The 576,716-nt window shown below is 42.1% G+C and overlaps 1 protein-coding gene and 1 non-coding gene across 2 annotated transcripts; one reads left to right on the top strand and one right to left on the bottom strand.

Moving 5' to 3' along the window:
- Positions 1–16,540: 16,540 nt before the first annotated feature.
- Positions 16,541–16,613, bottom strand: Trnaa-cgc. Its single transcript has one exon. It is a non-coding gene; the product is annotated as a tRNA-Ala (tRNA).
- Positions 16,614–319,424: 302,811 nt separating this feature from the next.
- On the top strand, positions 319,425–554,864 carry LOC124723127 (palmitoleoyl-protein carboxylesterase NOTUM). The gene is given in 12 exon segments (XM_047248314.1): positions 319,425–319,508; positions 323,176–323,310; positions 385,724–385,818; positions 433,012–433,064; positions 443,932–444,027; positions 444,138–444,198; positions 449,047–449,211; positions 474,304–474,584; positions 489,149–489,287; positions 504,925–505,080; positions 554,563–554,631; positions 554,633–554,864. Coding segments are annotated over 12 exon segments (1,521 nt in total). The 5' UTR covers positions 319,425–319,469.
- Positions 554,865–576,716: the final 21,852 nt, after the last annotated feature.

Here is a 576,716-nt window from a genome sequence, read left to right as displayed (position 1 = left end):
AATTTCCGAGAGAAGGAATTTCTCATACACACGTAAATCCCCCTCGCTAACTACATCTCTCTCTCTTCCATTGCCGTTAGGTTAGGTTAGTGGTGTTTAACGTCCCGTCGACAACGAGGTCGTTAGAGACGGAGCGCAAGCTCGGGTTAGGGAAGGATGGGGAAGGAAATCGGCCGTGCCCTTTCAAAGGAACCATCCCGGCATTTGCCTGAAACGATTTAGGGAAATCACGGAAAACCTAAATCAGCATGGCCGGAGACGGGATTGAACCGTCGTCCTCCCGAATGCCCATTTGCCGTAATTGATATTCGGGAGGAGCGAGTTTCAAATCCCGGACTAGCCATCGAGACATGGTTATCCGCAGATATCATAAGTCGGTTAAAGCTAATGCCAAGGTGATGTCTTTGAGCAGGAGTAAGCTGACTCCCTTCTCCACCCTTGTTCATTCGAGCTGGATCTCCATTTACAGTAACTTCGTCGCATAAGAGACAATAAAATATAATTTTCTTTATATAAAACTGTCACATGTTGTCGCAACTAGTCAGACTGAGAATAAACTAGTAAAATTTGAATATTTTAAACTCACACATTTTTGTGTCAGGGTGCCAAACATACCTGCCATTTTTCTTTCTGCGTGAGGAGGTGAACTGATTTTGTTTATTTCATTGCTGGATTATATATAATATAACTGGTGACGCGCGGAGACGATGCGAAGTGTTATAAGGATAGGATTCCACCCACCGATCTGCGCGTCATCAGCTGGGCGACCAATAACGTTAAGATACACAAAACAGCGTGTCTAAAATCTTCATATAATATATGTGTAAGATTACAGTGTTACAAATAATTAAAAATTTAAAATATATTTCACATAATTTAAAACGAGATTAAATATTAAAGAAGCCAATAAAGGGAGGCTAAAACTCGATGGACTGTCCTGCGCGTGCAATAGATATAACTATTTAATCGCGCACATCTTGCCAAAGATTACCGCTTAAGCATTGCAGACATCGATGCAAAGATGTGTGGGACATTACGCTGCCGGTTACCAAGTGAACGGACGCTCTCTAGGTAGTCGTCCAGCGACAAAATGCGCCTGCTGACAGCCAGTACACGAAGTGTGTTCCGCTGCATGCTCGTCGTTATGTTGTAAAACATTTATAGGCGCTTAACGACAGTGACATGTACATAAACAGAGATAGTATTTCGAAACATTTCAAGAAAGTAATCATATCTTAACAATACATTTAAAAAAGAATCGGAACTAGCGTCTGTTAAGACGTTCTTTACTTAATGGGTTATTAGTAGTTCACAATGATAGTTCAAAATTAGGCGAAGAGAAATGAAAGAGTATAGCCTTGATATTTGCTTTAGACTATATAGGAACGTCATATTTGCAAAAAGATTAAAACTATATGAGAAGATATGCGAAATATAAAAATAGTATACTAAATGCGTACGCAGATTTCAGCTATGTTACTAAAAGTTGTAAAAACACGAGGACCAATAGGAAACTAAAACCAATGGTTCAAATGGCTCTGAGCACTATGGGACTAACATCTGAGGTCATCAGTCCCCTCGAACTTAGAACTACTTAAACCTAACTAACCTAAGTACATCACACACATCCATGCCCGAGGCAGGATTCGAACGTGCGACCGTAGCAGTCGCTCGGTTCCGAACTGAATTGCCTAGAACCGCTCGGCCACAACGGCCGGCAAACTAAAACGAATAGTAGTGCCTTGTTCTTTCATTTCTCAACGCCTTATCTGAGGGAGAATGTGACGAGGAATTGCAGAACAGAGATCATGCCGTTGGTGGTGGTCGAATCTTAGTAGCACAATACGCTGAGCCGTGGGATACCTCCTAATGTCGTGGCGGATCTCCTTTTGGCCGGCGTAGTGTAGCAACACGACGTGACATGGGCTCAAAAAGTCGTTAGAAGTTCCCTGCGGAAGTATTGAGCCATGCTGCCTCTATAGCCGTCCAGAATTGCGGAAGTGCTGCCGGTGCAGGATTGTGTGCCCGAACTGACCTCTCGATAATATCCCATGAATGTTCGATGGGATTTATGTACGGTGACCCGGATGGCCAAATCATCCGCTGGAACTGTCTACAACGTTCTTCAAACCAATCGCGAGCAATTGTGGCCCGGTGACATGGCGCATTGTCATCCATAAAAAGTCTGTCGTTGTTTCGAAGCATGACGTCCACGAATGGCTGAAAATGTTCTCCAAGTAACCACACATAATCATTTCCAGTCAGTGATCGGCTCAGTTGGACTAGAGCACCCAGTCCACACCATTATGGAGCCACCACCAGCTTGAACAGTGCCTTGTTGACAACTTTCGTCCATTGCTTCGTGGGGTTTGTGCTCCACTCAGATTCTAACATCACTCTTACCATAATGAGATTTTCACTCTGCAGCGGAGTGTGCGCTGATATGAAACTTCCTGGCTGATTAAAACTGTGTGCCGGACCGAGACTCGAAGTCGGGACCTTTGCCTTTCGCGGGCAAGTGCTCTACCATCTGACCTACCCAAGCACGACTCACGCCGCGTCCTCGCAGCTTTACTTCCGCCAGTACCTCGTCTCCTACTTTCCAAACTTCACAGAAACTCTCCTGCGAACCTTGCAGAACTAGCACTCCTGGAAGAAAGGATATTGCGGAGACATGGCTTAGCCACTGCGTGGGGCATGTTTCCAGAATGAGAGGAGAGCTTCTGTGAAGTTTGGAAAGTAGGAGACGAGGTACTGGCGGAAGTAAAGCTGTGAGGACGGGCCATGAGTCGTGCTTGGGTAGCTCAGATGGTAGAGCACTTGCCCGCGAAAGGCAAAGGTCCCAACTTAGAGTCTCGGTCCAGCACGCAGTTTTAATCTGACAAGAAGTTTTCATATCACTCTTACCAATTGAAATCGGGACTCATCTGACAAGGCCACGGTTTCCGGTCGTCTAGGGTTCAACCGATATGGTCACGAGCCCTGGAGAAGCGCTGCAGACGATATCGTGCTGTTAGCAAAGGCACTCGCGTCGGTCATCTGCTGCCATTGCCCATTAACGCCGAAATTCGCCGCACCGTTCTAACTGGTATGTCCGTCATTCGTCCCACATTGATTGCTGCTGTTATTTCACGCAGCGTTGCTTGCCTGTTAGAACTGACAACCCTACGCAAACGCCGCTGCTTTCGGACGTTAAGTAAAGGCCGCCGACTTTGCGTTGTCCGTGGTGAGAGGTAATGCCTGAAATTTGTTATTCTCAGCACACACTCGACATTGTGGATCTTAGAATACTGAATTCCCAAACGATTTCCGAAACAGACTGCCCCATGCGTCTAGCTCCAACTATCATTCTGCGTTCCAAGTCTGTTAATCAGGTAACCTTTTCACACGAATCACCTGAGTACAAATTACAGCTTCGCCAATGCACTGCCCTTTTATAGCTTATGTACGTGATCCTACCGCCATCTATATATGTGCATATCGTTATCCCACGACTTGTCACCTGAATGTCAGTTATACTACTCATTTATTCGATGTTATCAAGTAAAAATTGTAGATTGGCGTAGGACGTGACTTTGATTGGTGAACAAAAGTTTTACTTTGAATGGTGACAATAATTATAGACTTAGACGTGGTTCGATCAGACGAATAAAGATTATGTTGCTCCATTACGTCATTGCTCTCCACTGTTGTGGTAAGTAGAACTTGCTACGAATATTCTCAGCATTCTTGTTGTACATAATCGTTGATGGCCTTATGGCCGCGAGTGAGTGAGTAAACGTGATAGGACGGGAGAATCTTTTGGTGAACGCTACTAGGCAGCACTTCAGTATCATGGTGTTTAGTGCAGAAAGACGCGCGTGGCAGGATATTGGGTGCAGGCGTCGTTGACAATGTGTGAGTAATGCTCGCCATGGTCTCCCACTGGTGTCGCGAGTTCGCAGAGAGTACGTTGGGGAGACGGTTACTCTGAATTACTGACTCCCATAAAGGCTTCCTGAAATCTAATGTGACACGCATATCACTTTACGTCTACATACATACTCCGCAAGCCACCATACTGAGCGTGGCGAACGGTACCCTGTACCACACTACTAGGCATTTCCCCTCCTGTTTCACTCGCAAACAGAGCGAGGGAAAATGTGCGTGAATTCCTAAGGGTCCCTAGACTTACACAATACTTAAAGTAACTTATGCTAAGAACAACACACACACACACACACACACACACACACACACACACACACACACATGCCCGAGGAAGGACTCGAACCTCCGGCGGGAGGGGCCGCGCAATCCGTGACATGGCGCCTCTTACCACGCTGCCACACAGCGCGGATGCGAGGGAAAAATGACTAGCTATACGTCTCCGTATGAACCCTAATTTCTCGTAGCTTAACTTCGTTGTCCTTATGCAAAACATGTTGGCGGCAACAGTAGAGTTTTGCAGCCAGCTTCAACTGCCGGTTCTCTAAATTTTCTGAATAGTGTTCCTCTAAAAGAACCTCACCTTCCCTCTAGGGATTCCGATGTGAGTTCCCGAAGTATCTGAGTAATACATGCGTGTTGTTCGAACTACCAGTAACAATTATAGCAGCCCGTCTCTCAATTGATTCGATGTCAGTGCCGCAGTGTGTGGGGAGCATGGAGGGGGGGAGGGGGCGGCATGACCGCAGGTGCGGCAGGGAGAGGCCATGCTGGATAATCCTATCTGCATGGTCATTACATCAGTTAATGCTTTGTCATCGGGACTAGATAGCTATTTATGCAGAATTTCGAGGCGATTGGACAAATGGAAGACTTAGACCCTTAGTGTTATTTTCAGTTAAAAAGGAAAAAAATTCCGTCTCTTGTCAGAGGCAACAGTTACTAGTGAGAGCATTAGAACTATGATTTTGCGATATGCAGCAACAGTGTCTTTTGTACGGACAGATTTGTTACTTCATATTGTAAGTAGGCTGTTTAGGTTTTTTTATTGGTAACGCCACCTCTGTATGAAAATCACTGGCTGTGCTGTGTGCAGTCTGTGGCTGCTTTGCATTGTTGTAATAGTCGCCATTGTAGTGTTGGGCAGCGGCAGCTGGATGTGAACAGCGCGTAGCGTTGCGCAGTTGGAGGTGAGCCGCCAGCAGTGGTGGATGTGGGGAGAGAGATGGCGGAGGTTTGAAATTTGTCATGAACTGCTATATTTATGTATGATGATATCAAGGTAAATACATTGTTTGTTCTCTATTAATATCTTTCATTTGCTAACTATCCCTATCAGTAGTTAGTGCCTTCAGTAGTTTGAATCTTTTATTTAGCTGGCAGTAGTGGCGCTCGCTGTATTGCAGTAGCTTGAGCAGCGAAGATTTTTGTGAGGTAAGTGATTTGTGAAACGTATAGTTTAATGTTAGTCAGGGCCATTCTTTTGTAGAGAATTTTGAAAGTCAGATTGCGTTGCGCTAACAAAATATTGTGTGTCAGTTTAAGCACAGTCATGTAAAATTGTTCAAAGGGGACGTTTCATATGTCGACCCTTAGCCGAGGATACCTCACTGGAATCTTCTGATTTTTTGTTGTAGTTTGTGTAATTAGTGTAGATTTTGTTTATTGCTAGCGCGTAATTGTAGAGAAAATCTCCTTTGTAGTTGCAGACTTTCATTGTTGTACAGTGAAACAGTTGTGGCATGCATGTAGATTTGCACCAAGTATTTCGCAGCTGCAATTAACTAGATATTATTTTCAGTGCTATGTTAATGTGTTCTCTTATTTTTGATCTTCAAATTGTGTTTTTCTGTGTTGTCGTGTGAAATACTGTGACAATAATGGCGTGTGAAAAACGTAATACTAGGCTCCAAAGTAAACTGAGAAATGACAGTGAAAATGAAAGCAGTGTGTTAGCGCCACCGAGTAATGAATTAACTGATGTTCAAAGTAGTAATTTGGTAATTGTGCATAGGGAAATGGAGTGGGCGGCAAACAATGGCGTGGACAGTGAAACAATTAGTGAAGAGGGAAGCATTATCGATCGATCGGTCGGCAACAGCTTGCCTCAGGAATCCGAAATGACAGGACACAATTTTGCAAATACTGTAGATTCAGGTTTTGCGTCCTCACCGTTTTCTCAAATGAGTCAAGACACATTTTCCGCTTGTCAAAATGTGAATGTTGCCGGTGCAAATTCACTGCCGAAAAGCACTGACGAACATGTTTCAGACACCAGTGCATTGTTATTATAATTAATGCAAGAAATGGGACAAAAGCTTCAAAAGTTAGACACAATGGAACAAAATCTTCAAAAGTTAGACACAATGGAACAATACCAGAGACAAACACAGCAACAGTTAGACGCAATGGAACAAAATCTTCAAAAGTTAGACACCACGCTTGAACAAACACGTGAAGATTTAACTACTGAGTTACATAAAATCGAATCGAAATGTCAAAAAGTCTGTAATGACGTAAAAACACAAATTTGTGAGCATTTCCAACCTATTGTTTCGCGTCATGAAAATGCATTACAGAATCACGAAGCAGCCATAAAAGAACTGCAAACTATTGTTCATGAAAATCACGACACCCTGCAAGCTAAAATTGACTCAGTTGCATCTACCGATTCGGTTACGCAACTTGCAAAAACTCAGGAAAACTTAAAGGACACAGTAGATACTCTGAAACTTGGTTCAGAAAAACATACAGAGGAATTAATTTCACTATCGGATAAAGTAGCCGAACTTTCAGATCAGTTCACTAACTTATCTACAAAGGTAGATGATGATCTGAATAACACAACACCTGTAGCCTTCACTGACACTGAAGAGTATGTAGAAATTAGAAAATTCAAACAAAATCAAAATCAAATCAATACACAGTACAAAAGAGAAATCCGGGAAGTGCAAGATCAGTTGGCACAAGTAGTACAAGAATTACGTATTTCAGAGGATACTCGCGCCCCAATACGGGAAGAGGGACACAGAAATACGGAACAGCCACAAAATAGTAACACAGGGCATTTCGGAAGTTATGAAAGAAATTGGCAATGTGCACCGAATTTTGAGATGGAACGGCCGACACGACCTAACAATGACCGATATGCGACTCGCCGACATGATGATTTTGACTCTAAGCTGTTCACTACTACACGTAAATTCAAAACATTTAAGAATTCCGGCAACGACATTCATCCACAAGCGTGGCTCCATCAATTCTCTCATTGTTTTCCTCCCAACTGGTCATTAGAGCACAGGTTAGAATTTATGTGTGGCTACTTAGAGAATGAACCAGCTGTAAGAATGCGGTCGGTCATTCACGATTGCCACAGTGAAGGAGAGTTTTACCATGCCTTCCTCTCAGCATATTGGTCTCAGGCCACACAAGACCGAGTAAAACAAAGCATCATAATGATGAAACGTTTCGAACAATCTGAATTTTCCAGTCTTATGAAATATTTTGAAGACATGTTGCACAAGAATCAGTACCTGTCAAACCCATACAGCCCCTCAGAACTCATCCGCATTTGCTTAATTAAACTGCCTGAACATTTGCGACATATTATTTTGGCAGGACGTTGCAAAGACGACATTGAAGCTTTTCAGGGACTGTTACAAGAACTGGAAAGTGACACTGACAATCGCGGAACGCAGGAGCACAACAATTACAGATCACATCAGTCGCAATTCCGCGATGAAAGAAATAATAACTGGACACGACAAAGCTATTCTCACAACACAAATCGTGACCAAAACAGACACCACCCGTATGACTACCACTGGCAGAGTAATAATAGTTACAGAGAAAGATCGCATTTCCGTAGTAATGACTATCATAGAGACAATCAGAGAAACAGACAATTTCGGTACCAAAACAATTATTATCAAGGGAGGCAGAATAACTTCAGACGCAACAGTTCGGCGCACAGTTACGATTCAGGGAGAAACTCTCCACCACGTGACGGACAAGGAAGAAACTACGGAATCTACCGACATGACGACAGACGATATACTCGTAACGACAGACCTGAATTGCATCAGAACTGGCGGGATTCAAACAGAGCAGGGCACTTTCGACAACGTGAATTTGTAGAAGTTAGGTCTCCTAATCCCAATAACGACGCGCGCCAACAAAGGGACAGACAATGACTCGCACAGCAGGCAGCCGCGTGCGCCCGCTGGCTCCGAGAAAAATAACATAAGAAGCTAACCTTGAGAAAAGTACCACAGAAGGCAACCTCGAGAAAAATTTCAGTATTCTTTACATTCAGAAAGTCGCCTTTGAAAACTTCATCACCACATCTTTAAAGGACATTGCTCATGAACAAGATAAAGATCCGATTTGGAAAGACATCAAGAGCAAATGGCATGAAAAGACACACACACAGATTCGGCATTATTATCTGGTTAGAAACAACATACTGTTCAAACGCTGCACTGTTGATGACAAGCTATGGGCACTTTGCATTCCTGACGATTTTGTTAATAAGCTCATTTGGTACATTCATTTCAGCTACGCACATTTTGGTCCACGAAAATGTTATCATATTCTTCGAACGACTTGTTATTTTAACAATATGGAAAAAAGAATTCGAAGAGTCTTGTCTATTTGTAAACTTTGTCAAAAGGCGAAACCATCTACTGTCTCACATCGTGCTCCGTTGTTTCCTATTATTCCTTCTAAATTAAAAGAATTTGCTGCTGTTGATCTCTTGGGACCGCTTGTCAGAACATCCAATGGATTTTCGTATGTTCTAGTCGCTGTTGAACTTACTTCAAAATTTGTTTCTTTCACTCCATTACGTAAAGCCACTGGACGATCTGTATCCAACGCCTTTGTTAAAAATTTCTTATGTGAAGTTGGGCACGTTGCTAAAGTCATTTCAGATAACGGACCGCAATTTAGATCTGCTGTTTGGTCACGCACGCTTCGGAATCATAAAATCAAACCTGTTTTTATTTCATTGTACTCACCACATTGCAACCCGTCTGAACGGATTATGAAAGAAATCAATAAGCTTTGCAGACTTTATTGTCACAGAAAGCATCAGCATTGGGACAGATATCTACAATTATTTCAAAATGTGCTGAATGAAATGCCTCATGACTCCACTGCTTTACCACCTACTCTTGTACTGAAGAATGAAGAACCACCGAACAGAATCAGAGAGCTTGTACCTTTCCCGAATACACGTAAACTTCGACACAAAGACATAATTGATTTGGCTCTTAAAAATATAAAATCTGCAGCAGACAAAAGGAGAGAACTACACGGTAAAGCAAATGCAAAGAAATTATATATTGGTCAGAAAGTTCTCATTAAAGCTCATTCATTGTCACATAAGAAGAAACACTTAAGTCACAAATTCTTTCTAGTTTACAATGGACCTTACAGAATCCGACGTATACCACATGATAATTGCGTTGAAGGTGAAACTCTGCGTACTAGGAAGAGTAAAGGTTTACACCACATTTCACATGTAAAACCGTTTATTGAAAGATAATCTGCTTTTTAACTTTGTCATTGCCATAAAACTTTTCACTTTACATTACTAGTATGCTTGTCCGACTTAGAATCTGTTAACATGCAACAATGTTTGAAGGGAAATATCCAGTCAAGAACCAAGAGAACTTATTTAAACAGAAATTACGAATGCATTGTTATAATGAACAGACGACACAGTGTTGTTAATTGTACATTCTTGCTTGTTAGTTGCACGATTACGTAACGACTATCAGGCTTACATACTTAGGACACATACTGGTACTGCTAATGAGATTTTAATGCAACTTTTGGTTTACTTGAAAATACATTCTGGGTTTAAAGTACTTTCTGTGAGATACCAGAGGACACAGTGGTTAGTTTATGTGACAGCTACACGATGTTATCACGACACTACTAATGAGTGACAATTCACAATGTTGCTTTTGCAGTGTATTTGTTTTATATCTGCACAGTTTTCTGAATTCTTCTAGGAAGAAAAACATGTTTTAGTAGTAACTTTTGTGGTATAGCAACAATGAGACAGCCTTTTTCGTGGCACAACAATACATTACTGTACAGTACTTTCTTCATCACGCCAATAAGCATAATAACTACGATATCTATACGCAAAGCATTTCACTTTTGTTTATCATGAGGTAAGTACATTGACTTCTGCAGAATTTAGCTTTCGGAGGACGATAACTACGACACTTCCACAGAGATTATGTTACAAGACGCACAGTTTAGCGCTACAGTACACGCATTTGAGTGATTAATCTTATACTTAAAACACTTATTTTTAAAGATTTTTTTTTAATTACAAAGAAAGTTTTCCCTGATATATTTCATTCCATTGGTGTAATCTGTAACACCTGAGGGTATAATTACATTAGTCCTCAGTGGGGTACACGCTTACTTTGTGTACCATGTGTTTGGCAAGCACAAGGAGCCCTAGCTAATATGGTATTTGCTTATACAACTTTACACATCGGTATCATATTTCTCTAACACACAAATTACACAGCTATCTGATCATGTAACTGAGAGATAAACTTTTTTTATTACATCAGTGACATATGTTTACGCAATTACAGAGTTGGATTACTTCACACTTACGAAATTGTATTTTGTCTGTACTGTGTGATCTGTTCATATTTTTTCGGAACCATTGTGATACTATGAGAGCTTTGAATGATATATTTGGTAAGGGAGCATGATTTTAAAGTATGTTTGAGGTAGATGACACTATTGAAATGAGCAGAGAATTTTTTTTAGGTTTTGAAATTATTGCGGAAAGCTACGACGTTTTTGAGATTTGACTGAGGTGTTATGATGTTATTATTACGACGACGATGTGTACTATGCTGTTGAGATATGTTTATGATCAATAAGATGATGCTACCGTATATGAGGAATAAGAAGTATGTTGGAAACCAAGAATCGTACTTTAAGAGTTATGAAATGTGCGTAAATGCGTGACTGTATCACAATGCTGACGAATATTTTATTTGGACACTTATATTTATAGGATTTTCTTTCTACAGATTTGCAACGCTAATTCTTGACCTGTGAAATATTTTTATGTGAGACTGTCACTGTAGCGGAAACTGATGTCGTAAATATTTCCATAAGAAAGTTAAGTGACCACCTGCATGTAATGCGTCGCGGGCACCCACCTGGGCGACGGCCGCCCGAAAAAAAAAGCCATTAGCCTTTCAGAGGCGCAGGTGGAGAAAAAAAAAAAGGAGAGACCATTAACCTCGTTATTGACATTCCTTTGTGGAAAGCATCGCAAATAAGACACGTTCATTACTTGGAAACATATGATTATGTTGTGGAGCGCCTACTTTCTGCTACTTACTGAAATGCTTATAAACTGATGGGAAATATTCTTACATCTGCAAACCTGATAATGACAAGTGTCTTTCTACGAGAGTTGAGAGATACTGACTTATGAAATGTCACATGACTATTGATTGATATTTTTATGCTTTGCTTTTCGTAGTTGCTTATTTCACTTGATATCTGGTTTCCAGCTGTGTTGCAGCATTGCTTTTATAAAATAAAATGCATTTGCTAATGTGAACACTTTCTGTCAACAGATCTATTAAATAATTATTTTATGATCCACATTCTTTAAAAAGGAGCACTTGGAAAGGAAAGAACAATAAGAAGGAACTAGTAACAGTAAGACATAATTTTCTTTTGAAGTACATGGTAATATTTTTTTTACAATAAGTTGCTGTGGTGCACCACTTTAATTACTTAGACATTAAGATGTGATTATACATTTCCCTTATCTGCATTGTTATCTTTACTGTAATATTTTTTCTGCTTGAGCTATGTCATGTTTAGATATAAGCTGCTGTTTGCCAGCCATAGTGTTACTGAATTTGACTTTGTGTTACTCTGCTAAGCCAGTTTTACTACTCATTTATTTTTGTTGTTGCTGCACATTGGCTCATATTAGTTGTAATTTTGCATTTTTTCTGTTAATTTAGATTTACTGTAGCTTGCTTTGCGATTTTCCATTTTTTTCATTGCTGTTTATATTAATTGTTTTATGTGCTGCTGCATTGCCTCGTCCCTTAGTTTAGCAGCTGAGCTCAGTAGATTTAAGTTAGCTTAAGAGGGGGTAGACTATATAAGAAACTGACTATGGAGAATAGGTAAAGAATGCATTGAGAAGTTATACAAAAAAAAAGTACAGAAAACAGGTTTAGGTAGGATTTTCTTGGAAATAAATGTTGAGGTGAGAAATGTGTGAACATATAAATACAGAAAGCATGCTTAGATAGAATTTTTTTGGTGGAAACAAAGGATGAAATAAGAGGAAAGATATATGAAGTTTTGGGTTGGACTGCAGTACCACATGTTACACTGAAAACGAACCCTGTCCTTTCCTATTGGTGTTATCCCACTATATGTTTGTGTACCCTTGTATATTTGTTTTCTTCCTGTCTCTGTGTACTGTTTCATAGAACTTTTTTCTCTTCTAATACTAAGTTACATTCACTATGATGAGGAATACTGTTATCCTCAAATACAATTGGCATTAATAATGTGTTATTTACTTTGTAAAGATGTTTAGACATTATTTATTCTGTTTTGTTTTAATGCTCATGTGTGAAGTTGATGTTTCAAAAAGTAATTCTGATCTTTTATGAATGTACTCATGTCATAATTCCTGTAACACTAATGTATATGTTATTTCGATTCTTTTGTAATGCTTGTACTACAAATGTTATCTGTATTGTTATGTTCTTTAATGATGTATTTTGTACCTTTGTAATTGTATTCTTATGTTATAAAATTGTAATTGTCACCAGTTCATGATATTATTAACTTGTAAGTTACATTTCACTGTACATGTTTCTGTTGGTCATAGTATATGGACAATATGTGAGAAGTAGGGACTGTTAGTGTTTGCACGTGTGTTAATAATTCAGCAAGGGACTGGATAACAGCATTGCTGGTTCTAAGGACACTTCCAAAAAACTTTGTGAGTGCACAAGTGGTGGTTATGGACTTGCTATATTATCCGCAAGACTCTTCAATGGTGATTGTGCACCCGCACAGTCACAACAGATGGCTGCTGGCCATCTCTACAAGGACTACAGTGGGTCTGCACCTCTGGTGGCCCACCAATACCATACTCTCTACCAGGACTACAGTGGGCCTGTCCACAATTTCTACAAGGACTGCAGTGGGTCTGCACCTCTGGTGGCCCACCAATACTCTCTACCAGGACTGCAGTGGGTCTGCTCTGTGATGACCTACCTACCTATATTCATCATCTTCGAATGACTCAGCTGTGGGTTTGCCCTGTTGTGGCCCATTACCTGTCAGCATGTCAAGAGTCAGCACTGTCTTTCCGTTGGAAGGACACCACTACTTCTTCATGACTGCATGGAAATCCACTACTTCTGTGTGCATTCTCTTTTACTAATGAGACTTTGTAAAAAAAACTGTAATTACTATTATGATGAATGATCAGGACTGTCTTTATGGACTGTGAGAAAATTTGAGCTTTTGACCAACATTGTATCAATAAGTGTGTGCATTTGATTTCTTTGTTATTGTAATTATGAAAAATTTTTTTTCAAATCTGTATTGGCCACTGCCCAATCCAATTTGTAAAAAATTTTTGTGGGGAGCATGGGGGCTATGTAAGTAGGCTGTTTAGGTTTTTTTATTGGTAACGCCACCTCTGTATGAAAATCACTGGCTGTGCTGTGTGCAGTCTGTGGCTGCTTTGCATTGTTGTAATAGTCGCCATTGTAGTGTTGGGCAGCGGCAGCTGGATGTGAACAGCGCGTAGCGTTGCACAGTTGGAGGTGAGCCGCCAGCAGTGGTGGATGTGGGGAGAGAGATGGCGGTGGTTTGAAATTTGTCATGAACTGCTATATTTATGTATGATGATATCAAGGTAAATACATTGTTTGTTCTCTATTAATATCTTTCATTTGCTAACTATCCCTATCAGTAGTTAGTGCCTTCAGTAGTTTGAATCTTTTATTTAGCTGGCAGTAGTGGCGCTCGCTGTATTGCAGTAGCTTGAGCAGCGAAGATTTTTGTGAGGTAAGTGATTTGTGAAACGTATAGTTTAATGTTAGTCAGGGCCATTCTTTTGTAGGGAATTTTGAAAGTCAGATTGCGTTGCGCTAACAAAATATTGTGTGTCAGTTTAAGCACAGTCATGTAAAATTGTTCAAAGGGGACGTTTCAATATATCAGAGGCTTTGTTCTGGCTCGTTTGTTACAATGTAAAATTATTGTTTCGTTTACTCCTCAACTTTTGTCTCCACACGTATCAAAGGATACAGATTTTTGATATGTTATTTTTCTTTTTTCAAATTCAACACCTTTTACGACTTTATCCGCTCTCATTTTAAAATTTTTATAAAGTAAACCATAAAAGAACGTTGATTCACAAACTTGTCAACGTAACATGCAAAAGTGAGCTACGTTAGCCCATTGTTTTGTCACATGATTTGGTTTCAAGGATCCTGAATAACATTTATAACCATCAAATGCGATATTACTGTAGGCTCAAGTTGTCCGAAAATACATTCATTTTCAAAATCTGACGCTCTTTGTAAAACGTAGTTTATTCAAGGGTTTTCGAGTAATTACCAAACAGAAGACGAAGCTTTCAACAAGGTCAGAAAAAATTTTATCGACCCCTGTGGTAGGTTTAAGAATAAATTTTTCCAACGATTTAAAAAATTTTGCAGAATGTTTGTTGAATCTACTCTTGACTGGGGCAACCAAACGACTGAAAACTTCAAAATATGATTTCCTGAAAAATTCTTGAAGCGTTTTGAATTTGATATGTTATTTATTCTCGTGAAATACAGACTGAAAACGTGTACATAGCACATTTGGTGTCAATGAATAATGTAATGCAATTTATAAGATAGCCGGCCGCAGAGGCCATGCGGTTCTTGGTGCTTCAGTCTGGAACCGCGCGACCGCTACGGTCGCAGGTTCGAACCATGCCTCGGGCATGGGTGTGTGTGATGTCCTTAGGCTAGTTAGGTTTAAGTAGTTCTACGTTCTAAGGGTGTGATGACCTCAGAAGTTGTCCCATAGTGCTCGGAGCCATTTTTTTTTAATAAGATAGCCTACAGTTGCCTGTAAAAGCATTCAAAAATAAATTTAATAAATCTCAGTCCTTTTATTATTATATTATACAAGTACTAGTCAACATACAGAGATCAGTGCCACTGCTCCTAAACACAGCAGTTCATTTTCCACGGCAGTACTTACAGGGTGTTTCAAAAATGACCGGTATATTTGAAACGGCAATAAAAACTAAACAAGCAGCGATAGAAATACACCGTTTGTTGCAATATGCTTGGGACAACAGTACATTTTCAGGTGGACAAACTTTCGAAATTACAGTAGTTACAATTTTCAACAACAGATGGCGCTGCAAGTGATGTGAAAGATATAGAAGACAACGCAGTCTGTGGGTGCGCCATTCTGTATGTCATCTTTCTGCTGTAAGCGTGTGCTGTTCACAACATGCAAGTGTGCTGTGGACAACATGGTTTATTCCTTAGAACAGAGGATTTTTCTGGTGTTGGAATTCCACCGCCTAGAACACAGTGTTGTTGCAACAAGATGAAGTTTTCAATGGAGGTTTAATGTAACCAAAGGACCGAAAAGCGATACAATAAAGGATCTGTTTGAAAAATTTCAACGGACTGGGAACGTGACGGATGAACGTGCTGGAAAGGTAGGGCGACCGCGTACGGCAACCACAGAGGGCAACGCGCAGCTAGTGCAGCAGGTGATCCAACAGCGGCCTCGGGTTTCCATTCGCCGTGTTGCAGCTGCGGTCCAAATGACGCCAACGTCCACATATCGTCTCATGCACCAGAGTTTACACCTCTATCCGTACAAAATTCAAACCCCTCAGCGCCGCTACCATTGCTGCACGAGAGACATTCGCTAACGATATAGTGCACAGGATTGATGACGGCGATATGCATGTGGGCAGCATTTGGTTTACTGACGAAGCTTATTTTTACCTGGACGGCTTCGTCTATAAACAGAACTGGCTCATATGGGGAACCGAAAAGCCCCATGTTGCAGTCCCATCGTCCCTGCATCCTCAAAAAGTACTGGTCTGGGCCGCCATTTCTTCCAAAGGAATCATTGGCCCATTTTTCAGATCCGAAACGATTACTGCATCACGCTATCTGGACATTCTTCGTGAATTTGTGGCGGTACAAACTGCCTTAGACGACACTGCGAACACCTCGTGGTTTATGCAAGATGGTGCCCGGCCACATCGCACGGCCGACGTCTTTAATTTCCTGAATGAATATTTCGATGATCGTGTGATTGCTTTGGGCTATCCGAAACATACAGGAGGCGGTGTGGTGGTGGTGGTGGTGGTGGTGGTGGTGGTGGTTAGTGTTTAACGTCCCGTCGACAACGAGGTCATTAGAGACGGAGCGCAAGCTCGGGTTAGGGAAGGATTGGGAAGGAAATCGGCCGTGCCCTTTCAAAGGAACCATCCCGGCATTTGCCTGAAACGATTTAGGGAAATCACGGAAAACCTAAATCAGGATGGCTGGGGACGGGATTGAACCGTCGTCCTCTCGAATGCGAGTCCAGTGTGCTAACCACTGCGCCACCTCGCTCGGTAGGCGGCGTGGATTGGCCTCCCTATTCGCCAGACATGAACCCCTGTGACTTCTTTCTGTGGGGACACTTGAAAGACCAGGTGTACCGCCAGAATCCAGAAGCAATTGAACAGCTGAAGCAGTACATCTCATCTGCATGTGAAGCCATTCCGCCAGACACGTTGTCAAAGGTTTCGGGTAATTTCATTCAGAGACTACGCCATATTATTGCTACGCATGGTGGATATGTGGAAAATATCGTACTATAGAGTTTCCCAGACCGCAGCGCCATCTGTTGTTGAAAATTGTAACTACTGTAATTTCGAAAGTTTGTCTGCCTGAAAATGTACTGTTGTCCCAAGCATAATGCAACAAACGGTGTATTTCTATCGCTGCTCGTTTAGTTTTTATTGCCGTTTCAAATATACCGGTCATTTTTGAAACACCCTGTAAAAACACAGTGACGTTGTAAATAATGATTGAATTAGCTTGTTATATCGCTAGCATGTTACAGAGACAAGTGAAGCGACCGATTACAGAAAATATCGCTGGAGTGTGTATGTAACCACAACAGAATGTTTCTATAAAGCAGAAGAATGTTACAAATAATAAAACAACTGCATTAGGTACCTATACATACAATGTTCATAATGTTGATGTCAGTAGTACAACTTTATTTGATTTCATTGTTCTGTTTGACAAGGTACCTGGGACATTAGAGGGTAACGAATCCAAAACGTAGCAAAGTTGTGACGTTTCTTTTCCTATTTCTGCAACATTCGTGAGAACGTCCTCTGCCGTTGTTCTTGTGCTCCAGGCGGGGTCGCACTATTTCCTAAGCAAAATAAACTTAACTGCGTCACGCTCGCTAAAACAAACCTTAATTGCATTTTTATCGACGGTTGGAGAAATTCTTACAGATTAGCTTTCAATAGCTGGTCAAAAATATTGCGTCACAACTACAATGCCACCGATTTTAGCCCTAGGTACAGACAAGCCAATTTTATCAGTCAAAAGCCTTCTTCAACTATTACCTCTACAACCTAACATATGATTGCTACCGAAATGTAACGACATGCTTAAGCTAATACGTAATTACTCACCCTCCAGAACGAGAGATGCTAAATTAAAGGATGTACAATCTGTTTCCCATACCCCACAGGATGTCTGCCTGTGCTCTAGATTCCGCAAGGGTTTCTTATTTGTTCCTCTGAATCTCTAGTCGGGAAGCCTAAATATTTCAGCCAAAAAGTGCTGTGGTAATAGACTGACTGGCTTGCGCCGCACTATAGGCATTCCCATTCTTCTCTGCTATTAATACTTTTCTCCCTGTTACTATCAATTTCCTCCTTGGTTTCTCTTTCTGGCATGACTATTCGTATCTGCTATTTTCATTCTAACATTACGAAAAGTTTATACGTCAAGGTAAGCTCTTGTGAGTGGGATAATTGTCCTGAACCCAACATAGCCTGGTTTAACCCCAGATTACCAAAGCCTCGTAAAATTTACGATTGCAGTTGGTATCTCTTCGCGGTTCCCGCCAGCAGCACGCATGAGCGACACGTGGTTTTGAGTACTTTCATGGCAAACAGCGTAGTTAACAATGGCTGAATTGTTTATTGCCTGCCTCCTGAGGTTTGCTGATGCTGGTTTAGTAGCAATGCAACATTTTCTCCCATTTAGTTCTCTAGTGTTACTTGAATTCATCCCGTCAGCTAGTGGTAAACTGACGAACTGGAGCATGCCTGCCCGTACGCAGACTTGATCCACCTCATCTAATGGGCAGTGGAAATGCCTGCTAAGGTCCTATTGACAAGGAATTACTGTAGACTCAATCTAGTACTCCCCAAACTTAAATCAGAACAGCGTCGTTTATTTCTATGAAAGTCTATTCCCTGTAGATTCAGAGGTAGTAAATTATTTACTTCTCATTGCATATATATACTCTTTGTTGAAACTGTCTTGAATATATGTCGTTTTTTCTTGCTGTTACATACAAATGACACAAATAAGCAATGTAAATAATCTTCGAAAAAGATTCGTTCACTGTAACACTCGAGCAGTACTCAAGAACAGGTCGCACTATCATCCGGTGTGCGGTCTCCTTTACAGATGAGCCACACTTTTTCCTGAAGTTCTCCCAATAACCTGAAGTCGACTACTCGCCTTCCTTACCACACTTACCACAATCCTCATATGCTCGTTCCATTTCATATTGCTTTGCAACGTTACGCCCAGATATTTAAGGACGTAACTGCGCCAAGCAGCATACCACTAATGTTGTATCCGAGCACTACGGGATTGTTTTTCCTACTCACCCGCATTCACTTACATATTTCTACACTTAGAGCTAGCTGTTATTCATCAAACCAACTAGAATTTTTGTGTAAGTTGTCTTGTTTCTACCTCCAGTCACTGAGCTTTGACATCTTCGCGTACACCACAGCATTATCAGCAAACAGTTGTAGTTTTCTGTCCACCATATCCCTCAAACCATTTATATGTTATATAGAAAATAATAGAGGTCCTATCTCACTTGCCTGGGGCAATCCTGTCGATACTCTTTTCTCTGACGAACACTAACCGTCGGAAACAGCATATTGGGTTCTATAATTTATAAAGTCTTGTGAATATGATACTTACGTGTATCAACTTAACTGCAGGTCACAGGGCCTCAACAATATAGTCCGTTTTTACACGATGAGTATGGTATTCATTTGCAGGCCAACTATTCACTTCCGTGGCCTCTCATTTCATTCAAAGTGTAGGAAAGTGTCACCAGAAAGAGTGCAAGGTTCAAATGGTTCAAATGGCTCTGAGCACTATGGGACTCAACTGCTGAGGTCATTAGTCGCCTAGAACTTAGAACTAGTTAAACCTAACTAACCTGAGTACATCACACACATCCATGCACGAGGCAGGATTCGAACCTGCGACCGTAGCGGCCTCGCGGTTCCAGACTGCAGCGCCTATAACCGCACGGCCACTTCGGCCGGCAGAGTGCAAGGCGAGAGCTTATGCAGGGAAAGTGTGGCAGATGAGTTTACAAGATGCAGCGTCGCTGCAAGCGCGGACTTGTCGCACCGGAAACATGGGTACGAGTCGGTGCGCGACCGTGGGTGCCTGTGGTTCGGCAATGCGTCACTGCTGAGAGTTATTTATGAGAGACGTTGTATTTTGTACGCTTCACCTAACTGGCAGAAAATATTACAAAATTAGGAAGCAGGAGAATCAAGTTCCGCGTTGTTCTGCTCCTTTTGTTGCGGGCTAACATTCTGCACCGTACAGTGCAAGGGACGCGTTGCAGAGCAGTATATTTTCCTCTTGAAAGCTCATGGACCTTCTCATCACATAACACACCAGTCATGGCTGTCAATTAAGCTATGCACTGCTAAGGCTGCCGGCCGCGGTGGTTTAGCGGTTCTAGGCGCGCAGTCCGGAGCCGCGCGACTGCTACGGTCGCAGGTTCGAATCCTGCCTCGGGCATGGATGTGTGTGATGTCCTTAGGTTAGTTAGGGTTAAGTAGTTCTAAGTTCTAGGGGACTGATGACCACAGATGTTAAGTCCCATAGTGCTCAGAACCATTTGAACCATTTTTTGCTAAGGCTGTTTGTGATTTCGGGAACGAGTGAGACGTCAGCAGCGATTTTTGAGCCAAGGTTCTTGATGATATTTGTCTTTGGCATATCTGCACTGTCGATCTTGAAGGGTCCGTATTATACACTGAAGAGCCAAAGAAATTGGTAGACCAGCCTAGTATCGTGAAGGGCCCCCGCGAGCACGTAGAAGTGTCGCAACACGACTTGGCAAGGAATTCTGTAGTTGTGGGGTGTCGCATTGTGTTGCTGGAATCGTCACAAGTCCACAGGAATGCACAATGCAGGCAATCAGACAGGATGCTTACGCACGTGTCACCTGACAGAGTCGTATCTAGACGTATCAGGGTCCCATATCACTCCAACTGCACAGGCTCCACGCCGTTACAGAGCCTCCACCAGCTTCAACAGGCCACTGTTGACATACAGGGTCCATGAATTCATGAGGTTTCCACACCCGTATACTTCCATCCGCTCGATTTAATTCGAAACGACACTCGTCCCACGAGGCAACATGTTTACAGCCATCAACAGTCAACTGTCGGTGTTGACGGGCCCTTGCGAGGCGTAAGGTTGGTGTAGTGCAGTCATCATGGGTGCATGAGTGCGTCTTCGGCTCCGAAAGCCCATATCGACGATGTTTCGTTGAATGGTTCGCACGCTGACACTTGTTGATGGCCCAGCACTGAAATCTGCAACAGTTTGCGGAAGGGTTACACGTCTGACACATTGAACAATTCTCTTCAGTCGTCGTTGGTCCCGTTCTTGCAGGATCTTTTTCCGGCTGCAGCGATGTTGCGCCAGACACGTGTTGTCTTAAGCCCGTGTCCTACGTAAGCGACAGACGCTATCGACAGCGCGCGACAGCTTCAGACGACGAAACACCACCGCAGATATGGTTACGGAAGTGTCCTGTGTGGGCGACGTCGATGCCGCTTCCTGTCCTCTGCTACAACTAGCGACGTTTGAATTTTAACGTATTTGAATGTTGTCGCTGCAGCACGCACGACAGTTAGATCGACAGCTGAGTCTTCTCGGCAAAGCAGTGGAGCGCACGCGCCGGAAGCTATGAAATATTTATCATCCGATTTTAAGAAAACTATTAGGTGAAAATATATGGTTTTTCCCCATCTTACAGCTTGATATCTTTGCTGGAGAAAAGTCTGAATTTATTTTCGTTATTCGTCATAGTTACTGTGCTGCACGAAACTGAGTACATTGCTGCATGAACTTTTTAAGAGTTTGCAGAGGTAAAATCACATTGCGTAGACTTTTCATACAGCTCATTTTAGGCCATACGTTATTTCGTATGAAATGTAACCAATATATCTAAATTGTATTTAAATTTGAGAGCGGAATGATATCTCTTTTCATTCCTGGGATGTTGGTTGGTCCGCAGCTCGTGGTCGTGCGGTAGCGTTCTCGCTTCCCGCGCTCGGGTTCACGGGTTCGATTCCCGGCGGGGTCAGGGATTTTCTCTGCCTCGTGATGACTGGGTGTTGTGTGATGTCCTTAGGGTAGTTAGGTTTAAGTATTTCTAAGTTCTAGGGGACTGATGACCATAGATGTTAAGTCCCATAGTGCTCAGAGCCATTTGAACCATTTTTGATATTGGTTGTTATATCTGCGGACAGGTCCCTCGCGGCATGTCCGATTCCTTTCCTGTGCTTCGGGAATCAAGTGGTCGTAAAAATTATTGTAGCTCATAAACGGTTCAAGATATCGACACATTTTATGGAAATGACAGCACGCAGAAAGGACTATTTTATCGTATGATTAACACTCGATACGTTTTTGTCAAACGTGTGAACAGAGCGAAAACAGCAATCCCTATAAATTAAACCCTGAGGTTTTGTCCGAATTTTCATAGCCAAATGCAAGAGAGAGAAACAGGCAAACGGGGTATTAAAGTGACCAGCGTTAGGTCTAGTTTTTCATGAAAATACTTAATTGCTTGAAAGTAATTAGGGTAATTACGGAAAACTTAATTACTGAGTTGAGGAAAAATTGAAATATTTCAAGAAAAGCTTGTGCCAAGCTATGTAAATGAAGTGTCGAGAAGTTCATCTGTTCAAGGCCTAGCTATTTTGCACATAAAAAGATACATTGGTGCGATATTTAAATGCCAAAAAGGCTTCCTTCGAATCAAGTACAAAAAAGTTAATATTTGCGAGAACAGAAGACGTTAGGAAGGCAAATGGGGTGTCAGTAAGATCATGCTTTCTGAATAAAACTTGAAGATAAGAAATGAAAGAAATCGCTCAAATATTTTGTGAAATGATTTGTGTAAAAGAAATAAATAGATCAGAGAAACATTCTACGTGCCTTTGAATGATGCTCGAAATCATGAACAAAAAACGAGGTACATCAAATATTTCACTAATATTTTTTACTTCATCCTTTTAGAAAAATCATTTCACAAAAGTTCGACTTCTTTACAAAAATTTTGTACACGTTACTTATACAGACTATTTAGATTAACTGAAACGCATGGCCCTAACAACGACTGCTGATGAATTAAATTCGCAACAAATATCAGCAAAATTTCATGGCTGTTCACTGTATTTTACTAGGAATTTAATGTATGTGATACACTGGGATAGGTGTGTATACACTTAAAGATCAAGTTAGTTCTTACTGTATGCTAAATAATCAAATACTTCCAAATGTTTGAGTAGTTGTATTAACAGTGAGTTCTAATGAGCGTGTTTCGATTCTAGTGCGGCCCTCTAGGCTATCAAGGTCACCGCGATAAAATCCGGTACATATTTTTTTCGTTAGGTATATTTGCCGCACACATCAAATAACAGTTTTAAATAAGTTAAAAATTTTTGGTTTTGTTTGGAGTTTCGTCCAAATGATTTAACATGCATTTTCAGGGTGTTCACACAGTTTCATGAAGATGCATGTTATTCAGTATGCTCGAATATATATATATATATATATATAAAATTTATTCGGCAGACACTGACAAAATAAATCTATCCAATTTGTGAGTAAAATTACTTTTTAAAGTAATGATTAAGTAAGCTAAGTATGTAAACCAGTGAACTACTTACGTTAGATACATAGTTCAGATGTCATTAAAAAGTTGTTAACTCGTCATCATTTTTCCTTCACGCCTTCCCTGTTTTTTTTTAGCATGCGGCATATCATACACAGCATAAGGGATAGACGCCGCAATGTAAAGCTGTTTTCATGGTCAAATATTATGTTTAAATGTAAAATTGAAAAATTAAATAAAATTGTGTAACATAGATAACGGCTGTGTTTAGTTGTAAAAGTACACCATGGAACTTCAAATATGCGATTTTGAAACTTTACGCCATCTCTCCCGGATGTACCCTACAATGCAGCTAGAAGAGGAACAAATTTTTTCGCATACTCTATGTAGAATCTTATTGACATCCTGTCATGCCAAGTGGCCTTTCCTCTGTTGACCGATTTCAGTTAATTTTCTGCCTCATGTCACTTATTTCGACTCTGCCTCGTGGCACTTATTTCGAATCTGTCATTTTGACATTCGTATGACAATTTAAAGAAGGAAATGCAGTGCCATCTTCCTCAGTGAAACAGTTCTGCAAAAATACCTTTGGTATTTTGGCCTTCTCTTTGTTATCCTCAGTTTCTATCTCATTATGGTCATAAAAGTATCCGAACACATGGCTCCGATTCATTTGCTGTTTTACCGTAAGACCGAAAGTTCGTAAGACTTTCTGCCAGATCAGCAGATAGAACATAACATTTGAATTAGTTGAACGCTTGCGCTAATTTTGGATTCGTTCAGTTTTTCTTTGCCTGTGGGGCTTTGACTGTGTTTTAAATTTGCAGTGAAGCTCTCTGCTTTCATAGCAGCTTTCCAACATGGCTGTCGGCCCGCAATGTGTCTTTCAAATCTCTCACGATTTGACTCGGCACATACCTATCGAAAGCATACTGCACAACACCCTTCAACGTTGTCCATTGATGCTCAACATTGTAATTGCTGGAGATAAAATTGTCATGTTAGCCGCTCACGTAATCTGAAAACTGCTTCTTGGATTTCTTGCTAAGCAGAAATATCTTTCCACTTTTCGTTATATTTCTACTTAAAACCCTCCCTATTCGGTAAAGCTGTAATGATATTTTTATTTACTATGTGGGAAGGCCGCACGGGCTCTGAAATCAGCTCTTCTCGAGCTAAGATTCTGTCATAACCACGGTGCCAGTCAACTCATTGTTACACTTCGTGTCCATTGGTTTGCAGTCCTAAATGTTCCACCTGCACCCTTACAAATTTTCTCAGTGCGCCGCGACTGGCGGCCAGGGGAGGATGCGTGCTGAGCGCACACTTTTCCCGGGTAACAATGCGGAGGGCCCGCCAGGTGTTCTGCCCTGAATGCTGCTGGAAATGCGTGCGCCGCGGTTTGCTTTAGAAACCTGGGGCAGGTACAAAACCACGGAAATCAGGCGCGCCCATCGATCCTTTATAACGCTCGCCTGCTCGTTCGCTTCTCGTCCCCGCATTTAATGCGTAGTTCTTCCCACACTCCCCATTAGAGTTTTTTTTTTTCCCTGTTACTTTAGTAATGCCGCTGACCTACCTCAGTGACTGAATTTGATAAATCGTTGTGACGCTGTCATACCGTTTCCAGAGACAGCTGTTTCGAATGTCGCTGGCGTATGAAATTTCCGTCGCTGGAATTAAGCTGGTTAGATGTACTTAGTTCGTGTACCAAACTGAGCCCCCACATCTTGCATAATAGAGCGAGCTTCGAGAAGATTCTTCCGATTTTATATTGTAGGGGACAGTGTTATTCCTTTGTACCTGGAGGGTAGCGTATGGTATATGTTGAATAGTCGGTGTTTCAGACTAGTGACTGATTTTAGAATCACACGAGGAAATGCGCACTAGAAATCGCCATCAGCAGTTTCCGACATTTTCTACTAATTCTGTTGTTGTGAGGCATAAGATTGTGTTTCGTGCAGCGTTTGTAAATATTGCGAGTTCTATATATGTAACTGCTGTATAATATATTAAAGCTATTTCGAGGATATTGTTAATTCTTCAGCTACAGTTTTTTTACGGTGAGTAAAATTCAATATACTTTAAAACTATTTGTATAAAGTATGGACGGTTAAGCCTACTTCGTCGGTCGTGCACCATCTTGTACCATTAAACGCAAGAAGGTCTTCTACCACTGACTAGGTGCTATCTGCATACTAACTGAGATCCTTTAATGTCTTAACAATTTTCCCTGTATAGAAAGTTGTTGGTTGGCAATAGATTCTATTTCAAAATGTTATTGACTTGTAACTGGTTTTTCGATAATGGAAAAAATGGAAACTAGCGTTTGGCATCATTAGCTGGGAGGCCCCTTATGGGGCAGGTCCGGCCGCCTTGGTGCAGGCGTTATTACATTCAACGCCACATTGGGCGACCTGCGCGCCGGATGGGGAGGAAATAATGATAAAGACAACGCAACACCCAGTCCCTGAGCGGAGAAAATCCTCGATCCAACCGGAATCGAACCCGGGCTCCTTAGGACAGCAGTCCGTCACGCTCACCATTCAACTATCGGGACGGACTTTGCGGTAATACCTCTTCTTAATTTGATTTCACGTACTGATTATTGGTGTGTAGTAGATTAATACAGTACTTACAAGATTTTCGCAACGGCAGCACTTTTAAATTCGAACAGGATATTTTTTCCTAGCTACGTGACCATGTTGCGCCTTGTAACATGTAACACTATTATCGATATTACCAGTTATGGTCTTATCCAACTTCTTTGCCTGTTTTTTCACTTAATATGATTTCTGTACAACCATGCTGTTTGATATAACATCCGTGTAAATATTTTATTAATTATTTATAATAATTTATGTAATTTTAATTAATCTATGGATGTAATGTCAAAAGTAATATGCTATAAAAGATTGAAAATGTTATATTTTACTGGTTCATGCATAGGGAAAGCAGGTTTGCAATCATGTAAAACTTGGAAGCAAGTCCCTCCACAGCGGAACTGGCTAGGTGGGAATAGACAAGGTGAATCTGGCGGTTGAAACACAAGGCTCCTGTGTGACATGAGTCAGTCGGTGGCTAGCAGGCAAAGCGTGCGCATCTTGTGCACTGAATGAGCCGAGGAGAACTGCAAGATTATATAATACAGCCTCGGATGCGGAAGTAATGCGGTTACTACTCATAGCATACTTTGGTTAGCTCTGTACTACGAAAATCCGACGCTAAACGTAGAATTTTCAGAGCTAGTTCGACAGGAAGAGCGTTGGTTACTTTTGCCGCCTTTTTTGAATAGCACGGGAAATCGACACTGCCACCACCTTCAGCTCAAATTATTAGCTGAGTACTGTTTAACTGTATGGACCAGTTATATGATTTCGTTTCCAACAGTAATTTTGTGTTCTGTAAACTTTTTGTTGAGCCACCGTGTTTTATCCTTAGTCGTTTATCTAGACGGGGTCCTATCTCAAGTGGCCGATAAATCCGAGTATCCTAATTTACGGAACTGGAAAGCAATTATTTTCCGTAACGAAAATTAACAAACTTTGTGGTGTTGTAAATAGTGTTTACAATTTCATGTGTTCTGTAGTTAACAGTGTTTCTCATGGCCGCCCCCGGTAGCTGAGTGGTAGTTCGGCGCTAGCGGCCGTGCGAAGCGGAGGTCCGATACTTCCGCCTGTGCCGCGTGTGCGAGTGTTTGTTTACTTGTGGACGTAGTCTGCACGCGGGCTAGTAACACCGATCATGGCGAACAAGTACAGGAAAACTACATTACGATTCAATTTCTGCAAAGACTACGAACGACCAAAGGCTTTAGCAGTGGAACGATTCATTCGCGAGGACGTCAAGATACCGCCAAACGATATTATCGGAATTCACCTATCCATCGTTAGTCCCACGGTGTATGTTAAGATGGTAAATGACGCGGCGTGTGAGAGAATTCTACAGGCGACAAAAGCAGGTCTCCGATTTTGCCATAGTGACGGGAATGTCGGCACGGTTACTGTAGAACATGCTGGTCTGGGTATACGGACAATACGTGTTTTTGAGCTGCCATTTGAGCTCCCGGCTGACGAAGTTATCGAGGCTTTTAAGCCATACGGCACAGTACATGGTCACACAGCAGAACGCTGGACACAATTCGCCACATACCCCGTTCTTAACGGAGTGCGGCAGATCACTATTGATCTTCAGAAGCATGTACCGTCCTATCTGACAATTGGTGGTTGTCGGGCGGTGGTGATTTACGATGGTCAACCACGTACATGTTCTGGATGTGGCCAGGAGGGACACCTCAGGTCGAACTGTATGCAACGGCGGATTACGCAACTGCGGGAGCCGTCGCCGGCGATGACAGTGCTACCGATCACCTATGCCAAAGCCCTTACTGCGTCCGCTGATGACCGAAAGGACACAGCCTCGGTGGAAGATCAAGATGGCACTCTCCGAAACCTTGTCGCAGACGTCGGGATGAGAGAGCATGCTGCTCCGTCGAGCATACAATCTACGGCGACAACATCAGATGAGACCGAACTCCCACCCAGCACACCGATAGTACAAGAAGCAGTTCCAGCCACTACGGATGCTGTTCCGTCTGAAACGCACTCTGAGACGACATCATTAGTTTCGACCGAACTCCCGCCAAGTTCAACGATGGGACTCGAAACACTTCCAGTTCCTACGGATGCTTTTCTGTCGGGCAGCCGTGATTCCCTGCAATCTGAGGACACGGACGGAAGATCACGCAAACAGCGTTCCCCGAAAAGGAGGAAACGGCGGCGTCGCACGACATCTCCTCGGGATGACTCCCCTTGCCCCGACGACGATGTGCCTGTGGACCAAGACGACACAACAGCCTCTACGAAACAGGATGAGGCACTGGGAACTGTTCGATCCGACCCACAGCGGTCTGTCACATTGACGGTACCGGGACGTGGTGATGCTGAAGAGAAATCACAGCCAGTTGGCTCTCCAGACGCAGATGCTGTGGCTATGGACACGAATATATCACAGCCTGAAAAGATGTGGTATGAGGATATTGAGGAGGCGCCGGACGTCATACAGAGGCAGCCGGCACTCACGAAGACGGACTAATAATTACTGAAGGTGAAGGGAGAGGGGCGAGAGAACGTCTTCTAACTCAGCCCCCGGCGCCGGTGCAGGGAGATGTTGTTGAGCCTCGACAGAGTGGGATTCAACGCCATGCGAACCGTATTGCGACATTAAATATCAATGACGTGCGTTCACCTGCCAAAATACACCTATTGAAGGAAACGGTTTGGGCATCTGATGTGGATATTGCTTTGCTGCAGGAAGTCCACATAGCTGCATTCCCATACATCGCAGGCTACCAATCCTATTCGTCACATGGAGATCACAATGGGAGTGGGGTGGCAGTTTACGTGCGAGATGGCTTCCCAGTGGAAAACGTGTGTTATCTTCCGTCGGCCAGGGGAATGGCTTTCACGACGTTTGGGACACGCATCATCAATCTTTATGCACCGTCGGGAAACAATCGGCGGCGGGAAAGGGCGCGATTTTATGCAGAAGACATTGCTCCACTATTCCATGGACGTTCTGAATGTGTAATAATTGGTGGAGATTTCAACTGTGTTCTCAGCCAGAAAGACCAATGGCAGCAAGCAAACATCAGCCAGGAGTTGCGAATCGTTGTCAACGACCTTCTACTTAGTGACACGTGGGAATTACGACATGGAGCTGCACCGGGATACACCTATGTGACAAGTCATTCGGCGAGCAGATTAGATCGCATTTATATCTCACGGGCTCATGCAAATGATGTCCAGCACGCGGAACGCTGGCCATTGGCATTTTCCGATCACAGCGCTTACATCTGTACGGTGCTTCTTCCCCGTAGAGAGGTGTGGAACAGTAAGGCCCCGTGGAAACTAAACATTCAACATCTACATGATCCTGAATGCCGTCAACGGATCCTTGAGACATGGACGATGTGCGAGCGAAGGGTTGGAAGGTATGCGACGAAGCTTGATTGGTGGCTGACTTGTGCTAAACCGGCGCTTCGCCGTACGTTCATCTCATATAGCAGGGAAATGGCAGAATGGCGCCGCCGTACCACCGACTTTTATTTTGCAGCACTGTGCGACCTGGATGATGGCCCGCCGGGACAGGACATCTGGATCGAACGCAAAAGGATAAAAGCTAAACTAGTGGCTTTAGCTCGGAAACATTTTCAGGGAACCATGGTGCGCGCCAGATGTCACGATACGATAAGGCACGAGATTCCTTCCATGCACCACGTCGTGAATGAACGAAAGCACCGACGACGCGTTTTGGTACGGGAGTTAATCACCCGCGAAGACCGAAGAGTGACACGTCAAGCGGACATTGTCTCTGCATTCGTCGCCCATTACCAACACATCTATCGGGAAGAAGCAGCCTCTTTCGATGACCTCGACCGTATAGCCACGTCCGTCTCCCGTACACTGATGGTGGAAGCCGCGGGAACCTTACTGGAAGCCATTAGCTGTGAGGAAGTACATGATGCGATCGCACAAGGTGCGTTGAATCGGTCCCCAGGCACTGATGGGCTTCCGGCTGAATTCTATCGCGAATTTCGCAACGAAATGGCACCGCGATGGACGGAAATGTACAACGAGATGTTCAATTCCGATGCGCCTATTCCACCGGCTTTTACGGAAGGCCTCCTGGTGCCAGTACATAAACCGAAGCCAGGAATTACGGTCACACATTATCGCCCCATCACCCTGCTTAATGCCGACTATAAGATCTTTGCACGGTTGCTAGCGTCCCGATGTCGTATGTTAATTCGTAGCGTTCTCTCTCCGGAACAGACGACACCGGGTGGATCGGTGAATGTGCAAACAGCTACTGGCGAATGCCGTGATGTGATAGCGCTGGCGGAAGAGTGCCGGCTTAAAGCGGCGATGGTGGCGGTTGATTTTGACAGTGCTTTTGATAAGGTGCGCCACAACTATCTGTATGCTGTACTGGAACAAATGGGTTTTCCAGACCGTTTTACTGGCCTCATTAGAAGGATTTACGGGGGCGCACAATCCTTGGTACAGGTTAATGGGCGTATAGCAGGGCCCATTCAAATTCGACGATCCATTCGCCAGGGCTGCCCTCTTTCGATGCTGCTGTTCGCGATAGCGTTGGAACCATTAATTGGGAGGCTCACCAATTCTCTTTCTGGGATGGAACTACGGGGCTACACCTTCAAATGTCGTGCCTATGCGGACGACCTCCTGCTGCTCGTTCGTTCTGAGGAAGAGGTGAAGACGGTCCTTGAACTGTTGTTGGACCACAGTGTGATCGCGGGTAGTGCAGTGAACATGAACAAATCGGCGGCAATGCCGGTGGGAAGGGGCCTTATGCCGGAAGAAATCAGTCCGTTTCCTTATGTGCAACGATTCCGCTATCTCGGCATAGACTTTACCTCATCTGTAAAACATACTGCAGCAGTTAACTACCGACGTATTTTACAGACAACACGTACCATGGTCCGACAACATCTCCTACGGCGCCTTGATCCTTTGCAGCGAGTCGAGTACCTGAACACTTATGTGGTTTCTCGAATGGTGCATATTTCGCAGATCCTGCCCCTACCACTCACGCTCGGACGTCGACTTCAATCAGCACTAGGCTATTTCGTGATGATTGGATCGCCCCTCAAGGTGCGATACGAAACGCTCACTCTCCCTACGGACAAGGGGGGACTCGGACTTACGAATGTTCACTGCCGTGCGACGGCGCTCCTTCTAGCCACAATGTATAAGCAATGGCGTAGCGGGCGTGATTCCCTTACATCCCGCCTACTGGGTCTCCTGGTTCCAGCGTCCCTCACACCTCCGGTGGCGGGGGGCAACATTACCCCACATTTTGCGCATGTCTCAACATTTATCGTGGAACTTAGTTATATCAGAGACGAGCTTCCGCGCACGAGACCGCCATGCGCGAAGGATTTTTATGTTTGGCTGCTACGACGGATAAGTTGTAATGTAATTGAACTGAAACACCCCAGGTTGCATTGGCCGAAGATTTGGAGACATGTGCACCAAGAATTCTTTCCTACCTTCGTTCGGGCACTGTGGTTCTCTGTCGCCTGTGGCAAGTTCAACACCCACCAACGGCTCCATGCAATTGGACTAGTGGACACTCCACTATGCCCGAAATGTCACCAAGTGGATGACGACCATCACCGTTTAACTTGTATCGCGGTGGAGGACGTCTGGCTCCTAGGAAGACAGGTGGTGGCTTGCTACCTCCGTGTGACCCCGCAACATATTACACCTGCTTCCTTCTTACATCCGGAGAGTGACTACTTTCCGGCGACTAAATCACAGTCGATCATCTGGATTAAAGGTTGGACGATCGCACACCTCTATGGGGATACTGCCACGTCGCGACTTGACTTTTGGTATTTCTTGCAGCAAGCCCACAGTGAGGTTCATAGATGGTCACACTATCGGAAAACCTTTGCCAATTATCTTCAGGCAGTCTTCCTTGACCCCCCACGCAGTTGGAATGTGCCGGGTGCAGTCGGTGTACACATTTGACAGCTGATGATGAACGTCACGCTTCTCTCACCACTCACTATGTAATGCACATACTATACGATGAAATGGTCTATATGTTCCTTTTAACAGAGTGATCCTTATTGAAAATAAATAAATAAATAAATAAAAACAACATCCCTGTTCCTTTCAATTTGTGATTTGTTTTAAAATCTTTTGTTTTCTTTCTTTTTGGCAGAGGATGCATTTCATTTAGTGTTTGTAAAAAAAAAAAAAAAAGTGAAAAAAAAGTGGTTAGCGAGACAGAATGTCAATCCTAAGGGCCTGGGTTCGATTCCCGGCTGGGTCGGAGATTTTCTCTGCTCAGGGACTGGGTGTTGTGTTGTCTTAATCATCATCATTTCATCCCCATCAACGCTTAAGTCGCCGAAGTGGCGCTGAAGCTATTTCAGCGAATTTGATACACATTATTGTTAACGATCTGAAAAGAAATATAGGATAAGACCCACCCCCATCGGCAAACACGTGAACAGGCAGCTTACAACTGCCGCCAAAGTAAACTGTTAGTTTTGATAAATAAATTAAAAAATTTTCCGAACTACAGAGGAAATATACACTCCATCCTCTGGCCCTGGAAGGCCCATCGGTATTGACCGATCGCGGCTTCCTTCCCGGCCTCCTGTTATTGGATTCTGTATATGATGGTATGGGGTCAGCACAGCGCTCTCCTGGCTGTCGTCAGTTTCCGTGTCGTGGAGCCGCTGCTGGTCGGTTAAGTAGCTCCTCAGTTGGCCTCGCGCGGCTATGTGCACGCTCTTCCAGTCCTCCGACCAAGGAAAAGTCCTCAGCAGAACCGGGAATCGAAGTCGGCTCTTCCACGTGTCACCTAACCGCGCTGAGCACTCAGCTACGGAGGCGGACAACTGCAGGTAATGTTTAGTGGCCGGCCGCGGTGATCTAGCGGATCAGGCGCTCAGTCCGGAACCGCGCGACTGCTACGGTCGCAGGTTCGAATCCTGCCTCGGGCGTGGATGTGTGTGATGTCCTTAGGTTAGTTAGGTTTAAGTAGTTCTAAGTTCTAGGGGACTGATGACGACCACAGATGTTACGTCCCATAGTGCTCAGAGCTATTAATGTTTCGTGGGCGCACAACATCAAGGTCTGTAGCGGACAACTATAGATGATATTCCCTTGTGAAATGAGATGAATCTTTTTGAAACAGCCTGCTATACAAAACGTATAACTATAGATGATATTCCCTTGTGAAATGAGATGAATCTCTTTGAAGCTGCCTGTATTCAAAACGTATCTGCAATTTCCGACAATGTACCAGCGAATTTACTCTAATTGAGTCGTCGCATAGAACGGAAACATTAAATCACACGGTCCCTTATTATTCTTCTAGAATACAGAATTATAGAGGCTATTCCGCTTGATTTGAGCTTCTGCTTCGTTGTATCCTCGTAACCATTTATAACAACACAAAACCGAGCAAAATGGTAAGACTCTATACTCGTAGACGGGTAGGACGGCTGTTTAAATCCCCGTTCAGACACCCAGATTTGGGTTTTGTATAGTTTCCCCAAACTGCTGAAGGCAAATGCTGGAATAATTTCTCAAAAAAAAAAAAAAAAAAAAAAAAAAAAAAAAAAAAAAAAAAAAAAAACTCGACTGGTTTCCTTCCCAATCTTTCTCCAACCCGAGCTTATACACCGACTCTCATGAACCTGTCTTAGTTAAACTGCAATCTTACATTCTTATAACTTCACAGAAATACCAACGCACGCAATACTTGTTGACTAATGTGATGTACAGGAAAGATTGATAAAGCTGACAAATTACGCACAGTCCATGCCATCAGTCAGTCACTTAGTAACAGCTGTTTCAAATATGTTTCGTGGATAGACTGACAAATTATCGAAGTGGCAATGTGTGTTTACAGATATAAATGGTGAGACGTTTCGATCAGCGCCGTTTAGCATTGATCATACTATGCTGAAGCAGTTTTGTTAACAATGTATATAAATGATATAGCAGAAAACGTGGGATGCTCTTTAAGACTGTTTGCAAATGACGCGGTTCTCTATAACGAATCAGTAACTCCAGAAGATAGTATCGATTTACAGAATGACCCACAACAGAAGACTGATGAATGCTGTAGGCTCTGGCCGTTGACTCAGCACATAAATAAATGTAATATATTACGTATAGATAGGAAAAGAAATCCCCTACTGTACAGCTACGAGTTCTCGGACTCACCACGAGAGGTCAGTGCTAGAGCAACGAGTTGTTCACGTGATATTCATTGGACTGTTGCATGTAAACATGTGCCACGTCAGTGTTCTTGGAAGAGAACTGTGATGGTGATGTGCTCTGTTGTTGTGTTCGCGTAGTGATTTTCGAAGCTGGAAAAAATCGAGATTCAAGCAGTTGTTAAGTACTTTGTGAAGAAAGGTACGAAAGCAAAGGGCATTCATGCCTATTTCCACAATACAGTGGGGACTCTGCTCCTTCATGTTCAACTGTTGCCAAGTGGACAAATGAATTTCAATTTGGTCGGGGGAGCTTAGATGATGATCCGCGCAGTGGTCGACCAAAATGTGTCACTACTCCAGAAATCATTGCAAAAATGCACAAAATGGTCATGGAGGATCGCCGATTGAAAGTTCGTGCAATTGCTCACTCTTGCCAGATGTCATCTGAAAGGATATATCACATTTTAACTGAAGAATTAGAAGTGAAAAAATTATCTGCAAGATGGGTGCCGCGACTCTTGACGCGAACCCGAACCCATGTGCCGTCGCCATGGCAAAATCACACGAACTAAGGTATGAATTGTTGTCACACCCGCCTTATTCACCTAATATGCCTCCGTCAGACCCCATCTCTTCCCAAAACTGAAAATTTTTCTTCGTGGACGAAGATTCACTTCAAACGAAGAACTGACAGCCGGAGTTGACAACTATTTTGTTGATGTGGAGGAAACTCATTTTCGGAATGGTATCAAGGCAGGGGAGCATCATTGGATCAAGTTCATTAATCTACAAGAAGAGTATATTGAAAAATAAAAAAAGTTTCAGTGATGTAAGTACATCTTTTCTATTCCGTTCTGAGAACTTTTCAAACCACTCTCGTACATTATTGACGACAAATCTCTGAAAACAGTAACCACCTTGAAACATCTCGAAGTAACTACCCAGAGCGAATTTAAATGGAATGACCAAGTAAAATAAATAGTAGGAAAGACAGATACCAGACTGAGATTTATAGGAAGAACCTTAAGTAAATGTAACTGATCCACGAATGGAGTGGCTTATAAGGCTTTTATTCGATCGATTCTTAAGTATTGTTCATCAATAAAGGATACTTACCGGCTAGGACTAAGAGAAGTGATAGATAATATCCAACGAAGAGCAGCGTGTTTCGTCAAGGGATCGTTTAGTCGGTGGGAGGGCGTTACAGAAATGTTCAACAAACTCCAGTAGCAGTAGCGTTGTGTATCACGGAGATGATTGCTATTGAAATTTCGAGAGAGAACTATTCGGGAAGAGTTGGACAACATATTACTTCTTTCCACATACATCTGGCGAAATGACAACAACGAAAAAATTCTATAAATTTGAGGTAATACAGAGACTTGCCGATAGTCATTCCTCACACGCTTCATTCGCAAGTGGAACGTGGAAGGGGGCATGTGATCTAGATGTAGATCCAGATGACGCGGTCAATGAATCATGGTGAGCATCGTGGTGCAACTGACCTACGTGTCACGTTGAGTTGCAAATTATACATGTCCGGGAAACATGTGTGGCTCAGAGGCCTAAGTGGATAAATGTCAGACAAAAACATCGAAAAATCCGAGGTTCCATTTCCAGTCGGCCTTTGGCAGTGATTTTCATATGCGAAAGATACCGGCATCTTGGTTTGTAGACTTCGTTTATCTGTAGGTACCCCACAATTGGCTGGGTAAGTCAATTCAGATTCCGGAGGAAAACATGGGCACATCGCCTCCAATAGGACCATGTTTCATGGAACACAGCGATGTTCAACGATCCTTTTAGCAGAGAACAGATTTACCCTATCTACGAAAAATAATTTTTTGTATGACAAGAATAGAACACACGTTTTCTGGAAAACACTTCGTTCTGAATCACGATATAACATCAGCATTTCTTTACCGGCCTCAGTTTTTGTGTGATAATGGTTTCGCCAAATGCTTTTGTCACTCTATACTTTATACGAATATCGAAAATTTATACGCTGTTGCAACAAGAGTCCTAGACGGAAACAGCAAGGAAATCGCTGTCAGTTAATAAAATAGCCAAAGTATCAGCAAAAAAAAAAAAAAAAAGAAAAAAGAAACAGCGTGAAGAAAAACACCTAAAGGTAATTTCTTACCGATTATCTGCGGTACTTTGCCTTAGCAACTTCTCTTAGCATGCAGTAGTAGTGGGACATGAGCGCAACATATCATTGGCCGCTACTACCACTTATCATGTTAGTCACTAAAGGTGTCAAGGTGCTTCGGGAGGCAGTCTAGATAATCGACCGAGAAACAGAGTTCAAGTATCATTTCATACCCCATACTGAGGTATGACCTCAGTAGCTCATGTACAACATCGCTTAGATCGCATTCGCATTGAAAGCAGAAATGGTTTGTGTACTTGAGCTACATGAATCGCAATTATTTTGAGATCTCCAGATATACGACATTTGTATTTCTCATTATTTAGTACATATGAGTAGCTGTTTAAAGCTCTCACATGTTTCCGTCTGGTCAGTTGTACAACTAATCGAACGAAATCGAAATTCGTTTTCATTATGGAGAAATACTGTTTTCACACTAACTGCGTTAGAATTAATGAACAGCGGGCACTCATTTACGCTAAACTCATGGCAACAGCATATTCGTGATCATTAAAAAACCATGCGTCTTCCTTGAAGAAATATTCAATGAAAACATCTTGGCGGTCACAAAAAGCTCTGACTTTCTCATCGCGACATAGAAACATCCTCTATAATCTCGAAAGTAAATGCTCATTGTGTTGCTTCGACAAATTTAACTCGCAAACACGATCATTGAGATCCTCTGACACAAAATATGTAATCCATTCGATTTACAGGGCCTTGAAACACTGAGTTGTCTTGAATATCTCTTTTTTTTTCGCTTCTGCATGTTCGTCGCAGTATTTGTTGACTTTCATTGTCACTTACTAAGTGGACACTGTTACCGGCATTATTTACTGTAAACATACGACCCTTGCAGCATATGATAAATGATACTTTGCATAATTTTTGTTTTTGATTTGATTCTACTTTTTTGTTAGCAGAAATAATTGTCTATTGTTTGACCATTAGTATCCTCCAAATTAGGAGAACAGCAGATGATATGCGAAGCAGTCACCTGAAGCAGCGTATCGGAAGTGTAATATGTAACAGTATGTGGGCAGCCAATTTTTTACCCTTATGGCCATCTTCATTCCGCAAATAAATAAAGAATGGGTGTGAGGTTGACTGAAGTGATTAAGTATGGGAATGGCAACATGAGTGATTTAAGTGCAGTAGTACCAGCTGCACTGGGTGAGAATGGGCGTTCTGCTGAGGCCAGTGAGCCTTGGTCAGGTGCAGAGGAATGTGAGGTAGCCAGATAGATGCAGTATTTCTTGATTTCCAAAAACTGTTTGTGTCACTACCACATCTATGCTTATTGTCAAAAGTATGATCGTATGGTGTATCAAGAAAAAATTGTAACTGGATTGAGAATTTTTTGCTATGGAGGATGGAGAGTCATGTTCAAATGTAGAAATATCTTTGGGTGTGCTCCAGGGATGTGTGATGGGACCATTGCTGTTATGTTGTACATTAATGGACTTATGGATAATGTTAATAGTAAATCCAGACTTTTTGCAGATAATGTGACTGTCTAAAACAAAGTACTGTCCAAAAGAATTTGTATTGTCTGAAAGAAGCTGCATAAATAATGGGGGGGGGGGGGGGGGGGGTGCCCCAGGGATCAGTTCTGGGGCCACTGCTCTTCCTTATTTATATAAATCGTACGCCTGCTAGTATTACAGGTGATTCCAAAATATTTCTGTTTGCTTATGACACTAGCTTGGAGGTAAGGGGTGTTGTGTGCAACGTTGGTCTAAGGCTAAATCACAGTAAGACTCAGTTTCTACAGTTTCTAACACAGTTCAATAAAACCTGCACTTTTAGAAGAGGACTCAGTTATCGTTTTCGTGATTTCAGAGTTAATTTTTCAGATATACACGGTCCAGCCACATTAATGTGATCACCGCCTATGTTGCACGTCAACACGCAACAACCACTCACAGGCGACAGGAGGCAACACTAGCAGTGGATGGTAAATAAAGCGTGTTAGTGGGACGCGGTAAACAGTGCAGGCGTTGTCGTAATGCGGGGAAAGGAATGATTAGTTGATGTCCAAAAGGGCATGATCATTGGCTTTCGAGCCAAGGGTGGAAATATTTCCGAAACGAGAAAGCTTGTAAGCTGTTCGCGTGCCACCGTAGTTAAAGTATACTATGCATGACAAACTTTCCAAAACCGGCCGCGAGGCAGCTGCGGTGCGCCAAGGCCTGAAGACGAGGGGAGTGAACTATGGTTGCGGAGATGCGTGCGGCTGAATAGATGTGCAACTGCTGAGCCGCTGACCGCCCAGCTAACAGTAGTGTCTCCTCAGCGACCGTTGAGCGAACGATGCTGCATCTGGGTATCTGCAGCAGGCGCCTGGTTCATACATCCCAGCTGACAGATGTTCATCTGCAACGAAAGCTGAAATTTGCATGCCAGTACCTCAATTGGACGCCCATTAAGTGCCTACAGGTGACCTTTTCATGAATCACGTTTTATACTCCATCGGACTGAAATCAAATACCCTGCAACAATCGTCGTAAGGGTACAGACCAGAGGAAGGAGCGCTTTGGCCTGGGGAATGATTCAATGGCATTCCATGGATGACTTCGTCATTCTGGAAGATACAACGGATCAACACATGTATGCATCTATCCTTGGCGACCATATCCACCCCCCACATGTAATTATTTTTGCTCGGCACCACGGTATCTACCAGCAGGACAATGCGACGTGTCACACGGCTGGCAGTGTACGTGCGTCGTCCGAAGAGCAACAGGATGAGTTTACCGTACTCCCCTGGCCACCAAACTGTCCGAATTTAAACCCAATCAAGAATCTGTGCCCCCCAGGGGGTCCACAACTCTTTTGTGGATACGTGCGTGGCGAGCACGGGGCCCCGAGCCATTGCAGCCTTCTTTCTCTCCCGGGCTGCATTTCCTTTCCCTTCCCCTCCTTTTCCCTCCATACCCCTTTCCCCTCGCCCTCTCCTCTCCCTCTATTGGTGTCCTTGCTTATGTTGGCCCCCGCTATCCTCCTGGTTCTGTTGGTTTTACACTCCGGCTTTGTTGCGTAATCATCTCCTCCTTTTGGCATTCCTTGGTCCCCCTCTGGGGTTTGACCTCCATTCCAAAATTTCTCTTCCGTAGTGTGAGCCATTTGGGGAAGAGCACCTTACCTAGTGTCTCTGACGTGCGCCCTCCTAGTACATTCCACCTTTTCTTTTACGTCGTTGTCTGATGCTAGGGTGCATAGCCAGCACGGTAGCCAGCCCGTGTGGTGGGGTCGCTATGTACCCTTTTGGTTGAGCCCCCTGAACACACAGGGATCACACTTCTGATACCTGAGCTGTGACCTCCTCATGCATGCCTTGGAGTGGTTGCTCGTCATCCTGGAGCATCGGAACTCCCGGCAATGGCCGCCGTGCCAGACGGCCCTTGCTGTGGCTGGGTGGCGCCCGTGAGGAGAGCCCCTGATCGGAGTGGGTGGTATCAGGGCGGACGCTATGCAGATGAAACGCATACGGGTCCTAAACTCTGGTCGCTCTTCTGCGGCCGTCTCTCTGCGTGGTACTGATTCCTCAAGTGCTGCTTCTCTTGCCCCTTCGGCCTTCCCTTCCGTGGCTACCCCCTGGGAGGAGGGTCAGGCCTGTCGTCTAGGGGCAAAACCTTTCCCCTGTTATCTAGTTTGCACCAGGACTGATGGAGATACTTTCACCAGTGTCAAACCTTTATTCTTTGTGGAACACATTGAAGACAAGTTCGGCGAAGTGGACTCCCTGAGCAAGATGCGGTCGGGTTCGTTGCTGATAAAAACTGCTTCGGCTGCCCAATCTGCGGCCCTTCGTGCCTGTACCCATCTTGGCACAATTCCCGTGTCCATTACCCCTCACCAGTCTCTAAATATGGTACAAGGTGTGATTTTTCACAGAGACCTCATCCTTCAAACTGATGAGGAACTTCAGGACAATCTCGGACGGCGGGGTGTTCACTTTGTTCGGCGTGTTCAGAAGGGTCCTAAAGATAATCGTATTGATACTGGTGCCTTTATCCTGGCCTTTGAAGGGGATACCCTTCCTGAGAAAGTTAAGATTATGGTCTATCGCTGTGATGTGAAGCCGTACATCCCACCTCCTATGCGGTGTTTTAAGTGCTTGCGTTTTGGCCACATGTCTTCTTGCTGTTCCCAGGACCCTCTCTGTGGTGACTGTGGACGCCCACTCCATGAGGGGAGTCCCTGTGTTCCCCCTCCTGTATGTGTAAATTGTCATGGTAGTCATTCTCCACGTTCAGCAGATTGCCCAATCTATAAGAAAGAAAAAAAGATACAGGAGTATAAGTCCCTTGATCGTTTAAGCTACACAGAGGCCCGTAAGAAATATGCACGATTGCACCCTGTGTCCATGACATCTAGTTACGCCTTGGTTACATCTTCATCCCTTCCTCCCCCTTCCTTACCCCCATCCCGGACCCCTCTCCTTCCCCCCTCCCCTGCGGCTCCCACACCTTCTCCTCTGGGCGCTGCTCCCCCTCCCCAGCCGGAGAAGTGTCCCACTCCTTCGGCGTCTGCCGGTCAAGGGCGCCTCTCCCGGGATGCCCCTTCCCGGCACCTTCCAGGTCAAAGGTCTGCTGCAGCGCGGCGACCGCGAGAGCCGCGGTCTATCGGCCCCCAGGTCGCCCGGTCTCTTTCTGTTCCTGATCTTGCTGCAGCTGGCTCCATTATGCCACACAGCCCTCCTCGATCTCAGCCTGAAAAGAAGAAGAAACATAAGTCCCGGGACAAAGAGCCTCTGGTGTCACCGGAGGTCCCTTCCCCGACTTCACAACCGGATTCTGACCTGTCGTTTATGGATGTCGCCCCCTCCTTGTCGGTGACGGGTGGGGACCCGGCGGTATGACTGGATTTAGCGTGTTCAGCCCTCATTTAAACCATCGTTCTGTGGTTCTCCAATGGAATTGTAATGGCTATTATCGTCACCTTCCGGAATTGAAATCCCTTCTTTCGTCCTACTCAGCAGCTTGTGTGGTTCTCCAGGAATCTCATTTTACTGATGCTCACTCACCGACCCTCCGTGGGTTCCGTGTTTTCTGTCGAAATCGGGTCGGACCCTTGCGGGCTTCTGGTGGCGTTTGTACGTTGGTCCGTACAGACATTGCTAGCACGTGGATTCCTCTCCAAACTACATTGGAAGCGGTTGCTGTTAGGGTCCACTTAGACTCTGCAGTCACAGTATGCAATCTTTATCTCCCTCCTGACAGGACTCTTACACCTGCTGCCTTAACCACCCTTCTTCAGCAACTTCCTCCTCCCTTCCTCCTCCTTGGGGATTTTAATGCTCATCATCCTTTGTGGGGCAGTGCCTTTCCATCTAGACGAGGTCTTCTTATAGACCAATTTATTGCAGACCACGACCTGTGCCTTCTTAATGATGGCTCCCCTACTCATTTCAGTGCTGGTCATGGTACCTTTTCTGCCATTGATCTTTCTCTTTCTTCTCCCTCTCTCCTCCCTTCATTACACTGGTCGCCACAGGACGACCTTTGTGATAGTGACCATTTCCCGTTGATTATCACGCTCCCTTCCCGCTCCCCGATGGACAGGTTACCTCGTTGGTCTTTCCACCGTGCCGATTGGCCTCTATACACTGCACAGGTCGAGTTTTCTCCCTCTTTGTCGGGTTGTATTGATGACGTCCTACGTGACGTGTCTGACGCGATTGTTCGCGCTGCTACCCTTGCTGTCCCGCGCTCATCTGGACAATTTCGTCGTCGGCAAGTCCCGTGGTGGAGTACGGCCATTGCCATTGCCATCCGTGATCGCCGTCGAGCTTTGCAACACTTCAAGAGGCACCCATCTGTAGCCAGCCTTTCTACCTTTAAGCGCCTTCGCGCTAAAGCCCGTTATTTAATCAAACAGAGCAAGCGGATATGTTGGGAACGATTCGTTTCTTCCCTTGGTTCCACTGTCCCTCTGTCACGGGTATGGGCTACACTTCGCTCTCTCCAAGGTTGCCATCGGCAGTCCACCCTCCCAGGCCTTCACCTCCCAGATGGCATTTGTACGGACCCATTAGTTCTCGCAGAACATCTTGCGACCCATTTTGCAGTGGCATCAGCGTCGGCCTCCTATCCAGCTGCTTTCCTTCATCAAAAACAGCAGGCTGAAGCTGTCACCTTATGTTTCACCACTTGTGAGTCAGAATCTTACAACGAACCTTTCACTGAATGGGAATTTCTTTCTGATCTATCTTCTTCTCATGATACAGCCCCTGGCCCAGATTCCATTCATAACCAGCTGCTTCAACATCTCAGTGCTCCACAGTGGCATTCTCACCCAGTGCAGCTGGTACTACTGCACTTAAATCACCCATGTTGCCATTCCCATACTTAATCACTTCAGTCAACCTCACACCCATTCTTTATTTATTTGCGGAATGAAGATGGCCATAAGGGTAAAAAATTGGCTGCCCACATACTGTTACATATTACACTTCCGATACGCTGCTTCAGGTGACTGCTTCGCATATCATCTGCTGTTCTCCTAATTTGGAGGATACTAATGGTCAAACAATAGACAATTATTTCTGCTAACAAAAAAGTAGAATCAAATCAAAAACAAAAATTATGCAAAGTATCATTTATCATATGCTGCAAGGGTCGTATGTTTACAGTAAATAATGCCGGTAACAGTGTCCACTTAGTAAGTGACAATGAAAGTCAACAAATACTGCGACGAACATGCAGAAGCGAAAAAAAAAGAGATATTCAAGACAACTCAGTGTTTCAAGGCCCTGTAAATCGAATGGATTACATATTTTGTGTCAGAGGATCTCAATGATTGTGTTTGCGAGTTAAATTTGTCGAAGCAACACAATGAGCATTTTCTTTCGAGATTATAGAGGATGTTTCTATGTCGCGATGAGAAAGTCAGAGCTTTTTGTGACCGCCAAGATGTTTTCATTGAATATTTCTTCAAGGAAGACGCATGGTTTTTTAATGATCACGAATATGCTGTTGCCATGAGTTTAGCGTAAATGAGTGCCCGCTGTTCATTAATTCTAACGCAGTTAGTGGCTCCAGGGTGACTTCCCTTCTCAGTGGAGGGATAGCATTGTGGTTCCTGTCCTTAAGCCTGGTCAGAACCCCCTGTCTGTTGACAGCTATCGGCCAATTAGTTTGACCAATGTTGGTTGTAAGTTACTTGAACAGCTGGTAGCCCGTCAGCTCACTTGGGTCCTCGAATCTCGGGATCTATTGTCCCCTTACCAGTGTGGCTTTCGAGAGGGACGATCTCCAATCGATCATTTACTTCGCTTGGAATCCGCAGTTCGGCTGGCTTTTTCCCAGCGCCGCCATTTGGTTGCAGTGTTTTTTGACCTTCGCAAGGCCTATGACACGGCCTGGCGCCATCACATCTTACTAACCCTTCATCAGTGGGGTCTTCGGGGCCCACTCCCGATTTTTATCCGCCAGTTTCTGATCCATCGGTCATTCAGAGTTAGAGTTGGTACTGCTTTTAGTTCTCCACGGACCCAGGAGACGGGCATCCCACAGGGTTCTGTCTTGAGTGTCCTTCTTTTCCTCATTGCTATCGATGGACTTGTGGCCTCTGTCGGTCCCTTGGTCGCCCCTGCCCTGTATGTGGATGATTTCTGCATTTGGGTTAGTTCCTCCTCGATGCCATCTGCAGAATGGCAGCTCCAGGTGGCTATACGGCGTGCCTCTGCATGGACCCTCTCACACGGGTTTCAATTCTCTCCTTTAAAATCGCGGGTGGTCCACTTCTGTCGCCGTACTACGGTCCACCCTGATCCAGAGCTCTATCTCGCTGCACAAAGATTGCCTGTGGTTCCACAGTTTCGTTTCCTAGGTCTTCTTTTCGACAACAAGCTCACTTGGCTGCCCCATATCAGACTCCTGAAGGTAGGATGTTTCCGTAAACTCAATGTCCTTCGCTTCCTTGCCCACTCCTCTTGGGGTGCGGACCGTTCCCTCCTCCTCCGTCTTTATCGCGCTCTAGTTCTGTCACGTTTGGACTATGGTTGTCAAGTTTATGGTTCAGCTGCTCCTTCCACGCTGCACGTGCTGGATCCAGTCCACCATCGTGGTATCCGTTTGGCCACCGGTGCCTTCCCTACTAGCCCTGTTGATAGTCTCCTGGTTGAAGCTGGGATCCCCCCCCCTTTCTGTTCGGCGGTCCCAGCTTCTGGTGTCTTATGCCCTTACTATCCGTTCTTCTCCTGCTCATCCTTCCTATTCTATCCTATTCCCAGACCATGGACGTCGCCCGCCTGACTCCCGCCCTCGGGCGGGTTTACCGGTTGGGCTGCGCCTTGCGTCTCTTAACCGTGATTTTCGGCTTCCTTCTTTGTCCTGTCTTCCTCGCTCCCTCCCCTCCACCCCTCCTTGGTTAGTTCCTCGGCCTTGAATTCGGATGGATCTCCGCCGCGGTCCGAAAGATTCCATTCCTTTTTCCGCCAAATTTTATGGGAGTTTCGGGATGCTGTTGTTTTTTACACTGATGGCTCTAAATCTGCTGATCATGTTGGGTATGCCTTCACGTCCTTTGTTGGAACGGAAAATCATCTGCTGCCACCCTCATGTGGGGTGTTTACTGCGGAATTGATGGCAATTTCCCAGGCCCTTATCTTTATTAAACAATCCCAACACAACCGCGTTTTGTTATGTACGGACTCGTTGAGTGGCCTTCTTGCTATTGACTGGTGTTTTTCGCGGCATCCCTTGGTCTCTGCCATCCATGACCATCTCGCTGATATTCACCATGCTGCTTGTTCCATTGACTTCTTATGGGTCCCGGGCCATGTGGGTATCCCGGGTAATGAGCTCGCTGATCGTTTGGCTGGGGGAGCAGTTACTTACCCCCCGTTTTCTGTAACCCCTCCTGCAGCGGATTTACGGCTTCACATCAAATCCCACTTTGCACAGTCATGGGCCAGTTCTTGGGAGGCTACTCCACTGTCTAATAAACTTCGTGCCATTAAGGTGAATCCAGGCCCATGGCGTTCTTCCTTTCGCCTCTCCCGCAAGGACTCGACCACACTGTGTCGTCTCCGCATTGGCCATACCAGGCTGACCCATGGTTTCCTTTTGCGTGATGAGCCACTCCCGCTATGTGGTTGTGGAGCCTTCCAGTCAGTGGCCCACATTTTGGTTGAATGCCCCCTTCTTTTGGCTCTGCGTGCTAAGTACAGACTCCCCCACACTTTACCTTTGATGTTGGCTGACGATTCCCGGATGGTCTCTCTGGTTCTAGGTTTCCTCCGGGAGAGTGGTTTTTATTCTCAGTTTTAAAGTTTTTAATCTCCCTCTGGTGGTGGGGCAGGGCGGTGAGTGTTTGGGTGTCTCCCACTGTAGGCAGTGTTCAGAGATTCCCGATTCACCTCCCTGACTGGAATTCTCTTTTCTTTCCCTTTTACTCTGTTTTACCCCTTCTTTTTAAGGCTTGGTTAGTTTTTCTATTCCCATACGTACTTTCTGCATTATAGCAGTTGTACCTTTTAAGTCACAGGTGGTCTTGCCTATGCTGCTTCAGCATAGTGTTGGGTTCGTTCTCTTGCCAACTTCCCTCGTTTGTTTTTACTAATGACAACGTGACTGCCCTTTTACGTTTCCCCTTTTTCCGTTTTATTGTTCTGACTTTTCTGAGATGTCCCGTTAGCAGAATGGAGTCTATTTGAAACAAGGGACTGATGTCCTTGCTGTTTGGTCCCTTTAACCTCAAACAACCAACCAAACAACCAAGAATCTGTGGGACCACCTCGATCGGGCTGTTCGCGCCGTGGATCCTCGATCCGCAAAACCTAGCGAAGCTGGCCACCGCGCTAGAGTCGGCATGGCGTGATACCCTGTCGGTACCTTCCTGACTCTCACTGTCTCACTTCCTGCCCGCCTCGCCCTGAAAAGGGTGGTTGTTCAAGCTTTTGACAGGTAGTTCAAAATGTTCAAATGGTTCTGAGCACTATGCGACTTAACTTCTGAGGTCATCAGTCGCCTACAACTTAGAACTAATTAAACCTAACTAACCTAAGGACATCACACACATCCATGCCCGAGGCAGGATTCGACCTGCGACCGTAGCGGTCGCTCGGCTCCAGACTGTAGCGCCTAGAACCACACGGCCACTCCGGCCGGCTTTGACAGGTAGTCTCATTAATGGACAATGTATAACACAAGCTAGTTATGCCATTTAAACATGTAAGATGACTTTCTTATGAACTGAAACAACACAACAACAACAAAAACAGACCTAGAAAGAGAAGCAATCACCTCCAGGTTTTGTTATCACAACTCTAAAAGATTAGACGCAAGTGGTGAATAACGCAACACAACGCGATTCCACGTGTTCCATCGTCATTCGTAGGCATTCTTGGTAAGCCTCCTACATTTCCTGAAGGTGAATTTCCGAACTGATAGTGATGTATGGGAATTTCGTACACGTATTTATTAACCTGCCAGGAAGTTTCATATTAGCGCACACTCCGCTGCGGAGTGAAAATCTCATTCCAGTTACGTATTTATACTGTTTTTGAAAAATTATATCGACAAAATAATTAAGTTGAGCCACAACAGAATAACAAATGTGCAGTGTTTCCAAAGGTTTCGGTAAATAGAGGGTAGAGTGTTACAAGAAATCTGGACTCCATAGGCAAAAAATAATTTCATATTCGTATGCAGCACTCGCGACTTAGAATACCGGTCACACCGCTTGTGTCGAAGAAGCTGTTAACCACTGTTATGAAACGCCCATCCGCATGCCGTGATCGGTGTGAGTATGCTTTTGCTCTCAATAATCCACCTTCGTTTCCCTACCTATCGTCTTCAATCTTCTCTTTGTGAAATGTAACCTTTCACGGGAGGATATGGCTTGGTTCAAATGGCTCTGAGCACTATGGGACTTAACTTCTGACGTCATCAGTCCCCTAGAACTTAGAACTACTTAAACCTAACTAACCTAAGGACATCACACACATCCATGCCCGAGGCAGGATTCGAACCTGCGACCGTAGCGCTCGCACGGGAGGATATGTCAGACTTTTTATAATACACCTAGCTATTAAGCCGGAGGGGAATGAATTTCTTCAAGAAACCTAGTTTTTTGTCCCCATCTGTGGACTCGCTTGAAAATGTTCGCGGATGGGGACTAAACGTTGGGTTACTCCATGAAATTCATTCAATCACAGCATAAGGGCTCGGAATATTTCAGTCAGTGAGATTTTTCTTTGTTTCATCGCTACAAGGGCATCTTGAAAGACAATCATTTTGCAGACGTACCCCGCATCCAAAGATGTGGGACATCAATGCTTAGATCGTTTCCAAAAAAGGGCTTCGTTAATAGTTGTCAGCAGCTTTGTAAACTATTACAAAAATGTATTGCGGCCAATGGAGATTACAGTTAAGGATAACACAGGAATTTTGATTGTATTTTCTGACTTATTTGTTTTATGATACTGTTCAGAGTGATTTTTAGGCGCCTCTGTTCATGAGTTAACGTGGGGAATGAAGGAGCGTTAGAGAGCACCTTCCTATGGTGTACAAGACGCATAGAGAGGACGCACATACTCGTTTCAGTCACAGCACGGTTGGCAGACCGGTCGAGAACTTTGTAAAAACACAGTTTAGTAATTGAGGAAACAGTAGACTATCTAAATCTGCCTTTTGCTAGATGGACATCCCAACCACGATCAGGCCAAATACGACTCTGTGTCTTAATCTCTACTCCACTGTCCACTGATCATAAAGTTTAGTTGTTACGTTATTGGAAGGAGGAAAATTTCTTTTTCTGTTATGACAGTATTTGTAGATGGAATTGTAGCTCAGTTTCAAGCGTGGATTCCACATAAATATGACGAAATTCGAGTCAGTCGTAACATCTGTTTTGTCACTAAAAATTGAGACTAGGTCACGTTTCGTTGTTAGGTAATGGCAGTTCATTCTTATTGTCCGCATGGTTCCCTTAAAAATTCCCCTCTACATCGATTCATTATGAAACTGTATGTAGAAACAGAGACTGTTGTTTGCCGTATTGTCTAGGCCTCAATGACAACAATTCCGCTCTAAAATGTTAAACCATTTCTAAGAAAAGGAAAAGGAGTATAGAATTTAACGTCGGCAGGATGGCTGAACGAGAATAGAAGTAACGCTCTCCCTGATAACATATTCGTTTTCTAAGCCATTACGCCACCTAACCCCGCTTCATTGACACATATGGCGAGGAATCATTAAATCACCTGCACAGAACGAGCTTACCTCCCAACCTGGGAATCTCAGCAATGAGTATCGAAACAACGCTCAGTATCTCTTCTAATGTTGATCTCTACGACACTAAAATCGTTACTGTTCGTGAAAGACCTATGTTCTCTCAAGGCCCTTGCATTTTCTTACTAGAACGAAATACGTTAGTATAGGATGACAAACTGCCTGTTGGCTTCTGTCTCGGGTTCTTCAGCCGACGTTCATCTAATGATTTTACTGAAGTTTCGCCAGCACGAGTGGCTGGCATTGTCAAAGCATCACCCTCCATTGCCAGTGGTGAACTGGAGCCGAGCTCGCGGCCGCAGACTATATGTACCTGGCGCGCCAACGTCCGAGGGCTTCTCCGCGGTCATTTCCGGTGCGGTTCTCCTCTTGCTACCTGCGACGGTCGTCCGCGGTAGTACGGGAAGCCAGGATCCGTTTACCTTAAGGCTTTCCTCTTTCTTGTTGGAACTGTTCGCGTGTTTTTGTATTTCTACACCTTCTCCGAACAAGCGCGTGTGATAGTGCTTCTCTACAGCCAGAACTTCCGTGTCGGCGAATTTTATTACATGGTCGGTCTCACTCAGTGCGTGCTCTGCCACGACCGATTTCTCCACCTGCCCCAACCTGCAATGTCGCTTATGCTCTTTGATCCTGGTGTTAACTGACCGTCCAGTCATTCCGACATAAACTTTTCCTAATGTGCATGTTGTACGGTATATTCCCGACATTGCAAGTGGGTCCCTTTTCTCCTTTGACGATCTAAGACACTCTTTGATCTTCCTTGTCGCTTTGAAAATCGTCTTTACGCCATGTTTGCACAATATACGGCCGATTCTCTCCGTCACTCTGGAAATGTATAGCAGAAAGGCCGTACCCGACATTTTTTTCTGATTCCTTACTTCGCCAAGCGTTTGGCTCTTTTACACTTCTAATATAATTTGTGGAGTACCCATTGCTCCTCAGAACACTTTCCAGGTGTTGCATTTCTCGTCTGAGGTGCTGCGGCTCACATATTCGTCCTGCTCTCGTTACGAGCGTGTGTCTGTTTTCGATACACGCTGTGTCCCAGGTTTTCGCCGTCCCTTGTGACCAGCACATCTAGAAATGGCAGTTTCCTGTCCTTTTCTACTTCCATAGTAAATGTTATGTTGTCATGGAGGCTCTTCAAGTGTCTTAGGAAGTCACCGAGCCGTTCTTCACCATGGCTCCACACCACGAAAGTATAATCGACGTACCTGTACCACACCTTAGGTTTGCAAGTCGCCGAGTCCACTGCCTGTGCTTCGAATTATTCCATGAAGAAGTTGGCCACCACTGGACTAAGAGGACTACCCATGGCGACGCCTTCCAGCTGATCGTAGAAATCACCATTCCACGTGAAATAGCTCGTGACGAGACATCCATGGAAGAGCTTTTTGATATCTTGTGGGAAAATGGAAAAGATGTGCTCCAGAGCGTCACTGAGTGGCACTTTCGTAAACAACGAAACAACATCAAAGCTGATCAGCATGTCGTTTGGTGCAAGTTTCAGTTTCTTCAGCTTCTCAATGAAATGTCCTGAGTCCTTTATGTATGTGTCGGTCTTCCTCACGTGTGGCTGGAGCAGAGAGGCCAAGTGTTTTGCCAGTTTATACATCGGTGAGCCAGGAGCCCTAACGATCGGTCTCAGTGGAACGTTGTTCTTATGGATCTTGGGTAATCCATACAGCCGAGGTGGTAGGGCTTCTGTGTTGCGCAGGTTTCTCTGTATGTCCGCCTGCAGAGAAGACGCCTTGATTAATCAAAAATGGTTCAAATGGCTCTGAGCACTATGGGACTTAACAGCTGTGGTCATCAGTCCCCTAGAACTTAGAACTACTTAAACCTAACTAACCTAAGGACATCACACACATCCATGCCCGAGGCAGGATTCGAACCTGCGACCGTAGCGGTCGCGTGGTTCCAGACTGCAGCGCCTAGAACCCCTCGGCCACCCCGGCCGGCGCAGTGCTCTCACCCAACCATACAATCATTACCTACAACGACAGTATCGTCTTAGTTCATCAGATCCGACTGCGACCTAATAGATCTATCAGTCAGATTCATATATCAAAGTTTATTATCAGCTGTACATTTAGATGAGACTATCATCCTGTACTGTATCAACTGATAGTAGTTATGGTACTCAGTGGCAGTAACAAACATATGGCATTCCTGAGGACATGGATTATTTCCACGTACCGTATACTACCATGTTCAGGTTTTAATGAAGTGATACAATATTTTGTGTGTGTGGAGTATAGTGCGCGCAAAATGCCGTGGCCGCTAGATGCGCAGTCGGCTGGGGACGCGTGGGGAAAGCGGCACTGATAGAGGGAGGGCCGCTCAGAGCGCGGTAGGGGAAATTCCGAGTCCTGGAGGGTAAGTGCCGTTATAACTGAAGCCTACACTCACATTTTTGGTAAATATTAAGCGGGGCCCTCCACGCCCACACTTGCATGGTGAGCATTCAAAAAGGTCTGTCATCTCTTCTTTGGTTAATATCTAAAAATAATTCCGTAGAAATTGCAGCGATTTACTGTATGTAAAGTACACAAGCGGAAAGACGCAGTCAATACCTTCGCTGCGCAGTGCCGATGGTACTGTTACCGACGACTGTGCCGCTAAAGCGGAGTTATTGTACGAAGTTTTCCGAAATTCCATCACCAGGGAAGGCGAATGAAATATTCCACAATTTGATACACGAACAGCTGCTAGCATGAGTTTCTTAGAAGTTGATACCTTAGGGGTTGCGAAGCAACTCAAATTCGCTTGATACGGGCAAGTCTTCAGGTCCAAACTGTATACCGATTAGGCTCCTTTCAGATTACGCTGATACAATAGCTCCCTACTTAGCAATCATATACAACCGCTTGCTCACCGATAGATCTGCACCTACAGATTGGAAAATTGCGCAGGTCGCACCAGTGTTTAAGAAGGGTAGTAGGAGTAATCCATCGAACTACAGACATATATCATTGACGTCGGTTTGCAGTAGGGTTTTGGAGCATTAACTGTATTTAAACATTATGAATCGCTTCGAAGGGAACGATCTATTGATACGTAATCAGTATGGTTTCAGAAAACATCGTTCTTGTGCAACGCAGCTAGCTCTTTATTCGCACGAAGTAAAGGCCGTTATCGACAGGGGATCTCAAGTTGATTCCGTGTTTCTAGATTTCCGGAAAGCTTTTGACACCGTTCCTCACAAGCGACTTCTAATCAAGCTGCGGGCCTATGGGGTATCGTCTCAGTTGTGCAAGTGGATTCGTGATTTCCTGTCAGGGAGGTCGCAGTTCGTAGTAATAGACGGCAAATCATCGAGTAAAACTGAAGTGATATCAGGTGTTCCCCAGGAAAGCGTCCTGGGACCTCTGCTGTTCCTTATCTATATAAATGACCTGGGTGTCAATCTGAGCAGTTCTCTTAGGTTGTTCGCAGATGATGCTGTAATTTACCGTCTAGTAAGGTCATCCGAAGACCAGTATCAGTTGCAAAGAGATTTAGAAAAGATTGCTGTATGGTGTGGCAGGTGGCAGTTGACGCTAAATAACGAAAAGTGTGAGGTGATCCACATGAGTTCCAAAAGAAATCCGTTGGAATTCGATTACTCGATAAATAGTACAATTCTCAAGGCTGTCAATTCAACTAAGTACCTGGGTGTTAAAATTACGAACAACTTCAGTTGGAAAGACCACATAGATAATATTGTGTGGAAGGCGAGCCAAAGGTTGCGTTTCATAGGCAGGACACTTAGAAGATGCAACAAGTCTACTAAAGAGACAGCTTACACTACAGTCGTTCGTCCTCTGTTAGAATATTGCTGCGCGGTGTGGGATCCTTACCAGGTGGGATTGACGGAGGACATCGAAAGAGTGCAAAGAAGGGCAGCTCGTTTTGTATTATCACGTAATAGGGGAGAGAGTGTGGCAGATATGATACGCGAGTTGGGATGGAAGTCATTAAAGCAAAGACGTTTTTCGTCGCGGCGAGATCTATTTACGAAATTTCAGTCACCAACTTTCTCTTCCGAATGCGAAAATATTTTGTTGAGCCCATCCTACATAGGTAGGAATGATCATCAAAATAAAATAAGAGAAATCAGAGCTCGAACAGAAAAATTTAGGTGTTCGATTTCCCGCGCGCTGTTCGGGAGTGGGATGGTAGAGAGATAGTATGATTGTGGTTCGATGAACCCTCTGCCAAGCACTTAAATGTGAATTGCAGAGTAATCATGTAGATGTAGATGTAGATTTTCGCCTTGTTTGTTAACCATTTGTAACTTTCAGGGGAGGTGAATTTTGAGTAAAACTTACATAGTTCTCTTGTTGCCATGTTAAAATTTGTTCCTTTTGCCAAAACTCAGCGGAGTTTAAAAAAACAGTCTCACTTCACTAACATGTGCAGACGCAACTGCGAGAGAATTCTGAAACAGTGGTTTATTAAGTTTATTAAGTGAAAAACTGATGAAAAGTAAGGTAAGCATCTTATGAAAAAGCATATCGATACAAAATAAGTGTGTAATGACTTCACTTACGTTGTTCCAAAACCCACAGCCTCACTCGTTTCACCAGCTATCGATGGCCCTTAAAAATTACATTCTTTCATCGGAAAAGTCTGTAGTTAGTAGATAGATAGATAATGTAGTAGATAGGTAGATAATGTAGTTTTGCATAATAACCATACAGCAAAATACTCTCCTCATTGTGTGCTATCATTTGCCAGAAACTCATTTTAAAGCAAAAATGAAATCATTTACGGAATAGTTTCCATAAAATCGTTTGACAAAGATTGCAGGGCGTGCACGTCGATTCTTTCATCGCCGATCGGCCGAAAAGTGGCAAACGCTTGGCGGCCTCCCCTGCTGAACAAACGAATGAACTCGCTCAACTTTTTGGACGAAAACTGGTCACTACGCATCGGCCTCCTCCATAAGTAAACATCGGGTTGCTACGACACAATACAATGTGCGTGGTGTCCCTAGGTAAGTTAGGTTTAAGTATTTCTGAGTCTAGGGCACTGATTATAGTCAGTTGTGCATTGACACGAAACTATAACTTTATATTGCTCAAATGGCTCTAAGCACTATGGGACTGAAAAACTGAGGTCATCAGTGCCCTAGACTCAGAACTACTTAAACGTAACTAACCTAGGGACACCACACACATCTGTGCCCGAGAGAATTTGCGACCTTAGCAGCAGCGCGGTTCCGGACTGAAGCGCCTAGAACCGCTCGGTCACCGCGGCCGGCAATTTTGTATTGCGTCAACTGATAAGTTATAGTCTTCAGCGACAGTATATGGAGGGCGCCACGAACTTGTAAGTCATTTTCAGCCAGGTGTCCGGATACTTTTGTTCACATAGTGTATGTCATTCCTGAGAACATGAATTGTTTCCATGTTATGTGTTCTACCTTGTTCAAGTTTTAATAAAGTAATCTAATATTTGTGTATTGTATCCACTCACTTTCCCCGAGGAGTAATCTAGGCTTGTTACAAAATACTACAGTTAGTTTTTATGGCTGACACTGGAGTTAAACGTCTATTTTCCTAATTTTTGTGGCACTATTCTTGACATCCAACATTTACAGTTCAATCAGATAATTAAAACAGTAGATACGTCCATAACATTATGTTTATTTAAGCCTCTCAGAAATGGTCAAATGTGTGTGAAATCTTATGGGACTTAGCTGCTAAGGTCATCAGTCCCTAAGCTCACACACTACTTAACCTAAATTAACCTAAGGACAAATAGACACACCCCATGCCCGAGGGGGGACTTGAAGCCGCGCGGGATTAGCAGAGCGGTCTCGGGCGCTGCAGTCGTGAACTGTGCGGTTGGTCCCGGCTGGGGTTCGAGTCCTCCCTCGGGCATGGGTGTGTGTGTTTGTCTTTAGGATAATTTAGGTTAAGTAGTGTGTAAGCTTAGGGACTGATGACCTTGGCAGTTAAGTCCCATAAGATTTCACACACATTTGAACATTTCTGAGTACAGAATGTATTTTTCTTAATGTTTGATCTTCGCATTGCTCTGCCCGTTTTCTAGGTTAATGTCCAATTAAATGTTGCGCACTTTTAAAAGAGTATTTCTCTAACTTAAAAAATAAAATTGGATTACTCTTCTAGCTTATTCAAGTTTAGTCCGAAACATTTTTCTGTAACGTTGCTTCGAGCTTAAATGTTGCTATTATTCTTTTACGTGGTGTATAAACGAGCGTTCTATCGGCAAAATGAATTGTATTTATTATGTAAGAGAGCTTTACAATTAATTACGAGTTCTGAGTCTAACTTGTATGATGAATGTTTTTTTTTTTTTATTTATAGCTTAATAATCGTTTCTCCTCCTGATTTTCAGCCGGCCGCGGTGGCCGTGCGGTTCTAGGCACTTCAGTCCGGAACCGCGTGACTGCTACGGTCGCAGGTTCAGTGCGACAGGCAGCACGAGAACTTCGTATGAAACGTTCAACAGCGCACAAAATGTTTCATCAGCGATTACGTTTGTACGCATATAAAGTGTAAGTTGTGCAAGAAATCGAGCCTGATGATCGACCAAAGCGAGACGAATTTGTATGTGTCATGTTAGATCGCATTGACGCGGACGAGACATTTTTATCACGCGTGATGTTTACTGACGAGGCAACCTTTCACGTGTCAGGGGGTGTCAATCGTCACAATGTGCGCATCCGGGGGTCCGAAAATCCACATGCACCTAGGTAACACATGCGTGACAGTCCGTGTGGTGTGTTTTGATGATAAATCGCATTGTTGGGCCGACTGTGGATGGAGTCATCTACCTGGACATGTTGGAACAATTTGCCGTGCCACAGATAACAGACCTACAGCGAAATGTGGTGTTTCAACAGGACGGTGCACCACCCCATTGGAGCCTTGATGTACGAAAATTTTTAAATGACACATTCCCGCACCGATGGATTAGCTGTGGAGGTCCAATTCCTTGGCCGCCACGTTCGCCCGACATAACCGCCCTCGATTTTTTCTTGTGGGATTATGTGAAAGACCGGGAATACGCTACACCAGTAAAAGACCTGCAAGACTTGAAACAGCGCATAAGAATTGTCATCAACTCTGTCACAGAACAAATGCTCCGCAACACATGGCACGAAATCGGTTATAGACTTTATATTCTTCGCGCTACTCGAGGCGCCCATGTTCAAGTGTACTGAACCGTCCACCTGTGTATGAAAACTTGATGAGCTGCTGTATGATTTCTCTGTATTTGTACGTCAATAAATTGTGTTTCCTCTCAGATTTTATGAGTTCAAATGTTGGAGTCTCATTGTGGACACCCTGTATTTGACAACTGCGTCACGCCGAAAGGTACTGGGAATTTAGTGGAGTTGCTGAGAGGCTAATACGGAAGTGCGTATTGTGTGACCGAATGAGACTCACATCAAATTAATCTTAATCTAACAAATTTCGCCGTTTTCGTCTTATTTGAAGGCCTTTCACTCGGTAACATGTTATTTATGAGAATATCTACTTCCATTTACATCCATCAGTACTACTGTTGCGTGTAACGCATATTGGAACAACTGAACTACAAGAAAACACGCTTTGTAAATATTCACTGGGGGAACGCTGCATATAAATAAAGTCTGTAAACAAGTTATTAGCGTCCTACATGCGTCGCGCTCGTGGCTGAGAACTTCTGCAGGCGCTTTCCTACTTGTTTGACGAGCTGTGTTGACAAGCAAACATTACGTGTAAACACGGGACGGCAAACACGATGGAAGTGCGTCTGCAGAACCACTCAGCTACCGGCAGCGTGCGCTCAGGCCAGCAGCTTAGTTACATTTACGTCTTTTCCCTTCTTTTTTATTTACTTTCCCTTTCATACGAGATTTATGGAGACGTTTCTTGTTTCAAGCACTTCATTTGATGATGAAACAACTCTGATGTATGAAGAATATGTCTTATTGTATCCAGGCGACCTGGGTTCTTCCAACAGGTATATTTCCATTGATTAATATCTGAGATGACAATAACGTTAGTTATGGTTATTGATGGGGTTTCCACATTGTTCTCAAATGTAACTAGTGATCCACATTATGCAACATTTCCCAACGTTTGCGGACGTGAGGGAATGGCGTTAGTTACGATTATTGGTGGTGTTCCCACAGTGTTCTAGAATGGAACTAGTGATCCAAGTTTTGCAATACTCTCCCAACTTCAGGCGACGAGATGGTGAACTGTCTGAGACAATACACTCTTATCCTGGAGTAGCGCAATTCCAATACTATTCCACACACCCTGATGTCTTACTTTCACTAACACACTTCACACGAATGCTGGAATAGTTCCTTGCATAAAACCACTGCAGATTTCCATCACTTACTCTTTACCCATATGAGATACTGCACTATTAAAACCACCTAGTAATGTCATAACCTTTCCCTCCTCTTTATTCGCATATTGCAAACCATTTTATAAGCTCCCATTTCTATTTTTAAACTTATTTGTAAATTTTCCACTTTAATCATTTCCGGCCGGCCGCGGCGGCCAAGCGGTTCCAGGCGCTTCAGTCCGGAACCGCGCATCTGCTACGGTCGCAGGTTCGAATCCTGCCTCGGGCATGGATGTGTGTGATGTCCTTAGGTTAGTTAGGTTTAAGTAGTTCTAATTGTAAGTTCTAGGGGACTGATGACCTCAGATGTTGAGTCCCATAGTGCTCAGAGCCATTTGAACCATTTTAATCATTTCCTGATTTGATTTCTTGTTCGAGTCGTCTATGATCTTGAATCGGCTGTATTTCTTCAAATAGGTACGGGTGGATGTCTTGGCTAATAACCGATAATTATTAGTGCCGGACGTCCAACTGGCAGTACAAAAACTGGCCGGGGCCAAAATTTGAGCTTCCAGCCAAGTTACACGGGAGTAAATTATGTAAGAGAGTGCAAAATACAATTTATGAAAGTATAGAGCACTTGTAACTGTGTTACTGACAGAGTTACCTCTTATTGACACCTATCATAACGATGCACGGTCTAAAATGCACGAGGAAACCGGTGCCGTTTAATTCTTTTTAATATAGACCTATAGAGTCAGTTACTCGGATGATGTGGAATCAAAGCCGGAACAAGGTGAAGGAAGTCCTCGGTATTTGCAGAATCACCATTATGTTTAAGTGAGTTCCAGCTGTGATGCGAAAAACAAGAATAAGCAGAACAGAAACCTACTAGGTAGCATAACAAGTAATGCTACAAACGCAATACAACCAAGAGTACAATTTTTCCAAGTTCTTATGTCTTTATGTCAGCGATTAATCTCAAGAACTACAATAGTGATTTGGATACTGTTTTCACTGGCAAACAGACTGATTCACGAGGAAGGTTTATGTATATAATTTACTACCGCATCGCCAGACATGGCGTCCGGCAGTAGATACTTAATGCTACCTGGCCCGTGCGTAGCCGGTGCGAATCGCTAGTACATACAAGAAGATACAAACAAACCCAAAGGATTGTTTGATGAGAGGATACGGAATGGTAAAAGGTCTAATAAACTTATATCCGGAAGTTCATGGTCTCCACGCCAGACACCATTTATTCAATCATCCTTTGTTACAGAGACTGCGGTCTATTATGCGCTGCACCATGCAGCCACAGTTACTGTATGCATGGTTTCCTCATAGAGGGTAGTACTGTTCCTCAGATCACTTTAAGATTTTGCTATCGAAATGATGTGGAACGAGTCAGTTTACAGGATGTGTATAAATGTTTGCTGTTCATTTTTTTAGTGTTACTATGGCATTACGTACAAAAATTGGCTTTTTAAGGGGCTATCAATATTTCAGTAGAAATAAGTTCATGGAATAGAAGGAGTTGACCGGGAGAAATGATTTTCGGTTAGATTTAAAAATTACTTTTCTACCTGTCAGCCACACGAGAGTAATTGGGCAAATGATCAACAACTTTAGTAGCTGCATTTTGAACTCCTTTCTGAGCCACTGGCAGCTTTAATAATGGGTAGTAAAGGTCACTTCCTTCTCCAGTATAGCAGGTGTTGTTCTCAAATTGTGATTCATTATTTATGACGAATTACATTAGCGAATACGCACTGCGCAACACAGCTAATTGGCCAATTTTTCAAAACCCTGTAATTGTCTCCCATTGTGTCGCAGAAGTTTGAAATTTGGCTCAAATGTGTCTACAATCTTCTGCTGTAATGATAAAAAATCTTGGCACCCTGTAACGTCCCCAATAGTTTTGGCGACGCTTCAAAACAAAGGGTATCGACTCATGCGATAAAGGGGCCAGAGCTCTGAAGTTCGTGGGCTGATGATGCCACACTGGCAGCAGATTTCACCACAATTCTGCCCTACCCATCGTTGACGTGTCACACGATTTGAAGGTCATCACACCCCCTTCCACCCACAGTTCACCTCTTCTCTTGACACCTTTGCGATACAGTTGAAATCAAGAAGTTTGCTTACTGGTGGTTGAGGAAAACATATCAGACACATCGCCGCTCAGAACCTACATGAAAACTCCTCAGGGAACAGCACAAAGGGCATAATTTAAATCCATCCCTTTCCTTTTGGTGTTGACTCCCACACATGTCGCGGGAGAATGACAGTTCGCAGTGCGCTGGGCAACAGGACGACGTACTTGACAACCTTTCACACTGTTGACACCCGGAAATCGTGGACCTGAACTCCACTGAACGCAATCTCTTCCCTTTAGAGCGTATCGCGACACGGGGTGAAACGACAAGACACCGTTCAAAACCATTCTACGAAATTCGAAGCAATAAAGGATGTTTATGCCTTCTCAGCATTCCTCTATCGTGCCCTGCTGTAGCGTGACCATGCGAAGTGCGACGTTGAAATGTACTTGAATAAATAGACCCTCTAAGATCCCCTAGTTCGACAACACACTCACTGCCACCCGCGCACCTTTGTTGGGCAATTTGAAAACGTGTCTGTATACAGACAGCCAGTTAGTGATTAATAGGCACCGGTGTGGCAGGCGACCTTTTACACATCCCTGAGTTGAGTGGCCCTATGTCGCTGAACCAGCATCTGCTGGCCGCATGCGAAATCTAAGCAGTTTCAATAGAGATGCCTGTCACTCCTACGCCTAGTAATGAGTGACTGGCTGTATCTGTACAGCTACAAGGGCACGCGGTAGCACTGAGAGTGTTGCCCAACAGGTGATCTTAGAGCGCCCCTTCACCTTTTATTCACGAGGTTCAAAATGGTTCTATGCACTATGGGACTTAACATCTGAGGTCATCAGTCCCCTAAACCTAGAACTACTGAAACCTAACTAACCTGAGGACATCACACACATCCATGCCCTAGGCAGGATTCGAACCTGCGACTGTAGTAGCAGCGCTGTTCCGGACTGAAGCGCCTAGAACCGCTCGGCCACAGCGGCCGGCTTATTCACGAGGGTATCAATGTCGCAACCCCCCTCACACCTCCCCCTCCTCCACCGTGATCACGTGTCACAGGAGGCTGGGAAACAGGACGGCTCAAAAGCCTTTGCTGTGTGGGATCACGTTCAGATTCCATCGAATGGTCCTTCCCGCGTCAACCACGAGCATCAGAGCAAAAACTGCAGACCCGTTACACTCCAAAGTTGTCAGATCACGTACAGTCGGGATGATAGCCCACCATGTCTCCAGAGAAGGGTTTTATTGTCCTAGGGATGTCAACGCTGTCAAATGTTGTCAAGAACGTGGTCCTGTTCCTCACTGCAGAGCAAACTGTCGGTTTCGACAGCGAAAAGTGAGCGTATCAACGCCCAAAGGATAGAAATGGTTTCATTGGCGCCCTTTATGCCATCCCTTGCGGCCTTTTCATGTTGATTCTGAACGGCGTTGTGTCTGAAATATTCTCCTTGGCGGCACATAAGCAAACCGCTTGATTTTGGCCTCCATCACAGATGTGTCAAGAGAAGGGATGAAGAGTGGGTGGGAGAGGGTATGATAACTTTCCCATCACGTAACACGTCCACGATGGCGTTGGGCAGAGTTGTAGTGAAATTTGTTGCCATTGTGGCATCATAAGCCAACCTTACACCTCACATGAGCTTCTGTGATCTGCCCTTTTCTGCATGCGTCGATATCCTGCTGTTTCAAGGAAGGAAGGAAGATTGGGTTTAACGTCCCGTGGACATGGAGGTCGTTAGAGACGGAGCTTGGATTGTGTCAAGGTTGTATAAAGAAGTCGGCCATGCCCTTTCAAAGAAACTATCCCTGAATTTGCCTGGGGCAATTTAGTGAAAGCACGGAAAACCTAAATCTGGATGGCCGGGCCCGAATGCGAGTCCAGTATGCTAACCACTACGCCCCTCCTGTTGGAAGCGACGCCGAGCCCATGGGGGATGTTACAGGGCGCCACGCTTTTGTACCATTACAGGAGAAGGTTGTGTGGTAGGCACATTTGAGCCAAATTTCAAACTTCTGCGACGCAATGAGAGACAATTACGAGATTTCCAAAAAATTGCCCTTTAATTGTGTTACGCATTCAATGTGTTGTGAAGGTACAGTGCTTGAAGAGGTACCTAAATGATGTCTGTGTGTGAGCACCATATATTATTTTTACTGGTCACTTCTGAGCAATCAGTACTTTCTCTCTAACTGATGAATCAACCCAGAAACTGAATCCATAAGACATTATTGAGTGAATATGCAAAATGTTCTGAAGGTTGATTCGTTTGTTTCCAAGACTAGCAGTTACACAGAGAGAAAAAGTAACTGAACTTAACTGTTAGAGAAAATCACTAATATGGTCCATCTAGTTCAAGTTCTCATCAAAACACGCGCACCCAAAAATCTGGATCATTCTACGCTATTTATTGACTCCAGCTCATGTGCTACATTAGTTATTGGTGTGACACTACTTATTGTTCAGAAATGAATGTATGCGTTTTTTCAACATTTTGGGAGAGTCCATTTCAAAAACATCATCAACAATCTCCTGTGTTGCATTTTGTCTAATAGTATTTATTATAACTCTAGTATCATCTGCAAAAAGTACCAATTTTGCTTGTTGAATGTTAAGAGGAACGTCATTCACACATTTAAGAAATAGGAGTGGACAAAAAATTGAAACCTGTGGGGCTCCCATTGTGATTTCTCCATAGTCAGTAACATTTTCCTCCTTTCCAACATTGTTTGAATTATTCAGCACAACATTTTACATTCGATTTTTTAAGTATGATTCAAACTAGTTACCTGCAAACCCATCAGTTCCTTAAAACTTGAGTTTTTCTAACAATGTAGCTTGATCTACACAATCAAACGCCTTAGAAAAATCACAAAAAATACCAACTTGCAATATTTTATCTTTTTAGGATTGTAATACTTCAAGGGTGGATGTATGAATAGCTCTCCCAGTTGAGCAACCCTTCTGGAATCCAACTTGTGATATGCTGAATAAATCGTTCCTACTTGGGTGTGAGACTACTTTTGAGTACATTACTTCTTCGAATATTTTGGAAAAAGATGTCATTAAGGAAACTGGGCAATAATTGTTTACGTTTTTCTTGCAACCTTTGAGAGATTGCAGGGCCCTCTCACTTCTGATTCGGTGTAGGGAATACGATCTATGGCCACACATCACGATGCTTTTCCGTAAACCAAAAAGCACTAACACACACTTACCTGTAATAATGTAAGAATTAGCGAAAAGTTATCTTTCGAAGTGCTCTGCAACAAAGTTCTCGGCAGCAGATGAAAGAATTTTAGGATGTTGGGCTCCATAAGGTTCCTTTTCTGTGCAGCGACCGTGGAATATGAAACTATAAAGACTGTAGCAACCAGTCGCGGAAACAAAATTTATTTATCTTGTTGCAAATCGATTTCGAATTATATCAGTCATCATCGACAGAAATTTGCCAAGGACAGTACTTCTACTTATGGCATTTATCGGTTAGAAAAATGCACCGATGATGACTGATATCAGGCGAAATCGATTTGCAACAAGATAAATAAATTATGTTTCCGCGACTGGTTGCTACATTCTTTATAGTTTTAGAAGAAAGAAAATACGAGAATGCTAACATTAAAACCCCTTTATATTACAAATGTTTATATATCAATGTTCAATGGACATAAAGAGATACAAATGAATTTACTAACTAATACGATTGATCATTTGCCCAAATCTGCATCTTCTTATGGCTATGCGATCTAATGTAAATAACGCATCAACTGCGTACCAAACACTAGAAGATACTACTTTCAAAGATTATCTACAGTGGTGTGCAACGTCAGTGGAAATAAAATTTACGTCATCACAGCTGTTTAGCTATATAGCCCTAATGAGCTGAAGCAATTAGCAATATCACCGTATGTACTGCATGTGGTGTGTCGAAGTGATGGTTCTCGTACACGTCTGCGACGATGGAAGGACCCAGCCACAAACTAAAACTCTTTCAAACTCTATGACGGCAGAGGGCAGTCCTCTGAATATCATGATCTAATACTGTCTTCTCCTTTCTGTGTTCGACAGACAAGAGACGCGAAGTCCCAGCCACAAGGGCGGAAGTCAGATAACGTCTCTACGGAGACTTCCACATAAACAAAACACGTAAATGCATTGTAGCTGAGATGAAGTACCACTAAGCATGAGAATTTACCGTATTATTCCCAGATACTCCACCAAATATTTAATTCTTCCACACTTCCTCATATCTCACTGCTTATAGCCCACTCGATGTCTGACACTACTGTACCGTTAGAATCTGCGTAAAATATTAGGTGCCATATACCTCTGGAAACCTGGAAGACTCCAGCGTTGCACTGCTTCGCTAACGTGCTCTGTCTGCTGACAACCCTTTGCTGCCACGTGGAGCGCAGCATAAATCATAACAGCAGTAATTCTACACACGGAGCAGGATTTTTCCATACAAATGGATGTAATGTCGTTGACTGGGAATGTAACTCTTTGAGGTAATCATTACTGCGATGGCAATTCACAATGGTATCGAGAAGGAACGACAAATGGAGTTACATTAAGTATGCCCTGTCGAGTTACTCCGTCCATGTCAGGAAGAAAACGTCCGGTGTCTTATCCAGTGCTTGTATGCGCGCCTCCAGCAGACCAATGCAGTACTGTTTGACTCATTTTAATTTAAAATATGGACCTAAGGACGTTAGGATGGCATTACATCTGCATGACTACCCTGCAATTTACACGTAAGTGCTTGACAGAGGGTTCATCGAACCACTTGAACTCCATTTCTCTACCATTCCACTCTTGAACAGCGCACGGGAAAAACGAATGCTTAAATATTTCTGTGTGAGCTCTGATTTCTCTTATTTTATTACAATGATCATTTCTCCCTATGTAGCTGGGTGCCAACAAAATATTTTTGCACTCGGAGGAGAAAGTTGGAGACTGAAATTTCGTGAAAAGATGTCGCCAGAACGAGAAACGCCTTTGTTTTAAATGGTAGGTAGCAACCCCAAAATGTGTATTAGAAAAGTGACATTCTCTCCCCTATTTCGCGATAATACAAAACGAGTTACCCTGGATTGACTTTTTTCTATGTTCTCCGCCAGTTCTGTCTTGTAGGACCACATACCGCACAGCTGAACCAAAGCAGATGACGGATAACCGCAGTGTAGGCGGCGCCTTTAGTGCATTTTCAGCTGCTTCGAAGTGTTCTATCAATAATATGGAGTCTGTCATTCGCCTTCCACATCACTTTGTTTATCTGATCGTTCCAATTTAACTTGTTTGTAACTATTATATCTAGGTATTTAATTAAATCAACAGTCCTTAGGTTTGTGTTATTTATCGTATAACCGAAATTTAACTGATTCCTTTTAGTACTCATGTTGATGACCTCATACTTTCACTTTTTGTTGCACCGTACAGATATCTTGTCTAAATCATTTTGCAATCGATACAGTCATTTTTGAAAGGAAGTCTTAAGTTTTCAGGAACGAAGGAAAACATTATGTGGCTGAGTATATGGAATGTGACAGACTCGGCATTCCGATGTTTAACAATCTGAATGAAATGAACATTTTGCTATTACTGCAGTTGCTAAATTTTGCAATCTGTCTGAAAGAAAAATAGTCCAAAATCTTTGAGTAAGGTCCTTTTCTTGAGGAAGTAATTCATAAACATAGTCACGTTATGTTTTTAATAGTGTTTACTTTTTACTCATACATTTTTACAGTACATATGAAATTGTTTCCTTGATCATCATCAGCAGCAGCAACAGCAGCAACGGCGGCAGCAGTGTTGTGTAAAGGCCGTATCATCAAATCATCATAGAAATACTTATATTCACGCTGAACATAATCAAGTAAAATCTATATAGCTTACTTACATCATTCAGTGTTTATTAACACAAGGACTCAAGGAAATACCTAACGCAATATGCACCAATAAAAGTAACAATATATCCTGAGAGCTATGAAAGCGTGCTTCAGACCTGTATTGTTCGCCTATTTTCCTTAATGCAACGTGTTTTCCTTTCTGAGTAGTACACTCAAGACTTTCCACTCTTGCTGTTTTTATAACAGTGTTCGGAACTTCGAACATTACGTTCTCCTTTCTTTCTTTTCTTGGTACTTCCACAACGTTCCAACTCAGTATTTGACGCAATTTTACAACTCAGAACACATGTTCAGAAATAACAAGAGTTGGACTACGAAAAGTGAAGTATTCGATTGATAGCATACAAAGATGACAACCATTGAAAGGACATTATTCCGGCTGTAAAGCCCTTTCAAAAATGTCAAAATCGCAAAACACATTTACAGTGTATGGAATAAAGTCCTTCTGATGCAGAAACATTAACCTATCTGTATACAATGTGGTACCCTTCCTAACTCATTTTGTCAAAATCTGGAATAAAGCTCTTTCAAAAATAACTGTATTAGTAGGTTTTGATCATCTGATGACTTTGCAGGACTACACTTTAGCACGCCGTCTTCAGGCCACGAGTGGTCTACCAGGACCAATCGACCGCTGAGCCATCCTCGGTGGAGGATGCGGATAGGAGGGGCGTGGGGTCAGCACACCGCTATCCCGGTCGTAAGATGGTATTCTTGATCGAAGCCGCTACTATTCAGTCGAGTAGTTCCTCAATTGACATCACGAGGCTGAGTGCACCCCGAAAAATGCCAACAACGCCTGGCGGCCTGGATGGTCACCCATCCAACTGCCGACCACGCCCGACAGCGCTTAACTTCGGTGATCTCACGGGAACCGGTGCATCCACTGCTGCAAGGCCGTTGCCACAGGACTACACTACTGGCCATTAAAATTGCTACACCAGGAAGAAATGCAGATGATAAAAGGGTATTCATTGGACAAATATACACTCCTGGAAATGGAAAAAAGAACACATTGACACCGGTGTGTCAGACCCACCATACTTGCTCCGGACACTGCGAGAGGGCTGTACAAGCAATGATCACACGCACGGCACAGCGGACGCACCAGGAACCGCGGTGTTGGCCGTCGAATGGCGCCAGCTGCGCAGCATTTGTGCACCGCCGCCGTCAGTGTCAGCCAGTTTGCCGTGGCATATGGAGCTCCATCGCAGTCTTTAACACTGGTAGCATGCCGCGACAGCGTGGACGTGAACCGTATGTGCAGTTGACGGACTTTGAGCGAGGGCGTATAGTGGGCATGCGGGAGGCCGGGTGGACGTACCGCCGAATTGCTCAACACGTGGGGCGTGAGGTCTCCACAGTACATCGATGTTGTCGCCAGTGGTTGGCGGAAGGTGCACGTGCCCGTCGACCTGGGACCGGACCGCAGTGACGCACGGATGCACGCCAAGACCGTAGGATCCTACGCATAGCCGTAGGGGACCGCACCGCCACTTCCCAGCAAATTAGGGACACTGTTGCTCCTGGGGTATCGGCGAGGACCATTCGCAACCATCTCCATGAAGCTGGGCTACGGTCCCGCACACCGTTAGGCCGTCTTCCGCTCACGCCCCAACATCGTGCAGCCCGCCTCCAGTGGTGTAGCGACAGGCGTGAATGGAGGGACGAATGGAGACGCGTCGTCTTCAGCGATGAGAGTCGCTTCTGCCTTGGTGCCAATGATGGTCGTATGCGTGTTTGGCGCCGTGCAGGTGAGCGTCACAATCAGGACTGCATACGACCGAGGCACACAGGGCCAACACCCGGCATCATGGTGTGGGGAGCGATCTCCTACACTGGCCGTACACCACTGGTGATCGTCGAGGGGACACTGAATAGTGCACGGTACATCCAAACCGTCATCGAACCCATCGTTCTACCATTCCTAGACCGGCAAGAGAACTTGCTGTTCCAACAGGACAATGCACGTCCGCATGTATCCCGTGCCACCCAACGTGCTCTAGAAGGTGTAAGTCAACTACCCTGGCCAGCAAGATCTCCGGATCTGTCCCCCATTGAGCATGTTTGGGACTGGATGAAGCGTCGTCTCACGCGGTCTGCACGTCCAGCACGAACGCTGGTCCAACTGAGGCGCCAGGTGGAAATGGCATGGCAAGCCGTTCCACAGGACTACATCCAGCATCTCTACGATCGTCTCCATGGGAGAATAGCAGCCTGCATTGCTGCGAAAGGTGGATATAAACTGTACTAGTGCCGACATTGTGCATGCTCTGTTGCCTGTGTCTATGTGCCTGTGGTTCTGTCAGTGTGATCATGTGATGTATCTGACCCCAGGAATGTGTCAATACAGTTTCCCCGTCCTGGGACAATGAATTCACGGTGTTCTTATTTCAATTTCCAGGAGTGTATTATAATTACTTTTGAACACAGTATGGGAGTGGCAGTGATCAATGTCTTACAAATATTTACTACTGAAAACAGCTATTGTCAATTAAGAACCGTTAAAAATATTTAAATATGTGGGATAAATGAACTTCGGTTTGGCAGTACATTGATTGCCTCTTTTAAAAATTGTCACATGTAATTTACATATCTCATATATATGGACAACTACTTCTTATCGTATTTGTGCAGCATGTAGTATACATGTCAACTAAAGATTATTGCAGCCTACTCATTGAAAATCGTTTCAATAAAGACATGTTGCTGCTCAATAAGACATCGTCTGACGTGACAGTCTTCGCCATTCCGCTTTCGCAACAACTTCGTTAGAAAGAAGCCTGCTGCCACATCCTTGCACTGGCGTTTGTCCTCACCATGGTAACCACTAGTTCGCCTATCGACTTTACAACAACTTCAGTGGAAAGAAGCCTGCTGCCTCATCTTTGGAACGGCGTCCAACTTCACCGTGGCAACCAGTGGTTCCAAATGGTTCACTAACAGGCCTTGAGAGGGCAACCCATGTACTGCCAAACCGAAGTTCATTTATCCTACGTATTTAAATATTTTTAACGCTTCTTAATTGACAATAGCTGTTTAATAAGTAATTAGTGTGTATTTATTTTTAATTCTTGAAAATGTTCTTTTAACTAAGAAATTTGAAATTGTTATTCGACTTATAACTCATTGGTTAGTAATGACATCATGCCGTCAGAAGTGGGCGGAACCTCCATTATATATAGAAGACGTGCACTGGTTTCTCCAGTAGTGATTCTCCAACAGAAATAGGTTCTTACTCAATGGTAATTCATCGTTCTATAGCTTATGTATTTTCTTTAATGTATGTAGGCCTCTAATTAAAGCTTTGTATACAACTTGTAGGTCTGAAGATGACTACAGTAGTGGTCGAAACCGGTCACCTTGATAAGTAAATCGTGATCAAGACTGTTTTTAATAGTAAAAATATATTATACTAGAACTGACATGTGATTACATTTTCACGCAATTTGGGTGCATAGATCCTGAGAAAACAGTACCCGGAACAACCACCTCTGGCCGTAATAACGGCCTTGATACGCCTGGGCATTGAGTCAAACAGAGCTTGGATGGCGTGTACAGGTACAGCTGCCCATGCAGCTTCAACACGATACCACAGTTCATCAAGAGTAGTGACTGGCGTATTGTGACGAGCCAGTTGCTTGGCCACCATTGACCAGTCGTTTTCCATTGGTGAGAGATCTGGAGAATGTGCTGGCCAGGGCAGCAGTCCAACATTTTCTGTATCCAGAAAGGCCCGTACAGGACCTGCAACATGCGGTCGTACATTATCCTGCTGAGATTTAGGGTTTCGCAGAGATCGAATGAAGGGTAGAGCCACGGGTCGTAAAAAATCTGAAATGTAGCGTCCACTGTTCAAAGTGCCGTCAATGCGAAGCAGAGGTGACCGAGACGTGTAACCAATGGCACCCCATACCATCACGCCGGGTGATACGCCAGTATGGCGATGACGAATACACGCTTCCAATGTGCGTTCACCGCGATGTCGCCAAACACGGATGCGACCATCATGATTCTGTAAACAGAACCTGGATTAATGACGTTTTGCCATTCTTGCACCCAGGTTCGTCGTTGAGTACACCATCGCAGGCGCTCCTGTCTGTGATGCAGCGTCAAGGGTAACCGCAGCCATGGTCCCCGAGTTGATAGTCTATGCTGCTGCAAACGTCGTCGAACTGTTAGTGCAGATGGTTGTTGTCTCGCAAACGTCCCCATCTGTTGACTCAAGGATCGAGACATGGCTGCACGATCCGTTAAGCCATACGGATAATATGTCTGTTATCTCGACTGTTAGTGACACGAGGCCGTTGCGATCCAGCACGGCGTTCCGTATTACCCTCCTGAAACGACCGATTCCACATTCTGCTAACAGTCATTGGATCTCGACCAACGCGAGCAGCAATGTCGCGATACGTTAAACCACAATCGCGATAGGCTACAATCCGACCTTTATCAAAGTCGGAAACGTGATGGTACGAATTTCTCCTCTTTACACGAGGCATCACAACAACGTTTCACTAGGCAACGCCGGTCAACTGCTGTTTGTGTATGAGAAATCGGTTGGAAACTTTCCTCATATCAGTACGTTGTAGGTGTCGCCACTGGCGCCAACGTTGTGTGAATGCTCTGAAAAGCTAATCATTTGCATATGACAGCATCTTTTTTCCTGTCGGTTAAATTCCGCGTCTGTAGCACGTCATCTTCGTGGTGTAGCAATTTTAATGGCCACTAGTGTATAAATGACAGCATCATCTGCAAACAGCCTAATAGGGCTATTCAGATTGTCTATTAAATCGTTCATATAGATAGGAACAGCAGAGGGCCTATAACGCTTTCTTGGTGAACGCCAGTTATTATTTCTATATTATTCAATGCCTTTCCGTCATTTACTGCGAATTATGACCTTTCTGACAGGAAATCACGAATCCAGTCCACAAATGAGTCGATAATCCGTGGACAAGCAATTTGATTAGAAGTAGCTTTTGAGGAACGATGTCAGAAGTCTTCTGGAAATCTAAAAATTTGGAATTCGTTTTGAGGTCACCTGTCGATAGCACTCATTACTTCTTGAGAATAAAGAGCTGGTTATGTCTGACTAGAACAATATTTGCTGAATCCGCGTCGACTATTGTCAGCAGAATGTTTTCTTCGAGGTAATTCATAACGTTCGAACACATTACATGTTCCAAAAGCCTGCTGTATATCATCGTCACATCTATTTTGTGAGTTCTAACACATGTTCAGTGCTGTTATCAAACGATATCTTAGGTTGCATGCTGTTTAACTCAGAACCGATGTGCGTTGATCTTCTTGCGCTGGTGACAGTGTTCGTGTGGCGGAAGTGGGTGTTAACTGTCCTGAAGGCACCTTTGCGCTTAACTGGGATACCCTTAACGCGATAAAATAATGGATGTTATTGCCACCTCTGTCACCACTACACCTACAAATTTTCTCCTGTTCTGCTCTCTGTGTTGCTGTGCAAGAAACACGATTCACTGATGACCGTTCTCCAACTTTTATGTTGTGTATTCTGTGTGAACGATGATAAATCGCAATTGCCGAATCGGAATTAAGTAGGAATTTCCTAAATATTGAGTGCTGCACGCCTCCAGAAACTTCCCAAGGACTTGGGTCACGCAGAACCTTCTCTGTACTGGGTATAAAAGGTATACAAACACGCTGTTACGGAGATCTACACTTGTGCTGTCCATTTAAAACTGCAGACAAATGTCTACTGCACCAAAAACCTATATACAACAAAAATCAATGTTAAGTAAAGAATAATGCTGTTATATATAAAAAAATGATTGTTGCATTTATTATGCAATTACTGTACTGAAGTTTCGTTCCCTTAAAATTTGTGACCATTGTGTGTGGAGGTCTATACTGAAGAACTTCGCAAGGAACAGCATAGGTGAAAATAGATCAGGAAGCTGGAATGTTAATAATGTCACACTGCTGGAAATATTCAGATCACCAAGAGGCCAGAAACTGTCCAGTTGTGACATCAGAGTAGGGTTAAGTGCAGAACAGAGTTGCCTCAGAAACGTGTCTGAAGGCAATGCCTTGGAGGACACTGGGTGATGTGGTATACTCCACCTCTGGCAGATAATAAGTGAAGAGCTTCTTTCCAAATTCCAAACTGCATGATTTGGCATCAGCCAGTCAAGGCATGTCGTCCTGCAGGTTGCAATTTTGTGGGTCTTGTGTACATAGTTCCGCGTAGTCAGCGCGTACACAACTTTTCCAATAGAGAGCGCCCTGCTAAGCACAACAGCGCAGGCGCAGCGCTCGTCCGTCTCCGCACTACGAGATGGCGCTACCTAAGAGACGGATCAAATTCTGCTTCCGCCGATCCGCGTATTAATATGTAACGCAGCCACTGAGATTGCTGCTAACGTAGAACCTTTTCTCCTCGCGGATCACACTTGCGCAGTGATACCTGAATGCGCGAGGTAGTATAACGAGTGTACAGACCTCCGATTAGTTTCCACCTCCACACCCTCCATCTCCTTCATCAGGGCAATTTCCAACGCCTCCCCCTCCCGGATGACGAACTTCGCCGTGACATCTACCCTTCCTTCCAACTATAACCTGGCCTTGTTCCCTCCCCCCCCCCCCCCTCCCCAGGCCCCCTTTTCCTCTTTCCTCCTTCTCCCAGAGCGGATTTTCCTCCGTCCCCCCTCCCCTGAGACCCTGCACCCCATACTTGCCTCTCTCCTTCCCACATCCCTCCCTACCTGGCCCTCTTCCGCGCGCCCCCCGCTCCCCTCCCCAATCTCTTCCCCTCCCTCCCTTCTTCAGGTCCCCCTCATCTCCTAGCGCCTGGCAGATCCTCTGTATTGATGATCATCAGTGTGTCACATCAGTGTTGTGTTTAGTGCTGTTTCTCGTGTGCGTCAAGAGGTGTGATTTTAATTGTGTACTGCCTTGAGGTTCGCCGTCAGTGTTACGTTATGTGCTATGCCATCCGTCAACACCTTTATGCTCCAGTCATACTGTGCCTTGTGTTCTTTTAATCGTCGCAGTGTGTGGCTTTTTGTGTGTGCTACTTTTAAACAGTTTTTTTATCTCCATTTTACAGTCACCCCGTTTTTTGTCTATTGCCTTCCATGATGTTCCCCCTTTTTTATATCTATGTTCACCTTATTCTCTCCTTTGCTGTTTTTAAATGTCTTCTATTGTTTTGTCCTATGTCTTTCGGCTGAAGAGCAGCGCATATGCTGCTGCCAGCCCGCCCCGATGGGGAATTGAAATACAATAAAGAAATTAAAAAAAAAACTCCGATTAGTCAAACTGCATTAGTTTGCATTAGTCTGTAGTCAGGTTTCAGTCTGCACCTAATAAGATTATCATATTCCTGTACATAGCCATGAAGATAAATTAATAGACACTTTGTCAAGTATCAGATATATGTGAGAATAAGATTAACGTACCAAGACCAAAGGAATTTCAGATTGTCAATTGTAAATAGCATCCAGAACCAAGTTAAGTAATTTTTATGCTGGTTATTATTTTAATAAATGTGTGTGAAAATTAATCAAGTTCTGTTTAAAGTGGGTCACCGTCAACCTGCTACTCTAAGCATGCAAGTGGCATTTCTATCATCTGACCTAACGGCAGAAGATAAATACACCACGATAAGACCATGAGACATACTGCTGACACTCACCTACTTCGCTAGAGTGACAAGTCAAATAATCTGATGGTGTGTGTACCGAAGGTCTTACAGTACGCACACCACAGGTCTGGGAGTGGACGCGAAGCACTAGTTGACATCATCCAGCTGGGTGGCTATGGAGCACCTAGCACAACCCACACCTCATGGCAGGTTGTCGAGTAAAACAGCACAGACATGGCGCCTGTAGCAAGCAGTCGACCACTGGCTGGCAGCGAGGGGCAATGCTCTGGATGTGTTTTGCCTACATCACTGTGTCTGTTAATACGCAGCCCGTCCCAACACAGCACAGAGTGGCACTGGCCACTCAAGGGAGGCATCGATTTGCAGGTGGTGGGAGTGGGCCTGCTTGCAGCATCTCGTATTTGTTTAAATAAAACTGCAATTGTTATCCTAATACACACACACAGACTGCAAATGTTTAAACTATACAGGCAAGCTGCATGGTTTTAAGCTTAGGGTAATGGGGTGGAGGAAATGGTTTAAACATGCAAGCTGTGTCAGTGAACTGCGATGTAAGAAAGGTGAGACAAATTGTTCAGATATCACATTACAATTAGAACAAGTGGACAATTTGAATTTGTGACTATTTTAAACTGAGATTTTGAATTTTATGTAAGTGTCCTAGTTCTACTTTGACATCAGGGGAGAACCCAGTGGCTACCTTGGACTTTTACAATTGGCCATCTTGGCTTTTATATTTAGCATAAGTGCCCTGGCTACCATACAGGATGTGCCAGTGAGCTTTGATGTCACAATTTTAAACTTAAGGAAGTGGCCATCTTGGATATGGCATGTTGTCATTTTCGATTCTAAACTTGGCACAAGTGAACTGGCAGCCATATAGGCTATGCTAGTACCCTCTGGTCTGTGACCTTGAATCGCCATCTTGATTTTTAACGTCAAGGGGCTATGCTAAGGCCCATCATAGAGGTGGTGATGTCAGGGCACTGTGTGAAATTCCACCATATTGGATTGCCATCTTGGATTGTGGCATCAGGAGGCTGCACTAAGAACGGCCGTCTTTGATTTGATACTTACAAGTGGCCTATGCCTGTTATTATGGAATTTCCTAATTTTCTGCCAATTTTTGAATTTACAGCCATTTTATACACAGGGCAAGTGATATGTCAGTCATGATGTCAGAGGGGAAGGTGGTCATAAGAAATATGGTGACAATGTAACATATTCCAGCTACACTACTCAGGTGTCCTTCCTTCAACAAAGTTACTAGCAGTTTATACTCTCATCATTGCAAGCGAGCACTACGTCACTAATGATCTAGATGTAGACGGTACATTAAGCTCCACTCTTAATTCTTGTAAGCAAAAAGTAACCTAGTGTTCGAAATAGCATTGAATATTTAAGTGATTTTTTTAAGGGCCTCCTCACATATATTATAATGAAAGTCCATGATGCTTGAACGTATATCATGTGTGACAGGGAAATAGTGTAGTTCACTTCGCCGTTTGGTAGTTTCTAGTCTCAATCGAGAATGCGACTTGATTTTTAAATATTTGTTGAAATCATCGAATTTTTTGTCGAAATCAGTCGATTTTGGGTCGAAATCAGCAACTTGTACGTTGAAATCAGTGAATTTTATGTTGAAATCAGCGAATTCTGCATCAATATTGGTTCGTATAAAATATTATTTTAGGAAGCTATTACAGCTTCTGACAATTATCTATTTTCTACAAGTCTTTCCATCTATACATAAATGATGCACCCTACATCTACTGGCATGTTGTTGACGTAGTGACATCAGGATGGAAGTAAGACATAACCTGTAGGTGTGACTACAGCTACCCAAAACGAAATGATGTTTCACAGTATAGTGCACAACTACAGAGAATTTTAGTACATATTTATGAAATTTTACTGTTTATCTTCTGTAAGTGCAATGATACTTTACATCTTTGCGTGGGATACTCTCAAAAAAGGCTATTATTATCTACACAGTCCGTACAGCAGGCATGGTGACAGAAGTGAAATAAAAATACAAGTTGTTTACTTAATTTTTTATTTCAAACAGTCTCCTTGTGAGACAATTTACAACTGGAATCGTTGGAAAAAATGTTTGAAACAGTTCTGATACTCAACCTTTGAAATCGCCTACACTACCATGGTCGTAGCCTTTCGGATATCCGAAATCGTGTCGAAAGGCTTTCCTTTCATTGGCATTCTCAGTTTTGGAAATAGAAGTCTAACGGACACAAACCAGATGAATAAGCAGGGTGTTCAGGCATCAAAATACATTTTTGGCCAAGAAATCGATCTTACCTCTGTGCGTCGGTGCATCGTCGTGCAAAAAACATCATGTTCCTTGATTACAGTATTCATGTCTTACCAGAATAATCCTCAACGTAAACGATTTAAAACACCCAAGTAATAATTTGCATCCATCATTTGACCTTCTGGATTGAATTCATTATGGATAATCCTTTCTGAATCAAAGAAAACTGTGAGCAGTGTCTTGACATGGCGCACTTTTATCGGTCCAGGAAGTTCTGGACGTTTCAATACTGAGAATTGGCACTTCGTAATTTGCTCGTAGTGAAAACACCTTGTTTCATCAGCTTTTGCGGTGGAAGACATGAAGTCTGGTCCCTAACTGTCGATCTTATTATGTCTCTGCAGTGTTCCACTCCGCAATCTTTTTGATCGTCTGTGAGTGAGTGAGCGCAGCACAAAGCGATAACAGATTTCCTTTTGCCCCAACTTTTCCGTCAGAATGCGATGAAAATTTGTTTTAGGAATTCCAGTGAGCTCGTCAATTGATCTGGTAGATGTGTAATGACAATTTAGAAAATTTACAGACAATTTTTGTACGTTTCCTTTGACTCGAACTGTCAATGTTGCTCCTGGGCGTAGGACAACTTAAATGCTCTCTCTACCGTCACGAAACATTGCATATCACTTAAAAACGTTTTCACGCCTGATTGTTTTACTTCCATAAAAATACCGTTGCTTTTCAAACATGTCTATGGTACTTTTACCCAATTATTAGCAAAACTTAATGTTCGCACGTAGCTCCATTGCTCCTTTTTTGTTAAGTCCCATAGTGCTCAAAACCATTTGAACCATTTGCTCCTTTTTATGACTGAAGTTTAAAACGTACTGTAAAGTTTAGGTTACGATCAGTTTTTCATGCCAGTGCTGTTAACTTCAAAACGGAATGCAGTCGAAACACCAAGATAATTAATTCATGGTCTGTTGACAGACAGTTAGGCGAATATAAAATCAGTCGCTTTTTATGGGACGCCCTGACCGTATACATCGTCATGAAATGAAAGGACTAAGAGAAAGCTTCTTGCAGTTTCATACAACAATTAACCGTAGTCAACCTCTTCTCTGGATCGTCATTTCCGGTTACCTGTTACGCGCAGTTATGGTCCTGCAGCTGACAATGCGTCTGCTACAGTTATGGTGATATCATTAAGCCAAAATATCAGACCTAACAGATGCTGAACGAGAGGAAATATGGGGCCATCATCGCAAATCGACTAGAAACGTATAGTGATACTGTATAAAGTATTACGGCCGATTACTTGGCCCATGGGGAAACTTCACTTGCAAAATGTAAAATGAGAGGAATTAACCATAGTTCGCAGATATTTTTACCATTTTAGCGAAAGAATGGTCGTAAAGATGTAGTCATTTCGTCGGTTTTAAACACTGGAAAGGGCGGTTCTGTAAATTGCGTAATGGTTGTGGGAGGTACTTCCTTGCCCCTGTCTTAGCCCAATGTCATATTTTTATGACCCTAGTGGATGCATAACATAAAACTTTACTCAACAGTTCGAGAGTTCATAATCGCCACCTATGGGCCGAAACGCACAACGTACTTGTTAGCTGTCTAACTCTTAGCCACTCCACCTAACTATTTCTGTTTTCAGTAATGTGCCAACACGGAAATGCTCTCTTTCAGGATTGCGATGATCTCTTTGTAAGAGTTGTGTGAGCAGTTTCACATTTCATAGCTGGCACAGCTTATGTGGTTGCTACTGGGTTTTCCCTGTCATGCAATGTAGCGATCGTTGAAGCTATTTACAGCGAACCTACTTCCCCTATGCAACATTACAATAGAGTAGTTCCAATTTCAGTTTTGCTACAGTTGACTGCATCCCCGGTCCTCCAGAGTGTCCAGGCTTACTAGACGTCTTGTGGATTCAATAGATGTGCTCCATAAAACATGGTGAAAGGTTGATCGTCATGAAATGTCAGAGATCCACGAGGTCAGATGTCAGATTCAAAAAACTGTTTTCTCAATGTAGGAACTAACCAACTCTCTCTCCTCCCTCTTTCAATGTCTATTATCATTGTTATTATTCAATATCTGTATGTGTTTCCAATTTCCTCTTTCCTCATAACTCAGCCCCCCCCCCCCCCCCCCGAGCGCAACTGCTCCTTGATGCAGCACCTGATACGTTGGAACAGAGGTAAAGTCAGCAAGTGAGCCTTGAGCAGCCGCTGGTGAAGTTATCAGTGCAGCAGTAGTGCAGCAGCAGTGCAGTAGCGAGTTGCATATTTAGCTTTCATATTTGTTTTGTATTTTGATTCTTAATTTCATTCCGAGTGTTTGTGCGCTTGCATGTTTAATTACATAAAATCCTTGCGTATTCTCGTATTTGAGAGGAGTAATATTGCTTATTGTTAGCCGTAGAGTATAAATTAGCGGAGTCGTTAGATATTAGCAGTAGGATGGATAGGGTGTGTGCGTGCTGTGTGCGGGCGCAGGAGGAACTGGCCGCGGTTCGCGAGCACCTGAGCGTGCTGTTGGCCACGGTCAGCCGCCTTCAGGCTGCTGCCTCGAGGTGCAGCGACGGCGGAGGGTCTGGCGCGTCGCTTAAGACACCCCAGGTGTCGCTTGCTACGTTCGCTGACTGAGCCGCCGAGGCACTTTCTAGTGTATCCGGCGCATTGGGGCCACCCTCACCTCAGGGTGAGTGGCGGACTGCAACGCGTTCGCGTCGCTCGAGGCGGAGGGCCAATGTGGAGGCTGGCCGGCTGGCCTCGCCCGTTCATCCTGTCAGTGGGCAGGTGGCCGCTCCTTCAGCAGGGCCTGAGCAGGCACACGGGGGCAAAGGCTTGCTGGTTATTGGGAGCTCCAACGTTAGGCGGCTGATGGAGCCCCTTAGGGAAATAGCGTACAAGGCTGGAAAGAAATCCAACGTGCACTCGGTTTGTCTGCCGGGGGACCTCATCCAAGATGTGGAGGCGGCCTTGCCTGCGGCTATCGAGCGTACGGGGTGCAGTCGTCAGCAAGTAGTTGCTCACGTCGGCACCAATTATGCCTGTCGCTTGGGTTCTGAGGCGATCCTCAGTTCGTACAGGCGGCTGGCGGATTTGGTGAAGACCGCTGGCCTCGCACGCGAGGTGCAAGCAGAGCTCACTGTTTTCAGCATCGTTCACAGAGTGGATCGGGGTCCTTTGGTTTGGAGCCGAGTGGAGGGTCTCAACCAGAGGCTTCGTCGACTCTTTGACGGTCTTGGCTGCAGATTTCTAGACCTGCGCTATTGGGTGGGGAATTGTAGGACGCCCCTAGGTAGGTCAGGGGTGCACTACACAAAGGAAGCGGCTACTCCGGTAGCAGGGTACTTGTGGCGTGCACATGGGGCTTTTTAGGCTAGGCAGTAGTGCGAGGTGTCCTGATCAACACTCACCAGTCGAGGTGCAGGCAGGGAAATCAGGACGCGCTCAGTGTAAAGACACTTCAGTTATCAAGATATTAGCAGTAATATTCAGAGTGTTCGGAATAAAGTTCCTGAATTTACTGCACTCGAGGAAGCGTGTGGCGCGCAAATTATTCTCGGGACTGAGACCTGGCTGAACCCTGAGATAGGAAGTTCTGAAACATTTAGTGAGAGTTGGAACGTGTATCGGAAAGACAGATTAGACACTGTAGGAGGTGGTGTCTTCATGGCAGTTGACAAAATATTGTGTCTACTGAGGTCAAAGTAGAGTGTGATAGTGAAGTTATCTGGTCACGTTTCACAGGGCTAGGGGAAATAAAGTTAATTGTGGGGTGTTATTACCGGCCACCAGGCTCCATCATGACAGCTCTAGAATCATTCGAAGGGAGTCTACATTCTGTATCGCAGAAGTACCTGGATCATGCTATATTAGTCGGAGGCGACTTCAACCTACCTAGTATAGACTGGGATGTCTATAGATTCATTACAGGTGGTACAGACAAGCCGTCGTGTGAATTACTTTTGAACACATTATCCGAAAACTGTCTTGAGCAGCTAAATCGACAGCCAACGCGTAATGGAAATATTTTAGATCTGGTAGCCACGAACAGACCAGACCTCATCGACGGTGTCAGTGTTGAGACAGGGATTAGTGATCATGATGTTGTCATTACGACTATGGTTACGAAAGTTAAAAAGTCGGTGAAGAAGGCTAGGAGAGTATTCTTACTAGAAAGAGCAGATAAGCAGTTGTTGGCATCCCACTTAGTAAATGAATCGACTTCATTTACTTCCGGTTCGATGGACGTGGAATAATTATGGGCAAATTTTAAACACATTGTAAATCACGCATTGGACAAGTATGTGCCGAAAAAGTGGATTACGGACGGAAAAGACCCACCGTGGTTTAACAGCGCAATTCGGAGAATGCTCAGGAAGCAAAAGCAGTTGCACTCGCGGTACAAGAAAGATCGGGAGAATGAGGACAGGCAAAAGTTAGTAGAGATTCGTGCTGCTGTAAAAAGAGCGATGTGCGAAGCATTCAACCACTACCACCGTCATACCTTAACAAAAGATCTTGCTGAAAACCCAAGGAAATTCTGGTCTTACGTAAAATCGGTAAGCGGGTCGAAGCTTCCATCCAGTCACTCACTGATCAGTCTGGCCTGGCGACGGAAGACAGCAAAACGAAAGCTGAAATTTTAAATTTAGCCTTTGAGAAATCTTTCACGCAGGAGGATCGTACAAACATACCGCCGTCTGAGTCTCGTACAGATTCCCGTTGGAGGACATAGTGATAGACATCCCTGGGGTTGTGAAACAGCTGAATGGGTTGAAAATAAATAAATCGCCAGGTCCTGATTGGGTTCCAGTTAGGTTTTACATGGAGTACTGTACTGCATTGGCTCCTTACTTAGCTTGCATTTATGGCGAATCTCTTGCCCAACGTAAAGTCCCGAGCGACTGGAAAAAAGCGCAGGTGACGCCTGTATATAAGAAGGGTAGAAGGACGGATCCTCAAAATTACAGACCAATACCCTTAACATCGGTTTGTTGCAGGATTCTCGAACATATGCTCAGTTCGAATATAATGAATTTCCTTGAGACATAGAAGTTGCTGTCCATGCATCAGCACGGCTTTAGAAAGCATCGCTCCTGCGAAACGCAACTCGCCCTTTTTTCACATGATATTTTGCGAACCATGGATGAAGGGTATCAGACGGAAAGCGTTTGACTCGGTGCCCCACTGCAGACTCCTAACTAAGGTACGAGCATATGGGATTGGTTCCCAAGTATGTGAGTGGCTCGAAGACTTCTTAAGTAATAGAACCCAGTACGTTGTCCTCAATGGTGAGTGTTCATCGGAGGTGAGGGTATCACCTGGAGTGCCCCAGGGAAGTGTGGTAGGTGCACTGTTGTTTTCTGTGTACATAAAAGATCTTTTGGATAGGGTGGATAGCAATGTGTGGCTGTTTGCTGAGATGCTGTGGTGCACGGGAATGTGTCGTCATTGAGTGACTGTAGGAGGATACAAGATGACTCTGACAGTATTTGTGATTGGTGTACAGAATGGCAGCTAACTCTAAATATAGATAAATGTAAATTAATGCAGATGAATAGGAAAAAGAATCCTGTAATGTTTGAATACCCCATTAGTAGTGTAGCGCTTGACACAGTCACCTTGATTAAATATTTAGGCGTAACATTGCAGAGCGATATGAAGTGGGACAAGCATGTAATGGCAGTTGTGGGGAAGGTGGATAGTCGTCTTCGGTTCATTGGTAGAATTTTGGGAAAATGTGGTTCATCTGTAAAGGAGACAGCTTATAAAACACTAATACGACCTATTCCTGAGTACTGATCGAGCGTTTGGGATCCCTATCAGGTCGGATTGAGAGAGGACATAGAAGCAATTCAGAGGCGGGCTGCTAGATTTGTTACTGGTAGGTTTGATCATCACGCGAGTGTTACGGAAATGCTTCAGGAACTCGGGTGGGAGTCTCTAGAGGAAAGGAGGCGTTCTTTTCGTGAATCGCTACTGAGGAAATTTAGAGAACCAGCATTTGAGGCTGACTGCAGTACAATTTTACTGCCGCCAACTTACATTTCACGGAAAGACCACAAAGATAAGATAAGAGAGATTAGGGCTCGTACAGAGGCATATAGGCAGTCATTTTTCCCTCGTTCTGTTTGGGAGTGGAACAGGGAGAGAAGATGCTAGTTGTGGTACGAGGTACCCTCCGCCACGCACCGTATGGTGGATTGCGGAGTATGTTGGTAGATGTATATGTAGATGTACAAGTTTTTCCAGACAGTTTCTGCTATCTTCGTCGAGTCCTTAGCTTTGTATAGTGGGCCAACGAATATGCTGTTGTTCATTACAACATACAAGCTGAATGCGAGTGACATTGTAGTTGGCAAGTCCTTGGATAGGAGGTTAACGTAGTAGTAATTTTTTAAACTTCACGATTTACAAACATTAAAATAGTGTTGTAAGATTATGAATTGTATCAATTATGCGAGAATTCGGCACAAATAACTGCAATGTTCATCACTCAAGCATCGGCGATGTTACGGGAATTGAATGAGCACACAAATGTGTGGGTCATTCCGATTACCCGAGAACAATGAAGATACACAACACTGACTTTCACGAATCTACATTTAGAATCTTCATGTATGCTGGCAACCACATCCAATGAGTGGTGGACAAGTTTATTGACTGTCGCATTTACGTCCAAGGATTGTATGGAAATCCTTACATTCCTTGCCCGTCAGAATACCTCACAGCAACTCAGTGTTGCGATTTCCGACGCATGTTATACGTCAGTACACAGTATTGGTTCAAATGGCTCTGAACACTATGGGACTTAACATCTTAGGTCATCAGTCCCCTAGAACGTAGAACTACTTAAACCTAACTAACCTAAGAACATCACACACATCCATGCCCGAGGCAGGATTCGAACCTGCGACCGTAGCAGTCCCGCGGTTCCGGACTGCAGCGCCTAGAACCACACGGCCACCGCAGCCGGCAGTACACAGTATTATGAGGTATGATACATCAGCATCTGTGCCGACGTTAGTGCAGAATTGTGCATACACCAACTTGTTTGGTTACCCAACCATATTAATCCACGTTAAAAAGAATAATAAACGATTTTCTGTGTCTGAACTGTGTTCCCTTGCACCCGATCTCCAACACGTTGAATAAAATATGATTACTAAAATGCCTAGAATGACCTACATGTTCAGTAATCTAGATAAGGAAGAAGTCGGAGTAGTTGGTAATATTTTACCTATGGGCTGGAGCACGTAGAAGGAATGTGGTTCAAGCTTAAACGAATAGTTGACCATGCACAGTATAGCTATGTACGTAGTAGAACAGTTCTTGATGCGAGGGACCCTGCATGGTAAGCAGTGATTATAAAGAAGCTTCAAGAGAAACAGCGACTACTGTGTAATACGTACAGAAGTATAAGATTGTTCCTGGAAGGCCGGCCGGAGTGGCCGTGCGGTTCTAGGCGCTACAGACTGGAGCCGCATTTTGTATTAACTTGTTGGTACAGTCTTCATGCAAAATGTTAGCAACCAATATTTATGAAGGATTGAATTTTGCGTCGAAAGCTGTCAACTTCAAGTCCCCTAAATGGCTTCAGGAAAATTCCCAGATGGTTCCTTTGAAAGGCACGGCCAACTTCATTCCCCGTCCTTCCCTTATCCGAAACGACAGATAACCCCCTTCCCCAAATCCGTCAAGCAATCAGTCAACTTATACGCCAAGTGTAGGTTTGAAAGTGAAAATACCGGTACCTTGTGTTCACACGTAAACCATGGGTGTTACGTGGTGTTATTGACTCTTCAATTCACTGGCAATCGCTAGAGTCTAACCGAGTTTAGGAATAATAGTTAAAGTCATCTAAGCTTGTGGCGTCGCAACTAGTGCGCGATCGCCCATTTGTCTATTAAAAGCTTTACTTCAGAATGTTTGTGGGCTGCAATGTAAGCCGGTAGAGTATTATACGGTCAGTAACGGACGAGTTGTGTCCTGCAGACTGACGTCACGACCATCTGTTGCAGCTGCGCGTGTGAAAGCAGTGGAGTAACACTGGCAGGCCACTTAGATTATACGAAACTAAAAATATTAATAACTAATAAAGAAATGACCTGAGGAACATCATATTTGATGTACATCCTTTTGTTGTGAAAACAAACAATATGTCAAAGTCTGAGATCAAAAATAGTTGTATTTTGGAAGTTAGTAAAATTCCAGAAAAAAAAGTAATTTTCCGACAGTCAAGAATTTAAATAAATACAGTGATGAAATAGTTCACCTTCAGTGACTTTGTACGATGATCTGATAACACTTTCAGTGTTCATATTTAAATTTGGAAGGTTTTTTAGTTTAGGAAACCTCTGTAACTTTTCTATAATGATAATTTCAAGAACTCTAAGTAAATATGTGTATTGTGTGTTAGAGTGCGTGTGAATGAGAATGCGTGCATGAGAGTATGTGGGACGTTCGGCATTATTAAAAATCATTCATGTAATTCTCTACAGGAACTGGCAAGTGTTCCAACTCTGTAATGTGGGAACGAATCCACTAGTGGTTCCCCTACTAGTGAACGTCGGACGTCCAAGTATGTATGTTTATGTATAAGACAGCCAGAACATTCGCGACTACATAATAAATTTCCAGATATAGAGAAAGCTTATAGTTCATTTTGTTTTGTTTATTTAATTAGAGAGTTTTGTGTTAATTTGATGACGTCAATGAGGCTAGAGAAGTGGTTGGTCCTTGCTAGATTTTGGCGCGAGCCACGCCCTAGAAGTGAGTTCTCATTGGTCGTAAGTGCTGACAGGCAATGAGAAGCGAGACGGTTGGATGCCTAGTCAGGGCCGGCCTTAGCCATCCAGGTGCCCCGGGCGAGTCGTCCAGTTGGCGCCCTTTATTGTATAAATAGCGAACCTGGCAGTGCTTTGCAACACGGTATTTGACTGTTTTCTACAAATCGTCTTAAGTGGTTAATGGCGTCATCTTATGATCATAACATGGTTTTTTCCATCGTAAATTTGAGTATTTTATTTTTTTAAATGGAAATGAAATCCAAATAATCTGAAAGCCCGCTAAGAAGCTCCATGTGAGTCTTGTGTAGCCTGTGACGTCAGTCCAGCATGCTGCTGTCGCTGCCGTAACAGTCAGTATAGCAGTGATATATTGTTTGGGCATTCACGTTTGGGAAATTGTCTAAAAATATTGCGTAGTACTGCACTGTAAATCTACAACAACTCCAGAAAATTGTTTTTGCGTGTTCCAAACAAAGAAAAGATGCGTTAAATGTGGTTGAAACAGGCTCGTATATCCCAAATATTTCTTTTCTTTTCTGAAGCACCCCTGTACTAAAGCGAACAAAACAAAAATTATTCAAATTGGTCAAGCCATTTCTTTGTTTTGGTGAGACTAACACACAACAATTGATTTTTATATATAGGAGGTAATATGTATAACGAAAATACACTAATTTTGAATTGGGTACCATATTTTTATTGAATTTAATATAACTGTAAGCCATAAACCTATATTTTCTGTCAGTCATCTGAACACAAAACATATTACGCCTAATGAAAAACAATTATAAACGACTAAAATTTTACTTTTCTCGCTTTTCTGTCGGCAAAGTCTCTGATCCGATTAGCAAAGTCCAGGTTTTCTGCAACTTCATTTTCAATGGACAGTGAGGCCAAACTGGTTAGTCTTGTTTGAGACATTGTAGACCGCAAGTACGTTTTTATCAACTTCAGTTTGGAAAAACTGCGTTCGCCGGTTGCGACAGTCACTGGTATTGTTAGCAAAATACGTAACGTTATCCAGATGTTGGGATATAACTCTTGAAGATTATGCTTTTTTATGAAGTTTAAGGCTTCAATAGGCGTTGCCTGGCTGTCTTCGAGATAGTGTTGCAGGCCTAAAATTTCGTCGCACAGCAAATTTCCATCAATATCTGACTTCATGTTGACAGTTAACTTTTCTTGTAATTTAGAACAACATTGTATTAGTTCTTCTTTATTTTGATTTTTTTAACGTCAAACAAGAAACTCTACGTCGCAGAAAATTCTTGCATCTGTTCAAATCTTTCTTTCGTGGATATGTGCACGGTGTCCAACAGTGCATTGAAAAACTCAACTTTAAACTTCTTTTTTGGGTCAGTTATTTGATCATCAACAGCCTCTTCACCCGGCCTGCGTTTAATATGTCTTAATCGCATTTGTGGTTTAAATAATGGCTGCGTATCAAGATCCGAAGCCAGTTCAGTTGCTGTTACAATAGCTTGTTCGAAACCTGTTTGTCTATATGTTTCCAAATAAGAGCAACATTTGTCAAGGATTCCCATAAACTCGACAAAGTTGGTTGTGGGTGACTGACTTGCTTTACTCACAACGTTAATTTGAAACAGAACATCATACCATGTCACGAGAGAAACAATGAAGCTGAAGTCTTTTAATTGTCCTCCTAATGTTGTCGCTTCGTGTGACACCGCAGCATCGCTTTGTTCAGTAGCATCGGCCAAGGAAACCAAAGCGTCATGCATTTCGCATAATTGATAACGAACCGCTTTGACGCTATCAATTCGAGCTTCCCAGCGTGTGTCACATTTTTCAGGGTGTATATCTTCAAATGGTCGGTCAAAATTTTCCATCTATTTACCGATCCAGCAAATAGATTAAACATTTTTTGTAACATTCCGAACAGTGTCACGGATTTTACTGATGATTTTGCCGCATCACACAATACCAAATTATAACTATGGCATCCACATGGCACAAAAAAAGCTAGTGGATTGAACTTCTTAATTCTGTTCTGGACGCCTTTATTTTTCCCCTTCATGTTCGCGCCGTTATCGTAGCCCTGTCCTCTGCAGTCATTAATGTTAAGATCAAGATCACTCAATGTTTTTAAAATGCTTTCTGTGAGGCCTTCACCGGTTGTATCATCTATTTGCAGAAATGAGATGAAATGTTCTTTTACACTTACGCCATCCTCTGTTATGTCGGCGCATCTTAAAGTTATCGAAAGTTGTTCTTTGTGGCTTATATCTGGAGTACAGTCAGCTATGATTGCATAATACTTTGAACCCTTTATGCGGGATACGATTGTAGACATAACGTGTGATGCCATGAGTTCTATTAATTCATTTTGTAGATTTTTGCCGCAATAATGGTCAGCCAAATCACCATTCAATGCCAGTCTGACGTGCTCTTCCATGATTGGATCAAACTTGGCCAATAACTGTACAAGACCTAAGAATTTTCCATTATTTGGGGTAAATAATTTATCTGATAACCCTCTGAATGCCATATTATTTTCAGCCAAATACAAAGTAATGTGCATCAATCTTTGAAGCACATTGCTCCATCGTAAACTTTCTTTAGAAATTAGCTTTTGGTCTTCCTTGTCAATAGTTAATCCAGCTTTAAACCTGATTTCAGCTTCATTCCATTGAGTAAATGCTTTTTTGTGGTTAGGACTATTTTCATGCAGTTTCAGAGGTTCACTTAAATGTTTCCAATTTCTGAAACCCACAGTGGTAGTCAAATTAGTAGTTGACTTTAAATCAAACAGTCGACAACAAAAGCAAAAGACACTGTCGTTTGATACAGAATAAACAAGCCACCGTCGTCTGATAGTTTCTTCGTTTGATAGTTTTCTTGTGTAATGAGTTGAAGAGAAATGACGCCCATTTTCATCTTTTGGAAAGTTATTTAGACATACTTGTGAGGGTCCACATATTATAATGCGATCTATATCTCTAGCATTTAGTACTTTTGGCCACGTACCTACATCAGAAACATTGTATTCTTTTATTGCAAGAACGTTGATACTTTCATCGACCATAGATGTCATGTGTTGATTTTGACTTGGAGAAATATCAGAGGATTCATGCAAAGATGTACTGCGCTGGTCAATTTGATCACCTTCAATAGGTGATTGTATATTTTTTGTGTATAATTGTTCACAGTATGAAGAAATATTTGCTGATACATGGACTTTTGATTCAATATCTGAAGTATTTGCCTTAGAATTTCCTTTAAGGTACTTATAAATATTCATGTGCTTTTTAGTTTCTTCAAGAACTTTTTCTTTTTCAGCTTTTCTTTTCCGATTTTCTGAACCAGAAAGCTTTTTTTTAATCATTTCCTTCTCTTCTGGCATGATTTAATAATTTGACAAATTATTGCTTGGACACTGCTCTATTTCGCGACCACAATATTCGATCTATAACAAATAAAGGAATTCACCTATCAGTAGACGTAACTAGAAAAAAACCTGAACTGAAAGATAAAAATGTTTTTCGCACCTACCAGAAAATTAAAATGTTGACACAGTCACGGCACTCGTTTCACTCACAATTATTCAGCCACGAAAACATGACCGCTGCCTCCGACTCTTACTGACAATTACTGACATGCGCGTGCAAATCGTAACGCTGCCAACATATGCAGTCTAACAAACATTGTGTGGCGCTGTATAATTTCAGTAAGTTAGGGGAGAATTCTCTATGAATGCAGTGCACGCATTGCATGATCTATTAATTAATGTACATGAGTCATTAAGTCACAAATATTCGATATAAATACATTCGTATTAATTAAATCATAATGTAATGTATATTTCACAGTCTGTATTTTCTTTTATTTGGAGCGACCGGTAGTTTCTGTTGTAAACGAGAGATGGTGCGGCTGCATGGGCTGTTCCTTGTTGCAGTTCTTGAAACAAATAAGAGAGGCGCTTTGGTAGAGCCCGTGCTAGCCCGCGTCAAACATGGATGGTTGCAGACAATACGAAGATTGCATTCAGCATGATTTCTCTTCTGCTACCCCGAATTCATCGTGCATTCGTGAGATTAGCGACGTATGTTGAATGAGACTGAATAATATTTTAGTCTCGCGAAATGGGTGATTGTAAATTGTAATTTTATTTTTTACATGCGTTTAGTACGTGGCGCCCCTTGGGCCCCGGCGCCCTGGGCGACCGCCCGAGTCGCCCCACCCTGAAGCCGGCGCTGCGCCTAGCGAGGAGATATACAGGAGTTTTGAGTGTGGGAGAGTGAGGGAGAGTCACGAGCTAGCTTTGGTTATGCTGGATGTGACTTTTCGCATTATGTGTAAGATGAAGTCTTGGGATGACTTCCGCGTTATGGTCCAGTGTTAATGGCATCTGGTAGTGACCAGAAACTGTTTATGAAAACTATAGAGTGTTGTGATAATTCGTTCCGACGAAAATCACGAGAGAACTTCGAATTATATAGCGTGGCGGTACTGAGTATATTCTTACTGAGTATTTTATGGCGAGCATAAACTTTTACTAAAGACAACCACTGAATATCGTGTGCAGAAGTAATTGGCCGATCATTGACTGTGTTGCAAGTAATTGGTTTTCGGAATTTGGGAAGGTAAAAGTTCTGGCTGTTTTAGATATGGTGATAACTGTGAGCAGAAGCTTTAGTAATTTTCGTAAATGTAGGCTGATGATCTTGCTTAACGGCAATGAAGATCTACTGAAGGTTTAAATTTGAACTTCATGTTTAAAGTACGAGTGACATCCCCTTTCCGAATCGTTTCCTTTAAGTACATAGACAATTTTCAGCAAATTTTACTTATAGCGGCCTCCGGCGTGTAGCTATGAGGTTAGTTTCCTCAACACTGCTTTTCTGTGATCTCGTAAGCAGCTGCAGTCAGGAGTTTTACGTGCGAAGATCTACCGCTGTAAGAGGTAGGTGAACAAAAATTATAAAAGAAATTGCATTGCAGCAGCAACGTATAATCCGTCGCAGTTGGTGCATCGCACGCACGCACGTAAAAAATCCGTCGCAAGCTGAACTAATCACAGAACGATTGACTTTTTATACGTACTGGACCCTATGAAAGTGGTTGGATGCGATTGCGCATCCCACATAAAATTATTTTAGTTTTTCTGGGTGTATGTATGTCAAATAAAATGGCGACAAGTGTCATTCTTGTAATTTGGTGAATAATAACGACATCATGTACGTACCCAGTTAAACATTGACATAGTTCACACTCGTAATGTCTATGTGTTTCTTCCGTTGTGATTCTGTATGTTAACAACATGCCAATAGATGTAAGGTGTATCACTCTAGCATACACTAACGGAAAAGAAAATCACAACACCCAGAAGGAATTGTGGGACATAAACGAAAGTTGGTAGGCGTATTTCTACATCTGAATCATGATTTCCATTCAAATTTTGCACCAGCAGCGCCGCTATGAGGATGCAAATCAGGTTACTTCATGGACATCTCTGAGCCAGACGCCCTTAAGCGTTCATTCCACTAGCCCCAACCCTCCGCCATTTGCGACTTTAGTGGCGTCAAGCGAGAGCTGATTGGAGGGCAGCGTGAAGGTCAGTTGTGTTTTCTGATGAAAGCTAGTTCTGCCTCTGTGCCAGTGATCGCCGTGTGTTGGTTAGGAGGAGGTCAGTTAAGGGCCTGCAACCAACCTGTCTACGTGCTAGACAGACGCACTGGACCTACACCTGGAGTTACGGTGATTCGACTCGTTGTGTTGCCATTCATGAACAGCAATGAGTAGCATCCCAGGGGGCGTTTTCAACTGGATAACGCACGTCCACATACCGCTGTTGTAACCCAACATGCTCTACATAGTGTCGACATGTTGCCTTTGCCTGCTCCATCTCCAGATCTGTCTCAGATCGAGCACATATGGGACACCATCGGACGGTAACTCCAGTGTCATCCATTAACAGTCCGTGTATTGACCGACCAAGTATAACAAACATGGAATTTCATCCCAGAAACTGACATCCAACATCTGTATAACACAATGCATGCATGTCTGCATGCTTGCATTCAACATTCTGGCGGTTACACCGATTGTCACTGTACCAGCATTTCACGTATGCAATAGCTTTTATCGCGGTTACATTAATCTGTGATCTTGAAACGTCAATCGCTTAAACATGTTACCTAGAGAGATATGTTCCCAACAGTTCATCACTCTACATTAATTATTTTTTTGTGTTACAATTTTTTGTCCGCCAGAATAGATGGAAAAACTTGTGGAGTTAGACTACTGTGAAAATCTGTATGAATTTCCTGCAAGAATCTTTTACACGAACCGATTTTGATACTTAATTCGCTGATTGTGGCACAATATTCGCTAATTTCCACATATAGTTTGCTGATTTCGACACAAAATCGACTTTGACACAGAATTCAGTCGTTTTGACACAAAAATGAAAAATTAAGTTGCACTCAATGTTGACGTTGGAGACTAGCAAACGACAAAATGAACACCATTTCTCTGTCACTTGTGGTATGCTTGCATCGTCAACTGAAGCCGAGTCGTTCATTGTAAGTTATGTTAGGAATGACTTAGAAACCACTCAAAAATCCAGTGGTGTTCCGAACATTAGTTAGCATGTTGCTTGCAAGAAGAAAGAATGGAGTTTTAACATGTTATCTACATCAAGATGTCCGCCACGATAGCTAAATGGTCAGCGTGACAGACTGCCCTCCTAAAGCGCCTGGGTTCAATTCCCGGCTGGGTCGGGGACCTTCCCCTCTCAGGGACCGGGTGTTGTCTTCATCATAATTTCATCCCCATCCGGCCCGCAGGTCGCCCAATGTGGCGTCGAATGTATTCAGACCTCCACGAAGGCGGCCGGACCCGCCCCGTAAGGGGCCTCCCGGCCAATGACGCCAAACGCTCATTTCCATTTACATCAGGATCACTAGAAAGGCCGGCCGTGGTGGCCAAGCGGTTAAAGGCGCTACAGTCTGGAACCGCGCGGCCGCTACGGTCGCAGGTTCGAATCCTGCCTCGGGCAAGGATGTGTGTGATGTCCTTAGGTTAGTTAGGTTTAAGTAGTTCTAAGTTCTAGGGGACTGATGACCTTAGCAGTTAAGTCCCATAGTGCTCAGAGCCAGCCATCACTAGAAATGTAGCGCTAGCTCGTGCTGATGAGGATATAAATTGGTGGTAACCTCACTGAAGGAAGCGCACCTGCATTCGTCACATCTTCTTCTTCTGCTTTCGTCCCATATGACTTAGAACTCCTGTGGTAATGTCCTGCGTCCGCATTTGACATTTAACCACCAGCACGTCTTCTGTAACATTAGCAAATGGGTGTGCAGCACCGTCAATTGTCTTCGATCACAAAATTGCAACACATGTCGCTTTTCATCAACATGGTCCAGTCATATTAATGTGACCACCGCCTATGCTCGACGTCAACGTGCAATAACAACTCACAGACAGCAGGAGGCAGCACTAGCAGTCGGGGGTACATAAAGCGTGTCCGGGGGACGCCTAAACCAGTGCAGACGTTGTCGTATTGTGGAGATTGAGCGATTTTTCTGACGTCCAAAATTCCTTGATTATTGCCTTTCGGGCAAAAGATGGAAGAATTTCCGAAACGGCTCACAATTAGTCTGTAATCTGTTGGCGTGCTGCCATCGTTAATGTGTACTGGCCATGGCAAAATGGCGTTATCCAAAATTTGCGCCGAGACAACTGTGGGGCAGCCCAGGCTATAGATGACAGGGGTGAACGACAGCTGCACAGATGGGTACGGGTGAATAGCCGTACAACTGTTGAGCAACTGACCGTCAAGGTGAACCAAGAAGACACCAACTGTGTCTCCTCAACGACCATTCAGCGAACGTTGCTGCTTATGTGTATCCGCAGCAGGCACCTGGTTCATGCGCGCAAGCCGATCGCTGTCGAAGGCTGGAATTTGCGTGCCAGTTCGCTAAGTGGCGACAGGTGGCCTTTTCATGAATCACGTTTTATGCTCCACCGAAATGAAACTAAACACCCTGCGACAATCGTCGGAAAGGTGCAGGCCAGGGGAGGGAGCGCTGCGGTCTGTGGAATGTTTCAATGGAATTCCCTGTGTTATTTCCCCATTCTGGAAGGCACAATGGATCAACATCCTACATGCAGTTTCATTTTCCTCAGCACGATAGCATCTACCAATAGGACAATGCAACGTGTCACACAGCTCACAGTAACGTGCGTGTCTCTAAGAGCAGGAGGATGAGTTTACCAAAGTGCCCTGGCTACTAGTAATGTGAATGGACAGTATAGTATGCAACCAGCAAGACTTTCATCAATAAGTAATTTTTAAAAAAAATCAGCAAGGTATGATCAAAAGTTACAAAACTTTAGGTCAATTTTTTTCAACACTATTTAAGTTAAAATAGATATTATCTTTATTTGGAAAGCAAAACTAGACTGTAGCAAATAATTTTATCATTTTAGACGATAGCAGTGTGAAAACTCATTCATTAGAACCTAATCGGACGGTTGGTTTAGTTGCTATGGTTAAACCACGAAAATTCCAAAATGGTGGCGGTCTTTTCAAGATGGTAAATTTTCCCAAAGTGTATTTCTTGGGACTTTTGGGATTTTGATCTCCACAATGTCCTGAATGTCCCTTCCAAGTTTCAGCTTCTTTTTTTCAACTTTTTTAAAGCATTAATAAACACTCGATGAACTACCCACCGCGAGTCGCACATAGTGCCTGCCATCATGTAGTTCTCTCGTTTGCCACTAGATGGTAAAATCTGCCTGGACTACATACAAATTTTATTTGAACTACGATGTGAAAGAATAACTGGAATTTGTCATCACCACTGTAACTGCATCATACAATTGGTTTTAATAACGCACTTTTATACGTGATGCAAACAATTTTACACACCACTTGCAGTTACGATACGAAAAGGTTAGCGTTTGTATTGCTGTGTGTGTATATACGTTTTATCGATTAAATGTCATGTCAAACTGCTATATCCCAGGGTTTGCCGGTATAACTGATAACATTTTGTTTTTAAAAAAATTCATTTTACGTGTGTACAACTTTGTGAAAACATAGTACGCATACATCTCGTTTGCTGGCTTACGTGTGTGATCAACTACGCTAATATTGCGAAATCACTCATTGGTTCCGTATGCAAACAAACACCAGCTTATCCAACCTCTAGAACTGTTGCAACTGGCCATTGATCATACTCACTTACTAGTGGTAACGTCGAATGCAAGTAGTTTTCTTAAGATACGGACAGTTTGTACAAACCCCATGATAACGTTTTGCCAGTAAAACAGTGTAAGAGTTTTAAACTTTTTTACTCCAAGAATTTCACCTTGTGAGCTACGCTGCAAAAGGAAAAGTTTAAGAATATTCATAATAATGAAAATATGTTTGGTAAAATCTTATCCTTACGTTAACTTGCATGTATTCTAAGGATACTTCCGCGTTGTACGGCCGTGGTCCATGGAATTCTTCTATCCCTGACGTTCCGTCCAAAACTACGTTGGACATCTTCGGAGGTGCTCCTGGTTGTGCTGAGTCTTGCCGACTGATGAGTCGGACGTCGAAGAACGGCCTAAATACCTTGGAAAGTGGGCGTGGTCTGGATTTCACGTGATATCAGACATAAACCTTGTCAAGGATGAAATATAACTATCGATCATAGTACGTCAAAGATAAAAATTCCTCATCGATTCTGTAGCGCCACTGTCCATATATCGCTGAATTTCATGGCTTCTTCTTTTCTGTTAAAATTATCCCCATGCTTATATATTTCGATGGCTTCTCTATATAGCCGTGGATAATAGTTAATTCATAGTACATAAAACTTCAGTTTCCGAAAATTTCACAACATGATCACCCGATTGAAGAGCATGTTCCTCCACGGCTGACTTGTCTGTTTTCCCTAGTCGGTAAAGACTTTTATGTTCCTTCAACCGTGTAATCACACTTCTGTTTGTAGTTCCAATGTAGACCCCACCACATGTACACAGAATCTTGTAAACACCACTTGCAGACAGGGGGGGACGTTTATCCTTAACGAAACAAAGTGCTTGGCCAATTTTCTTAGTTGGTCTGAAAATCGGTCGAAAGTTATGTTTCCTCAAAATCTTGCCGATTTGATCCGTTACTTTTTGATGAAGGGTAGAGAAATCGTGTTCTTCCATCGCTGTGTCCCATCGTTGTACTTAGGCCTCCTGTTATGCGGTCGCAAAACTCTATTTATTTCATTACTAGAGTACCCATTCTTCTGAAAAGCCTGCTTTAGATGTTTTAACTCGGCGACCAGGTATTCCGGCCGAGTGTATTGAGTGCTTCTAGGTCTGTGTTACTCCATTTCACTACTCCAAATGAGTAGGTCAATATTGGTATAGCATAAATATTTATAGCTTTTGTCTTGTTTCCTGCTGTCAATTATGTTTTCAGTATTTTTGTTAGTCTTTGTCTACATTTTTCTTTTAGTTCTTCTTTAATATTTGTGTTATCTATTCCTATTTTTGGCTGTATCCTAGGTATTTATAGGCATCTGTTTTTTTTCCATAGCTTCTATGCAGTCGCTGTGGTTATCCAATATGTAATCTTCTTGTTTAGTGTGTTTTCCCTTGACTATGCTATTTTTCTTACATTTGTCTGTTCCAAAAGCCGTATTTATATCATTGCTGAATACTTCTGTTATCTTTAGTAACTGGTTGAGTTGTTGGTTTGTTGCTGCCAGTAGTTTTAGATCATCCATGTATAGCAAATGTGTGATTTTGTGTGGGTATGTTCCATTAATATTGTATCCATAATTTGTATTATTTAGCATGTTGGATGGTGGGTTCAGAGCAAGGCAGAACCAGAAAGGACTTAATGAATCTCCTTGGTATATTCCACGCTTAATCTGTATTGGCTGTGATGTGATATTATTTGAATTTGTTTGGATATTAAGTGTGGTTTTCCAATTTTTCATTACTATGTTTAGGAAATGTATCAATTTAGGATCTACTTTGTATATTTCCAATATTTGTAGTAACCATGAGTGGGGTACAGTATCAAAAGCTTTTTGGTAATCAATGTATGCGTAGTGTAGCGACCTTGGTTTAGTTTTAGCCTGATATGTCACCTCTGCATCTATTATCAGTTGCTCTTTATATCCTCGTGCTCCTTTGCACCAGCCTTTTTGTTCTTCATTTATAATTTTGTTCTGTGTTTGTATGTGTCATTAATTTCTGTGTAATGGCTGAAGTTAATATTTTGTAGATTGTTGGTAGGCATGTTATGGGGCGATGCTGTGTGCGTTTGCTGTGTCTGCTTGATCTTTAGGTTTCAGATAAGTTATTCCATGTGTAAGTGTATCAGGGAATGTATATGGGTCTGCAATGTAACTGTTAAATAATTTAGTTAGATGTGAATGTGTCGAGGTGAACTTCTTTAGCCAGAAATTTGCTATTTTATCTTTTCCAGGGTCTTTCCAATTGTGAGTAGAATTAATTGCTTGGGTGACTTCATGTTGCAAAATTATCACTTCAGGCATTTGTGGTATTATCTTGTATGAGTCTGTTTCTGCTTGTATCCACCATGCATGCCTGGTATGTTGTACCGGGTTTGACCATATGTTGCTCCAGAAGTGTTCCATGTATGTTATGTTTGGTGAGTTGTCTATTTTAATGTCTAATTTAATTGTCTGATACAATTTCTTTGGGTTTGTGTTGAATGTTTGGTTTTGTTTCCTTCTATTTTCACTTTTTTGTATCTTCTAAGTCGTTTGGCCAATGCTTGTAATTTCTGCTTCTTTTCATCTAATTGCTCTATCGCTTCTTGTTGTGAGATTTTACCTAACCTTTTTCGTTTTTTTTTTTCTGACATTTCATTTCTTATAAATTGTGTTAGCTGTCCGATGTCTTTTCTCACTTTTTCTATTCTGATCTGTAGCCTGTGTTGACATGCTGGTTTTGTGGGTTTCTTCTGTGTGTTGGTTGGTTCTGACCTCTGCCTAGTGTGTATATTTAGTGTAGTGAGTGCTCCTATATAAACCAGTAGTTGTAACTCTTCCATAGTTGTATTTTCATTTATTTTGTTGTGTATGATTGTGTTGATAGTTGTTATTGTTGTTTCGACTTGTGGGTTATTTGGTGGTCTATGCAAGAATGGTCTAATGTCTGTATTTGTGTCTTTGTATTCTATATATGCCAGCTGAAATGTTTCTTCTATATCTAACATGTGTGTCACTTCGTGTTCTATTTGTGCTTGTTCTGGTGGCTGTCTTAAGATTTTCCTGTTTAATTGATGCATGTTGTTCTTTGTTTGTTTGCTCTGGGATGTTTGAGTTGCCGGCACGGTAGCTCAGCGTGTTCGGTCATACGGTTTAGCTACACTCTGTAACAAAATAACTGAGTGAACGAATCAACGATCAACCTGAACAGGCGTCATCGGACGTCCGCCACGAGCAAATTCAACGAACAATCTAGAACAAAATGAGATAAAAAAAGTCCATTACTGTATTTTCTTCTTCTTCTGATTGCACATTATTTTCTTCTAGTATTTATTGAACTTGTTGTTTGATGTTTTCTAATTCTGACTGGGGTATCCTGTTATTTTTTATTATTACACGGATCTGATCAGCTAGTCGTCGTTCTGTTAAAAATTTTAATTCTGGGTATCTGGTAATAAATGTTGTGTATACTTCTGATCTGTATCCAGTTGTGTTGGTTCCTAAGTTTGTTGCTTGGTAATAACAGAACATGTGGTGTCGGTTAACTTCATCTGACCATCTCATCCTCTGTCTTTGTTTTCCTTCTAGAGTGGTTGGAGGAAGCATATCCTGCAAAACACCTATATCTGGATTTAAATCATTTTCCGTGTGGCTAGCAGTGTCGTTACCATTGTGGACGGGCATAGGGTTCAAGCGTCGTCCCCGACCATGACAGCGCTTGTCCGAGGCTTCATTAGTTCTGTCCTGAACCAACTAATCACACTGAAAGGGGGTTAGCCCTATTAGTGGTTTGTTCTTTTCGTCGCCTTTTACGACTGGCAGAACATACCGGAGGCCTATTCTTTTCCCGGGCATCCACGGGTTTTATTATTATTATTATTATTATTGTTATTAAATTAATCATTGTCATTATTGAATTATGGCTTGAAAACAATATACTAGAATAAAACAATAATACAATAAATTTTCTTGAGACTGAGAATCTTATGTCCACGAATCAGCATGGTTTTGGGAAGGATCGCTCGTGAGAAACTCAACTTGCTCTTTTACCACATGATATGCTGCGAACTATGGATGAAGGGCAACAGGCAGCGTCCATATTTCTAGATTTCCGGAGAGCGTTCGACAAGGTACCCTACTGCAGGCTGTTAAAGAAGGTACGAGCCTATGGAATAGGTTCACAGTTATGTGAGTGGCTCGAAGACTTCTTGAGTTACAGAAACCAGTATTTGTTGTCCTCGTCGGCGAGAATTCATCGGAGACAAGGGTATCGTCAGGAGTGCTCCAGGGAAGAGTGATAGAACCGCTATTATTCTCTGTATACATAAATTATTTGGCAGTGAGGGTGGGCAGCAACCTGCTGATGATGCTGTGGTGTACGGTAAGGCGTCGAAGGTGAATGACTGTAGGAGGAAACAAGATGTCTCAGACAAAATTTCTAATTGGTGTGATGAATGGCAGCTAGCTCCAAATGTATAAACATGTAAGTTAATGCAGATGAGTAGGAAAAATAAACGAGTAAGGTGCATTAGAAGTGTTCTGCTACACACAGTCACGTCGTGTAAATATCTGGGCGTAACGTTGCAAAGCGAAATGAGGTGGAACGAGCATGTAAGAACAGTGGTAGGGAAGGTGAATGATGGACTTAAGTTTATTGGGAGAATTCTAGGAAACTGTGGTTCATCTGTAAAGGAGACTTCATATAGCACGCTAGTGCGACCTATTCTTGAGTACTGCTCCGGTGTTGTGGTCCGTACCAGGTCGGATTAAAGGAAGACATTGAAGCAGTTAAGAAGCGGGCTGCTAGATTTGTTACTGGTAGGCTCGAACAAGGCGCAAGTGTTACGGAAATGCTTCGGGAACTTAAATGGGAAACTGACTGCCAAATGATTCTACTGCCTCCTCATAGGGAGGGGTATAGACAGTCGTTTTTCCCTTGCTCTATTTGTGAGTGGAACTGGAGAGGATATGACTTGTAGTGTTACGGGGTACCATGCGCCACGCGCCGTACGGTGGACTGCATGAGTATCTATGTAGATGAAGATGTAGATTTAGAGTTCTCCTACTATCCGTAACTCACCTTCATAGTTTCCATAAATCAGGAACACACCGTAAAACCTGTCCCGTATCTTTGGGCTGATGAGCTGACAGTCCACATTGCCAACAGTTTTATCATCTTGGTCATAGGAAGTGTTCTTCTTTGACTTACATACAACACACTGTTGTATCAACCTTCAGAATCAACAATAAAAGCCTGGCCACGTGGCGGTTGTCGCAGTGTCTTAACTTAACCGCACACTAACTCGACAATAAATTCTCAAGTTCAGCAGTCTGCTCCACATCGTCAACTCAGTAGACGGCGGCAGTCTGCAGAGAAAGTTTTCTACCTTCTCTGTTACACCTAACACCACGTATTCCTCGAAACTTCGTTTCGTTATTACTGACTTCATTCTATCGCTCTATTCTATCATTCAGTCTTTTATTACTAAGTTCATTCTGTTATTAGACATGCACAGTGTTGGAACCTAGCACATCAAACTGGAAAAGTGTACATGATGCAGTCAGACAAGAGTTTTCATACATGGCGTATGAAGGATTGGAAAAAACAGTTATAAATCTTTCCGTTTACAAATATGATAGTTAATGTGATTTGTGCGCACTGCGTGTTTTGTACGCTGTCGAGAAAGTGTCAAATAAGAAAAGTTATCGCGCTGTTTACGGACGTCACTCCACTCTGCCTTGTCTGGGGGTCATCTCACACTGCTTCAAATGCTAGTTTTCGTTGGTGGTCCTGTAACACAAAAGACGCCGCCAGATATCACGATCTAAGTAGCGCATAATGAGTCTCGTTAGTGAAGAGTGTCTTTGTCAGACACGCTGTGTTCTCATCACACGATTCTTTTCACATGCCGCCGCTAGTTAATCATCTTGGTAATGATTACATCGACAGCTGGCTCGATAGCGGGAACAGAAGACCCCTTCTGGGTAACGTCTGATAACATTAAGCATTAAATCAAAGGGGCTTTCCACTGCAGCGTTAGGGAATGTGGCATTCAGCTAATCCTGGATATAAGAACATCTGAAAAGCCCTTCGTACTTTCATTACTGGAATATGTTCAGTGTAAATTATATATATATATATATATATATATATATATATATATATATATATATATATATATATTCTGCCCATTTACAGGTGTTCTTCTCTAAAAATTACTAATTGTTCCTATTCTAGAATTCCCGTGCGGAATAGATGGAGTAGTTAATATAAATTTGGAAACATTTCTTCCATCTGTCAGATATTATGTTTCCATGGGCAGATTATCAAAGAGCTTTACAACTGCATATTTCTCCGCTTTCTGGGTCAAAGTTAGATTCATTATAGGATACTGCAGATATATTTTGCTTCTAATGTTGTACTTCTGAATAGCTCTGTTACTCTCAAACTCAGATGTTTGTTGACAAACAGTTTCATAAGTGAATAAATATACTGTGAGGCTTTGGTTAATATTCCCAGCTGCTTAAAGAGATACTTACAAGATGTACGTGTGTGAACCCCACACATAATTTTGATTACTTTTTTTTTTTACAGGGAATAATTTTTTACTAAGTGAGAAGTTACTCCTGAATATTATTCCATAATATATCAGTGAACGAAAATATACAAAATATGTTAACTTAATAACTTCTGCATCCCCAAAGTTGTCAATTACTCTTGTGGCAAAAGTAGCCGAAATCTAAACATTTTAGCCAATCTACTAATGGTATTTCCAGTTTTAGATTTCATCGAATTGCACATCGAAGAATTTACAGATTTCTGCTCTCTTCATAATTCCTTGGTGGTATGCCAGGTTAACACGGAATGGGACACTTTTGACGGTACAAAATTTAAAGTTGGACAATTTGTGTAAAGCTAGTCGATAACTTTCACAAACAAAATCATTTAATATTCTCTCCGTTGATGCATCTTTGCTCTGCGTCAGAACAACTCTTACATCATCTGCAAACTGGATTAATTGTGCCCCTTGATTCGTATAAAATAGCAGGTAATTAACATAAAGCAAGAAGCGTAGTGGGGCAATAACCGAACCCTGCGAGACTCCCATTTTAATTTTTCCCCAGGCACATGAGTGGTGTCCTTCTCTGTATTACTTCAACAGCTTAGGGAAGATTTCTACATTGCGTTTCTTAAATATTAACTAATCCAGCCAAGAGGTGACCCATGTATTCTATAAGAACTTAACTTCGCTAATAGATCATTGTGATTGACACAATCGAATGCCTTCCATAACTCACAGAAAATTCCAACAGGTGATACCTTATTATCTGAAGATTTTGTTATGCCCTCAGTAAATGAATAAAGAGATGTAAAGAGATGACTGAGGAGAGTGGCCCTTTTGAAATACAAACTGTGACTGCCTAAGTATCCCATTACTGTATAGGTTGGTGATCACACTGGTGTCCAAAATTTTTACAAAATAGCAGTGGGAAACAATTATTGGCGTCGATAGAGTCACCACTCTTATAGAAAGGCCCAACCATGTTACATTCAAATACAAAGTGATTCTGGTCGTAAGTAAATTATGCTAGCGGCAAGACATAGTCACTACCTTCTCTGAGCGACAGCAATGGAAATACTATCGACGAAAGAAAGTAGAGTTACTAAACACAGCCTTTCGAAATTCGTTCACCAAAGAAGACGAACTAAATATCCCAGAATTCGAATCAAGAACAGCTGCCAACATGAGTAACTTAGAAGTAGATATCCTCGAGGTAGTGAATCAACGCAAATCACTTAATAAAAGCAAGTCTTCTGGTCCAGACTGTATACCAATTAGGCTCCTTTCAGAGGATGCTGATGCGATAGCTAGATACTTAACAAGCATGCACAAGCGCTCGCTCGATGAAGGATCCGTATCCAAAGACTGGAAGGGTACACAGAGCTCACAAATATTCTAGAAATACAGAAGGAGTAATCCACTAAATTACAGATCCATATAATTAACGTTGATATGCAGCAGTATTTTGGAACATGTACTGTAATCGAACATTATGAATTACCTCGAAAAGAACGGTCTATTGACAAACAGTCAACACGGATTTAGAAAATATCGTTCTTGTGAAACACAACTAGCTCTTTACACACACAAAGTGTAGAGTACTATTGACAAGGGATTTCAAATTGATTCCGTATTTCTAGATTTCCAAAAGGCTTTTGACACTGTACCACACAAGTGGCCTGTAGTGAAATTGCGTGCTTATGGAATATTGTCTGTTATGTGACTGGATTCGTGATTTCCTGTCAAAGAGGTCATAATTCGTAGTTATTGACGGAAAGTCATCGAGTGAAACAGAAGTGGTTTCTGGCGTTCCCCAACGTAGTGTTAAAGGCCCTCTGCTGTTCCTTACCTATCTAAACGATTAAGGAGACAATATGAGCAGTCGTCTTAGGTTGTCCGCAGATGACGCTGTCGTTTATCGTCTAATAAACTCATCTGAAGATCAAAACAAATTGCAAAACGTTTTACAAGAAATAAATGAATGGTGCGAAAATTGGCAATTGACCCTAAATAATGAAAAGTTTGAGGTCATCCACATGAGTGATTAAAGGAATCCGTTAAATTTCGGTTACACGATAAATCAGTCAAATCTAAAGGCAGTAAATTGAACTAAATACCTAGGAATTACAATTACGAACAATTTAAATTGGAAAAAACAGATAGAAAATGTTGTGGGGAAGGCAGACCAAAGACTGGGTTTCATTGGCAGAACACTTAGCAAATGTAACAGATCTACTAAACAGACTGCCTACACTACGCTTGTCCGTCTTTTCGAGTACAGCTACGCGGTCTTGGACCCTTACGACATAGAATTACCGGATTACATCGAGAAAGTTCAAAGACGAGCAGCACGCTTTGTATTATCAAGAAATAGGGGAGAGAGTGTCACTGACATGATAGGGGATTTGGGGTGGACACCATTGAATCAAAGACGTTTTTCTTCGTGGTGGAATCTTCTCACTAAATTTAAATCATCATCTTTGTCCTCTGAATACGAAAATATTTCGTTTACATCGACTTACATACAAAGAAACGATCATCATCATAAAATAAGAGAAATCAGAGCTCGCATGGAAAGATATAGGTCTCGCTATTTGAGACTGGAATAATAGAAAATTATCGTGAAGGTAGTTCGATGAACCCTCTGCCAGGCACTTAAGTGTGATTTGCAGAGTATCCATGTAGATGTGTATGTAATAAAACCTTGAATTACTGATGCATTACATAAGTGACTAAGAGCATTACATTTTATAGGGCCACAACTTAATAGTGCCTTGTTGGAGATACTTGTATCATCTACCACATATGAAGTTTTACTTTCTAGACACATGATGATCTTCCTTATTCAGATGGGCTTGTGAGATTAATTTTTATTACACTGAATGTCTTTTATAATGCTTCTTCGGCGTACTGTTTTGTTTTCTCTTCTGAACTACTGACACAGATTTTTTCACCTATTTTTAAAACTAATGATGAAAAATATCTGCTGCAAATGAACTGTCTTTAACGTAAATAATGTCATCTTCTATGTCTTCTTCTCCTGTCTCTCTTTTCACAATTTTCCATACTGACTTGATACTATCTTTTTATCTATCAGTTTCTGACAGATGTGCATACTCCTGGATTTTTTAAAACTTTTCTTACTATTTTGCTATACTATTTATAATATGACCGAATTTCTGGATCATTACTTGTTCTGGCTATCTTGTAAATGTCTCTTTTCCGTTGCGAAAAACGGCATAACTTCGTTACGCTTGCTTACACTGCATTCAGTTAGCCGATACATGTGGTGCACATTGGCCAAGTCATTGTTTGTAAACATAGTCATGCTACTGATTCTATCCGACAGCATTCCTGGCAAATTTTGACTTTATGGTGCGCTACAGTTTCTGCAAAGTGTCTTCATAGCGCTGCGCATCGATTGTGGTTAAACGCTCCAGGAACTCGACGAGCAGACGGCTTCTGCAGTCGAAGAAGAAGATCACCATGACCTTACCGATACATGTGTGAACGGTTTTGGATTTATTTGGCGGGAGAGATGTGGGATGTTTCCACTGTTGGCTTTACCGTTTGTCGTCGGGCTGCCGGAATGCTGTAGGACGGAATCATGCTATTACACGATAACGCACGCTCCAACAATGCCAATCGTACAATGGTTACCCGTCAACGATTTGTTTGGGGAACACTGCAACATCCGCCGTACAGCCAGGATCTTTCACCGAGTGATTTTCAGATCTTTGGTGACCTGAAGAAAGACATGCGCGGACATCGCTTTCGGTCGGACGAGAAAGTGCAAGAGTGGGTGCGGTTGTGAATTCGTCAGCGGCCGACCGCGTTTTACGAGACAGGAATTGATCATTTCGTTTTCCAGTAAGGTAAATGTCTTAACGTATACGGTGATTACTTTTGAATGGATCCATCCCATGGTCCCGTTGTGGTGGGTGTTCGGTTTTCATTTGACTGTCTCTCATATTTATACAACAAGGAAGCGATTTTTCCTCGAACTTGAGTTCATATGCAAATAATTCTCTACCAGGGGTCCTCTGCAGTTACGAGGAACTTGTACGCGGAAATTTGGGAGAGTAACTGTACTCAAAGGTGCCTAAAAATCAACGACAGAAATAACTCACTTATGTTTGATTCATGTTACTCCTGTGGGAACAGGTGTATCAAAATACGATTAATTTGGCTTGAGAGACAGGTATGAGGATAACATATAATCAACAGCGCCTGCCGAATGGTACAGTTTTGACTTTTAACAAGCACCGTGCAGGGCATGACGATAAGTACTGCTTTCAATCTTCTGCAACATGAACTAGGAATGATTAACTTTGAAAGTTCTCTTCCTGCTAATAATAATTACCTCTTCTCTCTTGTAGTACGACAACGCCGATAAAAGACAAATATTTGTGGCTGTGAAATTTTTGTGGGCTTAAATATTTCGAAATATAGCGCTTACTTCAGTGCGAGATGCTTTCAGTAGTTTCCGCAACGAAACTCTGTCTCGAAATCTGGCAGAAAACCCAAAGAGATTCTGGTCATACGTAAAGCACACCAGTGGCAAGACGCAATCAATACCTTCACTGCGCGATGACAACGGTGAAGTCACTGATGACAGTGCCACTAAAGCAGAGTTATTAACCACGGCTTTCCGAAGCTCCTTCACCAAAGAAGACGAAGTAAATATTCCCAAATTCCCATCAAGAACAACTGCCAAGATGAGAAACATAGAAATAGACATGCTTGGTTTCGCAAAGCAGGTTAAATCTTTAATAAAAGCAAGGCTTCCGGTCCAGATTGTATACCAGTCAGGCTCCTCTCAGAGTATTCTGATAAAATAGCTCCATATTCAGCAATTATATATAGCCGCTCGCTTATAGAAAGATCCGTACCTAAAGACTGGAAAATTGCTCAAGTCACACCAATACCCAAAAAAGGAAGTAGGAGTAATCCGTTGAATTACAGGCCCATATCACTAACGTCGATTTGCAATAGTGTTTTGGAACATATACTGTATTCGAACATTATGAAGTACCTCGAAGAAAACGATTTATTGACACGTAGTCATCACGGATTCAGAAAATATCGTTCTTGCGAAACACAACTAGCTCTTTATACTCATGAAGTAATGAGTGCTATTGACAGGGGATGTCATATTGATTCCATATTTTTAAATTTCCAGAAGGCTTTCGACACCGTTCCTCACAAGTTCCAACCCAATTGGGTGCCTATGGAATATCGCCTCAGTTGTGCGACTGGATTCGTGATTTCCTGTGTGAAGTTATTCACATGAGTACTAAAAGAAATCGATACGCGGTAAGTAACACGAATCTGAAAGCTTTAAATTCATCTAAATACTTAGGGATTACAATTACAAATACCCTAAACTGGAACGATTACATAAATAATGTTGTGGGCAGAGCCAACCGAAGACTGCGATTAATTGGCAGAACACTTAGAAGGTGCAACGGGTCCACTAAAGAGACTGCTTACACCACGCTTGTCCGCCCTATTCTGGATATTACTGTGCGGTGTGGGATCCACATCAGATGGGACTGACGGATGACATCGAAAAAGTACAAAGAAGGGCAGCTCTTTCTGTATTATCGCGAAGTAGGGGAGATAATGCCACAGACATGATACGTGAATTGAAGTGGCAATCATTAAAACAAAGGCGTTTTCCGTTGCGACGGGACCTTCTCATGAAATTTCAATCTCCAGTTTTCTCCTCCGATTGCTAAAACATTCTGTTTGCACCCACCTACATAGGGAAAAATGGTGCTCGTTTTTTCCCGCACGCCGTTCGAGAGTGGAACGATAGAGAGACAGCTTGAAGGTGGTTCACTGAAACCTCTGCCAGGCACTTTATTGGGAATAGCAGAGTAATCACGTAGTTGTAAATGTAGATGTAGAAAATAGTGGAACTACAGAGGATCTCAGTTGGTTCAGAATTGCTATAGAGTGGCTCCAGGAACACTCTTCTGAGTTCAGACACGTCCGCTGCCCACCATACTCCCCAGACATAAACATTATTTAGCATATCTGGGATGCCTTGCAACGTGCTGTCCAGAAGAGATCTCCACCCCTTCGTACTCTTACGGATTTATGGGCAGCCCTGCAGATTTGATGGTGTCAATTCCCACCACCACTACTTCAGTCATTAGTCGAGTCCATACCACGTCTTGTTGCGGCACTTCTGGGTGCTCGCGAGGGTCCTACACGATTTTAGGCAGGTGTACCAGTTTCTTTGGCTCTTCAGTGTAAATTGGATAGGAATGACCATGGTCATGGTGAGAAGTTTTGAAGGATGACACGAGGTTGACAATTTGGAAGGTTTAGGAAGGGGAATGGCAGGAGCAGGGGGGGGGGGGGGGGAATTGGGCACTAAGGGTATTTGTCCCGGAGCCTCCATGATAGTAGCTACTCCTTTGTGAGACGCTGAATTTTATCGAACATCCAAATGTTGAAAATACACTCCTGGAAATTGAAATAAGAACACCGTGAATTCATTGTCCCAGGAAGGGGAAACTTTATTGACACATTCCTGGGGTCAGATACATCACATGATCACACTGAGAGAACCACAGGCACATAGACACAGGCAACAGAGCATGCACAATGTCGGCACTAGTACAGTGTATATCCACCTTTCGCAGCAATGCAGGCAGCTATTCTCCCATGGAGACGATCGTAGAGATGCTGGATGTAGTCCTGTGGAACGGCTTGCCATGCCATTTCCACCTGGCGCCTCAGTTGGACCAGCGTTCGTGCTGGACGTGCAGACCGCGTGAGACGACGCTTCATCCAGTCCCAAACATGCTCAAAGGGGGACAGATCCGGAGATCTTGCTGGCCAGGGTAGTTGACTTACACCTTCTAGAGCACGTTGGGTGGCACGGGATACATGCGGACGTGCATTGTCCTGTTGGAACAGCAAGTTCCCTTGCCGGTCTAGGAATGGTAGAACGATGGGTTCGATGACGGTTTGGATGTACCGTGCACTATTCAGTGTCCCCTCGACGATCACCAGTGGTGTACGGCCAGTGTAGAAGATTGCTCCCCACACCATGATGCCGGGTGTTGGCCCTGTGTGCCTCGGTCGTATGCAGTCCTGATTGTGGCGCTCACCTGCACGGCGCCAAACACGCATACGACCATCATTGGCACCAAGGCAGAAGCGACTCTCATCGCTGAAGACGACACGTCTCCATTCGTCCCTCCATTCACGCCTGTCGCGACACCACTGGAGGCGGGCTGCACGATGTTGGGGCGTGAGTGGAAGACGGCCTAACGGTGTGCGGGACCGTAGCCCAGCTTCATGGAGACGGTTGCGAATGGTCCTCGCCGATACCCCAGGAGCAACAGTGTCCCTAATTTGCTGGGAAGTGGCGGTGCGGTCCCCTACGGCACTGCGTAGGATCCTACGGTCTTGGCGTGCATCCGTGCGTCGCCGCGGTCCGGTCCCAGGTCGACGGGCACGTGCACCTTCCGCCGACCACTGGCGACAACATCGATGTACTGTGGAGACCTCACGCCCCACGTGTTGAGCAATTCGGCGGTACGTCCACCCGGCCTCCCGCATGCCCACTATACGCCCTCGCTCAAAGTCCGTCAACTGCACATACGGTTCACGTCCACGCTGTCGCGGCATGCTACCAGTGTTAAAGACTACGATGGAGCTCCGTATGCCACGGCAAACTGGCTGACACTGACGGCGGCGGTGCACAAATGCTGCGCAGCTAGCGCCATTCGACGGCCAACACCGCGGTTCCTGGTGTGTCCGCTGTGCCGTGCGTGTGATCATTGCTTGTACAGCCCTCTCGCAGTGTCCGGAGCAAGTATGGTGGGTCTGACACACCGGTGTCAATGTGTTCTTTTTTCCATTTCCAGGAGTGTATATCTTAAGTAGGCATTCATGGCTTGTTCGATATAGCTAAGGTTTTATTTAATTGTGTGCATTGTTGAACTACTTTAATAGAAACGTCTCCATGATCCTCAGTGAATTGTTTTAGGGTCCGTATTACCAATTTACTAGAATTTCTTAAATCTCTCAATTCAACATGTGAAACGTTTGCTGACATATATAACCAAAAGGTATCTTTCAAACGAAAAATTAACCTGTTGAAAAATCGACACCATACCATAGAGCATTTAGCATTACTTGCTGTAGCGGATCAGACATGATTGATATTGTTTCGCCAGCCAGTGTGGCCACGCGGTTAAAGGCGCTTCAGTCTGGAACCGCGCGACCGCTACGGTCGCAGGTTCGAATCCTGCCTCGGGCATGGATGTGTGTGATGTCCTTAGGTTAGTTAGGTTTAAGTAGTTCTAAGTTCTAGGGGACTGATGACCTCAGATGTTAAGTCCCATAGTGCTCAGAGCCATTTGAACCATTTTTGATATTGTTTCAAAATACAAAACACGGCAGGCCGAGTTTAAAGAGTCTCCCAGGCTTATCCTGGCACATGACTAATTTTGAGTTATTTTTCAGACTGGTATCGCTTTTGGCTGCCGATGCGCCACATTTCTTCAAGCTTGAGCTCATAGACCTGTAATGTAACACTCAGGTCAAGGAAATATTTATTCAGTAATGAAATTCACAAGACTTTTATCAGATTTTACCTCAAGTATACTGTCTTAGAACGCACACAAAAATGTCGTTTTTTTTCAGTGTTTGATATAACAAATATATACAAATAGCCCACCAAAATCACTGTTTAACGTTTTCTACATGAGTAACTCCATCACAAATCGCTATTCCAGTTATGTAATGTATTGAGAAATTTGAATGTTTATAAACTTATAATTTCTCATTGTGAGACGCCTGTATGTAAAGCGTTTTATGTTACATGTAAAATAAACAAGCTCCGAGGACAAAATATTAGTCTCACACACCCACACACACACACACACACACACACACACACACACACACACACACACACACAAGTCGCTTTGGAGCGATATGGTGGGTGTAAAACTGATACGAAGCTGTCATATGACTCTCCTTCGACTAAATAAATCATGGCAGTGTAATGTATATGCCCAATCAGTTGTATGGAATCGGTGCAGTAAGAGGAATCGAGTTGTAGACGTGAGAGAATGGCAGAAAGAAGCCATCGAGTTTGACAGTACCATGAATGAAGCTGCCCAGTTTAGTTGGTGTATCAACGCGGACTGTCCAAAGTTTCTGCAAGGAACGGTGTATCACACGCAAACATGTAACACGGTGTAACGACGGTGGCGGTAAAATGATCGTAACCGACAAGTACTGGAATGCGTATCACATTTTTTCTGTGACAATTGGTATCAAATCCGACAGTATTTGCTGAGTCAGTGAATGTAGGCTCTTCTGTTCCAGTTTCTGAGCGAACATTGCGGTGGTCTCGCGGTTAAGGCGCTCAGTCCGGAACCGCGCGACTGCTACGGTCGCAGGTTCGAATCCTGCCTCGGGCATGGATGTGTGTGATGTCCTTAGGTTAGTTAGGTTTAAGTAGTTCTAAGTTCTAGGGGACTGATGACCACAGAAGTTAAGTCCCATAGTGCTCAGAGCCATTTGAAACATTTTTTTTTTTTTTTAACATTGCGAAGGAAACTATATGCGTCAACATTTCGAGACGGGTACCTCGAAAAAGGAAACTGCTCGCAGCGGCTCATAAGAGTGTTAGGGGTATAAGTGCAGATATTTTTATTGGTGACAGAGGACGGCGTACTGAACAACGTTACATCAGTATTTGCTTCATTTGCAGGCCAATAATTATAGCTATTAGGAATAGTGTGTTTTTACCTTAGTTGGTACTTCCAAGTACATGAGGCAAGGGCAAGCCATTAATGCTTATTAGTCCGCCCGGTTAGCCGAGGGGTCAAACGCACGGCTCTCTGGAGCGGGAAGGAGCGCCTGGTCCCCGGCAGTAATCCGCCCGGCGGACATGTGTCGAGGTCCGGTGAGCTGGCCAGTCTGTGGATGGTTTTTAGGTGGTTTTCCATCTGCCTCGGCGAATGCGGGCTGGTTCCCCTTATTCCGTCTCACCTACACTATGTCGGCGATTGCTGCGTTAACAAGTTCTCCACGTACGCGTACACCACCATTACTCTACCACGCAAACATAGGGGTTACACTCGTCTGGTGTGAGACCTTCCCTGGATGGTCCACCGGGGGCCGAACCGCACAATAACACTGGGTTCGGTGTGGGGCGTCGGAGGGGTGAAGTGGACTGCGGTAGTCGTCGTGGGGTTGTATAGTCTGTCGGTAAACTGAAGAGAGTCCCCACTCTGCCTACCCTGCTACGTCACAGGGCGCTTCTACAGGCTGTTTCACAACGCAGTACCGGCCCTGCCGCGGCGCGCGCTTTAAATCTGTGGCGACGCCGTGTACAGATACGTCCCGGCTGTGTTTGTTGTTAGACAAACGCGTTAAGAGCATAAGGAGAACAAAAAGACGATAGCTTCTTCGAAACAAAACATTATAGAGTAAATAATATTAACATAAGGACAGAAGTCAGGATTCTGCAACAAACATAGAACCGAATGCCTATTCATGTGAATGTATGTTCCTCTATTCGTAAGACGAACCAGATATAGTGCAATCAATCTGCAGAATTTAAGGCTTGTTCTTACTTTGTGTTTCTACTAAAAGGTAGAAATTTTCTTTAAAGGGTTGCATTGAAACTTAACAATTCTTGCAACACGAAGAGTGTTTAAAAAGTAAGCAGGAAATTATAATTCCGTGTTTTGTATTAGTTCGATTTGCACTGCTTTTTTTTGTCACTGTCTTCGTAAACTTGTCTGAAAAGTATCTGTGCAATGTTTTGCATAATGGGTATTTACCCTGTTGTCAGTTGGCAAAAAAGTTGTATGTGTTTTGGTAGCATCAACTATTATTGGTTTTGTATAAAAATAGATTAGAGAATCTATACTAAATTTTGTTATAAGAATGGAATAAAGTTTATCAAGTTTTTAGGAATGTTGAATATTGCTTTTGGTGACACTCTTATGAGTAAACCAAGAGCATACAAGTGGTGTAAACATTTCAAAGCAGGCCTTAAAGGACAGCAGTTTTACAAAAATGGATGAGATTAAAAATGCATTCAAAAGGCGCATGAACTGTCCCGAGGAAACAATTCCTAAAGTGTTTTGGGAATTGTAAAAAGCACTGGCATAAGCGCATAGCATGTACTGGGGAATATTTTGAATAGGATAACATTGTTGTGCATTAACAAGCTAAGTTCTTACCAAAAAATAAAAATTAATATGTGAACGAACCTTGTCTGTCAACCTTTTTACATAGAAGTCCAGAATCGGTACACATGTTTCGAAAGAAATTTCAGCAGTGTTTAGAATAGCTATTGCACACATGTATTAAGCAATATTCCTTAGAATCATGTGAATAGTAACCGAGATAGAGTTTTAGTGACAGAATACATTCAAATGCTGCTGTTCTCTAAGTATCAAATGTTTTATGTGATTGAATCACGTTCTACTAGCGAAAAGTTAATTGATTTTACTATGAAGTTCTCAAGTTATTCCTGGTTTTGTACAACAAGTGATAATGGTATTTATTGCTTTGGACCACATTTGACTGTATTCATCTTGAAAAATCTTTTACTACCATTTAGTACACTTCTACCAAAAGAAACTTCATAGTGTATGAGCAGAGTCAGGCTTGAAAGGACACACAACACAGTTTTCAAAAGAATATTCATTGCCTGTTTACATACATTGTATTTTAGAGGGCACCATCAACATTCTCACTGTCATTACCGTCGTCGTCGTTGTCGTCGTCGTCGTCCTCGTCGTCATCACTTTCTAAATTAATAACTATAGCGTCTATTATGTCTTCTATAACCCCATCCTTAACCCAGTACTTTCTTTCAGTTTCTCCACGTGGAGGCAGTATGCACTCCAGTCGTCTTGAGTTATCGTTACAAAACCTGTAACAATTGGGACAAGTGTTTGTATACGCTCTCTTTCGGTTACGGCACAATTTAGTTCGGAATAAAAAATGGAAGCTCAGAATATGGCTACATACCTTCTTTCACCAACTGCAGCAACTTCGTCATGCAAATATCTCCAAGAATATTTCTTCCTCTGACGAAATTCTTGAGCTTTGCCCGAACCATTTCAATTCGATTTAAGTCACAGTTGTATGGTGGAAGTCGCAGCACAGCGTGTCCATGAGCTTCAAATATTTTATTAATTTCAAATACCTTGTCTTCCGGCTTATGTTGTTTAATTAAATCAAATAATTTTGTTTTTCTCATTGTCAAATCAGCTTCCACCTTATTTTTTAATAACCATTCAATCACTTCGCTTTTATTCGAGGACCTAGTTATAGCTTTGTTGTGCTCCTTGTTGTGATATGAAGCGTTGTCCATAACAATAACACAGTTCGGTGGCAGATTCGGAATTACTTTATTCGATATCCAATTAGAAAATTTTTGGAGTTCGTTTGCCCATGGTAGTCTCCTGTTGCACATCCCACTTTATAAGTCAACTGTGCGTTGGGAAGAACCCATCTTTTGATCCATTATGGACCACTATAATCCTATTGCTTCCGCTAACATTGTCCATAATGCCATCAACGCCAGGGCCCTGCCCACATTTTCTGTAAGTAATATTGTTGTCCACCCAAGTTTCATCAATATAAAAGAATTTTCTGCCTAGCTCCCTTACTTTCCTCACTTGGATCACGTACCTACATTGGCAGTCAATTATATCCGTTCTTTCTGCGAGAATCTTTCGTTTACTTACAGATCTTTTCCAGGTAAATCCCATTTCACGCAACGTCTTGTGTAAAACATCTTTCTGGCAAGGAAAATATATTTTTTGTTTCACAGCAGTTAGTCATTTCCGTAATGTCGGCACTGTTTTTTGGTTTATGTGTAAGTCCTCCATCGTTTGTCGAATGACTGATTTTGTGAAACTGTCTATAACGATGAGTTTCATCCCTAAATTATTAGTTTTCCTTCGCGGCGATTCCAGTAAACCATGCGGCTTGTTTTCACGTTCCTTCCCTTTGCGCCCTATTGTGGCGAGGCTGACGTTTGCATATACTGCAGCCCTTTGATTGGGACTGTTAATATTAGCCAACAGTTCTTTTTGTGTCGCCTCCTTAACACATGCTGTAATAACGTTAGAGACGATCGAACGCTCGTTACTCCGCAAATACCTCCTCTTCTTCGTATTCTGCACATTTTCTTGCAATGCAGGGCGATTATCCATCACTTCGGGATACTGAAGTATATCAGGGAGTACACAAAGTTAACTGACTGACATTGCCAACAAAGATCCCACAAACAGAAACGACGTATGTCAGTATATCACTGCACACCGAACTACACCGCTAGACCGGTAACGGGGCAACTGATTTTGGGTGGCCCTGTAGGCCAGTGGCAGGGTTCTTCCGGGAAAGGGCACTTCCCCCACCAAAGGCGCTGCTCGCTCTTGAGTTGATAGAAGGTTCGTATTAGCAGTTGCCAGCGGGCTCGTGCGCATGCGCAGAGCTGAATTCGCGTATGAGCGGTGCCTTCCTCCCGTTTCCGGCTACTTGGAGCGTGGCTGTTTGGTGTATGAGCAGTAGCAGCAAGTAGCCAGAAGCTACCCGGAAAAATTTTCCTGACGCGCCCAAGCTGCCAGATTCGCGCATGCGCAGAGCAAGCTGAGTTATAGTGGGGGGGTCCTTCCCCACGTGACCCGTGACCGTGTATATGTTTCGTGTCTTCGTTTACAGCTCCCACGTCAAATGAAAACAAAACAGATTTCTGTGGCCAGGAGCCATCAAGTGAATTAATATACATTCTCATAACCATGAAAGACCTAAATAAGTTAGTACTTTCAATTTTCTGATTTTATATTATTTCCACGTTATTAGCAATCAACCATTAATGTCTTAATGAAGCTATTTCTGTCCGTTTTATAGAGAAATAGGATTCTTTTTTTTTTTCGCTGAGGCAGTTAGTTTATTTGAAACGAAGTGTTTCATTCCGCGCTATTGGCTACTTTCAACCTCGTTCAATTTAAAGTGCAAATTTTCATTTTCTGGGACGAATGACGTTATACCATAATAAAGAACCAAGCATGAGAATAGAGTACTGAACCTCCAAGAAAACTGGTATCACGAGAACCACATGAAAAGCTGAATATCGGGTACTTCAGAGTCCATCTGGACATATAAATGTGGAATTAGAGCGGAATGAAGCATTTTAGTATGGTTTATGAAATTCCGATGCTGGCTGGAGTAGTCTCTCATGGCCTGTTCCTTTTATGACACTGTAAGATCTCTTAATGCTATATACGTACGAACATAAGTAAACATTGACTTGAAGCTAAGTAGGCAAATTTGGTCAGTAGTTTTGAAGTAAATATTTTGTTTCAAATATAATGACAGCTGTAGCAGAATTTTATAGATCTGCCTTCTGTGAAAGTGTTTTTCGATCACAAGGCACTTGTCTAGTACTTCCTCTGGGCCTGAAGTTATTTCTTAATTTGAGTTTACGTCTTAAATTTATAGAATGCCATTCTATGCTAAATTTTAGACTGGCAGCATGCCATGTTTTGTCGTTTTAACTCCCCACATGGCTTCATATTTATTCCTAGAGTAGAATATAAACTGTCAGTTGTACAGTTTCTTTGCCTCACAGACAACCATGTTAATTTTTTCAAATTTTGAAATAGTCATGAAATTTATTGTTCTTTATTCCGGTGTAAGCTACACAAGAAACTGTCTCTTTTTTGGTTGCAAGTAATTTGTATTCCATCCTAGTAGCATTTTGCAGTGCTGTGTAGATGTAAACCTGTTGGAAATGCTACATAACAATATTGCAGAGTGCGTATTAAAGAAAAAAATCTGTCAAAGTCACCCCTTATGGTACTTCGAGCTGTGTAGTCTAATTTTGAAATGGTATTTTGCCAAGAACTGCTGCCTTATCCGCATCCTTTATCTGTGTGGGATATGATAAAACAATTGCTCTAACAACTCAGTATGTCCTCTCAACAACATGCCGCACGGGCGGCATGGCTACACATGGTCACGTGATGCCCCACCAGAAATACGACGAAAAGCGTATGAGCAAAGCAAGCACCAAGCACGGGCTGCCTACGTCATCGTAGCTGCGCATGCGCAGTACATCCTGTTGTCTGGCGCTTTCTGGTAACTGCTCAAACGAACCTAGACTGACCACTGCGACTGCGGCGGGGATGGAGCCTCTCCGTCGTTTCTAGGTCCCCAGTTAACATGCAACATACGATGCCTATTATTTCCCTCTATGCAGCTCGTCATGTGTTGAAATGTCGACAAGTGAGTACAGAATGGTTAGTCTATACTGAGAAGCATAGCACACTTAGTAGTGCAGTTACGATCTTACAGAAAACATCAGGTAGTAAATTATGTGTAGTGTTTGCAGGAAGACTATTAGATGAAGAGGAAAAAAAATAATTACTGAAATGGATACATATCAAGGTACCAGTGATAACAATATCTGTATTTATATCCCTAACACCCGTATATGTTGCACCTCTTCACTTACCCAACGAACACGTAAACTGGACACTAGATGAGAAGATGCGTAGACTGTGGTCCAACGAGTCGCCATTTTATCTCTTTTGAAGTTATGCAAGGTGTCGAGTGCACAGTTATGCTATTACACGCAGTATGTGATGGGTGAAGTTCACGCCGAACGTGGTTCTGTGATGTTTTGGGTGTTTTCGTATCAAGACTCGGGGCCATTCATTCAGGTTCCCGTGAACTTGAAGCAGGATGCTTATTTTAACATTCTCGGTGATCAAGTGTTGCCCTCACTTCAACAGCCACTATCCAGTCACATGAATGTGACCACATTTCAAAAGCCTGAATAATAAACTTTTGCAGCACGGACTGCTGTGAGATGGGCAGGAAGAGAGTGAGGTTCTAGTAGGTACTGACAGGGACGTGGAGCCTTGCCGACACCAATGCGGTGGCCAGGTTGAGGATCCATGGGGCGAACAGTCGATCGAGGTGGTTCCACGGATTCAAGACTGGGAAGTCTGGTGACCAAGGGAGTACAGTGCTCTTCGAACTACACACGTACGCTGCGAGCAGTTGTAAGTAGCCTGTTTAATCGTTTGTATGTTGGCAGCGCTATAGACTGTAATGAATATCGCTGACAGAGCTCTGTGCCCCCGGTAAGAGACTCTGTGGTTGGACGGACTAGCAATTAGCAGTTAGCGAGCAGACAGCTTGGACATGTGTCCTTCGTGGTGACTCAGTGTTGGTAGGACATGCATTGTAAAATGATGATGGATGTATCTGCTAATGTTTGGGTAGTGAAAGTATTGATGATTAAATAATTTTTGGAACTGGATGTCACATGATTAGGGTAAAATCTGCTAAATACATTGTTTTGCTCTTCAATAAAATCTTTCTTTTGCTAACCATATGCTTCCTAGTAGTTAGAGTCTATAGTAGTTATAATCTTTTTATTTAGCTGGCTGTAGTTGCTGCTTGATGTAATTGCTTTAGTTCGTGTTATGAAGATGTTCTGTGAGGGAAGTGACTTATGAAAAAGTGTGGGTTATTGTTAGGATTTCTTCCAATTCAGGGCTATTCTTTTGCGTTAATTATTTGAAGTGATGTCATTTTAGAACAGTCAGATTGCGTTACGCTTGTATATTGAGAGTAATAAAGGAATAGGTTAAGTTTGAGTTGTCTTCGTCAGGGAAAATTCTGTAGATCAGTGTTTCATGATAAAAATAAGTAACGAGACAGTAGGTTCAGTTGCACTAAGCAGTTTAAGTAAACTCTAAGAAGTTTCACCTACTCAGTTATTTCAGTGGACGCACACAAAGAAGTTTCACAATGTGACACTTTGCACGGCCTGCTGACAGATGCCATCATGCTCAGGAAAAAGAAACTGCATGTAGAGGTGAACATGGAACCTAAGGATAGATGCATACTTTTGTTGATTCATTGTACCTTCCAGAATGATGAGATCACCCAGTAAGTGCCACAAAAACATTCCGCAGACCATAACTCGCCTCTCCTAGATCAAATAAAAGATCGCAGTAAAATGATATTGAATATAGAAATTTTTGTGTTGTTGTGGCCATTGAAGGGTCCTCCACCCAAAAGTTCATGCTACTCTCCAAGGAAACTTGCCCCGCTTTGTTAAAGCACAAGCCATGCTAGCATGTTTCACTTTGCAAAAGGTTCATACCAAAGAACTGTTATATCGCTGGAAAAATCATTCACCTTGCATTGAGATAAGATAATCTTTTTTTCTTGTTTTATACCTCCGACAATATTCGACAAATGATCGGATCATCCCATGCTTGCAGAGCAATATTTGTTAGAGACAAAAGTGTTAGAATTTGCAGTATACTTTTATCATTTTAAATAAAAATCTAAGTACTTCTTTTGGTTTTTGATATATGTTGTCAACTGGAAAACGCTAAAAAAGTGCATTAAAATGATAAAAATGAGTTGCTCATCCAGGCAGTGAAGGTTCAAGGGATGGTGAAAGGCCACTGTGTCATCCTCAGCCTAACTGCGCTATGTGGATGCAGTATGGAGGGGCATGGTCAGCCGCTGATTTTACAGACCGTGGAGTCGCTACTACGCAGTTTAGTAATTTCTCATTTGGCATCAGGAGGCTGATTGCAACCCACACCAGTCCTCTCACCAAGGAAAAATCCTTGGCAGTACTGGAAATCGAACATGGGTCTGCCATATGGCAGCCATCTATACTGGGCACTCATCTACGGAGGCCTAAGTAGTAGGAATACGAACTACCACCCCCATTTTCGTGCTACTCTGCTTCCCCGACCCCTCCCCCCCCCCCCAGCTTCACAAGTGACGCCATCATCTTTATCAGTGATGTTATGCATGACGTCATCGTAACATTGAACTAATGACGTCATTAGTGACGCCATTATCCTTATCAGTGGGAAGCCATGCCTCTTATCATCTCCGGCCATAGTCGATTCTTTGTACAGACAACCAGTGCAAAGCACATGTTTATGTTAAATAACTTCTTCTCTGCTGGGCTCAAAGCTTGCATAAGGTCATATTACGTCATCTTCATATTTTTGACTAAATTAGCTGCAGATTCTTTATTTCTTGTTGATTATATAAGTTCACGACAAGCTTGTTTCGTCGTATGTGCCATTATCGAGTGTTCCTGTTGATAAATTTACATATCATTATTTTCTATGTCTATGTAACAGTACTATGAGATTTTATCTTATATTATACTTAAGACCACATGGAGTGACATTCATAAATCATCTTAGAATATAAGTTCTTTTAAACTCATGATGTCGTGTGGTATAGCAATCCATGCTACATTCGCCTGGTTCCAAGGTTCATTTGCGGTGGTCAGCATCAGGTCACAGCACTGCACCCATCGTTTCATCATCTTCCAAAAATTTTCAATTGGCGACAAGTATGGTGATCTGGCGGGGGGCTAAAGGCTCACATCCTGTGACACCAAGAAGGCACATGTTCGTGTAGCAACATATGCTCATGCATTGGTTTGCTGAAAAATTGCATCTGGGGTGTTGTGCAGAAAGGGTATGGCTATGGGTCACAGGATGTCATTCACTACGTCACACTAGTCACAGTACCCTGGACACGCACCAAATGATTTGTAGTCGTATCCAATAGCACCCGACATCATAAGGCCTCGAGTCAGCGCTGCATGTCTTGCGCGAATGCAGTCACTATGAAAGGTCTCTGTTGGATTCCTTTCATGTTTAATTTCTTAAATCTGTTGTCATTTATGGAGTAAATTCCTCTCCTAAATTTACTGTGGCGTTTCTGGCTATCTGGGAGGAGACTGAGTAGTGGAACGTGTTACTTTTACACATAAACAAGAACGATCTGTCACACTACTACACTTTAAAACACAGTTTATATGTAATTCATGTCACACAGTCTCATACGGAACCTACATCCGCTTTCTTTTATATACTGTATATGATAAGATACTGTCATCCCCCTTCCCTTCTGTGTGAGAGTATGAATGAGCAAATGTATTTGTAGTTGCATGCTTGAGGGTAGCAGACAAGCCTGTCTGCTAGAGAACAGTAGGACCAACGTCGGAACAGGTAGCTACGCTTCCTAAAAGCAAAGAGGTTTCTATCCTTAGTATGGTTCTGTCCGTCTGTTGTCATGTTGGTATAGGAAGCTGCCCCTCTGGCCACTTCCGTTTGTCTTTGTGAGCCACCCTCAGGAAGCACGCTCGGCAGTAGGCAGTTGCTGTGGGACCGTGGCGAGCGTCTGAAGTGGTAAGATCTCCGGCTAAGCGCGTGTCTGCTAAGTCCGTAGGACAATGGATTTCTTAAGTTCAACCTAACTGAAAACTTAATACCTTGATTTCAGATTTAGCTCTAAAATATCTAATGCTATCTTAAATTGCAGCGGAGTGTAATTCTCGTGTGAAGTTCAGATTATTTTGCGGTAGTTGCTTTGTCATTACTTTGTGAGTAAAGTGGAACCACGTGTTGATCAGTAACTCTAACTAAGTTCATCAATCTTAAATGTGAATGCTTGTGTGATTATAACGTCTCGTCTTGACAATATTTTACAATATAGCAACTTTTCTTTATGCTTTTCTTTATGTTCAACCCACGTGGAGTGTACTTTGCGAGACCAGTACCACGTGCTTATATAACTGTTTGACCCATCAGGTTAATAGTAAGACGTTAGTAACCAGTTCAAGGTTTTTCTTTTGTCAATTGCTTTTCGATCGAATTTATTTTAATTATCAAAATTACTGTGGAGTTATACGCTTTCTGTAAACCAAGTTGACCACGTGGAGCATGTGGTGTAATCATCAAAGTAGCCTTCAGCTATTCTTTTTGGGAAGATTTCACAAAGAGTTAATATGAATTTAGTATACCAGTGTGTGGTAATTACATGACGGACAGGATTGTGTTACGAACGTAATTTCTTTGGGTGAAAACTGAATCTGTTGGTTGTGGTTAATTTCTTCTTGCTTATGTTTCAACGTTCTTTGGGTGTTGTTTTGTGAATGCAGTGTTGTAGGCAGTCTCCCAATCTTGGCTCCGTATTTGATGTGTTCCGTAAGATTAAAATCTCACATTTTTACAATCCTTAAACAAGGCACCAGCTCAGTTATAACTCACGTATAATATGCTGATATTTCAATGAACAATCTTAAAATAAATTTCCAAATATAAACTGATTTCTTTCTTTTTATTTAAATTCTCCTTTTTATATATAGATATATTACCGGTTGTTTTATGACTGTAAAAGATTATAATCAATGTTAGCCTGATTGGTAATGTGGTAAACCTAGACTAGTTACCTGGTGAAACAGTTGCGCAGTACCGCACGGTTAACTTCTCCCCAGACAGCTCACAGCTTTTAACCCACTTTTATTAGTACCCGATTTCAGCATAGCAAATTAATATAGCAATATTACAACTATGATGCTGAACCCCTGTCTGCGGCGAACCAAAATGCGGACATTATGTCCACTGTGACATCGTTCCATACACCATTGCCATCTAGCATGTTTCCGCACATTCGTCAAACGTAGACCGACGTAGGACGATGCGCACGTAACTCGCGCCGTAATAAACTGCTGTTAGCTGACATCCCTGATAGTATACTGTGTGTTACACTATTCCACTGTTGCGCCAGAGCCGAGGAGGAAGCAGATCTGTCCTACAATGTCATTCAGATGAGGTGTCTATGTTCTCGGGGGTTGGACTGGGTGGTGCGACCTGACCCATCCCATTGTGTTCTGTGGCCTTCTGTGAACCTTTCTGCACACACCCGTTGCACTACCAAAATACTTGGTTCTGCACAAGCAGCAGTTTCTCAGGTGGATGCATCACATTCTCTCATGCCAATAACGCACCCTCTTTATAACTCACTGATTTGATGTTACGGTTCGCTCTTACGTCTGCGAGGCATCCTGCACGTCTACTCAAGTCCCACTGATCCATTGCCTTAAGTTTATAGCGACAATGAGAACTGCATTCACGTTTTATCGGTGGGTGCTATTGCACCGCGATATCGATGTTGACCTTGAACCCACGGCCTGACATGTTTCAAATGCTAATCAATTTCTGCAGAACATATTAATGAACATGTCTTGTAAATATGAACGTCCTATCTCTAATCATTCAAGCTGTTCTGTTTTTCCTGGACATGAGTGTATATACGTATTATGTATATTGTCAACATATATATTAACTTTATATAGAAGAATAATAGTGAAATTTCGTGTTATTTCTGACAGTTGTAAAATGACAGAGTGTTCCAATGATGCTTTATGTTTATAAGTATACTATGTCTTAGGTATTCTGAGATGTTTTTAAGAGAGATATTGTACTTTATGTAGATGTGCGACCTTAATTTTGTCTATTGCTTTTTGTTTATCGTGCTGTGTTTATCCATTTTATGTTTCTGTTATTGACAAAACTGCCGTTTTCCATATAATTTCCATAATAATGCGGGTGCCTGTGGCGCCATCTCGGTAAACGACGTTGCTCTCTTCTCAGCTGTTAGTCATCCCTCAACTTGCTAGTCAGAACTAATGTCACTTCCGTTCCTGCAAGAAACTTGTGCCGTGTGTGTGAGTGTATCAGTGTGGATTCAAATGAATAACATGCGCCTCAACGAACGTAAAGTACTCATTTGTTCTGTTTATGAATTATGTTATAAGAGGGTTATGATTTTATAAATGTGCCATTTGTTAAAACGTCATATATTAGTCATGCCACGTCTCTTTGTGTTAGAATAAGATTTCATACTTATACCTTGTTACAAATACACAACAGTGGTTCTCAATACGTAATGATTCTTGTCATTTTGATTGTGTTTTATAGATATGTATATGTAAAAAAAGGTACATGTGTGTACACAATCCAGACACTGGACTGGGCCAGATCTTGTTGAATTGTGTAAAGATGACACTTACACCATGCACAATACAAACGTCCAGAGACAGTGAGACAAACAAAAAGCCTTTATTTATAAAATGTCAAACGGGCGTTCACATATAACTGAATGAGAGCAACCACTATCAACTTCACACAATGTTACACGAATATTGTTCATGTATGTTTTTAGTAATTTAAGTCGAGAAGGGATGGATAACTGAGAGTGAATGGACCTTAAGTTATAATTGCGGGTCTTGCAATTCAAATGACAAGCACAGATGTGCGTAAACATGTGTATTTGCCCTTTGCGACGTGTGTCCTTGTAATATAATTGTAGTTTCCTTTTGAGTACTCTGACCAATAATTGTCTCAGGAATCGGCAGAGATTAAAGTAAAAGTAGACTAAATAATGACCACGTCTTTAACAGTAAATCCAGTCATTGAAGGCACGTACCCTAGGAATGAGTGGGAGTTTGCAACAGAGAGGAGGCAGTGGTAATCAATCGCCCATAACTACTCACGTGAACGGATTAAAAATACCAGTTATGGAGATATTAATTTTGTACCACAGATGGTGACACCATAGGAGTCATCACCTGTACTACAAAACTGATTTGAAGAGAGGGGCTATGTAAGATGGCAAGAACTATGTCCCTTACATGAAGTCATTAAAGATGACCTAACTCACGTTGAGCGAACAGTAGGGCTGAACAAAAATGACTGACAAGGCACAATGCATCTTGTAGAGGGTATAGTATGGATGTATTGAAATAATTAATGTCAGGTAATGGTTTTAAAGTAATTCATACGACATGAAAACTTTGTGAAAACGCTTCGATTTACTGGAGGCTAGTTTATCCCAAGGAAGTACTCAGAACTGACCATGGCCGCCAGGGGAGTGGCTAAGGGAAGGGACAATAGAAAGCTTAGGGCGGCTCAAGGTCTGAGAAAGCGGTAAAGGGGCGCGGCCTCCAGCCGCCTTAAGATGCGTGACAGTGAGTGGGTGGTTGACCCTGACCCCATGCTGGTGTACCGGGAAGCAGATGGAGAACTTGTATGCGTGTTGATAAATGTCCATCATCCCGTTTTCAGTGAAACATGTGAGAAAGCTGCGCAAAGCTACGGTGGAGCGGTCAACAGAGGTCAAAATATGAGTGTCTGTGACTATAGCAACTTCACGCTGAATTCACGGTCTGCAGAGTCTGAAGTAAATCAGGTGAAGAGCGACAGAATGAAATACGCCGGCCTCCGATGGCAACGTAGGACCAAGGAATTTGAAGTACTCTCCTGGGAGTCAGAATTCCAGAAAAATTGGTGTTTGTGCAGACGCTAACCTTGATGGGTGGCCTGGGAGGAGCTAAATAGCGGAAGTTAAGACGAAGGGAAATTTTGTGGGAATTTGTTCACTTCCCAGAGCAGGCATTGGTCGGCACTGGGAAGCAACACATAATTAACATGACTTGCGCTGCAATTGGCGTAAGTGATTTTGCTGGAGGGGAAACCGATGCAAAGAGCGGACTGGGAGAAGTCTCCATAGAGGTCTTCCATTCCCAGCTTGCCTAGAGTGCAGACGTGGCGTTCTTGACTCAGCTTGCTTGAGAAAGAGTGAGCATCTCTGCAAGTTAGGACTCAGCAAATGGAACGATTGAGCTAGGAGATAGGAAGTTTTGGTTCAGCTATGTACTGAGCAAGATAGCTAGGAGTGAATAGACGAGCGCAGCCTTGCAGCACCACGAGGTGCGCCGACGTCCGCACAACGCCACCGCTCCGCCACACTGAATTCGGTGATATTGCGCCTGTTCCAGCCACTGATTCATTTGTTGGATCATGTCGGCAAAGTTTCCACGAGGGTTTCATGGGCCGTGTATTGTAGAATTCTTCTCACACTTCGCATTACGCCTGGCTCAGTCGATAGGAATTACTTTTGATTTATCGCGCTTTACTCCACACAAACGCAATTTATTACCACTGCCTGTTAGGAGAGTCATGTAATGTGATGATTGAAGGTCGTGAGTTAAAATAAATCTGTGCTAATCGTCTGCATCTGTTTTCAATCAAGTAGTTGAAATCCCAAGTCACTTTCTTAATTAATTTTATGGTCAACATTTGCATCTGGTGTTCAATAGCTCAATAAAACATCAATGTGCACCCCTTTTTCATTAAAAGGGATCAATTCTGAATCAATTAATGTCAACACTGCCACCGCAGTTCAATCAGGAGTCACAGGGCCTTATTACTTTCTTTGCGTTATCCGACATTGCGGCAGTTTTGCACTCTCTGTTGATCTGTTAGTCAGTAACCTGGGGTGATCACACACCAAAACCAGATAAGTGACGGGTGGGGAGTTACAAAATATATTATACTAGAACTGGTTTGGGTGCATAGATCCTGAGAAATCAGTACCCAGAACGACCACCCCCGGCCGTAATAATGGCCTTGATACGCCTGGGCATTGAGTCAAACAGAGCTTGGATAGCGTGTACAGGTACAGCTGCCCATTCAGCTTCAACACGATACCACAGTTCATCAAGAGTAGTGACTGGCGTATTTTGACGAGCCAGTTGCTCGGCCACCACTGAACAGACGTTTTCAATTGGTGAGAGATCTGAAGAATGTGCTGGCCAGGGCAGCAGGCGAACAATTTCTGTATCCAGGAAGGGCCGTACAGGACCTGCAACATGCGGTCGTGCATTATCCTGCTGAAATGTAGGGTTTTGCAGGGATCGAATCAAGGGTAGAGCCACGGGTCGTAACACATCCGAAATGTAACGTCCACTGTTCAAAGTGCCGTCAATGCGAACAAGAGGTGACCGAGACGTGTAACCAATGGCACCCCATACCATCACGCCGGGTGATACGCCAGGATGGCGATGGCGAATACATGCTTCCAACGTGCGTTCACCGTGATGTCGCCAAACACGGATGCGACCATCATAATGCTGTAAACAGAACATGGATTCATCCAGAAAAATGACATTTTGCCATTCGTGCACCCAGGTTCGTCGTTGAGTACACCATCGCAGGCGCTCCTGTCTGTGATGCTGCGTCAAGGGTAACCGCAGCCATGGTCTCCGAGCTGATAGTCCATGCTGCTGCAAACGTCGTCGAACTGTTCGTGCAGATGGTTGTCTTGCAAACGTCCCCATCTGTTGACCCAGGGATCAAGACGTGGCTGTACGATCCGTTACAGCCAAGCGGATAAGATGGCTGTCATCTCGACTGCTAGTGATACGAGGCCGTTGGGATCCCACCGATTCCATATTCTGCTAACAGCTATTGGATCTCGACCAACGCGAGCAGCAATGTCGCGATACGATAAACCGCAATCGCGATCGGCTACAATCCGACATTTATCAAAGTCAGAAACGTGATGGTACGCATTTTTCCTCCTTACACGAGGCATGACAACAACGTTTCACCATTCAACGCCGGTCAACTGCTGTTTGTGTATGAGAAATCGGTTGGAAACTTTCCTCATGCCAGCACGTTGTAGGGGTTCGCCACCAGCGCCAACCTTGTGTGAATGCTATGAAAAGCTAATAATTTGCATATCACAGCGTCTTCTTCCTGTCGGTTAAATTTCGAGTCTGTAGCACGTCATCTTCGTGGTGTACCAATTTTATTGGCGAGTAGGGTAGATTTTCGAGTGACATCCCCAGTCTCCAGTTGCCTACGAGGTCAGAATGGGAGCTGGCATGTGCTCACCTGCGTCCACCAGAAATGTATGTTACGTGGCTTCTACATAGTCTCACAAGAATCATTCCGTCTGTGCGTCTACTTGTGCAATGTTACTTACTATTGGGAATGCCTTCCGACGGTTGAAGCACTCCCTTTTGCGTTTAACGGCTGCTTCTGCTGACGTTGTTTTCTCTACCTGTGCTTCCCACAACACTGTGCTCGATGTCCATACTTGGCCACATTTATAGCATTGACGTGCTGACACTGTCTCTGTAGGAGAGCTCTGCGTCCACTATAATATTTTATGTTCACAGAAAAAAACTGTGGTCCGTAGATGTTCTAGCAGCAATGTCGATCTCCTCTAAATGCATCGTGACCCAAAGAGGCGCAGTTAAATCCCCAGGATTTTCCATCTTTACCGTACGTGACATCCCTGCGGGAGTACCACGTAGAAAAAACGCCTAAAGCCCTACACTCGGCTTCCCGCAGCAAGGCTACCTGCTTATGCATTTTGCGTCAGCTGGTATGTTTGCGCATTGATTCTCTGGATTCTATCCGAAAAGATCTCTGCCGATTCCTTATTTTTCTGTGTTAAGGTATTCAATTTTTTCCCGAAAAAATGTTTTGTGTTGTTTTGCTTCTGATAACGTTGCCGTAACCCATCTGTTAACTGCTGTCGTTTTTCTGCTTCACTTTGAACTTTATGGTACGACACGTACGTCTTTCTTCGCCTGTCAATTGTCAATTAGCCACACGGAGGATAATCTCGTCTAACCAACCACTCATTGCGGTGGTTAAAATCCTCACTGAACGCCGTTATGCGCTCTGCCGACTTGCCAGGAAATGTTGTTCTTAACTTAGGTGCCGAAGGACTGAAAGAAGAATGGGAGGTTACAAACAGTAACGCCTTGGCTTCTTCGGTCCCTGATTGTAACTGCTGAACCATAGCGTGTAAGACTTCTACCTGCTTATTTAGCTATTAGTTTGCCTGCTGTTGCTACGAATTTAACCTTAACAATAGTTGTACCTGCTCCGTCAAAATGGCAACAGTCTCACTCTTAGTAAGAAAACGTGTATCTGGCAATTTGTGTAATTTACTACTGCCGTTTGCAACGACAAAAACTAAAAACTGAAAACTGTACCTCCAACATAGGCACAACAATTACACACTAATGTTTTCCCACGTATAATCTCCCAATGAGACTCAGAACAATCCTGTGCCATATGCCGAAGTCATCTACAAGTATTATAGGTGCTGTTTATGTCATTGTGATTTGACATGATCCAAAACAGATACACATATACACTCAAAAGACCATAAACTAAGAAAACGTTCACTCAAATGGTTCAAATGGCTCTGAGCACTATGGGACTTAACATCTGAGGTCATCAGTCCCCTAGAACTTAGAACTACTTAAACCTAACTAACCGAAGGACATCACACACAGCCATGCCCAAGGCAGGATTCGAACCTGCGGTCGCGCGGTTCCAGACTGTGGCGCCTAGAACCGCTCGGCCACACTGGCCGGCCCGTTCACTCAACACACCACATTGTGATAGTACTGCTAGAGGACAGTCGGTGTTTCAGATGTAGCATCACTGCCACAGATATCTTCAAGTGACAGCCAATTCTGAGACCAATGGTGCGACCAGCCTGCTGGAGTCACGTTGTTAACAGGAGTTCTCCAATTGGCGCCAAGAGGCGTCAATGACACATCGGTACCTGTAATAACATCTATTTATCGCAATGGCCCCTATTGCAGGAGGCTGGGCACACACTGGTCGTCTCATGTGCGATGACACAGTACGCGAGTTCTAGGCGCTGCAGTCCGGAACCGTGGGACTGCTACGGTCGCAGGTTCGAATCCTGCCTCGGGCATGGATGTGTGTGATGTCCTTAGGTTAGTTAGGTTTAAGTAGCTCTAAGTTCTAGGGGACTGATGACCTAAGATGTTAAGTCCCATAGTGCTCAGAGCCATTTGAACCATTTTTATCAACTCAGTACGCAGCGATAGCAGACCACGACTGTGGTAAGCGTCAGATAGGCAGCAACTCGGCGTCGAAGTCAGAAAGCAGGAAGCAGGCTGTTTATCATCGATCAGCGCGTGGTGGTGTCACTGAAACTCAATAGATGGTCATTCTCTCTCGATCTAGTGACACAAACAGAATGACAGCACGACAGAATATGTTCTTGAGCTCCGAAAGGCACACTATTTAAAGGCCAACCCTGCGCCTATGATGCGGTGGTTCTCAATCTGTGAGCCCATTTGCCCTCATTTATCAGATCCGTCAGCACTCCTTGCCTCGCTATCGTAATTCAATAATTATTGTGGATCACTGAACTCAGTCCTTTTTCTCTAAGTTTGGTTTTGTTGTGGTGCTGGGACAGTGGTTCAAATGGCTCTAAGCACTATGGGACTTAACATCTGAGGTCACCAGTTCCCTAGACGTAGAACTACTTAAACCTAACTAACCTAAGGATATCGCACACATCCATGCCCGAGGCAAGATTCGAACCTACGACCGTAGTAGCTGCGCGGTTCCGGACAGAAGCGCCTAGAACCGCTTGTCCACAGCGGCCGGTGCTCGGGCAGTGAAACTAACTCACGAGGCCTTGTTAAGTAACACAGAACTGCTTGCATTTCTGTTTGCCTTGGTCTGAGATCTGCTGCATTGGCGCTACACCTTGTTGTCACATCGACTGGAACATCAAAATGGTTCAAATGTCTCTGAGCGCTATGGGACTTAACTTCTGAGGTCATCAGTCCCCTAGAACTTATAACTACTTAAACCTAACTAACCTAAGGACAGCACAGACATCCATGCCCGAGACAGGATTCGAACCTGCGACCGTAGCGGTCCAGATTGTAGCGCCTAGAACTGCTCGGCCACTCAGCCCGGCGACTGGAACATCAGTCCAGCGCTAACCTACTCTGTTCTGAACTTCACTGGTAGAACTCGTGAAAAAATTTAAACCTATAAAGTAAGATTATTTCTCTGTGTAACATTATAAATTGTTAAAGAACCCTGTGAAAATTTTATATAATAAAATTATTATTTTTATACGTTTCTCCGTTTATTCCTCAGTATAATATTAAAATAATAAGGTAATCTTAATACAGCTGTGTGTGTGTGTGTGTGTGTGTGTGTGTGTGTGTGTGTGTGTGTGTGCGCGTGGGTGTGGGTGCAGCAGTTTTAGTGTAAGAAATACTGAGATATGTGTGTACATAAATGACGAATAACCTTTTGACCTTGGAATCATTTTGTCATATTATGCCAGAGGCATGTTTATGTACAAAGACGTCTTTCACTTTCACAGAAATAATATAACTTGATAACATCATAAATTTTCGTAGAGATCTGTAATTATAGCTGCAGTGATCAATGATGGTCAGTGATTAACGGTGGTCAGTCATCAATGATGGTCAGCAATCAATGTTGGTCAGTAGTCAATAGGCATTATGCATGAAGTGTTAGACATTTACCACTTAGTGATTAGAGCTTTCCTTTTAGCATTTACCATTTAGCATTTACCTTTACCTACAAGATTAGGCGTTTAACATTAAGCATTTAGCGTTTACCTTTCATCATTCACCATTTACTGTTTACCAATTAGTATTTGTCGTTACCTGTTTATCGTTTATTGTTAAGAGCTTACTATTCAGCGTTTACCATTAAACGTTTAGCGTTTACTGTTTAGCATTTACCATTAAGCATTACCATTTACCTGCTTTCAACTTAGCATTTACCATTTCGCGTTTACTATTTAGCATCTACCATTTATCACTTAGCATTTAGCATTTACTGTTCAGCATTTACAATTTAGCATTTACCCTTAGTTTTTTAGCGTTCAGCATTTACCATTAAGAGTTTAGCATTTACTGCTTATCATTTAGCCGTTATCGTTTATCGTTTATCATTTAGTATTATACTATTCCAGGAACAAACCTTTTAAATTAATTACTGTATCCAACTTCCAATCTTTCTACAACAAGGCCGTTGCGGTCATTAAGTCAGCTAGCAATACTGATCACGTTGAAACTGACGAAGTCTGCCACGATGTAATGCAGACAAAAATAGCAATCGTGCTAATCGACGCCGTCTGCCGCTATATAATGTAGCTACTAACACAGTAGTAATCTTACATCCTTACGGCCATATGAAGCTAAAGTCTGTATCAACAAAGTAAAATTTGTTAATATTAATTGTAGCCACTTTCCTCAGTTGATAACTTCAATTATGTTTTATCATAAAGTTAAAGAAATATAGAGGGCTATACAAGGGCGATATACTTGAGGACAATATTATGGAAATGGAATTGTACACAGATGAAGATGAAATGGAGCATATGAAACTGCGCGAAAAATCTGACAGAGCACTGAAATACCTAAGTCAAAAAAAATGTTACTCAGTCAGTATGCTGAGCAAACAGTAAAGGAAACAAAAGATATATTTGGAGTAGGAATTAAAATCCATGGGGAAGAAATAAAAACTTTGAGGTTTCCCGATGGCATTGTAATTTTGTCAGAGACAGCAAAGGGCCTGGAAGAGCAGTTGAAAGGAATGGACAGTGTCTTGAAAGGAGGATATAGGATGAACATCAACAAAAGCAAAACGATTGTAATGGAATGTAGTCGAATTAAATCAGGTGATGCTGACACTTAAAGTAGTAGGTGAGGTTTGCTATCTGTGGAGCAAAATAACTGATGATGGTGGAAGTAGAGAGGATATGTAATGTGGACTGGAAATGTCAAGGAAAGTGTTTCTGAAGAAGAGAAATTTATTAACATCGATTATAAATTTAAGGGTCCTAAGTATTTTCTGAAAGTATTTGTATGTAGTGTAGTCGTGTATGGAAGTGAAACACGGACGAGAAACAGTTTAAACAAGAAGAGAATAGAAGTGTCCGCAATAATGTGCTACAGAAGAATGCTGAAGATTAAATGGCTAGATCACGTAACTACTGAGGAGGTACTGAATAGAACTGGGGAAAGAGGAATTTGTGGCACAACTTGACTAGAGGAAGGAATCGGTTGGTAGGACACATTCTGAGGTATCAAGGGACCATCAATTTAGTATTGGAAGGTAGAGTGGAGGGTAAAGAGCGAAGAGGGAGAGCAAGAGATGAATACACTAAGCAGATTCAGAAGGCTCTAGGTTGCAATAGTTACTTGGAGATGAAAAAACTTCCACAGGAGAGAGTAGCATGGAGAGCTGCATCAAACCAGTCTCTACACTGAAGCCCACAACAACAACAACAACGTAGCTCAGTTAGAGAGCAGCAGTCACTGCAATTCAGTTGAAAGACTTTTGTAGTAGGATCAAAGTTAAAGTGTTTGCACTTGTCTTGTTGTAATATAACTCATTAATACGAGTTGTTTGTTTGATTGTTTATCTAGTAAACTGAGTATGTAAGATTCCTAGACACAACAGAAGACCAATACTCAAAATAATTCACAGCCTACGACAAAATAATTGAAAAGAGAAAAATTAAACAAATAAAAAAAAAATAAAATTGAAATAACAATAAACAGAAAAATTACACACACACACAAACAGCGCCCCAGCACCTACTCTTCTACCAGCCTCAGCTTAACAAGTCACTCCTCTCTCCATGGTCCCTCAGACAGCTCCCATGACCCCTCAGTGAGCCCTAAAGCATGTGACCAAAAGCAGTGCAAGCATGTGCAGTTTACTACGGTATAGGCCATGTGCAAAGAAATGTGTACTGGCTGGAAGAAATCATTGCTATGTGCATTTAACATATATAGAACAACAAATCGTTCCATGAACAGGATACAAATATGAATGTACATAAAAAACAAAACCCCACAGTTGTGAACAGAAATAGCTAGATTTAAGCAAACTGCTAAGAATCACTACAAAGCTCACATCGAAATATGTATGATTAAATAATTTTGTATGTATTATACACGAATGAAGTTGCCTAAAAGAATAAATTTCAGTTACAAAAGACAGAAGTTTTCTAATCTTTATTATAAAACATAATTAAAGTGAAATTTCTTGGATCTAAGTCTTATAATGAGAATCAGACCAGTTAACTGAAGGATATCTGAAATCATCTCTATTAAGATACCAGCGAAGATAAGAGAACTGCGACAGTTCTTGCGGCTCAAATCTCCCTATCGTTGTTATGCAAGAACACCGGCCAAAAAATTAGTTACATCCAGGTGACATCGCGCCACTATAGCGTAACACCAACTATAATAATAATGGCCTCAGTTCGGCGAGAAGAGACTCCACAAATTTCTTCAGGTATGCCATATCGAGCTGAAGCTACTTATTGATGATTAGACCCTGTAGATCTATCAAATTGCGGGTATATTGAATGCTACGTCCGAGGCAGTTTCCATGGGATTAAGTTCCGGTGATTAAAAGTGCCATTAGAAAAGATTGAAGGGAGGAAAATTAGAGGAGGAGGAGGTGATTAGTGTTTAACGTCCCGTCGACAACGAGGTCATTAGAGACGGAGCGCAAGCTCGGGTGAGGGATGGATGGGGAAGGAAATCGGCCGTGCCCTTTCAAAGGAACCATCCCGGCATTTGCCTGAAGCGATTTAGGGAAATCACGGAAAACCTAAATCAGGATGGCCGGAGACGGGATTGAACCGTCGTCCTCCCGAATGCGAGTCCAGTGTGCTAACCACTGCGCCACCTCGCTCGGTAGGAAAATTAGAGTTTAACTTCCCGTCGACAGCGCTATCGTTTTAATGGCAGTAATGCACAAAGGTAACATGTCAATCAATACTTGTGAAAAAATATTTAGAGCACAAAAATGCCTACAGGTGTCAAAATAGGAGGAAAGCACGTCATCTAGAACATTTTAAAGATAAAGATCTGCGGAAGCAGTAGTGCCACAGATTACGACACACTATCGGTGTGCTTGATCGGCACACCCTATAGAGGAAAGCCTGCACGCCCGCTCAGTGACGTCACGCGCAGGGTCTGGTGCCGGTGCTCGCAGTCCGCTTGGCCACAGCAATAGACTGTATGGGGATCCGGACGACGAAAATTCGTAAAGAAATCTGATATACCTCTCTCATGAATTACAAGATTTCCTTTCGTAAATGACCCTGTTCTGTTGTCTGTAACTTATTTCTGCGTACCTTTTAGCCCCGACGTGAAAAGTGGCTGTAATAACATGCACTATCTGAGGCATCAAAACTCCCAAATGAATGGACCCATTTCATTGTAGTTTATTTTATTTTAACGTTGCTTTAATGGGGATTGTCACGACTTGTTTGATGACAGTCTGGTTAGCCGTTCAAAGATCATCAGCTATACAAAGTGAAAGTGTTTGCCGCTAGTGTGCTCTTTTCCAATACCATTCCTAAACTGTAAGTGCTGTAGTATAAATCGTAAATCTCAAAAAGGCCTACCTAAACGTCTGCAACAGTATATATTTATCTTTTATGGCTGACCACCATTCACCATTCTTCCGTTTTATAGTTGCTGTGTAAGACGACTTTTAATAACAAAAATTTTGACTGAAAGCCACCCGCGAAAGATTCTCGTATGCTCTCGCGGACTTTCTATTAAGTTTTTTTTTAGTTAAATATTCCATCATTTTGACGCAGGTCTAACAGTGTGGACGGCATTTTGCAAAGTAGCACACTGGCGGCTAACATTTTACGGACATTGTTCACTGTTATTGCCGCTGCTTATTACTTATGTAGCAAAATCTATTTTAAAACCTGTTCGGATGATATAGCTGTGAATTAAAAGAGGAAACACGAAAATTGGGCAAATAGTGGTCGAATTATAACAACACCCCCCATAGAGGGGCACTGGTAATAAGCAGTTGTATGAGTCGTTTCAAAAACCAACACAGCCATGAAAAAAATGTTCTACATTTGAATTAGTCCACCATTCAGTAACCCTGTATTCATGCTTTTTTAAATTTAAAGAAATTTCTCCTGTTAACAGTTTTTAAATGAAATGCAGTTCTAATGAATGATATGATACCTCTTCTCAGTTCGTGCACCTTTCCCTAAGAAACCTTCTTTCCATTAAGAAAATCTCACTGGCTCAAGATGAGTATGTAATGATATTGCCAGAAAGCTTTGGTAGGCCAATACAAATTTCAATGAAACAACTTAACTAAATTTCAATCTATGTATTCAAATTATATGAGGTCTCAAAATACAGATTACCAGGTTAGAATTTCCGTGCTCTAAACTGAATACATTTGAAGAAAGAATGTTTCTGTACTAAGAAATATATACTTTTGAAACAAACTGTTTGCATGAACTACACATAAATAAATTTCAACTATGAAGTAAGCTTACATTTCATCTGTTGAGAAGTTTTATGTGACCTGTGATGAAATAATTGTGAAAAATGAACACTTACCTACCTTTGGCATCACATTTGGACTGCACTGACCAGTGGCTTAGATACTTTATCCTTCCATATGTTGGGGGAAAGGGGTGGGGGTGATGGTTCAGCTCTGTTTAGTTGAAATACATTAACAGATCATCAGTCCAAAATATATATACAGGTAAACTATTAGAAACAGTTTAATTGTTTAGAAGAGGAACACAAGTTGCATCTACTGACCATGCTGATATGAATGAATGCAAATGAAAGTAGAAAAATGCTCTGTATGAATGAATTTATTTATTTCTTGTATTCATTTTCCATGTACTCTTCTTGTCAATAGTCACTAACACAAGGAATGAGAAAATTTTAGATTATAGTGGTTCACAACTGAAAATTATAGATTTACAGCATGAATACTATGTAGGTACAAAATAATTAAGACTTATGCACACCAAGTCAAAACATTAACGATAAGCGCATTCTTGTGACAGAAGTTTCATAATTTTAGGAGTAATAATGATAAATTTTGAACAACATTAATTAATAAATTGCTATTTTATAATCTCCAGGAAAGTAATGGAAGGTCTTTAAGTAACTAGGACACTAAAAGAATGCAAATAAAACACTGCACCATTAAGTTTTGTGTAGGAGGAATGCATATGAAAGCACTGTAGTAGAAAAATGGCAATGCATATAGACATTATATTAGGTCACCCTGTAAATTGCAAGTAATTACCATCTGTAATAGGAGTAATAATGATAAATTTTGAACAACATTAGTTAATAAATTGCTATTTTATAATCTCCAGGGTACTAATGGAAGGTCTTTAAGTAACTGGGACACAAAAATAATGCAAATAAAACACTGCACCACAAAGTTTTGTGTAGGAGGAATGCATATGAAAGTACTGTAGTAGAAAAAAGGCAATGCATATAGACATTATATTAGGTTACCCTGTAAATTGCAAGTAATTATCATCTTTAAGTGTATGTTATGTGGCAAAAATATGTCAAGTGGTGTTGGAATGTGATCAGTAATGCATAAGTTGGATCAGGACACATTAATTAGATTAGGTGAGTGAAAAGCAATTGTGATAGGCTTAACCTTTTTAAATATTCTTTTATAAACAAAGATATTCAAAAAGCCAACAGAAGGGCATATCTGACAGTCCACCTCAAAAATTTTCCTTTTCAGCGAAGATGAGCCAGCAAGAAGGCACATTATGGCACAGAGCAAGCATCTATTTAAAGAGCTCAGTCATTAGCCAGCCTGAGGATTAGTGGCACTCAATAGTGCTTGTAATAGGAATGAGAGCTCTTCCACAATTACATTACTATTAGATGAGGAGACTAGCCAATCATCATACACAAAGAAGGTTATGAAAGTACTGCAAAGCCCTCCCCTACCAGCTTCTCCATTTGTAATGGTAGTAAAATATATACAAACATGATCTACAGACGAAAATGTTGATAGAACAACAGTTATAACAGCTGCAGAAAAAGCAGTAAACTCAGAAGGAAAAAGAAGCAATTGTCACAGCATGCACATCTGCACTCATAACAATGACATTAGTAGAAGACAGAGGAAAACCACAAACACTACATGAAATCAAAGTTTGTCTATTTAAATAATGCATAAATAATATAGTAGCTTCTTCAACAGTAACAATTAATGAATCATTACGAATTGGCAGATTTCTCACATATATCACAAGCTAAAGTAATAACTTCAGTATACAAAGAAAAGTGTTTTAGAGAATGTAGAAAACTATAGACTAATTTGACTTTTGTCTTCCATTTCTAAAAGAATGGGAACTATATTTAATCACCAAAACAAATTAACCTTGTTTGCAAAAGAAGTGGAGTCTGCTATAGCACAGTTTGTGTAAGTTCTTCTCAAAATAATAAAAGAAGGTGATCAAAATGGCATTGTCTTGGCTTTGTCAAACGCATGTGGCATGTTGGGCCACATGACTTTGTTATACAAATTAGAAATAATATGAATAAGGCTTGCAGCAAAGATGCGGTTTTAGTCATTCTTGGGAAATCAAATTAAATGATTTTCACGTTTCACATACTATAAAAAGATTACTATTGGTCCTCTCTGCCTGCACACACCCTCCCCTCCCCCCTGTATATATCATTCACCACCCAAACTTCAACTGAGAAAGAATAAGTGTAAGATTCTTTATATTAAAGATTAATAATTTCGATAAAAATTTCAAGTTAGGCTATCACTGTTGATAGCTGTTAGCAACTGTATATTAAAATATTTATATTAACTCTTAGCCATAAGTTGCAATTTGGTAAGTTTTATTGCTTGACTGGTTTACAAGAACCTAAGTAGTTCAGCTTAAGAGGCATTTGTTGATGTGGCAATATTACTGATGACAGGTTTTGGATTAATGATTTAAAAAGAATGTAAGATAAAGATTTCAAAATTATGTCGTAAGAGTTTGTAGTTTTCGCTGAGTGTTTTTTGAATTTTTTTTCCTTTAACCTTTTTACAGTAGTTATTTAAAAAAATGTTGACACCAAACCAAACAACACTTTTCATTATTGCGTGGGATGAATGTCCACTGCAGCATAGCCCATCAAATAATAAAAAGTCATTTTCTTGAAGAGTAGCAAGTGCCACTACACAGGCAAGAAAATCTCTTTCATGTTCTTTGAGAAGTTTGCTGACGACAATATAAGTGTAGACAATCATATTTCAAATAGTGTCTGATGGGTATTTTAGTCCCCCATGGTCAAGTCTTTGTATCAAACTAAAATGTTCGTTTATTGGCAACTCCTTTTCAATCACAATTTCAATAAGGCAACTCTCACACTTCAGTTTCTTAATCATTGCATGAGCACAGTAGCCTGCAATGAAAGTTAAAGACGTTGCTATGTCTTTCACTGAAAGAACATCGTCTACATTTACACTGACTTCTATGTCTAATGTGTCTGTTTCCTCAACTTCAGAAAACATAAAATTTTTTATGGCCCCTACTGTGATATTGCCATAGGAAGGAGAACATAAAACTAAAGGCATTACACTTTGAATTCGAAGCTTCTTTTCTGCTTCATAGAGTGGTTTTCACTGAAACATTGTATTGGGAAACTGCAAGCTGTCTATACTTTCCAAAACGCCGCTCAAGCACATCTGTTTGAAGCTTGGCTGTCAGTAAACAGCTCATACCTAGCTCTTCAGTACAATATCGAGCAATTTATACAATGGCATACGTTGTATGCTGTACAGCAAAAAATGTTTCTTTTGTGAGAAACCCACTTGACAGACCCTTTGCTTTCCACACGTCTAGAAAATCTAGCAAAAACTGCCTAGAAACACTATCAGTTGTTAACGGATCCGTATAAGGAGTCTGTTTGTGTTTCCCTTTAAACACTGATTTCACATTCATGACATTAAACCATTTTGTTATTATTCGAATGTATTCCGCTGTTGATGCACGTCCCAAATCAAATTTATCGCTAGCTACCTCAAGGCCCTCCGATACATGGCGACTGAATATCTGCAACACTAGTTTCATGCTGTTTTTCTAATGATGTAGGGCAAAGCGATTTGAGAGACAATGTGTGACAATATTTTACTAAAGAACTGGAATCTATGTCATAAATCTGTTTCAGCGTTTTAAAAGAAGCTCCATAAAACTTATTTTCTTCCACTTCTTTTCTAACTGGAAACTGAGCATAAAGCATATCTTTACCATCATTTTTTTGGTTTAACCAACATTTCTTATGCATTTAACAATGTGTATGGCATCAATTAAAAAGAAAAGTGGGCGATTATGATGAGATGGATGTTTAAAAACTATATTAACAGCTTTATTCACAAAAAACGTGGACATGGTTTTGCTATTGATTTTGTTGTTGTCAGTTACCACACAAAAAACCCTATAGCCTATTAGTTCAAGGCCATTTATTATGGCCAGTAGCACATCATATACACATTAGATTAAATGGTTTTCACCGGTAAAATGTGAACAACATCGCCGTACACAGACTGCAACATAAATACAAACGCTGAATTTGCAGCATGTTACGAGTTATATGGCATGCCGAAAACGCTACCTCCTTTATATTCCAAATAAGAATTTAGATGAATTTCATCTACACTCAAAACAACATCGACATCATCGCTGTTCAAGTGTTGAAATTTCTGTCTTTTATAGGACAGGAAATTTCTTCCCCCAAGCCTTTCATGAGATGGATTCACATTAAATTTGCAGCAGATTCTACGCAGAGTGCTCGGATGTGGCATTTTCATTAATGAACAGCTGCATAAAAATTTATAAGCATGAGACGAAATTTAAAATATCAAACAACACAGTATCATAAATGTAGAACTAAACCTATGATTAAATTTCTTGATATTTATGAGACTAACTTGTTCATATATAAAGTCTACCATCTCCTTTTCACTCTCCTGTACACTGTCTTTCAGGACTCCTAGACTGTCTTTCACTATCTCTACAATACTGTCTATAGAAGTTTCTGAGTGCCTACAATCTGTCTCTGGAAACTCCTGCAGTGCACTGACAATTTCATGGATATTGGTTACAATTACAGGAAAATACCTTTTTCCTAATGTCTTAATTTGTACATCTTTCTTAAAAAACGAAACATTTAAATTACTATCTATAACGAGAGAATGTGTAATGAATGGTTCGGGTTTTCTTGTTATCTTCAAAAAACACACAAAATCACTGGTTTTTTTTCGACCACACTCCAATTTAAACAGTTACTTTTGGTCCATCGTCGTAATTTCCTCTACCTCTATCACAGAGCAATGAAGCTGCATTTTGCTGGCAACGAAATTTTCATAGGCGAGAAAAACAGATCACCAGTTTAGTGCACAGAAACTAAACAACCAAATCAGGTACACTAACGCAGGAACACCCTTCACTATAACAGTAAACTGACGCGAAACTCGCCGCACGACTGTTCACAAGCACTGTTCCGTGAAACTGTTGAAGAAGAGACTAGATGTGTAGCCATCTTGTGACGTCACGCACTACATGGACAGGCTTTCTTTTACAGGGGGTGATGGCTTGATACTGTGCCGAAGTGCCGCTGGTGTAGATAACGGCTGGCGGAAGCGCAAGCTCTATTGACGCTGCACTGTTTCCTTATTGGCAACTGGAGTGATTCAATAGTCGATCTCAATGTTTTCCACTGACAGAGATACTAAAGTTTCTCTTTGGAATGTGGTAGTTCATTGCACGAGTGGCTACAGGCCAACTAATTTACACTTCGCCAGAAACCGCAGTAATAACTTCATGGAGCAAACAGAAAAGCTCTTGAATACGCACTTCAAAAAGTCGGCACGAGGGAGAAATAGTAAGGGACGAGCATATGAACACTGTGGAAGCAGTAGATTACGTTCTTTTCAAGAACCAGGAACTCTTCGTCACTTGCACATTGGACCTTATTCAAATACAACTGTATAACTGCAGCGTCGACTGTCTTCGTACCGCACGAGACAAGATGGAAATAGCGATGCAACTGTTATAAGGGAATGCTTCTCAGTCTGAGGGGGCGTTCCGTGAAGGAAGAAGGACAACTACTCAGTACCAGGCTCAAATAAAGATAATTTTGTTCTTATGACTAAGTGAGCTTGTATTTTTAGCGTTCTTTTTAGATCTATAGGATGACTATGTTATGATCATCATCATCATCATCTCAGCCTTTTCCCGTGTCATGTGGGGTCGGCGTTGCTTTGCTGGATCCTTCTCTTCCATAAACGCCTATCCAGTGCTTCTTCTCTGAGCCATACTTCTTCCCGTAGGTCCCCTGCTACCTTGTCTTTCCATCCCAGTTTCGGTCTTCCTCTTCTCCTTGCTCCTTCGATTTCTATGTCTTCGACTCTTCTCCCCACGTAGTACTCCCCTCCTCTCTGCACATGTCCATACCATCTTAGCCGACTTTCTTGGATCTTCTTCCCTATGGGCCCCACTTCCACTGTTCCCCTGATGTACTCATTCTTTGGTCTATCCTTTCGTGTCACCCCACTCATCCACTTTAACATTCTCATTTCTGCCGCTTCCATCTTTTTCTCTTGGGCTTTTGTAATTGGCCAAGTTTCTGCGCTATACAGCATCGCAGGCCCCACCACAGACGTGTAAAGCTTTCCTTTCATTCTGCAGCTAACCTTCTTATCACACAGTACTCCGCTCAGTTTCCTCCAGTTCATCCATCCAGTATTTATCCTGTGCTGTATTTCGGCCTCCAGTCCTCCATCACTTTGCATGTAAGAACCTAGCTATTTAAATTTCTTGAACAACTGACGCTGGTCGACAAATCCCGTCGCGTGGTCGAGGCTACACTGACCTTCAACCAGTTTCTTTAGATGCTCACGACAGTAGCACCCGAACATACGACCTGTCTGTAGTTTCCGAGATGCTCGTTCCCAGCCACTGGGCCATATATATCTCATATTTCCAAAGACGGATATGTTAGTGGATTTCTCCTTTGCTGGCCGTATCGTCGCTAGAATGATTCCCCATTTGTTTCTTCTCCTCTTATATAATACCTGGAAGTATGAAATATGTCGTCACCACTGTCATCATCTTTCTCTTCTTCGGTTCCAGGGTTCCGAGGAAGGTAGAATGAGACATCACGTGTCCCACATCCAGTCAGTCTTTTGAAACAGGAGCATATTAGCCTTCTTTGTGCTATGATAGGAGCATTTATCCACTGGTTCGCTTCTTTTCCCTACTACAGCAGGGCATGTTACTCACATGAAAATGACTTTATGGGTCTGTAAAATTAAGAAGGTTTACTTATGTGAAACATAACACAAAACTAATTTTACACCGCAAACCGAATTTTACGTGAACAAAAATTTTACATGTGTTTCAGTATTACAACATGGGTTACGAAAACAATTTAAAGCACAGGTCCCCGTGCTACGTGGCTTTATAAACTACGTTTTCGCCTCACACCGGATATTACGTGTTTTTTTTACATGTACAAGAAAAGTAATTTTGAACCTTTGTATCCTGAAAAAGGAGAAAGGCATCATGAAAATTTTCAAGGTTGTTCGAGAGCGGAACCTTAGGAATATGTCTTAAACATTTTAGCCATTTGCTGTGCACAGCCATCTTGAAATCCATGTCTCGGTTTTGGAACTCAAACAGCAAGGTTTTCAGGATTCCTCAGTAACAGCTCATGACTTAAATGGTGCCTCCGGAATCCACTGAAGGTGCACCATTGACGACACATAATGCAAAAGGAATCAGCCTATCTTCTCCATTTGCCTAATCTGAAGGAAGTGTTTAATATTCATACTTTTACTCTGCACTGTAGGATACTTCCAGTAACACGGATATGTAAATGGTCCCTAGTGCAAGGTTGTTCAAAACACTTGACCCTATCTTTCTATCACCAATAGAATCCGAGGTATGAGCCCCGGAAAATTCCGTTTTTATACACGCCGTTTTTGAACATATTAGGCAGCGCATGGTTTCACGTAGGTTCTGATTTAAAAAGATTTAAGTGCTTTACCATAAAAAAATTCGGGGAAAATACTTCTCAGTGCGCCCTCGTAATACAAATACGTAGTTTGGAACTTAAATAGTGGGAACTATTTATTCACAACCGATACAAAAGTGTTACATGTTTGTACCTGTTACTGTCCTTCAAAGTAATCACCAGCGTTGTGTAGAACCCGTTGTTGCGATGTGGAAAGCGTAGTATACCGTTAGCAGAGCGTGTTCTGATCGTTTTTGGAGCATCACCTGCGACCAACTTTGCGAAAGAAGCGACGACACTTTCTGCGCAACCCACCCATCATTTTGCACGACAACGCGCGGGCGCATACAGCGCAAGCTGTGGCTGCTCTGTTCTGTCAATGGGACTGGGAAGTAGTGTACCATCCACCGTACTCTCCGGACTTGTGACTTTAATTTGATTCCGAAGATGAAGGAACCACTTCGTGTCATTCGCTTCAGAACTGTTCCAGAGATTCGACAGGCAGCAGACCGCTCCATTCGCACCATCAACTGAACAGGCTGTGCTAACGGTATACTACGCCTTCCACGTCGATGGCAACGGGTTCTACACAACGCTGGTGACTACTTTGAAGGACAGTAACAGGTTCAAACATGTAATTTTTTTGTATCGATTGTGGCCTCAAAGTTGTGTACCATACTTAGTGCAGTGTCCGTGGTATGGTGTTTGCAAAAGCTGGACGGCTATTTGTCATGTAGGTGAACTAATGTAACTACGTATTTAGTCCGTTGATTGTGCGAAGTATATTCGAGGGTTCTGGATACAGTGAGCAAAATAATGATGCGCCGGTAATAACTAGGAGATTTTAAGGTTTCTTTCTTAGTATAAGTCGGACTATGTTTGGTTTCCATTGAGAGCATACCATTCTCGACCGTAGACTTAAATGAACCACTAAAAACTGTTTTGTATCACTCTCATGAATTTCATAGTATTTTGTTGACTGGAAACCTCTTTATTAATATTCTTTTCACCACAATAACTGGTTACGTCTAGTCATCTGTGTAATGGAGTTTAAAGTTATCCTTCATTCTAAGTGCAGTTCAGTAGAGTGAGTTGTGTCTCAATCGTGAACGGGACACTTCAGATTGTATACCGTGTTCAATCTGTCAACGTGTATCAAAGTGTCAGTTCAGACGCAGACCATGCGCGCAATGCCACGTTACTGCAAAATCGATTGACAGCACGCGAGGCTACCAGCACAATTAGGTTACACGGCAGCGAATACATTCGAACATTCAGTCGTTATCGTGACACACAAAGACCTGAAGATCTGCCTATTAGTAGACGATTGCCGGCAACACCACCAATCCATAACCGCTTTCCACAAGTTAAGGTTCGTAGATAATCCAAGAAAAATGCAACACAATTGCACAGTGCCGTTTTGGGGGCGACTCTAAGGGCTGTGTCGACCTGGGCAGTAGCAAACGTCTCCATGTGATTAATTTGGCCTCTAGGAGACCCTGCTAACAACAGTACAAACGACTCACCTCCTTGGCCCGTAAGTTTCCCGTCGACGACAGACGGAGGGCAAGCTTGGATTGGGGAAGGATGGAGCGTGCCTTGCTTCAGAGGATTCATCGTAGCATCACTTTAAGCGATTTACGAAAACCACAGCCAACTTACATCTGGTTGGCTAGACAGGGATTTGAACCACCTTCCTCCCGAACATGAGTGCAGTCTCATACCACTGCGCCACCTCGCTGGGTCGGTGTCTGAAGAATGAACCCAGATCAGTGGCATCGTACCTATTTACCGACGAGGGCAGGTTTCGTCTGACCCCTGACGACAGTCCTAAAAGCGTAAGTAGGCTGCCAGGTACCATGTAATCACATGGGTTCAGCAAGGGGGGATAAGTTACCTTTTGGGCTGGTTCCATGTACAGATGTCATTTTTATCAAGGGTAATTTGAGAACTGAGCATTGTCGCCCAAGACCGCATGAGCATCTTCCCCCTGGCAGGAATGGAATGGTCTCCGATATCTGGTGACATGAAATCGATTTAGTATGTTTGGGATCAGTTATAACTTGTTGCGGAAACCCATTCCACACACAGTATGACCTCAAGCGGGCCCCATCGAAGACTGGGACATGCTGAGAAGCAAGTACTCTACTAACTGTCGACAGGGTGGATCCAGGAGAGGTATAAAGCATGAGGTGACACATCAATTTATTGATGCAAACTTTGATTTCAAATATGTGCAATTTCTACTAAACTCCCTATATTTTGATTATTGTTTGGTTTTTATTTCACAGTATATTAATTTTTTTTAGTTTTATAAGGATAATTCTTCCGTTTCCAGTTTCCCTTCTATCCAAGCTCACTTGTTTTCACGTATACATAAGTAGTGGGACAAACTTCATAAGAGCATATTTTGTTAATGCAGACTGTCTACATCAGGGACAGGTGTGCACTCAGGGACAAACATACAGTTCTCGTTTGGTTGACAGGTACTTAACCTATTGTTCTCCTTTAATTGAGAGGTACTTAACCTATTGTTCATCTTTGATTGACAGGTCCTTAACCTACTGTTCTGCTAATAGGATCGCTCTATTTGATTGATAGGCACTTAACCTATCGTTCCCCCATCCCCTCCCACTCCCCTCCCCCCTCAGGAAATCTCACCCCTCGCTGCTACAGGTACGCTTCCAGGTCTGAGTTATTTGATAACCACTCTCATTCTTATCAATTGGATTGACTACTATTGATCAATTGATTAAACTTTCCCCCCTGGTAAACCCCCTCCCCTTCTCGCTTCCCCCAGAAAATGGCGGGAAGTTCAAATTCCAATAGGACAATGCAACACACCACAGTTAACTCCACTAACCTAAGAAAATGGTGCGAAAATAGGTCACTTGGGCTACCTTCACTAACCTAAGTCATCCAACCGCCACCTCTTCCTAAGAATTGCTGGGAAAAGGACTCAGCTTGTGCTGGATAGGATGGATATAAGTCATTATTTTCAGTCTTTATTTAAACAATTAGAGCCAGTATCGCCATCCAGTGTGTTCATCATGAGGTCCTTAGTTCAACGGACCTAGTACACAGTACTGCCACCAGATGGCGCCATTGCCCCTCCCATTATGTAATCCAAGATGGTGGTCTGGAGGGGGGAAAATAGTGGGAACAGGACTCAACCTGTTCTGGGCTGCTGGAGAGAGGAAGGAGTTAACTTTTTTTATTTCAGAACAATTTATGTATCACAGCACTTAAAAAGCCAAAAATAATGCAGTGCACAAACACTCACTGCATCTAAAAAACACTTTCAAACTATCATCAACCGCAACCAACATGCGCACGTGTCAACACCGCCACAAGCAACCATTGCTGCTGACGACAGCAAACAGGTCAAAGTTGTGTCTACAGTTGAGTGTTATACTGACATCACAGAACTCCAATGCAAGCACGCACCGCCCGCCATCCTCTGTCCACTGGACCACCCAGGATGCTATCGCACACACTTCTAGGAGTCGGGATGCACCGGCAGCCCCAAAAAGTGGCGACATGATTGTCAGCTGCCAAACCATGTGCACATGGCTCAGGTCCCACAAGGATGAGTCAGCGGCATCCCTTTCATACATGACACCTGAGAAATTCCTGTTGAAATACGTGTTCCCTTAGGCACCGTTGCTGGCGCGATGACGCACAGTTTCAGAGTAGGTCCAGCACCGAGAGAGATCTTTGCATATCAACTAGAAGTTTCTCAATGTTATACTGATATCACATGTCTATGTAAATATCAGGCAAGTTCCCCCTATGGATGCACTACAGAAATCTGTTCCAGAATAACATCAACTGCTTTCTCCCTAGCAATCCTAACACTACAGTCCGCTCATGACTGAATTAGCCCATCATACTGCAACTCGAAATGGGAGCTCCGTCGACCATTGTTTTCTGCACCTGAGACTTCCAGTGGCAAAAAACTATTTTGTACAGATCGCCATATTGCACTGACAGGTAAACCCTGCAAAAATGCCCTACATGTCGTCAAATGCGGAAAGACTCTTACTCAATTGTACAGCTTTGTCACTGAGTATTAGCTTGAATATTAGAGCATGAAACCGATCTACAACCCGGCAATATATCACGATGTACCGTGCCGATGTAGTAAACATACAATTCATATCCTGCGCCATACAAAATCGCCCTTTTTGCATCATTCATACAGCTATCGACTGCCAGACGCTCATACATATACTGCAAAGACAGACAGTACCATATATACTCCTCGCAGCGCTAGATATTTTCTTGTAGCCGATTGTCACAAGTCGCCTGCTTCTGACGCATGACCAGAGCACCCTCAGCGGATCAAAGTCATCCTCCGAACTGTTGTACAACGACGGGCTCGTTTGTACAACAGTCTCCAGACTCTGGGGATTACAAGAACACATGTATTTTCACTCATGATTTGCCAGAATATTGTACCATTTACATCACACTTCTCGATATCAAGCACATGGCAATATTGTTTGCATAGCACTATCGCTCGCGCAACATAATCCCGAAGATAAAGATTGGAAATTATTACTCTAGATACCCAAAACTTTAACTAATTGTAGATTGCTGTAAACCATTGAGTAACGAGAAACTTATCCCATCTGCGAAGACGTTTACGTGAAGACTCGAAAGACATTGGGGAACTGATATCTCCACTCACGATGTCAGTGATGTAACAGATTCCAAATCTTCCCTATAATTTACAAAGTCAACCAAGGTGTTTCTCATGTCTAGAGGACCAGCAAACGTGTCTTCCATCTGTCTTTCACCTGTTAGATGCGCACACCACAGTCGATGTTCTCTCAACTAAATGAAGATGGGAAAAATGTGAAGAAGCAATCAATCAGACAATTTACATGGGAGGGAATAATGACCCATCAGAAACACATGTCCATATTGAATCTTCTCAAATTTTCATGAGATCACGAAAGCTGTCAACAAATACTAAGTATTAGTTTGCTATTCAGCCATCTCAGTTGAACGACATTCGACAATGAGCTATGTACTGGAAATACACCCTTCTGACAGGTGTGGCTCTGGAAATAGAAATATCTGTACCATTATTATGACTTGACATACTCTTCCCTTTGCTATCTCAGTATTACACATCAGATCCATACGTTCCTTAAGACTGGACATAGTCATTTCCTTTGCACACGTCGGAACACAAACACATACTTTATCAGCCTGATGCTCAAGGCGAAACTATCACGCATCCCCTACTACTAAGTATAATACTTCGCCAATAACTGATTGCTGGCGATACAAAATGGGTGGACATGTCTCATAAGTTTTTCTTATAAGTGGTACCACTGCATCTTAGATAGAGAGATGTAATCGTCTTACAAACCTCCAGATGTTAAAAAACACAACCACATTACTATCACAAGCAGTCATGGTTCTACAGGTGCATACAAGTATCCATGTTAAAAGCTATACTGGCTGTGTATGTGCATGTGTCGCGGATGGCTCTCAGGACCCACAGTAGACCTGAGTTAGCATTAGAGTGTGAATCCACCGTGTGTTACATCTGGAGCAATGTTGGCATTCGGATCCACAATGTGCCATGTATGGGATATGGTTAGAAGATGGATCCACCACACACAATGTACGGAGCGATGTTGGGATGCAGATCTGCAATATACCACTTCCAAGTTAGTGTTCAAGTGTGGATCTGCCGTACACTATATATCCAGACCAAGGTTCAGAGGCAGATCTACAACATGTCGTATCTGGGATAGGTCTCGCAGGTGGACCAACCACACGTTACATTCGAAGATGTGTTCTACATTCAAAGTTTGGTCCACAAGCGGGAGGACCTGGTCCTGGGATCCATCCGCGACACATGCACATACACTCCTGGAAATTGAAATAAGAACTCCGTGAATTCATTGTCCCAGAAAGGGGAAACTTTATTGACACATTCCTGGGGTCAGATACATCACATGATCACACTGACAGAACCACAGGCACATAGACACAGGCAACAGAGCATGCACAATGTCGGCACTAGTACAGTGTATATCCACCTTTCGCAGCAATGCAGGCTGCTATCCTCCCATGGAGACGATCGTAGAGATGGTGGATGTAGTCCTGTGGAACGGCTTGCCATGCTATTTCCACCTGGCGCCTCAGTTGGACCAGCGTTCGTGCTGAACGTGCAGACCGCGTGAGACGACGCTTCATCCAGTCCCAAACATGCTCAATGGGGGACAGATCCGGAGATCTTGCTGGCCAGGGTAGTTGACTTACACCTTCTAGAGCACGTTGGGTGGCACGGGATACATGCGGACATGCATTGTCCTGTTGGAACAGCAAGTTCCCTTGCCGGTCTAGGAATGGTAGAACGATGGGTTCGATGACGGTTTGGATGTACCGTGCACTATTCAGTGTCCCCTCGACGATCACCAGTGGTGTACGGCCAGTGTAGGAGATCGCTCCCCACACCATGATGCTGGGTGTTGGCCCTGTGTGCCTCGGTCGTATGCAGTCCTGATTGTGGCGCTCACCTGCACGGCGCCAAACACGCATACGACCATCATTGGCACCAAGGCAGAAGCGACTCTCATCGCTGAAGACGACACGTCTCCATTCGTCCCTCCATTCACGCCTGTCGCGACACCACTGGAGGCGGGCTGCACGATGTTGGGGCGTGAGCGGAAGACGGCCTAAAGGTGTGCGGGACCGTAGCCCAGCTTCATGGAGACGGTTGCGAATGGTCCTCGCCGATACCCCAGGAGCAACAATTTGCTGGGAAGTGGCGGTGCGGTCCCCTACAGCACTGCGTAGGATCCTACGGTCTTGGCGTGCATCCGTGCGTCGCTGCGGTCCGGTCCCAGGTCGACAGGCACGTGCACCTTCCGCCGACCACTGGCGACAACATCGATGTACTGTGGAGACCTCACGCCCCACGTGTTGAGCAATTCGGCGGTACGTCCACCCGGCCTCCCGCATGCCCACTATACGCCCTCGCTCAAAGTCCGTCAACTGCACATACGGTTCACGTCCACGCTGTCGCGGCATGCTACCAGTGTTAAAGACTGCGATGGAGCTCCGTATGCCACGGCAAACTGGCTGACACTGACGGCGGCGGTGCACAAATGCTGCGCAGCTAGCGCCATTCGACGGCCAACACCGCAGTTCCTGGTGTGTCCGCTGTGCCGTGCGTGTGATCATTGCTTGTACAGCCCTCTCGCAGTGTCCGGAGCAAGTATGGTGGGTCTGACACACCGGTGTCAATGTGTTCTTTTTTCCATTTCCAGGAGTGTACACAAACATACAGAAAACAGAGCAGATGCTCTGCAAATCTGGAATATGTGGTGTGGAGGCGACTGGATACAATAAAATACAGTGCTATACTAAGCCTCCCGAGAAGTGCGTTTGCGCTGGGTGTTGGCAGCTGTACTACATCTACGAGCAACTTTAGAACACAGAACGGGAGGTTATGTCATGATCGCATGGGTAGAACTGACATAAAATCGATAGAACTGCGAAAAATACGTTTAAATTGAGGGAATATACACCAAAATGTGGGGAAATTGAGGAAGTACTTGCGTGTCTTCTGGTTGGTGCAGAACAATTTGTACATGGGAACAAGTATGCTACAGCAAGAGGAATCCGAGAAAATGTCGACATGGAGGCGAAGGAAACCAGGGAAACAGTCACTTTTTTCCGTCGAGGCAGCATTCTACTGTATGTCTATTGAGGTATCAGTGACACACGCGAGTTGACTACTGTATTTGACGCTTTTAAGGAAGACAGAGAACCATTTACATCTAAACTTACATGCATCTCAGTTAAAGGATGACATAGAGTGGATGGAGTGGTCGGTTGAGATGAAATTGTAACGACATATGATTTAATGGTAGACTGATGATGCATTCTAGAGAGAGAGAGGGGGAGAAGTTATTGCAGGTCATTTGACCATTTTTTCCTGATGTTCTGTCAGGATGCATCAGTTGGGTGACATAGCCTGCATTCGACTCGTATACAATCTCGTGTTGTCTTAGAGCAGTATCTGCTTCCGATCATTAACAGTAAACCTCTCGGTCATGAGAGGACCTCCATCTCATGTGTGATGAAATGTGACACATTCCTCTGAACGAACGAAGATTTATGTGATGTACTCCATTCCCCTGTCGCATCTTGGGTGTAAAATCGAAACTTCAATTTCATAACTCAGTTAGCGATATCCCCGTGTATACATCTGCTTGCCAAATGTGCAGTTTACGATTTAGTGGTGGCATGACTTGTGATTTCACGTGTCGGACGCTGCTGCTATGCGTTTATCTGTTTCCTTGTAAGAGGAATTCTCCGTTACTGACGAACATTTTATATAGGACTGATGTGGGTATAGTATAATTTGTGAACCGTGATCGGATGTGAACAGTGGACGCTATACGTCTCTGGAAAGCTATATTCTGCATGAGTCACACAGAGCAACTGTTTTAAGGAAGTAGTTTTTTCGTTTTACAGAATGTTACCATAGTTTATCGTAGAGAAACCTGCAAGAAGGATGCATGTCATGCACTGGAAATACATTTCTTACATTGGAATATTAACAGCGCTGCTTTCCACACGACTGATATGTCAGAAACTCAAGGGATCTAATGTTATAGCCTGTTTTAAGTGCAGAACCATGTAGCCTTAGGAGTGCACGTGTTTATGTTCTCTCTTACCAGTACCCTCCTGGTACTGATCCCAGACAATAGAACAGTGCTTTAAAACTCATAGTGTAGTTGATCTACATAAAATGCTTCGAACTCCATTCATCTGGAACTCCATCGTGCATAAAAATCACCCTTTTCTTGATCATCTTAACCGTCTGCTATTACATTACAACACTTCCAAATCTGTTACTATACATCGATAAGGAGTGCAAACCTCTTTGACATGGGCGCATCTGGAAAAATCTTGCGCTCTTGGATGGATGAGGACTCAGCAAGCTCCATTCATTCACGAGACATGGAATTTAGCAACCTACTTCTAGTCTGCTGCAGATTAAATCGGTAATGGTGCTGCAGGGCGGGCTGGTGAAAGACAGTGCAAGGGAGTCTTTCAGTCTCTAATTTTATCCTAAGACTGCGAGAATGCTCTGACTCCCATCTGCATAGAGATAGATCGTAAATTATGAACTATGCTCGAGGTGTTACAAATATGTAGAGTGCTGTCTGCTATACTTTGATGATGTATGTGTTCGAGGATTAACAATGAATGGACGTACTGCACAGTCATCTATCTACATTCGCAATGATACTCGCAAAGCAGAGAAGAGGTGGTTTAGCTATGATAGTGAAACTGGGGAAACACGCTCTCACACCATTGGTCGGTGTTGAAATTACCGTAAAATTGCTAAAATTGTTCGCGCTATCAACTGTGATGCTTATTATTACAGTACATCGACGGTGTCTTTTCCATCCCATCCGTCCACTGGTTCACTGTTGGTTCCCACATTAATATTGATTGACATCGCTTGTTTGAGTTGGAGAAAGAGTTTTGGTGGAGGGGCAACACTTTCTGGGGATGGCTAGCACCGAAACAGTGATCGCGTACTTGACTGCAATATTAGGAATCAGTCAAAACGGAATGCAGAGCCATCATCTATTCTGTCAGTGTGACAGATGAGTTTAAATACACAGGTCTTCAGTCACCTTCGGAGTGTAGTTTGGAAACTCTCCACAACACCGTTAAACTCTTCCAGTTTCCCTAAGTTGTAACTGTCTTTTATTTAAAATCATACAATGTGTGTGGTGTGTTATGGTAGCAGCAGTAACAACACGACTTATAATGTGTGACATCTAGTTTTCTGTGAGAAGCAATGGATAAGAACGTGTTAATGTCAGTTTAGAACTTGACAGAGACCTCAAAGTTGAGGTGGAAAAAACAAAATGTATGGCAGTGTACAAAGCATGTTACATCAGAGAAAGAAACAATGTTTCAAACAACGATACAGTGTCATAGGGAGGGTCTCTTCGACTTATAGTATTGTTTGTGGGATACAGTCATCCTCCTGCAGTACATTTGCTGAAACTTTAAACTGGTCTATGCAGTGGATCAATACCTGTATAGTTAATAGGATTGTTACATGTGATCGATGCCAGCACGTAGACAGTATTTGTTGATCATGTATGGGAGGAGAGAGAAGTGGTAAAAATCTTATCGAGTTCTCTATCGGATGAAGTTAGTGGAGCTTCTGCAGTTCACAATTTTTCTCTGTTGGATGGTTCAGAATAATGAAGATAGCATGTTGGGCTGATAGACGTGAATGGGCCCAGAGGGACGCAGATCTGTTGCAAACTGTAGTATCTGCATGTAGTTTGGGGATGCACCACAATGCAGTAGCAAAATCCTCATCCTTCTCCCAGTTTCTGTACTGTCTTTTATACTATCTAGTGCTGCAGGAGCAGGATTCATCTGGCGCTGACTTTACACCTCGTACACTGTTGGCAGAGCTATGACAACTTGTTCCCATTTCCACCAAATGGTCAAACCACAGACTTGTCGAACTAACTCAGGCCACTATTTCTACACAGATTGCAGAAGGTGGTGGATATGGCTCTCTCTGACTTCTACTCAGTTCCGATTTAAATTGGAATGATCACGCGCACAAAGCTGCAGAAATGGCAGCAGTTGCTAGATGCATAGGGACTACCTAAAACCACATTCGAATTTTACTGTAGCAGACAGGTTCGAGAAAGGTGACTCGTTTCGAGATACGAGAGTGCCAGAAATATGATTCACTAGTGGCTGTAATCATTAAAGGGCTTCTCCATAGGATCCAACACAGATATGTGGTTGAATGGAAAGAACTGATTCCAAATCATAGACATCATTTACAGCAGATAGCATAACACTAGAAATCTGAGAAGCCTGTGTACATTTCTTACGACCTCAATCAGCACACCATCCCAATCAACCACCACCTATAATCCAGTAGATATACTGTGAAATCTCTGACTTGGTATCGAGACAGAATACGTTACAAATACGGGAGAAATATCTAGCGGCGGCATGAGGGATTTGCAAATAACGGTTTCATACCACGTTCCAAAGCCAAATCACTTTCAAAATTCACCGATTTTTTCACGATGTTGCATCATGAGCTACGTGTAACCACAATGCTTGTGTGATAATATACACTCCTACGAACATTGTCTATATTCAGTGTCATGGTATTTGTCTGGAAAAACCAATTCATTCGGAGATAATGCCATACCTCGATTTATAAAGCCAGTATAGCTTTTAACATGGATACTTGTATGCACCTGTAGAACCATGACCGCTTGTGATTGTAATGTGGTTGTGTTTCTTAACATCTGGCGGTTTGTAAGACGAATATGTCTCTCTTCCTGAGATGCAGTGGTACCACTCACTAGAAAAACTCATGAGACATGTCCACCCATCGCAGATTTTCGGTCAGTATTATTTTGTATCGCCAGTAATCAGTTATTGGCGAAGTATTATACTTTGTAGTAGGGGATGTCTGATAGATTCGCCTTGAGCATCAGGCTTATAAAGTATCTGTTTGTGTTCCGACATGTGCAAAGGAAATGACTACGTCCAGTCGTAAGGAAGGTATGGATTTCATGTGGAATACTGTGATAGCAAAGGGAAGAGTATGTCAAGTCATAATAATGGTACAGATATTTCTATTTGCAGAGCCAAACCCATCAGCAGGGTGTATTTCCAGTACTTCACTCATTGTCAGATGTCGTTCAACTGAGACCGTGATCATAATATTTAATTGTAAGTACATTTATAAAATATATATGTGATCGATTTCCTAGAATGATTCTCTGACTGGGGGTGCATGCCGCACAGGGCCGGTGGCCTGTGATGGGAATGATTCACATTTCTAGCTAACAGTAGGAACTGTCAAAATGGAGAGACCTGTTGGGATGCAGGAATGTAGCTGACTTAACCGTGTCATCCACTAGACGGTCAAATAGCTAACTAATACGTATTATTTGTTGGACAGCTTTCATGACCGCGTGGAAGTTTGAGAAGATTCAATATGGAGGTGTGGTTCTACATTTCGCGCATTTATTTAGCTGAGAGAACATCAACCATAGTTTGCGCATCTGTCAGATGAAAGACAGATGGAAGACATGTTTGCTTGTTCTCTACAGATGAGGTACACCTTAGCTGACATTGTAAATTATAGGGATGATTTGGAATATGTTACATCACCGACAATGGTATTCACGAGTGGAAATATTAATTTCCTATATTTTTTTCGAGTTTTCATGTAGAGGTCTTTGCAGACAGGCTAAGTTTCTAGTGGCTCAATGATTTCTAGAGAAATAGTTTCCAGTCTACATCTTCAGAATTATGTTGTGCGAGCAATACTGCTATGCAAACGATATTGCTATGTACTTGATATCGAGAAGTATTGGATAAATGGTATAATATTCTGGCAAATCATGTGTGACAATAGATGTGTTCTTGTAATCCCCAGAGTCTGGAGATTGGTCTAGAAATGAGCCCATCTTTCTATAACAGTTCAGAGAGTGACTTTGGTCTGCCGAGGGTGATCTGGTCACGTGTCAGAAGCAGGTGTTTTGTGACTGACGGCTGCGGGAAAATATCTAGTGCTGCGAGGAGCTGTCTGTCTTCGTGGTATATGTACGAGTTTCTGATGGTCGATAGCTACATGAATGATGCAAAAGGGGCGATTTAGTATGGTGCAGGATACGGATTGTATGTGATATATTGCCGATTTGGAGATCGGTTTCACTCTCCGATTTTCAAGCTCCTGTCCTCAGTGCCAAATCAGTGTAAATAAATAAGAGTCTTTCCATATTTGACGACAGGTAGGCACTTTTGCAGGGTTTAACTGTCTGTGCAATATGGCGATCTGTGCAAAATAGTTTTTTCCTGCTGGAAGTCTCGTCTGCAGAAAACAATGCCGAACATTGATCCCACACCAGCAGCAGTTTGACGGGCAAATTCAGTGATGAATGGGCTGTTTCATTAGGATTGCTGGGGAGAATGCAATCGATGTTATTCTGCAACCGATTTCTATAGTGTGTCAAAAGGGGGAAACTGCCAGATATTTACACAGACATGTGACATCAGTATAACAGTGAGAAACTTTTAGCTGCTACACAAATGTCTCTCTCGGCACTGGACCTGCTCTGCAATTATGCGTCATTCCACCAGAAACGGTGCCTAGGTGAACACATATTTCGACAGGAATTTCTCAGGTGTCATGTATCAAAGGGATGCTGCTGTTTTATCTTTGTGGGACCCGAACCGACACCTGCACGTGGTTTGGCAGCTGACTGCGGCATCGTCACTTTGCGGGGGCTGCTGGTGCATCCCGACTCCTGGGAGCATGTGCGATAGCGTCCTGTGCGGTCCAGTGGACAGGGGACGGTGTGCGGTGTGCATTTTTGGAGTTCTGTGATGTCAGTATAACACTCAAAGAAATCTAATTGTAGACGTGACTTTCACCTGCTGGCTGCAGTTGGCAGAGACAGTGGCTTATGGTGACGTTGACGTGCGTGGGCATTGGAGCCTCTGATACATCGTGGTTGATGATACTTTGAAAGCATTGTTTACATGCAATTTGTGTTTATGCACTGCATTAGTTTTGGTTATTTAAGCATTGTGGGCGTGTTTACTTAGCGTTACACATCCATTACTTTTTGACAATTTACGAGTTGCTTACATGTCTGTATGCTGTGTACTGCATTATTTCGGTGATTTACGAGCTGTTTGCGTCTCTGCACATCAGTGTACTGCATTATTTATGGGTAGTTTGCAGGTCTGTAGACTATTTACTGTGACCTCAAGCATGTCAGGGTGACTGTTTTGTATCAGTGTAATAAATATACTATGTCAAATCCGTCGATACATAAATTGTTCTGAAATAAATAAAGTACACTCCTTCCTCTCTCCAGCAGCCCAGAACAGGTTGAGTCCTGTTCCCACTATTTCCCCCTCTCCAAACCTCCATCTTGAATTACATCATTGGAGGGGCAATGGCGCCATCTGGTGGCAGTACTGTGTACTAGGTCCGTTGCACTCAGGACCTCATGTTGATTTCGATACTGCCTCTAATTGTTTAAATAAAGACTGAAAATAAAGACATATCCATCCTATCCAGCACAAGCTGAGTCCTTTTCCCAGCAATTCCTAGGAAGAGGTGGCGGTTGGATGACTTAGGTTGGTGAAGGTAGCCCAAGTGACCTGCTTTCCCACCATTTTCTTAGGTTAGTGGAGGTAGCTGTGGTGTGTTGCATTATCCTGCTGGAATTTGAACTTCCCGCTATTTTCTGGGGGAGGGGAGGAGGGGAGGGGTTTTACCAGAGGGGGAGTGGTCAATTAATTGACCAATTTAATTAAGTAGTTAGTCAAATTGATAAGAGTGAGAGGGGCTATCAAATAACTCAGACCTGGAAGTGTACCTGTAGCAGTGAGGGATCAGGTTTCCTGAGGGGGGAGGGGAGTGGGAGGGGGTGCGGGAACGATAGGTTAAGCGCTTTTCAATCAAAAGGAGCGATCCTATTTGCAGAACAATAGGTTAAGGACCTGTCAATCAATGGAGAACAATAGATTATGTACCTGTTAATCAAAGGAGAACAGTATGTTAAGTACCTGTCAATCAAAAGAGAACAATAGGTTTCCCCTGAGTACATACCTGCCCCTGATGTAGTCAATATGCACTAACAAAATATGCTCTTACAAAGTTTTTCCCACTACCTACGTAGGGAATGCTAATTTGTTTTGAACAGAATATTATCTGGGAAGACTAGTGCTAAGGTCTCCATAACAATATTCACCATTGTGTCCGATGCCGGTAGCTGAGTGGTCAGATCGACAGAATGTCAATTCTAAGGGCCCGGGTTCGATTCCTGGCTGGGTCGATGATTTTCTCTGCTCAGGGACTGTGTGTTGTGTTGTCCTAATCATCATCATTTCATCCCCATCGACGTGCAAGTCGCCGAAGTGGCGTCAAATCGAAAGACTTGCACCCGGCGAACAGTCTACATGACAGGAGGCCCTAGTGACGCGACATTATATATTATTCACCGTTGTTATATTGATAACGCGATTGTCTATCTCTACAGAAGATCTCAGCATTACTTTTTTGATGTATTGTTTGCAGCTTAAATTACGAGTGACCGTAGCTGCATAATGAGTGTAAATGGCTGCTATGTGGAGAACCAACTTTCGATTTCCGTTACTTCCTTGATAGGGATCTAGTAGGGGGTGCACTCATACTCTCGTGATGCCAAATGAATAGTTACTTGACCGAATAGTAGTGGCTTCACGGTCTGGAATGTTGGCAAAGCGGCCGGGAGAGCGGTGTGCTGACCACATGCCCTTTCGTACGGCATCCGCTTGGCGCCTCAAGGCAGAGGATGACACGGCGCCCGGTTGACATACCTTGGGATTTCAATACCTGGGCGAAAAGTTCGCTTTAGGAGAAAGTATCCGTAGTAGATACGTGGACTAAAGGGACTGGCGTATGATGGCTCATTGCATCATGTGGGCTGACTGGAGAAAAACAGTTTCTGAGTTTGTATTTCTATCACCCATGCTACTCTGTTTCTTCCAAAAATAAGCAGGGCACGCATCGTTGCACACAAAGGCACGAGAGAGTCCAGTTTTGACGCTGCGAACGTATTTACCTATGCATTTTCGACGCATTTCGCATTATTCGTAATGTTCAGGCATCGGATTTGACTTAAGACGTCTATGAAATGCATCCGTACTGCCCTTTATTTCACGAAATTCATGTGTCACGCAGCGATCAGGAATTTTATTTATTCCGATTGTACTTGTAAAAGAATGTTTGTCGTGAAGCACCGTGTGCTTACCAGTTAGTTCATGAATTTTAATATCTGTTGTGTTTTGAAGCATGTTATCATAATCTACAAACCATTCCAGTGTGTTCTTGATCACGTTATTTATAATTTTGCCGAGACAAGAGATACTGGGCGGAATGATCTCGCGGAAGCTACGTTCCTTCGTGATTTGGGAACGCTACTAACCAGCCTCCACTATTCGGATATAAACGTATTTTGGAACAAAACATTAAGCAGCTCTCAAAATATGGTTTTCTTTTCGCAAGGAAGAATGAAGATCAAGTAGCACCTAGTGCCATTCATTCCCGCTTCCGTATTTTTTATGCGAAACTAAGAAGTTTGTTTGGTTGTGAAATCGAAGTGAGAACATGTTACTGTAGGAAATTGGACAGTTCATTGACACCGTATAGGACGTAAGCTGCCACTAACAAATCCATGAGTGGCGTTGTGTATTTTTACTTGCTTTAACTCCGTTACTATCCCGTTTAGGCTCAGTGAACCTTTAACATTTTTAAAGAATGTCTACGAGAAAATATCTGGCCCCATATCTGAGAAATGTACGGGAATTGTGTGTCCCGTGCAGAGACCTATGTTGTCACATATCTCCGAAAACGTATTAGGCAGGCTGTCACATTTTTATGGCTCATCATTGTAAATAAGGGAAAGTGCAAGAACTGAGCAGACGTTACAGCAAACAGAGAGTATGATAGTCTTTACACTCATCTCACTTATCTCCCAGTAGCAATGATCACTGTTCAGAGGCATGAGCGATATGACCGATAAAAAACGTCACAAATGTACGATAAATTTTGTACTGAAAGTCCCTAAAATTCTTAACTATGCGTTACCGATGCTGCACATGAACGCAGTAAGATTATACTAAAGGTCAATTCACTTCATTTATTTCTTCGACTCAGCCCGCTGATCCCTTCGCTTTCTCTCCCTTCACAGAAATAAATACGTAGAAGTGACGCCGGCAGATGGCGACCATGGTACAGGCCCACCCCTCCATTCCAGCAATTGCGTCAAACATTGTCTAAATTTTCTCTGGCGTCAACGACAACGTGTGGTGGGACCCCCTCATGTCAGAATCATAATCGTTGCCTGACTGCTAGCAGAATATACTCCAACATTTCTGGTAGTGCTTCACGGAGAAAGATACGTTAATTTCCTCCACCGAGTGTGTTAGGCAGGAGATACGGCCCAATCGAAAGGTCATTAACAATACGGGCCCACACATTTATCGTAAATCTCTGTTGCTGCTGGAACACACGAGTTGACGTAGGATTTTACTGCTCCAAGACATCGCTATTGTGGCTGTTGAATACTCCTTCCCTTAAGAAGGCTGCCTCGTCAGTAAACAAAACACACGTTTAGAAGTAATCGATATTAACATTTTGGTGTAGAAACAATTGGCATATTTCACGTATTGAGGAAAGTCATCAGCTAATAGGTCTTGTACCTTATGATTCTTGAAGTGATGTATACTCGTCTTGTACAGAGCATTTCATACATTGGCGGTTTAGGTCTTTAGTTCCTTGGCTATAGATCGTGTGCTGGTGCTGGTGTTGTCCTTAAGTCGTTGTTACCCTAGCTTCCTTAACCTGTACAGTTCACACACTGCGAGGTCTCCCAGTTTACCATCCGCCTGATTTAAAGGCACTTGTATCACCAAGACGGCCAGTATGTCTTTTAAATATGCCATGATTTGGTAGCCGTCCCCCTAGAAATCGTTCTGCACACAAATGCCTTGCTACCTAACTGCTGCATCGTGCCTCCCCATAAATGAAATGCATGTCAGTTAACTCAGAGTGTAATCAGCAATCAAGTACCCATAAACTCCAACAGAATGTTTTATGTAAACATGACAGAACATAAACAAAAACAATGTAATTTCTGATCCAGTGACTTGTACGCAGCCGGCCGGAGTGGACGAGCAGTTCTAGGGGCTTCAGTCTGGAACGGTGCGACCGCTACGGTCGCAGGTTCGAATCCTGCCTCGGGGATGGATGTGTGTGATGTCCTTAGGTTAGTTAGGTTTGAGTAGTTCTAGGTTCTAGGGGACTGATGAACTCAGATGTTGAGTCCCATAGTGCTCAGAGCCATTTGAACTATTATTTTGACATGTACACAACATTAATGAGAACTTACCCTTCCTAACAGGAAGACGTAATTGTACTACAAATCATAATCCAGTATCAAAGATCTGGATAGGAAGCAGTCAAAGTAACTGTGAAAGTTGGCTGAAGGGAAGTCCAGTGTATCTCTCGGGGACGCCAAGCAGGGAAACGATGCACCTGTGACATTGGTGTCAAACAGCAAAACTATTTCTTTTTATCTCCCCTAATAACTGTTCAGATTTGTGTAGATAGTTTTTTTTAAACCTTGTGTGTGTGTGTGTGTGTGTGTGTGTGTGTGTGTGTGTAATACGGCTGACTGGACTAGGTGTCGGAAGCCCAAGTAAAAGAAAAAGATAATAACGTTACAGAGATTTCAAAGTCCTGCTTGCAGTGGCTAATATGCTCCGATCTTGACGAGTAGCGAAATTTTGCTTGTATTTTCCATATTTTTGAGTGCAGACGCCAGCGTACGTAACAGTAACATAGTGAGTCATCTTTCATTGAGATAGGAAAATATAACCACGCCGCTAAAACGTTCATAAATTGAAAAATTAGTAAAATGAAAGAAACTGAGAAAATTTGAGTCTGAAAGCGCGTGCATCAACACATGAAAGCTTAAACATTACTATTCGTGTGACCCATAAATGAGATACGAAAACGATGATCGTGAGGTGACACAAGCAACGAACAACTGACGTATCTAGTAGATTGTTACACTGACACCAGACGAAGTTGGAGAAACACCCTGTGTTGAGGCTGCGAGAGGCAATGTGCGCACTACACAGTATTGCCTGTAATTTGGGGTTATTTGGACAGTCGTACATCACACAGAGGTAGGCTAGGGCGTAATGGACACGTGAAGGTACGCATGCACGGCAGACAAGCGAGGGAGAACAGAGAGGAAGAGCAGTTTGTCATGTAGGAGATACAAAAGTAGTCAGCAGTTTCTTTACCAACCGTTACGTAGAGCTCGGAATTCGTATGCTTCCTTTATAACTATCAAGAAATGTCAAGCACAAACAGTTTCGTAAAATTTACCAAATGCATGGCTGCAGTGGTGCAGAAAGTAACGAGGAACAGTAGTGCATCATAAACTTCCAAAACCACAAATAAGTGTATAGTTATGAGACCAACAAACTTAATTAATAGTAGAAGAACGTTATATGCAAACCCAACGTCTGTGTTGATTGTATTATTGTATGGGTATTAGAACCCGTTGTAAAGTGTATGATTTGCGATGTCATTGGTGGTATTTAGTGGAATGCTGGCAGTGATTATTTGCGTCTTTAATAATAACAGCAGATTATGAAGGCTCCGGAAAAATGTATGACGAAATTAAAGGAATTTTTCAGTTCGTTAGGGAGAAGAAAGTTCAATAAGTGGTAGGGTGCTACAATTAGATACTGGGAAAGAGAAAAGAAGGAAATCAGTGGGAAAGCATACGCTGGGGGTGGGGGGAAGGAAGAAATAAAGTTGAAGCCATCTGATATAATTTTGCACAGAGAAAAATTCAGATATTCCAAACATTTAGTTTAAGCATTAGTAAGAAAGGTTGTATACATGTAAAAATCGTAGAGACACCGGAAGGTTCCAGGTAAATTATGGAGCCTGGGTAAGTTGCATCAAGCAGAGATTATTTAGTGTGTCAAGGGAGAATCAGACAACGAGTAACTGCAACAGGGGTAAAGAATACAATAGAAGATGAATGACTGACTTTCAGAATAGAAACAATGAAGGCAGCAGAGGAAAATTAGCCAAAAAGACGAAGTCCAGCAGAGATCCTTATATAACATGTGAGATACTATACCCAACTGACGAAAGGAGAAAACATAAAAATGAGGCAAATGAAGCAGCTAAACTGAATACAGACGTCTACAGAATGAAAGAGACGGCAGGTGGAAGATGGCTAAGAACAGATGACTGGAGGATAAACGAATGGCTGTAGTTCACAGAGAAAAAAATAGAAACCATCAGGTTTGCCAGTGGCATTACAACTCTGTCCGAGACGGCAAATGACTTGGAAGATAAGGTCAACGGAATGTGTAGTGTCTTGAAAACAAGTAATAAGGTGAGCATGAAAAAGGTAACTACGTGCAGGTGAATCGTATTATATGATGCTAGGCGAATAATATGACGAAATGAGAAATCAAAATTGGTGGGACAGATTTGTTATTTGGGTAACCAATCAAGTGAAGACGGCAGAAGTAAGGATGGTATAAAATGCAGAATAACAACGGCAGAAAATGCGTTTCTTAAAAAATGTTAACATGGAGGGAAAAATTGGCTTTAAAAAGTACAGACCAGAATAGAATATAACCGTATGAAATGTGATGTTATAGTAGAAAGTTAAGTTTAGACAGGTAGATCGGATAAATATTGAAGTACTGAAGAGAAAATATCTTTACTACAAGACTTGACTAACAAAAGGTTAGATTGATGAGAGGCATCCAGAGGCATCAAGAAATAGTTCAGTAGGTAATACAGGGACCTGTGAGGTTTATCAGTTAATTTTGAATCCACTAAGCAGGTGCAAAAGGATGCAGGTTGCCGTAGTACTGCAGACACGTAAAGGTTACACGTGATAGAACAACGTGAAGATCTGCTTGAAGGCATTCTTCGGAAGAACGGCTAAAACCGTAATAACAGTTACAAGACGTTTATTAAATTTGTACAAACTTATTATACGTGGAGGAATGACTGAATTAGATACAAATGGCTGTTCTTGTATAGTGGCTTAAGAGTAACGTGAAGGCGAAACATATGGAGAGGGGAGAGTTTTGTACCTTGGAACACTTTTCGGACTTCCGCCTCTAGTCGGTTCTGTAATAGAAATTTAACAGATTTTCATATGCCATTTTAAATTATGCTATTCACTTTTGATGTATTGCAGTCATTTTCTGAAATTACAGGTCATGTGGTCGAAGTTAAAACCTGCTCATGTACCTAGGAAGAAATATTCTATTGAAATTTGAAAGCCTTACCTTCGAGAAAATCATGTCGATACTGTATTCACTCGTATTACGGCTAACACCGTAATAACAGCTAAAAGACGTTTATTAGATTTGTGATACTGTATTGTACAGTATTACCAAAAAACAGTTACAAGTTATCTGATTTGATCTATTACAAATGGTTCTGAAAGCCTGCAACTGTGAAAACAATAGGTGTAACAGAATCTTCCGTCGGTTCTTGGTAGAACAACATTATAATAAATGAAAAGCACCAATTTGCTTTTGTTCTACAATATTACTTTTATTGTTAACCGGTTTTCGGCTTACAAGGCCATCTTCAGACATTTACTGAGTATTATCACCAAAGAAGTTAAATGTTAGCAGACGAGATTGGAAGAGAAATAATACATCTAGACTGAAGTAGAAACATACAGTAAGTAAGCTCTTTGCAAAAGAAAAAGTTAAAAACTGAACAGTACATAAATAACAATGGAGTAGACAGGAAAACCTTTAGCACAAAATGGGAATAGCATGCCTACATAACAGAATCTATTAATAAACAAAACTAATAAAATAAAATAAAATTAGTACTAGACAAGGCAGCATCAGGAGGTGTGAAACATGGAGAGTGATACGAAGAGACTGTTATCAATGTAAATACAGAATACATAAGGAACTTAAGCAATATCAATAAGATAAACAGAAATAAATAAATGCAGGAAAATGGAGGTGTTTGAGGGAACCTACAGTTTGAGAGTGTGGTGGTACTGCATTTTAACATTAACATTAACATTATAATCAAAGCAGTGGCTGTGTACCAGTTTTCATTACATAAATGAGCAAAGTAAAATATGAACAGTATTTGATGAGACAACTACAAGGGCTGTTAAACATGGACAGTAATACAAGTACCAGTTAAAAGAAAGCCTTAACTATTGAAACTACAGTCTATGTGGAATACAAAGACAACTTCAACAAAACAAAACAACTTAATGGATACAGGAAAATGGGAATATGTAAGAAGCGAGACTGTGGGAAGTAATGAACAACAAAGATGATTATATAAAGTTTAGGAGAGGGGAAGTGTTGAGCTGTGTCTGGTTATTTAGGATGAGATCTGGACTGTGAGCAAGATGTTTGTTAATTTCCAGGGCTTCCAGCAGGTTGAGTTTATGGCCTTTGTTTGAAGTACATGGGACACTGGCTGGTAGTTGTGACCCTCACTCAGTACATACTCAGCAAATGCAGAGTCTGAATTCTGCAACCTGCAGCTGCGTTCATGTTCAGCTAGCCTAGTTGATATATCTCTGCCTGACTGACCAATGTAAAATTTGTCACAATCTGAACAGGTGATTCTGTATACCCCACTGTTGGCTAATAACTGGATCTTGTCTTTACTATTAAAAACACACTGGGCTGTGGTGTTCCTGACATAGTAGGAAAGCCTATACTTGCAAGATTTCAGTGTTTTGGCTACAATCTGTGATACCTGACCTAGAAATGGTAGTGTACACCATTTCTTGCATACAGTGGATGGGGAAGCAGGTGGGGCATAGAGGAGGAGTATAATTTTCCGTTTTTGTTTCCTGTGCAAGATGTGGTCAATAAGAACTGGATTGTAGCCATTGGCTGTGGCAATAAATTTTATTGTATCTAACTCTACTTTAAAATCATCTCTGGACATGGGGATAGATATGAGATGGTGTACCATTGAGTGGAAAGCTGCATGTTTGTGAGCTAGGGGATGTTGTGAGCAAGAAGGTATTTCTGTGTCTGTAGTTGTTGTTTTTCTGTAAATTTTGAAACCATGTGTGTGTGTGTACTGATGTCAATGGTGAGATCTAAGAAGTTTATGGATTTGTTGCGAATCTCCATAGTGAACTGGATATTTTTATGTTGACTGTTTAGGTTTTTCAAGAATGTGTTGAGTTGTCTTGTAGTACCAGTCCACATACACAGGACATCATCTACATATCTAAACCAGTATTTGATGTTTGCACTCAAAGTTTCTGTTTTTAGAAAATTTTGTTCAAAATGGTCCATAAATATTTCAACCAACAGTGGACTAAGAGGGGAACCCATAGCTAAGCCATCTAATTGTTTATAAAGAGTCCCTTGGAACTGGAAATAGTTCTGTGCGAGGCATGTCTGTGTGGCCAGTCTCAAGTCATTCAATTCCACAGGATTGACATTAGACTTGTGCATCAGCTCTGTCAGAATATCAATGCATTCTACTACTGGTATGTTAGAAAACAATCTGCTGACATCAAAGGATAATAATTTATCACTGTGTGAGACAGATATACCTCTTAACTTGTTTACTAGGTCCACAGAGCTTGAAATACCATGCTTTGGTTTGAATTTAGTCTTGCTCTTAATTAGGACGACCAGTTTACTGGCTAGTTTTTAAGATGGAGCAGTGAATGATGATTCAACTGGACGAATAGGAACACCTTGTTTATGCAGTTTAGGAAGCCCATACATTCTAGGAGGCACTGGGTTCATATTAGTTAAGTTTTGCTTCAAATTCAGAGAATATGCTTTTGCATGAAGTGATTGCATATTTAACATCCTCTTTGAATAATTTAGTAGGGAGGAGATGGAAGCCTGTGGTATTCAGGAAATCATTAACTTTATCCACATAATCACATTTGTTCAAAAGCACAATACTGTTGCCTTTATCAGATTTTGTGGCAATGATACCTTGGCGTTATAATATCTGTTTTAAGGATTTGAGGGTGTGAAACTCAATAGACTGTGGGATGTTACACACGAATTTGTTTTCGTTCTTTAGATCATTGGCAACTATATATTTTGCAGTGGTGTCGCAGGAAAAAAACCTGAAAATTGTACCCCTCCTCTACGCCCCACCTGCTTCCCCATCCACTGTATGCAAGAAATGGTGTACACTACCATTTCTAGGTCAGGTATGACAGATTGTAGCCAAAACACTGAAATCCTGCAAGTATAGGCTTTCCTACTATGTCAGGAACACCACAGCCCAGTGTGTTTTTAATAGTAAAGACAAGATCCAGTTATTAGCCAACAGTGGGGTATACAGAATCACCTGTTCAGATTGTGACAAATTTTACATTGGTCAGTCAGGCAGAGATATATCAACTAGGCTAGCTGAACATGAACGCAGCTGCAGGTTGCAGAATTCAGACTCTGCATTTGCTGAGTATGTACTGAGTGAGGGTCACAACTACCAGCCAGTGTCCCATGTACTTCAAACAAAGGCCATAAACTCAACCTGCTGGAAGCCCTGGAAATTAACAAACATCTTGCTCACAGTCCAGATCTCATCCTAAATAACCAGACACAGCTCAACACTTCCCCTCTCCTAAACTTTATATAATCATCTTTGTTGTTCATTACTTCCCACAGTCTCGCTTCTTACATATTCCCATTTTCCTGTATCCATTAAGTTGTTTTGTTTTGTTGAAGTTGTCTTTGTATTCCACATAGACTGTAGTTTCAATAGTTAAGGCTTTCTTTTAACTGGTACTTGTATTACTGTCCATGTTTAACAGCCCTTGTAGTTGTCTCATCAAATACTGTTCATATTTTACTTTGCTCATTTATGTAATGAAAACTGGTACACAGCCACTGCTTTGATTATAATGTTAATATTAATGTTAAAATGCAGTACCACCACACTCTCAAACTGTAGGTTCCCTCAAACACCTCCATTTTCCTGCATTTATTTATTTCTGTTTATCTTATTGATATTGCTTAAGTTCCTTATGTATTCTGTATTTACATTGATAACAGTCTCTTCGTATAATTGGTTGTGTATCACTCTCCATGTTTCACACCTCCTGATGCCGCCTTATCTAGTACTAATTTTATTAGTTTTGTTTATTAGTAGATACTGTTATGTAGGCACGCTATTCCTATTTTGTGCTAAAGGTTTTCCTGTCTACTCCATTGTTGTTTATGTACTGTTCAGTTTTTAACTTTTTCATTGCAAAAATGTCACTTACTATATGTTTCTACTTCAGTCTAGATGTGTTACTTCTCTTCGAATGTTGTCTGCTAACATTTAACTTCTTTGGTGATAATACTCAGTAAATTTCTGAAGATGGCCTTCTAAGCCGAAAACCGGTTAACAATAAAAGTAATATTGTAGAACAAAAGCAAATTGATGCTTTTCATTTATTACAATAGGTTTGTTTATAAATAATTCATCTGCTACCAGTCATGATTTTCTTTATTTTTCGTACAACCTTTACTCAGATATACTCATACAAGAAGCTGTACAGTAATACAAAAGATCCTTATGAAACACAAGAAAATTTCATACACAGAAATTGTGGAATTAATGGAATTCCTTCAGCTAACCCTAAGTTACTTAACTTTTAATGGCAACATATATAAATACCAGATGGCCTAGGAATGGGATCATGTATATCTGGTACCATATCTGACATTTACATAAATCACTTATAACAAAAATTATTTAACAGCCAAGAACCTTGCCTAAAGAAAATTGAATTTTGTAGGAGATATGTATATGACACACTACTGTTAGTGAAAGGGGATACCAAAGACATCACAGACATTCTAAATTATTTCAATAATCTACATGAAAAAATCAAATTTACAGTGGAAAATGAGCAAAATAAAAGCATCAACTTTCTGGACCTAAATATTGCAAGACACAACAACACATGCACATTCAAAATTCGTAGGAATAAAACAGTGACTGACACCACAATCGCTGCAACCTCATGTCACCCAAATACCCGTAAACAGGCAGCATACAGGTCAGTGTACATAGGCCAACTAAAATACCATTGAACCAAGAAAACATGCAACAAGAAATAAACACAGTGAGAAAGATTGTAGGTGCCAATCGGTCCAATGCTTCCATGGTTGACACAACCCTAGACAAAGTGAAGAAAGACCCAGGTACAAACTGCACCACAGAAGAAAAAGAGGAAAACAAATGTATATCTGGTATCTAGTATCCCATACATTGGCAATGTGTCACAAAAGATTGGAAATACTTTCAAAAATCACAAAGTAAAAATAGGGTTTTCTGCATCTGATAAACTACAACAAAAACTAATACACAATATAAAGTGTAAGCATGATCCATACTCTGACTCCGGAATATGCAAGATCACATGCCAGAGATGTTCCATGTTCTACCTAGGACAAACAGGCCGAAATTTCAACACCAGGTACACAGAGCACATAAAAGCCTACACACACAACAGACACACTGCATCAGCAATAGCAACACATGTACATAATACAGGACCCCCATTTGGAAAAATAGAGAAAAAAGTCAAAGTACTTCACCGACTAAATAAAGGACATAAAATGGATTTGCTAGAAGAGCTGGAGATGTATTCACATTACAGAAAATATAAAGATAAAATATTAAACGAAAAACTTGAAAGTGAATCAGTGAATTTCTTCAGATGTTTCGATAGTATACTTAAATAAAAATAGTAACACATAGAAATAAGCACAATTGTAAAATAGACATAAATAAATTATAATCCAAATTGTTAAGGTAAATAACCTCTGTACAAAAGCATATCGCACTCTGTGGAAGACCTATATTGTCATCTCTGTTGACCACTTGTAGGAACATCTGTGTAACTGTTGTGTTTATGTAAAACGTCTTCGATGTTTAAAAGTGTATAACAAGTTGTGTATGTGACTCTGCACAAACGGACTATAAGGAAAATGTAAGTACAAATTCTTCTAAATTTCGAAACTAACTTCACAAAAAGATCGACAACCAACTAAAAATCGCGTGTTTTCTTATATATTGCAGTAAAGTAAACGAAATGAAGCAGAATCTCACACATCGACATCACGTAGGAATGACGTAACAAACACAAAAAACGCATTTGAAAATAGGAATCATTTCCCGAAACGCGTCGCGCGAAAAAAAAAAAAAAAAACGAAGAAAATCGTGACTGGTAGCAGATGAGTTATTTATAAATAAACCTATAGTTACAAGTTAAATACATTTTGAAATTGAAGCTATTGGAAACCGACACAAATTTTCATTTTCAAGGCAGATGAAATTGTTAAGACAGTAATGAAACTCAGTTAATTTGCTAATATCCTATATTCCATGGTAAAAGACCTTCTGTTTCAAGGTACGACATGGTGCACCATCTACGAAGTGTAGCTTTCCGTCCAATCGTTACGTAACTAGTTTTAAATTTTGCAAATGATTTATTACCGGTACCAATATACACAGTGTATCAGAAGTGATGGTCAATATTCAGGGATATGACAGGAATGATCATTCGAGACAAAAATGTGAAGTAAACATGGACTCTAAAACGCATACATTAAGAGCTATGAGCAATTCTTGATCTTCAATACTGTGAAACAAATCTCTTCTACTGTAAGCTCTTTGCTTTCCATATTTCGAAAAGTGGTATTATGGACCGAAACAAGGAAAAAAAATGTCGAGTAAGCATGTGGTATAAAGTGTATACTTTAAGAGCTATGAGAACTTGTTCATCTTCGCTACTTTGAAACACAACTCTTCTAATTAACGAGTGCTCATAACTTTTAAGGTGTGAATTTTAGAGCACATGTTTGCTGGACATTTTCTTCTTGTTTTGGTCCATACTACCGCATCCGAAAATATGGAAAGCAAACTGCTTGCAGTAGAAGAGATTCATTACACACCATCGAAGATCAAGTATTGCTCATAGCTCTTAAAGTATGTGTTTTAGAACCCATGTTTACTTGACTTTTTTGTTTACAGTGATCATTCCTGTCATATCCCTGAATATTGACCATCAGTTCTGAAACACCCTGTATTTCAAATAGTTTAAGAAATTATACAGCACTTAAATGATGATATGAAACAAAAAAGTTAAGTAAACATGGGCTCTAAAACGTAAATCTTAAGAGCTATGAGCAATTCTTGATCTTCGATACAGTAGACAAATCTCTTCTACTGCAAGCTCTTTGCTTTCCATATTTTGAAAAGTGGTAGTATTGATTGAAACAAGAAAAAAATGTCCAGTAAACACGTGGTCTAAATTGCATACTTTAAGAGCTATGAGAACTTGTTCATCTCCGCTACTTTGAAACACAACTATTCTAATGAAGAAGTGGTCATAACTTTTAAGGTGTGCATTTTAGAGCACATGTTGTATGCATTCCTACACTTTATTCTAAAATCAGTCAGTAGGCTGAAGTACCTACCAAAATACTTCATGTGGTCCTAAGTACGCTGTCCTCTAGGTTCAACACTCTCCCTTACTGTTCGGTAGCAAATATCATCGCCTGAACATTTTCTTAAACTTAATACATCTGTGTGAGTTAAATGATTAAGTATGTAAAAGGAAGATATGCATCTATTTATAAAACATGAAATGGGTAGTGTTGACAGCAGGATTGTCAACTACTAGCCAAGAGGAGAAACGTTGGAAGTCACTATCATGGACTGAAGTACTGCATTCAGTTTGCCTGTGATGTAGCAGGTGATGATATGTGGACGAAAATAGCGCCACCAAAGTCAAGTGCGCCGTTTCATTTTATTTTATTTTGTACTTTGCATGTAGTGAGCGCAACGAAATTTCTCTTTCGGGAAATAACTTGCAAATTTCACCTTGAACGGTGATATGTGAAGTGATATTGAAAACTTTAAGCACAGTGAACGAATCGACGATATTCGAGGACAAGATGAAGACAAGACTTTTATATGGGAAGTCATGTGAAGAATTCAAAGAAATGACTGATGAAGTACAGAGAGAAAGAGCAGAAAGGAGATAATTCGATAAAATGCTTTGTGTGTAATTAGGTCTTCGAAGGATTGTTCTGCTGTGTTTGTCCATAATATTTCCCTTGAGATAAATGATTTTTACCTTTTAGCTCGCGTACTGAGAGAAATAGGACAGTGTTAAGGACAGCGGTTTTAATACCCATATGGCCATTTAGCTTTAAGTTTCCCGTAATTTCCCTCCATCTCTTAAAGCAAATTCTAGGATCGTTCCTTTCTTTCTTTATTCCACACAACTGGAGTCTTTCTCTTCCGTATAAAATAGTACAAAATGGTTTCTTTGAATGATGGGGAAAATTTTAATTTTTTAAATGCGTACATTTGCGCGGCCATGTTTCTGAAACCGTCCACTACTTCATTTCATCTAATGTTAGCATGTCCTTTGGTCCACATAACTGGTCAATTTGAAGAGATTTTTGTTTTTTGTAAAGGCTCTCATAATGTCCATTTCTAGTGAACTGGATTTCTTGGGATAGGTCTGGCGCCTTTACAGTATTTATTATGATCAAAACTTTTTTGCTATTTAATTACGTATGGACTGTAACTATGTAAGAGGGTTCTGCAGGAGAAAACAAATGTCCCACAGAAAAGTGAATTAAACTGTTTATAAACCCGACCCGTTACGTAGGAAAATGCATCTCACTTTTCCATTGCCAGTTGTTGTGGAACCATAGATGTAGATCTCGAAACACTCTGGGGAATCACACTGGAAATGAAGTTCCCACTGTGCGACTGGTCCCGGCGGAGGTGTGGGGGTGTGTGTTTGTCCTTAGGATAATTTAGTTTAAGTAGTGTGTAAACTTAGGGACTGATGACCTTAGTAGTTAAATCCCATAAGATTTCACACACATTTAAACATTTTTTGAAGTTCCCACCTGTCGTCGACCTAGAGAATCCCTCATGATATGTCAGTTACAGAGAGGACTTCTGTCCAACTGCTATGAAGTTATAAGAAATTGAGATAAGTGACATGCAATTTCTCTTGACAGGAGGCTAGATAGAGTTGCAAAACAGAGGATTACGATTCCTTTATTTTACTTGAAGTTCCGATTAGTAATAGCATGGGAATTCATGTCGGAAACCCAGCTTGGCTATGCGGCGGTGGACAGTTACGTTCCCTGGGCCACGAACAAAGGTATATAACTGTGTGATGTTATCTGTGCCTGGGCTCAAATTAGGAGCGGGAGGTCGGCCGGGACAAATGGCTCAAACGGTCCAAATGGCTCTGAGCACTATGCGACTTAATTCTGAGGTCATCAGTCGCCTAGAACTTAGAACTAATTAAACCCAACTAACCTAAGGACATCACACACATCCATGCCCGAGGCAGGATTCGAACCTGCGACCATAGCGGACGCTCGGTTCCAGACTGTAGCGCCCAGAACCGCACGGCCACTCTGGCCGGCTCGGCCGGGACATCCCAGCGCCTTCGGACACAATACGCGCCCGGAAAGATTAGCGGAATTATTCTTCTGCAAAGTAAAGCTCGATTCCCCAGTTTAGTGTCAGGAAATGCCCACGTCAGCAGCCTGCAGACGTATGCACGTGACACATCTTGATAGAGCTGGTTGCCTGCAGAACATAGGATTTTTTCACTTTTAGCCACGTGTGAAGGAAAGTAGAATCCTGGAATTTTTCCCACTTGAAATATAAGCTTCCCATTCGTTAACAACAAACTCTCGAGTAGAGAGCGATGGACATGAACCTTCGTTCGATTAAAGCTATCACAACCGAATGAAACCTCTTTCAAACTGCCTCTACTGCGCATGCGCAGATTCGTGATGGTTTTTACTGTCGGGACCCTTTGGGTTTACTCAAACGCATATTTCGCGTGTTTCCTGTTTCGTTGTCTGACCAGCTGTAGCGCTAGTTGACACCTGTTGCTGTCTTGACATTGCTCAAATGATTTTGATTTGAATAATGAAACAGTGAACCCCGTACGTATTTTTTTCATGCTTAGCACAACGCGTTTAGAGAATTTATTCTCTTTGTCAAATGCAAATATTTACGTAAGTATTTCGTGTGCTGTCTATATGTGTGTTGTGCACCTCTTGCACTGTACTGTATTGTCTTTTTGAGGTTAAGGTACCGTACTGTGCCTCCTGTATTATGCAGAAAAACAAAACATACACACTGAAATCTCGCAAACACTATGAGTGATGGTTTGCGTGCGTGTGGTTTTCTGCATAATGGAGGAGGCACAGTATCTTCTAACGTCAAATAGCCGACTACAGTGCAAGACAGACAGCACAACACAAAAATAGTAATGTAAATGTTTGATCGTGGCAATGAGAAATTCTCGAAATGCGTCGTGCTAAGCGTCAAAAAATTCGTAAGTTTCATTACTTAAAGAATGAATGACAGTTGCAGGCTTTCCAAATACATCGATTATGATTAATGAAATTGAGACAAACGTTTCTGCTTCCCACTTGTGGTCGGCACATGTTGACGAAGCAGTGGCATAAAATGTTAACTGAAGACGTGTTGAATTATTTCTGACACCACTTTCCTCATCAACATCTTGTTTTTTATCATATGTATATGATGAAAAAATTTAATAAGCTCTCCTTATTGAGTTTACTAACACAAATTTTGGTGCTGATTGACAATACATTGCTGATAATTAGTACCAACTTTAATAAACTACACTGTCGTAAATGCCCAATCATTGCAAATGCCAGATATCATCTAGTTTAAAGAAAAATTATCTTGCTTTAGTAGGTAGGGAATGGCTGCAATGTGTCCACTGGTTACGAACTGGCATGCAACTTTAAGTTCACTAATATATGTGTTACAACATGCATATTTCTACCTATGCAACCTCCCCTCTAAAGTGAGCCAACTTAATCTGTGCGTGTCATTTGTGGCAACGAGCATAGTATGTGATTCCCAGTTATCGGCTCTTGTGATCGGATCCTTGAACGGAAGAGAGAAAATTTATTCCTTATGAAAGTGACTTTAACAGAAGATGGTGAGAGTCTTTTGCTTTCTCCACCTGCGACATTGCAGGTTGGGGCAGGTGGAGAAATCGGCCGTGACAGAGCACGCACTGAGTGAGACCGACCACGTAATAAAATTCGCCGACACGGAAGTTCTGGCTGTAGAGAAGCACTGTCACACGCGCTTGTTCAGAGAAGCTGTAGAAATACAAAAGCACGCGAACAGCTTCAACAAGAAAGTGGAAAGCTTTAAGGTAAACGGATCCTGGCTTCCTGTACTGCAGCGAACGACCATCCCAGGTAGCAAGAGGAGAACCGTACCGGAAATGACCGCGGAGAAGCCCTCGGATGTTGGCGCGTAAGGTACATATAGTCTACGGCCGCGAGCTCGGCTTCAGTTCACCACCGGCAGTGGAGAGTGAAGCTTTGACAATGCCAGTCACTCGTGCTGGCGAAACGTCAGTAAAATCATTCGATGAACGCCGGCCGAAGAACCCGAGACAGAAGCCAATAGGCAGTTTGTCATCATTCAGTGTGTGTGGCCTCGCAGCGTAAACTGTGTACGTGAGAGTACCCCACAGAAAGAAGTCTAGAGGACCTAAATCTGGAGATCGAGTGGGATGCTCCACACTCCCTCTTCGTCCTCTCCATCTGGCAGGGAATGTACGATTGAGACATACCTCACATCCAGGTGAAAGTGAGGTGGCACTCCATTTTGTTGAAAGTAATAATGTTCATTTCCAAACACAACGCTAAGACCAGGAGTTACCATTACCAACATTTCCAAGGACGAATCGCCGGTGACAGTGTTGTCAAAGAAGTAAGGCCCCTATTAACCCTCTAGAAGACAGACCACAACAGACTGTTACTCCTGGTAGATTAACAAGCCTTTGCTCGGTTACGTATGGATTCTGCCTGGCCCAGTACACGCAGTTATGGCAGTTAAATGTTCCATCATGTTTGAACGGCGCTTCATCTGACCAAAGAATTCGATCTTGGAAACGTTGCTCTTCTTCAGATCTGTTAATGAACCACTCACAAAATTCGCTTCGCCTATCAGGATCATCCTCCTTACGAGCATGGAGAAGTCTTCGAATGTAAGGCTTAAAGTTCTGAGACCGCTAAATTCTATGAACACTGCTTCTGCAGATCCCAGTCTCACGAGAGCATTGCCTCACAGATTTCTTCGGGGATCGTGTGTACGCCTGGATTACTGTATCAACACTCCCATTGTCTGTTGAACTTCTCTTTCGTCCGCTATGTCCCTTCGTCATGCCGTGCACTGTTCCGTCGACTTCAAACATATCTCTGATTCTTGTAATTGTTACTCTTGTCGCTGGCGGTGTTCCAGATTCATTTCTCCAACGTCGGCGTACCGAACTCACATTCTCTGTTTCCCAGTAACAATTTAGCACCCATTTCCGTTGTTCAAATGATAACTCCATGTTTACCGACAATCATGAAACAAAAGAAAGCATTGTTGTATTTCACCGCCTTCTAAATTATTACCCATAAAAATTGTATTTCTGTCTCCTTCAATTAATTCTGTTTCAAAGAGTGTATACGTCATTTTGGGATACCTCTATACTATACATCAATTTAAAACCATCCTCCCCATGCATTTACCAACAAAACTCCCTACATTTTGACGACTTCTACCCAGGAATCGTTTCCCATGAGTGTCTGATATGTGATCATGGTTAGGTGTTTCCCAAACTAGAGATGAGAATACAATGAACACAAATTCAATAATAAGGCTTAAATTTAAAACAAATTTAAATTAAAACACTTCTGCACCTACATCGGTGTGTAATATTAAAGCAACAAGCCAAAATTTTGCAAGGATGTGTTTATTTTGCCACGGAACAGTATAAACAGGTGATCATAAAGTAGAAACAATGCAAAGAATACAGGACGTATACATTAGCAACATGCATAACGGTAGGCAAAGATGTTCTTCGTTTTTTTTGCAACTTAACGGATTTACACATATATTTCGACAACAGATTTACGTGCTCAGCATGGGTGTGACCACGTCTGACAGCAATACAGGCCTGACAAACGACAGGACATGGTGTGAATGATGTCATCAATCTCATGTTAAGGCAATAACGCCCATTCTTCCCGTAGCGTTGCTCGCAAGTCTTGGAAAGTGGTTGGTGGATGCTGAGGTGATGCAGCCTGTCTTCCTAGCGCATCCCAGACGTGTTCTATGGGATTCAAATCGGGAGAGCGAGCAGGCAACGTCAAGCGTGCAATATCTTCCGTTTCCAAGAAGACATCAGCCACGCGTGCCCAATGAGGTCACTATTATCGTCCAACAATACGAAGCCTGGGCCCACAGCATCTCGCAGCAACCGCACATTAGGTCTCAAGATTTTGTCACGATACCTCACAGCAGTTAAACCTTGCTGATTTAACAGTAGAATTTAATTAAGGGATATTCGAGTGGTCAACACAATCCCTGCCCACACCATTAGGGATCCTCCATCCAAAACCGTCGAGAATCACTGTCGTCACCAAACTGGCACTCATCTGTGAAAAGAACATTGGCCCACTGTTCGACCGTCAAGGTGGCATGTTGACGGCTCCACTCTAGACAATAAAGGCTACTCTGCCGGAATCTTCTGTACATCGTTTGCTTGTTACAACACGTCCAGTGGATGCTGCGAGGTCAGATGCCAGTTGGCGTGCAGTACTAAGGCGGTACTGCCGTGCCCTTACATCCAAATGACGGTTCTCTCTTTCTGATGTTACACGTGGTCGGCCCCGCCCTAGCCTTCGGGACATACACTCCTGGAAATTGAAATAAGAACTCCGTGAATTCATTGTCCCAGGAAGGGGAAACTTTATTGACACATTCCTGGGGTCAGATACATCACATGATCACACTGACAGAACCACAGGCACATAGACACAGGCAACAGAGCATGCACAATGTCGGCACTAGTACAGTGTATATCCACCTTTCGCAGCAATGCAGGCTGCTATTCTCCCATGGAGACGATCGTAGAGATGATGGATGTAGTCCTGTGGAACGGCTTGCCATGCCATTTCCACCTGGCGCCTCAGTTGGACCAGCGTTCGTGCTGGACGTGCAGACCGCGTGAGACGACGCTTCATCCAGTCCCAAACATGCTCAATGGGGGACAGATCCGGAGATCTTGCTGGCCAGGGTAGTTGACTTACACCTTCTAGAGCACGTTGGGGGGCACGGGATACATGCGGACGTGCATTGTCCTGTTGGAACAGCAAGTTCCCTTGCCGGTCTAGGAATGGTAGAACGATGGGTTCGATGACGGTTTGGATGTACCGTGCACTATTCAGTGTCCCCTCGACGATCACCAGTGGTGTACGGCCAGTGTAGGAGATCGCTCCCCACACCATGATGCCGGGTGTTGGCCCTGTGTGCCTCGGTCGTATGCAGTCCTGATTGTGGCGCTCACCTGCACGGCGCCAAACACGCATACGACCATCATTGGCACCAAGACAGAAGCGACTCTCATCGCTGAAGACGACACGTCTCCATTCGTCCCTCCATTCACGCCTGTCGCGACACCACTGGAGGCGGGCTGCACGATGTTGGGGCGTGAGCGGAAGACGGCCTAACGGTGTGCGGGACCGTAGCCTGGCTTCATGGAGACGGTTGCGAATGGTCCTCGCCGATACCCCAGGAGCAACAGTGTCCCTAATTTGCTGGGAAGTGGCGGTGCGGTCCCCTACGGCACTGCGTAGGATCCTACGGTCTTGGCGTGCATCCGTGCGTCGCTGCGGTCCGGTCCCAGGTCGACGGGCACGTGCACCTTCCGCCGACCACTGGCGACAACATCGATGTACTGTGGAGACCTCACGCCCCACGTGTTGAGCAATTCGGCGGTACGTCCACCCGGCCTCCCGCATGCCCACTATACGCCCTCGCTCAAAGTCCGTCAACTGCACATACGGTTCACGTCCACGCTGTCGCGGCATGCTACCAGTGTTAAAGACTGCGATGGAGCTCCGTATGCCACGGCAAACTGGCTGACACTGACGGCGGCGGTGCACAGATTCTGCCCAGCTAGCGCCATTCGACGGCCAACACCGCGGTTCCTGGTGTGTCCGCTGTGCCGTGCGTGTGGTCATTGCTTGTACAGCCCTCTCGCAGTGTCCGGAGCAAGTATGGTGGGTCTGACACACCGGTGTCAATGTGTTCTTTTTTCCATTTCCAGGAGTGTAGTATCGATCTCTATAACCTGTCGCCACATCCGAAGCACAACAGAACGATTCACATTAAGCCATCGGACCACATCAGATTCCGACTGTCCTGCTTGCATTCTTCCCATGGTCCTCCACCTCAGAGAGCCTGGTAGGCGTCTTCTCTGTGCCATACTGTACCGTCTGTGACTGTGTACACAGCGAACGCGGATGTGGCCCTATCCGGCACACCCTACCCCGTTTGATAGCTACCCTGACGTCATCTTTGGTGTGGTTGTCCGTTAACCAGAATGCCACCTTCCGTGCAGGACACGATCGTACTGACACCTGTTGACAGTTTATATGATTATATAGTGAATTAGACACAGGACGGGGAAATAGTGGTTTGTTGCTTTGATTTTGGACACCAGTGTAGTTATAGTGCTTTTCAGGAAAGGAGAGGCCCGTGAGTATTTTGTCCAGCGTTGTCGTATTCATCGTTGTTTATTGTGTCATCTGGGTGAAAATTTAGAAGTTTATTCAGGAATTCGTGTATGTTCATGCGCAGATTTGGAGGAGATTTTTCGTCAATTTTAGATTGCAATTTTAACAAGGGTAGGTAAATTTCGGGTGCTTTATTTGCTTGTGTGTTACGAATTCTGCGCCGCCACACAATTACAGTCAAAGTGTTAAAAAAATTTGTGGTAAATCGAGAAGAGAGTTCCGCAATTTTATGTGCTTTTATTAAATATTAAACGTGATGGAAGAAAATAACAGACAAGTAATAAGGAGTACTGCTAGACTGAACCACGAAAGTTCAGAGTTATTAAGGAAGTCAAATACATCTGACCGCGAAATGATGTTGAACGAACAGATAAATGGGAATTTATCCACGAAAGCGAACGTGGGAAGGTAGAATAAAGTAGAAATTCAGATGACATGTCGCTGCTCTGTCTAAGTACCAATCAGGCTGGTGAAAACTGAGAACAGACGGATGCAAAGACTGCATCGCGGGGAACAAGTCAGAAGTAATTCATGGGTAGGTTAAGAAATCAGACGAAGAAATGAAAAAATTGAGTGAAAAGTGCGTATTGTAGTGGGGCAGGTCGATACGAGTATTAAGGAAGCAATTGCAAGCGCGGACGTGGCTACTAAAGAGCATACGACGGAAATTGAAGTGAAATAGGATGCATCAAAAACCAACAGAGTGATATCGAGAATAATAATAAAACAATTGAGGACATACAGGACCGCTATTGTGGATATTCAGACATGTTTAACAGGCCGTGGAGTGTAGAATTGAAACGAATAAAGAAGAGGCTAAGAAGGATGAAGTCACGATACACGCTCTTCCGAAGAATGTCGGAAATCATTAAGGATTATCATTAAGAATAGCAATAAGAAAATACACAAAGCTATTGAACAAGCTGTAACGTTAACTGGGAAAATAGAGAAAATCGAGAGGAGAAATGAGATTATTTCAGAGAGAATCGTGCAGATAGATTTGACAGATAACGAACAAATCCACGAGTTATTGAGATATAAAGAAGTGCAAACCAACATTAATGTAGGTTATAAACCGAAAAATGGCGCGTTATTCAGAGAGAAGAGAAAAGAACTGAACGTGATAGAGTAGGCGCACGAAATCATTCTGAAAGAAGAGACAGGAGAAACAGTAATTAGGTTTGTCAAGATATTGAGATGAGGTACTAGTCACTAAGAGATATGGAAAACAATTCCTGAGCGTACGACGTAAGGCGTTTAGTGCACAATTCAAGGTAGGACGAACAAGACGAGAAGAGAAGGAAACATTTTCTATGAGCATATAAATTTACAAGCTGCCTCGACGACAAACAGAATACATCCGCGACTTTGGGCCAACCGTTTGCGAGACATGATCCCCAGAATGAGGAGGGAGTGGAATTAAATCCAACACATATGCTCTTATCTTCAGGAGAGGCGCGAGCGAAGATGAGTAGTGGAGCAGACAGATGTAGGAACGGAGAGAAGTTTAAACAGGAGTTTTTGAGAGAGGATTCGCCGGCGAAGAAACAACAACGAACTAAAGCCGACTGATGAGGCAGGATGATTAACACCATTCTAGTTTGCAAAGACACAGTCCAGTATTGTAAATACAGGTGTGAGAGAAATGAGAACCTGGTCGTGCCATATAGAAAGAGAAGCTGTTTCAGATACACGCTGGCAATCTTCCGAGAGCTCTCAGACGAGATGTGGTAATCCCAGGACGTGGGAGGCACAGTGCTCACACTTTTATTGAGATATTAAAGGAGTTAGGCTTCGAGCGTTGGAACGGAAGGTGAGAACCGGCACACTTCGTGCAGGACCCGAACTGGGAACCTCAAAACTCGCTGCGAGGGCCCAATAATAATTGGGAACGATAATCACATTGGACCACCTCATCATCAGGATGGGAACAACTACAAAAAGAATTACGATAGACGAAGAAGGGCAATATAAAAGATGACAGGTAAAACAATAATCATGAAGAAGGAAACCGACGAACGAGCCCCCGTCATGACGGCAGGAATGGTGGAAGACACCACGCCGCACGGCGATGACTCGGTCCACTGGTATGGAAGGAAGACATTCTATATTTATAGATATACACAAACATAAAAAAAAAGTTTTGCATCACTCCGGTTCCCAGAGCTCCTGAAGATAGAAAATGACTGTGGATATTGTATCACAGACACAGTCCCGTTGACTGGTCAAGGATGTCATTAAACCCGCCCAAAGATGTAAACAAACATGCATGAGCAATGCCTATTAGACAGAGGGGGTCCAACAGCCGACCAGTTCCAGTCACTCCACCAGAAAGGAGGTACACGGCTCGTATTGTTTGTAGTTCAACCACGCCTAGACGGTCAACACCGCGATTCGATCGCTTCCGCATTGTTACTTTGTGCCAGGAAGGGCTCTAAACAAGGGAAGTGTCCAGACGTTTCCGGGTGGACCAAAGCGATGTTCTTTGTACATGCAGGAGATACAGAGAGACAGGAACTGTCGATGACACGCCTCGCTCAGGTGCCCAAGGGCTACTACTGCAGTGGAAGATTGTTACCTACGATTATGGTTGGGAGGAACCGTGACAGCAACGCCACCATGTTGAATAATGCTTCTCGTGCAGCAACAGGAAGTCGTGTTACGACTCAAACTGTGCGCAATAGGCTGCATGATGCACAACTTTACTCCTGGCGTCCATAGTGGGGTCCATTTTTGCAACCACGATACCATGCACACATGGGCTCAACAAAATGCCGAACGGACCGCTCAGGATTGGCATCACGTTCTCTTCACCGATGAGTGTCGCACATGCCTTCAACCAGACAATCGTCGGTGACGTGTTTGGAGGCAACCCGGTCAGACTGAACGCCTTAGACACACTGTCCAGCGAGTGCAGCAAGGTGGAGGTTCCCTGCTGTTATGGGGTGGCATTATGTGGGCAACCATATCGGCAGCATATTGGCGAGGCATTCGTCTTCATGGACGACAATTCGCTGCCCCATCGTGCACATCTTGTGAATGACTTCATTCAGGATAACGACATCGCTCGACTAAGGTGGCCAGCATGTTCTCCAGACATGAACCCTATCGAACATGCCTGGGATAGCTTGAAAAGATCTGTTTATGGACGACGGGATCCACCAACCACTCTGAGGGATCTATGCCGAATCGCCGTTGAGGAGTGGGACAATCTGGACCAAAAGTGCCTTGCTGAACTTGTGGTTAGTATGCCACGACGAATACAGGCATGCATCAGTGTAGGAGGACGTTCTACTTAGTGTTAGAGGTACCCATGTGTACAGCAATCTGGACCACCACCTCTGAAGGTCTCGCTGTATGATGGTACAACATACAATGTGCGGCTTTCATGAGCACTAAAAAGGTCAGAAATGATGTTTACGTTGATCTCTATTCCAATTTTCTGTACCGAATCGCCGTTGAGGAGTGGGACAATCTGGACCAAAAGTGCCTTGCTGAACTTGTGGATAGTATGCCACGACGAATACAGGCATGCATCAGTGTAGGAGGACGTGCTACTTAGTGTTAGAGGTACCCATGTGTACAGCAATCTGGACCACCACCTCTGAAGGTCTCGCTGTATGATGGTACAACATACAATGTGCGGCTTTCATGAGCACTAAAAAGGTCAGAAATGATGTTTACGTTGATCTCTATTCCAATTTTCTGTACCGAATCGCCGTTGAGGAGTGGGACAATCTGGACCAAAAGTGCCTTGCTGAACTTGTGGATAGTATGCCACGACGAATACAGGCATGCATCAGTGTAGGAGGACGTGCTACTTAGTGTTAGAGGTACCCATGTGTACAGCAATCTGGACCACCACCTCTGAAGGTCTCGCTGTATGATGGTACAACATACAATGTGCGGCTTTCATGAGCACTAAAAAGGTCAGAAATGATGTTTACGTTGATCTCTATTCCAATTTTCTGTACCGAATCGCCGTTGAGGAGTGGGACAATCTGGACCAAAAGTGCCTTGCTGAACTTGTGGTTAGTATGCCACGACGAATACAGGCATGCATCAGTGTAGGAGGACGTGCTACTTAGTGTTAGAGGTACCCATGTGTACAGCAATCTGGACCACCACCTCTGAAGGTCTCGCTGTATGATGGTACAACGTACAATGTGTGGCTTTCATGAGCGCTAAAAAGATCGGAAATGATGTTTACGTTGATCTCTATTCCAATTTTCTGTACAGGTTCCCGACCGCTACAGTCGCAGGTTCGAATCCTGCCTCGGGCATGGATGTGTGTGATGTCTTTAGGTTAGTTAGGTTTAAGTCAGGGCTTAACAACTGGCCGGTTTTGAGCGCGAGTACTCGCGTCTGCTCAGGCACGTGCCCGCGAGCAGGTGCAAGGTCGCGGAGGGAGGGAGGGGAGGGAGGGGAAATGCGCGCGCACGTTTGAATGTGATCTCGCGTTCTTAGCAGATTTAACTAGCCATCTGAATGCTTTGAACATTTTACTACAAGGTAAAGATCTGCTAATTACTCATTTCATAGATCGAATACGAGCTTTTAAAATGAAATTGACACTTTGGGTGAGTCAGCTGGAAACAGGAAACCTAGCTCATTTTCCTAAATTATCATCCATGCAAGATGTTCACAAAGACTGTGAACGTTATTCACATAGTTTAGTTGATCTGCGCTTTCAAGATCTGACAGCACTAGACAGTGATTTTCATCTGTTCTCTCCATATTCAGCGAATATTTAAGAGATTCGTCCTGAGCTGCAGCAAGAAATTATTGACCTGCAGTGTGACAGGGAATACAGAGACAAATTTCAGTACAAGAAAAACATTTTGGAATTCTACAGACACTTCCCTCAGGATAGATTTCCTCGTTGGCACAAACTGGCGGCTACAATAATATCAATGTTCGGTTCCACGTATGTTTGTGAACGACTGTTCTCTGCAATGAAATGTAACAAGACGCGCCTGAGAAACGCATTGTCTAATCGAAATTTAAACTGCACGCTGCGCCTAAAATGCACAAGAACAATTACTCCAAACATAGACGCAATTGTAAAGGGCAAAAAGTACAAGATAACCGAGAATCCCACACTTCAGTGACACCTTTTATTGTGTAACAGTTCACAAATTAATGCGAATGTAGAGGCATACACTAAGCTAATAAAATTATGTCGTATGTGTACATTCTCCTTTATTTGTTTCATTTGTCGCAGTAATAATTCGTGAGTGATATCCCTGCAGGTGGCCGCGGATTTACATTGACTGGCTGCAGCTGTTGTGTGCCCCACGTGACTCTCCCCACTCTCCGCTCTGGTCCGGTAGTGGGGGTAGCGTGCTCGCGCTGCTCCGTGCTCGCGCCTTGCTGCTCACAGCTTGCTCCGCGAGCACGTATGTTGTGAAGCCCTGGTTTAAGTAGTTCTAAGGACTAGGGAACTGATGTCCTCAGAAGTTAAGTCCCATAGTGCTCAGAGCCATTTGAACCATTTGTACAGGTTTCGGAACCGAGGTAATGCATTTTACTCGGTCGACTTTACCGCTACTCTGACGCAAATTGCAACCCTCTGCGGTTGGAGAGCCTCGAATTGTAGCGTGTAACATGGCGGTGTATAACGTATCGATGTCGTTGCACTGCGAGATCCTTGTAAAACTGAACCTCGAATTCGAGGAGTTCATCCACACATGCAGAATCGTCTTCTTTAGCAATACAATGTGAAACCACATACGTGCTCTGCGACTTCTGAAATAGTCCGACGCCTTGGGTTCGCTGTCATCGGTCATCCTCCATACAGTCCCGACTTGATCCCATCCGATTTTCATCTGTTTCCAAGACTTAAAGAACGCTTTCAGGGACTTCACTTTAATAGTGATATAGCGGTGGAAGCTGAGCTGAGATAGTGGCTCTGTCAACAAAGATAAATATTCTACAGTGATGGTATCAATAAAGAGGCCTCTCCATGAGAGAAATGTGTTCAAATGTGTTCGTCGTGGCCAGTGTGACTCTGTTGGGAAGTAAATATGTAGACATGAAGAAGAAAGATGTACATTGTCAATAAAGGGTTTTTTTTTTTTTTTTTTTTTTTTTTTTTTTTTTACCAACGGATCGAAGCACAAAAAACGTTAATATGTTACTGTTTTAAAAGACTCTTACTGAAAGAGGGGTACCGGCTGCCTCATTCTACCTTCCTCAGAGACTTTGAAAATTTGCTATCACCTCAGTCTTTTAAATTGAACTTTACTATAAATAAAAGAATAGAAATATTCTCTGGCGGATGATCAGCTCTTGAGAAACAATATGATTTATCTGTCCAGAAACTATTACTGATTATGTAGTGTCTCCTGGTCCCTACGTTCAAAATGTCTTTTACTTGATTATTTCACAGTCATTCGTCCAGAGTCACACTTTGTTTTTACATTTGATGAAACATTCACGCAACTTAACTACGGCTACGTGCCTCTAAAATGTTTCAAATAACACTGAGTTACAGTAAAACGAAAACAGTACATAATGATTAAGAAAATTAGATTACACCGTTTGTGACATTGAAGTTGTTATATCCTAGCCAGTAATGCCACCCGAGCCCGCTGCCAAAGGTTGGCAGCATCAAAGTCCGGACGCCGTCCGCATAAGCAGCGCCAGCGAGACAGGAAATGGCCGCAAGTCTGCGCGCGCCACCGCTGGCTTCTGGGTTCTTAAGCGCTGGAGTCGCGAGCGCTAGGACAGTTCTGTATTCGCCGCTCAGTTGTATACTCGCCACCGAATTGTGTACTTGCTAGTCAGTTGTGTGTTCATCGCAGCAGAGTAGTTGTTTGTCGTCAGCCGACGCTGACCTAGCCGCTCCTACTCGAGCTAGACAGATCTCTGTAGACACGGAGTTCACTACTGTGTTTCTGTATCTTCGTTAATAAAGATAAGTACCGACTTTTATTTAATCAGAGTGTTTGGGTTTTCATCTTTCTGTTCACTGTTCCAGCGGACCGGTCGGCCCGCTATTAAAAGTGTGGCGGTGACTTTGTAAGCCGTTTCTACAGCGAATTGTTTGTCGCTACGAACGCCGCCACAAAAGAAGTCTCCATGACTCTTTGCATTTTAAAAGAACATATCGTGTGTAGAGAAACTTTGTTGAATTGCAAATCTCATAACTATTGATAACAGTTTATCAAAAGAAATTTCAGACATTATGGTTCTTAGTCAAAACAAGTTCCCTTTCCTAAAAGTTCAGTACGCATTTTACGTATCATCATTATTGTAACAAAACTGAAGTTCTTTGTACTAGACGGGTGTTATGAACGTTTTCCCTCACATTTTAAAGTATTGTTGCGACAAGTATTATAAATCTTTAAAAGAAGCATATTGAAAATCTCCTTCTTCATAATCCCAAACACTAGCGTTGGGTGTAATCATCTTTGCGCGTACACCTTGCAAATATGCATGAATGTGTTTTCATTTATGAATCTTTAGTCGAAATTGGCAAATTCTTCCTTTGCTCGTGACACTTCTTTAAAATTTTGTTAATAATATACCAGTTATCATAAAACATATTCTGTTATAATTACACAGAATATACTATTGAAATTAAAGGAAAAATTGACTGCTTAAATCTATACAAAAGTATACAGAAACGAAAGCACATAGGAAAATCGTTTGCTTTACAAAATTCGAGTTTTCTTCATCGTCGACCTAAAGTCTATTGCAATATTTCGGAGCACTTGACACACACAAAAGGCACATTATTCGTTTGTCACACGTCTGGGAGGTAAACGGATAGTTCATGATTCTGAGTGTGGAGCTCCTTGGATACAAATGCAAACTTTTACAGCTACAAAACAACAAGTTCGCCGGTTGGGTGATTGCGTTTTTCTAGACACACTGGTTAGCTAAGTTCACGAGCCTTTGGGTTGAGCTTGGCCTAGGGTTACTATTCAAATTTTTTCTTGCTGTTGGGCGGCCTACATTAACGGTGTCAATACTACATTTGCTATTACGTTGTAGCAGTGTCTATTTCACGCGCAAATACAACATTCGTTATCCCGATGACCACACTTACACATGAGCTATATACCTTGACTCTCATGAATTGTTCATGCGGATAGCGTAGTTACGTTTACATAGCACATATATTTGCGTGGTCTCCGAGATTAGTTGTGTTGCAGAGAGGACTCGGTAACTGTTGATGTTCTGAGGAGCTTGACAGAGCAGTGTTTTGACAGTTGTAACTCCCTCCAAAAGTTCCTGACTTTTAGCGTACCATCGTCGTAATGACTCAAAGCTTTCCCTGATGTTATCTTGTCGTCTGGCACATGCCGCGAGGGGGATTAGCGGTCTGATTGTATCAGTGACAAGTTCTTCTTGTAGATAAGCTATTAGCGGATTAGGCACAAAGGATTCTGTTTGTAAGCGGCTCAGTCTGCCGAGCGGGACTCGTTTGCAGGTTAGTTGGCGTGAGGCCTAGGGTGTCCACCTGTGGGCTTCTCTACCTGCGGCAGCGGTCAGCGGTCCGTCCGGGAGATGGCGGCGCATCCGGTCCACGCTCCGTAAACAACAGCCCGCTCTCTCAAGCACCCAACAGTTTCAGGTAGTCATCATTTCTCGCACTCCACGTCCTGGTTCACGAAATATAAACATGGCGTCATGCCCAGTGCGTAGCTCCGCATGACACTGAACCTTATGTATTAACAGGAAGAAGACAATCATTAGAATCTTAAAACTGCTAAAGGACTTAAAATAAATGAACCTATACTAGTTGGAGTTTTGTTTTACAATATTGATTCTAAAGTTCTACATTTTTCTTACAAAACAAAGAAAAATCTGGTACTAGTTTATTCTGATCTGATTTCAAATTACCTTCAATCTTGATTCAATTATAACAAACTTGTGACAGTCATTGTTTCCGAACACAATCAAGATTTGACTATATTCTTATTTTGAACGTTTCTCAAACAAGCATTCTTTAAACTTTAAAACTGGCTGTTCGCCTTTATTTCATCAGTCAAGGGCGCTCGGGACGGAAAAGAGGGTGGCATTAGCGCTAGAAGTTGCGGTTAGTATGCTCGTGTGCGAGTTTTCTTACTACACGAGAGTGTGTCAGTGATACTGTCTCGACACTCCACTTTAGCACCACTAATAACTAAATCTTACAAAATAAATAAATGGCCATTTATAAGTAAAGCGCGCTGTTAACATCCTATATTGTGGTCTCAGTTTCCTTCCACGTTATTTCATTTATAGTAACTTTACGTTATTTTGTACTCCTTAGTCGTCAAATCATTTTTTCCATGAGCTAGTTTGTGACCTTTTATACCTCTTGATTTTAGACACTTTCTGTGGACAACCTGGAACACATTCTTAAAAAGAAGAACACATATAAACGGGTTAGGCACTCTTACACTAAGGCTACCTTTTTGATCACTCATATTTCGTTTAAGTTAAAGATCTCTAATAACGTTACTTTTACTTTTTCGATGGCGGATTTACTGACGTGACTTCTTTATTTGCAATACCTCCTCAATTTTCCTTTCGAAACTTTAACTGAAATTAGAAAAGCTGTAAATTTCGCCGTCTCCATTTCCATTTCTCTGTCTGTTCGTAGGTTTCATTCTGTAACCTCAGACTGGCTGTGTTCACTGTGCTACCATAAATTACAGCTGCTTGCGACGGACTCTATCTGTAAAAATACACACATAGAAAAGCGCTACTTCAGTTGAACTTCGTCGGCTAGGCACGCAGTCCGGAACCGCGCGACCGCTACGGTCGCAGGCTCGAATCCTGCCTCGGGCATGGATGTGTGTGATATCCTTAGGTTAGTTAGGTTTAAGTAGTTCTAAGTTCTAGGGGACTGATGACCACAGATGTTAAGTCCCATAGTGCTCAGAGCCATTTGAACCATTTTTGAACTTCGTCGGTGACTCTAACTCCCTCACAAAACATGAATATAAATAATGCTTCAGGATATTTAATTCTGCAAAAACAGACATAATGTCTTATGGGATAACAGCAATCAGTGATTTTATAATGTTACTTTAAATCCGTCTTGATTGCAAAATTTTTTTTTATTATTCATATGACCGGTTTCGGTTCATTCAGAACCATCTTCAGATCTGATATTTAAGTTACAGGAGTAACCCGTCCAATTCAGCAACTTTCACATGCTACGTCACATGTGACGCAGCATGTGAAAGTTGCTGAATTGGACGGGTTACTCCTGTAACTTAAATATCAGATCTGAAGATGGTTCTGAATGAACCGAAACCGGTCATATGAATAATAAAAAAAAATTTTGCAATCAAGACGGATTTAAAGTAACATCATATTTAATTCTCTCATATATAAAGATAATCGTCTTCTTCGCCTACATATATCGTAGAAATCCTCCTAAATAATCATCTTCATCGTCAGTGCTCACATAAACTTTATGAATCTCATCTTAAAGTCGTACTCTTCTTCTCTTCAATGCATGCCGCTTTCACTTCAATCGCTGTGGCCTCTTGGATTTATACTTCAGGTTTATTCGTCAATACATCGTATCTTCGCTTCATCAGATTCAATCTATTAATTCTTTGAATTACATGGGACGACCTTCTTTTCTGGAACTATTTAATATCAGATATTCGCTGTGATAACCTGTTTATTTTCATCGGTGCTCCCTTATCTGCTTCTCTTCAACTCATCTGAACGTGGTGTGTTTGAATTTGTTATTTTACGGACTCCTCCCTCCTCACCCACGGTCTGAATCCTTTTAAAAACCTACCTTTGAGTGCCCGAACCCATCTAGGCGCTACAGTCTGGAACCGCGACCGCTACAGTCACAGGTTCGAATCCTGCTGTGGGCATGTATGTGTGTGATGTCCTTAGGTTAGTTAGGTTTGAGTAGTTCTAAGGTCTAGGGGACTGATGACCTCAGAAGTTAAGTCCCATAGTGCTCAGAGCCAATCGATCCTACCTTTGAACTCTGTTGGTGGCTCAATATTTTTCATTATATGATTTCTCTCAGTGCTTCTGCGTAATTTCGTAGCTCTGGAATACCTATAATTATCCACTCTTTCCCTAGTTTCAGTGTCCCTTGATTCACTTCACATTTCTGCATTTAACTACTTTCGTTTCATTAAATTCTTCTACATCTACATCTTCTCCTAACAGAATCTCTCTTAGTTCAAGTTCCGAGAGTTCCGGAACCTGTACAGAAAATTGGAATAGAGATCAACGTAAACATCATTTCCGATCTTTTTATTGCTCATGAAAACCACACATTGCATGTTGTACCACCATACAGCAAGACCTTCAAAGGTGGTGGTCCAGATTGCTGTACACGTCGGTACCTCTAATACCCCGTAGTTCGTCCCCTTGCATTGACTGAGCGAGGTGGCGCAGTGGTTAGCACACTAGACTCGCATTCGGGAGGACGACGGTTCAAACCCGCGTCCAGCCATCCTGATTTAGGTTTTCCGTGATTTCCCTAAATCTCTCCAGGCAAATGCCGGGATGGTTCCTTCGAAAGGGCACGGCCGACCTACTTCCCCATCCTTTCCTAATCCGATGAGACCGATGACCTCGCTGTTTGGTCTCTTCCCCCAAAATAAACAACCAACGTTGCATTGATACATGCCTGAATTCGTCGTGGCATACTATCCATAAGTTCATCAAGGCACTGTAAGTCCAGATTCTCCCACTCCTCAACGGCGATTGGGCGTAGATCCCTCAGAGTGGTTGGTGGGTCACGTCGTCCATAAACAGCCGTTTTCAATCTATCCCAGGCATGTTCGGTAGGGTTCATGTGTGGAGAACATGCTGGCCACTCTAGTTGAGCGATGTCGTTATCCTGAAGGAAGTCATTCACAAGATGAACACGATGAGGGAGCAAATTGTCGTCCATGAAGACGAATGCCTCGCCAATATGCTGCCGATATGGTTGCACTATCGGTCGGACGATGGCATTCGCGTATCGCACAGCCGTTACGGCGCCTTCCGTGACCACCAACGACGTACGTCGGCCCCACGTAATGCCATCCCAAAACATCAGAGAACCTCCACGTTGCTGCACTCGCTGGAAAATGTGTCTAAAGCGTTCAGCCTGACCGGATGGCCTCGAAACACGTCTCTGACGATTGTCTGGTTGAAGGCATATGTGACACTCATCGGTGAAGAGAACGTGATGCCAATCCTGAGCCTTCCATTCGGCATGTTATGAGGCCCATCTGTTCAAAAATGTTCTAATGTGTGCGAAATCTTATGGGACTTAACTGCTAAGGTCATCAGTCCCTAAGCTTACACACTACTTAACCTAAATTTTCCTAAGGACAAGCACACACACCCATGCCCGAGGGAGGATGCGAACCTCCGTCTGGACCAGCCACACAGTCCATGACTGCAGCGCCTGAGACCGCTCGGCTAATCTCGCGCGGCCGGCCCATCTGTACCACGCTGCATGGTGTCGTGGTTGCAAAGATGGACCTCGACATGGACGTCGGGGGAGAGAAGTTACGCATCGTGCAGCCTATTGCGCACAGTCTGAGTCTTAACACAACGTCCTGTAGCTCCACGAAGAGCATTATTCAACATGGTGTCGTCCGAGCCATAATCCGTAGCTAGAGGTCATCCACTGCAGTAGTAAGTCCTTGGGCAGCCTGAGCGAGGCAGGTCATCGACAGTTCCTGTCTCTCTGTATCTCTTCCATGTCTGAACAATATCGCTTTAGTTCACTCCGAGACGCCTTGTTGAGAGCCCTTGCTGGCGTATACCTCCTTCCTTGTGGAATTACCGTAACTGATCGGCTGTCGGACCCCCTCTGTCTAATAGGCGCTGCTCATGCATGGTTGTTTACATCTTTGGGCGTGTTTAGTGACATCTCTGAGCAGCCAAAGGGACTGTGTCTGTGATACAATATCCACAGCCAAGGTCTATCTTCAGGTGTTCTGGGAGCGAGGGTGGTCGAAAACTTTTTTGATGTGTGTATAAAGGCAGTCGGCCCTGTGCGGTATTGGTGTGCGTTCGGGCCTTTCCTGCAGATAGAAAACAGACAAAATTAGTGACAGTGCACCTTGTGTACATTAATCACGATTATGCCAGTACCACGCAGAGAACAACAATCATGTGAAGAAGAAAGCAAAATTTGATACGTGGAAGGAAATGGGACTGTCTGATTGTCAAATTACCGACAAGTGGAATCGTTCAAGTACAGTGATTGATAATTTCGTTAGATTGAGCGCACGATATGGACAGAACGGAAACTATGGGTACAATAGAAAATTATCTGACGCATACAAAGCGTTACTTTTGTGCAAAGTAAGGGACAAAAACCGTTATTCACTTCAACTTATTGTTGATTTACAGCTGCCAGGAACTACTAGACGTGTACGACATATTTTGTCACATGACAGGCATCTTGCATTCAAGAAACGACTACAGAAACCCGCTCTAACAAAATGGTTCAAATGGCTCTAAGCACTATCGGACTTAACATCTGAGGTAATCGGTCCCCTAGACTTAGAACTACTTAAACCTAACTAACCTAAGGACTTCACACACATCCATGCCCGAGGCAGGATTCGAACCTGCGACCTTAGCAGAAGCACGTTTCCGGACTGAAGCGCCAAGAACCGCACGCCCACAGCGGCCGGTACGCTCTAACACCTAAACATAACAGGCTAGATTGACGTTTGCTGAAAAAAATTTGTCGTCGACTTTATAGTGGGGTAAAGTGATATTCAGTGATTCTAAGAAGTTTAATTTAGATAGGCTGGATGGATTTCAATATTATTGGCATGATCTGAGGACAGAGAAGAAGGTAAGAATGAGCAAGATTTTGATGGTGGAAGTGTTGTGATCTTGGCAATCTTCTGCACTGAAGGTAAATCACGCGTTGCTTGGCTGAAAACTGCACTGGGATGCTAGAGATAGAATTGATTAGAATGTATGAGAACGTGGTTGACGAAAGTATTGTTTCAACAAGATAATGCATTTGTGTGTATTTCTGCTACAACCAAAAAGTGGTTTGAATATAAAGATATCAATGTCTTGCCTTGGCCTGCCCACAGGCCGGATTTAAACCCCCTGGAAAACCTCTGGGAATACTTTCAGCGCTTGTTAACGACAATGGAAGGCAATTTGGGCTGTATGTGAGATAAAAAGAGGAACACGAGAAGAATGGGCGACAATTTTACTACAGGAACTTATAAAGCTAGCAAAATTAAAGACGAAGAGAATTTTTTAGGTAATTATGGAGAACGGAGGTTGGACAAAGTACCAACAATATAACAACACAATAGGACAGTGAGTGCCTTTATACTAATTTCCATCTAGAAAACACAAACACCTTATTTTGTTACTCGTGTAATGAAAGAAACTATATAATTCCGTCATAATTGGTTATGTCTTTTATGTCTCTGCTACTTTCATAGTAAATTCGGTACATGTATGCTTTAGACATTGTACTATAACTTTTCTAGAACCCTGACTTTATACTGATTTCCACTACTGTCTATGATTTTACCGCTAAAGGAATGGAATTAGAACCAATTAGGTTCCTTTCCGAGTATGCTCATGCATTAGCTCCATACTTAACAATCATATACAACCGTTCGCTCGACGAAAGATCCATACCCAAAGACTGGAAAGTTGCTCAGGTCACACCAATATTCAAGAAAAGTAGTAGGAGTAATCCACTAAATTACAGGCCCATATCGTTAACGTCGATATGCAGCAGGATTTTAGAACATATATTGTGTTCGAACTTTATGAATTACCTCGAAGGAAACGGTCTATTGACACACAATGAATATGGGTTTAGATAACATCGCTCCTGTGAAACACCACTAGCTCTTTATTCACGTGAAGTACTGAGTGCTATTGACAAGGGATTTCAGATCGAGTCCGTATTCCTGGATTTCCGGAAGGCTTTTGACACTGTACCACACAAGCAGCTCGTAGTGAAATTGCGTGCTTATGGAATATCGTGTCAGTTAGGTGACTGGATTTGTGATTTCCTGTCTGAGAGGTCACAGTTCGTAGTAACTGACGGAAAGTCATCGAGTAAAATGGAAGTGATTTCAAGCGTTCCCTAAGGTAGTGTTACAGGCCCTTTGCTGTTCCTTATCTATATTAACGATTTGGGAGACAATTTGAGCAGCCGTCGTCGATTGTTTGCAGATGACGCTGTCGTTTATCGACTAATAAAGTCATCATAAGATCAAAACAAACTGCAAAACGATTCAGAAGAAATATCGGAATGGTGCGAAAAGTGGCAGTTGACCTTAAATAACGAAAAGTGTGAGGTCATCCACATGAATGCTAAAAGGAACGCATTAAACTTCGGTTACACGATAAATCAGTCTAATCTAAAAGCCGTTAATTCAGCTAAATACCTAGATATAACAATTACGAACCACTTAAATTGGAAAGAACACATAGAAAATGTTGTGGGGAAGGCTAACCAAAGGCTGCGTTTTATTGGCAGGACACTTAGAAAATGTAACAGACCTACTATGGTGACTGCCTACACTACGTTTGTCCGTCCTCTTTTAGAATACTGCCGCGCGGTGTGGGATCCTTACCAGATAGGACTTACGAAGTACATGAAACAGTTCAAAGAAAGACAGCACGTTTTGTATTATCGCGAAATATGGGAGAGAGTGTCACAGAAATGATGGAGGATTTGGGCTGGAAATCATTAAAAGAAAGGCGTTTTTCGTTGCGACGGAAACTTCTCACGAAATTCCAATCACCAGCTTTCTCCTCCGAATGCGAAAATATTTTGTTGACACTGACCTACATAGGGAGGAACGATCACCACGATAAAATAAGGGAAATCAGATCTCGTACGGAAAGGTATAGGTGTTCATTCCTTCCGCGCGCTATATGAGATTGGAATAGTAGAGAATCGTGAAGGTGGTTCGATGAACCCTCTGCCAGGCACTTAAATGTGATTTGCAGGTTATCCATGTAGATGTAGATGTAGAAGTATCTGAGTTGTAAGCAACTACTATGTGATTCAACCTGTGCATAGAGCGAGCAGTAAAGGAAACTGAGGATAAATCTGGAAAAAAATTAAAGTTCAGGGAGAAGCAATAAAAACTTTAAGGTTTGCCAGTCACATTTCGTATGTGTTGTAAGTTGGAGTGTCAGAATATAGACACTCGTAGAAGTTAGCTCAACGGAATCATTGAAGAGATCTCAGAATGTTTATAATTGTATAGCTTAAATGAGGCACCTGTAGCAAATGTCAGATATAAAACGAATTATTAACAAATTTGATAACGCTTGACTAAGATTAAACACTGTTTTAGGTAAATGCTTTTACATGAGAGATTTTCTTAGTGATAGTCAGACAAAATGATTAATAAAATAACTTTCCACGTGCAAGTCTTAAACAACAAAACAAAAAAGTCTAAACTGCAACATAACGAAACACATGTCAATGGATAAGGAAGTATGTGACAAAGGGTTGCTACTTAGTAAAAACAGCATTAACTATTTAACTACGTCTAGCATTTCACAGGCATAAAATTCTGACTGGAAAATTTAGTATGAATTGAAGACCAACGTTGAACACATTACAAAAATATGTTCACCAGGTTGTCGAATTTACAGAATAAGTGGAAAGTAATCATTTACTGAAGCATGCTTCCTGCTGAACAACCTCGATTCTTCTATTCCCAAACGTTGCAATAAGGCCGACCAGAGCGGAAAGCAATGTCAACCCTTTCACGTTTCCTCCCAGAATGCCGACCATAGGTGTCTCCAAGAGCATCTTTTAATCCTTCTGACGCAGCTCCCAGGTGGATCTTCAATAAAGCAGTACTGACAAGAAGACGATAGAAGCTTTGGTAATGTGGTGTTACAGAAAACTGCTGTGCACTATATGGGCAGATCGTGTAACTAATGAAGAGGAACTGAAGCGAGTTGGAGAGAAAATAATTCTACAGCAAAAGTTAACTAAAGGGGGAACAGCTGTAAATAACATTTCATGAGACGTCAAAGAGTAGTAAATTTGGTGACGGAGGGAAGTCTGAAGGTAAAATTGACAGGATGTTCGGAAAGTTGCTGTACAATTACAAGTGATTTCCCTAAGTCACTCCAGGAAAATGCAGTGATGGTTTCTTTCTACATCTACATCTACATAGATACTCCGCAAACCACCGCACGGTGCGTGGCGGAGGGTACCATGTATCACTACTAGTCATTTCCTTTCCTGTTCCACTCGAACATAGAGCTAGGGATAAATGACTATCTATACGCCTCCGTATGAGCCCTAATTTCTTGCATCTTATCTTCGTGGCGCAGTATATGTTGACGGAACTAGATTTATTGGTTCTCTGAATTTTCTCAATAGTGTTTCTCGAAAAGAACGTCGCCTTCCCACCACGGATTCCCATTTCAGTTCCCGAAGCATCTCCGTAATACCTACGTGTTGTTCAAATCTACCGGTAACAAATCTAGTAGCCCGCCTCTTAATTAGTTCGATATCTACCTGCAATCTGACCTGGTACAGATCCCAATTGCTCGAGCAGTACCCAAGAATAGGTTGCACCAGTGTCCTATATGTGGTCTTCTTTACATGTGGCCGGCCGCTGTGGCCGAGCGGTTCTAGGCGCTTCAGTCTGGAACAGTGAGACCGCTACGGTCGCAGGTTCGAATCCTGTCTCGGGCATGGATGTGTGTGATGTCCTTAGGTTAGTTAGGTTTAAGTAGTTCTAAGTTCTAGGGGACTGATGACCTCAGATGTTAAGTCCCATAGTGCTCAGAGCCATTTGAACCATTTTGAACCTTTACATGTGAACCACTCTTTCCTAAAATTTTCCCAATAAACCTACGTCTACCATTCACCTTTCCTACCACATTTCTCACGTGCTCGTTCCATTTCATGTCGCTTTCCAACGTTACGCCCAGATATATAAACCACTTGACTGTGTCAAACAGGACACTAGTAATACTGTATCCTAACATTACAGGTTTGTTTTTCCTACTCATCCTCATTAACTTACATTTTCACGCATTTAAAGCTATCTGCCATTCATCATACCAACTAGAAATTTTGTCTAAGTCGTCTTGTATCTTGCTACAGTCACTCAACTTCGACACCTTACCGTATACCACAGTATCACCAGCAAACAACTGCCGGCTGTTGCCCATCCTGTTCGCCAAATCATTTATTTAAACACACATGAAAAAAGTTTTGCATCAACCCCGTTCCCTGAACTCCTGAAGATAGACGTTGACTGTGGATATTGTATCACAGACACAGTCCCTTTGACTGCTCAGATATGCAACTAAACCCGAGCAAAGACATAAACAACCATGCATGAGCAGCGCCTATTAGACGTAGGGCGTCGACAGCCGATCAGTTCCAGTCATTCTACCAGGAAGGAGGTACACGGCTCGTGTTGTCTGTAGTTCAACCATGCCTAGACGGTCAATACCGCGGTTTGATCGCGTCCGCATTATTACTTTGTGCCAGGAAGGGCTCTCAACAAGGGAAGTCTCCAAGCGTCTCGAAGTGGAGGAGACACAGAGAGGCAGGAACTATCGATGACATGCCTCGCTCAGGCATGACCTCTACCTACGGAATATGGCTCGGACGAACCCTGACAGCAACGCCACCATATTGAATAATGCTTTTCATGCAGCCATAGGACGTCGTGTTACGACTCAAAGTGTGCGCAATAGGCTGCATGATGCGCAACTTCACTCCCGACGTCCATGGCGGGGTCTATCTTTGCAACCACGATATCATTTAGCGCGGTACACATGGGCCCAACAACATACCAAATGGACTGCTATGGGCCCAACAACATGCCAAATGGACTGCTCAGGATTGGCATCACGTTCTTTTCACCGATGAGTGTCGCACATGCCTTCAACCAGACAATCGTTGGAGACGTGTTTGGAGGCAACCCGGTCAGGCTGAACGCCTTAGGTACACTGTCCAACGAGTGCAGCAAGGTGGAGGTTCCCTGCTGTTATGGGATGGCATTATGTGGGCAACCATATCGGCAGCATATTGGCGAGGCATTCGTCTTCATGGACGACAATTCGCTGCCCCATCGTGCACATCTTGTGAATGACTTCATTCAGGATAACGACATCGCTCGACTAAGGTGGCCAGCATGTTCTCCAGACATGAACCCTATCGAACATGCCTGGGATAGCTTGAAAAGGTCTGTTTATGGACGACGTGATCCACCAACCACTCTGAGGGATCTATGTCGAATCGCCGTTGAGGAGTGGGACAATCTGGACCAAAAGTGCCTTGCTGAACTTGTGGATAGTATGCCACGACGAACACAGGCATGCATCAATACAAGAGGACGTGCTACTGTGTATTAGAGGTACCGGTGTGTACAGCAATCTGGACCACCACCTCTGAAGATCTCGCTGTATGGTGGTACAACATGCAAGGTGTGGTTTTCATGAGCAATAAAAAGGGCGGAAATGATGTTTATGTTGGTCTCTACTCCAATTTTCTCTACAGGTTCCGGAACTCTCGGAACCGAGGTGATGGAAAGCTTTTTTTATGTGCGTATATAGAACAACAGCGGTCCTTTCACACTTTCCTGGGGCGGTGCTGACGATACCCTTGTCTCTGATGAACACTCGCTGTCGAGGGCAACATAATTTATTCTGTTACTTAAGAAGTCTTCGAGCCACTCACATATCTGTGAACTTATTCTATCCACTCGTGCCTCCCTTAACAGCCTACAATGGGGCACCGTGTCAAACGCCTTCCGGAAATCTAGAAATATGGCATCTGCCTGTTGCCCTTCATCCATAGTTCGCAGTATATCATGTGAGAAAAGGGCAAGCTGAGTTTCGCACGTGAGATGCTATCTGAAACCATGCTGATTCGTGGACATAAGCTTCTCAGTCTCAAGAAAGTTTATTATTTTCTAACTGAGAATGGATTCAAGGGTTCTGCAGCAAACCGAATTTAGGGATATTGGTCTGTAATTTGGCGGATCCGTTCTTCTAGCCTTCTTATATACTGGAGCCACCTGTGCTTTTTTCGAGTCGCTTAGCGTTTTTCGCTGAGAGAGAGATTCACGATAAATGCAGGCTAGCTAAGGGGCCGTAGAGTTCTCCTTGTAAAACCGAATTGGCCGGAGTTGGTAATTTATTTGCTTTCAAATCTTTCAACTGTTTCTCTGCGCCAGAGATGCTTATTACTATGTCGTCCGATGGTCAAATGACGGTATGTTTGTACGATTCTCCTGTGCGAACGATTTCTTGAACGTGAAATTTAAAACTTCGGCTTTCGTTTTACTATCTTCAACTGCCACGCCAAACTGGGCGACAAGGAACTGAATGGAAGCCTTTGACTCGCTTAACGATTTTACATGCCGGCCGGTGTGGCCGAGAGGTTCTAGGCGCTTCAGTCTGGAACCGCGCGAGGCCGCTACGATCGCAGGTTCGAATCCTGCATCGTACATGGACGTATGTGAAGTGCTTAGGTTATTTAGGTTTAAATAGTTCTAAGTTCTAGGGGACTGATGACCTCGGATGTTAAGTCCCATAGTGCTCAGAGTCATTAGAACCATTTGAACGATTTTACACAGGACTATAATTTTCTCGAGTTCTCTACCAGATCTTTTGCTAAGGTGTGACGGTGGTAGCTGTTGTACGCTTCAAGCATAGATCTTTCCACAGATGCACGAATCTCTACTACCCTTTTCTTTTCGTCATTTATGCGTTTTCTTTTGAACCGAGAGCGCGGCATCATCACCATCTTCTGAATTTCGCTACTAAACCGTGATGGGTCTTTCTTATTTTCCGTTTACAGTCTGCGTAAACTTTTCCCATAATTTCTCTATGCCCATCTTACGGGAACTAAGCGAAAGAAAATGGTTCAAATGGCTCTGAGCACTATGGGACTTAACATCTGAGGTCATCAGTCCCCTAGAACTTAGAACTACTTCAACCTAACTAACCTAAGGACATCACACACATCCATGCCCGAGGCAGCATTCGAACCTGCGACCGTAGCGGTCACGCGGTTCCAGACTGAAGCGCCTATAACCGCACGGCCACACCGGCCGGCGAACTAAGCGATATTAATTCACTGTATAAGCGAGATGCTAACAATTGCTTACCTGCTCTATCTAGCAGAAACACTCTCCTATCCTTGTTGACTGATTTATTTACTTTTGTAACCATAGTTGCTATAGTAGCATCATGATCGCGAATCCCCGTTTCTATACTGACATTCTCGATAAGGTCCGGCCTATTTGTAGCTAAAAGGCGTAAGATATTTCTATTGTGTGTGGGCTGCCGAGCTAGCTGCTCCAGACAGTTGTCAGGAAACGTGTTCAAAAGTATTTAACGTGACAGTCTATCTGTACCCGCCGCAATGAATCCACTGACATTCCAGTCTGTACGCGGTAGGTTGAAGTCACCTCCAACTAGTATTACATGACCTGGGTGTTGGCGCGTTACTGACCGTAGACTTCCTTTGAATGACTGTAGAAATGTCACAGCGGAATCGGGTGACCAGTGAAAACACCCAACAATTAACTTTGTTTCACCAGCGCCTGTTATACGTGTCGAGGTAACTTCACTGTCACCCTCTACTTCGACCTCAATAGCGACAACAATTTTTTGAACTGCAATGAACACTCCGCCTCGTATGGCCTGTAACCTGCCTTTCTGATATACGTTCCACGACTCGCTAAATATCCCGGTCCTGATAACCAACGGCATGCTGGACATGTAATACGATCTACCCATGGCTCTGTTGTAGGCCTCATAAATCTGAAATGTCCGTTAGGCAATAATTTTCCGACAGTTAAACGATTCCAGCCCTGGTATTTTGTATGCTTTAGGACCGCGTATTATTGCAACGGTAATCCAGCCAGCTCTCGATCCCAAGAATAATTTGACTACCATAACTTTCGTGGAGGGCAATGAATTCGGGAACTTTATTATTACGAATACTTCGACACTTAACTGATGAAATTTTGACAGTCAAAGTGTGTTTACTCTGCTATGTATTGACTGGCGAGTGTTGGAGCACGGCCGATTTCCTTCCCCATCTTTGGTACAATCCGAGCTTGTGCTCTATCTCTAATGATCTCGATCTCGACGGGACGTAAAACCCAGTCTTCCTTTTTTCCTTACTTCTTTCCTTAAAATTACAAAGCATGTTGGAAATGACGTCCACGAGCGGCTATAAAAATCTGAACTCGTTTAATTTCATTGAAAAACAGTTTCTGCAGATCTGATTGTGATATGTTTCTCACGTACACAGCTATTTCAGTTTTTGAGTCACAAAGCGTGCTTGAACAATTGCAATACACGACAGATTTTGCTGTTCCCGAAGGAAAACGTCTGGTGGTGTAAGGTCCGGCGAACGAGGCGGCTATAGGTTGTTTGAGATGACACGTTTCCGAGAAGATGCATAGTGCTGTTTGTTGTGTGCGGAGTAGCGCCATCTTGTTGAAATCATGAGTAGTTCATGACGACTTCCATTAGTTGGCCAATGAAGTCTTGGATCTTTAAACAGTAACGTTCATTGCTCTCGGTTTCTTAAAAAAAGAAACGTCCAATAATATGCCGTCTGGATATTGCTACGAACACTCCAATTTCCTGACTGTACAACGGTGCTTCAAGCACAGCACCAGGATTCTCTGTTGACAATAATCGTATGTTTTGGGTATTAACATGATCAACCTAGTGGGACCTGGCCTCGTCTGTATAGAACGTGACATCAAGAATATCAGTGTTATTCCTCTCAATAAAAGATGTAAATCATTTGAAATAACGGATTCGCTTTTCATGATCCGCAGCTTCCAATTCTTGCACTGCTGTCGCATTCTACGGGAACAATTCCAACATTTGCGTGACCGCTTTATTCATGGTTACAAACCAGAAATCTTTTTCTTGTGCGCAGCGCGGGGTAGCCGTGGGGTAAAACCAATCACTGTATGTGCTGCTACCACGTAAAAATTTTATATGTAGATCCTATTGTTGCGTTTTGCTAGTATTGTTTGTAAATCACAATAGTTTCGAACCCTAATGTAATAATTAGTGTATAGCATGTAGATAAGATTCGCTAATTAGTAAGACTTTAATTAACTGAGGGGCTTCAAGAGGAGCAATCTGACATTTAAATGTAAGTACAACACTGTTTCAATTTTATCTTGCAACCGAGTGTTTACGGTTTCCTTAGAGTTTCCTACACTATCTGATGAAAATCATCCGGACACCCGTATGTAATGCTGAATTCACCATTAGATGCCATTACAGGCGGACTGATCAGTATAAAAGGAGGCGTGGAATATTGTTTTATCAGTAGAGAACCAGTGACATCAGAATGGGTGGCTTAGGAGGACTCAGTGACTTCGAACATGGAGTAGTAATCGGGCGTCACCTGAGTAATAAATCCATCAGAGACGCTTCAACCCTTCTAAAGATGCACATGTCGACTGTTAGTGACGTGACTATGAAGTGTAAACGCGAATGACCGACCACAATTAAACCAAGAGCAGGCAGATCTTTTGTACTGACGAGCAGGGGTCGTCGAGCACTGCGGAGGATGTTCGTAAAAAAATTGCATGAAATCTGTGGAAGAAATCGCTCAGCAGTTCCAAGGTGCTACTAGCGGTCCAGCTAGCACAATAGGGACTTAAGCAGAAGGGGGTACAAAGATCGAGCAGCTCCCCATAAGCCTCACCTTTCCATAATCAGTGCCAAGCGACGCTCGAGGCGGTCTAAACAGCGACGTCACGGGATAGTCGATTACTGAAAACTAGTGATTTGGAGTAATAAATCGCGTTCTGACTATACCCCGTGGCAATCCGATGGAAGGAACTGGGCTTGGAGAATGTCTGGAGAACGTTACACACGATCATAGTTCAAAAAGACTTTGAGCACTATAGGACTTAACATCGGAGGTCATCAGTCCCGTAGACTTAGAACGACTTAAGCCTACCTATTTTAAGGACATCACACACATCCATGCCCGAGGCAGGATTCGAACCTGCGACCGTAGCAGCAGCGCCGTTCCGGATGAAGCGCCTAGAACCGCTCGGTCACAGCGGCCGGCACCCACCATTATGTGTAGCGCCACCAGTGAAGTACGGATAACGTAGTATTACGGTTTTGAGGTGTTTTTAGAAGTTAGGATGCGGTCCCCTTAGTCTCCTTAAGAAAACCCTGAATGTGGAAGGATGTGGACACTTTTTACATCATTGCGTGCTTCGTGCAGTAGAGGAACAATTCGACGACGATGATTGTCTGTATCAACATGTAAATGCACCCTGCCATTACAGCTGTATCTGTGAGGAAATAGTCTTGTGATTTTTTAAACTGAAGGAATCGCACAACAGTTGTTGACTCAATGCTATTTTTGTTGTTTACACTACCGGTCTCGCAATTCCAAAATTCCATCATCTGGCGTAAACTGTAACGCTTAAAAGAATATGTTACAAGGCTAGGGCAGGCAACCCTCAAAAAAAAAATTAACGGTTTAGCAGTTTTACACACTTAAGAAGGAAATCGATAAAAAAGGAGACGGGACGTTTCTCACATAAAATGCATTTAACCGACTGAGGACATCTTGCATCCCATTGTTGTCAGGGAACAAAAGTTCCGTGTCGGAAGCATAGAAGAGGGAGTCTAGGCATTTACCAGAACGAAATTACATCGAGAAAAGAAGAGTCAACTGAATCACGGAGGGCCGAAGGTGCGATAAAAAATTAAAATGAACATCTTATTGATTAATAACCAGGATCATCTGCAGCAGGTTTGCGATAATTTAGTCGTCTTGCATACTCCGGAGAAAGGTCGTATACCGTACTCAACGCGCTGGAAGAAACTGAAATTTTGAGAAGTCTCCATTCCCATCCTCCTGATACTACTTATGAACACACAAATGTGTATCATAACAAAATTTTAGTTAATTACGACATAATTTCCGCCACTTAAATATTTTCTGTATTTGATTATACACTGATAGGAGAAAATAGCAATACCAAGAAGGAGTTGTGCGACATGAACGGAAGTTGGTAGGCGTGTATTTACATCTGAAGACGATGTCATTTCAAATTTCGTGCCAGTCGCGTAACTGTGGCGCTAGTAGCGCCGCTACGAGGATGCCAGCCAGGTCATGAGCGTTAGTTACTTTTGAGATTGGACAGTGTGAGTTGATGTTAGTCAAGAATGCCTTCAAGGTAACAAAGACGCCATTATCAACACCTCACTGAGTTTGAACCAGGTCATGTAATAGTACTACGAGAAGCTGGATGTTCCTTGTGCGATACTGCAGAAAGACTTGGCAGGAACGTAGCCTCTGTAACTGCTGTTTCTGCTGGCAGCAGTGGTCACGAGAATGTACGTTCGCAAGAAGACCGGGCTCCTGGCAGCCACGTGGCACTGCTGAGAGGGAAGACCATTGTGTTCGGCATATGGCTCTGGCGCATCGTGCTGCATCTGCAGCAGCAGTCTGAGCAGTAGTTGGCACCACAGTGACACAATGAACTGTTACAAATCGGTTACTTCTAGGACAGCTCCGAGACAGACGTCCTGTAGCGTCGATTCCACTGAGCCCACACCTCCACCCTTTGCGTCTCCAGTGGTGTCAAGCGAGAGCTCAATGGAGGGCAGAGTGGAGTTCTGTCGTGTTTTCTGATGGCTCAAATGGTTCAAATGGCTCTCAGCACTATGGGACTTAACTTCTGAGATCATCAGTCCCCTAGAACTTAGAACTACTTAAACCTAACTAACCTAAGGACACCACACGCATCCATGCCCGAGGCAGGATTCGAACCTGCGACCGTAGCAGTCGCGCGGTTCTGGACTGAGCGCCTGAACCGCTAGACCACCGCGGCCGGCCAGCACGATGGGACTTTACATCTGAGGTCATGAGTCCCCTGGAACTTAGAACTACTTAAACCTAACTAACCTAAGGACAGACTGTAGCGCCTAGAACCGCTCGGCCATTCTGGCCGGCGTTTTCTGATGAAAGCTGGTTCTGCCTCAGTGCCAGTGATGACCGCATGTTGGTTAGAAGGAGGCCAAGTGAGCGCCTGCAACCAACCTATCTGCGTGCCAGACACACTGGACCTGCACCTGGAGTTATATAATACGTTCACCATAAAAATGTCCGCCCCGATAGCTGAGTGGTCAGCGTGAAGGATTGCCTTTCTACGGGATTCCCGGCTGGGTCGGGGATTTTCTCCGCTCAGGGACTGGGTGTGGTGTTGTCTTCATCATCATCCGGCGCACAGGTCGCCCAATGTGGCTCAAATGTTTCAAATGGCTCTGAGCACGATGGGATGGTTGGTTCTGAGCACTATGGGACTTAACATCTGTGGTCATCAGTCCCCTAGAACTTAGAACTACTTAAACCTAACAAACCTAAGGACATCACACACATCCATGCCCGAGGCAGGATTCGAACCTGCGACCGTAGCAGTCGCGCGGTTCTGGACTGAGCGCCTGAACCGCTAGACCACCGCGGCCGGCCAGCACGATGGGACTTTACATCTGAGGTCATGAGTCCCCTGGAACTTAGAACTACTTAAACCTAACTAACCTAAGGACATCACACACAGCCATGCCCGAGACAGGATTCTAACCTGCGACTGCAGCAGTCGAGCGGTTCCAGAGTGAAGCGCCTAGAACCGCTCGGCCACACAAGCGGGGCCCTATGTGGCGTCGAATGTAATAAGACCTGCACCAAGGCGGCCGGACCTGCCCCGTAAGGGGACTCCCGGCCAATGACACCAAACGCTCATTTCCATACCATGAGAATAAACCTGATGTAAACATTGCACTATGTACTCTTCCGCGTTTGCTGGAACCTCATTGGATTTCCGTTTCACGTGGGACTGTAGACGTCTCGAGTACTGTCAAGTACGATGATAAGGGTACGTTTTGTGCTGTGCGTTACGCGCACATCGACTTAGCGATAATGCAGGACAACAGCGTTATCGGCGCATTTGATTTGGACAGCACTGACCGGTCAGCTGGTACAGCTAGCCTGCAGTGACGTGGCCACTCTACTTCATACGTAAAAAGAGACGAACAGAAGAGCAACACAGCTTCAAATCTCACTCAATTTTTAAGCAGAATGAAATAATACACTTCAAATCTGCAATAATACACTACTTAGACGACTAGACGAAAACTACAACACGTTATCGTTTTTAGCTAGCATACTATTGTAATTAAAAACAAGAATGATGAAAATTTCTGACTTAACCACAGGATAATTTTTCTGCTTAAGGTGTGTGTAACGCTAAAGAGTACTGAAGGATTTCACCGTATAGTTAAATATTGAAGCCACTGAAGGTATTACTTACAGTCAGGCACCAGGTAATCTCTTAGCTCCTTCCTTATCCGAATCCGAGAAATACATTTCAGTTCTGGAAGTGTCACCTGCTACGTTGATAACGAACCTATCAACAACAGAATCCACGAAGCCAACCAGGCGCAGCTTTTCTCTTCTTCTTTTGTGACGAGCCGTTCTATATTCCACCAGCGTTCGGCAGTGACGTGCGAAAAAGCTGCGTGCGTTAGTTCTAGTATGTCTGGTAGCTTACAGCCTTGTTACTTCTAGGACCAAATATCACAGCTTGGCCCCAGACCAGTTCTGTTGGGTTCATATTGTAAAGGTACAGTAGCAAATGTAAAACTGTAGCATTTGTATGATGTTCTCGATGCTGTGAAAATGATCGTTTTTCATGTTTCTACGATACTTATCTACCTCTGTGGTATAAAACGATGGACGTAGTCCAAATAAAGAGAATTTGTTTTTTCATTTTTGCCTCAAAAAATTTAATTGTTATGTTTTCTTAATTTAAACAACTTTTATGAACAATCTTTCATAAAACATCGATAATTAAGAATTTGAATTTGAAATGGAAACAGGAATTTCGCGTCCAATATGTAATTAGAAACAAGAAGACGTGCATTATTCATAAAAATGATTATGAATTTTATAATTACGAGATGTAGGTATTTCAGATTGAACGAGAAAAAAAAACATACTGGAGCGATCTGAACCAACGCACGAGTAAACATAATTCGTATATATCCCATTACGCTACCGACTGCCCTACAAACTATGTTGTATTGTTACTCTACTGCATCGCTTACAAGATTGAAAAAACTTCAAAGCCGATTATCTCCGTAAATTTATGAAAAACATTGAGAACAGCCTATTTCTCGGCACTTTTTAACCTGTTCCACGCTCGTGTTTCACTACGAAACAGAAAGCAGGCTCAGCCATTTTCATACTGGGCATTAACAGCGCGACAATCAGAGCACAACGCTGCAGGGGCTGTGACTGTACACGATTTTTGAACTGAAAACTCCGTAGCTAAAGCGTGAGTAAGAAAAACGTCGATGGCCGTTAATAAATTTGAAATCTCAGTTTCATTTAACGTAACTTAGTAATAAGATATCTAATACAGAAGTAGGACCTACTTCCAAGAGCGTAACAACACCAGTGTACAAGTGCTACGTCTTCTGACCAATCATCGCGTTTGTGTTTGTTCACATCAGGTTTATTCTTATGATGAACGGATTACAGTCTGGGGTACGATTTAGTATGACAACAGGCGCACTATCATGGTTATCCTTAGCGCTCTGATTGCAAATTTGTACGATTCGAGCTGTTGTGCTGCGATTCATGAAGAGCATTCCATGAAGTGTTTTCCAACAGGATACGCTCGCTCGGATCGCGCTGTTGTAACCCAACCCGCTCTACAGCGGGTCGACATGTTACCTTGGCCTACTCAATCACCAGATCTCTCTCCAATCGAGCACGTATGGGACATCATCAGGCGACAACTCCAACGTCATCCACAAACAGCATTAACCGTCCCTGTATTGACCGATCAAGTGCAACAGGCATTGAACTCTATTCCACAAAGTGACATCCGACAGTGAGAGTCGCTTCTGCCTTGGTGCCAATGATGGTCGTATGCGTGTTTGGCGCCGTGCAGGTGAGCGCCACAATCAGGACTGCATACGACCGAGGCACACAGGGCCAACACCCGGCATCATGGTGTGGGGAGCGATCTCCTACACTGGCCGTACACCACTGGTGATCGTCGAGGGGACACTGAATAGTGCACGGTACATCCAAACCGTCATCGAACCCATCGTTCTACCATTCCTAGACCGGCAAGGGAACTTGCTGTTCCAACAGGACAATGCACGTCCGCATGTATCCCGTGCCACCCAACGTGCTCTAGAAGGTGTAAGTCAACTACCCTGGCCAGCAAGATCTCCGGATCTGTCCCCCATTGAGCATGTTTGGGACTGGATGAAGCGTCGTCTCACGCGGTCTGCACGTCCAGCACGAACGCTGGTCCAACTGAGGCGCCAGGTGGAAATGGCATGGCAAGCCGTTCCACAGGACTACATCCAGCATCTCTACGATCGTCTCCATGGGAGAATAGCAGCCTGCATTGCTGCGAAAGGTGGATATACACTGTACTAGTGCCGACATTGTGCATGCTCTGTTGCCTGTGTCTATGTGCCTGTGGTTCTGTCAGTGTGATCATGTGATGTATCTGACCCCAGGAATGTGTCAATAAAGTTTCCCCTTCCTGGGACAATGAATTCACGGTGTTCTTATTCCAATTTCCAGGAGTGTACAATGCATGCACATTTGCATGCTTGCATTCAATATTCTGTCGGTTACACCGATTATTAATGGTTCAGCATTTCACATTTGCAATGGTTTATACCGCTCTTGTATTAACTTGTTGTCTTATAGTGTTAATCATTTAAATATGTCACCTAGACAAATGTATTCCCAAACTTTCATTTCTCTAGTTTTAATAGTTTTTGGTGTTGTGATTTTACTGCGTCATTGTACACTCCTGGAAATGGAAAAAAGAACACATTGACACCGGTGTGTCAGACCCACCATACTTGCTCCGGACACTGCGAGAGGGCTGTACAAGCAATGATCACACGCACGGCACAGCGGACACACCAGGAACCGCGGTGTTGGCCGTCGAATGGCGCTAGCTGCGCAGCATTTGCGCACCGCCGCCGTCAGTGTCAGCCAGTTTGCCGTGGCATACGAGCTCCATCGCAGTCTTTAACACTGGTAGCATGCCGCGACAGCGTGGACGTGAACCGTATTTGCAGTTGACGGACTTTGAGCGAGGGCGTATAGTGGGCATGCGGGAGGCCGGGTGGACGTACCGCCGAATTGCTCAACACGTGGGGCGTGAGGTCTCCACAGTACATCGATGTTGTCGCCAGTGATCGGCGGAAGGTGCACGTGCCCGTCGACCTGGGACCGGACCGCAGCGACGCACGGATGCACGCCAAGACCGTAGGATCCTACACAGTGCCGTAGGGGACCGCACCGCCACTTCCCAGCAAATTAGGGACACTGTTGCTCCTGAGGTATCGGCGAGGACCATTCGCAACTGTCTCCATGAAGCTGGGCTACGGTCCCGCACACCGTTAGGCCGTCTTCCGCTCACGCCCCAACATCGTGCAGCCCGCCTCCAGTGGTGTCGCGACAGGCGTGAATGGAGGGACGAATGGAGACGTGTCGTCTTCAGCGATGAGAGTCGCTTCTGCCTTGGTGCCAATGATGGTCGTATGCGTGTTTGGCGCCGTGCAGGTGAGCGCCACAATCAGGACTGCATACGACCGAGGCACACAGGGCCAACACCCGGCATCATGGTGTGGGGAGCGATCTCCTACACTGGCCGTACACCACTGGTGATCGTCGAGGGGACACTGAATAGTGCACGGTACATCCAAACCGTCATCGAACCCATCGTTCTACCATTCCTAGACCGGCAAGGGAACTTACTGTTCCAACAGGACAATGCAAGTCCGCATCTATCCCGTGCCACCCAACGTGCTCTAGAAGGTGTAAGTCAACTACCCTGGCCAGCAAGATCACCGGATCTGTCCCCCATTGAGCATGTTTGGGACTGGATGAAGCGTCGTCTCACGCGGTCTGCACGTCCAGCACGAACGCTGGTCCAACTGAGGCGCCAGGTGGAAATGGCATGGCAAGCCGTTCCACAGGACTACATCCAGCATCTCTACGATCGTCTCCATGGGAGAATAGCAGCCTGCATTGCTGCGAAAGGTGGTTATACACTGTACTAGTGCCGACATTGTGCATGCTCTGTTGCCTGTGTCTATGTGCCTGTGGTTCTGTCAGTGTGATCATGTGATGTATCTGACCCCAGGAATGTGTCAATAAAGTTTCCCCTTCCTGGGACAATGAATTCACGGTGTTCTTATTTCAATTTCCAGGAGTGTATTTGAGAACAGTTTCTCTTTCTAAAACCCACACCTCCAAAGAGTTTCACATTATGTTAATCCTTGCAACAGCAAATTGCGTCTGACGCAGTTGGCGCCAATCAATCGCGTCGTCCCCTTTATCACTGCGGTTTTCCCGCTGTTGGCGGTTTAAACCGATTCACCTAATATATCTCTAGTTTTTACTGCGTCTGCGTCATGACCGGCGCGCGGTCTCAGGACTCACGGCTAGTACCTATTTACTATTCATTTTTACCTGTATGTGGGGCCCGACGGGCAGCACGCGCAAAGTTCACGGAATCCATGTAAGTGCTTCTACAGAATCTGTTCCTTTTCTTTTTTTATCTCATCTTAGATTCTCCGTGATTCAGATGGCTCTTGTTTCTCGTTGTAATGTCGTCTTGGTAAATTCCTAGGTTCCCTCCTTTATACTTTAGACACGCAACTGTTGTTCCGTGAGTAACGTCCCGCCTCCTTTTTTATTGATTCAGTTCTCAAGTGTCTATAACTGCTTATGCGCTACATTTTTAATTTTTTGAGGATTCAGTCACTATAGTTCACACCAGATAGTGGAATTTTAGTATAAGCAATAAAAATACTGTTCGTTCAGCAATTGTTGTGCGGTTTCTTCAATTTAAAATATGGATTTGTGCAGTTGCGGCTGTCCCACAAGATAAATTCTTCGTGAGTCGTCTGTGTACAATAAAATTCCTGAAACGGATCGGCTTTCGAAATGGACCGACCTGAACCCAATGAAACGCCTTTGGGATGAATTTCAAAGTCAGCTTTGCTCCAGATCCCAATCTTTTCTAGTTTCGAATCTTGAGGAAGAATGGGCTGCCATTCTTCTTCAACCATTCAAACACCTCATTGAAAGTGTCTCCAGCAGAGTTCAAGGCGTCATAACGCGGAGGGAGGACGCAGCCTGTATTAGTGTCTACTAATAGGTTCAAATGGTTCAAATGGCTCTGAGCACTATGGGACTTAACATCTATGGTCATCAGTCCCCTAGAACTTAGAACTACTTAAACCTAACTAACCTAAGGACAGCACGCAACACCCAGTCATCACGAGGCAGAGAAAATCCCTGACCCCGCCGGGAATCGAACCCGGGAACCCGGGCGTGGGAAGCGAGAACGCTACCGCACGACCACGAGCTGCGGACTACTAATAGGTGTCCGGATATAGTTTATGTATCCGTTCTCGGAGATACTAGAGCATATTTAATACTCCATGACGCGTCGCAATACAGTTTGTAAGAACCATGTCAGTCATCATTATTAACAGTTATTTCAAATAAATAACCTGTACAGGAACAGAACTGACAGTAAACTGTACCGTGACACAAGTGTACCCGGTTTGCGGGGGCGTTGTTACGTTAGTCTTGTAATTTGTTAACCAAATTTCCTTCTGCACGCGATACTACAGCCCGCCGGACGTATGAGTTGTTAACTGGCATATTTTAACGTCAAAATATGCCTCTTACTGTGCAATAGGCAACTGCACAAGCCATTGGATACTGTTTGTTCATGATATCTAACCACTCAGCAGAAAACGATGACAAATCTATGTCTGACTGTTGTTGTTGTGGTCTTCAGTCCGACGACTGGTTTGCTCGAGCTCTCCATACTACTCTAGTCTCTGCAAGCCTCTTCATCGAAAAATTACTGCAACCTACATCCTTTTGAATCTGTTACTGTATTATCTCTTTGTCTCCCTCTACGATTCTTAGCCCCCCCCCCCCTCCTCACGCTTCACTCCAGTAGTAATCTGGTGATCCATCCCGTGATGCCTCAGAATGTGTCCTACCAACCGATCCCTTCCTCTAGTCGGGTTGTGCCACAAATTTCTTTTCTCCCAAATTCTGTTCAGCACCTCCCCGTTAGTTTCGTGATATACCATTCTAATCTTCAGCATCCTTCAGTAGCACGAAATTTCAAAAGCTTCTGTTCTCTTCTGATCAAAACTCCTTATCGTCAATGTTTCACTTCCACGCATGGCTACGCTTCATACAAATACTTTCAAAACAGACTTCCTAGCATTTAAATCTATACTCGATGTTAACAAATTTCTCCTCTTCAGTAACGCCTTTCTTGCCATTGTCAGTCTACATTTTATACCCTCTCTACTTTGACCATCATCAGTTATTTTGCTGCCCAGATAGCAAAACTCATCTAATACTTTAAGTGTCTAATTTCCTAATCTAACTCCCTCAGCATCACCCGATTTAATTCGACTACATTCCATTATTCTCGTTTTCCTTTTGTTGATGCTTATCTTAACTCCTCCTTTCAAGATTCTATCCATTCCGTTCAACTGCTCTTCCAAGCCCTTTGCTGTCTCTGACATAATTACAGTGTCTTCAGCAAACCTCAAAATTTTTACTTTTTCTCCCTGGACTTTAATTTCTACTCCAAATTTTTCTTTTGTTTCCTTTGAAATGGTTCAAATGGCTCTGAGCACTATGGGACTTAACAGCTGTGGTCATCAGTCCCCTAGAACTTAGAACTACTTAAACCTAACTAACCTAAGGACATCACACACATCCATGCCCGAGGCAGGATTCGAACCTGCGACCGTAGCCGTCGCACGGTTCCGGACTGCGCGCCTAGAACCGCGAGACCACGGCGGCCGGCATTTGTTTCCTTTACTGCTTGCTCGATATACAGATTGAATAACATCGGTGATAAGCTACAACCCTGCTTCATTCCCTTCTCAAACACAGCTTTCCTTTAGTGCCCCTCGACTTTTATAACAGCCATCTGGTTTCTGTACAAATTGTAAATAGCCTTTTGCTCCCTGCATTTTATCCCTGCCACCTTTAGAATTTGAAAGGGGGTATTCCAGTCAATATTATCAAAAGCTTTCTCCAAGTCTACAAACTCTATAAACGTAGGTCTGCCTTTCCATTAACCTATCTTCCATGAGAAGTCGTAGGTTAGTATTGCCTCAGGTGTTCCTACATTTCTCTGGAATCCAAACTGATCTTCCCTGTGGTCGGCTTCTAATAATTTTTCCATTCTTCTTTAAAGAATTCGTGTTCTGGTATACTGACGACATGAAGCTTCTTAACACACAGTGAAGTAAGTGGCATAGTAGTCAACCTAATGTACATGTATTTACTGGAGTGAGTTTCAAATTCCCTGTGGCTATTCTGATTTATGTTTTGCGTTCTTCCGTAAATCATTTAAGATGAATTCGTCGATGGTCCCTTAAACCATATACATTTCGTTCGCCATCCTTATTAAACTGAACCAGTGCTCCGTTTCTAAGTAGGACTAAGAGAGGATATTGAAAGTATATAAAGAAGAGCAGCGCTGATGGTCACTTGTTTGTTAGGTCAATGGGAGAGATTGACTGAAATGCTGAAAAGCCTGAATAGGCAGACTCTTAAATTTAGACGCCAAGTACCCACGAAAGCACACTTACAAACTTTTATGAAACAGTATCTGCGTATCGCTTACACAGAAATCACGAAGACAAAGTTAAGATAATTACAACGCTCACAGTACCATTTAAGGTATCATTCATCCCGTGTTCCATAAGTGAATGGAATGGAAAGAACCCACAACACACAACGGTTTGTGGAAATTTGCAACACCCAAAATTAATGATGTGAATCACTCAAAAACTGAAGTATATATAGAACAGTGGAATTATAATAAGTGATTAACATTGCAGAGAGATGGCGTGCACGTAGATCCAGCAGAGCTCTTTTTTCTGTGTCTAGACAGGTCAGTGTTAACGCCACACCCAGTAGTTGCCTAGCTGTCAAAGAGGAAACGTGCAAGCAAGTGCCGGTATGCCGTCAACACACGGAGCGTGCGTTAGAACGTTGATCAACGAACATGCCGAGTTTCTGACGTCATAGCTTGTAAAAAGGACGTTGGGAAGTCTTTCCGAATACGCAGAGCAATATCTAGCATGTTAGATGTTCTGTATGTCTTTGAACGTTGACCAATGATATGGAAGAACGCCACCTACGTCATAGATACACCAGCACTTTTCAGAACTGAATCGCGAGACGCCATATTGGTTTTCAGTTGATGCCCATGTATTGGTTATATGCCGTTTCTAAAATTTCTCGAAAACCCGTAGTTAATTGTATGATTCTTTCTAATAAAATGACGAGAAACATCATACGGCTGGTTAAAGAATTATCGTAACCTGCGTATTGTGGAAGTATGCCGTTTCAAGGCAATGGCACATCGACGATCCATCAAAAACGCATTGTTCTTGGTGCAATTTGTTACAATTAAATGTCGGTTAATAACATAGCAATCTGAGCAGGGTCGCAGAATTGTAATATAACAGTTGCTATGCTGAAAGTTTGCGTATAACTATATCCACACATTTTCTTTACTAACCTACAGGTTTTCTAATGCTTTCTGATATTTTCTTATTGGTTTAATAAAAGTATATTCTGTAATAAGATAACAGATGCTTTGTCACAAGTCTGCGTATCGCTGTATCCATATATTTTCTTCATTAACCTTCGGGTACTGCAAAATTAAAGATGTATATTGTGTATACCAACTGCACAACAGAAGCAGACATTATGCAATGTTAACCTGCAAACAACTAAAAAAAACCTGATGCAAATCACTAAAAAGCACCTGAAGATGAGCCTCCAAGGCTCGAAATGCATAGTGCAGTAAATAAACGCAACTAGTGACTGAAGGCGGTTTGTACTTCATTTTACGAAAGTAAAACAGTCGCGGGTGAAACACTGAAAAACAATGGATAAAATTAAAATGATAAAATAGTTTTTATCTTATGTGGTTAACTATTGTAAGTTTGTATCGCACTATGTTGTGATGAAACATTTACACCGAAGAGCCAAAGAAACTGGTACACCAGCCTAATATCGTGTAGGGCCCCCGTGAGCATGCAGAAGTGCGACAGCACGACGTGGCATGGATTCAACTAATGTCTGAAGTAGTGCTGCAGGGAACTGACGCCATGAATCCTGCAGGGCGGCCCATAAACCCGTAAGAGTGCGAGGGGGTGGAGATTTCTTCTGAACAGCACGTTGCAGAGCATCCCAGATATGCTCAATAACGTTCATTTCTGGGGAGTTTGGAGGCCAGCGGAAGTGTTTAAGATCAGAAAAATGTTCCTGGAGCAACTCTGTAGCTATTCTGGACGTGTGAGATGTCGCATTGTCCTACTGGAATTGCTGAAGTCCGTCGGAATGCACAATAGACATGAATGGATGCAGGTAATCAGACAGGATGCTTATGTACTTGTCACCTGTAAGAGTCGTATCTAGAAGTATCAGGGGTCCCATCACTCCAACCGCATACCCCCACACCAATACAGAGCCTCCACCAGCTTGAACAGTCCCCTGCTGACATGCAGGGTCCATGGAGTCATGAGGTTGTCTCCATACCCGTATACGTCCATCCGCTCGATACAATTTCAAACGAGACTTGTCCTACCAGACAACATGAGTCTGTCTAGTCATCAAGAGTCCAATGCCGGTGTTGACGGGCCCAGGCGATGCGTAAAGCTTTGTGTCGTGCAGTCATCAAGGGTACACGAGTAGCTCTTCGGCTACGAAAGCCCATATCGATGATGTTTCGTTGAATGGTTCGCACGCTGACACTTGATGATGGCCCAGCATTGAAATCTGCAGCAATCTGCGGAAGGGTTGCACTTCAGTCACGTTGAACGATTCTCTTCAGTCGTCGTTGGTCCCATTCTTGAAGGATTTTTTTTCCGGCCGAAGCAGATGTCGGAGATTTGATGTTTTAGCGGATTCCTGGTATTCACGGTATACTAGTGAAATGGTAGTACGGGAAAATCCCTACCAGACAACATGTGTCTGGTCATCAAGAGTCCAATGCTGGTGTTGACGGGCCCAGGCGATGCGTCAAGCTTTGTGTCGTGCAGTCATCAAGGGTACACGAGTGGGTCTTCGGCTACGAAAGCCCATATCGATGATGTTTCGTTGAATGGTTCGCACGCTGACACTTGTTGATGGCACAGCATTGAAATCTCCAGCAATCTGCGGAAGGTTTGCACTTCAGTCACGTTGAACGATTCTCTTCAGTCGTCGTTGGTCCCGTTCTTTTCTTTTTCCGGCCACAGTGATGTCGGGGATTTGATGTTTTACCGGATACCTGATATTCACGGTATACTCGTGAAATGGTAGTACGGGAAAATCCCCACTTCATCGCTACCTCAGAGATGCTGTATCCCATCGTTCGTGCGCGGACTGTAACACCACGTTGAAACTCAGTTAAATCTTTCTAGAATGAAATTTTCACTCTACAGCGGAGTGTGCGCTGATATGAAACTTCCTGGCAGATTAAAACTGTGTGCCAGACCGAGACTCGAACTCGGGACCTTTGCCTTTCGCGGGCAAGTGCTCTACCAACTGAGCTACCAGAGCACGAATCACGCCCCGTCCTCACAGCTTTACTTCTGCCAGTACCTCGTCTCCTACCTTCCAAACTTTACAGAAGCTCTCCTGCAGCACTTGGCAGCTTCACACCATACTGAATTCTGATAGTCAAACTGCATGCACAGTTCTGTAATTCTAATCATTTGAGTATTTTCATGTCCCTACGCTGTGGAATAAATATCATTTTAATCTCGTGTCTCACTCCTGGTGTTGCAGTGGTGTACGTGGCACAATTGCAAGTACAGGGGTTGGACAAAAATATCGAAAGACAGAGAGAAATGCATGCTTGAATATAAGTGCAGATGCTAGCCAAGCCAGCAGGTTACGCTGTTGTATTTGACCACGAACAGCACCTGTCCATTAATCTTAATACGTTGCAAGTTTCGGTCGTTGTCACAAGAGGGTTCTGTGTAATTGTGAGTGAATTATGTCGGAGTTACGTGATTTCGAACGTTGGTGCTCGTATGGCAAGTGCTTTCGCCACCAAGATAGTCGAAGTGCATAGTTTTTCAAGAGGCACCGCACTGAAGATTTATACCGCACGTAGGGAAAACTGAAAGCCATCATCCTTCAAGTCATAACGATGACGACCGCAAAAGTCATTACAAAACTGATTGTCGCATTAGCGAACTCAGTCAGCACCAAAACAACACGAAGGGAGCTTCATCTTCAGGGAACTGCAGGGCGAGATGGAATTCCAAAACTACTCATCATCATGCAAATACTGGAGTTTCTAAGTCACTCATCATCATGTAAATGCATGTAACAGGAATACATAGAGCCGAAACCATAAACCTGGATCATGGAGCAAGGTAGGAATGTCATTTTGTAAGTAGGCTGTTTAGGTTTTTATGTTGGTAACGCCACGTAACGCTCTGTATGAAAGTCACTGACTGTGCTGTGTGCAGTCTGTGGCTGGTTTGCATTGTTGGAATATTTGCTATTGTAGTGTTGGGCAGTAGGATGTGAACAGCGCGTAGCATTGCGCAGTTGGAGGTGACGATCTGGAGGTGTGTCCATCAGAAAGAGCAAATTTCTAATACTATATATATATATATATATATATATATATATATATATGATGACTTTTGAATATTATTAAGGTAAATACATTGTTTGTTCTCTATCAAAATCTTTCATTTGCTGACTATGCCTATCAGTAGTTAGTGCCTTCAGTAGTTAGAATCTTTTATTTAGCTGGCAGTATTGGCGCTCGCTGTATTGCAGTAGTTCGAGTAACTAAAATTTTTGTGAGGTAAATGATTCATGAAAGGTATAGGTTATTGTTAGTCAGGGCCATTCTTTTGGAGGGATTTTTGAAAGTCAGATTGCGTTTCGCTAAAAATATTGTGTGTCAGTTTAGTGTTGATCAGAATAAGTAAAGAGAGAAATGTCTGAGTTCGTTCAGTTCTGCTCAGCTGTTTGAAAATCAAGTAACGAAGAGGTTTATCAGCACAGTAATTCATTAATTTTTCTAAGGGGATGTTTCAATTTGGTCGGACAAGTCTCGTTTCACAATGTTTCTACTACTGGTCGAGTTTAAGTCCCAAGAGTGAAACATGGCGGGGGTTCGATGATCACGTGGGCAGCCATATTATATTATTCCATGGGCCCCATTGTTGCTCTGCAATAACGGATACGGATTATGTGACTGTTTTGGCTGATTAGGTCAATCCCATGGCATAATGTCTGTTCCTCAATGGTGATGCTGTGTTCCAAGGCGACAGCGACCCTGGTCACACAGCTTGCAAAAGAACAGGACTGGTTTGTGAGCAAGAATTGTCCCATCTACCACACACTGGCCACCACAGTCATCAGATCTCAATATTATTGAGCTTTCGTGGTCTAACTGGGAGGGAAGGGTGCAACGTTGCTATCATCGTTACCTGACCTTGTCACTATTTTGCAGGAAGAACGGTATAAGATTTCCTTGAAAACCATACATGACCCGTATTTATCCATTCCGAAATGATTAGGAGCTGTTTCTAAAGCCAATTATTTTCCTACGCCATATAGACATGGTAATATGTCGTGTTTTTGGCGTTTCTGTAATTTTGTCCACTCCCGTTATTCACAGTGGTTTGCCGAATATAGATGAAATGATACTTTACTATAAAAATACAGCTACCAGCCACTTTTTTTAATGCGTTTTTATTTATGCCAATATGCATTTCGGAGTTGCACCCATCTTCAGCTGGCAAATTGCATGTATCTTCAGTCTCTACAGTGGTACAATATCGACAACAGTTTGGATGCCGCAGCTGCCCTGTGCAAATGCAACGATTCCAATCATTTACTTCAATTTCGCGAGTGTAAAGTTACGCACTATCAGTTGTTCATTTTACTTACATTCTCCTCTCCTTGTTTTCTCTTGGCTTTTCTTCTTTTTTGTAACGCACAAACACTTTTTGTCACGTATTTTGCAGAGGCGCGCTGCGTTATCCGCCATGTTGTGGACTGACAGTTTTTGTTCACATACAAGCAGTTTATCTATGGACAGAGTTATATTTTATGAAAGTTTTGAGGTTCTAGCTAATCTACTGTGTACTAAACATTGACTTGGGTGATAGAAGTATTGTAAGTACGATGTATACAATTTTTTTTGTTACTTAGGCAGTATTGAAGATAATAAAAACTAACATAACACATTTATACAAAGCAGTAATTCATACATTTACAACATAACAAAGATATAATTAGGATTTTTATGTTGTATATTATTTCATGCATTTGTTGGGTTTGTATTAGATTATGCTATTTCTTGATTGTGTTTAGTAAGTGGTTTGATAAGTAGAGTGTGGAAGTTTTTCAGAAATATTCGGTTTGGTAACTCTGTTTGGTCGTTAAGTATGTCAGAAGGGGATGCATGTTTATGTGAATAAATTTCGATTTCTTCTAGGAGGTTCATTCTTTTTCCTTTGTTGGCTAGGTGGAGAACTTGTAGGTTATGGGATATGTCTGTTACTTGATGTTCTTCTTCTGCTACATGTTGGGCAAATGTGGATTTATTTAAGTTTTTTAAACGAAGAGCATCCATGTGTTCTCGAAAACGTATGTTGAAGTTTCTCCCTGTTTGGCCTATGTAGCACCCAAGTCAATGTTTAGTAAACAGTAGCTTAGCTAGAACCTCAAAGCTTTCGTAAAATATAACTCTGTCCATAGATAATCTGCTTGTATGTGAACAAAAACTATCAGTCGACAATATGGCGGATAGCGCAGTACGCCTGTGTAAAATACGCAAAGACCTTGTAAAAAGTAATTAGAGTCACTGATGGCGCTGCAGTCGCGGGACAATTTGAACCTTCGGCTTGATGCCATTATAGTGGTTGTAGTCTGATGTGATGTGTAGTACTGTTGTTTATGAAGAGCCTGATTCAACGTTGTATATTTGTTGGGGCGTACATACAGTATTTGTTACTCGTAATTCTACTATCTGTACGTTCCAATCAAAAGAAGTACAATGGTGAAGAGTTGTGCAGCGATTAATTGTACAAATAAATTCGAGAAAGGAACAAATATTACATTTCACAGGTATGTGAATATTTTAAGTTGTTTTGTATGTCAGTGCACTTGTTTAATAAATGTTTTTGTAACACGGTATTAGCATAATGTCTGTGCATCTATTTGCAGGTTTCCTTTCTCAAAACCACAGCTGTTACAAAAATGGTTACACGCTATCAGGAGGAAAGATTTCCGACCGACAGAATACCATTTTATATGTTCTGATCATTTTGAAGAAAGTTGGCTGATCGGTAGTGATTTCATGGTCTAGGTTAGGTTGAAACTTGATAATTTGGACGTGAGTTGCCAAAGCACTATGCCATATATAACGCACTTCTCGTCATAAAATCTAAAGCAAAGTAGAGTCAGAAAATATCTATTAACATAGTGGGCAAATCTTCGAGTATTTTGATGCATTTTGCGTACATCTATCGTAAATAAACTACGAAAAATGCTAAGGGTCCAGTACATAACTTTTAGCTACGGCAGATTCCATGTAGTACGTAAGATAAATTCATAAACAGTGACTAGTTGCTGTTTATTCATAAATTAAAAAGTATATTGTAGTAACGTATTTAAATGAGGCGTTATGTTGGCGACCTAACTCAAGGGAAGGCATTTTATAACCAAAAGCGCTGTATAAATATTCGAACTCCGCGCGTCAGTTTACCACTCTAATGGCCGCCACCCAGCTATTCAATTTGTCCGCTCTTCACAGCCGACCACTCGTGCGGTTGTGGGGGCCTGAAAATACGTAACAAAAAGTTTTTGTGCTGTTACAAAAAAGAAGAAAAGCCAAGAAAAAACAAGGAGAGGAGAATGTAAGTAAAATGAACAACTGATAGTGCGTAACTTAAAACTCACTAAATTGAAGTAAATGATTGGAATCGTTGCTTTTGCACAGGCGAGCTGCGGCATCCAAACTGCTGTCGATGTTGTACCACTCTGGAAACTGAAGATACATGTAATTTGCCAGCTGAAGATGGGTGCAAACCCGAAATGCATATTGGTAGGGTGACCAGACGTCCGGATTAATCCGGACATGTCCTCCTTTTTAGCTCTTTGTCCGGGGTCCGGGCGGATTTTTACAGTGTCCGGCTTTTTCGGAAAGTTGAGCGTAATACAGTTCTATTGCTGTTTTCTTAAATACTTTAACTATTGGCACGATGTTAGTAGGTGGCACCAGGATCGTCGATGTTATCGTTGATCGACCTATAAGCGAATGCAAGTATCGATTATTTAAAATTTTCGTTTCGTATCTTCCCTTGGCTTCCTGTAGAGCACGTGTGATTCGTGAGTGTAATTTTTAACCGAGTGAGTTACGTAAAATATTTGGCTATACCTAAACTAAAGTGTACATTTTCTGATGTCCTTTCCTGCAAATATCCGGCTTTCAAGAAAGGGAGAAACGAATTTGAAGCGGCATGTAAGATACGTATAGCTGGAACGAACGTCTCAGTGGCCAATAAAGGTAAGCAAGAACTCGACAGATTAACTAAATGGTTCAAATGGCTCTGAGCACTATGGGACTTAACATCTGTGGTCATCAGTCCCCTAGAACTTAGAACTACTTAAACCTAACTAACCTAAGGACATCACACACATCCATGCCCGAGGCAGGATTCGAACCTGCGACCGTAGCAGTCGCGCGGTTCCGGACTGAGCGCCTAGAACCGCTAGACCACCGCGGCCGGCCGACAGATTAACTGTCATGGTTTTATTTCATTGTTTCATAATCATTCAATTTATTTGTATTCGGAAGGTTAAAGTGCAGTTTACATGTGGTCAGCTGCTGCTCGAATTGTAGATGTTGGTAGCGGTGCGTCGAATGAAGGGAGGTGAATGGTCTTACGTTTTTCGGTTTGTAAACAATTCCGTTGTTGTTGACATAACAAAACAATTGGCGCCACACTGTCACCACAATCAATGTTTTTATTTTTTTTTTATATTGCTCAGTTACCCACCACCTGACCATCAGTAACAATTAACTACTAGTTTTACCGGTAATTACCGGCAGTCACGTGACTTGTCCAAAGCTGACGAGTGGTGTCCTCATTTGCAGTTGACCCGTTTGATGTGTCCTCTTCTTTTTTCCTTTGTCCTACTTTTTGAAGCTCTTTATCCTCCTTGTTAAACAATTGCATCTGGTCACCCTACATATTGGCATAAATAAAAACGCATTAAAAAAAGTGGCTGGTCGCTGTATTTTTATAGTAAAGTATCATTATCCACGGCCACGGAGCTCAACTGTCCAAATAAAATGGACAAATTGTTATAGATGAAATGTACACAATGACGTCGACGCGATGGCTTCTCATCACACTTCCATCAATACAAACTCTGTCACTTTCGTTGCACGGATACCGACGCAAAGCTGGATACGTTAGCTCTTAGGGCCTGACGGCCGGAGAAGCCGTTCTGGCAGGGAGGCGCCGAGGCTTCTGGGGGCGCGCCTAGATCCTGCGCGGAGAGCCTGGATGCTGCCCCGCGGCGCCAGGTCTGGCGTAGCGGGCTGTGCGGCCTCAGTGCGGCGCCGGGACTCGCCGGGAGCGCCATGCTGACCACCGGCTGCCAACAGGTGAGCACGCCGGCCTGCCGCGAGCGCGCGCGCGCGCACGCTACGCTTCCCCCTCGCGACATTTTTCCTCGGCGTTGTCTGTAGCCGTTCTTCCACATCCTATTCTCTTAGTATTGAGTGTCGACGAATACGCGTCAAAACACAACCAATTAGATTTCATCGTATGCCACTAAAGTGAGCGTCGCTTGTCGAATAATACGTGTTGTCTAAGAAAATGTCGTCTTCGTGCGTCTCCATGTAGAACACCTGTTTACAGTAGATTAAAGAGACACATTTCATGTATAATGTATACATGTATTATGACGCTGTTGTTGATACTACGCTCAGTAATTCTTGACGGCCACATGGATTGCGTATTCCGGCAGCAGTGAGGAGAAAACGTTCCTCTAATCTACAAACGCAAATGCCCAAGGGATCTAAACGTTGCTCAGATGCTCATTCGGCACTCCAAATTCGTATTTTCCGTGGCTTCGCCAAATCAATTCTAACAATTATCGAGATGGTCTCTTTGACAGTGTTGATTTGCCCCATCTTGGTCGGCCGGCCGTTGTGGCCGAGCGGTTCTAGGTGCAGGTTCGAATTCTGCCTCGGGCATGGATGTGTGTGATGTCCTTAAGTAAGTTAGGTTTAAGTAGTTCTAAGTTCTAGGGGACTGATGACCTCAGATGTTAAGTCCCATAGTGCTCAGAGCCATTTGAGCCAACCCCACCCATCTTGGTCGTCTCTGAGGTTGTCCTTCGTATATAATAAACTCGACGTATGTGGGACACTAAACGCTATCCTTCCTCCCCTTTCATTTCAGATCTTCCTGAATATCAGTCAACTGTTTCAAATGTGTGTGAAAACGTATGGGACTTAACTGCTAAGGTCATCAGTCCCTAAGCTTACACACTACTTAAGCTAAATTATCCTAAGGACAAACACACACACACCCATGCCCGAGGGAGGACTCGAACCTCCGCCGGGATCAGCCGCACAGTTCAAGACTGCAGCGCCCTAGACCGCTCAGCTAATCCCGCGCGGCTCAACTGTCTCATACTAAGTCAATACGCCGTGTCATAATCGACAGATATACATTGATCGACTCTGCAGTGAAGGAGGAAACGATGGGAGATATTTTTAGTTCGAGCAGAAGCCGTAGGCTGTCCTTCCCAGTTCTGATTCAACTCGAAGGCCGTCCGACATTTTTCTTAGTTTTTGTCGCCGATTCAGGTGAGTGAGATACGGCGGCAGTGGCACACAAACAGTACGGTCAATGGAGCAGCAAATTGCAGCACAAAATGAGCTGAAAGACAAACGTAGAGAGCCGTTTTGGGTCTTTACCGGTGCTGCGTAACGCTGAATAATAAACACAGCGCCTACATCAGTGAAGACCGGCGTGCTGTGGAGGCGTTGGACAGGTACGCCGACACTAGCGTGTTTACGCTGAACGCTGACGGCGCGGCGGCAGCGAGCGCCAACGTAAAGATACAGTAATTTATGCGTGCGCTAGCAGCTAGCAGCGGCGGCTCTGTGACGTAACAGAGCCCACAACGGAGATGCTCCTGGCTGGGGCATTATTTTCTTCTCGTTCGTAGCCTCCCGAGGCTCGTGACGTCCTAGAGTAGCAGGCAAGAATCTGAAATGTCAGACAGTGCGCACGCGCTGTGCAAAAATGTTTCTACTTGTGACAGGTACCTTTTATTGTTATATAGGAGGGCAATTCAAAATTCGGCACGAAATGACCTGGTTTTGTTCTCTCGGCGATTAGCTTTTCCGGAGAACATCCATTCTCGTAGCGCAAGGCACACCTGCTCCTGCATTCCATCTGTTCGCCCCGCTTTAACCCCTCTAGCCTCAGAGTCAGCACTTACTCACAGCCTCTATTTGACTCATAGCAGACGCCCTTAACACTCCCTATAGCTAATTCAATATGTTCTCTGTTTAGTACGCAGAGATTTTTTCCACTACTCCATCTCCTTCGCAGTGAGAACCTTAGAATTTTTAAATGAAGCGCAGCAACTGGACAGACACGTGTTTCCATTCCTTATACCTGTACAAGCCTCATAAGTTAAAAATGAAGGTACCACTGCATCAGCAGTGTTGAACATTTAAGTGATTACGGCGACGTCTGTAATTGGCTACAGTCGCCAACTCAGTTCGCAATCGTTGTCATAAATCGAGGAACCATAACCATATTCTAGTCCGAATTGTTGTTACTGGAAAACTGAGTGAAATTTGAATTCTAAAGGTACTGCTGTTGATTAAGAACACACCATTGCCGGAGAGTTATGTGTACTACGCCTTTAAAAGTCTATATTGACGTGTCACATGTAGTTACGCCGTTGAACTGTTTGTAAACATTCGGTTGTGAACATATATTTCTTATTTACATTTCGACTGGATGAAGCATTCGTAACTGTTGTGATCTGAGGACGTCTGCTTCATAACTTGTCCGCAGAGAAATTCCTTTACACTCTTTTCTTTTTATGAAATGTGGTGTATAAAAGAAGCTGATACATGAAGACAGTTGCCGTATCTGTTGTTTGAAAAAGTCATGTTACCGCCTTTAGTTGCTGATAATGTTCTTTATTTACACAATCAGGTCCGGTCGACTAACAATCAAAAGGTCATAAAAGTATTCACAGGATCATGTCAGACGAAATATAAAATCACTATTGTCAGATGATAAAACCATGAATTAGACACTGTTTTCATAACGTAATAAAGATTCCAGTGTATAAAAAGTGTGCCAGCTAGTGCACTTATTCGTGTTATAACTTCAATCGGCCTTAACTTTTATGAACCTGATTATGTCAGTCAGCAGAAACTGCTTATGTAAATAAAGAATTTTATCAGCGGCTATAGGCGGGAACATGACATTTTTCAAATATTTAAGAGCTGTGGAACACCACCTCCTGGAAATATGTCTGTTGTCTTTCTCCCACAACAATACTTTTCTCATGATATTCAGTCTGCATGATAATTTTTTTGTCCAACTCAGTAACACTATCATTACACAAAGCAAAATACTATATTTACAGGAAACCAATAGGAAATTTCAGATATGTCTGGTGATAACTACATGACTTGTTAGACACTGTTATCACCCACTTTGTTAATTTAGTCATCTAGCTCTTAGTTTAGAGTTCAGAAATTATTTAAATTACTTTACGTTTTCAAAAATCGTTGACGAATCATTAATCGAAGTGTTTAGTAAAGCTAGTGATCGACAGTTGTTGCACAGTAATTTTTGCTATTCATTTTTGATTGAGGAAGGAAACAAAGGTGTAAACTTTATACACAGAGTAGTAAAAACATCAAGGAATAATTGTTAGTTTGAATTTCTTTGGATTAAAGTGGGTATTCTAATTTTTTGAGAGCATGTTTTCATCATACTTTCTCTAACTGCAAGCTGATAACATTAAGAAATCTATCAGTATTTAAAAGTTTTATGACACTCTATTCCCTCTGAAAAATGTGGGCCGGCCGGAGTAACCTAGCTGTTCTAGACGCTACAGTCTGGAACCGCGTGACCGCTACGGTCGGGGGACTGATGACCTTAGCTGTTTAGTCCCCCTTGAACATCCCAACAACCACCACCGCTACTGTCGCAGGTTCGAATCCTGCCTTGGGCATGGATGTGTGTGATGTCCTTAGGTTAGTTAGGTTTAAGTAGTTCTAAGTTCTAGGGGACTGATGACCTCAGATGTTAAGTCCCATAGTGCTCAGAGCCATTAGAACCATTTTTTGAAAAATGTGAAAATATGTCGCTAATAATGTCAGTGCCAAGTTTGTATAGAATTTGTGAAGGAGACTAAGAGGACAGACTTGAAGATGCAGCCGGTGCTCGAAATATATATAGATTCAATAAGACAACACTAAGAGCTGACTGCTTTTATTAATTGAACTATCTCACCTTTAACTGCGTTCCTTTACTATCAGAAGCATCTACGGACTGAAAGAAGCTCGTGTCTAACCCTCTGCGTCGTGTTTGTGTATACAAATGAAGAGTAATCATTCACGATACGGTATAATATCATAAGATACAACATAACTGTCATACTGGATAAGAAACATGTATGAGCGCTTTGATGGATACCTTCGGAATGTCCCTTATTTTCTTTGATAAAAAAAGACATCCATTACTCCAATATCAATGAAATAATAGTTCGTTGTTTTATTTAAATACTCGTAATGGAATGTTCTTGAAGTGTCTGAGTGGACTGTGGATGTACTGTATCAGACCAGATAGGAATTTGATCCCATTTCCTTACAAAAGTACAGCGCTTTGCTAACTCACTGAAATACTGCTCGGAACTTCCGGATAACGTTTCTTTTCTTTTATTAAAATAAATGTATCGATAATTCCATTTTTCTAGATTTTGCTAGCACATATACATCTGTGTGTATGTGTGTGTGTGTCTGTGTGTGTGTGTGTGTGTGTGTGTGTGTGTGTGTATTATTTCGATCAGTATACGGATTAGGGTGGGATCTGTGTCCCATTAGTCATTATTTTATGTTGACGAGCCTCGACACTCATTTGTGTTCCATAAAGACAATGAAGATAATGAACAATGCAAATCACCAACACTGTAGGTGATCTCTTAGATGCAAGCCGCAGCGACTTCATTATCTATAGGGAAGGATGCAGTAGACGGCATCTGCAAACAGTCTGTCGTGTGTGATTTATTGTCTAATTGCTTTATTCGTATTGCTTTATCGTTGAGCTGGGGAACTAGTCCGTCTTTCGAATACACTGGAGTGAGGAAGCATCTGAGAAGTACATCCGCACTGGCCAATGTATGAAATCAAACAGCCTCTGAAAGAGCGCACGAATTCGACCTGGCTCGTCCATCAGTTTCACGAGCTAGCGCTTTATGAGTTGCACCATACGATTGTCTATGAGTTTCATATCTGATATTTCTGCGCCCTAGAGGTTTCTATAGTTACATACGGTTGGTTTGTGTTTTCAAGGACGGAGATACTACCCTGACAAAAGTGAAACTAGGCTAGCCGTATATTTATGGTGACGTATTAGTGCGCGACTACTTTTCGATGTTGACTGTGCATTTACCCCTTGACATGTCGTACTCGTATTAAAATCAATCAGCTCAGTGGCCGTGGACGAGCAGTTTACTACTGATGCGTTCATCCCTCAAATACGAGGTCTGAAATAAAGAAATAAATAGCGTATTTAGTAAATGTATGCAGTTAGTGGTGGCAGCATTCTAAGCAGGATCCGCACAGGTCTACATTCGATCCTTTCACCGCTCGAAGTGTTTTGGGGTGCCATATTTCGTGATGCTGATCAAAACGTGCACTATTTTTTACTATTTAGCGGAGGGCAAGAACACGTCTGTAACAAACAGCTTGTACCCTGCTCCTGAGTAGGCTGATTTTGTTTAAACTTGTCACAGTGTAAGGACAAAGTTAAATGTCGAAGAAGACAGTGGTCCACTAAGACCCTTTGGCAGATGCACTACCTGGGAAAGAAAGTGAAACATCTAGAAGACATTGTCGGATGACAATGTAACTTCAGACTCGTATACATCATTGGTATGTAACCGATTAACGTTGAAATTCTCTGTGAAAGGTAGAACGACCACTACACTGCTTAAGTGTTGATCATGTTTAGTGTTGTTACCAGGACTGGGAAGGTATATAAGGAGATGTCGAGTGGTTACTGTGAAGGACACGGAGATGTCACGTACTCGTGTGATACAACGTTATCAGCTCCTGACATAATTTGAAGAGACACCAATTGTGGCTCTCCTTTTGGCTGGCTGGTCGACTCATGCAGTAGCCAGAGCTGTGGGTCATTCGGTTGTAACAGTGGCCCGATGTTGCACTGCATGTCACGTCGTCAAGGTTCCGGTCGAACACCTGATCCCCGAATTGTGTACCGAGCGCATAGTAACCCCTTCACATTTACGCCTGTCATTCGAGAAGTAATGGACTCCCAGCAACATTTTGTGCCCTCTTGTACCATTGGTCGGACACTAACAGCAACCGGACAAAGGAATCACGGTTCCATGCTTAGGCTGCCGCTAACACTACAACGCAGACGACTGCGCATGGAGTGGTGCTGTTGCATGGCGTCCCATTGTGCGCAGCGATGAATCACGGTTCTGCACTGCCCCAGATGACCATCGTTGACGAGTATGGCGGCGATCTGGAGAGAGTTCCTATTCTTCTAATGTTTTGGAGAGGCACAGTGGTGTCATTCCTGGCGCCATGGTCTGGCGTAGCGTCGAGTATGACTTCAGGTCACGGCTGGTAGTGACTGACGCAACTCTAACGGCGCAGTTGTACTTTACATACGAGGGTGAGTCAAATGAAAACCTTAAATATTTTTTAATTATTATTTATTGTGCAGAAGCGGTACAAAGCTGTATCACTTCCCAACATAATCTCCCTCACGCTCAATGCAAGTCCTCCAGCACTAACAAAGTGTAGAAATTCCTTTAGAAAAAAATTCTTTTGGTAGTCCGCGCAACCACTCATGCACCGCATGTCATACCTCTTCATGAGAAAACTTCTTTCCTCCCATTGCGTCTCTGAGTGGTCGAAACATATGGAAATCACTTGGGGCAAGGTATGGTGAGTATGGTGGATGAGGAAGACACTCAAAATGCAGGTCTGTGATTGTTGCAACTGTTGTGCGGGCAGTGTGGGGTCTTGCATTCTCATGTTGCAAAATGACACCTGCTGACAGCAATCCACGTCGCTTTGATTTGATTGCCGGCCGCAGATGTTTTTTAGGAGATCTGTGTATGATGCACTGGTGACAGTGGTCCCTCTAAGCGTGTAATGATGCTTTTTTCGTCCCAAAAGAGAGTCAGCATAACCTTCCCTGCTGATGGTTCTGTTCGAAACTTCTTTGGTTTTGATGATGGGGAATGGCGCCATTCCTTGCTCGCTCTCTTCGTTTCTGGTTGGTGGAAGTGAACGCAGGGTTTCGTCCCAAGTAAGGATTCTTGCAAAGAAGCCATCACCTTCTCGTTCAAAGCGCCGAAGAAGTTCTTCACAAGCATCAACACGTCGTTCTCTGATTTCAGGAGTCAGCTGCCGTGGCACCCATCCTGCAGGCACTTTGTGAAACTGGAGCACATCATGCACAATGTGGTGTGATACCCATGACTAATCTGTAAACATGCTGCAATGTCATTCAGTGCCACTCGGCGATTTTCCTTCACTATGGCTTCAACTGCTGCAATGGTCTGTGGAGTCACAACTCGTTGTGCCTGACCTGGACGAGGAGCATCTTCCACTGAAGTCACACCATTTGCGAACTTCCTACTCCGTTCGTAGACTTGCTGCTGAACCTTCATTCGTCGATGAATTTCAATAGGTTTCACACCTTCACTGCGCAAAAACCGAATAACAGAACGCTGTTCTTCTCTGGTGCAAGTCGCAAGTGGGGCGGCCAACTTTATGCTGATACTGCGACGGGATGTGTGCATCCGCACTATGCTGCCACCTACAGGCCATTCTGCACGCTGTTTGTAGCACGCTTACCAACTTACAGGATAACGGCGCGAAATTTCGGTTTGTTATTACAAATTTGAGGTTTTCATTTGACTCACCCTCGTACATTCTGCATCCTCATGTGTTACCTCTCATGTGACTCATCGTGGTGCCACTTCCAGCAGGACAATGCTCGTCCACGCATTTCACGCGTCTCTATGAGCTATCTGCGTGGTGTTGGGGTACTTCTGTCGCCAGCGGGACCCCCGGATCTGTCGCCGACAGAACATGTGTGGGACCAGCTCGTGCCTCAACTCTGGTCCAGTTCAAATGTTCAAATGTGTGTGAAATCTTTTGGGACTTAACTGCTAAAGTCATCAGTCCCTAAGCTTACACACTACTTAACCTAAATTATCCTAAGGACAAACACACACACCCATGCCCGAGGGAGGACTCGAACCTCCGCCAGGACCAGCAGCACAGACTCTGGTCCAGTGCCATTATCGGATGAATCGAGGACCAGTTACACGAGTTGTGAGATGGCTTGCCTCAGGAGAGGATATAACGGATTTACGACACCCATCCCGACCAGAGACGTTGCAACGTCATTGTGATACGTGAGCTTATAGTGCTGAGCTCTTTGTAAATTTTACTCGATTTTCGTACTCATTGAACTAACGTCACATACCCTCTCAACCCGCTAAGTTTAAACCCCATTTACACTTCCCTTTCTGGGTGCTTCCTGTTCGTGTGTGTGTGTGTGTGTGTGTGTGTGTGTGTGTGTGTTTTTTTCTATGCCTTGCTAGCGCGGAAAATAGTCCGGCAAACGAGCGAGCTAGAGATTGTCGTGCCGCACAAACTGGTGCCTCGCGTGGTCACAACTCGGTCAGCTCGATCGATCGCCGCCCTCATTTCTGTACAAAGGGTGAGACAGAATAAAATAATTCCTAAGTAATGATAGGAGTCTCGTATTTTTGTGTCAGGCTTCTATTGATCTGTCCTTTTAAAATCCGTTATGGTTAATAATCAGACTTCGTAAACACAAAAGAATGTTAGCTGGGACGAGTTAATACTCTTCCATTGTTTGTTGTAAGAGAATCTGCATATGTTGTAATGGACATGGCAAGGTAATCACTCGTAGCTGTGATTCGTTTATTAGGAGTACAAAAATATTATCATCTTTAGTGCAGTTCATACCTTCTACACCAGCCCTGCGAAGATAGTGAACTCTTAGAAAAACATTTTGAGTATGAATGCGGGCATAAAATACCGGATACGGTGCTATGTATCTCAGTAAGGGAACTCTGCTATCGGCTCTTTCACATTTTTAAACACTCGTTGCTTGAAGCCACCAGGTAGTATCGAGGAGGACGTAATAATGTCTGTTAGGGATAGAGAACAGCAACAACGTGAATAAATAAACATCAGCATCGGATATCAGGCAACTGTTAATAGTCTGAAGTCATGCATATTCGTATTCGGGACAGTACCTCCAGGAGAGAATACTTCGATCTTGGACACCAAGCGAAATGTTTGCAATACGAGCGAAGCAGCTCCGGAAACTTTGTTACGTGACATTAAATGAAGTACATTTCGCAAGGGGGTAATTATATTCTGCGTGAGTTCATGACAACACTATCACAGATTTTATCTTGTGTGTGGTTTTTTTTCGGACGATGTCCGTTATTTATTGAAAATAAAATATTTTCATCTCGTCGATCTTTGTAGCTTTTTCATATGCACTAATTTCGACTGATCTATATAAATGACCTGGGTGACAATCTGAGCAGTTCTCTTAGGTTGTTCGCAGATGATGCTGTAATTTACCGTCTAGTAAGGTCGTCCGAAGACCAGTATCAGTTGCAAAGCGATTTAGAAAAGATTGCTGTATGGTGTGGCAGGTGGCAGTTGACGCTAAATAACGAAAAGTGTGAGGTAATCCACATGAGTTCCAAAAGAAATCCCTTGGAATTCGATTACTCGATAAATAGTACAATTGCCAAGGCTGTCAATTCAACTAAGTACCTGGCTGTTAAAATTACGAACAACTTCAGTTGGAAAGACCACATAGATAATGTTGTGGGGAAGGCGAGCCAAAGGTTGCGTTTCATTGGCAGGACACATAGAAGATGCAACAAGTCCACTAAAGAGACAGCTTACACTATACTCGTTCGTCCTCTGTTAGAATATTGCTGCGCGGTGTTGGATCCTTACCAGGTGGGATTGACGGAGGACATCGAAAGGGTGCAAAAAAGGGCAGCTCGTTTTGTATTATCACGTAATAGGGACGAGAGTGTGGCAAATATTATACGCCAGTTGGGATGGAAGTCATTAAAGCAAAGACGTTTTTCGTCGCGGCGAGATCTATTTACGAAATTTCAGTCACCAACTTTCTCTTCCGAATGTGAAAATATTTTGTTGAGCCCAACCTACATAGGTAGGAATGATCATCAAAATAAAATAAGAGAAATCAGAGCTCGAACAGAAAGGTTTAGGTGTTCGTTTTTCCCGCGAGCTGTTCGTGAGTAGAATGGTAGAGAGATAGTATGATTGTGGTTCGATGAACCCTCTGCCAAGCACTTAAATGTGAATTGCAGAGTAATCATGTAGATGTAGATGCAGGTTCGTAATACATAATTTTCATAGAATCTCTTATGCTTGCGTGATGTCACATGTCAGATACTTTCTTCGTAAGTTAATGACTCTTTTCGTCATTCAATCTGATGGTATTACTTTTTTTTACCTTCTTTGGACGACGAAATTATAGAAACAAACCCTACGCACTTTAGCTTTGTAGCATTGATTTATCGCTTTGGATGATGCAGCAGAAAAACCTTAATAAATGTGAAGGAAACGCATGATCGATGTCGTACGAGAACTTTGAGGCTCTGCTGGACGTGTATAGTAGTGGCACGCGGTGCTTCCTTTGTGGTTTACCGCGTCGGCTGGGATATCGATATCGGGGTCGCGCGCCGTGCCCCTTATGGTCTTGGCCGGTCTGCCAAGGCGACAGTCGTTTCGTTTCTTTTTGTCACGCAGCCATCTGCGTATCATGACCACTGTTTTAGGCCAAAATGCATGCTTTTTCAATAAAGAAAACCATAGCAGTTTTTACAATCTTCTAAAGAGGAAACATAGCTGCGAATGAATAAACTTGGCATGGAAAACAGTGTGAATACAAATATCATCATAAAACATGCAGGTCTACATTCGGTTTAATAAATTAAACTTGAAACCCAAAACAAGCTAAAAAAGACTGCGACTGTACAGAAAAAGTTCATGTAAATTCCAGACACACGAGTGTGAAGAATCCTCGGCAACCAGGAAAGACCGTGTAAAGATATAGGCAGCAGTTCATGAGATCAGGTTAAAGTTACACAAGACAGAATCAAATTGAAAATTGGGATATAAAACATGGTGACAAAAGGCACGAGATAGCGATATGCACACATACAAATAGCGGTAGAATCGCGTACACAAGGCATAAAAGGACAGTACACTGGCGGAGCTTTCATTTGTACTCAGGTGATTCTTGTGAAAAGGTTTCCATCGTGGTCATGGCCGCACGACGCGAATTAACAGACTTTGTAGCCGGAATGGTAGTTGGAGTTAGACGCATGGGACATTCAGTTTCTGAAGTCCTTAGGGAATTCGATGTTCCGAGATCCGCAGTGCCAAGAGTGTGCCGAGAATACCAAATTTGAGGCGTTACCTCTCACCACGGACAAGCCGGTGGCTCTCAGTTAACGACCGCGAAGCAGCGGCGTTTGCGTAGAGTTGTCAGTGCTAACAGACAAGCAATACTGTGTGAAATAACCACTGAAATCAGCGTTGGATGTACGAAGAATGTATCTGATAGGACAGTGCGGCGAAATTTGGCGTTAATGGGCTATGGCAGCAGACGACCGACGCCAGTGCCTTTACTACCAGCACGACATCGCCTGCAGCGGCGCTCGTGGACTCGTGACTGGAAAACCGCGACCTGGTCCGAAGAGTCCCGATTTCAGTTGGTAAGAGCTGATGGTGGGGTTCGAATGTGGCGCAGACCCCATGAAGCTATGGATCCAGGTTTCCACAAGGCACTGTGCAAGCTGGTGGTAACTCCGTAATGGTGTGGGCTGTGTTTACATGAAATGGACTGGGTCCTCTGCTCCATCCGAACCGATCACTGACTGGAAATGGTTCTGTTCTGCTACTTGGAGACCATTTGCAGCCATTCATGGACTTGATATTCTCATACAACGATGTCATGTCACCAGACCACAGTTGTTCACAATTATTTTGAAGCATTTACGAGGGGCGTGTGAAAAGTCCGTGCAAAAATAAAAACTACGTACGTGTTTGGGGTAAACCTTTTTTATTATTCGACATAGTCTCCTTTTAGACTTACACACTTCGTCCAACGCTGTTCTAATTTGTTGATCCCTTCCGAATAATAAGAATTGTCCAATTCTGCAAAATAGCTATTAGTTGCTGCAATCACCTCCTCGTTTGAATAAAATCTTTGAGCCGCCAGCCATTTCTTCAAATTGGGGAACAAATAGTACTCCGAGGGAGCCAAGTCTGGAGAATAGGGGGATGTGAAACGAGTTGGAATCCTATTTCCATTAATGTTGCGACCACTACTGCTGAGGTGTGTGCTGGTGCATTGTCGTGATGGAAGAGGACTATTTTGCGGTCCAGTTGCCGGCGTTTTTCTTGCAGCTCGGTTTTCAAACAGTCCAGTAACGATGAAAAATATTCACTTGTAGTAGTTTTACCCTTTCCAGATAGCCGATGAGGATTATCCCTTGCGAATCCCAAAAGACAGTCGCCATAACCTTTCCGGCCGAAGGAATGGTCTTCGCCTATTTTGGTGCAGATTCGTCCATTTTGTGACAATCACTCGACTTCCTTGATTCACGCGAATGCCAAACACAAAGAAATAGACCAATATGGCTGAAACTTGTTGTGAGTTCTTTCCAAAGATGCTACTAACTAAACATGACCTCGATACGCACTGGACGGACTTTGCACGGACTTTTCAGGACTGGTTTTTTGACGACGAGGATGAATTGTCGCCTCTCTCCTGACCATCACAATGGCAAAATCTCAATACTGTTGAGCCTCTGTGGTCTACTTTGGAGAGAAAAGTGCGTGGTTACTATTATCCTTCATCATCGTTTTCCTAAGCATGCCACTATTTTGCAGGAGGGATAGTACAAGATTCCCTTGAAAATTATACATGACCGTTATTCATTCAGTCAGAGACGATTGGAAGCAGTTTTGAATGCCAACGCTTTTCCTACACTGTATTAGGCATATTAATATGTCGTGGTCCGCCCCCGGTAGCTGAGAGGTCAGCGCGACAGACCCGGGTTCGATTCCCGGCTCGGTCAGAGATATTCTCCGCTCAGGGACTGGGTGTTGTGCTGTCCTAATCATCATCATTTCATTCCCATCGACGCGCAAGTCGCCGAAGTGGCGTCAAATCGAAAGACCTGCACCCGGCGAACGGACTACCCGACGGGAGGTCCTCGTCACACGATTAAAATATATATATATATATATGTCGTGGTTTTGATGTTTCTATATTTTTGTCCACCGCGTGTATAACTTATGACCGAAAAAGCAAGTAATTCAATTGTTATTACGAGTTTTTATAATTTAGCCTATATTTTAAATAATATTTGTGTATTTATAATCCTCTGTTGCCAACGTTATGTGATAAGACATCCCAGGAGACGGCTTAGACAATGGACTTAGTTCTAATGGCTGTCGAAATAATGGGAAGGTTTACTAGTTTGTTTTGTGTCACACTGTAGTATTTTTGCGAACTTTTAAATTTGATCATAAATGATCCACCAAAACTGTGTGTTACTGCAGTAAAAGAAGTTAGTTTGCATTTGCCTAGGCAGTGTACTCACATTACGAGCTAGCGCGTGCAACCAGCCACACCTAGGCGGGCCAAAGAGGGAAAGGACGAAGGAGTTAATGCCGCGATCTCAGCGAGGTTGTTAGAGAGTGGGAAGTATGTCAGTGGGAGAAAGATAGGAGAAGGAATAGACAGTAGCCCCATCTGACAGCATAGTTCTTCAGGGCAGTCTTTCTGAGTGGTTGATGATGTCGACCGATCGTCGGGTATTTTATTCGGTCTTAACATTCCTCAGTTGTGGCTTACCACGAGTCATATACGCCGTAATTACCCTTGACGCTGTTGCTGTCGACAGAACTGCCACACTGCCAGTATCGTCGATACTCCAGCTAAAGGCGTTGCATCAGTCTGAGGCCTCCCATTTTGCCAGTGTCTTTGGAGGTGTCCGAGGACCCCGGAAAAATGGGAGACTTCAGACTGATGCATCAACTGTAGTTAGAGTATTGACGATACTGGCAGTGTGACAATTGTGTCGAGAGCAACAGTGTCAGGGGTGATTATGGCGTATATGACTCGTGGTAAATCACAACTGAGGAATGTTAAAGACTGAAAAAAATACTCGCGGATCGATCGAAAACACCGATCATTCAGAAGGATTGCCGTGAAGAACCGTGCTGTCAAAACTCTGTAATTGTATAATACAACATGTTACTGCAATCAGTCCAGTTTAAAATGCAGAAGTAGAATATCTCGCTTAGGATAGTTCAATAAATCATCCAGTTGGTTTTCACAACAGTTCGACACTAAACCTCCAAAGCAGCACATATGGCTTGCTACTCCCCACCGCTTAACGAGAATGTGTTGTTGCCTGTCAAGACCTGTTTGTACGAGGGCAGTTCAATAAGTAATGCAACACATTTTTTTTTTCTCGGCCAATTTTGGTTGAAAAAACCGGAAACTTCTTGTGGAATATTTTCAAACATTCCCGCTTCGTCTCGTATAGTTTCATTGACTTCCGACAGGTGGCAGCGCTGTACGGAGCTGTTAAAATGGCGCCTGTAACGGATGTGCGTTGCAAACAACGGGCAGTGATCGAGTTTCTTTTGGCGGAAAACCAGGGCATCTCAGATATTCATAGGCGCTTGCAGAATGTCTACGGTGATCTGGCAGTGGACAAAAGCACGGTGAGTCGTTGGGCAAAGCGTGTGTCATCATCGCCGCAAGGTCAAGCAAGACTGTCTGATCTCCCGCGTGCGGGCCGGCCGTGCACAGCTGTGACTCCTGCAATGGCGGAGCGTGCGAACACACTCGTTCGAGATGATCGACGGATCACCATCAAACAACTCAGTGCTCAACTTGACATCTCTGTTGGTAGTGCTGTCACAATTGTTCACCAGTTGGGATATTCAAAGGTCTGTTCCCGCTGGGTCCCTCGTTGTCTAACCGAACACCATAAAGAGCAAAGGAGAACCATCTGTGCGGAATTGCTTGCTCGTCATGTGGCTGAGGGTGACAATTTCTTGTCAAAGATTGTTACAGGCGATGAAACATGGGTTCATCACTTCGAACCTGAAACAAAACGGCAATCAATGGAGTGGCGCCACACCCACTCCCCTACCAAGAAAAAGTTTAAAGCCATACCCTCAGCCGGTAAAGTCATGGTTACAGTCTTCTGGGACGCTGAAGGGGTTATTCTGTTCGATGTCCTTCCCCATGGTCAAACGATCAACTCTGAAGTGTATTGTGCTACTCTTCAGAAATTGAAGAAACGACTTCAGCGTGTTCGTAGGTCCAAAAATCTGAACGAACTTCTCCTTCTTCATGACAACGCAAGAGCTCACAAAACTTCAGTGGACTGTTCTTCCTCATGCACCCTACAGCCCCGATCTCGCACCGTCGGATTTCCATATGTTTGGCCCAATGAAGTACGCAATTCGTGGGAGGCACTACGCGGATGATGAAGAAGTTATTGATGCAGTACGTCGTTGGCTCCGACATCGACCAGTGGAATGGTACCGTGCAGGCATACAGGCCCTCATTTCAAGGTGGCGTAAGGCCGTAGCATTGAATGGAGATTACGTTGAAAAATAGTGTTGTGTAGCTAAAAGATTGGGGAATAACCTGGTGTATTTCAATGCTGAATAAAACAACCCCTGTTTCAGAAAAAAAATGTGTTGCATTACTTATTGAACTGCCCTCGTATAGTTAAGCGTGCAGCGTACTGGCTTGCGAGACGAGGAGGAGTACTACACCTGAATCGAATCTGCACGCTCGACTAACGACTGCTTGTCAGCCTGAATGTGGTTGCTGGGTGAGATTCCCACCCTTGGCTCGACAAATTCCGGGATGAATCCTCATCCCCGCCTCAGAAACAAAACACATAAACTTTTAAAATATAAATGCAGGGTTTAGAATGACCTGCAGAGGCTTAATAAACGGTGCAGGCTCTGAAAATTCTCCCTGAACGTAAATAAATGTAACATACTGCGCATACATAGGAAAAGAAACCCACTACTGGGCAACTACACTATTGATGACAAATTGCTGCAAACAGCATCAGCCGCAAAATATCTAGGAGTAATATCAAGAGCGACCTTAAGTGGAATGACCACGTGAAACAGTAGAAAACGCAGATAACTGAGATTCATAGGAAGAATCTTAAGGAAATGTAACTCATCTACGAACGGAATGGCTTATAAGGCGCTTGTTCGACCGATTCTTGAGTATTGTTCGTAAATGTGGGATGCTTACCAGGTAGGACTGATGCAAGAGATAGAAAAGATCCAACGAAGAGCGGCGCGCATCGTCACGCTTTCGTTTTTCGGTGCGAGTGCGTTACCGAGTGCTACAAGACAGGCGTTGTGCATCATGGCGAGGTTTACTACTCATACATATTTCGAGAGAGCCCTTTCCTGGAAGAGTCGGACAACATATTACTTCCTCCCACACAGATCGCGCGCAGTGACCACCTGAGAAAATACGAGACATTAGAGCCAGTTCAGAGGCTTACCGACAATCATTCTTCCCACGCTCCTTTCGCGAGTAGACTAGGGTAGGGGGGATCAACTAGTGATACAAGAAGTACCCTCCGTCACACACCATTAGGTGGTTTGCGGGGTATAATGTAGATGTAGAAATAAGCTAACTTATGGTATCTGGCGTTTGTGGCAACAGAAAGGCCATACGACTACTGAATTAAAATGAACATGGTTGTCGTATCATGAAAGAACGACTTTCCATCATTAGAATACCGTGGCACAACCCGGACAAACGATGCAGGAAAAACAGGCTTGTTGCCGAACGACATCGCCGTCTTCCGAGAAGAAACTGTTCGGATGATGCTGCTGAATTTCTTCGGACTGCGTTGCACGGACTTGTGCGTGACTTGGAATAAGTCCCGCGAACTCTCAACCACTCGAACATTATCGTGCAACAGTGGTGTGTTTCAGAGGAGATAATATGAGGCACTTGTCCTCCTTGAGGCTCTAACCTCTTCATCCATCTGTCAAAGATATTTCAAAAATTAAAATTTGTCCTGCAGTCTTCAATGGCGAGCATTATTCAGAGCAGCATATAACGAAACAGAAATATGTGATGAATTAATGCACGTGATTGAAAAGCACTATTTGAAAGGAAATAAGTTACTGAGGTTATTTTCTTCCTGTTGTCGTCTCAAAGTTTCTATAAATTGGCTCAAATTCAGGGTCTATTCGAACTTTACAAGGAGGAATCCAGATTTTTTTTTGGTCATTTATGTATAAATTTTATAAATAAAATATTGCAGAATCTTTTTAGTTTTTATCAGTTATGTAATTTATTATTTTCGTAATAATTTCCGACTACGATTAGTAAATCACTTGAACTTTGCACATAACAGAATAAAAAAACCAACATTACAGTATCAAGCACAGCAGTATAGATCAGAAGGCGCCAGAAACATGTTAGCAAGTCATACTGCAAAACAGAATAGTGGTGAATTGCGACGAAAATTTAGATTAAAGGTTGATTTGGGGGAGGGGGCCAAACAGCAAGGTCATCGGTCCCATCGGATTACGGAAGGATGGGGAAGGAAGTCGGTCGTGCCCTTTATAAGGAACCATCCCGGCATTTACCTGAATCGATTTAGGGAAATCACTGAAAGCCTAAATCATGATGGCCGGACGCGGGTTTGAACCGTCGTCCACCCAAATGCGAGTCCAGTGTGCTAATCACTGCGCCACCTCGCTCGGTTTTAGATTAAAGTGACCAACAATGCTCAACTCGCAACGCAAAAATATTTATACATCGATCTTTACATTAAAAGGTAAACGCCATATCTCATTAATATTTTATAAAATTTACAATACAATTGCTCAAAAATTATAATAAGAATAATAGTTTTGGTAATTTCAGAAGTTTTTCTCAAAATTAAAAAAATGTTTAATGCGACTTTTAGTGGTTTGATTGTAATTTTGAAAAAAAAATTTATTACACATTTTTGTATTTGTACATAAGTAAAATAATATTCTACAGTTTATTAAATCATACCCAAGAAACAAAATTTTTATGATTTCTAAAGGATATCCGTTATCGTTCTAGGTAAAAAAAAAATAATAATAATAAAAAAGACGACGCATCACGAAGGTGCTATCCAAATGGGATACATCACATCGATAGATGTGGAGTATGTGTACGGACAAACAAATGATTACTATATCAGAAAAATTAGAGGGTTTATTCAAGAGAAAGAGCTACACAAATTGAGCAAGTCAACAATTCGTTGGTCCACCTCTGACCCTTTTGCAAGCAGTAATTGGGCTTAGCATTGATTGATGGAGTTGTTGGTTGTCCTCCTGAGAGATATCGTGCCAAAGTCTGTCCAATTAGATTGTTAAAATCTCGAGCTGGTCAGAGGGTCCTGTCCATAATGCTCCAAACGTTCTCAATCGGGAGAAACCCGGCGACCTTGCTGGTCAAGGTAAGGTTTGGCAAGCACGAAGACAAGCAGTAGAAACTTTCGACGTGTGTGGGCTGGCATTATCTTGCTGGAATGTAAGCCCAGGATTGCTTGCCACGAAGGGCAACAAAATAGGGCCTATAATGTCGTCGGCATACTGATGTGCTCTAACGGTCCGACGGTGACAACCAAAGAAAAGAAGTAGCACTCCAGATTGATGGGCCGTATGGCGGGCGACAGTCAGGTCCCACTGCTGTCTGGGGCGCTTCCAGGTACACCTTCGGCCTGGAGTCTCATTAACTGGAGTAGAACTGCCTTCCACTTCGAACTGAGCCCTGATGGCCAGCGAAGACGTGTCTGGAAACACCCCATCCAACAGCAGTGGGATACCAACCTGGCTGTCGTCCGCCGTACGGCCCAACAATCAAGCGTGGTGGTCTTGGGTGCCAATTCTTTACGTAGCAGGACCCCTTTGGTTGTCATCTGTGGTACCCTTACAGCACAGCGGTATGTCGAACATATTCTACGCCCTATTTTGTTGTCCTTCATGCCAAGTCATCCTAGGCTTACATTTCAGCAAGATAATGCCCGCCCCCGACGGTGAGAGTTAATACTGCCTGTCTTCTTGCTTGTCGAACCCTACCTTGGCCAGCAAGGTCGCCAGATCTCTCGCCAGTTGAGAATGTTTGGGGCATTAGGGCAGGGCCCTACAACCAGCTCCGGATTTTGACGAGCTAATGCGACAATTGAACAGAATTTGACAACATATCCTTCAGTAGGGTATCCGCTGATTTTATCAATCAGTGCTAATGGCTAGGTGGACCAACGCGTTATAGACTTGCTCTATTCGTTAAGTTGTTTCTCTTGAATAAATTATCCATTTTTTCTGAGACTGTGACCATTAGTTTGTCTGTACGTGTACATAACATCTACTGATTTCCGTCCAGTTCGATAAATACCTACGCGATGCGTCGGATGTTAATATTATGTAAAATTTGCGGAACAGTAGCTTTTCAAATTGCAGTCTAAAAGTTATATAAATAATAATAATTTTGAGAAATTCGGAAATCTTCCTCAAAATTAAAACAAAATATATGTAATGCAACTTTTAGTGGTTTGATTCTTATTTTGAAATAATATCTTATTCCACATTTGTGTATTTGTACCTAAGTAAAATAATACTCTACAGCTAATTTAATCATAACAAGGTACCAAAATTTTTATGACCTGCGAAGCACGTCCCTTAATCGAGTAATACAAATATTTTAGTGTACCGAGAAGTACAATATGTCGCGAAAGTGAGCTAGTGATCATTTCCATTTTAAGGCGCAGTCATAAAGTTTTAATTATCACCTCAAACAAAACAAAACAAAAAAGAATCATCTACTAAGGTTGCACGCAGCTACAACATTTCTGTTGCTGCCGAAAAACAATTACCGCACGATTCAATGGACTGTGCCACTTTATTTCGTGTGTAGCGCTTTGCTACGATACTGTGGGGTGGGGATGTCACTGTATACCGGGACTACAAAACGTACCTGCAAACTAAAAACAAAAAGTAACTAGTAACTTTTCTAGAGAGATAAATAAAACTTTATTAGTAACCCTCGTCCACCGTTGATAGCGTAATTAAGTGTTACACTCTATGAAGAAGAGAGTAAAATCTCTAAAGCGCTGCAGTCATGGACTGTCCGGCTGGTCCCGGCGGAGGTTCGAGTCCTCCCTCGGACATGGGTGTGTGTGTTTGTCCTTAGGATAATTTAGGTTAAGTAGTGTGTAAGCTTAGGGACTGATGACCTTAGCAGTTAAGTCCCATAAGATTTCACACACGTTTGAACATTTTTGAGCGTAAAATCACTCTCGAAGCAATTTATTTGATGTATTCATCCACTTATATACAAACTGATGTCATGTTCCTAACATCGCGACAGCCATGGCATATTGTGGATAAAGACGTGTTTAGCGCGTTGTATCTAAAAACTGCAAATACAGTTTTCACTGCTGGGATGGGGATGAAGTCGAATTTAGTCTTCTTGAAATTAACGCCAGGAGCTCAAAACGCTGTATGTAATTATTTTTTCCTATTTACCTAAAACATATTAAATATGCGTTAAGAAGAATACTACAAAGTAAGCGCTATACTACAGGTATGCGCTAGCAAACATGAAACTTAAATTTTAGATATGTTTTACAGTGTAACAATCATTTCTGAAATGTTTCATCTACTACAATGTATACCGCCCATGCAAAAATTTCCGAGACTGATTTTATCCCTGCCCAAGCGACGTTAAGTCAGTAACTACGGCGCAGCTCGAACTAATAACAGTAAAGATGTGCATTCGGCCAGTCAGTTGGGTTATTGTTACACAAATGGAAATGGAAATGAGCGTTTGGCGTCATTGGCTGGGAGGCCCCTTACGGGTCGGGTCCGGCCCCTTGGTGCAGGTCTTATTGCATTCGACGCCACATTGGGCGACCTGCGCGCCGGATGGGGATAAAATGATGATGAAGACAACACAACACCCAGTCCCTGAGCGGAGAAAATCTTCGACCCAGCTGGGAATCAAACCCGGGCCCGTAGGACGGCAATCCGTCTCGCTGACCACTTTTTTTTGCGTTTTGTTCGGTATTGTTCGTTGCGTTCGGTCTGGGCGGACGTCACAAGACATCCGTTCAAGTTTATCATTGATTCATTTACTCAAGTTTTTTACCGAACACGCTGAGCTACCGTGCCGGCTACCACTCAGCTATCGGGGCGGACTGTTACACGAATGAAAATGGTTAAGTGTTGAAGTCATTCTCCAGAATGTTTTGAAGAAGAGAGAAGTGTGAAAAGTTTGTTCCCAACGAAAACAACGATGAGTGGACGCCCTCCGCGACTTAATTGAAATGCAAAGCGCAGACATTTTCTGGAAAAAGTCATCATAGATTTAGTGTTATCAATATGAACCTACCACAATACGACAAAGTGCAGGAAGTCAGATGAAAGGTCTGCCGACATATCCGACATTCAAGCTAATGTGAAGCACGAGCTGAACAACATCCCAAAGGAAGACTTTCGTGACACTTTCACATGGTTACATGAATGTTATGTGCGTTGTACTCGATGGGGAGGAGAGGCTATGTAGAACACCTGAAGCATCCAACCCACCATCTTAACTTTTCTCGATTTTTATTAACTCACTGTCGAAACTTTTTGGACTAACTATGGTCACAGGTATAGAGCCACCCTTCTAAGAGAGAAACGGGTAGATGAACAGAATTTTAAAGTCACGTAGTATGAGATGGGAGCGGGTGAAAACCTGTAAAGCTATGTTATCAACATGGTGGCCCTTTTGAAAGCCGCCAACTCGGATACAACTCGTAATTTTCAAATGAAAAGGAGGCCGTATGACATACCAGACAGACAGAAAATTGTACGAAAAAAACGGTGCTGTCTTCCATTTCATTTTGGGTTCAACTCCTCTTTTAGTTCATCAAGCATTCTACCTTTTCTAGTGAACCAATTGAATTTATTTACTAATATTAGTTAAAGTAACCTTTTCTTCCTTTTGGCGCTATTCTTGTTCTATTTTTACACATAGCGGTGATTATTTAACACTATATCGGAACCGCCATTTCTGTGGCCAGTTTCCCCCTCTGTCACCTTAATCTAGGGTAACAATGAGCCACTTAAGCGAAAACTGGTGTAAGACTATTTTGTTTTGAAATAAGATATAACGGCATAAAACCTTTAGTTAAACATTTGTTTTGGTGTAAACGATGAAAAAAGGTTTCTAACGAAAACGACTCAGCCCAGGAAAGGTTTTCTAAGACTCACAATTCAAGATGTTAAGAAAGGTGTCGGATAGTATGGGACACACGACAAAATATCACCATCATCATCATTTATTGCATTAACGGGCCTTTAAGTGCTACGGCAGATAAACAACTACAGAAGGAGGAAAAATAGCACTCCACAAAAAATTATAAGAGAACACACTACAAATAGCACGGCGAAAAAGGAGATCAGTCGGTGACAACAGAGGAGATATCTATAGCAGATGGCAGTCCATCGTTGCCGGTCTCTAGCTTCACCTTCCACCACCTCTGTTGGCTCTTCTTCTTTAAGAATTGTTGACACTCGATCCTTCCATTGCATCCTCAGACATTTCCATGGGCATTTTCCAGCAGGTTGAGAATGAAGGGCCGGCCGGGGTGGCCAAGCGGTTCTAGACGCTACAGTTTGGAACCGCGCGACCGCAACGGTCGCAGGTTCGAATCCTGCCTCGGGCATGGATGTGTGTGATGTCCTTAGGTTAGTTAGGTTTAAGTAGTTCTAAGTTCTAGGGGGCTGATGACCTCAGAAGTTAAGTCCCATAGTGCTCAGAGCCATTTGAACCATTTGAGAATGAAGGACTCGGTATGGGACGGATCTATCAGCTCGAAGGATGTGGCCAAATCACTGTATCTTCTTGTGTCCTAACATTTGACCAATGTGTGACTTTCTAAATCGTTGGTACTGGTTTTTTTGGTTCTTAGCTTTCATTTACCTTCCATTGTATCGCAAATAGGTCCATAGATCTTTCCAAGTACCTTCCTCTCGAAGGCACAGATTGCTTGTGCAGTTTTTGCTGATGTCCGCAGGTTTGAGAACCATCTAAAAGTACAGGGTGTGATAATGTCACGTTCAGCAGGATCCTGTTCTTCTGTGATATCAGCCAAGAACTGAATAAACTGTTCAGACTAAAGAACATGTGAAAGGTGTTTATTATTCGTTGATGCACTTTTTTCGCCTCTTCACTGTTATCTATCAGTATGGAAGCCAAGTACTTGAATTCGTTGAAAGGTATGCCCATCAACAATTATAGAAGGAGGGAGAGCTTGACAGGGTGACAAAACAAGATACTTGGTTTTATCCTCGTTCACCACCAGCCCAATTTGCTTCGCATTGCGGAGATATCGGGAAGTATCAACGCATACTTGCTCCAGCGTATCGCCAAGAATTACAACATCGTCAGCAAATGCCACGATCGTGTCCGCTCCCACCATCTCTATTTCTCCGATTGGATCAAGATATAGATTTTTAATTAAAAAAAGGCGTTATGTAATTCACAAACAAATTTATCTTCTTGTATATCAAAAGTACAAAACAATAAAAAATACAGTTTTTTAAAGAGCCTTTCATCTTGGATCGACTGAACATGAAACAACGCGTTAAAGCTGTGGATTGAGGTTATCTGAAAGTCGGTTCTGGCTGTTTCCTCATAAAGTTTTCATAGAAACCTTAACCTGCCGATTTCTTTGTCCTGTTAAATATGTGAGGCAGTTTCAACTATTCTGCCAAATCGTAAGGCAACTTTTGAAACTCAGTCTTAGCTAGCGGCATTAACCTGGAATCTAAAGGTCTCGTGTAATTTTTCCTCAAATGTTGGTTTCAAAAACCCAATCTAAGGTGTTATAAATGTCTGCTGAATCCTTCAATGATTTTATTATCCTTTGCAGTGCAGTTCTAGGAAAATTAAAATGGTCAGCAGCAATCCTTTCGCTCATTTTGCCTTCTAAAACACTTGAAACCTCTTGCTTCACTGCAGTCTCGGGCCACTCCATCGACGGCATGCTTCTTCTTCAAGCTTGGCGTCGTGTCCTAAACTGAAAAAATAAATTTCTTATATGGCCCATCCACCCGAGTTTGGTTTAGCCATACTACCCGTCTAACACAGCACATTGAAACATCGAGGAAACAGAAACCGGCGTGATTGAGCGGAATTTCATTATTACGATTCAGTCTACATTGGACTACTTAAATATTCACTCAAGTTGTACAAAATAAATGTGTGTGAAATCTTATGGGTTTTAACTGCTAAGATCATCAGTCCCTAAGCTTACACTAAGCTTACACACTACTTAACCTAAATTATCCTAAGGACAAACATACACACCTATGCGCGAGGGAGGACTCGAACCTCCGCCGGGATCGGCCGCACAGTCCATGACTGCAGCGCCCAAGACCGCTCGGTTAATCCCGCGCGGCAAAGTTGTAGTAAATGGTGGAGTGATAGCTGCGCATTATTCCAAGCTCTGCATGAGTCCGCCGTTTTGGTGGAGTGATATCTGCGCTATATTCCAAGCACTGAATGAGTCCGCCGTTTTGAAGTAAACCCAAGAAACACTATGTGGCTCATACTAACCACCGGCCCATACTAACCGCTCTTCCCCTAAGTAGGGCACAGTTGTTTATGCCATTTATCTGTCATTCATATACACTCTAAGGGAAAAAACGACGCATCACGAGGGAATTATCCGAATGGGACGGAAATCGGTAGAAGTGATATACCTGTACAGACAAACAAATGATTACAGTTTCAAAAAAACTGAATGATTTAGTCAAGAGAAAGAGCTTCAAAAACTGAGCAAGTTAGCAACGTGTTCGTCATTTGCGTACGCAAGCAGTTATTCTGCTTGGCTTTGACTGATAGAATTGTTAGAGGCCTTCCTGAGGGATATCGTGCAAAATTATGTCCAATTGGCGCGTTAGATCGTCAAAATCCCAGCTGGTTGCAGGGCCCTGCCCTAAAGCTCCGAAGTTCGCAACTGGGGAGAGATCTGGCGACCTTGCTGGCCAAGGTAGGGTTTGGTAAGCGCGAAGACAAGCTGTATAAACTCTCGCCGTTGGAGGCGGGCACTATCTTGCTGAATGCCAGGAAGTGAAGCAAAACAGGGCGTTGAATAGCGTTTAAATACCGCTGCGCTGTCAGGGTGCCGCGGATGACAACCGAAGAGGTCCTGCTATGAAAATAAATGGCAAACGCGACCATCAGTCCAGGTTGTCGAGCCGTACGGCGATCAGCAGTCAGCGGTACGTCGACGATATACTACACTATGTGATCAACAGTATTTGGACATCGCCAAAAACATACGTTTTTCATATTAGGTGAATTGTGCTGCCACCTCCTGCCAGGTACTCCATATCAGCAACCTCGGTAGTCATTAGACATCGTGAGAGATTCGAATGGGGCGCTCCGCGGAACTCACGGACTTCGAACGTGGTCAAGTGATTGGGTGTCATTTGTGTCATACGTCTGTAACGAGATTTCCACACTCTTAAACATCCCTAAGTTCACTGTTTCCGATGTAATAGTAAAGTGGAAACGTGAAGGGACACGTACAGCATAAAAGCGTACAGACCGACGTCATTTGTTGACCGACAGAGACCGCCGACAGTTGAAGAGGATCGTAATGTGTAGTAGGCAGACACCTATCCAGACCATCATATAGGAATTCCAAACTGCATCAGGATCCACTGCGAGTACTATGACAGTTAGGCGGAAATGAGAAAACTTGGATTTCATGGTCGAGCGGCTGCTCATAAGCCACACCTCACGCCTGTAAATGCCAAACGATGCCTCGCTTGGTGTAAGGAGCGTAAACATTGGACGATTGAACGGTGGAAAAACATTGTGTGGAGTGTCGAATCACGGTACACAATGTGGTGAACCGATGGCAGGGTGCTGGTGTGGCGAATGCCCGGTGAACGTCATCTGCGAGCGTGTGTAGTGCCAGCAGTGAAATTCGGAGGCGATGGTGTTATGGTGTGGTCGTAATTTTCATGGAGGGGGCTTGCACCCCTTGTTGTTTTGCGTGGCACTATCACAGCACAGGCCTACATTGATGTTTTAAGCACCTTCTTCCCAATGTTGAAGAGCATTTCGGGGATGGCGATTGCATCTTTCAACAGGATCGAGCACCTGTTCATAACGTACGGCCTGTAGCGGAGTGGTTGCACGACAATAACATCCCTGTAATGGACTGGCCTGCACAGAGTCCTGACCTGAAACCTATATAACATCTTTGGGGTGTTTCGGAACGCCGACTTCGCTTCAGGCCTCAGCGACTGACATCGATACCTCTCCTCAGTGCAGCACTCTGTGAAGAATGGGCTGCCATTCTCCAAGAGGACTTCCAGCACCTTACTGGACGTATGCCTGCGAGAATGGAAGCTGTCATCAAGGCAAGGATGGGCCAACACCATATTGAATTCCAGCATTACCGATGGAGGGCGCCACGAACTTGTACGTCATTTTCAGCCAGTTGTCCGGATACTTTTGATCACATAGTGTATGTACCCATTTTATTGCCCTTCATCGCAACCCGTCCTGGGCTTACCTTTCAGCATGATAATACCCGCCCACACACGGTGAGGGACTCTACTATTTGGCTTAATGCTTGCCAAACCCTACCTTGTCCAGCAAGGTCGCTGGATCTCTCCTCAGTTGAGAACGTTTGGAGCATTATGGGCAGGGCCCACCAACAGTCTCAGGATTTTCACGATCTGACTCGCCAACTGGACATAATTTGACGCGATATCGCTCAGGAAGACATCCAACGACTCTGCCATCAATGCCTAACCAAATAACTACTTGTATAAGGGACAGAGGTGGACCAACACGTTATTGACTTTCTCAATTGGTGAATCTCTTTCTCTTGAATAAATCACCTAATTTTTCTGAAACTGTTATTATTTGGTTGCCTGTACATGTACATCGCCTCTACCGATTTCCGTCCCAATTGGATAATTCTTTCGTGGTGTGTCATTGTTTTTCTTAGTGTGTATTTATTCTATGTATTTCAAGTTTTTATGCAGCAGTTATACGAGGTGGAAATTAGAGAATCAGGTTGATAGTTGCCTTGCAGAAATGGAAGATGCGATGATGGTTTAATGTTCCATCAACGATGAAGTCGTCAGAGATGGGGCACTAGCTCGGAGTGGTGTGGCCGGCCATTGTGGCCGAGCGGTTGTAGACGCTTCAGTCTGGAACCGCGCGACCGCTACGGTCGCAGGTTCGGATCCTGCCTCGGGCATGGATGTGTGTGATGTCCTTAGGTTAGTTCGGTTTAAGTAGTTCTAAGTTCTAGGGGACTGATGACCTCAGATGTTAAGTCCCATAGTGCTCAGAACCATTTGAACCATTCGGAGTAGTGTAAAGTAAGGAAGGTAATTGGTCCTAACAATTACAAAAGAATCTTCCATGCCCTTTCCTTGAGCGATGTAGGGAAACATAGAACCTAAATCAGGATGCTTGGTGGAGGTTTGATCTCCTGAAAGGCTCTACACATTCGTTCATTCAGACACAGTGTTTTTCAAGTGAAAAACCATTATACATCCTTCTTCGTGGGGTGATATCGCTAGATGTAAAAATAACTTCTGTTGTGGCTCAAGAGAACCTTGTAGTGCCATTACAGGTCATGACATACAAAATACAAGTGACCTGTAGCATAAAAGCGGAAGCTTTATGAGGAAGTCGGAAGATTATACTTTTGTATATGGGAAGATCACAACGCCTGAAAATAATGGCAAAATGCAGTAAGATCTGCAAAGGATCGACGCAAAGTATAATGTGACACGCATTTTACTCTCAACAGAAACAGATATTACAGTGAGTAGGAAAAAATATGGAAACATCAAAAGCGCAATACATTAATATGCTTTATACGGTTTATGAAAACCAAACCGCTTCTGTTGGTCTCGGAATGGATAAATAGAGGTCCTGCATGATTTTCAAGGGAATCCTATACCATACTTCACGCAAAATAGTGGCAAGGTAACAGTGATGGAGGTGGATGGTGATCATGCACCCTTGTCTCCAAAGTAGACCACAACAGCTCAATAATATTGAGATGAGGTAACTGTGGTGGCCGGGTAAGATGTGACAATTCGTCATCGTGCTCACCACCTCAGTCCTGGACGATGCGAGCACTGTGAACAAGGGCATTGTTGTCTTGGAACACAACACTGTACAATGGCATAGACTTGTTCAGCCAAAATGGTCACGTAATCCTTGGCAATATTGGGAACTTGCAGAGCGTCCATGGTGCCCACGGAATACCACGATATGGCTGCCCAGATCATTACCAAACCGCCGCCATTTTTCACTCATGGAACATAAAGACGACCACGTTTCACTCTTGGGACATAAACTCGGCCAGACATTGGAAACAATGTGAAACAAGACTCATACGACAAGACAACTTTCTTCCATTGCTCCACAGTCCAGGTTTTATGGATTCGGCACCACATTTGCTTGTTATTGGCGTTTGTATATTAATGCGTGGTTTTGGGATCCAACTCGTCCTGCAGTTCCCTGCTTCTAAAGCTTCCTTCGAGTTATTTTTGTGCCGACAGGCTTCGTGAGTACGACATTCAGTTCTGCAGTGACTTTTGCAGCCGTCGTCCTCTTTATTTTTGTCACAGTCACCTTCAATGAACATCTGTTAAGACCACTCTACACACAGTTTAATTTGCGTGGTGACGTAGCGGATGATACTTTTCCCCTTTCCCTGAATGAGGTATCAATCTTAGATCCGATGCCTCTTGAAACACAAGACACTTCAGCTGCCTTCGTTACGGAAGTACCGACCAACCATCACCAACAATTCCCTCACCACCACACGAAACAAGTTTTACTAAGAGCAGTTGCTGGAATGAGATTCACTGGGAAAATCTCAAGGAAATGATGGTTGATTGGTTAATTTGCTGGAGGGGCCGAAACAGCGAGGTCTTTGTCCCATCGCATTAGAGAGGGATGGGGAAGGAAATCAGCTGTGCCCTTCCAAAGGAACCACCCCGGCATTTACGTGAAGCGATTTAGGGCAATCAGGGGAAACCTAAATCAGGATGGCCGGACGTGGGTTTGAACTGTCGTCCTCCCGAATGTGAGTCCAGTGTGAGGAAATGTAATTCACTCATTGAAGAGGTATCTTACGACACCTGCGATTCGTAAATGCTGCTCATCAATGTGGGACCAGATAGGGCTACTAGATAAGAGAGCGCGTTCGTTTAGTAGGCCATACAGTATCAAACAGGATCATCTCACGCTGTTGGCACATGTTGCAAGATAGATGTCGTGCAACACTTACAGGTTTACTGTCAAAATTGTGTGTGTCTTTGTTCCATGGAATGTTACAATTCCCGACAAAAAAAGTGCAGCACCCAGGGGTCATGGTCGGATAGCAATGCAGCTTTGTACACGTACACTCCATCGGTATGTATATGATTAGAGTTGCAATTCCCGTGTGGCAGGTAGAACGCCACCAGAGTGTATTAGCGTTGTTCGTGTTTAGTGTGGTTACTAGGCCTCGTAGGGGATACAGTGGGTGTAAACAGCGTCAGATGTTGAGTGATCACTGTGAAGGTGACGGAGATGTAGCCTACTCGTGTGAGACAGCATTATCGCTACCTGGCAGAGGCTGAAAGGGGCCTCATTGTGGATCTCCATTTGGCCGGATGGCGGAATCGTGCAGTATCCAGATTTGTGGGGCATTCGGATCTGACAACGGCCCGATGTAGGACTGTATCGCAACGTGAGGGCAGGCATGCTCGCCGTCAAGGTTCCGGTCGACGACGTTTCACTACGGCTAGGGAGGATAGCCACATTTATCACTAGTGCAAGCACTTTAATGTACAAATTACGGTCAGAAAAGATGAGAAAAAGGTTCTGAAAACACACATAACAACATTCAAGAGAGGTGATTTTTGAAATTACGTTATGTGAGTGTAAACCAGCTACAGTAACTTTCTTTGTATCATTTACATGGTTCTGTTATACTAGATTACACACATCATCTCAGTGTTCATGACATTAAGTCGCTGGTGTTTTAGCTCAATAGTTCCTTATATACGGAGGAACTCCGCTCTACATCTACACAAACCAATGGAACATATCTTGTCAGCATCCGTAAAGGAAGTTCAGTGGAAGTTGCAAAGGTTTTGACATCTTCACTGTTCTTGATATTTAATTCCAATTTATCTTTAGCAAATCCATCAAGGACGTTCCGAACACTCATCAACTTCTTCCAATGTTCCTCCTTCGCCATACCTTCTTCTTCCAAACTCTGTATCACATCAAACAAATACTTGGAGCCATACAATGCAAACAGTTCTAACTCTACTTCTTTGTTTTTGACTAATTGTTGGACCTGCTTGATGCCTCCTGCGTCCATTGAGTCTAGCGCACGTGTGAAGTGTTTGATTTTATCATAGTTTTCGCTCACGGAAACTGTGCATCTTACCGAAGTGTCACAATTTGTGATGACAGGAAACTGGGGAAGGTGGAGCTCTGTCATTTCTTGATACAATACCTGACGACTGGAAGTCGTTACCTGAATCTTCTTCAGAGCAGCAACGAAGTCATTTATCCTGTAGTCATTCTCCCAGATGCTTTTGCAAGCACGGTGCAGACCATGTGCAACAAATGTCACATGTTTGAGGTTGGAGTATATGCTCTTCAATTGCTGGGAAGCCGAAAGCAAGTAGCGTGTTTGATCAATCACCACAAACCTGAGTTTTTCGTATTGTATGCCCCCTGGCCACAGGTTCATACATGAGTCGTTGAATGCTTAAATCATCGTGCAAGCGTATGTCTTCTCGATTTGGTACATTTTAGAAAGCGTATGTTTTGTCTATTCTCCAGTTAATGGAAAAACCAACACATTCAAAATATAACCTCGCAGCTCACCAGTAGTTTCATCTAAAACGAATCCAACTTCATGTTTAAGGACCGCCTCTTTTATTTTCTCTAAAAAGTTCTCATAAATTGGCTGTATGTAACTTTTCTCAACGTACTCTCATCCGGTATTAACATTCGTGTGTCCTTCTTAAGAAATGGTCTGAATACAGCATATTTTACCTAGTGGATTGGAATTCCTGAATGGATTAACGCCATAGCAAGATCCGCACTAAACTCATTCACTGGCTGCTGCTGCTTCTTCAGATCCTTAAGTGAATAGGTGTATCAGAATAGTTCACTTAGGTTTCGACTTGCAAACTTCTCTGTTCTTTAAATGTTGTTGCTTTGGATGTGCTGGTTAATTCTGTTCCTTTGATGCTTGTCATCCACTGCAGTATTTACTCCGCAGAATCGTGCGATTAGTTTCGAATTCTTCGCGAAGTTAACTCAACTTGTCCTCCGTAACCTTGGCCATGATTTTGTCTTGAAAAATCCGTTCTGGTAAAACGTTAACACAGCCAAAAAGAGACCGGCCGCCGTGGGCGAGCGGTTCTAGGCGCGTCAGTCTGGAACCGCGCGACCGATAAGGTCGCAGGTTCGAATCCTGCCTCGAGCATGGATGTGTGTGATGTCCTTAGGTTAGTTAGGTTTAAGTAGTTCTAAGTTCTAGGGGACTGATGACCTCAGATGTTAAGTCCCATAGTGCCCAGAGCCATTTGAATTGGAACAGCCAACAAGACAGCACACAGTCGATGGATAGGAACCGTTAAATTCATGTCAACATTATCTAACTTACGTTTCAACGGTTGCAGCATCATTATTTAAATTTTATTTGATTTCACAGCTGCAGGTTCACGATTGTCACTGACGTTGACTATTGTTCCTGAGGTTGACTATTGTTGCTGGGGGTATGAATAATTAATGGCGCTTTCCATAAATTGCAATTTAATATTTATTGACCATTGTTGACTTCTGATTAAATAAAATTTTAAAATCCTGATCAAGAAGAGAAAAAAATTCTGTCTAATCTATTAAAAGTGCAGATAAAAATGGGGAGACGGTGCTTAAGCATGGAGATGGGAGAAGGTGTAAAATGTTGTAATCTCGCAAAAAGGTGCAAGAAGATGTAACAAACTGCTCTTCTTCTGCTTCGTTTAATGTTCCGAAATGCATATATTGCCATGTCGGCATGAAAATAGCTATATTTTTGGAAACGTGCTGCAACTTAAGATCCTTTCTTCATTGAACACCGAGTACGTCGTAAATTCTTCATACCAACGCTTGCCATAGAATGGACTCCTTCAACATTCTGTATCATCCCACACTGGTGGTCGCTGACTAGCCGGAATCACGATTTACTGTCCCATGTATATGCTGCGGTTAATACCACAACACAGGCGGCTGCGCTTGGAGTGGAAAGCGTGCACTGCTGAGGAATGGCGTCGTATTATGTTCAACGATGACTTGCAGTGCTGCACTACCCGGGATGACCATTGCCGGTGAGTATGGTGGCAACCTGGGGAGAGATCCCAGTCTTCCAAAATATTGGAGAAGCAGCAATGTAATGTTACTCTTAGCGTCATGGTGTGGGGAGCCATCTATGAGTTCAGGCGTTGGATGGTAGTGATTGAGGGAGCTTTGACGGCGGAATGGTGCGGTACGGACATCCTGCGTCCTCATGTATTACCTCTCAAGCGACAATACTGTGGTGACGATTTACAACATGACATGCTCGTCTACACATGGCTAGCTACTGGTTCTGTGAACTACCTGCGTGACGTTGATATACTCATGTGGCCAGCAACGTCCCCAGATCTGGCCCCTATAGAACGAGGGTGGGACCAACTCGGACGTCATATCGATCACGGTGCCGACATCCAGTATATCAAGGATGATTTACAACAGTTGTGCGTCAGTTTGCCTTAGTAGAGGGCTGGCCGCTGTGGCCGAGCGGTTCTAGGTGAGGTGCTTCAGTCCGGAACAGAGCTGCTGCTACGATCGCAGGTTCGAAGCCTGCCTCGGGCATGAATGTGTGTGATTTCCTTAGGTTAGTTAGGTTTAAGAAGTTCTAAGTCTAGGGGACTGATGACCTCAGATGTTAAGTCCCATAGTGGTTAGAGCCGTTTGAACCTTAGTAGAGGATACTACATCTGTATGGGATACGTCATCCTGATAAGTGGGCTCATACTGACAAGTTCTTTGTATTTTTGACTCTTTATTGTAATAACGGAAATAACATTACATACCCGCTCAACCCGTGAAGTCTTATTTCGTTTTCTCCCCTCCTTCTGGGTGATACACTTTTTTTGTCAGCAGTGTATTTCCTCCTACATACAGTACATCTCGCGAACTACTGAGCGAGGTGGCACAGTGGTTAACACACTACACTCACGTTAGGTTCAAATGGCTCTGAGCACTATGAGACTCAACTTCTGAGGTCATTAGTCCCCTAGAACTTAGAACTAGTTAACCCTAACTAACCTAAGGACATCACACACATCCATGCCCGAGGCAGGATTCGAACCTGCGACCGTAGCGGTCTCGCGGTTCCAGACTGCAGCGCCAGAACCGCACGGCCACTTCGGCCGGCTCTCACGTTAGGGATCCGCGTCCGGCTATCGAGATATATGTTTTCCGTGATTTTCCTAAATCGCTCCAGCCAAATGCCGGGATGATTCCTTTGAACAAAATAGGCACGGCCGATTTCCTTGAAATAATTCGAGCTTGAGATCTGTCTCTAATGACCTCCATGTTGACGGGACGTCAAGCCCTAATCTTCCTTCCTTCCTTTCCTCGCGTAACGCCTATTATGGGAACATCAGCAAATCGGTGGTCCGACGGTGGCATGCAAAGTGTCGTTGTTGTACAGCACCTTTCGTGAATAGAACGGGAAAGGCAGAAGAAGAAAATTTCAGGCGAAGTATCCTTTGCCACACATCACAGGGTGATATGTGGAGTACAGATGTAGATATGTGTGAAGAAACATCTGCGTTACCTAAGAGTATTGATCATCTTAACTATACTGTGTCAAAGAAGAGTCACCTGACTACTGTCAGACTGCGGCGGCGCGGTTCCTTCCGTCCCTTTACGACGGACCTGCACCTACCTACCTGTGAACATTGTCTCAGCATATCATCAGTAGGGAAGCCGAGCGAAACCTCCTGTACTTCGACGTGAACCAGGCTGCAATTAAAGTCACTAATCTACGTTTCGGGAGAAAATTTTCACACGTAATGAAAGGTTGGAAATTTTGTCCTCAATTAATATATTCTGAAACTTAGGTGAAAAGTATCACTGTCAAGCCCGTGCTAGTCTTAACACAGTCACTCACAATTCCTTTCACTCACGTTAGCAAGTTTATGGTGTTGCATTTCCCGTAAACGTAATACCTACAAAAATACTGTTTGTTTTTGATTGATAATGCTCGCCAAATATTAGGTCTGTCGGTACCAAATGCAGTCACAGTTTTTAGCCACCGACCTGCTCAATACGCCACGCGAAATATATGTCTTTTCTCGTCACAAAATTCACTTAAAAATTCCGAAATTTCTACACGCCCATCGGAATAATTATGCCGTCACTTTCCAACACTTTTGGTGTATGAAACACTGCTAGATCGGGCAACTTATCGTTTCCATCGGAACTACTACTACACACGTCCGAACTGTTTCATGGCTAGGCTCCGACTCTTCCCTAGAATACTCTAAGTCTCCTCTACCAGCAGAGAAAGGCGCGCGAAGAATATTGCTTTACCATTGGTCAGTTTACTCAACAGCCAATAGCAAAACAACATTCTCCCGCGTCTGTCCGCGCTTTTCATCAATAACCAATCGCGAAATAGTAAACCTAACGACTGCACTTTTTACCGACGTAATTATCTAATATGCTGAAGTTTTGTTTATGCATAAAGTTATTTACTATTGTTATTTATACCTGAATTAACTTTCCCTTTACCGTAAACTTACTTTACAGATCTATTCTACAAAAATCCCCTTTGTCCACAGCCATACTTCTTCGAAATGTTCCCACACTAAATTCCACTACACAACTCGTTAAACAATTATCTTCATATTAACCTTAAACCACACTCGCGCATCATTCATACTGCTAAAACACATTTATAACATTTTATCTACACAAAAAGACATAATAACACTTTATGAAAATACTAGAACAGTTTATGAAAAACATTCTATTACTTTAGTGCACTCTAGTGGGCACAATCGACACTAAATCAGTCCCCTATCCAATATTGTCATCTATCGGTTGATAGATAAACTACGTGCGCGTCCAGTCTCGCGTCACCATCTGTCACTATCCAGCTCTGAGACACATCTCCCAACTAACCGCCTCCAAGGCAGGATCGGGATACGGCGCTACGCCACAAGCCTCATGTAGCAAAATCAGTTTTCCACCTGAGCGCTAACTCTAATATTTAGAATGGTTATTCTGCACCAACACCTCATGTTTCAAATCATTGTATGGAAAGTATTACTTTGTCAGTAGATAATACCTTAGCTATTACCAGTCAATAAATATGACACATGGGGGTGTGCTGAAGAGTAATGCCTCCGAATCTGTGGAAACTCTTAAAACTTTCTAAACAAAGCAAACGCTATTAACATTCTGCATCTCCATTCTTTATGTCTACATATTTATTTCTCAACATAGTCTCTCCCAAAGAGAGACCAGTTTGATGACACCGTCACTGTAGAATGTTTCACTTTGTTGACGTAGCCACAACCTCACCTCTGCTTGCACCGTTTCATCGCTATCAGAGTGAAGTCCTCGAAGGTGTTCTTTAAGTTTTGTAAACGGTTTAAAAACGGATGGGAACAAGTCTGGACTGTATGGAGGATGATCGATTAGAGTGAGCCCAAGGCGTCGGGTTGTTGCGGATGTGGCAGCGCTCGCGTGTGGTCTGGCATTGACATGCTGAAGGAGAGAGCGCTCCATGTGTGGACGAACTGTTCGAAGCCGGCACGCTGTTCCTCACGCACCGTCACAGTCACGTTAAACACCGCCATGTTACACGCCACTACTCGGACGGAGGGCTGCAAGTATGTAGACATGAAGATTAAAGATGTAGAATGTTCACAACGTTTCTTTTATTTAAAAACTTTAAGAATTTTCACATAAAAAAAACCATTACTTTTCAGCACGCCCTCGTAGTTTCGTAGCCTCCGGTCAAGGTGTTAATGGTGTAGTACTCTCATTTCCGTCAGTGCATCACTCATATGCTTAAATTTTATATTTGGATCAAGTAAATATTCATATCTCGCAAATAATCAGCTCAATTTTCAAGCTGGTTTTTCCGGAAGACCTGACGGTTATTACTGATTTTGCGTTGACAAATTATTTTCCTATTTCATCCTCAAAAGTCCTGAACGTATTGGTAAATATGTGTGAATGTTTTTCCGTATTTTAGGTACCCCACTGAGAGCTATTTCATTCTCCGCTACAAATAGGATAATTAAAGTGCCTTGTTGGACAAACTGTTCCTCCTGGGTCCCGCCTACCATACACATGTCATCAGTGGCAGCGTCGTGTCTTCTAAGCTTTTAACGGAAACAACTTAACTCTACGATCTTTTTGTAGTTCAAGACTTTCAGTGCTATGCATCATTAGTTTCTATGAGTAGCGTCTTCGTATGGATTCAACTTGCTATTGTGATTTGGTTTCCTATTATTGAGGGTAGGGGTGTATCATCATTGCCCACTTTGCCGCTTTGTATTCGACAAGCGGAAGTGCAGAAATTGTAGCCTTATCGATTACATTTATGGAAACAACTTTGTACAAATTAATACAGACTTTCGGTGTTCCTTTTACTCGTAGACGTGGTATCGTTTAAACAAACTGTCTTCTGTGCGCGGTTATTCATTTAAATCTAGATTTCCTTGAATCATTATACCGGTATAAATGTTTCCACGACATACATGTGTTGTTGTTGTTGTTGTTGTGGTCTTCAGTCCTGAGACTGGTTTGATGCAGCTCTCCATGCTACTCTATCCTGTGCAAGCTTCTTCATCTCCCAGTACCTACTGCAACCTACATCCTTCCGAATCTGCTTAGTGTATTCATCTCTTGGTCTCCCCCTACGATTTTTACCCTCCACGCTGCCCTCCAATACTAAATTGGTGATCCCTTGATGCCTCAGAACATGTCCTACCAACCGATCCCTTCTTCTGGTCAAGTTGTGCCACAAACTCCTCTTCTCCCCAATCCTATTCAGTACCTCCTCATTAGTTATGTGATCTACCCATCTAATCTTCAGCATTCTTCTGTAGCACCACATTTCGAAAGCTTCTATTCTCTTCTTGTCCAAACTATTTACCGTCCATGTTTCACTTCCATACCTGGCTACACTCCATACAAATACTTTCAAAAAAGACTTCCTGACACTTAAATCAATACTCGATGTTACATACATAAATCGTCTAAAGTTACGTGGACGACATTCATCACCACCACCATCGTCACAATCTTGACTTTATACTTGTGTCGGTGATAATTCGCCAATTATCATTAAATAAAAACTGATTTTCTTCATAAACTGAAAACTGGCAGTTCTTGCCACTTATTCTTGAGTTTTATGCAAATTAGCGGCATGTTCACTTTGGCACTTTGATATACGTCCACTTCAAGCGGCTTACTGTAACAAAGCCTTTATCTCCCGGCACAATGTCTACCCCTGCATTACAAAATTCGCTAGTCCTTGATGCCTCTGGGTGTATTCTATCAACTGATTTCCTCATAACATTCTTCTGTAGCAACATATTTCATAGGCTTCTATTCTCTTATTGTCTGTCCTGTTTATCTTCCACGTTTCAACTCTAAAAGGCTATACTCAAGCCAAACGCTTCCAGAAATGATTTTCTGACGCTTTATATTATACTTTAAAGTATTTCTCTTTTCCAGGAGCGCTTCTCGTACTATCGTGAGTCTGCATTTTATATCACCTCTACTTCGGGCGTCGTCAGTTATTTTGCTGCCCAAATAGCAAAACCTATATACTACTTTTAGTGACTAATTTTATAATTTAACTGTCACAACACTGTGTGATTTAATTTGACTAACTCCTTTACCGTCCTTTTCTGTTGTTGATACTCGTCTTATAATCTGTTTCCAAGACGCTATCCATTCCATTCATCTGCATTTCCAAATTTTTTGCCGTCTCTCACTGAACTGAAACGTTGCCGGCAAACCTTAAACTTTCTGTTTGTTCTTCATAAACTTTAATTCCCGTTACAAATTTATCTTTGGTTCCTTTAGAGCTTGCTCAATGTACAGTTTTAAGAGCACGCTAGATAGACCACAACCGTGTCTTACTCCCTTCTTTACTAATGCCCTCTTTCATATCCTTCGACTCTTATAGCTACAATCTTGTTTCTGTATAAATTGTAGATAGTCTTTCGCGTCTCATATTTCTTCCCTGCTACCTTCAGTATTTGAAAGATGTATTTCACAGTTACTAAAGCTAGTGCAAGAACTGTGTGTACCTACTTGCTCCAACGAGAACGGATGATCATATGGATGCTTTTCACAGGGATTGTTGTTACTCCGTGAGGGTAAAAACATTAAATCTTCTATTTACGTTGTTCTTATGTCTTTACATCTTATATACATGGTAAATGAGCTCCAAACTAAACTATTTCTCTTCATTTTATGACAATAATTTGAATTATATTTTCTTCCTCACTGGCGTTTTTAAGTCGCGTTACGAATGAGTCATTTGCATTTTGTGACTACTAAAGGCTGAAGAGTGTCTGTGAATCAACGAAAGCGCTCGTAAACGATTCATATCCTCAGAGCTGATAAGCGAGAGACGCAAAGAAACGCTGTGCAGCGGCTGTGGCAACTTCACCTCTTGGAAACAGACACAGTTGCAAGCGGAAGGATTTAGCTTACAACGACACTCTGCTCTCGCTCAGTTACTGGAACTGAAGCGAGAAAACTCATAAACGTTAAGTGATGGACGCAAATATTCATTAGCTGGACTACTAAGGGAGTCTTAACCAAATTCCCCGCATTTTGCTGGACACTAACAGACGCCATTATCATAGGGAATTCGACAAATATTGTCTCATTTTCCTATATTAATTTTATTTGCGCTGTAACTAGATTACCACGACGATCTCATGTACTCAAAAAAATATTCAGAATAATATAACCCTACTGGGCAACTGCCTTGCCACAGTGCTAACACCGGTTCCCGTCAGATCACGGAAGTTAAGCGCTGTCGGGCTTGGTTAGCACTTGGATGGGTAACCATCAGGTCCGCCGAGCGCTGTTGGCAAGCGGGGTGCACTCAGCCCTTGTTAGTCAAATTTGCGAGCTACTTGATTGAGAAACAGCGGCTCCGGTGACGAAAACTGACAACGACCGAGAGAGCAGTGTGCTGACTTCACGCCCCTCCATATCCGCCTCCAGTGACGCCTATAGGGTGAGGGTGACACGGCGGTCGGTCAGTAACGTTAGGGTCTTCAGAGACATGTCAGGACGGAGGATAACCTTAATGAGTCTCTCATATACAGCAATAACTGCTCCCCCATCACTGCGGTTACTAAATTGCGAGGATATGATGTACTTGTCTCGGAAGGTAATCGATTTAGCTCATTGTGAACCAAGATATTTTCAATCTCCAGATGTAGTAGAAAGGGGAGGACAAGCAGCTTACGGTTTATCGGAAACAGATTGTACGTAAATCTCCTGAATTGAATCCCAGGCAGCTACGTGAGGCCTAATAGAGTGAAGAAATACGGTAAAATCAATCCAAATAATTTCTGAAGCTGAACATGTGTTCGATGTCCGATTAGCTACCGGAAAATAATAAATAAAAATACACGAAATATAGTACAGTCTTCTGTGTTTGATGTTTTGTTATGCTTGAAACAAAGTAGCAAAAAAATGGTTCAAACAGCTCTGAGCACTATGGGACTTAACATCGGAGGTTATCAGTCCCCTAGAGCTTAGAACTACTTAAACCTAACTAGCCTAAGGACATAACACACATCCATGCCCGAGGCAGGATTCGAACATGCGACCGTAGCAGCATCGCGGTTCCGGACTGAAGTGCCTAGAACCGCTCGGTCACTGCGGCCGGCCACAAAGTAACAGGTTGGAGAAAAGTACTAGGGTTTCCTGAAAAGTAATGCCTCCGATCATTTTATGCGAAAACTCTTAAGCTGCAGTACGTCTCTCCAACCCATCCCACACCTGCTCGATGTGGTTTAAGTCGCAGGAACGGCTAGGCCAGTCCAACACCGAGTATTCTCTCGTTCCAAGAGCTCCTCCGCCAGCACTATACCATGCGGCCGAGTATTGTATCCACAAAAATGAAGAAAGGAAGGAACGTTCCGGTTCAAAAAATGGTTCAAATGGCTCTGAGCACTATGGGACTTAACTACTGAGGTCATCAGTCCCCTAGAACTTAGAACTACTTAAACATAACTAACCTAAGGACATCACACACGTCCATGCCCGAGGCAGGATTCGAACCTGCGACCGTAGCGGTCGCGCGGATCCAGACGGTAGCGCCTAGAACCGCTCGGCCACCCTGGCTTGCGGTTAGGGTTCAACGTCCCGTCGACATCAAGGTCATTAAAGACGGATTATAAGCTCGGATTGTTTCAAGAACAGGGAAGGAAAGCGGCCGTGCCCTTTCAGCGGAACCATCCCGGCATTTGCCTGGAACGAATTCGGGGATTTCACGGATGGCTGGACACGGATTTGAATCATCATCCTCCTGAATGCGAATCCAGTGTGCTAACAACTCCACCACCTCGCTAGGTCATAAAAATGGATCCACACCCAAATGCACCCCTGAGAAGACGCACATGGGAAAGGAGCACAGTGTCACAATAGCGGTGATCGTTGAAAAAAAAAAAAAAAAAAAAAACGTTCAAACGTGTGTGAAATCTTATGGGACTTAACTGCTTAGGTCATCAGCCCCTAAGCTTACACACTACTTAACCTAAATTATCCTAAGGACAAACACACACACCCCCATGCCCGGGGGAGGACTCCAACTCCGCCGGGACCAGCCGCACAGTCTATGACTGCAGCGCCGTAGAGCGCTCAGCTAATCCCGCGCAGCTTGATCGTTGATGATGATGTTTGGTTTGTGGGGCGCTCAACTGCGTGGTTATCAGCGCCCGTACAAATTCCCAACCTTTGCTCAGTTCAATCTCTCCACTTTCATGAATGATGATGAAATGATGAGGACAACACGAACACCCAGTCATCTCGAGGCAGGTGAAAATCATTGACCCCGCCGGGAATCGAACCCGGGACCCCGTGCTCGGGAAGCGAGAACGCGGCCGCGAGACCACGAGCTGCGGACTTGATCGTTGAGTTTGCCGTGTCAAAATACTTGGAAGTTATTACACCCACGCAAAATTATGCCTCTCCACACCGTATAGCATCTGGACCGCCAAAACGATCATGTTCGACAATGTTTCTAGGTACATTACGTGTTCCAATCTCTCGCCATATGAGAATCCTCATGCTAAATCTGCTCTCATCCGAGCACAGGGGCCCCCCACTCCTCGTTGGTCAAGTCCCTATGCTCTTGGCACCTTCGCAGCCGGTGCAGTCCATTTAGGTGTTGTTGCAATTGCACGAGCTGATTAACGTGGGCCCCTTCTTGCCTGTTGCACTTCGGTCATCTGCTGCTGTAGTTGACCTGGCACGGCGACTGCATAGGGGTGGTCTCTTTGCCTGGCGACCAGTACCTTGTGTTCCGCGACCTCCATCTTCCTGTGCAGGACTGAGAAACCTCTGACAACATGCTAACTGACTTTTATTTGTTTCAAGCGAGTGATTAATATGTTATGGTACTTTCTGTTTCTCGGCCTTAAGTTTTGCAGAGCAATGTTGTAAACTGAAATTAAATTTTAAAACTTGAAGGTATGAGTCGGCTCCAATGGAAGTCCCAGATTTGGTGTCTGTCTCTGTATTGGGTACGATAAGTGGGGTCAACCGATCTGGGACGAACTCCAGCCACCTTAAGATTTCATCAACAGCGAAATCCACGTCGGTACCTGACAAAGGCCCTTCAAACTGTGCCTGAGTTTCCAGGGCTCTCTTTGATTACCTACAGGGTGTAAATTTTAAGTTGACAAACCAGAATAACCCTAAAAATAAGCTTCACACGAAAAAATGTGTAGAATCAAAAGTTGATTATTTTCGAGGGGGACATCTGCTGGTGCTAAAATTTGCCTGCCACCCCAGCCCCCTCGGGTGGGGCGGAAGGCAACTTTAAAATTTCAAATGGGAACCCCCATTTCTTATTGCAGAATCAGATTCTACATAAAAAAACTACGTACACTTGGTCTTAAACATTTGTTTTGTTCCTGGTAGTAGGCGCTATTGATATTGATATTGAAAAATCTTACAACATTTATCTGAATCACTTTCTTACATTCTGCGTCCTTACTGTACAAAATTCGCAGAACTATGTTTTTCATTGAAAAAAATAGTACCAGTGACTCAGCTGCAGCTAGTTTTAATTTTTTTCATTCAGCAATAGTTCCATCTACAACATGCGATCCGTCCGGTCGTAGAACTGTAGAGAACATGAACCTTTCCCTGTGAGTTTTTTTCTGTTCTAATCTTCCGTTCATTTTCATTTATTGTTATCACATAAACTATCATTATCAATTTTATAATACTCGATGATATTCTAATTGCTTGTAGCTTTTGATTCCATCTTTTACATTTAAAATCGATTGCCTCTAGAGAGTTTGCGTACTCTTGAATATACACTACTGGCCATTAAAATTGCTACACCACGAAGATGACGTGCTACAGACGCGAAATTCAACAGACAGGAAGAAGATGCTGTGATATGCAAATGATTAGCTTTTCAGAGCATTCACACAAAGTTGGCGCCGGTGGCGACACCTACAACTTGCTGACATGAGGAAAGTTTCCAACCGATTTCTCATACACAAACAGCAGTTGACCGGTGAAACGTTGTTGTGATGCCTCGTGTAAGGAGGAGAAATGCGTACCATCACGTTTCCGACTTTGATAAAGGTCGGATTGTAGCCTATCGCGATTGCGGTTTATCGTGTCGCGACATTGCTGCTCGCGTTGGTCGAGATCCAATGGCTGTTAGCAGAATATGGAATCAGTGGATTCAGGAGGGTAATACGGAACGCCGTGCTGGATTAGAAAGGGCCTCGTATCACTAGCAGTCGAGATGAGAGGCATCTTATCCGCATGGCTGTAATGGATCGTGCAGCCACGTCTCGATCCCTGAGACAACAGATGCGGACGTTTGCAAGACAACAAGCATCTGCACGAACAGTTCGACGACGTTTGCAGCAGCATGGACTATAAACTCGGAGACCATGGCTGCGGTTACCCTTGACGCTGCATCACAGACAGGAGCGCCTGCGATGGTGTACTCAACGACGAACCTGGGTGCACGAATGGGAAAACGTCATTTTTTCGAATGAATCCAGGTTCTGTTTACAGCATCATGATGGTCGCATCCGTGTTTGGCGACATCGCAGTGAACGCACATTGGAAGTGTGTATTCGTCATCGCCATACTGGCGTATCACCCGGCGTGATGGTATGGGGTGCCATTGGGTACACATCTCGGTCACCTCTTGTTCGCATTGACGGCACTTTGAACAGTGAACGTTACATTTCAGATGTGTTACGACCCGTGGCTGTACCCTTCATTCGATCCCTGCGAAACCCTACATTCCAGCAGGATAATGCACGACCGCATGTTGCAGGTCGTGTATGGGCCTTTCTGGATACAGAAAATGTTCGACTGCTGCCCTGGCCAGCACATTCTCCAGATCTCTCACCAATTGAAAACGTATGGTCAATGGTGGCCGAGTAACTGGCTCGTCACAATACGCCAGTCACTCCTCTTGATGAACTGTGGTATCGTGTTGAAGCTGCATGGGCAGCTGTACCTGTACACGCCATCCAAGCTCTGTTTGACTCAATGTCCAGGCGTATCAAGGCCGTTATTACGGCCAGAGGTGATAGTTCCGGGTACTGATTGCTCAGGATCTATGCACCCATATTGCATGAAAATGTAATCACATGTCAGTTCTAGTATAATATATTTGTCCAATGAATACCCGTTTATCATCTGCATTTCTTCTTGGTGTAGCAATGTAGCATTGAAATCATTGTTTCCTGCATGACACGTCAAGCTCGATTGAGGGTTCCCTTCCAACTAAATTACAATAGCAGGTATAAGGGACAGGGGCCGCTGAGGTCTGGAATTCGACCTTCAACTCGTACCCAACGTAACCCACGACTACAGATGCCTGGGCTTTATTTTTCGATTTTTGGTTAACTTGTTGGTATTTGGCCCCACTGCGCAGCAGGCCATAGCAAGAGTTGTACCACCTGTCCTCCCGGATGGATTCGAACCGCCGAAACGAGAGCCACCGCCCAGGAGTGCGCTAGCGACTTCGGCTACAGACGGCTGTCACTATAATGATTCCCCGTTAGGCTAAGTTCAGATGTAACGCTGGGCTGCCGCACGTTAACGCGCGATAGCATGTCAAGAGTGTTCAAATGACGAGCGGTGGAGGACATTAGTCGCTGCAGTTACTCTCTCGCAGTCTGTTTCGGTTTCACGTACCCTGCAAGCGGTTGTTCAGCGGTGGAGCTAAATTGGAATATCGATTACATCTAGGATAAATCGTCAATTATGCAGAGTTATCTGGATACAATTACAAGAACTTGCGATGCTAAACCGGATGAAGAAAAAATGGATTGAAATATCTCAGGGATATGAACAGTATCCAATGTTTCCTCACTGCACCGGAGCATTCGATGGTAAACATGTCACGATTCGAAAACCAGAAAATTCAAGTTCCTTATACTTCACTTACGACAGAAACATTCAGAGATTCCGTTCTATATGCAAAACTCACTGTAAAATAGTTGGGTATACTAAAACAAAGACCTTTAACGGAAAACCAAGACATGGCCTGACAGCAGGTGATGAAGCAATTTTGCTGATGGAAAATTTAATGAGATCTTATGTCGGAAAGCAACTAACTTACGAAAAAAAAAATTAACCATCGGCTAACTTTGGCACATACGTATATTGAGTGTACTTCTGGTATAGCGTGCAATAAGTGGAGAATACTACATTGCCCCTTATATGTCAATGTGGACTGTGCCGAACACATTGTAAAAGCGATTACAGTACTTCACAACTACAGGGGGTGAACGAAAATACGGAAACACTAAAATCACAACACATTACCATCCCTAATACGGCGCAGGAAAATCCTTGGCATTCAAAACGGCTTCCAGTTGTGTCGGGATGAATAAATACAAATCCTCAATAGTTTTCAGGCAAAGTTATGTCATTCTTCCTGAAAATAGTGGCAGGTCCAGGTGGATAACGATCAGGTACCCTTCTTTTTCAAAGTATATCAGAAGAACTGTGTACACTACTGGCCATTAAAATTGCTACACCAAGAAGAAATGCAGATGATAAACGGGTATTCATTGGACAAATATATTATACTAGAACTGACGTGTGATTACATTTTCACGCAATTTGGGTGCATAGATCCTGAGAAATCAGTACCCAGAACAACCACCTCTGGCCGTAATAACGGGATCGATACGCCTGGGCATTGAGTCAAACAGAGCTTGGATGGCTTGTACAGGCATAGCTGCCCATGCAGCTTCAACACGATACCACAGTTCATCAAGAGTAGTGACTGGCGTATTGTCACGAGCCAGTTACTCGGCCACCATTGACCAGACGTTTTCAATTGGTGAGAGATCTGGGTGATACGCCAGTATGGCGATGACTAATACACGCTTCCAATGTGCGTTCACCGCGATGTCGCCAAACACGGATGCGACCGTCATGATGCTGTAAACAGAACCTGGATTCATTCGAAAAAATTAAGTTTTCCCATTCGTGCACCCAGGTTCGTCGTTGAGTACACCATCGCAGGCACTCCTGTCTGTGATGCAGCATCAAGGGTAACCACAGCCATGGTCTCCGAGCTGATAGTCCATGCTGCTGCAAACGTCGTCGAACTATTCGTGCAGATGGTTGTTGTCTTGCAAACGTCCCCATCTGTTGACTCAGGGATCGAGACGTGGCTGTACGATCCGTTACAGCCATGCGGATAAGATGACTGTCATCTCGACTGCTAGTGATACTAGGCCGTTGGGATTCAGCGCAGCGTTCCGTATTACCCTCCTGAACCCACCGATTCCATATTCTGCCGACAGTCATTGGATCTCGACCAACGCGAGCAACAATGTCGCGATACGATAAACCGCAATCGCGATAGGCTACAATCCGACCTTTATCAAAGTCGGAAACGTGATGGTACCCATTTCTCCTCCTTACACGAGGCATCAAAACAACGTTTCACCAGGCAACGCCGGTCAACTGCTGTTTGTGTATGAGAAATCGGTTGGAAATTTTCCTCATGTCAGCACGTTGTAGGTGTCACCACCGGCGCCAACCTTGTGTGAATGCTATGAAAAGCTAATCATTTACATATCACAGCGTCTTCTTCCTGTCGGTTAAATTTCGCGTCTGTAGCACTTGATCTTCGTGGTGTAGCAATTTTTAAGGCCAGTAGTGTAATATTGAGATTTAGTGACTGTGGTGACCAAGGAAGATACGAGAGTTATCTCCGTGCTCACAAAACCAGTCCTGGATGATGCCAGCTGTGTGAGCAGCTGCGCAGTCGTCTTAGAACACAGCATCACCATTGGGAAACAATCGTTGTACCTTGAGACGGACCTGATCAGCTAAAATGGTCACATAATTCTTGGTAGTAATGCAGCCTTGCTTAGTACCACGTAGCCCATGAAATACCACGATATGGCTGCCCACAAATCACCGAACCCCCACCATGTTTCGCTCTAGTGACTAAACTCGGCAAGAAGTTAGAAACAGTAGGAAACAAGACTCATCCGACCAAGTGTCTTCCTTCCATTGCTCTTTATCCAGGTTGTATGGCTTCGGTATGCCCTACCTGTTACGCATAACTGATGTTTGGTTTTCTAATTCGAGCTCGCCCTGCAATTCCCTGTGATGACTGGGTGTTGTGTGATGTCCTTCGGTTAGTTAGGTTTAAGTAGTTCTAAGTTCTAGGGGACTGATGACCATAGCTGTTAAGTCCCATAGTGCTCAGAGCCATTTGAACCATTTTTTGCAATTCCCTGCTTCTGAAGGTCACTTCGTGCTGTTTTGGTGCTAACAGAATTTGCGAGTGGGACATTCAATTCTGCGGTGACATCTGTAGCTGTCGTCGTCATATTTTCCGCCACAATACTTTCGTCCGCGTTATGACTTAGCGGATGATATCTTTCCGCTACCCCTGCCTGTCGTATAAATCTTCGGTACGCTGCGTCTTGAAACATTTCTACATGTCGGAAGGAGAGATGCATTTAAGCACGAAGAGAACTTAGCTGGAAATCTCACATGTAGAAATCTTCTTCTTCTTCTTCTTCTTCACATGTAGAAATGCTAATCCCAATTGATGACCCACTTTATCTCCAGATAAAGTTCGGACTAAGTTTGCCAACAATTTTGTCAATGAAGGTAGACTTGAACATGCAAACAGTAAGTAATGAACGGAACTTTAGTTGTTAGTGATAAAATTTTTCTTACCCATTTTTTTTTCTTGAGGTATTTCCCTTACAGTATATCAAAACCAATTCTTCCCAAGCTTGACGTCTCAAAATTTTATTTTTATGCAGTTCCGACGCTACCTTCCAAAATGCTGGCTGTTTTCCTGGTAGCTCGATTTCAATATTCTCGCCTTCAGTTTCATTCATGTTTCGCAACGTCCAACAAAGAAAAGTAACGGAAATATAAGGAAAATTCGTCTGGTCGCGACGGATCCGCGTGATCAAATGAACAGCACACGGACGCCATCTGCTGTAAGTTGAATGTTAGATGTCTAAACGGGCAAATTGGGAAGTTTCCCGTCATGTGATCTCAGCCTCAATCACAGCTTCGCTTGCACCAGGTGATTAGAAACAGTCTGAAAATCTTGTAAGGATATTGCAGGGTAGATTGTGCTGAAAAACAACTGTTCGATACGTTGCGCCGTATCCGAGTGAATTGGCATTGAAGTTGGGTAATAGGGCCGTTCTGCGCGCAAATTCGAGCGGCCCGCCAGAGATAATGTAGCCACACGTGATCTTCGTTTGGTTCCCGAAGACCGAACAAGAAAGCGATATAAAAACTGGACATTGGATGGTAGCAAGGATCGAACTCGAGTGAAAGGCTGAGTAGTTTAGTGCGCTATCATCTACGCTACGAGAACACTATTTGTATCTGGCGGGTCCCATGAATTTACACCCGCAACGGGATGATTGACTAACTTCAATCCTAATTAACTCGGAAATGGCACAACGTATAAAAGTATTTTCCGAACAATTATTTCTCAGCACAACCTACCCTGCAAACCCTTACAAGCTTTCCTGACTGTTTCTGACCAGCCCGTATACTTATCTTACCGCGTCTCGTGCTCGTAACGTCACTAGGCGGCATTCAGTCTTGCGGTGGGAAACAGTGATAATGATTTGGCCGTCAGTGTATATCGCAACGTTTCAAGAACTGGTAATTTCAATTTTTTTTAATTCATAGCCTCGTATCTTCCTAGATTTTTTGAGAGACATAGTTGCACGTCTAAAAAAAAAAAATATGCACTTAATCCATATTCAAAACAAAGTTAGATTGACCAGCATCGGATAACAATTACTCTTTGAGATATATCCCCTTTTCCGCACATATGGTGAAACCGTTAGGCTGAAAATCTGAAGTTTAATCGGCAAGTGCGCTCTTCGCGGTACCTGCCGCCACGAATATCGTGATACTGGAAGCAGCTTTCATCATCCTCTTTAAAGCGAGTCCAAGACGATGGCGCTCCATCTGTTTCCACCTGTCTTGTTGTAATTAGTTTACTTCGACTGGAGATGTTACTCATTTGGGTTCAATTGGTTGCCACTCACCATTGATTTTAAAAGAAAGAGAAACTCACACATACGTTACTTATGACGACAACCTTCAGAGACCACTCATGACAGGTCTATCTATATCCGAATCCCGCTCCAGCTACTGCCGGGTCTGGGTGCTGACGAGTCCTCTCCATTTGGCTCGGTCCTCCCACCACTTTTCTTCCTCCACTTGCTGCCAGGTCACACCTCTCCTTTCAACAGATATTCTCACTCCCATTTTCCATTGTGTTCTTGGGCGCCCTCTAGGTCTTTTCCCATCCATCTTTAGTTCTTCCATAATTTTGGGGAGTCTCTGGCCATGCATCCTCTTAACATGCCCATACCATCTTAATCTCTTTCTTTCAATTTCTTCTCTCATACTTTTTTGTTTGAGGTCCTTTCTAATCTCTACATTCCTTACTCTGTCCATTCTTGTTTTTCCCTTAACTGCTCTGAGAAATTTCATTTCCCCTGCTTGCAGTCTGCTCCAGTCCCTTTCTGTCATTGTCCATGTTTCTCCACCATAGGTGACAATAGGGATGTAATAATTCTTATACATAAGGAGTTTTGCTCTTTCTGAAACTTCATTATTCCAAATCAGATGTTTTATTGTTTGGTAGAAATTGCCTCTCTTCTGTAACCTCCTATTAATTTCGTTAGTTATTCTTCCATCCCTAGATGTTTCACTCCCTAAATAAGTGAAACTTTCTACCACTTTGAGGGGTTCTCCATTCAAGGTAATATTTCCTTTGATTCCTTTCTCCCTTCCAAATACCATTACTTCACTCTTATCTTTATTTGTTTTTAATCCATACCTTTTCATTATTTCCTTCCACGCATCAAGCTGTAACTGTACATCTACCTCTTTATCACCCCATATTACCATATCATCTGCAAAAATCATCTTTTTGTCTTTTTCTTTTACTATATCTTTAATTGCCCTATTCATTCCCTCCATCACAACATTAAAAAGCGCAGGAGATAGAATACTTCCTTGCTTAAGAAGTATTCAGAGTTCCCCAATCGTGTTCTAATTCTACAATTGTGGCCTCTGTACATTGTCTTTGTAACATTAATGTATCCATCTTCTATATCTATCTTCTTCAGTTCGTCCCAGAGTCTTTCCCTGTTAACTGAGTCATATGCCTTTTCTATGTCTATAAAAACCATTATCATCCTCTTGTTATACTCCCAACTTTTTTCCATCAGTTGACGGATAGAAAATATCAGGTCGATCGTGCTCCTTCCTTTCCTAAACCCATGCTGTTCTTCACTCAGCTTCTTTTCTATCTTTCCACTTATTCGATTTAGTAAAATTCTTTCAAAAATCTTGGCTGTATGGCTCATGAGGGTTATTCCTCTGTAGTTTTTACAAATTCTTTTATTGCCTTTCTTGAAGATGGGAACAATGTCTCCTGTTCTCCAGTCGTCAGGTATTTTACTATTTCTCTGCACGCTTGATAGTACTCTATTCAGCCACTGCATTCCCACTGGACCTGCTGCTCTTATCATGTCCACTGATACTTCATCAGGTCCTGGGGCTTTCCCCCCATTCACTCATGACAGGTACCAAGTGGAAATCATGTGACATTGACGTGGGAGAAAAGATGGGATGCGATAACGTTCAGAAAATACGACGATTTCTTGCGTAGAAGTAACATGGAACGGTGTGTTGTGGCGGTGTTTTGTGTTGCAACAGGTAGATTGTGCCTTTCGTTGATGTGTATGGCCATAACCGTATGTACATATGTCTCAGTAAAACTTACCATGTCTGGAAATTAAATAAAGGCACTGATGAACATTCAACGTCTCTGAAACATTCCTTACTTAAATTTAAAAAAGGAAACAATGAAACTGTTTCAAATCTTTGAGTCAGGTTGGTTACTAGATGTCAATTAAAACATGCTACACAATCCATACGACACTGAAAAAGAGATGGTAGGTTTTTCCTACGGAAATATGGGAAGTCACGCAATGAAACATTAACGTTGGTAAGTACATGTAGCCGGCCGCGGTGGCCCAGCGGGTCTAGGGGCTTCAGTCCGGAACCGCGCGCCTGCTACGTTCACAGGGTCGAATCCTGTCTTGGGTATGGATGTGTGTGATGTCCTTAGGTTAGGTTAGGTTTAAGTAGTTCTAAGTTCTAGGGGACTGAGGACCTCAGATGTTTAGTCCCATGGTGCTCAGAGCCATTTGAACCATTTTTTTAAGTACATGTGTTAAACCAAAGCTAATAAGCACAAGGAGCATAACGAAAACTAGAGGAAGATTCTCCCAGGCCGTTTGCCTGGTTAACACTAGAGATAAGCTCACTGGACAAAAACTTGGTTACCCAACTGTGCAGTCACATGCGAATGGTTCAGCCTGTACAGATGGCGCAGCGATCGAGTCACGTGCTCAATCGCGCACACACTGCCTCTAGGTGAGCATAAGGCAGTTTTTATGTGAGATATTTATATTTAAAGCGGACATTGTGCGTAAACATTGTCAATGCAAGGAAATGATAGAGAAACAAAAAGTGGCAATCGTGTTTGACGTACCAATGCCCATACGGTGTGTGAAGTTGCTGGATTTGTTGGTGTTTTGCGGCGGACTATCTACAAGCAACGGGCACGAGACACGAAGTTAGAATTGTGGTCGGAAAAACATCCTGACTGAGAGGTACAGGAGACGCGTTTCACGACTTGTGAATGTAGCACTGCGACGGGAACTGCATGTAATGAACATTCGGATTCGCTTATCCCGCAAGAGGCCACTGACATCCCTACTTTTTAAGACGACAACAGCAATGTTTATCGGGCTAGAAGAATATGTAACTAATTTTCTAAACATTCCCTCTCACAATTACATCTCGATTGGCTTGCAAAATCACCTCACCTGAATGTCATACGAAATCTTTGGGACATGTTAGACCAACAGGTAAAACGCCGACATCAGCATCTCCGCAATCTGGTGGAATTGCGTGTTCAGATCCTCAGCGAGGATAGATAGATACGGCGTACCTGGACGACCTTGTGGACTCAGTTCCTGACCTAATTCAGGCGGTTATTAAGTGCAGGGACGGAATTACACAGTATTAAATGATACGTGTAATGGTTCCTCTAGGGGTGACTAATTTTTTGTCCAGTGAGCTTACGTGTCATATAGGATTACAATTTCTTGTCTGCAGGGAGATGAGGCTTAGGAAAAGGCCGAGGATTACTGCCAGCGTCCAAACTGGTCTGGCAGAGGCAGGTAGCAGGGAGTTCACCAACGGACGGAATTCCCACGGCGCCGTTACCAGCAGCTACCGTCTCAAAACAGGAATGGCTAGTAAAGCGGCCCTCACACGTTTAATAATATCATCAAATCGTCAATATATTGACCGTCTGGCGGCGTTTATTGACGTATTGCCAATAGTATAAATACTGACAAGCATTATTGATGGCCCTCAAAATAGCCTCATTATTGTCAATACTTACTGAAGTGTGATGTCGAGTATTGACGGTTTGACAATATTCTCCATTCAGATGTTGAGAGAGAGTCATGAACCAGCCACACGGCGTTAGTGTTTACCTTTTATGGATTCAGTTCGCCTTTATGTATATCATACTTCAGTTTCAATGTTTCAAGCAGACTTTTAACACAGAGCAATTTTAATATTCCTATGCAAAGGTAATAATTGTGTGGTGTGCGTACTGTACGTCCTTCGGAACACACACCATCGGATTATTTGACTTGTCGCTCTAACGAAGTAGGAGAGTGTCAGCAACATGTCTCGTGGTCTTATCGTGGCGTGTTTATCTTCTGCCGTTAGGTCTGACGATAGAAATGCCACTTGCACACTTAGAGTAGCAGATTGATGGTGACCAACTTTAAACAGAACTTGATTAATTTTTCACACACATTTATTAAAATAATAAAAAGCATAGAAATTACTTAACTTGATTCTGGATGCTGTTTACAATTGACAATCTGAAGTTCCTTTGGTCTTGGTACGGTAATCTTATTCTCACAAATCTCTGATATTTGACAAAGTGTCTATACATTTCTCTTCGTGGCTATGTACAGGAATATGATAATCTTATTAGGCGCAGACTGAAACTTGACTACAGACTGATGCAGACTAATGCAGAATGACTAATCAGAGGTCTGTACACTCGTTATAATACCTCGCGCGTTCAGGTATCACTGCGCGAGTGTGATCCGCGATAAGAAAAGGTTCTGCGTTAGCAGCAATCTCGTTGGCTGCGTTACATATTAATACGCGGATCGGCGGAAGCAGAATTCGGCCCGTCTCGAAGACAGCGCCATCTCGTAGCGCGGAGACGGACGAGCGCTGCCCCTGCGCTGTTGTGCTTAGCGGGGCGCGCTCTAGTGGGAAAGTTGTGTACGCGCTGACTACGCGGAACTATGTACACAACAAATTGTGTATACCTTTTTAGTATAGTCAATCCAACATTCTCTATGATACTGTTTTTTCCGCATGGAGAAAAGTCTGGTGAATACGGTGGATGAGGAAGAACCGCTATGTTGATCTTTGCCAAAAACTGCTGCACGATGTAAGCTGTATATGGCCTTGCATCGCCATGGTGAATTCATTCATCCCTGCACCACTTCTCTGGACGTTTCCTTCTCACATCGTCCATTAGCAACCGTAGGACGTCGCCAGATGTTGGATGGTTTGCCTACCATCTTTAACAATCTCATTCCGAACAGCACTGACACTTTCTGATGTAATGTCGGTAGATGGTCGTCCCGAACATTCTTCATCAGCAAACAGATTTTCGGCCATTTTTAAAACGTTAAAATCAGTCATAGGTTTGTGTCTGGCGCAAAGCGTCATTAGCGAGTGCTTGCATTAACATTTTGTGCGTTTCTGCGGCTGTTTTGCCAAGTTTGAAACATAACTTGATCCAGCAACGCTGTCCTCTGAGGCCGATCATTGGGAAAACCGCAAACACAAGCAAACTTCACAATGGAAAACGACCCACCGACAATAAATACAACCACTTAGAACGAAGCCGCTAGGCGTACTCATGCACGAAGCAAGCTCTTTAACGAAACATGTATTACGCAGCTTCTAACGGCGTCCGGTTGTACTATCGTTTGTAAGTGCGGATCATGCAAATTTTGGAAAATTGTGAGTAGCAACTCGTATATCTGCAACAACTAATGAGAGATGTGCGAAATGCATGTCAGTTTCACCAAATTACCACAAAACGTAAAAAAGTTTTGCATTAATTGCTTGAAAATATCATTATCATTTAGATATAATTACGTCGCACGTTCCCATACAATTTTTGTAATCGTGTTTGTTGATGTTACACAGTTAAACTTGAAGTATTCGAATCACCTACCTGTCGTCAGAAATCTCGAAGTTACTCCCAATCTTTGGCCGACAGCGACTGACCCCTCTTACTTTGTTCTCTATTTTGTTATGTATCGAAGTTAACAATTTTTCGCACCACGTAGGACCAAACCGAAAATAGTTCATGAAATCTTTCGGGAACGTGATTCTGATTTCAGTCTGTAAACCGGCATGAGACAAGTTGCTCCTCTTTTTCAGCCATTTTCTGACCAATTTCCACTTTTTCGTTGTGTTCTGTTGTTGCAGCTAACATAACTGCGGTAAACCCATTTTTTAGGGTGTTCGAAGTCTTAATCCTGTAGAACCGCTTTACCAGCTGAAAATATTGACGGTAATATAGATTTTGTGTAGGTGCCTGCAATATATTGAAGGTTTGACTAACTGGTGTTTTCAATAAATATTGTACGTGTGCAGCCGGCTTAATTCCTCCAAAGATACAACGAAACAGACCTCTCTGTCTACGGCTTATTTCTCAAGATTTCAACCGAACAGAACAGTGTGTCGCAGTGTCTCAAAAGTATTCACACGGTTTGCTCTCATTGGCCGATTTATGGGACATTCTACAGCCAAAGGGGTGTGGCGTTACAAACTCGTGACTTATATTAGGTTTTCTTGGTACCACTTTGTTCACTCTCCAAATAAATCCATCTGAAACACATTGCAATCATATTTTCCATATTTGGCTGCTAAGTGCTTCTGTCCACTGAAAAATTCCATCTATGATTGTAGCAGTCCGCACTATTTTCCCACGAACTCACGTTCTGGGCTGAACTGTACTCAGTAGCTAAACAAGTGGTTGGAATCATATCGTACACAAATAAAATCAGTCGTATATTCTATCACTTCACTCAGACTCCTTCTGCCGTGTGCACACACTTATGTCGCAGTGACACGCAGTGGCTACAGCGGAACAAGCCATTAATAACGCTCTTATAATTTATAGTTCTTTTGAGTGAATAGAAATAAAACAGCAACAAGTTGAAGATCTGAGTTGATTCTAGGGACATGACTGGATGGCTTTATTGTAGAATAACTCCTCACGAGAAGCTCATACACTGATGAGCCAAAGAATTATGACCACCTGTTTAATAGCTTTGGAACGAAATGCATCACTGATTCTGCACATCAGGTGCCCGACAATTTGTTGGTAGGTTTATGGAGGTATGTGGCATTGGATGTCTAAGCACAGGTCATGTGATTCGCGTAAAATAAAGGGTCTCTGACTTGCTTTGGCGGTTGTGGCACTCGATAGCGACCCAGATAGTTCATGCTCCTCTAACCACTGTAGCACGGTTCTGCCTCCGAGAAACGGTCCATTATACTGCAGAAAGATGACATCGCCGTCGGGGACGATATCAAGCAAGAAGGAATGCAGGTGCTTCGCTGCTGTCAGCGTGATTGGCAGCAGAAGCATAGGAGAATGCCTCCAATAACACAATACTACTCCTACCAGCCTGAGTCCGTTTCGAATCGCCATTCACATCGATAACGGCGTTCGTTGAGACGACCATCGACCTAGTGTAGCAAAAATGCGATTAACCTGAAGAGCCGGCACGGTTCCATTGATCGATGGTCGAATCCCGATGGTCCCGTGCTCAATGCAATCGTAGTAACTTGACGATGTAGATGCCACAGATCACCATCTATCCTACTTTACAGACCAGACAGGCCTCCGAACTTCACGTTCTGCGAAGAATCGTGGACGTCCAACCTCTAGTGGCAGTTTCACTGTATTTCTGCCTTTTTCGGTAGATGCTCATGACAGTGACACATGAACATTCGATCAGCTTCGCCGTTTTCGAGATACTGATTCACAGACTCTGCGTAATAATAATCTGCCCTTTGTCAGAGTCCTTTATCTAAATGGGTTTCCCCATTTACAGCCCATACCTTTGCTAGGGTGATGCCCCGTGCGTATCTGCTCCGCTTACATACTTTTGTTATCGCGTCACGTGCCCGTAACGCCATCGGGCGGCATTCAACGTCGCCGGGGCAGTGGTCATAACGTTTTGGCTTATCACTGCATATGCGAATCCCAGTAGGGCACACATTTACAACTTGTCGGATTCTTTTGTTATCTTTATTCAGTTTCTATACCCTCAAAATGGTATGTTTCATCAATTCACTTGCCGTATATTATAAAGAAACATTAAACAGCAGTAGCTAAATGGAGAGAAACTTTTATTGATCAAAATACACAAAGAAATCTGGACAGTCAGTGGGGATTTGACATACATTCCCCATGAGCATAACTCCAGTGTTTTAATTGCTGTTTTACTCTGTTCATTATAGATCTACAAGAAAATCAATATCACATGCATTAAGTATAGAAAGCCAGTATCAACATATTCATGTTTATGCTCTTAACGGGTATGCTGCCGGATATGACCGTCTTCACTACGCGATATTTCGGCGACCCATCTGGCCGCCATCTTCAGGTGCGATCGCTGAGTACACAATCACGCTGGAACTAAATGAATATCAGAAACGGCGGCGGGTCCAGGCCACTGCGCTTGCGCGTGAAGCCGAAGAGCTGTCTCCTGTGAAGCCAAGATTTGCAGCGCCGCCGGCGGTACAAACTGGTGAAAGTGATAAATCGCAAATTAAGATGTAGCGGATCGAAAACCAGACCGTTGTTGTTTTATAGCAGATAAAATTGGGTTCCATATCTTCCTTAAATGATAGCCTTTATCTCTATTAATAATGTCATCAGATGTCAAAATGTTGCAAATGGCTCTGAGCACTATGGGTCTTAACATCTGAGGTCATCAGTCCCCTAGAACTTAGAACTACTTAAACCTAACTAACCTAAGGACATCACACACATCCATGCCCGAGTCAGGATTCGAACCTGCGACCGTAGCGGTCGAGCGGTTCCAGACTGAAGCTCCTAGAACCGCTCGGCCACACGGGCCGGCAGATAGCTGTCATGAACAGTGCGAATAGTCCTTCCAGTATAGGCCTTTCCACAATGACAGGGGATTTTATAAACTCCAGGCTTTCTGGTTCCCAAATCATCTTTAACAGATCCCAACAGGGCTTTAGTCTCGGCCAAAGGCAAAAGAACACTTTTGATATAACAGTTCCTTAGAATTCTAGAAATTTGTGAAGAAATACTTCCAGCAAAGGGTAGAAAAGCAAGTGATTTACTAGTATCCGGCGCTGGTTGTCTTGATGGTCCAAATTGAAAAGCACGATTAATTTGATAATCGGTATATCCTTTGAGCTTGATTACAGCCTTAAGATGACCCAGTTCCTGCGTCAACTCTTCGGAATCAGAAATGACATAAGCTCTCTACACCAATGTACGTACAACTCTCATGCGCTGATGTGGTGGATGACAGCTCGTAGAATGAAGATAGCGGTCCGTATGTGTGGGTTTATACTATACGCCAAGTCCAAAGGTACCATATTCTTTTTAGCGTACTAGAACATCCAAAAAAGGTAATTTGCCATCTTTTTCAATCTCCATCGAAAATTTGATGCGTGGATGAAGACAGTTAAAATAATCTAAAAACAGATTAAGAGCTTCCATTCCGCCATGTGGTCAAACAATGAAAATGTCATCCATGTATCTTCAGAAAGATGTAGGTTGAAGAGAAGAAGTCCTGAGTGCGATATCATCAAAAATCCTGAGTGCGATATCTTTTTGAAGATATTAGCGTCACGTTTGTTCCAGCCTGAAAAATCTGCCGCCGGCGAACATGTCGTTTAAAGAGCGCAAATCATGGCTCCAGCTTCTCGTTACTGGGATTTTGTGTTCAAGGAATCTATCGAAATACGATTATCTGATGGCATTATTAATAGGGATAAAGGTTATCCTTTAAGCACGATATGGAACCCAATTTTTTCTGATATAAAACAACAACAGTCTGGTTTTCGACTCGCTACACCTTAATTTGCGATTTACCGCTTTCGCCAGTTTCCACCGCCGGTAAGCTGCAATTCTTCGCTTCGCAGGGGCAGCTCTTCCGCTTCCTGCGTAGGCGCAGTGGCCTGGACCCGGGGTATTAAGGAGCCGCCGTTTCTGATGTTCATTCAGTTCAGGCAGCATTGTGTTCTCAGCGATCGCACCAGAAGATGGCGGCCAGATGGATCGCCGTAATATCGTGTAGTGAAGACGATCATATCCGGCAGCATACCCGTCAAGAGCATAAACATATAAGACGCCGGAACATCTACGGAATCACATCAACATATTCAATTAGGAAGATACTAATAGCAAAGTGAAAGCAAAACTCTGCATACTGGCTCTGACGGGCCATCAGTTCTGACGGCTCCTGTGTTATCCTGTCATCCTCTGCCAATGGCATTATTCCTATGCGGTTTGGAAGGGTATGGGGTCGGCACACCTCTCAACCGGCCATTGCCAGTTTCCCAGACGTTGGAGTCGCTACTATTCACTCGAGTAACTCTTCATTTGACATTACGAGGTTGCGTGCATACCGTTCCAGTCCTCCCACCAAGGAAAAATCCCTGGCAGTACTCGGGATTGAACCTGCAAGTACCTGCAACTGTCAGACAGATTGGATACTTACATGGCTACCGCGCATACTCGTCATTATCGATTTCACCCCAATTTATGGTGTACGCGGGGGGTGGTCAGAAATTAAAGTGGCAGAAGTGGAAGCTCCAGATGGCCAAGCGCGCCGAAAAAAAGTAGCATTTTCGTCGCTGGTCAGATGAGGCTCGGTAGTTTCATAGCGGCAGCTGCCGCAGCGGAAAGACTACAGTATGGTGATCCGACCGTCGCTGGATCTAATCTCTCTGAGGAAATTTGATTTTATTTTCAGTTTTTACATTACTTACACTGCAAAGAAACCGAAATAGTGCTCTATATATTGTATTTATTAACGTATTCATAAAGGCATGAAAAGGAAAAGCAAAGGAAAATTTAGATTGTATATAGATTTCGAGGAAGAGGTTGTAAAGAGTACATGGAAGCTTTGTACGTAAATTAGATACTTTTATTACTTTACAGTTGATGATTTACACGTGCTGGAGTAGTATTCACTGTAAAACCTGGGTGAGAAGCAATTTTCTCGGCGTCCAGCACAAGTTATAAACGACGTATTTTTTTAATTACTTTACTTTTTATACAGAAACAAACTTGGTTTACGTTCATAAAGGATTATCTTTCTTCACATAATTTGGGGGGCGGGGGGGTCGGGTTATTCGGGGGAAGAGACCAAACTGCGAGGTCATCGGTCTCATCGGATTAGGGAAGGATCGGAGGGATGGGAAGGAAGTGGCCTTGCCCTTTCGAAGGAACTATTCCGGCATTTGCCTGGAGCGATATAGGGAAATTACGGAAAACCTACATCAAGATGGCTGGACGCGGGATTGAGCTGTCGTCCTCCCGAATACGAGTCCAGTGTGCTAACCACTGCGCCGCCACGCTCGGTCACAATTTGGGAGCAGACCACTTGTAATGTGTCATTTCGCCAAATATTGGTGAGAACATCTAGTGATCTACAACGGGATGTATTTTGATGGAGTCTTTCAGGGATGCGATTCCTTTTTCTCTCTCGACGAGGGAAGAGCAATTTTTGGTCAAATTCTTTAGATGACGATAGAAACAGACGTCGCAGGGTTGCACTACACTAGCGGTGTGCATTTGGGCGACGATGGATGGGAGGGTGGGGGGAGACCACTTTGATAATGCATGATGGCAGTCCTTTTTCATCTCGAAAATCTCGTCGTACAGTTGTGGAATCCCCATGAGTCAGTTAACAAAAGAAATTTGTTCTCCTGATCACAGGATTTCATCAACTCAGATATAGTGTATTGAGCATTATCTCGATTAATTTACAGAATAAGTAACGTAAAAATTGGAAATAAAGTCTCCTCGCCGCAACTCGGTCCCACGGTCCTCGAATTACCGTTCTGTACTCTTTCCTCTTTCCGCTGCGTGGCTCGCTGTGTGGAAAGCACGTTCACATTAAGTGTGTTGTAACCGGCAGTACCAATTTGCAAATATTATTCTAACTATTTTTGTATGTTTTATTAAGAACAGTAACAAATAAAATCCAACTGCATTACATAGTTCCTCCTCTCACAGTTAAAACACAAAATATGTAACTTTGTATTTTCAAAATTCGCTAATATATACCGCCCTTATGATCCGTTACAGAGTTTGGCGGCCTGAGTACTGAAATTATCCGCTTCTCTGTATATCTGAGCACCGTCGCCCTAAAAAATTTCTAGTACTGTCGTAAACTGATTTTTCTTCTGGGGTAGATTCATCGTACTCATACACACAGAGTAGCCGAGGTCCAGTCGAAAGGTACCCAAAAATTTCACCATATGTAGTATTCTCGGCAATACTCATCCACCGCCGACTGGATTATCTTCTGCGTCATAGGCCTTGGAAGGTTCACATAGTTTTACAAGCAATCAATAATGCAGTGAAAATCACACACGGAAGCAAGGACATATTCTTTCCTCCGATGAACGCTATAACGGCTGAAGTAAATAATATTACGGGATCTGTATTTATGGATATGGAGACTATGAACACATCAGTAATAATTTGTGAACACAATATATTCTGGATGCAAGGTGACATCAGATATCAGTGCTTACGCACGCTTAAGGCAAGGAGTTCGCTCAGATAAGCCAAAAAGTAAGAATTTCTGCTATGAGATGCGCTAGTATTCTGCCTTTTCTGGGTCGCACCTGCAACCTAGACAGTCCTAAGACATTTTTGCGTTCCTCTTTCGTCTATAAAGTTACAGGAGTCATGTGTTGAGTGTATTCTCAGTGGAATGGAATGTCTCATTCTCTGTCAATATCAATTTGCACCGTCACTAGGACTGACAGAGGTAACAGCAGTGTGGATGGTGCACCAAACCTAACCACATTATTCGAAACATGTAAGCTCCAAATGCCTTGTTTTATCGCTGCTTATATTGCTACTAAATGATGCTCTGCCCATTACTTACTTTACGACTCGTAAAAAACGCTTATTCTGTACCAGTAGACAATGTGATTTCTAGTTTACAACACTGTTAATTCCCTTGCGGGAGAAGAAGCGCCGGTAGAGCGTAACCGTTGCTGTGTCCGGAAATGCGTTATGGACGAAAGTCGATCTTTGCTGTCTGAAGTATCCTAATTTTGTGGTGCAGCAGTAGTCAACCTGGACCTTTATCATTATCGAACAGCTCTTTATCAAGAGTCCCCTAAGATTTTCAGGGCAGCTTCCGTGGAATTCTGAAAAGGAGGAAACAAATTTAGACGGATTGCGGAAAGGTAGATTGTGTTCCCCAGACACTTAAAAAACATAAAACGGGGAAAAATATAGAATTGATTGACTCACTAATTAAATTTTGCGGCCTCAAAGACATTTTCAAAGATGTGTTGAACATCTGGGAGACTTTGAAAGCAGCTGCATAGTAGGCGTGAAGATGGTTCAAATGGCTCTGAGTACTAAGGGACTTAACTTCTAAGGTCATCAGTCCCCTAGAACTTAGAACTACTTAAACCTAAGTAACCTAAGGACATGACACACATCCATGCCCGAGGCAGGATTGGAACCTGCGACCGTTGCGGTCGCGCGGCTCCAGACTGTAGCGCCTAGAACCGCTCGGCCACCTTGGCCGGCTAGGCGTGAAGAGATGGTCAGGTTATTCCGAGAAATTGTTGATAATTCGGCCCTTGGAAAATTTGATTTCCACCTGGTTATCAAAATATGATCATCTTGACAATATTTTGAGGCCGGGCTTGCTCACGTTATTTGGGAGACGACCAGGCAATAGGATCGCCTTACTGTTTGTCAATTAAATATCTGTCACATATCATTACTGTGCGCCACAGAGAGACAGTGCGATATGCCGTAAATGTTCTTGTGAAGTCACTGGCGTCGGCTTCTACGGAATGAAGTCATATTTTCTTCTGCGACAGGTCGAGATGTTGTCCGGATATGTATAACCTTTTATCAGAAGTATGCCTCATAAGTAGGGTGAATGCGTAAGTATTCAGTGAAAAAATTACACGTAATGTTGGGATGGTATGCACTGCAGTAAACTGTCTGAGTGCCTCTAGCTACGATACAAAGAATAGAGACATCCCAACGATATGTTGAAGAATGTCAGGAAACATGTTGTTTCCACCGTTGAGAAGCTCAAGAAATGTAGGAGAATACCGCCCGCTCGTACGAAACAGTTGTCCCTCCTGACCGCTATGTTGTTGCGAACAAACATCTCACATTGATGTTGCCAGTTGTGTTGCAAATTAAATACTTTTGCACCACGTGGAAAGACATATTCGAAACATCAAATACTGTTTTGTTAGGGGTGCTCGTTGTTACTGCTATTGGATGAGATCCACCAGGCGTACACCGGATGTTCCTGTAACTCCATTTCTGCTCACACTGCAGCATAACAAAGTGTAAGAGGGTTTGTAATATCGCAGAATGAAATCGTTAAGTTTATAACAATTAATGATTTCCAAATTCACACCATTCAGGCAATTGCTCCAGTGAACAAATTCATTTTTTTCTCTTTAGGCATGTAAGTTTATCTGAGTGAGAACCTTAATGTTTATTGGTTTTGGCACATAGTTATTGTATTAATGACGCTGTTGTTTGAAAACAAGAGTAGAAGAAGCTTAACGTGTTGTCTGTCTATCTGAGTGAAAAACAGCTTGCTACATCCAGAAGTGACTGATGTGTTTATATCTGGTCCCGTTAGAGTAGTGGGTTGGAACAGCTGCCGAGAAAATTGTGCTTTACTACGCAAAATACAGAAGAAACGTTCACCACTCATCAATTATCCTTACACTTTTGAATCCCTGGATCTGGATATTCTTTTTTGTGGCCTTTATCACGTGTTTTCGCGGAGTGGTTACGTTAATTTCCAGATATGGCGATGATAGTGGGATGCCCTTCCTGTCATCGTCGCCGCTTTTCCCCTCGGGATGGAATTAGTGTACCTCTGTTGTCTGCACATAGTGTTACCCCAAGTGAAAGGATACGAACGTTTCCCAGATGTCTGCGTATAGGTGTAACTGGGGTCAGACATGGCTACCAGCCCGGTATTCACCTAGCCGGATGTGGGAAAGCGCCAAAAATCGCATCCTGGCTGGCATGCACACCAGCTGTCGTCGTTAACCCATCGGGCGTATTCCATGTGGAACCGACGCGTCTTCCCGAATCCCAGAAGCGCCGTGCAAACGCATGCGGCTATCCGAGCGTGTCCGGTTTCCCAGTTTCGGATATTCCACAGCAGATCATTATTGTACACAGAAAATGAAAAACATCACATCTGATTAAGTGTATCTTCATATTTCTACGCTGTAGCCAATATTTTAAAGGGTAATATTTCAATTTTAGATTTTTTTTGCATCAACACTGTGAGATATGCGTTTTTGTTTGTTAACATATAAAGCTATATATAACTTCTGCTGTCATTCCGAACTCAATCAAGATGAACTTACTACAAATCAATTCCAGAGTGTTCATGCAATTTGACGATGCCCCAGACTGTGAAACAGGACAATACATATGTACAGTGTAAGTCAAATTTCCCACAATGGAATCATTTAATGGTAAGTTCGTCTTACAGGACTGGCTACACAAGGTAATGCTGGCAAACATTTGTTGCTTCATACAGTAAAAACTCGAAATAACGCAGATCTGCTAAACGATTTCTACAATGTCGAATCAAATAATTATATGACTTTACTGGTAATATTTAAATTACAGTGGCATATAATAATGTATTTCCAATACAGTAATATTTATTTTCCCTTATTCGTGCGATGATACAATTACTTATGTTACTACATCATAAATAGTTTAGTTTCTAAACAGAATTTTGAGAGGACGCCAGTTTTTGAAACTGGTAGATCTCGGAGAAATCCCGAGTATCACAAAGAGTATATTTCCTAAGGGCTCGGAAGAAGACGAACGGTGAAGAGATGCCACAGGGAACCTTGAAGGCTGTCGATAGTCTCGGAGTAGCGAGGCTGAAGAAACCGTGCGACTCGTAAAAGCCTGCCGTCATCGCACTACTGAAACCCGGAGCACAGCTTGCATTGCGGAACACGTTGCGGTACTTGACAGCTCTTGAGTTTTAGGTGCCCTTCCACTAACAGCGATTATAGATAAGTTTCCATAAGAGTTATTGAAACTCACTGCCTCTCCTTTACAACGTTACTCATGTCAGTTAGCTATAATATCCATAGCGGTATTATAGAAGCCAGTCCTAGAAAAAAGGAGAACTTGGGTAAATTTGTAGATAATTTTAAAGAGGGTGTCCCAAAAAGATTCAACCGTTTTCTCAGACTGTCTGCATGAATCAAGATACAAACAAGGAGTGAATTTCAACTTACGAATCGAAATTCAAAGTTTACTTTGGCGCCAATTGTGGTTTCCGATAGGCGTCTTCTGGGGCAAATACATCGCTCTCCCCATCGAGTCGAAATGGCTATAACATAGCAAAATAGGAACAAAAGGTGTTTTGCCCTGTCCTTTTCAACATGTTAAAATAATCACATATGTGCAGCGTGATTTTCGTCGAGAGTACGGCACTGCATCCCCCTTAGCGTAAGGGGGATCTGGATCGTCTGTTGCATCATTGGCCTCCAAGGTCGACTGACGTCACACTATATTATTATTGTGGCAGGGTTTGTGAAAGACTAGGCCTATGTGACCTCCTTCCAACAACTTTGGATTAATTGCTACGCAACATAGTAAAATCAGTGAATGTAGTAACTTCAGCCACACTTCCAAAAGAATGGGACTAATTTGAGTATGAAATTACAATAAAATCCAGACCTTTAGCTGCTCACAGGCGTTGATAAATATCAACAGGGACAGTTGAAAATGTGTACCTCGACCGGGACTCGAACCTGGGATCTCCTACCTACATGGCATCCTCCTGACATGTCCGAAAGAATAGATACCATCTTCATACAGATAAGGTTTACCGGCCAATGATCTTCTTCAGTACGGATGCACTCACTTTGCTCGAACTCTTACGGGAATCGGTAGATATACTGCCGCGAGTAATGAGTATAGTGGGCAGTTGCACTACAAATGTAGTGTGTGGACAGCAAGTTGGAAATGTGGGTCTCACGGGGAGTGTGCCAGGGATAAGTCCCTGCAGTCGCACTATCCTCTATGACCTCGATGGTTCAGACGGATAGATCGTCTACCATATAAGTATCCGGACACCTGTAAGTGGACAGTAATTTGGGGTGTTTCCACCCTTCTCCTTCAAGACGACTTGTAATCTGTTGGGGACACTTCCAACGACGTGTCTGAACATCTGTGGAGGAATATAAATCCATTTTTCCACTGGAGGTAGCGCTGTTGGACACTGGGGTCTGGAGCGAAGTCGAAGTTGTAACTGATCTCCAAGGTGTTCCAATGGGCTCAGGTCGGGACTCTGTGCAAGCCAGTTCATTTCAGGAATGTCACTGTGCACAAACCAGTGCCTCACAGATGCTGCTTTATTACAGGGTGCATTGTCGTGCTGATGCAATCTCCATCACCGCATCCTCCACTGTATGCAGTACTCAGTATTGTAAAATGTGTTCATATCCTTCCTTCCGCATTTAACGTCTTCCTAAACACACTAGGGGGACCACAATCTAACCGCGAAAAGCATCGCAATACCGTAACACCACCTTCTCAAGGCATTCTCCAAACTCAAACCCTTCCATCGGACTGCACAGCGCGTAGCGTGATTCATCACAATAAATCGCTGGTATCCAGTCATTCACTGTCCAGCGGCGGCACTCTTTACACCACCCCAGGCGTCGCTTACAACTGACTACGGGAATTGTGGCTTGTGAGGAGCTGCTCGACCACTTCGCCCTGTTCCTTTTACCTCCCTACGAATATTATCTTAGATGGGCAGCTGGTGGCACTTTCCAACTCATGAGTGATTTTTTCTGTCGATTTCATGCGATGTTTTGCAACCACGCTCCACACTGCTCGACGGTCCCTATCCGCAGTACAAGATTTCCGCCTGGTATTGGTCTGATTGTGGTTATTCTTTCGCATTTCAACTTTACAGTCACACCACCAGCAGTCTGCCTCGGCGGTTCTGGAAGGGTTGAAATATATCGATTTTTTGCTCAGTTGTCATCCAATGACTACCTCACTTCCAAAGTCACCGAGTTCGCCTGACCCACCCATTCTGCTATTACTGCTTCTCGACTGACAACACAATACTTCACGCCTCCGTTTATACTGGCATGTTCGCCTCACGTGACATCTGGTAGTCAATCCTGTATTATACAGGGTTAGGCAGCTAAGTCATAACACCCCTTGTATCTCCCCAACCGTAATAGATACAAAGATGCCGTTTGGACAGTGAATTGCAGGGACAGAGGCTACTTGAATACATCACATTTCATGTTTGTGCTATTTTTTTATCAGAGAGATATGAAGCCATATTTGTTCGTTTTTTTAATGGAACCCTATGTTAAATTTTAGCGTAACATGATGATTTCAAATATGTTTATATCGTAATATTTAGGCGAATAGTTTTTGAGACACAGATATGTTCTCGTATCGTGTTCGTCCTTCGAAGCGGCGTTGTCCAATGCGATCTTTCCTGTTGTGTAGAGTACATGGTAAACGTCGCGAGTCCGTCCTTACACAAACACGCCCATTTATCCGACAATAGTAATACATATGCGATATTTTACGCAAAAATTAACTGATTATGTCGCGCAAATAGTATTTAGTCATTTGACAACTATGATACCAAAATAGTAGACAACAAAAAGTATTAAAATCCTACAAGATGTTAATACATTTTAAGTAACAGAAATACAAAAGCAATTTAGAAGGCCCTTATTGGTCACAATTATTTCTTATTTGAAAATATTTACTATTGATCACAATACGAAGCAAATACACACAAAGATGCAAAATACATACTGTACCTGATACAAAACTTTACTGAAGCATGTGCTCAAAGTGCTTCCCCTCTGCTACAATGCACATTTTTAGTCGGCGTTCGAATGATTTGTGAACGGCTGCGAGGATGTCACGTGAGATATCAGCGCTCGCTTCGATGATACGTTGCTTCATATTGTCTGGCGTAGTTGGTATTTGAGCATACACTTTATGTTTGATTGCGTCCCACAGAAAAAAATCAAGAGGGGTCATATCAGGAGACCGGGCTGGCCATTTCACTCCAGCACATCGTCCTATCCAACAATTCGGGAACTTTTCATCTAACGGCTCTGTAGCCACACTGGAAGAGTGAGCAGGACATCCGTCATGTTAGAAATACATGCACTGACGCGTAGTTTGTTGTACCTCTTCGCCGGCCGGGGTGGACGAGCGGTTCTAGGCGCTACAGTCTGGAATCGCGCGACCGCTACGGTCGCAGGTTCGAATCCTGCCTCGGGCATGGATGTGTGTGATGTCCTTAGGTTAGTTAGGTTTAAGTAGTTCTAAGTTCTAGGGGACTGATGACCTCAGATGTTAAGTCTCATAGTGCTCAGAGTAATTTGCACCATTTTTTTGTACCTCTTCCAGCAATATGGGCAGAATGTTTCGCAGCAACTGTGCATAGTTATTGCCATTTTTTATACCCGAAATGACGTACGGCCCCACAATGACGATGCCGCACCACACGTTAACACTCCACGGGTGCTGATGCTGTACCTGTCAAAGCCTAGAGGGTTCTCTATTGACCAGTAATACTATACAAATTCACATTACCGTGGTTGGTGAAAGTCGCTTCATCAGTAAAAAGCACCCGTTGAAAAAACGTTGGATCATCTTGTAGGCGCTGCAAAGCAAACCGGCAAAATTCCTGGCGCCGTTCGAAATCTACACCAGAGAGTGCTTGATGTAAGGAGAGGTGAAACGAGTGAAATCTATGCCGGTGCAATATGCGTAGAACACTTCTCTGACTTATACCACATTCCGAGGCGATACGTCACGACGATACAGTTGGGTCGTTATGCGCCAACCCTAGAGCACCCTCTTCATGTACGTCACCAGTCGCAGTTTTCTGCCTTGTCCTCTGTATGGCGTTCCATGATCCAGATTCAAGTAGTTTCTTGTAAATACGTGCAAGAAACTGGCGCGTAGGACGCTCACGATCAGGATACAGCTCTCCATATCGCTTTATTGCTCTAACAGCATTTCTTCTACTTTCACCATACACTAGAAGCATATCTAACTTTTCTGCGTTGGTGTACATATCTGCTCCAAGAAACTGTGACGGAAATGCGATGTCTCATTACCCCAGCAGCACATTTATACCCTTCTCTCCAGCTACCTCGAGAATCAGGAAAACAACACCTTCCCTGTTAAGTTCCTCAGTGGCAAACAGGAAAGGTCGCATTGGACAACGCCGCTTCGAAGGACAAATACGTCGGCCGGAGTGGCCGAGCGGTTAAAGGCGCTACAGTCTGGAACCGCACGACCGCTGCGGTCGCAGGTTCGAATCCTGCCTCGGGCATGGATGTGTCGCAGCAGTTGAGTCCCATAGTGCTCAGAGCCATTTGAACCATTTTTTTGAAGGACAAATACAATACGAGAACATATCTGTGTCTCAAAAACTATTCGCCTAAATATTATGATATACACATGTTTGAAACCGTCTTTTTAAGGCCATCATGTGAAACCTCTCCTTAGAAAAATTAGTGAATGACTGTGCTGGTAAACCTCTTACGTTATTTGATTTTCAAACAGCTGTGCAGAACTGAACGTACTCAGACATTTCTCTCTTTACTTACTCTGATCAACACTAAACTGACACACAATATTTCTAGCGCAACGCAATCTGACTTTCAATAATCCCTACAAAAGAATGGCCCTGGCTAACAGTAACCTATACCTTTCATGCATCACTTACCTCACAAAAATCTCGAACTACTGCAATACAGCGAGTGCCAATACTGCCATATAAATAAAAGATCTTAACTACTGAATGCACAAACTACTGATAGGCATAGTTAGCAAATGAAAGATTTTGATAGAGAACAAACAATGTATTTACCTTAATAATATTCAAAAGTCATCATATATATATATATATATATATATATATATATCAGTTCATGATATACAGTATTACAAATTTACTCTTTCTGATGGACACACGTCTAGATCGTCCGTTTTCAACATTCTGCCATCTCTCTCCCCACATCCACCACTGCTGGCGGCTCACCTCCAACTGCACAACGCTACGCGCTGTTCGCATCCAACTGCCCAACACTACAGTAGCAAACATTCCAACAATGCAAACCAGCCACGGACTTCACACAGCACAGTCAGTGATTTTCATATAGAGCGCTACGTGGCGTTACAAACATAAAAACCTAATCAGCCTACTTACATATGTTACGCTAAAATTTAACATACAGTTCCATTTAAAAAAAACCAAAGATGGCTTCATATCTATGTAATAATAAATAGCACAAATATGAAATGTGATGTATTCAGGTAGCCTCTGTCCCTGCAATTTTTTTTTTAATCTTATGGGACTTAACTGGTAAGGTCATCAGTCCCTAAGCTTACACAGTACTTTACTTAAATTATCCTAAGGACAAACATACACAGCCATGCCCGAGGGAGGACTCGAACCTCCGCCGGGGCCACCCGCACAGTCGATTACTGCAGCGCCTGAGACCGCTCGGCTAATCCCGCGCGGCTCCCTGCAATTAACTGACCAAACGGCATCTTTGTATCTATTACGGTTGGGGAGATTCAAGTGGTGTTATGACTTAGCTGCCTCACCCTGTGTAAGGGTGTCCGGATACTTTTTATCAGATAGTGTACATATCCTTGTAAAATCGGATGATTCTTCTTTGCGTAAGTTAAAATTTACCCCAAGTATCTCCATGTGGAAGATACAATGTTGTGAAATCGGATGAATCTCTCTGGAACGCCTTGTGCTTTGTAACCAGCCGTGCAAGCTCCTCGCTGACGGCGGGACAGGGTCAGAAGTTTACCTGGAAGAGTAGTCAGTGGAGCCGTCAGGTGTGTGCCCGGTCACGCTCCAGCTCTCCAAACCCAGGTAAATCGCGCGCCGCACGCCTCACATTTGCGAGAGACATCGGGACTTCAAAGCGCGGCGAGCGCCGCTCACTGTGAGGACCCCCGCAGCAGCCGTCAGCGTTTCTTGTGCGATAATCCCGGGGAAACCTCCCGCCGCGCGCCGCGGACACATGCCTGCCAGACAATGCCGAGGACTTAAAGGCTTTTCAAGATCGGGCGGCAAGCGTTTAAAACGCTTCTTATGGTAATCCGAGTAGCGTTCCACAAAAGCTTTGAAAGGTACCTGCCGCCGGTAATTTACAACCCCCCTGCCCTCCGCCCCCGCGTCCGCCCACGCCGTCCGCGGCTCGCGCATTCCTGCGTGCCGTCTCGCCGCCTTCCTTGTCTGTTTCCGTCCCCGTAAGTTACCGGCACAACTTCTGAGGAAACGCACTCACCTTCGTCACTGTCCTTTGCATCCACCGCCGGTGCATGCGTGCCTCTGCCGTCGCGAAACGAGCCGCGGCGTGGAAATAAACGGAAAGGCTTTTCTATGACGAGTTACGACGCTTTTGGAGAACGAAAAAGTCTCCTCTATAAGAATCGTAATGGATTCCGCAAACGGAGGTCTTGCGAAAGCCAGCTCGACCTGGTCGTCCGTGAGAGCCAGAATGCCGTAGACCAGACGCCCTCGTTGTTACCCTCTTCCTAGACAACTGAAATCAGTCAACTCATACAAAAGCCTGAGCGTCACAATTTCTATATTTATGAAAAACTGGTAGAAGCTGACCTCGGGGAAGATCAGTTTGGATTCCGTAGAAATATGTGGGAACATGTGAGGCAATACTGACCCTACGACTTATCTTAGAAGCTAGATTAAGGAAAGGCAAACCTACATTTCTAGCATTTAAAGAAAGCTTTTGACAATGTTGACTGGAATTCAAATTCTGAAGGTGGCAGGGGTGAAGTACAGGGAGCGAAAGGCTATTTACAATTTTTACACAAACCAGATGGCAGTTATAACAGTCGAGGGGCATGAAAGGGAAGCAGTGGTTGGGAAGGGAGTGAGACAGGGTTGTAGCCTCTCCCCGATGTTATTCAATCTGTATATTGAGCAAGCAGTAAAGGAAAGAAAAGAAAAATTCAGAGTAGGATTTAAAATACATGGAGAAGAAATAATAACTTTAAGGTTCGCCGATGACATTGTAATTCTGTCAGAGACAGCAAAGGACTTAGAAGAGCAGTTGAACGGAATGGACAGTGTCTTGAAGGAAGGATATAAGATGAACATCAATAAAAGCAAAACGAGGATAATGGAATATCGGGTGATGCTGAGGGAATTAGATTAGGAAATGAGACACTTAAAGTAGTAAAGGAGTTTTGCTATTTGGGGAGCATAATAACTGACGATGGTCGAAGTAGAGAGGATATAAAATGTAGACTGGCAATGGCAAGGAAAGCGTTTCTGAAGAAGAGAAATTTGTTAACATCGAGTATAGATTTAAGTGTCAGGAAGTCGTTTCTGAAAGTATTTATATGGAGTGTAGCCATGTATGGAAGTGAAACATGATCGATTAACAGTTTGGACAAGAGGAGAATAGAAGCTTTCGAAACGTGGTGCTACAGAAGAATGCTGAAGATTAGATGGGTAGATCACCTAACTAATGAGGAGGTATTGAATAGGATTGGGGAGAAGAGGAGTTTGTGGCACAGCTTGACTAGAAGAAGGCGTCGGTTGGTAGGACACGTTCTGAGGCATCAAGGGATCACCAATTTAGCATTGGAAGGCAGCGTGGAGGGTAAAAATCGTAGAGGGAGACCAAGAGATGAATACACTAAACAGATTCAGAAGGATGTAGGCTGCAGTACGTACTGGGAGATGAAGCAGCTTGCACATGGTAGAGCAGCATGGAGAGCTGCATCAAACCAGTCTCAGGACTGAAGACCACAACAACAACATGAAACGGTATCGTCACATATGCTCAGTCGTAGGCAAAGTACGTGGTAGACTTCGATTCATTGTCAGGATACTGGGAAAATGCAGTCAGTCTGCAACAGAACTTCTTACAACACACTTGCGAGCCCCAGATTAAAATAATGCTCAAGTGCGTGGGATCCATACCAAAAATGATTAATGGAGGATATTGAACGTACTCAAAGAACAGCACAAACGGTCACAAGTTTGTTTAAGGGGTATAGGACGTCAAACGGGCCGACTTGTGGCAGGAGAGGCACCACAGGACATTTCAATTTCCACTGTCTATACTTTTACAAATAAATTCATAAAACCAGGAAGGGTTCAGAATTTACACTTATAGCAGTGGAAGTTCTAAAACATAACAAAGTATTTTTTTTACGTGTGAAATTTCATCATTTTTTTCGCTTACTAATGGCAGCATTTGTTGCTATAGGTACACATTTCTTCATAAGTAAGAGAAATTCTTCGATGAATTTTGCACAGCATACAAACCATACTTAAAAGTGTATGAAACTCTAGAATTTTCCAAACCTATTAAAAAGTGTGGTAAAAATTGAAGTAATTAACTATAAAATTTGTTTTTTTTCTAAACATGAAGTTTAAAATATAACAGTTCATTCGTTTTTTCATAAATTAAATAAATTCTAGAGTTTCATACACCTGTGAGTATGGTATGTATGCTGTCTAAAATTCATCGAAGAATCTCTCTAACTTATGAAGAAAAGTGTACCTATAGCAACAAATGCAGCCATCAGTAAGTGAAAATGATGAAATTTCGCACGTATAAAAAAATTTATTTTGTTGTGTTTTCGAACTTCCACTGCAATGAGTGTGAATCCTGAATCCTTCCTGGTGATGCTGACAAAGTTTTATGAATTTATTTGTGAAAGTATTGACACTGGAAATTAAAATGTCCTGAGATGCCTCTCCTGCCGGCCGAAGTGGCCGCGCGGTTCTGGCGCTGCAGTCTGGAACCGCGAGCCGCTACGGTCGCAGGTTCGAATCCTGCCTCGGGCATGGATGTGTGTGATGTCCTTAGGTTAGTTAGGTTTAAGTAGTTCTAAGTCCTAGGGGACTGATGACCTTAGAAGTTAAGTCCCATAGTGCTCAGAGCCATTTGAACCATTTTGTTCGCGTACAGCCGAGGTTAAAGTATACCTTTTATGGAAAAGTGGCGCTATCCAAAACTGGTGCCGAGGCAACTATGGGGCACCACGGGCCATAGATAACGTGGGTGAACGATGGCTGCGGAGAATTGTACAGGCGAATAGACGTGCAACTGTTGAACAACTGACCTTCCAGACGAACCAAGAGACTGCCGTACCAACAGTCTCTCCTTAACGACCGTTCAACGAACGTTGCTGCGACTGGACCTCCGTCTGGTTCATGCACCCAGGCTGACCGCTGTTCATCGGTGGCGAAGGCTGCAATTTGCACTCCAATACCGCAACTGGGAGTCCACTGAGTGGCGACAGGTGGCCTTTTCCGATGAATCATGTTTTATGCGCCATCGGACAGATTGTCTTTTGCGTGTACGCCGTGAAACGTCTGAAAGCAAAGGATCCATACCGGAGCAGGGAGCGTTATGGTCTGGGGAATGTTTTCGTGGCATTCCCTGGGTGATCTCATGGTTATGGAATGCACAATGGATCAACAGAAGTATGCATCTATATTTTAGGACCACGTCTACCATTTCATACGGTTTGTTTTTCCTCAGCACGATGGTATCTACCAGCAGGACAATGCAACGTGTCACACAGCTCGCAGTGTAAGTGCGTGGTTCGAAGAGCACCATGGTGAGTTTACCGTACTCCCTTGGCCACCAGACTCCCCGGATTTAAACCCAGTCGAGAAGCTGTAGGGCTGGTCGCGGCATGGAGCCTCAAACGAGAAACCTAGGATAGCTGGCCCGGCACGGGAGTCGGTGGGGCTCTGCATCCCTGTTGGTACCTTCCAGAACATCATTGTCTCTCTTCCTGAATGTCTCGCAGGGGTTCACGATGCAAAAGGTGATTATAAAGATTTCTGACTCATGGTCACACTAATGTGACTGGACAGTGTGAAACTTAATAGCTTTTACTTCAACTGCTGAGTGAAACTTCTTAATAAAGATTTTACTTGTTGTTGTTGTTGTTGTGGTCTTCAGTCCTGAGACTGGTTTGATGCAGCTCTCCATGCTACTCTATCCTGCGCAAGCTTCTTCATCTCCCAGTACCTACTGCAACCTACATCCTTCCGAATCTGCTTAGTGTATTCATCTCTTGGTCTCCCTCTACGATTTTTACTCTCCACGCTGCCCTCCAGTACTAAACTGGTGATCCCTTGATGCCTCAGAACATGTCCTACCAACCGGTCCCTTCTTCTAGTCAAGTTGTGCCACAAACTCCTCTTCTCCCCAATTCTGTTCAAAACCTTCTCATTAGTTATGTGATCTACCCATCTAATCTTCAGCATTCTTCTGTAGCACCACATTTCGAAAGCTTCTATTCTCTTCTTGTCTAAACTATTTATCGTCCATGTTTCACTTCCATACATGGCTACACTCCGTACAAATACTTTCAGAAATGACTTCCTGACACCTAAGTCAGTACTCGATGTTAACAAATTTCTCTTCTTCAGAAACGCTTTCCTTGCCATTGCCAGTCTACATTTTATATCCTCTCTACTACGACCATCATCAGTTATTTTGCTCCCCAAATAGCAAACCCCCTTTACTACTTTAAGTGTCTAATTTCCTAATCCAATTCCCTCAGCATCACTCGACTTAATTCGACTACATTCCATTATCCTCGTTTTGCTTTTGTTGATGTTCATCTTATACCCTCCTTTCAAGACACTGTCCATTCCGTTCAACTGCTCCTCCAAGACCTTTGCTGTCTCTGACAGAATTACAATGTCATCGGCGAACCTCAAAGTTTTTATTTCTTCTCCATGGATTTTAATACCTACTCCGAACTTTTCTTTTGTTTCCTTTACTGCTTGCTCAATATAGAGATTGAATAGCATCGGGGAGAGGCTTCTTAAACTGTTGAATGCTTACTTAATGTTCTTAAACTGGTGAGTGAAATTGAACGTACTGTCTCTTTGCTATTTTATCATTTCAACACTGACCTAGAGAATTTGCTATGCAAACAGAACTGAAACTTTTCCTATTCATTAATTATTCACAATATTCAAGGCTAACGCGATCTGATTGCTTTAAAATTGAAAATCTGACTTCAAATAATTAATACAAAAGAATGTCCCTGAATTAGAGGAAATCCTAACAATAACCTATACATTTCATAACTCACTTACCTCACAAAAATCTTCATTACACGAACTACAGCAATGCCACAAGCACCAATACTGCCAGCTGAATAAAAGATTCTAACTACTGAAGGCTCTAGCCACTAATGGGCGTGTGGTTAGCAAAGGAAAGATTTTGTTGCAGACCAAACAATGTATTTACCTTAATAATGTGACAAACAGTTCAAAAATTATATAATCGTCTATGACATCCAGTTCCAAAAATTATATAATCATTAAATTTCCATGAAGGACACACGTTCAAATCGTCCACTCGCGCCAACACTTCGAACCTCTAACCTCCATCACTGCTGGCTACTCACTCCGAACTTCCATCACTGCTGGCTGTTCACCTCCAACTTCCATCACTGCTGACTGTTAACTTCCAACTTCGAGTCCAACCAGCCACAGCCTCTTACAGAGTGCGCACAGCGCTGTCAGAGATTAATGCAGAGCGCTACATAGCGCTGCCAACATACAAGCACATAAACAGGCTACTTACTAGTGTAGTTCCACACCTTTTCTGTGGGATTTAAATTAGTTGATTTAGTGGGCAAATCGAGGTGCGACAGGATGCATGAGTATTCATCAAACCTGCCCTGTGAAAATGTAGAAGAAAAGCCAACATTTGGTCGCCGAGGATGTTGACTAAACATGTGGTGTGATGTTCACGTTAACCTGCATAAATGAGCGCAAGTCATGGTACGAAAAACATCCCCAAAACATGATAGAATCATCTGTGGCCTGAGCTACGCCTTCGACACATAGCGGGTTAAACGCTCATATTGCAGAGAGTGTACCTGAAATTTAGAATGACGAAAAATCGCGACTCGTCGGACCGCAGTACACGTTTCCAGTCAGCTACTGTTCAGTTTATGTATTGTTTGGCCTGATGAAGACCTGCAGCTATATGTGCCGTTATGATCAAAGGCCTTTTGCGAGACACCGGACTCTAAATGTCCATTGCATGAAGTTCCCTTCGCAACGTTTGGTCGGGAACTGTTTGAGATGGACCTGCATTCACTGACAGAAGAAATGCCATTTGACAACGCTGGACACTAATCTCCGGTCACTGAGGGAAGGTTATGATCTTTTTACGATCACTGTTATTGCGCGGTGTTGTATGGCTGTGGATGGTACAGCATCCTTTGTAGACTCGCTGGACAATCCTCGTTGATACATCGTAGGATAAAGGAAACTTCATTCACGGTACGGTCATGACACGTCCAAACACGGTATCTGCCTTTCTGTCACGTCTCCATGTCGACCCATCTTGCTACGCTGTTTCCACACAACCGAATGGTACACACACAGCACTTCACTGTTATGACCTACGTCAGCGATGGAGCGACACATCACTGACTAGTACGAGCTCTGCACCACCTAAAGCGCTCCAAATGGAGTAATGTCTTCATTTAAGGGAAAGACTAGTAATAAATGAAAAGCACTAGTTTGCGTTTGTTCTACAGTATTACTTTTATTGTGTTAACCGGTTTTCGGCTTGCAAGGCCATCTTCAGACATTTACTGAGTATTGTCACCAAAGAAGTTACAATGTCAGTAAGCAACATTGGAAGAGAAGTTACACGTCTACATTGAAGCAGAAACATACAGTAAGTAACATCTTTGACAGTGTGGTGATAATGCAATTTAAAAGTAAAAAATTTGAACATTAAATAAATAAAAATAAAAACGGAGTAGACAGAAGAAAACTTTAACACAAAGCAGGAACAGCATGCCTACATAAGTTTCTAATAATAAACAAAACTAATAAAATAAAATCAGTACTTGACAGGGCTACTTCAAGAGGTATAAAACATGGAGAGTGATACACAAACCAATTAAAAGAAGAAAGAATTATCAGTGTAACTACATGATACCGGGTGATCAAAAAGTCAGTATAAATTTGAAAACTTAATAAACCACGGAATAATGTAGATAGAGAGGTAAAAATTGACACACCTGCTTGGAATGACATGGGGTTTTATTAGAGCCAAAAACAAAGTTCACAAAATGTCCGACAGATGGCGCTCGACAGCAAAAGTTAGTGACTGCGCATGACAATCGTGTATAAAAGGAGCTGTAATAAGAGCGATTTAGTGAAGCGGAGGGCATTTGCGGTGTGGGCGTTTCAAAAGATGGCGAAGATGACGATTGGTTGAGTAACGTGTTGGGGACTGACGAAGCTCATTTCACGCTCAGAGGGTCTGTCAACGCCCACAACTGCAGAATTTGGGCTACCGAAAATCCTAGAACTGTCGTGGAAACTCCATTGCACGACGAGAAAGTCACGGTATGGGTTGGATTTACCACATCTACCGTAATCGGGCCTTTTTTCTTCGAGGAAATGCGTGATTCTGGTTTTGTAACTGCTACCGTGACGGGTGAGAGGTACGCCGACATGTTACAGAATCGCATCATCCCCAGCCTGGCTGATAAACACCTGCTGGAACCTACGATGTTTATGCAGGATGGCGCTCCACCCCATATTCCTAGACGCGTGAAAGATCTCTTGCTCGCGTCGTTTGTTGATGATCGTGTGTTCAGACGCCACTTTCGTCATGCTCGGCCTCCTAGGTCCCCAGACCTCAGTCCTTGCTCTTATTGGCTTTGGGGTTACCTGAAGTCGCAAGTGTATCGTGATCGACCGACATCTCTAGGGATGCTGAAAGACAACATCCGACGCCAATGCCTCACCATAACTCCGGACATGCTTTACAGTGCTGTTCACAACATTATTCCTCGACTACAGCTATTGTTGAGGAATGATGGTGGACATATTGAGCATTTCCTGTAAAGAACATCATCTTTGCTTTGTCTAACTTTGTTATGCCAATTATTGCTATTCTGATCAGATGGAGCGCCATGTGTCGCACATTTTTTGAAGTTTTGTATTTTTTTGGTTCTAATAAAACCCCATGTCATTCCAAGCATGTGTGTCAATTTGTACCTCTCTATCTACATTATTCCGTGACTTATTCAGTTTTCAAATTTATACTGACTTTTTGATCACCCAGTATATAAGGAACTTAAGCAATATCGATAAGACAAACAGAAATGAATAAATGCAGGAAAATGGAGGAGTGTGAGGGAACATACTGTAAATGCAATCTTTGAGAGTGTGGTGATACTGCATTTTGAAAGGTAAAAAAGGCTGAACAACACAATTTGTGTATGGTGTTGGGGCGGCGGAAACCATTAATTCCCAGGATGGTCGTCTCTAACCCAGGATGGTGTGTGCAGGACGTTGGGTTGCGTAGCACGACGATCATGGAATCAGAAGAGTTCAATTAGAAAATACATTCTTTATTCAGTAAAACAGTCGTACAGTGATTGATGGCAGTGACTCGAAGGCGTGTGTCGACCCCCCCCCCCCCCCAGCCGGCAATGACTACCTACCTCAGTACAGCAAAACAGCAAAATACGGCGTGTTTAGCTATGGCAGCACGAGGACGCCGGGCAGGAGAGCCCAGCGAAGTGAGAGCGGCTGATGGCCTCGCAGAAGTTAGCGGGCAGCAATGTGTATGTGCCGCTCCGGTGGTCGGGCAGACGCGGGGCATGCTGGCACACAGGAGGAAGAGATTAGTGTTTAACGTCCCGTCGACAACGAGGTCATTAGAGACGGACCAGAAGCTCGGATTAGGGTAGGATGGGGAAGGAAATCGGCCATGCGCTTTCGAAGGTACCATCCCCGCATTTGCCTTAAGCGATTGAAGTAAATCACGGAAAATATAAGTCAGGACGGCCGTCGTCCTTTCGAATACGAGTCCAGTGTGCTAACCACTGCACTGCCCCGCTCGGTGCTGACACATAGGCTTCGAATCCAAGTTACCCTGGAAGTGGCTCCCTCTTAGTGACTCCGGCTCTAGATTAGATTAGATTAGATTTACTTTCATTCCAATTGATCCGAAGTGAGGAGGTCCTCCAGGATGTAGAACATGTCAGAAAAACAACAATACATGACAAATATTTAAAACTAAAACAAATAAGCTTTTGTATCATTCCACAGGTCCCAAGTGGAATGATCGTCAGTTTTTAATGAGCACTATATGAAAGAGTCATTTTACAAATACTGATGCACTGAATTTAAAATAAAAACGTTTTTTATTTATTTATAAGGTAATAAACGTGTAATACAACTACTATAATACTTATTTACAATGAACACATTACTGCACTGAAATGGTGCAGAAGTTAGATTGTACTGACACACTCACACACATATTCACAATGAACACATTACTGCACTGAAATTGTGCAAAAGTTATATATATATATATATATATATATATATATATATATATATATCAGTTGGTTTTACTGAGAAATTCATCAATGGAGTAGAAGGAGTTGGCCACCAATAAATCCTTTATGCTTCTCTTAAACTGAATTTCATTGGTTGTTAAGCTTTTTATGGCTGCTGGCAAGTTATTGAAAACGTGTGTTCCTCAATAATGCACACCTTTTTGTAGAAGAATAAGTGACTTTGTATCTTTGTGAAGATTATTCTTATTTCTAGTATTGATTCCATGAATTGAGCTGTTGGTTTGATTTGGTTTGAAAAAGTGATATATATTTTAATGACAAATTTCATTAAGGAATAAATATATTGGGAAGCAGTAGTTAGTATCCCTAGCTCCGTAAACAGGCTTCTGCAGGATGTTCTTGAGTTCACACCACATATAACTCTTACTGCACGTTTTTGGGCCCGGAAAACTTTAGCTAGGCTTGAGGAATTACCCCAAAAAATAATCCCATATGACATTATGGAATGAAAGTAAGTATAGCTTTTTCATTTTTATATGCCCTATGGCTGACACAATTCGCATTGGAAATAGAGATTTGTTAAGACGCTTCAGCAGTTCTGTGGTGTGCTCCTCCCAGTTGAATTTATTATCAAGCTAGCCCGAGAATCATCAATATATAGCAGCAACCCGTAGATCGGGAGATTGCGGATGAGGTGGCTAAACGAAGACGAAGTTAATTGACCCACATGTGATTGTCGACTTGCGTGGAATATGTGTCAGTGTCTGTAGTAGTCCAAGACAAGGTAAGATACAGCTAGTATCTTCTGCGATAGAATTTATAGTGACTCTTTCCAGTTTTGTTGTGACAGGGCTCTGCCTTTGGTCATGTAGGGCAACGAGTTGCGCGACATGAGGAAATTTACCTCGTCACTCTGCTGACTGGGATCTTTCATCATGTTGTTACGCAATATTCCAGCCCCGACAGCAGGATTTCAGAGGCAGCTAGCTTGTCCGCCTCAAAACGGGTTGTGAACTCTGCAAGGAGGGATGTTGCTGTAAAACTAAATTCATTTGGGAGGAGCATACAACAGAACTATTAAAACGACGAAAGTGGTCATGCAGATGTATTTATGGTGCGAATATTTTAGACGTGGTGAGATCTTCCTATACTTTGTTGTTTAGTTGAAAAAAAAAAGAGCACTCATCAGTAGTTTCTCAAATTCACTACTACCGGAGATATACAGAGTGATTTGAATTAAACTTTCAGAACTTGAGAGGGCTCCCATAAAACGCTAGTGATCGTAGTACAATGAAACTTTCTGGAGACATTTGTAAAAACATGCTGCAGAGAGATAAGGAATAAACCATTAAAAGAAACTTATTTTAATTTCGACGTGAGAGGGTAAAAATGGTTCAAATGGCTCTGAGCACTATGGGACTTAACATCTGAGGTCATCAGTCCCCTAGAATTAGAACTACTTAAACCTAAGTAACCTAAGGACATCACACACAGCCATGCCCGAGGCAGGATTCGAACCTGCGACCGTAGTAGCAGCGCGGTTCCGGACTAAAGCGCCTAGAACCACTCGGCCACAGCGGCCGGCTGGGAGGGTAACATTTGTTAATTGGGTAGCTACGTTGCTCAGAGTGACGACCATTTGCATCCACGACAGCCTGGAACCGCACTAGAGATTGCTCTACTGCTGCCCAAAACATCTCAGATGATACTGGACCATGGAATGTTCAGCTGTCATGATATAGCTCGTGCACTGCTTGAAGATCGCACATGGCGCCCAACATTCTCAATCACGGCAACAGCAACTTCTTCAATAATTTTTGTCGCAATTGGCTGTCGTCCTCTCCCAGGAGCAATTCCCAAATCGTTAGTTAATTCAAACTTCCGAAACATGTTCTTCAACCCCAGACGGAAAGAGAACCTCTCCATATTCCCGTAATACGTCGATACTAGAGAAAAGCAGTAGCACTACTGCTGTTATTTTGATAAAACAGCTTTATGAATAAAGCCCTGTTCACTTTGTCCAGAGCAGTGATGACTATGTGTGATTGTAATGCACACTAATGCACGTATTTGAACCCTACGTCACCGTACCAGTACCACCAGCCAACGACAAGTCATAACAATAACACTACTAACAAAGCAAATAAGCAAAGCACTGTCTCAACATAATTCCTATAAATTTGAATACTCATATCGTAAATACTTTTCTGTCTACACTGGCTCAAGTCGCGAAAGTATAATTACAACCATCGTCTACTTCCCTTGTGGTGGTTGACTATCTATGGTTGCAGGTCCCTGGATCCATTTTTACGTTTGAGTTGATCTTAGTTTTATAAACGACGAACAAAACTTTGAGTTATGTTTGTGTATTACAGTTCAGTAAAAGATACAAAAAATCTTGCGCCACTTACGCCTCGTTTAGTCAGTGTTACCAATATATTAAATAGAATCGAAAATTCAGAATCATTCGCCTAACTCAACACTCCAAAACTGCTCACAAACTGCCCACATTCAGCTACTTTAAATCTGATGGCTTGTAGTGTCTTATGAATCAATTCGATATTTATACGATTTCCAGCGACAATGAAAGCCAGTTTTGCCGGCCGCGGTGGTCTCGCGGTTCTAGGCGCTCAGTCCGGAACCGTGCGACTGCTACGGTCGCAGGTTCGAATCCTGCCTCGGGCATGGATGTGTGTGATGTCCTTAGGTTAGTTAGGTTTAAGTAGTTCTAAGTTCTAGGGGACTGATGACCACAGATGTTAAGTCCCGTAGTGCTCAGAGCAAATTTGAAAGCCAGTTTTCCAACATGATCCAACCCTTACAGATTTCTGGTTTTGTTTGCATGAAAATCACGTATATAATATATTGATTCAACTGGTCTGACATGGAGATAGAATAGCTAACCACATACAAAAACGAAAATCATTACAAAAATGTCAAAATTAAAACTACACTAAATGTGATTCATATGTCTATTAGAAAATAGCATTTTAATCGTAGATTACACATCTAGATTTGAATTTCGTAAATTATTGATCTATTTGTATCAATGTTTTAACTAACAAAATATTGAACCAAGAGATCAGACAGCTCGCAGAGCAAAATTTTAACTACATTGTCAGTTGTGAAAGAGATATCAGGGCAGAATGTGGGTGCTAAACATATTTACCTCCTTTCTTTGAGAAATTAAACTATTAGTGATATTATATTTGTACAAAAATTTAATCACTTCTTGTCAACAGCCAGCAATTTAAATTAAAATTTTATTGGTACAGGCAAATACACAGAACTTTTCAAAGCTGCTGTTCCGAGGCAATTAAATCTCGTGTAGCTATAAAAGCAAGCAGAGATGATAGTGAATCAGTTGTTGCCTGATTAAAGAGTAAATAATTCCATGGATATGATGAAATTTCAAGTAGGATTATGAAGACCAGTCCGCCATACCTTAGTTCCATACTCAGTCACCTATGTAATGTCTTTTACGTGAGACCAGTTTCCGTACGGATTCAAGTATTCGTTAGTGAAACTGCTTTATAAAAATGGTGAAAGAGATAATGTAGAGATTTACCGGCCATCTTCTCTGCTGCCAATGTTTTCAAAAGTTTTTGAGGAAGCAATTTATAGGTGAGCAGTTACTCATCTCAGTACAGATAATTTACTGTCAGAATCGCAGTTTGGTTGCATGAAAGGCATGTCAAAAATGGCTCTCAGCACTATGGGACTTAAGATCTGAGGTCATCAGTCCCCTAGAACTTAGAACTACTTAAACCTAACTAACCTAAGGACATCACACACATCCATGCCCGAGACAGGATTCGAACCTGCGACCGTACCGGTCGCGCGGTTCCAGACTGAAGCGCCTAGAACCTCTCGGTCACTGCGGCCGGCAAAGGGATGTCCACAGAGACAGTAGCTATTTTCTTTGACTTAACAAAAGCGTTTGATTGTGTGGACCATGCAATACTTCTGCATAAACTGTAACATTATGGGTTTAGAGCAAAAGCTCAGCAATTGTTCACTTAATGCCTGGAAAGTAGGAAGCACAAGGTTGCCCTCCCCCATCAAGAAATACGGAAGAATTTAAATCTCACAGCTGTCGTGTAAAGTTCGGGGAGGGGGGGGGGGGGGCACAGGGGTCTGTTCTTGGACCGTGCACCCTGAACTTAAATGAATGTAACACACTGCACACACATTGGGAAAGAAAGCCACTACTTGACGAGTAGACTATTGATGGCAAACTTTGGGAAACAGAACCCACAGTAAAATATCTATGAGTATCCATCCAGAGCAATCTTAAGTGGAATGACCACATATTACAAATAGTAGGAAAAGCAGATGTGAGACTGAGATTCAGAAGAAGAATCCTAAGGAAATGTAATTCATCCACTACAGAAGTGGCTTAAAAGGCATTTTTTCGATCTTGAGTATCGTGCATTAATCTGGGTGCTTCACTTTTTCTCTCAGGCAGTGTAAATACCGATGGATTACATTTAAGAACAATTTAAATTGGGACCATCAAACAGAAAATGTTGTTTGGAAGGCGAACCAGAGACGCTGTTTTGTAGAAAGAAGATTTAGAAGATGCAGTTACTCTACTGAAGGGACTTTCTACGCTACATTTGTCCGTCCCTTAGTGAAGTGTTGCTGTACAGTATGGCATCCTTACCAAACGTGATTGACGGAGTACATCGAAAAAGTTCTAAGTACGCCAGCTCTATTTGTATTATGGCAAAATAGGAGAGTGTGTCATGGATATGGTACGGGAGGTAGGGTGGCACTCATAAAATATTTTGTTGACTCCCACTTACAGGAGTTAAGATGGCCATCGTAATAAAATAAGGGAAACCACAGCTCGCACAAAAGGATTTTGGTGTTCATTTTCTGCACCTACTATTCGAGACTGAAACGGTCGAGAAATAGATTGAAAGTGGTTCTATGAACTCTCTGCCAAGCAATTAAGTGTTCATTCGATGTAGATGTAGATGCAGAATTAGGAGCGACTGCTACTAAATTACAGAATGACAGATACCTCTTTTTAATCTTCGCTTCATCAAGAAACTGCCGACAATTATAAATTAGTAATCTACGATGCGAAACTTCAAGTTCTGACAATCATTGACGAACAAATAAGACAAACGTGCACAATGCCCACCTGTGAGACACTCACGAAATTTGCAAAGTAATTGTCAGCTCGAAACAGTTTAAGAAATCATGATTGCAAAGTGTTAACACGATTTATTTACAGAAAAATGGAAGCATCTGTAGAAGCCGACCTTGAGAAAGATCAGTCTGGGTTCTGAAACTCGCGAGGAAATACTGACTATACGAAATACCTCAGAAGAAAGATATAAAAAGGGCTAACCTAAGTTAGCAACATTTGTAAATTTAGACAAATCTATTGACACTGGTGACTGGAGTACACCATTTGGAATTCTTAAGGTAGCAGAGATCAATTACAGGGAGCGAAATGTTATCTACGACTTCTCGAACAACCAGTCTGAATTTATCGGAGTCAAAGTACAAGAAAGAGAAACTGTAGTTGAGAAGGTAGTGAGACATGTTTATAGCCTATCCTCCATGTTCTCCAGTCTGTACAATGAACAAACAATAAAGGAAACCAAGGGGAAATTTGAAAGGAGAATTAAAATTCAATCATAAGAAATTTTTAAAAAATTGAGGTTCGACGATGACGTTGTACTTTCTTTCAGAGAAGGACTTGGAAATTCAGTTGAATGAAAATTAAAACAATTAAAACAAGGATGATGGAATCTCGTCAAATCAAATCAGGCGATGCTGAGGGAGTGAGATTAGTAAATGAGAGACCAAAAGAATCACATGAGTTTTACTAATGGGTAGAAAAATAGTTGACGACGTCCGAAGTCGATATTCAACAAAAGAAGGAAGTACAAAAATGCTCATGGAAATTCAGAAATACATAAATAAAGTCATTTACGAAGGAAATAAATAGGAATTTTAGGGAAGCTAAGGTGAAATGGCTGCATGAAAAGTGTGAAAAAATCGAAAAAGAAATGATTGTCGGAATGACTGACACAGCATATCGAAAAGTGAAGGCAAGGACGGCAATATAAAGTGTGCAGTGGGTACTCCACTGTTGAATGCAGAGGAGAGAGCGGATAGGTAGAAGGAGTACATCGCAGGCGTCTTAAGGGGGAGAAATTGTCTGTTGACGTGATAGAAGGAGAAACAGGAGTTGACAGGGAAGAGATAGCGACAAGGGCAAGAATAATCGGAGAATCAGGCTAACAACTCATGCATCCAAGCTGCTGACAACAATAATATACAGAACAATGGAAAAGAAAATTGAGGATCTGTTAGATGACGATTAGTTTGCCTTTCGGAAAGGTGAAGGCACCAGCGAGGCATTTCTGACATTTCGCTTGATAATGGAAGCAATATTGAAGAAAAATCAAGGTATATTTGTAGTTTTTGTCGACCTGGAAAAATGTTGCCAGCTGTTCGAAATTCTAAGAAAAATAAGGGTAAGCTATAGGGAAGACGGGTAATATACATTATGCACAAAAACTAAGAGGGAACAATGAGACTAGAAGACTAAGAACGAAGTGCTTGGATTAAAAGACGGGGCTGTAATCTTTCGCCCCTCCTATTCAATGATACGACGAAGAAGCAAAGACAGAAACAGAAGAAAGGTTGAAGAGTTCGATTAAAAATCAAGGTGAAAGGATATGAATGATAAGATTCGCTGTGACATTGCAATGATCAGTGAAAGTGAAGAAGAATTACATGATCTGTTAAATGTAAATGTCGTGTGACTAGGGCCTCCCGTCGGGTAGACCGTTCGCCGTGTGTCTTTTGACTTGACGCCACTTCGGCGACTTGCGCGTCGATGGGGATGAAATGATGAAATTTAGGACAACACAACACCAAGTTCCTGAGCGAGGAAAATCTCCGACTTGATAGTCTGTCGCGCTGACCACTCAGCCACCGGGGCGAACACGGCATCGGTTGAAAGGAATGAACAGTCTGATGGGTGCAGAATATGCTTTGAGAGAAATTCTATGAAAGGTGAAAGTAATGAGATGCAACAGAAATAACAAAGCGAGAAACTCAAGATCAGAATTGGGGAGCACCATTTAGATGAAGTTAATGAATTCTGCTCCCTAGACAGCAAAATAACCCCTGATGGACGAAGCAAAAAGGACATAAAAAGCAGACTACCACTGGCAAAAAGGACGTTCCAGACAAAAAGAAGTCTACTAGTATCAAACATAAGGACTCAATTTGAGGAAGAAATTTCTGAGAATGTACGTTCGGTTCAAATGGCTCTGAGCACTATGGGACTTAACATCTGTGGTCATCAGCCCCTAAAACTTAGAACTACTTAAACCTAACTAACCTAAGGACATCACACACATCCATGCCCGAGGCAGGATTCGAACCTGCGACCGTAGCAGCCGCGCGGTTCCGGACTGCGCGCCTAGAACCGCTAGACCACCGCGGCCGGCTGTACGTTCGGAACACAGTATTGTATGGTAGTGAAATATGGACGGTGGGAAAACCGGAAGAGAATCCAAGCATTTGAAATGTGGTGGTGCTGCAGAAGAATGTTGAATATTAGGTGGACTGATAACATAAGGAATTTGGGAGATTCTCCGCAGAAGCGGCGAGGAAAGGAATATATGGAAAACACTGACAATAAAAAGGGCCATGTTATAGTACATTTGTCAAGACATCAGGGAATAACTTCCGTGGTACCAGAGGGAGCTCTAGAGGGTAAAAACCGAAGACGAAGACCGAGACTGGAATACGTCCAGCAAATAATGGAGGATGTAGGTTGCAGGTGCCGTTCTGAGACGAAAAGTTAGGCGGAGGATGTAGATTGCAGGTGCCGTTCTGAGACGAAAAGTTTGGCACAGGAGAGGAATTCGTGGCGGACCGCATCAAACTAGTCAGAAGACTGATGACTCAAAAAAATCCGAAGTGGTAAGTATGCAAAATGCAGACCAGCAATGGCAAGAAAAATGTTACTAAAAAGATAAATTTGTTAACATCAGATCTAAGTTTAATAGTTAAGGAATCTTTTCTGAAAGTATTTATCTGTAGTGCCTCTCATGGAACTGAAATGTGCAAGCAAATAGACAGGACAAGGTGACTATAGTCGCTTTTGAAATGTGGAGCTGCAGAATAATGCTGAAAATTAAACAGGTGGACTGGATAATTAATGATGAAGTACTGCATCAAATTGGGGCGAAAAGTTGTGGGACAATTTTTAAAGAGGGGATCCACTGACAGAAAATTTTTAAAGCTGCTGCCCTTACCTCTCGATCTACATCTACATCCATCTACATCCATATTCCGCAAGCCACCTGACGGTGTGTGGCGGAAGGTACCTTGAGTACCTCCATTGGTTCTCCCTTCTATTCCAGTCTCGTATTGTTTGTGGAAAGAAAGATTGTCGTTATGCTTCTGTGTGGGCTCTAATCTCTCTGATTTTATCCTCATGGTCTCTTCGCGAGATATACGTAGGAGGGAGCAATATACTGCTTGACTCCTCGGTGAAGGTATGTTCTCGAAACTTCAACAAAAGCCCGTACCGAGCTACTAAGCGTCTCTCGTGCAGAGTCTTCCACTGGTGTTTATGTATCATCTCCGTAACGCTTTCGCGATTACTAAATGATCCTGTAACGAAGCGCGCTGCTCTCTGTTGGATCTTCTGTATGTCTTCTATCAGCCCTATCTGGTACGAATCCCACACCGGTGAGCAGTATTCAAGCAGTGGGCGAACAAGTGTACTGTAACCTACTTCCCTTGTTTTCGGATTGAATTTCCTTAGGATTCTTCCAATGAATCTCAGTCTGGCATCTGCTTTACCGACGATTAATTTTAAATGGTAATTTCATTTTAAATCACTCCTAATGCCTACTCCCAGATAAGTTATGGAAATAACTGCTTCCAGTTGCTGACCTGCTACTATCCGGAACGTATCGTTGTACATGCTTAGGATTTCCGACAGTGGCGGTTAGTACAAACAAAAATTGAATTGACAGCTAAACCCTCTCAAATGAGCTACTAAGGCTTTTCACTTCCGCGTCGGTAACTTCTTCCACTGTGCGATTTTTAACACAGCAATGACTTTCCGCGCAACATACGTTGTCAACAAGTCACAAATTTCTTACAAAGGCAAAGCACTGGAGTCGTCTTGTGCGTCCAACGTCCACAATAAGTGTAACTTGTCAGGAGACGATTAGGGTAAAAATATAAAAATTGACAAAAACGTTGTTGATCTGGTGAGGGTTTCCCAAGGGCCCGAAGATGACTCTTCAATTATTGCTGGAAGACTTTCCATTTCTTTGACATTTCAATAAGACTGTTGGTGGAGGAAAATGCGATGGCGCTGAGGGGTGATGGTGTTTTTGATGTTGTAGCTACTGTCCTTGCGGTTCTCACCGAAACAGTGTCAGTTGCCCTGGTGATGTTACTCTTTAGCTTCTCTTTCTTTATGAATAAACTTCTGAATGTTCGGATCAGTAAAGCAGTGTGTCAGTTTGTAAGCTTTCCCACTGTTTCCGTTAGCGTGCAACACGTTATTTATTTGTTGAACAGAAATACTCACAAAAACTTTTCAAAAATGTAAGAGGACAGTCGTAACACAAATGACAGTTGTGGATACAGACACATTCTAGTCTGTAATGCTGGCTGACACTTCATAGTGTAGCTGCGCTGTCGTATCATAGGGCAACACACCCGAGAAGAAGACGGACGAATCCGTAGTCACACTGACAGACGTAGCACAACCAGGCCACCGTATCACTGGGCACAGTTTTTGAGGAGCTAACAGCTAAATCTGTATTCGTACGTTGGTCGACGCAGATGAATACTATGGCCCTCGACCATTATTTGCAGCGTTAAAAGGAGCCCCGGCAGTAAAGAGGAATAGTCAGGTGACTTCTTGTAGTTGGCCGCTTGTATAGACACCGTGGGCAGATCTTCCCTGTCAAGTGAATGATAATTACGCTGGCCGGCGTATCATTTCGAGATGTAGAGGAGACTACACTCAGAATTTCTGTGTGGAATCTAAAGAAGGGAGAGATTCAGCTGTTGTTGTTGTTGTGGTCTTCAGTCCAGGGACTGATTTGATGCAGCTCTCCATGCTACTCTATCCTGTGGAAGCTTCTTCGTTTCCAAGTAGCTACTGCACCCTACATCCTTCTGAATATGCTTAGTGTATTCATCTCTTGGTCACCCTCTACGATTTTTAAAGTCTACACTGTCCACCAATACTAAATTGGTGATTCCTTGATGCCTCAGTACATGTCTCACCAACCGATCCCTTCTTCTCGTCAAGTTCTGCCACAAATTCCTCTTCTCCCCAATTCTATTCAGTACCTCCTCATTAGCTCCATGATCTACCCATCTAATTTTCAACATTCTTCTGTAGCACCACATTTCGAAAGCTTCTATTCTCTTCTTGTCTAAACTATTTATCGTCTACGTTTCAAATCCTTACATGGCTACACTCCATACAAATACTTTGAGAAAAGACTGCCTGACACTTAAATCTGTACTCGATGTTAACGAATTTCTCTTCTTCAAAACGCTTTTCTGCCATTGCCAGTCAACATTTTATATCCTCCCTACTTCGACCATCATCAGTTATTTTGCTCCCCAAATAGCAAAACTCATCTACTATTTCCTAATGTAATACCCTCAGCATCACATGATTTAGTTACACTACATTCCACTACTCTCGTTTTGCTTTGATGGTGCTCATCATATAGCCTCCTTTCAAGACACTGTCCATTCCGTTCAACTGCTCTTCCAGGTCCTTTGCTGTCTCTGACAGAATTACAATGTCATCGGCAAACCTCAAAGTTTTTATTTCTTCTCCATGGATTTTAATTCCTATTGCAAATTTTTCCTTTTGTTTCCTTTACTGCTTGCTCGATATACAGATTGAATAACATCGGAGAGAGGCTACAAGCCTGTCTCACTCCCTTCCCAACCACTGCTTCCCTTTCGTGCCCCTCGACTCTTATAACAGCCATCTGGTTTGTGTACAAATTGTAAATAGCCTTTCGCTCCCTGTATTTGAACCCTGCCACCTTCAAAATTTGAAAGAGAGTATTCCAGTCAACATTGTCAAAAGCTTTCTCTAAGTCTACAAATGTTAGAAACGTAGGTTTGCCTTTCCTTAATCTATCTTCTAATATAAGTCGTAGGGTCAGTATTGCCTCCCGTGTTCCAATATTTATACGGAATCCAAGCTGATCTTCCCCGACGTCGGCTTCTACCAGTTTTCCCATTCGTCTGTAAAGAATTCGTATTAGTATTTTGCAGCTATGACTTATTAAACTGATAGCTCGGTAATTTTCACACCTGTCAACACCTGCTTTCTTTGGGATTGGAATTATATTCTTCTTGAAGTCGGAGGGTATTTCGCCTGTCTCCTACATCTTGTTCACCAGACGGTATAGTTTTGTCAAGGCTGGCTCTCCCAAGGCTGTCGGTAGTTCTAATGGAATGTTTCCTACTTCTGGGGCCTTGTTCCGACTTAGATCTTTCACTGCTCTGTCAAATTCTTCATGCAGTATCATATCTCCCAGTTCATCTTCATCTACGTCCTCTTCCATTTCCATAATATTGCCCTCAACTACGTCACTCTTGTATAGACCCTCTATATACTCCTTCCACCTTCCTGCTTTCCTTTTACTCTAAAACAAAAGCAACACTCTGTCTCACTCCACTAGACGTCTCAGTGCTTAAGACCCTCGCAGACGAAGGAGACAGATGTTACAGAGACGTTCTGTCTATGAGGCACGGCAAAATGAGGCGAAATTCGGCTTCATGTACATAATTTTTACAGAGATGCCAAAAGAGCGCCTGCTAACCAATTCGCGCCTACTACGGGCAAGATCCCCCCCATGAACCATGGACCTTGCCGTTGGTGGGGAGGCTTGCGTGCCTCAGCGATACAGATAGCCGTACCGTAGGTGCAACCACAACGGAGGGGTATCTGTTGAGAGGCCAGACAAACGTGTGGTTCCTGAAGAGGGGCAGCAGCCTTTTCAGTAGTTGCAAGGGCAACAGTCTGGATGATTGACTGATCTGGCCTTGTAACAATAACCAAAACGGCCTTGCTGTGCTGGTACTGCGAACGGCTGAAAGCAAGGGGAAACTACAGCCGTAATTTTTCCCGAGGGCATGCAGCTTTACTGTATGATTACATGATGATGGCGTCCTCTTGGGTAAAATATTCCGGAGGTAAAATAGTCCCCCATTCGGATCTCCGGGCGGGGACTACTCAAGAGGATGTCGTTATCAGGAGAAAGAAAACTGGCGTTCTACGGATCGGAGCGTGGAATGTCAGATCCCTTAATCGGGCAGGCAGGTTAGAAAATTTAAACAGGGAAATGGATAGGTTGAAGTTAGATATAGTGGGAATTAGTGAAGTTCGGTGGCAGGAGGAACAAGACTTCTGGTCAGGTGACTACAGGGTTATAAACACAAAATCAAATAGGGGTAATGCAGGAGTAGGTTTAATAATGAATAGGAAAATAGGAATGCGGGTAAGCTACTACAAACAGTATAGTGAACGCATTATTGTGGCCAAGATAGATACGAAGCCCACACCTGCTACAGTAGTACAAGTTTATATGCCAACTAGCTTTGCAGATGACGAAGAAATTGAAGAAATGTATGATGAAATAAAAGAAATTATTCAGATTGTGAAGGGAGACGAAAATTTAATAGTCATGGGTGACTGGAATTCGAGTGTAGGAAAAGGGAGAGAAGGAAACATAGTAGGTGAATATGGATTGGGGGACAGAAATGAAAGAGGAAGCCGCCTGGTAGAATTTTGCACAGAGCACAACATAATCATAACTAACACTTGGTTTAAGAATCATGAAAGAAGGTTGTATACATGGAAGAACCCTGGAGATACTAAAAGGTATCAGATAGATTATATAATGGTAAGACAGAGATTTAGGAACCAGGTTTTAAATTGTAAGACATTTCCAGGGGCAGATATGGACTCTGACCACAATCTATTGGTTATGACCTGTAGATTAAAACTGAAGAAACTGCAAAAAGGTGGGAATTTAAGGAGATGGGACATGGATAAACTGAAAGAACCAGAGATTGTACAGAGATTCAGGGAGAGCATAAGGGAGCAATTGACAGGAATGGGGGAAAGAAATACAGTAGAAGAAGAATGGGTAGCTTTGAGGGATGAAGTAGTGAAGGCAGCAGAGGATCAAGTAGGTAAAAAGACGAGGGCTAGTAGAAATCGTTGGGTAACAGAAGAAATATTGAATTTAATTGATGAAAGGAGAAAATATAAAAATGCAGTAAGTGAAACAGGACAAATGTAAGGATGTAGAGGCCTATCTCACTAGGGGTAAGATAGATACCGCCTACAGGAAAATTAAAGAGACCTTTGGAGATAAGAGAACGACTTGTATGAATATCACGAGCTCAGATGGAAACCCAGTTCTAAGCAAAGAAGGGAAAGCAGAAAGGTGGAAGGAGTATATAGAGGGTCTATACAAGGGCGATGTACTAGAGGACAATATTATGGAAATGGAAGAGGATGTAGATGAAGATGAAATAGGAGATATGATACTGCGTGAAGAGTTTGACAGAGCACTGAAAGACCTGAGTCGAAACAAGGCCCCCGGAGTAGACAATATTCCATTGGAACTACTGACGGCCGTGGGAGAGCCATTCCTGACAAAACTCTACCATCTGGTGAGCAAGATGTATGAAACAGTCGAAATACCCTCAGACTTCAAGAAGAATGTAATAATTCCAATCCCAAAGAAAGCAGGTGTTGACAGATGTGAAAATTACCGAACTATCAGCTTAATAAGTCACAGCTGCAAAATACTAACACGAATTCTTTACAGACGAATGGAAAAACTAGTAGAAGCCAACCTCGGGGAAGATCAGTTTGGATTCCGTAGAAGCACTGGAACACGTGAGGCAATACTGACCTTACGACTTATCTTAGAAGAAAGATTAAGGAAAGGCAAACCTACGTTTCTAGCATTTGTAGACTTAGAGAAAGCTTTTGACAATGTTGACTGGAATACTCTCTTTCAAATTCTAAAGGTGGCAGGGGTAAAATACAGGGAGCGAAAGGCTATTTACAATTTGTACAGAAACCAGATGGCAGTTATAAGAGTCGAGGAACATGAAAGGGAAGCAGTGGTTGGGAAGGGAGTAAGACAGGGTTGTAGCCTCTCCCCGATGTTGTTCAATCTGTATATTGAGCAAGCAGTAAAGGAAACAAAAGAAAAATTCGGAGTAGGTATTAAAATTCAGGGAGAAGAAATAAAAACTTTGAGGTTCGCCGATGACATTGTAATTCTGTCAGAGACAGCAAAGGACTTGGAAGAGCAGTTGAATGGAATGGACAGTGTCTTGAAAGGAGGATATAAGATGAACATCAACAAAAGCAAAACAAGGATAATGGATTGTAGTCTAATTAAGTCGGGTGATGCTGAGGGAATTAGATTAGGACATGAGGCACTTAAAGTAGTAAAGGAGTTTTGCTATTTGGGGCGCAAAATAACTGATGATGGTCGAAGTAGAGAGGATATAAAATGTAGGCTGGCAATGGCAAGGAAAGCGTTTCTGAAGAAGAGAAATTTGTTAACATCCAGTATTGATTTAAGTGTCAGGAAGTCATTTCTGAAAGTATTCGTATGGAGTGTAGCCATGTATGGAAGTGAAACATGGACGATAAATAGTTTGGACAAGAAGAGAATAGAAGCTTTCGAAATGTGGTGCTACAGAAGAATGCTGAAGATTAGATGGGTAGATCACATAACTAATGAGGAAGTATTGAATAGGATTGGGGAGAAGAGAAGTTTGTGGCACAACTTGACCAGAAGAAGGGATCGGTTGGTAGGACATGTTCTGAGGCATCAAGGGATCACCAATTTAGTATTGGAGGGCAGTGTGGAGGGTAAAAATCGTAGAGGGAGACCAAGAGATGAATACACTAAGCAGATTCAGAAGGATGTAGGTTGCAGTAGGTACTGGGAGATGAAAAAGCTTGCACAGTATAGAGTAGCATGGAGAGCTGCATCAAACCAGTCTCAGGACTGAAGACCACAACAACAACACGGGCAAGATATTACAATGTCTCGTCAAGGGCGGGAATGGTAGACTACTGCAGGTGCGAGGTCAAAATAAGAATCAATCGTTAAATCAGTATACAAAAATAACCTGTTGATAAGGAAGTGAACAGTAACAGATACTAGTGATAAGGTCGTCTGCTGACAACAAACGATTTATAATATTCAGATAAAACAGAAAAAAGTATATGTATACGTGGTACACCTTGTTTCTGGAAAAGATGTTTTGTGTCAGGTTGTGCCGTTCGTATTATTAATCAACTTAATATACTAATCCAACGGTATATGACTGTATTTGCAGATGAAGATAACATCTCGATATTCCTCTTGAGCGACAGACGAAATTACTAAGCTGCCTTCACCCTGGATGACATTTTACCATTGTGACAATTCCCTCTCTGCAGAAGCTTTTCCACAAGACATACACTACTGGCCATTAAAATTGCTACACCACGAAGATGACGTGCTACAGACGCGAAATTTAACCGACAGGAAGAAGATGCTGTCATATGCAAATGATAAAGCCTTTCAGAGCATTCACACAGGGTCGGCACCAGAGGCGACACCTACAACGTGCTGACATGAGAAAAGTTTCCAACCGATTTCTCACACACAAACAGCAGTTGGCCGGCGTTGCCTGGTGAAACGTTGTAGTGATGCCTCGTGTAAGGAGGAGAAATGCGTACCATCACGTTTTCGACTTTGATAAAGGTCGAATTGTAGCCTATCGCGATTGCGGTTTATCGTATCGCGACATTACTGCTCGCGTTGATCGAGATCCAATGACTGATAGCAGAATATGGAATCGGTGGGTTCAGGAGGGTAATACGGAACGCCGTGCTGGAACCAAACGGCCTCGTATCACTAGCAGTCGAGATAACAGGCATCTTATCCGCATGGCTGTAACGGATCGTGCAGCCACGTCTCGATCCCTGAGTCAACAGATGGGGACGTTTGCAAGACAACAACCATCTGCACGAACAGTTCGACGACGTTTGCTGCAGCATGGACTATCAGCTCGGAGACCATGGCTGCGGTTACCCTTGACGCTGCATCACAGACAGGAGCGCCTGCGATGCTATACTCAACGACGAACCTGGGTGCACGAATGGGAAAACGTCATTTTTTCGGATGAATCCAGGTTCTGTTTACAGCATCATGACGGTCGCATCCGTGTTTGGCGACATCGCGGTGAACGCAGATTGGAAGCGTGTATTCGTCATCGCCATACTGGCGTATCACCCGGCGTGATGGTATGGGGTGCCATTGGTTACATGTCTCGGTCACGTCTTGTTCGCATTGACGGCACTTTGAATAGTGGACGTTAGATTTCAGATGCGTTACGACCCGTGGCTCCACCCTTCATTCGATCCCTGCGAAACCCTACATTTCAGCAGGATAATGCACGACCGCATGTTGCAGGTCCTGTACGGGGCTTCCTGGATACAGAAAATGTTCGACTGCTGCCCTGGCCAGCACATTCTCCAGATCTCTCACCAATTGAAAACGTCCGGTCAATGGCGACGGAGCAACTGGCTCGTCACAATACGCCAGTCACCACTCTTGATGAACTGTGGTATCGTGTTGAAGCTGCATGGGTAGCTGTACCTGTATACGCCATCCAAGCTCTGACTCAATGCCCAGGTGTATCAAGACTGTTATTACGGCCAGTGGTGGTTGTTCTGGGTACTGATTTCTCAGGATCTATGCACCCAAACTGCGTGAAAATGTAATCTCATGTCAGTTCTAGTATAATATATTTGTCCGATGAATACCCGTTTATCATGTGCATTTTTCTTTGTGTAGCAATTTCAATGGCCAGTAGTGTAGCTATTGTGTTTCAGACTTATTCGAGTTAACTTAAACCTTCCATAATTTAACAGCATTTGTTTTCATAGACGTCTTACAGTAGTGGCCAAAAAAATTTAATAGCAATTCACTCAGTTGTCACGTTATAAATGTCTGCCAACCGCTTTCACCTTTACCATTTACGTTAACAGTTCAGTACAGTTTATTCAGTTATTGAAAACTGGGAAATTAGATCCATCGTATCACTGATATCGAGGTCGTCAGAGACGAAACAATAACTCAATTGGATGCGGATGGAATGCTTAAGTTGCTCCAAGGTCGCCTAAAAAGATTTAAGAGATTATGTAGACTTTCTCCGTCTGAACATGAATCCAGTCTCACAAAAAAAAAAAAAAAAAAAAAAAAAAAAAAAAAAAAAAAAAAAAAAAATCTCATTGAATGATTTAGATCAGTTTATGCGATCGAGTGGTATTCTAGACACAATCCTCACCCTTATAATTCAACGAGCTTACTTATGTACCACTTCTATCAGTATCTAGTAATGTAGCGTACTGCTTGCAAGATAGCCGGCCACTGGTGGCCGAGCGGTTCTGGCGCTACAGTCTGGAACCGCGCGACCGCTACGGTCGCAGGTTCGAATCCTGCCTCGGGCATGGATGTGCATGTTGTCCTTAGGTTAGTTAGGTTTAAGTAGTTCTAAGTTCTAGGGGACTTACGACCTCAGCAGTTGAGTCCCATAGTGCTCAGAGCCATTTGAACCATTTTTTTGCTTGCAAGATAGCGTTGCGCAAACACTGTCACGTGAAAATGTGTATTGAACTAATTAATTGCCGGCCAGAGTGGCCGAGCGGCTCTAGGCGCTACAGTCTGGAACCGCGCGACCACTACGGTCGCAAGTTCGAATCCTTCCTCGGACATGGATGTGTGTGATGTCCTTAGGTTAGTTAGGTTTAAGTAGTTCTAAGTTCTAGGGGACTGATGACCTCAGAAGTTAAGTCCCATAGTGCTCAGAGCCATTTGAACTAATTAATTAGACGATTGAGTTGTACGAAGATGGTTTGAGAAGTCTGGTAAAAAAAGCAAGAAAAAATGTTTCTTTCGTAAACAGCTCACCTTACTTTTCGACATAGTCTCCTTTGAGGGATATGCATTTGGTGCAGCGATCCTTCAGCTTTTCCGTTCCATCGGAAAAACAGATTCTGTCAAAATCTGCAAAATACTCGTTAACTGCAACTATCACTTCCTCGTTTGATGAAAATTTCTTCCCAGCAAGCCAAGTTTAAAGGTAGGGATCAGAAACAAATCGCTTGGGGCTAAGTCGCATGAACAGAACCAATTCAGAGCCCAATTTATGTTCTTTCACTATTGTTATCGCTGATGTGTGAGATGGTGCATTATCATAGTGAGCCTTGGTCATTTTTCAGCCAACGCAGGTTTCAGACGATCCAGTAATGAAGCATAACAGGGCCCAGTTGTGGTTCCGCGTTTTTCGAAGTAATGTATGAGGTTGGGAATCCCAAAAAACAGTGTTAATCACCTTACCAGCTGACGAAATGGTCTTTTCTTCCTTCGGTGCATTTTCACCACCCTTTGTCCATTGTTTTGATTGCCGTTTTGACCATGATGTAAAATGATAGATCTAGGTTTCGTCAACAGCCACAAATCAGCGCAAAAAGCCTTGCGGGTTGCGATCTAACATCTCCAGACATTGTGTTGAAACGTTGTTCCGGATACGCTTTTGGTCGACTGTGAGCAATCGTGGCACCCACCTCGCACAAAGCTTCTTCGTAAACAGTTCTCCATGAAGATTATTATGCACTCGCTCAGTTGAGATGTCTACAGTCTTAGTAATTTCACTAATTTTCATTCGTCGGTCTTGCATTACCATATCACGGATTTTGTCAATAGTTTCCGTTGTGGGGACCTCAATTGGACAGTCGCAGTGTGCTTCGCCTTCGATGCTTTTACCACCACGTTTAAATTCATGAATCCAAAAGTAAATAGTGTTCAAAGATGGTTCAGAGTCTGCTTGAACTTCATCCAGTTATGTTTTGATTTGTGCGGCAGTCCAATCGTTCAAATGAATATGTTCAATCACAGCACGAAACTCGGTTTTCTCCATTTTTAATCACAGCCGATACACTGACCAATTGAGACGGCTGTCAACAGTGAAATGCACGCTATGCAGTTTTGAAATTCTTTATGCGATCTTTGGAAAATACAAGTATATATATCCACTTATAGTTCATAAATTAGATTACGTTTTTGTTATAATTTTCACGTTTAATGGGGTTTTTGGGGTGTTTTCAAGATCAGCTCTTTCTTTCGTTTAAGATACTACTACCATATCGCATTCTTTTGTTCCAGAGCCATCAATATAGCAAAAACAGTAAGCCTGTACGAGACGGGTCACACATGGCTTGTGAGAAGAGAGGCTGCTTCTGGACAAATGTGGTAAGCCAACCTGTAAAAGCTTTGTTTAATAAATAGTTCAGCAGTTAAAAATTCACAAGGATTAATCAGTAAAGAGGAATTATCTGCTGACAAATTAAATTTGTTACATCAAAAACAGTTCACTGACATAAGATGAAAACAGTTATCGTCAAGTCTCTGTTATTTTTACATATATTTATTTATCTTAGAACGTAAATATAGAGTAACAGTAGTGAAAAAATTTTCGCCATACTGAACTGAAAATAATTAAAATTTTAAGACATCTACTTTTAATGCTACGAAATTTAACGTGATTTGCTTCTCAAAAAAAGTGGAGTCGCATATGTTCTTTAAAATTTGGTATCAAGGGAATATTAGAAAGGGAGCTGACTCCAAGCTGTTGGCAGCACCACCTCCACGATCGATATCACCGATAGGGGGCGTCTTGTTGGTTTCCATCCATTGTAATGACGTCGACATTAACGAAGTCTCATTTTAATGCTACATCACACTTTATCACTACAATGTTTCACATATACACAGATGTGTGTTTTAACATGAGTATCCTTGCATAAACATGCTACATCTGATGATAGCATAGATTCTTCAATTGCAGCTATTGTGAAGTATATCGCAGAAGGCACTTTCCATTTTACCGTACATTACATTTCCTTCCCATTGTTTCCACGGATGAATCACAGGTAAAATGACTGTTGCGGCCCTGTGTCTGTATTAAAATCTTATTTGCACAATCCATACGCTAGAAATGTATGAGAGACCGCAGGATATTAGTAGATTACGCATTGGAACTTGGTTTTTCATAGACTGTAAGTAGATTTTCGAGAAATGTTCTGCATCTTTCTACTGTTCCCTGTCAGTTCATGAACAACAGCATTCCTCTGATATTGTTTCAGAAATCCAACAAATTTTCACCGTCCTTTTATGTAGCTGGCCATTATCTTTTAACAAACTTCAGGGCAAGTGTCATCAAAGTTATAGTATACGCTGTACTAGTATCCTCACACGTAAACGAACTGCCGTTTCCCAATACGTTATGAACGTATTGCTAGAGTCAGTAACCAGTTTTCGGTCTTGCGAAAGTCATAACAGATCTAAAGCTAATATTAGACCAAACGAAACACAGTGATGATGTGGAAACATTAAGGATAAAACCATGTATAACTGAAATTAGCGAATTCAGTGGACACACAAGTAGAAAGCACATCTCGTCTCCACATTTACATGCACACGCCAAAGCTCCAAATAAAACAAATTTTGTCGTGAGATGGTTATGATATGGGTTCATACAGGAGAGCCACCGGCAAGTTTAAATATATTCCCATTTGTGTCTTGCTAGATCTGTGACGAATTTGTAGCGTTGTGTCGTCGTGGTAATCATAAAATAATATTAATTGAGGACGTTTAATGAAAAGCATGTATAATGGTCTATATAAAAATATCTACATATACACTCCTGGAAATGGAAAAAAGAACACATTGACACCGGTGTGTCAGACCCACCATACTTGCTCCGGACACTGCGAGAGGGCTGTACAAGCAATGATCACATGCACGGCACAGCGGACACACCAGGAACCGCGGTGTTGGCCGTCGAATGGCGCTAGCTGCGCAGCATTTGTGCACCGCCGCCGTCAGTGTCAGCCAGTTTGCCGTGGCATACGGAGCTCCATCGCAGTCTTTAACACTGGTAGCATGCCGCGACAGCGTGGACGTGAACCGTATGTGCAGTTGACGGACTTTGAGCGAGGGCGTATAGTGGGCATGCGGGAGGCCGGGTGGACGTACCACCGAATTGCTCAACACGTGGGGCGTGAGGTCTCCACAGTACATCGATGTTGTAGCCAGTGGTCGGCGGAAGGCGCACGTGCCCGTCGACCTGGGACCGGACCGCAGCGACGCACGGATGCACGCCAAGACCGTAGGATCCTACGCAGTGCCGTAGGGGACCGCACCGCCACTTCCCAGCAAATTAGGGACACTGTTGCTCCTGGGGTATCGGCGAGGACCATTCGCAACCGTCTCCATGAAGCTGGGCTACGGTCCCGCACACCGTTAGGCCGTCTTCCGCTCACGCCCCAACATCGTGCAGCCCACCTCCAGTGGTGTCGCGACAGGCGTGAATGGAGGGACGAATCGAGACGTGTCGTCTTCAGCGATGAGAGTCGCTTCTGCCTTGGTGCCAATGATGGTCGTATGCGTGTTTGGCGCCGTGCAGGTGAGCGCCACAATCAGGACTGCATACGACCGAGGCACACAGGACCAACACCCGGCATCATGGTGTGGGGAGCGATCCCCTACACTGGCCGTACACCACTGGTGATCGTCGAGGGGACACTGAATAGTGCACGGTACATCCAAACCGTCATCGAACCCATCGTTCTACCATTCCTAGACCGGCAAGGGAACTTGCTGTTCCAACAGGACAATGCACGTCCGCATGTATCCCGTGCCACCCAACGTGCTCTAGAAGGTGTAAGTCAACTACCCTGGCCAGCAAGATCTCCGGATCTGTCCTCCATTGAGCATGTTTGGGACTGGATGAAGCGTCGTCTCACGCGGTCTGCACGTCCAGCACGAACGCTGGTCCAACTGAGGCGCCAGGTGGAAATGGCATGGCAAGCCGTTCCACAGGACTACGTCCAGCATCTCTACGATCGTCTCCATGGGAGATTAGCAGCCTGCATTGCTGCGAAAGGTGGATATACACTGTACTAGTGCCGACATTGTGCATGCTCTGTTGCCTGTGTCTATGTGCCTGTGGTTCTGTCAGTGTGATCATGTGATGTATCTGACCCCAGGAATGTGTCAATAAAGTTTCCCCTTCCTGGGACAATGAATTCACGGTGTTCTTATTTCAATTTCCAGGAGTGTAGTTCGCAGCACCACCTGTGACTTACTTTGTCACTGATAACCAACTGATTACTTTGTGTTGATTAATAACTAAATCTAGTATTGGACAGGAATTTGTTACCGCAAAAATCCATTCTGACACCAGAACTAAAAGTCTCTCACAAATCCATCAGAATTCTAATGTTGATTTACCAAGCAATCAGATCCATGGGTACATGTGTTTTCAACTACTTGTGACAGTCTATTACATTTCTTGTGAGAAAGATAGGGCGATTTAAGAGTTAATGAAATAGCTTTCTACTGACTTCCTCATTGTAATCCATTGCAGACTATCAATTCTCTAAACTAATGTTAAAATGATGTAACCTTCTTTTTCTGTATAATATGATATAATCTTTTATGTTATAATATTTCTTAACTAAGTCACTCTGTTGTGTTGTGCTTAAATAAAATGTCCAGCTCTGACTTTGTTCCACAGCCCAGAAACTCCTCTCCGTTGTATATACGAAGTATGATTTACATAATCGAATTTGAAGTCCTCCTAAATAAAACGGCGCACTTAAAAATAGAACGCTGTCACAATAAATTCTGGTGATACCTGATAAAGAATGTTTAGAGCATCCCAATTTTGGTAATATTTTTACTTATTACTTTCTCCTATAAAGAACCGTGTTCTCATAATGTCTTCTCGTAATCGAGACATCTGAAACGAAATTGGTGTCCTTAGACGTACGATATTTGGGTCATTTAAGTTAAAAGAAACCTTCGCGATACAGCGTTAATATGCACCTCCAGATTTCGCGACTTCCTTTTGCAGCTCTCCATCCTGCTCGTCGCCGCAGGCTGCAACGCCGACGAAGCTTCTGGAGCGACGAACAGCGTCACAGTCACGTCCAACTTCGTTCCATTCTACAGCCACCCTCATATCCACGCCGTGCAGAGATTACTGAAGGTAACTCCTCTCTTATTATAAGCACCACATTAATTACAGTTCGTTTGATTGCTGTTGCTGATTCTGATATTCAACGAATTATCATTTTGCAGCCTATCAGCGGAAAGGTCAAACTCGTTGTTGGATCAATCATCTGAATTCTTACTCCTATTACAAGAATTCAGTTAACAATATCAAATCTCTGCCTAAGGCTGTTGCTACACTTTTAATTTTAGAAATTTCAGTGTGTTTGCAGTATCGAAAAAAATGCCACACATAGACACCCATGAGAGTCAGGAGGAGACGTATATGGTTTGAGGGGTGATACTAGTGGTGATTCTGAACAAAAACCTCCTAATAAACATATGCCCTTTTCTTAACCGTTTCCGGGTAAACCAATGAAAACAACTAGGAACGGGAAGCGTGTAGCGTTGTGCTTACTAACCGTGTCAGTACGCAGTTCACTTGCGCATGGTGCAGTTGTTTACCTCATGTCTCAGTCCGACATTGTTCGTCGAAGTGCACGGTACTACAGTGTTGTACGTCAACAACGAATACAGTTTTGTCCAGTGAAAATGCCACGGATCTTCACACATGCAGAGTATGCTGACACGGTGTTTGTCTATTGTTTGTCCAATGGGAATTCAAGAGCTGCTGTGAGAGAATACCAACAACGATTTCCGAATCGCAGAGTGCCAGATAGCAGGGTGTTTCACGGATTGCGTGAGCGTGGTACGCTTCCCAGCGCAAATGTCGTCTCTGAACGTCCCGTGCAACAACCTCTTAATGAATTTGAGAACATTCTTCAAGTAGTGGAACGCAACCCTACCATTAGCACTAGAAGAATTGCTGCCCAACTTGGTATTCCACAAACACGAGTGATACGCACAGTACACGAGTACGGTCTGTATCCCTTTCATCGGCAGAGTCTAAAACATCTGCATGAAGGAGATGCTGCCCCCAGCAAGAATTCTGTCAATGGATCATTGCCAATGAGCGATTAATTCCACGTATTCTGTTCACTGATGAGTCAACATTTACCCGCAACGGAATCCAGAACACGCGCAACTCTCATGTATGGGCAAATGAAAATGTGCACGTTACTGTGGAAACGAATTTTCAACGACGTTTCTCAGTCAGTGTGTGGTCCGGTATTATTGATAACCATTACCCCATTGGATTACTGTTTGTGGGGATGGTTGGAGAGCGACGTCTACAAGCGCAGAGTGGCCACAAGAGAGGTACTTCTCGCTCCTATTTTACATGTTTTATGGTTCAAATGGCTCTGAGTACTATGGGACTTAACGTGTGAGGTCATCAGCCCCCTTAGAACTTAGAACTACTTAAACCTAACTAACCTAAGGACACCATACACATCCATGCCCGAGGCAGGATTCGAACCTGCGACCGTAGCACCAGTTGTTTTAGATAACCGTCTTACTGGGACACGGTATCTTGAGTCTTTTTTAAATTTGTTACCAGAATACAAGGAGGATATCACAAAGATACTATTAAATAGAAAGAAATTATTAGTCTCACACACAGAAGAACCTATAAATGAACAGCATGTAACCAGTTAAATATATTTTAGTTTTCTCTTTTTTCAATATGTGTTCTTTTTTCTGTTGAAACCATCAGTATGATTTACTGAACATGTAACTAACTAATTACCTAACCTTTGTTAGGCCGGCCGGTGTGGCCGAGCGGTTCTAGGCGCTTCAGTCTGGAACCGCACGACCGCTACGGTCGCAGGTTCGAATCCTGCCTCGGGCATGGATGTGTGTGATGTCCTTAGGTTAGTTAGGTTTAAGTAGTTTTAAGTTCTAGGAGACTGATGACCTCAGATGCTAAGTCCCATAGTGCTCAGAGCCATTTGAACCATTTTAGAGATCGACAACAGACGACTCGCCGGCCGCGGTGGTCTAGCGGTTCTAGGCGCTCAGTCCGGAACCGCGGGACTGCTACGGTCGCAGGTTCGAATCCTGCCTCGGGCATGGATGTGTGTGATGTCCTTAGGTTAGTTAGGTTTAAGTAGTTCTAAGTCTAGGGCACTCATGACCTTAGATGTTAAGTCCCATAGTGCTCAGAGCCATTTGAACAGACGACTCATATGTCTCTCATTGTTGACCAAAAAACATCACAAGTCTTGTTTGAAATGGGTGCAGCAAAGGAGCATCGTAAGTGAATCATGGAAATAGGAAACTATTTTCCTACTCAGAAAAATCACGGTTTTTAAGGTCGCTTTACTTCCGATGATGTGCGTTTTCCAGGAAAACAGCTACTCGATGAATGCTGATGTTGAGTAAGTGTTTACAGAGACAGACAGCAAGGGTAACTAGTCCCCTATTCAGCCTCAAGGACAGAAGAAGTGTACCCAATCTGTGTGTGTATAGAATAAATTCTGTGTGCAAGTATAAGAAAGTGTTCTAAATGTTTGCGTATAGTGTGTCTGAGGTGGAACATGGGAAGCAATATGGTATTCATCTAATGGGATGTGCGAAACTAGCTAAAAACCACATCCAGGGTGACCGGCACGCCAACCGCTCGCCGTTAATCCCCCGGACGGATTCGATCAGGGGCTGGCACATCTACCCTTCCCGAAAGCGGTCGCGTTAACACACCCGGATACCCGGGCGGGTCGATAGATGTACAAAGAAATGTATTCAGGCATTTAGGCAGGCAGTGATAGAAGCATTCCACGGCGTACGTTCCCTGGACATTTCTAGCATCTGTGATGGTTAAAGAAGGACTTCGGTAAGTTATCCAATATTGCTAGTGCCCGCTTGCATCCCTGCGCGGTTGAAATCTTCCAGATATATTTTCGAAAAGAGTTTTTCCGTGTCGTCAGGGTAATATTATTCTACGCTGGGCTGAAGAGCATCCTTTAACCTCCATTGATTTTCTTGGTTTATATTTAATGAATATTAACTCTAAAAAACAAATCTTGAATCTCATAGAGAGCTACCTCGTATATACGTCAAAGTACTTCTTTATATGAAACAAGAACTGTATGAATTGTACGAGGACATCTGGAACCATATACCTTCGATCATAAATCAAGGCCTGTGACTGTTTTATGTTGGAAATGTGACTCTGCACGCCATTAGATAAAGTAGCTGACCATCAGTGTAAGGACACTCCTATGTAATGCTGAATTGACCACTAGATGTCACGAGCGGCGAGCCCGCCACTAAAAAAGGAGGCGGGGAGTATTGTGTTGTCAGTAAAGAAGCAGTGACAGGACAATACGTCGTTCAGGAGAGTTCGGTGATTTCCAGCGTGGACTGGTCATTTGATGTCACCTGAGGACATTTCAGCCCGTCTAAAGCTGCCCATAGCGACTGATGGTGCCGTGATTGTGACCTGGAAACGCGAAGGAACAACAACTGCCAAATCAAGCCCAGACCTCATGTACAGACAAAGATCGTCGAGCATAGCACAGGGCAGTTGTAAAAAATCATAGGAAATCAGCGGAAGAAATCACTCGTGGGTTCCAAAGTGCTACCAGAAGTCCAGCTAGCACAACGAATAAGTGCAGGGGGTTAAAACGATTGGGCTACATTGGTAGAGGAGCGTATCAAAAACCACGTATTTCAGTAGTCAGTGCTCAGCGACTCTTCAGGTCGTGTAAGGAGCGACACCGCCGCACAGTGGATGACTTGTTGTGGTGAATCGTGTTATACCCTGTGGCAATCCGATGGAAGGGTTTGGGTTACGGGATTGTTTTTCATGGTCAGCATGTGGTCCCCTTGCGCTTCTTTACTGACAACACAATGCAGAACGACGTGAACATATTTTAAATCATTGTAAAACAGTAGGGGAACAGTTCAGGGACGGTGACTGCACCAGGATGACAGTGCACTCTGTCACAAACCAGCATATCGAGATGAATCTGCGGGTTTCTTCCATTATGCTCTTTTTGCAGGTGACGACTTATTGGAGGAGGCTTGCCCTTATCCATCTCTGATTTTACTACAAAGCACAAGGAAATTGTAACTGTAGAGTTCGCGCTACTGTTGTGAGTCAGTGTCGCGTTTTTATGTTCTCTGGCTAAGTAACGAAACGAATGAACGTAGCTCAACTTTCCAATTCGATGCTGAACGCAACTGTACACTATGTGATCAAAAGTAACCGTACACCTGGCTGAAAATGACTTACAAGTTCTTGGCGCCCTCCATCGGTAATGTTGGAATTCAATATGGTGTTGGCCCACCCTTAGTCTCGATGACAGCTTCCACTCTCGCAGGCATACGTTCAATCACGTGCTGGAAGGTTTCTTGGGGAATGGTAGCCAATTCTTCACGGAGTGCTGCACTGAGGAGAGGTATCGATGTTGGTCAGTGAGTCCTGGCACGAAGTCGGCGTTCCAAAACATCCCAAACGTGTTCTATAGGATTCAGGTCAGGACTCTGTGCAGGCCAGTCCATTACAGGGATGTTATATATTATTGCCGAATACCACTCCGCCACAGGCATTACGAACAGGTGCTCGTCGGCCGCGGTGGTCTAGCGATTCTAGGCGCTCAGTCCGGAACCGCGCGACTGCTACGGTCGCAGGTTCGAATCCTGCCTCGGGCATGGATGTGTGTGATGTCCTTAGGTTAGTTAGGTTTAAGTAGTTCTAAGTTCTAGGGGACTGATGACCACAGATGTTAAGTCCCATAGTGCTCAGAGCCATTTGAACCATGAACAGGTGCTCGATCGTGTTGAAAGATGCGATCGCCATCCCCGAATTGTTCTTCAACAATTGGAAGCAAACATCAATGTGGGCCTGTGCTGTGATAGTGCCACGCAAAACAACAAGGGGTGCAAGCCCCCTCCATGAAAACGACAACACCATAACACCACCGCCTCCGGATTTTACTGTTCGCACTACACACGCTGGCAGATGACTTTCACCGGGCATTCGCCATACCAACACCCTGCCATCGGATCGCCTCATTGTGTACCGTGATTCGTCACTCCACACAACGTTTTTCCACTGTTCAATCGTCCGATGTTTACGCTCCTTACACCAAGCGAGGCGCCATTTGGCATTTACCGGCGTGATGTGTGGCTTACGAGCAGCCGCTCGACCATGAAATCAAAGTTTTCTCATCTCCCACCTAACTGTCATAGTACTTGCAGTGGATCTACATCTACATCTACATCCATACTCCGCAAGCCACCTGACGGTGTGTGGCGGAGGGTACCTTGAGTACCTCCATTGGTTCTCCCTTCTATTCCAGTCTCTTATTGCTCGTGGAAAGAAGGATTGTCGGTATGCCTCTGTGTGGGCTCTAATCTCTCTGATTTTATCCTCATGGTTTCTTCGCGAGATATACGTAGGAGGGAGCAATATACTGCTTGACTCCTCGGTGAAGGTATGTTCTCGAAACTTCAACAAAAGCCCATACCGAGCTACTGAGCGTCTCTCCTGCAGAGTCTTCCACTGGAGTTTATCTATCATCTCCGTAACGCTTTCGCGATTACTAAACGGTCCTGTAACGAAGCGCGCTGCTCTCCGTTGGATCTTCTCTATCTCTTCTACCAACCCAATCTGGTACGGATCCCACACTGCCGAGCAGTATTCAAGCAGTGGGCGAACAAGCGTACTGTATCCTACTTCCTTTGTTTTCGGATTGCATTTCCTTAGGATTCTTCCAATGAATCTCAGTCTGGCATCTGCTTTACCGACTATCAACATTATATTATCATTCCATTTTAAATCACTTCTAATGTGTACTCCCAGATAATTTATGGAATTAACTGCTTCCAGTTGCTGACCTGTTATATTGTAGCTAAATGATAAGGGATCGTTCTTTCTGTGTATTCGCAGCACATTACACTTGTCTACATTGAGATTCAGTTGCCATTCCCTGTACCATGCGTCAATTCGCTGCAGATCCTCCTGCATTTCAGTACAATTTTTCATTGTTACAACCTCTCGATATACCACAGCATCATCTGCAAAAAGCCTCACTGAACTTTCGATGTCATCCACAGGGTCATTTGTGTATATTGTGAATAGCAACGGTCCTACGACACTCACCTGCGGCACACCTGAAATCACTCTTACTTCGGAAGACTTCTCTCCATTGAAAATGACATGCTGCGTTCTATTATCTAGGAACTCTGCAATCCAATCACACAATTGGTCTGATAGTCCATATGCTCTTACTTTGTTCATTAAACGACTGTGGGGAACTGTATCGAACGCCTTGCGAGCTGGATTTCACACGATCGTCTTTTTCGAAACCCATGCTGATTCCTACAGAGTAGATTTCTAGTCTCCAGAAAAGTCGTTATACTCGAACATAATACATGTTCCAAAATTCTACAACTGATAGACGTTAGAGGTATAGGTCTATAGTTCTGCACATCTGTTCGACGTCCCTTCTTGAAAACGGGGATGACCTGTGCCCTTTTCCAATCCTTTGGAACGCTACGCTCTTCTAGAGACCTACGGTACACCGCTGCAAGAAGGGGGACAAGTTCCTTCGCGTACTCTGTGTAAAATCGAACTGGTATCCCATCAGGTCCAGCGGCCTTTCCTCTTTTGAGCGATTTTAATTGTTTCTCTATCCCTCTGTCGTCTATTTCGATATCTACCATTTTGTCATCTGTGCGACAATCTAGAGAAGGAACTGCAGTGCAGTCTTCCTCTGTGAAACAGGTTTGGAAGAAGACATTTAGTATTTCGGCCTTTAGTCTGTCATCCTCTGTTTCAGTACCATTTTGGTCACGGAGTGTCTGGACATTTTGTTTTGTTCCACCTACCGCTTTGACATAAGACCAAAATTTCTTAGGATTTTCTGCCAAGTCAGTACATAGAACTTTACTTTCGAATTCATTGAACGCCTCTCGCATAGCCCTCCTCACACTACATTTCGCTTCACGTAATTTTTGTTTGTCTACAAGTCTTTGGCTATGTTTATGTTTGCTGTGAAGTTCCCTTTGCTTCCGCAGCAGTTTTCTAACTCGGTTATTGTACCACGGTGGCTCTTTTCCATCTCTTACGATTTTGCTTGGCACATACTCATCTAACACATATTGTACGATTGTTTTGAACTTTGTCCACTGATCCTCAACACCAACTGTACTTGAGACAAAACTTTTGTGTTGAGCCATCAGGTACACTGAAATCTGCTTTTTGTCATTTTTGCTAAACAGAAAAATCCTCCTACCTTTTTTAATATTTCTATTTACGGCTGAAATCATCGATGCAGTAATCGCTTTATGATCGCTGATTCCCTGTTCTGCGTTAACTGTTTCAAATAGTTCGGGTCTGTTTGTCACCAGAAGGTCTAATATGTTATCGCCACGAGTCGGTTTTCTGTGTAACTGCTCAAGGTAGTTTTCAGATAAAGCACTTAAAAAAATTTCACTGGATTCTTTGTCCCTGCCACTCGTTATGAACGTTTGAGTCTCCCAGTCTATATCCGGCAGATTAAAATCTCCACCCAGAACTATAACATGGTGGGGAAATCTACTCGAAATATTGTCCAAATTATCCTTCAGGTGCTCAGCCACAACGGCTGCTGAGACAGGGGGCCTATAGAGACATCCAATTACCATGTCTGAGCCTGCTTTAACCGTGACCTTCACCTAAATTATTTCACATTTCGGATCTCCGTCGATTTCCTTCGATACTATTGCACTTCTTATCGCTATAAACACGCCTCCCCCTTCACTGTCCAGCCTGTCTCTGCGGTATACATTCCAATCTGAGTTTAGAATTTCCTGATGCAGTTTGGAATTCCTGTGTGATGGTCTGGATAGATGTCTGCTTATTACACATTACGACCCTCTTCAACTGTCGGCGGTCTCCGTCAGTTAACAGACGAGGTCGGCCTGTACACTTTTTTGCATTACGTGTCCCTTCACGTTTCTACTTTACTATGCCATCGGAAACAGCGGCTCTAAGGATGCTTAGGAGTGTGGAAATCTCGCGTGCAGACATATTCTGGTACCGCGCGCCGCGGAATTTGAATCCGCACCAGACGACATGGACGTCGAAGACCCATAAAGGTCTCTGCACCATCGCGCCGTAAGCTGTGGCGGCGCGCTCCTTCTGGCCCGCTTTAGTGTGAGGTCGCCACAGTTGAACACGTGCTCCCAGCGGCCAGTAGCAGCGCCCCCGATAACGTACTTAAGCGCCGGCCTCTCGCTCAGCCAGTCACCGCCCCTCCTATGTTACCATCCATAATGCCAATTTCCACACTTTCTACCCCTCTGCAGGTGTGCCCCAGGGCTCTGTCCTCTCCCCTCTCCTCTACCTTCTGTACACGACAGATATGCCCCAACCTCCCCCCCCCCCCCTCCAGTACACCTCTTGCAATATGCCGATGACACCGCATTCCTCGCCCTCGCTCCTATCCTCCAACGGTCCCAACGCCTTCTCCAGAATCACCTTGACCTTTTTGGTTCAAATGGCTCTGAGCACTATGGGACTTAACATCTGAGGTCATCAGTCCCCTAGAACTTAGAACTACTTAAACCTAACTAACCTAAGGACATCACACACATCCATGCCCGAGGCAGGATTCGAACCTGCGACCGTAGCAGTCGCGCGGTTCCGGACTGCAGCGCCTAAACCGCGTGGCCACCACGGTCGGCCCCTTGACCTTTTTGCCACATGGTGTAACCAGTGGCTCCTGAGAATCAATCCTTCCAAGACCCAGGCAATCATCGTAGGTCGTATCACTCGCTCCTTCCGGCTCCTGGATTTCTCCCTTACCGTCTGCACACGTCCTGTCCGCCTCACCCCCACCATCACGTACCTTGGCCTCACCATCGACCGTCGCCTCACCTGGATCCCTCATCTCCTCTCCATCCAATCCAAAGCCCACAACCGCCTCTGCCTCCTCAAACTCCTCTCTGGCCGGACATGGGGGTTGCAACCCTCTACCATCCTCCACACCTACAAATCCTTAATCCATCCCATCCTCTGTTATGCCAGTCCTGCCTGGATATCTGCCCCCCCACCCCCAAAATTCTGTAAGTCCCTCCAGATCCCTGAGTGTCATGCACTCCACCTCGCCTTCTGTATATGCCTCCCATTTCCCACGCGGATCTTCTATGACCTCAATCCTTTCCCCCATCTGCTCCTATTCCTCGAACATATCCGCATACTCTACACCTCCCGCCACCTTCATCCCCCTCACCCCCTGGTTGCTCCTCTCCTCACTCATCCCCGCCCCCTGCCACGTCTTCACTGTTGTGTCCCCCCTACCCTCCATCTCTACACCCTTCATCTCCTTTCCCAAGGTGGCTTCCACCAACTCCCCCTCCCGGATGATGCCCTCTCTCCCTCCATTTATCTCTCCTATCAACTTTGATCCTCACCCCCCCCCCCCTCCTTTCCTCCATCCTTTCCTGGGCTCTCTCCCCCCCTTCCATCCTCTTTTTTCCCCACATACCCCCTCTCTGCCCCCCCTTCTTTCCCCCAAGTCCTTTTGCATTTCCCTCCTCTGCCTTTTCCAATTCCCCCTCTGCCCTTGGCTATGGAGTGTCATCTTTGTGCCGACATTTTAGTGCAGTGTTTACAGTGAGTGTTCAGTGTTGTGTGTCTTTTCGAAGTGTTGCGAACAGACATCATTCTGTCGCTGGGTGTGATTTTTATATCTCTTGCGAACAGAAACCAGACTGTGGCCATGTTTTTTAATTGTCTGTCTACTATGTTACCTGTCTGCTTCCTGTGTATTTTACTAGCTTTGCCAACCCTTTGCTGTATTTTTTAACTTTCCCCAATTTTCCGTCGTTTTACGATTTAAATCACCGTTTTATCGCCTTTTTTTAGTGTTTCAAAAGCAAGGGGAAACTACAGCCGTAATTTTTCCCGAGGGCATGCAGCTTTACTGGCATGGAGAGCTGCATCAAACCAGTCTCAGGACTGAAGACCACAACAACAACAACATCTTCTTCTTACGTTTTAAAAAGTCTGTAGGCTGCAGAGCAGCGTAATTAGCTGCTGCCAGCCCGCCTCCTTCGGGGGGAATCGAAATTCAATAAAGGAAATAAAAAAGCTCAGCCAGTCAGTCTAATCTCGCTTACGTCGGTTTACATCTCGCTTTGCGCTAGACTGCTTACTTCCTGGTTCCTGTACAAGTGGACGTGTTTGTTTCCTTGTGACTCTGTTGTTCGGTCTTGTTGTATTCGTTCCGTCCTTCGTTGGTCGTGTCCGTCCTCCTCTGTTGTGTTGTTCGCTGGCCTCTCCGCGGGTCCCGCCGCGCATTCCGTCATTGCAACCCCGCGACCGTCCTGGTCGCAGTTACAACACGTATGGCACAAGTGACACCCAATCACGTGACCACGTTCAAAGTCCGTGAGTTTCGCGGAGCGCCCCATTCTGCTCTCTCACGATGTCTAATGACTACTGAGGTCGCTGATGTGGAGTACCTGGCGGTAGGTGGCAGCACAATGCACCTATTACGAAAATCGTATGTTTTGGAGCTGTCTGGATACTTTTGATCACGTAGTGTATGTAATCATACCATGAGATACTGAGGGAAAATGTGAGATTTGTTACAGGCTATCAAATCACAGTGCGGTTGTCAGTTTATCGGGACATTCTTTGTCTGCAGACTAAATAATACTGACAACAATTGTTTGTTCAGCATATGCAGCGAATCAGCGACTTCATCTGCAGAGGTGGTCAACCGTCGGTAGTGTCGTATCGAGTTTTACTGTACGTAGGAGCACTTGCAACACAAAAAAATTGTTCAAATGGCTCTGAGCACTATGGGACTTAACATCTGTGGTCATCAGTCCCCTAGAACTTAGAACTACTTAAACCTAACTAACCTAAGGACATCACACACATCCATGCCCGAGGCAGGATTCGAACCTGCGACCGCAGCAGTCGCGCGGTTCCGGACTGTGCGCCTAGAACCGCGAAACCACCGCGGCCGGCACTTGCAACACAGGCTGCCGACGTAATCAAAATGAGAGTTTTTTTGCACTGTCTGACGAATGTTATGGGAACAACATATTTATTTTTGAGAACAACTGAGGACTAGGTTACATGCCTGCGAGAGAGGCGTCTGACGCGTCACCACGCGTATACCTCCTCCTGTTGCTTGTGAGATAATGAGGCTCACTATTAGCGCAGGAGGGGGACCGGCAATGATCTCTGGATCCCTGACACGACTGTTGCGTACTGTTACCTGTGAAAGATAAATGGTTATGTGTCATTACTCGTAGAAACCATTATACAACAAAGCCGCCAACTATTGTCACGCATTAAGCGTAGATAATGATTTAAGGAAGACAGTAAGTTCGTCTTTGGGGAAAGTTTCAGTTTAGAATGCAGATCTGTGATGGTGACATAGTCTCTTCAGAGACAACATTGTCAGTATATACACAATCTGATCAAAAGTATTTGGAAATCCATCATCCATTTATGGAAATTAATGTGAGGTGTGTGTACACTTAGCGTCAACGGCTGCTTACATTTTACCCAGGTACCTGGATGTGTCGTGCTGATAGAAACAATCATCGTCAATGAACGGGTCCTCTACTGGATGTAACACATAACGCTTTCACATTTAGCATTTTCTTACGCGCAATAAGAGGACCACACCGTAACCACGCAAAATACCCCCATAGCCCAAACTCTACCATCGGATGGCCACAGGGTATAGCATGAGTCACGACTCCAAATCACTCGTTTCCATTCATCCATTGTCCACTGGCTAAGCTCTTTACACCACATCAAATGTCGTTTAGCATTGGTTACATAAATTTATGGCCGATGAAGGGCTGCTAGAACAGCTGGACTGCTGGAAGCACTCTGGAACTCCCAAGCGCTTCCTTCTGCTGATTTCATACAATTTTTTACGACGACTCTCCGCTGTGCTTGACTGCCTCTGTTTGTCAGTTCATGAGGTCTGCCTAGTCTTGGCTAAGCTGTGATTGATCCTTCACGTTTCCACTCTGCAATCACATCACCAACAATCGACTAGGAAAGCCTTATAAGATCTAAAATGTCCATGATGTTCGTTCCTCAGATGATATGCAATGAACAGTCCATGTTAGACGAACTCAGCTCTCCTAAGGGACCCATTCTGCTTTTTCTGCGTCTCTACTGACAACACAATACTCCCTGCCCCTTTTTATACTGACGGGTCCATCTCTCATGACATATATTAGTCAATCCCCCATTACGTGGGGATGCCCAAATACCACTGATCATGTACAGTAGATATATATGTGTACAGTGTTCAGATGTAAATCAGACATGCTAACATGACGAAATCATTGCTCATTAAATATGTGTAGCAACAAATACACTGTTCAGTGACAGTGCTGGGCCACCTATTTCAATGTGCACTGCTGTGAGATGTGCAGGAAGAGAATCAGTGAGGTTCTGGAAGACAGGGACAGGGATGTGAAACCATGTCGACTCCAGTGCTTTGGCCAGCTGCGCTAGGTTTCTCTGTTGAGGATCCATGGATCGATTCGAGTTTGTCCCACAGATTATCGACCAGGTTTAAATTTGGGGAGCTCAGTGGCCAGGCCAGGGAAGTTTGGTAAACGCATCCTGGTGCTCTTCTAACCACACACGTTCACTGCGAGCTGTCTGACACACTGCGTTGTCCAGCTGGTCGTTTTCTTTGTGAAGAGGAAAAACAAACTGCGTGTAGGGGTGGATGTGGTCCCCAAGGATAGACGCATAGTTGTGTTGATCCATTGTGCCTTTCAGAATGACGAGATTAGCCAGGGAATGCAGACCATAAGGCTTCCTCATCCAGCCTTGGCCCTTCCGACGATTGTTGCAGGGTGTTTGTTTTCAAACGTTTCACGCTTTACGCGCCAACGTCGTCAGTTCAATGCAGCACAAAACATGATTCATCTGAAAAGGCCACCTGTTGCCACTCAGTGAACGTCCAGGTGCCTGCTGTGAACGCTCATATGCATCAATGTTCGGTGAAAGGTCGTTGAGAAGACACTGTTGGTAACTTCTTGGTCTATCTGGGCGGTCAGCTGCTCAACGATTGCATGTCTGTTCGCCCGTACACATCTCCACAGGCGTCGTTCGCACATGTCGCGTATGGTTTGTGGTACACCACAGTTGTACGGCATCGGTTTAGTATAGGCCATTTCGTCGTGCATGGTATATTTTAACCAAGGCGCATTCGAACTGTTTACAGACTTAGCCATTTCGGAAATGCTTCCACCCTTAGCCCAAAAGCCAATGAGCATACCCTTTTGGACGTCTGATGAATCGGTCTGTTTCCCCATTACAACGACTGCACTGTTTTCGCATTCCCCAACACGCTTTTTTATATCCTTCACAGCTAGTGCTGCCACGTGCCGTCTGTGAGTGGTTATTGCACGTTGACGTCGAACATAGGCGGCGGCCTCATTAATGTGACTCAACTGTGTATTTTCCCACATCCGGCAGTACACCGACGAGAAAAAACATGATGACCACCTTCTTAGTAGCGTGTTGGTCCACTTTCGGAATGCTGTGCAGGAGCGATTCTGCGTTGGCATGGAGTCAACAAGGCCTTGATATGTTTCCAGAGGTACAGGGTGTTTCAAAAATGACCGGTATATTTGAAACGGCAATAAAAACTAAACGATCAGCGATAGAAATACACCGTTTGTTGCAATATGCTTGGGACAACAGTACATTTTCAGGCAGACAAACTTTCGAAATTACAGTAGTTACAATTTTCAACAACAGATGGCGCTGCGGTCTTGGAAACTCTATAGTACGATACTTTTCACATATCCACCATGCGTAGCAATAATATGGCGTAGTCTCTGAATGAAATTACCCGAAACCTTTGACAACGTGTCTGGCGGAATGGCTTCACATGCAGATGAGATGTACTGCTTCAGCTGTTCAATTGTTTCTGGATTCTGGCGGTACACCTGGTCTTTCAAATGTCCCCACAGAAAGAAGTCACAGGGGTTCATGTCTGGCGAATAGGGAGGCCAATCCACGCCGCCTCCTGTATGTTTCGGATAGCCCAAAGCAATCACACGATCATCGAAATATTCATTCAGGAAATTAAAGACGTCGGCCGTGCGATGTGGCCGGGCACCATCTTGCATAAACCACAAGGTGTTCGCAGTGTCGTCTAAGGCAGTTTCTACCGCCACAAATTCACGAAGAATGTCCAGATAGCGTGATGCAGTAATCGTTTCGGATCTGAAAAATGGGCCAATGATTCCTTTGGAAGAAATGGCGGCCCAGACCAGTACTTTTTGAGGATGCAGGGACGATGGGACTGCAACATGGGGTTTTTCGGTTCCCCATATGCGCCAGTTCTGTTTATTGACGAAGCCGTCCAGGTAAAAATAAGCTTCGTCAGTAAACCAAATGCTGCCCACATGCATATCGCCGTCATCAATCCTGTGCACTATATCGTTAGCGAATGTCTCTCGTGCAGCAATGGTAGCGGCGCTGAGGGGTTGCCGCGTTTGAATTTTGTATGGATAGAGGTGTAAACTCTGGCGCATGAGACGATACGTGGACGTTGGCGTTATTTGGACCGCAGCTCCAACACGGCGAACGGAAACCCGAGGCCGCTGTTGGATCACCTTCTGCACTAGCTGCGCGTTGCCCTCTGTGGTTGCCGTACGCGGTCGCCCTACCTTTCCAGCACGTTCATCCGTCACGTTCCCAGTCCGTTGAAATTTTTCAAACAGATCCTTTATTGTATCGCTTTTCGGTCCTTTGGTTACATTAAACCTCCGTTGAAAACTTCGTCTTGTTGCAACAACACTGTGTTCTAGACGGTGGAATTCCAACACCAGAAAAATCCTCTGTTCTAAGGAATAAACCATGTTGTCTACAGCACACTTGCACGTTGTGAACAGCACACGCTTACAGCAGAAAGACGACGTACCGAATGGCGCACCCACAGACCGCGATGTCTTCTATATCTTTCACATCACTTGCAGCGCCATCTGTTGTTGAAAATTGTAACTACTGTAATTTCGAAAGTTTGTCCGCCTGAAAATGTACTGTTGTCCCAAGCATATTGCAACAAACGGTGTATTTCTATCGCTGCTCGTTTAGTTTTTATTGCCGTTTCAAATATACCGGTCATTTTTGAAACACCCTGTACAAAGTTCAAACGCATTACATTTCAGTACGCCCTCGTAATTATCAAGCGACAACCTATTTGCTTTCCGTCTAAGAACGATGGTATCTGCGTTTAAAAACGTTGGTATCTGCGTTATTGGTGAGTATAATCCGCTCATCATAAGAATAAAACTGATGTAAACAAACAAAAACACGATGATTGGTCAGAAGCCGTAGCACACATACACTGGTGTTGTTACGCTCTTGGAAGTAGGTCCTGCTTATGTATTAGATATCTCATTACTAAGTTACGTTAAATGAAACTTTAAGATATTCAAATGTATTAACAGCCATCAACGTTTTTCTTAATCACGCTTTAGCTACGAGGTTCTCATTTCAAAGATCATGTACGGTCACAGCCTCTGCAGCGTAGTGCTCTGATTATCGCTCTGTTAATGCGCAGTATGGAAATGGCTGAGGCTGCTTTCTCTTCCGTAGTGAAACTCTCGTGTGGAACACGGTTAAAAAGTGCCGAGAAATAGGCTGTTCTCAATGTTGTTCATAAATTTACGGAGATAATCGGCTTTGAAGTATTCCCCAGCATTGTATATAATGCAATTGATAAACAAATCCGAACTGAGCGTTTAGTGTAGTCGGAAGCGCAATGGTATGTGAATATAATGCGGCTTTTCGTGCTATTGGACGCGAAATTCCTGTTTCCATTTCAAATACAAATTCTTAATTATCGATGTTTTATGAAAGACTGTCCATAAAAGTTGTTTAAACTACGAAAACATAACAATTTAATTTTTAAGGCAAAAATGAAAAACCAAATCCTCTTTATTTTGACTATGTCCATCGTTTTATACCACAAGGTAGATAGGTATCGTAGAAACATGAAAGACAATTATTTTCACAGCATCGAGCACATCATACAAATGCTGCATTTTTACATTTGCTACTGTACGATTACAATATGAACCCAACAGAACTGATCTGGAGCCAAGCTGCGGGATTTGGCCCGAGAAGTAACAAGACAGTTATGCTACCAGACGTTCTGGAACTGACACACGCAGCTTTTCCACACATCACTGCCGAATGCTGGCGGGATATAGAACGGCTCGTCATAAAACAAGAAGAGAAAACGCTGCGCCTGGTTGGCTTCGTGGATTCTGTTATTGACAGGCTCGTTGTCAACGTAGCAGGTGACACTTCCAGGACTGAAATGTATTTCTCGGATTCGGATGAGGAAGGAGCCACGAGATTACCAGACGACTGACTGTAAGCAATACCTTCAGTGGCTTCACTATTTAACTATACCGCGAAATCTTTCAATACTCTCTTACTTTTCACACAGCTTATGCAGAAAAAATTACCCTGTGGTTGAGTCAGGAATTTTCATCATTCTTGCTTTTAATTGCAATAGTACGTTAGCTAAAAACGATAACGTGTTGCGGTTTTTGTCTAATCGTGTAAGGAGCGTATTGTGGGAGATTTGCAGTGTATTATTTCATTCTGCTTAAAAATTAAATGACATTCGAAGCTGTATTGATCCTCTGCTCGTCTCTTGTTACGTGCGAACTGCAGCTGGCCCCGTCAGCTGGCACGTCAGCTGACCGGCCAGTGCTGTCCAAGTTAAATGCGCCGGTAAAACTTTAGTCCCGTATTATCGAAAAGTCGATGTGCGTACCCTTATTATCGTACTTGACAGTCCTCGAGACAGCTTGGCTGCAGTCCCACGTGAAACGGTAATCCAATGAGGTTCCAGCAAACGCGGAAGAATACAAAAAAAAAAAAAAAAAAAAAATGGCTCTGAGCACTATGCGACTTAACTTCTGAGGTCATCAGTCGCCTAGAACTTAGAACTGATTAAACCTAACTAACCTAAGGACATCACACCCATCCATGCCCGAGGCAGGATTCGAACCTGCGACCGTAGCGGTCGCTCGGCTCCAGACTGTAGCGCCCAGAACCGCACGGCCACTTTGGCCGGCTCGGAAGAATACATAGTGCAATGTTTACATCATATTTATTCTTCTGATGAACGGATTTTTATAGTAGTGGTTACTACGAAGATGAGAAGAACCTTAACAGCTTGTGCCGGCAGGTGTGGCCGAGCGGTTCTAGGCGCTTCACTCTGGAACCGCGCGACCGCTACGGTCGCAGGTTTGAATCCTGCCTCGGGCATGGACGTGTGTGATGTCCTTAGGTTAGTTGGGTTTAAGTAGTTCTAAGTTCTAGGGGACTGGTGACCTCAGATGTTAAGTCCCATAGTGCTCAGAGCCATTTAACAGCTTATTTGTCCATCTTTGGAACAAAATACATTCCTGGTTCTGCGTATCAGCGATCCGACAGTTTGTTGGTAGGTTTATAGAGGTATGTGGCATAAAATGTCTACGCTCATGTCATGTAATTCGCGTAAATAAGCGGCCGCTGATTTACGTACGCTGTGATGGCGCCCCATAGCGACCCAGATTAGTTCCATAGGACTTACATCAGGCGAATTTGGTCGCCGAGACAACAACGCCAGTTCACTATAACGCTAATCAAACCACTGTATCGCGGTTCTGCCTCCGAGGCACAAACAATTGTTCTGCTGAATGGACATCGCCGTCGGGGAAGACATCAAGTATAAAGGGATGCAGGTCGTTCGCAGCTGTCAACGTAACTACGATCACAATTACAGGTCCCATGCAAGCGCAGCATAGCATACATAACACTGCTCCACCGGCCTGCGTCCGTGGCAAGCTGCACGTTTCGAAGCGCCATTCACCTCGATGACCGCGTTTGTGTAGCAAAAATGTGATTCAGCTGCAGAGCCGACACGTTTCCATTGATCAGTGGTGAAATCCCGATGGTTTCGTGCCCACTGCAATATTAAAAATTTGACAATGGCGTTGTGTTAACATGTAAACCCGGAAAGGGGGTTGGGGTGGGAGTGTCTGCTGCGGAGCTCCATGTTCAACAGTGTGCGTGCAACACCATTGTGCCATTCGCCAGAGACGCCACGGATTACCATCTGTCCTACATTACCGAGCAGACAAGCCTCCGAACCCCACGTTCTGTGAAGAGCAGTGGACGTCCAACCATTTAGCCCCTAGTGGTAGTTTCACAGTCCTTCTACCTCTTTCCTTAGATGCTCACGACAATAGCATGTGGACATTTGACCAGTTTCGCCGTATAGTCTCAGCGTAATACACTACTGACCATTAAAATTGCTACATCACGAAGATGACGTGCTACAGACGCGAAATTTAACCGACAGGAAGAAGATGCTGTGATATGCAAATGATTGATTAGCTTTTCAGAGCATTCACACAAGGTTGGCGCCGGTGGCGACACATACAACGTGCTGACATGAGGAAAGTTTCCAACCGATTTCTCATACACAAACAGCAGTTGACCGGCGTTGCCTGGTGAAACGTTCTAGTGATGCCTCGTGTAAGGAGGAGAAATGCGTTCCATCACGTTACCGACTTTGATAAAGGTCGGATTGTAGCCTATCGCGATTGCGGTTTATCGTATGGCGACATTGCTGCTCGTGTTGGTCGAGATCCAATGACTGTTAGCTAAGTATGGAATCGGTGGGCTCAGGTGGGTAATACGGAATGCCGTGCTGGACCCCAACAGCCTCGTATCACTGGCAGTCGAGATGACAGGCATCTTATCCGCATGGCTGTAACGGATCGTGCAGCCACGTCTCGATCCCCGAGTCAACAGATGGGGACGTTTGCAAGACAACAACCATCTGCACGAACAGTTCGACGACGTTTGCAGCAGCATGGACTATCAGCTCGGAGACCATGGCTGCGGTTACCCTTGACACTGCATCACAGACAGGAGCGCCTGCGATGGTGTAGTCAAACGACGAACCTGGGTGCACGAATGGCAAAAGTCATTTTTTTGGGTGAATCCAGGTTCTGTTTACAGCATCATGATGGTCGCACCTATATTAATTTTTTTTTGGACCAATGTGGTACAGGGTTTAAAGACTCAGTTTCACTTCTAGCAATGTAGAACAGCTTGCAAAGATTTACATATATTCTGTCATATACGTTTCTTGTGTTAATGTTATTAGTAACTGATATCTGCATTTCATATAGTGTTAACCCTTTTTGTGGCAAATAAGAATTCCCTTTGCGTGCCTGCGCATTGTGTCGCCACGATTCACTAGGCGCGCTATGGAGGGTCAGCGTAACTTCGTGAAACACCCTGTAGTTGCTTCTTGTGACATTGTGGGATAGATGGAGTGGAGAATCACCTTCTCGATATTCCGTTTGCAGATCTGTCAAGAAGGGAAGTTCATGAACATAATCTGGCGACCTACGTATTTTCGCGCCTGTAGCTTCCCTCCCCGTTTTTCACTCTGTTATACCCTTGGAACACAATTTAACCCTTAATACGACTCTACTGCACTTACTCGTGGCACACATATTTAACATTTGTTTTTAACCGACTTCAACGGCCTTGTCGCTGTGGATACACCGGTTCCCGTGAGATCACCGAAGTTAAGCGCTGTCGGGCGTGGTCGGCACTTGGATTGGTGACCATCCAGGCCGCCATCCGCTGTTGCCATTTTTCGGGGTGCACTCAGCCTCGTGATGCCAATTGAGGAGCTTCTCGACCGAATAGTAGCGGCTTCGGTCAAGAATACCATCATAACGACCGGGAGAGCGGTGTGCTGACCACACGCCCCTCCTATCCGCATCGTCCCCTGAGGATGACGCGGCGGTCGGATGGTCCTGGTAGGCAACTCTTGGCCTGAAGACTGAGTGCTTTTTAACCGACTTCATTTAAAGATAAGCTTTAATTGTATACCATTAGAACAATGTTTTAATAGTCTGCGATTTTCCCATCCCTTGGAACTCGAAAACTGTTACTCTTAGAGAAAAAAACGAATAGAGCTTTCAATGTAGAAAATTTAATTCAGTTTAATTTTGCAGCGGGAAACATTTTCGATAGAAGCCCCGGTTTTCGAGTTATTCGAGAAATCATAAAAACTGACCTTTAAACTCACAACCACCTGAACGCTCGCACCCCCACCGGTCAGGACTTTTAGTATGTTGTTCGGGACACTCTCTCCTAGGACTGCGCAAAAATTTGCGACTATAGCATTTCCTCCCTAAGTTTCTTTCGTTGACTGGTCTATAGTGGAAGAAATAGTGATCAGTATAGAGAGAAAGAATAGACTTGCTGCACTCCTCCATTAATTCGGTCACCATATTCTCGTTGGTATCCTGTCGTTTGACCATCACTAACTGATTTCTATCGATGAAGTCTGCAATTATACTCCAAGTTCTATTGCTATTTTCGTTTGTCTGATGTAGGATGGTGTCCATTTCCGCCCTCCATTACTAAATTTGGGTTTATGCTAATGCTGAAGACAATATTCAGCTTTCCATTCATTCTATTATTAGTTGCTGCTTTGCCTTAGCAATATGTGATGAAATGAAGACTCCTACGTATTGGAACTCCGGGTCAGAAAGCACTAAATCTAAAATTTTATGTGGAACCTCAGATTTACTTAAAAGCGCTGTACCTCCTTTGATAACAAGCATCTCTGTGACGACGCACAATGATGAAACAGGACATGAAAAAGTCTAAGTACAGCAAACGATGTCTCAGTTATTGCTATAATGGGTATAGGCCTGTCCATAGATGAAAGTAAGCTATTTTTATTATTATTCCTTATATAACGCACATTTCGTAGCAGTCTGTTGTATCGTAATGTAACTGTTTACTATTTACTTGGCAATAACAGCTAAATCTGCATTAACATGTCTTAAATCAGGACTTTCGTTTATTACTGTGGTTCCAGTCGCTAGTTTTTGCTTTGTTGGCATACCTTCCAAAACCGTTGTGATGTGTAAGTTACTATTTTATCATATACCATTTCGATGAACGATTGGGAAGCATACTATGCTCGGCTTTCTGTCTATTGTCTATTAACAAATTGGGTTTTCTGCCACTAAACGTTACTATCTATAAGACCAGAGCTAAGTACTTCGCTAAATGCCGTGTACGCAACACGGCAATCGGCGGGGTAGCAGCTTTTGCAGCCCGGTTACATGTTGGCTGGGAGGTCATAACTTCTACTGATGTTACTGTACTAAGAGCGGCGGCCACTGGTGGCAAAGCTGCTCTTATATTTCCCTCCAGCAGTTTATTTTACCTTCCAACTCCGCAATTTCTTGATAAATTACATCGAGCTCGGCGCTTTTTCTGTTTTACGCTCTGTCTTGCGAGTTATGGGCATATTTTTTTCTGTCGTTTTGTGAGGAACACTGTAGCAATTCAGTCTTGGAGCAAGCTCTTTTCCACGGTCATATTCACTGCTTTTATGAGGCCCCATACAGCAAAAACACACTAGCTATGAGACGGATTACTTCCATGTTTACAAATTTACCACTTCTTTTAGATATTACAAAGATTCCACCTGCGTTCTTGCTTCATGAAGAAAGAACACGTCTGGATTTTTGCGTTTCCACTGTTACTAAACTTAAGGGGATAGCCACTGCACTGTTTTTGGGATTTTCTTCATCTTGATTACATGTTCTGTCACGCACAAAGTTATCCGAACGACCTGAATTGCGTACCGTGGAGCCCACATAACGTCATTTTCGACACAGTCGTGTGACTCTAGCGGATGGTTACCACAAGAGACAAGATCAGAGCACTACGCTGTATGGAAATCAACCCAGATGCAAATTAATACCAAGATATTCCAAAAAGCAGGAAACACACTATTAGAGAACAAAAGTCCTTAACGCTTATAAACTCAATCTTACTAGAAGAAGTGACAATTCAAGAACGTGACCACGCTCATTAGCATTTGAGACAAGTGATGTCTGTAACTCTGCCACATACATCGCTAAGTAATTATTAGTCAAAACTAAACTTTTTTTGAATAAAAGTATAAAAATATCTGGACTATTATCCGTCGATCGCTTGGCGAGTGGTTTTACATAAACTGATGAATAAACTAACCAGTTAGAGAAAGCACAATTAATAACGTCAAGCCGGCCGCGGTGGTCTAGCGGTTCTAGGCGCTCAGTCCGGAGCTGCGCGACTGCTACGGTCGCAGGTTCGAATCCTGCCTCGGGCATGGATGTGTGTGCTGTCCTTAGGTTAGTTAGGTTTAAGTAGTTCTAAGTTCTAGGGGACTGATGACCATAGATGTTAAGTCCCATAGTGCTCAGAGCCATTTGAGCCAATAACGTCAAACACTCAACGGAAACCTCAACATCAACAACGTACCGGTAGTAATATCACTGATTCATGATGGCACGTGAATCTACCTGCAATACGAAAGTCATCTAACGCCCTTGTTATCTAATAACAGTGTGACGTTAAATATCCAAGCGGTTCATGAGCAGCTATTTGTGCAATATTTGATCTTTAAATGACATGCCCCAATTATTTTGTTCTGGGTATACAGTCAGTTCCACAAGAAAATGTACACCATAATTTTAAATGTAACGTCCACAGCGACATCTCTGGTAGTGGTCTCGAATCAGCACCCAACGCGCTTTTGCACAGTGTATAGATAAACAGTGTGAGAGTTGAATGTTTTGTTTTGTCGGTTGAAGTTTTGACTATTTGCACTTATTTACAGCCGATTTAAACTCTGAAAAAATGTGCAATATTTTTCAAAAATGCCTTCTGAGTTCCTTTAAGAAGCTATTCGGTTCGAACGTGGTAAACTGGGTGCTTCAAGAGGATAATGATTCGAAACATCGCAGAGGTGGGATGTCCACGATGGATTGGACTACAATGTCTCCGGATGTAAATCCGATCGAAAGTTTTGGTCGTATACAAAGACGAAGCTTGAAGGAAAGCCAATATATAGTTTGAAGCAGCTGTCATATAAAATCGGGACGATACGGAAATCGTTACCGAGAGAATAAGCAGAAAATCTCGTGAAAAGCATGCCAAACACGTGGCAAGCTACACTACTGGTCATTAAAATTGCTACACCACGAAGATGACGTGCAACAGACGCGGAATTTAACAGACAGGAAGAAGATGCTGTGATATGCAAATTATTAGCTTTTCAGAGCATTCACAAAAGGTTGGCGCCGGTGGCGACACCTACAACATGCTGACATGAGGAAAGTTTCCAACCGATTTCTCGTACACAAACAGCAGTTGACTGGCGTTGCCTAGTGAAACGTTGTTGTGATGCCTCGTGTAAGGAGGAGAAATGGGTACAATTACGTTTCCGACTTTGATAAAGATCGGATTGTAGCCTATCGCGATTGCGGTTTATCATATCGCGACATTGCTGCTCGCGTTGGTCGAGATCCAATGACTGTTAGCAGAATATGGAATCGGTGGGGTCAGGAGGGTAATACGGAACGCGGTGCTGGACCCCAACGGCCTCGTATCACTAGCAGTCGAGAGGACAGGCATCTTATCCGCACGGCTGTAACGGATCGTGCAGCCACGTCTCGATCCCTGTGTCAAAATGTTCAACTCTGTGTGAAATCTTATGGGACTTAACTGCTAAGGTCATCAGTCCCTGAGCTTACACACTACTTAACCTAAATTATCCTAAGGGCAAACACACACACCCACGCCCGAGGGAGGACTCGAACCTCCACCGGGAACAGCCGCACAGTCCACTGCAGCGCCTTAGACCTCTCGATCCCTGAGTCAACAGATGGGGACGTTTACAAGACAACAACCATCTGCACGAATAGTTCGACGACGTTTGCAGCAGCTTGGACTATCAGCTCGGAGAGCATGGCTGCGGTTACCCTTGACGCTGCATCACAGAGAGGAGCGCCTGCCATGTTGAATAGTGGACGCTACATTTCAGATGTGTTACGACCCGTGGCTCTACCCCTCATTCGATCCCTGCGAAACCCTACATTTCAGCAGGATAATGCACGACCGCATGTTGCAGGTCCTGTACGGGCCTTTCTGGATACAGAAAATGTTCGACCGCTGCCATAGCCAGCACATTCTCCAGATCTCTCACCAATTGAAAACGTGTGGTCAGTGGTGGCCGAGTAACTGGCTCGTCACAATACGCCAGTCACTACTTTTGATTAACTGTGGTATCGTGTTGAAGCTGCATGGGCAGCTGTACCTGTACACGCCATCCAAGCTCTGTTTGACTCAATGCCCAGGCGTATCAAGGCCGTTATTATGGCCAGAGGTGGTTGTTCTGAGTACTGATTTCTCAGGATCTATGCACCCAAATTGCGTGAAAATGTAATCACATGTCAGTTCTAGTGTAATATATTTGTGCAATGAATACCCGTTTATCATCTGCATTTCTTCTTGCTGTAGCAATTTTAATGGCCAGTAGTGTATATCGATAATGGCGGCGATTGGATCAACTATTAGGTAATTGTGCAGTTATTAATAACATGTATTTTCATGTAAACATGTATTTATATTAGTGTCTCTTATTTGATACAGATAACGGCCTACACTTACTTGTCGAACTGACTGTAGACTCAAACCCAGCACTGATAGCCAATGCTAAACCAGGCAAAGCTTTCCTGCCTGACCGAGACTCGAACAAAATTCCGATCGTCACTGCTGACTAGGCGCAAAGAGACGTGACGTACCCAAGTTTTGGCCACTATCAGCTAGTAGTTCTCAACTTGAAACTGACTGACGAAAGCCTTTGTACCGGACCTAAACTCCTATCCAGCAAGTACTACCTCTGTTAACTAAAAACGATAGATGTTAAATACAGTTTCAGTCATAAGAAAGTATTGACATATTTAAATTGGAAATCATATGAAGTAAAGTTTTGTGTCAGTCGGGAATTCTAACCCACCAAATAATCGGATTGTTAACTAAGCATGGTAAAATGTAAGCTACCGAATTTTTCATCAGTAGCGAAATGTTTGAACTTAAAATCACGAGGATAATATGTTTTGCTTTCCCGGAATTCGAAACCGAATCCTATCATTGTTATTTTCTAGACGTTAAGTATTGGTGTCCTTCACCAGTAGTGAGATGTAAGCGCGTGACTTAACTAGAAGTATCGTAACGAAACCTTCTGGGAGTCGAACACTGCAGTGTTCAGTGTTGATTACATACGAAGAGACGTTAACTACAGAATTCTTGAAACTTCCTGGCAGATTAAAACTGTGTGCCCGACCGAGACTCGAACTCGGGACCTTTGCCTTTCGCGGGCTAGGTTCGCAGGAGAGCTTCTGTAAAGTTTGGAAAGATACTGGCAGAAGTAAAGTTGTGAGTACCGGGCGAGAGTCGTGCTTCGGTAGCTCAGATGGTAGAGCACTTGCCCGCGAAAGGCATAGGTCCCGAGTTCGAGTCTGTGTCGGGCACATAGTTTTAATCTGCCAGGAAGTTTCATATCAGCGCACACTCCGCTGCAGAGTGAAAATCTCATTCTGGATACAGAAATCTTTTTCACCAATCACTACCAATGACATGTTTGAATCTCAAGTTCTGTGTCTGACTGGGAGTCGAAACCAGCTCTTATCGTTGCTGTTGAGAAAACACGAAGAAACATTAAAAATCAAAATTATTTTTCGCTTATAGTCAGGTTGTACATGCCACAGTTTGAAATGGCATGAAGAAAATTTTTGTGCCTGACCTGGATTCGAACCCAAAAAATGGTTCAAATGGCTCTGAGCACTATGGGACTTAACATCTGTGGTCATCAGTCCCCTAGAACTTAGAACTACTTAAACCTATTTAACCTAAGGACATCACAAACATCCATGCCCGAGGCAGGATTCGAACCTGCGACTGTAGCAGTCGCGCGGTTCCCGGCTGAGCGCCTAGAACCGCTACACCACCGCGGCCGGCGATTCGAACCCAAAGACGTTTCGTGGAGACATTGCGGAATTTGGAATCTTGGGGAAACAACGAAGTGTTGGCACTGTATAGTCCTTAAGGGGGTAAAATCCCGCAAAAGGGGAGATTCGAGTTCGAATCCCAATCGAGTATTAACATTTTCAACTTCTCAGGTACAAATAAAATAAGAAATAAGTGCCCTGTGACCTTTATGACGACTGTTCCATGAAATAAAATATCCTGTATTACTCCAGTCGCTAGCGAAGGAACTGTGGTGTAACTCTAAACTTTTCACTTGGGGTTAGCAGAGGTGGAGAGGATATGTTAGTGCATTTTAAAAATAGTCAATAGTCGCTTGATGCGGCAATCGATCGCAGACCTTACACATAACGAGCTGCCATCAGTCCAACAGATCACCAGACTCCACATTTGGCTGGGTCATGTATCTGCTGTTCTGGAGGATGCGCCACCCTGTATGAGAATTCTGATTCCCTGGTGGTGGAGCACAGCCTTTTCAATACATTCAATTCCTTGTTCAACGACATTCCCATTCCCCAATGGCCTTGGCTACTCAATGCATAGATTCGACTTGATTTTGTAAGTACTGCAATAGAATCATGTAACGTCCATCTGCAGCAACTGGCAACATTCTGGGATGCTTCTAGAGAAAGTGTTGCCTTCCGCTTAAGCTGTTCTGCTTTCTTTTTTTTCAATTATTTTTTGCGTGTCTAGTTTCGCAGGACCAAATTGAGGAGCAAATCTCCAAGGTCATGGAACGTGTCAGTACATGAAATTACAACAGAAAAGTAATAACAGATATAATAAAATTTTTATGAACCCGGAAAAAAGACAATCCATAAGTTAATGTAAACGCAATCAACAATATAACACAAGACTCGGCGTAATTTTAAAAGGAACACTTCGACAGAATAGAAGGAGTGACCCGTGAGGAAAATCTTCAGTTTCGATTTAAAAGCGCGTGGATTACTGCTAAGGTTTTAGAACTCAAAAAAATGTTCAAATATGTGTGAAATCTTATGGGACTTAACTGCTTAGGTCATCAGTCCCTAAGCTTACACACTACTTAACCTAAAGTATCCAAGGACAAACACACACATCCTTGCCCGAGGGAGGACTCCAACCTCCGCCGTGACCAGCCGCACAGTTCATGACTGCAGCGACCCAGACCGCTCGGATAATCCCGCGCGGCTTTTAGAATTCATATGGTAGCTTACTGAAAATGGATGCGGCGGTATACTGCACGCCTTTCTGCGCAAGAGTTAAGGAAGTGCGATCCAAACGCAGATTTGATTTGTGCCTAGCATTAACGGAGTGAAAGCTGCTAATTCTTGGTAATAAGCTGATATTGTTAACAAGAAAGAACAGTAAAGAATATATATTGAGAGGCCAATGTCAGAATATCCAGGCTAGTGAACAGGGGTCGACAAGAAATTGACGAACTTACACCACTTATTGCCCGAACCGCCGTTTTTTGAGCCAAAAATATCCTTTAAGAAAAGAAATTGGTATAGGCATGCATATTCAAATACAGAGATACGTAAACAAGCAGAATACGGCGCTAAGTTCGGCAACTCCTATATAAGACAACAAGTGTCTGTCGCAGTTGTAAAATCGGTACTGCTGCTACAGTGGCAGGTTATCAAGATTTAAGTGAATTTGAACGTGGTGTTATAGTTGGCGCACGAAGTAGCGATGAAGTGAGGCTTCTCCCGTACGACCATTTCAGGAGTGTACCGTTAATATCCCCCCCCCCCCCCCCCCCATGAACCATGGACCTTGCCGTTGGTGGGGAGGCTTGCGTGCCTCAGCGATACAGATGGCCGTACCGTAGGTGCAACCACAACGGAGGGGTATCTGTTGAGAGGCCAGACAAACATGTGGTTCCTGAAGAGGGGCAGCAGCCTTTTCAGTAGTTGCAGGGGGCAACAGTCTGGATGATTGACTGATCTGGCCTTGTAACACTAAGCAAAACGGCCTTGCTGTGCTGGTACTGCGAACGGCTGAAAGCAAGGGGAAACTACAGCCGTAATTTTTCCCGAGGGCATGCAGCTTTACTGTATGATTAAATGATGATGGCGTCCTCTTGGGTAAAATATTCCGGAGGTAAAATAGTCCCCCATTCGGATCTCCGGGCGGGGACTACTCAAGAGGACGTCGTTATCAGGAGAAAGAAAACTGGCGTTCTACGGATCGGAGCGTGGAATGTCAGATCCCTTAATCGGGCAGGTAGGTTAGAAAATTTAAAAAGGGAAATGGATAGGTTAAAGTTAGATATAGTGGGAATTAGTGAAGTTCGGTGGCAGGAGGAACAAGACTTTTGGTCAGGTGATTACAGGTTTATAAATACAAAATCAAATAGAGGTAATGCAGGAGTAGGTTTAATAATGAATAAAAAAATAGGAGTGCGGGTTAGCTACTACAAACAGCATAATGAACGCATTATTGTGTCCAAGATAGACACAAAGCCCATGCCTACTACAGTAGTACAAGTTTATATGCCAACTAGCTCTGCAGATGATGAAGAAATTGATGAAATGTATGACGAGATAAAAGAAATCATTCAGGTAGTGAAGGGAGACGAAAATTTAGTAGTCATGGGTGACTGGAATTCGTCAGTAGGAAAAGGGAGAGAAGGAAACATAGTAGGTGAATATGGATTGGGGGGAAGAAATGAAAGAGGAAGCCGCCTTGTAGAATTTTGCACAGAGCATAACTTAATCATAGCTAACACTTGGGTCAAGAATCATAAAAGAAGGTTGTATACCTGGAAGAATCCTGGAGATACTAAAAGGTATCAGATAGATTATATAATGGTAAGACAGATATGGATTCTGACCACAATCTCTTGGTTATGAACTGCAGATTGAAACTGAAGAAACTGCAAAAAGGTGGGAATTTAAGGAGATGGGACCTGGATAAACTGAAAGAACGAGAGGTTGTAGAGAGTTTCAGGGAGAGCATAAGGGAACAATTGACAGGAATGGGGAAAGAAATACAGTAGAAGAAGAATCGGTAGCTCTGAGGGATGAAGTAGTGAAAGCAGCAGACGATCAAGTAGGTAAAAAGACGAGGGCTCATAGAAATCCTTGGGTAACAGAAGAAATATTGAATTTAATTGATGAAAGGAGAAAATATAAAAATGCAGTAAATGAAGCAGGCAAAAAGGAATACAAACGTATCAAAAATGAGATCGACACGAAGTGCAAAATGGCTAAGCAGGGATGGCTAGAGGACAAATGTAAGGATGTAGAGGCTTGCCTCACTAGGGGTAAGATAGATACTGCCTACAGGAAAATTAAAGAGACCTTTGGAGAGAAGAGAACCACTTGTATGAATATCAAGAGCTCAGATGGCAACCCAGTTCTAAGCAAAGAAGGGAAGGCAGAAAGGTGGAAGGAGTATATAGAGGGTTTATACAAGGGCGATGTACTTGAGGACAATATTATGGAAATGGAAGAGGATGTAGATGAAGATGAAATGGGAGATACGATACTGCGTGAAGAGTTTGACAGAGCACTGAAAGACCTGAGTCGAAACAAGGCCCCGGGAGTAGACAACATTCCATTAGAACTACTGACGGCCTTGGGAGAGCCAGTCCTGACAAAAGTCTACCATCTGATGAGCAAGATGTATGAGACAGGTGAAATACCCTCAGACTTCAAGAAGAATATAATAATTCCAATCCCAAAGAAAGCAGGTGTTGAGAGATGTGAAAATTACCGAACTATCAGTTTAATAAGTCACAGCTGCAAAATACTAACGCGAATTCTTTACAGACGAATGGAAAAACTGGTAGAAGCGGACCTCGGGGAAGATCAGTTTGGATTCCGTAGAAATGTTGGAACACGTGAGGCAATACTAACCTTACGACTTATCTTAGAAGAAAGATTAAGAAAAGGCAAACCTACGTTTCTAGCATTTGTAGACTTAGAGAAAGCTTTTGACAATGTTGACTGGAATACTCTCTTTCACATTCTAAAGGTGGCAGGGGTAAAATACAGGGAGCGAAAGGCTATTTACAATTTGTACAGAAACCAGATGGCAGTTATAAGAGTCGAGGGACATGAATGACAAGCAGTGGTTGGGAAGGAAGTGAGACAGGGTTGTAGCCTCTCCCCGATGTTATTCAATCTGTATATTGAGCAAGCAGTAAAGGAAACAAAAGAAAAATTCGGAGTAGGTATTAAAATTCATGGAGAAGAAGTAAAAACTTTGAGGTTCGCCGATGACATTGTAATTCTGTCAGAGACAGCAAAGGACTTGGAAGAGCAGTTGAATAGAACGGATAGTGTCTTGAAGGGAGGATATGAGATGAACATCAACAAAAGCAAAACGAGGATAATGGAATGTAGTGAAATTAAATCGGGTGATGCTGAGGGAATTAGATTAGGAAATGAGACACTTAAAGTAGTAAAGGAGTTTTGCTATTTAGGGAGTAAAATAACTGATGATGGTCGAAGTAGAGAGGATATAAAATGTAGATTGGCAATGGCAAGGAAATCGTTTCTGAAGAAGAGAAATTTGTTAACATCGAGTATAGATTTAAGTGTCAGGAAGTCGTTTCTGAAAGTATTTGTATGGAGTGTAGCCATGTATGGAAGTGAAACATGGACGATAACTAGTATGGACAAGAAGAGAATAGAAGCTTTCGAAATGTGGTGCTACAGAAGAATGCTGAAGATAAGGTGGGTAGATCACATAACTAATGAGGAGGTATTGAATAGGATTGGGGAGAAGAGAAGTTTGTGGCACAACTTTACTAGAAGAAGGGATCGGTTGGTAGGACATGTTTTGAGGCATCAAGGGGTCACAAATTTAGCATTGGAGGGCAGCGTGGAGGGTAAGAATCGTAGAGGGAGACCAAGATATGAATACACTAAGCAGATTCCGAAGGATGTAGGTTGCAGTAGGTACTGGGAGATGAATAAGCTTGCAGAGGATAGAGTAGCATGGAGAGCTGCATCAAACCAGTCTCAGGACTGAAGACGACAACAACAACAACCGTTAATATCAGAAATCCGGTAAAACATCAAATCACCGACATCGCTGCGGACGGAAAAAGATCCTGCAAGAACGGGACCAACGACGACTGAAGAGAACGTTTAAAATGACGGTAGTTCAACCCTTCCGCAGTTTGGTGCAGATTTCATTGCTAGGCCATCAACATGTGTCTGCATTGTGTCTTTCTCCATTTTTATAAAGCGGCTTTACTACTGAGTACTTTAATCGTTAAGCAAACTGACCATTCTTAAAGGAAAAATTACAAATATGGCTAAGTACGGGCCTAACATGTACAGCACAGCACATTCTACGAAACACCATCGATATGGCCTTTCGGAGCCGGAGGTCCCCTCATGTACCCTTGGTGACTGTACGACACAAAGGTTTACGCCTTTCATGGGCTGTCAACACCAACATTGGACTGTTGATGACTGAAAACATGTTTCCTGGTCGGTCGAGTCTCGTTTCAAATTGTATCGAGCGGATGGACGTGTACGAGTACCGAGACAACCTCATGAATACATGGACCTTGCATGTCAACAGGGGACTGTTCTAGCTGCTGGAGGCTCTGTGTGTGGGGCGTGTACGGTTGGAGCGACATGGGACCCCTGATAATTCTAGATACAACTCTGACGGGCGAAACGTACGTTATCATCCTGCCTGATCACCTGCATCCATTCATGTCCGTTGTCCATTCCGACGGACTTGGGCAATTCCAGAAGGGCATTGCGACACCCCACACGTACGGAATTGCTACAGAGTGGCTCCAGGAACACTCTTCTGTGTTTAAAATCTTCCAGTGGCCCTCATACTCCCCAGATATGAACACTGTTGAGCGTATCTGGGATGCGTTGCAACGTACTGTTCAGAACAGACCTCCATCCCTTACTCTTACGGATTTATGGACAGCCCTGCGGATTCAGGGTACCAATTCCCTCGAAAACTACTTCAGACATAGTCGAGTTCATGCCACATCGTGTTGCAGCACTTCTGCGTGCTCGCGGGGCCCCTACACGACATTAGGCAGGTGTACCAGTTTCTTTGGCTCTTCAGTGTATAATACCATACGTCACAAGCGAAAGAAAATACGCAAAGTAGACTACATTTCATGACTATCACTTACTTCCGATATTTTCGAATAGTGAAAATGGCAGCATTAAGTCTTTGAACAAGATCCTGAACGTGGGTTTTTCACGACAGTTTACTATCTATCGGAACACCTAGAATTTTAAAGTGTTCAGTTTCTCTAATCATTCTGTGAAATTAAGACGTAGGGTTTTGTTGAATTGTGTCTTAGAAACTGTAAAAACTATGTCTTATTATGGTTTAGCGTTAATTTATTTTCTGCAAGCCAATAACTTATGTCATGAACTACACTATTTGAAACAGTGCCAACGTTGTGCACGACATCCTTTACTACCAAGCTAGCGTCATCAGCAAACAGAAATATTTTAGAATCACCTGCAATAGTAGAGGGCATATCATTTATATAAATAACAGTAGTGGCCCCAGCTCTGATCCCTGCAGCATCGCCCATTTAACTGTGCCCCACTCAGACCCCACATCATAGCCATTCCTAATACTGGGGATAATGACCTTTAGCTGTATGTTGTTAAAGTAAGAGGTGAACCAGTTGTGAGCTACTCCCCATATTCCATAATGGTCCAACATCTGGAACAATATTTTGCGATCAGCACAGTCAAATGCCTTAGTTAAATCAAGAAAGATGCCTAGCTTTTGAAACCTTTTATTTAGCCCATCGAGTACCTCACGGAAAACATTAATATAGCATTTTCAGTTGTTAAAGCACTTCTAAATCCGAAATGTACATTTGACAGCAAATTTAGTGAAATAAAATGATCAATTATCCTTACATACACAGCCTTTTCAACAACTTTAGCAAACACAGTCGGCACAGAAACACATCTAAAATTGTCTGCATTGTGTCTTTCTCCATTTTTATAAAGCGGCTTTACTACTGAGTACTTTAATCGTTAAGGAAACTGACCATTCTTAAAGGAAAAATTACAAATATGGCTAAGTACGGGCCTAACATGTACAGCACAGCACTTCAATATTCTGCTAGGTATTCCATCATATCCACGAGAGTCCTTAGTCTTCAGTGATTTAATTATTGACTCGATCTCCCCCTTGTCTGTATCACACAGGAGTATTTCAGACATCAGTCTCGGAAAGGCATTTTCCAAGAGAGTTATGCGATTCCCTGTAGAAACTAAGTTTTTATTTGATCCGCCAGCAATGCCCAGAAAGTGATTGTTAAATACTGCACATATATTTGACTTATTAGTAACAGAAATATTTTTGCTACGAACTGACTTTATATCATCGTCCCTGTGCTGCTGACCAGACACTTCTTTCACGACTGACCGTCTGGTTTTAACTTAATCCTGTGAATTAGCTGTTCTATTTGCGTACCACATACTCTTTGGTTTCCTAATAACATTTTTAAGCATCTTACAGTACTGTTTCTAATGGGATACTCTAGTTCGATTGTGACTTCTTCTAACAATTTGATACAACTCTCACCTTGTTCTACATGATATCCCTATCCCACTAGTCAGCGACCCTGGCTGCCTTTTACTGCAAGCCGGCCGGTGTGGCCGAGCGGTTCTAGGCGCTACAGTCTGGAACCGCGCGACCGCTACGGTCGCAGGTTCGAATCCTGCTTCGGGCATGGATGTGTGTGATGTCCTTAGGTTAGTTAGGTTTAAGTAGTTCTAAGTTCTAGGGGACTGGTGACCACAGCAGTTAAGTCCCATAGTGCTCAGAGCCATTTGAACCATTTTTTTTTTTTTTTACTGCTAGTAGCCTGTTTAGAACGCTCTAATGAAAAGCAGCTGTCAAAGAGCATGAGAAATGTGTTAAGGAAAGCATTATATTTGTCATCTATGTTATCGGCAGTATAAACATCCTGCCACTCTTGTTCCTTAACGTTTGCCGTTGGATTAACTTTTCTATATAGTCTGTAATTATATATAATATTTGTATGAGTACAAAATCTCTTTCATGTTAATATTTGTGCATCATGGCCTGAAATGCCATTCACCCTTTTACTAACAGAATGCCCATCAAGTGATGAAGAATGAATAAAAGTATTGCCTATGGCTGTGCTGCTGTTTCCCTAAATCCGCCGGCCGAAGTGGCCGTGCGGTTAAAGGCGCTGCAGTCTGGAACCGCGAGACCGCTACGGTCGCAGGTTCGAATCCTGCCTCGGGCATGGATGTTTGTGATGTCCTTAGGTTAGTTAGCTTTAACTAGTTCTAAGTTCTAGGGGACTAATGACCGCAGCAGTTGAGTCCCATAGTGCTCAGAGCCATTTGAACCATTTTTTTCCCTAAATCCTAGTTGGAAAAAACAAAGTCTGCATCAGATCATATTTAATTAGAAGATTTCTAACAATCTTTTTCTTCCACAATCACATACAAAATTAATATTTAAGTCACCACATAAAACTTAATTTTTGGTTCCTCCTATAGAGTGAACCAAGAACCCTTTCTAACTCGAGCAGAATTGTTCTGAAGTCAGAGTTAGGGGACCTACAAATAACAACAATTAGAAGTTCAGTTTCAATAAATTCAACTGCCCTTGCACAACATTCAAATGCCTAGAATGAGATTTTCACTCTGCAGCCGAATGTGCGCAGATATGAAACTTCCTGGCAGATTAAAACTGTGTGCCGGACCGAGACTCGAACTCGGGACCTTTGCCAGCGAAAGGCAAAGGTCCCGAGTTCGAGTCTCGGTCCGGCACACAGTTTTAATCTGCCAGGAAGTTTCATTCAAATACCTGTTCAGCGCAGCGCCGTGTACGTCTACGGCTCAAATGGAATACCAGTTTTTATGTACATGCCACTCCCCCCACTCCGCAAAGAACTCCTTGAAAAACAGCCAGCTAATCTGTATCCTGGTAAAGGAAGCCTCTGAATTGTCAAATTATGTAAGTGGTGCTCCGATATACCAATAATGTCAGAGTTAACATCTATAAGCAGTTCACTAAATTTGTCTGTAATACCTCTTATATTTTGATGATATATGCTAATTCCTTCACTACTGGGATACCTGACCTCCTTTGAAAGTGATTTCTTTGTCAAAGGGACTTCCTTTAAGCAGGGATACCTACCAACTTGCTTCAGTCTAAAAGAGCTGCAGCTCTAACACCAACTACTACAGGAATTTTCCCATGAGTAATACCATCACCGCCCACTACACTATTACAAATGATTGAAGTGATTTCATAAATTCACTGTAGCTCCATTCATTGACATATGGTCACGACACACTACAGATACGTAGAAAAATTCATAAAGTTTTGTTCGGCTGAAGCCGCACTTCAGGTTTCTGCCGCCAGAGCGCTCGAGAGCGCAGTGAGACAAAATGGCGACAGGAGCCGACAAAGCGTATGTCGTGCTTGAAATGCACTCACATCAGTCAGTCATAACAGTGCAACGACACTTCAGGACGAAGTTCAACAAAGATCCACCAACTGCTAACTCCATTCGGCGATGGTATGCGCAGTTTAAAGCTTCTGGATGCCTCTGTAAGGGGAAATCAACGGGTCGGCCTGCAGTGAGCGAAGAAACGGTTGAACGCGTGCGGGCAAGTTTCACGCGTCGCCCGCGGAAGTCGACGAATAAAGCAAGCAGAGAGCTAAACGTACCACAGCCGACGGTTTGGAAAATCTTACGGAAAAGGCTAAAGCAGAAGCCTTACAGTTTACAATTGCTACAAGCCCTGACACTCGATGACAAAGTCAAACGCTTTGAATTTTCGGCGCGGTTCCAACAGCTCATGGAAGAGGATGCGTTCAGTGCGAAACTTGTTTTCAGTGATGAAGCACCATTTTTTCTTAATGGTGAAGTGAACAGACACAATGTGCGAATCTGGGCGGTAGAGAATCTTCACGCATTCGTGCAGCAAATTCGCAATTCACCAAAAGTTAACGTGTTTTGTGCAATCTCACGGTTTAAAGTTTACGGCCCCTTTTTCTTCTGCGAAAAAAACGTTACAGGACACGTGTATCTGGACATGCTGGAAAACTGGCTCATGCCACAACTGCAGACCGACAGCGCCGACTGCATCTTTCAACAGGATGGTGCTCCACCGCACTTCCATCATGATGTTCGGCATTTCTTAAACAGGAGATTGGAAAACCGATGGATCGGTCGTGGTGGAGATCATGATCAGCAATTCATGTCATGGCCTCCATGCTCTCCCGACTTAACCCCATGCGATTTCTTTCTGTGGGGTTATGTGAAAGATTCAGTGTTTAAACCTCCTCTACCAAGAAACGTGCCAGAACTGCGAGCTCGCATCAACGATGCTTTCGAACTCATTGATGGGGACATGCTGCGCCGAGTCTCGGAGGAACTTGATTATTGGCTTGATGTCTGCCGAATCACTAAAAGGGCACATATCGAACATTTGTGAATGCCTAAAAAAACTTTTTGAGTTTTTGTATGTGTGTGCAAAGCATTGTGAAAATATCTCAAATAATAAAGTTATTGTAGAGCTCTGAAATCACTTCAATCATTTGTAATAACCCTGTATAAGCTTTTCCCATCTCACCTTCCCATACCTATGTATTCATGGTCTTGTGGCAGCCTGTGTTTGGTTCTGGTTGTATGTGGATATCCGCTGTCCGCTGCCGCCGTCCCGCTCGCTAGCAGTAAGTCTGCGCGTTTAATGCAGCTTTTTGCTGTAGTGTTTGAGCTAGTGCGAATCTTAGAAGATGCAAATATGAGTTGACCGAGTAGAGAAGACATTCTGAAGTTCGCCTTCGATAGGAATTTTGTTAGTCCAAACTCATATGAAATTTAACTGATTCTTGAAGAAGTTGTGAAGGCAGGTTGTGATAATATACACGGTATCAATATGACGATCATTAGAAGTGGTGTGTATTTCTAACTGAAAAATGCTGACCTTTGTAATAGAATTGTCAAAGCTAATGGAGGAAACTTCAAATTCAAGCACAGTGACTGAAACGTTATTGAAGTTAGTCTTACCCATGCAGGTTTTGGCATAAGAACGCTAAGAAATTTTTAATTTAAATTTTAGGTTACAGTTGAGAAAATTAATGCACTAGTATCTTCTTATGGGAAAGTGACAGGAAGTACTCCAGAAAAGTGTTCTAAGTCTCACAGGTTTCCAGTACCAGAAGGTGTCAGACAATTAAAAGTGGAATTACAAAAACATAAACTGTCTTATACTAACGTATCCGTCGCGCAGGTTAGCCGTGCGGTCTTAGGCGCCTTGTCTCGGTTCGCTCGGCTGCTCCCGTCGGAGATTTGAGTTCTGCCTCGGGCATGGGTTAGTGTGTTGTCTTTAGCGTAAGTTAGATTAAGTAGTGTGTAAGCTTAGGGACCGTTGACCTCAGCAGTTTGGTCCCATAGGACATACCACAAATTTCCAAAAAATTAACGTTTCCTGTTACCGCGTTGCAGCCATGTACGAGGTGGAATCCAGAATTTTCGGGACTGGTGCTGCCATCTGAGAAGTAGGAGTAGTAGATCTTTGCACCGCTAGGTGCTCCATGCCGCCGTTGGATAAGCAGCTGCAGCAGCAAGTCGTATACTCTTAGCTCACTTATTTGTTACATAGTTTAATTCTTAATTTCTTCGCGTGTTTTTGGTATTTGCATTGTTTAATTCATAAATTTCGGGCGTATTATATATAGTATTTGAGAGTTGTAGCATCGCGTTTTAGTACCTGAATAGTGTAAAATCGCGTAGTCTCCTTCCGCCGCCGGGCAGTGTGTCAGCAGTGCGCAAGTAGCAGCATTACTGCATTTACTAGGCAATCTTGTATTTTAATAACGGTTTAAATTTTGTGTCGAATTGTTTGTGCTCTCTGTTGATTAGTTCAGGCGTTCTTTGCACAACAGTTTTTAGCATGGATAGGGACTGCAACTGCTGTGTTCGGATGCAGGCTGAGTTGGCATCCCTTCGCTCCCAGCTTCAGGCAGTGTTGGCTTCGGTCACACAGCATGAGGCTTGTGCCAATGGGCATCACTGTGGCGGTCCGGATGGGGGTTTGTCGGGGACGGCCAGCTCGTCCCACGCATCCCCCGATCGGACTACGACTGTGGCTGCCCGGGATACTGCCCAGATTGAGGCTGACCCCTCACCTGTGGTAGAGTGGGAGGTCGTCTCGAGGTGTGGCAGTGGGCGAAAGACATTCCGGAGGGCTGAACGGAAGGCCTCTCCAGTTTGTCTGACGAACCGGTTTCAGGCTCTGTCTCAGGCTGATACTGATCATCGGCCGGACATGGCTCCTTGTCCTGTTCCAGAGGTTGCCCCTCAGTCTGCAAGATCCGGGCGGTCGCAGAGGGTGGGCTTACTGGTAGTTGGGAGCTCCAACGTGAGGCGCGTAATGGGGCCCCTTAGGGGTATGACAGCAACAGAAGGGAAGAAAACCAATGTGCACTCCGTGTGCATACCGGGGGGGAGTCATTCTAGATGTGGAAAGGGTCCTCCCGGATGCCATGAAGGGTACAGGGTGCACCCATCTGCAGGTGGTCGCTCATGTCGGCACCAATGATGTGTGTCGCTGTGGATCGGAGGAAATCGTCTCTGGCTTCCGGCGGCTATCTGATTTGGTGAAGACTGCCAGTCTCACTAGCGGGATGAAAGCAGAGCTCACCATCTGCAGCATCGTCGACAGGACTGACTGTGGACCTTTGGTACAGAGCCGAGTGGAGGGTCTGAATCAGAGGCTGAGACGGTTCTGTGACCGTGTGGGCTGCAGATTCCTCGACCTGCGCCATAGGGTGGTGGGGTTTCGGGTTCTGCTGGATAGGTCAGGAGTCCACTACACGCAGCAAGCGGCTACACGGGTAGCAGGGGTTGTGTGGCGTGGACTGGGCGGTTTTTTTAGGTTAGATGGCCTCAGGCAAGTACAGAAAGGGCAGCAGCCTCAAAGGGTGCGGGGCAGAGTCAGGACATGTGGGGGCCAAGCAGCAATTGGTATGGTAATTGTAAACTGTCGAAGCTGCATTGATAAAGTACCGGAACCTCAAGCGCTGATAGAAAGCACCGAAGCTGAAATCGTTATAGGTACAGAAAGCTGGCTGAAGCCAGAGATAAATTCTGCTGAAATTTTTACAAAGGCACAGACGGTGTTTAGAAAGGATAGATTGCATGCAACCGGTGGTGGCGTGTTTGTCGCTGTTAGTAGTAGTTTATCCTGTAGTGAAGTAGAAGTGGATAGTTCCTGTGAATTATTATGGGTGGAGGTTACACTCAACAACCGAGCTAGGTTAATAGTTGGCTCCTTTTACCGACCTCCCGACTCAGCAGCATTAGTGGCAGAACAACTGAGAGAAAATTTGGAATACATTTCACATAAATTTTCCCAGCATGTTATAGTCTTAGGTGGATATTTCAATTTACCAGATATAGACTGGGACACTCAGATGTTTAGGATGGGTGGTAGGGACAGAGCATCGAGTGACATTATACTGATTGCACTATCTGAAAATTACCTCGAGCAATTAAACAGAGAACCGACTCGTGGAGATAACATCTTGGACCTACTGATAACAAACAGACCCGAACTTTTCGACTCTGTAAGTGCAGAACAGGGAATCAGTGATCATAAGGCCGTTGCAGCATCCCTGAATATGGAAGTTAATAGGAATATAAAAAAAGGGAGGAAAGTTTATCTGTCTAGCAAGAGTAATAGAAGGCAGATTTCAGACTACTTAACAGATCAAAACGAAAATATCTGTTCCGACACTGGCAATGTTGAGTGTTTATGGAAAAAGTTCAAGGCAATCGTAAAATGCGTTTTAGACAGGTACGTGCCGAGTAAAATTGTGAGGGACGGGAAAAACCCACCGTGGTTCAACAACAAAGTTAGGAAACTACTGCGAAAGCAAAGAGAGCTTCACTCCAAGTGTAAACGCAGCCAAAACCTCTCAGACAAACAGAAGCTAAATGATGTCAAAGTTAGCGTAAGGAGGGCTATGCGTGAAGCGTTCAGTGAATTCGAAAGTAAAATTCTATGTACCGACTTGACAGAAAATCCTAGGAAGTTCTGGTCTTACGTTAAATCAGTAAGTGGCTCGAAACAGCATATCCAGACACTTAGGGATGATGATGGCATTGAAACAGAGGATGACACGCGTAAAGCTGAAATACTAAACACCTTTTTCCAAAGCTGTTTCACAGAGGAAGACCGCACTGCAGTTCCTTCTACAAATCCTCGCACAAACGAATAAATGGCTGACATCGAAATAAGGGTCCAAGGAATAGAAAAGCAACTGGAATCACTCAACAGAGGAAAGTCCACTGGACCTGACGGGATACCAATTCGATTCTACACAGAGTACGCGAATGAACTTGCCCCCCTTCTAACAGCCGTGTACCGCAAGTCTCTAGAGGAACGGAAGGTTCTAAATGATTGGAAAAGAGCACAGGTAGTCCCAGTCTTCAAGAAGGGCCGTCGAGCAGATGCGCAAAACTATAGACCTATATCTCTGATGTCGATCTGTTGAAGAATTTTAGAACATGTTTTTTGCTCGAGTATCATGTCGTTTTTGGAAACCCAGAATCTACTCTGTAGGAATCAACATGGATTCCGGAAACAGCGATCGTGTGAGACCCAACTTGCTTTATTTGTTCATGAGACCCAGAAAATATTAGATACAGGCTCCCAGGTAGATGCTATTTTCCTTGACTTCCGGAAGGCGTTCGATACAGTTCCGCAATGTCGCCTGATAAACAAAGTAAGAGCCCATGGAATATCAGACGAGCTGTGTGGCTGGATTGAAGAGTTTTTAGTCAACAGAACACAGCATGTTGTTATCACTGGAGAGACGTCTACAGACGTTGAAGTAATCTCTGGCGTACCACAGGGGAGTGTTATGGGACCATTGCTTTTCACAATGACCTAGTAGATAGTGTCGGAAGTTCCATGCGGCTTTTCGCGGATGATGCTGTAGTATACAGAGAAGTTGCAGCATTAGAAAATTGTAGCGAAATGCAGGAAGATCTGCAGCGTATAGGCACTTGTTGCAGGGAGTGTCAACTGACCCTTAACATAGACAAATGTAATGTATTGCGAATACATAGAAAGAAGGATCTTTTATTGTATGATTATATGATAGCGGAACGAACACTGGTAGCAGTTACTTCTGTAAAATATCTGGGAGTATGCGTGCGGAACGATTTGAAGTGGAATGATCATATAAAATTAATTGTTGGTAAGGCGGGTACCAGGTTGAGATTCATTGGGAGAGTCCTTAGAAAATGTAGTCCATCAACAAAGGAGATGGCTTACAAAACACTCGTTCGACCTATACTTGAGTATTGTTCATCAGTGTGGGATCCGTACCAGATCGGGTTGACGGAGGAGATAGAGAAGATCCAAAGAAGAGCGGCGCGTTTCGTCACAGGGTTATTTGGTAACCGTGATAGCGTTACGGAGATGTTTAGCAAACTCAAGTGGCAGACTCTGCAAGAGAGGCGCTCTGCATCGCGGTGTAGCTTGCTCGCCAGGTTTCGAGAGGGTGCGTTTCTGGATGAGGTATCGAATATATTGCTTCCCCGTACTTTTACCTCCCGAGGAGATCACGAATGTAAAACTAGAGAGAATCTAGCGCGCACGGAGGCTTTCAGACAGTCGTTCTTCCCGCGAACCATACACGACTGGAACAGAAAAGGGAGGTAATGACAGTGGCACGTAAAGTGCCCTCCGCCACACACCGTTGGGTGGCTTGCGGAGTATAAATGTAGATGTAGATGTAGCTGCATATCTGATGAGTCAGTGTGTGGAGTGGCATTCAGCTGGGAGGACGTGTTGCGTGTCCACAGTGATTTCCGTAATATTCTGTGTTTGGTGTGTATTTTACGATGGATCCGCGAACAGAACAGCGCGTGTGTATCAAATTCTGCGCGAATCTCGGGAAAAATGCTACGGAGGCCCTTGCAATGATTCAACAAGTGTTTAGGGGACAGAACATGAGCTGTACGCGTGTGTTTGAGTGGCTCTCCAAGACCCAAAAAAGTGAGACAGGTGAAGAGCAAAGTGAAGAGCATGATCTTCGTTTCCTTTGATACCAACGAAATTGTGCACAAAAAATTCGTCCCACCCAACCAGACAGTGAATTCCACGTACTACTGTGACGTTTTGCTATGGTGCCATGAAAACGTGCAGCGATGACGGCCCGAACTTTGGCGTCAAGGGAACTGGCTGCTGCATCACGACAACGCGGCCTGTCACACGTCCATGCCCACCAGGACGTTTTTGGCAAAAAACAACATGACAGTTGTATCCCACCCACCATTGTACCCAGATTTGGCACCTTGCGACTTCGCGCTATTCCCAAAACTGAAATTCAACTTAAAAGGCCGTCGGTTCGACACTCTAGAGAGGATTCAAGAAGCATCACTGGCAGTGATAAACACCCTGAAAGAACAGGACTTCCAGAAAGCGTTTGACCAGTGCCCAAAGCACTGGGACTGGTGTATACATGCGGATGGGAACTACTTCGAGGGTAATGGTGACCATTAGTCCAAAGGTAAAGTTTTCAACAGATGGCAGCACAGTCCCGAAAATTTTGGAGAGCACCTCGTATGACAGGTAGCCCCGCTCTTGAGGTGTCTGTGGCCCATAGGGTCACGTGCATGCCCAGTGTATGCAGTGGCACGTGGCCCAGGTCTCGTCCAATGAAGCAGGACCCAGGTGAAAAGGTTTCCTGCGTGATTATAGCCGCACGACGGGAATTAACAGACTTTGGATGGCGAATGGTAGCTAGAGCTAGACGCATGGGACATTCCATTTAAGAAATCGTTTGGGAATTCGGTATTCCGAGATCCAAGTGCCAAGAGTGTACCGAGAATACCAAATTTGAGGCATGACCTCTCACCATGGACAATCCGGCGGCTTTCACTTAACGACGGGAACAGCGACGTTTGCGTAGAGTTGTCAGTGCTAACAGACAAGCAACACTGCGTGAAATAACCGCAGAAATCAATGTGGGACTTACGATCAACGTATCCGTTAGGACAGTGCAGCGAAATTTGGCGTTAATGGGCTATGGCAGCAGACGACCTACGCGAGTGCTTCTGCTCACAGTACGACATCGCCTGCAGTGAAGCTCCTGGGCTCGTGACCATATCGGTTGGACCCTAGACGACCGGAAAACCGTGGCCTGGTCAGATGAGTCCCGATTTCAGTTGGTAAGAGCTGATGATAAGTTCGGAGTGTGTTGCAGAACCTGCGAAGCCATGGACCCAAGTTGTCAACAAAACACTGTGCAAAACATGAAATGTATTCGCAATTGCGAATATGGACTACCGTCAGCTCTATAATGGAATGACGTCGATGAAGATTTATGCCAGACCGGGATGTATTCGTTATTGCGAATATGGACTACCGTCAGCTGTGTAATGGAATGACGACGATGAAAATTTATGCCAGACCGGGAATGGAGTCCAAATTTCCTGCTTATCACGAGCGGCCGCCCTATCATTTGGCTATCCGTGTACGACTCACGGCCAGACCTAAACTTTCACATGTCATTAACCATGTGTCCACAACTTTTACTCGTACAGCCATTACGTATATTCCCGTACAGGCAGACATTTTACATGAAAGTCGCCTTCCCGGTGTCGGCGGATAATTACGATATTGCAGTGCTTGTGTTATTCTGAATTATGATGAAAAGTTCCTTCGGACATGTATGCAACCGTATGAAACGTCTATTGACGAGAACGTCCGAGAACCTGAATGTGGTATATCAGCAGAAAAATGTGAAAGCTAAGTTGCTGAGCAAATTGCCCAGCTAATGCGCGAAAAGGTCAGACATATAGCCAAGAAATTAAATGAAAGGCCAGAGGAAATTCCCGACTATATTACGCCTTCACCAGTTCCCACATCAGCCGTCAACAGAGTACTCACCCATTCGGGAAGAAAATAAAACGCGAGTGCAGTTTCCCACAAAGGTTCTGAAGACATCGCGCGTGAGACGGGAAAAAGACATGTTCAGACTTTCCGCTCAGAAGAACTGGGCAGATAAAACCACAGAGGAGAAATGAGAGAATCACTGGTACTTTCCAGAAAGGCTGTTGATTGTCCGACCTATGGCACTATCAAACACTTGGCCGCTCTCCCTCAGACATTTGTAGGAAGAGATGGGACTTTGTTAAATATTCTTGTCATGTTATCGAAAAATTAAAAGACATTCAGATTGAGTTGTAGTGATATTATGGTCTTTTTTGATGTGTCACTGTTTTATGTGGCTCCTCTTAACGTTGTAATATCACAGTTTGAAAGCATTTTCACAGAAGATATAGGCGTTCTTTTCAAACATTAAATTATTTTGAATGGGACAACACATTATTTGAGCAAACTGATGACCTCACTATGGCGAACCCACTCAGGGAAAATATAACGAATTTTTATATAAAAAAATAAAGACGCGACCTTCAGACGGTGAAGAAGAAACCTAAATGTTAGTTTCGGTATGATGACGATATTTTTGTTGTATGGTCTCATGGAGAAAAAGAACCCTCAGAATTTTTAAAATTCGTGAGTGATACTAATTCTAATATAAATTTCACTGTAGAAAAATAGAAAGAGGGTAAAATGTCATTTCTGGCTGTACAGATACTTAGAAAATCCGACGGAACTTTAGAGCACAAAATTTACAGTAAGCCCACTCACACGGATAGATACCTACACAGAAATTCCAGTCGCCATTCCAAGCAAAAATATGGATTAATCAAAACATTGATGGACCAGGCTAAACGAATCTGTGAACCACCGTACTTGAGAACGACCTCGTTTATTTAAGAAGTGCCTTCAGAAAAAACGGCTCCTCTAACAAAGAGATAAAATAGGGCACTACACATTAAAAAGATCTGGGAGCTGCTAATGAAAAAGAATCGACTAAAGCAAAAGTTTCCGTTCGATTCATTAAACTGTCACAGATGGCATCAGCAGAGTACTCAGAAGACACGATTTTGACACAGTATTTAAACCAAAAAGCAAACTGGTCAAAAATTTGAACCCAGCAAAGAACCTACAACCACCGCTTGCCATAGCGGAATGCATGAAATTCCTTGCATATGTGGGCCCAAGTCCACATAGAAATTACAAAAAGAAGGATCAACAGTCGCCTTAACGAATGCGAGAACAGTTGTCGTCTAAGTAACACTGTTTAAGTCGGCAGTAGCAGATCATGCATTGGGACCAGGAAACCACCAAATCTGTCTCTCTGAGACTTTCGCTTTGTCAAGATGTAATCATTACACTGCTAGGATGTAAAGAGAGGAAACATAAATTCAAAAGCACGAAACGAACATTAATAGACAAGAAGAAAGATTTAAATTAGACAAGTTGTGGGCCTCGGTGATAAATAAAGGAAATTGCGCCAACTATTCCCCACTACTAGCTCCTTAACACACGTCGACGTGACTCCACGATCTTAGGGTGCAGTCTGATGACATCGTACACCGACCGTTGCGTGGATACGTGTAAACATTTCGGCTTACTGAGCTTTTTTGGGATTGTGACTGCTTTCTGGGTCGTTATACCTTTTGAAGATATCTCCAGCGTGGAAGACGAAACGCTCGGCAGAGAAATATGCTTTTGACGACAGCCTAATGCCCATAAAACAAAAATCATCAAAAACAGAAAGTCAGTCACCAGGAAGCTTTCTTATACTATATATTTTGTTTTACAGGGTGGTTATAATTAAACTTTCGCTACTTAACGGGGCCCCCATGAAAGAAGAGTGATCGTAGGATAATGAAACTTTGTGAAAACATTTATAAGGACATGCGGAAGAGAAATAACGAATGCTCCATTGAAGAATTTCCACGTGTGAAGGTAACAGTTGTTAACTGTGTACCATGTTTACGGTCCAGATTGCAAAATTCGCTCAATGTGACAACCGTCTGCATCCACGAAAGCCTAAAACCACACCGGAGATGCCATTTCACAATCGTTCGCAGCTCTATTCGAATGGTGAACCATGGAAATTTCAGCTGTCGTGACACAGCTCGCGCACTCATTGCGTCCATCATTCTCAGCTATGGCAACAGTAACTTCTACAACAATTTGTGGCGCAATTAGCCGTCGGTCTCTCCAGGAGCAATTCCCAAATCTCTCCAGTCAACTCGAACTTCCGAGTCATGTTCTTCAACTGCGGTGCGGAAGGAGGACATCTCCGTATTCCTTTAATGCGTCGATATTCATGAAGGGCAGCGGCACTGTTGCTGTTGATAAACACATTTACGATTAAAGCCCCGTTCACCTTGTCCAGACGCACGTTCACTGTCTGCAACTGTAACGCGTAGCCGCACTAGTACGGGCACCAGTGGCTATTCAAGACACTAACACTGCTAACAACACAAATCCAGCTGCGCACATTTCTATAAAAATTAGTTACCCATACGGTAAATAGGCTTCCGTCCACACTGACTCAAGTAGCAAAAGTTTAGTTACAACCACCCTGTATTTTAGGAGCCAATCGTTATGAAGGTTTCAGAGAATTCATTTCTTATTTTCTTTGAACCCGACGTGCTGAAAATGTTTATTCTGGACTGGGATTTGAACTCGTATCTCCCCTTTTGCGAGATTTGCTTCCTTCAGGACGGTACAGTTCCATCATTTTGCTCCTTCCCAAGGATTCCAAACGCTTCAAGGTCTTCACGAAACGCACATCTTTCGGTTCGAATCCGTCACAGGAACTTTCACCACGTCATTTCAAGCTCTAGCATGCACACACTTAACTGTTGGTGAAAAACAATTTTGATTTTTAATGTCTCTTCGTACCTTGTCAACAATAACGATAGGAGCCGATTTCAGCTCTCAGACACAAAAATCTGCATTGCAGCGTTTCAGGTTCAAACACTTCACTCGTAGCTACTGGTGAAAAGGAATTCGATAGTTAACATCTCTTTGTGAGTAGTCAACACCGACGACATGTGCAGGGTTCGACTGCCAGTCAGCACAGACACTTTCGTCACGTTACTTCTAGTCAAACACGCTCAAATCTCGATACTGGTGAAAGAAACCTATATTTAAGGCCTGTTTGTGGCTGGATAATAAAGATGATGAGAACCGAGTTAGAATCCTGGAAAGAAAAATATATTATTCTCATTATTTTAAGTTCAAACGCTTCATTACTGATGAAAAAAATTGATGTCTTACCTTTGACAGAGCGTAGTTAACAATCCAATTAGGCACTAGGTCCAAGTACCCGTTCAACACAAAACTCTACTTCACGTAATTTCAAAAGTTTAGTATTGAACAAGGATTACTAGATGATTTATGGGATAGAGTTACGAGTATTATTTGTCTCATATGTTAATTAGAGTGGTAAAATTTTTGAAATGTCACTTATTGTAATCAGTTTTGGTTTACAAGCTCTAAGGACTTTTAATCTCTAATAACGCGATTCCTATTATTTGCAATATTGTGGTATTATCTTATAGCTGGACTGATTGTCACGCAGCACAGTGCTCTCAACTTGTCTGCTGTGGTAACCATTCGGTATACTCTCACCAGTCTGCCGAAAGAGATTGGAGGACGTGCAAGCAAGTTACGTTACGTGTAGGCTCCATGCAAATCAGGCAGAACGGAATACATGTTTTTCTAATACTTATGAGCGTGTTAATACATATACTCTATAACACCCAAAATGTCATCTTCCGGCTTCGTAACGTCCACCCCATGCATAGTAGTTTTCGCATTGGCACGAGGAACGAAATATAAGCCTCAATATTACTTGACTATGAACTAAGTGGTTTACCCTCGTCACCAGAATAAGGTTCCCCTTTCTTATGATTGCGGCCTGATGGTATTAGACTTGTATCATACTTATTTATCCCTCCCTGCACCAGTGTATCGAAAGGAACTGGGTGTATCCTTGTAACTGGTTAACATTCGCCTTACTGTGAACGACGTAAAATGGCCAACGTGAGGCTCATTATACACATTTATTTGCTGCCCGTTTTGAACTCTACTATTTACCACTTTTGCATCTGCTAATGTAGCTGCCACATGACATCTATTCAAGTGGAGTTTGCGAACCGACTGTCCGCTTTTCCCAGTGTCGGAGTGATAATTGCGCCATGTTTTTGAATGAAGCTTGTGGTGACAGAGTTAAACGATAGCGTAGCTCGGGGTTTAGTTACATCAGATAATGACAGTCTGGTTGTAAGTTGTCAAAGTCAAAAAATATAATATCCGAATGAGCCTGGTTATAGTTACTAATCACGCAAATAATGATTCAGAAGACTGTGTCGAGAGGTTACGTTCATCTTACTGATTGTCGCTAGACTGACCACGACGTTGGTGAAAATGTACAGCTTGCTTCAAAACTTCCTCTTCACCCATGATATCTGAATATCATATTAGTGTGACAACGGCTGAGTTTTTCTACAAGTACAGAAATGACATTGACAAACCGGCCGACTATGTACTTACGCAAATTCAACTTGTATGACAAATACCAGTTCGACTTTAGTAAACGCCACGAGACAAACATTACATTACGGTATCTAGTAACCTGGAATGTGCCACTAATAACCGTGAGGCCATATTATTGGCATTAATAGACTTCAGCAAAAAATCTGATACCGTGAACTTTGACATTCTGCTCAGAAAAATACGTGAGCTAAAATTTTCAGATAGTACGCTAAAGTGATCTGGAAGCTACTTGAAAAACAGACAACAATGCGTTGTCTTGAGAGTGAAAAGTCGTCCTGGAAGCTTTTTATCTCGGGAGTGCCTCTGGGGGTCAGTCCTGGGCCGACTACTGTTTCCTTCTATATCAATGATAGCCCATCGGTTCCGCCCTTCTGAAAACATCATTTCTATGCCGACGATCTACAACCTTAACTAAGTGTCAGAACCTGAAGACACGAATACTGCAATAGTCCAAGTGAATAACAATCTGTCTTCAGTGGTAAGATGTGTGCAGATCTGTTGACAAACTGAATGTGATAAAGTGTCTTGTATTTGGCTTCCTTTACAAATGATAGTTCTTTCCCACAACTGTCCCGACAGATCTAAGTCATCCATTCAGATATACGTTTAACGCTAATTTTGTATTTGGATACCATAAAATTATTTCTCTTTGTCATAGGGGCACTTCACCCACCTCTAAAGCGAGTTGCTGTTCATTACGCCAACTGAAAATGCCGTCTAAGCTGCTCTGAATTTCATTAGGATCGTTCATCTATGTTTCCTTGGAGGCAACAGAATCATCTTTGAACAATCTGATAATTGCTGCTGACTCTGTCAGAGGAATCGTTTATGTATATTAAGATCCTTAATGATCCTATTACACTTAATTGGGTTACACCTGATGTTACTTCCGTTTCTGTTGAAATGTCGCCATAAATTATAACGTGATTGGTTCCGTTTGTTGTATAGTGTTGACTGTATTTCTGAAAAATTGGTAAACGGAAATTAGCATCAGCATCCCTAGACTTGATGACATGAGCATTAATTCTTTTTCCTGAAACTGCTGACGCAGCATCCGGCCCTCGGGCAGTGAAGCAACCACCACCAACATGGACACGTCTCCGGCACCGAGTACGGAGACAAACATATTTCGCTCGGTTTTATTTGTAAGTGGAACAGGAAACTGAATTCCTATAAAATAAAAATACACACACCACTCATTGCTACACATGCTAAACTAGTACTCTGTATCTAACTGTGTATGTTCTATAATTATTAATTACATCGAACATGATGGGTAATTGCAGGTATGTTTTTTTAAGGCAAAAGTTGTGAACTTAAAAGTTCTACACGAAAATTCCACAAGAATGTGCAGCAGAAGAGCTGGTAGCATACACCCTGACAGATGTGCAATGTTACAGCAATAGTGTTATTTAGGGAAATAAGAGGTAAATTAAACTCCCCGAATGCTCTCGGCTAGAAAATATACAGGAAGGAATGGAACTAATTGTTAAAGCCATAAAAGAGATAGTTTGCAGGGGAAAAGACATGTTTTTCAGTTCGAGAATACACCTTCTTTGTACTCGTCAAATTACTGGATGGAGAAAGAAATATAAGATTCAGATGTAGATTTAAATTATAAGTCAGAAATTAATCCGGACGTTATTAAAAACTACATCAAACAAACATAAAGAAAGGGTCGTTTTCTGACTGTAGATGTATATGGCAGAAATTAATGAAGATTTTGTTGTAGGATATTTGTATGTCTTATTCGCTAACCCACCAAAAAAAATCCTACGAAGTTTCCAACACGAAAAATCTGTGACATATACGCCGAATTAGTCGGAACAAATTGACTCCTTTAGGTAACTATATTTTTGCCAGCAAGACGGTCAGGTCTATAGGGACGTATAGCTATTCTTTGCATTCCTGTAACTACACTCCTGGAAATGGAAAAAAGAACACATTGACACCGGTGTGTCAGACCCACCATACTTGCTCCGGACACTGCGAGAGGGCTGTACAAGCAATGATCACACGCACGGCACAGCGGACACACCAGGAACCGCGGTGTTGGCCGTCAAATGGCGCTAGCTGCGCAGCATTTGTGCACCGCCGCCGTCAGTGTCAGCCAGTTTGCCGTGGCATACGGAGCTCCATCGCAGTCTTTAACACTGGTAGCATGCCGCGACAGCGTGGACGTGAACCGTATGTGCAGTTGACGGACTTTGAGCGAGGGCGTATAGTGGGCATGCGGGAGGCCGGGTGGACGTACCGCCGAATTGCTCAACACGTGGGGCGTGAGGTCTCCACAGTACATCGATGTTGTCGCCAGTGGTCGGCGGAAGGTGCACGTTCCCGTCGACCTGGGACCGGACCGCAGCGACGCACGGATGCACGCCAAGACCGTAGGATCCTACGCAGTGCCGTAGGGGACCGCACCGCCACTTCCCAGCAAATTAGGGACACTGTTGCTCCTGGGGTATCGGCGAGGACCATTCGCAACCGTCTCCATGAAGCTGGGCTACGGTCCCGCACACCGTTAGGCCGTCTTCCGCTCACGCCCCAACATCGTGCAGCCCGCCTCCAGTGGTGTCGCGACAGGCGTGAATGGAGGGACGAATGGAGACGTGTCGTCTTCAGCGATGAGAGTCGCTTCTGCCTTGGTGCCAATGATGGTCGTATGCGTGTTTGGCGCCGTGCAGGTGAGAGCCACAATCAGGACTGCATACGACCGAGGCACACAGGGCCAACATCCGGCATCATGGTGTGGGGAGCGATCTCCTACACTGGCCGTACACCACTGGTGATCGTCGAGGGGAACTGAATAGTGCACGGTACATCCAAACCGTCATCGAACCCATCGTTCTACCATTCCTAGACCGGCAAGGGAACTTGCTGTTCCAACAGGACAATGCACGTCCGCATGTATCCCGTGCCACCCAACGTGCTCTAGAAGGTGTAAGTCAACTACCCTGGCCAGCAAGATCTCCGGATCTGTCCCCCATTGAGCATGTTTGGGACTGGATGAAGCGTCGTCTCACGCGGTCTGCACGTCCAGCACGAACGCTGGTCCAACTGAGGCGCCAGGTGGAAATGGCATGGCAAGCCGTTCCACAGGACTACATCCAGCATCTCTACGATCGTCTCCATGGGAGAATAGCAGCCTGCATTGCTGCGAAAGGTGGATATACACTGTACTAGTGCCGACATTGTGCATGCTCTGTTGCCTGTGTCTATGTGCCTGTGGTTCTGTCAGTGTGATCATGTGATGTATCTGACCCCAGGAATGTGTCAATAAAGTTTCCCCTTCCTGGGACAATGAATTCACGGTGCCCTTATTTCAATTTCCAGGAGTGTATATTTGTCCTTATTCTTAACACTAGCAAAGAAAACCGCTCGGAAGCTGGTGCCTTTTCTGGGCATAGTAGATGCAGATAGCCATACATTGGGGTAATGGCTGAAAATTTTGGTATCGAGACCATATGGCTGCATGCAAGGACACACAAAAAATCTGTTTATAAAGCTCAATTTACAACTGGACTTGCTTAGATGTCGTACACCCAGCGACATAACAGCCGTTTGCAGAGTTTAAAACGGCTGGAATAACAGCTTTTAACGATGATTTGTTTGCAAAAAATCTTAGCTTAAAGTTCTACATTGCTTTGAGTGATGTTTAACACTGTTCTGCAATCGGTCTACTGGTGTAACGAGCCCCTAAAAGCACTGTTCATGTATCGTGTTTATGAAAAAAGGAAAACTGAAAAATATAGGACCTCTAACTGAAGAAATTAAAACTGGAGTATATGGCTTAGTCAACTGCCATAAAGGAACGAAAAACGAAATCATGGTCATTTGACCTGCTTTTTAAGCTCTCAATAGATTATTCGATAAGTCTGCTCGACCATTTGGCTTTTTTAGGTATCTGCATCTTTGCCACCAAGCCAAGCATGTCTCTAGAGATGTATAGCTATTCTTGCAATTCCTCTTACAAGATTTTTCCCTCGTTCTTATCAAGAAGCAAAGAAAACCACTAGGGAGGTAGTGCTCTTTCCAGCCATAGTTACTGCAAATAGCCATGAGTTGGAGTACTGATAGAAAAATGGCGCAATTGAGACCATTTACTGCATTAAGGGACACATGATATTGACGTAACAAACATTTATGCAGAGTTTAAAACCCTAGAATAACAGCATACAAGGGTAATTGGGAAGTACTCCACAGCAGTCTGCCGTCTTATTCCAGTGGGAAGCCTCTCTGCATGCAGTAAAAATGCCAATCTGTGTGTGGTGTTCTACAGTTTGGCTACTGGAGTAATAAGACCCTAAGCACGGTTAATGTGTTATGCGTACGAGAAAGAAAGCTGAAAGTACTGAATAGGTACTCTTGCAAGCCCTAGCTTGTCAGGATGAACATTCCGTCCACTGATGGAATCGGATGACGTGTGTAAACCAATTCCTATTTCGCTAGGCAAGTGTTATATTAAAAACATCAGGAGAAAAACATTTTTCGCGACAGCACCATCATATAATCTCCAATAACACTGAGTTCTCCGTGACACACTTTTAGTAAAATACGGTTTCCAGGCACTTGCCTAGTATAAATGCCAAAGTGAAAACCGCATTACATACAACATCTCAAAACTTCAAAAACATTTTGTCACTGCTCCACTGGCACGTGTTTTGATATACAACTCTAACAGAAGTCACGTATTCGTTCTTGTGATCCGCGAAACTTAGCAACAGCACAATCGTGATCTGGGACGTCTATCGCTTGTCAACTTATAATTCTGTAACTGAAGTCTGTAAATGAGCTGTGACGGAAGACTTCTGCAATAGGTGAGGCAGGTATCTAACAGTTAGTCTATGTTGGACGCTTAAAAACTGGACCTATAGTTTAATATCTCATGCCTGCCAGAGTGATGAGTAGATTTAATAGTTCGTTGACGTTTCCGCTATACAGAACGTTGCTAACAATGGACTGTGGTGTACTTGACTCCTGTGGAAGCCCTACAGCAACATGACGCTGTATGGTGCATGGCGGACGCTACCTTGTACCACGACTAACCGTTTCCTTTCCTGTTCCATTCGCAAATAGAGCGAGGGAAAAATGACTGTCTGTATCGACTGAAACAACAAGTTTATTGCTACCAGTCACTACTTGTTTATACCGAAAACGAGTTTGGAAGGCTTAAACTTCCATCATCGGGTGGATATACGTGTGTTAATACGACATGTGTGTTGTGTTACGAGTTTGGGGTAACCTGTGCACTGTCTCCAGTGGTCACAGGAATCGTTCTGCTGTCAAATTCAAATGCCGGTTCTCTAAATTTTCTTTCCAGTGATTCCCATTTGAATTCATGAAGCATCTTCGTAATAGTTAGTTGTTGATCAAACCTACCAGCAACAAATCTAGCGGCTCGCCTTTGAATTGCTTCGATGTCTTCCTTTAATCCGACCTGGTGCGGACGCCAAACATCGAGCAGTACTCAGGAATGGGTCGCAGTAGTTCTATATACGCAGTCTCCTTTACAGATGAGCTACACTTTCCGAAAATTCTCCGAATAAACCGGAGTCGACCATTTGCTCTCCCTACTATCACTCTTACGTGATGGTCCCATTTGCGAACTGGGAGACCGGCACATCAATGGGAACTCGCCACTGTGTTCCTTGAACCACTCCATCACACTCCTGACCTTGTGACATGGCACATTATCTTGTTGAAAAACGCTACTGCTGTTGGGAAACAGGATCGTCGTGAAGGGGTGTACGTGGTTTGAAATCAGTGTACGACACTCCTTGGCCGTCATGGTGTCTTGCACGAACTCCACTGAACCCATAGATGCCCACGTGAATGTTCCTCACAAGGGAACCTCCCCATCGCACCCTCCTCAGATTTAGTTATAAGTTGGCACAGTGGATAGGCCTTGAAAAACTGAACACAGATCAATCGAGAAAACAGGAAGAAGTTGTGTGGAACTATGAAAAAATAAGCAAAATATACAAACTGAGTAGTCCATGCGAAGATAGGCAACATCAAGGATAATCTGAACTCAGGAGCGCCGTGGTCCCGTGGTTAGCGTGAGCAGCTGCGGAACGAGAGGTACTTGGTTCAAATCTCCCCTCAAGTGAAAAGTTTTTCTTTATTTCCGCAAAGTTATGATCTGTCCATTCGTTCATTGACGTCTCTGTTCACTGTGATAAGTTTAGTGTCTGTGTTTTGCGACCGCACCGCAAAACCGTGCGATTAGTAGACGAAAGGACGTGCCTCTCCAGTGGGAACCGAAAACATTTGATCGCAAGGCCATAGGTCAACCGATTCCTCCACAGGAAAACACGTCTGATATATTCTATACGACACTGGTGAGGGCATGGGCGTCACATGACGGGAATATGTTGTCGACCCACCTAACTTGTACACTTGGCGAATGGGTAAAAAGATTCTACATTGCCCGATTTAGGTTTTCTTGTGGATGTGATAATTACTGCCAAAAAAGTGATGAAAACATAAGAGTGTGTCACATAAACTGCAACAAATGAATCCAACAGTTTCACAGTCGCACAATTTTCCCTGTGCTCTGTCAAAACTTATGTTTTTAACGTTTTCGAATTTTTCCGTGTGTAGACCGTCAAATCCTGCATATGTCCAAGCAAATCTGAACATGTCCTGGAATTTTGGAGAGCGAAGTTGAATATGTCTGAGTTCCTGAACATTGATAATTGTCTGAAAATAAAAAATAAAATTTTATGCTCGAAGGAAGACTTGAACCAAGGACCTCTTGCTCCGCAGCTGCTGACGCTAACCACGGGACCACGGCGCTGCTGAGCTGAAGTTGTTCTTGATGTTGCCTATGTTCGCATGGACTACTCAGTTTGTATATTTTGCTTATTTTTTTTCATATTTTCACACAACTTCTTCCTGTTTTCTCGATTGATCTGTGTTCAGTTTTTCAAGGCCTATCCACTGTGCCAACTTGTAACTAAATCTGAGGGGGGTGCGATGGGGAGGTTCCCTTGTCAGAGCATAATGTAGCCGCCACCAGCTTGTCTCCGCCCGCAGTACAGGTGTCTAGGAGCTGCTCCCCTCGAACGCGACGGATTCGCGCCTTCCCATCGGCATGATGAAGAAGGTATCGGGATTCATCAGACCATGCAACGCTCAGCCACTGCGCCAACGTCCAGTAACAATGATCACTCGTAGTTGACAGTGTCTGGCGCAGAGGGCCATCTTTATGAATATTCGGTGCACTGTGTGTTCAGACACAGCGTTAACGTCTGATGTTAGTTTCAGCATAGTTCGCCGCCTGTCCTGCGGTACCAGTCTGCGCAGCCTGCGACGTCCGACGTCTGTAATGAGGGGTGGCCGCCCGAACCCGTGACGTCGGGACGTGGTGTCACCTTGGTTTCGCCACGTGTTGAAGACACTCACCACAGCACTCGTTGAACACCCGACAAGTCATGCAGTTTCCGAAACGCTCGTGCCGAGCCTCTCGGCCATCACAATCTGTCCTCGGTCAGGCTCAAGATAGATCGCGTGCTGTCCCCGTTCTACACATGGACAGCACGCTGACTGTTACTATATGCACCGTGGGAGTGTCTGACTAGCAGTAATTCCTCGCCAGGTGACGCTGCTATCGCCTGGAACGGCTTTATATCGATAGCAGGTCGGTGGTCATAATGTCCTTGCTGATCAGTGTGCATATCTTTGATCAAAGAACGGAACTTCTGGCCTTCTACGATTACCCAACGTTAGAACTCAATCACCGGTCTCTGTTGAGTCATTCCGACGAAAAATTCGTCTACAATATCATATTGCATTTATGTCCTCTCACACCTCATGGCACTCGGAGTTCGTTTACTGGGGTGTACGGAGAGTACTGGCTACGTTGTTCACGCTATATGGACACAGATTTTATAGTCATCTGTAAATCTTTAAACAATGAATTACAGGTTACTTGCGTATTCTGAGACTTTCAGAATCGTTTGGCTGTTTAAATCATAATATCCTTTCACGTAAATTAGAATATGGTTCAAGTCAAATCTGCCTAACAGAAAAACAAAAGGTTTCGAAAGGAAATAGTCTTGTATTAAGCTATAAGTCTTCTAATTACACGTGTTGTCCTACAAGGTTCCATCTGAGAGCCCATACTATTCCTTGTGTGTGTGTGGCTGTGTGTGTGTGTGTGTGTGTGTGTGTGTGTGTGTGTGTGTGTGTGTGAGAGAGAGAGAGAGAGAGAGAGAGAGAGAGAGAGAGAGAGAGAGAGTGAGTGTGTTTGTGTTTGTGTGTGTGGGTTTATTACTGTTCTTTTAACACTAAGATTACAAGATGTTAACCCTTTCCACCCTGAACACCTTTTTTTTGAAAATGGTGAATAAAGTTGAATTCTCTGTTTACTTGGGCATAGTAGACACTGGGAAAAATAATAAAAAAACTCTTCCATAAAAAATGCAGCGGGAAAACAACTAGCACAATCGTGAGGGTCAGGTTTTATTTCACCAAAATTATTCTCTGACTTCCTGCTATTTGTTTGATATTATAAGTTACCTGAGGAACAGTTATGAATAAAAAATTATTCTTTCATTACTTTTATTTATTAATTATTATAAAAAATATTACATAGATTGTAAATCATATTCTGTGGCAAAAAAATAATAATAATTTTTATTTATTTATTTTGTAACACAAAGTCATGATTCAGACTGCTTCACTTTTCGTGAAATAATTTGAAACAATCCTTTCCTTTTGAAAGACATAAGTACTGATTGCATTTTATGCACTTTTTCTTTGTTCTGGAACTGCAGCGCTCATACTGACATGTTCGTGGTGACAAAATATCATCCACTGTCGGCCAGTGATCATACTCATAATATCGCCTGTCCAAACCTGGTTTCGGATGGGATTTGTAAACTATTGCCTTTGTGGAGGTGCTTAACGTATCATCTAACGGTGTTTCAAACTCTTCAGCTCTCAATAATGTAGTAGGTAAAGCTACGAGGCAAACTGTGACATCTTCTTCTTACTGTGTCGATCACTGGCTGAAATTTCCACAGTCTATTAGTTTTAGCCTCTTCAGGTGGTTTTATAGTATCAACAAAGTGCACATTATTCCTGAGACCAAGGAACCGGTCTCTAACATAGTGTCACTAATAGCTGATAAAGAAATAGATTTCTTCCAGTACATGGGTAGCCTAGGATACCTCATGCACTCCATCATTAAATTTATCACAAAAAACACCTTCAGTTCATGAGTTGTAGTCCCTAAGGATTTCCCTGTTTTTGCAACACTATACATATTTGTATGTTTCACTGCCTCTTCAAAAAACTTTTCACTGAAATATTAACAGAAATATTCAGCAGGAGTTCCAATTGTTGAAGGACTCTAGAATTAAAAAGAAGATATTTTAGTAAGAAAATGTGAATGATACACGAAATAGGTAACTCTGATCGAACCTCCTTGTCACTGACCTCAACAGCACTGTAATTAATGTTTGGTGGATGAAACTTCTGAACAAAATTTGATCTCCGAAAAAGCAGTGGTCTGACACCTTCTGTGACACTGTGTGAACTCCTGCGCTCTTCAGGAACTTCAGGAACTTTTTCGGCACTCAAATCATCATCAAACGAGTCGTCTGCCTGCTGAATATTTGAAGGAGAAGGAACAAACTCGTCGTCTTCATCTGACGAAATGCCACTCAAATCCGAATCCTCTAATACAGAACGGATTTCATTGTGTGATAAACCTGCATACAATAACGGGAATGTGCATAAAAACTTTCCCATTCAAAACTGTATGAAAAGCAGGAATATAGGGAGCCCAATGACACAATCAACAACACCCACTCGAGGATGAAGTTACACAGTCAACACCTAACCCGCACAATCGTGCTAGTACAAATTTAACGCACAATTACTGTGCAAAGATATGAAGTTACTAATAATTATCAATATCACAACGTTGTACACAACATTACAAATAACCAGATCCAGCAAATCACCGAAACAATTCAATTTAACTTAATTATGAGATACTAATCAGGCGCCGGCATAATGCTCACTTCTCGATCAACTTAAACAACATGTGCTGCAATCTGTTGGCACCGAATGACAACATAAAAATGAGAAACGCGTAGCGCACAACCTGCACGATCGTTGCAGGTCGGTTGGTAGCAAGGCAAGAGATTCAGTTTGTCGTAAAAAAATAAAAACCGCACCCGCACGATCGTGTGGGTTCGGGTGGAAAGGGTTAAGACTGTTTTGTTTGTAGGTAATAAAAACATCACGATGAATAGAAAATCACGTGTATTTTATAAAGAGTGTAACCTCACACCTATATTTGTATTTTGTATGAAATTTAGCCCAACTTTACCCTTCACTCTATAAAAATCTACGTATTACCAAAACTATGTGCCCAAAAATTATTATCCAACTTAAACTCGTATACTAACCTTGACTAAACAGAACCTAATTTGAATTGAACTGTAACTGCAGCAAACAACAATCAGGCAGCGGCTGAGCTAGATTTCTATTTCTAAATAAAAGGTCAAACCGTTGCATACCACATGGTGCAATGTGGTATTGCGTGATGATAAACGTCCCTTAAAAATGGGATGGGAAGAGTAACTATTCCTATGAAATGATATTCCAAGAGACGATATTAGAATTAAGTACATATTCAAAATGACAGTGTGAAACTTCGCGTTATCTTCACTCATAACATTAGTCTGAACAATACCAGTGCTTAACAAAGTGAACAATGATTTAAAAAGGGTACAAGTTAATTGGCTGCCAATAATCATTTCTACAAATTAGGTGCGCAGTGATCCAATCTTACCTCAGACTTCTCCTCTTCAAAGAAATAACATTACTCAAAATTTATATTCCTTTCGCCTTTCAATATATATATATCACATTCATCCTTGCTTCCCTTTAAAATAAATCTCTCTTCATCTAATGCATACCAAAAATTGTTCAAATGGCTCTGAGCACTATGGAACGTAACATCTGAGGTCATCAGTCCCCTAGAACTTGGAACTACTTAAACCTAACTAACCTAAGGACATCACACACATCCATGCCCCAGGCAGGATTCGAACCTGCGACCGTAGCAGTCGCACGGTTCCGGACTGAAGCGCCTATAACCGCTCGGCCACCAGGGCCGGCAACAGATACCATCACAAGTCAACCCAGCACTACTGAATACGCCCATCTTCTACCACATTTCAACTAAGAATATATCAGACTGTGCCACGACAAGACCAAAGTTTGTTTAACGGTAACATAACTTGCTCTCTCTCTAACGTGCACATCGATAACTTACAAAAATCAAAATGACATGCCTACCTTACAACAGAAAATACTGATATTTTTTTGGACATTAAGAAATGACTTCAAGCCTCTTCACTAGTAATTAAGTCTTGAAAAAAAGTATTTATTCAGAACCTAGAAAAGATTTCCACCTAACAGATACAAAAGTATACGGACTTGCATAGGCGACGTTGACAATGTTTAATACTTGATGTTAAAACGAGATGTTAAATACAACTGGGAGGAGAACACAGAAAAACTACGAAAATACCTAAGCAAATCTTTATTTGGACTCATTTGGACTACTTTTCGACCGTGACTATTTCAAGAAATAGGTAAGGTGTTTTAATTACCGCTATCAGTCACACCACGATTGCGACTGGTAGCAGTAATTTTAAAAAAATCTTTAGATAAATCTTTATTTATTATTTATTTGCTTATTTCCGTTATTTGCTTATTTCCATTGCATAATGTGATGCGATATTGTATGTTTGGGATAGCTCACGTAGCCATCCTGAAGTTTTCTGGGTCCAAAAGCGTATAATACGAATTACTTGAGGGTGAAAATTCAAGAGCGCCTTGCACAAGCCTGTTCAAATAACTGAATACACTATCACTTTTGAGCACATGTATCCATCAACGAAATCAGTCACGAGTAATATACTTCTCTATCAAACCGATAACTGAGATCACGGAATCAATATTAGAAGCGTGAACAACTTTCAAAAATACTTGAAAGTCGTTCACTTTAATCCAGAAAGTTCTCCATTATTCAAGAGTACACGTTGTCAGTAACTTGACAGCAACTATAAAAAGCTTGGCTACTACTGAATTATAGTTTCAGAGTACCGTAAAATATTAATCGGTGGCCACCATTAACTGCACGTGCACTCACTTTATGTCCTTATCAGTACGCATATAATTTAATATGAATGCATTTTAATACACTTGAGGAAAAGAAATCGCAAAACAAAGAAGGAGTTGTGGGACATAAACGGAAGATGGCAGACGTATTTCTACATCTGAAAGATAATGTCTAACCAAATTTCGCGCCAGTCGCGTAAGAGCTGTGCTAGTCACGCCACTATGAGGATTCACATCAGGTTTGCTTTAAACACACCCTGTAGCGGTCGTGAGCGTTAGTTACCTTGAGACTGAACGTGGTGAGCTGATGTTACTTAAGAATGCCAAAGACGCCCTTATCAACATCTCACTGAGTATGAACGAAATCGTATAATAGTGCTACGAGAAGCTGGATGTTCCTTCTGCGATGGTGCAGAAAGACTTGGCAGAAATGTAGCCGCTGTACATGATTGCTGGCAGCGGTGCTCACGAGAATGAACAGTCGCAAGGAGATTGGGCTCCGGACGGCCACGTGGCACTACCAAGAAGGAAGACCATCGTATTCGGCGTGGGGCTCTGACCCATCGTACTGCATCTGCGGCAGCAACTTCGCCAGCAGTTGGCATCATAGTGACAACGAACTGTCACAAATCGGTTTATTCAAGGACAGCTCCGAGCCAAATGCCCTTTAGCGTGCTTTCCACTGACCTCGAACCACTGCCATTTGCGACGTAAGTGGCGTTACGCGAGAGCTCTATGGAGGGCAGGGTGGAAGTATTTTTTTGTTTTCTGATGAAAGCTGCTTCTGCCTCGGTGTCAATGATAGCCATGTGTTGGTTAGAAGGAGGCCAGTTTAGGGCCTGCAACCAACCTGTCTGTGTGTTAGACTCACTGGACCTAAAATTGGAGTTATGGTCTGCGATGCCATTTGGTATGACAGCAGGAGCACTCTCGTGGTTATCCCAAGCACACTGACTGCAAAATTTGCACATCAGACAGGTGGTTCGACCAGTTTTGCAGCCACTCACAAACAGCCTTTGAGGTTGTGTTTTCCAACAGGATAACGCTCTCCCAGATACCTCTATTGTTACCCAACATGTTCTACAGAGTGTCCACATGTTGCCTTAGCCTGCTCGATCGCCATATCTGTCACCATTCGAACACAGAAGGGATATCATCGGATGACAACTCCAGCGTCATACACAACCAACATTAACCGTCCCTGTAGTGCCCGACCAAGTGCAACAGGCATCGAATCCCATCGAACAAATTGACATACAGCACCTGTACAATACAAAGCATCCAGGTCTACAGGCATTCTGGCAGTTACACCGGTTATTAAGGTATCAGCATTTCACCTTTGCAATGGCTTATCTCGCACTTACATTAACCTGTGATCCTGTAGTGTTAATCAGTTAAGTATGTTACCTAGACAAATGTATTTGCGAAATTTAATTACACTACACTGCTGCGATTTTTTTCCGTCAGTGTACATGGCTTCAGCATAACTTCGTTTTAGTAATGTGATCTTTGCAAGAAAACCTTGCAACTGTTTTTGTTTTGACAATAATTGGGTGTAATTGCCTAGGAATTATGTTATGTACTTCAGTATATATACATTTAATTGTTTGTGTTAAACTTCTTAATTAAAAAGTATGTTTTTTTTCATATCCTGGAGAACCATTTCACTTAAGAATCACGGAATGCACATTAGGATATCAATTCTTTACAAATATGTCTCATGTATTTTTCACTGACGTGGTGCTCACTGCGAAACGAACAGTGTGTCTAATCTTATGTAATCTAATTTAGCCCACATGTGTCTTTTATTTTCATAACGGCGTTCGTTATCATCATCATCTACTACTGAAAGAAACGTGGGTAAAACTTTTCCTTTTAAATTAGATACACATTGGAATGCTCAAAATTTTGCATAAACTTCACCTGCTTCCTGTATGTAAATGCTGCATCTTGATATTCTAGTTTCAGTTTTTTGACAAATACGTTTTTATGTTTTCAAGCTATCACGGAATACGCACACAGAGAAGGAAAATGCCCTGAAGAGGATTTTCCTGTCTACGCCAAATGTAACTTGCAACGATGGATCTCCTGCAGGGTAAGAGCTATTCCTTTGCAAATGTAACTACCAACTTGTAGCTCAGATTTGTATATGAACAGTATAACTAAGTTAATTTTAATTTAAAAGAATTATTCTGTAATTTAGTAGTTCTTTGATGACCTGTACGAAAGAATTCAGTGGTATTGGTAGCTGTCAATAAGAACCATGTAGAAAGAATGGATATTAAAAGTGATTTGCAGCCGGCCGATGTGGTCGAGCGGTTCTAGGCGCTTCAGTCCGGCGCCGCGCGGCTGCTACGGTCTCAGGTTCGAATCCTGCCTCGGGCATGGATGTGTGTGATGTCCTTAGGTTAGTTAGGTTTAAGTAGTTCTAAGTCTAGGGGACTGATGACCTCAGATGTTAAGTCCCATAGTGCTTAGAGCCATTTGAACCGTTTGAAAAACGATTTGCCACATACATTCGGGCGATGCACATTGTAACAGCTGGTGTCAGTTTATCAAAAGTAAATTATTTCACTACTCTTTACACATCGGAAAATACTTTAACTCGGAAAAACCAGTCTCTGCCTTGAAGTTGTAAATGTGAAATGAGGGGTGCTAGAGAATGAAGTTTCAATAATTTGAGAGACTGTAGAGAATGAAATTTTGCAGTAAGGAGTCTCTACCGGGAACCGTCAAAGTTTCTACAGGCCTATGCACTTTCTGCGCAGTCGGTAAGCTTATTGAAACACCACAATACTGTTGGGTGGAATACATTTATTGACAACAGAGTACAGTGAAGTACCGTGAACCGAATCTGTGGTTTCACAACTGTATGGTAAATTATTAATGTGACGGCCATGAACTTTGTTACACAATGTGAAACGGCGAACCATGTTTTCTATGATTCCCTGTAAGATTTCGCGCTCCCCTTTTATGGTATCAGGCGCTCTGACGATGCGCTCAATAAGCTCAGGTATTTTTCCTACTGGGGTTGTGTATACAAGGGGCTTTACAAAATCCCACAGCATCCCCTTCCATTTACTTTCTGCTGAAGCCGTCTGTGAGATATGTCCTGGCTCGACGATAAAAGTACGCTGAAACACCAGCACTCTGAAACCACAAACGCACACAAATGCAAGGAAACGTCCTCCGGAAGTTCAAGCAAGGCTTTCTCCAGAAAGTTCAAATACCATGCATCATTCAAACGATCTGGTAAGATGTGTGGTCCAGCAAGATGAGCGTCAAGAATTACAGCCCAAATGTTATTGATCATCTCATCTGGTAACTTCTCGTACAAGTACGCGTGGATTTTCAATAGCCCATTGGTGGCTGTAGAAACTTTATTTCACATTTCCGGCTTTAGATTCCTTATATCAAAACGTTCCGAATTTCATACTCGGTAATGTACCATGTTTTTAAAATGTCATTCTGTAACACCCTGTATAGCTAGCCTAAGGAATCACCAACAATGGCCGTAGTGGTGCCAAGAATCAAATCAGTCGCCAGGTAAAACATTCCAATGAAATAACAACAACAGAGTCGTTATGAACCTTTATGCTGTTTACAAGAATATATATAATTTGGTCTTTGGTTCGAATTATAGTTCGCTCCTTTCTGTATGACGGACAGAAGATCAGGCGCGTCTGTACGGAGGTGTCCGTGGACTGCTGCGTCGGCTACGGGCCGCTTAGTGTGACGTCACTAACACTGCTGGGCGGCCTTGTTATCCCGGGGGTGTCGGTAGAACTGAGTATGGTGTCAGTGAGGCACGTGACCATAGTACCGTCTCAAGTGCTTTTGTTCCTCTGGTCGGCGAATTACGTTATCCGTGTGACGTCAGTGATTCCATCCATTTGACAGCGTTGCTAAGCAGCATCTCAGTTGTCGGAGGCGTCAATGGCAGCGGTGGTCTTAGGTTGTTCATCACGTTATCCGAAGACAGTGATATAGTACACTTTAACACTTATTATCATCTGTTTGTTCTAAGTACACTCATCTAATGAGGTGGTTCTGTTAAAATGTCGGACTAACATATGTGTGATTTCAAATTCAATGCAGATGAAAGTTACCTATTGTTAGTAGCTCTGCTTTGTGTGCTGGTGAAGTTTAATAGACTGTAGCACAATGAAGTTGCCAACGGCATGCAAGACCTCTCCCTATCATTGGCAAAAAAATTTTTGCCAATAATAGACAGGGATGCAAGTCAGAGAATGAATGGATATCACTGAGTTCCAATATGAAGGACGTAGAGAAATTAAGGGCAAAGTTTAAACTGACTGTAAATCGCGCTCTGGAGAAGAACGTGCCTATATGAAGATGGTATCTGTTCTTTCGGACATGTCCGAAAGAACAGATACCATCGGTGACCATGCAGCTCTCTTAGAATGAAATGATAATTAAATCAAGCTGGTGGAGGCTCTGTAATGGTGTGAGGTGTGTGCACGTAGAGTGATATGGAATCCCTAGGTACGACTCTGACAGGTCTCACGTACGTAAGCCTTCTGTCTGATCAGCTGCATCCATTCATGTCCATTGTGCATTCCGGTGGACTTGCGGAAATCCAGCAGGACTATGCGACACCCCACATGTCCCGAATTGCTACAGAGTGACTGCAGGAACACTCTTCTGAGTTTAAATACTTTCGCTGGCCACCAAACTCCCCAGTCATGAAGTCATGAACAGTGTTGAGCATATCTGGGATGCCTTGTAACGTGCTGTTCAGGAGAGATCTCCACACCCTCGTATTCATACTGATTTAGGGACAGCTCTGCAGGATTCATGGTGTCAGTTCCGTCCAGCACTACTTCAGACATTAGTCGAGTCCATGCCACGTCGTGTTGCAGCACTTTGCGTGCTCGCAGGGGTCCTACCGATATTAAGCAGGTGTACCAGTATCTTTGGCTCTTCTTTGTATCTGACAGGTAGCGAAGCAAGGTTTAAATCTAATTTAAAATTATTTCTCGTGGCTAACTCCTTCTATTAGATGGATGAAGTTTTACTTATAAAATGGTACCCAGTAAAAAAATTAAATTTTATATGTAGTTGCATGAGGAGGACTATAAAAAATAATGTGTTCATTAATGTTAACAAATGGCTTTGAGCACTATGGGACTTAATATTTGAGGTCATCAGTCCCCAGGAATTTAGAACTACTTAAACCTAACTAACCTAAGGACATCACACACATCCATGCCCGAGGCAGGATTCGAACCTGCGACCGTAGCGGTCGCGCGGTTCCAGACTGAAGCGGTTCTACCGCTCCGCCACACCGGCCGGCAACGTTAACACCAATAATGAATACACATCCTGTAAACGGACTCTTCCACATCATTTCCATCAAAGAATCGTTCTAATGATCAATGGCACATGTAACTAACTAACTAACTAACAACAGTAGTCTGTCCAGCCCCGGCGACGTATTGTGTGCCACCTTACCTGTGGCTTCTACCACTTCATCGTCGTCAATTTCCCGCAGCAGTATGGCCTCCACCTTTTGATCGAGCGTCCCAAAGAGCGGCTCAGTAACGCCTTGCAGGGCCGTCCTCTCGAGTTCTTCTTTGGTGTATAATCGGGTATAATGATCAACGAAGGCATTTGCCATGTCATATTGTGTCGTCAGATGTGTGCCGTCCTTTGTGTCTAGGGTATGCACTAGGGTTCTGCGGCGCCGCTTATGTTGATTAATGACATTGTGCATTGATGTACGTCCGTCTGTGACTTGGTCTAGTGTCCTCGCGCAGACTGCTGCTCCTTCCAGATGAGGACCCAAAATAGCAATGATTTCTGCCCTGGCTTATTGTACCAGCACTGTCCTTCGGGAGAGGGAAGCTGGTTGGTACAGCTTCGTAATATTGTGAAATACAAGTTTTAAAGTCTACAGTCTCCACGGTGAATGTTCGCGCCCCAATGCATTCAGTGCACGCCGTATCGCCGATTTGCTACATTTCAACTGTTACGGCGTCAAGTCAAGCGCCGGCACGCCAGTCGGGAACGATAGAGCAGAGATGGCTGTGAGAAGACGTCAGCCAATCGCACGCTAACTGGCCCCTCTCCAGGATGACAACGCAACAGCAATGGCCCCTATGTGAGGACATAAGCGCCGCGACAGACTGGCCGAGGCCGGTCGAATAGCAGCTTCAAGATTAGGCACTTGTGTAGCAGCGACTTAGGAATCGTTTATACTGAAGAAGTTTTGTTTACTTTGTAGGTCGCCCTTTGCTTGCTACACATCTATGTAATCACGAAGTTAAGTATTGTAATCCTTTCCATTTGTGATAAAACTAATTAATACGATTTGTTTGAATTCCTTGTCTAGCGATCCGAGAAAGCCGGTTTCCTAGACAGTCTATTTTGACGACTAGGCTATATTTAACACCAACTATCAACGTAATGTCGAATGGTGTATCCGTCGACGCCCATCACGAGATTGCCAAACTTCTTCGACAACTTGACGACACTCATTTTCCACAGGCCGCGGCTTCACCATACCTGCTGTCTTTGGAAGGCGATCGTGCAGCTATACAGGGTGTTACAAAAAGGTACGGCCAAACTTTCAGGAAACATTCCTCACACATAAAGAAAGAAAATATGTTATGTGGACATGTGTCCGGAAACGCTTACTTTCCATGTTAGAGCTCATTTTATTACTTCTCTTCAAATCACATTAATCATGGAATGGAAACACACAGCAACAGAACGTACCAGCGTGACTTCAAACACTTTGTTACGGGAAATGTTCAAAATGTCCTCCGTTAGCGAGGATACATGCATCCACCCTCCGTCGCATGGAATCCCTGATGCGCTGATGCAGCCCTGGAGAATGTCGTATTGTATCACAGCCGTCCACAATACGAGCACGAAGAGTCTCTACATTTGGTACCGGGGTTCCGTAGACAAGAGTTTTCAAATACCCCCATAAATGAAAGTCAAGAGGGTTGAGGTCAGGAGAGCGTGGAGGCCATGGAATTCGTCCGCCTCTACCAATCCATCGGTCACCGAATCTGTTGTTGAGAAGCGTACGAACACTTCGACTGAAATGTACAGGAGCTCCATCGTGCATGAACCACATGTTGTGTCGTACTTGTAAAGGCACATGTTCTAGCAGCACAGGTAGAGTATCCCGTATGAAATCATGATAACGTGCTCCATTGAGCGTGGGTGGAGAAACATGGGGCCCAATGAAGACATCACCAACAATGCCTGCCCAAACGTTCACAGAAAATCTGTGTTGATGACGTGATTGCACAGTTGCGTGCGTATTCTCGTCAGCCCACTCATGTTGATTCCATTGGGCCAACTGGCAGTGAATCGAGGAAGTACAGTACATACTGACGAAACTAAAATGAGCTCTAACATGGAAATTAAGCGTTTCCGGACACATGTCCACATAACATCTTTTCTTTATTTGTGTGTGAGGAATGTTTCCTGAAAGTTTGGCCGTACCTTTTTGTAACACCCTGTATACCATGTTATCAGTGAAGGCCGGTGGCCATAGTTGTGCGTCATGGATGTCATGTGGGAGGCGGCGCGTGACGTAGACGCGAGACACGATCGATGCAGCTCTCTGAGTGACCAGTTACGTATGTATGTCCGGTTCGGCCTCTATGAATGTGTTCCTACGAACCTACTAACTGCACATCTCGTACCAATGGTCTAATTTCTTGGCACGGGTTATAGCGTGGAAACTGATTCTTCGGCTCCAGCACACAATTGATGTCGCCGCCGAGTATGTGATGAGCGTGCCGTCCTAGAAAGAGCGGGGGCTATTTCGTCTGCTAAGAAGCGTTATAGTTATCTTCATTTGTCCGTGTCTGACGGCGCGTAAATGTTGATAAGCCGCACTCCAAGTGCTGTTACAGCCATTCCGCGTGCCGATGGTAGGTAGATGACGTTCTCCGCTACGATGCCTTCTTTAATCAGTAACGCTATGCCACTACCGATTTCTGAAGCTGGTGACGTCAAATTATCGTAACCATAGAGAGACGGGAATGCGTTGACGTACACTTCCTGTAAAAGAGCGATGCATATATCTGCAACATTAGCATATCTACGTAAATTCGTCGATTTATACTTCTTGTAAAAGAGCGATACTTATATCGTCTTTATACATTATCGTGTGGTATTAGTATTAATAGTTGTGATGCGGAACTCCTGTTGACGTCTTACGTGTTGTGGGGCTTGCATGTTGGGAGCACATTGTCCTTGTAGGTCTGGTCGCCGTTGGTGGAGCCAGTGAATAGACTATCGTCAGTTATAATGTGGCCGCTGTGGGGGTGTCGCCTCAGCCGTGATACCCGCGTTCCCCGACAGCTGGATTTCGTCACTGTCATCGGCCCAGTTCTGCCAAGACGAATCCTGTAGCCGGACCGTCTCAACCTCAGCTATTATGGCCATGTCTTCGTCTACTGTGCTGAGTTCTGGGACTTGCAGGGGATCTGCCTTAAAGGTCTCGCTGGTGTAGAGAAGGGCATCACATTCGGTGGTGTCACGTCGGTCGTCGTCGGAGACTCCTGCGTTCTCCACTGTGGTGTTGTCATCGTCTGCTTGTTCGCCTTCGTCTTCTCCCATATGAGCAAAGCAATCGTGCGAACGTGTGCGACGTCTTTTCTTTCCCCATTTTCGTAACCTCTTTTTGCGCTGTCATACGTCCGTATCCAAATCTAAATGCTGTTAGGAAGCCCAGTCGTCTTGGATGTCGGTACCACGAGCTGGCCGATCTCCATATTTCCCTCCGTTCGTGCGACACCGGACTACAGTTGCAGCTGCTCAGCGGGGGATTCCTCGCCTAACATCTTGGACGCTTTGTCGTACAACTGTATCGACTGTGGCATGGGATCGTCCGTCATTTGGTACTGTGGAACGTGCAAGGGGAATCCTGTAACTAATTATCGCTCTAGAGCCACCAATACGGAGGTAAGACGGGACATGTCGAGTAAACCCGATCCGAACTTGCCTCACCCCGTTAAGAACGGGATATGTCGTTGAAGTGGTCCATTTCTTCGGCGACATGGCTGACTATGCGTCCATATGGTCGTAAGGCATTGATCATGACGCCTAGTGTAACCTCGAAGGAAGTCCAGAAACTATAATAGTGCGGACGCTAAGTCCCGTGTGATCGATCGACACCATCCCCGCTTTGCCATCAGAATGTTTGAATTTTAGTCCATTCTTAGAGTGACGTCCAATTTTATCACGTACTGGGCCGTTGATCAATTTAAGGTAAACCACACAATTCGTAATAGAGAGGTGGATGGTGATTAGGTTCTGTGGATCTATGTTGATCTCTTCCCGTACGAATCGTTCGATTTCGAAAGCTTTGGGCCACGCGAATCCACTAGTAAAAGTAATCTTAATGGTTGACTGTCTGTACGAGTGAGCCATGTCGATTCTATAGCGTAGTTACTCGTGAGGACCGCAAGAGGTAAACAACCTTGCGCGCGCAACGTTCCGTGGCTGACGTAAATAAGCGTTCTTGCCGCTTCACTGCTGGCTGCGAACTACCACTCAGATTTCTCACATATCCACAAGGAAAGGGGCCAATGTGCACGGAGGAACAGCATCCTTTCCCAGGGGCGACTGAATCAGCAATGCCATACGGCATTTATATTTTTTACAGTGCTTGCGTCCGACCCAGTTTCAATTATGGCGATCCGGAACATTTGCTAATTTGATGGTGGTGGCTTCCTGGAGAAATATGATGTGACCGAATAATAGGTCTGACATGCTGCAAGCTGCACAGATGAGTGGCTGGTCTTCGTAAGTAATTAAGCCCTGTAGCCACCAACAGGGAGATAAGAGAAATAATTGTTTCTTTATCCAGTAAAACTTGATGTAAGCGGAAAGCGCGTAGTTCAGCAATCTGCCCAAATCGTACAAGTATTTCAGTCCCGACGCATTCAGTACACTTTTATATGCTAATTTTTTTGTATAAAGTGGAACGTGCCTAAAGCGGAAACGGAATGCAAATTTTAAGACTTAATTAATAATTAATCGTATAATGCGGAGAAGAACTTACACAGTACTTCTGTATTACAGTATATATTAGTTATTGATGACTCTACAAGGACAGTACTTTTAACATAAACTCTGCACAGCCCTGACATTGCTGTTAAGCGGCACAAAACCAAGAAAAGAGGTTCGGCTCATCGCGGCGCTGCGGGGGTGGACAGCAAACCGCGCCGCCCTGACCAACAACGAACAAGTTCCACGCAGTCTCGGTACATCAAAGGAATTGGTTCGTTTGTGAGCGCTCTGTTTGTCGGCGTTTCTCGTTTTCCATTGTTACTGAGGACCTCGGGAGCACGCTGGAACATTGTTTGTTGCTCATGTAAGAACGCACTGCTGAAATTGCACAGTGAAAGACGTGTGTGTTGTTCCGTTAAACAATGGTTTTACCTGGCAAGGTCAAGCATTCAAAATGCACTACCTGCGGTTTATTTTCTGCCAGTTTTAGTTGACTAGTAGTACTTTAAGTCATGATGTCGGAGAAAAAGTATGTGCCGCTAACACTTAACGAAAAGATTAAGGTAATCGAGGCGAGTGAGAAAAACAAGCACTCTGTGCGCGAAATAATGTTGCGTTTCAAATGCAATAAAACACAAATTTATGATTCTTTAAGAAACAAGGATAAGAAACGGAATGAATAGATGAAAGTGAACGGGCAAATGAAAAGCAAGACGAAAAGGACGGGGAATGAAAAAATTAACGAGATAGTGTAGGAATGGTTCGTAAAAGCGCGGGCAAAAAACTTATCGCTGTTTGGACCCATCTTATAGAGTGAGGCTCTGAACGTCGCTAAAGTGCCTGTAAAGATTCCAAGCTAGGCATAACATCATGTGGAATGAAATTTGTGGGGAAACTAAGACATGCAGGAAAGTGTAGCAACAGAATGGGAGACAATACTGTACAATCTAATAGCGAACTATGACTCGAAAGACACGTTCAGTGCCAATGAAACGTGACTGTTTGATCGCGCACTGCCTTTGAGGCTCTAGCAACTCGAGATGAAAAGTGCACCGGTGGCAGGCATGGGTGTATGTTTTCGTCCTTAGGATGATTTAGGTTAAGTAGTGTGTAAGCTTAGGGACTGATGACCTTAGCAGTTAAGTCCCATAAGATTTCACACACCTTTTTTTTTTTTTTTTTTTTTTTTTTTTTGCACCGGTGGAAAATTGTCAAAGGAAAGACTCATTATACTGCTGTGTGGAAACAGGTTTGGTGAAATGGAGAAGCCACTGGTGACTAGAAAGCCGGCAAAACTACGTTGTTTCAAAAACATAGATGTCAGTAAGCTTCCGGTCAAAGTAGTAAAAAGGCATGGAGGGTGAATGGTCTTATGGAAGAATGGCTGGGCTCCTTTAATAGCAAAATGAAAAAAAAGGAAATCAGCAAGTTCTCCTTTTCCTGGACAATGCAAACTGCCACCAGAAACTCAAGTTATCAAGCGTGAAACTGGCTTGTGATTCCTAAATTTATCCAGGCGTATTTTATAACGAAATAAATCTCAGGTGAACAGCCTGGTATGAGTGTGCATAGGACACAATATTTCGGCAATCGACCATGTTGCCATCATCAGGTACGCTAATGTACATCAGCGCATCTGATGATGGCAACGTGGTCGATTGCCGAAATATTGTGTCCTATGCACATTCATACCAGGCTGTTCTCCCGAGATTTATTTCGTCGTGAAACTGGCTTGTTTAAGCTGAGTTCAACCAGCTTCACACAATCCATGGACTAGGGATTATTTACACATTCAAATCGCATTATAGGCGATTATTGATGCAGTCGATCTTAGTGTTGAGAAAACACAAAGTACATTTGCTTTTGCACGGTCAGTTTCTGTCCTGGATGCAGTAAATTAGATTGGCTTGACAGTAAGGAAATAAAGCCCGTGACTGTTACCAAGTGCTTCAACAAAACGGGATTTAGAGGTCAAGGACAAGACGCTTCGATGGCCGGAGCTCAAGAAAATGCAGCAGCAGTTGCTGAATTAATTAAAATAAGAAACATTTCATGTAGCGCAGATGACTACATTCGAACTGATGACTTGGCAGTTCACTCCACTTTTACTTCATCAACAAATGTAATAGAAATCCGCAGCACAGAAAATGATCAGGAAGAAATAAAAGAAGAAGAAGGAGAGGAGCAAAATAGTGTCCCTAGAGAAAGTAATATTCCTGAAGAAGCTGTTGAATTGACGGGAATAATATATACGTATATGTACATACAACATAAAAGAATTTAAAGTTATAGTAAAAATACAGAAATGACGCATTATTTATTAATTAATGTAATAGTCTAATGTTCTGCTGTACAAAATACAGTAAATGAACGTCTGCTGTGCGGGAATTAAGATACTTAAATACTTGCATAACTACAAATTTATACTTTTGTTCATGTTGCCTGACAAATTTTATGTAGCCTAGTGAGTTTTGTGTAATCGTGAAACTTGTACAATTTGGAAAATTATTTTAGCTCCATGCAATTACATTTTGAACAAGTTTTACTGTATATTCATTTTAACAATTTGTTGCTTATCCACTTTTCTTGCTGAACCAGTAACGTGGATCCATAAGAATTGTATCGTTTGGAATTTGCAGAGCGAGGTGGGGCAGTGCTAAGTCACTGGACTCGCTTTCGGGAGGATGGCCACAAAACTCCTGTGCAGCCGTCCAGATTGAAAAGGACGCGACAGAGTTCCTTCTACCAACCTTCCCCAGTCAGAAAGTACCTCATCTTTAAGGACCTCGTTGCTGATTGTACTTTCTTTTCTCGTTTTTAATTTCAAAAGGTAGATTATGTGTTTTTACAGTTCGTAGACAAAGGGCACGGATGCTTTATAAGATTACTCCGTGCACGTTGTGTCATTCGCGAAGCCTTCTACACAATAGGGCGTTTCGCAATGTTTTGACGATTTCAAATTTGCATAACAAACAAACTAATCGCGAAACAAAGTTGAACATTTTACACAAGGTACAACATTTATTGAAGTTTACTTATGAAATACCACATCAGACAAAAGAAGTCGCCCTAACAAAGGAATCACCTTCAAAGCGGGCCAGGTATCCAATTAGTGAAGGAATTAGCATATTTCATTAAAATAAAAGCGGTAATAGAGACAAAGTTAGTGAACTGCTTATAGATGTTGCCTCTGATATCATTGATATATCAGAGCACCGCTTAAAAATTTTGACAATTCAGAGGCTTCCTTTACCGGTATACAGATTAGCTGGCTGTTTTTCAAGGAGTTCACTGCGCAGCGAGAGAGTGGCCATGAACGTAAGAAACAGTATTCTATTTGAGTCCATAGACATGTCACGGCACTGCACTGAACATATATTTGAATGTTGCACGGGTGCAGTTGAATTTAGTGAAACTAAACTTCTAATTATTGTTGTTTATAGGTCCCCTAACTCTGACTTTAGAGCATTTCTGCTCAAGCTAGAGAGGGTTCTTGTTTCACTTTGTAGGAAGTACCAAAAATTAGTTATATGTAGTGACATCAACATTAATTTTGTATGTGATTGTGCAACAAAAAGGATGTTGGAAGATCTCCTAAATTTATATGAGATGATGCAGATTGTGTTTTTTTCAGTCAGAGTGCAAGGGAACAGTAGCACACCCATAGACAATATTTTTATTCATTCTTCATTTCTAGGTGGGCATTCTGTTAGTAAAAGGGTGAATGGCCTTTTAAACCATGAGGCACAAATTTTAATACTAAAAGGTTTTTGTACTCAAACAAATGTTATATATAATTACAAACTATGTAGCGAAAGCTAATCCAACGGCAACAGAGAATTTTTGAAACCTAGTTAAGGGACAAAAGTGACAGGATGCTTATATTTCCGATAACATAGATGACAAACATACGGTAGTGTTTACCTTAACACATTTCTCATGCTCTTTGAAAGTTTCTTTCCATTAGAATGTTCTAAACAGGTTACTAGCAGTGAAAGTCGGCCGGGGTGGTTGACCAGTGGGATAAGGATATTATGTAGAACGGGAATTATATCAAAACGTTAGAAGTAGTCACAATCGAACTAGAGTAACCCATCACAAACAATACTGTAAGGTGCTTAAGAAGTTATTAGGAAGGCAAAGAGTATGTGTTACACAAGCAGAATAGCTAATTCACGGGATAAAATTAAAACCATATGGTCAGTCGTGAAGGAAGTGTCTGGTCAGCAGCACAGAGTCAACGATGTAAAGTCAGTTAGTAGTAAAAATATTTCTGTTTCTAATAAGTCAGATAAATGTACAGTATCACTTTCTGAGAATTGCTGGTGAATTAAATAAAAATTTAGTTTCTCTTGGAAAATGCCTTTCCGAGGCTGATGTCCGAAACACTCCTCTGTATTATTGACAAGGGGGAGATTGAGTCAACAATTAAATCATTGGAGACTAAGGACTCTCATGGATACGATGGACTAAAGTAGTAATGTAGGAAATTTTAGATCTATTTCTATGCCATCAGTGTTTGCTACAGTTATTGAAAAGACTGTGTATGTAAGGATAATTTATCATTTTATTTCACATAATTTGCTGTCAAATGTACAATTCACTTTTAGAGGTGGTTTAACAACTGAAAATGCTATATTCTCTTTTCCCTGTGAGGTACTGGATGGATTAAACAAAAGGTTTCGAATGCTAGGCATCCTTTTTTTTATTTTACTAATCCGTTTGATTGTGTTGATCACATAATATAGCTCCAGAAGTTGAACGGTTATGGAATACGGGGAGTAGGTCACAATTGGTTCACCTCTTACTTTAACAACAGACAGCAGTAGGTCATTATCCACAGTGTTGAAAGTGGGTATGGTGTGGTGTCTGAGTGGGCGCAGTCAAATGATCAGTGCTGGGGCCGCTCTTGTGCCTTATTTATATAAATGATATGCTCTCTAGTATTACAGGTGATTCAAAATATTTCTGTTTGCTGATGACACTAGGTTGACAGTAATGGATGTTGGGTGCAACATTGGCACTGTTTCAAATAGTGCAGTTCATGACGTAAGTTCATGGCTTGCAGAAAATAAACTAACGCTAAATCACAGGCAGACTCAGTTTTTACATTTTCTACGACACAATTCAACTAAACCCTACGTTTTAATTCCACAGAAGGGGTATACGATTAGTGAAACTGAATAGTTCAAATTTCTAGGTGTTCAGAAAGATAGTAAACTATCGTGGAAAGCCCACGTTCAGAATCTTGTTCAAAGGCTTAATGCTGCCATTTCTATTATTCGAACGGCATCGGAAGTAAGTGACAGTTCGATACGAAAAAGTACTCTACTTTGCTTATTTTTATTTGCTTGTGACGTATGGTATTATATTTTGGGGTAACTCTTCCCATTCTCAAAGTATATTTTTGTCTCCGAAGCGTGCGGTTCGGGCAATAAGTGGTGTAAGTTCGTGAATCTCTTGTCGACCCGTGTTCACTAGCTGGGTATTCTGAAATTGGCCTCTCAATGTAGTGATTCTTTACTGTCGTTTCTTGTTAACAATAGCCGGCTGGGGTGGCCGAGCGGTTCTAGGCGCTACAGTCTGGAACCGCGCGACCGCTACGGTCGCAGGTTCGAATCGTGCCTCGGGCACGGATGTGTGTGATGTCCTTGGGTTAGCTAGGTTTAAGTAGTTCTAAGTTCTAGGGGACTGATGGCCTCACAAGTTAAGTCCCATAGTGCTCAGAGCCATTTGAACCATTTTTTTTGTTAACAATATCGGTTTATTCACAAGAATTGTCAGCTTTCACTTAGTTAATACTAGGCAGAAATCCAATCTGCATTTATATCACACTTCCTCGACCCTTGTGCAGAAAGGTGTGCAGTATACTGCTGCATACATTTTAAGTAAGTTACCACATGAATTCAGAACTCTTAGTAGTACTCCACGTGCTTTCAGATCGAGACTGAAGAGTTTCCTTATGGGCCACTCCTGTTCTGTCGAGGAGTTCCTTGAAAAATTAAGGTGATTCCTGTGTTAAATTGTCGATTGTGTTTATATAGACTTACGGCTTTTTTAGTTCATAGACGTTTTATCTGTTATTAGTTTTATGTTGTAGTTTCATGTACTGACACGTTCCATGAATTTGGTGATTTGCTCCTCAGTTTGGGCCTATGGAACTAGCCGTGTACAATACGTAAAAAAGCAAATGACGACCATTGGCGGCAACGAAATATTTGAGGCGTTTCGCCCTGTTATTGAACTCATCTTTCGCAATTGCTGAAGGAATTCTAGAAATTTCATTGTGAATTCGATCTTTTAAATGTTGTAAGCTTCTCGGACGGTCGGAGTACACTCTTGCCCGCAAATAACCTCATAGGTAAAAGTTTGGCACAGTTAAATGACGCGAGCGAGGCGACCATTCTACACAAGGGAGTCTGAAAATGATGCGGTAACCGAAAGCATCACGAAGAACTTGCAAGGTCTTGTTAGATATGTGGCATGTCGCGCCGTCGTAGTGGAACAAAGTTTTCGTAACGAACGACGAGGGCTTGCTTGTAAATTGCTACGCACACGTTCGATGTTCTCCAGAGTGGCAGTTTTACGGAAGTTTCGTAACCAATTCAATATTATTCCACGAGCAGGAATAGAATAATGCAGCTGAATCTTCAAATGCTTACAAAAGGCCCGTTTGCACGCGCACGACAGATTCACCTTAGCGAAAATAGTACCGCCGGCCGCTGTGGCCTGGCGGCTCTACGCGCTTCAGTCCGAAACCGCGCTGCTGCTATGGTCGCAGTTTCGAATCCTGCCTCGGGGATGGATGTGTGTGATGTCCTTAGGTTAGTTAGGTTTAAGTAGTTCTAAGTTCTAGGGGACTGATGACCACAGCAGTTAAGTCCCATAGTGCTCAGAGCTATTTGAACCAATTGAACATTTTTGAAAATAGCACCCCACCGCGAACGCAAGATGATGTTCTGATCAGTGCGACATGATTACTGACCTGTATATGGGATGAAAATTCACACTCCGAACTACTAATAGACGGCACCACCATGACTGTAACTTGTTTTTTGGGCGCGTTGTCCAAATTTGAAATCGTGTAAAAATTATGAACCACTCTGTGCATATCACTCGGGCACATGTCACGTCGCGTACCGAAGAACAAGTGTTCCGTTGAAGCCGTTAAAGACCTTTATTGAAAGGTTTACAAAATGCATCATCAGGTGATTTGTACATCGGAGGAATAACATACTTAATCTTCGGAATAACAAATATTTTAAAAAATTTAAAAATGTTTTGAAAATAAGTGATCGTATAACCACATAAGGCCGTTAGGAATATCACACTTACACCATCTCTTAAATCTTTGTAGTCTTCAGAATAAACAGTTGTTGTCAAGTCCCACAGTCCATCGTGAAAACATTAAAAATAACTAAATTGCTGTAAAGCGCTGGTCCAAGTTAAAATAATAGGGACCGGAAAGCAATCTATAAAATAAGGACATACCTCAGTGACTATGAAAAACGGAAGAAATCGGAAAAAAACTGTTGGCGCCTGAAGAACATACGAATAAACAAAGTCAAATAAACGTACCTCAACTTCAAGTAGGAAACAGAAAAAAAAAGCAAGGCTGAACACACACCTTATCCGTTGGCTGGTCAGGGAGGTAACGCGCCGTCGAACTGAGCTAAACTTGTATAATAGGTGTGAAAGGAATGGAAAGGAAACGATATTGGAAGGAGATAGGAAGGAAATAACGACTTGTAGCCGCACAGGAATTACGGCAGTGCATCGGCAAGAGTTGAAAATTTGTGCTGGACCGCGACTCGAACCCGGATTCTTTTGTTCTCTAGAACAATTGCCTTTGCCGATTTTTTTTTAACATGAATAAAGTAAATGACAATCCAGTCACGGCTGGGAATGAAAATGAAGTTATCATCTGCATCACAATCCCTGCAGCACGCGGTGTTGCATCATAAACCTGGCAGAAAGCCATTTAATCTTCACCATTTCTGCCATTGTGGGCGGCATATATTTCTCCTGCGTCGACCATTCGAAGGACCATTATCTGAGGCGGTTTCGGTGTTTACCATCGTTGTGGTTTTTTTTCCCACGTTAACATAATCCAGTCATAACTGGCGCCAACAGGTAGGGACCAGTTTTCTTCTCAGTGTGCTATATGTCAATATAATTGAACCGCACAGTACTGTCTCTAGTCGTTCTGCTGCAGGAGTCTTCTCATTTCTGGGACACCCCAGCTGTCGGGCGGATTGTGAAAAAAACTTCCTAAAAAATTGGTAAAGTAAGTCCTGTATTTCCTATGACTCCGTATGAGCTCGTGTTGTTCTTGTAGCCGACTCGGCCACCTGGACACGCATTCAGTCACACCCAAATTCCCAACTTCCCGCTCGCCGCACCGCAACGACCCCCGCCCATTAACCTTGTACTCACAGATTTCTGATTGCCGTAGGAGTTCGGACGGTGGTTGTGCATCCGCACTGAAACCTTTTTATCAAACATCCGTTGCGCCCATATAATTACAAACACTGACGGAAAAAATCGCAACACCAAAAACTAGTTAACGTAGAGTAATGAAAGTTCGGGAATGCATATTTCAGTGATTATCATTGCCAGATCTTAGGTTAGTGTAACCGCGAGAGCACCTTTGCAAATGTGAAATGCTGGTTCATTAATAACAAGTGTAACCCCCCGAATTCTGCACGCGAGCATACTAACGTGTGTGCATTGTGATGTACAGGTGCCGGATGTCAGTTTGTGTGATAGAGTTCCATGCCTGTTGCACTGTGTATGTCAATATCAGGGACGGTTAACGCTGGAGTTGTGGTCCTATGATGGCAAATATATGCTCCATTCCAGACAGATCCGCTGATGGAGGAGGCCAAGGCAACATGTCGACACTCTGTACAACATGTTGGGTTACAACAGCAATATGTGGGCGACTGTTATCCTGTTGGAAAACACCTCTTAGAATGCTATTCATGAATGGTAGCACAACAGGTCGAATCACCAGACTGACGTACAAATTTGCAGACAGTATGCGTGGGATAACCACGAGGGTGTTCCTGCTGTCATACGAAATAGCACTCCAGACCATAACACCAAGTGTACCTCCAGACTGTCTAGCAAGCAAGACAGGCTGATTGCAGGCCCTCAACTGACCCCCTAACGCAAACACGAACATCACTATGGCCGAGGCAGAACCGGCTTTCATCACAAAACACATCAGACCTCCACTCCGCCTTCCAATGATCTATCGCTCGTCACCAGTGAAGTCGGAAATGGCGGTGGTTTAGGGTCAGTGGAATGAACGCTACAGATCGTCTGCCTCGGAGCCGTCTTTGAAGTGACCGATTTGTAACAGTTCGTTGTGTCACTAAGGTGCCAACTTCTACTCAGATTGCTGCTGCAGATGCAGTACGATGCGCCGGAGCCATAGGCCGAGCACGATAGTCTTTCCTCTCGGTATTGTCACGTGGTCGTCCGGAGCCCGGTCACGTGACCACCGCTGGCAGCAATCAGGCCGAGCACGATAGTCTTTCCTCTCGGTATTGTCACGTGGTCGTCCGGAGCCCGGTCACGTGACCACCGCTGGCAGCAATCATGTAGAGTGGTTACATTCCTGCCAAGTTTTTCTGCAATGTCGCCGAAGGAACATCCAGCTTCTCGTATCCCTATTACATGACCTCGTTCAAAGTCAGTGAGGTCTGATAATGGCTTCCTTGTCGTCTTAAAGGCATCCTTGACTAAAATCAATTCACTACGTCCAGTCTCAAAGGTAACTCAGCGCTCACGACCTTCACAGCTTGTACTCAAAGCAAACTTGATTTTCATACTCATAGGGCTGCTACTAGCACCACTCTTATGCGACTGGATCGAAATTTGAGTCGATATCTTCCTTCAGATGTAGAAACACGTCTGCCAACTTTCGATTATGTCGCGCAACTCCTTCTTGATGTTGTAATTTTTTTTCCGTCAATGTATAAAGGTGGTGTCTGTTCTGTCGGACATGCCTGACAGAAGAGACACCACTCACCACTGGACAAACGGTGTTGAAACCACGCGGGAAACGACACATGCGCGAAGTTCTTTCTTTATAATTTAAATAAATAGTTTATTGGTTGCTAGAAGCATATTATTTACGCATTGCTTTTTAATGTCAATATAATCATCTTGCTTGTTGGAGGACTAGTTTAGTAAAAATGCACAGCCCACTTTCCATTCTTCTCGTTGGTACACACGACTCGCCATTTTCCGCGCGGTCTCGTAACAGCGTTCTGCTAGTTTAGCTCAGTTTGACGGAGTGTCATCTCTCCGAGCAGACCACGGATAAGGTATGTGTTCAACCTTGCTTCTTTCTTTCTGGTTTCTGCTTGAAAGTGGGTTACATTTATTTGACTTAGTATAATTACTCGGGCGTTCTTACAGCACCTACAGTTTTTCAGATTTCTTTCGTTTTGCAGAGTCACTGAGCTATGCCTTTATTGTATAGGCTGCTTTTCGGACCCAGTCATTTTAACTTGGATCACCGCTCTACAGTGAGTTACTTATTTCTGTCGTTTTTACGATGATACTTGGCTATAACTGTTTTTCCCATACAGGCGCGGACCTGAGTGTGGCGGGGGGAGGGGGGGGGGGGGGGCGGCAGATCGGGCATCCGTCCCGAGTGGCAATTTCAGGAGGCGCCAAATTCTTATTCTTGAAGAAAAAACCTTGTTTCACAAACCTAGCATACAACGCACGTTGGTCTATCGATTATTCATGTGATTTTGAAACGCATCCCAGTTGGTTTTTGAACATTGTTGAACACGTTCTAAGTTGATTTCTGAACCAATCATTATTTGATTTTTGAATGCGTCAATAGTGTGCTTGATGTCTGCTAAGGGAATCCCCGTCGCATCTAGAAATTTTTTGTTTCCCCCAGACAAAAGGGGACGGGGCTATACGAGCTGAGCCGAAGAAACCCGAACGGGTGAATGCTAGTCGCTGTTTGTTTGTGTAGGTGTTTGGATGTGTAAATGATCAGTGTTGTTGAAATTATTAGCAGTGTCCATAGATTCAGACTACCAGAGCGAAAATAAACGACTAGCTGGACTAACACGCAAGAAAGATTACATATTATCTACTCTGTGTATCCAAAAAAATGAAACTTTGACAGAAAAGTTTTGCCAGATCGCTACGCTATCAGTGTACAACTGCTACCCGGGAAGTGTACAACCCTGGTTAGCAGCCACTTTAAGTTCCATTCTCGGAACAGTACGGAAAACGCTTTGTACGAACATGTAATAACACGTAACCGGAGAATAAATGGGGGATAACTGAAGCTGTGATTCTGGCAGGGTTAGTGAAATTAACTGGAGAATAAGTTTTCACAATGGCGGGAATAGTTACAGAGTTCGTGATGATAAGATTGTTTGTTGGAACGAGAAAGGGAAGTGTAAGACGATTCCAAGTTTATACAAAAATTTCATACTAATGTTTTTCGATCTCATGCTTGAGAAACTGGAGCGTATGAGGGAAATGTGAAATTATTTCCGAACATAATACTTTTGCTTGTAGTAGGCCTCATAGGCATTCGATATTGATACTTCATGAATTATTGTTATTTGTGTAAATGAAGTGCATAAGAATGACCATTTGTGCCAGATCAGTCTCGATTGTTTTGCGTGTGTTACAATTGCTGCAATATTAGAAAGGTCTATTTAGTTATATCTAGCAGACAGTGATAAAACAGACGTAATCAAATCGAGAAACCACACCAGTCTTGGGTACTATTCTTTTTAACAGCTTTTTCAGTATTAGACAATGAAATTTTGATTTTTCATGTAGCAAAACGTTTGACGAAGCTTAATGAGGTAATAGATTCTTTCGCAGAAACTAAAGCTGTAGCAAGATTAGAGAGAAAAAAAAATGCTGGGTCTCAAGGATTCAAGAAATGTGTACTGCCTTGCTTGTCTCCTCTCTTTATGGTTTTATGTTTCCTATGTTTAATTTTATGTCACACAAAAGAGAAAGTTATTAGCTAATAGACAATAAAGAGTGCAGATTTTCTGTAGAGTTCTTATTCTCCCGGTCCAATTAATCCCACCCAGTATTAATTATATTTTTTTTTTAAAAAGGGGGGAAGTAGGATGTCAAACCAGCCGATTGGGAGCAGGAGAGGCACCACAGGTTATTTCAATCTCCAGTGTCCTAAATACAGGTTTGACGGTTTCCATTACAAAGAATACACGTTTGAATTCCACAGAGCGATGTACAATGACGTGCGAAAGAAGAATGCTGTATGAAGAGGCGTGGCACTGCACTTCGGCACACTTAATATCGAATAACATGTCGTGCATTTCCTCGAACATATATGTTTTATATATCGAACTCTTCAGAAAGATGTGCTCTACAAAATAAACATATTTCTGAAAACTCGATTTTTATTTTAAATTTTTGACGTCGTATCTCAATCGCTCGGGGGAGTGGGCGCCACTATTAAGTTCTTGCGTTGGTTCGGAAATATCGTAGATCCGGGGCTGGTCCCGTATACCGCAATGATTTAAAAGATAATGGACTATTCTTAGCGGCCTTATGTGATTATGATTACTTTTTTTTTAATTTTTTAAAAATAGTTTATTCCGAAGAGTAAATATATTATTCCTTCAATGTACGGATCTTTTAAGAATGCGAAACAGATCGTGCCCTTTCAAATAAAGGACTTCAACAGCGTGAGCAAAAGATTTTTTATTCAATACACAGAATTTCAGCTGTGGTTGCGCTCATATTCAAGTTACGTGCTTCGTCGTGTTTGTTGTTGTTTTGGTCTTCAGTCCTCAGACTGGTTTGATGCAGCTCTCCATGCTACCCTATCCTGTGCAAGCTTCTTCATCTCCCAGTACTTACTGCAACCCACATCCTTCTGAATCTGCTTAGTGTATTCATCTCTTGGTCTCCCTCTACGATTTTTACCCTCCACGCTGCCCTCCAGTGCTAAATTTGTGATCCCTTGATGCCTCAGAACATGTCCTACTAACCGGTCCCTCCTTTTTGTCAAGTTGTGCCACGTACTCCTCTTCTCCCCAACTCTATTCAATACTTCATATTAGTTATGTGATCTACCCATCTAATCTTCAGCATTCTTCTGTAGCACCACATTTCGAAAGCTTCTATTCTCTTCTTGTCTGAACTATTTATCGTCCATGTTTCACTTCCATACATGGCTACACTCCATACAAATACTTTCAGAAACGACTTCCTGACACTCAAATCTATACTCGATGTTAACAAATTTCTCTTCTTCAGAAACGCTTTCCTTGCCATTGCCAGTCTACATTTTATATCTTCTCTACTTCGACCATCATCAGTTATTTTGCTCCCCAAATAGCAAAACTCCTTTACTACTTTAAGTGTCCATTTCCTAATCTAATTCCCTCAGCATCACCCGACTTAATTCGACTACATTCCATTATCCTCGTTTTGCTTCTGTTGATGTTCATCTTATACCCTCCTTTCAAGACAGTCCATTCCGTTCAGCTGCTCTTCCAGGTCCTTTGCTGTCTCTGACAGAATTACAATGTCATCGGCGAACCTCAAAGTTTTTATTTCTTCTCCATGGATTTTAATACCTACTCCGGACTTTTCTTTTGTTTCCAATATGGCTTGCTCAATATACAGATTGAATAACATCGGGGAGAGGCTACAACACTGTCTCACTCCCTTCCCAACCACTGCTTCCCTTTCATGCCCCTCGACTCTTATAACTGTCCTCCGCTTTCTGTACAAATTGTAAATAGCCTTCCGCTCCCTGTATTTTACCCCTGCCACCTTTAGAATTTGAAAGAGAATACTCCAGTCAACATTGTCAAAAGCTTTCTCTAAGTCTACAAATGCTAGAAACGTAGGTTTGCCTTTCCTTAATCTTTCTTCTAAGATAAGTCGTAAGGTCAGTATTGCCTCACGTGTTCCAGTGCTTCTACGGAATCCAAACTGATCTTTCCCGGGGTCGGCTTCTACCAGTTTTTCCATTCGTCTGTAAAGAATTCGCGTTAGTATTTTGCAGCTGTGACTTATTAAACTGATAGTTCGGTAATTTTCACATCTCTCAACACCTGCTTTCTTTGGGATTGGAATTATTATATTCTTCTTGAAGTCTGAGGGTATTTCGCCTATCTCATACATCTTGCTCACCAGATGGTAGACTTTTGTCAGGACTGGCTCTCCCAAGGCCATCAGTAGTTCTAATGGAATGTTGTCTACTCCCAGGGCCTTGTTTCGACTCAGGTCTTTAAATGCTCTGTCAAACTCTTCACGCAGTATCGTATCTCCCATTTCATCTTCATCTACATCCTCTTCCATTTCCATAATATTGTCCTCAAGTACATCACCCTTGTATAGACCGTCTACATACTCCTTCCACCTTTCTGCTTTCCCTTCTTTGCTTAGAACTGGGTTTCCATCTGAGCTCTTGATATTCATAAAAATGGTTCTCTTATCTCCAAATGTCTCTTTAATTTTCCTGTAGGCAGTATCTATCTTACCCCTAGTGAGATAAGCCTCTACATCCTTACATTTGTCCTCTAGCCATGCCTGCTTAGCTATTTTGCACTTCGTGTCGATCTCATTTTTGAGATGTTTGTATTCCTTTTTGCCTGCTTCATTTACTGCATTCTTATATTTTCTCCTTCCATCAATTAAATTCAATATTTCTTCTGTTACCCAAGGATTTCTACTAGCCCTCGTCTTTTTACCTACTTGATCCTCTGCTGCCTTCACTATTTCATCCCTCAGAGCTACCCATTCTTCTTCTACTGTTCTTCTTTCCCCCATTCCTGTCAATTGTTCCCTTATGCTCTCCCTGAAACTCTGTACAACCTTTGGTTCTTTCAGTTTATCCAGGTCCCATCTCCTTAAATTCCAACCGTTTTGCAGTTTCTTCAGTTTTAATCTACAGTTCATAACCAATAGATTGTGGTCAGAGTCCACATCTGCCCCTGGAAATGTCTTACAATTTAAAACCTGGTTCCTAAATCTCTGTCTTACCATTATGTAATCTGTTTGATATCTTCTAGTATCTCCAGGATTCTTCCATGTATACAACCTTCTTTCATGATTCTTGAACCAAGCTATGATTAAGTCATGCTCTGTGCAAAACTCTACCAGGCGGCTTCCTCTTTCATTTCTTAGCCCCAATCCATATTCAGCTACTATGTTTCCTTCTCTCCCTTTTCCTACTCTCGAATTCCAGTCACCCATGACTATCAAATTTTCGTCTCCGTTCACTACCTGAATAATTTCTTTTATCTCATCATACATTTCTTCAATTTCTTCATTATCTGCAGAGCTAGTTGGCATAAAAACTTGTACTACTGTAGTAGGCGTGGGCTTCGTGTCTATCTTGGCCACAATAATGCGTTCACTATGCTGTTTGTAGTAGCTTACCCGCACTCCTATTTTTTTTTTCATTATTAAACCTACTCCTGCATTACCCCTATTTGATTTTGTGTTTATAACCCTGTACTCACCTGACCAAAAATCTTGTTCCTCCTGCCACCGAACTTCACTAATTCCCACTATATCTAACTTTAACCTATCCATTTCCCTTTTTAAATTTTCTAATCTACCTGCCCGGTTAAGGGATCTGACATTCCACGCTCCGATCCATAGAACGCCAGTTTTCTTTTTCCTGATAACGACGTCCTCTTGAGTAGTCCCCGCCCGGAGATCCGAATGGGGGACTATTTTACCTCCGGAATATTTTTCCCAAGAGGACGCCATCGTCATTTATCCATACAGTAAAGCTGCATGCCCTCGGGAAAAATTACGGCCGTAGTTTCCCCTTGCTTTCAGCCGTTCGCAGTACCAGCACAGCAAGGCCGTTTTGGTTAATGTTACAAGTCCAGGTCAGTCAATCATCCACACTGTTGCCCTTGCAACTACTGAAAAGGCTGCTGCCCCTCTTCAGGAACCACACGTCTGTCTGGCCTCGTGTACTTTACAGAAAAGCAGCTCTGGAGTCTGATCACTCAGTTTTGAGTTCGGTTGTGTGGCATATCCAGCTATTAACACCGGTCAATCGTGGCCGCTCTTTCCACTACGAGTCATTGAATCTTGGAATGCATGTCCTACCATTGTTACTATTGCTGCGTTCCAAATACTTATAAACTGAAACGAATTAATTGCAATGAAATTAAATGGATGGACCAATGAGGATGGAATGATCGAAGTTGCAATGATATGAGTGCAAACTGTTCAGATATGCTGAATCCGCAACGTAATGAATATGCCGTGACACTGAAAATTCGTGGCACACTACAAATCGAACTTCGATTGCCTCCTTAGCGTCAGTTCTTACCTTCACCGAAGGCTACATTAGCACACCACCAGACTTGACTCAAAGCTTGATTGTCACTGATGTTCCCACCTATGATTTCCGAAGGTTGCTATCAATAATTTAACGTGGAATGAGAATAACGGAGCAACTAGGCTTTTGAAGTAGCCACTTAGTAACGAGGTCACACAATAATTTCTCTAAATCATTCGAGAGGAAAGACGTAATAGACCCCTCAAAAGGGCCACGCGTCATTCCTTCCCCTTTCTTTTCGAAATTGAGTCACTGCTCCAACTCTAAAATCCTCGCTGCTCACATATTAAGTGCTGAGAAAAAATATACCGAGCAACAACTTAGACGCAAAAACATAAGTACACTTTAACGATCTAATATTTTTGATTTTGTCTGCAAGGCTTCCGAAGAGAACATACTTGTAGGAGATACTTGAAGATGTCTTAAGTTTGTGTATTGATTCGAAAAGTCCTTTTAACGAAGACAAAAGCGGTATTTTAATTTGTTCATTTATTTATTTTCATTTTAGCCTGTAACGTATTCTGGTATAATCCTCACTGCATTTGCCCACGTGTTTCTTCGATCAAATGGCAAGAACACACGTGTTGAAAGCAGTGATACACCGAAGGTCCAACTGTGCTCTGTGCGCCTTCTCAATCCAAAATTGGAACACAACCTTCATGGGACGACATTCACGTACCCTATTGACTCAAAGGAAAACGACAGTCTGAGTACCGTACTAATATTGTGACAGTAGTACTAGACGTATCTTCTTAATTTCATTGTAGTCTACATCGTGTAACTAAACGGTTAATAGATAAGTAATTCGGAGATTTTCTATGCAAATATTCTTTTAATGAGAGTATCTGGATCCAGTAAATTATTACTTTAGACACTACATCCTTCTACATCTGGTACCGTTTTTTATTCGCTACGTTTTGGAAACCATCTTATTAATTTTCTCTGTTTCCATGTGAAGTTTATTATTTAATACTACTTACTTGTTAGATGTACTAGCCCTTAAATATGAATAAGAACGGCAACTCACTGCGAATACGGTTTCCAGCCAATAAATCAGTTGACTGAAAATTGTGCACAGTTGGAAGTCGCATTCACTGATGTCGACTGATCTCCTCATATAAATGCCACTTTCTCAGAAACGAATGCCTTGCAGTTTGTCTTCGCATTCTACCCTGAGTGGCATGTCGTCTATAATCCATTCAGCATAGGAATAAATCTGATGTAAACAAACACAAAAGCAATGATTGGTCAGAAGCCGTAGGACACATACACTGGTGTTGTTACGTTCTTGATAGTAGGTCCTACTTATGTTTTAGATATCTTATTTTTAAGATATTCACATGTATTAACTGCCATCAACGTTTCCTTAATCACTCTTTAGCTACGTAGATTTTATTTCAAAAATCGTGTACAGTCTTGCAGCGTTGTGTGCTGATAGTCGCGCTGATAATGCGCGGTATGAAAATGGCTCGGGCTGCTTTCTGTTCCGTAGTGAAACACGCACTTGGAACAAGGTTAAAAAGTGCCGAGAAATAGGCTGTTCTTAATGTTTTTTGTCAGTTTACGAAGATAATCGACTTTGAAGTATCTCACTGTTCTATTTAATGTAGTTGACTAATTTGCAGTGAAAGTGTAGCGCAGTCGGTAACATAATGGATCGTCATACTTACGCGGTTTTTCGAGCTGTGGCTCAAAATCCAACGGTATCATTTTCTTTTTCTCGTTCAATTTGAAATGCCTACATCTCGTAATTCTAAAACTCATCGCCATTGCTTCTAATTGCATATTGGACACGAAATACCTGTTTCCATTTCCAATACAAATTCTTAATTATTGATGTTTTATGAAAGACTGTTCATAACATAATTTAATTTTTAAAGCAAAAATGAAAAAGGAAATCCTCTTTATTCGGACTATGTCCTTCGTTTTAAACCACAGAGGTAGATACGTATCGTAGAAACTTGAAAAACAATCATTTTCACAGCATCGAACACATCGCACAAACGCTGCATTTTTACATTTGCTCCTGTACCATTACCATATGAACCCAACAGAACTGATCTGGAGCCACGCTGCGAGTTCTGGCCCGGAAAGTAAGAAGACTGTTTAAGCTGCCTAACGTACTGGAACTGCTTTTTCACACGTCACTGCCGAACGCTGGCGGGATATAAAACGGTCGTCATAAAAGAAGAAGAGAAAATGCTGCGCCTGGTTGGATTTGTGGATTCTGTTGTTGATAGGCTCGTTAACAACGTAGCAGCAGACTCTTTCAGAACAGAAATGTATTTCTCTGTTTCGGATAAGGAAGGAGCTAAGAGATTACCAGACGACTAACTGTAAGCAATACCTTCAGTGGCTTCAGTATTTAACTATACTCTCTTACGTTACACACAGCTTATGCAGAAAAATTACCCTGTGGTTAAGTCAGGAATTTTTATCATTCTTGTTTTTTATTTCAGTAGTACGTTAGCTAAAAACAATAACGTGTTGCGGTTTTCGTCTAGTCGTCTAAGGGGCGTATTGTGGGAGAATTGCAGTGTATTATTTCATTCTGCTTAAAAATTATCGAACTAGCGGGGTCCAAACGATACATATCGAACGTGCGATAGTAAATCGATCATGTGAGTCTCTTGGCGGGCTTTGTGATCAATTATTTGTGATCGTCATTTTTATCTGTTTTCCGTCGTTCCTTTAGTTCGTCTACATTACATTCCCGCCCTAATTATTTGTGACTTGACTGGGGAACCCACTCTGTCGATAGCGAGTGTAATGTCTGGAGTTCCTGACGTTTCTTCCACAGATTCTCTGACATGGAAAACTCTAATTCCATGTATATCCAGCATAGAGAGTTGTTTGACTTTTCTGCTGCAAATATGGAGTTCTGCCGGACGAGGAAAGGAGGGACTTTGTTGACTGTGGTGCTGCAAAGTCTGTGAAACGTCGTAAGAGGAGTGTCGATACTGAAATACCGTTGCAATTTCATTGCGGAGAGTGCGAAAAACGAACGAGTTCCAGGAAATATACGTGGTTCGACTCTTCCAAGTTATTCATTCAGACGAGCGTAATTCTTGTATCGTGCTGGATTCGAGACTATACGTTGCAAGCAACAGCATCAGAAACTGAGTTATCTCCAAATACCGTGTGTGACTACTTCGGGTTTTGCCGCGAAGTCTGTTACGTGGTAGTGACAAATGATAGTGTATCAGTTGGTGGAGCGAATAAAGTTGTGGAAGTAGACGAATCTCATATAGCTAGACGAAAGAACCAGAGAGGACGACCTTCAAAAAGTGAAATAGATCACATTTGGGTATTCGGTGGAATAGACAGAGAGTCCCGGAAGTGTTTCGTTGTCAGAGTATTGTCCCGAGACAAGTTCACTTTAGTGGGTCTCATAAAACACTTCATACTACCTGGTACTAAAGTTATTACAGACGGGTTTCAGTCTTACAAGACTCCGAAAGCTGAAGGGTTCGACCACGAATTCGTGAACTATTCTGTGGAGTTCGTGTTTTCGGATGACCCCAGTGTCCACACCCAGAATATTGAGTGGCTGTGGAAATACTGTTAAGTCTTCCATAATAAAAGAAGGGCGTCCCGGACAAAGGAACGAACTGTACTTGTTTAAGTACCTATACTTCCACAACTTGCGTTTGGAGGGGAAAGTTAACGCATGCGACACTGTGCCGCAATTCTTGCGTGATACTCGCAAAGTTTACCCTGGCTATGGGATAAAGGGAATTGTCCCTGTAGCATAATGATCGATTTACTATCGCACATTCGATATGTATCGTTTGGACCCCGCGACTTCGATAAGCAATTATTCTTGGAAATTATCCGACAGCAGCACACCGTTCTACTGCAGCCAAAAACTCGACGGTTGCAGAGCACCCTTTGTCCGCATTATATGCTACGGAATACGATGGCACCAGGATTTTGTCACAAACCATCGCTACGTCACAAAAGAAGTCATTCAGATACTAATTAATGAACAACTTACTGGTAAACTGTGATTGCGACAACATTCTCAGGAAGGCCTGAGATCCCGCCCTCAGTATGAGTGAGTAGAAAAATGAGGTACTTAACAAACGCAACGAAATTACTTTTGAAAAGAGTGGAGCGCCGACAGCTATGCTGCCGACACCGTCCTGTAGCCGCTGCTGCAGTCACCGCCACCGACCCACACTGCGTGCGCCTGTGTACGTGGACGGCGTATGGAAATTCGCTCCAGAGACGCGAGGCAGTTGATATTAATCACTCGCATGCGTCCAGGAGGTCAGATCGCAAGTGCACGTGATGACGGCGACAGGGCTGCTCCCGGAATTACTGTGACCATTGCACACCGACTACCGACAGTGCACCTGTGGACTGTTTTGCCGAAGTTGAAATTGATTTAGAAATTAGGAGAAATGTTTACTCCTGTGTATTGCTAGATGATAGATTTGAATTTTCACAAAAATCTGAAATTAAAAATAGAAAAACTGAACTACGTTTCTGTGGCTTCTCCTGTCCTGAAGCGCTGTTTAATCGCAGGGATTAGTGGCTGTTTCCCCAAAGTCCTCCGACCTCTGTAGACCGAAGACTAGAAATATAGGATCTCGACAATAAAGATCTCGTAGTAATCTAGGATGGTGCGTGGGGTGCAACCACGTTGGAAGCGGCGACATTTGTGAAATATTTTTGGAAATTAATAGAGGTATGTATCTGGAATGGAAACTCAGCTAAATACTTAGGGATTACAATTACAAATAACCTAAGTTGGAACGATCACATAGATAATATTGTGGGTAGAGCGAACCAAAGACTGCGATTCATTGGCAGAACACTTAGAAGGTGCAACAGGTCTACTAAAGAGACTGCTTCCACCACGCTTGTCCGCCCTATTCTGGAGTATTGCTGTGCGTTGTGGGATCTGCATCAGGTGGGACTGACGGATGACATCGAGAAAGTACAAAAAAGGGCAGCTCGTTTTGTATTATCGCGAAATAGGGGAGATAGTGTCACGGACATGATACGTGAATTGGAGTGGCAGTCATTAAAACAAAAGCGTTTTTCGTTGCGACGGGGTCTTCTCATGAAATTTTAATCACCAGTTTTCTCCTCCGATTGCGAAAACATTCTGTTGCCACCCACCTACATAGGGAGAAATGATCATCACGATAAAATAAGAGAAATCAGGGCTCACACAGAAAAATTTAAGTGCTCGTTTTTCCCGCGTACCGTCCGAGAGTGGAACGGTAGAGAGACAGCTTGAAGGTGCTTCATTGAACCCTCTGCCCGGCACTTTATTGAGAATAGCACAGTAATCACGTAGATGTAGATGAACTGTTTTCGAGTATGGTAGAACAAACTATGTAGCTCAAATGGCTCTAAGCACTATCGGACTTAACATCTGAGATAATCAGTCCCTTAGACTTAGAACTACTTAAACCTAACGAACCTAAGGACATCACACACATCCATGCCCGAGGCAGGATTCGAACCTGCTACTGTAGCAGTCACGTGGTTCCGGACTGAAGCGCCTAGAACCGCTCGACCACATCGACCGGCAAACTATGTAGCGTCAGCAAACATTAGCATAGGGGTGAGTAGCGCCTGTGAATCCAGGTAAGCCGGATCGGCCCTCAAGGGTTGATAAACACCTCAGCATCGAACGAAATACTAGTCACCTCCTTAAATGAGAACACTGGTTACTTTGGAGCGTTGTAGATGGAGAAGAACTGGTAGCAGGGTCATACAATTGTCCGCCGTTGACCTAAGTCATCGCAATGAAGTGGTGTGTATGTGCCAGTCGGTTATATAGAATCAGCGCAGTAACATGGGTCGACGTGGAATCGTGCGAGAATGGCAGAAAGAAACTATCGTGTTTGGACGTTTCCTTGACCACATACGTGGGGAAAGTTGCCTAATCTGTCGATGTTTCATCGCGAACTGACCAGCGTATCTACAAGGAATGATGTACCTCATGCAGCCGTATTACACAGCGTAAGAACCGTGGTCGTAAAAGTCATTTTGTGGGATGGAATTCAATGCTTGTTGCACTTGGTCGGTCAATACTGGGAAGGTTTTTACTATTTGCGGATGACACTGGTTTTGTCGTCCTATGATGTCCTATATGTGAAACTTCCTGGCAGTTTAAAACTGTGTGCCCGACCGAGACTCGAACTCGGGACCTTTGCCTTTCGCGGGCAAGTGCTCTACCATCTTTTTTTTTTATTATTATTTATTTATTAGAATAACATTAAATACAACAAAATAGAACATATCCTGTTTTCCTTTTTTTTGTTCTTTTTTTTGTTTTTGTTTAAAAATTTCTATTGAACAAACTAAAAGTATATATATATTCACTATGCAAGAGTTCTTCAAGGTACCATTTAAAAATATACAAATGACTGTTAGTTAAACAAAAAAATATGAAAAAAGAAAAACATTAAATACAACAAAATATAACATATTCTGTCTTCTTCCTTTTTTTTAACAAAAAAAATTTGTGTTTGTTTTTGGTCGATGCATGAGAACGTGGATAAGGGTGTTGCATCATGTGACAGGTAGGCATGGTACACCCCAACTTTGAGGGGGGTCAAGGAAGACGCTGCGGAGATAACCGGCAAAAGTTTGTCGGTAAGATGGTTTTCGGGTGAGGGTGCTATGCGCGGTCACAACTTTGTACCAGAAGTCAAGGACTGTATGCGGACCACTCTGAAAGAGATATTCTAAAGCTTGTCCTCGAAACCAGATTAGGGTATGGTGCTTAGCAAGAGGGTAGTGAAATGTGTGGGGCAACAACAGGAAATCCGGGGTTACCGTCGTTGGCGGGGCACGGAGGTAAAAGCCCACGATTCGTTGGATGAGGAGCCATACGTTTTGTTTCAGGGGGCACGTAAGACGGTGCTCGTCGGTGTCTTCGAGCTGACAGTCAGGGCAGAGTGGGGAGGTGGCCAGTCCTATGCGATAAAGTCGACTATTAGTCGGGAATTTTCCATAGACTAAAACATACTAGAGTGCAGACACAGACGACGGTAAAAAGGGTGCATGCACACACCCCCAAACCGTGCGCCAGTTAATGTCAGGATGCTGTAGCACCATGGGGTCGCAAGGGTTGGACAGCATAAACAAACGATAATAATCTTTTGTACGGGGAGGACGGGTGACTGGAAGATCGGCCCGAACGTAGCTGAGTTCTATGAAACAATTGGCGACGTAGTACAATAATGGAGAAATAGGTGCCACATTGATCGGTGGATCGAGAGAAGCTGGTCGGAGGATATCTAAGAGACTGCGTGTTAAGGACGGGGCCGGCCCCTGCCAGTGCCGCAACAGAGTGTGGACAAAGAGTGCAGAAGAGCGTGCCCGCACGTTGATGAGTCCGAGGCCACCTTTTGCAGGAGGCAGTGTTAGAGTGTTGTAGCGGACTTTGAAAAGTGCCCCTGCTGACACGAAATATCCAAAGGCTGATTGGATGCGGCGGCCAAGGAGTAACGGCATTGGGAGGATCTGGGCGACGTGTACCAGTTTAGGGGCGACATAGATGTTGACATAGGACACACGTTGGAGTTGGTTTAAGTTACGGTGCACTTGACCGCGGACATGGTGCCGAATCGACTGCAAAAGCCGCCGGTAAGCCAGGGCCACTGTGCGGTGTGTGGAGCTCGTAAATTCGATACCCAAGTAACGAAGGGTGGCACTGACTGGGAGTGGGGTCGGCACCATAGCCGGGAGGCCGCGCCCAATGTGCAACATAGTCGATTTACGGACATTAAGAATGCTACCAGAAAGACTTCCATACTGGTGGATCCATTGGATGGCGTCATTGAGTTCCGTGGAGGAGCAGGTGAGAAAGAGGAGATCGTCCGCATAAGCCCTACAGTGAAAGGTGTGGTCACGCAAAGTGAGGCCCTGCAGTCTAGAGGTAAGTCCAGTGATGAGGGGCACAAGTGCAATGGCATGTAGTAAAGTAGACATAGGGCATCCTTGACGCACAGAGCGGCGTATAGGAATCGGTCCTACAAGCCTCCCATTGACTTGTACCATCGAGACCGCGGGAAGTAGTAACCGGCGAATGGCATCGACAAAAAGCAATGGGAACCCTATACGTGTCGCCACCATGAGGAGGAATGGGTGTCGAACGCGATCAAAGGCACTCGTGAAATCGACGGATACCAGTGCTGCACGAAGGCGACAAACCGACGCCAGTGCAATGAGGTCACGGCATTCTCCTAGGGCTGTTTGTAAGGTGGCCCCACAACCACGTGCAGTCTGCTCAGGTGAAAGGACCGTAGGTAAGACGGTGCGTATGCGCGCTGGTAAGAGGCGTGCATAGGTTTTATAGTCTGCATTCAAGAGTGTAAGGGGGCGATATGCAGAGACATGAGACCTCCCTTCGGTTTAGGCACAGGTAGAAGAATGCCAGTGACGAATTCAGGTGGAATTGGGAAGGACGGAGTAAAGAGTTCCTGAATCATTTCCGTCCAGCGAGGAAGCATTAACGTGGTGAACGCCCGGTAAAACTCCACTGGGAGACCATCTGGTCCGGGTGATTTGTTCTTGGCCCCTTTGTTGATCGCATCTACCACCTCTTCTGCGGTGATTGCAGACATCATGGACGTTGACTCCGCTACGGTGAGGGTCCGATCAGGGGAAGGACGGAGATCATCAGGAATGGGCGTCGCCATCGGTTCATCATCATAAAATTGGCGATAATGTTCAGCAAAGGCAGACACAACTGCCGCCTGTGTTGTGTGGTGAACACCATCGGAGGTCGTGATGTTGGTCCATCTGAGCTACAGAAGCACGACTCACGCCCGCTCCTTGACCACATCGTAGGGAAAGTTGCCTAATCTGTCGATGTTTCATCGCGAACTGACCAGCGTATCTACAAGGAATGATGTACCTCATGCAGCCGTATTACACAGCGTAAGAACCGTGGTCGTAAAAGTCATTTTGTGGGATGGAATTCAATGCCTGTTGCTTCCAAACTTTACAGAAGCTCTCCTGCGAGAGCTTCTGTAAAATTTGGAAGGTAGGAGACGAGATATGTGGGAGAGCGTTATTCAGCTGGAGAAAAGCCCCTAGAACGCTGTTCATGAATGGTAGCACAAATGTCGAACCTCCAGACAGATGTACAATTTTGCAGTCAGGGTGCGTGGGATACCACGAGATTGCTCTTGCTGTCATAGGAAATCGCACCCCAGACCATAACTACGGGTCTAGGTCCAGTTTGTCAAGCACATCTAGCTTGTTTGCAGGCCCTCAACTGCTCATCTCCTATCCAACACACGAACATCACTGGCACCGAAGCAGAACCAGCTTTCATCAAAAAACACGACAGACCTCCACCCTGCCCTACAGAGAGCTCTTGCTTTTCACAACTGAAGTCGCATATGACAGTGTTTTGGGGTCAGTGCAATGCACACTACAGGGCGTCTGGCTCGGAGCTGTCCTTGAAGTAACCGATTTCTAACAGTTCGTTGTATTTCTGCAATATCGCAGAAGGAACATCCAGCTTTTCGTAGCGCTATTACACGACCTCCTTCAAACTCAGTTGGGTACTGATAATGGCGTCTTTGTCGCCTTCAAGGAATTCTTATCTAACAACTCATCACGTCCAGTTTCAAAGGTAACTAACACTCACGACCGTTACAGCGTGTATTTAAAGCAAACCCGATTTGCATCCTCATAGTGGCACTAATAGCGCCATTCAGGTGTAGAAACATGCCTACCAACTTTCGTTTATGTCGCACAACTCCTTCTTGATGTAGCGATTTTTTCCCATCAGTATGTAGGGTGAATCACTTAAAACTTGAACAGCAGAGATTGCGGAAATGCAAAGTGCTGTTGATGTATGATTTTCACAGAATGGATTGGTTGTCAGGTGCTGGTATTGTTAACAAATAAACAGATTGTAATAATATTTAGAAAATGCATTTTTGTGTAAAGCTACACATTTTAAATGAAATAATGCCTATTGACATTAACAAATTAAAAGTATAATAAATCAGAATATCAACAGTTTTTGTTGCAGAGTTAAAGTGTGAGTCGTTTATGAGCTATCGTATTTTGAAAAGTTTCACCACGGACACTTGTTTGTGCCATTCAACCTGTGTAGTTGCTGAGTACGATGTTGTTATGTTTGCTTACAGTATTCTTGTGTGTTCCTTGAGTGCATCGCGATGTGCTAGTTAGTTAGCGTGTGACGATTCAGGCAGTAGGTCTCGTGAGAGGTCGATGGGATTTACCAATGCAGAAAAAGCCGACATCTTCATGGTGTATGGAGAGTATAGGAAGAATGCAATTCGTTCTTGTAAGGCGTAGGCGGCGAGATATCCCAATAGACATCAATCAACTCGCAATTAGTTATCAACCTTCTCAACCAGTTACGTGAAAGTCAAAGAGCAACACCTAGGCAACGTAACAGAAGGAAACAAGTGACAACAGAACAGGGGGAAATTAATGTTCTTGCTGCTGCTGCAGGTGATCCGCATGTTAGCTCCTGCGCAATCGCATGAGGAAGTGGCATGGATCAAGTAAGTGTCCTACACATTTTCAAAAATAGTTCAAATGGCTCTAAGCACTATGGGACTTAACATCTGAGGTTATCAGTCCCCTAAACTTAGAACTACTTAAACCTAACTAACCTAAGGACATCACACACATCCATGTCCGAGGCAGGATTCGAACCTGCGACTGTAGCAGCAGCGTGGTCCCGGACTGAAGCGCCTAGAACAGCTAGGCCACAGCGGCCGGCACACATTCTCCTTCGACATAGGTTCCAGCCCTGCCACATCTCTCTCCGTCAAGAGCTTCACGGAAACGATTATGATAATCGTGTTGGCTTCATTAAGACAGGAGACTCCAGATGTATCGTGTATCTTATGTAGTGATGAATCCACATTTACCAATCATGGCCAGGACCGCTGAAACATGCGCTATTGGTTTGTCGATAATCCTCCGTGGTCTTAGTCAGATGGAACGTCAGCGTCTATGGAGTGTAAACGTGTGGTGTGGGATAGTGAAGCATCACCTCATAGGCGCTTTTTTCATAGAACAGTGAACACGCACAAGTATTGCAGCCTGTTAACAGCCCATCTTCCACGGCTGCTAGAAGATGTTCCTCTGCAGACTAGGAGGAACCTGTGGAACCAACATGACGGCTGTCAAGCCCGTAGTGCACCAAGTACTACAGCATGTCTTCATGATTTGTTTCCAAATCGTTCGATTGGACGCAGAGGACCTGTACTTCAGCTCGCCCATTCTCCAGATTTAGCGCCTGCAGACTTCTTCCTGTGGGGAAATCGGAAAGACGCTGTCTAGAAGGACATACCAACTACACCCAATGATATCCAACGACGTATTACTGCAGGCTGCTTGGACATCTCCACTGAAATGTTAGCACACGCACAGCAGTCATTCCATACCAGAATGGAAGCGTGTATCGACGCTGCCGGTGGTCATTTTGAACACAACCTGTGATGGTCAGTTGTCTCGTTACTGGTCAGAAAATTAGTTTATGCATTTGTGTTGTTCCTTAGTGTGTGCTCCCACAGCTATTGTACAAGTGTCGGTGTGGGAACTTATCAAAATACGATATGTCGTAAACTACTCTCACTGTTGTCCTGCAACAAATACCACTGACCTTCTGATTTACCCTACTTTTATTTCATTACTGTCATAGGCATTGTTGCATTTAAAGAAGCGCATGTTTGCACAAAAAATAAACTTTCTAAGTGTTATTACGTTTTGTTTCTTGGCTAACAATACGAGCCCCTGACTACCAATCCATCCTGTGAAAACCGCAGATCAATAGCACTTTTCATTTTTGTGTCTGTCCAAATGTTTATTAGAGCTTCCTGTAAAAATCTGAAGTAAATGGGTCAATAACTTTTCGAGATTTTTCATAACAACGTTAAACAACATCTCGTCTTTATCTAGTAGTACAAATTACTGGAGCGTCTTCATTAAGATTTCATAATTAACTTCAGTTGGTAGAAGAAGAAATACGTCAACGACGCACTCATAAACAACTGAATAAGCGGCAGTAACTGGTTGGAGAAACAGCGGATCGAATAATTCGGCGTGTCGCGTGACTGAGATGTCGTCAGGCTCTGTATTGATATACAGGTCGTGTGGCATTGGTCGCAGCATGTGACACCACTGTTCTTACGAGTTCCAGCGACCGTCTCTGGTGGGGACTGAGTTACTATTTCACACGAATTTAATGATTCTTAACTTTGCGTTTGAATACATGCAACTCTCGATAACCTGCGACAAAGTTTAGACCTTTATTGGTTGGCCCTGCACGGAGCCCAGCGTTCGCGATGTACGGCGGACAAGGCAACTACTGTAACATTACAACTTCGTTGCGGGGCCCGTATTTCTCGTGGGTTCTGTTGCATTACAACTACGTACATATTCCGCGGAGGGTACCCCATACCACTACTAGTAATGTCGACCGGCTGGCCGTGAAGTCTTACGCGCTACTTCCCGAGCGGGAAGGCGAAAAAAAAAAAAAAAAAAAAATTGTGTGAATTCCTAAGGGACCAAACTGCTGAGGTCATGGGTCCCTAGACTTACACACTACTTAAACTAATTTATGCTATGAGCAACACACACACACTCATGCCAGAGGAAGGATTCGAACCTCCGGCGGGAGGGACCACGCAGTCCGTGTATGGCGCCTCAAACCGCGCGGCCACTCCGCGCGGCCGGCACGAATCCACCCGTCGGATAATTACTCTGTGGGTCGAACCGCACAATAACCCTGGGTTCGGTGTGGGACGGCGGTGGGGTGGGTGGACTGCTGTGGCCTGTTGTGGGGTTGTGAACCACTGAGGGCTACGGCGGGACGAAGCCTCTCCGTCGTTTCTAGGTCGCCGGTTTAATACAATACAATACAATACTACTAGTCATGACCTTTCCTGTTCCATTCGCAAATAGAGCGAGGAAAAAACGATTATCTATATGCCTATATGTCTATAGCTGTCGATGGGTTAATCGAGTCGAGCGCATGATGGGCAAGAGACACCCTATTAGTACATTTGGTCACGGCCAGATCGTGGGAAGCTGGGATATTCCATTTCTGATGTAGTGCAAGCACGGTCTCTTACATGCTTCTGTCAAGGGTGTACCGTGAGCGAACTGCCACGGGCAAAATTTCCTCCTGCCAAAGGTTGCCGTCGACTATCGCAAATTATAAAAGCGGGTAACTGGGACATTGGTGAGCATTCATTCCACCCAGAACCACCTCCACATTGTGGCGCACAGAAGCTAACGCTCAAAACGTGTACCTATAGATCTGCATCACACGACATAGGTGTTAGCAAGTTCATAGAATCGGCATCACTGTACGTCTTAAGGATGGAAAAAGAGAGATCACCTGGACTGTTGAGTCGAGGTACATGCCAATGGCAGGTTGCGTGGATGTCGAAAAGCAGGTAGTCTTGTGTGGGATGTGCTTAGATGGATTATAAACGCCGTTTCTGATATATTTGCTATCATCTCTCGTCGACGAACGACGCTGGAACGTATTGGCTGGTTACGAGCATCCATTTGTTTGCCAACCGCAACCTACAAGAGATTTGTGCAGTTTGCAAGCCAATACACTACCCTGCCGCTCCAAAACTAAACTGTTTCAGAGTGCTATCTACAGGGTGGGACAAATAAAAGTGGCCCAGAAAACAGAGTTCCGGGGTGTAAAGAAACACAGCAGGGGAAAGGAAATACAGTACTAACCTGACCACAGCAGATACTGAAAGGGAACACGATTTATCTCTTGGTCCGTTCGGGCCCTGGTCAGCAAGTTTCTGAAGACTGATCGAAGCTCTACTGCTGGAATTACTGCAGTTTCATCCGAAATGTCCTGCTGCAGTTCTTGAAGACAATGAGGATTGTTCCGATTCACCTTAGGCTTGACGACTCCTCACACAAAGTAATAGCACACTGCAGATCAGGTGACCTGGGTGGCCAGCTAGATCCGCGACGGGACTGACATCTGCTAACAACTTTGTCAGGCGTGTAGGTCGTGTAAATGTTCTCCAAGGTTCTGCCAACTGTATGAACAGTTGCTCCATCCTGCTGGAAGTAACTGTAGGTCTTTTCCTCATCCGTTAATGCTGCTACATAATCACGGCCTATCGCATCCACTCGTCCGGGCATCTTTCATTTGCCCTACCTTGTACATCCATACTACGCAATACACCTTACGTCTATGGTGGAGGGAATTTCTGGCACCACTGTCTTTTCCCGCCTTGCCTGTTCCAATAACGTTTGGTGCGTGGGAAGAATGGTTGTCAGTAAACATCCAAATAGACTCTAATTTCTCTGATTTTCTCGTTGTGATCGGTTCACGAGGTATGTTTGCAAGGTAGTAATATGTTGCCCATCTCTTCTTGACACAACGCCTCTTGTGGCGTCTACCACTTTTTTAAAATATATATAACGCTCTCGCTCCGACTAAACGAATCAGATTCCTTGGATCTTCTCTGTCTCTTCTGCTAAACCAGCTCGGTAATGGTCCAAGATTGATTAGCAGTACTTAAGAATCAATTGAACTAGTGTTCAGTAAGCCATTTATTTAGTGGATGAATTACATTTCCTTGTGGTTCACCCAATGTATCTTTTCTTGATATCTGAATTTCCTACATTTTATTTTATGTGGTCATTCCACTTTACTGCTAGTTGTTTCCAGTGATTTTTTGTCAATAATGTAAACGAACAGTAGTGGATCAGTTTGCCTACTTAAGGGGATCAACTCCCAGTACCTGCACCAGTCGCCGAACCTGCATCTTCCCCGTATTCTAGTGTTACAACCTTATATACCTTCAGAAAGGCTAACGGAGTTTTCGGCATTACCCATTAGACCATTACTATGTATTGTAAAGAGTAACGGCCCTTTAACACTCCTTTGGGATTCCTCGAAATTAACTATACATTTGTTCATTTTGCATGCACCATAAGAGTAAAACAGATGCTATGTGATTCTCTCCTAATAAAGTACGTACAAAATGTTTACTTTCGCTGACATTACAAAATGGTTCAAATGGCTCTGACAAGGGAACCTCCCAATCGCACCTCCCTCAGATTTAGTTATAAGTTGGCAAGGTGGATAGGCTTTGAAAAACGGAACACAGATCAATCGAGAAAACAGGAAGAAGTTGTGTGGAACTATGAAAAAAATAAGAAAAATAAACAAACTGAGTAGTCCATGCGCGAGATAGACAATATCAAGGAGATTACGAGCGCAGGAGCGCCGTGGTCCCGAGGTTAGCGTGAGCAACTGCTGAACGAGAGTTCCTTGGTTCAAGTCTTGCCTCGAGTGGAAAGTTTACTTTTCTTATTTTCGCAAAGTTATGATCTGTCCGTTCGTTCATTGACGTCTCTGTTCACTGTAATAATTTAGTGTCTGTGTTTTGCGACCGCACCACAAAATCGTGCGATTAGTGGACGAAAGGACGTGCCTCTCCAATGGGAACCGAAAACATTTGATCGTAAGGTCATAGGTCAACCGATTCCTCCACAGGAAAACACGTCTGATATATTCTATACGACACTGGTGACGGCATGTGCGTCACATGACAGGAATATGTTGTCGACCCACCTAACTTGTACACTTGGCGAATGGGTAAAAAGATTCTTCTACCTTGCCCGATTTAGGTTTTCTTGTGGATGTGATAATCACTCCTATAAAGTGATGAAAACATGAGTGTTTGTTACATAAATGAAAATAAAAAATTAAACTTTTAACTTGAGGGAAGACTTGATCCAAGGACCTCTCGTTCCGTAGCTGCTCACACTAACCACGCGACCACGGCGCTCCGGACCTCACACTATCCTTGATGTTGCATATCTCGCACATGGACTACTCAGTTTGTATATTTTGCTTTTTTTTTCATAGTTCCACACAACTTCTTCCTGTTTTCTCGATTGATCGGTGTTCAGTTTCTCAAGGCCTATCCACTGTGCTAACTTATAACTAAATCTGAGGGGGGTGCGATGGGGAGGTTCCCTTGTGAGCACTATGGGACTTAACTTTTGAGGCCATCAGTCCCCTAGAACTCAGAACTACTTAAACCTAACTAACCTAAGGACATCACAGACATCCATGCCCGAGGCAGGATTCGAACCTGCGACCGTAGCGGTCGCGCGGTTGCAGACTGTAGCGCCTAGAACCGCTCGGCCACCCCGCCCGGCGCTCACATTACATGTGAGTGAGCAGTACTGTAATGTCAATGTATTTGCTGTGTAAAAGGAACATGATTACATTTTATAAAACGCAGTTTACTTAACTTGCAAATGGCGTCAGTGTCTAATCACATTTGTAAATATGGCTAAACGCCAACACTTATATATGAGTTAGTAATTACCACCCACCACCTTTTACATGTTACACTAATTGAAATTCTTCTACTAGTTAGAAGCAATTGTCAAGGAGCAACTGTTTCAGTTTGTTTTCAAATTTTGCTTTGCTGTCTGGAAGAGGAGAAATAGATCAGTGTTTAATGTCCCGTCGACAACGGGATCATTAGAGACGGGGCACAAGCTCGGGTTAGGGGAGGATGGAGAAGGAAAGCAGTAGTGTCCTTCCGAAGGAACCATCCTGGGCTTTGCATTAAACGGTTCAGGGAAATCACAGAGAACCTAAATTGGAATGCGAGTCCAGTGTACTACCCACTGAGCTATCCCACTCGGTGCTTTGCTGTCTGTCAGACAGCTAGGGCTACGAGAAGCTGGATGTTCGTACTGCGATATTCCAGAAAGACTTGGCAGGATTGTAACCACTGTACATGATTTCTGCCAGCGGTGGTCGCTTTAGCGTGCGGTCACAAGGAGACCGGGCTCCAGACAGCCACTTGCACTCCCGAAAGGGAAGGCCATTGTGTCCGGTGTATGGCTCTGATGCATTGTCCTGCATCTGCAGCAGTAACCTGAGCAGCAGTTGGCACCACAGTGACGCAACGAACTGTTGAAATTAAGTTACTTCAAGGACAGCCCTGAGCCAGACGCCATGCAGCATGCTTGTGGTCCCAAACCACCGCCGATTGCGACTTCATTGGTGTCAAGCGAGAGCGAATTGGAGGGCAGGATGGTGGTCTGTTGTGTTTTTCGATAAAAGCTGACTCTGCCTCAGTGCCAGTGACGGCCGTGTGTTGGTTAGAAGGAGGCCCGTTGAGCGCCTGCAACCAACGTGTCTGCATGCTAGACACAATGGACCTACACCTCGAGTTATGGCCACGGATGCCGTTTCTTATGACAGCGCCCTGACTTTAAAATTTTACATCAGTCTGGTGGTTCGACCTGTTGTGCTGCCATTCATGAACAGCATTCTAGGGGTTGTTTTCCAGCAGGATAACGGTCGCCCACATACCGTTGTTGTAACCCAACATGCTTTACAGAGTGTTGACATGTTGCGTTAGCCTACCCTATCAGCAGATCTGCCTCCAAGTGAGCACACACAGGACATCATTGGAAGACAACTGCAGCGTCATCCACAGACAGCATAAACTGTCCATATATTAACCAAGCAAGTGCAACATGCAGGGAACTCCATCCCCTAAACTGACATCCAACAGCTATACAACACAATGCATGCACGTTTTCATGCTTGTACTCCACATTATGGCGGTTTCACCAGCTATTAATGTGTCATCATTTCACATTTGCAATGGCTTATCTCGCGCATGATTTTGCAATGTTAATTGCTTAAATATGTTACCTAGACAAATGCATTCCCAAAATTTCATTTCTCTACATTAATTACTTTTTGGTGTGAGAACAGTTTCATTGTCTTTCTAAAACCCACACCTCCACAGAGTTTCCATGATGTTAACCCTTCCAACAGTAAAATGAGTCTGACACAGCTGGCGCCAATCAAGAGTAATATAAACCGTGCTAATTGTTCTCAAACCTTTCAGAATATTCTGTGAGCCACAACACTGTTTATGTAATGTCTTCTTTTACACCTTAATTCAGGTTTAATTTGTTACATATTTTTCATAAGTATTAATTCCTTTGAGGACATTTGAAAATATGCTTAAAGCTGTTAACTTAAGGTTATAATGAAACAGTGTTTGAGTGTTGATAATATCACAATAAAAATATTATAATAATTTATGTTTTCTTGTAATTATATTCTAAAATAATGATAAATTATATAGTTTGTTTTATTAGCATTTTCTGTCATTAATTTGAAAAGTAACCTCCATAGTGTAATCCCAGTATATTAAAATATTGATACACAAACTAAAAATTATATTTGTGGCAAATTTGCTATGTGAACATCCTTAGTCACAGATTACATAATTTATAAATCAAAAATAATCTCAAATCTGGCCAGAATTTAGAGATATCAGAAATTTCTGTAACCAAGAAAAGTTTCATCATGTCTTGATATATTAAAGTGTACAGCATATTACACTGTATGTATTTGTCATAGCAGATTCAAATAAAGTAAAATGTGTTCCTCCTTTTCTAGTGAAAGTTGCTACCATTTACACGCCACAAATTAAATATAAAAGTTCTTCTTTACCATAAAATCTGTGTGGTGATGGCATGACTGTTTAAATGCATAGTGGCTGATAATAAAGTGAGTCCAATATCTGACATTGTTGTTTATATATGCCTTACTAATCAATAACATATCTTGAAAACAGAATGTTATGGATATAATAATAAAAGATGCCTAGTTACATTGTGGTTTCGAATCCCCACTATGTGAACCTCCGTAACTGCCTGTATACACAACAAGAACTAATACAGAACTGAGAAGATGCATTGACTACAACAAATGAAATTATCTTTCTCTACATAATAAAATATTGTGAAGTGAAACTAGCCATGACCCATGCTTTGTTGTTTGTTGTTGTTGTCTTCAGTCCTGAGACTGGTTTGATGCAGCTCTCCATGCTACTCTATCATGTGCAAGCTTCTTCATCTCTGAGTAACTACTGCAACCTACATCCTTCAGAATCTGCTTAGTGTATTCATCTCTTGGTCTCCCTCTACGATTTTTAACCTCCAATACTAAATTGGTGATCCCTTGATGCCTCAGAACATGTCCTACCAACCGATCCCTTCTTCTTGTCAAGTTGTGCCACAATCTCCTCTTCTCCCCAATTCTATTCAATACCTCCTCGTTAGTTATGTAATCTACCCATCTAATCTTCAGCATTCTTCTGTAGCACCACATTTCGAAAGCTTCTGCTCTCTTCTTGTCCAAACTATTTATCGTCCATGTTTCACTTCCATACATGGCTACACTCCATACAAATACTTTCAGAAACAACTTCCTGATACTTAAATCTATACTCGATATTAACAAATTTCTCTTCTTCAGAAACGCTTTCCTTGCCATTGCCAGTCTACATTTTATATCCTCTCTACTTCAAACATCATCAGTTGTTTTGCTCCCCAAATAGCAATGTCGTTTATTACTTTAAGTGTCTCATTTCCTAATCTAATTCCCTCAGTATCACCCAAGTTAACTTGACTACATTCCATTATCCTCATTTTTCTTTTGTTGATGTTCATCTTATATCCTCCTTTCAAGACACTGTCCATTCCGTTCAACTGCTCTTCCAAGTCCTTTGCTGTCTCTAACAGAATTACAATGTCATCGGCGAACCTCAAAGTTTTTATTTCTTCTCCATGAATTTTAATACCTACTCCAAATTTTTCTTTTGTTTCCTTTACTGCTTGCTCAGTATACAGATGACTAACATTGGGGAGAGGCTACAACCCTGTCTCACTTCCTTCCCAACCACTGCTTGTCATTCATGTCCCTCGACCTTTATAACTGCCATCTGGTTTCTGTACAAATTGTAAATAGCCTTTCGCTCCCTGTATTTTATGCCTCCCATCTTCAAAATTTGAAAGAGAGTATTCCAGTCAACATTGCCAAAAGCTTTCTCTAAGTCTACAAATGCTAGAAACGTAGGTTTGCCTTTCCTTAATCTTTCTTCTAAGATAAGTCCTAGGGTCAGTATTGCCTCACATGTTCCAATATTTCTATGGAACCCAAACTGATCTTCCCCGAGGTCAGTTTCTATCAGTTTTTCCATTCGTCTGTAAAGAATTCATGTTAATATTTTGCAGCTGTGACTTATTAAACTGATAGTTCGGTAATTTTCACATCTGTCAACACCTGCTTTCTTTGGGATTGGAATTATTATATTCTTCTTGAAGTCTGAGGGTATTTCGCCTATCTCATACATCTTGCTCACCAGGTGGTAGAGTTTTGTCAGGACTGGCTCTCCCAAGGCTGTCAGTAGATCTAATGAAATGTTGTCTACTCCTGAGGCCTTTTTTCAACTCAGATCTTTCAATGCTCTGTCAAACTCTTCACGCAGTATCGTATCTCCCATTTCATCTTCATCTACATCCTCTTCCATTTCCATAATATTGTCCTCAAGTGCATGGCCCTTGTATAGACCCTCTATATACTCCTTCCCCATTTCTTCTTTCCCTCCTTTGCTTAGAACTGGGTTTCCATCTGAGCTCTTGATATTCATACAAGTGGTTCTCTTTTTTCCAAAGGTCTCTTTGATTTTCCTGTAGGCAGTATCTATCTTACCCCTAGTGAGATAAGCCTCTACATCCTTACATTTGTCCTCTAGCCATGCCTGCTTAGCTATTTTGCACTTCGTGTCGATCTCATTTTTGAGATGTTTGTATTCCTTTTTGCCTGCTTCATTTACTGCATTTTTATATTTTCTCCTTTCATCAATTAAATTCAATATTTCTTCTGTTACCCAAGGATTTCTACTAGCCCTCGTCTTTTTACCTACTTGATCCTCTGCTGCCTTCACTATTTCATCCCTCAAAGCTACCCATTCTTCTTCTACTGTATTTCTTTCCCCCATTCCTGTCAATTGTTCCCTTATGCTCTCCCTGAAACTCTGTACACCCTCTGGTTTAGTCAGTTTATCCAGGTCCCACCTCCTTAAATTCCCACCTTTTTGCAGTTTCTTCAGTTTTAATCTACAGTTCATAACCAATAGATTGTGGTCAGAGTCCACATCTGCCCCTGGAAATGTCTTACAATTTAAAACCTGGTTCCTAAATCTCTGTCTTACCATTATATAATCTATCTGATACCTTCTAGTATCTCCAGGATTCTTCCATGTATACAACCTTCTTTTATTATTCTTGAGCCAAGTGTTAGCTATGATTAAGTTATGCTCTGTGCAAAATTCTACCAGGCGGCTTCCTCTTTCATTTCTTAGCCCCAATCCATATTCACCTGCTATGTTTCCTTTTCTCCCTTTTAGTAAACATAATTTTATGGCACAGACCTTAAGGCTGTATTCCACATGCTGTAGTGCACATTATCTCATTCATTGATGACTGTTTTATTTATTTATTTATTTATTTAACTGCCTTGTAATTGCTAATACACAATTTATTTAATACCTACTTGTATGCAAAATTTTGGATTCAGTATACTGACAAGGGAACCTCCCCATCGCACCCCCCTCAGATTTAGTTATAAGTTGGCACAGTGGATAGGCTTTGAAAAACTGAACACAGATCAATCGAGAAAACAGGAAGAAGTTGTGTGGAACTATGAAAAAAATAAGCAAAATATACAAACTGAGTAGTCCATGTGCAAGATAGGCAACACCAAGGATACTGTGAGCCCAGGAGCACCGTGGGGGTCCCGTGGTTAGCGTGAGCAGCTGCGGAACGAGAGGTCATTGGTTCAAGTCTTCCCTCAAGTGAAAAGTTTATTTTTGCAAAGTTATGACCTGTCTGTTTGTTCATTGACATTTCTGTTCACTGTAATGTGTTTAGTGTCTGTGTTTTGGGATCGCACCTCAAAACCGTGCGATTAGTAGACGAAAGGACATGTCTCTCCAATGGGAATCGAAAACATTTGATCGCAAGGTCATAGGTCAACCGATTCCTCCACAGGAAAACACATCTGATATATTCTATACGACAGTGGTAACGGCATGTGTGTCTCATGACAGGAATATGTTGTCGACCCACCTAACTTGTACACTTGGCGAATGGGTTTTACCTTGCGCGATTTAGGTTTTCTTGTGGATGTGATAATTACTGCCAAAAAAGTGATGAAAACATAAGAGTGTGTCACATAAACTGCAACAAATGAATGCAACAGTTTCACAGTCGCACACTTTTCCCTGTGCTCTGTCAAAACATATGTTTTTAACGTTTTCAAATTTTTCCTTGTGTAGACCGTCAAATCCTGCATATGTCCAAGCAAATCTAAACATGTCCTGGAATTTTGGAGAGCGAAACTGATTATGTGTGAGTGCCTGAACTTTGATAATTGTCTGAAAATAAAAAATTAAACTTTTCACTCGAGGGAAGACTTGAACCAAGGACTTCTCACTCCGCAGCTGCTCACGCTAACCACGGGACCACGGCGCTCCTGAGCTCATACCTGCCCTTAATGTTGAGTATGTTGCGCATGGACTTCTCAGTTTATATATTTTGCTTATTTTTTTCATAGTTCCACACAACTTCTTCCTGTTTTCTCGATTGATCTGTGTTCAGTTTTTCAAGGCCTATCCACTGTGCCAACTTATAACTAAATCTGAGGGGGGTGCGATGGGGAGGTTGCCTTGTGAGTACACATAATGAACCAGATATCCACACAGACACACACACACACACACACACACACACACACACACACACACACACTCTTAGCTTACATAACTTTTAAACATGAAAAAGAATTTCTAGGATGTGGAATGAAACAAGAGAAAAAATTGTTCATTCAGGGAATATAGTTTCACTGTATAATTTTTCTCTCAGCTTTTCCAAAATATGATGCACATATGAAAAGTCCAGCATTTATTTATTGTTACACATATTTGTTTGTGGCATGTCTGAGAATCTATGTTATGTTCAAATTTTGTTAGTCTTCACTCTTTGTGCTACACACCACATGAAGATAATGTTATCTTTACATCTTTCTAGCTTCTACCTACGAAGATCAAACAACAGTAATAGATGGATAGTGTTCCTTGAAGGTATGTAAACTGTGAGGGTAAGCATGGTAATACTACCACAAACAATTAGGTATCTCATTTCATTTTTATGTTAAAAAGGCTTAGGTAGCAATTGACATTTATCTTCATTGTCAAAATCCTCCAATTGAATGTACAGAGCCTCAAGTGTTGCATTTGCATGTGACTGTTATGTGCCAACTTCTTTGTGTGCAATTTAGAGGTAACCTCAGCCATCTAAAATCCCAAACCCCCATTTGGATCAGGTTCATTAATGATAGGTTCGTGATATGAATGTAGGGCCAAAACACCTTATCTACATTTCTCCATTACCTCAGCAGCTTCTTCACCATTTGCTTCACCTGACCCTCCTCAGCCACCTTCCTGAATGTAGCCTCTACCTCTATAGCTCAATGAAGTACATCATAAATACATTCTAAGACAAAAAGTAACAAAAGATGCACCATGAAGGAATCATCCAAATGGGGCAGAAATCAGTAGATGTGACATACATGTATAGGCAAAAAAAGGATTACTTTTTTCAAAAAATTGAATGATTTATTCAACAGAAAGAGCCTCACAAATTGAGCAAGTCACTAATGTGTTGGTCCACCTCTGGCCCTTATTTAAGCAGGTATTCAGCTTGACATTGATTGGCAGAGTTGTTGGATATCCTCCTGTGGGATATCATGGCAAATTCTGTCCAGTTGGCATGTTAGTTTGTCAAAATCATGAACTGGTTGGAGAGCCTTGCCCATAATGGTCCAAACATTATTAATTGGGGAGAGATCTGGCAAGCTTGCTGACAAAGGTAGGGTTTGTCAGGCATGAAGACAAGCAGGAGAAATTCTCATTGTGTGCACGTGGGCATTATCTTGCTGAAATGTATGCCCAGGATGGCTTGCTGTGAATGTCAACAAAACGGGAATAGAATATTGTCATTGTTCCAGTGTGCCTTAAGAGTGCTGCAGATGACAATCAAAGGAGTCCTACTATAATTGAAGTCACACTCCAGATCATCAGTACTGGTTATCAGGCCATATGACAGGAGACAGCCATGTTGGTATCCCACTGCTGTCCATGGTGCCTTTATTGGTCATTGAGGCTCATTTTAAAGTGGGACTCATCACTGTAGACAATTTTACTCCAGTCTTTGAGCTCCATGCTGAATGTGTCCATCAGCACTGCAAATGGGCTTATCAGTGTACAGAGATCAGTGGTAGTTGCCACAGTGGGTGCTGTGAGCTCAGTCTCCTTTTTGTGGGCCAACTATAAATGGTTCTTTTCGTCACTAAAATACCAGTTGCACATCAGATCAATGATATTGATGAATCCAAGTTCTGGGTGCCTCTCTCATGATTGCTCAGTGCTCATGTTCTGCATCTCTCTAGGTTGGCCACTTCCTTCTTGATGCTGTGTTTATTTATGGTTCACCCGTTCCTGCCATCACTGTTGAATAGTGGCATAGCTCCTGTTCAAATGTTGAGCCACTCACGTATTACTCTAGTTGGCTCCTTTGAGCACAACTACACATCATCTCTGACATGTGGACACTTACGTATATTGTTCACGTACCCATTTGTGAGGCATAGTTACCGTCCAACTGAGTACGCAGAATAAAATTCACAAAGCAAAGATTTTATGCACTGGAATCAACATCTCCGCTGTTTTCTAGCCTTGCCAGTTGTGTGATGAAATTGTACTGCTGCAGCATACATTCTTCCATTGGCTACCACAGTTTACATTTTTGCAATTTCTGTCAATACCTGCATGGATATCAATTTGTGACTAATTTGAATAACTCCTTTGTGGTGCATCACATTTTTTTTGTCAAAGAGTGTATTATCATACATTGTGCAACTTTAATCTTAGTGAGCTAGTCTTAATAATCAATTTGCAGCTTTAATCTTAAACAGTTTGCCATCATACTGAGACACATACAACACCTTGTTTCAAGAAAATGTAATTCTATAATATTTCTTTAATTATGCTTGATACAGTACAGTTGATCAAAACCAGTAACTGTATCCACTAAGCTGCAGATAGATATAAGTAAACTCCATGACCCTTCTATTATGCTACAGTCAGTGATTCATAATCTGTAAATATTGTGTGTGTGTGTGTGTGTGTGTTCAGATGACATACTATGTGTGCACCTGCGTTATATATAGCATGAAAAAGGGAAAAAATTTTAGTTATTCTTGGGAGCAGAAAACATAACACATAGTCTAATCCCCAGCTCTCTCTCTCTCTCTCTCTCTCTCTCTCTCTCTCTCTCTCTCTCTCTCTCTCTCTCTCTCTCCCCCCCCCCCTCTCTCTCTCCCTCTCCGTCTCCCTCCCGCTCCCTCTCCCTCTCCCTCTCCCCCTCCCCCTCCCCCTCCCCCTCCCCCTCCCTCTCCCTCTCCCTCTCCCTCTCCCTCTCCCTCTCTCTCTACTCTTCCTCCCTTCTCCCTCTGACTATATCCTTCTCTCTTTTCATCTCTGCCTCCCCCTCTTCCCTTTCTACCTACCATTACCCTTCTATACCTTCCACCTGCCTCATGCATCTCCCCCTTTTCATTTCTCTCTGTGGAAGTGCTCCTCCCCTCACTTTGTCCATTCTAGTCTCCAACCATCTCAGCCTGTCTCCAGTCACACTCACTCACACATGTATCCCTATGATTCAGTTCAATAAAGATTGCCAATTCTACTTCAAAAACATTCCTGTCATGCAGGGAAAGCTACACATTGGAGGATTGAATATCATTTATTTGCCCCTGATATACAGGCCACAACGCAAAGCAGTTTGTGAAAGGAGGTTGATACTACTCCAACACATCAATCATGGACGGCAGCCTACATGTCGGAGGCCACAAAATCCATTTTTGCCCCTGACATGTAGGCTGCCCTCGAAAATGGTTGGAATTGACAAGTTGATACTGTTCCCACATGTGTTTGTAATCAGGGCAGACTGTACGCCAGGGGCTGCAAAAAAACAGGTTTTTACCCTTATCTGCACTGCTATTGGAGTTAGGAGATTATAAAAGTGCAGTGCTGAGACTTGTCAGACCTTATGTTTCTGTGCAAAATTTGGTTGAAATTGAACCAGGGGTTTGGGAGGAGATCCCAAACATACACACAGACTGGTTTTTGGGGTTTGTAAAATAAAATTATAAATAATGTATAATATTACACCAGTGTTGTGTGTATTTTCTCTCATAATATATACAATACTCAACCAAGAACAATGACACAGTAAGTCAATGCAATTTGAATTTCTCTTTAGTCTCCAAATGGAAAATCAAAGTTTCAGCATCCAACTGGTCATATAAATATTTTACTTGATGCATCCACATTTGATAATAATATTTCATACTTGTTTCCCTTCTGCTGTTTCTTAGAACAGTATTCTAATACAAAATTATACTCAAAATCTTTCACCAAATGACTAATCTCAGCATTTTCAGTAACTGAGCAGGTCATCCGTAAAGTCTCTTTAAATCCTCTTGGGTGGACTGATCTCATGGTTTCCAACTTGAGAAACTTTTTGTAGTTCAGCAAATCATTCTCTGCAATCACATTCTTCTAGACTGTGGATCTGTATTCCAATAACATGAAATGCTGCTCCATACTCATTCACTTACAGTGCTACATTCTACTGTTTTAGGTCAGAGTGTGATATCTGTATCAGTACTCTCCTAAATTTTGAACAGGATTTCTGTGTACTTGGTTCCTAAACACTTATGCAGTGCAGCAGATTGTCCTTGCACCTATGTTAACTAATCCTTTACAGATTCCTTAGGCCAGTATTATACTATCAAATTTCTTTGTCCAGTATCTTTGTCAAATATGTTTGTCAAAGGAATGTGATGGTGTAATTTATTTATTTATTTATTTATCTTACAGCTCGAAACATGTATTTAACATGCATGGGCAATGTTATAATAATTACATTTAGATTATTGATACACAACATAAATAGATTACATGCTATTAAGTATAAGATCATTTAAGTATATTTAACATAGCATTCCTGAGGTCAAATCATGTCAGCACCATACTGTATGGGCACTTCAATATAAGCCATTTTTTAACTCATTTTTAAAAATTCTACCAGAAAGCTGTTTCAGGTTGTTTGGCAGAGAATTATAAAATATTGCTCCCTTAATGAATGGTGTATTTGTTGTTAGATTCAATCGTCTGCTCACCGTATGAAAGTATGATTTTTGTCTTGTATTGTAATCATGGATTTCCATATTCCTGTTTGTCACTTTTTTGTCTTTTTTCACTAATAATATTGATTGAACCATATATACTGCATAGATAGTCGTAATATTAAACTTAATAAACAGGTTTTTACATGAAGTTCTGGGTCTTACTGTTGCCATAGTTCTTATTACTCTTTTCTGCAATAAAAATACCCTTTTTATATTGTATTGGCTACAACCACCCCACAATACAATTCCATTAGATAGATGGGGATACACCAACCCAAAATACGCTATTTTTATTGCTTCGATATCTAAATATTGAACTAATCTCCTTAGTAAATACAGACTAGATGTTATTTTACCACAGACATGATCTGTTTGCTGATTCCACGAAAGTCTGTCATGTATATATATCCCCAGAAATTTACATTCTGAACAGGTATTTTCCTGAATGTCCTCATTTAAAACAGTATTTTTATTTTAGCCACTTGTCTTAAAATAAATTAAATTAGTTTTGTTAATATTGACCCTCAGGTTTTCTTTTTCAAAATGTGTTTGGACTTTTTCAACAAAATTCTGTACCACTGAATTTAGGTCAGTATTACTACGTGCCCAGCAAACCCCAGAGGTGTCATCAGCATACATAGTAATACGATGACTGGTGTCTACTACTTTTGGGAAATCATTCACGTAGCAAATGAACAAGAAGGGGCCCAAGATAGAGCCTTGTGGCACACCAAAATTTATATTTCTTATCTTTGATCTTCTTTTTTTGATTACCTCTCCGTTATCATACACAACTTCTGTGCATTGTTGTCTATCTTTAAGGTAAGATTCTACTAAAAGCAACAGTTTCCCACTGACACCATTATAAGTAAGCAAGTTTATTTAAAAGAGCGCTATGATGGACTCTGTCAAACGCTTTGGAAGGATCTAAAAACACTCCTGCCGTTTTGTAACCTTCATTTATTTTCTCCATCAGACAGTGTACAAACTGTACTGCTGCAGATATAGTGCTCCGACCACTTCTAAAGCCGTGTTGGAAATCTCCTATTAAGTTATTCATATTATAGTGCTCGATTAAGATTTCTAGCATTATTTTTTCAATTAATTTACCAAACACTGCGGTTAAGGCAACTGGTCTGTAGTTCTGTGGTTGTTTTCTTTCCCCTTTTTTATATAAAGGTTTAACTATAGCAAGTTTCAGTTTCTTCAGAAACACACCTTCAAGTACACAATTTATTAGATGGACTAATGGTCTGGCTAACTCCCCCTTGCATTTTTTAAGTAGAAAAGGAGAAAATTCATCCCATCCAGCTGACCTTTTATTTTTTAGGCTGTCAGTTAGTTGTGTTACATCCTTGATGTTTACTGTAGGTAGCTTACAAGAGTCCCTTTCCTTTTCCTTATCATATTTAAACTGCCTCTCCTGTTTCATGCAAGTATCATTTTCAATAGCATCTATAAAGTAATCATTAAATATATTGCTAACTATATAAGGATCAGAAAAATTATCATTACATATACTTAACTCTATATTATTAATTTTAGTTTTTGAATCAGTGTTCCTCATATCATTAACTACTGCCCAGCACAACTTTCAGACACAGTCAGAATTTCTGATCTGTTTAGTAATATGTTCTACTTTCCTTCTCCTTACTTCCTTGGGATACTCATATTTATATTTTTTATAATCCTCTTTATATGAATCAAGACTGGTTTCTCTGTGTAGCTTATACATATACTCCATTCCTTCTTTGAGTCTTTTCGTTTTTTCATCCAGTTTTAAACGTTTGATTACTGGAGGTTTATTTTTATTTACATTGATCTTCTTTGCCACGATAGTAATATCAATATGTCTAGTTAAAATTTTTACAAATACTTCCCATTTGCTGTCAACTCCCCTTTCTCTATAAACTGATTCCCAAGAGTCTTGACCCAAAGTTTTCTTTTGCAAGGTGATGTTGTATTCAGAAAATAATCTTCTATTCTCATATTTTTTGTTTTGTTTAAGTTTATTAAGACAACCAATCACTAATAATTGTCCTAGATGATCAGATATGTGCCCGTTTACAGTCTGTGCCGACACAACATTTTCATAATTGGCCATTACATGATCTATGGAATTGCTGCTTGACTCAATTATTCTAGTGGGCACATGACCAAGTAGATCTTTAATATCATAGGATCATATGCGGTCTTGTAAACCTTTGCATTCCTGGCTGTTGCTTAGTGTGTTTATATTAAAGTCTCCTAACATTATAATATTTACTGTATTGCCACCCTTGCTTAGCTTCCCCAATACACTATCCAGTGCTTCCAGGAAACCCTAGAGATTACCAGAAGGGCCTCGATATATACCTACCACAATAAGTGGGATGGATACAATCATTAACTTAATTATCACTGCTTCAAAATCTTTCTCAATACAATAGTCATTAACCCATGATACTTTTTCTACAGAACTTATTAGGTTACATTTCCTTACATAAGTAGCAACACCCCCTCCTTTATGATCTATTCTACAGAAAAACGACGTAAGATTATACTCCTGTAACTTATAATATTGAATATTATGGTTAGCTTTTTGATGCCCTGTAACCATGATTACATGTGGAGCTAGATCTGTAACTAAGGCCTCAAATACATCGATCTTGTTACCCAAGCCCTCAACATTATAATGTAAAAATGATATATTAGTACAATCATGAGAGGATATATCTTTGTCAAGATTAATATTATCACACAAATTGATAGTTTCTAAATTAGGAACACTGAGGGACTTTGTTATCCTAAAAAATCAACAGTCTTGACATTGCAGTGAGGAATTATTTCCGTTTGCTTGCTCTGCAGGCATATATAATTATCACTTCTGTCTTTCGTGTGTATGACATCTGAGGTACAAGGTAGCAGATTTGAATTATTTCTTTTTGTTTCCTCAATAGCTCTGTTGATGTCAGTTGCTAGAGTATTCTTACCCAGATGATTAAGATGTAGTCCATGTACAGTGAAGCTGCTTCTTTGATAACTGTTAAGGTCCAACACTCTCACATTTTTTAACTTGGAGCAGAAATGTTTTAATTTTTTGTTTGTAGATCGGATTTCTCGGTTCACACACGACCAGTCAGGCAGATCAAATCTCGCTGGAATATTTGACACGATCACATTTGTATGGGGCAACATCATTAACATAACAATAAACTTTTTAATAAATGAACTGTAATAGGAAACTTTGTCAAATGTCGTCAAATATTTGATCAAATCTACGGCATCACTGTAGAATTGATCAAAGAAGTCGCTTGTCTTCTGATCACTGCAATGTGACATGTTACCACGTGGAGCGCTAGCATCGCTGCAGCATTCTGTCATCTGTAGTGTTTTTATAAACATTACTGGTAAATACAATTGGTGTTTACCAACAACTACAAAATTAATAGAGGTGTATGAAGCTGATGAGGCACTTTACAACATGAGGCACCCTCAATACAATAATAGATTAAGAAGATTGGAGACCTAACCTAACCCAACCCTCTCCTGTGACAAGGAATCAGAGTGTTACAGTGAGCCTGTCTTCTGCAGATATAGTGGTCCTTAAGTGAGTATTGTGCTTTGTGATATGAGGATACACTCCACTGAGCACATACAGAAATGTATGCTCATCCATTCTTACGTAACTGATGTACGACTTGACGTCCTCCACTGTAAGCTCACGTAACAAGTTTTGTTGAATGCTTTTATCGTGTTGTCGTAAAACTCATGGCTTCACCCAGGTACATTTCCTTTTTTCTCCCGCTTCTCTTCTGCATGTGCACACAGTACAATTGTGGTACATGCAGTTGCTGTTGACAACAAGTTGTTGTTGTCAGCCATCTTGAACTTTGACGAAAAATATGATGACAGTGTAATACACATTTTTAGTGTCACGTCAAAGATCTTTGTCAAATATATTTGACGAATATTTGATCACATCTTTGATCAAATCTTTGACAAAGAAATTTGATAGTGTAATACCGGTCTTAGTCTTGGTACACCAGTCTGTAGCCTTTCGTATCTGCAACTTCGTATCTGTGATCTCATTATGTCACTAGTTCTCCATCGATTGAACTTCAGTAATACAATTCTCTTTCAACATTTTCAAGCTTCATTCTAATTTATTGTTCAAGGAATCAATAGGAACAAACTGCATATAGAAACCCATGTCCTGAAATATCATCCAACAACTAATATAGAGTGTCTAAGTTATAGCAGGCAATTCTGCCACTAGGTGACCCCTCTGTCAGCAAATGTGAGTTTCTGTATCTGCATACTGCAAGTGGAACATATCACACAGTATTATGAAGAATAGATGTAGAACACATCCAACATTATCACAACACAGCTTGTGTCCCGTCAGCATACAAATACACATTTATTGTCGGAGAGAGGGCCTAGCTGCAGGCAGTTTTCCATATAAATACAGTGCTCTGTAGAGTTGCTGGATGACATTACCAGACATGAATTCAAATTCTCAGTTTGTTCCTCAAGACATTCATCATAATCTCTCAAATGAATTCTATTCAGTTGAAGAATTCCTGGAAACTAATCATTATAATATATGTTTCTCCTATACGATAACGAAAACCTTTTAGTTCTTAAAAGAGCCACTTATTGTCTGTGTTTTTTCTATGTAAATAATTGATTATTATACAAAACTTAACTGAATTGTAAACTTTGACAAAGCCAACTGTATGAAAAATACTGAAAGGTGAATAAAGGTTCAATTCTATTATATTTGAATTTTGTCAATATTCAGTGTGTTCAGAAATTCCCATTGCAAATGTCTAGGACTTGTAGGAGGGAGTGCGTACATAATATTTTGAATAGGAACCCATTTCCAGAAAATATCATTCCGTTTCTATGGTCGTTTCAATTCAGATGTTTAACTCATCCACTTCTACTGGACGAATTGAATTAGGCATCATACAGTATAATTATTAGGTACAGTTCAGCAGGAAACATAATTCAACATCCATTTATCACTTAAGCTCATTTGTTTGTATTAACATTTAAATGTTACGTGTTTGCATTATTCCAAAACAAAAAAAACCAGTATGCTGTACATATAGAACATAATTTTAAGTGTTGATACAAAAAACTGTGCTTAAATCATAAATGGATCCTTTGTTATGTTTCCTTTCGAATCTTTACATAATAATTGCACTGCATCACACCTAATTCAGTCCCTGATCCAGAAGTGAATAAGTTAAAAACATCGGAATAGCAACCATCATAGAACGGAAATGGTATGTTTCCAGACCTTGGTTCCTATTCAAAATATTATGTACTCACTTCCCTCTATAAGTCTTATAAGTTTGTAACAGAAATTTTCAATAACCCTGTACAGATTTTGTATGTAATTTAAACAGAGTCAACTACTTTTGATGAAATCAGAACAGAAATCAAGACTCGATGCAACTGTAGGTAATTGGAGATTTCACTGTTACAATTTTTGCAGATATTTCATCATGGCAAGATAAAAAAAATTAGCTTGCAGCAAGGTGGAATTACTGGTCATGTAGTATTTACTACATCAGTAACACATTTAGCTAAAAGAGAAAATAAATAAAATTTCATGGGACTATGGAACACACTGCAGGAAGCAATTTTCATTGCCTCCAGATGGTCAGGATCGCTACATGTCCAACATTTTAGAAAAGTGTTCCTGGAGAATCTCATAGAAGAATATTACCCAGAAAAATATTTAACAATTAGATTAGAATACAGAGGTACATTATAACAGCTGGTTCCACTTGATTTCTCTCAAATACCACAGTGTCATTATTAGTCGTGTCATCTATGTGTGACCAAATAAATACTAAAAGCTGCTAACCTAGGTAAGGTATTCTGTTTCCCAAAGGAGATAGCAGCTCTTAGTTCTATTGATATAGGCTAATTATATATTAAATGTTATGTTGACAAAGAGTTAGTTCCTTAAAGTAGCAGGCCGTTTCTGCTAGCCACAATAATTAATACAAAGAAATGTGAACAACTCCATTCTGTTAATTTACAAAAGGAATAGTCATCTAGGAATTCCCTAGACTTATTTTACAATGCATTGGAGGTAGTTTTACTGTATTCTAATGAAGGCTAATAGATTATGTTTTTATTTCAAAGCCTTGTCTTCCTTAAGTATTGTATGCTCTTGAAATTTTGCCCAAAATTTGATAACAATGCTGTATAAATTACAACTGAGCTGAAAATTTTTCTTTTAGTTGCCACATATATTATTTCAGTGAACATAAACAGACTTATTAAAATCAATATTTCCAGTACTGTTAAGAAGAATATTCATGATTTTTGTAAGCATATTGTTTGTCAATAACTCATAGATTCTTAGAAGACTTGATATGATATGGAATAAATCCTCCTTGAGGCAATTACAGGCATCTGAATGGTCCATATATTGTGTAGATATCTTTCAGTGTTCATTTATTGTGTGTAAAAGTATTATACTATGTGTTATGCACTCTTTTTAAAAATCTATGTTCTGAATTACATGCTGAGATGTTTCCTTGGTTCAGATAGCCTTCTACAAAATTGTTGTTTTATTTTTCACTACTTAATAAAAGATAGATTCTTTTGTTTTGATAAAATTGCACAAATAATTTTATTGATTTTTAGCATACACTCAGACACTAAGACTAAGTTACCTGGTTACACAGGAGGATGGTACTGCTTTGACACAGAAACATGTCTTAATCGCTGGACGGAACGGCGTTACTTAATGAGCTCTTCCCATTGGCCCGAAACACGTACTGGTCTGTATGAGCATTATTAATTAATATTTGAATTTGTCATAAGTCAGAACATGTGGATTTATGTCTACACAGCACCACTTTATATTAATCATTATTTAATTCCTTTACAGTTGGAGGAATATTGTCTCCTAACCAAGAAGAAAATCCTTTTTGGCATAATACAAATCATGTGTAAGTCCATAAATTTACAGTAGCTGTAATACATGTAAACACATTACTGGGATTGTGTTTCCATATAATATAGGAAATGCAATCAGTATGCATAGATGGTGACAGGTTTGTTTGACCCAGGGGAGAGTGTAGTAGAGATTCTGAAGAAACTGAACTGGCAGACTCTTGATGATAGATGAAAACTATCCAAAGAAAGCCTACTTACAAAATTTCAAGAACCCGCTTTAAATGATGAGTCTAGGAATTTAGTGCAACCCCCTATGTATCACTTACATAGGGATTGTGCAGACAAGATTAGATTAATTACTGCTCACATAGAGGCCTTTAAACAATCACTCTTCCTGTAGGATGTACTATCCTCCATGCACTACACAGTGATTTGCAGAGTATAGGTGTAGATGTAGATGTAATGGCCTAACTATATGATCATGGAAGAAAATTAATGCATACTAATAATTTGCAACTGTCTGTTCATTTATTAAAGTTGGAAGCAAAGTGACAAATTGAGAATTATGTTGCTAGAACTGAGGAGGATGAGTTAGTTATTGTGTGAATCAAACATGAGAGTATAAAGAATGAGATTTTCACTCTGCAGTGGAGTGTGCGCTGATATGAAACTTCCTGGCAGAGACTATAACTCAGAAAGAGAAAAGAAAAATTGAATAATCTTTATGAAAGTAGCTTAAGAAAATTACCAAAAGTGTACAAATTTTATTAAGTGAGATGGTAAATAGTGGAACAGGAGACTCAGCAGACTCATGACTGGGAGTAACTGGGTTACAAAAATGATATTTGGTCAACATAATTTAGGTGAATGTAGGGATGGGTCTACCTCAATAACTGTTAAATATGAATTAATTGTTAACACTAAATGATAATGTCATCAACTGGACATTGTAGCCTAATCCAAAAAACATTAGTACAGTACATATTCCAGTATAAAGCTCTATTGGTTTTAGGTTGGCAGCACTGATGCTCATAAATGTCAGGTGGGGCTAGGGGACAGCACATGGCAACCACTGTGCATCCTATTACAGCTATACTGTCACTATCACATTTTAACAGTCTGCATCTATCAGAAAGATCAGTAAGCATAACTTTTTTTCAGAATGGTCTGTGGTAATAATGAAAATTTGTTATTTGGATTTATATTTTCACACCTATAACATGTTGATTTTTCAGCTGTTGTGTAATAATGTTATTATAATACAAAGTAATTCAACAGAGACTACACTAAAAGTGATGGACACTAGTGATGATATGATGTAATTAATGCGTAATTTGCTGAAAATCAAAATTTTACTGTTTCTCAGACACAAACCTCGATGTTCCTCACATTCATACACTGTACACTGAGTATATGACATAGATCATTGCCTTCATATTTTTATTTGAATGATCATGCAATGAATGTAAATTGTACAGTAGTACATAGGAATTTCCTGGTGCCAGAATTCTGATTCTCACACATCTTAATCCACGACCTGTGATTCTAATGTTCATACATCATGGGAGCCATGCCAGTTTCGAATGATCTGTATCCAGGACATATCATCTCCCAAAACAATTACTTAATTTTCTGTGGGTATATTTAAAAGGAACAATGTGTTTTACTGAACTGTACATGCTTAACAACCTGAAGGAAGAAATTCATGACATGATTTAAGCCAAGACCGCAATCGTTTGTACAGTGATGACTAGTTTTGGCAAATTTGAATTGGCATTTTCAGACTGCAGTAGTACAAGCAGTAGCATCTACAATGAGCATTACAGGTAGACACATTATCATAAACGATAATACTGTTACTTGGAGTACATAATTATTGACTATGGTAAACAGCCTACCTGATTATGATAAAGTGTCTGCCTGTAATGATAATTGTAGATGCTACTGCTTGTACTAATTTAATTTTAAAATGGCAATTCAAATGCTGTCAGTTTACCATTCTCACATATGCTGCTACTAATGATGTTGTTGCCAATGGCATCCAAGCAATTAGGTAGACAGATATGTAAATATTACTGATTTTCATTCACTGCAGACAGCCAGACCCACAATTAATGTGCTGATAAATCATGTGCCACATATAAGTTAATATAAGATAATCTCTGCAGTTTTGCCGGCCGCGGTGGTCTAGTGGTTCTAGGCGCGCAGTCCGGAACCGCGGGACTGCTACGGTCGCAGGTTCGAATCCTGCCTCGGGCATGGATGTGTGTGATGTTCCTAGGTTAGTTAGGTTTAAGTAGTTCTAAGTTCTAGGGGACTGATGACCACAGAAGTTAAGTCCCATAGTGCTCAGAGCCATTTGAACCATTTTGAATCTGCAGTTTTTATTTCAGTAAGACATTTGATTTAGTGTTTCAGCATCCTGTCCTGTGATCAAAATTACAGGGTCAGTTGAAAGTATTTATCTACTTATTTTATGAAGTGTGAGGTTGTACAGTTGATATTTTCCACACCAGAAGCACCAAATTATTTTTTGTTCCCAGCACCAGTGATATGGCACTTTGTGGTGTATGTAGTCCATAAATTATTTAAGCAAAAGTATTCTTAAAAAAAGAATTCAAAAGTGTATATGGTATCATTTTCTACTAAAACGAATATGAGGAAATAAGAAAGTACTTCTCACAACACAATGCCAACGAGGTATGACTTACCACAAGTCACATTTTAGTCTCTGCGAACCTGCCAAAATCTAACATCAGCAGGGCTCCATGCAATGCAGAAAGATGAAGATCACCTAGTACTTAAGGCTGATAAGGAAAATGCCACAGTTGTTCTTAACACAACTGAATATTATAGCCAAGTGGCATCACTGTTGGAAGATACACATACAAATGCCTAATGGTCTACCAGAAGATGTCATTAAAATTTTTAGAGCATGAGCTCCTAGACCTGCATGCTGTACAGATTCCACTGAGGCCAGTTGTTAGTGCTATTGGTTCTTCCACCTAATATCTGGCCAAATATTTAACTAAGCTAATGACTTCAATAGCTGGCCAATGTGAACATCACATCAAAAATTCTCAGATGTTCATTGAGAAAATTAAACAGATAAGAGTTGGCCCAAATGATATTTTAGTCAGCCTTGATGACACATTGAAACTGTTGGTGGAGCATTTTCCTCCTGAAGTGATAAGGTTTTTCCAACATGTTATGATTTCTGTATGGTGGTAAATTTTATGAAGTGACAGATGGAATGGCAATGGGTTCTCCAACTTTTTTATAGATGATTTTGAGGAACATGCATTAAATTTGGTCCTCTTCATCCATCTTCATTTAATCATTATGGTGATGACACATTTATGGTCTGGCCACATGGCACAGACTCTCTTGAGCACGTTCTTGAACATATGAACAGTATGCACCCAAATGTTCAGTTCACTGTCAAGACAAAGAAAGAAGGAAGGCTGCCATTTTTAGATATTCTGGTACAACAAAAGTCAGATGGACATCTTGGCTGTTCAATGTACTGCAAGCTGATGCACACTGATTTATATCTTAGTGCCCAGAGATTTCATCATCCAGTCCAAAAGAGAGAAATTTTAAATACATTGGTACACAGAGCAAAAACTGTTTCTGGCAAGAACCACTTGGATTCTGAAACTGATCATCTGAAGTACATGTTCAAAAAGAATGGCAATGGTCCACAGGATACAAAGTCAGCATTCTCCAAGAACAGAAAATGTGGAAATGTTGAACATTAACGTGATGAGCTACCAATGGTATTCCTTCTTTCCTGTAGCACTACATCCAACAAAATAGGCACTGGGAAGATGAGGTATAAGACCTATTTTCTGATCTCCTAAGAAGATAAAGGAGATGCTACACCCTGTTGAGTACAGTCTTAGCCTCGTGATCCCTGAGATTTATAACATTTCTTGTGAGTGCAGTTGCAGTTACATTGGTCAGTCCATCCACACCATCTCCAACCACTGAGCAGAATATCAATGGTGTATTATAAAATTGGCAACTGGAGAAAGCTGCAGGTGCAGATCACAGGCTGACAAACAAGCACAAAATACTGTTTGACAAAAGAAAAGCTTTGTCCCTGGCTCCTACATACTGGGATTCTCTAATGAAACAGGCTGTAGAAATAAGAATTTGTGATAGGAATGTCAACTGTGACAGTAGATAGAGAAGAGGCAGAGATATATGTCACTATGTTTACACTACTACAGGAACGGTGGCACCACCAGCGCAGACACTGACACCATCTGCAACTGCTTTACGTAATTACTGACGAATCAGAAGTCACTACAGCAACAGTTTTGCCTGTCAGTTGTTTCTGATGAAGTCAGTGGAGGTAATCGTCAAAAGCTTGAGGTTTTATTCTATCCTGAATTGACATGTCAGGAAAGCCAAGAATGTTTTATACACGAAGGTACTTCCAGGAAACCTTTATTTATTGTGAATATTACCAGATCATCAATATGTGCATTGCTCGACAAATGTTTTCTTATCATTAACATGACTGGTTGGAGCTGCTGAATTAATATAATTTACAGTAATTAAATTTATAAGCTCTTCACTTCCTGTGACTTGGAATGTTTCTAGAGGTTACTTTCTTCCTTTAAATTCTTATGTTCTGATTCACATTTTTTCACCACATTTTCTTAAATTTTAAATACAATGCAGTCAAAATGTAAATACTATTGTATTTATGTATGTAAGTATTGTAGTATAGACCTAATTCTGCATGTTTCACTCTGTTAGTCGTTAGTTAGAAGATATCACATGTATTTTACTGAGTGCTAATTTGACTAACATGAACTTTATATGTCCTTAGCTACCCATTATTGTTTCTTGCATCATTGTTGACTTAATACATACATTTTCATTTACAGGCTAGTACCTTATTGCAGCAGCGATTCTTGGAGTGGATCAAGAAACAAACCTTTGAAGGATCTACAGTTCACATTCATGGGTGCCATTATTGTATCACAGGTTATAGAGGATTTGTTGCCTCTGGGATTAAGTAAAGCAACATCCCTAATGCTAGCAGGTAGCAGGTGTGTGAGTGTGTGTGCAGTGTGTAGATTCAAAAGAATCAGTTAGTTCTCATAGTGCAATGACTTCACACAAAGTTGTATCAGCATATATGCATTATTATTAAATTAAAATTTTCTGTTTAATGTCTTGTACAATTTTGTTTATTTGATATAGGTACAGATTTGACTTCTCCTGTATTCTTCATTTTTCTGCTTTCTTTTTGTGTCTATTAGGTTGGTGCATAAGTTCATAGAGTTTTTGGTTTGCATGTTGGCATTCTGTTTGTTATGGGTTTAGTTATCAATTGTCATTTTTTACTTGTAAATCACTGTTGCTGTTTCAGTTTACATATTGTCATTTTGTTAATTTGAGACAGTGAATGGAGCTGTGGACACTAAAAAAATGGATTGCCAGGAGGAGAAATCAGAACATTTCCGTCATACTCTTCTGTTTGAGTTCAGTAGAGGGGTGACAGTGGAGGCAGCCAGAAACATTTTTGCTGTGTGTGGGGATAATGCCATTGGGCAGAACATGGCAAGAAAATGGTTTTCTCAATTTAAGCAAGATCATTTTGACGTTAGTGGCTTTCCACATTCAGGAAGATGTTCGGAGTTTGATGAAGATCGTTTAAACGCATCAATCCACAATGGTCCACATCGGTATCCTTGAGAAGTGGCAAATGTGATGAACTGTGATCATTCCACCATCATGTGACATTTGCATGTAATGAGAAAGGTTATAAAATCAAGTGTTTGGGTACAGCATGCTGTAAGCCAAAATTACAAAAAAATCATGAAGTGGCCACATGAGCATGTCCACCATTCATATCCTGTACATCTACATCTACATCTACATTTATACTCCGCAATCCACCCAACGGTGTGTGGCGGAGGGCACTTTACATGCCACTGTCATTACCTCCCTTTCCTGTTCCAGTCGCATATGGTTCGTGGGAAGAACGACTGCCGGAAAGCCTCCGTGCGTGCTCGAATCTCTCTAATTTTACATTCGTGATCCCCTCGGGAGGTATAAGTAGGGGGTAGCAGTATATTCAATACCTCATCCAGAAACGCACCCTCTCGAAACCTGGACAGCAAGCTACACCACGATGCAGAGCACTTCTCTTGCAGAGTCTGCCACTTGAGTTTGCTAAACATCTCCGTAATGCTATCAGGCTTACCAAATAACCCTGTGACGAAACGCGCCATTCTTCTTTGGATCTTCTCTATCTCCTCTGTCAACCCAACCTGGTACGGATCCCACGCTGATGAGCAATGCTCAAGTATAGGTCGAACGAGTGTTTTGTAAGCCACCTCCTTTGTTGATGGACTACATTTTCTAAGGACTCTCCCAATGAATCTCAACCTGGTACCCACTTTACCAACAATTAATTTTATATGATCATTCCATTTCAAATTGTTCCACACGCATACTCCCAGATATTTTACAGAAGTAACTGCTACCAGTGTTTGTTCCGCTATCGTATAATCATACAATAAAGGATCCTTCTTTGTATGTATTCGCAATACATTACATTTGTCTATGTTAAGGGTCAGTTGCCACTCCCTGCACCAAGTGCCTATCCGCTGCAGATCTTCCTGCATTTCGCTGCAATTTTCTAATGCTACAACTTCTCTGTATACTAAAGCATCATCCGCAAAAAGTCACATGGAACTTCCGACACTATCTACTAGGTCATTTATATATATTGTGAAAAGCAATGGTCCCATGAAGTAGATTCTGGGTTTCCAGAAATGACATGATACGCGAGGAAAAATCATGTTCTAAAATTCTACAACAGATCGACGTCAGAGATATAGGTCTATAGTTTTGCGCATCTGCTCAACGACCCTTCTTGAAGACTGGAACTACCTGTGCTCTTTTCCAATCATTTGGAACTTTGCGTTCCTCTAGAGACTTGCGGTACATGGCTGTTAGAAGGGGGGCAAGTTCTTTTGCGTACTCTGTGTAGAATCGAATTGGTATCCTTTCAGATCCAGTGGACTTTCCTCTGTTGAGTGATTCCAGTTCCTTTTCTATTCCTTGGACACTCATTTCAATGTCAGCCATTTTTTCGTTTGTGCGAGGATTTAGAGAAGGAATTGCATTGTGGTCTTCCTCTGTGAAACAGCTTTGGAAAAAGGTGTTTAGTATTTCAGCTTTACACGTGTCATCCTCTGTTTCAATGCCATCATCATCCCAGAGTGTCTGGATATGCTGTATTGAGCCACTTACTGATTTAATGTGAGAGCAGAACTTCCTAGGATTTTCTGTCAAGTCGGTACATAGAATTTTACTTTCGAATTCGCTAAACGCTTCATGCATAGCCCTCCTTACGCTAACTTTGACATCATTTAGCTTCTGTTTCTCTGAGAGGTTTTGGCTGCGTTTAAACTTGCAGTGAAGCTCTCTTTGCTTTCGCAGTAGTTTCCTAACTTTGTTATTGAATCACGGTGGGTTTTTCCCGTCCCTCACAGTTTTACTTGGCACGTACCTGTCTAAAACGCATTTTACAATTGCCTTGAACTTTTTCCATAAACACTCAACATTGTCAGTGTCAGAACAGAAATTTTCGTTTTGATCTGTTAGGTAGTCTGAAATCTGCCTTCTATTACTCTTGCTAAACAGATAAACCTTCCTCCCTTTTTTTATATTCCTATTTACGTCCATATTCAGGGATGCTGCAATGGCCTTATGATCACTGATTCCCTGTTCTGCGCTTACAGAGTCGAAAAGTTCGGGTCTGTTTGTTATCAGTAGGTCCAATATGTTGTCTCCACGAGTCGGTTCTCTGTTTAACTGCTCGAGGTAATTTTCGGATAGTGCTCTCAGTATAATGTCACTCGATGCTCTGTCCCTACCACCCGTCCTAAACATTTGAGTGTCTCAATCTATTTCTGGTAAACTGAAATCTCCACCTAAGACTATAACATGCTGAGAAAATTTATGTGAAATGTATTCCAGATTTTCTCTGAGTTGTTCTGCCACTAATGCTGCTGAGTCGGGAGGTCGGTAAAAGGAGCCAATTATTAACCTAGCTCGGTTGTTGAGTGTAACCTCCAGCCATAATAATTCACAGGAACTATCCACTTCTACTTCACCACAGGATAAACTACTACTAACAGCGACAAACACGCCACCACCGGTTGCATGCAATCCATCCTTTCTAAACACCGTCTGTGCCTTTGTAAAAATTTCGGCAGAATTTATCTCTGGCTTCAGCCAGCTTTCCATACCTATAACGATTTCAGCTTCGGTGATTTCTATCAGTGCTTGAAGTTCCGGTATTTTACCAATGCAGCTTTGACAGTTTACAATTACAATACTGATTGCTGCTTGGTCCCTGCATGTCCTGTCTTTGCCCCGCATCCTTTGAGGCTGTTGCCCTTTCTGTACTTGCCTAAGGCCATCTAACCTAAAAAACCGCCCAGTCCACACCACACAACCCCTGCTACCCGCGTAGCCACCTGCTGTGTGTAGTGGCCTCCTGACCTATCCAGCAGAACCCGAAACCCCACCACCCTATGGCACAAGTCGAGGAATCTGCAGCCCACACGGTCGCAGATCCGTCTCAGCCTGTTTCAGACCCTTCACTCGGTTCTGTACCAAAGGTCCGCAGTCAGTCCTGTTGACGATCCTGCAGATGGTGAGCTCTGCTTTCATCCCGCTAGTGAGACTGGCAGTCTTCACCAAATCAGATAGCCGCCGGAAGCCAGAGAGGATTTCCTCCGATCCATTGCGAGACACATCATTGGTGCTAACATGAGCAACCACCTGCAGATGGGTGCACCCTGTACCCTTCATGGCATCCGGAACGACCCTTTCCACATCTGGAATGACTCACCCCGGTATGCACATGGAGTGCACGTTGGTTTTCTTCCCCTCTCTTGCTGCCATATCCCTAAGGGGCCCCATTACGTACCTGACGTTGGAGCTCCCAGCTACCAGTAAGCCCACCCTCTGCGACTGCCCGGATCTTGCAGACTGAGAGGAAACCTCTGGAACGGGACAAGCAGCCATGTCCGGCCAAAGATCAGTATCAGCCGGAGACAGAGCCTGAAACCGGTTCGTCAGACAAACTGGAGAGGCCTTCCGTTCAGCCCTCCGGAATGTCTTTCGCCCCCTGCCACACCTCGAGACGACCTCCCACTCTACCACAGGTGAAGGGTCAGCCTCAATGTTGGCAGTATACCGGGCAGCCACAGCCATAGTCCAACTGGGGGATGCGTAGGACGAGCTGGCCGTCCCCGACAAACCCCCATCCGGATCCCCACAGTGATACCCATTGACAACAACCTCAAGCTGTGTGACCGAAGCCAACACTGCCTGAAGCTGGGAGCGAAGGGATGCCAACTCAGCCCGTATCCGAACACAGCAGTCACAGTCCCTATCCATGCTAAAAAACTGTTGTGCAAAGAACGTCAGAACTAATCTACAGAGAGCACAAACAATTCGACACAAAATTTAAATGGTTATTAAAATACAAGATTGCCTAGCAAATGCAGTAATGCTGCTACTTGCGCACTGCTGACACATTGCTCGGCGGCAGAAGGAGACTACGCGGTTTTACACTATTCAGGTACTAAAGCGCGATGCTACAACTCTCAAATACTATAATATGCCTGAAATTGATTAATTAAACAATGCTAGTACCCAAAAACACACAAAGAAATTAAGAATTAGGCTATGTAACAAATAAGTGAGCTAAGAGTATACAACTTGTTGCTGGCAGCTGCTTATCCAATGGTGACAGGGAGCACACTGGCTGTGACCAACCAACACTGGCCGTTCAAAACAAAAACAGAAGACAGATGACTATGCGAATTTACACTATGCAGGTACTAAAGCGCAATGCCACAACTCTCAAATACTATAATATGCCTGAAATATATCATCATACCTGGTAATGATAAATGGTGTCTTTATGCTAACATAAGAAAAAGAAAGAAATGGTTGAGCCCAAACAAAGCAGCAACTACCCACACAAAAACCTGCACACATCCACAAAAGATAATGTTATGCATGTGATGGAACAGTGACAGCGTGGTGTACTATGAATTGCTTCCCCAAATGCTGATATTTATTGATAACAACTGAGACGTCTTGCAGACACAGTTCAAGAACAGTGACCAAGGAGGCTGTGTGAAGTGATGCTACTGCACCATAACGTTAGTCCATATTCTGATAGACTGACAGAAAACATTATACATAAGTTGAGTTGGGAAATCATTCAGCACCCACCTTATTCACCTGATCTTGCAACTTCAGATTTTCACCTTTTCCTATCTCTATCAAGCAAACTTCAAGTAACTTCCTTTCTGTATGCAAATGCGCTCTCAACAAGGCTTGATGAGTTCTTCGCCTCAAAATCATGTGATTTCTACAGTCATGGAATTTAAGTTACCCCAGCATTGGCAGACTGTTCTAATGGTAGAGGAGAATATATCACTGATGATTGAATTCTCTGTTATGTGTGCCTGATGTGTTTATTAAATGTGTGGAAAAATGCCACAAACTTATTCACCAACCCAATACATGTGCCCTTGAGCAGTGTTTCTCTGTCATCAGAGTACTGATTAGTGATGGATGAATGGTGTAGTCTATATAGATAAGCTTGAGGGGTGTTTCTTGGTTAAAACCTTTCCTCATTAAGAATTGTGAATAAGCCAATCAAAGTATATTTCATGCTGCCAGCTGCCAGCACCTGGAATGACTGCGTACTTTTAGTACGAATCTAAAATATAGGTATTTACTTTATATATAAAGTTTGAACAATTATTCACACTTTATGCCACAATAAATTTTGCATAATCTTCAATACTACTGACAAAATTTATGCTGTCAAACTGGTAATACTTAAAATTTAACACAGAAAATGAGCTAGTTTCCATAATGTCTTCCTGAACATTGAAAAGAATTGTTTTAAAACTTACTATTTTTATATATGCAATATATGTTCCATTTAAAACGATAGTTTGTCTATGGTCCATTCAACTACCTTTGCAGAAAATTTACTTAGCTATGTTATGCCTGAAATAATAATTTGTTTATAAAGTTCCTTTCAGAAATTAAGTAACAAGCACTGATTTATAATTAATTAATATTAAGGGTACATTATGTTGGCAAAAAACACTGAAATTGAATATGTTTTGGAAATGTGACACATGAGGAAGTCAATACAAACTTACCAGGCATATGGGAGTGACAATATATCTGTTAAGAGGTTTGTCCAAGAAAGGTGGCACAATGGAGTTGCATTCACAAAGATGGCAGTTCAAATCCCCATCCATAATTCAAAATTTAGGTTTTCCATGGTTTCACTAAATTGCTCGAGGCAAATGCTAGTTTGATTCCTTCAATAAGGACATGGCTAATTTCCCTCCCCTTTCTGAGCTTGTGCTCCATCTCTGATACTTCATAACCAACAAGACATTAAGCCCTGGTATTCCTTTTTCTCTTTTTTAAGAAGTTCTTGTATGTACTGTCCTGAAAGTGAAGCACTGTTCATTATGGATTCTAAGATTTAGCTATTTGAAGTTCATGCTGTTTACTATGCAACTTGAATGTGGATTATGGCAAGTGAAAACCCTGCTGAGGACAATAATTTTTACCATAGCTTCTTAGTTAAATGTCTTCATGGTGGTTGGCAGAAACGTATCTTCGGCACATATTGAGAATTGTCTGTAGACAGTTGAGGCTCACCCATGAAAAAAATTGGTTTCCACTGATCATTGGATTATTTGATGCATTCCATCTGCCTCCAAATACTCCATTGAACAATGCTATATCTTGTGACACAAAGTTTGCTTTCACACAGATATGACCAAGCCATACTTTTAGAAAATGGTCAACCAGTGGCAGCCAAAAGATGCATTACTCTGGCACAACTGCCCAATAATTCCATATAGTGTGTCTCCAAAACCCAATACCATAACAAGTATAGTGAAGGAGCATTTTTCTCAGAGATATATAATAGGTTATGAACTGTAAGTTGAAGCTTAACAAACTGCAAAAAAGTAGTAAATTAATAAAATGGGGCCTGTATAGTATGAAAGAACCAGAGATTATTGAGAGTTCCAGAGAGACAGTTAGGCAACATTTGACCGAAACATGGGAAGGGAATACAGCAGAAAACAAATGGGTAGCTTTGAGAAATCATTTCTCAAAGCTATCCATTTGTTTTCTACTGTATTCCCTTCCCCTGTTTTAGTCAAATGTTGCCTAACTGTTTCTCAGGAACTCTCAATAATCTCTGGTTCTTTCATCTTATCTAGGCCCCATTTTATTAATTTAATACCTCTTTGCAATTTATTAAGTTTTAACTTACAGTTCTTTTACAAAACTAGGGAAGGTAGCAGATGATCAAGTAGATAAAAAGACAAGGTCTAGTAGAAATCCTTGGATAACAAAGAAGATAGTGAATTTCATTGACAAAAGGAGAAAATACACTCCTGGAAATTGAAATAAGAACACCGTGAATTCATTGTCCCAGGAAGGGGAAACTTTATTGACACATTCCTGGGGTCAGATACATCACATGATCACACTGACAGAACCACAGGCACATAGACACAGGCAACAGAGCATGCACAATGTCGGCACTAGTACAGTGTATATCCACCTTTCGCAGCAATGCAGGCTGGTATTCTCCCATGGAGACGATCGTAGAGATGCTGGATGTAGTCCTGTGGAACGGCTTGCCATGCCATTTCCACCTGGCGCCTCAGTTGGACCAGCGTTCGTGCTGGACGTGCAGACCGCGTGAGACGACGCTTCATCCAGTCCCAAACATGCTCAATGGGGGACAGATCCGGAGATCTTGCTGGCCAGGGTAGTTGACTTACACCTTCTAGAGCACGTTGGGTGGCACGGGATACATGCGGACGTGCATTGTCCTGTTGGAACAGCAAGTTCCCTTGCCGGTCTAGGAATGGTAGAACGATGGGTTCGATGACGGTTTGGATGTACCGTGCACTATTCAGTGTCCGCTCGACGATCACCAGTGGTGTACGGCCAGTGTAGGAGATCGCTCCCCACACCATGATGCCGGGTGTTGGCCCTGTGTGCCTCGGTCGTATGCAGTCCTGATTGTGGCGCTCACCTGCACGGCGCCGATCACGCATACGACCATCATTGGCACCAAGGCAGAAGCGACTCTCATCGCTGAAGACGACACGTCTCCATTCGTCCTTCCATTCACGCCTGTCGCGACACCACTGGAGGCGGGCTGCACGATGTTGGGGCGTGAGCGGAAGACGGCCTAATGGTGTGCGGGACCGTAGCCCAGCTTCATGGAGACGGTTGCGAATGGTCCTCGCCGATACCCCAGGAGCAACAGTGTCCCTAATTTGCTGGGAAGTGGCGGTGCGGTCCCCTACGGCACTGCGTAGGATCCTACGGTCTTGGCGTGCATCCGTGCGTCGCTGCGGTCCGGTCCCAGGTCGACGGGCACATGCACCTTCCGCTGACCACTGGCGACAACATCGATGTACTGTGGAGACCTCACGCCCCACGTGTTGAGCAATTCGGCGGTACGTCCACCCGGCCTCCCGCATGCCCACTATACGCCCTCGCTCAAAGTCCGTCAACTGCACATACGGTTCACGTCCACGCTGTCGCGGCATGCTACCAGTGTTAAAGACTGCGATGGAGCTCCGTATGCCATGGCAAACTGGTTGACACTGACGGCGGCGGTGCACAAATGCTGCGCAGCTAGCGCCATTCGACGGCCAACACCGCGGTTCCTGGTGTGTCCGCTGTGCCGTGCGTGTGATCATTGCTTGTACAGCCCTCTCGCAGTGTCCGGAGCAAGTATGGTGGGTCTGACACACCGGTGTCAATGTGTTCTTTTTTCCATTTCCAGGAGTGTATAAAGATGCAGGTTTACGGGATGCCAGAATCACACTGTTCAATTCAAAAACTTGTTAATGCTAACTCTTTATTATTCGTTCCCACACTACACAGCAACATGAAGTCCAGACCACATCAGAACAAGAAGAGGGCAAACAAATCAGCATCACGAAAGTATAAATGAGAAAGATCACTCTTATGTCAAGGATTGTTTGTACCTTAATGACTGTCCTGGGCTATACTGGTTCTCTATGCAACTGCCACATAGGAACTGAAACAAGTGAAAGGGAATACAGACATCTAAAAAATGAGACTAGTAGAAAGTGCAAAATGATTAAGCAAAATGGTTCAAATGCAAGTCTGTAGAAACATGTATAACTAAGGGAAAGATAAATACTGAGTTCAGATGGCAAACCAGTACTAACCTCAAAGAGAAAGCTTGGAGGTATATGGACTGTATGTAGGGGTTATACAAGGGAAAATATATTTGAAGATTGTACTATAGAAGGGGAACGAGGACTAGATGAAGATGAGGTGGGAAATATGATACTGCAAGAAGAATCTGACAGAGCACTGGAAGATCTAGGTTAAAACAAGGCCTCTGGAGTAGAATGACATTCCTCAGAATTATGGAGATCTTATGTATACAGACTGAAGAAGCAAGTGAAAATTTGTTCCGAGGCTGGGAATCAAACCTGGGTCTTCGGCTTACTAGGCAGGTGCATTAGCCACTAAGCCACATTGGCAAAGCGCTTCACACAACTGCAAGAATTATCCTGGCATGTCTCCCACCTCGATCCAAACTCTCACTGGCATCAGTGTCTATTTTAAATTCCCATTGTTGTGACTCGCCGATCATTCAAAGCGCCACCGCGCAATTATGCGCATCCTCTACGTGCGGCGCTGTCTGCCAGCCATGCAGCAGCTGCGCCACCTAAGCGGCCAGCCGAGCAGCGGCCGCTAGACTGGGACTCAGTGCTCATTCGAATGCTAACGTGTACACATGTCTTGCTTGTCAACTTACCCTGTGACTTATATGTGTTGTGTCGTTCTGAAATATATGTGTTAAACTTGACATTATAACAATTAGCGACGAGGTAGTGGATTTTTCCTTTTCACCGTTGACCCACAGGTTTCCATGGCTACTGTCGAGCAACTATTGCAAAATCTCCTTGAACAGCAAACACTTCTAACAGCGGCGATTCGCGATTTCATCACGGTGTCAAATGCGGGGCGTTTCTCATTGTTGGCTATACCTCCTTTTACTCCTTACAACGAGATGGCGGAAGACTGGTCTGATTATGAAAAACGCCTTCGACAGCACTTCTTGGCATTTCATGTCACGGGCGAACAACCATGTAAGTCTCTGTTCCTTTCCTGGATTTCACCTCAAATGTATCAGTTGTTGTCACAATTGATTCCTTTGAAGGATCCTGCGTCTTTGTCCTTTGCTGAAATGTGCTCACTTCTGTCTGTCTATTTTCAAAAGCAAACGCATGTGGTAGCCTCTCGTGTTGCCTTTTATCGTTGTCACAAACAGCCACATCAATCCTATCGCGCTTGGGCTGCTGAACTTCACGGCCTCAGTCGAAAGTGTCAATTTGTTACCGACGTTCACAAAGAATCCTATGCCGATTCCATGGTACGGGATGCTATTATCCAGTCGGCACCCGACAAAGAAGTTCGGCAACGAGCCCTTCAGTTGGCAAATCCGACTCTAGATGAAGTTCTCTCCATTGTGCAGTCTTCTGAAATTTCTCGCGCTGCTGGGGCGCAAATAGAGGCGTGGGGTGATGTCGGGGAAATACAACCTCTGTGCACTGTTGACGATGCGTGCAGTGCGTTCCCCGCCAGCCAACGTGGCCGCAGTGCGCTCCCACGCGCAGCCTCGGTCTAACCGTAAACAACCCGCTAAGAAACTGCAGCAAAACCCCCGGCAACTTCCTTCATGTCCGCGGTGTTTTACGAAACATTCACGCGAGGATTGTCCCCAACGTTGGGCTGTGTGTCACAATTGCAAAAAGAAAGGTCATGCATCTTCCGTTTGCAAATCTGACCGCATACATGATGTTCATGAACATGACGCTGATTCTGATTCTGTGTTGTCTGTCAATTGCACTTCTTCCCTTTCAAGGAAGTTATTCCTTACTGTCCAAATCCTTGGTCGAGATGTTTGCATGCAGGTGGATACCGGTTCTGCTGCCACTATAATTAATTCTCAGATGTATCTTCAGTTGGGTTCTCCACTCCTGTCACTTGTCACTCGGCAATTACGGACGTACAATAAACAGAAGACTTCTCTCTTGGGACAGTTTCATGCTGAGGTATCTTACAAATCCGTCATTCGCACTGTTCCCATATTTGTGGTCAACCAGAGCAACGCAGAAAATCTTTTTGGTTTCAATACCTTTCGCGTTTTTGGGTTCTCCATAGATGACTCTGTCAATATTGTCTCTGATGCTATTCCTTATGCTCAACTGGATTCCTTGTCGGCGACATTTTCGTCCCTTTTTTCTCCGGGGTTAGGCCGTGCATACGACTTTGAAGCTCATATCACGCTCAAACCCGCTGCTTGGCCTAAGTTTTTTCGGGCTCGGCCCATTCCGGTGGCTCTTCGTGATCGGGTAAAATGGGAGCTGGATCGTCTCACTACTTCAGGGGTCTTGCTTCCTGTCACTTCCAGTGAGTTTTCCTCTCCTGTTGTTGTCGTTGCTAAGCCAAATGGTGATATTCATCTCTGTGGCGATTTCAAAGCCACTGTAAATGCTCAATGTCTCATCGACACTTACCCTATGCCCTGCCCTGAAGAACTGTTCACTAAACTTGCTGGAGGCCAGTATTTTTCTAAAATTGACCTGTCAGAAGCTTATCATCAACTTCCTCTCGACGCTGCTTCCCGGCAGTTTCTAGTCCTTAACACACCTTTCAGCCTCTATCAATACCAACGCTTGCCATTCGGGGTTGCTAGCGCCCCTGCTCTCTTTCAGCGATTCTTGGAACAATTATTGCTCCCTGTCCCTGGGTGTATCAATTACATGGACGACTTTGTTGTCACTGGCTCCACCACTGACGAACATCTTCAAAATCTCTGCACATTTTTTTATGTCTTACAGACTGCTGGTCTTAAGTGTAATCTTCAGAAATCACAATTTTTTCAGGCATCTATCACGTACTTGGGGTTTCAACTCTCTCGGGATGGTATTTGTCCGCTTCAGCGAACTGTCGCTGCGATCGATGCCCTCCCTCGCCCTACACCTGTTAAGGAACTTCTGGCCTTCTTGGGGAAAATAGCATACTATCACAAGTTTTTACCGTCTACGGCTTCAGTGGCTCAGCCGTTGCATCGCCTGTTGCATAAAAACGTGCCTTTTCACTGGTCCGCGTCATGCGATGCGGCTTTCCAGAAATTGAAGACTATGCTGAAGCAGGCCCTGTGCCTGACTACTTATCGACCTGGCCAACATCTTGTTCTTGCCACAGACGCCTCTCAATACGGGGTCGGTGCAGTCCTTGTGCACCGTTTTTCTGACGGTTCGCAACAACCCATTGCTCATGCCTCCAAAATGCTCACGGATACCCAACAAAAGTATTCTCAAATTGAGAAAGAAGCTTTGGCCATTATTTATGCTCTTCATAAATTTGGTGTTTTTCTCTATGGCTCAAAATTTCATCTTGTTACGGATCACAAACCACTTGTTTCCTTGTCTCACCCATCAACGTCACTTCCCGACAAGGCTGCACACCGCCTCCAGTGTTGGGCTCTTTACTTGTCTCAATGCAATTATGAGATTCATTTCCGGCCAATGGCTCAACATGCAAATGCTGCTGCTCTGTCTCGCCTTCCCATGGGTCCTGATCAGGCATTCAATAGGGACGAACTTTTGTGTTTCCACCTGGATGTTGCCGAGCAGTGGGTTGTGGACGGGTTCCCCATCACTGGGGACAGGCTGGCAGCTGCTATGGGTTCTGACCCTACCCTCTGCCGGGTTTTACGCTGTATTCAGAAGGGTTGGCCAGATCGCCCATCTGCTAAGACTTCTGATCCGTTGCGGAACTACTACGCTTTGCGCTACCGCCTCACGCCTAGGGATGGTGTTATCCTCCTTTCCACTGACAATGCTTCGCCGCGTGTTGTGGTACCTGCGTCTTTGCGTGCTTTGGTCTTGCGCCTCCTTCACCAAGGGCACTGGGGTGTGTCTCGCTCAAAATCTCTGGCGCGCCGTCATGTGTACTGGCCTGGCATCGACTCTGAAATAGCACACATGGTCGCTGCCTGCGGCCCTTGTGCATCACAGCCCGCTGCCCCGAAGTCATCTCTGTCACCGTGGCCTTCGCCTGAGAAGCCCTGGGAGCGCATTCATGCTGACTTTGCGGGACCCTTTTTAGGTACTTATTGGCTCCTCGTAATTGATGCCTACTCTAACTTTCCTTCCATTGTCCGTTGCACGTCGCCTATCACCGGGGCAACCACCAGTGCTCTCGCCCGCATTTTTTCTTTGGAAGGCCTCCCCTCTACTCTTGTTACTGATAATGGTCTGCAATTTGTCTCTTCCGAATTTGCGGATTTTTGTGCTCGTCATGGCATTATTCATAATCACGGTCCCGCCGTTCCATCCACAATCCAACGGTGAGGCTGAATGACTGGTCCGCACGTTTAAGGCTCAGATGCGGAAACTTCTGACTTCTTCTGCTGCTGATGATGCGCTTCTCCAGTTTCTGGCGTCTTACCGTTTCACCCCCATGGGCGACCACAGCCCAGCTGAGCTCTTACATGGCCGACAGCCCCGCACGCTACTTCATCTTCTGCGGCCTTCCACCTCACGGCCGCGGGTGCCTTTACTTGGCTGGTTCACCACCGATGACCTCGTCTGGGTACGGGGATATGGCAGACGGCCAAAATGGAGCCCGGGCCGCATCTTACGACACCGTGGCAGACGCCTGTATGAAATCCAGACGGACACGGGTGTTGCAGTGTGTCATTCGGACCAGCTTCGGCCTCGTGTGCCGGCAACGCCTGTTCCGAATGCCTCTACACCACCTTTGGCTCTACCTGACACTCAGGATCTTGCCATCTCTCAATACTCACAACGCAGTCCTCTCACCGTCATCGCGATGCCAGCACAAGAACGGACGCCACCAGGAGACGTGCCCATGCAGGAACCGGATGACCATCCTCTGTCAGAGCAAATCTACTCGCCTCCTCCTCCAACGGACGCCGACACATTGCCCATGTCTCCTGTCATATCAACTGGACATGCCGCAATGGGCAGATTGGTGCATGGGGCCCCAGCAGATTCGACCCCTACGTCTCCTGTCATCTCGACCCGTTATCATCGGGGACACTTCCGTCCGTACGGGAAGCCTCCTCCTCGAGACTTTACGGCGAGTCAAACAATGCCTACGGGCGGTAGCCATTTCCAGGACACCTCCATCAAGACCAGTGCAACAATTTCAAAGAGGGGAAAAGTGTTGTGACTCGCCGATCATTCAAAGCGCCGCTGCGCAACTACACGCGTCCTCTACGTGCGGCGTTGTCTACCAGTCATGCAGCAGCTGTGCCACCTAAGCGGCCAGCCGAGCAGCGGCCACTAGGCTGGGATTCAGTGCTCATTCGAATGCTAATGTGTACACATGTCTTGCTTGTCAACTTACTCTGTGACTTATATGTGTTGTGTCGTTCTGGAATATATGTGTTAAACTTGACGTTATAACACCCATGTACACAGGAACAGAACTGCCGAAGCTCTCCAAGTTCTGGAAAGCATGAAACTTAAATATTCCAGAACTCGAAACTAGAACAGCTGTTAGCATGAGTGTCATAAAAGTAGATATCTTAGGTATTGCAAAACAACTCAAATTACTTAAGAAAGGCAAGTCTTCTGGTCCAGATGGTATACCAGTCAGGTTCCTCTCAGAGTATGCAGACACAATAGCGCCTTAATCATATACAACCGCTCACTTGACAACAGGTCTCTTCCTAAAGACTGGAAAGTAGCACAGGTCACACCAATGTTCAAGAAGGGAAATAGGAGGAACCCATTGAATTACAGACCCATATCACTGACCTCAATTTGCAGTAGTATTTTGGAGCATATACTGTACTCGAACATTATGAATCACCTTGAAGAAAATGACTTATTGATACATAACCAACACATATTCAGAGACTATCATTCTTGTGCAACGCAGCTAGCTCTTTATTCCCATGAAGTAATGAGTGTTGTTGACAAGGGATCTCAGATCGATTCCATATTCCTAGATTTCCAGAAGGCTTCTAATACTGTTCCTCACAAGCAACTACTAATCAAATTGTGTGCATATGGAGTATCGTCTCAGTTGTGTGATTGGATTCATGATTTCCTCTCAGAGAGGTCATAGTTCATAGTGATAGACGGTAAATCATTGAGTAGAACAGAAGTGATATCTGGCGTTCCGCAAGGTAGTGTCATAGGCCCTCCGCTGTTCCTGATTTACGTAAATGATCTAGGTGATAATCTGAGCAGCCCCCTTAGATTGTTTGCAGATGACACTGTAATTTACTGTCTGGTAAAATCATCAGACGATCAATTCCAATTACAAAATGATCTAGAGAGAATTTCTGAATGGTGCAAAAAGTGGCAATTAGCACTAAGCAAAGAAAAGTGGGAGGTCATCCACATGGGTACTGTAAGAAATCCGATAAATTATGGGTATACGATAAATCGCACAAATCTAAGGGCTGTCAGTTCGACTAAATACCTAGAAATTACAATTATGAGCAACTTAAATTGTAAAGACCACATAGATAATATTGTGGGGATGGCGAAACAAAGACTGCGCTTTGTTGGCAGAACACTTAGAAGATGCGACAAACTCACTAAAGAGACAGCCTTCGTTACACTTGTCCATCCTCTGCTGGAATATTGCTGCGTGGTATGGGATCCTTACCAGGTAGGATTGACGGAGGACATCGAAAAAGTGCAAAGAGGTGCCTGCAGCTCATTTCGTGTTATTGCGCAATAGGGATGAGAGTGTCACAGATATGAAATGTGAGTTGGGGTGGCAGTCACTGAAACGAAGGTGGTTTTCTTTGCCACGAGATCTATTTATGAAATATCAATCACCAACTTTCTCCTCCAAATGCATAAATATTTTGTTGACACCCACATATGTAGGGAGAAATGATCATCATAATAAAATAAGATAAATCAGAGCTGAATGGAAAGATTTAGGTGTTCCTTTTTCCCACGCACCATTCAAGAATGGATTGTTAGAGAAGTAGTATGAAACTGGTTCAATGAACCCTCTGCCAGGCACTTAAGTGTGAATTGCAGTGTAACTATGTAGATGTAGATGTAGATTGGGAATCCAGATTTGTTTCAGTACCTCTACCTAGGTTTCAGGCTGGATCCCACATGTATGTTTGATGATGAGGTGCTATTCTTGAGAATGGAGAGCCTTGGCAGTTCCGTTTGTGTGTAAAGGGGAAATAAAAGTAAACAGGGGTGGCAGTGAGAATTTGTATTGAGGCGGGAGGTTTACCAAGGTAATCCTCACACTTGTGTGAACTGCTGTGCCAAGGTGGCTTAGTGGCTAACACACGTGCCTAGTAAGCAGAAGACCCAGGTTTGATTCTTGGCTTTGCTACAATTTTTCACTTGCTGCTTTTTCTGTCTATATACATAAACTCATACCTGTATGAGAGCAGTAAAGTCTCTGAAATTGTCATTTCATGTTTGTTTGCATGGCTATCTTCCGCAGCAGTTGTTAAAATCAGTTACTGTTGGTTTTCCGTCTTGTGATTACTGCAATTTAATTAAAGAGAAATACACCAGATGCATTTTGCTTTTATTTATAAAGCATCTTCTATGGTTATTCTGCAAACTGGATACATATGTTTGTACATTTTTGGTTGTTGTAAGTTAAAAACCACATTTTGTTTATAAAATTCATGTGCAAGCTACTTACGGTGATTCTTCACATATTCTGCTTCTCCCCTTCTTGCTAGGACCAGTTGACATTGAACAACTTGGATTTGCATATCCACTTGGAAGTTTTAGCCATTTTGTAGTATTTCTTGTGCTGCATTATATGCACTTCACTTTTGTAAACTGAAATGAAGTTATGCATGTTTCTCACTTTGCACAGTGAGTGTTTATGTCTGTTCCAATGTTTTTGTTCACATTGTGAGTGTTGCCACATTTTAAACTATGAGGGTTGACTGAAAAGTAATGCCTCCACCTTCGTAATTCTTCAACAGTTGGCAGCATTGGTATGCAGTGGGTACTGGCTTGTTCTGTAGCTTCTTCTCTACAGCTCAGTTGCCAAGAAGCCTTAGCATTGAACGGTTGTGTTGTTACAATGTAAAGTATGGAACCCTGTGCAGACAGTCGGTCAACGCGATTTAAGCAATGTGCAGTCATTGAATTCTTGGCAGCAGAAGGTGTCAACCCAAAGGAGAGTCATCAGAGAATGAAAGCAGTTTATGGTGATTGTGTTGATGTGAGTACTGTGCACTGCTGGGCAAGTAATTTTACAGATGTTGAAGCAGGAACGTCTGACCTGCATAAAAATCAAAGAGTTGGACATCCTGTGACAGCAACCACCAAGTTTCACAAGCAAAATGTTGACAGATGGATTCAGGACAATCGTCGTATCACTCAGAGAGGAATTGCAAGCGCAATTGGCATGTCTGAAAGGAAAAGGGAAATGTTTTCCTGCAGCATCACAATGCCAAAACACACACTTCATGTAGCACCACACCAGAACTTCAGAGACTGAATCTCACCACCGTATGGCATCATCCATATAGTCCAGATTTAGCACTGTCTGACTTCCATCTGTTCCTGATAATTAAAGCCAATCTTCAGGGATATCATAATGCTTATGGTGTAGATGTTGAGAGAACTGTGAGACTTTGGTTGCGGAAACAGAGTGTCGACTTCTTCCGTGACGGCTTCAGAAATCTAGTTCCTCGTTGGCAAAAATGTATCCAATTGGCTGGTGATTATGTGTAAAAGTGAATATTGGTAATTAAAGATCACATTCTAAGGATTATTTCTGCATTTAATTTATTAAAATATTCCCATCCAAACCCAATTAACAAAGGTGGAGGCATTACTTTTCATTCAACCCTCATACTTTTTTTATTTAGTGTAAATTAGTGAAAATGTCTTGTATGTTAGGTAGGGATATGAGAGGAGATTGGAGAGGGGTTGATTGCAATATACATATAGACACACACCAATTAAAATGCAGTATGTGTGATGGAAGATCCATAGGTCAAACCAGGAGGACGTTTGACACCACATACAAAGAACGTGAAAGAGCTTGGAAATATAGCACAAATCATTCATCTTTTGCAGGACACTTACAAACACCACCATAAAATTACAACCAGAGACACAGACATGGAAATCATAAGGATAAACAACAACAAAAAAAACCTTTTCACCTTACAAGAAAACTATCACATTCAAAAAATCATAACAGAAAAGAAACAACTCATAAACAATCAGATCAACTTGGCAAACTACACACTCTTTAAACTGATTGACCACTTAAATAAAAAAATAAATTAATAAATCTTGCAATCAACCCCCCCTCCCCCCTTAAAAAAATCCTCTTCTCACATCTCTGTCTGACATACAAGACATTTCCACTAATTTACACTAAATAAAAAAAAGTAGTTCAAAGGTTGGCAACACTCACAACATGAATAAAAACAAACAAACATATACAAACACTGTCTCTGTGCAGAGTGAGAAACACACATAACTTCAGTTCAGTTTACAAAAGTGTATAGAATGCAGCAAAAATTGCCTAATGCATACATGAATCGAAGACATTTGATTCATCCACTGCTAGCAAGAAGGGAAGAAGTGGAATATGTAAAGAAACACCATAAGTGACTTGCACACCAGTTTTATAAACAAAACCCTGTTTTTAGCCTACAAAAACCAAATATGTACAAACATATGTATCCAATTTGCAGAATAACCATGGAGGATGCTTTATAAATAAAAGTGAAACACATCTGGTGTAATTCTCTTTAATTAAATTGCAGTAAGCTCAAGACAGAAACCAATAGTAGCTGATTGTGTCATTTCATTTGTGTAAGTACCTGCACCTGGGTTTCAGGCTGGATCCCCCATTTATGTTCGATGCTGAAGTACTATTCCAGAATATGGAGAGCCCTGGCATTTCTGTTCATGTGTAAGGGGGAATCTAAAGTAGACTGGGGAGGCAGTGAGAATCTGTACCGAGGTGAGAGGCATGCCAGGGTAATCCTTGTAGTTGTGTAAACTGCTGTGCCAAGGTGACTTAGTGGCTAAAGCAACTGCCTAAGAGGAGACCCAGGTTCAATTCCTGACCTTGGTACGAATTTTCACTTACCACTTCAGTCTGTTTACGTAAAATCATATCTGTATGAGCTGAGTAATGGCTCTGAAATTGTGTCATTTCATTTGATTACTGAGAATCTTGGGAGAGCCATCAATGACAAAATTGTTCCATCTTGTGTGCAGTATATGTAAGACAGGCCAAATACCCTCAGCTCTCAAGTATAATGTAATAATTCCCCAAAGAAAGCAGGTGCTGACAGATGTGATATTACCCAACAGTTAGTATAATGAGTCATGGTTGCAAAATACTGACATAAATTATTTCCAGAAGCGTGGAAAAACTGGTAGTAAGTGACCTCAAGGAAGATCATTTTTGGTTCTGGAGGAGTATAAGAACGCACGAGGCAACTATATGAGTTATCTTAGAATTTAGTTTAAAGAAAGACAAACCTTTGTTTATAACATTTGTAGGCTTAGAAAAAGCTTTTGACTACTCTGATTGGAACACATTTTTGAAATTCTGGAGGTAGCAAGGGCCAGTTGAAGCGAGTGAAAGGTAATTTACAACTTGCAAAGTAACTAGACTACAGTCATAAGTGTTGAGGAACATGAAAGGAAAGCATAAGTTGAGGAGTGAGACAGGGTTACAGGCTACCCCAATATTATTCAATCTGTACATTGAGTAAACAGTATGGAAAATCAAAGAAAAAGTTTTAAGAAGGAAACAAGTCAAGAAGAATAAATTAAAACTTTTGAGTTTTCCAATGACACTGTAATTATGTAAGAGACAGCAAAGGTCTTGAAAGAGCAGTTGGACAGAATGGATAGTGTCCTGGAAAGAAGGTATAAGATGAGCATCAACAAAATTAAAATATGGATAATGGAATATATTTGAATCAGCCAGAAAATGGCGAGGAAACTAGATTAGGAAATGAGGCACTGAAAGTAGTAAATGAGTTTTGCCATTTGGGGAGCAAAATAACTAATGATGGGCAAAGTAAAGAGGATATAAAATGCAGACTAGCTATAGCAAGGAAAGTATTTCTGGAAAGTAGGATTTTGTTAACAGTGGATATAAATTTAATTTTCAGGAGTCTTTTCTGAACGTATATGCCTGTAGTGTAGCCTTATATGGAAATGAAATGTAGATGATAAGCAGGATAGAGAAACAGAGAATAAAAGCATTTGATATGTTGTGTTACAGATGAATGATGAAGATTATATGGGTAGAGTAAATAATTAATGAAGAGGTACTGAGTTGAATTGGGGAGAAAAGAAATTAATGGTACAACTTGACTAAAAGAAGGGACTGGTTGATAGGGTACATTCTGAGGCATCAAGGAGTTGTCATTTTGGCACTAGAGGGAAGTGTACAGGGTAAAAATTGTAGAGAGAGACCAAAGCATGAATACAGTAAGTAAGTCCAAATGGATGTAGGTTGCTCTTTACGAGACTCTGGTAAATAGTTGCACAGAGCGGGTTTCTAGAATTATCACAGCTGTGAAAGTAGTATGCCAAATTCCTAGAATTGTCAAGAGTGTAAAAAACTTGGTGGTGCATTATTGTACACACTGCTGTGATCATGATGGGTGAAATCATGAACAGTATGTGTAAGCGAACAGTTTTATATTTGTTACATGTTCACTGAGAGAACAGACTGAACACACTGTGATGAAAGTGTAGGCTACGTATTTCATCTGAGGGTTTTGCATTAGTCTGTGTTGTGTGTTGTACATTTTGGTTATTGCATATTACAGGCTCCTTCTCTATTGTGAAAGTATTTTAACAGAAAAAAAGGGTGATTCCTGTAACAAATTGAATAAATCATTATTATATTATGACTCTGTAACAAGCATCCAGAGACTGTGCGGCCCCTTACACCAAAATACTCAGAAGGTATTGCTTAACAACTGAATAGCCCCTGATGATATATACAGTTTTTTCATAAGGTAGATTTGCAAATCTCTCCATTTTTTTTTTTTCAAGTATATCCTTAAAATTAGTTACTGAAGCTTTCATTTATCTTTTAGAGAGATAACAGTTTCCAGTAGTTGTTCCTGCGGGATATTCATGTTGTGTCATAGAGATTCCTATGATTTCTCCTCATCTTTTGATATACAGTTTTTGAATTATGACATCATAAAACAATAGCAATATCATACTTACTAAAAAAGAAAGTGCTAAGCTGGTCTGGAAAGTTTTTGGAATAAAAGAAAAATCATGACAGAATTAAATATTGATAACAATCCTGAACATTTGTATAGTAGCCTAATAATGTTTCTAGTAAAATTTGTTTAGTTTTACTTTTCAGTTTTGTATCAAAGACAATAAGATATATAATAGTGATACAATTGGCTAGTACATTATCTTTGTAATAGGAGATAAGAAAAATAATTGTTTAAATGCTTGTTTGAATATGGGAAACAATTTTACCAATACAATACTTTTCCTATTCCTGAGACACACACAAATTTTTTAGTGAGGCTGGTGTTTTATTTTAAGTAAAAAATTTGCCTTTTTTCATGTGGATGAATTTGATCTCAGTTTACTGAGTGATCATAATGAAGTGTTGAATTATTTTTAACATTTATTGATAATCTTTGTTTACAGCATTCTGGTATTGGCGAAATTTTAGGATAAAATGTCATCACCACATACCTTATTAGTGATGTTTTAAACATCTACATCTACATACATACTCTGCAATCCACCATACGGTGCGTGGCAGAGGGTAACTTGTACCACAACTAGCATCTTCTCTCTCTGTTCCACTCCCAAACAGAACGAGGGGAAAGATGACTGCCTATATGCCTCTGTACGAGCCCTAATCTCTCTTATCTTATCTTTGTGGTCTTTCCACAAAATATAAGTTGGCGGCAGTAAAATTGTACTGCAGTCAGCCTCAAATGCTGGTTCTCTAAATTTCCTCAGTAGCGAGTCACGAAAAGAACGCCTCCTTTCCTCCAGAGACTCCCACCCGAGTTCCTGAAGCATTTCCGTAACACTCGTGTGATGATCAAACCTACCAGTAACAAATCTAGCAGCCTGCCTCTGAATTGCTTCTATGTCCTCCCTCAATCCGACCTGATAGGGATCCCAAATGCTCGAGCAGTACTCAAGAATAGGTCGTATTAGTGTTTTATAAGAGGTCTCCTTTACAGATGAACCACATCTTCCCAAAATTCTACCAATGAACCGAAGACGACTATCCACCTTCCCCACAAGTGCCATTACATGCTTGTCCCACTTCATATCGCTCTGCAATGTTACGCCCAAATATTTAATCGACATGACTGTGTCAAGCGCTACACTACTAATGGAGTATTCAAACATTACGGGATTCTTTTTCCTATTCATCCGCGTTAATTTACATTTATCTATATTTAGAGTTAGCTGCCATTCTTTACACCAATCACAAATCCTGTCCAAGTCATCTTGTATCCTCCTACAGTCACTCAATGATGACACCTTACCGTACACCACAGTATCATCAGCAAACAGCCGCACATTGCTATCCACCCTATCCAAAAGATCATTTATGTAGATAGAAAACAACAGCAGACCTACCACACTTCCCTGGGGCACTCCAGATGATAGCCTCACCTCCGATGAACACTCACCATCGAGGACAACGTACTGGGTTCTATTACTTAAGAAGTCTTCGAGCCACTCACATATTTGGGAACCAATCCCATATGCTCGTACATTAGTTAGGACTCTGCAGTGGTGCACTGAGTCAAAAGCTTTCCGGAAGTCAAGAATTTCCTTGGCTTTTCAGCAAGATCTTTTGCTAAGGTATGACGGTGGTAGTGGTTGTATGCTTCGTGCATCGCTCTTTTTACAGCAGCACGAATCTCTACTAACTTTTGCCTGTCCTCATTCTCCTGATCTTTTTTGTACCATGGGTGCAACTGTCTTTGCTTCCCGAGCATTCTCCGAATTGCGCTGTTAAACCACGGTGGGTCTTTTGCATCCGTAACCCACTTTTACGGCACACACTTCTCCAATGCGTGATTTACAATGTGTTTAAAATTTGCCCATAATTCTTCCGTGTCCATCATACCTTAAGTAAATGAAGTCGATTTATTTACTAAGTGGGATGCTAACAACTGCTTATCTGCTTTTTCTAGTAAGAATACTCTCCTAGCCTTCTTGACTGACTATTTAACTTTCGTAACCATAGTCGTAATGACAACATCATGATCACTAATCCCTGTCTCAAAACTGACACCGTCGATGAGGTCTGGTCTGTTCGTGGCTACCAGATCTAAAATATTTCCATTATGCGTTGGCTGTTGATTTAGCTGCTCAAGACAGTTTTCGGATAATGTGTTCAAAAGTAATTCACATGATGGCTTGTCTGTACCACCTGTAGTGAATCCATAGACATCCCAGTCTATACTAGGTAGGTTGAAGTCGCCTCCGACTAATATAGCATGATCCGGGTACTTCTGCGATACAGAGTGTAGACTCCCTTGGAATGATTCTAGAACTGTCACGGTGGAACCTGGTGGCCGTTAATAACACCCAACAATTAACTTTATTTCTCCTAGCCCTGTTAAACGTGTCCAGATAACTTCACAATCACACTCTACTTCGACCTCAATAGACACAATATTTTTTCAACTGCAATGAAGACACCACTTCCTACGGTGTCTAATCTGTCTTTCCGATACATGTTCCAACCCTCACTAAATATTTCAGAACTTCCTATCTCTGGGTTCAGCCAGGTCTCAGTCCCGAGAATAATTTGCGTGCCACATGCTTCCTGGAGGGCAGTAAATTCAGGAACTTTATTCCAAACACTCTGAAAATTTACTGCAAATATCTTGATAGCTGAAGTCTCTTTACACTTAGTGCATCCTGATTTCTCTGCCTGCACGTTGACTGGTGAGTGTTCATCAGGACACCTCGCACTACTGCCTAGCCTAAAAAACCTCCATGTGCACACCTCAAGTACTCTGCTACATGAGTAGCCGCTTCCTGTGTGTAGTGCACCCATGACCTATCTAGGCGCGTCCTACAATTCCCCACCCAATAGTGCAAGTCTAGAAATCTGCAACCAAGACCGTCACAGAGTCGACGAAGCCTCTGGTTGAGACCCTGGGCAGAAAATATAGAAAAGTGAACAATTTATTACATTTTGTATTAAGTAATGCATAAAGCTTCTGTAGAGATAAGCTGTCCCTGTCATAAATAATTTAATATTAACCCATGAGTGGGCATGACTATGTATAGTGTGTGCCAACCACAAATTACATTTGCTTGTATCATTCCACTGTTGTTTTGCAATTGTGAGCCCGCATCTATTCCTTCATTATTACTTCAGCTAACACTGTGATAAGTTGTGTTGTCATATGTCCAAGAGAGAAGCAGTAATATAAAATAAATAGCATGCAATGTGAGAAAAAATTTATGATTCATGAAAGAAAATTACCCATATTTTGAGGTAATGGTAACAGGACAATCCCCAAATGAGGCCGTTTCCTGAAATGAATCAGGTGTCTACAAGATAATTAGTAATCAAATAAGCAGTTAGCTGGGAACAGATGCAAGTGTACTCTTTAATGCTTCGAGTGGGTCATTAATTTGGCATGACACTCCCATCTGGTGACAAAGTGATATAATGAAGGTTTATTTTATTATTGTTTAGTTAAAGCGTGATTTAGCTCATATAATGTAAGTTTATTTTATCATTGTTTAATTAAACTAAGTTTAAACTGTGATATTGCTCATACATATTTACCTTGGTAACATAAAAACAGCCATTTTTGACATGTGTATAAAGTACACCACATACCTGCTTGCGTTCTAAAAAATGGCATGCCCACTCAAGGGTTAATGGAATTTTGCTGTTATTTTTTAAGTTTAGTGGTTGATTTGTTCTTTTTTAAAATATGTGGATAAAAAAATTTTAACTGATAGTTCATTTTATTTCAGTGCTGGTGGAACTGGAGTCATAGTCAACCTTGATGTAGTCAAAGATTATTTACACAACAAAGTTGGCTTGCAGCAAATAGAAGTGAGAGGTGTTTCTGATTCTGGGTGGTTTCTGGACAGAGATCCTTACATTGGCAATGCACAAAGTCAAACCTCATCAGTAACGGTGCGCAAAGGGCTGGCATTGTGGCAAGGTCAACTGCCTGCTCGTTGTGTTCAGAAATATTCAAGTGATCCATGGAACTGCTATTTTGGGTACAGGTCATACCCAATGTTATCAGGTAAGCAATGTTCAAAAGAAATGAAGAACTGTACATAAGCTCTGAGCCACCTTGTTTCTTTAGGATTTTTCTTTTTGTGATTGTTAAAATCACCACCACAATACAAAATGTGAGCTATCTTTATCTGATAAACAAAGCAGCAAACAATGTGATAGTCAGCTAAGTCCAGCTTGACTGATGGCAATATCTTTGATACTCCTGGGGCTAATAAGTTCGAAATGGCTTCTTTCACCTCACCAGTTTATGGAGCCAAGTATCTAACTCATGGAATTATGCTATGCTACAAGCAACCCTGCTGGAGGAACATCCACAACTGAGCATTATAATAGAGATTGAAATTACCACTTCAGTTGTAAGGTTCATTTTTTATTTTTCAGTGCTTAGACCATGACTGGTTTCAGGCTGTTGCATGCTTATCATCAGGTGTGATAATGAAACTAACCAAGAGACCAAACCTAATACTAATTTTTACAGACAGCAGTACACATGAGAAAACAAAAGTGGACTACCATATAACATTTTTTAGGAAACAACGGTCAGGCTAGGTGTCATAAAATGTAACTCAAAGCCAAAGCAACACCAGGCAATAAACAGACAACTGCCTGGGTAAAGAAGTATGGGATGAACACCAGGACACTTAAGTTTTGTGCTGTGGTGCTGAGCTCCACAATGGAGATTATAGGACATGGCATACCACCAGCAAGCACAAAGCAAGAAGTAGTGTACATGAACGGGGAAGTGAACTAGTAAATTGCATTGGCAAAAGTACTGCCATCTGTTGATGGGAAGAATAACACGGAGCAACTAGCCCAGCCCAGTTTATAAATAAGCTGTTGCTGGCTTGCAGTTAGAAGTTTTACTGCAGTTCTGTACTACCCTGTTACAGTACGTTCCTTTACCATTCATAATGTACTCATCACACTTTTCATGCAATTTTTTTGGAAATTTTTTTCCTTTTTTGTGTGTAAATCATTAATTCAAATTGTGAAAGGCCAGGCTAGTTAGTCCTGCATTAGCCTTCTTGTCAACAGCCAATCTGGCTTACCAGTTTACTTCCTCCTTCATGTACACTATTCCATGCTCTGTTCTTGCTAGTGGTACCCTGCATCCTATAATCTCCATTATGGGGCTTGGGGTTGCAGCACAAAATGTAAGTGTCCTGGTGTTCATTCCATACTTCTTTACGCAGTCAGTCATTCATTGTATTGTTTGGTTTCACTTTGGCTTTTACTTACGTTTTACTACACCTAGCCTGAACACCATTTTCTAAAACTGTTGTATGGTACAGCTTTTTGGTTTTCTCATGTGTACCACTGCATGTAAAAACCATTATTAGCTTTGGTCTCTTGTTTATTTTCAGTATCACACATGATGATGATGCAATAGCCCAAAATTGGTTAGGGTCTAAGCATTGGAAAATAAAAAAGACCTTACAACTAAAGTGATATTTTCAGTCTCTACTATGCTGTGCTAACTACTTCAGCAAATACTTATTTGCAAATAGCAGTGTGATAGATTTATTAATAAAACTATTCAGATTTAGCTCAGGCTTCTTCAGAGGTCATAGTGCAGTCAGATAATAGATCAGATTAATACTTGATGGCAGGTCACCATGATGTTAAACTGACAGTTTTGATGTGCAAAAATTAATGCTCATAGAAAATCTATCACTGTGATATTTTAGTTTATCATTTAAATGCTTTCTCCTGCACATATTATACTATTAAAGTTCAGTTTTGGAAAACCTATCTTGAAATGTGATTTATGGGATTAGTTAAGTACTTTAATGGGTGCACAGATATAAAGAATTAACAAAGTTTTTACTAGCACCTACACTTCACACTGTAATGGCTCTGATAATCAAACATGCTGTATAAAAGCACTGACCCAAAAATCAAACTGATAAAACTAGAAAACAATGTGTACTTCAGAGAAATGTGGCCAGCCAATGTGACTGTTTGCTCATTACTTTTGTGGGATTGACGCTAGTGATCTTAAGATATCATAACATGTTGGTATAGATTCATATCCTATGGGTAATGGGTAATAACTGGATAGCCTGTAGTGAACAAAATTCCACTTATGATAGGTTGAATTCTCATTAAGTATAACATGTAACTTTGACCCATATATATAATCGAAGGATATTCAGTAAGTAATGCAACACATTTCTTTCTGAAAGCAGGTTTGTTTTATTTAGAATTCCAATACACCACATTATTCCCTGCTCTTTTGGCTACAAAACCCTAGTTTTCAACATAACCTTCATTCAATGTGATGGCCTTGTTCCACCTTACTGGGAGGACATGTATGCCCACGTGGTACCATTCTATTGGTTGATGTCAGAGCCAACATCTTGCTACATCAATAACCTCCCCATCATCTATATATTGTTTCCCATGTAGGGCATTCTCCATTGGGCCAAACAAATAGAAATCGAAGCTGAGGGATTTGGTCTGTAGGATGAACGAGGAAGAATAGACCAGTGAAGTTTTGTGAGCATCTTTTGGATGTGAAGACTTGTGTGGGGCTGTGTATTGTCATGAAGAAGGAGAAGTTAGTTAGCATCTTTTTGGTGATGAACACGCTGAAGTCATTTCTTCAGTTTCCTGAGGATAGCATCATACACTTCAAGAGTTGATCATTGCACTATGAGGGAGCACGTATAACAGAATAACCACTTCAGAGTACCAGAAGATCATTGCCATGACTTCACTGGCTGAGGGTGTGACCTTGAACTTTTTTTTGGAGGAGAGGTAGTGTGGTGCCACTTCATGGATTGCCATTTCATTTCTGTGTTTCAACACCTGTGATGATGTTGAACAAAAAGTTGTCTCAGTCAGCCTCATAATGTGGGAGCAATTCCACACAAATGGTCTGTAATCACTCTTTATGGTCTTCTGTTAGGCAGTGAGGAAGCCACTGGACACACACTGGTTGACAAGTGTGTCAGCATTGCTGATGGATATGTCCAGTTGAGCAGCAAGGTGTCTGAATGCAATGTCTCGATCATCTTGAATGAGAGTGTCCACACATTTCAACATTGCAGGACTCACAGCTGTGTATGTTGCTGGCTGGCATTCAGGAGATTGGACAAGTTTGCATATGATGACAGATGCCTTGCCCACTGACTCACCATGGTTTTGATCACTGTCAGGACATTCTGCAATTCCCTATGAATATCTGTAACTGATTTTCCACCAAAAGAAACTCAATGATAGCTTTCTCCTTGGAATGCACTTCCATTACAGATTCCATTTTGAAGGCTACATATAGCGCCACCACCTATCAGAAATGCATGAAACTATAGGGGGCTGAAGAAGGAATATTCCATGATTCCCAGAACAAATTCCACATGTTTTCAACTAAAGCGTGCACACACACACACACACACACACACACACACAAACACACAGAGAGAGAGAGAGAGAGAGAGAGAGAGAGAGAGAGAGAAGGTGTCATAAATAGCAAATGCTTCATCAGGTAGGTTTCAGAGCCCAACTTGCTGCCCTGTTTTCAGGCAACTCCACATTTCAACAGCCTTATTGAGAGAGACCGAGTGAGGTGGTGCAGTGGTTAGACACTGGACTCACATTTGGGAGGACAACGGTTCAATCCCACATCCGGCCATCCTGATTTAGGTTTTCTGTGATTTCCCTAAATCGCTCCATGCAAATGCCGGGATGGTTCCTTTCAAAGGGCATGGCCGACTTCCTTCGCCGTCCTTCCCTAATCCGATGAGACCGATGACCTCGCTGTCTGGTCTCCTTCCCCAAATAACCCAACCCCCCCCCCCCCCCCTATTGAGAGAACAATAGGTACAAATGCTTTCGTAGCCAACAGGCCAACCTGAAAGGTCATGTGATATACTACCCATCAAAAGAATCTGGAATATGATTGATCAGCATCTTGTTTGTCACAGTCCTTCAGGAACCACTGGTAATGAATAGTAGCCTAACATGCAATACATGTGGGGATAGAGTGCCCAGGAACATATCCAGCCTCTCACTGATTTCGTGAAATGAGAATCAGTGACTTCAGCTGCAGCACATGGGGCTTCACGCTATTTGCTATTCTCAGACATACACTGTAGTGACAAAAGTCATGGGATATCTCCTAATATTGTGTCGGACCTCCTTTTGTCTGGTGTAGTGCAGGACTCCATGTGGTATGGACTCAACAAGGGATTCATATTGGACAATCTGGGCGACCTTGCTTTGCTTGAACTCTCCAGAATGTTTTTAAAACCAATAGCACACAGTTGTGACCCAGTGACATGGTGCTTTGTCATCGTTAAAAATTCCATTCTTGTCTGGGAACATGAAGTCCATGAATGGCTGTAAATGGTCTCCAAGTAGTCAAACACAATCATTTCCAGTTAATGATTGGTTTGGTTTGCCCAGAGGACCCAGCACATTTCACATAAACACCGCCTACACCATTATGCAGTCACCACCGGCTTGCAAAAGGCCTTGTTGACAGCATGGGTCCATGATTTCATGGGATCTGTGCCACACTTGAACCCTACCATCAGCTCTTACCAACTGCAACTGTAACTCATCTGACCAGGCCATAGTTTTCCAGTCATGTAAGGTCCAACCAATATGTTTATTAGCCCAAGAGAGGTGCTGCAGATGATGTTGTGCTGTTAGCAAAGGCACAGGCATCGGTTGTCTGCTGCCATAGCCCATTAACACTAAATTTCACCATACTGTCCTAATGGATGTGTTCATTGTATGTCCCTCATTGTTTTCTGTGGTTATTTCATGCAGTGTTGCTTGTCTGTTAGTGCTGATAACCCTATGCAAATTCTGTTGCTTTTGGTCATTAAGTGAAGGCCATCGGCCACTATGTTGTCCATGGTGAGAGGTAATGTCTCAAATTTGGTATATTTGGCACATTTTTAATGCTGTGGATCTCAGAATATTGAATCCCTAATGATTTCTGAAGTGAAATGTCCTGTGCATCTAGCTCCAACTACCATTCCACATGCAAAGTCTATTAATTCCCTTCGTGCAACCATAATCACATTGGAAACCTTTTAATGTACACTCCTGGAAATTGAAATAAGAACACAGTGAATTCATTGTCCCAGGAAGGGGAAACTTTATTGACACATTCCTGGGGTCAGATACATCACATGATCACACTGACAGAACCACAGGCACATAGACACAGGCAGCAGAGCATGCACAATGTCGGCACTAGTACAGTGTATATCCACCTTTCGCAGCAATGCAGGCTGCTATTCTCCCATGGAGACGATCGTAGAGATGCTGGATGTAGTCCTGTGGAACGGCTTGCCATGCCATTTCCACCTGGCGCCTCAGTTGGACCAGCGTTCGTGCTGGACGTGCAGACCGCGTGAGACGACGCTTCATCCAGTCCCAAACATGCTCAATGGGGGACAGATCCGGAGATCTTGCTGGCCAGGGTAGTTGACTTACACCTTCTAGAGCACGTTGGGTGGCACGGGATACATGCGGACGTGCATTGTCCTGTTGGAACAGCAAGTTCCCTTGCCGGTCTAGGAATGGTAGAACGATGGGTTCGATGACAGTTTGGATGTACCGTGCACTATTCAGTGTCCCCTCGACGATCACCAGTGGTGTACGGCCAGTGTAGGAGATCGATCCCCACACCATGATGCCGGGTGTTGGCCCTGTGTGCCTCGGTCGTATGCAGTCCTGATTGTGGCGCTCACCTGCACGGCGCCAAACACGCATACGACCATCATTGGCACCAAGGCAGAAGTGACTCTCATTGCTGTGTCCCTAATTTGCTGGGAAGTGGCGGTGCGGTCCCCTACGGCACAGCGTAGGATCCTACGGTCTTGGCGTGCGTCCGTGCGTCGTTGCGGTCCGGTCCCAGGTCGACGGGCACTTGCACCTTTCGCCGACCACTGGCGACAACATCGATGTACTGTGGAGACCTCACGCCCCACGTGTTGAGCAATTCGGCAGTACGTCCACCCGGCCTCCCGCATGCCCACTATACGCCTTCGCTCAAAGTCCGTCAACTGCACATACGGTTCACGTCCACGCTGTCGCGGCATGCTACCAATGTTAAAGACTGCGATGGAGCTCCGTATGCCACGGCAAACTGGCTGACACTGACGGCGGCGGTGCACAAATGCTGCGCAGCTAGCGCCATTCGACGGCCAACACCGCGGTTCCTGGTGTGTCCGCTGTGCCGTGCGTGTGGTCATTGCTTGTACAGCCCTCTCGCAGTGTCCGGAGCAAGTATGGTGGGTCTGACACACCAGTGTCAATGTGTTCTTTTTTCCATTTCCAGGAGTGTATATCATGTGAGTACAAATGACAGCTCCACCAATGGGCTCCCCTTTAATACCTGGTGTACGTAATACTACCACTATATATGTGCATATCACTATCCTATGACTTTTGTCACCTCAGTGTGTCGTTCTGAAGCATCAATAATTTGTGTATTGTCATGTACCTGATATGTAGTCTGAAGTCAGTTCTGTCATCACAGTTTTCACTAACTTCTGTGTGTTATGGCCACTGTAATCAAAGAAATATACAGGGTGATTTGTCCCACCATGTACAAACTCTAGGGACCGATCGATGAGAGGATACAGAACAAAAAAGGTCTGATGTCATATGTCTGGAAGTGCATAGTTTCCATGCTAGAGACCATTTATTCAGTCATACATTTTTACAGAGACTGCAGTCTAATTCACACTGTACCATGCAGCCATAGTTACAGTATGTGTTGAAAATAGTTTCCTTGTGTCTCAACGCATGTGCATATGCGCTCTAGCATGTTCTGTCTCACACGTTCACATTGGCCAGGCTGCATCTGAACAGAGTCAAATGCAGCATGAATATGCTACTCCAGTGTCTCCATGTCTGGAATATGCTCTGCATAAATGATACTTTCAAGATGGGCCCATAACCATAAATTGCACAGGTTGAAATCCGGTGAACGAGCAGGCCATCCAACTGGACCATTTGTCCGATCCATCGACCAGGGAAGAAACGATTGAGATGTGTCTGAATGTTAACAGCAAAGTGGGCTGGAGCACCATCATGTAGCAGCCACATAACCCTTTGAATCATCAATGGCATTTCTTCCAGCAGGGGAGGCAAAGTCATCTGCAAGAAGAGCTGATAGTTCTGGTCTGGTAGGCCTATGGAAGGAAGACTGGTCCCAAAATATGGTCGCCAATTATCTCAGCCCATACATTTTGGCTGCACTGATGCTAATGATTCACTGTCACTATACCATGGGGGTTATGCATACTATTGCACAGATGACTGTTATGAAAGTTGAAGATACCACTCTGCATAAAGATAGCCTCATCTGTGAATATGATGGAAGACACAAATCCCAGAATCTTTGTTGCCTGTTGGAGAAACCAGTGACAAAACTGTTCCTGATGTGGAAAGTCTGTCACTAGTAAACCCTGTACACACTGTAAGTGATAAGGGTAGTAACAATTGCCATGGAGAATGTTCCACACATTCATCTGTCTTACCCTATACTGGTAGGCCAACCGCCTGGTACTGACGTGGTGGTAGCCGTCCATAGTGTTAATCATATTTTCTTCCAAGTCTGGTGTCCAAAAATTTTGGCTATGTCCTTCAGGATTTCCTGCTTCCTGAAATGATCCTGTCTCAGGCAAATGGTGAACCACTTTTGCAAACATTGGATGTTGTGGTTGTTGTTGGTGGGTATAGGACTCCTGATAGAACCTTGTTGCCCACTGACCATTGCCATTTACCTTTCCGTAAGTAAACACCATGTCGGCCAGCTTTCAATTCAAATACGGAACCATTGTGATCAACACTGTATCACATCCAATACAAGGTGAGTCAGCAAGAGATGTGAATCAGACACAACATTACCAATTACTATGGCAGAAGACGGTGCTAGGACATGACGATTGAGGAACAGTACCACCCTCTTCAAGGAAACTGTGCATACTGTAACTGTGGCTGCATGGTACAGTGCATATTAGACCACCTGTAACAAAGTATGTGCATACTGTAACTGTGGCTGCATGGTACAGTGTGTATTAGACCGCAGTCTCTGTAACGAAGTTTGATTGCATTTCTGGATATAAGTTTATTAGACATTTTTTGTTCCATATCCTCTCATCAATAATTCCTAGAGTTTGTACACAGTGGAAAAAATCACCCTGTATTGGCAATTATAAAAAATTCTTATACTTCTTGAATATCCAGGTGGATAATTCTGAATGTGTCCAGTGTAGTCTCAATACACCTCTGATGGAGTTCGTTGTTACATCTGTAATTGTAATCTGGAAAGGATAAAATCAATAGCCAGGTAACTTAATCGTTCAGTTTAATGATACACTTGAGACAAGACTTCTGTTAATTGGGAGACTAAGAAATGTGATAAATGTGACTACATATGTTTCAGGAATGCTAAAGATTTTCAAGCTATGTTACTCTCAAAACTGAAAAGACATTAATTGTACTACCATATGAATAATTATGCTGTGTTGCAAAGTGATATTATTATTACTGCTGTTGATAATACAAGGGTTGCCCAGAAAGTGATACACCACATTTTTTTAATTCAACAATTCTTTATTGAATATAATGAGAATTACACACACAAAAAAATGAGGTTTTATCTACACACCTTTTTTTTCCATGTAATCTCCATCCCGTTCTATGGCCTTCCTGCAGTGCAAAACAAGGGCATGTATGCCTTGTTGGTACCACTCTTTGTCCTGGTGGCAGAGCCAGTGCTTCACTTGTGAACTTCCTTTGCTGACTGACAGATGCAGTGCCAACTGCTGAGTCATAATGCATCTGTTCTCGTGAATGGCAACATCAGCTCACTGCAACATGTCAGGTGTGACAGCCTTGGGTAGTACTCCTGACTGCTGCAAATCGTGGAGCTCCACTGAACTGCCTTCTGATGACCTCATCCTCCACGCCCAGCAACTATCTGTACTTCTGTCAACAGCAGATGCTCCATAGACTTTGCACAAGTGTTTGTGCATATTTCCCACATTTTCTTTCTCTGCAGTGAGAAATTCAGTGGCGGTACACTGCTTGTAATATGCATCACCTACAGATGCTATTTTGAAATTGTCCTGCAGCTACGCTATCTTCCGGAGATGACAGGAACTTCAAATTATACATACACAACATTTCACTTTTGTAGCATTGTTTTCGGCTGAGAAAAAAAGTGTGGTGCATTACTTTCATGGCAGCCCTCGTATTAACTGAATTACTGTTCTTTTTAACTGCATTCAAATCACAAATTAATTCATATACACACACATAACAGTGTGCTGAAAAGTAATGCCTGTGACTTTTTTATTCTGTTCTCAATATTGACTGAGGTATTGCATGTCATGCATGTTATTTGGTCAGTCTTTCCATTTTGATGATGCAAGTTGCATTCCTCTGCTGCTAGGTGACTTCAAATTCTAGAGTGTAACATGGTGGTGTGTAATGTAACTATGTTGGTGCATGAGAAACAGAGTGCTGTAATCTCTGAAAGCACAAATTTGAACAGTTCTCTGCACATGGAGCACCCTCTTCTTCATTGTGACAATGCCAGATCACATACAACCTCTGTTACATCTGCAACAATCCGATGCCTTGGGTTCACTGTCATTGATCATTCCCCATACACTTACAACTTGGCCCCATCCAATTTTCACCTGTTCCAAAAACTTAAAGAATGACTTCGAGAACTTCACTTTGATAGTGATGACATGGTGCAAGCAGAGGTGAGGTAGTAGCTCCATCAACAGAGTCAGATATTCAGCAGGATCAACAAACTGGTCTCTTCCTCTGAAAAATGACTATGTTGAGAAATAAATGCGTGGACATGAATAATAAAGGGTGTAGAACATTAATAAAGTTTGCTTTACTTAAAAAGCTTTAAGAGTTTTCACATAAACAGTTCATAAGTAAAATTATTTTTTAATTGGAATTTTAAGTGCCCATCCGATAAAGTGCTCCTGAATTAGTCTAGTCTGATACGCATTTTATCAATGTGTGTTAACAGAGACAGTATAACATGAAGAATAAACAGCAATCCAGCAGCTACTCAGTAGCACTATGTGCTTGGCAATAGCCGTCAGTGTGGGCTGGGACAGTGCTGCCACTGCTAGAGTACTGGTTGTTCTTAATTGTTTTACTGATGCTGTTAATGCATATCAGTAAATTGAATATTGAATTCTGCTCTTATCAAATAGGCATGTAGAATTTTCTCTAAAAAATAATTTTCTTTGTAACAGGAAACAAACACACTTTTTGTCAACACTGGGCATCACTTGAAAGATGTGATAAATACTATTTGTTTGGGCTGACCCTATCTACACAATGCAATAACAAAATTGCAAATATCTGTTGAAATATCAGAGAAAATGCACCTGACGTCTATTGAGAGTGACTCCTTGTGTATCTACATTGTCCACAATTTCTTGTGCTCAAGTCAACCATAATGTGGAGTAATAATTGTCATTTCTTCTTCTGGTATTGTAATTATGTACATCATTGTTCTTTTCAAATTGCAGTGAGTTAATTACAACAAACTTCATGAGGGAATAAGTATACTGTGAAGCAGTAGTCAAACCGTCAAAACGTCCAACTCTATTTTTTTTATTATTTATTTATTTATTTATTTATCTCTTGTTCCGGTGATCCATGTTGTGACAGTATCACAGGATATGGAACGTGTCAATTTTACAAGCTTTTGGCCAGAATTTATGGTAATACATAAAACAAAACAAAAACAGTAAACAGTAACTTAGGTCCCACTACAAAAAAATACATTTTAGATATAGATAGAGATTACAAAACAAAAAACAGTGAACAGTAACTTAGGTCCCACTACAAAAATACATTTTAGAGAGAGATAAAGATTACAAAATAATAAGTGTTACAAAGAAATAAATATTGCAAAATATATGTTCACAATAAAAATATTCGGTATTACAAACACAAATTTGGGCATTTCACAATACAAGAGATGTTAAACACTGTAGTTCAGGAACTCTTCTAATGTATAAAATGATCCTTGCAATAGGAACTGCCTTAAGGTTTTTTTGAACAGGAGATCATCATCTATCAAACACTTAATTCTTGAAGGGAGGGCATTAAAAATCTTACAGCCACTGAAATGGACTCCTTTCTGCACCATACTTAGATTTGGCTGTTCATAGTGGATATCATGTTTCCTTCTAGTATTGTGACTGTGATATGCACTATTCAGCTTAAAGATGGATTTTTCTTTCCTTATGAAGCACATCAATGAGAATATATATTGCGCAGTGGATGTAAGTATTTCAAGCTTCTTAAAAAGATTCCTGCATGTGGCTCTAGGATTGACTCCACACATGATCCTTATGGCTCTTTTTTGTACACACAGTACTTTTTTAGCCAGTGGCTGATTTCCCCAAAATATAATTCCAAATGCCATAATTGCATGAAAGTAACCATAATATGCTGACTTCATGGTTTCCATATTTCTATAAGAAGAAACAATGCGCAATGCATATGTTGCTGAACTTAGTCTTTTGCACAGATCCACGATGTGGCTGGACCAATTCAGTTTGCTATCAATATGCAAGCCTAGGTATTTTGAGGAATCTACCCTGTTCATTGTCTGCTCACCTACCTTTACAAATATTTCCTCATCTTTGGATGTTTTGTGGAACTGAATGTAGTTTGTTTTACAGTAATTTAAAATAAGACCATTAATGTTGAACCAGTTCACCGTTTCATTTAAAATCTTATTTGCCGTTACCTCAAGCTTATCTTCCGAATTATCAATAAGTAGTGTAGTGTCATCCGCGAAAATGGTGAATCTACAATATTCCGTAGAGAGAGGAAGATCATTTATAAATATAATAAAAAGTAGGGGGCCCAGAACTGAGCCCTGCGGCACTCCACATGAGATGGTACCCCATTCTGAAGATATAGGGACACCAACTTGACTATCTACTACAACTTTTTGTTTTCTGTTTGACAGATATGAGTCGAGCCATTTCCCTGCTGCACCACTTATACCGAGATGTGCAGCTTTTTGTAAAAGAATTTGGTGATTTACACAGTCAAATGCTTTTGTTAGGTCACAAAATATGCCAATCACTTTCAGTTTTTTGTTGATAGATTCCAACATTAGGGCTCTAGACAAAAAAAGGATGAAAATTTCAAGTTATAATTTAGTAAAGCATGAATGGAGCAGTGTCTCCTACACAGAGACCACAAATACATCCTTCAAGATTTCAAAGAATTTTCTTATTTTAACACTGACTGTAAAAGTACCTTCCACAAAACACATGTGACTGGTGACATACAGACCAAGTAAAGAATTTTTTTATTTTAACACTGACTGTAAAAGTACTTCCCACAAAACACATGCGACTGGTGACATACAGACCAAGTAAAATCCATTTCAACAATGTTACCAACAAATTGGAAGATAAGGTCAATTACATTTGCAACACATTTATGGCGACTTACTGACAGAGGTCAATCCATGTAACATCCATTTCAGCAGTGCACCAATATTTTGAAAGATAATATCAGTGCATTTACAGCACATTAATTGAGGCAAGACATTAACATGACAAACAGATCTCACTTCAATGTCAAGAAAAGATGTAGTGGGACACCAATCTATGCTTGAATGTACTAGTAACAGAATCAAGAAACATATTACCAATAAAGGGAAAGTATGAGATAACATACAGAGTATAATCTAGAACATCAAGTAATAATCACTATTACCAACCATTCAAACAAGAATTGGTAAGTGCAAAAGGCTGAAGTTTTGTAGAGAACTGTGGCAAAGAAATAAACAGAACAAAATGGTCAACACCAACTATGAACAGTATTGTCAGTAACTAGATAAATGAACTATCCAGCAGGATGAGCTCCAAGCCAAATAGAAATTTAATGCTCCTCCACACAAGGAGAAATTTACAATGTAAATAATCCATAAGCTTAGAGTGTTGAAGAAAGAACAAACAAACAATAAAATCAAAATTCCCCATCATTTGCATGGAAGAAGTTACAGCATTATGATGGAAAGTGCCTCTCTCAGATTGTACACAAAATTGTGATTGTAAATGTTTTAGTGTAACCCACACGTAGCATTTCAAAAGTTTCAATTCTTCATTGAACAACCACTCTTGACACCAGCTTACCTAACATAGGGAATACCATATCTGGATCCAAAAGAATGAAACCTCATTCACCCATTGCATACTTAGATACAATTTTAAGTTTTCATGCTGTGTAAAAACAAGAAAATGTAAAGACGCTTAATGCAAAATAACTCAGTGGCAGAATAATAGGAAGACTGAGGGAAGAAAGGACACCGTATCATATTTTTTGTTGAATCAGAGCCTACACATACTAGGCAAACATCTGTACACTCTTCATTAACTATCAAAAGGAGCATTCAGCTTGGTCACACACATGTGATTTAGTGATGTGTAGTAATGGAAAGTTCTGCCAGAATGTGATTAATTTATGACCAAAGTTACAACTTACTGAATAGCAGAGGCATTGAGTTGTTGACAGGAACATTAAAAACTGAAAACTTGCTAGTTTTGGATGAATCCTTTTTCAAGCTAGAGTGCACATAAATACACATGCATACACACATATGTATGTGTATGTATATGTGCTATAGCTTGAAAAAGTATTAATCTGCAAGCTAGCAAGTTCTCTGTTTGGCTTTATGTGCCTGTTGATGATGTAATGGTTCTACTGTTTGGTGAATTGTTACCCGTAATCCAAAATCATTTATTGATGTGCCATAGATTTGTGTGACAAAGAGTGAAATAATGAATATAATCTCATATATGATGAAACTCTGGTAATATGTAGGTAAGGTGCTACTTTATATATTTTGCACCTTTAACAGAACTACATCTGAAATGAATTACTAAAATTTAAAAAAAAAAGATACATAAAATACTTGAATAGTATAATCACAAATAACCTAAAGCATTTGTTGAAATATTGACCATTCTACACATAAATGATGGCAGGAGGACCACAGAAGGTATTGAGCAACACTGTGGAAAGCAAATTTGAAAGTTTAATTAGAAGTAATAACTGCAGACATAAAATACATGCTACTTAATCCAACAAAATCATTTGGAAAGAGTGTTAAGGTCCAAGACAAATTATTGGTACCAGAAAGATAAACTTAATTATAAAGATTACTGCTTGGAGCATATGGAAAGTACCTCATCCAAGATCATATCAAAATGTGAACACTGAACAACTGGTTTATGCACATAAGTCCTCACACAGAAACTGAGGAATTTGTAATAGTGATAAAAAGTCAGGTGTTTGTAATGAGTAACATTGGAAGAACAACATCAAGGAACCACCAGTGAATGATTGCTGCAGGAAATTGTAGGATAGGAAGGGTTCTGAAAGTATCTGTAATAAACTTCCATTGCATGAAATATTCATCAGTTGTGGATAATTTGTTTATGTCAGGTGAAATTAAAAGTTTACATTTACAGTAAATTGTTAATTGTATCAATGAACTATATGTTAATTAATATTTTTCTGTTATTGCAGCTCCATTGTTCATATTTCAGTGGCTTTTTGATGAAGCTCAAATGACAGCTGATAATGTAGGCATACCTGTGACAAAGCAGCAATGGGACTACATTTACAAAATGGGAGACAGCCTTCGCAACACATTCCAGAATGTATCGTAAGGCAGTCATCAGTACTTCATGATTTCTATACAAGATGTTTTATTATTATAGGTACAAATATATGGGTGAGTAGAGAACAATGAAAAAAACAAATAATGCAGAAACCAATGGTATCCCCAGTATCACATACAAAGGCTGGGGACACCAACACCTTATAAAGCAATCTCAAAGGATACAGATTGCAGGTACATACTTGAGGATAAAAACATTACAAGTGTTCTGCATGGTCACCATTCATGTGAAGGCTGGCTTTAGCATTTCTCCTTATAAATATCCGTATGCATTCAAAAATCCCAGGTGTGTTCTGAATACACTGACAACCATCTGCGATGCATTCCTTGAGTTCACTGACACTGTCAAGCCAATGGATTCACGTCTGCAGACCAAGGAAGTCAAGCCATGACCAATGTGCGTTCTGTCAAAACTCTATTTACCACTCTGAGATATGCATTATGATGATAAAAATGAAATGATGATTTCACTTGTGATGTTTCAAAATAAACATAGCCTCAGACATTAATCGTGTTGTAACATTGGCGTCATTGCTCTTGCTTATAAGTCATACCAGGGAAACTATTGGTTTCTGGACCTATGTACATTAACATTATTTGCTTGCTCCATTGCCCTCTACTCACTCATTTTGTTTGTAACTAAAATAGTCAGTCACTCAGTATAATGGCTGAATAAACTAAATCTTTGATATGAATGTACTCGAGAAGTTTCTGTGTTTTTCTTGACCATAGTTTATTCATTTCTTCAAATATCAGCTATATATATTTTTTTGTTTTGTTCATACATTTATCTGTATCAGTGATTTAACAGCAAACTTCTTCAATGCATCTCATAGCATAAGTATTTATGGGTAATTCTGGTAAATAGGACAGTCACATGAAATAAGTACTAGTAAAAGCTAATGGAATACTTACATTCATTGCGAGGATTCTGGGAAAGTGTGGTGCACCTGTAAACAAAATTCTACACAATATCTATGTCTATGATGGGTATTCAGTAACTAATTAAACACCTTTTAACAGGTCCATTTTATTCAGGATTCCAAGACACTATATTATTCCCCACTCTTTAGACTACAAACTCTGTTTTTGAACATAATCTCCATTCAGTGTGGTGGCCTTATGCCACCTTTCTGGGAGTGCCTGTATGCCTGCACAATACCATGCTACTGGCTGATGTCAGAGCCAACATCATGCTGCACCATTTGGGCCAAACAGATGGAAGTCAGAAGGTGAGAGATCTAAGCTGTAGGGTTGATGAGGAGAAACAGTCCAGTGAAGTTTTGTGAGATCCTTTCAGGTGCATAGAATTGTGTAAGGTCTTGCATTGTCATGGAAAAGAAGAAGTTCATTTACATTTTTGTGGTGACAAACACACTGAAGTCATTTCTCCAATTTATGGTGAGTAGTACAATACACATCAGAGTTGATCATTTCACCACGAGGGAAAACATAAAAAACAATAACCCTTTCAGAGTCCCAGAAAACTGTTGCCATAACTTTAGCAGCTGAGGGTGCAGTTTTGATCCTTTTCTTTGAAGGAGAGGTAGTGTGGCACCACTCCATGGATTGCCATTTTCAGCACTACCAATAGAGATTTCCAGTTGTGCAGTGAGGTTTTTGACTGTGATCCATTGATCACCTCAAATGAGTGTTGACACGTTCCAATATTGCAGGAGTCACAGTTGTGTGTGGACAGCTGGCATGTGGGAGATTGGATAGGTTTGCACGACCCTGCAGCAATGACAACCAATGGCTCACCCAATGACTCACCATGCTTGTGTTCACTGCCAGATCTCCATAGACATTCTACAAGTGCCTATGCATATCTGAATTGTCTTGGTTTTCTGCTAAAAGAAACTCAATGACAGCTCTCTGCTTGGAACATACCACTGCTAGAGATGCTGTTATGAAGCCACATATAGCACCACCACCTGTCTGAACATTATGAAACATGATTTCCCACAACAAGTTCTGCATTTTTTTCAACCAGAATTGTCCGAGAAAAAAAATGTGTTGCTTTACTTATTGAACGTATATGACTACTCTGCTATTCATGCTAAAGTGCATTACAGAGGATTCATAGGACATTTGTAGACTGTTCCACACTCAATATATAGGAAAAAATAAGCACCTAAATCTTTAAATTTTGAAGTCTGATTTCTCCTGTTTTATCATGATGACCATTTCTCCTGAAGTATGTGGGAGCCCACAAAATATTTTAGCATTTGAAGAAGAAAATTAGTGATTGAAATTTCATGAAAAGTTCTTTCTACCACAAAAAACACCTTTTTTAAAATGATTGTTCCCCAACTCATGTCTCATACCTGTGGTAGGTCATACTCTCTCCCCTATTTCATGATAATACATAATTAGCTGCCATTCTTTGAACTTTTTTGATGTCCTCTATGAATCCTATTTTGCAAGGATCCCATATTGCACAACAATACTCTAAAATAGGATGGGCAACTATAGTGTAGTCAATGTGCTTAATAAATTTGTTGCATGTTTTAAGTTTTCTGCAGATAAAGCACAGTTTTTGGGTCCATCTTCTCCACATTTTCTTTATGATGCTTCCAATTAAAGTTGTTTGTACTTGTAATTCCTAGATATTTAGTTAAATCAACAAACTTCAAATTTGTGTGATTTGTGTGCTCGTGTTTTGATCTTGTGGTGACTTAACTATATGGTAAACAACAGCATCATCTGCAGACAATCTACATACAACTAGGATCATAACAGGTTAGTATGGCCCATATAAAAGTGTAACAGGAGTGCTCAAGGAAATTAAATGGGAACCCTTGGAAAAAAGATGATGTAGTTCTTGCAAAATCCTGTTGGGTAAATTTAGAGAAAGATCATTGTGCAGTGAATATGCTGCCACCAAAATATATCTTGTAAATGAACCATGATAAAAAAAATAAGAAAGATTAGGGTGCATACAGAGGCATTTAGGCAATCATTTTTCTCTTTCTCAGTAAGTGATTGGGATAGGGAAGAAAACTGATAATATTGGTATGATGTGCCCTGTGCCGAGCACTGTACAGTGGCTTGCATGGTATGCACATAGATTTAGGTACAAGTACTTCAAGAAGAGAGAAATTAGACTGCCAAGTTTCCTAGGGAACTATGTGAAGTGGTTAAGACACTGGACTCACATTCAGGGAAAGACACCTAAAGTCTTTGTAAAACCATTCAAATTTACATTTTTCTTAGTTTCTCATAACTGCATAAGGAAAATGTTGCAATGGTTCATTTGGGAAGGATAGGTATGATTTATTTTCCCATCATTCCCCAATTCAAATTTGTGCTCCATCCCTCTTGACCTTGTCATCAATGGGCCATCAGACCATAACCTTCCTTCCTTTTTTGCCTTATATAACACGTGGAACATTACCTCATGATATCTACAATATCCAGAAATGAACTGATGAAAAAGAAATATGCACTTCATGAAAATTGTTCTGCTCATTGCTTTGGGTTTTCACAGCTGGAAAGAAGAATTGTTGAGTTATAGTAAACCTTACTTTGACACCACTGGTAGTGCAGGCAATGTCTAGGCAATACTCTGTCTCTCACTACACATTTACAATACTGGTCAGTGGGACCCATTCTATTGTCGTCTTAATCCAGCCACAAAAATCTGTAACATTTGCCTTGGAAGTACCATGTTCTTGGTCTTTCACATATCCCATAGACAGAAGTCTAGCAGAGTCAGGAAATACATGCATGTGTTACAAAATTCAACTTTTGCATGCTCTTGAGCTATATTTTCTGCTTATCAGAAACAGTCTGCTGAGCTGATTCTGGAACTTGTTGAAGATAGTGACTATCTGCTAATGACAGCATTTTTGAATGAGGCTGCATTTCATTTGGGAACATGTGAACAGAGACGACTGCAGGGTGTGGAGGGCAGAAAACCCACATGCCGTGGTTAGAAACAACATTATGTCCTGAAAGTGAATGTGTGGTATTGTCTGCTGATGACGGACATTTTTGCACCATTCTGTTTCCATGAACCAGTTGTTATTGAGATCACGCAACTAGATATGCTGAAAAGTCAAGCCATTCAAAAACTGCCACTGGACACCATTTCTTAACAGGATAGCACCTAGCCCAACTATGCCAACATTGTCTGCTCCTTTGTTGAAAGGACATTTCTATATCATTGGAAGAGGAGGAGTAGACCAATTCTATGACCGCCACATTTACCAACCCTGAATCTGTAGGACTTATTTGTGTAGAGGTATATGAAAGAAAAGTGTATGCCACTTGTGTGGATGATGTAATTCTGCTTGCCCAGATTAAGGTTGTAATAGAACTGGTCACACCATCAGTTCTTGCGAATGTGTGGCAGAAAATAAAGTATTGTGTAGGCAAAGCCTGCACTACCAATGGCACTCACATGTCCAAGATGTGCAGCTTTCTTGTTCATCAATTCATACCAGGACATCCTTGCATGTTATTCAAACACTTATTGTTTGTGAACATATTATTCTGATTCTAAGATACATTGTGGATTTCACCAAGAATATACTAGCAGGGCGGCATCAGATCTGTCAGTATGACACAGAAAACATGTTTACTTTATATGACTTACACTGCCTGACAAAAGACCAAGCATACAGAAAGAGAGGAGGAAACAAAATGAAACTTCAATAGTTGAGAGGGTATGTGATGTTACTTCAGTGATTACAAAATTGGGTCAAAGTTACAAAGAACCTTGCAGTATGAGCTTACTTATGGGTATGATGTTGCACTCCTTCTGACCTGAGTGCATACATTGATTTGGTTGGACAGGATGTCATAAAGCCATCACAACCTCTCCTGAGGCAATCTGGCCCATAACTATTGTAACTGGTCTTTGATATTGTGGATACAGGCAGGATGATGTTGATGTCCAAGCTGTGTGCAAACAAGTTCTATTGGGAATACATCTGGGGATATTGCTGGCCACAAGAGTACCTCAACATCACACAGTAAGTTCATAGAGACAAGTTTCATGTGTGAACAAGATTTGTCCTGTTGAAAAATAATACCAAGATACCATCACATGAGGGGTACCATGTGAGGACACTGTATGCCCATGATGTACTATTGTGCCATCAGAGTTTTCTCAGTAAAAAAAATGTAAATGTTATGTGACTAGGGCCTTCCGCCGTGTAGACCATTCGCCGAGTGCAAGTCTTTCGATTTGATGCCACTTCAGCAACTTGCACATTGATGGGTATGAAATGATGATGAGTAGGACAATACAACACCCAGTCCCTGAGCAGAGAAAATTTCTGGCCCATCCACGAATCAAACTCGGGCTCTTAGGATTGACATTCTGTCACTTTGACCCACTCAGCTACCGGGGGTGGACAGTTTGCTCAGTCACTACCAACCATGACTTGAGGTCATATCCAATGGCTCTCCACACCATGATGCCAGGATTAACACACTGTGTTTCTCCAAAACATGGGAAGAATGTGACCTCTCCACAGGTTGCTGCCATATTTGCCATTGATGGTCATCCAAGATAGTTCAGAACCATGATTCATCATTGCACACAATGCAATGCCATTTGTCAGTAGTCCATACTTTACAGTCATGTCACCAACCCAAACACAGCAGTATGTGTTGTGTTAATAGCAGCCTATGCGTGGTGCAATAATTCCCTTGTTCAGTTACTGCTAGTCTCTGACTGTTGGTGTAGGATGACATAGAATGTTTCAGGAAGTCCATTACTTGTTCTTGGTTGGCAGTACAGATGCAAAGGTGTTTCGATGTTCTTGGTACACAGTAAGGTGATCCTACCTTGTGATGTCAGACATGGTCAACCAGAGTGCTGATGATGAGTATGCCTGCTCTTACATTCCTATGCAGTACAACACCATACCACTTTTACAGCTGAGTGCCCCACAAATCTGGATATTGTATGATTTGACCAGCCAGCCAAGTGGAGATGCACAATGAGCCCACTTTCAAATTCTGTTAGGTGGTAATAACAAATGGCTCTGAGCACTATCAGACTTAACTTCTGAGGTCAGCAGTCCCCTAGAACTAAGAACTACTTAAACCTAACTAACCTAAGGACATCACACACATCCATGCCCGAGGCAGGATTCGAACCTGCAACCATAGCGGTCGCGCGGTTCCAGACTGTTGCGCCGAGAACCGCTTGGCCACCTCAGCTGGCTGCTAATAACACTGTGTCATATGAGTATGCAGGATCTCCATGTCCTACACAGTGATCACTCAACATCTGATACCGTATACACACCTTAGATACCCCACAAGGCCTGGTAACAACAGTATACATGAATTGTACTCCGGCTGCCATTCTATGTGACACAGAAAATTGCAAATCTAATCATTTATACACGTGCAGATGGTTGATATGTGTACAAAAATGCATTGACATTTGACCCCGTCTCCTGAGAGTGCTTCAGGTTCCCCCCTCTGTCTGCTACTGAGTAGCCTTAATGGATAAATTTGATAATCCTAGCTGCACAACTTACAGAAGCTCACAAAGATGAAGTCTGAGTAATACAGCATATTATAAAAGGAATTATGATCCAGTGGGATTAAAATGGTCATCCACATTCCTAGCCAGCTCATTTTATAAGTTCAAATGGTTCAGATGGCTCTAAGCGCTATGGGACTTAACATCTGAGGTCATCAGTCCCCTAGACTTAGAACTACTTAAACCTAACTAACCTAAGGACACCACACACATCCATGCCCAAGGCAGGAATCGAACCTGCAACCATAGCAGCAGCACAGTTCAAGACTGAGGCGCATAGAACCGCTCGGCCACAGTGGCTGGCTCTTTTGTAGCATGTTAGTTGTAAGCTCAAATTCTTATAGAGTTCTAGTTGGTGCTTTCTCAATAATGAATGCAACACTACAATTCTTATTTCACTTTCCCTTATATGTATTATCCACAAAGTTCTACTGTTGGGGCAATGATCAGTTTTTCAACTTCATAAGATTAACAGCATATAAATCAGGTCACTAATGAAAATCCAAGAGGCCACTGGCAGAGTGCATTGAATAAATTGTAAAACCATTGAAACACAAGTTAATAAAACATTGTGCAAGAATCAATGGTAGCTCAAACAAGGCCACTGAACAAAGTAATTAAGTGTGGCACAGAATGCAAATCATATTTACTCATAACACCACAGTTCACATACAATACTGTCTTGCAATAATTCAACAGATAGAAGTACACTGGATTAGTTCACTTAGTTCAGTCATTAATGAAAGTCACCTTTCTCAGCAAGGACAGTCTTGGTCCAAGCCTCCTACCAAGCATAACACAATTCATTCAATATTCATTAACTTTACTCATAGAAATTACTTGAAAGTTTCTAGACATTGACAGTACTGAGTTTTTTCAGATGCTGATACTTATTTACACAAAGGAACTGTGCATAGCTATTGCATGAGCAAACACTGGGAGAAAACTTAACACAGGTGCTACCTGTTCATTAGCTCGAGCAGGACTGGGTGCAGACTACAAATTTTGAGTGGTGGCTGACTATTTAAAGACCATTGCATGAACAAATTATTATTCTGGAAACTACACAATAATTCTAAAAATGGTTGCATTATATTTTGCTATTTAGGATGGACTTTAAGTACTGATAAATTTTTTTGTGAAAAATGTGGTGGTTTAGGAATTTAGAAAAGTTTTGGGAAATATTTTATACATCCATATTAGGAACACTTGACTTATGAGCACAAATTCTATATTGAAAATTATGGTAGATTATGCAAAAATCTTAAGAAATCAGTTAGTGTAGTATGTCATCTTGTGCACAAAATTCAGTATTACGAAAATATAATGGCAAAAGTTGGAATTTAACAAGTGTAGAGCTCAAATCGACATTGACAATGTAGCTGCTTATGAAACTCAATATTAATTATTTTGTGAATTAATTAGTTTCACAGAGTTTGAAATACTTTATTTGATAGTTGAACTGGCAATCTTTATAATTAGTGATGTCACCATGCCCAGAAATGCAAAGCTCACAAGCTTCTTCTCATTACATAATGGGGTGGGATTTTCAATTTGTTATAACTTAACTGACTTCCCAGTGAAACTAAGTACATCATTAGAATCAGCACATCAAAAATATTACCTTGAATAATTAATCTAATTGGGAAAAAGTTTAGTTGACATTTTGGAGTATTCAAACACCTCTCAAGTATATACTACATAGAGAATTTACAAAATTTGAGAAATCGGCAAAGGGAAAAAGAGAATGAAATCAGTTATTAACAGGAACTGAATTCATAACAGATGGAATAGTTCCAACTTGCTACATCACAAATAATGGCCAGCCACATGGAAGTACTTTCACAACACTCCAGCATCCAGTTGTCTGGAATCAGAAGCATGTATCATTGGCCAGGTCTTCATCTGTCATGCTGTATATAAGTAACCAAAGGGATAGCCAATAATGGAAGCATATGCCTCAATTACACGAGGGCATCTGGTACCTCTTGCTTTTGCAGTTGCTCCATTTCACCAGGCTGCATTTGACCTCTTGCAGAAGACATAATTTTAAAGATGGAGTTCTTGTGGAACGAATGATCTTTCATTGTGTAAAAGTGTCAGATTCACAGGTTGGTGTTAGAAGTGATTTCAAAATGCAACATTGTGTAGAGAATGACATCTGTCTGTCACCTGCTGTTGAATGGCCTCATGGAAATTATTATTAATAAGGCAGGAGATATGCCTTCAGGGAATATAGAGATTACACAGAGACTAGGAAATGATACTGCCTGTCATGGCATTGCATACAGCATAGAAAATGAAATACATAACAGGTCTCACATTTTTCCTCATTCACACTCAAGAGGATGTAATAACAATGGCTACTTAGTTCCCATTTCAGCCTGACAATGCTCAGTTTGATTAAGTCAAACTGCTCACTACAAGAACTGAAGAAGGAAAGGCAGCTGGCATGTATATGAGCCATGGACACCCAAAACTAGGACCGTGAATGTTATAAAACCAAACACTCGCCAGTGAGCTACAATCCAGGCAACCAAGTATATATTTTTTCAACTGTGAAAGTTGAGTTATAAGAAAAAAGTTGAGCACTGCTTTGTTCCATACTGAAAGCTATGTTGATGATCAGGCATCACATCTTTTGTCAAGGATGATTATACCTCACTGAGGGGACAACAGTGCAGAGACTTCATCCAAGTCCTTTGCATGAAGCCCTGCCATATTTCTGAGGCACAAATATATGATAGAGTCTTCCAGTATAGAAACATAAAGACCTGCTCAATGACTGCAGTACCAAGATGGAAGTAACTCCACTTGGACATACAATTGCCATAAGGATGTGAGGATTCACGATTGCCACAATAAAAAGAACTAATGACTATGTTCAGATCCAAGAATCTGTAAGCTGTCTGAAATGGTGAGTCACTGTTTTGCAAGGATGGGATCAATGCCACTTGTGCACTGTATGCAATTATGTGGTCACTGGCTGGTGATGTATGGGTCACAGGTTTGGTTACTACCTTCTTCAGTTATTTATCATTTAATATTTGTGTGTTATGGATGTTTCATAGACTTACATATTTGTGGAATATTGTAATTTGTTAGAACATTCTGTTTGTATATAAGTAGGAGCACTCTCTGCTGAGGCAGACAGTTCAGTTCTGTGTATGCTTCCTTATGTGCTCAATAAAAATGCTTTCAATCTGAACTGTTAGTTCTTGCTAAGAACCATGTTCTTGTAACTGATACTTGATTCCGGATCTACATGAAAATATGTATGTCACTGTAAGATGACTCAGAAGTTCACTTATATTGATACTATCTTTTTTGTCTCAGTTTATAAAAATTATGTCAGTTAGGGTGCTTTGATTTGGGGCTAATCTGTGAGAAATTTGGCTATGGGAACTAGGTTGTAGCTGTACATTAATTTTTTTATGTCTACCTTCCTGCTTCTGTGTAATAGAAAATTTACATATATGCCTCCATTGGCTATAACATGTCTTTTAATTTGAAAATTTGCTGGGAAAGGAATCCATCTGGTTCAGAAAGAGTCCAAGATCCCATAAAGATGCCATGTATATTGTTAAAACAACAAGTTACAAGACTAACAGGCAATTAAATCGCATGTACTTAAACACTTTACTTCAAATCCAAGTCATATATATGAATTGTATACACGTGAAAAAATTCCTACTAAAATACCAGGATTTCATCCAAGTGTTCCACATTATTACACTGAAGAGCCAAAGAAACTGGTACACCACGAGCCTAATATCATGAGGGGCCCTGCGAGCATGCAGAAGTGCTACAACACAACATGGCATGGACTCAACTAATGTCTGAAGTGGCACTGGATGAAATTGGCACCATGAATCCTGCAGGGCTGTCCATAAATACATAAGAGCATGAGGGGGTGGAGATCTCTTCTGAACAGCACATTTCAAGGTATCCCAGATATGCTCAACAATGTTCATGTCTGGGGTGTTTGGTGGGCAGCGGAAGTGCTTAAATTGAGAAGAGCAACTCTGTAGCAATTCTGGATGCGTGGGTGGTCACATTATCCTGCTGGAATTTTCCTGCTTGTGTCTTTTACTCTGATGCATTGTCTCATATTATGATGACTGATTAAATGGCCACATAGATAATTAAAGTGGGTGACACCTTTAAAATTCTTAGAGTTTTTCAGGTCATGTGGTGGATATTATCATGTATTTTATCTTATTTTCATTTACAGTAAGATTTGTCCTCCTCCTGCTATAATTACTTCATTTTAAGGTCTCTTCTGACAGTTAAAATACCTCCTGTGTATTTATGTGGAGGACTGAATTTAATCTCTATTGTACTTCTTTTATCTTTATTTATTGACTGAGCATAGCAAAGTTAAATAGGATACCAGAGAGACTGTCACCCTTTTTCACTCAACAGCATTGTTATAGATTTAGGCATTTCATGCACAGATTTCATCTACTAGTTGTTGATCACCATTGCTTAAAAGTTCTGACACTACCTCATCTTAACCCAACATACAGCTATTTCCAATTTATATATTACTGAGACCATCTCTTGCATTGTTGGTTGTTTTGCTTCATTTCTGTCGAATTCACTTCCCTCCATATTCTCCTCCTGTTCATGCAGGTCTCTTGATATTTGAATTGTGTTGATATTCGGTATACCTTAAAAATATTCCATCCCTCTCTTTAACATATATTTTTTTTTATGTTTAGATATCCCACCACTTCTATTTCTACTTGTTGGTTGAATTTTTTTCCTCATATGACCTATCATATGATAATTTTCTCATTTCATTTGGTTCCTTTAGATTTATCAGTTCATCATCAAACCATCTTCTTCTTCTTTTTTTTTCCTTCTAATACCGGTTTTTTCTTCTGTTGCCTCTTTCATTAATTTCTGGATCTTCTTCCACTTATATTTGTCTCCTATCATTTTTGTTTTCTGCCCATGGGATACATGTGTCAGGGTGATTTACTTTTTCTGTGCTGCAGTTTACTTTTTTTTTCACTCTAGTATTCTTTATCACTGTTACAGCATAGTGGTCTGAATCACAGTTTGGAACACCTATAGCTCCGTATATCTATAATTGGTAATGAATGCTGTCCTTTTACTAACATATGATATATTTTGTAAATTACTCCAGTAACAAGCAACTGTGGTGTTTTAAGATGCATCCTTATGTTTGAAAAGCAGGTACTCTTCCTGAACAAATGATTTCTAACAGAAGACTGATGTATCACAGATTCATCCGTAGTACTTTCTTTGTTTAATTCATATTTTCCTAACATTCCTCCATGTTTATTTTACCCAGTCTTTGACCTGAATTCTCGCTTAAAAAGGAACAGGTAATAGTTTTGCCGTTTACTATAGGAGCCTTCAGGGTCCCCATAAAACTGTCCTTTTATTCCTCTTTTGCTTCATATGTTGACATGTATTCCATTATTGTCATTATATTCCTGAATTTCCCTTCTGTTTCTAGTCTGATGACTTTTTCATTTATAGGTTACAATTCCAAGAGATGGCCCTCATCATTTTTGTTATTATGAATTCTTTTCCAGCTTATACTCCTCTAGGATTAGTAGTTTGCTAATTCTACACTATAAAGTAGGAAATCAAATCGGATAATCTCTGTTAGCTACAATAACTGATAAAAAAGAGATCTCTACTTGTCAAACATTGTAGTAGTTAAGATGTGGCCAACAAACACTCTTGGAACAATCACAAAATATGGAATTAATCAAGATCCTGGTTAATCAACACATTCGGATAGAAAACAAGAATAGATATTAAGTAAGCAGTGAGAGAACTAAGAAGCTGCTCCATTACTGGAGTAAGAGAACAGAATAATGTGCCCCTAATGTGATGCACACTTCACAAGAATTGTCTTGCCTTTGGCTAAGAAATATACAAAGTCTTCAATAATAAGGTCTGCCTCCATAGCCAAGTGGTCAATGTGACAAACCCTCATGTGAGGTTCCAGGTTCAATTTACAATACCACCAGGCATTTTTCCTTGGTGGGAGCACTGGACAGGTGCACTCAACATTGTGATGACAGCTGAGGAGCCACCTGATTGAAAACTAGCAGCTCTGAGGTCAGAACATTGACAATAGCCATGTGTGTGTTGTGTTGTCCCATGCCTCTCCATATTCCATTCATTGGTGAAGGACTGAGGTTGATACAGTGGTCAGTCGACTATCACATGGTCTTCAGGGCCTGATTGTAGAATTTTGTTTCCTTTTGTAATAACAAGACATATTCTTGGCAGCATAAAAGACAAATTAAGGCTTTGTATACTTACAATGTCTCAAGTAAATTTTGAATTTGGCACATTTTATACACTGAAGAGCCAAAGGAACTGGTACACCTGCCTAATATCATGTAGGGCCCCTATGAGTACACAGAAGTGCCGCAACATGACATGGTATGGACTTGACTAATGTCTGAAGTAATGCGGGAGGCAATTGACACCATGAATCATGAGGGGCTGCCCATAAGATCCGTAAGAGTACAAGGGGAGGAGATCTCTTCTGAACAGCACATTCCAAGGCATCCCAGATATGCTCAATAATGTTCATGTCTGGGGTGTTTGGTGGCCAGTGGAAGTGTTTAAAATCAGAAGAGTGTTCCTGGAGCCATTCTGTACCAATTCTGGATGTGTGGGGTGTCGCATTGTCCTGCTGGAATTGCCCAACTCTGTCGGAATGCACAATGGACATCAATGGATGCAGGTGATCAGACTGGATGCTTACATATGTGTTGCCTATCAGAGTTGCATCTAGATATATCAGGGGTCCCATATCACCCCAACTGCACATGCCCCACACCATTACAGAGCCTCCACCAGCTTGAACAATCCCCTGCTGACATGGAAGGTCCATGGATTCGTGAGATTTTCTCCATACCCATACACGTCCATCTGCTTGATACAATTTGAAACGAGACTCATCCAGCCAGGCAACATGTTTCCAGCCATCAACAGTCCAATGTCAGTGTTGAAAGGCCCAGGTGAGGTGTAAATCTTTGTGTCATGCAGTCACGAAGGGTACATAAGTGGGCCTTTGGCTCTGAAAGCCCATATCAATGATGTTTTGTTGAATGGTTCACTCACTGACACTTGTTGAATTGTGAATTGTGTTTTATTCGTCTCATGACGTACATTTGCAATCTATTTGGTTTGCATACAGGAGACATGTCAAAAATTTATAAAACAGTTACGATGATTTTTACAATAATAAATAATAGCACTCTAATAAATAATAAAACTATAAGGATATTTCTTGAAATGTATAACACATTGTATCCAGTTCAAATTTCCAGTTTGTCCTGCATGAATTCATCCACTGAGTAATTACACTTCGGTGTCAGTACCTCATATAGCTTTCTTTTAAGTAACATAAATTCATCTGCATCAACTTGTTCCCTTTTAATTTATTACAAATTTTCATTCCCATGTATTGAGGTCCCTGGGCATACAGTCTGAGGTGGTGGGTGGGGTGCATAAAATTGTCTTTGTTTCTAGTGTCATGTGAATGGACAAAATGGTTTCCCTCATATAATGCATGTCTGGTGTACAAAAGTATAATAATCTGATATATGTATAAGGATGACAGAGATAATATTTTAAGTTTTCTAGTTAATGGTTGACGTGGTTTTTTGTGATTTACAGTGCACATATTTCATATGGTTTTTTCTGTACTTTTAGTATCTGTACTATGTTTGTTGAGTTTCCCCAAAAACAATACCATACCTAATAATGGATTCGAAGTAGCTTGTATATGCTACTTTTTTTGTGCCCATGTCAGTTGCAGTTGATAATATTTGCATTGCAAATGCAAAGCTGCTCAGTGTGTTTGTCAGATATTCAATGTGTGCCTGTCAGCTCAAATTTTTATCTACATTTAAACCTAAGAATTAGACTGAGTCAACTTCTTCTATACCTTCATTGTTGTGTACAATCTTAATCTGCTCAAATTTTCACTGTTTGGCTTTGAACTGCATCACATGAGTCTTAGATATGTTTAGATTCAATCCACTTAGCTGAAACCAAGTTTCGGAGGTACTGAGGGGACTGATCACAGTTTTGGGAATCCTGATGTTCAGCTAAGACAGAAGTATCATCTGTGAACAGAACTGCTGTGGAGCTGATATTTAATGGTATGTCATTAACATAAAAGAGAAATAGGACTGGGCCTAATATGGAGCCTTGTGGAACTCCCTGAGATATTTTTTTCCAATCAGAAAAATAATATGCACCATTTGAAGAAATGCTAACTCTTTGCTCTTTGTTGGATAAGTAGGATTTAAGCCATTGATGGCCCAGTGTTGAAATCTGCAGCAATTTGTGGAAGGGTTGCACTTCTGTCACATTGAACGATTCTCTTCAGTTGTCATTGGTCCCATTCTTGTAGGATCTTTTTCTGGCTGCAGCAATGTCAGAGATTTTATGTTTTACCAGATTCCTGATATTCATGGTATACTCATGAAATGGTCATGCAGGAGAATCCCCACTTCATCGCTACCTTGGAGATGCTGTGTCCCATCACTCATATGCTGACTATATCACCACATTCAGACTGACTTAAATCTTGATAACCTATCATTGTAGCACTTGTCTTATATAGGCATTGCCAACTGCAGCACCTTATTCTGCCTGTTTACATATCTCTGTATTTGAATACGCATGGCTATACAAAATGAAAGTGACATCATGGTGCAGCTCATTGGTCAGCAGTGAACAGTGTGCCTGAGCTGTTACCCATATCAAAAGACTGAGTGGTCTGTATTACTGTTCTTTTGAGGCTGTAGACAAACTGTTAAGGAAATATAACTAAGGAAAAAAATGCCCGCCTAATGCTACAGCTACAGACAAATTCACTTTATGCTGCAGAATTCAAGCAATACTTCTCCTACAGTACATGAAGATCAAGCCTTCTGTTTCCAAGTGTGTATCAGGCTCTCTCTTTCTCTTTTTCTCTGCAAGCTGAGAGACCTTTTGTTATGAAATAAAGTGCATTTTCATTATTGTACTTGATATTTATGTTGGTTTTTAAGATGTGTGAGTATGTGATTTGATGACTTTTCTTTTGACCTTTTGTTACAGTGCTGTGTTTGCACCATCATGCATTTCACATTCTGTCCTCCTGAAGAGAGACTGGCTGTCAATAAAGATTAATGATATATCACTTTCACATGCTTTAAAATGTTGGGAAATGAAATCATACAAAAAACAACTGATGGAGCAGTGTGGAAATCAAAAGTAAGTAGTTGAGATTTTTGTGTGTTTGAACCAAATACATTTAAAGCATATAAAACTTTTAGAAGTGTAACATACAACCTCAACTTCAATGGCTCTCCCTAATATTCCATTTTCACTCCTATACATTAGTGTAGTCCCACTGTCACTCAATCTGTAAACATACTCATTTTTTAAAACATGCTGCAAACCTGGCTATAGTAACAAAGAAAGCAAAAGATAGCTCACGAAGCAGAACAGAACTCCAAAAACTTTAAAAATTGTACCACATGTGTCTCTTCAAACTCCTAAAACAGTCCTCTTTTTTTCAGTATAGAATATCATTTATTACGATGTGGTGTACTGAAATTTCTGTACTGCATACATCACCCATTTTAACTTCCTCTCGTTGGAACAAGAAGTTGTGTACAATAGGCTGTATCCTATCTGTAAATGAACTACAAGGGGCTTATTTTATATGAATGCCTGGAACAAAGTATACTACGATTAGTTGATGGAATTAAAAACACTTCATTGTTTGTCAATCTCGCAATTTTCTTACCACTGGCTCATGCCATTTTACCTTAACAAAGATTTGATAACATGCAGAACAACAACACATTGAATTACTGGTTTATCACTGCATGCTTCCTTGTTTGTTACATCTGCCAATTCATTTCTGTGATTTCCTGTGAACCATAGTAACCTTCAGAACAACACCCCTTTCTCAGCTTTTGTAGTCAGAGAAAGATGTCTTCAATATCTTGCAGTATTTTATCTGATGGCTACTGTGCTGTGTATAATAAAGAGCACTCAAGAATTTGGAGGCGATGAAGAATTTTTCTGGATAAGTATGTCTCATCTACTCCATTGCATTCATGGCTGCATTTAACATCAGATATGGTAAATTCATGTGCTAAAAAAGTCTTCAGATTGTGGTTAGGTGAAATGACAGAACAGACAAGATAGTTACCCTACTTGGGCCCATCTTGTGATGCTCATTAAAAATTTTATAAAATGTAGAATTACAAAAATTCTAAACCTACCAAGTCTCCTTTAGTTCAATAAATCTAAAGTAGGGTTTTGGGTCTTTACAGTAACTATGATGGCTGTCGACTAAAATACTGCATTGGGAATTATGTTTATCCCACAACAAATGCCATTTAGTAATGCTTTGTGTGCTTTCCACTTGAGCTCATCACACACAGATGGTTTATAAAAATTAATACAGTGGCAGAACAAATGTTGGAACAGCAAGAAATCTGTATGTGTGGCTCACAATGGGAAGCTACTGACAGACAGTGACTACTCAACCTCAGTGCAGAGGCTGGATATGAGACTGGTCCTGTAGGCACCTGTGACCAGCCTAATCCCTTCATAATCATAAGCATCAATAATCTTGAGATATTTAGGTCTTTTGGATCCATAAACTGCTCACCCATAATCAAGCTGGGATTTCATGAAAGCCTCATGAAACTGAAGTAGACATGCCCTGTCTGGTTCTCAAAATTTGTGAATAAAGAACTTACTGCCATTCAGTAACTTCAAGGGTCTTGTCTTCCGGTGTCTTAGGTATTTAAGTACAACCACTCCGAAACACATATAAAGCCCAGAAAAATCACTGATTAGAATAGTGAAAATGGCCCCTCCTCCCCCCCCCCCCCCCACACACACACCCTCTCCCTCTTCCCTCTCTCTCTCTCTCTCTCTCTATCTCTATCTCTATCTCTATCTCCCCCATCTCTCTCTCTCACTCTCCCCCCCCCCCCCCCAATCTCTCTCTCTCTCTCTCTCTCTCTCTCTCTCTCTCTCTCTCTCTCTCTCTCTCTCTCTCACACACACACACACACACACACATTTATTTTGTTTTATAGAAAAGCTAGGCTAGTGGCTACAGTCCACTCCTCCACCCTTCTGATTGTATCTCTGTTGACCCGTCATGGATATGGGACAAGGCTGGTCAGATATTTGCCAAAGGAAAGTCACCAATCAGCCATATATTTTCAGAAGTTATTTCATTTAGACAATCAGTTTCTGCATCTCATTAATGCCACCTTCAGGCCCTGCTTGTCAAAAACGAGTGTACAAGTAGTGTATATGAAGATATACTACAGTTCACATCACAGAAAATGAAGCACAATAATAAAAGTCCTTAAAACCAACAAAATGCAGTTTGCAGCATTAATGAAAGTTGCACATAACACACAACAAAGCAGAATATGTAAACATACTGGTTGGTATCGAAACTACTTTGACATCACAGAGTTATAAAAGAACATGCCAAACATTACAAAAGACCAAACAATGGAAAATATACAAAATCAGAAGCACAAACAAATAAAGCATTATCTGAATTAGTTGTCACAACATCAAAAAATGCAGCCTGAGCTGAAACCCAACAGCCAAAAAATTACTAAGTGAATAACAGTTAGCAAAGAACTTGCAAGGAATAATCATAAAATACCTAGACATCATAATGTTATATACCAAATCAAAAAATAAAAAGATATGACTTGGTGTCCCTCAAACATCAATTAATCTGTGGGAAAAACTAGTGTGGAAAAAAGAAGGATCCCAAGTATCATATTAACCAAGAGCAGTTGTCCTAAAATCTTGACTGTATAATTCCCATTTCCTGAGGGGAAAAAAGTAGTGTGGGGATGGAACAGGTTAAAAGTAAGATGTGTGTGCAAAAACCAACAAGATAGCAAGGTATAAGCCCGCTAGTTAAGGAACACACTGGCACAAGAAGGAGCAATATTTATGAGTGAGAAAGGAGTTTTTAAATCACTTCACACTACAGACCAATCACAGAGTGGAACAATACTAAATCAATTGATGTTTAAGGGCCACCAAGTAATAGCTTTTTATTTTTTTATTTTTTATATAATATTATTAATCTAGGTATTTTATGAGTCTATTGCTGCCAGAAGAGAAGCAAGTTTCTTCATATACTCTGTGTCAAATTGTACTTGTATCAGATCAGGTCCAATAGCCATAGATAAAACATATACCTTGAAGATAATCATTTTGTAAGTGCCAAGTCAGCACATGATCAGTAATTATCAGTTCAGGAATTAGTTATTAAAATGATAGTTACTGGAATGTCAGGCAGCAAAGATTCAGAACAAAAATTCCTCTTGGAGTGCAGACAAGAAATGAGAGTTTCCATTAATTGTCGAGATGGAGGCCCTTATCTTGACTGAGCAGGTTCTCTGCTTCTTGTATAGCCACAGTTTCCATGACCACTGAATCCCTATAGGATGAGACTGTGACTGAAACCTTGACACTTGCATAATCTGTGGAATGCCCAGTGGAAATACCATGTTCAGTCACTACAGATTTGCTGGACTGTAGAAGGCAAGTGTGCTGTCAGCATTCAATGCACCATCTGTGTCTAGTATTTGTGGTTTGTCCTAAACAATGTTCATCATAGTGACAAGCATTTTCATAGATATTTACCATTAATAAAATCAGATCATCTTTTGCGGATCTCAGAAAACTGTTGTCTTGGCTAATGGGTGGAAGATCACATCCAATTTATGCTTCTTCATGATTCCAACAATTTTTGAAGATGCATTTCCCACATACGGAAGAAAGACCATAGAGTTTACATCTCTTTCCTCGTCCTCTTACTTTTGTTGGTCTTGTATTTTGACCTTCAGAGCTTTCTTAATCTGATGTTCATTGTATAAAATTTTCCTGAATATCTCCTCCAGGTGTACAGTACCAGTTCATCCTGCAGGCTGTAAACATCAGACACTGCATGGACATTTGAAATAAAATTATAAGAACACTCATAGATTGTGATAAATTTGGCAGCTGGCTGCCTGCAACTACAAATCAGTGTGGTACATGCAGTTCCTGAAAAACCCATCCTCCTTACATCAAACTAGGACATCCAAAAACAATAGGCAGCTGGGAAAACTAGAAGAATCATTAATTAATAACTTTTGTGTAGTATAAAATAGTTGTGAAAGTGCCCCATGTGAAGAGTCTAATAGTGTATGCACCAGTAATAATTCTGACATCATACTGTTCCATTCTGTAAATATTGTCTCCTAATGCATTAGTTAATGTAAATAAGCAAAATAAACCAATTTCTTCACTCTTAAATAACCTATAATTGCCAACATTCATCTTAATCATCTGGCTTTTCACTGATGGGGTAGTACTATTCTGTATTCATGTACTTGCATCATCTGTAGAAATGACACTTTTCATCTTCTTACAAACATGATGATGATGATGATGATGATGATGATGATAGGTGGTGTGGGTACATGACAGTAATGTCATTGGTACCTGTATGAAAATGTTATGAGATGTGTCTTGATAAAATACAATTTACAGAATTATGGTAACCACTGCTAGAGAAAAATAGAAAACAGAAATGGATGACTGATGAGATTCTTTCATAGATGTATGAATGGCAAATGTATAAAGCCCAGTTAGATCAAACTAAGTACAATATTATCCAGAAACTCATAAGATCAAAGATTAGAGCAGCAAAAAGTGAATGGCTACAACATGAATGTGAAGAAACCGAAAGCTTGCAAGCTTCACATGATGACTTTAACTTACATAAAAAGTTAAAAAAAAAACTGCTGGTGTACATAGAAGAAAAAAATCTCCTTATTAACCAACAAAAATAATAAAATAGTTCTAGATACCATTGAGAAGAAGAGATATGGGAAGACTACATAAGAACCCCTTTTCAGATGATAGACCGAATGTTGAATTTTCTAGGAACAACTATTTAACAGGACCTCCAGTTATGAAAGAAGAAATTGAGAAAGGCATCAAATACTCAAAAACCAACAAAACCACAGGGCCTGATGAAATTCCAATTGAACTTATGAAACTCTTTGATGAGGAAGGTATCAAAGTCTTACAGAAACTATTGAACAAAATTTACAACACTGGCCATTACCCTGCCAAATGGCTATTATCAACTTTCATTCCCTTATCGAAGAAGAGGAATGTGAGAAGATGTGAAGATCACAGACTCGTTAGTCTTATGAGCCATTCTGTGAATATATTTCTGAGAGTCATCCATGAAAGGCTATACGAAAAATGTGAGAAATTCATTAGTGAGACACAGTTTGGATTTAGGAGAGGTTTAGGTACAAGAGAAGCAATAGTCACACTGTAAGTTATAGTACAAAACTGCTATGATCAGGCTAAAAATGTAGGCCTCTGTTTTACTGGCTACGAAAAAGCATTCAGTAGCTTACAACATCATAAACTCATGGAAATTCTCAAAAGAATTGATATAGATGAGAAAGATATCTGTTGTATAGAGAATTTGTATTGGAATCAGACAGCACAGGTTAAATTTGATAATGAAGTCACAGATTTTGTCAACATATGTAGAGGAGTCTGACAAGGATGCATACTGTCACCCCTGTTATTGAACTTACACTCTGAGAGTATTCTTCAGGAGGCACTTGATGATGTAGAAAAAGGCATAAAGGTTAACAGAGTGTATATCAACAACATCCACTATGCTGATAACACAGTATTGATAGCTGATAATTTAGATGATCTTCAGCAACTTGTCAACATAGTAGGAGATTACATCAGTACTCTAGGTCTGAATATTAACATAAACAAAGACTAATTTGATAATTGTCCCACAAGAATCTGACTCATTTAAAGATGCAAATCTACCATTTCAAGGGTCTGTAATAAAAAGAGTCAAAAAGTTTAAATACCTCAGATCATGGCTTTGTAAAGACTGGCAAACAGACTTGGAAATAAAATGTCACATAGAGAACACCCGAAATGCCTTCATAAAATTTAGGATTATTCTTATAAGCACAGACCTAGACCTAAACCTTAGAGTCTGATTTGTAAAGTGCTACATCTGGTCCATGCTTCTATATGGCTCTGAAGGATGGACATTAAATATGACAACAACGAAGAAGTTAGAGGCCTTTGAAATGTGGATTTATTGCAGAATGCTTAAAATAATGCGGACTGCAAGAATAACCCACACCAAAGTACTGGAATGAATGAACAAGCAGCGAGAAATGTTGACAGTGCTTGAAAGAAGAAAAACTGCATACCTAGGACATATAGTATGGAACACCAAATATATGCTTCTGCAGCTAATAATAGAAGGGAAGATTGAAGGGGAAATGATACAAAGGCAAAGAAGAACATCATGGTTGGACAATATAAAGCAGTGTACAGGACTATGAAGTGTAGACCAGCTATTACATACTGCAGTTCACAGAAGAAATATGCAACCTGTGGTTGCCAACATCCATTAATGGATAAGCAGAAGAAGAAGCTACAATTAAAAATATTACATGCAGCAAAACTTGTGTATATACATGTAGAAATACAAAAATTATGTATTGTGTCAGGACTAAAACATACATTAAAAAGAAAAAGTGCTGAAAAACAATTAAAATTATCATAGCAGCAGATAGCTGATCTCCAGAACAGAAAGGATGGACCAGCCACTTTGCAACACACTAAAAATCACCGACTTAAAAGCTTTACCTGGAGGCCTGACACACAATAAAACCTTAAAACCTTCACTATAATTATCTTTTCATCAACAAAAAGGAGGGTAGATTCCCACCTAAATCTGCCTCTGCCTATTTATTACAGTATAAAATGTATCTAGTTAAAATGTGGCATAATGTGGCTAGCATGCCACAGGCATCAGTGACAAGGAGTCCTCTTACTGGAGTAGGAAGACATATATGAAGGGATACCCCAGCCTGCAGCTAAGCCATGTCTCTGTAATATCATTTCTTCAAGGAGTGCTAGTTCTGTAAAGTCTGCAGGAGAGCTCATGTGAAGTTTGGAAGGTAGGAGACGATGTACTTGCAGAATTAAATCTGTGATGACAGGCCATGAGTCATGCTTGAGTAGTTCAGATGGCAGAGCACTTGCCTGCAAAAGGCAAAGGTCCCAAGTTCGAGTCTCGGTCTGGCACATAGTTTTAGTCTGCCAGGAAGTTTCATGGAAAAGTCTTTCTATTGATGGTAAAGTAATAGTATCGGGTGCACCTTAGCTGTGTATGGTGTGGACAGTGTTTTATAGGACTGTTGCACCATGAGAAGTAATCACGTGATGTGCAGTGGTGGCTCACTCGACTCAGCGCAGAGGCTCGGTATGGGACTGGTTCAAAAGGCCCTAGGTCACCAGCTAAATTCCTTCATGGTGCACCACATCTAGCATTTTAAAATAAGAAAGTCGTCCAGACCCATATACAGTGCACCTGTAGTCAAGCTGAAATCATGTGAAGACCTTGTAAATCTGAAGGAGGCAAGTGCAGTCTGCTTCCCATTAATTGTGGCTATGACATTTTAAAATAGTGAGTGCTTTTAGGGACCATCTTTTCAGGTCCCTGAGATGTGGCAACCATGTAAATTGAGAATTAAATGTGAGGCCCAGGAACCTCCACATGTCTTTAAAAGGAGAAACACTATCCCACATCTGCAACTCAGTAAAATTTAAAACAGAACATGGACAGTTAAAAAGAATGTTCACAGACTTCTTGGTGGAGGAAATAAAACCTCTTTTAACTGCCCATTTGTCCAACTGCCCAGTTGCAACTGACAAGTTGTTGTCGCAAGGCTCAAAGAGGAACAGAAGACACCCTGTGAGGTGCTATAACATACTATAATGGACCCTGGAAGGTAGGAGATGAGGTACTGGTGGAATTAAAGCTGTGAGGATGGGGCGTGGGTTGTGCTTGGGTAGCACTTATCCGCGAAAGGCAAAGGTTCTGAGTTCGAGTCTCGGTCTGGCACACAGTTTTAATCTGCCAGGAAGTTTTATAATGGACCCTATCATGACCATGTGACATTTCATGAGCTGCAGACACTGCAGAATCCAGCTCAGATGTGGAGAAGGGGCAGTTATATTCTTCATCAATGGTGGATCTGAAGTCCCAACTGCCCCTCTCAACAGCCACTCTGTAGTGTTGGAAGGCTGAATCCTGACTGGCAGTGGCAGTAACTGCAGCAAAATAGGTCACTATAGTCTACACAGTGTCTTATGAGTTGGTCTGGAGATGTCCATTTCCCATTATACCAGCCACTAGGCACATGTCTCCTCTGCCAGAAACCTTCCTGAAGGTCTCCCATATGACTACTTTTAGTGGAATGGTCTGTGGTGGTCTGCAACTGTTGCTGTGATCTCTTTTTTGCACTCCCTACCAATTTGGTGACATTTTGCCCTCACAACCTGAAAGACAGTTTCTCTGCTGCTGGTCAGCACCTGAATCTCCATAGAGCTGCTTGCATCATCCTAAATGCAAAGCAGCATTTATCAGTTCATCAAGAGATGGGCTGGCTTCCCAGCTGGCCTGAAGATTGCAAAATGGATACTTCAGTGGCATAATATGATACACCCATTCCTGGATGCCATCATGCTGTTCAAACACAGCAAGTTGACTGTGAAGTGTCCACTCTGTGCTACTGAGCACCCATTGTGGCAGTTTTCTGTTGGTCATCACCCTGTCTCACAGGTTAATCCAGGTCTGGAAGTGTAAAAGTGAGTAAAAGTCATCAACCACTTCTCATTGAGCAGCATGTGCAAGGGTAGGAGAGCATACCAACAGGTCGATATCAGTGAATGACCCTATTGAAGTACTGAAGTTCATGCTCTACCCCATGCTCAACAAGCGCACACATGAGGTCATGAGAAGCTTCTCAATTGCTGTACACTCAAGACACATGGTTGCAGAGCCACAAAGCACGCTGTATACATTAAAATTGTCACAGAGTAAGAACGAATGGTGGAGTTGAGTGAGAAGGTCATGGAGACCATCTTCATCTAGCACCTCATTTGGGGGTAGGTAGAGTAAACATATTGTTAGCTAATGAATCACAAGCAGTGATACAGTGGCTGCTTGCAGGCTGGTTGTGAGGGAGAGAAGCAAGGAATGGTAGGCATTGTTTAAGAAAATTGCCTCACCTCCTAAAGGATGAGGCCATTAACGTCATATTTTTTATGGAGAATGTAATCACGTAGCTCAGGGAGGTCAGAAAATTTAAAATTTATACTGTGGAAAGAGAGACACATTGGTTTACCCAGAGCTGATAGATGTATTTATTCCACATTTGTTCCGAACCCATTCAACTTCCACTGAAGTATGGAAGCCATCTTAACAGAGATGTTTCCTGTCTTTCCCCCTGTTGTTTCTTTATGGTGGGGAGACTGCTGCAGAGGGGGGACCTACTGGTTCCCTCAGCGGATGTCAATGTCCATACTGTCAATAATGCAGTCATTGTCTGTTGTGTCATACTGAACCAAGCTCACATGGTCTGATGGCTTTGGACCTGATCATTTTGGCCTGTTTGTTTTTGTCACCAGTTTTGATTTTGGGGATGATGGCAAGGCTGTTTCAACATAAAACATTCTCCTAGGTCTCGTCTACTACTTGCCATGAGAGCCTGCTATACTTTCCAACATCAGTTTTTGCAGCCACCATTATTTCAGTTGTATAAAAGCTTGGTTGTTGGAGTAGCTGTGCAGTCTTGCAGCTGACTCACAGATGCATGTTGATGTGCTCTGCTCAGCTGTCAAAGTCTGGATGTGAACGCTAGTCTTCTGGACAGACTGCTTTAATGCTTGTAGCAAATGATGTCATGAAACTTGGTGGCTGTGTGGCCATATATGCCTTCTGTGTGTCAGAACAGGAGGTGTCTTGGGTGACTTTAATCTCCTGTAGAGTCTTCTCTTCTCCAAAATCAGAGCTTTCCTAACTCCAATCTGTACAAGCTTGGGAGCAATTGGCACAAATGGGTGAGGCCAAACACTGAATAACCAACTTGTGGACAGTGGAGCCTTACCATTACAACCCATGGTGATGTGACCAAAGTGATTACACTTAAAGCAGTCCATTGGATTAGGTACATAGAGCCTAACTTTAAGACATAGGAAGCCTGCTGCAATATACTCTGGCAATTTTGGTAGATTGGAAAAAATGACACTGACTTCTGTAGCTCACTATCAGTGCTTTTCATAAAATTCTGTACTTCAGTGACACATTCACTTTTCCATTCAAGTTAATGTTCTTTGGTATCTCTATCCATAATATCCCAGAATGTTACAACTCCTTTAGAACAATTTAGCCCAGCATGCAGCTCACTGTTCATTGTGAATTCTCCAACTTGATTAGCAGTTAACAACTTCTTCACTTAGGTAGCCTTCAGTATCTTAATCAGGAGTGTACCAGTGTGTATTGTCTTGACAGATTTAAGTTTCCCTGCAAGCCCCTTATAACTTCATGGATATAGAAAGGAAACAGTTTTTCAGAGACACCCCCTACATGTTTAACTATAATGAATACAATATCTACCACAGGATGTAGCAATTTTTATAACTGCTTTTTCTTACATTCACAGACATCACAGGGGGACTAGGTATATGAGGTCTTATTGGAATTTGGGTCTTAATACTGCCCAGTGGAGCAGCTGAAGCAATGGTAGTAGAAAAAAGTGATTTAGGATTCATGTAAGTCCCACAAGCAGCTAGGGAAGTAAGCATCCACCCAGACAGAGCTCTCCTTGCTTGAGTAGGCCTTATGCAATTGATTTGTGGCACTTTCACCTGATATTGCCTACTAATGACTGTTCCGCTTCAATAGCCATGTACCTGCACAGTGTGCACCACACTTTGATATTGAGGGGTTTTTGTAGGTGTTATTAGCATCTTCATGGTCTGGACAATTAAGTCAAGATCACCACTCCCTGTGACACACAGTGTTCCACGATGTTCCCCAAAGTGATCACTGAAGCATGCCCAGATCCTATGACTACAGAGAACTGGTGATGCTTACCAGTCACCAACTCAGAAAAGTGGGTTTGCCAGGCCCATACCCAGCAAATGAATGCTAAGCTCCATGAGGAGCTTGCCATTTAGGACAGCTCAGGGGGGCACATGTAGCTTTATCAAAAATACCATGTGGTGAGCATTAGCCCTCAATTTGCACCTTTTTAAAATACAAATGGAATGTCATTTTTATCTATCAGAAACAACAAAAGACTCAAATTAGAACCCTGTGGTATACCAAATGTGATTGCTTTAGATTACAGGTTTCTATTTATTTGTGATCAATATGATTTCTTTCATGCAAATAAAATAAAGCCCCTGAATATGTTGTGTGTGAACTATTTGATAATATTTTAAGCTGCATGAGAATATCACAGTTCATACAATCAAAGAGAGAGAGAGAGAGAGAGAGAGAGAGAGAGAGAGAGAGAGAGAGAGAGAGAAAGAAAGAAGCTAATGAGACTATACTTGTTTGCCCATATTTCAGTTAACTTTTTGTTATCATTATGAAAAACAATTAAAAATAAAATGCAAACTACCTGTCAGCACTAAGCAGCCAAGTTGAGCTATGAGAAAATCTGTCTACAACCTATGCTTCTAGAACTCTGAACAAAGCACAGCACAATTTTTGTGCCATAGAATTATAGCTATTTTTGGTGAGCTGAGCCATAAAGTATTTCCTATTAGCTATATATAAAAAAATACAACGTGCACTGTCCAAATGCTGTGCACTATCCAGAACCCCCTAAAATGGCCCCAGAGTTTCTGTGACACCTCAACTTAGTTTAAGGACATAATGTTGGAGTGAGCTGAGTATAATACTCATATTGCATACGAAACCTGAAAGAGTAATTAAGTAACAAACACCTTGTCTTGGGTATGGCAAGTGCAACAAGCTGATACCACCAAGGAAGTACATCCATTCACATGCACCTAAGTAGGTTATAAGCATATCACAGCCTGCAAAGTTACCCCCTCAGCAATGAGCAGAAAGCTGAAATAATAAAGTAGTACCATGAGACCCTGATTGAAAGTAATTGTGGAATAATGTGAGTATAAGATATTCAAAATCAGTCAGCATGGAATAAAAGCTATATTTAAAACAAATTCCAATATTTTAATGTTTTAATTACAGAAAATAATGAAATCTAAAGGAAATATGTTGTTCAAACCAACAAAACTACCAGAACACATCTTTGAGTTACATGACATGGGTGTCATAGAGTCCTTACCAATTTCAAATCATAGTAATTGGTGTATTCTCATATTTCACAGTCTTCTAGTGAAATACATAATAGTGAGATTAATAATGCAGCAAGATACAGAAACTGTCACGCATACATTAGAGTAAAATATCATACTATAATATCAGATGCCCTTAGTCTTGCTAAGCATTTGAGAACATAATGTCATTAGCCAGATTCAGACAACAGTTTGTAAGCTCCAACAAATCAACAAGATCCAGTGCATAGGGACTATAGAAAAGTGGCTCCTCATAGTGAATGCATCACATTTTGATGTAGTGCATACAGCACTATGTTCTATGTTAATAGCACTCATTGTAATTGGAACTACTGTGCACAATATGCCACTTTCAAACACAAAATCACTTTTTCCACCATGTACAAATTCTAGGGATTGATGAGAGGATATGGAACAAAAAAGGTCTAATGAGCTTATATCCAGAAATGCATGGTTTCCATGCTGGTGACCATTTATTCAATCATACATTATTACAGAGACTGTAGTCTAATACACGCTGTACCGTGTAGCCACAGTTACAGTATGTGCTGAAAATGGTTTCCATGTGCCTCAATACATGCGTGTAAGCACTGTAGCATGTTCTGTCTCACATGTTCACATCAACAAGGCCGCATATGAAGAGTGTCAAAGGCGGCATGAATATGTTGCTCTAGTGTCTCCATATCTGAAATGGACTCTGCACACATGATACTTTTGAGATGGCCACATAACAAAATATCACAAGGGTTGAGATCCAGTGAATGAGCAGGTCATGCAACTGGATCCGCTCATATGATTCATTGACCAGGGAAGACACAATTGAGATGTGACCAGATGTTAATGGTGAAGTGGGCTGGAATACCATCATGTAGCAGCCACATAACCCTTTGAATCGTCAATGAAACTTCTTCCAGCAGGAAAGGCAAAATTATCTGCAAGAAACACTGATAGTTTTGGCCTGTTAGGTGATGTGGAAGGAACACCGGTCCCAAAGTGTGGTCAAATTATCACAGCCTACACATTCCAGCTGCACCAATGCTGATGATTCACTGTCGCCATGCCCAGGGGGTTCTGCATACTATCCCACAGATGACTGTTATGAAAGTTGAAAATACCACTCTGTGTAAAGGTGGCCTCATCTGTGAGTAGTATGGATGACACAAATCCCGGAATCGTAATTGTCTGGTGGGGAACCAGTGACAAAACTGCACCCAATGTGGAAAGTCTGTCAGTAGTTCAGTAGTAAGCCCTGCACATGCTGTAAGTGATAAGGGTAGTAACAATTGTCATGTAGAATGTTCCACGCAGTCACCTGGCATACCCTGCACTGGCAGACCAGTTGCCTAGTACTGACACAGGGTTGCCTTCCACAGTGTTAACCACATTTTCCTCCAAGGCTGGTATCCAAACATTTTGGATATGTCCTTCCTGAAACAATGCTGCCTGCCGCATGTTGCCAATTTGCCTTTCCGTAAGTAAACACCATGTTGACAAGCTCTAGATTCAAGTACGAAACCATTGTGTACAACACTGTATCACATCCACTGCAAGGTGAGTCAGCAAGAGAAGTGAATCAGACACAATGTTACCTATTACTATGGCAGGAGAGGGCACTAGGGCAAGATGTATGAGGAACAGTACCCTCTAGGAGGAAACTGCAGACAGTAACTGTGGCTGCAGTTATGGCCTCTGCAACAAAGTATGATTGAATAAATGGTCTCTAGCATGGAAACCATGCATTTCTAGACATAAGTTCATTAGACCTGTTTTTTTCTGTATCCTCTCATCGATCAATCCCTAAAGTTTGAACACTGGAAAAAATCACCCTGTATAACACCATGCAGCACCATCTGGCAAAGCAAAACACTCATGAAATACGATGGGGATATTTGTAATCTGTTTGAGATTATCCAAAATAATTCAGAAGGGCACAAATGCAACTGTGGAAATTACACACAGAAACTTAGGACCAAGTGCAACATCTGCATTATTACACATGAAAATTCAGTGAGGAGTGTAATGTAAAATGTCAAGGATATCAGACTGTGAATCAAAATGAAGTGTGCAAGAGATTTAATGCATCCTGAAGGTATCAGCTGAGATAGATTGTAACAGTTGGACAGACAAAGTGCAGGTTTTAAATGTTAAGAGCCACCAAAGGACCCAACACCATTCTTAGATTATAGCCCAACAAATACACTACAGGCCGTACCAGCCACCCAACAGAATTGCTCTAAAAATTTAAGATGGAAGCTGGCAGACTGTTATGGGATTTCTACAGATAGCACGTTGCAGCAGAAATGAATCATCCCTGCCAATGCAATATCATATGATTGACAATTGCGTAACTGTACTATGAGCACTTGCCAAGGTGTGACTGTATTAAACCACTTGGAAAGTTGTAAGCTACAACATTTAGGAGACCTTAAGTGGCAGACTGAACAAACAGAAGCAATGGTGCAAATAACTATAAACTATAGAAAGAAAATAGCCTCTAGTATGCATATAAGTGCCATTGAATGTCGATCACAAAAGGTAATCAGGCATGCCCATGACTATAGGCCAGTATTACTGATATCTATTAATTATAACAATATAGAATATTTCTGTGCAAGTCCACCTCCTTAGCAGAGTGATTAGTGCATCTGACTGCCATGCAGCAAGCCAGGATTTGATTCCAAGCCAGGTTCAAATGGCTCTGAGCACTATGGGACTTAACAGCTGAGGACATCAGTCCCCTAGAACTTAGAACTACTTAAACCTAACTAACCTAAGGACATCACACACATCCATGCCCGAGGCAGGATTCAAACCTGCAACCGTAGCAGTCGCGCGGTTCCAGACCGAAGCGCCTAGAACCGTTAGGCCACTCCGGCCGGCTCCGAGCCAGGTCAGAAATTTTCTCTGCTCATGGACTGTTTCTTGTGTTGTTCTCATCATCATTGACATGCGAGTCACCCATTATGGCACCAACTGAGAAGACTTCCAACTTGGCAGCTGAATTTCCCCAGCTGTGGTCTCCTGGCCATCAATGCCAACTGATCATTTCATTTAATTTCTATGCACGCATTTTATGAACTGTTTGGAGACAAAATCTTTGTTGGAATCAACATGGGTTTCATAGATGTCCACACAGGGTCGGAACTGGGGGGCACTTGCCCCATTCTGAAATCTTGTGTACAGGCTTTTTATCCATTACAGAATTCTCACAAATTTCCTGCAATGATAGGCTGTGACTCTACTAAACTGTAGATTTAACACTTCTAAGCATGATGGGAAATACTGTGACTTTAGCAATGATTACCTGTCACAATTTTTAGTTTTCTTACCATTCGTGAGAAAACTATGCTGATTCCTTGGAATGGTAGCAATGCCAGTGCTGTTTTGTAGTCAAGACAGATGAAAACCTTTACATAAGAGTGCTGAAATAATATCACTGACCTTTTCTCTCTCTTTTCCTCATACAGCCATTTTCAGATTGCAGAATGAGTTAGATGCAATACCTTGAATCGTGGATTCCAGTATACAGTAAGTGTGGCAGGAGTATGTGTGCTGATGGAATGATTTAGGTTCCCTCCTATGTTCCTAAGGGGTATACATGCCTATGGCAGTGTGCTGTGCCTTTGTTTTTATTGCCACAGAGTGCTGTAGTAAGGGGCTCTTGGGTGGGACTTGCATCCTTAAGATGGCAACAGGAAAAGTTGACCATGGCGATGAAATACTGGAGGCCTTTGAAGGTAGTATGGCATGCAAAATACATTACTGCCTCTATGATCTTGGGGAGGGGGCAGGAGCTGGTGGCAGAAGCTAAGTGTCTGAGGAATTCGACCTCGCTCACCCCAAAAAAGCACTTTGCTGGGCTGAGGATCACTCCAGCTTTCAATAGGGTCCCTGGAGTAGATGAGTATGTAATGTAGGCCCCTGGGTTTCAGATCTTCATCTCACCCCCAAGAAGGATAGTTCCTGACACCCTTGTGGCGATTATCATAAACTCAGTGCCTGCATTATCCCTGACCGCTCATCTGTCCCACTCCTGCACACCTACAATTACACCATCATGAGAGCTAATAGTTTCAGTAAGATAGATTGTACTAAAGCCTACACACAAATCCCAGTCACATTGAGAAAACAGCCACAATCACACCTTCTGGCCTGTTTGAGAGTGCATTCATGACTTTATGGCTCTGCAATGCTGCACAAACATGGCAGCAATTTTTGGACAACATCCTCCAGGTTATGTCATCTAGGTAGTCCTCTGGAAAAAGTACAGCACAATAATACCACCACAGAATTAGAGACTCTTATGATGAGCTGGACTGTAATGTACAGGGTGACTATATTTAAACTTTCAAAACGCTGTAGAAATAACACCACTGATCAGAATGACATCAAATTGCAATGGAATATTATTGGAGAAGAGGGAAAATGTATGGAAAAATAATAGTGTGAAAAGTGATCAATAGATGGCACTGTATGTGTCAGAATACGTAAATGAAAACACCTGTCATGCACACGCCAGGTACATGGCTTTTCCGCATTTCACGTTTGTGACATTCACCATGACTGTCTCAATGTAGGATCGTGCCCTGCTATTAAAGCTGTATTACAAGAATGGTGACTGTGCACACATTGCTCTGCAGAAGTTCCGGATACTGAAGGGTTTGAAAAAAGGCATTGGTCCTATTACTGCCATGGGTGTGGAGAAAATGATTTGGAAATTCAAAAAGACAGGTTCTCTTAGTGTGCCACTTGGTAGAGGGAAGAAACAAACTGATTCAATGTCAGTGGAAGAAGTGACCACAGCAATGCAGGGGATACAAGTGATGGTGTGCAAATTTGTAGTGCACAGAGAATTGCCCAAACTTTGGACATACCCATGAGCATGGTGCGTAAAATCCTACTAAACATCCTTCTTTGCTAACCATTCAAAATTACCCATGTGCATCAGTTGCTTCCTGTTGACCTGCCAGCAAGAGAGACCTTTGCTCACATGGAAGTGGACAATGATTGGCCATGGAAGATTTTGTGGGCAGACGAAGCCTACTTTCAACTGACAGAATTTTCGAATATGGGCAACAGAAAATCCAGACGCAAATCAACCAGTACCACTTCATCCTGAAAAGGTCACTGTGTGGTGTGTGTTTACAGCATCATTTACCAAAGGGCCACATTTCTTCGAAGAGACAGGTGCTTCTCGTCCTGTTCGCTGCACCATCACTGGTAAGTGCTATGAGTGTCTTTTGCACGACCTCATCATTCCAGCTCTCCAACAGCATGAATGTGTGGATGGGATCATTTCTATGCAAGATGGTGCATCTCTGCACATTGCAAAACCAGTCAAGCAGCTGCTGAAGTGCCATTTCGAAAATGGTAGAATTATCAGCCACCATTTCCCTACAGCCTGGCCATCCTGATCACCTGATCTTAATGCATGTGATTTCTGAAAATGGTAGCATTATCAGCTGCCATTTCCCTACAGCCTGGCCATCCTGATCACCTGAGTTTAATCTGTGTGACATCTGGCTGTGGTGCTATCTGAAAGATGTTGTGTTCAGTGTTCTGATTGGAAACTTAGCTGCATTGACGGCACACATTGCACATCACCTTCTGAATGTGACCCCGAAAACACTTCGTTCAATTATGGAACATGCTGTTTCTCGATTTCAACTTGTTGCAGAAAACAGTGGACAGCATACTGAACATGTTTTTTGCCAGTTACATGGAAATTAATAATCCAGTTTGATTTTGATTCAGGCATTTTGTGCGGTTTTTGGTCTCAGGACAATTAAAAACCAATGTCATTGATACTTTTTATGCGGTTTTTGGTGTCAGAACAATTAAAAACCAATTTTTCTCATCCAATGTAATATGACCTTGCTGTGGTGGATGAGCTTAGGTAAGTAACAGTATCACACCTGTACAGCTAGCACACTGAGTAGCACAGTTTGTTTAACGTCAAACGTACAACTTAGGCATTGTTGTATGGTTCATTTGTCGTTTGTAGTCAACCACTATTGAATTATGACGCATACAGCGCCATCTATTGCTACATTTTGTGACTATTTATTTTTCTTTTTGCCATATATTTCCCCCCTTCTCCAATAATATTCTGTTGCAATTTGATGTCATTCTGACCAGTGGTCTAATTTCTACAGTGGTTTGAAAGGTGAACTCTAATTATAATCACCCTTTACATTTCATTATCCTTATCTTGAAACAAATTCACACTGCGCATTGTCCAAAAGCTTCTAAATTAGCTCTAAAGTGTTTGCGATACTTCATCCTGGTTTATAAAAATAAAGGTGAGGCTTACAGAGTACAGAAATCATATTGAATAGCAAAATAGAAATGATCAAAGCATCCAAAACATTGTCTTGGGTACAGGAGGTACAACACGCTGATTCTATCAAGAAAGGGCACCCATTGGTATGTCCCAAAGTAGGCTCTAAGTGATCATAGCCTGCAAAATTTCCCATTGGAAATCAGTTGAAAGTTGATATAATAAAGTTTATCAGTCAACACATCAGTTATCTGGAATTCAAATATGTAACACCAGAAGAATCCATTTTTACAGCAATAGATTACATATTATGACTGAACCAAGCATATCTCAATTTGTATTTGCCTCATGTATGCAGTTTTCTATTGGAAGATGGGCAGAATTGACAATGGAAAATTCAGGATGGAATAACAACAATATGAAAACTATAGATTGTTACCACATGGAGGAAGCAATGAATAAAAGACAGGCACAATAAAAGTTAATGATAGATATATTCAGCTATTGGAGTAAGTCCTTCATCAGACATAAAAAGACTCACACACATTCACACAAGCATAACACACACTCATGGCCACTGTCAGCTCCAGGCACTAAGGACTGACTGTGACTGAGTCTGAGGTAAGCATAAGTCTTTTCCTCTGTGGGTAGTGAAGCTACAGAAGAGACATGGCATGAGGAAGATAAGGGTTGGTTGGTGGGTTGGTTGATTCAAGGGGGGGGGGGGGGGCACCAAGCAGCAAGGTCATCAGTCCCATCAGATTAGGGAATAATTGGGAAGGAAGTCGGCTGAGCCCTTTCAAAGAAGCCATCCCGGCATTTTCCTGAAGCGATTTAAGGGATTCACAGGAAACCTAAATCAGGATGTCCAGACACAGGTATGAACTGCCGTCCTCCCTAATGTAAGCCCAGTATGCTAACCACTGCGCCACCTTGTTCAGTGAAGGTGAGGGCTAGGAGGTTGGAGGCGGGGGAAGATGCTAATGCTGCCTGTGTGAGCATGTAGGGCTGTAGTGTGTACAGTTTAGGGCAGTAACGTGTGGCATAGAGAGGCTATGCTTGGGGATTGGGGGGGGGGGGGGGGGGTAGGAGGATTAAGAAGGTGCATCAATTGGTGCATAAGAAAGCATGTGTAGTACTGCGGTGAAACTGGGGGGCAGAATAGGGGAGGTGATTGGCAGGTTCCCCTGTCTTCCACCTCCCTGTCCCCTTTCTTGCTCCCGCTCCAGTACTACTACACATGCCTCCTACCCATCAATGTACCTGTATAGTCTTTTCCTCTTTTCGACTTCTGTATTCTCTCCTTTGCCCACCTACCTGCCCCCCCCCCTCCTTCTTTACCTGCTCCCCAGTACAGCCACTCAATGCTGCACCTAGCAGCTGTATCCTGTTCCCACGACAACCCTCCATTTTCCTGTAGACATCACTAGCATATTCCCCCCACCCACACTCTGCTATCCCTTCCCTTCCCATGCTTCTTCTGTACCCGTACTAACCATCCTAGCAAAGACTGCTGCTTACAATAGATGCAGCCGCAGTTGTAGTTGGGTTTTAGCATCCAGAGATAACAGTGGCCATGTGTATGTGAGATGTGCTTGTGTGAAAGTGTGTCTGATGAAGGACTTAGGCCGATACATGAATATACCCAGCATTCTTTTTCACTGGGCCTGTCGGTGACTCACTGCTCCTTCTATATGTTAGACAGCAATCTATCTGTTTCATGATGTTGGACTATAGACAGAAAGATGGAAAGATAAATAAATTAACAGAAAGAAATTAGAATTTTGTTTTTCAACATTTCTTAATTTCAGTTCAGGGACAGAAAATCTAGTAAGATCTTTGCTGACTCTCTCTTACATTGATCATAAGAGCAAAAGGGCATCAGTTCAAGCAAAAGGACATCAGTTTACCTGTGAGAATTGTAGTAGCCACCAGAAAGATCGCGGGAGGCGCACATTGGCACGGCGCGTCACAGACGGTAGTTGCCGCAAGTAGAGTCCTGTCCACCAGAGGGCACGCGAGAATTCGGACGCGACCTCTGCCGGCATGACAACAACAACAACAACAACAACTCCGGCAGCACGGGCCGTGCCCAGTAAGTTAACATCGGGCATGCCTAGGACACAGTCCCGGTCTACGCTAAGTGAAGTGTGACGTAAATGTGAACAGTGTTACTACAAGAATAGTTCTTGGGAGTATTTTTGTGTGGTAATTTTTATGCTTTGACACTTTGATACCATTTAAGGTCTGGAATAAAATTATATAGACAGGTCTCACAAGATTCAAAGATATGTTCCTGAGATAAGGTGTGGCATCGAGTTGTGTGTTAGGTTTCCAGGATGTAGTTGATACAAGGCTGACAGTCACAGTGATGACTAGTGTGTACCTAGAGCCATGTTGTTGACTGCCATTCATATGCACTCAACAATTTCCAGAACATTTTCATCATTCAGATATTTATTAATAAATTCATTCAGTACTGGAAGTCAAAGTTCATTGTACAAGGATGCCGTACAATAGTTTGTAGTGGGAGGGGGGAGGGGGAGGGGGAGAGGGTGCTTATGCTTGAGGGTATGGAGCATTTTTAATGTTTTGGACGATGATTGGCAACTTGTATGTAACCATAAAAAAAGTCCAGTTTTGACCATGTTAAAAAGCAATGTGACATTGGCTTTTAAATCATTTGCTTGAAAGAAAAAGACCTGACTACACTATATTTTTTCCTTTCTGTGAGAGGTATAAATAGCAGTGCCATCAAAGTCATGGAACCACTAAACTTCTGATCTGTATTTTTGACTGACTGTCAGTTATCAGTCAGCACAACCAAATAGCATTGCTGCTGTGATAGCAAAGCCATTCCATTATCCCTCTATTTATTAAAAAAACTTGAAGCAAAGGTTTGGCTAGAAGCTGACTCTTTCAGACTCTTTGTCTTTTTAAATTCTTATTTCCTGTTCTTATCTGTGGGTTGAAGTGAAAGTAAAACAAAATGGAATCTGTATTTGTTGTGTAGATAAACATATTCCTGCATTCTTACATTCGTTTCAAGTCTGAAAATATTTTTCTAGTGTTTAATCATTTATATTTCCCCCAACATGCTCTGTTTAATCATCTGCTCATTTGACATGCATCAGCTGCTGTCTGTAATCCCTGACCTCAGCAATGTTATTTTACTTTGGAGTCACTCTTATAATACAGCCCCACTGCTTGCAACAATAACCTGTATGACAGTATTTATGAGAAAGTTTGTCTCTGCAAATATTGTTGGTACCAGCTCATATTCATATAAACTTTTATTTCTTTGAAACACTGCACTCTGTGAGAAGACTTTGATTGCAGGTGTCCTGTGAGAAAGTGTGATCAGTTAATTTCTCTTATGTATATGTTCCATTGCAAGGCTAATTTTACAGTGATACAAACTTTCATATTATTTACACACAAATTTAAAAATATTCCTTAAATATCACATAATTATAGAAGCAGTTTATGGAAAGACACTGAATATACTTCTTAGTTATTCTTTTTTAGAAAATCAATGACAAGCACAGGAACAGCTCACTCACTTGCAAGTGATAAGAGTACACAACCAAGAATACGATTTGGCAGTACTTCCAAAGAAGCATCTTTGAAGGCTGGTCGTAGTGACAGGAGGAGGAGACGCAGAAAGAAGCACAATAATCACCAGAGAAGCAGGAAGACAAGAATAAGAAATAGAAAGAAAAAAGGAAAAGGTACATTTCTCCATGATGTATGTTTGCATACTAATTTGAATTATGTTTGGGTTTTTTCGTGTTGTTTGGTTGTTATGTGGACAAATTTCCTATAATGAGAACAACAGCATTGTCGGCATAAGCAGATTTATGAATACATCAATTGTCAAATATCATGCTTTAGGTACTGATCATAAGAGAACTGACATTCCTATTACAGATTAAGAATGTTGCTAAGATCATGAAAAGGATGTAGATCAAACACTGGATTGAATAAAAGTAACTACTCCCTTCCATATAACTGAGGCATTGCAAAGTCAACAGGCACATAAATGATATTTAAATTGTCATTAAGAGCTTTTGGACAAAATTGTTCCTTGGAACTAATGGACTAACAAAGACACACACACACACACACACACACACACACACACACACACACACACACACACACACATATGTACATGGCTACATTGTCTTGGTGCTGCAACCCAAATGGGATATGGTGTTGAGTTTTGTGGAGTGGGAGTGAGGAACAAAGAAGAGGGCAAGACAAGGGTGGGTGAAAGGAAGGGTAGATGATAACTAAGAGGCATCAAAAGACTAGAAAGACTAGGATGGGAATGTGACAGTGGTGAGTCCATGCTGGTGAAGACAGGGGCAATTGCAGCACATTTTTAGAGTAGAGGAATTGTTGCATAGAGACAAAAATGGCGGGGAGTGGGGACAGTGCCCAGGAGTATTGCAAGAAAGGCCAAAGGATGTGATATTACAACTCCCATCTATACAATTCAGAGAAGCTGGAATTGGAGGGGAGGATATAGATAGCACAGGTTGTGAGGCAGCCATTGGAGTCAAGAATGCTGTGCACTGCATCATGCTCTGCGGCATGACAAGAAACTTGTTTTTTTGCACATAAAATCTGAATGAAGCTAGATTTCTGAAAGAGAGTTTTCAATTTCATTATATTAATGCATTTTTCATTTATTTGATTTAATTTAAACTGTTTCCACACATTCAGTTCCGGTAAGAACAGATTTTATGTGCTACATATAGCTCAACTTTAAACCATTGTATCTCAACAATAGATAAAAATTATTTGATAAAAAAATTCGTTTTGACTTTATCCATTTATCTACATATACACTCTGTAAACCACCATGAGGTGCATGGCAGAGGGTACATCCCATTGTACCAGTTATTAGGGTTTCTTCTTGTTCCATTCATGTATGGAGCGTGGACAGAATGATTGTTTGAGGAGGAGGAGATAGTGTTTAACATGCAATTGACAATGAGGTCATTACAGATGGAGCAGAAGCTCAGATTATGGAAGGATTGGGAAGGAAATCAGTCATACCCTTTCGAAGGATCCATTCCGGCATTTGCCTGAAGCGATCTAAGGAAATAATGGAAAACCTAAATCAGGATGACCAGATGTGGGTTTGAGCCATTGTCCTCCCAAATGCAAGTCCAATGGTGCTAACCACTCTGCCACCTTGCTCAGTGAAATATTGTTTGAATGCCTCTGTGCATGCAGTAATTATTCTAATCTTATCCTCACGATCCCTATATGAGTGATACATAGGGGATTGTAGTATATCCCCAGAGCAATCATTTTAAGCTGATTCTTGAAACTCTGTTAACAGACTTTTTTATGATAGTTTACATCTATCTTCGAGAGTCTGCCAGTTCAGTTCCTTCAGTATCTCTTTGACATGCTCCCATGGACTAAACAAACCTGTGACCATTCGTCCTACCCTTGTCTGCATACATTCATTATCCTCTGTTAGTCTTTCATGGTATGAGTCCAACACACTTGGGCAATATTCTAAAACTCGTCACACAAGTGACTTGTAAGCAATCTCTTTTGTAGACTGTTTGCACTTCCCCAATGTTCAACCAATAAATCGGAGTCTAACATCTGCTTTACCCATAACTGAACCTAGGTGATCATTACATTTCATATCCCTCCAAAGTGTTACCCCCAGGTATTTGTACAAGTTAGCCAATTTCAGCAATGACTCATTGATATTATAGTCATAGGATACTACAAATTTCTTCATTTTGTGAAGTGCAAAATGTTACATTTCTGAACATTTAGAGCAAGTTGCCAATCTCTGCAACACGTTGAAATCTTATCAAGATCTGACTGAATATTTATGCAGCTTCTCTCAGCTAGTACTTCATTATTGCATCACCTGCAAAAAGCCTGATTTTACTGTTATTGTCTGTAAGGTCATTAACATATAACATGAACAGCAAGGGTCCCAATACACTTCCTTGGGGCACACCCAAAGTTACTTCTACATCTGACAATGACTCTCCATCCAAGATAACATGGTGTGTCCTTCCCACTAAAAAGTCTCAATCCAATCACAAATTTCACTTGATGCCCCATATGATCATACTTTTTACAATAAATGCAGGTGCAGTACTGAGTCAAATGCCTTTCAGAAATCAAGAAACACTGCGTCTATATGGTTACCTTGATCCAAAGCTTTCAGTTTGTCATGTGAGAAAAGAGTAAGTTGGGTTTCACATGATCAGTGTTTTCGAAATGCATGCTGGTTGGCATTGAGAAGGTCATTCTGTTCAAGATACCTCATTGTGTTTGAGCTCAGAATATGTCCTAAGATTCTACAACAAATCATTGTCAAGATATTGGACAGTAGTTTTGTGGATCACTTCTACTACGCTTCTTGTAGATGGGTGTGACCTGTGCCTCTTTCAGAAAAATGGGCAAGTTTTTTTTGTTCGAGGGATCTATGATAGATTATAATTAGAAGAGGGGCTAACTCAGTCACAAATTCACTGTGGAATCTGACAGGGATTCCACCGGTGCTTGGATCTTTATTCAGTTTTAATGATTTCAGCTGTTTCTCAACACCACTGACACTAATATTTATTTCGTCCATTCTTTCAGTGGTACAAGGATTAAATTGGGGCAATTCTCCTGGGTCTTCCTTTGTGAAGGAACATTTGAAAATGTAGTTAAGCATTTCAGCTTTTGCTTTGCTACCCTCAATTTCAGTTCCTCTCTCATTCGCTAGGGGCTGGAAACTAACTTTGGTGCCACTAACAGCCCCTACATATGACCAGAATTTCTTTGGATTTTGTGAAATGTCATTTGACAATATTCTGCTATGCTAGTCATTCAAAGCATCATGCATTGCTCTCTTGACAGCCAAATGTGTTTAATTCAGCATCTCTCTATGAATAGCCCTATGCTGTTTTTCACCTATTATACTGGGTACGTATCTATCCAGTGCATGATCAATTATTCTTTTAAACTTGAGCCAGAGTTCCTCTATATGCTTCTGCTCTGTGCTGAAAGTTTCAACTTCCTCATTGAGATATGCCACTACTGATTTTTTATCTAGTTTAATGAATGTATATGTCTTTCTGCTTGTTTTAGTTGCCCTTTGTACTTTGGTAATCATTGTAGCCACCATTACATCATGGTCACTGATACCAGTTTCGATGTGTACATCCTCAAAGACGTCAGGCCTATTTGTTGCCATTAGATCCAATATATTTCCATCATGAGTGGGATTCCTAACCATCTGTTCTAGATAGTTTTCAGAGAAGGCATTTAGTAACCTTCCATAGGATGTCTTCTAATGCCCACCACTAACAAAACTGTAATTTTCCCAATTAATTGTTGGATGATTAAAGTCTCCATTAATGATTAAAATATGATTGGGGAACTTACGTACAAGTGAAGTGAGATTTTCTCTAAGGTTTTTGCTTATGGTGGGCGATAGAAGGATCTAATTATCATTTTATGCCCACCCCTGATTCTGCATCTTTCCCAAACAGTCTCACATGCAGCTTCAATTTCTATCTCGGTGGATTTGAGTTTCTTGTCTACTGCAACAAATACACCACCCCCATTTCCCATTTGCCTATCCTTTCAATGTACACTTAAATTTTCCCCAAAAATCTCACTGCTATCAATTTCAGGTTTTAACTAGATTTCTGTAGCTAGTATTATTTGATTTTCATTGCTTTTCATGAACACTTCAAACTCTGGCACTTTGTTGTGAATGTTTTAGCAGCTTACTGTTAGAATGTTAATACTGTCACCTGTGAGAGGAATTTCTTTTGATCTTACAATGACACTTCTGGGTTTCCTACTGCTGTCATTATCTGGACTGGATGGAGAGTAGCCTAAACTAAACAACCCTTGTGTGCACCCCACACGCAGTCAGCTACCTAAGTAGCAGCCTCTGACACATAGTGCACACCTGACCTATTTAGGGGGACTCTACAGTTCTCAACCCTATGGCGCAAATCCAGAAAGTCGCAGCCTAGCTTCTCACATAACCTTTGAAGTCTGTGGTTCAGTCCTTTGACTCGTCTCAGAACCAGAGGGCCACAATGTACCTACATGGAAAGTTTAAACTTATTTGTACAAGAATGGGCATGCTTCACAAACCTCTTAGAAAAATGAGTTTTTTGCGTGTAATATCCAAACAACAATTAAAATTTATCTTAGCTCAAGTTCTGATACACCGATGGACCAAATTTGAACCATCAGTTTCACTACAGGCCAGAGTTTTTGCATGTAAAATCCAAATGAGGGTTACATTTTTTATGCATAAAACCTGAATGGTGCATATACAAATGGGCCATAAGCTGAGCATTAATTTCAGCCCAATTAAAATTTTTTGCAAAAGGACTGAATCAGTTCACAAAACCTGCCTGGGTGCCAGCCCCAGTTCATCATTCAAGCCTTGCTTAATAGATTGTAACATAGCTACTGTAAGACAGATGTTTAAATGGGTATACAAATAGCTGATGGTGCAGGCTAAACTAAAAACTTTTTACCCCATGTTCCTAGCTCAATTAGGATCTGAGCACCAAAACCCCCAAAACTGTGATTCTGCAAGAGACCTTTTCATACATATTTGTTACAGCACTTCCATGCTATAATGATTGAGTGTGCAGTATAATATCATTTGGGAGAGGTGAGAAGGATTCTGGAAAGGGAGTTCCTCACCACAGGATATAATGAATGTATGTAAAAGCCTTGGCAGGAGATGTGGTTAAGTTTTTACAGACTGAGGTTATATTAAGTGTAAGAGGACTGTTCCTTTATAGTTGGTTTATGGTATTGATTTGAGAATTAATGAAAATTGTGGATATGGCATAGGAGATCATTTTGAGAACTAAGTTTGGAGGGTAATACCTCTTTGTGAAGGCCTTAATTAAGGCCTTCAACATATTGGGCAAGGGATTGTTTGGTCACTGCAAATGCAGCTAGTGAAGCAGATGTGCTATTGGTGGATAGAGATTTCATGTAGCTATAAGAGAGGTGGAATTAAGTATCTAAGAAGGTGGTGTGCTAACGTGGAGAGAACCAGGTAAACTTAAAAGGAATGAATGTGTTAAGGCCATAGAGGATAGAGTGTCTTGGCCCAGGGTCTAGATCATGAATAAATCATTAATGAACCTGTACCAGATCTGGATCTCAGGTATCTTGTATTGTGAAGCAAGTTATCTAAGTTTTCATAAGTGCGTGGCAGTGGTGAGATTTTAAGGTCAGACACTGGTTTACAGTATATGTGATTGCGGGCTTTCTCAGCATATTTCAATGATAAAATCTCCTTGTGTGGTCAGCCTAGTGGTGGTATCATCTTGTTGCAATGTTTAATGAGTTTTGGATCAATCATCTTCAGGTGAAGTCACTTTGCCTGAAGATGATGGGTACAAAACTCTCTGAAACACTGTGACAAGATGGTGATGCCACTTTGTTGATCATCCAAGAAGATTTTGTCATTTATTTACAATATTCTACATTCTTCTTCATGCTGATATTTTAAATGCTTGTTTCTACATCATAGAAGTTGTGTTGAATCCAGAGCTGTTTCTCCCCAAAAATCATGCCATAGTTCAGTATGGACCTACAAACAGCAACACAAACGACCTTAAAAGTACCTACATTGGTTTTATTTCTGATTGACTACAGGAAAAACCAATTTTCTTAAGCCTTTTTGATACATACTACGTTTATATTTGGTCATGATTGTAGTATGTTACTGATGTATGGTTGAATAAATTTGATGTATTGCCTATGGTAGTATAAGGGGAAACATCTTCTTCATGTTTTGTCTCTGTTTCTTAGTAATATGTTGTCTCAAACCAAGGTTTTGCATCAGAAGTATTTTCATTGACTGTATCTTGGAGTGTGTCCACTCCACTAAAAATATAGATGCCATGTGGCATTTTTGACTGGGACATCCCACGGATTGGGTTCAGCCACAAGTGGGAAAGGGTGTTCTTCTTCCATACACTTTAGCCCGTTTCCTTGCAGATATGTGCAAGCTGTGTGGCATATTTGTTTGTAGAGTGTAGGTGTGTGTAATGGGTGCATGTATAGTGTGGTGTTATGTTTGTGTTGTATGATGGTGGTGAGAGAAGAGAAAAGTTGAAACCCATTGCTGACACGTAGGCTGCTCCCTACATATAGCACCAAGGGGGCTACTGAGCTTAACATCCCCATTTGACAGATGTATCACAATCAACAGTGTCATATGCTCTCACTTTGCAAGAACTGCAGAGAGAAACTTCCTGGTAGATTAAAACTGTGCGCCGGACCGAGACTCGAACTCGGGACTTTTGCCTTTTGCAGGCAAGTCCTCTACCAATTGAGCTACCAAAGCATGGTTCACGCCCCATCCTCACAGCTTTACTTCCACCAGTACCCCGTCTCCGCTGCAGAGTGAAAATCTCATTCTGGAAACAACTGCAGAGAGGTTTGGAATTTAATCCAGGAAATTGGCACAGAGACTGGTAATCAGGAACTTTACACCAACACCTCTCCTCCCCATGCTGGCCAATAACTGTTATTGAAAATTTCATCCTCCACTAGGATGTGAATTATCTTACCTCAGAGTCAAGCCCCACCAGACATATGTGCATAAGTGATCTCAGCTATGGCGGAAAGTTACACTCCACTGCTTATCAATGTATGTGTGTAACCAACATACATAAATGAATTAGCTTTTAAGTGCGCATTTGTTAATGCCACTAATGTAAATGAGAAAAGTGTTTGATCAAACACAGAGTCCTGTAGGACACTGCAAGTTACATTTAACATGTCTAATCTGAAACAGACTAACTTCTTCAGAGACAAAAACAGACATTTAGGCATTCATATTGGAGAAGTTTTGATACTATACAGCAAAGATCATTAGTGTATAGCCTCTGAGTCATTTTTCAAAACAATGTATGTTATGGATGATTTCAATACTCATGAAGAACTTTATTCACATTTGGTGATAAGGTTTGGAGTGAAATTTCTATTGAAGGCTTTTGGGAATTGATTTGTATTAAATTGCTGGTGATTAGCAATATGGAACGTGTTGCAATGGGAATGAGAAAATCATCATGTGTTTAGTATGTTTTGTGGAAGAATAAATCACACTAACGTTTCGTGGAAGAATAAATCACACTAATCTGTTTGTGTTAAGATTATTCTTCTCTATAATACATTTCAGTTGCACAGACTGGCACTTTTCCACATTTCTTAACAACAAAATGCAGTGATTACCACTAAATTCATACCATATGCATTTATATTATTCCCTGAGAAAACATTTGAATGCATTCAAGTGTAATGTTGTTTATTAAATTAGGAAGGAACTTGTTAGTTCCATGGTGTGTTGTAGCAACTAAAGAACTTCAGGACGAGGTCAGACAAATATTACAGCATACACTCAAATTTTTAGTTATTTATTACAGCCTGATGATGGTAAATAGTTACATTTGTAAACAATTAGTGTCCACACAGATTACATGTATTTGATACCTTCACTGACACTTACAACACTGAACAATTCGTCATTGCAGGAAGATTGTTTCACTTCAGAGTACAACTGTCAATAACGTAATACAAAGTTCAGAATCAGTGTTCTATTTGAGCACAGCTGGATCTGTGCTGAGATGGAACTGTCATCATTAGTGCTGATTACAAGTGGTCACTGATTACAGAGACACTGGGGGATCACATACAGACTGGGGAAGAGCAGCACTGCACTTGGACATAAATAACTTTCTGCCTGTGTCAGCATGAGGAAACACATGAGGGCGTGTCTATGCTGACATCTCCTATTCTTCGATGCATTGGGCAGCGACTGCCTTTACTTATGATGGTGCCATGAGATACCAAGTTTTACATGAGACCTCATTCTGAGGATTATGCTACAAGTTCTGTGCCAACATTATGTGGAATCAGGCTTCTCATTTGGGTGACGTTCACATAAAATGAAACTGAGTTCTTGGTATGACTGTCATTGTTTTTCATCAGTGTTATAATTTGTTCTCCTACAGCTTCTCACAAGCAACCTGTATTTTCAGCAAGACCCCATTAATTGTCAGAGTGTTAGGAGGAACACTTCGTGGATATCATAGTCTTTTTTGCTCCCCCAGGCAATCTGATGTTAATCCTATTGACTCCATCCAGGATGCCATTGAGCCAAGTTTGACCTATATTCATGAGTTGTAAGTGACAGTAAAATGGTCATGTATGAAAAAGGCTATCCAGTGCTTCCATTGTCTCACGCAATCCATATTAGAAAGCCTAGCAACTATCATCTTGTTTAAAGAAGTGCTACGCATTACTAGTTAGGTATCTTGAATGCTTTTGCTCATGAAAGTACAGGGTGTTACAAAAAGGTATGGCCAAACTTTCAGGAAACATTCCTCACACAGAAATAAAGAAAATATGTTATGTGGACATGTGTCCGGAAATGCTTAATTTCCATGTTAGAGCTCATTTTAGTTTCTTCCACCTATGCCCAATGCAGCACGTTATCATGATTTCATACGGGATACTCTACCTGTGCTGCTAGAACATCTGCCTTTACAAGTACGACACAACATGTGGTTCATGCGCGCTGGAGCTCCTGCACATTTCAGTCAAAGTGTTCGTACGCTTCTCAACAACAGATTCGGTGACCGATGGATTGGTAGAGGCGGACCAATTCCATGGCCTCCATGCTCTCCTGACCTCAACCTTCTTGACTTTCATTTATGGGGGCATTTGAAAGCTCTTGTCTACGCAACCCCGGTACCAAATGTAGAGACTCTTCGTGCTTGTATTGTGGACGGCTGTGATACAATACGCCATTCTCCAGGGCTGCATCAGTGCATCAGGGATTCCATGCAATGGAGGGTGGATGCATGTATCCTCGCTAACGGAGGACATTTTGAACATTTCCTGTAACAAAGTGTTTGAAGTCATGCTGGTACGTTCTGTTGCTGTGTGTTTCCATTCCATGATTAATGTGATTTGAAGAGAAGTAATAAACTGAGCTCTAACATGGAAAGTAAGCGTTTCTGGACACATGTCCACATAACATATTTTCTTTCTTTGTGTGTGAGGAATGTTTCCTGAAAGTTTGGCCGTACCTTTTTGTAACACCCTGTATATGCTCAGTGTTCCTTGTTAGCTAAACTTACTATGGATCCTATTTCAATGGAGATTTTAGAAGTGCACAGTAAAACATTTATTTTATGGCCACACTGAAAGTTTGTACTATCTTATTAACATATGAAAGCCTGCCAATTGCTTTTACCTACCACACAGCCTATGTACCTCTTTTATTTTGTATTGCCACACATTGTTGCTAGCAGCTAGTTTTTGTGGCATGACTAACTACAGTTGTGAATAACTGATCCTGCAGTCAAAGGTTATTACATTACCTGATATGCATAACTATATTTTTCTATATTATTGCTAGTGGTCAGCCTTTTCTTCATGCCAGTTGTCAGTCTGTAGATTAGTGCTGTCATGCGAAACAACTACAAGAAAAATACCACTCGTGCAGTTGTGCTGGCCCTTAAAAGCATTCAGTGGTATGCAAAACCTTTCCGGTCTCCATTTAAAAATGAACCATCATTCAAAATATACAAGATTTAAACTTACAAGGAATATGTGAAAGGAAGTGCTTTTTGCGCTAGTTATTTTGCAACATTAGAAACAAACCTAGGTTTGGTAGTAAGTGTGGGTCATGATGGTCTAGCAAGCAGAGCAATAGAATCTGGACCTGGTGGTGTCAGGTTTAATCCCAGATAGGGGTGAGAATTTTTCCTCACTGCAGTCCATCCAGGATGGTCCCCAGTCCACTCAGCCTGCTGTAAAAGTGAGTGCTGTCGATAATTCCTGTGGTTTAAAGGTCCCTAGACAAGTGACCTACAACCCCTCTCCATCCTAATGCCATGGCAAACAGAAAGGCTGCAGTACAGCTAATAGACCAGTCACAGGTTTATGCCACAAAGATAACCCTTACCTTTTACTCATCTTTATCTGTTGTTTTTAATGGTGCACTCAGACTTTATACACCATGTGATCAAAAGTGTCCAGACACCCACAAAAACATAAGTTTTTCATATTAGGTGCATTGTGCTGCCACCTACTGCCAGGTACTCCAGATCAGCAACCTCAGTAGTCATTAGACATTGTGAGAGAGCAGAACAGGGTGCTCTGCAGAACTTACAGACTTCGAATGTGGTCAGGCGATTGGCTGTCACTTGTGTCATACATCTGTATGCAAGATTTCCACACTCCTAAACATCCCTAGGCCACTGTTTCCGATGTGATAGTGAAGTGGAAACATAAAGGGACACATACAGCACAAAAGCATGCAGGTTGACCTCGTCTGTTGACAGACAGAGATGCTGACAGTTGAAGAGGGTCGTAATGTGTAATAGGAAGGCATCTGTCCAGAACATCACACAGGAATTCCAAACTGCATCAGGATCCACCTCAGGTACTATGGCAATTTGGTGGGAGGTGAGAAAACTTGGATTTCACGGTCGAGCAGCTGCTCATAAGCCACACATCATGCTGGTCAATGCCAAACAACGCCTCACTTGGTGTAAGGAGCATAAACATTGGACGATTGAACAGTGGAAAAACGTTGTGTGGAGTGACGAATCACGGTACACAATGTGGCGATCTGATGACAGGGCGTGGGTATTGTGAATGCCTGGTGAACATCATCTGCCAGCATGTGTAGTGCCAAGAGTAAAATTCGGAAGTGGTGGTGTTATGGTGTGGTCTTGTTTTTCATGGAGGGGGCCTGCACCCCTTGTTGGTTTGCATAGCACTGTCACAGCACAGGTCTACATTAATGTTTTAAGCACCTTCTTGCTTCCCACCCTTGAAGAGCAATTTGGGGATGGCGATTGCTTCTTTCAACACGATCGAGCACCTGTTAATAATGCACGGCCTGTGATGAAGTGGTTACCTGACCATTAGATCCCTGTAATGGACTGGTCTGCACAGAGTCTTGACCTGAATCCTATAGAACACCTTTGGGATGTTTTGGAATGCCGACTTTGTGCCAGGCCTCACCAACCAATATCAATACTTCTCTTCAGTGCAGCACTCCATGAAGAATGGGCTACCATTCCCCAAGAAACCTTCCAGCACCTGATTGAACGTATGACTGCAAGAGTAGAAGCTATCATCAAGGCTAAGAGTGGCCAACACCATATTGAGTTCCAGCATTACCGATGGAGGGCGCCATGAACTTGTAAATCATTTTCAGCCAGGTGTCTAGATACTTTTGATCACATAGTGTATTTGCCACCCCTTTTGAATTACTGGTAATTTTACTAAGAGGAACTTCAATTAATGAATTAAATTATAACTACTAGGTTGTGCTGAAAGATAATGCCTCCTAATTTCTTAGGTGGAAAATCATAAAGCTCTTTTTTTTAAAAAAAAAAAGATTATTAACAGTCTACATCTTTATTTCTCATGTCTATATATTTATTTCTCAATATAGTCACCTTGGCAATTATTACAACAAGAGACCAGTTTGGTGATACCATCACTTTAGAATAGTTCACTTTGTTGATGGAGCTACAACCTCATGTCTGCTTTCACTCTTTCATCATTATCAAAGTGAAGTCCTTGAAGGTGTTCTTGAAATTTTCGAAACAGATAAAAATCATATGCGACCAAGTCAGCACTATATGGAGGATGATCAATGATAGTGAACCCAAGGTGTTGTACTGTTGCAGATGTTGCAGCTATCATTTGTGGTCTGGCATTGTCACACTGAAGGAGACGATGCTCCATGTGTGGACGAACTCTTCAAATTTGAAACTCAGTTACAATATGCTGTTTCTCATACACCGACATAGTTATGTTACACACCACCATGTTGCGCTTGACTATTCAGAGCCCTCTAGTGGCAGAGGGCTGCAGATATGCTGACATGAAGCATAAATATGTAGAATGTTAATAACATTTGTATTATTTAAAAATCTAGAAGAGCTTTCGCATTAAAAATTCAGAGGCATTATTTTTCAGCACACCCTCCATAAATACATCTTACTGCTACATATAAGAGATTTAGGTAAACATGGATATTATGGAATTACAGGGCTGCCATCATAATATATTTATCATTGCTGGTTATTGAGTTCTGGTTTAATTATTCTATTTGGTATAATAAAATTGAATATCACATGAAAACTATTTGACGTAAAAACTTATGATGTTCATTGCTTACAATTGTATCTTATATGTTTCATTTGTCTTATCACCTCTTAACATAACTATGCATTTGTCTTCTTAATTAAAATTGTGAAAATATTGATTAGGCATACAAACATTACCTTCAGAGGCTTTACTGCAGGCATCAGTGAGTTTATCTCATTCACATGGCCAGTGTAGTACAGTCTGTTTTTCTGTTGATTTATTAGATGAAGTGAAACATTAATGACAGTAAATTTAATTTTCATGCCTTGTTGAGTTGAAACGGTCTCCCAGAAAGCCCCAGAATGTCATTAGGTGCTCAGCTTGTGCCCATCACCTCCCATCCAACTGAGCCTGGCACTCAACTGTTAAAATGCTGTCATCGACCTGACTGTACCTGCTCTGCCCACTTGACCTTGAATCACACATGTGATCCTCTAACTCTCCTCGCCAACTGAAGCCTGAAATATGACAGTCTTTTAAAATGACCCAAACTTTATAAGTTTGTGGGAGAGGTCCTCCAACAAGATCTTGCACGCTACTTGTTGAACGTTTCAAAAATACTCTTCTGTATGCCAAAAACATTTTGTTTAAGAGTTGCCTGTTTGTGTTTCTATGCTTTACTTTGTAGCTATTGTACAACAACTACTATTCCTTAGATATTTTACTGGTGTTATTTCAAGAGCATGAGACATCTGTGCTGTCTTTAACTGTGCCCTTAAGTCTTTATTTGCTAGAGATTCATTAAACATTAACCCAAACCTGAACCATAGTTCCTCTGCAGGCACATTATCTGATTGAAAGCATCAAGACACCCTTTGTAATGCAGAATTGACCACTATACTGGGTGTAGCAGGTATGAGTGCAGATATTTTTATATGTGGTACCTTAATATGAATACACCAATGTCTTGGTTATTTCTTCCCTGTGTTGAACAGTCTTCCTACAAATATGTCAAGTAATATACTAACTGATGTTTTCTGAAAAGTTGTAACTGTGCCGCTAAGTAGACAATGCTTGCCAGTACAAACCAACTGTTTTGCATCCATGCATCCACAGTTTAACCCCTGACATACAGCCCAGTGGAAAATAAGCATTAATGACTTGCTCTTGGACATGTACCTGGAGATACTAACCAACCTAAAGAAATACTACTCATAATATTGTAGCTACATTTATTAGTTTGCAAAAGAAGTCAATACTGACATAATGCTGTCCAGTACACCATCCTCAGTCACCATTGGAAATACCTGCACTTATACCCATTACACCTCATATGTATCATGAGGGGCAGACCCACCAGTATAAAAGGAGATGGGGAGTATTATACTGTCAGTAGAGAAGCAGTAACAGGATAAAGGGTTAGTCAGAAGAGCTCAGTGACTTCAGATGTGGGTAGTTATTGGATGTTGTCTGAGTAATAGATTCATCAGGGGCATTTCAACCATTCTAAAGCTACCCACCTTGATTCTTGGTGATGTTACTGTGAAGTGTAAATGTGAAGGAAAGACCACAAATAAACTAAGACCACACATACCTCATGTATAATAGACAGGGACTCTTGAGCATTGAGCAGGATGGATGTAAAATATCTAATGAAATCAGTAGAAGGAATCACTCACAAGATTTTTGACATGGATTTTACTTTGGTAGCAGTGATCCTTCTTTTCAGAAACTAAGTTTGTTAAAATGCAAACTCACCACTTTATAAGGCTATCCTCTCACATTTATTTCATCAGTGAAATAATGATGATCAGCTTATAATCAGTAATTCAAGCAGTTGATACATTGTCACGTAGAAGACGATGTAGTTAGATGAATGACGAACACTAACTTCAGTTAATGAAGGTTTATTCAGCACTTGCACATACAAGAGCATGGAGTGAACTGCCTCTGGCTAGAGCACATACGGTATATATACAGTTACAGAACGTTCCAGTACAATGATTCTTGATATTTGTGGGTACTTCTGGAATTTCCTCGACCCAAATACAGAAATTGAAAAGTTCAAGTGAGTTTTGAACTCAGGATCCTCCATGCAATAATCTAGTATCATAGCTAATATGCCACAGTGATGGTGCTACTCAGCTTATTCTGCGACATTGCTCCCTCCTTAAGAGAACAGCCTCTCGGTGTTATATCCTCCTAGCCTGGGAATGAGTCATCGGTCCTACATACTCCAACTCCCAATGACTGATGCTCACCCTGGTGGTGATCTTCTTAGAACTTCCTTTTCCGCTATGCTCTTCATCACTTTTCCACTTGTTGCCTGTTGCTGGAGCTTTGAATTTACTCTGGGTTGCAGGATCCTTATAGGGCTTCATTCGAAGGACGTGGACTGTATTTCTGATCTTTCGTCATCTTGTCGGTGTTGAAATCTTCAACTTCTCTCTCTGAGTACTATGGGACTTAACTCTTCAACTTCATAAGTAACATCAGACAACTGTCTTACAACCTTATAAGGTCCAAATTAGTGGCTGAGGAGCTTTGCAGAGAGAGCAACCTTCCGAACACGAGTGAAGATCCAGACGAGGTCATCAGGCTGGTAGACAACAGGGCGGTGGCTCATGTCATACCTTCGGCGATCGTTTTCTTGAGCCTGCAGCATGCGAAGTCGTGCTAACTGCAGAGCTCCTCAGCTCTGGTTATCACCTGGCTGATGTAGTCATAATCCACATCATCAGGATGTAACAGAAAAACAGTGTCCATCGTCATAGTCGCTTCATGCCCATGCACCAGGAAAAATGGCATAAATCCTGTGGTGTCTTGTTTGGTGGTGTTGTAGGCAAACGTCACAAAAGGTAACACCTCATCCCAGTTGCTCTGCTCAACACTGATGAACATTGATAGCATGTTGGCCAAGGTCTTATTAAGGCATTCAGTAAGCCCGTTAGTTTGTGGATGATAGGCAGTCATCATGTGATGAATAATGTTGCACTGACAGCTTAGCTCTGTCACAAGATTCGATTGAAAAACTTTCCCTCGATCCATAATTAATGACCTTGGGGCACTGTGTTTTAATAAATGTCTTCCACAATGAATTTGGCTACCTAAAATGCTTCAGCTGTTTTCACGGCTTTTGTAATGGCATAGCATGTCAGATAATCAGTGCAAACAATAATCTATCTATTGTCACTAGCAGACATTGGAAATCGTCCTAGGAGGTCAATCCCAACACTCTGGAAAGGTGTTTTGGCTGGTGGAATTGGTATGAGTCGGGCAGGTGGTTTCTGAGGAACTGCCTTTCTCCTCTGGCACTCTTGACAGTGCGACACATAGTGACAAGCACTTCTGAATAAACCTGGCCAGAAAAATCTCTTGCGGATTCTATTGTATGTCTTAATAAATCCGAAATGTCTGTCCTCAGGTGTGTCATGGAATTTCTGTAGAACACCTAAGCACATGTGTTTAGGAATCACTGGCGGCCACCTCTTTCCAAATGGATCAAAGTTTTTCTTGCAAAGTAATCCATTAACTACCTTAAATTGTCGTTTCACATCCTCTGACTGGTTTGAGGCAAGCATAATTTGAGATATCTTGGTGTCCTCCTTCTGCTTAGCAGAGAGATCCTGGAGTGCAGCAAGACAGTCACTATCTTCATCAATGTCTTGATGGTCTTTCACAGGGTTTCTTGAGAGGCAGTTGGCATCTTGGTGTTTTCTTCCACTTTTGTACACTATGGTAATGTCATACTCCTGAAGACATATGCTCACCTGGCGAGTTGCCCTGTTGGATCCTTAAGACCTGTCAACCAACAAAGTGAATGATGGTCTGTAACAACTGTGAATGTCCTTCCATAGAGATATTGTCAAAATTTGCACATGGCACAGATTACAGCAAGACATTCTCTTTCTGTAGTTGAGTAGTTTCTCTAGACTTTTGTAAGTGTTCTAAAAGCATAGGCTATAACCTTCTCTTTTTCATCCGAAATTTGCACCAGACCAGCACCGATCCCATACCCACTGGCATCTGTGTGTAGTTCTGTAGGTGCTCTCTCATCGTACAGACCAAGTACAGGGTCATTCATCAGAGCTTTTTACGGCACATCAAAAGAATCTTGTTGAGCACCACCACAGATAAATTTGGCATCGGCTTTTAACAACTCGTGGAGTGGCCTGGCTTTGATACAAAAGTCTTTGATAAAACGATGGTAATAAGAACATAATCTGAGGAATCTTCTCACATCTCTAATACTTTTACGAATAGGAAATTCCGTTATAGATCTCACCTTTTCTGGGTCTGGCCACACATCTTTGTTTGACACAAGGTTTCCAAGTATTTTGATTTCTTTTGCTCCAAAGAGACACTTTCTTGGATTAAGTTTCAGTCCGCCTTGTTGGAGACACTTAAGAATGGCCCTCAGTCTTTTTATGTGTTCATCAAATGTCTTTGAGAACACTATAATGTCATCTAAATAACAAAGACACATTGTCCACTTCAAGTGATTTAGAAGATTATTCATCATCCGTTCAAAAGTTGCTTGTGCATTACACAAACCAAATGGTATTACCTTAAGCTCATACAGGCCCTCAGGGGTGAAGAATGCAGTTTTCTCACGATCAGCTTCATCTACTTCGATTTGCCAGTATTCCAAGTACATGTCCATGGTTGAGAAAAACTTAGCCCCCTTCAGACAATCTAGTGTATCGTCAATTTGTGGAAGAGGGTAAATGTCCTTTTTAGTTATCTTATTAAGCTTCCTGTAATCAACACAAAAGTGCTAACTGTCATCCTTCTTACTGACGAGAACCACTGGTGACAACCATGGGCTCTGCAAAGGCTGAATGATGTCATTCTTCATCATTTTGTCTAACTCATCGCAAATTATTTGGCGTTCCATTGTTGACACATGGTATGCTCTCTGGCTTATTGTTTGATTGTCTCCAGTGCTAATCTGGTGCTTCACCATCGATTTCTCTAATGTGCTCTTTACCTGTGGATTGAAGCATTCAGAGAACTCTTCAAGAGTGGCAAGTAGCTTCTTCTGTTGTTCCTTAGATCTGGTGATAGTCAAGCTAGAAGATCTTATCTCATAGTGGTAACACTAATTTCGCCCACAGACTTGGCATGGGAGGTGTCTGTGACACTCAGCTGTTCTGCAATTAATGGCTCAGTCTTTGCTACACACATGCATCTTGGAAGGATCTGCAGTTCTCGGTGGCAGTTAACTATCCACAATTCACCGAATCCATTCTTAAATCAGACGACAGAGGCTGGGATGACCAAGTTATTCTTCAGTGGTATGCTTCTCTTACATTTCACTACAAGACCCGTGGGTTGATACATGGCATGACACATGACCATTACCTTTCTAGTGCTGACTGCTGGAATGATCACTTCATCCAGCATGCATAGTCTCCACACACGCAGATGGGCATGTTCCTGTCCACAGTATCTCATCTTGTCTAGCATAATCCTCGAACAACCACAATGTATAATTGCCTGACAAGCTTTCAAAATGTCCTATCTGAGAATGACGTCGTGACTACACTCTTGTAAGATAATGTATTCTAAGGGCTGTGTATGGCCACTTATACCCACATGAATGACACATCTTCCTGTAGGTTTTACCTATTTCCCATTAGCCACCTTCAGCAGAGATGTTTTGTTGTTGCCAAATATGGATTCCTGCAACTGGCAATGGCACTTCTCCAAAATTACTGAATATGATGCTCCAGAGTCAACAAGAGCTTGGGCTGGTCGGCCATCCATGAGGATATCGATGTAGTTCCCTATCATTTTTGTAGTGATTGACAGCGGAGGTTTTTTTTTCTTCAGCGACCTCACTTCCATGCAAGGTCGCACCCTTTAGTTTTCCAGGTTGCGGCGGCTAGGTGATCAACTGGAGCTTCTAAACAATGATGGAGACCTTGGTCGGCTTGTTGGGGAGCATTTTCTCCAGTGGCTAGCTTGTGGCGATGGTGACCTACGTTGTCCTGCACCCACATCTTCTTGTTCATCTTCATTGTCCCGGAGTTGGCGTCAGCTAAGATGGGTTGCTGTCTTCTGGTGCGGGCATAATCAAAAATCCACCGCCTTTCTTGACAATAGCACACCACATGTCCTGGTCGTCTGCCCTGGAGGCATACTGGTTGGTTATCCTGGGTCCTCCAGACATCAGTCTTCCTTGGTGCCCAAACAGGTTCTCATGTGGCATTGTAGGAATGTAACTCCACCTTGGTCTTCACCTTTTCACCATTTTAAAGGGAAATGAAGGACGAGAAATTGGGTTCAATGTCTGTTCCACTTCCTCCCTTATGACCTCTTGAAGCATCTCGGTTTTTTGCTCGCCATGAAATCCAAATACCTTCTAAACTTCCTCTCTCATTGTCTGATGCAGAACACTTGTGAAATCTGTTCCTTCCTCCATCACAGACTTTGATACAACATTTGGAAGCCGTTCAAACTTCTTGCATGTAATTCTTTTTTGATGCATTGTCCCGATATAATGGCACCATTTTATGAAATCATCTTCTGTTGAAACCTCCTTCAGGAGTAGGGCTTGATACATGTCCTCAGCAACACCCTTCATGAGATGTGCAACCTTATCTTTCTCCTTCATTCTAGGATCCACTATTTTACACTCCTCCAAGACATCTTGAATGTAGGATACTGTAGTTTCTCCTGGGCACTGCACTTCTGTCGTTGTGTTGCCGAAATACTTGCGCAGTTCCACCTGGAATACTTCCCAGCTTAAGAACTTCTCCATGTTGTTCTCATACCATTGTTTGGCAGTGCCCTCCATGTAGAAAAACATGTTAGCCAAACACACAGTGTCATCCTATTTGTTAAATTTGCCCATACACTCATATACCTTCAGCCACTTGTTTGAATCTCGACCATCGTAACCAGAGAACCCGGAAGGATGTCTCGTGTGGTGGCAAAGAGTTGCTGTCATTGTTACATCCTCTTCTTCTTCTGTCTACAATAGATTGTGATTTGTTGAATATGGCTTGAACTCGGGTTTCTCATCACGTAAACGGCAGCTCTGTCATGGCCTGATGGGAGCCACTGTGTCGTCAATAGTGTGCGCTATCGTAAGTTCCAATACCCGATGCCTCCACCAGAATAATGTCACGTAGAAGGAGCTGTCACATAGAAGAAGGTGTAATTAGATGAATGACGAACACTAACTTCAGTTAACGAAGGTTTATTCGGCACTTGCACATACAAGAGCATGGAGCAAACTGCCTCTGGCCAGAATATATATATATATATATACTTCTAGAATGTCCTCGACTTGAATATAGAAATTAAAATTTTACAGTTTAGGTGAGTTTTGAACTCATGATCCTCAATGCAATAGTCTAGTATCATAGCCACTACACCACAGTGACAGTGCTACTCTGCATCTTCTGCGATAATGTCACAGGTCAGCATCTACATTACAAATGTTTTCACAGAGTGGCAACATTTTTCCAGTACTCTTTCACAGTCAATTTCTTTCTATCAAACAACATGAAATTTGTTTTGTTTACATACTGCACTAAGTACTTGTTCAATTTGTATCATTAACTACACATAATAAACGGTTCTTTTTTTATGGACAATAATGACACTAAGGTGTTTATTATGTAATTATAAGGTGTTGCCCTATGTTAATTGTGATTACATATAGATGCAAACTTGTGCATAATTCAGTAGGAAATTTACATTGTGATAACCAACATTGGACTGACTGACTGGTTCTGGCTAGCAACACAGAGTTTTTTACAATTTAGCTAGGTAGTGACTGGCTCAAGCCTTGTCTTGCATGCCTACTTACAGATATGCATACAAATGAAAATAAAACTCTGTTACTATATTTTAATTAATAACATGTAAAGGAGCAAAATCATAGGACACAAAATTATAATAAGCAAAAGAGGATTTTTCTTAAATGCAATCTGTATTACCAGAAGCTGGGCAAATTTATAGGTATTATTTCATATAAATAATTTTTACTTCTGTGTAGATTACAAAGTTCCCCAAAACTTGCTAAACACTTAAATTTCCCAAATCAAATAATTAGAGAGGTAACAAGTTCTTTTAATGGAAGTGGGCAAATTCGGACTTTATAACCACTTTTTTTAAATTCAAACATTCTGGAACATGAGAACATCAGTAACTTTGAAATAGGAAGAAGTTTGGAAAAATGAAAATTATTATGGAGAAGTGAGAATGATGGCTCTACCAATTTATAAATAAATAGCTAGTTGCTCACTAAAAATTTCAACTCCAATTCTTCCTTACAAAACTTAAATTATGAATATTTCTTTACAAGAATTATTTCCAGGTAAAATAATTGAGAAGTTGTTGTCATTAATAGAGAAATTACATTGTGAATAATAAAGATTTATGAATTTCCACTTCAAAAATGGCATAGTTTTTTTTGTGTAACTATCATATATTTGTTTTGTGCAAAATGGGATCAAATAAATGAAAAATTTATATTGGTGTCAGGAGTTCTACAAGAACAAGTAGAATGGTTCACCTTTACTCTGCCACATAAAGAGTTCCAATGTGCTACAAACAGACCAACTAACACAATAACTGTGCACAGGTAGTTAGAAAGAATGGAGTGCAATGGTCGAACTGCTCCTTGTAAGCAACACATTTCTGTAGTCAGTTCTTAATTATGCTTGAAGTGGTGTAAAGAGCAATGACATTGAACCATGGATGACTGGAAATGAGTGGTTTGGAGAGATGAATCACACTGTGCCCTGTGGCAGTGTGATTGAAGGGTTTGGGTTTGGCAAATGCATGAAGAACTTTACCTACCATCATGTGCAATGCCATCAGTTAAATGCAGAGGAGATGGTATTATGGCATGGGAATGTTTTTCATTGTTATGGTGTAGTTTCCTTATTGCACTTAAGAAAGCCAGGTGTACTGTGGACAGTAGAGATACAGTTCGGTGATGATGATTTTTGTATCAGCATCACAATGCTACTTGTCATAAAGCAGCATCTGTCAGTCAGGATTTGTGGACAATAATACTTCTGAAATGAACTGGGCTGCCCATAATCTGAACCTGAACACAACAGAACACTTCGAGATGAGTCAGAATGTTAACTACACTCTAGACCCCAATGTCCAACATCACTACCGTCTCTAATTTCAGCTTGTATGGAAGAAAAGACTGCCATTCCTCCATAGACATTCAGATGCCTCACTGAAAGTTTCCTCAGCAGATTTCAATCCATCATAAAGGCAAAGGGAGCACAGAGTCCTTATCAACTTCCACTAATAGGTTTCCAGATATTTTTGATCATATGATGTATCTTGCCAGGCTATACTATTCAAGCTCTACCAGAGAAATAAACTGACACTATCCTTATCAAATTTAATTCTTATGAGGATCTTTCTTCTTGAGTCATGTAGTCCTTCAAGCCTTGCTACAAATGTATCATGGTCCAAGATCTGAATTTCAGTGTAAACATTCTCCAAGAGATTACCTCTGTTTGCTTCAGCAAACCTAACATTTTCTATCATGGATCAGAATTATCTGTCCTAGGCAGTTTTGCTGAGAAAGGTTTTAGAATTGTTTCAGAAGGAGCTTTATTTCATCCACTACTTATGACATTTTAATTTTTATAATTGATTGTGGAGTGGCTAGAACTTTTTCAAATGATTACAGTATGAGCGGGGAAATATTTGTTAATGAACTGAGGCATTCTCTAAAATTTTCAGTTATTTCTGCAGATCAGTCTGTTGCACAGTATATGGATCCAGCAACAACTTTCAGTGTAAGTTCACCCAAACTCTTCCATATACAGACTGAAATTCCATGTAATTTCATTTATATTCATTGCATGCTGAAATACATATGCAACTTTCTATGCATCTAGTTATCAGTGACAGTGAATGTCTGAGGATATTGCTGACTTCTCACACCTTTATAACCTTCAAGAGAATGTGTAATGTTTGCTGTTGTAACAGTTGAGTTGGACTATTCATTACTCTTGAGAGCACCAGCTGTAAAACTGAATTACTTCATATCACCAGCATAGAGGAGACAACAGTTGGAAGAGAGGGGTGGTGTGAACACTGATGCACTGAAAATTGTGGCAGTACTGCTGCTTTTTAAGCAATGTGCTGAACTAGCTCTACATTCTTTCCTTTCATTGTCATTTGAGAGGTTCGGATGTCATTTATAAAGAAATAAGGAGAGATATAGTTACAGAAAAATTAAAGCCATTTCATACAAGATCCTAATATTTCACCTTACTAGATTAATGATATACTTACTTAACTATTGTAGCTTACTGATGTCATTTTGGTCTATCATAAGAAATCTAATAAAAAAAGTGAAAACTCAAATGGTGCACCATTGTCTCAGATGGGAAAAATGTTCAAGAAATCACAGCACTAACTCTGTTAACAGATTCCAGTAACAAATTTTCGTCATGAAGATAGAACATTTCAGTTGTCGTTGAGTTTGAGGAAGCTAAATAGTGGTAAATTAATTTTGTGCCAAAATGTTCTAATACGTAGTAAATGGCCATGAATGACAGAAGCATTAAAGAAGCAAGTTAAAATATGAAAAATGTGTTGGACTGAGTGTTCCTCAATATAAACTTATCACCAAGAAATATCAGTGCTAATTACACATTATGAGGTATTTTATGAAGATTTGGTTTGTTAAAAGCCAACTGGCCATAGTGGTAACCCAGTTTCCTGTCAGATCACGGAAGTTAAGCACCGTTGGACTTAGCTAGCATTTAGATGGGTGACCATCAGAGTCTGCTGAGTGCTGTTGGCAAGTGTGGTGCACTCAGCCCCTGTGAGGCTAATTGAGGAGCTACCTGATGGAGAAGTAGCAGCTCCGGTCATGAAAACTGACAATGGCCAGTAGAACAGTGCATGGACCATGCCCCTCTGTATTTGCATCCAGTGACACATATCAGCTTATATCAGCTGAGGATTACACAGCAGTCGGTTGGTACCATTGGGCCTTCTAAGGTCAGTTTGGATGGGGAGAGGGGGCAAGAGAGAGAGAGAGAGAGAGAGAGAGAGAGAGAGAGGTGTGTGTGTGTGTGTGTGTGTGTGTGTGTGTGTGTGTGTGTGTGTTAAAAGTAATAGAATTCAACAATCTGCCAATGTTAATGAAGCTGTGTTAATGTTAAGCTGTGTGAGTCTAGAATGCAAACCAATTTTCCCCACATTTCTTCCAAATAATTTGTGAAAAGAAAGAAGATGTAAATTAGGATCACCCAAGGAAAATTGAAATCTACCTTCCTACAAAACAGGAATCCAGGATCTTCATCACTGCATCACATTGCTACATGTGAAAAATACATTTTACAGTTGTTCTGGCAGGTTAGTTGAGTATATTGGTCTTAAAACAAGTATTGGTTTCTCAGTTTAGCTACTTGCTTGTAAATGTATTAACCTAATGATGATGAGTTTTGAAAGTTTCATAGCTGTCAAAAGGTTTTTCACAAATTTTTCTCAAGATTGTTCACAATATATAACATGTCGCTTTGTGTTTACTCAGTTGTTTTGAATGAAATGTCACACTTTGTTATTGATTATGGGTTGAAATAACATGTGGTTGTAAATTATTTATAGGAGCTAAAATGAATCAAATGATCTTCTTCTTATCTCGGATAGGTATATTTCACATTCATAAGCTCTATTTTGCTATTGATATGCAATTGGTCCTGCTCAATTTTTTTTTCAGATATTGGTGATAGGAACACACATTCAGTCTCAAATACAATACCATAACCTTCATTTTTAATTTGGTGCATTGAATCTTCTAATTACATAATTTATTTCTCATTAGGTTAGCATCTCACTATTGTAGATCAGAAATGGAGAAAGGAGGAGTTGCCACATTCATCAGGAACTGTCATAAATTTAAGAACATAGACATTCATAAATTTTGCCTAGAACAGCATATGGAAGCATGTGCAACAGAATTAGATTTTCACAAAAAATCTTTCATAATATTAAGTGTATATCGAGCACCTGCAGGTAACTTTAATCTGTTTGTAAACCACCTTGAAGCTGTACTGGCCCATTTAACAACCAAAAACAAAGAAATAGTGGTTGCTGGTGATTTCAATGTAGATTTCCTTAAAGACTCTCCCAATAAGAACCTATTTGAGTTAGTAACACTATCATTCAACTTAATTCCCACAGTAAAGTTCCCCACTAGGATAACCACTTGCTCACAAACAGCCATTGATAATATCTTTATAGAAAAGTCAAATGAACAAAATTATATTACAAAACCAATAGTCAATGGCCTCTCAGACCATGACATGCAGTTCCTTCTGTTAAATGTTAATACTGAACAGGATATAAAATCTGTTAAATCTGAGCTCAAGAGGGTAATCAGTAAGCCAAAAATTGATTATTTTAGGACACTCCTCAGAGACATTCACTGGACTGATGTTTACAGTGCTCATGGCATGAATGAAAAATATAACATTTTTGCTAATAAAGTGCTTACCTTATTTGAACACTGCTTTCCCCCAAAACTTACCAAGGTTAGAGCAAAGTCTACAAAGAAGCCATGGATTACTCGAGGAATAGGGGTATCTTGTAAAACAAAAAGAAAACTGTATCTGTCAATCCGAAACATTTCCAATGTTGATGCTATAGCACATTATAAGAAATACTGCAAAATATTAAAGACTGTAATACGGATGTCAAAGCAAATATATTACAAGGAAAAGATAGTCATATCAGATAACAAAATAAAGACAATATGGGATATAGTGAAGGAGGAGACCGGTAGAACCAGACATGAAGAGGAACAAATAGCATTAAGAGTAAATGATGCATTGGTGACAGATGTGTATAGTGTTGCAGAACTTTTTAACAAACATTTTATAACTGTTACTGAAAAGATGGGGTTGTCAGGTTCGGTAGATGCTGCTATGGATTACCTTAGACCAGACATTTCAAGTAACTTCCATAATATGAATTTGACCCTCACTACCCCAACAGAAATAATGTCCATCATAAAATCTTTAAAATCAAAAACATCTAGTGGGTATGATGAAATATCAACAAAGTTAATTAAAGAATGTGATTCTGAGCTAAGTAACATATTAAGCTATCTGTGTAACCAGTCGTTTATCAGTGGAATATTTCCCGAATGGCTGAAATATGCTGAAGTTAAGCCACTGTTTAAGAAGGGAGATAAAGAAATAGCATCAAATTTCCGTCCAATTTCACTGTTGCCAGCATTCTCAAAAATTTTCGAAAAAGTAATGTACAGTCGTCTTTATAACCATCTTATCTCAAATAACATACTGTCAAAGTCACAGTTTGGATTTCTAAAAGGTTCTGATATTGAGAAGGCTATCTACACTTACAGTGAAAATGTACTTAATTCATTAGACAAAAAATTGCAGGCAACTGGTATATTTTGTGATCTGTCAAAGGCATTTGACTGTGTAAATCACAATATCCTTTTAAGTAAACTAGAATATTATAGTGTAACAGGAAATGCTGCAAAATGGTTCAAATCTTATATCTCTGGCAGGAAACAAAGGGTGTTATTAGGAAAGAGACATGTATCAAGCTATCAGGCATCATCCAACTGGGAACTAATTACATGTGGGGTCCCACAAGGTTCCATTTTGGGGCCCTTACTTTTTCTTGTGTATATCAATGACCTTTCATCAGTAACATTACCAGATGCCAAGTTTGTTTTGTTTGCTGATGATACAAACATTGCAATAAATAGCAAATCAAGTGTAGTCTTAGAAAGATCAGCCAATAAAATATTTGTAGACATTAATCACTGGTTCCTAGCCAATTCTTTGTCACTAAACTCTGAAAAAACACACTACATGCAGTTCAGAACTTGTAAGGGGTGTCCCAAGAGTATATGTCTAACATATGATGACAAGAAGATAGAAGAAGTGGACGGTGTTAAATTCTTGGGATTACAGCTTGATAATAAATTCAACTGGGAGGAGCACACCACAGAACTGCTGAAGCGTCTTAACAAATCTCTGTTTGCAATGCGAATTTTGTCAGACAAAGGGGATATAAAAATGCAAAAGCTGGCATACTATGCTTACTTTCATTCCATAATGTCATATGGGATTATTTTCTGGGGTAATTCATCAAGCCAAGCTAAAGTTTTCCGGGCACAAAAACGTGCAGTAAGAATTATATGTGGTGTGAACTCAAGAACATCCTGCAGAAGCCTGTTTAGGGAACTAGGGATACTAACTACAGCTTCCCAATATATTTATTCCTTAATGAAATTTGTCATTAAAAATATATCACTTTTTCAAACCAACAGCTCAATTCATGGAATCAATACTAGAAATAAGAATAATCTTCACAAGGATTTAAAGTCACTTAGTCTTGTACAAAAAGGTGTGCATTATTCAGGAACACACATTTTCAATAACTTGCCAGCAGCCATAAAAAGCTTAACAACCAATGAAATTCAGTTTAAGAGAAGCCTAAAGGATTTATTGGTGGCCAACTCCTTCTACTCCATTGATGAATTTCTGAGGAAAACCAACTGATTTGTATATAAGTACAACATAACTTCTGCACAATTTCAGTGCAGTAATGTGTTCACTGAAAATTTGTGTGTGTGTGTGTGTGTGTGTGTGTGTGTGTGTGTGTGTGTGTGTGTGTAAGTATAATCTAACTTCTGCACCATTTCAGTGCAGCAATGTGTTCATTGTAAATAAGTATTACAGTAGTTGTATTACATGTTTCTTACCTTATAAATAAATATAAAACTTTTTTATTTTAAATTCAGTGCAATAGTATTTGTAAAATGACTCTTAGTGTTCATTAAAAAATGACGATCATTCCACTTGGGACCTGTGGAATGGTACATTAGCTTATTTGTTTTAGTTTAAATATTTGTCATGTATTGTTGTTTTTCTGACATGTTCCACATCCTGGAGGACCTCCTCACTACGGATCAATTGGAATGAAAGTAAATCTAATCTAATCTAATCTGAATCTTCTAATTACATAATTTATTTCTCATTTTTCCACAGGAAGGCAGCACAACTGCATGCGTTCACCAAGATATGCATCACACACACATCAGAACTCCAGAGATTCTAATGACTCATGTCATTATCATATAATAGAAAGGTGTTCGTGGCCACAATGCAATCATTCATGTCCAAAACTGCAGAACCCTTATACAGGAGAAGAAATGGACTTCATTGAATTGTTAAAATCATTTGGCCTTGACATGGTGAATGTTGCAAATGCACTTGATATTGACATTCATACACTTAACAATATGGATCATGAGGAATTGCTTCAGTTACTTACACAACAAGCTAACTGAAACATGTACAAGTATAATGTAAATAATGTTGGACATACTGTACTATATTAACTATATTAGAAATGGAATTAGTTTTCTCTATCCATAAAACAGGAATAAAAAGAAAACTAAAATGATCAACATGAGTTGCATTGCATTACAACTCAACTTACAAAATACTGTGTGTCAGAAATCTTCAGAGCAGTTCCTTGCTATATTATTATTTAGTTAGTCATCACCAAAACTTCCTGTCTTTTATTTGGTAAAGTAAAAGGAACACAAAAGGCTTGAAAAAATCATGTTTATATCAATAAATGTACACAAACACTTTACAGTCAATTCTGCCATAGGGAAAGTAAAAGTGAAGAAAATACTTACAGTTTACCACTGATATATTAATTATAGTATTGTCACTTATTAATGAAGAAGATCACTGCAAGTGTTTAAATTTGAATCAAAAGCAGTATCTGAAGTTATTGGTACATGTTAGATACAAAGGGAATCATTTTTATGATACAGTTGATAATTTCATTGTTAATATAGTTATGAGAAATTAAAACTACAAATGTAAGTAATTTTAAAACACTTTATTCAGTAAATGGTTCAAACCTTGAGATGTATGTGTTTTTGAAGTTTATGGAGTTGCTGCTGTTGGTTAAGTCATGATACACAACTCAGGATCATATTATGTTGTGATGCTGTGTCTCATGTTATCATGTGATTTTCTTTGGTAGGGTACTGAAGTGTAATAATTAAAACTGTAATGTTTAACTGTTTAATCTAACCACATTTAAAGAATAATATAGATTGTTACATCAGCTTTAAAACTTGAGCAACGGCAAAATTACTTAATGTAGTAATGCTATTATTTGTGTTGATCCTCTAGTCAGTTTGTAATGATTTTTCACGTGTTAAGCTTTAGCAACAATTGTAAATAAATGATGGATCAAAATAATGTCACATAGAAAAGAAATGCAAATATTTTCAGTAGTTTGAGTACATCAGTTACTAATATAGCACTTAGTTTTAACTTTAAGCAAAAATGCATTTCATTTATCAAAAAAAGTGTTACACCATTTTTGTTTAACTTCAGAAGATTCAATAACATGAAAAATGACAAAAATGCCTTAAATAGAAGGAAATATGAAAAATGAAAAGAAAGCACGAGATACATATCACCAGCAAAGCATCATGATCATTCAAACAACTGTATAAAAGAAAGTATTATGTGGACAGATACCAAAACTTTATTCTTCAGACAAATGAAAAATTCTTTTTTCGTGTCTAGTATTCTTGATGTGGTCATTGTATAAACTCTAACATTTTTCATTGCAGAGAAAATAATTTCTTAAAAAGGTAATAATCTGTCTTGTTCTTGTCCTGAACAAGATGTAAAGTTCACTTGACAATGAAATTCAGACAAACTGTGTTTGTTCCATTAGTATTTATTTCTTACAGATATGTTTTTACCTTATGAGTCTATCATCAGGTAACACTTGATTTTTGTGTTCACACATACCAGTGTCAAATAAAAAAGAAAGATACAGTTATTGCTGGCGTACATAAGAATTTTTAACCATAGCAGCAGACAAAGTATACTATACCAAGAGCTCTTAACTAGTGTTATGTGTTGCACTATGCTCTAGATAACTATAACTTCCAGAATGACATATCAAAACAGCACCAAAATAACAGATAGAAATTGCATAAGGCATCCATATATTGTTTGATCTGTATGTTAGTATTGATGTTACTTTGTGCTAGAAATTAGGGTGTATGCGATGTTTGGTAGTGTATCCCTCATACAGTGACTGCTATTTACACTCTGATTTTATATCCACCCATGACTTCTTATTTTCCTTATATGTTGTAGTTTACTATTGTAAGTGAATATTTACCAATAGTTATTAAGTGAAGATTCAACTTGTAACTTTGGTTATTACAGTTCTTGCATAGTGTTATGGTGAAAAACTTTGTAATGTATTTTATTTTAAAGGTTTTGGTATTTCATTGTAGCATATTTGTGAACACTAGTCAGTTGTTACCTCATTCAGGCCTAAAACATCAACACTAGTTTGTAAAAATGAATTCAATATCTGCTTCTAATTTAATACTCCACAGATCCACAGACAATCTTAACTTGTGTAATGATGGGTGTTCAGCGTACAATATTATTTCTTAACTTTTCTGTTCCATTTCTGAATAGTGTGTGAGAATTATGATCGTCAATAAGCATCTGCATATGTTCAAATTTCTCTCATTTTGCCATGATGGTCAATTTGTGATACATTTATGGAAGGAATTAGTATGGCTCTTGATTCTTCTTGGAGCTTCCACAGTATAAATGGTGCATACAATACCTCGCTTGTAGTGTCTGCATTGGAATTGAATAAGCATCCATATGACTCTCTCACATTCATTAAAAAAGTGACAAATTGCACTTGACTCCTTTAGATCTTCTGAATATCCTCTGTTATCATGTAGTATGGCTTTTATACATTACTTCAGGAGTCATACATTGAGTCTTCAGACATCTGTCATTCCAAAAACTTTTTTTATTTGATCATTCTGCTTTAAATTACTCTAATAGCATACTCTTAGATATTTTATTATGGTTGTTGGTGTTTTTAATTATTTATCATCAACTGTCCAGTTGTTTATGAAAAGTGTGTACCATAACATTTGTCTCTTTTGAAGATCAACTGCCAGTCCCTGGACCAAGAACTGATAATTTGCAGACCTTCTCACATATTCTTACAATTTTCTGGTATTCCTACTCCTTTACATGCCATAATTTCAGCCATGCACAGCCTCATGGAGTTTTCACTATTATTCACAACTTTCTTCTGAATGTTATGAATAAATAAAGAAATGAATGTTTTTAATAAATCTACGTAAGTATAAAAAAATTACTGTTCACAGAATCCACATTGATTCCTGCAACAGAGAATTTTGGTCTCCAAAAACTGGGGAACAGGCAAACCTAAAATGTGTTCCTTGTTTCTACAACTGACTGAGGTCATAAATATAGATTTATAGTTATTTACATCAGTGCAGTTACCCTTTCTGAGAATGAAAATGACCTAATCCTTTTTTTCCAATTGCTTGGATCACTTTGTTGCTTCAATAAACTTTGAATGAACAGCTGGTGAGAGGTGAGAAAGCTATTTCATATGATCTATATAGAATTGTTCTAGTATACCAAGCATGGTTTGTGTGTCTCTCATCCTTAAAAATGAAATTATTTTAAGACAAAATGACAGAAGTATGTTGCACTGATTGACTGTTCTGTCAGTTCTTGGTAAAATATTTCATACATTATGAATGAAAACACACATGGCACTGATGTAATATTCTGGAATATTTATTTCACAAATCTGTTTTTGGCTCTTATGCCATCATCTGGTACTTAATGATGATATAACAACCAAAAACTGGTTTGTGAAATAAGTAATATTACTGTAGACTATTACACCAGTATCATGTGTGTTTTCATTCATAATATGAGGGAATGTTTTAACAAAAAGAAAGAAACATCTGTATCAATATATAAATGAATGAAATTGTAATTTGAATGTGTGTGTGTGTATGTGTGTGTGTGTGTGTGTGTGTGTGTGTTATCTTCTTATGTACAAAGTTCATAAAATGTCATATTTTAAGTTTCTTTCATTATGAATCTACCACAGTGGCATTTTTAATTTACATATCAGGTTTTGTTGTATCTTTACACAACTTTTACATTGGAAGGATTAACTCAAGGTTTAAATTCATCCAGTTTCTTGTAACTTCATTGCAATAAGAAAGTACTGAAGGGAAAATTAACTTACTTTAGTCACACTTCTTTCTTCACAGAGTTAACCTATATGTTAGCAGCTTTTAGTATACTTCTGCTACTGAAACATTATCTCTCATGTAAACAAATGATTTTTTCTTCATAATATATGGTAATTAGTATTATTTATTTTTTTACTTTTTTTCTTTGTGAAATGTATAAGGAAAGTTTTGATGCACTTAACCGACTCCTCAGTGAGTGTTCTCTTACTTTCATACATTGAATACTAAAAGACACGCGTCTTTTAGATGAAAATATATTACATGTTAATTTATTTCTTTAGTTAAATACTGCATCACATGGGAAGGGAAGATGGTAAATCTATAACTCAGAATCCTCAAAATTTACCTGTGGCTAGATGCTTACTTCTCATCCACAGTTATCACTCTATTGCCAGTAGGTAAAATTTTTGATTCAGAATGAATAAGTTTTCAACAGAATCGTCCAAAACTGAGATTGTCTCATGATATTCATATTGTCTGTGCACCCTTATACATTTTACGTCACCAATTGAATACACATGTGGAGCACAGATGAATATTTAATGACAGGAATGTAATCTGTTGCTCATATCACCTGCACAGCTGGCTCCTGCTGCAAGAGAGATAAGAAATGTTACTTTTAATGCAGTCAAACTTTTCATGAAGACATGTATAAAAAAATCGTCTTGGACAAGAAATGTCCATATGACTGCGGAAGTAGGCATAAGCTAATGTTATCTCCTACATACAATTTGTTGCTGAATTCCTGTTGTATACTTCTACGAAAGTGTGAGAGCACAATTTGAATAACAATGCCAAAAAAAATCCATGTCTGAAGATGAACTGCTACCATGCCACAAGGTCACATATGTAAAACATTGTATCTCACGACCTACTGTTACCTGAGTTACATAGCAATAGTAATTGTGCGACTCTGGAAACCACTACATTTGTTACCAACTGTCTGATGCAGTAATAATGCTCAGTGCTAAGATACACACAATGTTTGGCATCCAAGTGTATTATTAACTAGCTGTCTTACCTTTTTCCACTGACAGCCTCTATCTTGTCCCTCTGCTACAGTAGTGATTGGCAATGGCCGTTATTACCATATTATTTTTTGGCTATACACAGGATGATTCATGAAGATATGCAAATATTTTAATATGTTATTCTACAAATAAACTACAGAAAAAATTACATGTAAGCATAGGTCCGCAAATGTTTAGTTACAGAGTTGCGGCTAATAAAAGATTTTGCCTTTCAGCAAATTCACTAATATGCAACCATCACAAAACTGTACGAGGTTAAAGTAAAGCATGATTTCCATTTATTTTGTTGTTATTGGTGTGGTGAATCTAATAAAACATGTCCCAGATGTGTATCTGTAGTAGTTTTCCAGACCATCCAGAGAAGCAAAGAAGTAATTTTGTAAAATTTTTAATTTATTAACCATTTGGCCCAATTTGTTTTTTAAATTCCAGGCAATTGCACAAAGTTTTCAACAGAATTTGTAGAGAATTTAATTTTGGAAAAATGATGGTAATAAGGTTAACTGAAACTGTATGAATGTGTCAGATAATCTGCTTTTATTAATACCATAGCACACGTGAATTCATGTTAAACCGGAAAAATACAAAGCTCAGTGCTAAGGAAGTTGTACAGTGTACATACAATTTCACAATACATTCACAATAAATGTTCAAAAATATCTTCACCAAGTTTAAAGCATTTAGTCGCATGTGTGAGAAAAGAATTTGTTTCTCATTTCAGTTCCACAGGGTTGCTCTTAATTTCATCTACTGCATTCATAATGTGAGTAAGTAATGCCTCACATGTACTGACTTTTCCCTCATAAACTATGTCTTTCATCCAACCCCATACACAAAAATCCATTGGTGTTAAATCGGGAGATCTGGGTGGCCACAGACATGTGGCACCACGACCAATCTATTTCTGGAGAAAATGTTCATTTAAATGTGTAGTAACAGCGTTGGTGAAATATGGAGGAGTGAAATCATGTTGAAAATACATTTGCAGTCGCGTAGCAAGTGGAACATCTTCGAGCAAGTGAGACATTTCTTCTTGAAGGAATTGTAAGTACATCCAACCAGTTAGACGCCCTGGGAAAATGAATGGTCCAGTAAAGTGTGTGCTGATTACACCACACCACACATTTATGCTAAATTGCTGCTAGAAATTGCATTGCACTGTTGCATGTGGGTTTGCTTCAGACCATATGTGCTCATTATGTAAATAGTTTATACCGTCTCGAGTAAACTGTAATTGTGTATACCATCTCTCGTAAACTGCGCCTCATCAGCAAATAAAATGTATTTGTATAACTGCTGATTAGTATTTAACCAGTTTCACAACTCCAAGTGAAGGACAGGATCTCCCAGATGCAAACGATGCACTTTTTGTTTATGGTAAAGACTATTGTGTTTCAGTGTATGCCATACCTTAGACTGTGAAATGCCTAATCGTTGAAAGATATGTCATGTATTGGGACCCAGGCTATGTTGAACAGAATCCTTAAATCTTCATCATCGTCTTCACGTATTGAGTACTGATTATGAATGCTGCCTCCCGTAACATTCTGAATACTCCACAAATGGTTCGTGCATTCAGAATCCTCTGAGTTGGATAGTTTACACGATATTCGTTAACTGCAGCCTTAGCATTACCATCACATTTTCCATAAATAAACACCATATTGATGTATTCCTCTGTTGTAAATTTGAAAGGCTTCCCTATTTCATAAATAATCTACAAACTGCAACAGTTACAATGTGGTTTCACTTAGATACACTGTTGTTATTATGTTCTTTCACTGAACAATGCAGAAAACTACCTCATTTCAAGGTAGGAAACGACTGAAAGAACTCACTAACAGCTGCCAACAATGATAAATGTTTCTACATTCTTAATGGAAAGTAAACAAATTTAATTGTTTAATAATCTTTGCTTCTCTGGGTGTTCTGGAAATCTACTGCAAATACATCTCTGGGACATGCTTTATTAGATTCACCAGACCAATAACAACAAAATAAATGGAAATTGTGCTTTACTTTAACCCTGTAAAGTTTTGCAATGGCTTCATATTAGTGAAGTTGTTAAATTTCAGGCAGAATCTTTTATTAGACATAACTCCTTAACCAAACATTTGTGGACCTATGTTTATATGAGCTTTTTTCTTTAGTTTTACTTGTACATCTACATGGATACTCTGCAAATCACATTTAAGTGCCGGGCAGAGGGTAGAATAATGTATTAAAATATTTGAAAATCTTGTGAATCACCCTGTATGTAGTAATTCTGAAGTTTACTGTAAATTACTATCACTCTTTCTCCATGTTTTTCAGTATATATAATATTGCTTTTGCTTTACTTTTCCTGTAGCGTAGGAATGGTGGGCCTCTGAACATGTGGTCCTCTCCGGTATTCAGACTGTTATTTAATAATATCAAGTAGTTTGTACTAGGACTTTATAAATACCCTTTACATTTCAGTCTCCAAGCAGTTTGTGTTTCATGTCTGAGCTTCACAAACATTTTCAGCTGTATGTGGAAATCTGGTTACAAAATTATTTGTTACATTCTTCAAGAGAACATAGGTTTTAATTTCTCCAAATAAAAGAGTTATACCATAAAAGTCTTTTGCTTTAGCGCTAGCATTTATAGATTTCTGAGAACCTATTCATGCAACAGTTACTGTAGGTTGTTCCTATGTCACCCTACCCCCCCACCCCCCACCCCCCCCCCCACCCCCCCAGCAAATCCCTCATGTGTTCCTGAAGATTACTCACTTGATTTTGTTCTCATGGTATATGACAAATCATGCCAAAGAAAAACTGCTCATGCAGTATTTCATGTGATGATAAGTAGAATCAGTGAGGTTTTTGAAATCTCATTATAAAGAAAATATTGTTTAAATTATAATTTCATATGCACAACATATAGAACACACCACAAATTAGTCTAGTGTGATAGCGCAGTGACATCTACTCATGGTGACCACAAGACACAAAGAGAAATCAATGTTTTCATTATCAACTGAGTGTAGCTGGAGTGCCACCCCGTGTTGTCCTCAAAAGTTCATTCACATTGCTGTGTGAGACCATGCAGTCTTCACAGTTATATCACACTACAGTGAGATAGTCAACATCATACAGCACAGCAGCTATACTTAGTCACTGCTCAAACATTGGTTTTTATTTTTATTTGTATTTTGCTGGTGCTATAAATAAATTACTTCTAATCATTTCCTCTCTTTTTCCTGATGAAGAAACTCTTGATTCTGAGAGCTAGCATCAATGTCATCTCTTTTCACGCCTTAGTTTGTTGCTGCTTAGTATGTGGAAGTTTTTACATATTATTTGATTGAAGTTTAATTCTGAATATCGATTTTTGATATAATTGTAAATATACACAGATAACATGCATGTAAAAATTTTGAACTACCTATGCTTCTTCTGAAATGTCAACATTATAAAACATCTATGACAGACTTTTTAAGGCATTTTGAAAAAAAACTTAAATTAATCTTGACAAGAGAGCTGCATATTATAGTTTTCTCATATTTTCTATTTGTTGTATTGTTACCAGAAAAGCAATTTTGTTTGTTTGCCTGAAGCATTTAACCTGTTTCAAGTATTAATTAATTAAGAGTACTTTTGGTACACTATGTCCCAGTGCACTCTTCATGCATTTCATATGCTGAGGAGTTAATGGCAGTTCATAATTGTATCACAGTTGTTTGAGAGGCTATATGTGTAAAAGATAAGATATTGCTAGGACTAAACATAAAATATGGCTGTCATTCTTAAAAGCTACCACTCCTGTAATATGATGTATTAATTTACACAAATCTTGTGAACACCAAAGAGCAAGCATACTGTTGTTATTTTTCAATGTTTACCGAAAAAGCATTTACCATTAGGTAAAATTCTAAGTCTGAATCACCATTGAGATTTTATAAATAATACCTGATCTCCACTTGTCATTATGAGTTTCCTTTGTATGTATTTTCCACTGAAAGTTATACCTATGTAGTTACTGAAAATCTTTTGTAATTATTATGCAACCAGCACTATGACCACGATGGACTGCCAACCACTGTACAATACATTCTAAGAGAGATAATTAACTATAGAACTTTTAGTGTTATTTTTGTACAAATTTGAATAGAATGTATGAAACTGTAATATGGTACAAATAAAATTTAATTTATATGTGGACAAAGTACAGAACATAAAGTACTAATAAAATTTCTTTATATGGACTTTTTACAACTTCATTTTTTCTTCCCTGACAATTGCCGTATCTCATTCCAGAGATTCATGAGTCTTGTTTATGACCTACATACACATATTCTACAAATTTTGGCAGTAGTTTCTCATTTCAGGTAACTCTCACTTCATATTTCGAGGACTACTTTTACATTTATACTTTCCACTGTTCATTATCAAAGCATGAATCTAAATTGTGCTATACTTTCAAGGTGTAGACTGCGTAATGTGGATTTCCCATACCACTTTTTTGATTAGCAGTAGTAGTGTGTTTTACTTAAATATTTGTCTTTACCTGATGGATAACATTATATACATACAAATGTACATTTCTGCGGCATGCCAACACAGTAAAATTTTCTGAGGTTTCTTGCTATGTCAGTCTGCAGTGAGTCTGCAAGATTTTGAAAGGAATATAATCTCCTTCCACCTCCTAGCCATTCTGGAAGATGTATTGTCTCCTTCCATTTTCTGGACACAAGATAGGAGGAGAATATATGGCTTCCAAAATGTTACAGAGTCACTGGGAAATTGGATGAGCAAGCACCTATACAAGATTTAATGCATCATTGTATGTGATGTCATAAATTTACTATTTTATCTGCATGTGTTCCAATTTGACGTTTCCTGTTTAATGTAACTTTTTGATGTAATTTTATTCATTTTAAGTAGATGGAACTGTAAATTGTGTTATTGGCCAACAAGTCTCATTTAATGTTCATTTTTAGAATCAATTAATTACACAATAAATTATCAAGATTTTAAACATGGCTGCAACAGCAACTGTTGAAATTCTTCACAATAAAGGATGACAGCCAAAACAGTTGCAGGATAAAAATTTATTAAAATTCTTGACAAGGTTTCGGCACATATAAATATACCTTCATCAGAAGTAAAAAATCTAAAATTACATCATGCAGTGGAGATTAATAAATCAATTGTGCCAAAGGCGTCGTCAATAACTAAGACATCTTCTCCATTTGTGCAGCATGACTATGGGCACAGGGTCAATGCGAACAGTTTAGCACCAGATATTTAAAAGTACATTCAATAGACATTTATTTTAATGATTACACTAAAATAGTAGTGGTGATTGAACAGTGTAACTTGGAACATTGCTCACCTAAAATAAGATGGTCACAGTTTACATATTCTCTCATTGAGTCCACATGAACATAATTTTTTTGAGTTGGAAGTTTCTGTGTATTAACACAAGTTCTTCGCACATATTTCCTAGCTGCAACTACACTGGTGAGCCAATGCACTGTGACCACTGCTCACCATGAGACTAAATGCCACCTAGTGGCATTACAGGCACATGATGTGATAAGGAAAATATGTGATATGAGCAGAGACAAATGATAAACTGTTCCAGCGATGATACAGGCCAAAAATGGTGAAATACACTGACATATGTGACTCTGACAAAGGGCAGGTTTTTATGGCCTGACACCTGCAAATTAGCATTTTTGAAATGGGGAAGCTGGTCAGCTGTTCGCGGGTAACTGTTGTGAACATCCATGAAAAGTGAATGAATGATAGTGAAATTGTGTAAACAACAAGATTTTGGACATTCACAGCTCATCATAGAACATGGAGGTCAGATGCATGCCCACTTTGCAAAGTAGAGTAGGTATCTATCTGTGGAAGATTTAATGACAGAATATAATTTTGGTGCAGGCACAAGGGTTTTGGAGCACACCGTTCAGCACACATTGTTGAATATGAGGATCTGCAGCATGTGACCCCTATGTGTTATCATGCTGACCCAATATCATCATCAGTTATGATTGCAGTGAAAAAGGGATCATTGGGTTGGAACATGGATCAATGGAAACATGTCAGCTGATCAGAAAAAAACCACATTTTTTGTTACTGTAAGTCAATGGTTGTGTCTAGATCTACCCTCACCCAGGCAAATGGCTGCTCGAAACATGCATCATGCCACAACCGTAGGCCAGTAGGGGCAGTATTGTGCTATAGAGGATCTGAGAGTCTCTGGTAGTAATAGAAGCTGTGAACAACATGAACATCATTGCGGACCACCAGTATACATTCATGCTGGATGTCTTCCCCGATGATGAAGCCATTTTCCAGCAGGATATTTGTCCATCTCTTAAGTCCAGAATCATGCTACAGTAATTTAAGTCAAATGGTTGGTAACTCATTTTGATGTTTTGACCACCAAATTTGTTTGATCAGAATCCAATGGAACACATCTGGGACACTGTTGGGTGCAAACTCTGCACCCATGAACAACCAGTCCATAATTTATGGAAATTCTGTGACTGTGCCACACATCTCTGGAAAGCTGACAAGGACATTTTAGGTCCAGACTCTGGTATCAGAAGGCGCAAAAGTTGAATGTGTGCCAAAGGATCTGGACCTGGATACCCACCAGGAGTCTCTGTGCTCCAGTGTGCACCTGCGCCGAAAGCCTTGCCATGAGAGTGCACCACTTTCCATACCACATGAAGTCCACGACCAATCATGTTTCCTGCAGTCATGTATTTAGGCAGCTGTGCGGTGCTATCCCAGCAGTCTGGTACTCACCATAGTTTGCGTGTGCATCTTGGCCATACTGTGTTCCAGTTCCATGTGTTAAGACACATATATAAATCTGAACCGCTTCTTGTTTGGTGACGTTCTAGAGAAATAAAAATCTTAAGTTATATTCTCTGTAGACATTAAGAAGTAGAAATGTTTACACCCTCAGCTTGCAGCTTTTTCATTGCTTTGCAAACTGCTGCAGAATACAACCCCACACTGATGTCATAAAAGCTACCTCAATACTACTTAATTTTCTAAGAAAACCTTCAGCTTCACATCTAACTCTACCACTCTAATTTTCTGAAATTGTTCTTAAAGCAGAAAACAGTTTTCCATCCTGCATTCAGACTCTTACAAGCATCCTAACATGCACACCACTGTGTTGTAGACAGTGAGTTCAGTGTAATACTTGCAGGATCAAAAAATGTTTCCAGGGTGTTCCATCTGCCTGTAGAATCTGCAAAAAAGTTGTATTAGCCTGGAATTAACTTTTAAAAACTCTACTGAAGCTGTGCAGCCCACGAACCAACTAGATTCAGTGACTGAGCCGAACATGGAATGGGACTGATGACCTCAGATGTTAAGTCCCTTAGTGCTCAGAGCCATTTGAACATGGAATGAAGAAAATTAGAGACTTCCCGTCCTTGAATCTTGCTTGCAAGCCTGAATAAGCACTAGACATGTTGGCTGCATTATCATATGACTAACATTTACAGCTGTCAAATTTCGGTCCTTGTAGTTCCAAAACATTCAAAACTGTCTCAGAAATCTTGTCTAGATTGTGACCTGCACTTATGAAACATAGGAATCTTTGAGCTGAGAGTCCATCTTCATTTAAGTTTCTAATTAATATACTTAACTGGCTATTATGGAATACGTCTGGTGTAGAAACTACTATGATCGAAAAAATTTAGAAGAAATAACTTCATGACATATTTTTTGGAACATAAGACTATTAAATCTTATTAAGTTCATCAAGTACGAAGTAAAGTCTTCCAAGGGTTACCAAACTTGTCTATATGGACAGCTAAAAATGAATCACACTCCGCAGTTAATTCCAGACAAATCATGAAATTTCCATTTTTCACAGCGCCAAACACCTCCTTGTTTCCACGAAACTCTAGAGCCCTAGAAGATTCGTAACTACATAAACAACTCATTTTAGCAGATTCCCCCTTTATGTAACTTCATGTTCATGCTAGGTGCGCAGCTGTCTGTCATTCTATTCATCTCGTTTGCTCTGTTTTTCAATTTTTAACAGTCAGTCTCTGTGAGAGATAGAATTTTCATGTTCAGCTATCCAGGCACTGAAACCAGTTGTTGCAAATTGATAGCACCACCAAATAATTTACACTATGCTCAGAACAATGATCCTTGGCTAGGAGAATATACAAAATATTCATGTAGACAATTTCCCCATTCACCAAAACCTTCTGAAAGAATTTTTACTGTGAAATAGCTGAGATCTCTCAGCATGTTGCCATGTGAACCTAGAAAAATGGTTTTGATCAATTCCATTTTTATCCAGTTTGTCATTCTTTTCCCAATGAAATGGGCCATTAATGGAAACAGGAAAATCCTCTGCTTTAAAGGGTGTAAAATATTGAAATCCTTTCGGAACTCTGAAAGTTAGAACTTCTGCATCCTATTTACCGTTTAGAACCCTAATTTTGACTGCACCTACAGGGCCACATTGTTCATTAGTACTGTTTTGAACAGCAATTTCACCTCAGTGAACAGAAGAAAAAAAATAGTGGCGATGCACAATGTTGGAAACAAAACATACAGTAAACTGCGGACTATCTGGCCTAATGGAACGGAAGGTCAACCTGGACTATAAAAAAACCTGATGGGCAGTAGTTTTACAAATTCTCTCTACTGATCCCACCAGCACCATTAGAAAGACTCTTTCTTTTAAGGAAACCCAACTTTATGAACATTTTCTGACTACCATAATCGCTAAAAATTTTTATTGTTTGTCACACATTTCGGGCTCTTTAATTAAAAACAAGCAACCACAAAAAACAACAACGCACTCACCTTGGCTGGCTCAGTTGCAACAGAAGAAACAATGAACACTGGGTTGCCATGATAGTTGCTCTCTATGTGTGTTCATTGTTTGTGGTGGCTTCTATATATTGTTTTTTGAAGAGTGATTCCTGTAATTTATACATTATTATGCTTGTGACTCCAGTTGTGTTAGAAGCACAAAAGGTGTTAAAACATTTTGAAAGGCCACACAGCACGGTATCTGGCGCCAGTAGCGGAACTAGGAGAGTGTCAGTGCATTTTGTTAGTGCGGGTTGCCTATATCAGGGGCAGGTATGCGCTCAGGGGCAAACCTAGTGTTCTCCTTTGATTGACAGGTACTTAACTAATTGTTCTCCTTTGATTGACAGGTACTTAACCCATAGTTCTACTAAAAGGATCTTTAGTTTTGATTGACAGGCACTTAACCTATTGTTCTCTCGCCCCCTCCCCCCACCCCCTCCCCACTCACTGCTACAGGTACACTTTAAGGTCTGAGTTATTGGAATAGCTCCTCTCGCTCTTATCAGTTTGATTGACTACTTAATTGAATTGATCAATTAATTAACCTGCCCCCAATGGTAAAATCCCTCTTCTCCCCATTCCACTCCCCCCAGAAAATGGCGGTAAATTCAAATTCCATCAGGATGATGCAACACACCACAGCTACCTCTACTAGCCTAAGAAAATGGTGGAAAAAGGACTCTTTGGCTACCTCCACTAACCTAAGTCATCCGGCTGCCACCTCTTCCTAGGAATTTGCTGGAATAGGACTCAGCCTTTGCTGGACATAAGTCTTTATTTTAAGTTTTTATTTAAACAATTAGAGACAGTACCGCCATCAAGTTTGTTCACGCTGAGGTCTGGAGTCCAACTAACCTGGTACACAGTACTGACACCAGAGGGCACTGTCATCCCTCCTGTGATATAATCCAAGGATGGCGGCCTGGTGGTGGAGAGGGAGGGTCTCATAACAGGAAATTCAAAGGTATATTATTTATTTATAAAAAATCAGTTTGTGGGGGCTGGATTTCTCTGGCTCATCATTCTCTGCTGTTTGGAAACATGTAGGTCTTGTAAGAAGTAATTGCATGGAGCAAACATGTTACATAACCTAATGTTTATCACTGTACTCTGGGTGTCCTAACCTATTGTTCTGCTAAGTGGTTTTCTATGTCACCCCCATTTACTTAAACTATTGTACCGCCTTTGATATCAAATTGAGTAATTAGTTATGTCCTCCCACCATTTGCTGGTACACTTTTCGCATTTCACATGCTTTGGAACGCCATTTTTGGCGCATTCTTCCTTGTCCCCCTACGCCCTTAAACTATTGTACTACATTTTACATAAAAATTATGCAAATTAACCTAGTGTTCTGCACATAACCTACTGTTCTGCTCCAGCTCACCCACTCATGCACACCCTCCCTTAACTATTGTACCGCTAACACCTCGTTCATATTAAAAGTTCATGCAAATTAATTAATTTGATATTCTCCACATGTATGGGGTAGTTCTTTTTTAATTCGTAGCATCCTATTGGTTGGTGAAATGAATGGAATATCATGTGCACCAGACCAGACAGGATGCTCCTGCACACGCTTCCAGAAGTCGGGATGCACTGGCAGCCCCCCGGTAAGTGACGTGGCTGTCAGCCGCCAAACCACGCATATGTGTCAGTTCGGGTCCCGCAAGGATGAGGTGGCGGCATCTCTTTCGTACATGACATCCGAGAAATACCTGTCGAAATATGTGTTCACCTAGGCACTGTTGCTGGCATGATGACGCATAACTGCGGTGTGGGTCCAGTATCGAGAGAGATGCTGCAATGCTTCCCAGAATAGCATAGGGTGCATTCTTCCTAGCAATCCTAACAGAACAGACCGTCCATCACTGAATTTACCCATCAAACTGCTTCTGCTGCTGCTGCTGCTGGTGTAGGAGCACTGTCTGCCTTTTTTTCTACAGACGAGACTTTCAGTGGCAAAAAACTATTTTGTACACATCGCCATGTTGCACTGCCAGTTAAAGCCTGCAAAAGTTGTCTACAGATCATCAAGTACATACAAGACTCACAAGAATACTGGGACTCACGAACATATTTACCAGTGTAACTACAATTAATTATTACGATTGCTGCTGTAGTCTGACACTGATCAGTGTACGGGTAATGTCTCCTCTCTCCTCTTGATGGCTGTGGATCTGGAACGAATCACAGTATCTATAGTGCACATAATTTTCCACTTAAAAATCTCTCTCATACCCTCGCGATTATTGTTGGGCTGAATCTATATGCCCCTCACAATAGCAGACAGTCATTTTCGCTGGTCATGCAACAACATAAGCGACTGTAACATTACACTGCAATATATACACATTTTACACAAACAGTGCAGTTAACTTTTATATCTGTACAGCAACCGAAAGAGTTACGGTATATCTACACTCACAATGGCTATATGTCTCGATTCTCCTCATCCCTACGAAACTATCTGACAAAGTCTTCGAATTAGCGCATCTGGAAGGTGCTGCATCCTGCCAAGATTCTCTCAAACAAGTGTTACGAAGGACAGGTGTCCAGCACTATGTGATAATGAATACCGCGCCTGTGGACGTAATGCTTGGAAAGACATCACCAATGCGGGTTGGTGTACTGTAATCAGGGGACGTATTGTTGCAGCCATATTGCCTGTCCTGTTTGTACACTATAGCAGGTCCAATTGAACACTTGCATTGCTATATTGTGCAGCTGGCCACCAGACACTCGTACATATACCGCGAAGACAGACAGCACTGTATACACTCCTCACAGCACTAGATATTTCCCATGAGGTCGGGCAGTCATCCACTCCCAATGCGTGACCAGAGCACCCTCAGTGGATCAAAGTCACTCTCAGAACTGTTGTGCAAAGACTGGCTTGTTTTCCCCTCGGCACAAATGCGTTAATGTCTCTGGTCCGGACCTGCTTCCTTGCTCGCTTTTCTACACCCATCTCCAGACTCTGAGATTACAAGAACATATTTAATTTCGCATGGCTTGCTAGAATATCATACCATTTTTGCAGTACTTCTCGATATTAAGCACATAGCAGTATAGCAGTACCCTACCGATCGCTCGTGCAACATAACTCTGAAGATATAGACTTGAAATTATTTCTCTAGAAACTCGAAACTTTAGCCAGATGGAGCGTGCTGTAAACAATAGACAAATTAGAAACTTGTCCCATCTGGGAAGACCTTTGTGTGAAAAAACTCGACAAATGAGGAAACTGATATTTCCACTCACGAATACCGAAGCTGGTGCCGTAACAGATTCCAAATCATCCCTATAATTTACAACGTCAACTAAGGTGTTTCTCATATCTAGAGAACCAGCAAACGTCTCTTCCACCTGCCAGATGCACACACCACACTCGATGTTGTCTCTACTAAATAGACAACACACATCCATATTTAATCTTGTCAAATTTTCACGCGATCACGAAAGCTATCCAACACATAATAAGTTTTAGTACGCTGTTCAGCTGTCTAGAGGACATCACTGTTAAGTCAGCTGCATTCCTACACTCCAACAGACCTCTCCATTCGGACGGCTCCTACGGTTAGCAGGAAACGTGAATCATTCCCGCACAGATCACCATCGCCGCATGCCAAGCATGCATAGACAGAATCGTCCGAGGAAAAAAACCGGCCTCATGTATATTTTATCCCTGTACTTATAACTAAATGTTACCATTGAGGTCTCAGTTGAATGTCATTCGACAATGAGCGAAGTATTGGAAATACACCCTGTTGACAGCTGTGGCTCTGCAAATAGAAATATCGGTACCATTCTTAAGACTTGACATATTCTTTCCTTTGCTATCACAGTACTCGACATCAAATCCATACCTTCCTTACAAGTGGACATAGTCACTTCCTTTGCACATGTCGGAACACAAACACATACTTTATAAGCCTGATGCTCAAGGCGAGCTATCACATGCCTCCTACTACTAAGTATAATACTTCGTCAATAACTGATTGCTGGCGATACGAAACAATACTGACTGAAAATCGACAATGGGTGGACATGTCTCTAAGTTTTTCTTGCGCGTGCTACCACTGTTTCTTATAAAGAGAGGCGATATCATCTTACAAACCGCTATATGTTAAAAAATAATACCATCACAAGCGTTCCTCGTTTTACAGGTGCATACAAGTATCCATGTTAAAAGCTATACCAGTTTTATAAATCTACGTATGGCATTACCTACCAACGGTGTGGTTTTTCCAGACAAATACTGTGCCACTAAATATAGACGGTGATTGCTGGAGTGTATATTATCACACTAGCAGTGCTGTTACACGTCTCCAACAGTGCACCCTCGTAATAAAATTACCGAATTTTGAAAGTGATTCGGCTAAGGAAAGTGGTATGAAACCGGTATTTGCAACTCCCTCACTCCGCTGTAGCTAGATATTTCTCCAGCATTTGTAATGCATTCTGTCTCGATGCAATGTCAGATGGTCAGTGATATATCCACTGCGCTATAGGCAATTGTTGATTGAAAAGGATCACAGACAGTAGATGGTGTGATGATTGAGGTCGTAAGAAATGTACACTAGCTTTTCAGATCTCCAGTGCTACACTGTCCGCTAGAAATGCCGTCTGGGATTTGGAATCAAGTTCCCCCCTTCAAGCACATACCTGCGTTGGATCCTATGGAGAAGTCTTTTAATGATTACAGCCACTACTGAAACATATTTCTGGCACTCTCATATCTCGAAACGAGTCACCTTTCTCGAACCTATCTGCTACAGTAAAATTCCCGCCTCGTTTTAGGTGGCCCCTATGCATCCCGCAACTGCCCCCTCAGACTCTGCACTACCACCTCTGAAGCTCACGTGATCGTCCCAATGTTAAGACGGAACTGAGTAAGGGTCAGAGGAAACTATATCTACCACCTTCTGCAACCCGTGTAGAAACAGGTGAAGCTGAGTTACTACGACAGAACTGTGTTTTGACCATTCTATGGAAATGAAGCCTGCTCCTGCAACACGAGGTAGTGGCTGTTTTCAATTTTTTTGGTAATGCACTCTTTGAGAGCGAACAGTTGCAGAGATCAGCTAGATGCTTGAATATTAAAGGATAACAGTTCTTTTCATTGTGGACTGTTATATTAAGAGCTCCCCCTCCCCCGCCCCCTTCCCAAGGCTATTTCAGTGTCTAATTTTTTACAAAACACATGTGGCTCAAAGATAACATGCTAAGCAGGTGACTGACTTTTAATTTTAAGGCCTAAATAAGGTGATGTACAAAAAAGAACCTGACCACCGAACGAGGTGGCGCAGTAGTTACCACACTGGACTTGCATTTGGGAGGATGATGGTTCAGGTCCTCATTTGACCTTCGTGATTTAGTTTTTCCGAGATTCTATGCTTGTACAAGACACATGTAGCATACTAATCAGGCAGTTGTCAGTGTAGTTTAGGTGTAACTGAGAGTGTGAAGAAAAACATGCTATTGAGGAACGCTGCAACACTTACTGATCAGGACAACAGTACCAAGGCTCAAAAGTGTCTGTAATATTCATCACAATTCGTACAGATATTAGCATTTCGATGTGAGGTTTTGCTATAGGTGGTTCATGAACTTTATAGTCTGTTATATATGAAATATTTAAATAAAAGACAACATGTTCAAAGGCAATGATGGTAGAAGCTTCCACACAGGGATGAAAATTCTAATTTTCTGAAATACAAACTTTGCACCAAAATATACGATCTTTTGCACCAAAGTAAAATTATTTCTCAAAATACATTAGACTGTGAGTACAAAACACACATGGCACTACCGTCACAATTTAATTATTCCGTAAGATTAAAAAAATCGAGTAGACCGGCGATGACGAAAGTTTGAATATTGCCTACACTTTTCATGGCAAAATGGATGCTCATATTAAATACCTGCACATCTAAATTACCTGTATTACTAATCAAAACATACCTAGGGGTGACATAACTTACAGGTTAGTCAATGAGATTAATTTGACCTTTGTAACAGACATTAAATTTATAAAAATACAGAAAAATTTCTTCTGTAACATAACACGCTTGGGCACTTTTGCTGGTCTAGCTTATGGTTTTTAAGTGCACTTGTCAGTGAGAATAGTTTGACATTTGTACCAAAGTAAACAGTGATCTTCCTACACCTAAATTTCTCAAAAATGCATCTTAATTCATCTAATTCTGATATGCAAGTGAGTCAAACATTATAGCAACCCCATGCCAGTTACTTAGGTCTAAAAATTAAATGTCAAGTGCATGTTATGTTTTAAGATACATGCATTTTGAAACAGTGTACACAGAAAAGCATGGGAGCAGTCAATCTTAAAGTCTACAGTGATATTTTTATCCATCAAATTTCACGCATGTTTGTAAATGCTTTGAACATGGTGCGAAAATCAAGATCATTTCTGATACTCCTGAATATTACGCTAATTTACGCAATTTAAGTGAATCTTACCTATTTTCATAAACAATAAAAGTGGTTTGGGCACTAGAACATGCCACTTCCTTGGACTGTAGCGGCAATGTGCTTCCAGAGACTAACTCGTATTTCCAATTTGCACAACTGCATTAGTTCCATCACTTTTCATTTTTGGATTTCCACCATCTTGCGTTTTTAAATTTGCTGTCAGCACCATCTTGGTGGATTTTTAATTTTTCTCGCCACGCTAGTCTTGGATTCAGTGACTGTAACACTGACTAGTGGCATCCACTTGAAGTATGCGCCAGAAGCGCAAAAACCACACTGCTCAAAAATATTTTGTTTGTAACGAGAAACAAACTGCCACATTCTGTCGATGGCAAGTGTCACGTGAAAAACAGTATTCCCTACTAGCATCATGTGTCACAGACATTGGTAGCAAAATATTTTTGGGCTATTGAAAATAACTAATCTGTTTTTGAAAGTGCATTAGGCATGAGCTTTTGACAGAAATAAGCTTGATGGTATTCATCAATATACCACAGAAAATGCACCTTATGACTCTTCGGAGAGACCAAGTTTTTCATGTGAAGGGGGGACAGCACCTCAAGGTCTAAAAATTCCCTGATGTAGCAATTGTTATCCAGGGTACCCTCAATCCGTTAGAATTATGGTAACACGTTGTATCAGATGGCGACCCATACCACCAAATCGGAGTTTCTCTGTTTTGCCACTCAGCGGTTCAGGTTGCCATGCTGCGATCACCAAGGTAGCGCCAAGCACACGTATGCCAACGTTGTAGGATACTAAGAAGTGAGACTCCAATAAAAACACTATATCTCGCCGACCACCACATCAGTGATGGCGTTCATGTGCTCATTCCAAACTGAATTGTTTATGGTTTCTGCATAGTGGCAGCCGATACAAAAGCATGATTTTCACCATGACAGCAGGGAGAAGATAGCGCCGAAACAACAATGCAGACAGGCGTACATCTGGAAAGTAGATCTCCAGTGTCGATTTAGTCCTATGGAATATCCTGTCAGACCAAAAAGTTTCGAGACTGGATTAATAAAAAATAGAATAACATTAAGATAGTGGTTTTCATACTTCAGATGCACTACATAGTCTCTGCCCACTTGAGCACAATGCACAGAATCATGTGAAACTGTGAGAAAAGTTTTTCCTTGCAATGTTGTTCAGCTCATACATCGCAATGGCTTGAATGTCGGATATTTCGCCAAAGCATTGACCCTTCATGTGAATTTCCGCAACTTGTTCTTTTTTGCTAGTTTCGTAATGACAACACCTAGCCTTGCTACCCATAGTGGTTTTTCAAAAGAATTGTCCGCGTTTTGCATTTAATCATGTCACGGCAGGCTTCCATACATCATTGTTGTCGTTCAGAAGCTAAAGTTTGTGTGATAAACTTTCCACTCACTTTTCTCTTCTTCAAAGCTTTCTGTAGAATGTCTTGAACACTTGATTTCGAGATGTGACTGCATTGCAATTTGTGACAATGATGCCGATACACTAGGATTGCATGTCCACTGCTCACAACTACCTGGTCGAATGCACATCTGTTGTTTACAGTTGTTAGTTCAAGCAACCACCGTAGTTACTGCACTGACGCCGCTTATATGCCAGGACTAAAATCAATCTTGAAACTTTTTGGATGGACGGTGTGTGTGTACGTTCTGCTACAGCAGTGCGGACAA

The sequence above is a fragment of the Schistocerca piceifrons genome, chromosome X (genome assembly GCF_021461385.2).
Source record: "Schistocerca piceifrons isolate TAMUIC-IGC-003096 chromosome X, iqSchPice1.1, whole genome shotgun sequence".
NCBI lineage: Eukaryota > Metazoa > Arthropoda > Insecta > Orthoptera > Acrididae > Schistocerca > Schistocerca piceifrons.
Note: the sequence above shows the minus strand (reverse complement) of the source record. Positions and strands in the feature narration are given on the sequence as shown.